Raw genomic sequence first — 576,716 nt, 5'->3', positions numbered from 1 at the left:
ATCAGCTCATTTATTGATTTTAATGCCTTGCAGTTTACTAAAAATGAAACTCTCTCTAGTTGCTTTAGGATTCCTTGAGATTTAATACACATATTCCTTGAGAGTTGAGACTAGAGAGGTTCCACTGGCCAGTTTTAATTTAAAAATACAGTACAATGAAAATAGCTTCACCAAATTACTTTTTGTTCAGTGGGGAAAAAACCCAGATAAATCAGACTTTCTTGCATTTACTTTACTAATGAGGAAATACAGTCCAAGCCAAATAAATCTCTTTTTGCTGAAATGGTAATTTGTTAGGGCCGGAAGTTTTATTTCTTATTGATTAGGTAATAGATATAAAGAGACTCATTACTCTTGAGTGCTCTGGCTTGAAGCATGTTAATATAAGACAACTTCAGAATGATTTTGAGTAATTCTAGGAATCCACCTACAAAGGACATCCGTATTCTGTTTTGTTATTTGTTATTGCTACAGACATTCTTAAAAAAAAAAAAAAGAAGCAAGTGCAATAGACAAATACCAAAATTTTCCATCTATTTTAAAAAATCCAGTTCAGCACTAGAAAACACATTGAAAAATACTTTTGTTTCCAATAATTTAAATTCTTCAAGCTTAATGCTTGGGTTTGTTCTCAAAAGGCACAGCATATTAGATTATTGAATCTTAAAGACTTGAAAACAGTAAGGTTTTCAGGTCCGTCTTTGTGTGAGCAGGTCCCAGATTCTGAAGTGATATTTACACGTACAGTGTGGGAACTCCTTCTGAACTCCTCCTAAAGTGACATTTTGAGGAACATTTCTATTTTTAGCTATTTGGCAGAGTACGTGACAGAGACCAAAAAGTATTAGTCATTCTTATTTTTATTGTGCTGCTGTGTGATTCTGTGGCTTGACACAAAGCTATCTTTGCCACTGTTTGAAGAGTTCCGACTCTGCTTAGCGGCTTGATGGGACTTTAGTGAAGCCAAATTAACTAGTCCTGCTATCTAGTGTGTTTTCCAGTAGAATCCCACGGTATTACTCTAGGAAATAGACAAGGCCAGCTGTAGGTTTCAGAGATGACCAGCCAAGGGCACTGACCTCAGCCTTTATGATTTAGAAACCTGTTACTATCAATTTATCCAAGCTTCTTCAGGGTGGAGGAGGGGCCAGAATATGGGCTTAGGGGCCAGAGCCTGTAACTGGGCAAGAGTTCTACCTCAAGCAGAATAGTTTCTTTACCAAGATATATGTGCTTAAGCTCTTTGAACTCCATTTTCTTCAAGTGTGACATGGGGAGAATAAGGCATACATTCTGAGTCTGAGGTGAGGAACAGCGATAATAGGTAAAAACCATCTGAAGGAATGTCCAACACATAGAAGGTGCTCCGTAAAGAAAAGCAGTGTGGTAGCATGGCACAGTATAAAGAGCCCTGAAATCGACTTTAATTTTCAAAGATAAAGCTGATACACAGAGTAGAGAAAAGGCTGGGGGTGGAGGGTAAATCCTAGAAGCAGAAAGAATTTTCTGCTGGACTCTGAAAGTCTAGGACAGCAACCTAACACAAAAGGCTGATTTCCAAAGCAAAATGCTAATTTGCTTATTTGTGATAAGGTAACTGTGATATTTAGACCTACCCCAGGTGATACTGATAGTCCCAACCTTTCCTAAAAATCAGTCACACAAATTATATGTGTAAATTTTCCAACTTAGGTTAGAAAATTGCACCGTTGTTCTGTTTCTTTGTGAAGACAAACAAGGATTGTGTTTCCTTGGACAGTTCAATGAATTGTGCATTTCTCAAGAGTCTAAAGGGCACTCAGGTATTATTGTCATGGGGACTTGATGTAAGAGTAATGGAGCAAATGATAGGTCGAAAAAAGAAAAGTGAAAGATGGACAGGCCCTCTGGAACTGGGTAATTGACATTCATTTTGCATCGGTTTTATTTTCCAGGTGAGTCTGTGTGAAGGGCCCACTCTCCCACCTAGGGTCTCACACTGACAAAGCCATCTCTTCTTCCTCTCTGAGTTAACTAGATCAATTGTCGTGCCCTGCTGGCATCCTGCACGTGTCTCTCTTGATCTATGTAAAATCATGAGGCAAGTGTTCTTTCTGGATGTAATGGATCGGTTACTCTCTATAATCACCTAGGCTTTAGCACCGGGCTCACCAGTAACTTCCTCTCGTATTTGGTCACGGTTGGCAGCACACCCTACTAATTGGCACTGTTTTTTATATGTGGTCCACCAGCTTCAGAATCTTTTGAGCTGCTTGTTGAAAATATTGATTTTGGAGTTTAATTCAGACCTTTATAATCTCTTGGGATGGGTCCTAGGAATCTGTAACAGATCCACTGTGTTGGTGGTGGTGATGGGAAGGCTCCTAGGTTCCTTCCCTTCCTCTACAGCCAAAAGAAGCTAGGAGACTCCCTGAGAGCCCACTGTGTGCTGGGGGTGGGATTTTCGTGGGAAGAGCACAGTGCTCTTTCCACCAGGCTTAGCTCTGTCTCTGAAGACGCATCTCCCACATGGCACATGCAGTGAATGGACCCATACGATGTCCATCTCCACTCATTGAGCAGAAGAATCTGAAAACACAACTGGGTCCAAGAAAGAGGAAGGAGGGGAATCTGTGGGCTCACAACTGGCCTAACTCAGTTCACAGGGGTGGGACACTAGGCAGGGTTTAAAAGTAACCAAACTTCAGAGAATCATAACAATGAGCATTTGCTAGAAAAGCAATTTCCAATCTTAGATCTTGGTACCTCTTTACAGTCTTAAAAATTACTGAGGATCCCAAAAGCTTTTGTTTATGTTCAATCTATCAATGTTTGCTGTATTAGAAATCAAAACTGAGGAAGCTTAAAGGTATTAATTCATCAAAAAAATCCCAACTTATTATAAGTTATAATTAGCATATTTTTATTTGAAAAACTATATTTTTTCAAAGTAAAACAAATAGTGAGAATAGAGAAGTTATTTTACACTTTTACAAATATCATTAACGTTTGGCTCACTATAAGACAATTCTTGTATCTGCTCTTACAATCGATCTGCTGCAATTTTTGTTCTGTTTGAAGCATTTGAAGAAAACATAGCCTCACAGAAACATGTAGTTCAAAAAGGGAGAAATATTTTAACAGTTTTTTTAGATAATTGTCAATATTCTTTTTTGATATGATACCAAAAGTTAACAAGTGGTAGTTTTGAAAGCTTGGTTGTCATACGTTACATCCAACCATATCGAGGTACTTTGCTACATTAAAACTTACTAAAACCTTGAATAGATCTTTTACCCATGTATGATTTTGTAACTTTACACGTGATATTTGGAAAATACTAGTTCACCTTAGTGTACAGATCTTTTAAATGTTGACACATTTTATTTTACAATGTGAAACAACTCTCGTATTAGTTTCTCAGAGGTGCTGTTACAAAGTATCACAAACTGGGTGACTTAAACAGCAGAGATTTATTGTCTCATAGCTCCGGAGTCTAGAAGTCAGAAATCCTTCTGAAACCTGCTGGGGAGTCTTTCCTTGCCTCTTTCTACCTCTGATGGTTTGCTGACAATCTTTGGCGTGCCTTGCCTTGCAGATGCACCACTCCAATCCTGCATCTTCACATGGCATCTTCCCTGTGTGTGTTCACATTGTCTTCACGTTATCTTCCCTCTGCGTGTGTCTGTCTCTGTGTCCAGATTTCTCCTTTTTATAAAGACACTCATCGTATTGGATTCAATGGCCTCATTTAAATTGGAGTATTTCTGTAAAGATCCTATTTCCAAATCAGACCACATTCTGAGGTACTGGCGGTTAGGACTTTAACCTACCTTTTTTGAGGGATCCAGTTCAAACCCTAACAACTACAGTCATGAACATCACCACTGAACTCACTCCAAAAAGTCTGCAGTTCTCACGGAGCAGCCAGGCTCACCTTGGTGGATACAAGTGTTCCAGAATTCGAATTTTCCTTGGCAGATTGCATTCTATCTTTGGCAACAAATACTCGTTTTCCTTGAAGTGACAGGCTCCCGTTGTTCATTTTTGAGAAAATGTCTGCCAAATACTTAAGTTTCCTTTTTTTTAAATTTAATTTATTTTTTATACAGTAGGTTCTTATTAGTTATCCATTTTATACACATGAATTAGTGTATATATGTCAATCCCAATCTCCCAATTCATCCCACCCCCCCCTTTCCTCCCTTGGTGTCCATACGTTTGTTCTCTACGTCTGTGTCTCTATTTCTGCCTTGCAAACAGGTTCATCTGTACCATTTTTCTAAATTCCACATATATGTGTTAATATACGATATTTGTTTTACTCTCTTTGACTTACTTCACTCTGTGTCACAATCTCTAGGTCCATCCATGTCTCCACAAATGACCCAATTTCATTCCTTTTTATGGCTGAGAAATATTCTATTGTATATGTAACACATCTTTTTTATCCATTCCTCTGTTGATGGACATTTAGGTTGCTTCCGTGTCCTGGCTATTGTAAATAGAGTGCTGCTATGAACATTGGTGAATGTGTCTTTTTGAATTATGGTTTTCTCAGGGTATATGCCCAGGAGTGGGATTTCTGGGTCGTATGGTAGTTCTACTTTTAGTCTTTTAAGGAACCTCCATACTGTTCTCCATAGTGTCTGGATCAATTGACATTCCCACCAACAGTGCAAGAGGCTTCCCTTTCCTCCACACCCTCTCCAGTGTTCATTGTTTGTAGATTTTCTGGTGATGCCCACCGAAGTTTCAATAACCACAGTTTGTCTGTCATTTTTTCAGATGAAAATGGCGCTCCGTGTAAAAAGAGCTAGTTCAGCTTTTAACTCAATCACGTTTCTCGTGACATCCTGTGTGAGTCAGGCTCCTGATTCAAAACCCATGTGTGATTTTTCAGGCCTGACAATGGGCTCTTACAAAGGCTTTGTCTGGCAGGCCTCCCAGGGGCAGCTGACCTACCCACACCACCCTTGGTAAACAGCCGCTCACTGCAGACTCTGAACAGAGCTGCGTCGAGCACTCAGGCCCCCGTCTGTCGTGCTCTTTGTACAATATTCCCTCTCCTAGTCCGGGCAGCTTCATTCCTCAGTCTCTTTACCTGAGGCCTTGGGCAGAGGTCTTCCTCAGGTGCCCGTGCTTATGGGGGAGGAGGGAAAACCCTTGGAGAGCCCCCTCTCCCCCCACTCTGACTCAGTACCAGTACTTTTCCACACCGAGCCCGGGCCTGAGCCTTCCTTCCTGACTTCAGGGTCCATAAATGGCCAGAGCCTTTCGTTCAGGGCTCCCTCCACAGTGAGATGGACCCAAGTGTCTGTGCTGATCAGCCTGACACTGGTGTGCCCTTCCACGGGGGAAAGCAGAACAGAGGGAGTCAGTATTTCTTCCTGTTTTAGCTTCTTGCTTATACCGCTCTCAGTAAGTGATTAACACTTTCATTCTTGGCTTGTTGCTTCGATGGGCTATTCCGACACGCGACAGCTCATTTCCCTCTGTCTCCCAGCTCAGCTCAGCTCCGGACACTCAAAGGGCATCTCCTTGCAACTACTGTCATACTTTGGGAGGCAGCAAAAGTTCTCTAGGTGTGCTTCTCACTGAGTCATACAGAATATTAAAAAGCCATGTACTCATGGATTGAGTATAATCATGTTTTAATATTTCTGACTTCACAATCAGGGGCATTCTTAGGTGGGCCTGATCTGCAAGAGAAGACCACAGTGACTGCTGGTACAGTTGGCTGCCTCTGCCTTGATTCGTTCTAAGGCAACAGAAGTTTTACCAGCCATTGCTCTGGATCACCAGTGCAGATATCAACACGGTGAAAGAAACAGCATGTTAGTGTTATTATGAAAATAGTTTTGACCTTGAGGACCCACTGAATGGGGTTTCAGGGACTCCCACAATCTCTGTACCACACTCTGAGATCTACCTACAGTGTGAATATATTCTCTGAGCGACATATCCTCCTTCTTAGTAATCTAGCAGCATGGTATTACAGAAGCTGCTAGGAGATTTAAGGACTTGGAAATTCAGGATCTCAGCTATCCTTCCATCTCTAATATCTGGTAAACTACCAGACTAAGCAAGCACGTATGTGCTATTCAACTTCATCTGCGAAAGCTACACGTATTCAAGTGTATGATCAAGATCCCTGAACCAGGAGAGGGTCTGCTGTGGATTTGTCTTCCTTGAGCCAAAGCCAAAAAAAGAGAACTTATACTTCCTTTTCCTTGTGAACTAAGTTCACAAAGAAACTTAGTTCACAAGTGCTGTGAACTAATGCTGTGCTGTCTCTACACAGCATCTGCTACAGCATCTCCTGTAGCAGGTGCTGTGTAGAGACAGCCCAGCATCTGCTACAGGAGAGAGACTCGAGCGAGTATCTTGTACTGGCAAGGTTAAAAATGTTGGTTTTCCCAGAGACAACTGCAAAATCAGGGATCTCAAATGGCAGCTGAGTGTTTCCATTTGAAGTGTCTCCACTGCAAAATCCTTGGAAACCTGTGATGACAGTCGTAGCTAGTGATCCACAGTAAATGTGTACAATAAATATAGGCCTGAGAAAGAAATGGGAGAGATTTCTAGTCTTGCATTAATATTTGTAAAACAAACACATAGTCGTTCCACCTGCTTCCTTACAATCCTCCAGGAGTGTTCGAGATGATAATCATATTTAACTGAGAACACAACACAAAGCCCTGTCCACTCCAGCCCTGATGGTCTTTCCAATTTCATCTCTTCTGGGTTCCTCGCCTGGCTTCCCATGTGCCAGCTACACGGAGCACAGCAAGTCACATTCTCTTAAATTCCTGCATCATTGCCTATCCTGTCCTTCTGCCTGTGATGGCTTTCTTCCATTCCCCTGACCTCCTCAGTTGGCCAAGATCTGAATCATCCTCCAGGACTCGGCTTATGCCCACTGAAAGTCTTTCTGGTGCCTGACATTTTGATTACCTCAGACATTTTGACATTCCAACTTTTCCAGCACCAGCAACCAATTCTCTGATTCTCTGGACACAAACCCGGTGTCCTACAATTTAATTTGGTTCTGACACTAACCACCTGGAATTAGCATCAGATCCCACAAGTTAAAGGGCTCCATCCTGCAGACTGCCCCCACTTCAGACACCAGTTGTCAGCCCTGGGCTTACATTCTTCTGACTGAGCAGCTATCAATTACGGATTCCCTTTACTGCTTCCTCAGTTTCAACAAATTGCTAAAATATTTCACAGAACTTAGGAAGGCACTTTACTTACATTTCCTGGTTTATTATAGAGGATACAAATTAACAGCCAGATGAAGACATGTCTAGGGCAAAGTCTGGACGGGTCCTGAGCGCCAGGGTTCTGTCTGTGGATCTGGGGTGTGTCATCCTCCCTACACATAAATGTGTTTGCCAGCTCTGAAGCTCTCTGAACCCCATTGTTTAGGATTTTTTATAGAGGTTTCATTACATAGGCATGATTGATTAAATTATTGCCCATTGGTGATTAACTCAATATTCAGTCCCTCTCACCTCCCCAGGTGCTGGGGCCTGAAAATTTCAAGCTCCTTCAACATCAAGGTTTGGTCTTTTGGTGATTACCCAAAAGCTATCTGGGGGGCTGCCAAGACTCGCCTCATTAGAAAAAAAGATACTTTTATCACCCTTATTTCTCAGGAAATTCCAAGGGTTTTAGGAACTCTGTGCCAGGAACCAGGGATAAAAAACAAATATCTTTCTATGATACCAAAGACCCTAGAAGCCAGAGCATTATACCTCATCTGTATCAGTCATTCAATCCCTGCACTCAATCCATCCCCATATTTCCATATCTCAGATAAGGGCTCAGGGATAGGGTGACATTTAGACATGGGATGAGGTTCAAGGATATGGTGAAGGAGTCTATGGCTCTCATTGTTTGATAATTTTGAAGAGGTGAACATTTAATTAAAAATTTTAGACTACAGAATGTCCACAGTCTTTAATAGTTGTGTCTAAATTTCCTGCTTTATAGCTTAATTTCAGAGGCCAGCTTAGTAGTCATAGTAAGCACCCTGGGATACTTCTGTCACAGCACTTACTACACTTACTATATTAATTGCTCATTTATCTGTTTATTCCACAACTGGGTTTTAAGTAGGATGTCTTCCCTTTCAGTTTCTCCCCATACTAGCAATAATTCACATTCCCTACTTTCTGCCCTATCCTCTGCTCCATAGAGAAATCTATCATAGCATCTGTAACAGATTATGGTGGTTACTTATTTACAATTTTCCAAATCTGATTGCTAGACCATAAGCCAATTGATGATTTGGACCACTATTTATTGGTCTTATGTTCCCAGTGCTTGACGTTTTGTCAACATTTATTGAATGTTGGAATCCATGAATTGTCTGCTTTTCTAATGTCATCACCTCCAACTTGTCTTGACCTATCACACAGTCAGGTAGCTTCCTACATGTTTTCTATCTGCATTCCTGTAACATAACTCCCATCTTTGTTTCTTGAGCACATGGACTACTACGTCCTCAAACTCCCTAATAACGCTGTGCTTCTTGCTTGCCACATCACTAACTCTCTATTTCATCAATATTCATTCAGCTCTGTGCGTTGATTGCCTACTACCAGACCTGTAACAGGAGCTCACCTGAATGGGCTTTTCTGCATTGATTTCTGCTGTGGGTTATCTCTAATATTGAAGGTCTTGGAGAAGCTGTACATTTGGATGACACGAAATCTGAAATAAATACACAACTACATCAACGTGGAGCATCCACAGACTATTCTGAGTAGAATTATATCATTTTCTTTGTCTCTCTAATGGTAGTAAAGATTAGGACGAAATTCAAAAACATCCAAAGGTAATATAACAGCCACAGTGTATTTCTGATAAAAAATTGAAGAGTTTGTACAAAATAATCATTGCACTTCATCATATCAAAGTTAATTATAAAGTCAAAGTAGCAATGACTGTAAGATTATGTCTAAATAACATGAATGGGTAATTTTTTCTTCTTAAGTGAGACTTGCTCACTTCTTTTGTTCCTTCAATATTTATTTATTATCTGCTACATTCCAGATGTTGTTTTAGCAATCAAGCACTTTTCTTGCCCTCCTGGAGTTCACGGTATGGATGGCTAAACATACTGTATATAAAACTCATTATATTATACAGTGCAATAATGGCCAGAATATTTATTCACATATTCATTCAGAATATACTGTTTGAACCTGTGGTGTGTGTCAGACCCTGTCACGATTTTAAGTTATGTGAGTTTTCAATATTTGATTAGTCATCTCTGTTAAATCTCTTCATTCTTTTTTATTAATACCTTCAAAAATAATTTAAAAATGACTGAAATGGTGAAGTCTTAGTAAATAAGTAGCAATGAGTTTAAAAGATGGGGTATATTTCCTTAAGAGAAATTTTAGCTCTTCATACATTCTGTAAGGGAGAAAATGATCACACTGAAGAAATATTCAATTCTGCTATCTAAAAGGGGACCACAATAGCATTTTCTGTGAGTCCTAGAAAATTATTTTAAGTGGATCCTCTGAAATGTGAAAAAAGAGGTTTACTGGTTTAACTGAAGTATTATTGCAATGGACTTCAAAAGAGTTAGCTAGTCTGACATGAAGAGAAATGTTTAAATTACATGATTTTCCAATAAAGATTATAATCTGCCATGCTCTCAGCATGAAAGTATTTGAGTGGTACAAACAGAATTAAGGATGGTTTCAAATCAGGTGATGATAGTGCATGGGTATGGCTATGAACTGTCATTTCCTTATAGAACAAAATAAAAAGGAGCTTAATATTTTTTTGATGTATGTACTTATTTCTTGCATCAAAGGAGAGTTCTGGTAGGAAAATAATGGCTATTTTTGCTTCCAGTAAAAAAGGACAGCTTTATTTTTTTTTTTAATTTATTTTATTTAATTAATTTATTTATTTTTGACTGTGTTGGGTCTTTGTTGCTGTGCACGGGCTTTCTCTAGAGCAGGGGCTACTCTTCATTGTGGTGTGCGGGCTTCTCATTGTGGTGGCTTCTATTGTTGCAGAGCACGGGCTCTAGGCGCATGGACTCCAGTAGTTGTGGCTCACGGGCTCTAGAGCACAGGCTCAGTAGTTGTAACGCACAGGCTTAGTTGCTCCGCGGCATGTGGGATCTTCCCGGACCAGGGCTCGAACCTGCATCCCCTGTATTCACAGGCAGATTCTTAACCACTGCGCCACCAGGGAAGCCCCAAAGGACAGCTTTAAAGTAAAGAAGTGACAACTGGCTTGATAACTCAGAATCGAAAAGAATTACCAAGACCCAACACAGCCAAAAATAAATAAATAAATAAATTTATTAAAAAAAAAAAAAAAAGAATTACCTTTGTGTGAAATATCCAGAGGCTCAGAATTGGAAACCTGCAAGCTAGTGCCAGCATTGTCTGGTGAAACTGGAGGCATCTGAGCCTTAAAGCAGGGGAGACATCTAATGGCGTTTCTCACTCCAGACAAAGAAAAGCAGAGTAAGTCATACACTGTATGGAATATTTATTTTTAATTAAACGAGGTATTGGAAAATTGAAACTGCTTTCAAGTTTGAAGCCATAAGATTTGTGAGAGTACCATAGATGATTTCCTAGACGTGTAAGAAAATAGAACATTACTTCTAAGGAGTATCTAATTGACACCCTGGAGTAATTTAGTTTTAAATGGGAATTGTTAATTTGAGGTTCAATATTCCCATTTTGATAAACAATAGCCTTACCCACTGAAAGTCATGATTTTATGATTTTTAAAATAATTTTATAACAAAAGTCAGTGATCAGAAAGGGAAATACAAGTTTTATAGTTTTCTTTAAACATTTTTGACCTACTTGATTTCAGTAACCAAAGAATAGAGTTGCTTCTTAATGCTTTTGTATTTATGCATAATATTGTATTCATTTCTGCCTTCTTAGCTGCTCCAATTTCATTGCCTCTGGGTATATTAACTGAAAAGATTAAAAACATAAATTATCATAATGAATAAAATGCTTCCATAGGCAATGTAAGAGAAAAAACTATATTTTTATGAGGACGTGGTTTACACTGACCATGCTAATTGCTACTCTGACCAAAATTACATTTTCCTTGGGTGGGCATGTATTTTGTAACTCAGGAAAATAATACCTTCGGAGGTCTTTGACCTAACCCATTACTTAATTATTCATAACCATCATAATAGCTTATATGTTTTTCTTTTTCCACTTGTTTGAATCGGGATTTAAATAAATCATATTTTGGGACTGGTTGACATGCCTCTCTAGACTTTCCTGTAGTCTGAATCGTGCAGACTGTATCCTTGTGGAATTGTCTAACATGTTGCTCTGTGTTGTAAATTTCCTGTAAATTAAAAGTAGCTCTGGAGGTCTGATCAGATTCAGGTTGGAGTGTCTTGGTAAGATAGTGAATTTTACCATCAGGAGTCACTCATGTCTGGCTATTTCTCTTTTGGTGGTGTCAGAAGCCATTGATACTTAGTGCCTAAGTCCAACTGGGGGTGTAGAAAATAGTGACATTCCAATATTATCAAACTATCATTTTTTTCTGGTCTTCTTTTACTTGGGATCCTTTTATACATATTTATTCTTTTTATCTCTTATTTGGTTTTGCCTGGTGGTATAGTTCACATAGCATACACAGGATAAATGCCTGGTATTGTTCCCTTTATCTACCAATGTTCAAGATAATGAATTCATTCTTCATCATTCTCCAAAGGTGACCGATTAGGTTTTTCTTTTTCAACACCCTTATGAACTCATGAACTTAACCATACTTGGTTTCTCCATCCACAGTAATTATCATTTTTAAAGCTAAACATAGCCCGTATTTGGCCAGTTTGTACCTCGTTAAGCTGACCCCTAAGTCCTATTGACATGACCTTAGTATTTGTTGATAGCTTCCCTGATAACTGATATGGCAAGATTCTTTGGATTTATTTTATAGTTAGCCTATTGCAAAGCTGGAATTAGCCATTTCTCTAAGGATCTGTTCCTTTTAGTGATGTACGTGGAGACCACAATCTGGGTGCTAAGGGTGCTCATTGCTACTGGATTCATCATTGTTTTCAACTTTTTTACATAATAAAGTGAGGAAATACACAAAAATATATATACAAGTATAGATAGATATTAATATGAACATGTATGTATATGCTATCATGAATTCTATTGATACATCCAACTCAATTTCAGGACTACCATTTTTTTTCCTGTTGTTGTTTGTATTTTCTTATACTTTTTTAATTTTAAAATTTTATTTTATTTTTACCTGATATCTTCTATATGCACCTCTTATGCCCCCCACAATAAGAATAAAGAATTCTGGTTTACAACCACACCAGGAATATAACTAGAATATCACATAATTACTCAATTAGTTTATTCCACATCCACATATAACTGTTCCAGAATAACAATACCAGCCTGCCAGCTATCGACACTACTGCCAACAATATGATTAATGGAAAGAGTTTAAGATACTGTTTTCTTTTAACATTTTTTCATCCTTAAATTATATCTCAATAGGCAGTGAAATTACTGTGTTTTAATGTCACTTGGCACAGTTCCTTTCTATGTGATTATGCCACCAACAGGACACGCATTTAGTTTTATTTTCTTTCTTTTCTGTTTTTAAGGATTTAAAAAATTTTAAATTTTATCTTCTAAGGGCCAAATTTAATCCTTACAGTTTTTTCAGGGGAGGGGCAAGTTAAAGAGAGAAGTCAGGGATAAAGAAAAATCTAGGTTCAGAGAAATCTAATAAGGCATCCCAGTCAAACAGCTAGAATTTAAACCTACATTTCTGCAGAAGTCCAACGTTTTAAGACCATATTACCATGATGACTTTGAATAAGTTTCATGTTGGTCTAAATGAACTATCAAGTTATAATCAGTAAGTTATTTTCTGATTTTGAGTATAGTTATTGCTGAATGTTTAAGTAAAGGAAAAATGAATTTTTGCTTCCACTCTAGTGACAAAATCATTTTGTAAAATTATGCAGATATTATATATTTTTTGTTTTAATTTTGGATTTATAGCAGACATGTTTGTAGGAATATGTCTTTACCATCAATCCCTTTATCTATAAAGAGGTACCAGCATTCATTCATTTACTTATTTAGCAACAATTTATTGCATTTCTACTGTGCTAGGTAATATGGTAGTTATTGATAGAGGACAATAAATAAGATGCTTTCTACTCTCAAGGAGATTGCACTCTAGAACCGTGAACAAGCAGTTTAGTTGTGATTAACATATACACACCACTATACATAAAATAGATGAACAACCAGGACCTACTGTATAGCACAGGGAACTATATTCAATATCTTGTAATAACCTATAATGGAAAAGAATCTGAAAAAGAACTATATATATATAAAACTGAATCGCTTTGCTGTACACCTGAAACTACCACAACATTGTAAATTCATTACACTTCAATAAAAAAAAATGGTTAAAATAAGGAAAAAGTCACCAGGTTGGAGGATGAGAGGAATGAGATATATTCTGTGTAAAAGTGTAGAGAGGGTTAATATTTTGAGATACTATCTACTGTGTATTTCTGTCTCTGTAACTGACTCCTTTTCCCCTGAAGGCTTTCCAACATTAAAATCAGATTTCAAAATAATAAAAAATCTCCATATATTAATGTTCTTAAAATTAATGTTAAAATGGGCTTTCCTAACTTATTACAATTAAAGTTGAATTACTTTAAAGAAAAGCATTGCTGTCCTATTTTATTTTTTAAATACATAGAAGGAAAAAAAGCAGGATTTGCTTATAAAACACAAAATAAATAAGATTTTGGAAATGTTCATTTAGTTTCATCACTTATGACAAGGCTGAAGAGACTACTGTGATAAAATTTACTCTGTAATACCATATCATTCATGGTGTCATTGTGTAAGAAAGACACATTTGTTTTACTATCTTCTTTACATTCTGTACATTTTCTATCATTGTACAAAAGTTATTGAAAGTCTACAATCATAATTATTTGCTGCAATAAGTATGTGACTGTCAAAACCAACATGTCTCAGTAATTGACTAAACCTATGTTCTAGGAAAGTAACATTTGTTCATATGCTTGTGTGTATGTAAATCTTAAAATTTTATGGACTCTAACATATTGTGCTTTGAACATTTCAAATTAATGTAAATACATGTAGTCTTAAAAAAAGACTAAGATTTATTACCCAGAAGAGAGAGAAAACAACCCAAGAAGAATGAAGAATCAGTTTTTTTGAGTTTCATCATGTATTTTTTTGATAAGGCCATAGCAGGCAGTGTCTTAAAAGCAATTCTGAATTGCAAGAGGCAAACACTTGAGAAAAAAAAGTGCTTTGGAATGTTAAGGACTTTTCTTTGCATGTCAAGTATAAAGTCTGGCTGAATCAGGGCATTGAGTTCCATATCTTAAATCACAGAGAAAAGAATAATGTGTAACAACAAAAAATATTTTTCCACTATCCAGAGAGCAGATTCTGAATTGGGGTGAAGTCTGAAGAACACTGCTAAGGATGGAAGGAACATTTTAGATCAGTGTAAGAGTTCTGATACCATCCTCTAGTGTCTGAGAGGAGGAGGCTTGGAGAAGGAAGGGCAGTAGAAGTCCTAGATAGGTTTGGAGACATGAATTCTGGGGAGAGGCAGTATTGCAGCCTTCCCTCATGACGGCAGAGTAGAGGTGCTGAGGATGGAGAGATGTCCTTCATTCCTGTGAGACAGAATGGAGATCAAAACATTCCACCAGGCCAACGCAGGGTGCAGAAGATAGCTGAGAATTAAGAGCCACTCTGCCTCTTGGGGATTCCTCTAAGAAATAGTAATAAGAGATGCGACAGGGGCTGAATCAGCAGGAAAGACCTTTAAGGGCTAGCCTCCAACCCAATGGCCACCATACTTTGTGCAGAGAAAGCAGTTCTGAGTGTGGTTAGGGTCATCAGTAGAGCAAGCTGAGGGCAACCACCAAGGTGAGGAGAGAAAATCCTCCCATCACCAGAGACAAGCAATAGAGGATGCCACTGGGACCAGATGCCCCTTTCTAAATACGACGAGAGCATATATCACTCTGGTGACAAGAGAAAGAGAAAGGTGATAGCTGAGAATTCTGGAAGTTTTCTTAAGCCTGAGGTCTCCTTCCTAAGGCCCTTTCCTTAAAAGTAGGTACTTTCCAGGGTTCCATTCCAACCTTTTTGTCTCTTACTTGTAAACTCTTCCTGGCTGATCCCATTTAGGCCCATCCTACACTCCCACCCTTCCTGCACTAATGATGCCCAAATCCCTCTCTCTAGACCAGACAGCTTTTAAATTCAGGCCCATGTATACCCTCAACCTGTCCAAAAGGAAAGTCATCTTTGCCTCTAGACCTGTTTCTCATTTCTGTGAATGACACCTCCTTATACCAAGGTGTGCAGACTTCTGGCCTTATACCCTCTCCCTGCATTGTCAGCCAATCAGTCACTACTCTTAACACTCTCACATGTTCCCACTCTTGTCCATCCCCTTTGCCACTACCTCAGTTCAGGCCAGATCTAAGGTCATGTCTCATTCACATTATTAAACAGTCTAATTGTAATATAAAACAGTCTTGTTTTAAGCCTTGCTTTTTACCCAGTATCCCCTAAACCACAGTCAGAGTGGTATCTTGCAGATTCAATTCTGATTAAGTTACTTGTGACTTAAACCTTCTCTGTTTTCAACAACTCCAGTTGCTCTCAGGACAAACTTTAAACTCTTTAGCTTGATAAACAAGTCTTTGCATGATATGGTCCCCAGTAACTTTCCAATCTTATTGTCCTATTCACCACCTTAAACTATGAGTCCCAAGTATATGGACTAGCATCTGTACTATTTCAGAATCCCTTGGCTTTCTGCATATGTGATTTCAATTACCTGAAGCATTCCCCTAATCACCCTTCCCCACACTCACAAATATGTGCCTCAGTTTCCCATCTCTGAGTCCTGCCTGATCTTTCCCATGAATGATTTTGTTGTTGTTTTGTTTGCATTCTGTATTTCATCATTTTAACACATTAGTTTGAATGAGCACCTCTGGAATAGAGTCTGGGACATATTGTGTATATATAAACTATATATATAAACTATATATATATATATATATATATATATATAGTTTTCCTAAATGGTTAAAAAAAGGGAAAAAGTTTTAGCCCTTGTCTTGTGTTAATGACACCACCATCAATCATCCTGAAACCCAATCAGAAACCAGTCTCCTCTTCCATTCACCCTTTATATTGAGTTCATCATGAAGCTTTGTTAGTTCTCCATGTGGGTGTGGCTAATACCTGACATACATTTGCACATAATTCAATATTAGTTGGATAAATATTACTCCAGAGTGGGTGAAGATTTTATTTTATTGATGAAGATAAGAAACCTGGAAAAAAGAGAAGGTGTTTGCATCTTTATTTAACTCATATTTTTATAAGCTATAGAGAAAATCAATGTTCTTCAATGGGTTGCTTCACCTTTAAACCTGGATTTTCTTTGCATGGTTGACTCTCAGTAACTTTGATTACTACAGTGTTTTCACCACCATATGAAAAAAAATAATTATGTCAGGGGATAGCTGATATAGGATAACTCCCAAACATTCCCTTTTTTTTAAAAAAATGAAAGTTCATTTATTTTATTTTATTTTATGTTACATTATTTTATTTTATTGGGGTATAGTTGTTTTACAGTGTTGTGTTGGTTTCTACTGTACAGCAAAGTGGAGTTCCCTGTGCTGTACAGCAGGTTCTCATAGTTATCTATTTTATACATAGTAATTAGTGTATATATGTCAATCCCAATCTCCCAATTCCTCCCACCCCCCCTTTCCTCCCTTGGTGTCCTTATGTTTGTTTTCTACATCTTTGTCTCTATTTCTGCCTTGCAAACAGGTTCATCTGTACCATTTTTCTAGATTCCACATATGTGCGTTAATATACAATATTTGTTTTTCTCTTTCTGACTTACTTCACTCTGTATGACAGACTCTGTGTCCATCCACCTCTCTGCAAATGACCCAATTTCATTCCTTTTTATGGCTGAGAAATATTACATTGTATATATGTACCACATCTTTTTTATCCAGTCCTCTGTTGATGGACATTTAGGTTGCTTCCACGTTCAGGCTATTGTAAATAGTGCTGCTATGAACATTGGGGTGAATGTGTCTTTTTGAGTTATGGTGTTCTCTGGGTATATGCCCAGAAGTGGGATTGCTGGGTAATTCTATTTTTAGTTTTTTTAAGGAACCTCCATACTGTTCTCTATAGTGGCTGTATCAATTTACATTCCCACCAACAGTGCAAGAGGGTTCCCTTTTCTCCACACCCTCTCCAGCATTTATTGTTTGTAGATTTTTTGATGATGGCCATTCTGACCACTGTTAGGTGATACCTCATTGTAGTTTTGATTTGCATTTCGCTAATAATTAGTGGTGTTAAGCAGGTTTTCATGTGTCTCTTGGCCATCTGTATGTCATGATACTATACCCAAAAGATGCCACCAGAAAACTACTAGAGCTAATCAATGAATTTGGTAAAGTTGCAGGATACAAAATTAATGCACAGATATCTCTTGCACTCCATACACTAACAATGAAAAATCAGAAAGAGAAATTAAGGAAACAATCCCATTCACCACTGCAACAAAAAGAATAAAATGCCTAGCAATAAACCTACCTAAGGAGGTAAAAGACCTGTACTCAGAAAACTATAAAACACTGATGAAAGAATTCAAAGATGACACAGATGGAGAGATATACCATGTTCTTGGATTGGAAGAATCAATATTGTGAAAATTACTATACCACAATCTACAGATTCAATGCAATTCCTCTCAAATTATCAATGGCATTTTTCACACAACTAGAACAAAAAATCTTAAAATTTGTATGGAGACACAAAAGACCCCGAAGAGCCAAAGCAATTTGAGAAAAAAAAAAAAAATGGAGCTGGAGGAATCAGACTCCCTGACTTCAGACTATACTACAAAGCTACAGCAATCAAGACAGTATGGTACTGGCACAAAAACAGAAATATGGATCAATGGAACAGGACAGAAAGCCCAGAGATAAACCCACACACCTATGATCAACTAATCTATAACAAAGGAGGCAAGAATATACAATGGAAAAAGACAGTCTCTTCAATAAGTGGTGCTAGGAAAACTGGACAGCTACATGTAAAAGAATGAAATCAGAATACTCCGTAACACCATACACAAAAATAAACTCAAAATGGATTAAAGACCTAAATGTAAGACCGGACACTATAAAACTCTTAGAGGAAAACATAGGAAGAACACTCTTCGACATAAATCACAGCAAGATCTTTTTTGACCCACTTTCTAGAGTAATGGGAATAAAAACAAAAATAACCTAATGGGACCTAATGAAACTTCAAAGCTTCTGCACAGCAAAGGAAATGATAAACAAGACAAAAAGGCAATCCTCAAAATGGGAGAAAATAATTGCAAACGAATCAACAGACAAAGGATTAATCTCCAAAATATCCAAATATCCCCTTTTGATCTTACTATAATTGTTCCAGCTCAGACTTTCACCATCACAGCACTAGCCACTTAACAGTTCCCTTTGTTTCTAGTTTTGCTCTTCAAACTACTAAAATGGAAATCTAATATTATTGCTGTACCATTTAAAACTATCCTGCTTCACTAGCTCTCCATCACCTATTGCCTACATGCATGACATCAAGGAAGGAAGACCCTCATTATTTCTTTTGCTTCTTTCGTGTCTCACTATTTCCTAAAGACTTTCTGCTCCAGTCCCCTAAACCAGGAGACGGTACTTTCTGTAAAGAGTCAGATAGTAAATGTTTTAGGCTTTGTGGACAAAAGGTCTTTGTCACACTATTCAACTCTGCCATTGTAGCACAAAAGCAGCCATTGACAATACATAAAGGAATGGGCATGGAAGTATTCCCATAAAACATTTTTTATGAACACTGAAATTTTAATTATATGTAATTTTCATGCGCTATGAGATATTCCTCTTTGATTTTTTCCCCCAACCATTTAAGAGTTTAAAAAGCGTTCTTAGCTCACAGGCTGCATGAAAACAGGTGGTGGATTTGGCCCATAAAGAATAGTTTGCCCACCCCTGCACTAAGCCATTCTAAGAACATTGAATGTGCCATGAGATTTCTGGCACATTTTTTCTTTGCTTGATGTGGCCCTATTGTTTAGACAGGAAAACTTTTACCTAAGTGAAGCTCAAAGAGAAGCTAAGCTTCATCAGCGTCTTCTGTGAGGTGTTCCCTAATCCTTATACTCCAAAATGGGGAGAGGTTAATTACACCTTCTTTTATGTTCTTTAAATATCTATAGCACTTTTCATGCTTTACTGCAACTGTTTATTTGTGTATCTCCACCACTCATTGAGAGTAATGGATTATGTTTTATCTATTTTTGAATTTCTGGCTCCTTTGCATATAAAGCCACTTAACATTTTTGTTTTATGGGGTCATCAAGGAAAAGGACAGCTGGAGACTAAGTCCTATTTTGTACATAATCAACTGATGAGCAGAAAAATTTCAATATGTGCCATGAGAGAAGTGTTTGCATGAGAACAGAAAATAATCCAAATGAGAGATAAAATTTTAGGTATCTAAAATAAAGTTGACTAGAAAGTACATTAAAGTATATATTCCTTTTAAACTACAGGGGGAAAATGCTTTGGAAGTTAAAATAAAAACAAAAGTTCTCTTCAGTTAAATAAGATGTGACTCTTTATGCTTTACCTTTTCTTGCATTTTATAGTTCATCAAAAACATCAGTTTTTGAAACTTCTGTAGGTAACAGAAATAAGAAAGTACATACAACCCCTTTGGTCTAGAGTTAAAGTTTCATATTATCAAGTTAGAAAAGTCATTTCTCATTTTATGAATTGAGTATTTTAAATGAAGCTGACAAGGAAGTTAAGTGTCCAGAGACTTTCTGTGTCACTTTTTCATGGAGATGATTCTCAATATATTAAGTTGGAATATAATATATGTAATTATGTATGGAATTTTGCAGCCTGTCAGGCAGATTGTCACAAAAAAAGTTTGTAAAATATGTATGCTCAAGGTAGATACCTGTTATTACACCAGCAAGCAGAGGGCCATGAGTAAATGAGCACCAACCCAAAGAGATTATTTATAAGTAAAACATCTGAGAGTTTTTTTTCTCTTCATAACATGTGTATAACATGACAAACTTTCTCCTTATTTATAGTTTTTCTTTTTTCCAAAATTTTAGTGGAAGAAATGGAATTTTCAAAAATGAAATGGATTGGGACTTACCTGGTGGTCCAGTGGTTAAGACTCTGTGCTTCCACTGCACGGGATGTGGGTTCAATCCATGGTTGGGATTGAAGGTCCCACATGCCATGTGGTGCAGCCAAAGAGTAAAAAAGAAAAAAAGAAGAAATGGGTTTTGGCTGAGGGTGGGCACTGAGATCACGGGGACCTTGTTTTGTATTGAATGTATCTGATTGATATTGCCTCACCTAGAGACCTAACTTACAAAATATATTCCTCTCCCTGATTTACAAGTTTTTTGAGGACAATGAGTAGGTCTTTTAAAATCCTTTCTCCTCCATATGCCAAATATCTAACATGGTAGAATGGAATCTCCTTGTAAAAGGTAGGTCAGTAGCAGGTTGGTGTGGGCATGAGGGTTTCTGTTCTAAAGTTCACACATAAAACAAAACTTGAACCTGTGAAAATGCTCTTAAAATATCTTCCATTGCTAATAAAAGGAAACAGAAGTCAGATAGAACAACTTTCAATAATTCCAGCACAGTTAGGTTTTCCTGAAGCTTTGAAACAGATGATGGGTTGCAGAACAGATGAAGTACTTTGCTTGCATTTTAGGGGCCAAGTTGAACCCCCTTAAATGCACCCCATGTGTTTATATGCTATGATGTATTTGATGTTTAATATATAGAGTTAAATTTCTGTAACTTACATATGTTTACAGTGTGATCTTATACATGACAGGGGCTCAATGATTATTTGTTGAATAACTGATGGAATGGGCAAATTAAAATATTACTTTTTTTCTAGAAGATAACAGATAAATATTGTACAAAAATTCCTTAATACTTTTGTCAGTCTTTTCTCTAGAGCAGGGAATTTATGACAAGGTCAGTTCATGCGCTTTACAGAAAAGGTTGAAGTATTTGACTGGAAGCCAGGTATTATTCTGCAACTCAGCAAAACTAGGGGTCCAATCCTTTTGAGTTCTGACTGTTCATATCAGCTACAGATATGATCTTAGTTCTGCTGGCAGTTTTACAGTTGAGGGATCTCTAAATGTGCGTAGTTATTCTGGTCAAATGCCATTTATTATTCCAGCTTTATGGGAAGTGATGTTTTTACAGCTTTGCTAAGATGCCCATGCCCATCAGCGGGTACCAGAGCTACACTTGTTAATAATGCTTGGAAAATCTGACTTATTGAGAATCCAATGCAAGGCAGTTGGCATGATGCCATGACCCAAAATGGTCTTGTTAAAGAAACATAATTTGAAATATTAATAACTACCAATGCTGTTAATTTCTCTTTGTTATTATTCTGTGATAGAGTTCCCAAACTCACTGAGTTTATTAAGGAAGTGACTATCCTCATATAAGTATTAAGGAAACACGGTTCATTATTTTATGGGCAAGAGATGAACAAGATAGCTGTTGAAGCCAGATATCTCTGGAAAACTTACCGTTAGGGAAACCAATAGAATGTTTTTTCCCTGATGTAAAAACAAAAACAAAATCTGAACAGAATTTGTAACAAAGACAGTAGTAGGCTTAATGGTAATTTTAAAAAGGAATGTTTGCCGTGGAAAAACTTGCTTTTCCACTCTTAAGAGGATTAATGGTAATTTAAAAAAGAATGTTTGCCACGAAAACTTACTTTCTCAATTATAACGATGGATTTACAAATATGAAGATCATGAATGCCTAGTCCACTCTTTAGAGGAAAAATCACCATTATAAATAGTAAACTATCATTTTCCTTTTGGCAATTAATATCTTAGCTGTGAAGCATGTTTTTATTGTCTTGACCTTCATAAGCCTAAGTGTATTTTTTTATGGTGGAGATAGTTTTGAAACTGTGATTAACTTTGAAACAAGACTATAATATCAGTTTATGTAATGTCTGACTTCAGATAGGTTGATTTTTATTAATGCAGAGACAAAGCTACTCAAAAAATTCAGCAGAAAATTTATAGCAAGATGAAGTGGCATAAAAGATGAGACAAGCATAAAAGATGACATCTTGAGTGGCTCTTTTATGCCACTCAAGATGTCATTTTGAGTGGCATAAAAGAGCAAATTCAGATAAGGAAGAAAGAATCTTGTGTTTTGGTTGTTTTTTCTTTTGGACAGATTAATTTCTGGTTAGGGAAATATATCTGCCACATTTAGATACTTTTGCTTGAGTTTCATGCAACTGATTTCCATAAAAATAAAAATTTCACTCATGTAACGGGAGAAACAGAGAGCTACACACAATAAACATCATTCCCTTAATTTTTCAGTGTTATTTATCTTGGAATAGGGATTACAAAATATGTAAGACACATAAAAATACTATATAAAGTCATTTCTACAGCTTGTGTGAATCCCTTACATACATATTTCTTTTGGGATATAAAAAGATCATTTGGAAAATCGAGATAAGTGTTTGCTGAACAAATTATAGAATCAATCACCGAATAATAATAATATTTCATATTTACACAGTGCTTTACAATTTACAGTGCACTTCCACGTATGTTATATCATCTTGGTTTTAAGTCGTCTCTCCTTTAAAAACAAACATTTACACTAAAAGTTATCCAGGTACCACAGGTGAAAGAAATTGAAAAGAGAAAAGCCAGTGAAAGATGACGAATCAATTAATCAGAAGATAGATGATGTATTAGAAGCCAGTTTGGAGGATTTCAAGGCACAAACGGTCAATGATATCCATATCAATTACAGGGGAGAAGTCAAGTAAGACTCAGACTCAAATTTGTCCGTTAGATTTGACAACTGGAGGGAAAATGGGGGAGCAGAGAGAGGGAAATTGTGGGCAGAGGAGGATTTGCTCTGAAGCTAATGGAGTTTCAGCATCAGGACCACTCAAATGCAAATTCTCCTTCATATTCCTAATCTCATGGTCATAATTCATAATCTGTCTTCTTAAAGTTGACCTCAAAATTGTATAAGCTTTAGGTCCCACAGCGCCTGATCCATTTCTGACTTTGGAGGTGGAAGCCTGATACAATGAATTGAGATATAAATGGTAGAGGAGAGGAGCAGATAGGGAGTGTGAGTTATTCTTTCAAGAAGCTTGCCTAGGGACTTCCCTGGAGGTCCAGTTGTTAAGACTCCACACTCCCACTGCAGGGGGTTCAGTCCCTGGTTGGGGTAGAAAGATCCCGCATGCCAAGTGGCTTGGCCAAAAATAAATAAAATAAAATACAATAAAACAGTAAAATCTTGCCTGTGGTCAAGCGAGTTGTGTGTATATACGAAGAGCCAGCTTCATGGGTGTGTGTCCAGTACATTAACACAGGGCCCTGTGCTCAGAAGGGCACCACACTTGGGGTTTATTGCTCTTCCACTGCTGTCCTGATATTATTAGCAACTCTTTTAATTTATGTTTTATAAGTGAGGGCTGATCAGACAGGGAAACAAGCACTGGGGCCCCGTCTCCCCCCACTTCCCTCCCCCCATACGAGGCTCTCTGCTACTTGCCTCCCAAACCCCTGGCGCTCCAGGCCCACTTGGTCTCTGCTTCCCTGCTGCCCCTGCCCCTAGAAGGAGCCTGAGCATGGGCACGAGAAGGGTCAGGGGTGGATATGTTCATCCTGCCATGTCTTGGGGCTGGGAATAGTGACAGCTGGCACATCCGGGCTGGCAGCATCACGGAGTGTTGGGTGCATGGCCGGCCAGAGGCCATGTGTCAGCAGAGACTAGCATGTAGTCCATCTCGGATCCAGGTACTTATTACTTCCCAGCGTGGAGGTTTAAAGATCACTGGGTTTGTATATATTAATCCCATCCTCCTAATCTATCCCTACCCCCACCCTTTCCCCTTTGGTAACCATAAGTTTGTTTTCTATGTTTGTGAGTCACTACTGTATGTAAAATAGATAACCAACAAGGACCCACTGTATAGCACAGGGAACTATGCTCAATATTTTGTAATAACCTATAGGGGAAAAGAATCTGAAAAAGAATATATATATATCTGAAGCACTGTGCTGTATACCTGAAACTAACACGACACACGACATTGTAAATCAACTATATTTCAGTAAAAAAAATAAATCATTGGGTTTCACCCATTTGTGTGGCTTGGGGTGACTGGCTTGTGGGAAGGGAAGGTGACTGGCTAGCCTTTCCCAGGCCACACCCGTCCGTGGGCTGTAGTGCATGGATTGAGGGTGATGCAAGGGGATCCCGGCAGTCCTAAGGAGCACAGATGCCCGACATGGTGAGGCAGGATCCCCGGGTGACTCTGAGGGTCTTCACTTGACGGCTCTGTGACTGGAGGGAGCCTCTCTTCCTCCTTCCAACTTTCCTGATTCTGGCATGGATTTGTCTCTTTTGGCCAGCTGAAGGCACCCTCTGGGGATGAGCCACAGAATAGGAATTTTATCATCTTGGTGATGTCACATACAAGGTAAATACTCTGGTATTTGTACTGAAAACTAGCATGACACAATATAAATATGAATGGTAAAATTTATGCTAAAAATTTAACGTTTTAGTTTGACTATATTTCGAATGACATTAAATAGCGAATACAAAACAGCATGACAAGTCGAGAGAAGGACAAAGAGAGAGCACAGACAGGAAAACTGCTTTACATCTACCTTTAAGGGCACTTTCCTCTACTTTTTCAACAAAGGGCTGTGTTTTCACCTCGCACTGACTCCGGCAAATTTTGTAGCTGGCCTTATATGCATATGTTCAGCAGAAAAAGTAGGAGAAAGAAGACACGTGGGGAAAGCCGTCTGCTTGATGTGAAATTTGACTTTGATAAATTAGTACCATCACCTCTGATGGAAGGAGAGAGTTTTGCTGAACTTTCTGCTTAAATTACTCGGGTGTGTCTGATCTGTGGAGCCTGGTTCAGACGCTGTGGCCTAGCTGCAAGGGAGGTGAGTGTTTCCCATTTTGTTTTATAGTCCTAGGTAGTCTCTGTTTCCTACCAAAGGCCATCGAATTGGGGATTGTCCGAACCTAGGAAGTAGTTCAGATGCTGTAGGAAAGAACTGTAGGTGCCTCACTCATATCCCTTGAACCTCACCCCTTTCACTGTCCTCTGACTGACTGTGACATCCCGTTGCCACTGTCTTTGCTTGAAGGCTATTTCCAACTCCAGTAAAAGGGGCTCTGCTCGTTCACAGGGCTGGCTGGAAGTGCTGGGTGGAACTGGGTGCCTCAGGAGAAGGCCTCAGCCAGTGACTGATAGGCGTTCCCTCTCTCTTGCCTCTCTCCTTGGGTAGAATAACAATGAGATGTGTGTTTTATACCATTTCCTAGAATTTCCAAGTGGGATTATGCTCTAAACTCTCACTGTGGCAGTTGGCTTGATAACATAGCCTTTATTGGCTGCCTTCCTTTGTCTGGTCCAACTCCCCTCCCCTAGTCATGTTTCCTTTACTTCTCATATAATCACCTTGTACTTGAATCTTTTCCTCAAAGTCAGCTTCTAAAGGAACTCAAACTAAGATGCTGAACGGCAAAAAGAGTAACAAGTGTCTACCTCTCCTCGTGACATAAGCTTGTGCTTCTCTGCTTCAATAATGGCTATCTGTTCACATTTCCTTAATAACCCCTATCTTTCTGTAATGTAAAATTTCTCTAACTTGTCCTTTGGTTAGACCCACAAGATCTAGGACCATGTGACTGTGTATCCCTGGAGTGCATTGCAGAGGCTGTGTGTAACGGTGCCCAATTACTATACTAATACACACGTGAACAAACTCAGGAACGGTTATGTGTTTATCCCAACATAACAGCTCATGAAAGATTTATATGAAAAATGTTCACCTTATTACTGTTATCTGAAGTCCTGATTGAAAGGATTTTGATTATCTCTGTATTTTCCAATCTGCCCATTTTATTTTTGGCCTGGTTGCTGTGTAGATTGCAGGCATGTGATCACACTAATTTGTGTATGTGAGGGTGTGCAAAGAAAAATGCCTTACTGTGGCTTTTTTTTTTTTCTTGAAATTACAGACAAATGTCTCCCAAATCTGTCTTCAACCTGACAAACAATATTAAGCAGACACAAACTGGGGGGCAAACCTAGTTTCTCATCCCTGATGCCTGAAAGTTTTTGAGAAATCCAGGAGAATGTGTATCTATCTTATCAGAGACTCAGCTGTTCTATCCCACGAGTTTGGTCCTAGCGTTTTCCATAGAGGTGTCCTTCACCATCTTTCTTACTGCGTTTTTGTGCTGAATTTAAAGTCATGAAATATGCCAGCTCAGGGCTTCTCAAATCTGAGGATCTCTGTTTCCTAGAGAATAAATTTGGCTCACCAGAGTTAATGCCACCCACATTCCAGAACCCTACCGGAATGTGGGCTCCAAGCAAACGCCTATGCATCCCTTTTACCTTCCATAAAGAAAAACAGCTTTGAAATTGTTTCAGTGTGAAGGTCAAATCTCATTTCTTTATCTTTTCCCTATTATTTTCACAATTATTCTTTTTCTCCTTCGTCTTAAAACAATGAACAGGAAACTTTACAGATGGCAGAATGTGTTAAAAGCTTTGAGCAAGTGTCTGTGAATAGCAAAAGAAGCAGCAATAAGTTTTCCAGGTACTTCCATACAGAAAAATTTGCTAAAGCAATGAAAGAAAAATGTGCTTTTCAATGTTCCAAGTTAGAGATCACTGCTAGTTTGAATAATGGAACATGATCATGTGAATGGCTGGGTGGGGCAGTAAAATCTCTCAGATAATCAACCATCTTTAAAGTAAATAAATGAAGAGCTAAAACTTCAGTTCTAAAGTAACTAAGAACTTAAAAAGAGTTGTACAAGTTTTTGGAATTTCCTACTGTGATTTAATATTTGAAGTTAGACATATTTTGTTAGCATATTTTTTTAAAGTTGGTGACCGTATTTCAGTGAAAAAGTATTTATATTTTTATTTAAAAGTCACCAAGTTCCCCAAATGTTTTAAGATTATATGTTTCCTATTTCTGTTGTAATGAATTACCAAAAATTTAGTGGCTTAAAACAACACAAATGTATTGTCTTACAATCCTGGAGGTCAGAAATCCGGAATGGGTTTCAATGGGCTTAAATTAGGGTGTCAGCAAGATTGTGTTCCTTCTGGAGCCTGGAGAGGAAAATCCATTTTTTCTAGTTTCTAGAGGCTGTCAATGTTCCTTCCTTTAACTCATGACCCCTATCCTCCACCTTCCAAGCCAGCAACGATGGGTTGAGTTTTCACATTAAATCATTCTGATTCTGACACTTCTGCCTCTGTCTTTCATTCCCGGGGACGCTTGTGATTACATTGGGCCTACCTGGATAATCCTAAATAATCTCCCTGGCTCAGGGTCCGCTGATTAGCAACCTAACTTCCATCTACAGCCTTAACCTCCCCTTGCCATGTAACGTAACATACTCACAGGTTCCAGGCATTAGGATGTGGACATCTTTGGGGACTCTTATTATGCCTACTATAAGATGATTTCTAAAAATACATAAAACTAGCCAAAGAACATAAACTACAACTGAGAATGATACAACAAAGAAATAAATTGATAGGGATGGATAATGGTCCAGAAATTAAGCCAACAGAAAAATGCACACCAGTGAGGTCCTATATACCTCCTTTGAGTTCCAAGTCAGTGGTTCTTAAACTCTGGGTTTAAATCATGCTTCTGAATGCCATAATTTTGGGGGGCATTCTTGAAGGGATTAAAAGCATGAAAATAAGACTGATCATGTCACCAATAATTATATCACAATCACTGCCCCAGTATAACTCTCCTATTTTTATTAAAGCAATCACAGAGAACTTGATTGCCCTTAAGCACAGCCATTGCTTAAGTAGAACTGCTTACTGTTTATACCTAATTCGTCTATGAAATAATGAGGCAAATGTCTTATATGTTCTGTAAAATCTTTCTTTTGGCACCAGCCTAATTTTTCTTTATGACTCTCTCATCTTACTGAAGCAAGATGAACCCCACTTTACATTCTATTGAAAATTTCAGAGTAAAACGTTCCATTTGATAAACATTTCCATGACAACAGGTATACTCAACTGTAATTAAAAAAAAGTCTAAATGCTGGTCAACATATAGTGTACACCCATGCTATACCAGAGGGTCAAAGAATACCAGTCCTAAGCTCTCTATCATTAAATACAAAGATAGATACGTACACTGATGTGCATCTGACCTGTAACATAATTCTTAATTCATAACATGTGTAGGATAAAAACAGATTAAATTCTTAACAGAAGACCAACTATTCCTGATAATAGTATTCCTATTCAACTTACTTTATCTCTAATATGCCTAGCACTTATTTTTTTTGGCTGCGTTGGGTCTTCATTGCGGTGCTTGGGCTCTCATTGTGGTGGCTTCTCTTGTTGTAGAGCACGGGCTCTGGGCACGTGGGCTTCAGTAGTTGTGGCACACGAGCTCTAGAACGCAGGCTCAGTAGTTGTGGGGCACGGATTTAGTTGCTTCGTGGTATGTGGGACCTTCCCGGACCAGGGCTTGAACCCATGTCCCCTGCATTGGCAGCGGATTCTTAACCACTGCGCCACCAGGGAAGCCCTGCCTAGCACTTTTCTAAGCGCCTTCACATACTTGAACTGATTTAATCTGTACAACAAGTGGCTTCTGTTTCTACTCCCACTTTGACAAATGAAGCAATTAAGGCACTGAATGGCTAACTGACCTCTCCAGTGTCCCACTAATAAGTAGCTAATAAGTGGCAATCTGGGATTTGAATCTAGCTCGTCTGGATTCAACTCTGTGCTTTTACCATACAATATTGCTTCTAAGAACAAAACCAAAAAATGCATCTACACAATCTTCATAAAGAAGACATTATGTCAGGCTTTTAATGGAAGTTATTGCTTTGCATAACTTGGTCTATTGGGTATTTTTACCAATGGAAGATTGAGGAGAAAAATGGTACCTTCATCATTGAATATCTTATATTCTTCTAGAAATCCTCTTTGCCTAGAATACTCTCCTCTTTTCCCCCCTCCCCTCTTCATTGGTTAACCCTTTCTAGTGCAGATCTTACCAGAAGTGTCATTTTTATTTTATTATTTTTCATTGAAGTATGGTTGATTTGTAATATTATGTTAACTTCAGGTGTACAACATAGTGATTCAATATTTTTATAGATCATACTCTATTTAAAATTATTACCAAATAATGGCTATATTTTCCTGTGTTGTATAATATATCTTTGTTGCTTCTCTATTTTATACATAGTAGTTGATATCTCTTAATCCCATACCTCCTCTATCTTGCCCCTCCCCTCTTCCCTCTCCCCCCCGCCGGTAGCCACTAGTTTGTTTTCTATATCTGTGTCTATTTCTGTTTTGTTGTACACATTGTTTTATTTTTAGATTCCACATATAAGTGATAACATAGAGTATTTGTCTGAATTATTTCACTAAGCATAATACTCTCTAGGTCCACCCACATTGTTGCAAATGGAAGAATTTTATTCTTTTTCTTGGCTGAGTAATATTCCACTGTATACCACATCTTCTTTATCCATTCATCTGTCGGTGGACATTTAGGTTGCTTCCATGTCTTGGCTATTGTAAATAGTGCTTCTATGAACATTGAGGTACATGTATCTTTTTGAATTATTGTTTTTCTTTTCTTCAGATATATGCTCAGGATTGGAATTGCTGGATCATATGGTAGTCTTACTTTTAGTTTTTTGAGGAACCTCCATACTGTTTTCCAAAGTGGCTGCACCAATTTATATTCCCACCAACAGTGCACAAGGGTTCCATTTTCTCCACATCCTTGCCAACATCTGTTATTGGTGGTATTTTTTATGATAGCCATTCTGACAGGTGTGAGGTGATATCTCACTGTGGTTTTGATTTGCATTTCCCTAATGATTAGGGATGTTGAGCATCTTTCCATGTGCCTGTTGGCTGTCCATATGTCTTCTTTGGAAAAAAAATGTCTCTTCAGGTCTTCTGCCCATTTTTTAATTGGGTTGTTTGTTTTTTTGTTATTGAGCTGTATGAGGTGTTTGTATATTTTGGATATTAACCCCTTATCAGTCATATGATTTGCAAATATTTTCTCCCATTCAGTAGGTGGCCTTTTTATTTTGTCACTGCCTTTTATTTTGTCACTGTATCGCTTCTTTAAGAAATTTCCTATGCTACCCTGTTCCAATATTTAATTGCATTTTTGTGTTAAATATTCTAATAAAATGGTGTTCTTTACTCTCACAGTGCTCATTTCAATTTGTAATTAATTTGTTTAAATTTATTTCTTTGTTTTGTTTAATTAATTTGTTTGTAATTTATTTTGATTAAAATGTATCTCTTCCACCACACTGTAACATCCTTGAAAGAAGAAACCATGTCTATTATTTGTTCCCCAATGTACCTCGAGAACTAGCATGGTGTCTGTCACATAGGAGATGATTAATAAGCATTTGTGGAATGAATGAATAAAATCTTAGTGGTTTGTACATCACTTCTTTTTTATTATGAGTAATTTAATATCTCAAATTATAGGACTAATTAATTTGGTTGCAAAAATGATGTGAAAATATTTTATTTCTGAAATTCTATGTTTATTACGTCTAGCAAAACATGATTTTTACATAGATACAAGATGAAGAATGATGTTGATCTCACTATTACTCACTGTTCCTTGCACATACCCTCAAATCCCATGCTGCTCACTGTATCCTACTCCCTTAACTAAATCAAATCCAGCTAAATCCAATACTTTGCCTCCACTGTGCCTTCACCTGCAGTGTTGACCAATACTGAGCAAAAACACAATACAACAGCTGATAACACCAAAATCTATGCTGTCTGACTGTAAGTGGCTCCTTACTATTTTCTAGCAGTTATACTATAGTCCCTCTTCCATTCACTCATATTCTTCTGAAAGACTATTTCTCCTCTCTATTTCAACATCTAACACTGCCTCACTTTTCCTCACGTTTGAGTGATATCCCGGTTCTGATTTTACTGAAAGGAAAACCTCCTCAAGGTCACATGACCACCTCTGCCCACCTACCCGTGTCTGTGCTTGTTACTCTGCCTTGCCCCCTGCTACCATGGATGAAGCATCTTACTCCTTGACTAGATCCCATTCTCTCCTGAACCTTCAAGCTCAGTCCTCCAGCACTTCTCCCATCTTTCCCACAACTTCATTTCCTCTTCTGCAGAATCATCTGCTATTCCCTCTGCCTGGATGCCATTCCTTCCAATCTTTGCCAAAGGGTCACTTTTCATCTGAGGACTTCTTCCACAACTTTGTGTCCAATTGTATTCCCAGTCCTTCTATTCCCCCTTTCTACTTTATTTTCCTTTATAGTAGTTATCACTATCTAACAGACTGTATATTTTACTGATTTGGTTATTGCCTGCTTAAGTTCCTTGGGACAGGGATAGTTTATGTTTTATTCACTGCTGTATCCTGGTACCTAGAATAACACCAAGCACAAATAAGTGTTCAGTATGTACTTGGTGCACGAATGACTGAAGGAAGGTAATGATATTTTGTAGAATTGTTTATAATTTACAAGGTGTTTTCATATTCATTCTTTTATTTAATCACAACCACTCAGAAACTATAAAATGATTCATGTCATTAGTCCCACTTTATAAGAATAAAAACTGAAACTTAGAGAGTTGATAGAACTCTCTAAGATCCTTGGTCTTCTGCCTTCTAATTTATTGCACTTACATTCACTCATTCACCAAATAAATATTGAGTGCCTGCTGTGTACCAGACACTGTGCTGTGTGCTGGGGATATGGAGATGGGCAAAATGTGGTTGCTACCTTCCAGGAGCCCAGAGTCTGGTAAAGCTCACCAGATACTCAGGTTCTAGGATGAAAGTCTGAGTGGGGGTAGGATGAAGGAGGCAGAGGAAACACATGGGGAGTGGTGGCCAATTCTACCTGGTGGCATCAAGGAAGAATTGCAGGTTACACTTACGTTGGGTCTTGAAAATCAGGGACCAGTTTGCCAGGCAAGTAGAGAACAAAGAATCTAAACAAAGGAATAAATGAGAATAAAGACATCACAATTCTGCTTATTATACTAAGAGTGACTTTAAAAATAATACACTGCAATGATTTAAATCTCTTTGATTTGTCTGGATATAAAAAGATTGTAAAGGATGGGAATAAAAAAAGACTGACTTTGTAATGAATATTTTAGTAACTATATTGGAAAAAAGAAGCTCTTATGGAGATATGAATAGTTTTGAGGTTTTTTTATAAATCTAAACCTTTGAGGTTTTTTAATAAATCTAAACCTTTTATTGGAATTAACAGGTGAATAGGCTCTGAGAAAGGAATTAAGTAGCCCAAGCAGAAACTTTAAGCATATTGATCTCCGAGGGTGTATTGATTTGAGTACAAATGTGAAATCAACTTTTCTGTTAATTTGTCAAAATCTGACTTTAGCTGGGAGAGTATAGTTGTGATTATGTTAAGGCTTCTGTGCACACATGATGTACGCTGTACACTGTAGGCCCTATGGGTGGAATTACCCCCCTCCAGATGCATCAAATGTATTACTTTTTACTAGCAAAGTCCTTCCCTGTATTTGGCCCCTCGATGATAAATGTCCGCATGAGACTTTTTTGGTCGTATGGTTAGAATTACCTAGGAGGGAAGAGAGAACTAACCTTGGGTGAGGAAATAAGAAAAAGGAATGAAGACCTCGAAAAAATTGGAATTTTTGGTTTTGGTGACAAAATAAATTAAAATTCCAATGTACTTAGAATTCAAAACTGAGTGATTTTCTCCGTGTTTCTTTGTAAAATTTAACTTTTATTTTTATCAAAGTAATACATATTCAAAAAAGTTTTTTTAAACAAGCTTATAAAAACAGCAGTTTGCCTGCTTCACTCCTCCCCACTCCTACTTCAGGCTTTCTAGAGGCAACCACTTTCAACTCTGTGAACTGCTTTTTCTGTTATTTCCTTCTGTATTTCTAAATAATATGCACCTATTGTTATTTCTTTATTTTTCAACCTCAGACACGTTTTATTGACTCCTTCTCTAAGAGAGAAACAATTTGCCTTCTTACCACTCACCCCCCACCAACATACAACTTTGCTTTTCCCCCATCTTCCAGATACAGTTATTCTGCAACGCAGGCTTTGGTCAATATTGCAGCGTTTACATTATCAGGACCGTGAGGGGGCGTTTTGTGTGCGTTCATGATTGCAGTCTGTGTACACTTAAAACAATATGTATTTGTGTTTATTTGGGATTTCAAATATTGGTTCAATTCCTTAATGTTATAATTTTTAAAATGTTTTACTTTAAGGTTTTAAGTTCAACATACAAATTTTATTATTCTATCCCTAATCAATTCGTATTAATAGTCATTTATATGAGAGCCTTTTACTAATGTTTGGTCCCATTTACAAACTTAGCTCATTAAAATCTTGTAAACAGCTTTAAACTTTATTTCCTATTTAATATCTTCAAGTATTTCATTTTGCTGACTAATAAACAAAACCAAGAATTTAAATAATCCTAGTAAATCTAGCAAAGTAAACTTGTAAATATTGTGACTCTCCAGTTATCCTAAACATTCTAACATGGCTGATATATTTCCTAAATTTCTGTTATACGTTCCAAATAAAAACCTCAAGACAAAATCAGATACTCTAGAATATTAGGACTAATCTTTGGATTAACTAATTTGTTGGAATGCCGAATTCTTAAATACCAAATTAAAGCAGAGATATTAATGTGTTTGTTATGGGCTAAATTTGATATATTATTTTATACATTACCCTAAATTTCCCAGAGTTAAAGACTATTACACAAAGAAAACAACTACCTTTTTCTGAGCAAATTGGAATTCCTATCTTAGTGGACAGTGATGGCCCAAGCCAAAGCCTAAAATTATTATTATTTTTTAAGGTAAATATTTTTTAAAAAATTTGATCTTGGTCTGTGTGCCTGGGATTCCAGTAACTAATTTCTCAATTTTTAAATTTAATTTAAGTCTGAATCCCTTCACCTCCATGCCTCCAAAATCAAGTTGTTTCGTCACATGATTGGATTATTCTGGTTGATAATATTCTGAATTAGTTTAACAGTCTTCACTTTTGGTGAGGTTGCAAAATCTACAAATATTTAAATAACATCCAGTGTTATTTTATATACTTCACATGTCTTGATTTTTCTGTTTTTTTTTTGACCACACCATGTGGCTCGGGGGATCTTAGTTCTCCCACCAGGGATTGAACACGGGCCCATGGCAGTGAAAGCACCGAGTCCTAACCACTGGACTGCCAGGGAATTCCCTTGATGTTATTCTAAACGACAGTCATTATATAAATATTACTCCAGTTGAACCACATCATGTTCTATTATTATATTTCTTATCTTAAAAATATCACTTTTCATTGTTTTTGCATTTGCTTTGTAATTTTGTTCCTAACTATAGTTTATGGATTCTAAGACATGCTCTTTTTTGTTTTACATGTTAATATATCTGAAATTAGAACTCCAAATATGAAAGTTTACAAAGACCTTGATTGAGTTGTTTTGTTTGTATTTGCTCTGCATATATATTTAGTGTAATAGAAATCCATGTCTACATCCATGTCTACATAAGTCTAAATTTCAATAATTATAGAAGAAAACAGTCATATTTAATTGGTAATCATCTTTTCATTAGTAGTATATAAAATGATGTTTGGTACATTTTATTTATTTATTTTAAAAATTTATTTTATTGAAGTATAGTTGATTTACAATGTTGTGTTAATTTCTGCTATACAGCAAAGGATTCAGTTATACATATATATGCATCCTTTTTTATATTCTTTTCCATTATGGTTTATCACAAGATATTGGATATAATTCCCTGTGCTATACAGTAGGACCTTACTGTTTTTCCATTCTCTATAAATAATAGTTTGCATCTGCTAATCCCATACTCACAATCCATCCCTCCCCTGCCCTTCTGGAAACCACAAGTGTGTTCTCTATGTCTGTGAGTCTGTTTCTGTTTCATAGATAAGTTCATTTGTGTCGTATTTTAGATTCCACATATAAGTGATATCATACGGTATTTGTCTTTTTCTGACTTTCTTTACTTAGTATGATAATTTCTAGGTCATCCATGTTGCTGCAAATGGCATTATTTCATTCTTTTTTATGGCTGAGTAGTATTCCATTGTATATATGTACCACATCTTCTTTATCCATTCATCTGTCGATGGACATTTAGGTTGTTTACATGTCTTGCCTTTTGTGAATAGTGCTGCTTATGGATGGTACATTTTAGAATCTATGATATCTTAGATTTGGTGAAATACACTGTCACGTATTTATTGTAAAACTCTCTGAAAGAATTGTAAAATTTCTTTCAATATTACCAAGCACATGAGGTACTACCTTGGCATCTCTCCCTATTTTTGTCTGCTCTGGTTGTTCTGAGTCTGCTGCCCAGCTGTTGTGGAATGTCCCTTCACCATTATCCTTGGAACTTCTTTCTCTCTACTTCCTTGAATTCCCTGTTCTCGGGATCTCACGTCTCCTTCTTCCTTGGTTTATTCTGTCATTTGGGAGAGCTCATCCTTGAGATCTTAAATTTCTGGAAAATGTTTTAGTCTAGCCTCATACTTACGATTGTTATTATTATTGATAATTTTTTCTTGCCTGTGTTCTCTTTTTAAAAATATTTTATTCTTTATTATTTTGGGGGACATTTATCATTTAGATGATAAATCCTAGATTGACCCCCTATTTTTCTTATCTTGTTCCCTATTTTCTATTTTTTGACTTTTCTCCCATTTTCTAATTGATTTTTCTCAAATTTATCTTCCAAACCTTTGACTGAATTTTTCATTTCTGCTTTTCTATGTTTAATTTCTGAGGGGTTATTTTTATTGTTTTTCAAATATTCTTCAAAAAATTGTATTACTTTTTTGTTCTGTTTTTTCTTTTACAATGTTAAATTTATTATAGACATTACTTTTTTTTTAAAGATTTTTTTGATGTGGACCTTTTTTCTTTGTAAGTCTTCATTGAATTTGTTATAATATTTCTTCTGTTTTATGTTTTGTTTTTTTGGCTGAGAGGCTTGTGGGATCTTAGCTCTCTGACCAGGGATGGATCAAACCCGCACCCCCTGCATTAGAAGGCGAAGTCTTAACCACTGGACCACCAGGGAAGTCCCATAGACATTACTTCTGCTGCCTGGTTGTTCCTGTTTCACCCAAGTTCCTTTGTTTGTTTGTGTGTGTGTTTTACTCTCTCTCACATTAAATGTTTTCTTCAAAGGTCAGGATCCTGAGCCAATCAGTTTGCCCAAAGAGGAATCCTCCAACCTCTCTCTGTGGGCTACAAGCCCACTGCCAGTGATCAGTGAGCTGAGTGGGTTAAGGACCTTGGAGAGAGGGATCAGTTAATCCCATTGTCCCATCATGGTGCCGTACCTCACCCCAGCCCTATCTCTGGGTCTCAGGTAGAACCTATTAGTTCAGCCTTTCCAGAAAGAAAGCCTCTGTCTTTAGCCTGGATCATGGAAGGAATATGGCTTGAGTTAATGGATGAAGACTTGGTGTTTCTGATGAGGTATTTAGGTAGAAGAGAAAGGTATAAAATACACTTTAGTAAGTGAATGGAAATTTTAATGACAAATATTACCAGAGGGAAAACAAGATCCAGTCATGTGAATCTTCTTTCCTTTGCTTTTCTATTCACTTAAGTATTTATTTACTTTGACTTGGAAAAGACAGCAGGAATACAATGATCATCCTGAAACTAGTCACAGTGCCTCTTTCATGGTGCTCAGAAACAAGCCGAGAAGAACATTAAAGACATTATTACATAATTAGTCAGTTAACTAATTTTATTTGCATTAAGTGCTATGGAGCAAAGGACAGTGCCCTGAGAGTATTTAAGAGGGTGAATAAACACTCTGTTCTGACGCTAGAGTGTGTATGTAGAACCAAGAGTTAACTAGATAAAGTTGGGAAGATGGGGGTAGAACGGGAGAGGGAAGATATTCCAGGCAGAGTGAATAGGAAGCTTAAAGATCCTGCCGTCCAGAGGTTGGAAGAAAGGTGTCTCGTTTAGGAATGGAAAGGAATCCTGTGTGGCTGGAACATGGTGACCTAGCAGGAGGACAGCTGCAGGGGAGGTGGAGAGTGGCATGAGGCAGTGTATACAGGGCTCCTGAAGTCAGGCTAACAATTTAGGGAGGGACTTGTTCCAGTCTGTTTTTTAAAAAGATTACTCTCCTTGTTGATGGAGAATTTATTTATGAGAAAACATTTAACTGTGTATGGGTGTAAAATTATATAATCTTTCTGATAAATAATTTGGCAAAATACATCCAGAGCCATTAAAAATTCATATCCTGCTAATACAACTTCTACAATTCTATCTAAAAAGGTTTTTAAGAAAGACATAGATTTATATACATATATATTTGTAGTTGTCTATAGAAATGAAAAATTAGAATATTAGAAAAGTGAAAAATTATATTAAAAAATCAAATAACTATAGCAACAGCCACTGCATGTATTGACTATATTTGCTGTTTTTAGTGATTTATGTATATTAACTTTTAAATTACCTAATAATTTTATGAGATAACTAATATTAATATTACTATTTACAGGGAAATAATTTTACAGGGAAAGTACTGAGGGGTTAAGAATCTTTTCCAAGGTCACAGTGGTGGTGGGTGAGATTCTAGCCATTGGGGAGCAAATTTTGCCACACTAAATTGTGTCTCTTTGGCATGAGGGTTAAGCTGATTACTCTTAAGGCCCAAAAGACTCAGGAAGAAATTTCAATCTCCCTGCCTAAAAGAATGCAGACAGGGGACCTGTTCTAGGAAGGGAACTGTCACCATAGATAATTATAGTATGAGCTAGGTGTGTAGACAGGGAGGAACGTAGCAAAGTCTGTTTGTTAAAATCCTCTTTCTGTCCCATTTCCTCTGTCCCATTTATCAAACATTTACTTTTCTATCTCCTTGTCAATTGCTTTTCTCCCTTTAAAGTCCCAAACCCCTACTCCCAGCATCCTCTTTTGCCTTTAACTGAAGATGGTATTTAAATTGAGGGCTTCATTCATTTTGGCCAGTGGTTCCATTTTCCTGAGTCTCTTCCATGTATACATGTTATTAAAGTTTAATGTGATTTTCTCCTATTAATCTGTCTCATGTCAATTTAATTCTTAGACCAGCCAGAAAAATCTAGAAGGGTAGAGGAAAATATCTTATTCCCTGGCACAGTTTAGGCTGTCATCTGAATCCAGATCCTGAGATTTTTACCACTACATGAAATTACCAATTAGCAACTAGTTAAGCAGCTAGTGGACTAGAGGATGGAATATTCTTCAAACTTTGAAATGGAGTTCTCAAAGAATATTTTATGACTTGGATGAAATGTTTTCAAAATAGTATTCAATTAAGAAAATCAAGACACAAAGTTGACTGTGTATATTTTGATTATGTAAAATAAAAGTTACACACGTGTGTGGCAGGATTATTAATCTGTATTAGGCTGTAATTCTCTTGAATCTTCCTTTACTCCCTAGATCATAGAATTCTCTCATTCTTACTCCAGGGGGCATGTTTCCAAGCCTGTTTTTTTACAGAACCAAACTTGGGTCTGCTCACCCAACATGTAGCAAAGCCAATCCACTGACACCTGGTTGTGATGAAGGAGAGTACAGCATTTATTGCAGGGTGCCAACCAAGGAGAACGGGCAGTGTGTGTTCAAAAGACCCAAAATTTCTTTTGGCTTTCAGGGAAGGGCTTTTTTTTTTTTTTTTTTTTTTTTTTGCAGTACGTGGGCCTCTCACTGCTGTGGCCTCTCCTGTCACGGAGCACAGGCTCCAGATGCACAGGCTCAGCAGCCATGGCTCACAGGCCCAGCCACTCTGCGGCATGTGGGATCCTCCCAGACCAGGGCACGAACCCGCGTTCCCTGCATCGGCAGGCGGACTCCCAACCACTGCACCACCAGGGAAGCCCAGGGAAGGGCTTTTAAAGTCAGTGTGAGGGAGAGGATCACAGGGTGTGTGATTAGCTCCCGCACAATTCTTTCATTGGTTGATGATGAGGTAACAGGGTGATGTGTTGGGAATCTCAGTCATCAACCTTCTGGTTCCAACCAGTCTGTGGTCTATGTGCTGGTGGTCAGCATGCAGTTAACTTCCTCCACCTGGTGGGGGTTTTAATATCTGTAAAACAACTCAAGGATATGGCTCAGTGTATTATCTATCGCCCTTGAGAAGGAACTAAAGGTTCTTGACTTTGTTTCATGACTACACTGCTGTTATTTTGTCTTCCTTGACTGCTTTCCTTTGTTCCTGCATTTTCTAACTTCTCTGACTAAATTTGCTCTTTGGAACTCTGGGAAGGCCTAGGAGGGTAAAGCTTATCTACAAACAGGAGGTGTGGGGGTGGGGAGGTCTGTCCCTAGGAAGGCCCTGCAGGGTCCTGCTTGGTTTCTGTTTCACATGATAGGCATGGATCACCTACCTTAGAAAGAGCTCTAAAGACTAAATCTCAAAGATAGAAGTTGCAAGTTACTGATGTGCTGCATAAAAATATTCACAGACTTGCATGAGGAGCACATTTTTCTATTCCCTGAAAAGCTTAGAGCTGTGAAAAGGAAGAAGCAGCCTGAGAGTAGAAGCAGATGGGAGGAAGGAACTAGAAGACCTCAATCCTTGGGGAGGAAAATAGAACCTTTCATTTGCAAGTACCAAGCAAATCTATTGGTGCCATTTTTCCAAAGACATTTTCTGTAGAAAAAGAGTAGACACTGACTCAAGGCCAAGCCCTTCTCTCCTTGCTAATTCAGGAGTTTTACTGGCTTAGTGCCTCAGGGCATCTGCCCCCATCCAACTGGTACCTGCAGGCAGTCCACTAACTGATGGTTCTGGAAACCTGTAGGGGATTGAGATGTTCAACAAGATGATGGTTAGAATAACCTTTCAGTGGGACAATAGCTAATATACCTCTTCTGTTACAGAGACATAGAAATAAGGAGAGGAAGTACAGGTATACCTTGATGATATTGCGGGCCTGGTTCCAGACCACCACAATAAAGCAAATATCACAATAAAGTGAGTCACATAAATTTTTTTTGATTTCCCAGTGCATATAAAAGTTATGTTTATGCTATACTATAGTCTGTTAAGTGTGCAATAGCATTATGTCTAAAAAAATTTTTTTAAATACTTCATTGCTAAAAAACGCTAACCATCATCTGAGCCTTCCAGAGTCATAATCTTTTTGCTGATGGAGGATTTTGCCTCTATGTTGATGGCTGCTCACTGATCAGGGTGGTGATTGCTGAAGGTTAGGGTGGCTTTGGCAATTTCTTAGAATAAGACAATGATGTTTGCCACATTGATTGACTCTTCCCTTCACTTGAACACTTAGAGGCCAATGTGGTGTTATTCATTGGCCTAATTTTAATATTGTTGTATCTCAGGGTATAGGGAGGCCTGAGAAGAAGGAGAAGGATTGGTGAATGGCCAATTGGTGGCACAGTCAGAACACACACAACATTTGTCATTAAGTTCCCTGTCTTACATGGGCTTGGTTTGTGGCACCCCAAAATTACAACAGTAACATCAAAGATCACTGATCACAGATCACCATAACAAATATAATAATAATAGAAAAGTTTGAAATATTGCAAGGATTACCAAAATGTGATGCAGATTCACAAAATGAGTAAGTGTTCTTGGAAAAATGGCGCCAGTAGACTTGCCTGACACAGGGTTACCACAAACCTTCAATGTGTATAAAATGTAATGCCTGTAAAAACTAAAAAAAAAAAAAAAATGCAAAAAGCAAAGCACAATAAAAGGGGGTATGCCTGTGCAGCAAACTGTCAACCAGGTTCACACATTGATGGTGACGTTATTTTCTTCTCTATACTTACTTGTATTTTCAAAATAGTCTATGACACATAATATTTATAATCAGAGAAAAAATTGAAATGAAGGCAACAAAATTTACCACCTTCATTGGGGTATGTGCCTGATATTTGGCAACTCCATCTCCATGCTGGGTTGGGCCAAGAGAGCACCTGCACCAGTGCCAAGAGTTGTCTTTGAAAGTCCATCTGACTTCAGTGCAATTTACAAGCAAACAACTTCAAAGGCCCAGAGTTCTATACTGCTAAGCACAGGTCGAATGATTTTAGATTGGACACCCAAAGGCATAGGCTAGAAAGAAGGGAGTAGTCTGAGGAGTCTTAACTTCAAGAGAAGATGAAATTAAAATTAAGAGAGAATTAAAAATTGTCGTCTGTGTTGTACTCTGTACTGCTGACCTGAATTATGGTCCATAATCTCTTCTGAGTACCTTCCTCCAGAGTATTTATCCCAATTGCACTTATTCTTTTGATGAATTAATGCCTGCCTCCCTCAGTTGACTTTAAACTCTACAAGAGCAGAAACTCCATTATTTTCTTTTCTTACCATTGAAAATCCAATCCAGAGACTATACTTGGTACATGGTTGGTACTTAATAAACGATGGTTGACTGGATGAAACCCCAGACCCCATTCACATATAGGGAAAGTGAGGTTTTCCCCATGGTATTGTAGAGATCAGTGAAGGTAAACATAACTCTTGGAGCTTCTGATTGGTGATCATATTACATGCAGAGGTATTGCAAGGCAGGACACTAATTGATTCTCCATGGTGTAGGTCACAGAAGACTTCCTGGAGGACTTGGATCCTAAATATAAAGAGGAATTAGCCAGTTAAAGCACAATGAACTGTAGAGTGTTTAAAGCCTTAGAGTGAGGGTGAGAGATTTGGGGGCTAATCAAGGGAAAAGTTATGACCCTCAGGTGGTCATAGCACATACAAGCTTTATGGGTGACACTGGCTGGTTGACTTATAGGAAAAGTCCCTCACAGCCCCTTACAGGGACCTGTCCAAAGGCTGAGGAAACTGGGTTACTACTCAGAAGGGAACTTAGAGAGAGATCAGAGAGTTGGAGAGGGGACTTATGTGCTAGCAGCTCAGGGAAGCTCTGGGCTGGAAAGCTAGGAAGGGAAGAGCAGCTTGGGATCTCTGTGGCTTGGGGTTTATCCTTATTTACTGCCAGCAGATGTGGGGTGAGGCTTGGGAGGTATGCAAAGTAGGCAGGCTCTAAATGACTAAAAACCTGCTTATCTGGGGAATTTAAAAATAAATGAATGTATAAAATAAATAAAAATACAAACAAATTTGAGTTTGGCACTGGCTGGCTTTTTTTTTTTTTTTTTTTTTTGCGATACACGGGCCTCTCACTGCTGTGGCCTCTCCCGTTGCGGAGCACAGGGTCCAGACGCGCAGGCTCAGCGGCCATGGCTCACGGGCCCAGCCGCTCCGCGGCATGTGGGATCTTCCCGGACCGGGGCACGAACCCGCGTCCCCTGCATCAGCAGGCGGACTCTCAACCACTGCACCACCAGGGAAGCCCCGGCTGGCTTTTGAGCTAACAGATTGTACCCGGTTTTGAAGAAGCAAACAACCTAGGGGCCAATACACAGAGGCTGTCTACAGCTCAGTTATACAGCAGGCACTCTGGGCTGCTTCAGTAATGTTAGTCGATGGAATTGTTGGTAACAATGGGGCAGTGGCATCAAAACAGGACAAGAATTGTATACAAAGGGGCCTTGTATGTCATTATGAGGTTTAAACTCTAGGCTAGAAACAATATGGGGGTCTTTGAAGGAATTTAAAAGTTCCTAACCATCTTTACTTTTTAAAAAAGCTCTTCGTGTGGCTGAACCATGTAGCTTGAGTTGAAAATACTGTCCTAGAGCCTTGCTACTCAAAATGTGGTCCATGGCCCAGCTGGAGTGGCACTGCCTGAGAGTTTGTGGTAAGTGTATAATATTGGGTCCTACTCCAGCCCTGTGTTTTAAACAAGGTACCAGCCAATTCCTGGGCACATCCCACTTTGAGAAGCACTGGCCCAGAGTAAATGGCCATAGGTTTACCTTTACACATCAAATATAGAATTATTCGGTAGAGGTTCTCAATAACTGTTACTTGCTTCAAAGCTATATATGCATAATATTTAACTGGTAGAGTGGTTCTACAAGGCTTGTGATCAGAAACAGCAGTATCCCTCCTACTCCTCTATTCTGACTCCCCAAAGCAATCACTTTTCCACTTTATGGGGGTAATGATTTCTTAGCCATCAATATTATGTTTATACTTCTATTTTTTAATATTAGGCTTTATCTACTAATTTTTCGCTATAAAAGATGAGTATTTAATACTCCTTCTCCTTTACCTCTTACCTCACATTATCAGAATTCTCTCTTATCCTAATTATTTAAAATTTTTAAAAAATCAATATTCAGTATTTATATCAATATGACTATAAAATCCAATTTACAGCTGTAATTATGATTTCATTTTCTTTCTTTCACAACTTTTTGTTATTTCCTTGGAGTTTTCTTTTTCCACGAATGATTATTTATTCATCCACTAGCCCCTGTCATAAGTGTAAAAATTTCTCAAACAAATTGGATTCCTCTCTCTCTCTCTCTCTCTTTCTCTCTCCTTGTTTAGAGTCATCTGACATGCTCAAACTGACCTAGTTGGCCTCTAACCCCACCACATAGCCTTCATCCTGAAAAATCCTCTCACAACCATCTTGGGAACACCCTCTTATTTGTCTCTTACACTGGGTTCTTTTTCCTTAATCCCATATCTTCCTTTTCTTTGTTTACTCCATCATTTTTGTGGCCCTTGTCATCCTATAGATGTTTGAGAAATGAAATAGTTGAAATTTCACGTGTCTTTATTCTACCCTAACACTTAACTGGTAGTTTAGTCTCCTACACCTCTCTCCCCAGAAGCTTTTAGAGTCTTCTTTCTGTCCTCACTCGAGTTCCCTCAATTCCACAGTCATGTGCTTTGCTGCAGAGCTGTTTCTCTTTACCACTGGATACTCAGTGGGTCTAGTTTCCTAGGTCTGCCATAACAAAGTAGTACAAAGTAGGAGGTTTAACAACAGAAATTCATTGTTTCACAGTTCTGGAGGCTAGAAGTCTGAGAATAAGATATCGGCAAGGTTGGTTCCTTCTGAGCGCTGTGAGGGAGAATCTGTTCTATGCTTCTCTCCTGGCTTCTGGAGGATTTCTTGCAGACTTTGGCAGTTTGGCTTGCAGATGACTGACCCAGATTTCTGCCTTCACCTTCAAGAGGCCATCTCCTTGTGAACATCTATATCTGTGTCCAAATTTTTCTCTTTGTGTAAGGACACCAATCATAATGGATCATGGGTCACTCTAACGACCTCATCTTAACTTGATTACATCTGCAGAGACCCTATTTCCAAATAAGGTCACATTATTAGGTGCTGGGGTTTAGGATACAATTCAACCCATCACAGCCTCCTTTGAACTAGAAATTCAATTTTTTCAGTTCTGGAAAATTTTCTTGATTTGTTTCTTTGAAAGTTTTCCTACCAGATGGGCAGGTCGGGTCCCACATGGGGGTGCTTGAGTGGGTAGGGTCCCACAGTAGGTAGCAGAGCAGGTCAGGTCCCTCATTTAGGTAACTGGGCAGTTAGGGTGCCTCATGTAGGCTCTTGAGCAGGTCTAAGCCGACTTGTAGGTAGTTGGGTAGGGAGGGTCCCACTTGTCAGTAGTTAGGAAGGGAGTGTCATCAATTAGGTAGTTGGGCAGGTCGGCTCCCACATGTGGGTCACTGAGCAAGGAGGGTCCCACTTGTCAGTGGTTGGGCAGTGAGTGTCCTCAGTTGGATTGTGTTGTTGAACAGGTAGGCTCCCACTTGTAGGTAGTCAGGCAGAGAGGGTCCTACTTTTAGGTAATTAGGCAGGGAGGGTCCCAATTGTAGGTAATTGGCAGGGAGTGCCCCACTTGTATGTAGTTGACAGAGTTGTTCTCAGTTGTATGTTGTTGGCCAGGATGGTCCCACCTGTAAGTAGTTGGCTGGGAGTATCCTTAATTAGATAGTTGGGCAGGTCGGTTCCCACATGATGGTAGTTGAGCAGATGGGGGGGCCCTCTTGAAGGTAGGTGGGCAGGGAGACTCCCACATGTGGGTCATTGAGCAGGAAGGGTCCCACTTGTAGGTAGCTGGCAGAGAGGGTCCCACTTTTAGGTAATTGGGTAGGGAGGTCCCAGTTGTATGTAGTTAACAGGGAGGGTCCTACTTGTAACTATTTGGCAGGGAGGGTCCCACTCATAGGTAGTTGACAGGAGGGTCCCACTTGTAGGAAGTTTAACAGGGGGGTCCCACTTGTATGTAGTTGGAAGGGAGGGTCTCACGTAGGTAGTTGGGCATGGAGGGTACCTTATATCTGTAGTTGGGTAGGGAGGGTCCCACTTGTAGGCATTTGGGCAGGACAGATCCCTCATTTAGATAACTGGGCAGTTAGGGTGCCATGTGTGGGCTCTTGAGCAGGTCTAAGCCCACTAGGAGGTAGTTGGCAGGGAGGGTCCCACTTGTGGGTGGTTGGGCAGGGAGGGTCCCTCTTGTATATAGTTGATAGGGAGGGTCCCATTTGTAGGTAGTTGCACAGGGAGGGTACCCCCACAAAAAAAAAGAAAAAAAACATTTCCTACCTGTTTTTTGTTCTGTTCTCTCCGGAACATTTGTTATTTGGATCATGGAACTTGTAAAATGATCCTCTAACTATATTAGCTTCCCCCTGTTTTCCATATCTTTATTTAAAATTCTGTCTTCCAATATTTTAATTTAATTTTTCTTATTTTCTATCATTTACAAACTCACAAAACCACACTCACCCACACATTGTCTACCTGTGTATATAATTTCCAAGAGGTTTTCTAATTCTATGAATATTACTTTTTATAGTATCCTGCTCTTGTTTCAAGATTGTACTACATTCCCTTTTCTCTCTGATGATATTAAAGATATGATTCAAAGTTTTCTTTACCTATCATTTTGTTTATTTTCTTCCTGTACATTTCTCTGTTTGTCTTGGTATATTCTCTTATTTGTTGCTCTTAAACTATTTACTCATATTTAGGAGTAGGGAATAAAAAGCTGAATTGATGTACCATGCATGTATTCCAGGCTTGTCAATCAGTGCACTTCAATCTTAGATGGTCTGAGACATCCTGAGGATTCAATGAGAAAACAGAGGAAAGGTTGAATCTTTTGTTTAATTTCTCTGTTTTAGTATCTTCAGACTTCAACTGAACCTGTGTTTGTTCTCTTGTGGTAGCTAGTATCTAAAGATGGACCCCCGCCACACACACACACACACACACACACACACACACACACACACCCACCCCATGAACCACACATCCTGGTACTCACATTTTTACATAGTCCACTCATCTTGAATCTGGACTGGTCTGTGACTCTCTTCTGACCACCATAATGTGGCAGAAGTGATGTTGCATGAATTCTATGCCATAGACTCTTGGTAGCTTTCACCTGGGTTTCTTAGAATGTTTACCTTAAAAGTAGCCAACCTCCATGGAAGAATTTTAACTAACAGGAGACTGCCAAGCAATGATGAAGACAAAACAGCTACACGGAGGGGCTGTATGGAAAGAATAGCACCTGGTCATCTCATCCTCTAGCTGTTCCAATCATCACAGCTGAAGAGCCAGGCATGTGAGAGACCACTTAATCTTGGACATCCAACCCATTTAAGCCTTCAGTGGCTCCAGCCCAGCCACTATGGGTCTGTAACAGTATTAGAGGGCCCCAGTTATAACTGCCCAACTGAGCCCAGTCAACCCATAAGAACAATGAGGTATAATAATAGATGATTATTTTATGCCACTACATGTTGGGAAGTGGTTTGTTACACACCAATAGATTACAGAAAAAGTGCTTGTTCACAGGATGTCTGTTTCTTTCCTCACCAAAGAATAAATCTACAATTTTCTGTTGAGGTGGGGCAGAGGTAGTTGCCTAGATATACAGAGTAAGGGTGGGGATCTGAGGGTCTAACTTCTCCTCAAAATAGCATTTGAATGATCCCCTGTTATTTAACCACATGATTACTCTCACAGCCATCAATTTCTGAACAGTTTAGAAGTTCTTCAGTTATTTCATGCTACTACACAACTTCTATCACTAAAGCTTAGAATTCATCTTTCTCAAGTTTTGTAAGCATTTACCTCGTATCCATCTGCTTTCCAGATTCCAGAATTCTGTTTTGGTTATTCCCCTAATCTTTTTATCTCTGTTTTTATGGCTTCTAAGGACTACTGTATTTTGCTGGAGTATCTTTAATCAAAAGTCCCTAGAAACCATTTTATTAAACGACATTACTCAGAGCAAAACATCATAAACAAAATAAATAGGGCTTTCAAACAGATTAAAAGTAATGACTTAAAAAGAGGTAAGTTCAAAGACCTAATTTATAAAATTTGGGACATTAGCTTTAACAACTGGAGTTCCCTGAAGGACTAGCTCAGGTAATTTTTTAATTCCATGCTTATAAAAGACAATACACAGACAGGCAAAGGATGGACTTAAAAGGACCCTGCCAAGGATTCTGAATAAATATTATTTGAACGTACAATAAGATTTCAAAAGGTTGCAATATGGCTTCTCTTTCTCTCAATGCCTCTCCCTTTCACTGCAACAGTTCTGCTGCAATGCAGTTCTGTACTTCGCTTTTACTTAAAGTCAGTCTCAGAAGTAATTTCCTATGATAACTTCGCTACAGCTTATTATGGAAGTATTTATTTTGTCATAGGCAACGAAAATGACATCTCCCATTTTTTTCAGGATGAGTCACAAATTTTGAAAAATACTCAGATATTCTTGTGTGTGTGATATTTATTTACTTCTTTTTTTTTAACATCTTTATTGGAGTATAATTGCTTTACCATGATGTGTTACTTTATGCTTTATAACAAAGTGAATCAGCTATACATACACATAAATCCCCAAATCTCCTCCCTCTTGCGTCTCCCTCCCACCCTCCCTATCCCACCCCTCTAGGTGGTCACAAAGCACCGAGCTGATCTCCCTGTGCTATGCGGCTGCTTCCCACTAGCTATCTATTTTACATTTGGTAGTATATATAAGTCCATTCCAACCTCTCACTTCGTCTCAGCTTACCCTTCCCCCTCCCCGTGTCCTCAAGTCCATTCTCTACATCTGTGTCTTTATTCCTGTCCTTCCTTCAAATGGTTCTTCATAACCATTTTTTTTTTTAAGATTCCAATATATATGTGTTAGATTACAGTATTTGGTTTTCTCTTTCTGACTTACTTCACTCTGTATGACAGACTCTAGGTCCATCCACCTCACTACAGATAACTCAATTTCATTTCGTTTTATGGCCGAGTAATACTCCATTGTATATATGTGCCACATCTTCTTTATCCATTCATCTGTCGATGGACATTTCGGTTGCTTCCATGTCCTGGCTATTGTAAATAGAGCTGCAGTGAACATTGTGGTACATGACTCTTTTTGAATTATGGTTTTCTCAGGGTATATGCCCAGTAGTGGGATTGCTGGGTCGTATGTAGTTCTATGTTTAGTTTTCTAAGGAACCTCCTTGCTGTTCTCCATAGTGGCTGTATCAATTTACATTCCCACCTACAGTGCAAGAGGGTTCCCCTTTCTTCACACCTTCTCCAGCATTTATTGCTTGTAGATTTTTTGATGATGGCCATTCAGACAGGTGTGAGGTGATACCTCGTTGTAGTTTTGATTTGCATTTCTCTGATGATTAGTGATGTTGACCATTCTTTCATGTGATTGTTGGCAATCTGTATATCTTCTCTGAAGAAATGTCTATTTAACTCCTCTGCCCATTTTTTGACTGGGTTGTTTGTTTTTTTGATATTGAGCTGCATGGGCTGCTTGTAAATTTTGGAGATTAATCCTTTGTCAGTTGCTTCATTTGCAAATGTTTTCTCCACTTCTGAGGTTTGTCTTTTCATCTTGTTTATGGTTTCCTTTGCTGTGCAAAAGCTTTTAAGTTTCATTTGTTTATTTTAGTTTTTATTTCCATTTCTCTAGGAGGTGGGTCAAAAAGGACCTTGCTGTGATTTATGTCATAGTGTTCTGCCTGTGTGTTCCTCTAAGAGTTTTATAGCGTCTGGCCTTAAATTTAGGTCTTTAATCCATTTTGAGTTTATTTTTTTTTATGGTGTTAGGGAGTGTTCCAATTTCATTCTTTTACACGTAGCTGTCCAGTTTTCTCAGCACCACTTATTGAAGAGGCTGTCTTTTCTCCATTGTATATTCTTGTCTCCTTTATCAAAAGTAAGGTGACCATATGTGCCTGGGTTTATCTCTGGGCTTTCTATCCTGTTCCACTGATCTGTATTTTTCTTTTTGTGCCAGTACCATACTGTCTTGATTACTGTAGCTTTGTAGTGTAGTATGAAGTCCAGGAGCCTGACTCCTCCAGCTCCGTTTTTCTTTCTCAAGATTGCTTTGGCTATTCAGGGTCTTTTGTGTCTCCATACAAATTGTGAAATTTTTTCATCTAGTTCTGTGAAAAAAGCCATTGGTAATTTGATAGGGATTGCATTGAATCTGTAGATTGCTTTGGGTAGTAGAGTCATTTTCACAATGTTGATTCTTCCAATCCAAGAACATGCTATATCTCTCCATCTGTTTGTATCATCTTTAATTTCTTTAATCAGTATCTTATAGTTTTCTGCATACAGGTCTTTTGTCTCCTTAGGTAGGTTTATTCGTAGGTATTTCATTCTTTTTGTTGCAGTGGTAAATGGGAGTGTTTCCTTAATTTCTCTTTCAGATTTTTCGTCATTAGTGTGTAGGAATGCAAGAGATTTCTGTGCATTAATTTTGTATCCTGCTACTTTACCAAATTCATTGATTAGCTCTAGTAGTTTTCTGGTAGCATCTTTAGGATTCTCTATGTAGAGTATCATGTCATCTGCAAACAGTGAAAGCTTTATTTCTTTTTTTACAATTTGGATTCCTTTTATTTCTTTTTCTTCTCTGATTGATGTGGCTAAAAGTTCCAAGACTATGTTGAATAAGAGTGGTGAGAGTGGGCAACCTTGTCTTGTTCCTGATCTTAGTAGGAATGCTTTCAGTTTTTCACTACTGAGGACGATGTTGGCTGTGGATTTGTCATATATGGCCTTTATTATGTTGAGCTCAGTTCCCTCTATGCCTACTTACTGGAGGGTTTTTATCATAAATGGGTGTTGAATTTTGTCAAAATCTTTTTCTGCATCTATTGAGATTATCATATGGTTTTTCTCCTTCAATTGTTAATATGGTATATCACATTGATTGATTTGTGTATACTGAAGAATCCTTGCATTCCTGGAATAAACCCCACTTGATCATGGTGTATTTTCCTTTTCGTGTACTGCTGGATTTTGTTTGCTAGTATTTTGTTGAGGATTTTTGCATCTATGTTCATCAGTGATATTGGCCTGTAGTTTTCATTCTTTGTGACATCTTTGTCTAGTTTTGGTATCAGGGTGATGTTGGCCTTGTAGAATGAGTTTGGGAGTGTTCCTCCCTCTGCTATATTATGGAAGAGTTTGAGAAGGGTGGGTGTTAGCTCTTCTCTAAATGATTGATAGAATTCACCTGTGAAGCCATGTGGTCCTGGGTTTTTGTTTGTTGGAAGATTTTTAATCACAGTGTCAATTTCAGTGCTTATGATTGGTCTGTTTATATTTTCTATTTCTTCCTGGTTCATTCTCAGATGGTTGTGCTTTTCTAAGAATTTGTCCGTTTCTTCCAGGTTGTCCATTTTATTGGCATATAGGTGCTTGTAGTAATTGCTCATGATGCTTTGTATTTCTGCAGTGTCAGTTGTTACTTCTCCATTTTCATTTCTAATTCTATTGAGTCTTCTCCCAGTTTTTCTCGATGAGTCTGGCTAATGGTTTATCAATTTTGTTTATCTTCTCAAAGAACCAGCCTTTAGTTTTATTGATCTTTCTTATCGTTTCCTTCATTTCTTTTTCATTTATTTCTGATCTGATCTTTATGGTTTCTTTCCTTCAGCTAAATTTGGTTTTTTTTTTTTCTTCTTTCTCTAATTTCCTTAGGTGTAAGGTTAGGTTGTTTATTTAAGATGTTTCTTGTTTCTTGACATAGCATTGTATTGCTATATATGTCCCTCTTAGAGCTGCTTTTGCTGCATCCCATAGGTTTTGGGTGTTCGTGTATTCATTTTCATTTGTTTCTATGTAGTTTTTGATTTTCTCTTTGATTTCTTCAGTGATCTCTTGGTTATTAAGTAGTGTATTGTTTAACCTCCGTGTGTTTGTATTTTTCTCAGATTATTTCCTGTAATTGATACCTAGTCTCATAGTGTTGTGGTTGCCAAAGATACTTCATATGATTTCAATTTTCTTAACTTTACCAAGGCTTGATTTGTGACCCAAGATATGATCTATTCTGGAGAATATTCCATGAGAACTTGAGAAGAAAGTGTATTCTGTTGTTTTCGATGGAATGTCCTATAAATATCGATTAAGTCCATCTTGTTTAATGTATCATATAAAGCTGTGTTTCCTTATTTCGTTTTTTAAGGAAGTTTTTCATTTTGGATGACCAGTCCATTGGTGAAAGTGGGGTGTTAAAGTCCCCTACTATGATTGTGTTACTGTCAATTTCCCCTTTTATGGCTGTTAGTACTTGCCTTATGTATTGAGGTGCTCCTATGTGGGGTGCATAAATATTTACAATTGTTACATCTTTTTGGATTGATCCCTTGATCATCATGTCGTGTCCTTCTTTGTGTCTTGTAATAGTCTTTATTTTAAAGTCTATTTTGTTGTCTGATATAAGAATAGCTACTCCAGCTTTCTTTCGATTTCCATTTGCATGGAATATCTTTTTCCATCCCCTCACTTTCAGTCTGTATGTGTCCCTAGGTCTGAAGTGGGTCTCTTGTAGACAGCATATATATGGGTCTTGTTTTTGTATCCATTCAGCCAGTCTATGTCTTTTGGTTGGGGGATTTAATCCATTTACATTTAAGGTAATTATTGACATGTATGTTCCTATTACAATTTTCTTCATTGTTTTGGATTTGTTATTGTACGTCTTTTCCTTCTCTTATATTTCCTGCCTAGAGAAGTGCCTTTGGCATTTGTTGGTTTGGTGGTGCTGACTTCTCTTAGCTTTTGCTTGTCTGTAAAGGTTTTAATTTCTCAGTTGAATCTGAATGAGATCCTTGCTGGGTAGAGTAACCTTGGTTGTAGATTTTTCCCTTTCATCACTTTAAAGATGTCCTGCCACTGCCTTCTGGCTTGCTGAGTTTCTGATGAAAGATCAGCTGTTAACCTTATGGAGATTCCCTTGTACATTATTTATTGTTTTTCCCTTGCTGCATTTAATATTTTTTCTTTGTATTTAATTTTTGCTAGTTTGATTAATATGTGTCTTGTGTCTTCTCCTTAGATTTATCCTGTATTGGACTCTCTGTGCTTCCTGGACTTGATTAACGATTTCCTTTCCCATATTAGGGAAGTTTTCAACTATAATCTCTTCAAATATTTTCTCAGTCCCTTTCTTTTTCTCTTCTTCTTCTGGAACCCGTATAATTCGAATGTTGGTGCATTTAATGTTGTCCCAGATGTCTCTGAGACTGTCCTAAATTATTTTCATTCTTTTTTCTTTATTCTGCTCTGCAGTAGTTATTTCCAGTATTTTATCTTCCAGGTCACTTATCCATTCTTCTGCCTCAGTTATTCTGCTCTTGATTCCTTTTTAGAGAATTTTTATTTTCATTTATTGTGTTGTTCATGATTGTTTGTTTGCTCTTTAGTTCTTCTAGGTCCTTGTTAAATGTTTCTTGTATTTTCTCCATTTTATTTCCAAGATTTTGGATCATCTTTACTATCATTACTCTGAATTCTTTTTCCGGTAGACTGCCTATTTCGTCTTCATTTGTTTGGTCTGGTGAGTTTTTACCTTGCTTCTTCGTCTGCTGTCTGTTTTCTCACTTTGCTTAACTTACTGTGTTTGAGGTCTCCTTTTCTCAGGCTGCAGGTTTGTAGTTCCCGTTGTTTTTGGTGTCTGCCCCCAGTGGCTAGGTTGTTTCAGTGGGTTGTGTAGGCTTCCTGCTGGAGGGGACTGGTGCCTGTGTTCTGGTGGATGAGTCCTGATGTTGTCTTTCTGGTTGGCATGACCACGTCTGGTGGTGTGTTTTGGGGTGTCCGTGACCTTATTATGGTTTTAGGCAGCCTCTTTGCTAATGGGTGGGGTTGTGTTCCTGTCTTGCTAGTTGTTTGGCATAGGGTGTCCTGCACTGTAGCTTGCTGGTCGTTGAGTGGAGGTGGGTGCTGGTGTCGAGATGGAGATCACTGGGAGAGCTTTCGCTGTTTGATATTACATGGAGCTGGGAGGTCTCTTGTGGACCAGCGTCCTGATCTCGGCTCTCCCACCTCACAACACAAACCTGATACCCAGCTGGAGCACCAAGACCCTGTCAGCCACACAGCTCAGAAGAAAAGTGAGAAAAAAGGAAAGAAAGAAAGAAAAGAAAAGAAAAATTATTAAAGTAAAAAATATAAAATAATTATTAAAAATTAAAAATTAATTTAAAAAAGGAAAAAGAAAGAAAGAAAGCAGAGAGCAGCAAACCAAAAAACAAATCAACCATTGATAACAAGCACTAAAAACAACAACAACAAGAAAAAAAAAACTGGACAGACAGAACCCTAGGACAAATGGTAAAAGCAAAGCTATACAGACAAAATCACACAAAGAAGCGTACACATATACAGTCACAAAAAGAGAAAAAGGAAAAAATATATGTATATCATTGCTCCCAAAGTCCACTGTCTCAATTTTGGGATGATTTGCTGTCTGTTCAGGTATTCCAGAGATGTAGGTTGATTGTGGAGATTTAATCCACTGTTCCTGAGGCTGCTGGGAGAGATTCCCCTTTCTCTTCTTTGTTCACACAGCTCCTGGGGTTCAGCTTTGTATTTGGCCTCGCCTCTGTATGTAGGTCACCTGAGGGTGTCTGTTCTTTACTCAGACAGGATAGGGTAAAGGAGTAGCTGATTAAGGGGCTCTGGCTCACTCAGGCTGGGGCGAGAGAGGGGTTTGGAATGCGGGGTGAGCCTGTGTTGGCAGAGGCCGAAATGACATTGCAACAGCCTGAGGTGCCCCCTGTGTTCTCCCAGGCAAGTTGTCCCTGGATCATGGGACCATGGCAGTGGTGGGCTGCACAGGCTCCTGGGAGAGGAGGTGAATAGTGACCTGTGCTTGCACACAGGCTTCTTGGTGGCTGCAGCAGCAGCCTTAACGTCTCATGCCCGTCTCTGTGGTCCGTGCTGATAGCCACGGCTATTGCCAGTCTCTGGAGCTCATTTAGGCAGTGCTCTGAATCCCCTCTCCTCACACACCCCGAAACAGTGGTCTCTTACCTCTTAGGCAGGTCCAGACTTTTTCCCGGACTCCCTCCTGGTTATCTGTGGCACACTAGCCCCCTTCAGGCTGTGTTCACGCCGCCAGTCTTCTCCCTGGGATCTAACCTCCGAAGCCTGAGCCTCAGCTCCTAGCCCTGCCTGCCCTGGTGGGTGAGCAGACAAGCCTCTCAGGCTGGTGAGTGCTAGTCGGCACCTATCGTCTGTGAGGGAATCTCTCCGCTTTGCCCCCTGCACCTCTGTTGCTGCGCTCTCCTCTGTGGCTCCGACGCTTCTCCGCCGCCGCCCACTGTCTCTGCCAGTGAAGGGGCTTCTAGTGTGTGGAAACTTTTCCTCCTTCACAGTTCCCTCCCACTGGTGCAGGTCCTGTTCCTATTCTTTTGTCTCTGTTTATTCTTTTTTCTTTTTCCCGACCCAGGTACGTGGGGAGTTTCTTTCCTTTTGGGAGGTCTGAGGTCTTCTGCCAGCGTTCTGTAGGTGTTCTGTAGGAGTTGTTCCACATGTAGATGTATTTCTGATGTATCTGTGGGGAGGACAGTGATCTCCACTTCTTACTCCTCCACCATCTTGACGTTCTCCCCCAGATATCCTTAAATTTAAAAAATATCTTATTTTGCTTGTAACAAGGCAATATGACTGTCCACAAATGAATGGTTCAAGAGAGCAAGTAAAGTTAGGGAAGCTATGAAGGACAGAATTAGGTAGCAAATAATTTAAGCAACACCAACCTACTAGGATTTCCCTTTGATTTTTATATCTGAAAATGGTTTTAGTTTACTTAAATCCTTAATATGATTTAATAAGGGACTCTCAGGCAAACCTTTACTTCTAAATGTAGCATAACATGCTTCTCACAAAGCTCTAATTTTGAATTAATTATCATAATATACTGTAGCTTTCATAAAATCCTCAGGAATCTCTTGGGAATGAAAGTATTACATTCTGCTGCCCCCTGGCAGACATTTTATTTACTGAATACTGTGAACTGCTCTAAGGAAAATGAAAACAGAATAGAGGCTGCCCTGTCTGTATATCTCCACAGAAGATAGAATATTCTTTTAGGTGTTTGTTGTCCTATGAACAAATACCATCACTGGAATGAAAGTTGTTTGAATTAGGACTTAACTGAAGCAGAACCAGCTCATCTAAATTCTTGGTTTTGCTTTCTCTGTGAATGGTAATAGTTAATATTAAATGAATGCCAAAAGAGGGTATTATAAATAATAACAGAAATACACCTGTCACTCTTTTAGGAACTTTATCATAAACTCAGCCCGTGAAACACGAAGCTAAAGACAGGTAGAGTTTAGGTTCCTGTACATTCTCAAATGTTCCTGGGATAAAGAGTGCTTTAAACCACAGCATTAAGTGTGCACACGTGTTAGCAAAGAAGAGGAAGTGTGTTGAGCTGGTGGGGATGGGTATAGATATCCCCTGCATGTTAAATTGATATTGGGACATAAAAGAAATAATGTGTGATCTGCAAACCGTCCACACGAGAGTTAAGTCAATGTCATCAGAGATCAGTAGATGACTTACAAAGCGAATGCAAAATAAAATGTAAAGTGTTAATATTTCCTGTTTCCACTTGTCTTTTTTGGAGAGTAGAAGAAGCAGTGAGCTCCCTTAATGGTGACAGAGGTTTAGAAATTTTTCAAATTGCCTAGGAGTTTTTTTAACCGACATGTTTGTGGGGAATATTCACCAAGAAGTCCAGTGGGAAATAACTTAGTTCTTCTGGTATCTCACTCTTGTCAGGATGGTTCTAGAGCTGGGGAGGTGAGGAAAGGCTGAGGGAGATCAGGGAGGGATCTGATCTGAGTACCAGCCAGTGACTGCTGCTACCTTCTCTGGTCCACTAGGAGTTTTATTGATTTCCAGATAGGATAGAGTAGTTTTATTTTAGGTTTTATTTGAGATGATCAGGTCCTCTTTCAAAGTTATTGAAACAGAATCTCTGGGGATCAGTCAGGGAATCTGCATTTTAACATCTTTAGATGAAATTTAGGCAGAAGTGAATCTTGGTGAAGCAATTTTTATTATGCTGCATATTTTCAACCATATCATCTCTTGGAACTTTGATAGTAAAGAGTATTCATCTGATACCATATTGTAGACAGTGGCAGATTTCCTAGATTCTTCTCATGCCTCCTTGGACACATACCAGATAGGAATCCCACGTGAGTATACTCAATGGAAGGTTTGCTTGTGTTAAGAAAAAAGCAATTGGAAATGCTATGTAGAATTATCCCTTACTGGGCTTCCCTGGTGGTGCAGTGGTTGAGAGTCTGCCTGCCGATGCAGGGGATGCAGGTTTGTGCCCTGGTTCGGGAAGATCCCACATGCCGCGGAGCGACTGGGCTCGTGAGCCGTGGCCGCTGAGCCTGCGCGTCCGAAGCCTGTGCTCCGCAATGGGAGAGGCCACAACGGTGAGAGGCCCACGTACCGCAAAAAAAAAAAAAAAAAAGAGAGAATTATCCTTTACTTTAATGAAAGCCTTCTGAGTGATTCAGCCTGAGTTCTTATTTCAGGGCCAGCATTACTCCCCTTAGCAATCTTTTGTTTATGAACTTCAATGGACTGCTCTCAGAGTAATAAAAATAGGCTAAAGAGATTAGCACCAAAATTCCCCAGTACTTCTTTTTGTGCAGCTAGCCCTGAGTTAAAAGATTTATGTTTTCTTTCCCCATCAAACATAGGCATACATACCCCAATATATTTCTGATTCATATGCATTTTGTTATCTGGTCTGTTTATCCTGGATTATGTTCCATTTTTGTTAGTCAGGGTTTTTTTTCCCTGATGTATCATTATGGTTATATTTTTTCTCCATATTTTATAATATGTATCTTGGAGAAGAAATTTATTGAGAAAGGAGGCTGAACAAAATGATCTCTGAATGCACACTCCAATTCTCTGACATGTAATGATTAAATGATACCTTTCAATTCTTAAGGACTAGAATACTTCTAGCAATTCTATGGATTCTAAATAAATAGTAAGGATATCTTTAACAGATTTTTTTTTATGAATGGGCTTTATTCTGTTACAGAAGTTTTGGTTTTACAGAAAAATTGCACAGAAAGTACAGGGAGTTCCCATATGCCCCCCTATATACTGCTACCCCACCCCCAGTTTTCCCTGTTATTAACATATTGCATTAATGTGGTATATATTTGGTAAAATTGATGGATCAATATTGCTAGGTTATTATCAGTTAAGGTCTATAGTTTACATTGAGATTCACTCTTTGTGCTGTATAGCTGGATAGCTTTTGACAAATATGTAATGCCACATTTTCACCATTACCATATTGTATAGAATAGTTTCCCTGCCCTAAAAATCTCCTGTGCTCCACTTGTTCATCCATCCCTACCTTGTTCCCTCAAAATCCCTGGCAACCGTTGATATTCTTATTGTCTGTATAGTTTTGCCTTTTCTAGGATGTCATATATTTAGAATCATACAGTACTAGCCTTTCTGGACTGACTTCTGTCAATCAGCATTATTTATTTAAGGTTCCTCCGCATCTTTTTCTGGCTTAATAGCTCATTTCTTTTTATCACTGAATAATGTTCCATTGTATGGAGTACTACGGTTAATCTGCTCACCTTTTGAATTATCTTGGTTGCTTCCAATATTTTGGCAGTTATGAATAAAAGTATTATAAACATTATTGTTCAGGATTTTGTATGGACATAAGCTTTCAGCTCATTTGGGTAAATACCTAAGAGCGTTGAGTTGGATCGAATGGTAAGCCTATGTGTAGTTTTGTAAGAAAGTGCTAAATTGTCTTCTAAAGTGACCGTACCATTTTGCATTCCCACCAGCAACGAATGAGGGTTCCTGTTGCTCTACATTCTCACCAGCATTTGGTGTTCATGTTTTGGGTTTTAACTTTTCTAATAAGTGTGTAGAACAGCGTTCAATAAGTTGTTTTAATTTTCATTTTCCTGATGACACATGACAATGGAACATCCTTTCATTGCTTAATTTGCCATCCATATAACTTCTTTGGTGAGGTGTCTGTTCAGAAATTTGCCAGTTTTTAATTGGGTTGTTTACTGAGTTTTAAAAGTTCTTTATATATTGTGAACACAATTCTTTTATTAGATATGTGTTTTACAAATATTTTCTCTTAGTCTATGGCTTGTCTTTTTATTTTCTAACAGTGTCTTTCACAGAGCAGAAGTTTTACATTTTAATGAAGTTCAACTTATTATTTTTTTTCATGGATTGTCTTTGATATTGTGGGTGTTTTTTTTTTTTTTTTTTTTTGGCGGTACGCGGGCCTCTCACTGCTGTGGCCTCTCCCGTTGCGGAGCACAGGCTCCGGAGTGCAGGCTCAGAGGCCACGGCTCACAGGCCCAGCGGCTCCGCAGCATGTGGGATCTTCCCGGACCGGGGCACGAACCCGTGTCCCCTGCATTGGCAGGTGGACTCTCAACCACTGCGCCACCAGGGAAGCCCTGATATTGTGTTTTAGAAATCCTCTTCATGCCCAAGGTCATCTAGATTTTGTCCTGTATTATCTTCTAGTAGTTTTATGGTTTTTCATTTTACATTTATGCTTATAATACATATCGAGTTAAATATATGTGAAGGGTAGAAGGTCTGTGTCTAGATTAACATTTTTTGGAGTGTGGATGTCCAGTTATTCCAGTGCCAGTTTTGGAAAGACCATCCTTTCTCCTTTGAACTGCCTTTGCTCTTTCATCAAACATTAGTTGACTATATTTGTATGGACCTATTTCTGGGCTCTCTATTTTTTCCATTGATCTATTTGTCTATTCTTTTGCCAATACCATGCTCTCTTGATTACTATAGTAAGTCTTGGAAGTTGTCAGTTCTCTTACTTTGTCCCACTTTAGAATTGTGTTGGCTATTCTGTGTCTTTTGCCTTTCCATAAAAGCTTTGGAATCACTTTATTGATACCCTCAAAATAACTTGCTGGGATTTTGATTGGGATTGCATTGAATCTATAGATCAAGTTGGAGAGAACTGACATCTTAATGACACTGAGTCTTCCTATCTATGAACATGAAATGTCTCTCCATTTATTTAGATATTTAATTTCCTTCATCAGTATTTTGTAGTTTTCCTTATATAGATCATGTACATATTATGTTAGACTTATACCTAAGTATTTCATTTTTTCTAATGAAATAATGTAAATGTAATGTAAATGGTGTTGTATTTTTAAATTCAGATTACATGTGTTCATTGCTGATATATATAAAAACGATAGAGTGTTGTATATTAATCTTCTATCCTGCCACCTTGCTATAATCTCTTATTAGTTCCAGAATTTTGTTGTTATTGATTCTTGGGAGTTTTCTACAGAGACCATCATGTCATCTCTGAACAAAGCTTTATTTCCTTCTCCCCAGTCTAAAAATTCCATGTACTATTGAATGTGAGTCGTGAGAGGGGGCCTACTTGCTTTCGTCCTAATTTAGAAAGCATTTAAGACTGATGTTAGATGCAGGTTTTTGCATACATTCTTTAACAAGTTGAGGAAGTTTCTTTCTACTACTTTGCTAAGAGTTTTTACTATGAATGGATGTTGGATTTTTCCACATGCTTTAAAAAAATCTGTTGATATAATTAAAATTTTCTTTAGTCTGTTGATTGCATTAATAATTGACTTTTTTGAATATTTAACAAACCTTGCATAGCTAGAATAAATTCCACTTGATTATGGTGTATAAATCTTTTTATACATTGTTGGGCTTGATTTGCTAATACTTTGTTGAGGATGTTGGCATCTATGTTTATGAGAGAGTTTTCCTTTCTTGTAATGTCTTTGGCTGGTTTTGGTGTTTGGCAGATGGTGGCCTCATAGAATGAGCTTGGAAGTGTTTCCTCTTCTATTTTCTGGAAGAAATTGTAGAGTACTGCTCTCATTTCTTCCTTAAATGTCTGATAGAATTCAAGAGTGAAACCATCTGGGCCTGGCGTTTTCTGTTTTGAAAGTTTATTACTTATTGATTCAATTTCTTTAATCTATGTAGGTCTTTTCAGATTATCTATTTCTCCTTGTATGAGTTTTGGTAGATTGTGTCTTTCAAGGAGTTGATGCATTTTACCTAAGTTATCAAATTTATGGACATAGAATTGTTTACAATATTCTTTTATCATTCTTTTAATGTACCTGAGATCAGTAGTGATAGCTCCTTTTTCATTTCTGATATTAGTAATTTGTGTTTGCTCTCTTTTTTAGTTTTTTCTCTTGGTTAGCCTAGCTAGAGGTTTGTCAATTTTATTGATCTATTCAAAGAACCAGCTTTTGGTTTTATTGCTTTTTCTCTATTGATTTCCTGGTTTTGATTTTATTTATTTATGATCTAATATTTATTATGTCCTTTCTTTGTGCTTACTTTGGATTTAATTACTCTTCTTTTTCTAGTTTCCTAAGGCTAAATTAGATTACTGATTTTAGATCTTTTTTCTTCAGTAATACATGCATCCAATGCTATAAATTTCCATATAAGCAATGCTTTTGCTGCATCCCACAAATCTTGATAGTTTGTCTTTTCATTTTCATTTATTCAAAATATTTAACAAATTTTCTTGAGACTTCTTTTTTGACTCATGTGTTATTTTGAAGTGGTATTTAATATTGAAATATTTTTGCATTTTCTAGCTATCCTTCTGTTATTGATTTCTAGTTTAATTGCATTGTGGCCTGAGAGTATACTTTGTATGATTTTTGTTTTCTTTTAATTTTGTCTACAATGATGGCCAGCCTCATTCACCCAGACACACACAGCAGAATCTTCATATACAGCACAATTAACTGGCCATATGGCCATTAGGAGACTGTGCCCCACCCCTGGAAGTGCTGCTGTGCAGCCTGCATAAGCATCTACCACTGAGCAATAGTGACAGTGACAGGCAACATGGACACAGGTGCTACCCTGTCTCTGAGCAACCTCCTAATCTGGCCCACCTTCCTGTCAAGTTGGGATTCTGGAGTACAACCCCATTACTCCCACCGATCCCCAGGGCCTCAAGCATCTATGCAAATGTAACCATGTTTATGCAAATTGGAATGTCAAGCCCAGAGGCATCCAGAAGTCACCCCCACCTGACTATTTCCTTGGATTCCCCACCATTTTTGTTCTTGCTTGGCTCTGGGGGTTGGTGAGGGCAGAATGGGGAGACTCCCTTTGGCATCTTCCTACTGGAGTGGACACCTAACTAGGCCTTCTGATATTCCAAAGGCATGTGGGATTCTCCAGGGTACGGAGGAAACCCCAATCCCCATCCTGATTCATTCCCAGATCCCTGGATGGTTTGGGGTACCCCTCTCCATGGATCATGGGGAGCAGAAGGTGAGGACACAGGGGACTTCCCAGCAAGGTGGGGGTCTCCCTACACCTGCCCATGACCCCTTTGAGAAAGGCATTGTTAAATGAGCCTGCCTGGAGAACCAGCCCTGAGGTTCTATGATCAGGCCCAGACCCTGGCTGTGAGGGCAGCAAGTTTGTCCAGCGAGCCAAAGTCTGTCCAGGGCCCCAAAGTTTCCACTAGGACTTGGTGTGCCTTGCGAGGGGCAAGCATCTGAGATCTCTGTGTGGCGACTCTGTTGATGCATAAAAAAACAGCCACCCGCTGGTGAGGATTATGAATCAGCCAAAATGTGGTCTATTTTGGTGAGTGTTCCATAAGAGCTTGAGAAGGATGAATATATATTATGCTTTTGTCGGATGAAGTATTCGAAAACCATTTGAATGATGGTGTTGGCCAGTCTATGTATGCCTCTTTCTCTGTTTATTGTGTATGGACACTAAACTTAAACTTCTTTCGATTTTTCCTTTTCTTTTAGTAGTAGATTTTTATTAATTATGACTACCTTTTACCTTTACTCCATATGGTTTATTTTTGGTGAGAAACCTTCCCTGAAGTTGGTGGCAGTTCTTGCAGAGCTAGCTTCATGATACCTGTGTTGTCACACAGGACCCCGTGTTCAGAAGGGCTTCACATTTGGTTTCAGGCTCTATTGTTCCTGTCTTTAAATTCTTAATAATTTTGTCTTTGAACTTGTGACTTGTAAGTGATGTCCAGCTAGACAGTGAAGCATGCCCGTGAGCAGAGGAGATAAGCACAATATGCGTATCTTCCTTTCTTTGCCACTTCATCACATACAGCCTTCAAGATGCCCTGTAAGCACAAAATTTTGGTGGAGCAACAATGTGTAGAGTTTTAGCAAGACTGAAAGGGAATACAAGTTAAGCACATTCCATAGAGTTAGCAGGGGTATTGAGGGGCCAGAGAAGCCATGTTTTCCTTTGTGATAGGAACTTCAAACAGAAAGAAGGCAATGGCATTCTAGAAACAAAGAGCCAAGGAACTCTATCACATGCTTTCTTACTCTTGCTGTCCCTCAGATTACCCAAAGGAAAAAGAAAAGAAATGATGACACAGAGGGAAAGGCAAACATAGGGCAATCCATTGTTCTTTTTCCTCTTGGTCTTTTCTGAAGGTAGAGAATGTTGGTAGAACGTATACCTGTACAGAAGCAAAATAAAAAAAACAGTGGAGTTGGTTTTGTACATAATCTTCAGCATTTGGTAAAAAGAAAACACGTATGTTTGTATGAGCTATAAATTGCATATTGTAATTTCAGTGACTTATCTTGCCCTTGTATTTACATTGAAAAATGCTATTGAACAACATAAAGGCAAAGGTTGTAATTCATTGTTAATTTTTTATTTAAAATTTTCATTTTTCTTTAACTATTATAACAATAAATAGCAAATAAAAAAGCACCATGACAATTTAAGAGAAACACCATGAAAAAAAGTAAAGTATATTTTAGGACCTTTAACTGCACCTTTTTCCTGTTTTTTGCACAAGGGCCCTGCATTTTCATTTTGCACAGGGCCCTGCAAATAATGTAACCAGCCCTGAACTTTTAAAGGAAACATATTTATTATATACAACAAAGGAGTTAGTAGTAGTGAAATGAAGATTTCATTAAAACGTTTGCTGAGATTTATGATTTAACACGGTAACAGCAGCTGTGCAAGAAATTACAAAGAAAATGATAGACTTCTTTGACAATTCAAAATTTAAAACATTTGTACTTGAAGAAAAACATAAAATTAATGATAAATTGGTAAGCTACTTGTAAAAATGATAGGTAAAGGATTAATAATTTTCTATAAAATGAGTTTTTCCAAATCAACAATATAAAACATCCTGGTGGACAAATTGGCAATACTTATCAACAAAGAATTCATAAAAGAAAAATACTAAGCATCATAGAAAAAATATAACTTTACTAATAATAAAATACTGAAAAAATTTTAACAAATATATATATTTTTAATACTAAGTTGACATTGGCTGACGTGCAATGAAGTAATCATACGCGCCATTGCTTGGGGACAAAGCCAACTTAGCAAAGATTCATTATAGGTTTGTTTTGCAGTGAGTGTGTTTAGATCCCATAGTTAATTTCTAGGACTTTTGTCTAAGCAAATTATGAGAAATGTGTTGAGGATTTTTGTATAAGGCTGCTGATTTTTTATTTTTCAGTAATATAAATAAGGTATGGTGGTGTTTTTAAAATAAGTCCCCAAATGTTTTAACCCCTCTCTCCAAAATGTGAAGCCTATTGAGTGAGGGCAGGACTTAGTGACTCACTTCTGAGTAGAACATGGTGGAAGTGATGGTGTGTGACTAGGTTATAAAATGCATCACTGTTTCATCCTTGCTGGATCTCTGATTTTATTTGCTCTGGGGAAGACACTCAAGCAGCCCTGTGGAGAGGCCCAATTGGCAAAGAACTGAAGTGTTCAGCCAGGAGCCCTGTGAGTGAATCTTAGAAGGGAATCTTCCAACTCAACAGGTCCTCTAGCAGATTGGATGCAACTTGAAATGTCAGTGGTAGGTGGGCTGCTGTCTGGAATCTTTGCCAGGATCCCATCGGTGAATCACAGAGAAGATTATTATAACGTTGGAACAAAGCTTTGCCATTTTCTATGACAGAAACATCTTCTCTCCTATTGAGAAACATCTTTTGGTTTGCTACCAAGTTTTAGCAGAGACAGAACACGACGACCAACCACCAAGTTACCATGTAACCTGAGCTGCCCATCACAAACTGATGTTGTTTGACTCACCAAGCTGTAAATCTGGGGACAAGCAGCAGCATATATTATCAAGTGGGAGGGGTATATACCAGATTAGGCTCAAGTGGTTCCTGAAGGCACAGTAAGCTGCATGAATGGTCCAAATCTCCATGGCCTTTACCTCTACTACATTGCCTTCCTTCTCCCAACCTTCTCAACCTGTGGTCTCATAGGGAATTTTCTATGACCAATTGACTATGGAAGAAAGAGATTGGGCCTGGCTTTACCAATAGTTCTGCAAAATATACAAAGGCGAGTGGCAGCATCATGACCCTGAAAGATGGTGATAAAGGACAAAACTTCAAACTGCTTATGTTTCTTAAAAGCAGAGATTATCAGAGTTAGGGGTATGTATAGTTCTGGACTGGGCTAAAGGGTTGGCTGGATAGTCAGGGATGTGGAAAGAATATAATTAGCAGATTGATGACAGGATGTATGGGGAAAAGAAGTGGATAGACTTATCTGATTGGGCACCCAGCATGAAGATATTTGTGTCCCATGTGAATGCTCACCAAAGGTTGACCCCAGCAGAAGGGGATTTTAGTATAAGATAGATAGGATACCATGTTTTGTGAATGTCAATGAGCCTTCTTCCCTATCTACTCCTGCCACCTACCGATTGAGCTCAGGAAAAAGAGGCTATGGTGGCAGAAAGGGAGGTTATGCATGGGCTCATCAACATGAACTTTCACTCCCCTGGGCCAGCCTGGCCAGAGTCATTGCTGAGTACCCAACTGCCTTCTAATTTGCCTTCCCTGCTGGCAATTCTTCTGCCCAAACTATTAACACCATCTATGGGCTTACAGAGTGCCTTCTCCGTCTACATGGTCATGGCGTTGCTCATGACCAGGGAAATCCCTTCACAGCAATGGGCTCAAGCTCATGGACTTCACTAATAGTACCAAGTTGCCCTGAAACAACTGATGTGACGGGTTGATGGAATGGCCTTTGAAGGATTCAGTTGTGGCACTGGCTTGAGTATAATATCTGTGGGGCTAGGACAGTGTCTTTCAGGATGTGGCATATGCTCTAAATCAGCGTCCAGTATTTGGTACTGTTGTTTCTCCCATAGCCAAGATTCATGGGTCCAGAAATCATGGGACTGAACTTTGGGCTCTGCTTGCTAGAGTTTGTAATTCTAAAGGGAGGAATGCTTCCACTAGGTGAGATAATTCCATTGAATTGGAAATTGAGACTGTTATCTGACCACTTTGGGCATCTCATGACATTGACCCAACAGAAAAGGAAGGGGATTACTGTATTGGATGGGGTAAATTTTCCTGATTATTAAGGGGAAATTTGTTCCTGCTGCATAATGAGGATAAGGAGTATGTCTGGAATGCAGGAATCCCTGACCCCTGACCTCTTTCTTCCTTTTTAATTTGAATGCAGCTTGCTCTTGTGAAGATGATGCTTGTGCCTTCTGCTTTGTCGTTAGTTTTGTTTTGTTTTTTACTTTTTTCACCATTTATTAAGTGTACAGTTTGCTGAATATAGACTTACATTCATTCATTTTGCAATTATTGAATGAATAATGAACTGGGAATTTAGAGTCAGAAATTACTCAACACAGTGGAATGAATCAAGATGTGTTTCTCTAAAATCTCAATTCATAATTTTCCTTTATAACTAGCAATCTATTTCCAGACTAAGAAGATAAAATGATCTATGAGCAGTCACTCCCTCCCATGATCATTTTAATTCTGTACACATTCTTCCACATTTTGATCTTTTTTTGTTGCCCTCAGTGCTCCTTTCCTTTATCTCTACCTTAGCAGTGTGCTGGCTGAACAAATTGCTTCTGGCTGTTAAAAGGAATAGACAAGGCTGCTTTTTGTCATGATTAGCTTTGGGGATTTATGAGGGAAGTTGCTCACGAAGTGTGAGCAGAAATCATCCACTGCCCATATGTTGCTGGTCCTGATAACATGTAAAATCTATGGGGTAAATCTGCACAATCAAGCTTGCATAACTATAAGAACACTTCACTTGAAGGTTGGAGATTTTGTTTGAAGTCCTCTGGTATTTTTCTTACCAATTATTTAAACTCCAAAGAAGTTACCATCATATATCTTTCATTGTCTTGGAAAATATTTCAAAATGAGGTGAAAGCAGAAAGAATTCAATGGATATGGTGAGAGTGAGTTGGAAAATTCGAATCCAGTTCAGTTTTCAGAAAATGCATAAGATAGATCAACTTGGGTGAGGTGGTACTTAGGATATAAGGAAATAAATGGTACTGATTTGTTGTTGGTGCTAAAGGTTTTATTGGCTTCATTCTTAAGTATGGATGATGTTCTGTTATTTATACCTTATCATATCTCTTAAAGGTATTTCAAGGAAAAAGTCTGACACAAGTCCTACAGTCAAAGTATTCTATTCTCATTTTGAAGAGGTGAAACTACTGAAGTTCAGAGAGCTAAAACTACTGAAGTTCAGAGAGCTAAAAGTCCCATAGGTGACAGGATGGGACCCAGAATCCAGATTCTTTCCACCTGTGTCCATGCTTTTGGTAGCTAGTTACATTTACACTTCTTTGATAGCTTGTCTGTGATCATTTCCTAGGTTCTCACATTCTGAGTGATTTCTGGCACATACGCCACTTCAGAAGGTACAGAACAGAGTGACTATGGACATAAGAATAGGGATAGATGATAGGGAAGCTTGTTGAGAAATGGATGGAGCCCAAAATAGGGGAGTCGTCCATTCCTGTTCTCTCAGGAAAAGCCAAAGTAGTGGTAGGTGAACTAGTGTCTGAAACATGTAGGCCATTTTCAGTTCCTTAGTTGTACCTGAATTCACTTCCTGTATGGTTTTGACATGAGAGGTTGGTTTCTTTTGAGTTTACAACACTGTCACCTAGTTCTAAAGAAAACAAGTATTTGAGTTAGTGATCTTCAGGTAGATGATGTATATCCTACACACAGAGACCAATAAGATAGGGAAAGACACGAGACTAAAAGAGAATAAGAGAATACATAAACTTTACAAACATTGTAGACTTCATTTAAACAGAAAATGTTGATTAGCTTATGAGTAATTTTGCAATATAACATCTAACCAAATCATATTTTCAAACAAATGGTTGACTAGAGAAACAAAATGTAAATATCAACCTCATTATTTGGACTCCTTTGAGAATAATGTATAGCATAGAGAGAGGCACTATTATATAGCAGCTCAAGAACTCAGCCTCAAGAACCACAATGGATAATGGTTTGAATATAGGCTTCACCACTTAACACTTGTGTGACCTTAAGTAAGTTATTCACCTTTCTAAGGTTCATTTTCCTCATCTGTGAAATGGGAATGATACCTGCAACTGCCTCTTAAGTTTGGTGTGAAGATTAAGTGACAGCTTGCCTTAAACGTAAGCTTTTATTACATTATATTTACTTTTTGTGGCTCATGGAACGTACTCTTGGCAAGTATTAGGAATATATTTATTCCCTTTGTGAGTGCAAAACCAAATCAGATGCTATGAATGTATGTATCACAGAAGGTGAGAGCAGAGCTGTCAGAAGGGTTGGCTTGATTAATGTTTGGGAGTTTGCAGGGCAGGTGCGTCCAAATACACAGAAAGGGATGGAGAAGGATGGTGAGGAAGTGATTAACAAAATGTGCATATTCAGCCTAGTGGACTAGGCTGAATATGGATGGAAGTGAAGCCCTTCACAAGGTGAGATACAGGAGAAATCAGAGAAGTTCAGAGACTGGATCAAACGCTAGGTGGAGATTGGAGGTATGGGAGGTGAGAGCTGGAAAGACAGGAGATTATGCTGAGCAGGCTGAATACGGGGGCATATGCTTTTCAAAGGTGGAACAGTTGTGAATAATGACAAAGTCCAAGTTGTGGTCATGCTGAAAAGAAGGGGAGAAGGGGATAATTGGAATGAATTAATATTGGAAGGTCAAATAACCATGAAGCCAAGGTGACAGATGGGTGATTTACATATTCACAGATGTCCCCAAAATGATGGCAGAAGATGGCTTGGAAAATGAGCAGGAGGTGGAAAACTAATATCAGTGAGGAAGGGTAAAGGGTGTACTAGCCAGGCAACTCAGATCTCCATGGAAGAGGGGTTATTGCAGGAAATTCAGTCAATATTTAGTAGCTAGAAGACAAGTGACACAGAGAGGCTGCGACTTGGGACCTGGGACCTGGGACCCTTTACTGCAGTGCTTGTACCTGGACAAGCGTGTCTGCAAGCAACAGAATACAAAGAAGCTACAAGGGATAAAAATCACTGCACACGTGCGCAGTTGGGGGAAATTATGAACAAGATACAGAAAGGCCAGAAACAATTGACACTTTTGAGGTGCCAGGAGCAAAAGCAAGGCAACATGATCCCTGCACACAGCACCACCAAGGGGGTGGGAAGACCACCTAAGCCACGCCTTTAGCCCAACCCCCTAATCTGCCCCTGCCCTCAGGCCATTTAAGGAACCGACCCATGAGTAAGGGCATCTGTTACTTGTTCTTTCTCCCTTGTGCTGCAGCACCTAGTCCCAGTAAAGCCTTGTCTGAATTCCTTATCTGGCCTCTTGTCAATTTCTATTGCTTCTAGAGTCCAAGGACCCGAGTCAGTAACAACCACCCCTTGTCCTGAGGCATTTCAGATTTCTGAGAAAGAGTCTGCACTTGAAAGAGGTTGCAGGAGAGCCGTGTTTGGAGGGGGAAACCAAGTGTAAGAGAAGACTAGGAGGCTCAGAGGGTGGAGGCTGATGAGTCTCACCTGACTGCATTAGAATCGCCCCCAGGGCTTTTAAAAATCACCCAGGTCTGAGAGGAGTTGCCAATACTCTGTAATGATCTCTATGGGAATAGAATTTTAAAAAGAGCAGATGTATGTATCACTGATCCACTTCGCTGTACAGCAGAAACTAACACAACGTTGTAAATCAACTATACTCCAATAAAAATTTAAATTATATATATATATATTATATATATATATATACTACAGGAAAAATTTTTAAAAATCACCCAGGTCTGGGCACTTCCCCAAACCAATGGAGTCTAATTCTCACAGATTGTGGGTGTCAGCTGTATTTTGTAAAAGTTCAGAGTGACTTAATGGGATGTGAGCAGTCGCTTAGGTCAAGAATGAGTCAGCTGGGAGGAAGAACGGAGTAGAAAGAGGGGGATGACCTAAGGGACTGGCATTTGAAGCTGCAGTGGGCATGGGAAGCATGGAATTAACTGTTCTCTGGATGCAGAATGAGGCTTCGTGTCCACACAGCTTCCTGGGAGCTTTCGTTACTCCCAGAGTGGAAATTGTGTGGGTGAGAAGTGAAGAAAGCAACAACTGCCGTGGGGAAATCCTTGGGATGAAAGGTCAGAAACTATTTATTTACATTTGTCTCCTCCACGCTCACATTCTCTCTCTCTCTCCCAGTTTCTCTCTCTAAAGCCCAGAGGTCGGTGGAACATCACTGCCCTGTGAAATAAAAGCAGCTTATTTAGCTTAGGGTCACTGATGACGGTGGATCCCACGTCCTGTGCACAATTCCCTTTCTTACTGTTCTCAGAGACAAGGCCCAGCCCCTTCACCAGTTTTCTCAGCATCTCTTTTCACAGTGCACTGAACTAGGCTTCTAAAGCAGTAGTATTGGGATTTAAGTGACCTGGATGGCAGATGGGACTCCTGGCAGGAGAGGCTTCAAGATGCCCTCTACTTCCCAGAGCCGTGGACACACCCCAAACCGGGAGGGAAACAATGCCAGGTAGCTCTTGGGTCACTTTAAACCCTTTGTTCAGAGTCCTAGGCACCGACACCCTTCTAGCTAATCAAGCATTTTCATTCATGTAGCTGTACATATAGCTATACGTGTATAGCACATCTCTCTAAAAAATCTACCTTGGCCATAAAATTCTTATGCCCTGAATAATCATAAAAAAAGCTAGCTAGAATATATATATTTCCTTTTTTCCCCTGGAGCTATTTTATTCTAAATAAGGCCTAGTGAGTACAAAGGTCAAAGTACCCGTATGGCTGCATCTTTCTGATTATGACCAGGGTCCCACACTGGAATCCAGCTAAAGAGCATGGATTCTGACCAGGCCCTAGGATTGTTCCGGGAAGCACTTATTTTATATCTTATCTGTATAAATTTTTCTCTTGGATAAATCCAGTAAGGAAAGATTCTGAAATTTTTTTATTAATCATGTATCAGTAAAATGTTTTAATTTAAACATAGGATAATTAGGAGTAGGTAATAGCTGCACAAACTTGATAAGGAGTAAAAATTCTCTGAATACATTTGAAGCAAATTATACAAATAGAACATGTAGGAAGTCTGAACTAAGGACCATAGAAAGAGGTCTCTTGGTCACTTCAGAAAGTGCATTAAACTGTCAGTACAGCGATTCCGTTCTTGAAAAGGTAATTATGGCCTAGAAATGCTAAATGAGAATTCCAAATGTAGGAAACACTTGGCACCTTTCCCGTTAAGTACTCAAAATTGTCAAATCTCTCCGTGCTCAGTTCTGCTTCTGTAATTAAATAAGGCAACATACATGGAGAATAATCAAAGGATGCCAATAAAGGACAAGGTAAACAATAAGGAAGTTAACAACTTGATATTATTTATCTGAGGGAAGACGACATAAGAGGTACGATAGAGTCATCAGTTTGCTGGAAAAGAAAGCCCTTTGTCAAAAATAAAACCATGTTATAATGGGAAAGAACACTGAATTTCAGAGCCAAACAAGCATGGAGTACAATCCTGGCTCTCCTACTGTATGACTTTGAGAAAGGAACTTGACGTTTCCTAGTTTCTTCAGCTCCAAATGGGGATAAAATGCAACCCGCTATGCATTACTCTAAGGATGAGATTAAATCATGTAAGTAAAACACCTAGCAAAATATCTGGTAGAGAGCAATAGTGGGGTGACAAGGATAAACTAATAAAGCCTGATAGTGATGTTGACATTCATCCTGGTGGTCCTGGATGGACAGTGGTTAACATGATTTCTGAAGCTATGTTGCCTGGGTTCAGATTCCAGCTAAACCTTGTCCTAGCTGTGGGACTGTGGGCTATTTAAATTCTCTCATTTTTGTCATTTCTTAACCCAACATTGTCTAAAGATTTTGTGAGGATGACATTAGTTAATGTGTTAAATGTTTAGAATAGTTCCAGAGACTTTTCTGTCTCTTCTGCTTTCTTTATCCCTTCGTCTTCCCCTTTCTCCTCCCCCTTTTTTTTATAATTAATATAGTTCATGGGCAATACTTTTGATATTTCTGATAAGTTGTAAGCACGAATATTGAATCACAGCAAAAAGTGCATGAATACTCGTTTCATCTATCTGGCCAGTCCTTCTTTCTTCCCTTCCATTCCACGTGCTAATCCCAAGAGCACTTCCTAATGAAACTTCTGCGTGCTAATCTCCATCTAGAGTCTACTTTCTGGGGAATGCAGCACGGGACAATCACCACCACTATCCTCCCATCAATAATAACATCTTAACAATGATAATAATAACAAACATTTGAATATTTATTAAGTGCAGAACACTATACTAAATCCTTCATGTGTATTATCTAAGATAATGTTCAAGAGTTAGGTACCATTAGTGCCTCCATTTTATATATACGGCAACTGTGGCTCAGAGACGTTAAGATATTTTCCTTGATTACCTAGCTGTGAAATGGTGGAGCCAGGATTTGAAAGCATGAAGTTCAGCTCCTAAGATGTCACACTTGACCATGATATTATGCTGTCATTTAGCAGGTGCTCAATAAATATTTGTAGAATATTTTGAGGTGATTTGGGTTTTTCATGGAGTTGGTTACAGAATCCTCTCATTGTGACACGTTCCTGCCCAGAACGGACCCGTTATTGTTGATAGTAAATGCAAACAATTGGGTGAATGGGTAGTAAAAATGGGAAGAGAAGCAGAGAAATGTCAAGTCGAGACATTTCTCTAGGGGAATGTTTTGCTCAGAAGATAAGTGTGTTTAAGGAATGTTAAATGCACAATACGCGTATAAAAATATGCTCAGTGTCCCAAGTAATTGGTGAGATACCCATTAAAACGACACTGAGATATGATCAGATTCACACAATTTGTAAAGAGCTGATAATGTCAATGTTGGCAAAAAATATGGGAAACTGGACATTACCATCCAGTACTGATTAGTTTTAGTCAGTACTTTGGACAGCCATTTTTTTTTTTTTTTTTATTCGGTACGCGGGCCTCTCACTGTTGTGTCCTCTCCCGTTGCGGAGCACAGGCTCCGGATGTGCAGTCTCAGCGGCCATGGCTCACGGGCCCAGCTGCTGCGCGGCATGTGGGATCTTCCCGGACCAGGGCACGAACGCGCGTCCCCTGCATCGGCAGGTGGACTCTTCAACCACTGCGCCACCAGGGAAGCCCTTGGATAGCCATTTGACACCAATAGCTTTGCAGTTAAACTCAAATAATTAGAGAAATTCTTAAACACATGCATTTAGAGGAAAATATAAGGATGCTCCAGCAGCATTGTTTGTGAAAGTATTTTTTTTTTATTTTTTTGCGGTACGCGGGCCTCTCACTGTTGTGGCCTCTCCCGTTGCGGAGCACAGGCTCCGGATGCGCAGGCTCAGCAGCCATGGCTCACGGGCCCAGCCGCTCCGCGGCATGTGGGATCCTCCTGAACCGGGGCATGAACCCGCGTCCCCTGCATCTGCAGGCGGACTCTCAACCACTGCGCCACCAGGGAAGCCCTGTGAAAGTATTTTTTAAATGTTCGAATATCTATCAGTAAGGGCATGAAGAGTATGTTCTGGTGGCATATTTATTTCACAGGATGTTCATACAGTATTTTAAATGAATGAATCCATTCTATATGAATAAACATGGATAGATTTGAAAATATAAGATTGAAAGAAAAAAGCAAGTTTCAGAATGTTCAATACAGCATGACATCATTTATGTTTTTAAAAAATCAATATGTGTATATTGTTAATGGATACAGATGTGAGGTGAACGTATACCTTGTAGACTTTATATAGAAAATCTGTGACTGTGTTTATCTTGTTGGAGGGAAAGAGAGATGGTGTGTGGAACAGAACCGGTGAGAGAAATAGAGGAAACAGTGTTTCCTTCAAGTTTTATTTCTTAAACTACAATAACAAAAAAGACCTAAGGCACATATTTTTAAAAATCAACATATTCTGTTTTGGGACAATGGGTTCTTACCTTTGTACTTTGTTATATTTTATTTATGCTTTTCAAAATACATAACAGTAAAAATAACAGTAAAAGAGAGAGCATGTGTGTAATTTTCCTAGTGAATTACTTTGTGAAGTGAAAGCTAATCTAAATGTAACTATTTAAATAGAATCTAGATATGTACAGTTATTTCTAGGTGAACTTTAAAGTATAAATATATTGTGTACTGAGACTCTAGGGAATTTCCTTCTTTGAAAAAGGATTGTTTGTTTCCTAGGGGATAGTTTAGAGGTGGCCTCTCCTGGTGTGGAGAGAATGGGATGGACCAGGGGTACCTAAACCTGGCTGATCTTCAGAATCACCTGGGGGTCCTTTGCTATGCAAAAAGGTTAGCCACACCCCAAGTTTATGTGTTCTCTGGGGGTGGAGCCCAAAGATTTGTTCGCTTTCTTTTTGTCCTCTTTGAGAACTCCCAGCAGAGTCTGGTAATTAGCCCGGCTTGGAAATCTATCTCCAGATGTCCTCGTGAGTTTCCTGCCTCCCGATTATTTTAAAGATTAATTAGTTTAGTTTGGGAATGGAGGTGGTTGTTTCTGAGCCAGCGACTGGAAGGGGAGCAATAGCAAATGTTTCCAGTTTATAAAGTGGGCATATCGTCCAACAGCGACCCCACTGGGCAGATCCCTCTTTACCCTATAAATCAGTCTGGGTTTAAGATGGCCCAGGGTGCTTAAAAAACAGATACTTCCAGCATCCTCTTTTATATAAAATCTTGAATGCTTTTCTCACTTTGTAGGTTGCTTAGTCGTTATTTTCTCTTTTAACTCCAAGAATGCTACAGACAGTTGAATATCAGTAAGAGCGTTACAATTTTGACTTCCTGGAAAATAAATATGATTGAAGTTCTATTTGTATGAAGCTCCTTGTCAGTACAAAAAGTAACTAGTAAGTACCAATCTTTGATTCTGAATTGCAATGTTCTTTGTACTCCACTGCCAGGTGAATATAACCTCCACCCTCACACACAAAATAAAAGCAGGGTAATGATTTGTGTCTGTGAGGCATTTTCTTTTTGAGAGAGGGCTCACTATAAATCCTTCTGTGCATTATTGGAGGAGTTATATGTCTTCCAGTGCTTGAGACTATAAATACATGGATCGTAAAGGGAGTGCCTCCTGACAGAGACTTCTCATCTGTATCTGGTCCATAGGGCTTTTCTAGGGGCCGGAAAAATGGAGGACAGAGAAAACACAATATCAGACAAGTTTCCTTGTGGAAGCATTTTATGTTTACTGGTTTTTAAAGACTACTTCCCAGGAAGTGGCCTAAATTTCTACTACTAGTTTTTCAACATGAAAAGTTAGAAGTAGCAGGTTACTATTAAGAATGATTGTTTTGGTGTTCCCTATTACTTGTGTCCTCCAATCTGGACACAGATTCTCCTTTCTGCTCTGACCCTGGGCCTTTAGCCCATGCTGATCCATATACCCTCTACCTCCTCCACATCCAATAAAAGGCAACTCTAGGAGCCCCAAAGTTTGGGTCCATCTTTCTTTATTCTCACTCTTGTCCCCTGTCTTGCTTCTGTGTTCATTCAGCTCCTGACCTATGACTTGCCTGCCTAAAGCCTAATACTTGGCCCTGAGATCTAATTCTAGATTCAGCGTTTCCAAATTGTCCCCCAAATCTGCTCTTACCCTGTGATCCTACCTGTTCTGTTTTTGGCTCCTCTATACCAACCCAGTGTTGCCTATGCTCCTGTGACTGATCCCTGAAAAGGAGAAGGATCCCTCCACTCTCACCCCCACCCCCGTCCAATGGTAAGGGTGGATGCTTTCTTGTCCAATATTGGTCTGATGGTCTAAGTAAGAGTTTGCATCAGTCCTCCAGTTGTATCTGAGTCTGTGTGGTTAGGTTTCTTTTGTAAAATGTTTATTATATTTATTAACAAACACAAGTTCATGTGCCTGATGCACAGCAATGCCAAACAAACTGAAACTTCAAGTGTGGAGCAGAGAAAGGTTTATTGAAGGACCAAGCAAGGAGAATAGGTGGCTTGTGCTCAGAAAACCCTGAACTCCCCAGAGAGATTTAGCAAAGCATTTTTAAAGGCCAGGTGAAGAAGGGACATCCCAGGGTATGTGATTAGCTCATGCACAATTCTCTGACTGGTTAATGCTGAGATAATGGGGCAGTTAACATTATCGATCCTTAGGTGCCAGAAGGTCGGGGGACTACATTCTCATGATCATCAAGTAGTTAATTTCTTCCATGTAGTGGTTTTTCAGCATCTGAAAAACTCAGGAAATAGTCATCGGATACTATTATCTGAGTACTTCAGAGAGGAGCTCCAGCAGAGGATGGGAGAGGGGTCTGTCCCAGGAAGACCCCACAGGGTCCTGCTCAGTTTCATATCCTTGGAGGGCTTCACACGTATTCTTATGATGCTGTTATTCTCAGAACATATTTGAAACACCCCGTTTGGATTGCTTTCTGAACACAGTGCCTTATATAATAAGAACTCAGTTGGTGTTTGTTGGATGAGTCCATTACAAACATGTACAAGAACGTTGTTTCATAAGAATACTTCTTATTAGTCAACAGAGCATTTCCCAACTTTTATCACCTTTTTTTGTGCCTAACCTGCATGTCACCAGATGACCATGGAACGTTTAAAAAAATTAAGCGTCCCTTCACCCCAGGCTGAGGATTTACCACTATTGGAGATTGCTAAATGCATGTGGCACAGACTGGGAAGGAGTTTCTCAAACAGGTCATTTGAGCAAATTTCAGTTAATTGTGGAATTTCTAGAACTATATGGTCTCCTACCAGGAATTCTTTAAAAGGGATTATGCTCATTTAGTTGATTTTTTTTAGGGTGTTTTAAAAAATCAGCCATGATATTGTATAGCCACCCTTGTTATGATGAGCTGCCTGGAAGTACTGTAGTCTTGGGCCTTTGTTAAATATAGCATCATTTGATTTTACTTTATGGAAACCATCTAAGCTAGAGAACAATGGCTCCTCAATGAAATCTATAATCCTCATAAAGCTATAATGAGTAACATACTCAAAGAAATAAAGTGGAAAACATTTAACTTTCCTTCTCATTTTCTGCTTTATGGGTTTTAATTTGTTCCTCAAATACTGTACTCACTATGTCACCAACATTGCCTAAGCACTTTTCTCTATTTCAAGTGCCGCACTAGGAACTGGTCATATAGCAATAAATAAAATAGTCCCTGTCTACAGACAGTTGCTTTGGGAAGGATAGACACATAAGAAAATCTGCAAACAGTGGTAGTTACTCTTTTCAGTGTCTGGTCATGAATGCTCTGGGATTACAGAAATGACCTGTCAATTAGGAGACTAAGATGGAATGATTACTTCACAAGAAAAGTGGTATTGATATAGGTCAGAGGTCAGCAAGTTTTTCTGTAAAGGACCAGACAGTAAATATTTTAAGCTTTGTGGCCAGACTGTCTTTGTTCTAACTACTCAATTTGACAAATGTAGGTGTGAAGGCAGTCAGAGACCATAGGTAAATGGCTGTGTTTTAATAAAACTTTATTCTACAAAAGCAGACAAAGCAGCAGAACAGACATGAGCCATAGTTTACTGACCCTTGAACTAAGTGATGAGGGATAAGTAAGGTAAAGGTATTTCAGGTACAGGGAACAACATGATAAAAGATCCAGAGAGAGAGCCTATGTATCCCTGGTAATAGGAACATGAAGATAGCCAGAATAGAAAGTGCTGGGAATGAGCTGAATAAGAGTGACTAAGGCTATGTTGTGAAATGCCTCATAGGTCAATTTAAAGGGTTGGATTTTACCCTGTGTGGGGAGTCACAAAATGAGCTTTTGTCTTGTAAAACTGGTATAAGTCAACTTGTTCACCTTCAAAAGTCAAATAGAAAGTCTACTCGAAGAAAACACAAGGTGAATACAAATTCTTCTCTTTAACATTTGTAATCATTAGCTGTGGCTAGATTATTGGACACATTACAATCTTTTTTCTTCAGTTGTGTACTATTTTTCCTACACAGCAACTACCAAGAACCTGACAAAGGCAGTACACACATATATCAATGAAACAACCCTTCAGCCTGTTCTGTCTCCAACCAACAACTTGTTTTTGCTGTTTGCCTAGAAATAATGGGACGTTTTGGAGGAAATTACTCCCTCTAATGACTTTTCTATAGAAAGTTTTTAAAAAGCTACTGGAGAGCGCAGTATTTAGATGAAATGCTAAAATAAGTCATCTACAGAAATGAAAAATTGCCCTGTAGCTTAGTAGATTTTATAATATGACAGTTTGTCTTAAATATAGTTAGGAAAACAATTCTCCAAGAAAAGGAAGATCTCTGATATCGACTATTTAAAATCTGTAATACTAAAAGAATCTTGGAATCTTTTTCTGCTCAGAAATTGGCTGAACTTAAAAGCAACAGTTTGTAAGAGGTTTTAAAGCTAATTGATAGTGTATATATTTAATCATCCCTTTAAAATATATGTATATATTTTTTATATTTAAATATTTAACTTTAATCATTGAAATATGAAATTATTAATATAATCTCAACATTTAAATATTTATTATTTTAATAATTTAGCCTTTAATATTGTTAATAATTATTTTTATATAATTTTAATTTTAATAATTTTTGTTTCCATGATTTTACAATACTTATTTCTACAATTTTCTAACATAAAAGTAATGCCATGAAGGCATCAGTAAGAGAAATGATCAGGGCTCTGGAGAAGCAGTGTCTGTGGAAAGAGCTGTGGGCAGAGTCCAAAGCCTGGAAGCCTAGTGCTGTCTGAGGGCCCGCAAGTCGGGCCGTCTCTCTGAGGGCAGAATGTACTGATTCCTCGATTGCAATGAAATAGAAATCATGAAATGTCGAGAAACTGCTATGGAGGTTGAAGCATCAGGGAGGGCTGGAGGCCTGTGAACACACCTGTTCAGGTACAACCGGCCGACTGCTGGGGAAGCAGAGAGATGGGAAGGCAGGAATGGTCTGATTCCCGTCGTAATCACATCTAGGTAATAAATTAAGGGACCACAGTGACGCTTTATAACAACCTGCTCTTCCTTGATTTGGTACAATGATCACAAGAGTTCTCCCTAATCTATACAGAGACTATACAATATCTAAAAACACATAGTCCTCAAAGAAAGGGAGGTTTCTTGGTAAAGAATATTTAAATACAGTATAAATATCAAAGAAAAATTTTTCATAAGGGATCCTCAGATACTATCAATACATGAGTCTCTTTCATCCCAAGCAAGTTCTTTCTTGGAAGGGACAAAGACATTAGACGCTTTACACAAAAGCAGTAGTGACAGTATTACCAATGCCTTCATCTCCTTGCAAAAAGGAAAAATCTTCTTGCGAAAAGGTGTCAAGAGGGTCTCAGGTCCTTCTGGGGGGTATTTCCCTGGTGTTTCCCATCGAAGTAAGAGAAAACTGAGACTTAGGTCAACATGCAGCATCGAAAACAAAGCGTGAGTGTCTTCAGGTCTGAAGTGGCCCTCAGACATGTCTTCTCTGGGAGTCTTATAATCAAATGGCAGGTGAGCACATGATGAAGCTGTACTTGACGAGCCCATGCTGGCAGAATGCCCATGAGCCAGAAGACTTCAGACAGATTAGAAGGATCTCATTGATCATGAGATCAGTAGGTAGACACAGGACGTTATGGTACATATGCCACACTTTTGGTCTGGCGCAGTGAACAGTGATGGACGGGTCCTTGAAATGGCATGAAGTGTACTTGTCATCTGTTGTGTTTTTGCCTGTCCCCTTGTTTTCCTTTTGGCTACCACTTCTTTGTGTGTTGTCTTGATCAGACTATAAGTCAAGATCCCTGGATAAAAGTTGATGAGGAGATTAAGCAAAGCTAATCAAGCATTCTTTTCCAGAATTTAAGCCCAGAGCAGAGTGATGTAAGAACACAAAATAATTGGAACTAATCATTCCAGTTGAGGAGTAGGTTGACTTTTTTTTTTTAATCTGCTCAAGACCAACAACAACCATAACCCCACAACCAAACAAAAAGCCCCAAATCCACCAATACCACCATCATCAAACACACTCAAAGTGTTAGCTGGCAGCCATGAGGAATTGGCATAAATGTGATGATCCCTGAACCAGAGCAAATGCTGTTCTGTACCATGATGAATGCTAGGACTAGTCGTGTTCTTTCTTTTTGAAAATAATCAAGTCTTTGAAATAACTTCACTTTACAAATCACATCAATGATAAGTTTGTGGTGTTAACTATAAAACCTTGTAGGAATATAATCTTTAAAAAAACAAGCCTGTTACCAAGCTTTGGAAAACACGCATGATCTTTAGCATTAAGTTTTCTGGCCTTTGTCACAACGTGTCAACCCATTCTTACAAGTTTTCTTGTCTTGCAGTACTGCCTGCAAACCCACTGCAAGCCCGTGTCGGTCCATAAAGGCTCCACCACATGGTGGCGCTCTGGTTGTGCCTTTAGTGAAATCGCTGGTGCTTTTTAGGAAAAGGGTTGACAAAACATGAAGTTTAAAACAACCCAAAGCATCCACTCCTCAGCTTTGGATGGTCTTAGGAAAACAAAAAATGTTCTCTTTAGTGTTTTCTCTACCTCATCCCTGTAACGTTCTCCTGTTTAAGAGGCCTGCAGGTGCCCTTGACTTGGGCTCATGTAGCTGCAGCCTCCAGGACCCAAAGGTGGAGACCTAGCGGAAACTGCCTGATTCTGAACAATCAGAGGCTGGTTTGAAGATAATCCTCATCCTTTCTTGCGACTGCTCTCTTTGCCCATTCACAATCCCTGTCATCCTCTCCCAAATGAGTCACTGGGGAATTTCTAGCACACCCCAGCTTCCTGACCAATAGCTTGCTCACTCATTCTGACCAACCTGCAGAAAGATGTACTTATGTGATAAAGAGAAACAAGGTCTGATGGGTGGAGTCCTGGGATGCAGTCATTCCAATTTAAACTCCAAATCTGCAGAAAGCCCATAGTCCTAAAGTAGGGAAAGCTATGGAATAGCAGTGTCTTTTGCCTGCACGGAGCCTGGGTCCTCCTGAGAGAAAGTTGCCTTAAGGTAGAAGACCTAGTTCAGCACACTTGAAGCAAGGCTGGCCCAGTGATTTCTTCTTTCAATCGATAATTTATAGGCGGCTGAATAACATTTCGGCCGAGCTATATGAAGAGGAAATTATAAGTTGACTATGCAAGAAGTATTTTTTTCTTTTTAGCGTGAGATTTTTTTAAAAATTTAATTCATAGTGAAACAGGATGCCAGTGTCTTGGAGATCATTCAGTTTCAGTGTTTTAATTTACTATCCCTGCAAAACAAATTACCACAAACACACAGGCTGAAAACAATACATTTCCTGTGGTGTTTTCTGATTCTTTCTTGTTGTATAAAAGACAGTTATCAATTATCTCAAAGTTTCCGCCTGTCAGGAGTCCAGGCCCATCTTCACTGGAGCCTGTGTTCAGGTCCTCAACTCACAAGGCTGTTATCAAGGTGTCCACCAGCCTGCCTCATAGAGGCTCGACTGGGGATGAGTCTGCTTCCAAGCTCATTTGGGTTGTTGGCAAAATTCATTTCCTTGCAGTTGGAGGACTGAGGTCCTGACTTTTTTGCTGTCTGTGGGCTCGAGGCTGCCTGCAGTTCCCTGCCATGTGGCCCTCTTCGTAGGCAGTTCACAGCATGGCTGTTTGCTCAAGGAGTGATTGTTGATAAGAGAAAAGGCTATTAAATTATTTGTTATTTTCCCTAGTTGTGGAAGTGCATTAGATTTCTATTGCTGTGTAACAAATTTCCATGAGCCGAGTGGCTTAAAGACACCCACCTATTGGTTCACACTTCTGTAGGTCAGAAGTCTGGGCATGGCATGACAGAGTCCTGTGCTCAGAGTATTACAAGGTTGAAATCGAGATGCCGACAGGACTGAGTTCTCTTCTGGAGGCTCTGGAGGAAAAATCTGCATCCAAGCTCAGTGGTTGTTGGCAGAACTCATTTCCTTGTGGTTGTAGGACTGAGATCCACATTTTCTGGTTACCAGTCAGACAGGGCCACTCATAGCTCCTAGAGGCCACTCACAGCTCCTTGCATGTGGCTTCCATGGGCAATTCACAACATGGTGTTTGTTTCTTCCAGGCCAGACAGAACATGACTTTCTGGCTTCTTCCTCTAAGACCAGCCAGACGGAAAAAAAACCTCCCCACTTTTAAAGGGTTTAGGCGATTGATTAGGTCACGCTCACCCAAATAGTTCCCTTTCTTGAGATTGAATGATATGGGTTCTTTTTAAAATTTTTTTTTCTTTATTTTTTAATTATTATTAGTTTTTATTTTTTGGCCACGCCACACAGCATGCAGGATCTTAGTTTCCCGACCAGGGATCGAACCTATGCCCCCTGCAGTGGAAGTGTGGAGTCTTAACCACTGGACTACCAGGGGTGTCCCGATATGGGTTCTTCATTACATCTGCAAAATATTTTCACAGCAGCACCTAGATTAGTGTTTGACTGAGTATCTGGGAAAAAGGTGTGTATACACCAGGGGTTGTCTCAAAATATTTGCTTTCTCATAACTCCACTCCTTTGCCACTGTTCTGATATCAGCACATGGCAAGGCTGGGGGGATCTCACCAGTGTGCTCCGCCTGAGGGAGGGTTATGGAGAGTTACAGTTTTAGCCCTTCTGCACCTTCCTGGGCTGAGTCAGAGTCTGTAAGAGAGCTGGAAAAGTTATTAAACATGCAGGCCAATCTATGGGAGACCGTGAGAGATGGGGTCAGAAACAACTCAGGGTCACACAGAGGGTGGCCCATCTGGCTCTGGCCAACGCCTTCTGGCTTCTGGTCCCGGCCTCCAGCTTACGCCAATCAACAGAGCTGCTTCATGGCGGGGCTTTCACCAGGCTGAGAGAAAACGATGAAAATAAGAAAAATTCGTAAGTTTTTAATAACACTAAAAATTCATATTTAAATGATTCCATTATTATGAGATGATACTGCCTACTTTTTCTTTCTCTTTTTTTCTTTTTGCTAGTGGTGAGAGATGAACTAGCTGAAGTGCAGCAAAATGACTTGTATGGTAATTCCAGAATTCATTTTTTTAGCCATGAATACAATATAGGTCTTTCGATTTGCAGGTCAGGATCTAAGCAAGACATATCATGCTCTTTAGAGCATCTGAGAGATCCTTTAAAAGAAGAAAAAATAAAACCACATCAAAAGTGAAAATAGTTTAGTCCAACTATTTCAAGTGCTTAGTCCGCTCTTTAGTTATTATTCACTATTGTTCTTAAGAAAGTTCATTGCCTTTTAAATTTTCAAATTATGTTACAACCTCCTACCCTAACGCATGCTACATACTCAATAGTGGTGAAGAAATTTAGGCACAGAAGAGCCAGATATCATCATTTTGGTCATTGATATTCCAGTGACTGTCGGGATGAAGCCACAAAGTCCCTGGATTTTTAATCTATTCTATCACCTTAATTTCTGACACGTTCAGAATACATTATGAACATGATAATTATTTTTCGTACTGGATTGATAAGTGTATTTATAGGGATTATTAAAAATTAGTAATAGGATAATGAAAACGGATAAATACCTAAAAGCTATCATTTAGTGACTGTTGCCATATGCCACCAGGCGCTCGGAATCATTTTCTCTAATTTACTCATCAAGGTAGATGTTATCCTCTCCACTCCACGTTTGGATAACAATTTTCAGAAAGATTAAGTAACTTGTCCACAGCCAGAAATCTACGAAAGGGCAGAGGTATAATTTGATCTCAGGACTCCACAGGCCAGGTTCCTTTTGCTGTGTGACCATCAATAAGCCACTTCACTGCAGGTGCATATCTTTTTCCCACCACATGAGAATAATGATCATATTCAGAGATGAGAGATTATAGTGCAGTTTAGAAGCTCTAGACCTGGAGTTGGGAATGGAGTGTAGACTTGACAGTGTCAGTCATTGTGATGAAGTTAGGTGAGTCACTTTGTTAAGTTCTCTAAGCCTCGGTTTCCTTGTCTGTACAAAGTGGTGGGATAAAGTGATTCCCACTAGTGGCTTCTGACCTAAAAGCTGGCCATGACACTTAAGTTAACTGGTCTTACTTTGTTTATTCAATCACTTTCTTCCTCCCTCCTTCTGCTGTTTATTTCTGTGGCTGTTAAAATTTCCCCTGCAAATACAAACATTGCTGTGGCTCCTATCAGGATTACTGCACTGGGGCTGCAGTAGTCACTGCTGTGGTGACTGCCTGCCATATCACTAGGAAATTAACTTCCATTACAACACATTTCTCTTATTTGAATTTCAAAATCTCTGTGAGACAGTTATTATTACCTAGATTTTGCAACTGAGAATACAAATGTTTGGAGACATTTTTAAAACGTACTAGAGGTTGCGTTACTAATCAGTGGTATGTATGGACTTTTTATTGGAGTATAGTTGCTTTACAATGGTGTGTTAGTTTCTGCTGTACAGCAAAGTGAATCAGCTATACGTACACACATATCCCCTCCTTTTTGGATTTCCTTCCCATTTAGGTCACTACGGAGCACTGAGTAGAGCATTCCCAGTGCTATACAGTAGGTTCTCATTAGTTATCTATTTTACACATAGTAGCGTATATATGTCTATCCCATTCTCCCAGTTCATCCCACCCGCCCCCTTCCCTTCTTGGTGTCCATACCTTTTTTCTTAAAACTGTCTTCAAGATCTTTATCATAACTACCAACAAGACATGTATTAGATTCTCTTTATCCAGTGTTAGCTTTCATAGAAGAATAATCTTTTAAAGATGACTTGATAGAAAGAAAGTGGACTTTCTAGGACAATGGGCTATGTTTAGCCTGTAACTTATACTCCCTGGTACCCAGGCATATACTCCTGTGAGTATGTCTACCCAGATTTGAGAAACTGAGGGGAAAGGATCAAATCCTGGAATTTCATCTTTCAGCAGATCTTTACTGGATTCTGTTCTGTGACAGGCACTGTGCTAGGCACTGTGGATGCAAAGATGAATAAGACACCATCCCTGCCTGGGGGCAGTGAGAAGATGGCTTAGTTTTCCAGGACCTGCTCCACTGGGCTCCCGGGGGTCAGGCCGAGGGAGGAGACTCGCACAGCTGTCTCCTGCAGAGGAATGCTCAGGAGCTCTGGGTCACCTTCCTGTATCTCAGGGAAAGATGTGCAAAGCAGGTCTTCAAACCCGCCCACGGAGAGAGGCTGAGCAGTTTGGAGCTAGTGATTTTTCTTTGAAATGGAAAGATTTGGCTGCGGGGCCCTAATATGGGAAGGGGATGTGGAAGCAGCAATAGGAATGAACTCCCCTGAGGCACTGAGGAGAGATGGGCTGAAAATGATAATTTGCAGAGATGACAATGAGCACAGGCTCAGAAGCCCAGAGGCCTCAGGCAGGGCGGGAAGACAGGACCCTTCTCAGGGACCAGCCCAGGAAGAGTGAGTGTGTGTGTGTGTGCATGCATATATGCATGGGTATGCGTGAAAAGTGTGTCCCTCTGCATGCCTGTGCACGCATGTGGGTGTATGTGGGTATACACACGTGTGCCTGTGCACGTGTGATTCGTCGTACGTGTGTTCTTGTATGTATGCAAAGGTGTACACATCCATGCACTGTGTCTCTCTGTGCACATCTGTGCGCCTGTGCATGCACGTCTGTGCGCCTGTGTGTGTGTGCGTGTGTGCACAGGTACTGCAGACGGGATGTATTTCTGTTGATGGAGACAGAGGCCTAGTTGTTCTTAGTGCAGAATGGACAGATCCTAGGAAATCTATGAATGGATGCAGTTAAACCCGTAAGAGTAAAAGCAATGCACATTTTGGAGATGAACAATATTTTTGAGGACTAACATTTCCCAAAACAACTTACACAGCTGAGAATTTTAGCCACCAAGATCCCCAAGGTTGAAGGAGTGCTGTGGAGGTAAAAAGGGTTTATTCTGTTTTCATCTATGCTTTCTATAACGCAGGCCTCCACATCTCCGCATGCCCCCTGCTTGCCAGAAAAATTGCTTCCTTTGTCTGAACTTGTTTACAACAGATGCCTTATTACAGCCTGGGTTTTAATTGTCCTTGTGAACACTGGAAACAAAATGAAGGCAGAAAAAAGCAACAACAAACAGTATCTATCTACAAATATTTCTAAACAGAGCTGGAGGACATGATAAATCTATTTCAAAAGGATTTTAGTTTGATAAGGAGGCTGGAAGCCTGGCCTTTTCCGGAAGGGGTTAAGTCCCTGGGGCAGGGATAATTATGACTATTTGTGTTCGTTATACACACAGAGCCATAAGGATCTGTTGTCTTTCTCTCTGGTATATGATTTCTATTCCAGTGGGCTTCTGCGAAAACAGAGCTTTTATATTTATTTCTGAAACCGGGTTTAGTCCTTTTTCTTTCATCCCAAACCAAACTATTGTGTTTCAGGTACTGGTTTGATACAAGCAAAATTCCAGACTTGGAATACAGTGTATTTGTTTATTTAGAATCAAGAGTGGATTTTCGTCTGGGCATGTGAAGGCGATGTAGTAAAGAGAAAGCAGTGCCTGCCTTCCTTCATGTACACCTGCTTAAAACCAAAAACGCTAAATGTAAATCTGAAGTCAGACGCTATCAAGCTTTGGCTGGCTAATTTGTACAAGGGTCTCTGCTTCTCAGAAGGCAGTCTTTGTATACAGCTTTGACCGGCCTTCGGGAAGCCCCAGCACAACTGTATCACAGGCCCAGGCTGCAGTGGCAGCTGCCACGGCCCGATCCAGCTTTCAGGGTAAGAAGTGCGTCTCTCAGCTACTTAATCAGTAACTCAGAGAACCTGCTAATTAGAGAGAGTACCAGACACCTCCCACATTCACTTTGCTTTGCAATGGGTCTTGTTAAAGTAGCTTTGAATCATGGAGCATTTAGTCTATATTTTGGTTAAAGTCAATATATTGGGAAAAGAGAGAGAGGCTGAATATTTTGGCACCGCTGGGTTCTGAAAGCCACACCTTTGTCCCCTGCACAGTCCAAAGTACGTTGGTATTAAAGATTAACTCCATGTGCAGCCAGAAAATACCCTGGCTGATCAGGACAGAGCTGGAGAGTGACACCCCGTGCTTGAGGACAGGGGGCTCTAATGAATAGGACATTAAGATCCCATTGAGGGCCTTGCTGGAAGATAGGGTGGAAGCAGGGGGAAGAAGGGAGGTCAGGGGGCCTCTGATGGGGGTCAGAAGACTGCATTTCCAGAAGATGGGCCAGGGAACTTTTGTGTAAGCAAACATGAAGAGCAGAGCCAGTTAAACTTCAAAAAGGTATTCAAAGGACGAAAATGCTGGGGTGGCTTCTACAGTGAGGACGCCAGCCCAAAGGCAGGGGGCAGAATGAGTCACTGAAAATCTCTGACCATCAGCAAAAGTGTGGACAATTCATGAAAGTCCAGGCTGGATTAAATGTTCCCTAACTGGGTGTTGATTTTTGGTTAGAGGTGAATTATAAACAGGGAGCAAGGGAGGGTGGGGATAAGAGAAGGTTTGGGTCCGTGCAAGCGGGAAGGAGGCTTTCAAACGGGAGAGAGGTCTCAGGTTTTCTTCCAATACCTGACCAGGATCGCTGCTGCCTTCCCATCACAAGGAAGCGGTGGGGGCCCTGAGTCACATTTGTTCAGCTATAGAACTACATTTCCAGGGGATGTGTATAATACAGAGATACATGAACACGAGATGGGGGTTCCTGGTGTCTCTGACCTTTGGGCTGAAGGGAGCTTTGCATATCATCTCATTCAATCACAGATGTGCAAGCTGAGGCTTCGCAAGGTGAAAACACTTGGCTAAAATCCACTCAGACAAGCAGTGGCGGAGCTGGTGTGAGAATGGGTCTCCTGGTGCCTTTCTTTCTCTGTCTCTAGTTAAAATATTTTCCTATTCCTCTGAGACAAAGACTACATCTCTTTGAGTGATCAGTGAGATTGATTGATTGATTTTTTTTTTTTTTTTTTTTTTTTGTGGTACGCGGGCCTCTCACTGTTGTGGCCTCTCCCGTTGTGCACCACAGGCTCCGGACGCGCAGGCTCAGCAGCCATGGCTCACGGGCCCAGCTGCTCCGCGGCATGTGGGATCTTCCCGGAACGGGGCACGAACCCGTGTCCCCTGCATCGGCAGGCGGACTCTCAACCACTGCGCCACCAGGGAAGCCCGTGATTGATTGATTTTTTAATAGATAAGACACCTCTCTAAACACTAACAGAAAACACTCAAATCTCCATTATTGTTTTCTGTTCACGGCTCCCGTGTATCACATCACCCAAAACTGGGAAGCAGCATTTTCACCCCAGAAATGATCCCACCCACACTGTGGTTTTATACAATATGCCACACAAATGGCGGTCAGTTAAAGCAAACCTGATCCAGCAGGTGCTCCGCTAACAGGCTCATCCAACCGCCAAACCTATTTACTTAAACCTTGCTTTGAGACATGAAACCATGACTTTTCACCAGCTGATTCATATGTTCTTTATTCCATTGAGATCACCTGAGCCATTACTAAGCAATGTGCCAGAGTAAACTGCAAACAGGCAGTTCCCATGGCACACGTGACCTGGAACACGCAGTCTGGCCAGGGTAGAGCCATTCATGTAAAACCACCAGTGCATATCAGGAACACAAGGTAATAAGGGCTATGAGCTGACCAATTATTTCTGCTCTAGTGTTTTATTCATGAAATCTCAACATATTACAAGTTTATGGGCTAATGGAAGGCCAGCTAAAAAGCTTAGCCCTAAAGAAGCAAGCTACCAATAGCATGAGTATAAGGAAGATCTCATTTATGGCTTCTTTTTATGTGTCTCTACTTACTTAGTTGTTTGACTCAAGCTTTCCATTTTCTATTTTCAAAGCCTCTCAAAGCACTTATACAAGCCAGTCAACTCCACAGTCCCTACGTTTATCAATGTCCTCGTGCTGTTGAAGCAGCTCAGCTATTACAAAATCCAATGCTTCCTCTTCCATCACACTCAGCCCCCTACGAACATTTTGGTAAGTTAGGGCATGACACCACCACTTTCCAGATCTCAGCCAGTTCTCAGACCCAGACTTACTGATGATTGAGGTAGAAGCAGAGTCCCCTTGAAGAAGAGCTCTGCAATGCTACTGCAAATATATTCAATAATCATTCCCATAATCTTCTCCCAATGGGACGTTCGGAGGAAATATGTTGAAATTTTGAGTTTTTAGGTACCAGATCTGATCTGACACTCAGAAACCCAACAGTTTTTAGAGTGGTTAAAGTGATTAGAGACCAGGAGATAAAGTCCTGGCCCAAGGCTCTTCAATATTGAGTTTGTTGGGTTTATGGATCCACTCTGGGGGTATTTACTCATTTCATGAATGCATAATTAGTGTGAATCTACTTAGCAGCTGGAAGAGCTCCCACATTGGTTCCCTGATCTATGGAGTAATAGCCATTATTGAAGGAAAGGCCAAGTGGAAGCCCCAGAAACTGACCTACTGCTCCTCCCAATTCCCAGCCCAGCTAAGACGGTAAATCACACACTAGGAGGAATCAAAGGAATTAGAGCCAACATTAAAGACTTAAAAGGATGCAGAAGTGGTGGTTTCTATTACGTCCTCATTCCATTTAACTGTAAGGCCTCCACAAAACCTCTGTGGGTTGTGGTGCATGATGCGGGATTGCCATAAACTTAACCAAATGGTGGTCCTAACTGCAGATGTTGTGCTGCATATGGACTCTTTACTAGAACAGTATCAGGAATTACATATGTGACGATTGAATTGGCATTTTTCCCCCAATTCCATTAGCAAAGAAGATCCAAAACAATTCTGTTATGTAAGAAGACCAAAAACCTCCCTAGTCTGAACTTCATTAACTCCCTTGTTCTCTGTCACAGTACAATTCTCAGGAATCCTGATCAATTTGATATTCTGAAGAATACCACATTGATCGACTATGTTGATAACAATATCCTAATTGGACTTGGCGATCAGGAAGTGGCAAGTACCGCGTATTCCCTTGTAAGATACATGTGGGCTAGAAAGTGAGAGAATAACACCATGGAGATTCAGGGACCTACAGAATCAGTGAAGATTTTGGACTCTGATTGTCTGGACCATATTGCCACTCCCTCTGAGGCAAAGGACGAGTTGTTGCCCATGTGCCCCTACCAAAAAGGACACAGCTCTTGATGAAATTTTTTTTTTTTTTTTAGATCTTAGAACGTGCATAGTCTGTGCTTGGGATTTCTGTTGTAACTAACTAATTGGGTATACTGGAAGGCATATGCTTTGGAGTGGGGCCAGAGTAGGAGAGGACTCTGTAACCTGTTGGTCCATGTGACTAGCAGATGTGATGCAATGTACTGTCTCTGTCTAGACCAAAGAGGAGAATCATAGCACAGATGCCTAGGATCCTTAAGCAACATCAGGCAGCCATACCTTATGGGTCAGAGAAGTACTTGCCATTTGATAAAGCAGCTTCTGATATGTTTCCGAGCCCTAGTATAGGGTGAGTTCTTAATCATGGGACACTAGGTTATTATGTGGCCAGAGCTCCCCAGCATAAGATAAGTGTTAACACACCCACCAAGTAAAAAGTTTGAGCAGGTGCAATAGACGTTTTACCGTATGATGGAAATAGTGCATTTGGGTGTTGGCCCAGTAGATCTATAATCTAACCCACATGAACAAGTGGGTTAGATTCCTGTGTCACTTACTTCTGTTGTACCACTTCCTTCGCTCTCTAAATTTACATCTGTGGCCTCATGGTGTGGGGTGCAGTTTCTTAATTACCAACTAACAGAGGAGAAAAACCTGAAGGTGATTTGGAAATAGATTGGCTATATATGTTGGTGCTAGCTGAAAATGGGCTGTCACCATACTATGCCTCAGGGATGGACATAGGGGAGTCCAAAGCATGAGGACCTCTGCGTCATCTGATGATGTCAACCAGCGAGCATCTGTGGTGGCAAGGGCACTCACCCACCAGGGAGATGGGGTGACTTGTCCAGTGATTATCAGTCAGTCTTTGCCCTTAACTATCCTAATGCTTTGACAGAAATGGCAGGAATGGAGGTTATGCACAGGTCCCGAAGTTTGGGCCCTCTCACTAAGACTGATCTAGTTAGTCACAGCTATGCTGATTGTCCAAGCTTCCAAAAGCAGAGACTGACTCTGAACCCTCAATATGGCACCATTCCTTCCTTGATAGCAAGTTGATTACATCAGCTCCTTCAACTCTCAATGAGCAACGATTATCTTTTCTAAGTTGAAAATATAGATTTGCCTCTACCAGCACCATTATCTGAGAGCTTACCGCATGTCTGATTTAACAACATGGATGCAACACAACATTATCTCAAACAAAGGGACACACTTCACAATTAATGAGGGTAACAATGCATGCATAACTATAAGATCCACTGGTCCTAACATATACTACATTGCCTGAAGTACACAGTGTAAAAGCGTGATGCAATCATTTATAAAAGACTCAACAAAAGTACCAGTTTGGGGACAATGCAGGGCTGGAGCACTAACCTCAAGGATGTGGCATATACACCAGATAATATTAAGGCACTGTGTCCTTAACAGCTAGAACACACATATCTGAGAACCAGTGGGTGGCAGGAGGATTGGCCTCTCTCATCTCCCCAGCTACCCACCTATGAAATTTGTGCTTTCTGTACTAGGCCATGTTGGAAAAGATAACTTGTTTCTTTGGCAGAGAGAGATGCTTCCATTAGGGGACCCAATAAAGATTCTGCTGAACCTAAAGCTGTAACTATCATTTGGTCATTTTTGATTTTGGCTCCTCGTGCTAGTGGGTCTTAAGGCGAAGAAAGGAATTGCCATGTTGGTGAGGGTTATTGAACTGGATTACTATGGAGGGTTAAGATTGCTACTAGGCAGTTCCTACTAGGACAATTTCTGAAACCCAAAGAACTGCCTGGAGTTTGTCTCGTCTACTCTACACACAGGCATAAAAGTAAATGGAGAGGAGATTGGTTCGAGATGGCACAGTAAAAAGACGTGCACTAACTCCCTCTTGCAAGAGCACCAGAATCACATATAACTGCTGAACAGTCATTGACAGGAAGACACTGGAACTCACCAAAAAAATACCCCACATCCAAAGACAAAGGAGAAGCTGCAATGAGATGGTAGGAGGGGCACAATCACAATAAAATCAAATCTCATAACTGCTGGGTGGGTGATTCACAAACTGCAGAACAATTATACCACAGAAATCCACCCACTGGAGTGAAGGTTCTGAGCCCCACGTCAGGCTTCACAACCTGAGGGTCCAGCAACAGGAGGAGGAATTCTCAGTGAATCAGACTTTGAAGCCTGGCGGGATTTGATTACAGGACTTCAAAAGACTGGGGGAAATAGAGACTCCACTCTAGGAGGGCATGCACAAAGCAGTGTGAGCATCAAAACCCCAGGGGAAGGAGCAGTGACCCCATAGGAGACTGAACCAGACCTACCTGCTAGTGTTGGAGGGGCTCCTGCAGAGGTGGGGGTTGGCTGTGGCTCACCACAGGGACAAGGACACTGGCAGCAGAAGTTCTGGGAAGTACTCCATGACATGAGCCCTCCTGGAGTCTGCCATTAGCCCCACCAAAGAGCCTGTAGCCTCCAGTGCTGGGTGGCCTCAGGCCAAACAACCAACAGGGGGTGAACCCAGCCCCACCCATCAGCAGACAAGAGGATTAAAGTTTTACTCCAACAGAGCAACACACAGCTCTACCCACCACCAGTCCCTCCCACCAGGAAGCTTGCACAAGCCTCTTAGATAGCCTTGTCCACCAGAGGGCAGATAGCAGAAGCAAAAAGAACTGCAATCCTGCAGCCTGCAGAACGAAAACCACATTCACAGAAAGATAGACAAAATGAAAAGGCAGAGGACTCTGTACCAGATGAAGGAACAAGATAAAACCCAAGAAAAACAACTAAATGAAATGGAGATAGGCAACCTTCCAGAAAAATAATTCAGAATAATGATACTGAAGATGATCCAGGACTTTGGAAAAAGAATGGAGGCAAAGATCAAGAAGATGAAAGAAATGTTTAACAAAGACATAGAAGAATTAAAGAACAATCAAATAGAGATGAACAATACAATAACTGAAATGAAAAATACACTAGAAGGAATCAATAGCAGAATAACTGAAGCAGAAGAACTGATAAGTGACCTGGAAGACGAAATAGTGGAATTCACTGCCACAGAACAGAATAAAGAAAAAAGAATGAAAAGAAATGGAGAGAGCCCAAGAGACCTCTGGGACAACATTAAACGCACCAACATTCGCATTATAGGGGTCCCAGGAGGAGAAGAGAGAGAGAAAGGACCTGAGAAAATATTTGAAGAGATTATAGTCGAAAACTTCCCTAACATGGGAAAGGAAATAGCCATCCAAGTCCAGGAAGCGCAGAGTTCCAGGCAGGATAAACCCAAGGAGAAACATGCCAAGACACATAGTAATCAAACTGAAAAAAATTAAATACAAAGAAAAATTATTAAAATCCACAAGGGAATTATTAAAGGAAAATTATTAAAAACAAAAAGGGAAAAATTATTAAAAGCAGCAAAAACTTATTAAAAGCAACATTATTAAACAACAACAAATAACATACAAGGGAACTCCCAGAAGGTTAACAGCTCATTTCTTACCAGAAGCTCTACAAGCCAGAAGGGAGTGGCATGATATATTTAAAGTGACAAGGGGAAAACCAACATCCAAGATTACTCTACCCAGAAAGTATCTCATTCAGATTCGATGGAGAAATCAAAAGCTTTACAGACAAGCAGAAGCTAAGAGGATTCAGCACCACCAAACCAGCTCTGCAACAAATGCTAAAGGAACTTCTTTACATGGGAAACACAAAAGAAGAAAAGGATCTACAAAAACAAACCCAAAACAATTAAGAAAATGGTAATAGAACATACATATTGATAATTACCTTAAATATGAATGGATTAAATGCTCCAAACAAAAGACAGAGGCTTGCTGAATGGATACAAAAACATGACCCGTATATATGCTGTCTACAAGAGACCCACTTCAGACTGAAAGTGAGTGGATGGAAAACAATATTCCATGCAAATGGAAATCAGAAGGAAGCTGGAGTAGCAATACTCATATCAGATAAAATAGACTTTAAAATAAAGAATGTTACAAGAGACAATGAAGGACACTACATAATGATCAAGGGATCAATCCAAGAAAAAGATATAACAATTACAAATATATATGCACCCAACATAGAAGCACCTCAATACATAAGGCAACGGCTAACAGCTATAAAAGAGGAAATCGACAGTAACACAATAATAGTGGGGGACTTTAACACCTCACTTACACCAATGGACATATTATCCAGGGAGAAAATTAATAAGGAAACACAAACATTAAATGACACAATAGACCAGATAGATTTAATTGATATTTATAGGACATTCCATCCGAAAACAACAGATTACACTTTCTTCTCAAGTGCACACGGAACATTCTCCAGGATAGATCACATCTTGGGTCACAAATCAAGCCTCCGTAAATTGAAGAAAATTGAAATCATATAAAGCATCTTTTCTGAGCACAATGCTATGAGATTAGAAATCAATTATGGGGAAAAAAACTTAAAAACACAAACACATGGAGCCCAAACAATACATTGCTAAATAACCAAGAGATCACTGAAGAAATCAAAGAGGAAATCAAAACATACCTAGAGACAAATGACAATGAAAACACTATGATCCAAAACCTATGGATGCAGCAAAAGCAGTTCTAAAAGAGACGTTTATAGCAATACAAGCCTACCTCAATAAACAAGAAAAATCGTAAATAAACAATCTAACTTTACACCTAAAGGAACTAGAAAATGAGGAACAAACAAAACCCAAAGTTAGTAGAAGGAAAGAAATCATAATGATCAGAGCAGAAATAAATAGAAACAAAGAAAACAGTACCAAAGATCAATAAAACAAAAAGCTGGTTCTTTGACAAAATAAACAAAATTGCTAAACCTTTAGCCAGACTGATCAAGAAAAAGAGGGAGAGGACTCAAATCAAAAAATTAGAAATGAAAAAGAAGTTACAATGGACACCACAGAAATACAAAGCATCATAAGAGACTACTACAAGAAACTCTATGCCAATAAAATGGACAACCTGAAAGAAATGGACAAATTCTTAGAAAGGTATTACCTTGCAAGACAAAACCAGAAAGAAATAAAACACATGAACAGACCAATCACAAGTGAAGAAATTGAAACTGTGATTAAAAATCTTCCAACAAACAAAAGTCCAGGACCAGATAGTTTCACAGGTGAATTCTATCATTTAGAGAAGAGCTAACACCCATCCTTCTCTAACTCTTCCAAAAAATTGCAGAGGAAGGAACACTCCCAAACTTACTCTATGAGGCCACCATCACCATGATACCAAAACCAGACAAAGATACTACAAAAAAAGAAAATTACAGACTAATATCAGTGATGAATAAAGATACAAAAGTCCTTAATAAATCACTAGCAAATAGAATCCAACAACAAATGGAAAGGATCATATACCATGATCAAGTGGGATTTATCCCAGGGATGCAAGGATTCCTCAACATACGCAAATCAATCAATGTGATACACCATATTAACAAATTGAAGACTAAAACCCATATGATCATCTCAATAGATGCAGAAAAAGCTTTGACAAAATTCAACACCCATTTATGATAAAATCTCTCCAGATAGTGGGCATAGAGGGAACCTACCTCAGCATAATAAAGGCCGTATATGACAGACCCACAGCAAACATCATTCTCAATGGTGAAAAACTGAAAGCATTCCCACTAAGATCAGGAACCAAGACAAGGATGTCCACTCTCGCCACTATTATTCAACATTGTTTTGGAAGTTCTAGCCATGGCAATCAGAGAAGAAAATGAAATAAAAGGAATACCAATTGGAAAAGAAGAAGTAAAACTGTCCCTGTTTGCAAATGACATGATAGTATGCATAGATAATAAAGATGCCACCAGAAAACTACTAGAGGTAATCAATGATTTTGGTAAAGTTACAGGATATAAAATTAATGCACAGAAATCTCTTGCATTCCTATACACTAACAATGAAAGATCAGAAAGAGAAATTAAGGAAACAACCCCATTCACCATTGCAACAAAAAGAATAAAATTTCTAAGAATAAACCTACCTAAGGAAGTAAAAGACCTGTACTCAGAAAACTATAACACACTAATGAAAGAAATCAAAGATGACACAAACAGATGGAGAGATATACCATGTTCTTGGATTGGAAGAATCAATACTGTGAAAATGACTATACTACCCAAAGCAATCTACAGATTCAATGCAATCCCTATCAAATTACCAGTGGCAATTTTCACAGAACTAGAACCAAAATCTTAAAATTTGTATGGAGACACAAAAGACCCCAAATAGCCAAAGCAATCCTGAGGAAGAAAAGCAGAGCTGGAGGAATCAGACTCCCTGACTTCAGACTATACTACAAAGCTACAGTAATCAAGACAGTATGGTACTGGCACAAAAACAGAAATATAGACCAATGGAACAGAATAGAAAGCCCAGAGATAAACCCACGCACCTATGATCAACTAATCTATGATAAAGGAGCCAAGGGTATACAATGGAGAAAAAACAGTCTCTTCAATAAGTGGTGCTGGGGGGGACTGGAACTGGACAGCTGCATGTAAAAGAATGAAATTAGAACACTCCCTAACACCATACACAAAAACTCAAAATTGATTAATGACCTAAATGTAAGACCAGACACTATAAAATCCCTAGAGGAAAACACAGGAAGAACACTCTTTGACATAAGTCACAGCAAGATATTTTTTGACCCACCTCCTAGAGTAATGGAAATAAAAACAAAATAAACAAATGGAACCTAATGAAACTGGAAAGCTTTTGCACAGCAAAGGAAACTATAAAGAAGAAGAAAAGACAACCCCCTGAATGGGAGAAAATATTTGCAGATGAATCAATGGACAAAGAATTAAATTCCAAAATATATAAAGAGATCATGCACTCAATATTAAAAAAAACAAACAATCCAATCAAAAAATGGGCAGAATACCTAAATAGATATTTCTCCAAAGAAGACATACAGATGGGCAAGAGTCACATGAAAAGCTGCTCAACATCACTAATTATTAGCGAAATGCAAATCAAAACTACAATGAGATATCACCTCACACCAGTTAGAATGGGCATCCTCAGAAAATCTACAAATAACAAATGCTGGAGAGAGTGTGGAGAAAAGGGAACCCTCTTGCACTGTTGGTGGGAATGTAAATTGATACAGCCACTATGGAGAACCGTATGGAGGTTCCTTAAAAAACTAAAAGTAGAATTACCATATGATCCAGCAATCCCACTACTGTGCATATACCCAGAGAAAACCGTAATTCAACAAGGCACATGTGCCCCAATGTTAATTGCAGCACTATTTACAATAGCCAGGTCATGGAAAGCAACCTAAATGCCCATCAACGGTGAACGGATAAAGAAGATGTGGTACATATATACAATGGAATATTACTCAGCCATAAAAACGAATGAACTTGGGTCATTGCTAGAGACTTGGATGGACCTAGAGACTGTCATACAGAGTGAAGTAAGTCAGAAAGAGAAAAACAAATATCGTATATTAATGCATACATGTGGAACCTAGAAAAATGGTACAGGTGAACTGGTTTTCAGGGCAGAAACAGAGACACAGATGTAGAGAACAAATGTACGGGCACCAAGGAGGGAAAGCAGAGGCGCGAGGTGGTGGTGGTGGGATGAATTGGGAGATTGGGATTGACATGTATACACTAATATGTATAAAATAGATAACCAATAAGAACCTGCTGTATATAAAAAGAAAAAAGAAATCAAAAATAAATAAATAAATAGATGTGGAGGTTAAGAGAAAAGGATTTTAAAGGTATCTGAAGAACTGAAAGAATTAAGCAAATGAAGGATGAAGATCAGTGGTGACATACAGTGACATTTTATATAAATACAACTTCAGCAGGACTTATGAAATTCAAAAATTTAATTTTCAGCAGGTAACTTTCAGTCACAAAATAAACTTTCTCAAACAAACAAAGACGTAAATGGACAATGTCAACAACCACGGCCCACAAGCAACTAAGGGTTCTGACTCTTGGGGAATAAAATCAAGTTTTGACATCAGTCAAACAATCCAGTCTAAAGGACAATTCCAAATGGGTGATGTAGGAGAAAGATACATATTGATGATGGCATTGGGATCAGTCACAGCTGTCGGGGCTGTAGCTTGTTCCATGTCAGTGCATGTTAAGTCTTCTGTAGACATTACAGACGGCCACCATCTTGGACTCGGTGTAAGGAGCAAGTGGGTCTCAGCAGGGCAAGGATTGCCTTTACTAGACACCTCTCAGGCCCTCCTCAGATCCTTTCCACCCATCTTTTTCTCCTGGTTGGTATTGTAATACATTTTAGGTGCAAGTGTAATTTGACTGCACCTTCATTCAGCTGGACTGAGTATCCCTTGCTTTCTGCCATGGGGTTCTCTTCCTCTGCTCCCTGGATGTCTTGGAATATACTCAGCCATTTTGATGTTTACACAGACCTGCAGGTGCTATGGGCAGTCTTGAGCCATCAGTGCAGGAGTTAGTGGATAAACATTTCCCTTCTCCCTGAGCAGACCATTCTGAGTCTCATTCTATTGTTCTTCAGAAGGTCCCCAACAGGGGCCCACAGTGGGAACCAGTTCAATACAATCCCTTGGACTTGCTTTTTTTCCTTCCCCAAATCAACCTTGTCTGCCTTCTGTCTTGATCCTTGGGATCAGTTTCCAAAATAAACCACCTGAACGCAAGTTTTATCTCAGGCTCAGCATCGTGGAGTGTCTTGAGCTAAGACAATAGAGGTCCTCTAATTTAACTTTTTTTTGTTTGTGTCCCCTTTCTGGATCATGGGAGTGGACGTGTATTTTCATGTGTATATATATGCTTATCGTTAGCTGTGTTCAGACACTCCTGCTCTGGCTGTGCATTTTATTCTACTCCTCTGGGTTTTGCTTTGCCCTGTGTGCTCTATTTTTCTCTGCTGTCCTAGATTTCTTTTCCTCCCAGGAAGGCTTTACTGTGCCCCCTTATCACTTCCCCAAATGCTGGGCTCTGACATCTGTGTATAAAGTAGAACCTTTTATGAAGGCATATGTGAGATGAAATTCTTTTGCTTTCCCTTCATTTTCCATCCCTAGTAGTAACTGGAAACTGTGTATCCATTTGAAAAGGAAAAATTATTTAGTCTATTCAGACTATTTTAGAATTTATTAATGTACGGTATTTGATAATCATATAGATGGTATAGCCATCCTAATTTAAATAACCAGTTTACCCATGCTGCAATATGATTACTTGGTTTTAGAGACACAGCCTGATTCTCTACAAATAACTGTGCTGAATTGATTATTCAGGAAGATTTTATTTCATTCTAGATGGATTTGCATCTGTTCTAAACCAGTCAGTAACAATTCAAAAGAGCTACCACTTGATTTCCAGTATCAATCAGAATTCAGAAAACCAAAGCCATACATTCCATGTAGCTCCTGTACTGATTAATCAGTTAATAGTGTTATTTAAATAGTATGTCAGAGAGAGAAAAGCATATCCCCATTTATCCTTTAGCTGTGTACACATATCTGTAGCCTGTGTAATGATGTGTGTGGTGGAATCAATCTCATCCAATTAAGCTCCCCCTCAATAGTATCTTTCAACTGATGAATACCAGAGTGTGTTATAAATGGTTGATAAAATGAATGCTGAAAAACTTCTACAAGAATTTAAGTCAAATGGAATAACTCAACATCCAATTGAAAGTATACAATTGTAAAAAAATGTATCACAAAATGAGCCCCACAGAGACAGCTCCAAAAGGAAGGTGAGTGGAAAGATCCTATCTCAGATATGTATTAAGCTAGCAGAATCACAGATGAATCCAGTATCAGTGGACTTCAAGATATGTCATCTACAGATACCATAGGATATCACTTATATGTGGAACCAGCAATCCCACTACTGGGCATATACCCTGAGAAAACCATAATTCAAAAAGAGTCATGTACCAAAATGTTCACTGCAGCTCTATTTACGATAGCCAGGACATGGAAGCAACCGAAGTGTCCATCAACAGATGAATGGATAAAGAAGATGTGGCACATATATACAATGGAATATTACTCAGCCATAAAAAGGAACAAAACTGAGTTATTTGTAGTGAGGTGGATGGACCTAGAGACTGTCATACAGAGTGAAGTAAGTCAGAAAGAGAAAAACAAATACTGTATGCTAACACATATATATGGAATCTAAAAAAAAAAAAATGGTCCTGAAGAACCTAGGGGCAAGATGGGAATAAAGATGCAGACCTACTAGAGAATGGACTTGAGGATATGGGGAGGGGGAAGGGTAAGCTGTGACAAAATGAGAGAGTGGAATAGACATATACACACTACCAAACGTAAAATTGATAGCTAGTGGGAAGCAGCTGTATAGCATAGGGAGATCAGCTCGGTGCTTTGTTACCACCTAGAGGGGTTGGATGGGGAGGGTGGGAGGGAGGGAGATGCAAGAGAGAAGAGATATGGGGACATATGTATATGTATAACTGATTCACTTTGTTATAAAGCAGAAACTAACACACCATTGTAAAGCAATTATACTCCAATAAAGATGTTAAAAAATAAATAAAATAAAATAAAATACAACACAAATGAACATATCTACAAAACAAAAACAGACTCACAGATATAGAGAACAGACTTGTGGTTGCCAAGAGGGAAGGGGGTCAGGGAGGGAAGGAATGGGAGTTTGGGATTACCAGATGTGAACTATTATGCATAGGATGGATAAACAACAAAGTCCTGCTTTATAGCACAGGGAACTAAATTTAATAGCCTGTGATAAACCATAATGGAAAAGAATATGGAAAAGAATATATATGTGTATAAGTGAGTGACTGCTGTACAGCAGAAATTAACACAACACTGTAAATCAACTATACCTGAATAAAATTTTTTAAAAAAGATATGTCATCTTATGGAAAACTTGAGGAAGATTTAGCACTTTCTTCATGCCAGTATGTCAGTTTTAGAACAAAATATCAAAAGCTATTTATTAAAACATTTTAATCCTCTAACATGTTTATAATGAGACATCAAAAGCTATGCCCTTTCAAGGTATCTGCTAAATATTAATCTATGTTCCAAAGAGAATGATAATGTAGCTTAGACCTAAGATTTATACTCCATGTTTTTACTTGTTTGTTAAGTTTAACTTTAGGTCAGATATTTGAAATATCTGTTTTTTCTCATCTCTCTCCCAGACAGAGACACACACACAAAAGCACATATGTACACAATATTTTGTGAATAACAAAGTTTCTATTCACTCAGGTATTAGATTACTTATTTCCCATGCCTTGTACCTTTAGACATAGATTGTTTTATAATCAGTATAAAATCATCAATGAAAATAAATTCAAATTTTTCACCCAAATGTAATACATTTCCTACCACTTAGTAACATTATCAAAAGATTACAATGTTCTCAGTGATCTCAAATGTCCATTTATTTCATTTTATGAATAATATTAATTTCAAATAGCCTATATTTAAATTATTTAAATACCAAGCAATCCTCAAAAGTAATCCTCTAATTAATGTCCATATATGAAAGGTGTAGTGTCAATTTTGGTAGAATATTTTTGAAGTCTCATACTTTTACTATTAGAAAAGATATTTTAGAAAACATATTAAAATCAAAGCTTTAAAATGAATTTCATAAATGAATAAATAGAAACTTTAAAAGAAAATGAAATATTAGTTGTTCTTAAGTCTATCTCCCAGTTGAATGTGAGGTTTCACAGAGAATTTGAACCATAACCTGTTCAGCTTTATGTTGCCAACACCCAACCCAGTACCTGACAGAGCAGTGTTTAATGAATACATATGGAATAAAAGAAAGCCTAAGTGTAATAATCTACAAATTATCCTTACTACATCCATCATTTTTTTTACTTGAGGATAATTACTTAATTTTGGAATCTTCTCCCAAAATATAGAACTTTGTCCTTGACTCAGGTAAGCACTTCATTGAACAACATGATTCCATAATGCTTAAAAATACAAAAACATAAAAATGCCTCATGATTCTAGAAAGAAATCTTTGTGGAACTTGAAAGCATGTGGAAAGCCTAAACCAGAAAAACAGACACTGACAGGAATGAACAGCTCCTGGGAAAACACTGTTGAAGAGTATGAAGATGCTCCCAAGATTGTGTCTGACATCAGGGAACTGGTCAGTTCACTGACCGGAAGGAAACACGGTTCATTTTAAAGCCAAGTTGCTGGTGTGCAGATACAGGAGATACAAGGAATCGAAGAAATAGGAAGAAGAGAGAAGTCAAGATAAAGGAGGGGAACGAATTTCCATAGAGTAGAAGGAATAGCACCGAGATAGTGGCAGTGAAAAAAAGGAAAAAGTGGGAGTCAAGTTCAAATGGCATCCCAGTGCTTACCTCTATGATTCCACAGGGCATCATTGTGCCACAGTAAAGAGTAGGATTGAGGAAACACTGTAGGTAGGCACATGGCTTCATATATCTCAAAAGAAAACATTTAGAGAGAAGGCAAGCTAAGTTCCTTTTATTTTGATTGTCTCAAAGCACATCAACATTCACTGTCATGCTTAAGGCAACCCAACAGCTGTCTGTGGCCCATTCACTATCGTTCTCACTATCAGAGAAAAGATAACCTTAATAGGGTAAAGTGCTGATGTTAGTAGAGCTGTAATCAAGTGTTACATATAAACTGTCCTACACCACGATCCCAGACTTCCCCCAACTGCCGGCAAACACCTCTCTGCACTCCATGCAAACTGGAAAAGCAAAGGATTTTATATGCAAATGTTACTAAGTTGTGTGAGACTAAACATTAGAATGCTAGATGTAACTTGTTCAAAAAAAACAGAAACAGAAAGCCATGAAGTTACAGAACAATTTTGCCGCTTCCTCCCCTCCCCACCTAAACCAGCCTAGCCCCTTAAATAGTTTTTTTTAAATGCTGATGAAATTGGCCTATTTTGGCAAAGCCTGCCAAATTCTAGCCTAGCAGAGGCCAGTGAATCGAGTGCCTGAGGGCTTAAGAAAAAAAATGAAAGTCTGACTGCTATTATATATGCTAATATTTTAGGCTTCAACAAAATAAAACCCCTGATGATGGAAAAATTCTGCTCTTCTAGAGTTTTCACAGGTGTCACCCTTTCTATACTGTTTATGGACTGTAAACTCATAAAAGGACATAACAATTCCCTTTACAATTTTGTCACTTTTATTTCTTGATCCCAGACTCCAGAGAGCAGACCTAAGTAAGCTACCCCTTCAGAGAAAGGGCAAAGGAAATTTTTCTGGGTAGTGTTTTAATATTGGAAGTCCTGCACCCTGGGAAGCCAGTAGTCCCTGGCAAGCCAGGATCTTGATCACAGTAGTTCCTGGTTTATTTGCCCCCCTTTTCCAGGGGCTATTTGCAGATGTACAGCAGAAACCTGAGAAGTAGGGAAATGCAGTTGATCCTAGCTAAGGAGCATAATCTCAAAAAGGAAGAAATGGGTAGCATTTGGATATAGGGTGGTGGTTCTCAACCTTGGCTCTGCGTTAGAATAACCTGGGGAGCTTTAAAAACTACCTGTGTCCCACCACCGCGAGCTTTGATTTAATTGTCCTGGGGTGTGGCCTGGACAAGTTCCCCAGGTGAGTCCAATGTGTAGCCAAGATTGAGAAGCACTGACATAGGGAGACATTGAAATGGTCTCCCCATGTGCTATGTTCAACCTTCAATGTGGCTATATTTTGAGTTCATGAAACTGATTTCTATATAACACCAATTACTGATAGAAGAATATTTAAATTTCACTGTATTTGATACAAACAGTCACACAAAATAGGCTGTAAGAAGGACAACACGGACTAGTTGTACAGAGCTCCCATTTTATCTTCAACAAATGAAACCATGTGTCTATTAAGTTATCAATCTGATTCGTTGCAACTGAATAACTTAAATTATGCATTTTCATGGTTAAGCCTTTTGAAACATAATGACCCTTTCATATTTCTCAACTAATAGTTAATTTCTCTTAATTTTTTGATGAACAGTTTCTTTCCAATTGACTAATTATTCCCTTCAGAATATGTTTTAATCTTTACCTAGCCCATTTATGACTCAACAGTTACTAATGAGAGTGATATTCAGAATATTTAACAACCAGTAAAGTACAAGCACTGACCAATGGCCAAGGATATGGTCCTGGCTCTAGATTAACCCTAATGGGGTAGAATTAACACATTCATTGCTGAATCAAAATGCAGTCCTGGGGGTCCTCGGCCATGCCTAAAAGGGGTCCTTGGGGGGCTTTAGACAATGCTATTTACCAACCAGAACAAATGTTTTAAAATATTTAACAATTGATATAATTTTTCCAATTTGCATCCACTGAATCCTAGCCCTAATAAAGAGTTCCTTAAAGTCTCTCAATTTAAAATGTCCACAATCAGGGAAAGAACCTTGGTGAAGCCAGTGTAGGAGGGTATCAATCCAATTTCTCTCGCTTGCTGTGTGAAACCATTTTATAGCTCTCATTGTGTTTTGCATTGGGAAACCCTGGACTTTGAATTCAGGCAGACCTGGATAGGAATCCCAGCTTTGTCACTAATTGCTGTATAATCTTGGGTAAAGTGCCTCTCTGAGCCACAGTTTCCACCATTGCTTAGGTTTTATGAAGATTAAATGGCGGCAGGGGTCTAGGGTCTTATAATGTACTTTATACATGGTAGGTGTATTTATCATGATGGTAACGATTTTTCAGATTCTGTTGAGATATTTTCATTGATCAGTACACAGCTATTCAGCTCTAATTGCTAGAAAGTTATACCTTATTATAGTTGATCGTACTTTTTGTTAAAACATTCATTGTCCCTCTCCATGGAAGGAATATTTCCTTCCTCCCAACGGACATCAAGCTTGACAATGGAACTTGCTTTGGCCAATGAAATGGCACACAAGTGCCATGCTTCACTTTCAGAGAATAGCTTGAACCACCAAAATTTACTTCTGCCTTTTCTTCTTCACCCTAAAACTATCAACATGTGCTTAATCTGCCTACACTTTACCATATGTAAGTATATCTCAAGGTTTTTTTAAGCCATGTATATTTTTCTTACCCCTTTCCCCCTAAGCTTCATGCCATCTTGAGCTTTTATCTTTTTGAAACTCTTCTCACAGGCTCTTAAAAATATTTGATTTTACTTTAGCTTTTTTGTGACATTTTCCATTTTATGGTCCTGTCTTTTTAATATAAGAATTCATCTTAATGTTCCTAATGCATCTTCTCTGGTTTCCTTAAACATACTGTTTTTTTTTTCCATTGGAACTAGTACTTCATGTCAGAATTTCATTGCCATGAGAAATGTGTGTGTGTGTGTGTGTATATAAAATGTTTAAAGTTATTTGATAATAAAAAGAATTACTGCTATTAAAAAATAAAACTAGTTCAACATGGCAATTTAAAGTATTTAAAGTGGTAATAAAAATGAGGAAGAAATCTCTCTAAAGAAAATGGTATGCCTTTTGTAATTCCTCATGTATTTTAGCAAATGTTCATAAAGGATTTTGACATGATTTGAACTTTGGTAATATTTTTAAATCAAATATTTATAACTGAAAAGGAAAGGAGACATGGTCTCAATGTGGTAGATATTTAATGCATCTTAATAAATAAATTCATAAAAGAGTCCATAAGTACACAGCTTTTTGTGCAGTAGGTGAAACTTACAAACGTGAACAAACAAAAACAGTAAAACAATATACATAACCAGATCCTAATGATTAATCTTGGCAATAATGTTTAAAAATTACAAACACCACTGTTTTAAAGGACAAACCATATTTATAAAATGCAGCTGTCATTCTGATTCTATCAGAAGGGGAAATAATAGACATATACTAAACCATGATACGAGTAACATTCAGGATCATGTTTTATTAAATCTATTTGCTAAATTTATTGAGATTGGATAAGATTCAAGCACCATCTCAAGGACTGAAATCTGGATGAAGGATAAAAAACAAAGTTAATAATAAATGGCAATGTCAAGTTAAGGTGTGATGGCTAATGACATGTGTATTATGGCCTGTCTTATTTAACATCCATGTTAATTATAGGAGTGGCCAGTGTGTTAATTAAACTTGTAGATGATTCTAAATTAGGAGATGCTGCAAATACCACTGAAAACCAAGCAGTAATTGTAGAAGTAAAAGGACTTCATGAGCAAAACTGCCATTAAATAATACTGAAGGAAAATAGATCAGTAAGAGTGAAGATTTCAAACGCTCTTGCTCTCACTTTCTGATTTTCTGAGGCAAAAACTAGGCATAAATCATAAAACAAGCATAAAATAACTTTTGAGGCTAATGACCTTTTACTCTGAAGTAAGATCACAAATACCTTTCTCTTTTAGAGCTCATCACTGTCAAGTAGGTACTTAAAGCTCTGCTTAGAGAACAGCTTAGTGTAATGAGTTTCACTGTGTTTGATTGAGGAGGTTACTGATTTGGATTCTCCTGGTTCATATACTATACTCTAGTACACAAGTCCTTATTTTGTTGTCTAGATACTTACTCCAAATTCTAAAGAATGAACTCTGGCTCTGAACTGCCATCCCTGGGGTCTGGATTTCTACGACCTTTGTCTTCTTACCAACCTGTTTGTCTGAACCTTTGCCTACTATGCGATCTCTGACTTGCCTGGTGCGCAACTCACCTTGCTCCTATCACTGGTGCAATTTCTGGCTCTCTCATTCCCCCCACGGGGGCTCTGTGTGGTCTCAGCGCCCTACCTGCAGCCTTCACAGTGCTCGGGTGTGCTCCTATCGCCACCTGATAGCTTCCAACTAAAAATAATAAAAATAGGCTAATGTTCCTGTAAAAGTAAGCACATATAACTAAGGAAAACCGATTTGCATCATGCCACCCTTCCAAAAAAGAATACTCAAATGTTCAAGAAACATTTGAGTAAAAGCAAAACAAACATAACCATGTCATATTAACACTACCTAGAAACTACCTGATTGTCGGTAAGTTATAAGTGGAAGTGAAGGTCTGGTTCTTGCATGTTTTTGGTTTTTTTTTCTTTCGGTATGTGGGCCTCTCACTGCTGTGGCCTCTACCGTTGTGGAGCACAGGCTCCGGAAGCGCAGGCTCAGCGGCCATGGCTCACGGGCCCAGCCACTCTGCGGCATGTGGGATCTTCCCGGACCGGGGCACGAACCCGTGTCCCCTGCATCGGCAGGCGGACTCTCAACCACTGCGCCACCAGGGAAGCCCTCTTGCATGGTTTTGATCATCCATTATTGCATATTCTTGGGAGAAAAGCAACTAGCAGTAACATTATCACCAAAGAAGAACTGGGCTGGTTCCACACAGACATATGATAAAGACATGATTGTAATGATGGAAGTATTAGCTATTGCTACAGTGGTAATTGTTTTGCAATATATAGGTGTATCAAATAAACACAGTGTACACTTTAAACTTATACAGTGTTGTATGTGAATTATATCTCAGTAAAGCTCGGGGAAAAAGATATGGTCTTGAATTATAAGTGTGTTCATAGGAATGCTGTATAAGAAAATAATTGAACAAGTATGAAATGGTACATTTATTACAGTCAACAAGTTTCAAAAATATACATGTACACACACCATATAATTGAATGAAAAAGCAAGTTACACTATGGTATGTATAGTATGACCGAGCCATTTTATATTTATATATTTTTTGTGCGTGTGACTTCATACCAAAGTGTTAATGACATTCATCTTTGGAGATTAGGGTTTGGGATGAAGACAAAATTTATATTTAAACAAATTTGATATTTGTTAAATTATTTTTATTATGACTACAATCACTTTTGTAGTATAAATTAAGGTTATCCCTATTAATTTTAGAAAAATTGAAACAAAAGATACATAATTACAGAATACAGGTATATAGCTACTCTTCATATTGGGCTGCATTTCCCGCTACAAATTTTTTATGCTTACATATGATTGTTTGGGTATATTTGAGATCATATACAGATATTTTATAACTGATGTTATTGGGTCTCATTCATCAGTTTATTCATTTGATAGTCATCACCTTTGTATGGGAAGCTCTGGTTCATATTGTGGTGAATGCAAGAGGAAAAAATATTGAGAGAAGAAATCTGCCATCCAAATACATTTTATTTACCTAATTTATTCATTCAGCAAGTATTTATTGAGGGCCTTTTATGTGCTAGGCACTGTTCTAGATGTGACAGGCACAGACGAGGTAATCTTTTGTTCTTAATGAAAAATAGAAATCATCAAAATCCATTTGACATGTCTTAGTGTTAAAATGAATAAAGACATGTCTGGTCTTCAGATAACATAATAGGCATTTAGTACACTATGTTAAAATTTTAAAAAAATTTTTTTAAATGACTAATGTTTTTGTTCTCTTGAGTTTAAGGTCACAATCATTTAAATTTCTTCCAGTGAACATATGCTAGCAAACTCACGCCAGCTGACTTAATGAGTAGAAGATAAATGTGTTCATTGATGGAAGAGAAGGGGACCAACAAAAAGACACATGTAGCCAGGAAATGAATTCAGTGATCACCTTTGTTCCAGGTGCCAAAAAGTGGGACGAAGGCAAGACCAAATGGAAGAAAAGTCAGAAATTAATATCAATGATAATATGGTAACTATAAACAGATTCTTTCTGCTATTTGCTTTGATATTCTTGATTGCTCCACTTTCTTGGGTTGGGGAGTTGGCTTCCCCGATGACAACTGCAGCTGTTGATAGGCTGGAAGGAGCCAGAGATCATGGTGACAAAAGAGAGGCAGTGGTCCAGGAACCAGGCAGGTCCTGGCAGGGGACTGGGGCAAGGCAATGAGAAAAGTAGGCATGCTGAATTTCAAGGGAGGGACTGAGACATCAAAATATACAGCAGGTGGTCACTGTAGATGGGCTACAACATGGGAACTATGTCTCCAGAATAAAGTGATGGCTTAGTTACTAGAGCAGAATATGAGGCTAGGGAGACACTGAGTTCCTGGCTTGACTCCGTTTTTGTTCCCCTCGACAATTTGGTCCCAGAGCTACCGATGTGGCTTACTCGGCAAATAGAGTTTCACTCTACTCAGCTATGGAACCTAGCTTTGGGGGAAGCTCATTAAATAGGGTGGTCACACTTCTCAGTGGTATGAAATCCAAGAACTTGTAGGGAATTGGAAAATCATGGTCCTTAGAGTCATACTTTTCTAGCTTTTTCTGATGACCAATTTGCGCTAATGATCTTCTCTTGTTGAGCCATTTTTCTCCCCACACTATGTTGCTATTCTGAGGACCCCCTTTTCCTTTCTTTTGACTTTCATTTTGGATTAAACTGAGAATCATATTGAAAGCATTGTGATGGTAGAGATCATTCATTATAAATCAATAACTGTGTCAAACAAAAGCTAACAACTGCTCGTCCTCTATGAAGAGTTTTAGAGAATTTTATACTCTACTTATGCTGGATCAGTTAACTAGATAAATTGGATTTAATATAAAAGACATTTTGTCCTCTCAAGATAGTCAGGATGCACTACGTGCTCAAACCCAGGGTCTCCAATCTGAGCCTTGGGTATGTTCAGGTGCCCTGGAGTTGTACCAGGTACTGATCGTGGGTACTGACTTTGTACGTCTTCCTCATGTTATTGGTCAAATTTAATTTCCCAAAGGTCAGAAAACTCAGATTATTTGCATACCTTACCCTTGAATAGAGAAGATGTCAGTCATCTGTTTTTCCATTTATTCAGTTTATCCTTTGGAACTTCTCAACTGGTGATAAACTTCATTTGGTATAAGTGGAAGGAGCTTGAGTGTGTTGGTTTTGTTATAGATGGCTATTTGTAAGTATGCAGAAACCAAATGCCACCTGGGAAGTAAAAATCACTTTTTCCAGTGCAGTATTTTTAATTATGTCTTTTCACCGGAGCTCCAGGGCAAAAGTTCCATTTTTCTGCCTGCTCATTATTAGCAAAACCCACAAGGACAAGGTTTTCTAATTTCACATTTTTAAGTGAATTTAGCATGCAAAGTGCTCTGAAATGACATGAGATATGTAGTTAAGATTTTACCTAGGCTCTGGAGTTTCTTTGCTTCGCACAAATCTTTACATTTTACCCAGACTCACTGCCCTCTGTTCACACAGGAATATGTAACCACACAACCTGCCTGTTACTGAAAGTGTATTCAGTGGGTTTGTTGTGATTATTGTTTGTATGCTACACAAATTTGAAACATATGATAACTATTATGAGATCTATATGTATATTGTTGCTGTTTGTTTTCATTTGTGTTAAGTGTGATTTAGTGCACCTTGAAGACTAGTAAACGTTTTGAAATTAATTAACCTGAAAGCAGTTTGAATTTACCAGTCTGGGTTCCTACTAATACACTGGCTAAGATATTCAATAATAAATGAGAGGAGAGTGGAAGTGGTGAGATTCCAAGGAGAGAGAACAAGAATTCACGCCTCCTGAGTTTGTAATCCCTGTCCTGCCATTGTTTTCCTCTGTGAACTTGAGTCTGCCCTTCTTTGCTTTTGTTTTCCTAGCTTTGGCAGGAGAGTAATAGCAAGTCCAGGCAGTGTGGTAGTGAGGGTGAATGAATGCCCAGAATGTTCTCTGGGAGCCTCAAGTAAAACACACGATATCGCATGTGGAAATTATTATTAGTTCATTCTTCATGCACTTTTAATCTTTGCCCTCTAGGCTCAGACTGGCAGCCAAGGCACCAATTACTGTCGATGGAGCTGTTGGTTCTTATGATGTGAACACCTGTCCTCCAGCAAATGAACTGAGATAATACGTACCAATTTACTATAGGTGTCATATACCCTACAAATTGAATCTCCGAAATACACTCTGAGATGAATAATAAATGACACTGGGTTGAAATGACAGGAAACAGACTCAATACAATTGCTTGGGCTTCTGGGTCCACTCAGGCTGCTGCTGAAACGCCGAGCCAGACCTCCCTCAGCATTCTGAGAGCTAAGGGGCCATCTGTATGGGGAAAGTTACTGCAGAATTGCAGGCTTCCCTGAGACAGCCTCGGGCTGATTCATTCCATCAAGCCAGGGCTTGGCAGACTCGGCCCTGCACTGTTCATCAGTTAAGACAAAACTGCAACTGGATACAATACCAGGGGCTCTCAAATTCATATTTAAAGAAACATTCATTAGGTACTGGATGACCTGCCCCATATAGACTGTTGCCCTGAAATTGACAGGAGAGAAAATTTCAGAGTGAAAAAGGGAAAGAAATAGTCTAGGCTAGTGGTGGAGTGAATGAGCTTCAAAGGTCAGATGCTGGTGTGAATCTTGGCTCCACTTTTATGAGCTGTGTGTTTTCCGGCAAGTTCCAAACTGTAATCTCTGTAAACTTCAGTTTCCTCATTGGCCTCTAAAGCCAGGAGCATACCTAACTTAACTTGCCGTCATATCCCCGAAGCCTGGCACGTAAGGTAGCACACAGTAGGTGCTGAAAATCCATGGATGATTGAAGGTTTTTCTGGAGTCGTTTTTTACTGCTTGTTACAGCTACTGATTTAACAGCCAGGAGAGGCATGGGTGGTGCACAGCCCTCTGTATCAAGTCACCCCTGTGCTTTCCCTGTAGTCTCTATGGGAACACTGTCTAGGAGAGGGAGGAAACAGGTTCTTTAGCGTTTGGCTTTCTTTGCCTGAGCGCCCAGCCAGGAGGTTAAGCATAATGCTTTAGCTTGTTTCGTGCACATCAAACCTCCTCCCCCAAAGAAGGTACAGTGTAGGGCCAGAGCTGCATCTTTTGATACGTTTCACTTATTCATATATTTATGGAATTGTATATATGTAGAATTTTGTAGTATCTCCGATGGCTTCCTCTTAGCTCGATAACATGGTTTTCAAATAAATATGGGCCTAGTAGCTGGAATGGCTGTATTTGACGTAGACACATAAGTATGTACAATTTTCCTTTCTTTCCTGTTTTCATTACACGTTAATCAGTCAGAACTATCTTGATCCAGATACCTGCTTTCTTTTTTAATTGAAGTATAGTTGATTTACAATATTAGTTCAGGTGTACAGCATTGTGATTCACTATTTTCATAGATTAGAATCCATTTAAAATTATTACAAAATATTGGCTATGTCTCCTTGTGCTGTACGATATATCCTTGTTGCTTATCTATTTTGTACCTAGTAGTTTGTATCTCTCAATCCTGTACCCCTACTTTGCCCCTCCCCATTTCCTCTCTCCACTGGTTCCCACAAGTTTGTTCTCAATATTTGTGAGTCTGTTTCTGTTTTGTCATATATTGGGTTGGCCAAAAAGTTCGTAAGATAGTATGGAAAAACCCGAACGAACTTTTTGGCCAACCCAATACATTTGTTTATTTTTTAGATTCCACATATAAGTGATAACATCCATAAGTAAGTCTTTCTCCATCTGACTTATTTCACTAAGCATAATACTCGCTAGATCCATCCACATTGTTGCAAGTGGCAGAATTTCATTCTTTTTTATGTCTGAGTAATATACATTGTGCATATGTACCACATCTTCTTAAGCCAGTCATCTGTTGATGGACACTTAGGTCGCTTCCATATCTTGGCTATTGTAAATAATGCTGCTATGAACACTGGGGTACATGTTTCTTTTTGAATTAGTGTTTTAATTTTCTTCAGATATATACTCAGGAGTGGAACTGCTGGATCATATGGTAGTTCTATTTTTAGTTTTTTGAGAAACCTCCATACTGTTTTCCACAGTGGCTGCACCAATTTGCACTCCCATCAATAGTGTACAAGGTTCCCCTTTTATCCACCTCCTGGCCAGCATTTGTTATTTGTGTTCTATTTGATGATAGCCATTCTGATAGGTATGAGGTGATATCTCAGTGTGGTTTTGATTTGCATTTCCTTGATGTTTAGTGATGTTCAACATCTTTTGATGTATGTCTTCTTTGTCTTCTGTATGCCTTCTGTATGTCTTCTTTGGAGAAATATCTACTTAGCTCTTTGCCCATTTTTTAAAAATTTTTTGATGTTGTTATTGAGTTATATGTGGTATTTATGTATTTTGGATATTAACCCCTTAAAAGTCATATCACTTGCAAACGTTTTCTCCCATGCAGCAGGTTGTCTTCATTTTGTCGATGGCTTTCTTTGCTGTGCAAAAGGTTTTAAGTTTAATTAGGTCCCATTCATTCAGATACTACTTATTTTCTATAGTCATATCCATTTCTAACATCTGGTCAGGGAGAAAGGTGGAGCGGAGAGTAAATGCCCAGGGAAATAGAAGCAAGGCTATGAGAAGAGACAAGGGTACTACAGTAATGTCAGTATTTTTAAAACAGACAAGCACTCATTATTCTACCCACGTTTAGTTTGTTCTTCTTCTTCAACTAATACCTAAACTCTAAAAAGACAAAGTCTTAGTTGTCTCTTTTTGGTTTCTATGTAACCCCACATGGTGCCTTTGCTTTCTTTTGTAGGCTCATCATTTGCAGCGAGGGCTGTTAATATATATAAACTCAGAGAAAAGTGCCTGTCCTGCAGTCAATTCCCATGACTGAGTTGGTGGTGAGCATACAGGCATGAAAGGAAGAGCTCCTAGGCCCTCTGCCTGGGACCTGGAGCTGATAGTCTCCCATCTCATAGGAGGACCCTTGAGAGTATTTGTGCACTGCTCCTCTTCTGTTCTTTTCTCTTCCTTAAGTCTTCCTTACCTCCACCTAGGATAAGCCCTAAGAACCTTCTATTTTCCACTTCCTTCTAACTTACCCCATCTTTTCCATCACTGCCTCTACCTGAATCCCCTTCCTCTATCTCATTCTTTGACTACTTTAAGACACTGCACAGAAAATCTCATGTAGGTAACTTCTCTCGTCCTTCTCTCATGTTCTGAGATCTTCTCTATGTCTGGACATCTCTTTAGAACTTATTTGTCAATCTGTCCCTGTTTCACTTCCTCACAGCTCTGCAAAGTGGCAATTGGTAGCATTAGATTACTGTGTTAAATATAGGATAGCAGGAAAGAGGTCTCTTTATTGATTAGTTCTCTTAGCAAGTTATTAATTTCTCCACGCCTCCATTTTCATTACTTAATATTTCATCCTTTTTTAATGCCCTCCAATCTCTAGTCAGCACCTACCTTTGGCTGAATCTAGCAGAAAGCCAGCTGACAGAGCATCCGGAGAACCACAACCTGCAGGTCTTGGCCACTTGTGAATAGAACAGGGCAGGGTTGAGGCATCAGAAGGCAAACCAGCCCTGGACCACTACACAGCACATTCATGCTTGTTTATATAGGTGTCTCTCCTCTAAGAATGTGAGCTGCCCAGAATCAGGAACTGCATTTCTTCGGCTTTGCATCCCCTGCTCATTTCACACAACCTCAAATAAAATGCAAGCTTAATAAACACCTATGGGTGAACTTGTTAATGGAAATGAAGTAGTATCCTTTCCAGGAAACACATTTGCATCTTCTATTAGATAGTTCTGGACCTGTAGGAGTCCATGATGTCAGTAATGGGTCCTGATGAATGTGTAGTGTGGCGAAGAGGAGACTGGAGAAAGGACCAACTAAGAATTATTCACAGTTTTTCAAAATTCCCTACTAACCTGGACAAAGGACAAGTTAGTTTGATAGCACAAAAGAGGAATGAGATATAAAAGAGCACAGGATGTCCTCGAGAGAGGACGGGGCAGGGCGGGGCAGTGTCATGGTCCTGAACAGACAGACGTGGTGTAGCATGAGTTCCTGACATTGACATTAGTGTAGGGAAAGAGGCACTGCCATGAAAATGAATATACAAACCATGAAGCTGGTATCAAAGACAAAACCACATTTAATTCACTTTGCAACATTGCTTTGGATCAACCTCATAAGTTCCCCCCACCCCACCCTATATAAAATTTGTTATATTCTTCTCTGCAGCAAAATACTCTATCCTGTGTTTACAACAGTACCTGGCACGTGAATATGTGTTGAGTGAAAATTATGTAGAGGGGAAGGAAGTTTAAGTGTAAAACAATATCTCCATGTAGGTTTACTTTAATCCTGAAGCCAGAGTTATAAAAGCATGTGTAGCTAGCAATCTTTCTGTACTATTTTTCCTTTAAGAACAGTCACACCCTGTCTCTGAGGAATCATGGAAAAGAGTCACCAGCACGTATTACTTTAACCCTCTTTAGCTTAGGAAAAGGTAAGTAGGAAAATTTAGCTTAGATCTCATTCCCTAGATACACTGTTCTTTATATCTGTGACACATTGTATTATATATTCACCAATTACATTTCCCTTTCATTTCTGTGGAGTAAACCATATCCTTCTCATTCCATTACTTTTGGTTTGGTCGCTTGATGTGCCTTGGCCAGTGGAATGTGAGCAGATATGATATACAGTCATTCCTTGCTATCCATCAGGGTTTGGTTCCAGGACTCCCTTGGATATCAAAATCCAAGGATGCTCAAGTTCCTGCATCCACCATACAAGGGCTGACTGAATTCCACATCTGGGCGCATCTTTAAATATGCTTATTTAGTGTCGGTTTTGTATCTTTTATGCCCACCCTTTACTTGAAAAGAGCATGACCCAGACAGTAGTTAATTCTTTGAACTTGGTTCCAAAATGAGAAAACTAACAGAGAAGAACTGAACAGAACCAATCAGAGCCACAGCTGACTTGCTGACCTCAGGTATTTGAACAAGAAGTAAGTGCCATTGTAAACTAATAAGGTATATGTATTTGATTGCTGCTGCTGTAACAAATTACCACAAACTTAGCAGCTTAAACAACACAAATTTATCTTACAGTTCTATAGGTAAAGTCCAACATGTGTCTCACTGGGCTAAAATCAAGGTGTTGGCAGAGCTGTGTCCATTTCTGGAGGTTTTAGGGGAGAATCTGTTTCCTTGCCTTTTCCAGATTCTAGAGGCTGCCCACATTCCCTGGCTGGTGGTTCCCTCCCACCCTCTTCAAACCAATGACACTGCATCTCTCTGACCATTTTCCCACAGTTACATCTCCCTATGATTGTCTTTTTCTGCCTGCCTCTTTCACTTTTAAGGACTCTTGTGATTTCACTGGGCTCATTCAGTGATTTAGGATGATCTCTGAACTTTAAGGTCAGCTGAATAGCCACCTTAAATTCCCTTTGTCCTGTAACCTTAACATATTCACAAGTTCTAATGATTAAGACATGGACATCTTTGGGGGCAATTATTCTGCAGTATGAGGTTGTAATCGAGGATGATGTTGCTAAAAAACCAGAGACCTAGCAACTACTTTGTAAATGTACATAAAACAGTGGCTTCCGGTGGTTGTTTGAAGTCGTAAGATAAAACATATAGCAGAGTCGCATTGACTCTGATGGCCTGGCTCTGTGTCTTACACTGTCTCTAGCTGTGGGACCTTGGGCAAGTCATTTACTTCACTCAGTTTCTTCACCTATCACGTGGAAATACTCAATATTGGTGCATATACCTTTCAGGGTTATTGAATGGATCTAATAAAATAATGTAGTGTAAGGATATATATATATATATATAGTGGGCCAAAATGTTCCTTCGGTTTCCAAAAGATGGCTCTAGTAGCACTTAGTTGTGTTTAACTTCATTTGAAACAATTTTGTTAGATTGTCTGTGACAGCTGTCATATCATCGTGCATTTAAAAAAAGACCTATCAAAATTGGTGAATTTTTGTGTAGCCATTTTAATATTGAAGGTGGAAGAAAAAAGCAACATTTTTGGCATATTATACTTTATTATTTCAAGAAAGGTAAAAACACAACTGAAGTGCAAAAAAAAGATTTGTGCAGTATACGAAGAAGGTGCTGTGACTGATCAAACATGTCAAAAGTGGTTTGCGAAGTTTCATGCTGGACAGTTCTCGCTGCATGATGCTCCACAGTCGGATAGACCAGTTGAAGTTTATTGTGATCAAATCGAGACATTAATTGAGAACAATAAATGTTACACCACGTGGGAGATAGCCGACATACCCAAAATATCCAAGTCAAGCGCTGAAAATCATTTGCACCAGCTTGGTTATGTGAATTGCTTTGATGTTTGGGTTCCACATAAGTTAAGCGAAAAAAACCTTCTTGACCATATTTCCGCATGTGATTCTCTACTTAAACGTAATGAAAACATTCCATTTTTAAAACAAATTGTGACGGGCAATGTAAAGTGGATATTGTACAATAATGTGGAATGGAAGAGATCGTGGGACAAGCGAAATGAACCACCACCAACCACAATGAAGGTTGGTCTTCATCCAAAGAAGGCGATGTTGTGTATATGGTGGGATTGGAAGGGAGTCCTCTATTAATGAGCTCCTTCCGGAAAACCAAACGATTAATTCCAGCAAGTACTGCTCCCAATTAGACCAACTGAAAGCAGCACTCAGTGAAAAGCGTCCAGAATTGGTCAACAGAAAACTTATAATCTTCCATCAGCATAAAGCAAGACTGCATGTTTCTTTGATGACCAGGCAAAAACTGTTACAGGTTGGCTGGGAAGTTCTGATTCATCCGCCATGTTTACCAGACATTGCACCTTCGCATTTCCATTTATTTTGGTCTTTACAAAATTCTCTTAATGGAAAAAATTTCAATTCCCAGGAAGACTGTAAAAGGCACCTGGAACAGTTCCTTGCTCAAAAAGATAAAAAGTTTTGGGAAGATGGCATTATGAAGTTGCCTGAAAAATGACAGAAGGTAGTGGAACAAAAGGGTGAATACATTTTTCAATAAATTTCTTAGTGAAAATGAAAAATGTGTCTTTTATTTTTACTTAAAAAACCAAAGGCACTTTTTGGCCCACCCAATATATGGAGATATATATATATATATATATATATATTTATTATGACTGAATAATATACCATTATGTGTGTGTGTGTGTGTGTGTGTGTCTATACTACATTTTCTGTACTTGTTAACTAGCTGATGGACACTAAGGTTGTTTCTGTATCTTGGTGGCTAATTTTTAAATTGAAGTATAGATGTTATACAACATTATATAAATTACAGGTGTTCAATGTAGTAATTCACAATTTTTAAAGGTTATACTCCATTTATAGTTATTATAAAATATTGGCTATATTGTCTAATATATCCTTGTAGCTTATTTTAAACCTAATAGTTTGTACCTGTTACTCCCCTACCCCAATGTTGCCCCTCCCCCCTTCCCTCTCCCCACTGGTAACTACTAGGTTGTCCTCTATATCTGTGAGTCTGCTTCTTTTTTTTGTATTCACTAGTTGATTGTATTTTTTGGATTCTACATATAAGTGATATCATACAGTATTTGTCTTTCTCTCTCTGACTTATTTCACTTAGCTTAACGCTCCCCAAGTCTATCCATGTTACTGTAAATGGCAAAATTTGTGTTTTTTATGGCTGAGTACTATTCCATTGTTTGTATATATATATATATATATATATATATATATATATCTCACATCTTTTTTTTTTTTTTTTTTTTTTTAACATCTTTATTGGGGTATAATTACTTTACAATGGTGTGTTAGTTTCTGCTTTATAACAAAGTGAATCAGTTATACATATACATATGTTCCCATATCTCTTCCCTCTTGCGTCTCCCTCCCTCCCACCCTCCCTATCCCACCCCTCCAGGCTGTCACAGAGCACCGAGCCAATATCCCTGTGCCATGCGGCTGCTTCCCACTAGCTATCTACCTTACTACGTTTGTTAGTGTGTATATGTCCATGACTCTCTCTCGTCCCGTCACAGCTCACCCTTCCCCCTCCCCATAACCTCAAGTCCGTTCTCTAGGAGGTCTGCGTCTCTATTCCTGCCTTACCCCTAGGTTCTTCATGACATTTTTTTTTTTTCTTAAATTCCATATATATGTGTTAGCATACTGTATTTGTCTTTTTCTTTCTGACTTACTTCACTGTGTATGACAGACTCTAGGTCTATCCACCTCATTACAAATAGCTCAATTTCGTTTCTTTTTATGGCTGAGTAATATTCCATTGTATATATGTGCCACATCTTCTTTATCCATTCATCCGATGATGGGCACTTAGGTTGTTTCCATCTCCGGGCTATTGTAAATAGAGCTGCGATGAACATTTTGGTACATGACTCTTTTGGAATTTCGGTTTTCTCAGGGTATATGCCCAGTAGTGGGATTGCTGGGTCATATGGTAGTTCTATTTGTAGTTTTTTAAGGAACCTCCATACTGTTCTCCATAGTGGCTGAACCAATTCACATTCCCACCAGCAGTGCAAGAGGGTTCCCTTTTCTCCACACCCTCTCCAGCATTTATTGTTTCTAGATTTATTGATGATGGCCATTCTGACTGGTGTGAGATGATATCTCATTGTAGTTTTGATTTGCATTTCTCTAATGATTAATGATGTTGAGCATTCTTTCATGTGTTTGTTGGCAGTCTGTATATCTTCTTTGGAGAAATGTCTATTTAGGTCTTCTGCCCATTTTTGGATTGGGTTGTTTGTTTTTTTGTTGTTGAGCTGCATGAGCTGCTTGTAAATTTTGGAGATTAATCCTTTGTCAGTTGCTTCATTTGCAAAAATTTTCTCCCATTCTGAGGGTTGTCTTTTGGTCTTGTTTATGGTTTCCTTTGCTGTGCAAAAGCTTTGAAGTTTCATTAGGTCCCATTTGTTTATTTTTGTTTTTATTTCCATTACTCTAGGGGGTGGGTCAGAAAGAATCTTGCTGTGATTTATGTCATAGAGTGTTCTGCCTATGTTTTCCTCTAATAGTTTGATAGTTTCTGGCCTTATATTTAGGTCTTTAATCCATTTTGAGCTTATTTTTGTGTATGGTGTTAGGGAGTGTTCTAATTTCATTCTTTTACATGTACCTGTCCAGTTTTCCCAGCACCATTTATTGAAGAGGCTGTCCTTTTTCCACTGTACATTCCTGCCACCTTTATCAAAGATAAGGTGTCCATATGTGCATGGGTTTATCTCTGGGCTTTCTATCCTGTTCCATTGATCTATCTTTCTGTTTTTGTGCCAGTACCATACCGTCTTGATAACTGTAGCTTTGTAGTATAGTCTGAAGTCAGGGAGCCTGATTCCTCCAGTTCCTTTTTTTGTTCTCAAGATTGCTTTGGCTATTCGGGGTCTTTTGTGTTTCCATACAAATTGCGAAATTTTTTGTTCTAGTTCTGTGAAAAATGCCAATGGTAGTTTGATAGGGATTGCATTGAATCTATAGATTGCTTTGGGTAGTAGAGTCATTTTCACAATGTTGATTCTTCCAATCCAAGAACATGGTATATGTCTCCATCTATTTGTATCATCTTTAATTTCTTTCATCAGTGTCTTATAGTTTTCTGCATACAGGTCTTTTGTCTCCTTAGGTAGGTTTATTCCTAGATATTTTATTCTTTTTGTTGCAATGGTAAATGGGAGTGTTTTCTTGATTTCACTTTCAGATTTTTCATCATTAGTATATAGGAATGCCAGAGATTTCTGTGCATTAATTTTGTATCCTGCTACTTTACCAAATTCATTGATTAGCTCTAGTAGTTTTCTGGTAGCATCTTTAGGATTCTCTATGTATAGGATCATGTCATCTGCAAACAGTGACAGCTTTACTTCTTCTTTTCCGATTTGGATTCCTTTTATTTCCTTCTCTTCTCTGATTGCTGTGGCTAAAACTTCCAAAACTATGTTGAATAAGAGTGGTGAGAGTGGGCACCCTTGTCTTGTTCCTGATCTTAGTGGAAATGCTTTCAGTTTTTCACCATTGAGGATGATGTTTGCTGTGGGCTTGTCGTATATGGCCTTTATTATGTTGAGGAAAGTTCCCTCTATGCCTACTTTCTGCAGGGTTTTTATCATAAATGGGTGTTGAATTTTGTCAAAAGCTTTCTCTGCATCTATTGAGATGATCATATGGTTTTTCTCCTTCAGTTTGTTAATATGGTTTATCACATTGATAGATTTGCGTATATTGAAGAATCCTTGCATTCCTGGAACAAACCCCACTTGATCATGGTGTATGATCCTTTTAATGTGCTGTTGGATTCTGTTTGCTAGTATTTTGTTGAGGATTTTTGCATCTATGTTCATCAGTGATATTGGTCTGTAGTTTTCTTTCTTTGTGACATCCTTGCCTGGTTTTGGTATCAAGGTGATGGTGGCCTCGTAGAATGAGTTTGGGAGTGTTCCTCCCTCTGCTATATTTTGGAAGAGTTTGAGAAGGATAGGTGTTAGCTCTTCTCTAAATGTTTGATAGAATTCGCCTGTGAAGCCATCTGGTCCTGGGCTTTTCTTTGTTGGAAGATTTTTAATCACAGTTTCAATTTCAGTGCTTGTGATTGGTCTGTTCATATTTTCTATTTCTTCCTGATTCAGTCTTGGCAGGTTGTGCATTTCTAAGAATTTGTCCATTTCTTCCAGATTGTCCATTTTATTGGCATAGAGTTGCTTGTAGTAATCTCTCATGATCTCTTTTATTTCTGCAGTGTCAGTTGTTACCTCTCCTTTTTCATTTCTAATTCTATTGATTTGAGTCTTCTCCCTTTTTTTCTTGATAAGTCTGGCTAGTGGTTTATCTATTTTGTTTATCTTCTCAAAGAACCAGCTTTTAGTTTCATTGATCTTTGCTATTGTTTCCTTCATTTCTTTTTCATTTATTTCTGATCTGATTTTTATGATTTCTTTCCTTCTGCTAGCTTTGGGGTTTTTTTGTTCTTCTTTCTCTAATTGCTTGAGGTGCAAGGTTAGGTTGTTTATTCTAGATGTTTCCTGCTTCTTAAGGTGGGCTTGTATTGCTATAAACTTCCCCCTTAGAACTGCTTTTGCTGCATCCCACAGGTTTTGGGTCGTTGTGTCTCCATTGTCATTTGTTTCTAGGTATTTTTTGATTTCCTCTTTGATTTCTTCAGTGATCACTTCATTATTAAGTAGTGTATTGTTTAGCCTCCATGTGTTTGTATTTTTTACAGATCTTTTCCTGTAATTGATATCTAGTCTCATGGCGTTGTGGTCAGAAAAGATACTTGATACAATTTCAATTTTCTTAAATTTGCCAAGGCTTGATTTGTGACCCAAGATATGATCTATCCTGGAGAATGTTCCGTGAGCACTTGAGAAAAATGTGTATTCTGTTGTTTTTGGATGGAGTGTCCTATAAATATCAATTAAGTCCATCTTGTTTAATGTATCATTTAAAGCTTGTGTTTCCTTATTTATTTTCATTTTGGATGATCTGTCCATGGGTGAAAGTGGGGTGTTTAAGTCCCCTACTATGAATGTGTTACTGTCAATTTCCCCTTTTATGGCTGTTAGTATTTGCCTTATGTATTGAGGTGCTCCTATGTTGGGTGCATAAATATTTACAATTGTTATATCTTCTTCTTGGATCGATCCCTTGATCATTATGTAGTGTCCTTCTTTGTCTCTTTTAATAGTCCTTATTTTAAAGTCTATTTTGTCTGATATGAGAATTGCTACTCCAGCTTTCTTTTGGTTTCCATTTGCATGGAATATCTTTTTCCATCCCCTTACTTTTAGTCTGTATGTGTCTCTAGGTCTGAAGTGGGTCTCTTGTAGACAGCATATGTAAGGGTCTTGTTTTTGTATCCATTCAGCTAGTCTGTGTCTTTTGGTGGGAGCATTTAGTCCATTTACATTTAAGGTAATTATCGATATGTATGTTCCTATTCCCATTTTCTATATTGTTTTGGGTTCGTTATTATAGGTCTTTTCCTTCTCTTGTGTTTCTTGCCTAGAGAAGATCCTTTAGCATTTGTTGTAAAGCTGGTTTGGTGGTGCTGAACTCTCTCAGCTTTTGCTTGTCTGTAAAGGTTTTAATTTCTCCATCAAATCTGAATGAGATCCTTGCTGGGTAGAGTAGTCTTGGTTGCAGGTTTTTCTCCTTCATCACTTTCAGTATGTCCTGCCACTCCCTTCTGGCTTGTAGGGTTTCTGCTGAAAGATCAGCTGTTAACCTTATGGGGATTCCCTTATGTGTTATTTGTTGTTTTTCCCTTGCTGCTTTTAATATGCTTTCTTTGTATTTAATTTTTGACAGTTTGATTAATATGTGTCTTGGCGTATTTCTCCTTGTATTTATCCTGTATGGGACTCTCTGTGCTTCCTGGACTTGGTTAACTATTTCCTTTCCCATATTAGGGAAGTTTTCAACTATAATCTCTTCAAATATTTTCTCAGTTCCTTTCTTTTTCTCTTCTTCTTCTGGAACCCCTATAATTCGAATGTTGGTGCGTTTAATGTTGTCCCAGAGGTCTCTGAGACTGTCCTCAGTTCTTTTCATTCTTTTTTCTTTATTCTGCTCTGCAGTAGTTATTTCCACTATTTTATCTTCCAGGTCACTTATCCGTTCTTCTGCCTCAGTTATTCTGCTATTGATCCCATCTAGAGTATTTTTAATTTCATTTATTGTGTTGTTCATCGTTGCTTGTTTCATCTTTAGTTCTTCTAGGTCCTTGTTAACTGATTCTTGCATTTTGTCCATTCTATTGTCCATTCTATCTCCAAGATTTCGGATCAACCTTACTATCATTATTCTGAATTCTTTTTCAGGTAGACTGCCTATTTCCTCTTCATTTGTTAGGTCTGGTGCATTTTTATCTTGCTCCTTTATCTGCTGTGTGTTTTTCTGTTTTCTCATTTTGCTTATCTTACTGTGTTTGGGGTCTCCTTTTTGCAGGCTGCAGGTTCGTAGTTCCTCCTGTTTTTGATGTCTGTCTCCAGTGGCTAAGGTTGGTTCAGTGGGTTGTGTAGGCTTCCTGGTGGAGGGGACTAGTGCCTGTGTTGTGGTGGAAGAGGCTGGATCTTGTCTCTCTAGTGGGCAGGTTCACGTCTGGTGGTGTGTTTTGGGGTGTCTGTGGCCTTATTATGATTTTAGGCAGCCTCTCTGCTAATGGGTGGGGTTGTGTTCCTGTTTTGCTAGTTGTTTGGCACAGGTTGTCCAGCACTGTGGCTTGCTGGTCGTTGAGTGAAGCTGGGTGCTGGTGTTAAGATGGGGGTCTCTGGGAGATTTTCGCCGTTTGATATTATCTGGAGCTGGGAGGTCTCTTGTGAACCAGTGTCTTGAAGTTGGCTCTCCTACCTCAGAGGCAGAGCCCTGCCTCCTGGCTGGAGCACCAAGAGCCTTTCATCCACACGGCTCAGAATAAAAGGGAGAAAAAGTAGAGGGAATTAGTAGACGTATGAGGAAAGAAAGAAGGAAAGGAGGGAAGGAAGGAGGGAAGGAAGGAAGGAAGGAAGGAAGAAAGAAAGAAAGAAGCAAAGAAGGAAAAAAGGCAAGAAGGAACGAAAGGAGGGAGGGAGGAAGGAAGGAGGGAAAGAAGGAAAAACAAAAAGAAAAAAGATACAGTAAAAATAAAATAAAGTATAATAAAGTTATTGAATTAAAAAATTCTTAATTAGAAAAAAAAAAGGACGGATAGAACCTTAGGACAAATGTTGGAAGCAAAGCTGTACAGACAAAGTCTTACACAGAAGCGTACACATACACCCTCACAAAAAGAGGTAAAGGGGGAAAAATCATAAATCTTGCTGTCAGAGACCACCTCCTCAATTTGGGATGATTCGTTGTCTAAAGGAGGGAAGGAAGGAGGGAAGGAAGGAAGGAAGGAAGGAAGAAAGAAAGAAGCAAGGAAGGAAAGAAGGCAAGAAGGAACGAAAGGAGGGAGGGAGGAAGGAAGGAAGGAGGGAAAGAAGGGAAAACAGAAAGAAGATACAGTAAAAATAAAATAGAGTATAATAAAGTTATTGAATTAAAAAAATTCTTAATTAGAAAAAAAAAAAAAAAAGGGACGGATAGAACCTTAGGACAAATGTTGGAAGCAAAGCTGTACAGACAAAGTCTCACACAGAAGCGTACACATACACCCTCACAAAAAGAGGTAAAGGGGGAAAAATCATAAATCTTGCTGTCAGAGACCACCTCCTCAATTTGGGATGATTCGTTGTCTAAAGGAGGGAAGGAAGGAGGGAAGGAAGGAAGGAAGGAAGGAAGAAAGAAAGAAGCAAGGAAGGAAAGAAGGCAAGAAGGAACGAAAGGAGGGAGGGAGGAAGGAAGGAAGGAGGGAAAGAAGGGAAAACAGAAAGAAGATACAGTAAAAATAAAATAGAGTATAATAAAGTTATTGAATTAAAAAAATTCTTAATTAGAAAAAAAAAAAAAAAAGGGACGGATAGAACCTTAGGACAAATGTTGGAAGCAAAGCTATACAGACAAAGTCTTACACAGAAGCGTACACATACACCCTCACAAAAAGAGGTAAAGGGGGAAAAATCATAAATCTTGCTGTCAGAGACCACTTCCTCAATTTGGGATGATTCGTTGTCTAAAGGAGGGAAGGAAGGAAGGAAAGAAAGAAAGAAAGAAAGGACGAAGGTAAAGTATAATAACGTTCTTAAAATTAAAATTGATTATTAAGAAAAAAAAATTTTAAGAAAAAACCATGGACGGATAGAACCTAGGACAAATGGTGGAAGCAAGACTATACAGACAAGATCTCACACAGAAGCATACACATACACATTCACAAAAAGAGGAATAGGGAGAAAAATCATAGATCTTGCTCCCAAAGTCCACCTCCTTAATTTGGGATGATTGGCTGTCTATTCATGTATTCCACAGATGCAGGGTACATCAGGTTGATTGTGGAGCTTTAATCCGCTGCTTCTGAGGCTGCTGGGAGAGATTTCCCTTTCTCTTCTTTGTTCTCACAGCTCACAGGGGCTCAGCTTTGGATTTGGCCCTTCCTCTGCGTGTAGGTCGCTGGAGGGCGTCTGTTTTTTGCTCAGACAGGACGGGGTTAAAGGAGCCGCTGATTCGGGGGTTCTGGCGTACGGAGGCCGGAGGCGGGGAGGGAGGGGCACGGAATGCGGGGCGGGCCTGCGGCGGCAAAGTCCGGCCACCAGCCCGAGGCCCGCCGTGCGCTCTCCCGGGGAAGTCGTCCCCGGATCCCGGGAACCCGGCAGTGGCGGGCTGCACAGGCTCCGCGGAAGAGGGGAGTGGAGAGCGACCTGCGCTCGCACACAGGCCCCTTGGTGGCGGCAGCAGCAGCCCCAACGTCTCCCGCCCGCCTTGGGGTCCGCGCCTCCAGCCGCGGCTTGCGCCCGTCTCTGGAGTCAGCGCCCTCAGCCGCGGCTCGCGCCCGTCTCTGGGGTCCGCGCCCTCAGCCGCGGCTCGCGCCCGTCTCTGGGGTCCGCGCTTTCAGCCGCGGCTCGCGCCCGTCTCTGGGGTCCGCGCTTTCAGCCGCGGCTCGCGCCCGTCTCTGGGGTCCGCGCTTTCAGCCGCGGCTCGCGCCCGTCTCTGGGGTCCGCGCTTTCAGCCGCGGCTCTCGCCCGTCTCTGGGGTTCGCGCTTTTAGCCGCGGCTCGCGCCCGTCTCTGGAGTTCCTTTAAGCAGCGTTCTTAAACCCCTCTCCTCACGCACCAGGAAACAAAGAGGGAAGAAAAAGTCTCTTGCCTCTTCGGCAGGTGCAGGCTTTTCCCCGGACTCCCTCCCGGCTAGCTGTGGTGCACTAACCCCTTCAGGCTATGTTCAAGCCGCCAACCCCAGTCCTCTCCCTGCGCTCCGTCCGAAACCGAAACCCTAGCCTCAGAGCCTCAGCTCGCAGCCCCGCCCGTCCCGGCGGGTGAGCAGACAAGCCTCTCGGGCTGGTGAGTGCCGGTCGGCACCGATCCTCTGTGCGGGAATCTCTCCGCTTTGCCCTCCGCACCCGTTGCTGTGCACTCCTCCGCGGCTTCGAAGCTCCCCCCTCCGCCTCCCGCCGTCTCCGCCCGCGAAGGGGCTTCCTAGTGTGTGGAAACTTTTCCTCCTTCACAGCTCCCTCCCACTGGTACAGGTGCCGTCCCTATTCTTTTGTCTCTGTTTATTCTTTTTTCCTTTTGCCCTACCCAGGTACGTGGGGAGTTTCTTGCCTTTTGGGAGGTCTGAGGTCTTCTGCCAGCCTTCAGTAGGTGTTCTGCAGGAGTTGTTCCACGTGTAGATGTATTTCTGGTGTATCTGTGGAGAGGAAGGTGATCTCCGCGTCTTACTCTTCCGCCATCTTCCCTTACTCTCCCAAAAGGGAAATATTCTCACATCTTCTTTATCCGTTCTTCTGTTGATGAATGCCTAGGTTGCTTCCATATCTTGGCAATTGTAAATAATGCTTCTATGAACATTCGGGTGCATATACCTTTTCAAATTAGTGTAAGACTTCATTCTTTTTCCTCTGTAATAATATATACACAATAGGTTGGTAATAGGGTCATCAGATTCAATCTTGCCGCAAGTTAAATGGACCATGCCTTCTGTGTCTATGTATGTACATTTGTGAGCTTATAACTATCTTATGAATACAGATTCAGCTAATTCTCTTTTCCAGTGAAAGAGTAATTCAGCTTCCAAAGATGCACACCATCTTCATTTCTTCACCAATGAGAACTTTAAAAAAATATTCAGTAATAAATGGGTAAAATTAAGAAACCAATTTCCATTGATGTAATGTTCAATGTTTTCAGATATGTATATGCCTGTGTGCATTTCTGTTCTATACTGTAAATTTTTTCTTCTATTTAATCTTCCATATCATATCACAGCATGGTCTTGACATTCTAACTTTTCAGTTACGTAGGTTTTTCAAGAAGAAACTCACTAATGGAATGACAATATAAAATTGCTTTTTCCTTTTGTTGGGGGTTCTTCTTGGTGTTCATTGCCTGACCATCTTGGCCAACTCCTAAGGCATCCTTGGCTAAGTAACAGCTGTCTCTCCTAATGGCAGCTGGAAGATCTTCTTAATATTTTGGCATCTGCAGAATGGAAGAATTTATCTTATCATTCCACATATGTTCATGGGAGATCAGAATATTATAGATACCTGGAGAGTTTGTGTCTTTCTACATATTTTATTATTTTTGCCTGGTTTTACATATGCTTTACTATTTAGATGTGTTAAATTGAATGCATTCCTGTGTGTTTATACTGGCATATGTACACACAAGTATAGGTGCTGTTATTTAAAATCAAATTATGATTCTTGTCCAGTGACAGATCCACATTTTTAGTATGCTATTTTCAAGAGATCACAAATTTCTTGGTTGCAAGTTGAAGTTTTTCAGCAAAGCAATGCAATCAGAGAAAACTATCACTTGTGAAAAATGTCTTCACATTCAATATAGGAGCCTACAACCACTCCATGGATTTTGAAAGCATGCTATGCTGTGCTAAGCACAAACATGAGAATTAGTCCAAAACATGACACTAATAAACCAGAAAGTCCTATAATACTCAAATTAAAACTTCAGAAGAAGAAGAATAGCTAAATTACATACAGTGTGCCATAACGGTGCTATATGCCCTCAAAAGTAAAAGGATTTACTCTTTCTGAGAAAGAAGTCATCCTGATAATCATTGTTTAATAAGGTGAAAGATCTCTATTGCCTTGCCTAGTTCTGTTCTCTAAAATTAAATATTCTAAGTTTGTGTAGTTCATTTTGATGCTAAACCTTATATTGCTAGGTTTCATAATGATTGTTCCAGTTTTTGATTTATCATATTAGACAGTACCTATCTAAAGTAAAAGAATAAGTTATCAAAGACAAATATATTTTAAATAAGTTACACAAGCATACACAATAATTCATATTCATATTTTATAAAATAATTCATATTTTATAAAAAACACAAAAGGATATACATTAAAACAGTAGAATGGTTATCTGGGGAAGAATGGAAAATGGGACTATGGGAAGACAATAAAGGAATACATAAATTAATAAATGAATAAAACAAGGGGGTATTTAATGTGCTATGAATTAAGGAGCATGATTAACTTAACCTGCACCAAGGATTCAAAAATATTAATTTGTTTGCACTTTAGCCTCTTTGGGGGGCAGTGGTTCAAGTTAGGATGCAAATTATAATATCCCGAGGTACTTTTAAAAAATGCCCACACTTGTACCCAACCCCTAGATTTTCTGATTTAGTAAGTCTGGGGTAGGAATTAGGAGTGTGAATTTTTTGTGACTAAATATTACAAAGTGAACACATCTGTATACCAGTAATCCAAAACATAGAACATTACCAGCATTTCAGATGCCCTTCTCTTTGAAAAGTAGTATTTTTAAAAGCTCCAGATGAAATTCTAATGTCTGCATAGGGTTGAGGACAATTCTTCTGGCTCAAACTCAGGCTGATGCCTTCTTTGCTCATGCCTTTCTTTCTCTTGCATTTCTTTATTTTGAAAACATTATTTACTCATAGTAAGTAGGGATGATCTGTAAACCTTCTCAGTCCTTTCATCTTAAAAATGTATTTCTTTTCTCAAGTTTGATTGATAGACTAACTATATGTAAATTATTATTTTAAATCATTTTCCCACTCAAATTTGATAGCATTTTCCACTGTCTTTGAGCCTATAATTTTGGTAAAATCAACTTGATTTCATTTGTTGTACATATCTTTTGTATTATTATCTTTTCCCTGGAAGTTTTCTTGATTTCCTCTTTATCCTTGAAGCCTTGAAATTTCACAGAAATGTATTGATATGTGGGTTTCCTCTGTATACCCAACTCAATACATGATAGGTCCTTCAGTTAAAAATATTTCCATTATTTGTTTGATTATTTCCCTACCTTCATTAATCATTAACTCCTCCTGGAATGCCTATTAGATGAACATTGGCATCCTGGAATTGAACCTCCATGTTATAAAGAAACAATATTTACATATATTTATATTATATATAAATAAAATGTTTATTTATATATAACATAATTATATATGTGTGTATATATATATATTCTACAGTGTGAGAAATTTCTTAAACATAATTTTTCCAATATTAACCTTGGTCTTACTTGATTATTCTTTTATTCAGTGCCTTGACTAATTTGTTTCATGATCACGAATTTTTTAATTCCACTAACTCTTATTCTCTAGTGGTTCCCTTTTTAAAGAAATAAGAGTCTGTCCTTGTTTGCTGGACGCAATATCCTCTTAAACTTCTCTGAGGAAACTAATTGGAATATTTTAAACTTTCCTTTTGGTTCCTAACTTATTTTTGTTTCCTATAGGGTTAATTTTTTAGTTTATTCACTGCGATTTTTACCATGGATGTCACTGGTTTTCCTCCAGTATGTGGTGATTCTTAGATAAAAATCTGTACTTATTGAATAAAGGATTAGGATGATTAATGATCCATTTACATAGAGAAGTGTCAGTTACTACTACTGCTCTGTAGGTTGCTAAGCATGGACTTGTATAGCTGACTGGGGACTTGCATAATTAGGCAAAGTAAAGAGGGTTTTGGGCTTCCCTGGTGGCGCAGTGGTTGAGAGTCCGCCTGCCGATGCAGGGGACACGGGTTCGTGCCCCGGTCGGGGAGGATCCCACATGCTGCGGAGCGGCTGGGCCCGTGAGCCATGGCCGCCGAGCCTGCGCGTCCGGAGCCTGTGCTCCGCAGCGGGAGAGGCCACAACAGTGAGAGGCCCGCGTACCGCAAAAAAAAAAAAAAACCCCAAAAAACCAAACAAAAAACAAAACAAAAAAAAAGAGGGCCTTATTCCAGATTAAAACTCTTTAGTGCATATCTCTCTTTAGAGCTGCTTTTCACCTTCCCTTTCTTTCCTCAGCATCTTCAGTGTCTATTGAAATCCTTTCTCTTAGCCTCTCTCTTGGGCTCCTATAGGAATAGTAGGTTTCTATCCTAGACAGATCAACTCCCTCTTTTATAAAGTTATTTTGCTCTGAGTTGACTTATTTAATTAAAACATTATAAAGCATTTTAATTAAGTGATCCATTCCTGCTTTTTATCTTTGTTGAGTTGGAATTTGGAGATAATCCTTAGTTATCTTGGGGACAGAATTTTCATTTAGTGTTTAGGGCTGAGGTTTCTCCATCTTGTTTTACCCTTCAGTCTGATTCTGTTTATTAGCTAGGATTCCCTCAAGCTTTCTAGTATACTGAAGGCTCAATTTCTTTAATTTCTAAACATTGTGATTTTCATTAAAATATATATATATATATATATACACACACATGAAGAAAAAGTGGACAGAGTTGTTTGCATTAAATCTGACATCTTCCACTGAAAGTCCTGATGAGCATATGATAGATTTCCATTAATTAAAAGGAAAGTTTATATAGATATTGGAAAATTCTACTATATCAATGACCAGATTCAGTAAGTTTATTGCCTAAAACAGGGAAAGATACTGCTGAGGGAAAGCCATAGTGAAAATATCTGAGACAGTAGAGACATCGGAATGAAAAATTTAGAATTATTAAAGTAGATAAACTTAAGATGTATTGGTAATTATAGATCTAATATATACAGTCAATGTGTTTGCAAGTCAATAGATCAATATTTTGTAGATATGCATTATCCAATTGTCCATTCATTTGTCCATTTGTTTCTATTACTTTATCTCTCCTGCTTTCCATCTATCTAGCAAGTCTTAAAATGAACAATAAAAAAGGCTCAACTGTCTTAGCCTTCCAGGTAAAGAAGAAGATAACAGCCTTACACTCTTTAACTTAATATTTAAATTACACCAGAATTTGTAACTTTTTTGTACCATGAACCCCTCTGGTACTCTGGTAAAGCCTATGGACTCTTTCATGAGGTAATATTTTGCTTTTGTTTAGTTTTTTGTTTTTAATAGGCACTTTTGGAAAAATGTTGGTGTAATAAAATGAAACCTTGACAAGTGATTGAATAATTTCATATATAAGAATTCGAATTTCCAGCTTTAGAAATTTTGACTTGCTCTGAGTTCTTACTTTGATACCTAGACCTTACCATTCCCTAATACTAATATTCCAGGGGTGGCTTTGCTGAGGTTTATTTCCTATTTTTTTTAACATCCTTATGGGAGTATAATTGCTTTACATTGCTGTGTTAGTTTCTGCTGTATAACAAAGAGAATAAGCTATATGTATAAATATATCCCCGTATACACTCCCTCTTGTTTCTCCCTCCCACCCTCCCTATCCCACCCCTCTAGATGGTCACAAAGCACCGAGCTTATCTCCCTGTGCTATGCAGCTGCTTCCCACTAGCTATCTATTATACATTTGGTAGTGTATATATGTCAATGCCACTCTCTCAATTTGTCCCCTCCCCGTGTCCCCGAGTCCATTCTCTACATCTGCATCTTTATTCCTGTCATGCCCCTAGGTTCTTTAGAACCATTTTTCTTAGATTCCATATATATGAGTTAGCATATGATATTTGTTTTTCTCTTTCTGACTTACTTCGCTTTGTTTGGCAGAGTCTAGGTCCATCCACCTCACTACAAATAACTCAATTTTGTTTCTTTTAATGGCTGAGTAATATTCCATTGTATATATGTGCCACATCTTCTGTATCCATTCATCTGTCAATGGACATTTAGGTTGATTCCATGTCCTGGCTATGGTAAATAGAGCTGTAATGAATATTGTGGAACATGACTCTTTTTGAATTATGGTTTTCTCAGGGTATATGCCTGGTAATGGGATTGCTGGGTCATATGGTAGTTCTATTTTTAGTTTTCTAAGGAACCTCCATACTGTTCTCCATAATAGCTGTATCAATTTACATTCCCACCAACAATGCAAGAGGGTTCCCTTTCCTCCACACCTCTCCAGTATTTATTGCTTGTAGACTTTTTTTTTTTTTTTTTTTTTTTGGCAGTACGCGGGCCTCTCACTGTTGTGGCCTCTCCCATTGTGGAGCACAGGCTCCGGACGCGCAGGCTCAGCGGCCATGGCTCACGGGCCCAGCCGCTCCGCAGCACGTGGGATCTTCCTGGACCGGGGCACGAACCCATGTCCCCTTCATCGGCAGGCAGACTCTCAACCACTGCGCCACCAGGAAAACCCGCTTTTAGACTTTTTAATGACGGCCATTCTGACAGGTATGAGCTGATACCTCATTATAGTTTTGATTTGCATTTCTCCAATAATTAGTGATGTTGAGCATCCTTTCATGTGTTTGTTGGCAATCTGTATATCTTCCTTGGAGAAATGTCTATTTAGGTCTTCTTCCCATTTATGGATTGGGTTGTTTGTTTTTTCAATATTGAGCTGCATGAGCTGCTTGTATATTTTGGAGATGAATCCTTTGTCAGTTGCTTCATTTGCAAATATTTTCTCCCATTTGGAGGGTTGTCTTTTTTTCTTGTTTATGGTTTCCTTTGTTGCCCAAAAGCTTTTAAGTTTCATTAGGTCCTATTTGTTTATTTTTGTTTTTATTTCCATTTTGTAGGAAGTGGGTCAAAAAGGATTTTGCTGTGATTTATGTCATAGAGTGTTCTGCCTCTGTTTTCCTCTAAGAGTTTTATAGTGTCTGGCCTTAGTTTTAGGTCTTTAAGCCATTTTGAGTTTATTTTTATGTATGGTGTTAGGGAGTGTTCTAATTTAATTCTTCTACATGTACCTGTCAAGTTTTCCCAGCACCATTTATTAAAGAGGCTGTCTCTTCTCCATTGTATATTCTTGCCTCCTTTATCAAAAATAAGGTGACCAGGGCTTCCCTGGTGGCACAGTGGCTGAGAGTCCGCCTGCTGATGCAGGGGACACGGGTTTGTGCCTCGGTCTGGGAAGATCCCACATGCCGCGGAGCGGCCGGGCCTGTGAGCCATGGTCACTGAGCCTGTGCGTCTGGAGCCTGTGCTCCACAACGGGGGAGGCCATAACTGTAAGAGGCCTGAGTACCGCCAAAAAAAAAAAAAAAAAGTGACCATATATGCGTGGGTTTATCTCTGGGCTTTCTATCCTGTGCCATTGATCTATATATCTGTTATCATGGCAGTACCATACTGCCTTGATTACTGTAGATTTGTAGTATAGTCTGAAGTCCGGTAGCCTGATTCCTCCAGCTCCGTTTTTCTTTCTCAAGATTGTTTTTGTTATTTGGGAACTTTTGTGTTTCCATACAAATTGAGAAATTTTTTGTTGTAGTCTGTGAAAGATACCATTGGCAGTTTGATAGGCATTGCAATGAATCTGTAGATTGCTTGGGTAGTAGAGTCATTTTCACAATGTTGATTCTTCCAGTCCAAGAACATGGAATATCTCCCATCTGTTTGTGTCATCTTTAGTTTCTTTCATCAGTGTCTTATAGTTTTCTGTATACAGGTCTTTTGTCTCCTTAGGTAGGTTTATTCCTAGGTATTCTATTCTTTTTGTTGCAGTGGTAAATGGGAGTGTTTCCTTAATTTCTCTGTCAGATTTTTCATCGTTATGATACAGGAATGTAAGAGACTTCTGTGCATTAATTTTGTATCCTGCTACTTTACCAAGTTCATTGATTAGTAGTTTTCTGAGAGCATCTTTAGAATTCTCTATGTATATTTTCATGTCATCTGCAAACAGTGACAGCTCTACTTCCTCTTTTCTGATTTGCATTCCTTTTATTTTTTTACTTCTCTGTTTTCTATGGCTAAAACTTCCAAAACTAAGTTGAATAATAGTGGTGAGAGTGGACAACCTTGTCTTCTTCCTGATCGTAGAGGAAATGTTTTCAGTTTTTTACCACTGAGACGATGTTGGCTGTGGGTTTGTCATATATGGCCATTGTTATGTTGAGGTAAGTTCCCTCTATGCCTAATTTCTGGAGGGTTGTTTTATCATAAATAGGTGTTGAATTTTGTTGAAAACTTTTTCTGCATCTATTGAGATGATCATGTGGTTTTTCTCCTTCAATTTGTTAATATGGTGTATCACTTTGAGTGATTTGTGTATATTGAAGAATCCTTGCATTCCTGGGATAAACCCCACTTGATCATGGTGTGTGATCCTTTTAATGTGCTGTTGGATTCTGTTTGGTAGTATTTTGTTGAGGATTTTTGCATCTATGTTCATCAGTAATATTGGCCGGTAGTTTTCTTTCTTTGTAACATCTTTGTTTTTGGTATCAGCGTTATGGTGGCCTTGTAGAATGAGTTTCGGAGTGTTCCTCCCTCTGCTATATTTTGGAAGAGTTTGAGAAGGATAGGTGTTAGCTCTTCTCTAAATGTCTGATAGAATTTGCCTGTGAAGCCATCTGGTCCTGGGCTTTTGTTTGTTGGAAGATTTTTAATCACAGCTTCAATTTCAGTGCTTGTGATTGGTCAGTTTATATTTTCTATTTCGTCCTGGTTAGTCTGGGAAGGTTTACTTTTCTAAGAATTTGTCCATTTCTTCCAGGTTGTCCATTTTATTGGCATAGAGTTGCTTGCAGTAATCTCTCATAATACTTTGTATTTCTGCAATGTGAATATTTCTTCTCCTTTTTCATTTCTAATTCTATTGATCTGAGTCTTCTCCCTTCTTTTCTTGATGAGTCTGGCTAATGGTTTATCAATTTTATTTATCTTCTCAAAGAACCAGCTTTTAGTTTTATTGATCTTAGCTATTGTTTCCTTCATTTCTTTGTCATTTATTTCTGATCTCATCTTTATGATTTCTTTACTTATGCTAATTTTTGGGGTTTTTTGTTCTTCTTTCTCTAATTGATTTAGCTGTAAGTTTAGGTTGTTTATTTGAGATGTTTCTTGTTTCTTGTATTGCTGTAAACTTCCCTCTTAGAACTGCTTTTGCTGTATCCTATAGGTTTTGGGTTGTCGTGTTTTCATTGTTGTTTGTTTCTAGGTGTTTTTTGATTTCCTCTTTGATTTCTTCAGTGATCTCTTGGTTGTTCAGTAGTGTATTGTTTAACCTCCATGTGTTTGTATTTTTTACTGTTTTTTTTCCTTTAATTGATATCTAGTCTCATAGCGTTGTGGTTGGAAAAGGTACTTGATATGATTTCAATTTTCTTAAATTTATCAAGGCTAGATTTGTGACTCAAGGTATGATCTATCCTGGAGAATGTTCCATGAGCATTTGAGATGAAAATGTTTTTTGTTGTTTTTGGATGGAGTGTCCTATAAATATCAATTAAGTCCATCTTGTTTAATGTATCATTTAAAGCTTGTGTTTCCTTATTTATTTTCATTTTGGATGAGCTGTCCATTGGTGAAAGTGGGGTGTTAAAGTCCCCTACTATGATTGTGTTTCTGTTGATTTCCCCTTTTATGGCTGTTAGCATTTGCTTTATGTATTGAGGTACTTCTATGTGGGGTGCATAAATATTTACAATTGTTATATCTTCTTCTTGGATTGATCCCTTGATCATAATGTAGTGTCCTTCTTTGTCTCTTGTAATAGTCTTTATTTTAAAGTCTATTTTGTCTGATATGAGAATTGCTACTCCAGCTTTCTTTTGATTTCCATTTGCATGGAATATGTTTTTCCATCCCCCTCACTTTCAGTCTGTATGTGTCCCTAGATCTGAAGTGGGTCTCTTGTAGACAGCATATATACGGTCTTGTTTTTGTATCCATTCAGCCAGTCTATGTCTTTTGGTTGGAGCATTTAATCCATTTATATTTAAGGTAGTTATCGATATGTAGGTTCCTATTACCATTTTCTTAATTGTTTTGGGTTTGTTATTGTAAGTCTTTTCCTTCTCTTGTGTTTCCTGCCTAGAGACATTCCTTTAGCATTTGTTGTAAACCTGGTTTGGTGGTGCTGAACTCTCTTAGCTTTTGCTTGTCTTTAAAGCTTTTAATTTCTCTGTCTAATTGGAATGAGATCCTTGCTGGGTAGAGTAATCTTGGTTGTAGGTTTTTCCCCTTCATCACTGTAAATATGTCCTGCCTCTCCATTCTGGCTTGCAGTTTCTGCCGAAAGATCAGGTGTTAACCTCATGGGGATTCCCTTGTATGTTATTTGTTGTGTTTCCCTAGCTGTTTGTAATATTTTTTCTCTGTATTTAATTTTTGATAGTTTGATTAATATGTGTCTTGGCGTGTTTCTCCTTGGATTTATCCTGTATGGGACTCTCTGCACTTCCTGGACTTGATTGACTATTTTCTTTCCCATATTAGGGAAGTTTCCAACTATAATCTCTTCAAATATTTTCTCAGTCACTTTCTTTTTCTCTTCTTCTTCTGGGACCCCTATAATTAAAATGTTGGTGCATTTAATGTTGTCCCAGAGGCCTCTGAGACTGTCCTCAAATCATTTCATTCTTTTTTCTTTATTCTTCTCTGCAGTGGTTATTTCCACTATTTTATCTTCCAGGTCACTTATCCATTCTTCTGCCTCCATTATTCTGCTCTTGATTCCTTCTAGAGGATTTTCAATTTCATTTATTGTGTTGTTCATCACTGTTTGTTTGCTCTTTAGTTCTTCTAGGTCCTTGTTAAATGCTTCTTGTATTTTCTCCATTGTTTTTCCAAAATTTTGGATCATCTTTACTATCATTACTCTGTCTTTTTCAGATAGACTGACTATTTCCTCTTCATTTGTTTGGTCTGGTGCATTTTAACCTTGCTCCTTCATCTGCTCTGTGTTTCTCTGTCTTCTCATTTTGCTTAACTTACTGTGTTTGGTGTCTCCTTTTCACAGGATGCAGGTTCGCAGTTCCCATTGTTTTTGGTGTCTGCCTCCAGTGGGTAAGGTTGGTTCAGTGGGTTGTGTAGGCTTCCTGGTGGCGGTGACTTGTGCCTGTGTTCTGGTAGATGAGGCTCGATCTTTTCTTTCTGGTGGGCAGAACCACGTCTGGTGGTGTGTTTTGGGGGGTCTGTGACCTTGTTATTATTTTAGACAGCTTCTTTGCTAATGAGTGGGGTTGTGTTCCTGTCTTCCTAGTTGTTTGGCATAGGTTGTCCAGTAGTGTAGCTTGCTCGTCCTTCAGTGGAGCTGGGTCTAAGCGTTGAGATTGAGATCTCTGGGAGAGCTTTAACTGTTTGATATTACATGGAGCTGGGAGATCTCTGGTGGACCAATGTCCTGAACTCAGTTCTCCCACTTCAGAGGCAGAGGCACAGGCCTAACACCCGCCTGGAGCACCAAGACCCTGTCAGCCACATGGCTCAGAAGAAAAGGGAATAAAAAGAAAGAAAGAAAGAAAGAAAGAAAGAAAGAAAGAAAGAAAGAAAGAAAGAGCGGAAGGAAGGAAGAAAGAAAGAAGCAAAATGAAGGAAGGAAGGAAGAAAGAAAGAAAGAAAGGAAGAAAGAAAGAATAAAATTTTTTAAAGTTATTAAAATAAAAAAATTATTAAAAATAAAAAAGTAAAAAGTCATAGAAATAACAAAGAAGAGAGCAACTGAACCAATAAACAAATCCACCAATGACAACATGTGCTAAAAACTATACAAAAAAAACACTCAAAAAAAATGGACTGAACCCTAGGACAGATGGTAAAAGCAAAGCTATACAGACAAAATCACACAAAGAAGCATTCACATACACTCACAAAAAGAGAAAAAGGAAATAAATATATATATCTATATACAAAAGAAAAAAAGGAAGAGAGCAACCAAATCAATAAACAAATCTAACAATGATAATATACTGTAAATACTAAACTAAGATAATCATAAAACCAGCAACAAATTTGATGCAGAAAGCAAACCCCAAGTCTACAGTTGCTCCCAATGTCTACCACCTTATTTTGGGATGATTCATTTTCTATTCAGGTATTCCACTGATATAGGGTACATCAAGTTGATTGTGGACATTTAATCCACTGCTCCTGAGGCTGCTGGAAGAGATTTCCCTTTCTCTTCTTTGTTCGCAGAGCTCTCGGGGTTCAGGTTTTGGTTTGGCCCCGCTATTGTGTGTAGGTCGCCTGAGGGTGTCTGTTCTTCGCTCAGACAGGACGGGGTTAAAAAGTAGCAGCTGATTTGGGGGCTGTGGCTCACTCAGGCCGTGGGGAGGGAGGGGTATGGATGCGGGGTTAGCCTGCAGCGGCAGAGGTCAGCACGACATTGCAATAGCCTGAGGCGCGCCGCTTGTTCTCCCAGGGAAGTTGCCCCTGGATCACAGGACCCTGGCAGTGGCGGGCTGCACAGGCTCCCGGGAGGGGAGGTGTGGAGAGTGACCTGTGCTCGCACACAGGCTTCTTGGTGGCGGCAGCAGCAGCCTTAGCATCTCATGCCCGTCTCTGGGGTCCGCGCTGATAGCCGCGGCTCGCGCCCATCTCTGGAGCTTGTTTAGGCGGTGCTCTGAATCCCCTCTCCTTGCGCAGCCCGAAACAATGGTCTCTTGTCTCTTAGGCAGTTCCAGACTTTTTCCTGGACTCCCTCCCAGCTAGCTGTGGCACACTAGCCCCCTTCAGGCTGCACAACCGACCCCAGTCCTCTCCCTGGGATCTGACCTCCGAGGCTCGAGCCTCAGCTCCCAGCCCCCACACGTCCTGGCAGGTGAGCAGACAAGCCTCTCGGGCTGGTGAGTGCTGGTCGGCACCGATCCTCTGTGCGGGAATCTCTCTGCTTTGCCCTCTGCACCCCTGTTGCTGTGCCCTCTTCCGTGGCTCCGAAGCTCCCCCACCCCCACCCCCGTCTCCACCAGTGAAGGGGCTTCCTAGTGTGTGGAAGCTTTTCCTTCTTCACAGATCCCTCCCAGAGGTGTAGGTCCTGTCCCTATTGTTTTGTCTCTGTTTTTTCTTTTTTCTTTTGCCCTACACAGGTACGTGGGGAGTTTCTTGCCTTTTGGGAAGTCTGAGGTCTTCTGCCAGCATTCAGTAGGTGTTTTGTAGGAGGTGTTCCACATGTAGGTGTATTTCTGATGTACTTGTGGGGAGGAAGGTGATCTCCACTTTTTACTCCTCTGTCATCTTGAAGGTCTCTTTGGATGTAGTTTTTTTGATGATGGCCTTTCTGACCTGTGTGAGGTGATACCTCATTGTGGTTTTGATTTTCATTTCTCTAATGATTAGTGATGTTGAGCATCCTTTCATGTGTTTGTTGGCAATCTATATGTCTCTTTAGAGAAATGTCTATTTAGGTCTTCCACTCATTTTTGGATTAGGTTGTTTGCTTTTTTGATGTTGAGCTGCATGAGCTGCTTGTAAATTTTGGAGATTAATCCTTTGTCAGTTGCTTCATTTGCAAATATTTTCTCCCATTCTGAGGGCTGTCCTTTCATCTTGTTTATGGTTTCCTTTGCTGTGCCATAGCTTTTAAGTTTCATTAGGTTCGAGGGGGAAGGGTAAGTTGGGATGAAGTGAGAGAGTAGCATTGACATATATACACTACCAAATGTAAAATAGATGGCTAGTGGGAAGCAGCTGCATAGCACAGGGAGATGAGCTCGGTGCTTTGTGACCACCTAGAGGGGTGGGATAGGGAGGGTGGGAGGGAGGTGCAAGAGGGAGGGGATATGTGGATATATGTATACATATAGTTGATTCACTTAGTTATACAGCAGAAACTAACATAACATTGTAAAGCAATTATGCTCCAATAAAGATGTTAAAAAAAAAAGAATTAGGAGCAACAGGTTGTTTAAGTAGTGAGAGAAATCAGCAATTCTGGAATCAGAATAGCTGTGTGACATTAGATAAGCACTCATTTAAATATCCTCATTTCTTAAAAACAGACAAAATAGTACCAATATTCCCTACATATTACTTCACTGTTCAACTTGGCAATGACTTTCCACTCCACTGAATATCAGAGTCCTCGAGTTATCCTTGGTTAATGCATATCTTCATACTGTCCCTGTGGCTTAAGCAGCTTCCACTTCATTCTCTGCTTTTCTTATTACACATTTCATGTCCTCCAATAAAGTCAAAGCTCTCTGAGGCCAAATTCACTTTTTTCTAACAGCACTGCTATTCCTAAAATGTTCATCCTGTTATCACAGATGAGCACTTAGTAGGCTTGTACCTTTGAATTACTGCTTTCCTTATACAGGTACCACTAGATTTTTCTAAGGCAAGCTATACGCATCACATAGTGACGTCCCTAACTTTCCTTTCATGGGCCCATTTAGAAAATTGGTGCATTAGTTAAGGTATGAATGTTTTATACTGTCACCTAGTGGTGATTGCTTGCTCACCAATAGCTTAGTTTTGGCAGAACTGCCATTGTTATACACCTGCTTGTATAATTATTTGAACACTCTAGTCAACCAATTTTTGTTGAATGGCTAGTAGATGTCAAATTATTTTCCAGGCATTAGAACTACAGTAGAAAAAGAAAATTAAAAAAACCCCAAAATAAAATCATTGTCCTTGTGGCGCTTATATGCTATTAAAATTTGTTCTCTTTTCTAAATAAAAATGAGGGAAAAAATAGAAAAATTAAAAAATCTTTAATAATATGAGAAGTGTAGGATACATATTTTATATAATTGAAACTCATTAGGTTCTAAAACTGGAAATTTTAATTTTATTTATTCATTGAATTACATTTCATTTACAATGTTGTGTTAATTTCTGCTGTACAGCAAAGTAACTCAGCTATACACATATATACATTCTCTTTTATATTCTTTTCCATTATGGTTTATCCCGGGATATTGAATATAGTTCCCTTTGCTATACAGTAGGAACTTGTTGTTTATAAAAAGTCAAAAATTTTAGACCTGGTTTGATCCTTATTGGGCTGAAGATGTTCAACTATGTTAAATAGCAGTACAAAATTTTGGAAGTATAGAACTTCCTAGGTGTGAAACGTTAAGGTCTTTACAATATGTTCTTCTAAAATGTACTGAACACAAATACTCTAGACTATAAATTATTTTCCACAGAGGTATGTGTTAGCAATACTGAAATTATTTTATGTGTATTCTGGGACTAAGAAAATAAGTATATTTTGAATAATGAAAGCCAAATTTCTTTTTTTTTTTCGTGGAAAGTAGTTATAAATTAGGAAGGCAGTATAGTTAGAATGAAGCATGTGGTATTAGATTTGGAAGTGTGGGAATCAGTATTAAATATGATTTGATATGTAGATAGAGAAATAGACATAGATGCATTTAAGTGTATATACTCCCTCCATTGAGAGTACCTAGAAGCAAAGATAACTTAGTAGGAATGAGCACAACTTATATTCAGATCTTCATTTCTAAATGTCAATCCTTTAATGAACTAGTGCTTTTAGAGAAATACTGAATCCAGGGCTGGGCTGGGGGAAGTACAAAATGAGCGTGAAATAATGTGTGATGTCAGAGAGTATTCAAGTGCTCAAAAGACAATGACAGCATGTTGAAAGGATACTACAGCCAACTGGTAGTTCCCAGTGGCTGCATCTGGGTCAACTTGAGCAACAAATGAAATAGAGATAGCAATGGAGAATAATCCACAGAATAAAGTAAATTTTTATGAGCTATACTGATATAAATATATAATTGAATACAAAAAGGAAAGGAGGTAAGGGATAGCACTTCATTACAGTAGAACTCCAATTAACAAATAAAGAAGAAATGATGGAGTTTTTTAAAAAATTCACCATTTGGTGAATAACACAGTAATAATTACTGTAGGCAAGAATTGTCAGTGTGGGCTTCCCTGGTGGCGCAGTGGTTGAGAGTCCGCCTGCCGATGCAGGGGACATGGGTTTGTGCCCCGGTCTGGGAGGATCCCACGTGCCGCGGAGCGGCTGGGCCCGTGAGGCATGGACGCTGGGCCTGCACATCCGGAGCCTGTGCTGTGCAACGGGAGGGGCCACAACAGTGAGAGGCCCGCATACCGCAAAAAAAAAAAAAAAAAAAGAATCGTCAGTGAGTCCTAAAATTAATGGGAAAATTATGAGAAACAGAATATTTTCATAATTTCAAAGTATTTCCCCCCAATACAATACTTATTATTTATTTATTTATTTATGGCTGCATTGGGTCTTCACTGCTGTGCATGGGCTTTCTCTAGTTGCGGTGAGCGGGGGCTACTCTTCGTTGCGGTGCGTGGGCTTCTCATTGAGATGGCTTCTCTTGTTGCAGAGCACAGGCTCTAGGCACGTGGGCTTCAGTAGTTGTGGCTTGCGGGCTCTAGAGCACAGGCTCAGTAGTTGTGGCGCACGGGCTTAGTTGCTCTGCGGCATCTTCCTGGACCAGGGCTCGAAACGATGTCCCCTGCATTATCAGGCGGATTCTTAACCACTGTACCACCAGGGAAGTCCTCTCCATACGATACTTATTAATTATAAAGGGAAAAAGTAGTAACTACATGAATAAACCTGGTAGACGTCACCTTAACCAAACGATCAAAGATAATACACCAGTAACAACATCTTGTTACAAAGCACTGAGAAGGGCATAGTATCATTTTAATGGTATTCTTGTCAGAAATGAATACCTTGAATTTAGTCACAAGAAAATATCAGACAAGCCTAAATTGAAGGTTATAGACAAAATAACTGGCTGACCTACATGCTTCAAAAGTTTCAAGGTCCTGAAAAACAAAGAAACAAAGAACTGTCCAACATTAGAGGAGATTAAGGAGACATGACAACTAAATGCAATGTACAATCCTAGTTAGAGCTTGGATTTGTAAAAGGATATTAATGGGACAACTGGTGAAATCTGACTAAGGTTTGCAGATTATTTAATAATATTTTCAATTTCTCAGATATGAATCTTTGCACTATGGTTATGTAAAGTGTTAACTGTTGCAGTAGTTGGATGAAGGGTATATTGAAACTCTTTGTATTATTTTTACAAGTATAAAATTATTTTGAAATGAAAAGCTTAAAATTAAAATATTTTAATCAAAAATATTTTTTCTTGGGCTTCCCTGGTGGCACAGTGGTTGAGAGTCCGCCTGCCGATGCAGGGGACACAGGTTCGTGCCCTGGTCCGGGAGGATCCCACATGCCGCGGAGCGGCTGGGCCCCATGAGCCATGGCCACTGGGCCTGCACGTCCAGATCCTGTGCTCCGCAACGGGAGAGGCCACAGCGGTGAGAGGCCCGCGTATTGCAAAAAAAGAATAAAAAATTAAAAAAAATATATATATATATATATTTTTTCTTATAAAATGGAATCTTCCCTTCCAATCACAAGAAGACATAAAATTTGTAAATTTGACAGTCTATTTCCACACATTCAAACGTTGTATGATTCTAGGAACTCATTTTGCAACTGCTTGAGATAATCTCCAGAGTAATAGAATCATTAATAGTGACTAATTGAGTAACTTTTTTTTTTACAACAGGTACAAAGCTAACAGACAATTCAATTAGAAAATTATAACTATATTCCACTTACAAGTGCAAATATAATTTGGTGTTGATCAGTGATTTTCAAACCTGAGATAGCATGAGAAGCACCTGGAGGGCTTGTTAAAATGAAGAGTCTGGCTCCAGCCTCTTGAGTTTCTGATTCAGTAGGTCTGGGGTGGGGTTTAAGGATCTGTATTTCTAACAAGTTTCCAGGTGAGGCTGACCCTGCTATCCCTGGGATCACAACAAACACTGGTCTAGAAAATAATCTGAAATTGTAGGATTAGTGTATCTACGTTTCCATTGTTTCTAGTGTATATAAATATGAAGACCAATTAAAAGGCTTGTTTTAACTACATTTTAACCCAGTCATTAATCTAGAACATAAATATTACAAAACTACAAACTAGTTCATGGCAACCTTGAAATCCTAATGGCCAATGTAATGAGATTAGTAGCTGGGACCTTTGGGAAGTGTTTGTCTTGTGAGTGAAACCTTCGTGAGTGAAATTACTGTTTTATAAAAGTTGCCTCAGAAAGATCCTCAGCCTCTTCCGTCATGTGAGGACACAGTGAGAAGGTGCTGGCTATGGACCCGAAGGAGTGTGTGACCTTGCTGGCACCTTGATCTCAGACTTCTCAGCCTACAGAACTGTGAGAAATGGAGACTTGTTGCTTATAAGTTACCCAGTGTGTAGTATTCTGTTACAGCTGCAGAGAGATGGAAACTCTAAGAAAGATACACAGGAAATGTTAGAAATCAAAAATACTGTACCAAAAATGAAGAAAGTCTTTGTTGGGTCATCAGTAGATTAGACGTGTCAAGGAAAGAATCTCTGAGTTGAAGGTTTGTCAATAGAATCAACAAACCGCAGATCCGGGAAGAAGGAAGCTCAGAGAACAAATACACCAAGCTAACAAAAACACGCACACACAGCTAAGCATATCATATTCAAATTGCAGAAAACCAAAGACAAAGAAAATATCTTGAAAGAAGCCAGATATATGCCTGTTACTCTATAGATAAGCTGCACCTTATCTATAGAGTAACAGGCATAAGAATTATAGTAAACATCTTGTCAAAAATAAAACAAGCAAGAAATAGAGGAATAAAACTTTTTTTATTTTTTTCTGTACGTGGGCTTCTCACTGTTGTGGCCTCTCCCGTTATGGAGCACAGACTCCGGACGCACAGGCTCAGTGGCCATGGCTCACGGGCCTAGCCGCTCCGCGGCATGTGGGATCTTCTTGGACCAGGGCACGAACCCGTGTCCCCTGCATCGGCAGGTGGACTCTCAACCACTGCGCCACCAGGGAAGCCCTGGGAATAAAACTTTTAAGGTGTTAAAAGAAAAAATAAATCTACCAACCTAGAATTCTATATCCAGCAAAATTGTCTATCAAAAGTAAAGGAGAAAGGCTTTCTCAAATCAACAAAAACTGAGGGAATTCATCACTAGTAGACATTCCTTGCAAGGAATGTCAGAAAGTCAGCTCTCCATAAAGAGTGTTGGAGAAGGAATAAATGAAAGTAAAGTGAAATATTTTCTTTGTCTTCTTTTTAACTGATCTAAAAGATAACCATTGTTTAAACCAACATGGAATCATAAAATATTAAATTTAAAGAAGGGAGAAAAAGAAATGGGGGAAGAAACAAAAAGCAATGCAATGAGTAGAAAACAAAAACATGGTAGGTATTCATCTGACTATATCATTAATCACTTTAAATGTGAATGTCTAAATTCACAATAAAAAGACAGAAATTGTCACAATGGATCGGAAAACAAGACCCAATTATATGTTGTCTACAAGAAACCCACTTTAAATATAAAGGCTCAGATAGATTAAAAGTAAAGGAATGGAGAAAGATACACCATTCTAACACTAATCAAAAGAAAGCTGGAGTACTAATATTAATTTTAGACAGAGCACACAACAATGTAAGGAAAATTATCAGGGATAAAGAGGGGAGTTACATAATGATATTCGGGTGAGTTCCCCAAGAACGCATAACAAACACTAATGCTATGCAGCTGACAACAGAGTCTCCAAATACATGAGACTAAACCTGAGAGAACTGAAGAAAAAGACAAAAGTACTATTACTGTTTCATACTTCAACATCCCTCTCTAAGTAATGGACAGAGCAGGCATAAATCACTAAGGATATAGACGCCCTGCACAGCACCATCAATCATCCGGATCTAAGTGACATTTTTCAAACACTCTATCCAATAGCAGCAGAATGCACATTCTTCACAAGCTCATGTGGAACATTTACCAACATGGATCATAAAACACACCTCACAAAGTTAAAAACTATAGAAATCATACAAAGTATGTCCTGTGACCACATGAAATTAAATTAGAAATCAATAACAGGAAGATAGCTGGAATGGAAAGATTCATGTTAAGTTAATTTTTGTATAAGTGTAAGGTCTGTGTCTAGGTTCATGTTTATGTATATGGGTATCCAATTGTTCCAGCACTGCCTTGAAAAGACCACCTTTCTCCATTGAATTGTCTTTGCACCTTTGCAAAAATCAGTTGATTATATTTTGTTTGGCTCTCTTTCTGGGCTCTTTATTTTGTTTCATTGATCTATGTGTATATTCTTTCACCAATGACGTACATGCTGGCTTGATTATTGTAGTTTCATAATAAGTCTTGAAATCAGAAAATGTAAGTCCTCCAACTTTGTTCTTCTTCAACATTATATTATTTTTTGTAGTCTGCTTGACTTTCCACATAAATTTTAGAATCAGTTTGTTCATATCTATAAAACAGCTTGTGGAGATCTTGATTGAAATTGTATAGACTCTATAGATCAAGTTGAAAAGAATTGACATTTTAATATTAAGTCTTCCAATCCATGGACATGGGATATCATTCCATTTTTTAATATCTACTTTGATTACTTTCATCAGAGTTGCGTAGTTTTCCATGTATAGATCTTGTATATATTTTGTTAGAGTTATACACAAGTATTTTTATTTTGGTGCTATCTTTCTGCTTTTCTAATTTCTAATTTAATACTTCTGCAGTTTATGCAGAAACAGCTCTAAATATCTCATGGATTGTGAACCACCAGACTGTTTCAAAGGCAGGGGATTCCCCCAAATCCAAACTGATGATTCTGTATATCAAGATCCAGAATATGTTCAGTGGAGTGATAGTGCAGGACAAGAATGAAAGCAACAGGGACTGACTGATGCACTACTTTTGGATGTGATTGTTATGTGTATCTCTTGGACTGTTTGAAAATAACTTTTTTTACCCACCTATTCAGATGAGAAAATTATGCATTAACAATCTCAGGGTACAGACACTGTGGCATACAGTTGAAAAGTGCCTCTTATTGTCATTGCTTTAATAAACATAAAATCTTTTAGAGAAGTTTTTCTTTTCCTTTGGGGACTCACTATACTTCATCAATAATCTCTGCATTAAGTGATTGAGATACAGGCTTTGCTTTTCATTCTGCAAAGGCTTGAAGCAGACCTCAATTTAAAATACCACATAGCAGCAAGGAGATGGGTATCTTCCAGTGAGAGGCTTAAAAAAGGCAAGTTTGATTCTGACTCAGGCACTGACCTTGCATCATGGTGCCTTGGAATGACCTTCCTTTACCCAGAAGAGAGCTGTTTTAGAATAAATAGATCATAGACATAATATTGATTTCCATGTTTACTGATTGCTCAGATTTTCCATCTTGAGCCATTGGCAGCTCTGACAATTAGCTCCTGTATTCCTTTGACATACCCCATCTTTTGTTGTTGATGTTTGTTTGTTTTGTACTTTCTGACACTACAAGATGCTCAAGGATCATCTTTTTTAATTTCCTGCCCCAGTCCAATAATCAGTCATTTCCCTAAGGAGCCCTAGTAGCTTCTATTTTAAAAGGGTATTAAAAACCAAGATGTTTTAGGTATGTTCACTGTTACTGGGGTGTTGTTATTCTAGGCCCTCTCAGATAATGGAGCAAAGAAATATATATTTGTATATACTAATTTATGTATCTACATCTACATAAATGTTTCCATGTATAAACATCTGTATCTGTATTAAGTCAAACTGGAGTTCATACTGATGTCTCCAACTCTAATCCAACTAATCTTAACTACAGGTCATTCTAACTTTCTCCCTTTGCTTATCTGTAAACTCCCACTCCAACAGTGAGAGACCTGGCTTCAACCATCTGACATCCATTTGCTTAACTGTTCAACTATACATGTACAGAAGTATCAGAATTGTAGACTTGCGCTTTCAATACATTTATCACCTGAACAAATTGCTTTTTGCCTTTCGTTTTCATAAGGTTCACTCATTTCCAAGTTTACTTAGGTCAGTAACTCTTTCCCCTTAATGAGACTGTATTCATACGTTTGTAACAGATTGTTTTGTCATCTTCTGCATTCCATCCTGGGACCTCGTGACCTCCAAAATGATTTAAAATTTGCATACATTAAGGTTCGTTCTTTGTGTGGTAAAGTTCTATGGGTTTTGACAAATGTATAGTGTCTTGTATCCACTATTGTACCATTACAGTGAATAGTTTCATGAACATAAAAGTTTCCCTGTTCTTCATTTATTCAAACCGTCCCCAACCCAAACATCAAGAAATCCCCAAACACTCTATAGTTTTCCCTGTTCTAGAATATCATATAATTAGGAAGAGACAGTGCACAATCTTTCCAGACTGACTTTCGCTTAGCAGTATGGTAAGTTTAAGACTTATTTGCCTTTTTATTTATTTCTGTTTTTATTTCTGAACAATATTCCATTGTATGGATGTTCATTTATAAAATGAAATGATAGTTCACCTATTTTATTTCTGAACAGTTTTCCATTGTATAGATGTTGTATGGTTTGTTTACCCAACCACCTATTGAAGGACTCTTGGTTGCTTCCAGTTTCAGGGTGATAAAGCTAGATTAAACATTCGCAAGCAGTTTTTTGTGTGGACATAGATTTTTAAATCAGTTGGGTAGAAACTTAAGATTGCAACTGCTGGATTACATGGCAAACCTATGTTTTGCTTTATAAGAAACTGACAAACTGTCTTTCAAATTGTTGCACCATTTTGAAACCGTACCAGCAATGAATGAGTGTTCCTCTCGCTCCTCCTCTTTGCTAGCATTTGGTGTTGTCAGATTTCTTTTTAATTTATTCATTCTAATAGGTGTGTAGTGAAATCTTAATGAAAAATTACGTTGAGCATCTTTTCATATGTGTATTTGCCATATGTTTACCTTCTTGGGTAAGATATACATGTAGAGTTTTGGTCCATTTTAAAAATTGGATTGTCTTCTTATTGTTGAGTTTTAAGAATTCTTTGTATGCTTTGAATACAAACACTTCATCAGATATATGATTTTTTTTGTTTTTTTTGTTTGTTTGTTTTTTGCGGTACGCGGGCCTCTCACTGTTGTGGCCTCTCCTGTTGCGGAGCACAGGCTCCGGACGCGCAGGCTCAGCGGCCATGGCTCACGGGCCCAGCCGCTCCGCGGCATGTGGGATCCTCCTGGACCAGGGCACGAACCCGTGTCCCCTGCATCGGCAGGCGGACTCTCAACCACTGCGCCACCAGGGAAGCCCAGATATATGTTTTGCAAATATTTTCTCTCAGTTTGTGGCTTGTTTCTTCATTCTCTTAACAGTGTTTTTCACAGAACAGATGTTTTTATTTTTAATAAAATCCAAATTACATTTTTCTTTCACGGATTGTGCTTTTGGTGTTTTATCTAAAAACTCATTGCCAAACTGAAGGTCGCATGGATTTTTTTCCTAGAAGTTTCATAGTTTTAGATATTACATAAAATTCTGTGATATTTTTGAGTTAATTTTTACGTGAGGTGTAAAAATCTGTGTCTAGGTTATTTTTTTTTCCTCACATACGAATGTCCAATTGTTTCAGCACCATGTGTGGAAAAGAATATCTTTTCTCAACTAAATGGCCTTTGCTCTTTTGTCAGTATATCTGCTTGGGTGCATTTCTGGCGGTGGGTCTATTCTGCTCAGTTGAACTACGTGTTCTATTCTTTAGCCAATACCACAATGTCTTGATTACTGTGGCTTTATACTAAGTATTGACATTGGGTCTTGTGTTTCCTATATCTTTGTTTTCCTTCTTCATTATACTGCTGGCTATTTTAGGTCTTTTGCCTTCTTGAATGCACTTTAAAAATCAATTTGTTGATTTCTACAAAATGACTCAGAATTTTATCTTTTTCTGCATATAGATCTTGTATATATATTTTAGATGTATACCTAAGCACTTCATAAGTTTTTGGTGCTATTATAAATGGCATTTAAAAAATTCAAATTAGAAGTGTTCAGTGCTACCTTGTAGGCACAGTTGGCTTTTGCATATTGACGTTATACCTTGCAATCTTGCTATAATTTATTATTTGTTCCAGGAGTTTTGGTTTGCAGATTATTTATAGTTTTCTACATAGACAATCATGCCATCCATTGAAAAGGTAGTTTTATTTCTTCCTTCCCAATTCGTGTACCTTATGTTTTCTTTTCCTTTTTTAAAATATCTTAATTGCACTAGATAGGACTTATAATACAATGTTGAATAGGAGTGGTGAGATGGGACATTCTTGCCTGGTCTTAAAACTTAGAGAAATTTTTCACCATTAAGTGTGATGTCAGCTTTAGGAGGCTTGTAGATGTTCTTTATCAAGCTGAGAAAGTTCTATTTATTCCAAGTTTTTATAGTGAATGTGTGTTGGATTTTTGTCAATTGTTTTATCTGTGTCAATTGATATGGACATATGATTTTTCTTTTCAGCCTCTTGATGTGGTGGATAATTACGACTGACTTGCAAATGTTGAGCCAACCTTCTATATCTGGAATAAATCCCACTTGGTCAGGGTGTATTTTTATTATATATTGTTGTATGTGATTTGCTAACATTGTGTTGAGAATATTTACATCTGTGTTTATGAGAGATACTAGTCTATAGTTTTTCTTTCCTGAGATGTCTTTAGCTAGTTTTGGTATTAAGGTAGTGATGGTCTCATAGAATAAGTTTGGAACTGTTCCCTCTGCTTTTAGTTTTTTAGAAGAGGTTGTAGATTTGGATTACTTCTTCTTTAAATGGTAGATTTACCAGTGAAACCATCTGGGCCTGATGAAATTTCTCTTTTGGAAGGTTGTTAATTATTGATTCAATTTCTTTAATAGATATAGGTCTATTTAGATTATCCATTTTTCCTTGTGTGAGTGTTGGTAGTTTTTGTCTTTCAAGGAATTGGTGCATTTTAACTAAGCTATCAAATGTGTGGACATAGGGTTGTTCATAGTAATTCCTTATTATCTTTTTAATGTCCATGTGATAAGTAGTAAGGACCTCTCATTTCTGAATTAGGTAATTTGTGTCTTCTCTCTATTTTTCTTGGTTAGTCTGCTAGAGGTGTATTGCTTTAATTGCATTTTCTAAAGAAACAGCTTTTGATTTTGTTGATTTTCTCTGTTCTCCTATTTTAAATTTAATTTCAACTCTAACTATTTTATTATGTCCTTTCTTCTTGTTGTTTTGGCTTAACTGGCTCTTCTTTCTTAGTTTTCTAAGGTGAAAGGTAGGCTACTCCCTTTAGATTTGTCTTCTTTTCTAAAATATATATTTAATGTTATAATTTTACTCTACGCACTACTTTTGCTGCATCCCAGAAATTTTGATAAGGTGTATTTTCATGCAAATTAAGTTAAAATAAACATATTTTTTTCTCCCAAGCATTTTTTCTTTAACTCATGTGTTATTTATAAGTACTTTGTTTAATCTCCAAAATTTGGGGATTTTGCCAGCTATCTTTCAGTTATTGATTTCTAATTTAACTCCCTATGGTCTGAGGACATACTTTGTATAACTTCTATTCTTATAAATTTATAAGTTTTTTTTTTGTTTGGCCCAGAATGTGGTATACTTTGATAACTGTTCCATGTAAACTTGAGAAGAATGTGCATTCCACTGCTGTTAGATGGAGTTTCTATAAATGTCACTTAGGTCAAGGTGATTGATAATTCTGTTCAGGTCATCTATATCTTCACTGACTTTATGCATCCATTATCTATCAATACTAGCAGTGAGATGTTGAAGTCTTACCTGTTGTAGTGGATTTATTTCTCCTTGCAATTCTATCAGTTTTTCCCTGACATATTTTGATGTTAGGTGCACGTGCATTAAGAATTGTTATATGTAGGGCTTCCTGGTGGTGCAGTGGTTGAGAGTCCGCCTGCCGATGCAGGGGACATGGGTTCAGGCCCCGGTCTGGGAAGATCTCACATGCCGCAGAGCGGCTGGGCCCGTGAGCCATGGCCGCTGAGCCTGTGCGTCCGGAGCCGGTGATCCACAATGGGAGAGGCCACAACAGTGAGAGGCCAGCATACCACTAAATAAATAAATAAATAATTGTTATATGTAATCGGAAAACTGATCACTTTATCATACGATATGCATCTCTTTATGCCTGATGACTTTTATTATTCCAAAGTCTGTTTCTTTGAATTTAGTATAGATCAGCTTCTTTTTCCCCATTATGTTAACATGGTATACATTTCTCCATTCCTTTGCTTTTAATCTATATGAATTCTTACATTTAAACTCAGTTTCTTTTTTTTTTTTTTTGTGGTACGTGGTCCTCTCACTGTTGTGGCCTCTCCCATTGCGGAGCACAGGCTCCGGACGCGCAGGCTCAGCGGCCATGGCTCATGGGCCTAACCACTCCGCGGCATGTGGGATCTTCCCGGAATGGGGCACGAACCCGTGTCCCCTGCATCGGCAGGCAGACTCTCAACCACTGCGCCACCAGGGAAGCCCTCTCCCTTTTATTCTGAGCCGTGTAGAGGACAGGCTCTTTGTGCCCTAGCCAGGCATGAGGGCTGTACCACTGAGGTGGGAGAGCCAAGTTCAGGACACTGGTCCACAAGAGACCTCCCAGCTCCACGTAATATCAAATGGCGAACATCTCCCAGAGATCTCCATGTGAACGCCAAGATCCAGCTCCACTCAACGACCAGCAAGCTACAGTGCAGGATACCCTATGCCAAACAACTAGCAAGACAGGAACACAAACCCATCCATTAGCACAGAGACTGCCTAAAATCACAAAAATGCCACAGACACCACAAAACACACCACCAGACGTGGACCTGCCGACCAGAAAGACAAGATCAAGCCTCATCCACCAGAACACAGGCACTAGTCCCCTCCACCAGGAAGCGTACAACCCACTGAACCAAACTTAGCCACTGGGGACAGACAACAAAAACAATGGGAGCTACGAACACGCAGCCTACAAAAAGGAGATCCCAAACACAGTAAGTTAAGCAAAATGAGAAGACAGAGAAACATACAGCATATGAGGTAGCAAGGCAAAAAGCCACCAGACCTAACAAAGGAAGAGGAAATAGGCAGTCTACCTGAAAAAGAATTCAGAATAATGATAGTAAAGATGATCCAAAATCTTGGAAACAGAATAGAGAAAATACAAGAAACGTTTAACAAGGACCCAGAAGAAATAAAGAGCAAACAAACAGAGATGAACAACACAGTAAATGAAATTAAAAATTCTCTAGAAGGGGTCAAGAGCAGAATAACTGAGGCAGAAGAACAGATAAGTGACCTGGAAGATAAAATAGTGGAAATAACTACTGCAGAGCAGAATAAAGAAAAAGAATGATAAGAATTGAGGACAATCTCAGAGACCTCTGGGAGAACATTCAACACACCAACATTCGAATTATAGGGGTCCCAGAAGAAGAAGAGAAAAAGAAAGTGACTGAGAAAATATTTGAAGAGATTATAGTTGAAAACTTCCCTAATATGGGAAAGGAAATAGTTAGTCAAGTCCAGGAAGCACAGAGAGTCCCATACAGGATAAATCCAAGGAGAAACACACCAAGACACATATTAATCAAACTATCAAAAATTAAATACAAAGAACAAATATTAAAAGCAGCAAGGGAAAAACAACAAGTAACACATAAGGGAATCCCCATAAGCTTAACAGCTGAACTTTCAGCTGAAACTCTGCAAGCCAGAAGGGAGTGGCAGGATGTATTTAAAGTGATGAAAGCGTAAAACCTACAACCAAGATTACTCTACCCAGCAAGGATCTCATTCTGATTTGGTGGAGAAATTAAAAGCTTTACAGACAAGCAGAAGCTAAGAGAATTGAGCATCACCAAACCAAGTTTACAACAAATGCTAAAGGAATGTCTCTAAGGCAGGAAAAACAAGAGAAGGAAAAGACATACAATAACAAACCCAAAACAATTAAGAAAATGGTAATAGGAACCTACATATCGATAACTACCTTAAATGTAAATGGACTAAATGCTCCAACCTAAAGACATAGACTGGCTGAATGGATACCAAAACAAGACCGTATATATGCTGTCTACAAGAGACCCACTTCAGACCTAGGGACACATACAGACTGAAAGTGAGGGGAATAGAAAAAGATATTCCATGCAAATGGAAATGAAAAAAAAAGTTGGAGTAGCAATTCTCATATCAGACAAAATAGACTTTAAAACAGAGACTATTACAAGAGACAAAGAAGGACACTACATAATGATCAAGAAAGAGATGAATCCAAGAAGAAGACATAACAGTTGTAAATATTTATGTACCCAACATAGGAGCACCTCAATACATAAGGCAAATACTAGCAGCCATAAAAGGGGAAATCGATAGTAACACAATCATAGTAGGGGACTTTAACACCCCACTTTCACCAATGGACAGATCATCCAAAATGAACATAAATAAGGAAACACAAGTTTTAAATGATACATTAAACAAGATGGACTTAATTGATATTTATAGGACATTCCATCCAAAAACAACAGAATACACATTCTTCTCAAGTGCTCTTGGAATATTCTCCAGGATAGATCATATCTTGGTTCACAAATCAAGCCTTGGTAAATTTAAGAAAAGTGAAATTATATCAAGTATCTTCTCTGACCACAACGCTATGAAACTAGTTATCAATTACAGGAAAAGATCTGTAAGAAATAAAAACACATGGAGGCTAAACAGCACACTACTTAATGACCAAGAGATCACTGAAGAAATTAAAGAGGAAATCAAAATATACTACCTAGAAACAAATGGCAATGAAACCACAATGACCGAAAACCTATGGGATGCAGCAAAAGCAGTTCTAAGAGGGAAGTTTATAGCTATACAAGCCTACCTTAAGAAACAGGAAACATCTCGAATAAACAAACTAAACTTACACCTAAAGCAATTAGAGAAAGAAAAAGAAAAAACCCCAAAATTAGCAGAAGGAAAGAAATCATAAAGATCACATCAGAAATAAATGAAAAAGAAATGAAGGAAACGATAGCAAAGATCAATAAAACTAAAAGCTGGTTCTTTGAGAAGATAAACAAAATTGATAAACCATTAGCCAGACCTATCAAGAAAAAAAGGAAGAAGACGCAAATCAATAGAATTAGAAATGAAAAAGGAGAAGTAACAACTGACACTGTAGAAATACAAAGGATCATGAAAGATTAATACAAGCAACTCTATGCCAATAAAATGGACAATGTGTAAGAAATGGACAAATTCTTAGAAATGCACAACCTTCCAAGACTGATCCAGGAAGAAATAGAAAATATGAAGAGACCAATCACAAGCACTGAAATTGAAACTGTGATTAAAAATCTTCCAACAAACAAAAAGCTCAGGACCAGATGGCTTCACAGGGGAATTCTATCAAACATTTAGAGAATAACTAACACCTATCCTTCTCAAACTCTTCCAAAATATAACAGAGGGAGGAACACTCCCAAACTCATTTGACGAGGCCACCGTAACTCTGATACCAAAACCAGACAAAGATGTCACAAAGAAAGAAAACTACAGGCCAATATCAATGATCAACATAGATGCAAAAATCCTCAACAAAATACTAGCAAACAGAATTCAACAGCACATTAAGAGGATCCTACACCATGATCAAGTGGGGTTTATCCCAGGAATGCAAGGATTCTTCAGTATACTCAAATCAATCAACGTGATAAACCATATTAACAAATAGAAAGAGAAAAACCATATGATCATCTCAATAGATGCAGAGAAAGCTTTTGACAAAGTTCAACACCCATTTATGATAAAAACCCTCCAGAAAGTAGGCATAGAGGGAACTTTCCTCAAAATAATAAAGGCCATGTATCACAAACCCACAGCCCACATCATCCTCAATCATGAAAAACTGAAACCATTTCCACTAAGATCAGGAACAAGACAAGGTTGTCCACTCTCAACACTATTATTCAACATAGTTTTGGAAGTTTTAGCCACAGCAATCAGAGAAGAAAAAGAAATAAAAGGAATCCAAATTGGAAAAGAAGAAGTAAAGCTGTCACTGTTTGTAGATGACATGATACTATACATAGAAAATCCTAAAGATGTTACCAGAAAACTGCTAGAGCTAATCAATGAATTTGGTAAAGTAGCAGGATACAAAATTAATGCACAGAAATCTCTTACTTTCCTATACACTAATGAGGAAAAATCTGAAAGTGAAATTAAGAAAACACTCTCATTTACCATTGCAACAAAAAGATTAAAATATCTAAGAATAATCCTACATAAGGAGACAAAAGACTTGTATGCAGAAAATTATAAGACACTGATGAAAGAAATTAAAGATGATACAAACAGATGGAGAGATATACCATGTTCTTGGATTGAAAGAATCAGCATTGTGACAATGAGTCTACTATCCAAAGCAATCTACAGATTCAATGCAATCTCTATCAAACTACCACTGGCATTTTTCACAGAACTAGAAGAACAAATTTCATAATTTGTATGGAAATGCAAAGACCCTGAATAGCCAGAGCAATCTTGAGAAAGAAAAACGGAGCTGGAGGAATCAGGCTCCCTGAGTTCAGACTATACTACAAAACTACAGTAATCAAGACAGTATGGTACTGGCACAAAAAGAGAAATACAGATAAATGGAACAGAATAGAAAGCCCAGAGATAAACCCATGCACATATGGTCACCTTCTGTTTGATAAAGGTGGCAAGAATATACAGTGGAGAAAAGACAGCCTCTTCAGTAAGTGGTGCTGGGAAAACTGGACAGCTACATGTAAAAGAATGAAATTAGAACAGTCCCTAACACCATACACAGAAATAAACTCAAAATGGATTAAACCTAAATGTAAGTCCAGACACCATTAAAGTCTTAGAGGAAAATATAGGTAGAACACTCTATGACATAAATCACAGCAAGATCCTTTTTGACCCACCTCCTAGAGAAATGGAAATAAAAACAAAAATAAACCAGTGGGACCTAATGAAACTTAAAAGCTTTTACACAGCAAAGGAAACTGTAAACAAGACAAAAAGACAACCCTCAGAATGGGAGAAAATATTTGCAAATGAAGCAACTGACAAAGGATTAATCTCCATAACATACAAGCAACTCATGCAGCTCAATATCAAAAAACAAACAACCCAATCCCAAAATGGGCAGAAGACCTAAATAGACATTTCTCCAAAGAAGACATACAGATTGCCAACAAACACATGCAAGAATGCTCAACATCATTAATCATTAGAGAAATGCAAATCAAAACTACAATGAGATATCATCTCACACCGGTTAGAATGGCCATCGTCAAAAAATCTAGAAACAATAAATGCTGGAGAGGGTGTGGAGTAAAGGGAACCCTCTTGCACTGTTGGTGGGAATATAAACTGATACAGCTACCATGGAGAACAGTATGGAGCTTCCTTAAAGAACAAAAAACAGAACTATCATATGACCCAGCAATCCCACTACTGGGCATATACCCTGAGAAAACCATAATTCAAAAAGAGTCATGTACCAAAATGTTCATTGCAGCTCTATTTACAATAGCCAGAACATGGAAGCAACCTAAGTGTCCATCAACAGATGAATGGATAAAGAAAATTTGGCACATATATACAATGGAATATTACTCAGCCATAAAAAGGAATGAAACTGAGTTATTTGTAATGAGGTGGATGGACCTAGTGACTGTCATACAGAGTGAATTAAGTCAGAAAGAGAAAAACAATACCGTATGCTAACACATATATATGGAATCTAAAAAAAAAAAAAATAGAAAGAAAATGGTCAGAAGGACCTAGGAGCAAGATGGGAATAAAGATGCAGACCTACTAGATAATGGACTTGAGGATACGGGGAGGGGGAAGGGTAAGCTGGGACAAAGTGAGAGAGTGGCATGGACATATATACACTGCCAAACGTAAAATAGATAGCTAGTGGGAAGCAGCCGCATAGCGCACGATGATCAGCTCGGTGCTTTGTGATCACCTAGAGGGGTGGGATAGGGAGGGTGGGAGGATGGGAGATGCAAGAGGGAAGAGATATGGCGACATATGTATATGTATAACTGATTCACTTTGTTATAAAGCAGAAACTGACACACCATTGTAAAGCAATTATACTCTATTAATAAAGATGTTAAAAAAATATTGTTAGTTATTGGCCTACAGAGTTTGCATGTTTATTGCGTTTTAAAAGTAAACTTCTTAATTAAATATTAACATACGTGGGGAAAAGTGTACTAATAATAAGTATATAACACAATGTATTTTCTTAAAGTGAACCACCCGTATAATTAGCACATAGTTCAGGAAACTGCATGTTACTACCATTTTAGAAACCCTCTTAGTGTCCTCCACCAGTTACTACAATCAAAGTAAACAGTTTGTTTTTGAATAAAATCTTTGGGAATTTATTTTTGTTCTTGTTACTTATGCTGGCTTTCATAGATGATAGTTGGTTTTCTTATTTTTGGACATTTCAAGTTGTATGCTCATATTTGGATGTTCTTAAACTTAGACAAACCTGATTACTCAAATGGTGGATGTTTTCCTCTACAGAGAATTTGTATTTACTTTTACTATGAGCCAGGTGGCAAGGCCAACTTCATAACTATTTTAATACCCCTCGAGTGTCTCCGGCTTCGTATAGGATTTTCAGGAACAGCTCCAGCACTATGTTGCTGATTTAATGTTCAGTCTTTCTACCATAATGTTGACATTAACGTTGCTCATGAGATCATCTAGCCTCTTGGGTGTGTTGACTGCTCACTGATCAGTTTTCAATGGACTTTTTTGTGGGAGGGGAGAGCGAAATACTTTCCTCACATCCTGTGAGCCCAGTCATGCAATCAAAACTACTTATTATGCATCCTTGAGTTGTTTTCTTGAAAAAGGGCTCTTAGCATCTCTAGTCAGCTATAGCACTGGAATCGGAAATCCACATTAATTTCATTCTTAAAATGTATAAATCAATACTATGCCTTTACCTTAATGGGTATTAGTAAAAAAGTGAGCCAATATCATCACTGTATGTTTCTTAATTAACTGATTGATACTTAAAAGTTACAGTTTTTTGCTATTTTAGAAAGTACTGGTCATATAAATATTTGGAAACAGTTAAAAAATGTGTAAGTCATGAAATCATTTTACGTGGGATTAGGAAATTTAATACTCCAACAAAATGATATACTCAGATGATTTTATTTGAGTCAAAGAAATCTTGAGATTTCAAGACTATTGCTGTTTCAAAATTCAGGTATAATTGTTTTTCTACAAGAAGACATGTATGCATAAATATGCTCAGAAACATAGCTGTCTTTGTAAACCATTCTCTACCACTGACCCTCAAGGAGCTGTTTCATCTTCCCCTTGTATGTTGGGGCTTATTTCAATCATCACACCCAATTACAAATTAATGGCTAAAATGACTCAAAGGTTTGATTGGCTCACAGCTTCATTGTACCTAGTGAGGTTGTTCTTAATAAATTATGTTTTATGATATGTTAAGCAATTTGTATCTGATGCACACATGTGTAAAACTCTGCCTTGAAGATTAGTTCAATCTAAAATTTGCAATTTATTAAGATAAATGCAAGTGTCTCACCCCCATAGTGGTGTTCTGCTTTTCCAAGCTATCAAGATGACCAAAGCAGACAGTTCAAAATTGAATTGCCTAAGAAGTATTTTTACATATAAATGAACACTTCGTGTTTTAAAAGTTAACTCTCATTTTCAAAACTCAATACAAACTAGAAAAAGAACTTAAATTTTTGGAGCTTCTAAATGGTTACTCTGCTTTTTGATCAAGAAGTTTAATTAAAGAGTTTTCTAAAGACTTGGGAGATGTTCATTTTAGAAGAAAAGAGACAAGAGAAATCTAAAACTTATTTTCTGCCTTGCTTTTCAATGCCTGTTAGAATAGTCCCAGGAAAACTAGGGGTAGTTTTCCCTTCAACTTCTTCCCCCCCACACCAAAGGACAGTATGTTTGCATTGTTACAGCTATTTTGCAGATTCTGATACTAGAACTCAGATGTCTTCCCGTGAAAACTATTTCTAGAGTCTGTGGTTTTAGCCAAGAAATATGTGTGTCCGTTCTTGTCACTTTTAGCCTGCAAGTTAAACAAATGTCCTACAATTATTAATAATATATTGTAAATAAGATATGAGGGTTAGGTGATGGTGGTAAGATATTAATTGGTTCATTCAATAGAAATAGGAGTGAAAACTGGAAACGCGCAAAAGTATAATGGGAGTTGGGCAGAGGTGCGTTGTTCCCTCTTCCCTGAAGAGTTGTTACTTTCCATGACAAAATAACTGTTCTAAAAATAATGCAGAAATTCTATAATCGTGCTGTCCACTGAGTTGAAGATGATATGTGGATTACTGTTTTAAGCCATATATTTTGGAAGAAAAGATAAGCCATATGGCTACTGGAAATAAAGCAATATTTGGGGCCAGAAAAAAATGTATTTTCTTCTCTGTTACAAGGGACATGAACACCAGACTTAGCGTTGGACTTCATCATAGTTCTGACAGCTAGATGAAAATGTCAGGTGGATAAACGTTGAATGAATCCATATGTGGCTGTTAAAATGCAGGGATTGGCTGTGCCATGGACTTGTTTATACAGAGATGTTAAAGGTAGGAACTAAAGAGAAATTCAGCAAATCCACTAGACCTGTAAAATCTAGTTTGTTCTTAGTTTGCACACAAGTATATATGGAAATTAACTGCTGACCAATGTATCATATTTAATGGTGATCACACCAAACAAACATAAAAGACAATCAACTTGGGGCCAAGCAAAAAACATTAAATTTCTAATCTTTTTTCTTTTGGTTAGAAAATGGAATAAAGATACTGATACTGTAGCTTACGAATTAAAAAATAAAACAACACTTTTTTGGTGTGTCTTAGTAATGACAGCCCTAAAGATCAGAGCAATATTTAAACTTTCTAAAAATCATTTTTTTTCTGAACCAAAAGATAGCTATAGCATACTAAAGATAGCTCTTTTCAAGATTATTTGGAAGAAGAATCATCATAATGGAAGTCAACTAATAAAATCAGACTTGTGACACTTTTTATGTAGTCTCAAATTTCCCTATTGGCACAATATGTACCTTTCTATTTCAACTTTGTTTATTCTGTTTCATTTTGAAAAGTTGCCATGCTGTACGGTAATCAAGTTGCTGACTGAGTTGGCCATTTGCTTCCTTTACAAATTCCTTTTCCATGGAGGAGTTATTTATAGATGGTTAAACATCTGGATGCATAATGATGTTTAGAACTTCCAGGTTTCAAAGTAGCAAGGACCATCTATCACACTCTCTGGTCTGGCTAAAGGGCTCGAATTCTCTTACTGACTTAACTCTGTAGACAAAGGCTTTATTTGATCCCTTCAATGACAGATTTGCTCATAGGCCATCTTCAAAGCGTAGATTCCTATTTTAGCATGCCTCCGTGTCCTGATTTAATGTAGAACAGGTCTAACCAAAGTTTTCAAGCTTTAAAAATTTTCTTTATTTATTTTGAAGTCAAATTTTATTTATTTTTATTTTTGACTTTTTAAAGATTTAATTCAATTTTTAATTTAATGAAAGATACTTTAAATTCTATAGTGCTTTACAATTTTCAAAAGTTTCACATACATGATTTCATATAATCCTATAATAACCCTTCCCCCCCATAGTGCCCCTCCCCATTCCCTCTCCCCACTGGTGCCCACCAGTTTGTTCTCTGTATGTGTGAATCTGCTTCATTTTTGTTTTATTAATTAGTTTGTTGTATTTTTCAGATTTCACATATAAGTTATATCATACAGTATTTGTCTTTCCTTTTTAAAATTTAAATGATTAGGAATCCCCTGGCCGTCCAGTGGTTAGGACTCTGCACTTCCACTGCAGGGGGCCTGGGTTTGATCCCTGGTTAGGAACTAAGATCCTGCAAGCCATACAGTGAGGCCAAAAAATAAAAAATAAATTAAAAAAAAAAAACACTTTAGATGATTTTAGGGCCATGTAAATTTTGGAACTCACTAACAGTTTAGGTCCAGCCAAGGACTGATTCAAATTGCTTTGCTATTTTTCTCAGGCTTTCCCATCATCAGAGTTACACCAATGGGAAGCTAACTTTTGCTGTTCAGTCAGTACATCACATTCCATTTTAGCCCTAGGGTATCAGTTTATACAAAATCAGTATCAAAAGATAGAGTCTTTCCCTTTAGGGGGCTGGAGGAATGTGGATAGAGGTGATGTCTTTCATTCCCATGGCTTTAAATTTCCTGTATTTATATCTCCAGCCCAGACTTTTCTCTGTCGTTCAAGCTTCTATATTCAAATTCCTACATGAACAACTCTTTCCATATTTCAAATTTAACTTTTCTGAAATTAAATTTTTCTTCCTGCCTCTCCACCCCAACCTACTTCTGCTTCTACCTCAGCCTCCAACTCCCAATCTGTTCCTCTCTCAAACCCCCCTCTCTCGGTGTCCTCACTAGCCATACTACTAAAGCCAGAAGCCATCTGGTCATCCTTGACTCAATCTCTTCTCTCACTTGCCACATGCAGTCCATCAGCAAGCCTTCTGCTATCTTTAAAACGTATCTTCAATCCTTCACTTCTCTCCCTGTACCTCGACCATTACCTTTCTAATCCATTAGTATAATATTTCACCTAAACTACTACAACTACAGCAAGTTTCCTAATTGGCCATGCTTTCCTCCTCCTAATCCTTTCTTTTCAAAGTGGCCAGTGAAACTTCTAAAAATGCATCTCATATCACATGCTTCTCCTGCTTTAAATACTTGATTGATTTTCCACTGGACCAATAATACAATGCAAATTCCTTATCATGGTGACCAGTGCCCTATAGGCTATGGCAGCAAAAGACAACTCAGACCTCATAGCCTACCTCTCCCTTTGAAGCTCAATAAGCTCCAGTTACACTGGTCTTCTTTCTAGTCCTCAAACATGCCAAGAGGTCTTGCCTTTGTGCTGTGCCTGTAGTTCCCCTCCCTGGCTTTTTGACTGGTTGACTTCTTTGCATCCACCATGTCTCACAATAAGTGTTACCTACCCAGATATATCTTCCCTGAGTCACCAAGTCCCTCTAACTCTGCCACTGTTTTCTATTATAGCACCATTTTCTTTCCCTCCTGGCACTTACCTCAAGGGCTAATTATTTATTTCTTTGCTTATTATGTTTTCCTTAAAAAATTTAAGTTCCATTAGATGATGGCCATATATATACATCAGTCTTGTTGACTACTTTAACTCTAGGGTCTATCAGAGAAGTTGGTGCTCAGTAAATATTTGTTGAATGAAAGTATAATTATATGGATGGATGAATGAAGGCTTGTTTATTCTTTGAATCTTTATTTTATGATTACGGATTATCTGTTGTTTGCACTGTAACATTTTGCTGATGAATATGTAGTGTTGCATGACTATTTGTGAGGGATATTAAAATGCAAGATTTTCCAGATGTTTTTAAATGTCATATGCAAACTGACCATGAGGTTGGAAGAAATTTTACTTTCATAATAAAATCATGTTGATTGTATTTCAAAATTTGGATTATCCTTCATTAAAATATAATATATATTTTACTATATATTACAATTCTGATATAATAATTTCTGACTTCCTCTCCCTATAAATGGCATGCAGAACCCTGGGCCAGGGCTTAGTGATTGGTGTTCAGACATAGGGGTGAAGAGTCACTTTTTTGGAGAGAGATGCTCTGTAGAGAATCAATTCTGAAGAAAGTGACTTGGGGGAAATGCCAATTAAATTCCAGGCAGCCTGTTCAATGAATAATTTAGCTGAAGGAAAGGCTCAGTATGACCCTCTAGGTGGAGCTGGGAAGAACTTCTAGAGAAGTTAAAAGTAAAGGAGAAATGAATCCAGAGTGAGTTGCTGAAGCAGATTTTAGATATTTCAAGTGCTTATGCTTTTATGTAGATAAGATATGGTAAAAGATGTTGACCCAGCCCCCCAACTAATAATGAGTACAAGTACAGGACAGAGCACACTGGAGACCAGAGAATCCACAGGGCTCTGAGAAACTTGGCTCTCAAAGTCCTAGAACTCTCTTTTCCTTTAGTCCAATGTGAATACTCTTTCAATAGTTAAAATTTACCTCTTCCTTCGAAAAAGAATGTGTCTTACATGATCTCTTTCAATTCTGTAGTGTTTTTTTTTCTTTTTGCTTACATACAAAATCTAGTTAATATGACTACGGGTTGATGACATATTTGTTTGTATTCTGTGAATCCTTTATGTCTCAAGGGTTCTAATTTCCATACACTGGTGTGTCAAGTATAATCATAAATAGAATGAACACGTGTATGTGGTCAGTCCCTATGATTTCCTTAAGTGGGGCCCAACTTCGTCCAAACACCACCCAGCAAAAGGCAACAGGAATGGCCAAGAATTATGCCTGCCTGCTTCTTCCTTCCTTCCCTTCCTCATTTTTCCTTCCTTTAGTAATTAACTAACTCAGTATATATTTATTAAGTACTTACTGTGTGCATTGTTCATTGTGTTGGAGTTACTTGGAAAACAAGAAAATGCAACCTCTCAAGAGTCTTCCAAGCAAGATTCTATTTGAATAATGAAACATACTTACATGAAAATATATAGTACGAGGAGCAGTGCAGTTCTTGTGATCTAAAACCATGTTTTCCAAACTATAGTTGCCAGTCATCCTTTGCTGGATCATAAAATAAATTTATTGAGTTAGGACAATACTTTACCAAATAAAATAAATAGGAGAAAATGGCAAATAGTGTGTATTGCATGTAATAAAAAAATACTTATTGCATAAAATTTTTGGAGGACAGATGTATGTATGCACTCTATGCCAAAGTAAAATATGTCTTACTATGAGACAAGGTTAAAAAAATGTTTGAAAGACTCTATCCAGAGGAGTTTAGAGAGGCAGATTACTTTAACTTGAGTAAGTCAAGAAAGGAAGTCTTTCTGGTTCTGAAGGTACTTGAATGAGGCTTAGAGCAGGTGGGGTGACTTTTCAAATGAAAGAGCTACCAAAACGCATTCTAAAATTGCGAATTCAGCTATAACCGTAAGAGAAAGTAAACTCTATAGAACCAGCTTAATCTTGAATGAATGACCACCCTGTGACCAACTATACTTCCAGAATCTCCTAGGAAACCTATGACCAATATACCAGAAAATCTAGATCTCTTGACTTGGAATCATCCTCCGTCTCTGATATCACCAGGGAAACTTTTAAGAGAGTTGTTCCTGTGAGGTACGCATTTAGAAGGGTGATGGAAAATACTATTCTGTCCAATTGCTTGTTCCAAATATTTATTTAAGATATTGAAAAAAAAAATTTTAATGTGAAAAGCCTAAAGATAAATACCCAATTCAATAAACTGAAAGTGATCCTTCCCTTATATGTGATCCACTTGTGACTTCTGTTGGCCGGTGGATTCTCTGAGCTCTACCGGTCTAATATTTATTGGGCAAAAATAATTCAAGGACTCAGGACAACTGATTTATTTTAGCATTTTCTTTTTGATACAAAAGAAGGGAATAAAAAGAATAAAAGCAGTCAAGGTAGCCTCTAGAGGAGGAGCTGTCGATGCAGCAATCTTGCAAGTTAATGAGAATTCGCCCGGGACTCTAGAACCCCCCAGAGAGGGGAGAGAGGAGGAGATGGGGAGGGGGGGGGTGGATAAAAACTCTTCCTTTGCAGCTGGCCCTTTCCCTCATTTGTTGCTCCAATAAGCAGTAATTAGGTCCTGAGCTAATGGTGTCAGCTGATCTGCTGTTTTTAGGCTAGACCCAGAGGAATCTCCATGGAAACCCTGCTGGAGTCGTCCCCCCACCTGGATGCTGAGTGCTCCTTTCCGCCACCTGGCTGCCGCCGGGCCCGCTGCTACCTCCTCCTGCCTCTAACCTGCAGCCTGCAGCATGCGCACTGCCCCCGGGATCCCTAAATGGGACAATTCTGTCCGTGACGTCAGCGCCCAGCCGTCTCCACAGAAACTTTTGTCCCATTGGCCAATCAGAGAGCTTGGAAGGGGCCGGGGAAGGGGGGGCGGGAGGAGAGGGGAGTGGGAGGGGTGGGGGTGAGGGGAGAGGCGAGAGGTTTAGTGTGTGGAGCTGCTCGCGCTCCGCCTGGGCTGTCAGTCCCGGCTCCAGCCGCCGCGAGACCTTCCCGGAGACGCGCTCACACACGGCGCACCCCCTGCACACCGCACGCCCTCGCTCCCTGGCTCACACACACGCACACACTAAGCCTGGCCGAGCAGGAGCCACTGACCATTTTGCAAGTGCCGGGACCAGCTGCGGCGCACTGGGTACAAACACTCCGCGTTCCCAGTCGGGGCTTTCGTCTTGGAGACCACGACGAGGGGCGAAGGTGGGCTAGGACGCGGACCCGGCGCTGAGCGCTGGTCGGGCCGCCTTGCTGGCAGAGCCGCCTCCCGGGACGGGCGCGGGCCTCCGCAGAGAGTAGAATAAAGAGGAGCGGCCGCAATCGCAGCGCGAGGAGGATGGGAACTCTCCTATTCCAAGCTCTGTAACAAACGGATGGAAATCCTGAATGGAGGAACCGCTGATTTCATTTGCTTGAGAAATCGTCCGGAGGAACTCATATTTGGCCACTCTGAGGTGTGGAGGGGGTGTCCATGACGTGGCAGGGGGAAAATAGACATCCGAAACCTCCCGTGTGAACTGCAAACTGTAACCAAGCAATGGGAAAATGATACCTCGCTATATTCTAATTTCATGCAAAGGGTTTTAAGCATCTGTATCATAAACTTACTTCTATGCCTTGTACCCAGTTCGCCAGAGACCAGAGTCCTGTCTGGGGACCCCATCATTATCCGGGAGACCCGCCGCCAGCGGCCTGCCTTCGTTTACCCACATCCCCCTGGAACGGATATCTGTTTGGGGTACCACAGGCTATCCTATAGAACTATGGCCAAATCTTCGTGAATGCTTTGCTAATTCTGGGACTTAACTCCTGGAACCTACCTCCGGGACTGGAATTTAGCCTAAATGCATCTGAAGAAATGACATTGTATGCCGCTTTAAAAATACCTTAAAAAATTTCCTGTGTAGCAGGATTTGATAGGTTTAACATCATGACAGGTAAGAACTTTCTCTCTTTCTAGTCCCTGAACGCCCCACGCAGGGAAAGGCCGAAGCGGAACAGGACCCTGGAGCGCGCTCTCAGGCGCTCGGCCGGGCAGCTGCTTTTGAGAGAGGCGCAGCCCTCTCTCCTGGACCGTGGGGCCGGAGGCTGGGGAAGCTTCTGGGGCTCGCGCGGGGAGGCGGCGCTGCGCTCCACCTGCCTGCCCCGGACACAGCCCCGGGCGAGGCGTCGAGGGACCACCTCAAGTCAATAGTGGGTTTTTGATAAACCAAGGAATGGGATTTTAATTATTCAAAACCCAGCTCCTCCGGGCCAGATGCTGTTAGGATGGTCCTACTCCTACAGTATTAAAGAGACCCATCACTAAGAAGACGAGAAAAGCGTCCAAGACATCCGTCGCAATTACGAACGAACCAGAGACTTGGTAGCACAGGGCATTGATCGCTGGTGCCCAACCGACCCTCCTCCCCACTCCCCATTCCCCACCCCCCCCACACCCGAGGCAGGCTCTGGCGGCGGCCGGGACCTCGCGTCCCTACATCGTGGCGGGAGCTGCATTTTTCATGAGCCCGGGGTGAACAGGTGCGAAGTGCGCTGGGAGCATCCGGCCGGCGGCCGGGAGCAGGGAACATGGAGAGTGAGCGCGACATGTACCGCCAGTTCCAGGACTGGTGCCTCAGGACTTACGGGGACTCAGGCAAGACCAAGACGGTGACCCGTAAAAAATACGAGCGGATCGTCCAGCTCCTCAACGGCTGCGAGTCGAGCTCCACGGACAACGCCAAATTTAAATTCTGGGTCAAATCGAAGGGTTTCCAGCTGGGCCAGCCGGACGAGGTCCGCGGGGGCGGCGGCGCAAAGCAAGTGCTCTACGTGCCGGTCAAGACCACGGTGAGTGACTCGCCTTCCTCTGTTATTCGTCTGCCCGAGCAGCCCGGCGCTGGGGGGGGGGGGGGGGGGGAGGAGAAAGGGGGAGCCGTGAGCCACCGTTGGCTCGTTTGCCCCTACCCTTCTCAACCCCCTCCCCAAGTCGTCCCCAGTCGCGTGAGCCAGGCGCGTTTCCCCCAACGTGGAGTCTTTGTGGTCCTTTATTTTAAAGCGGCAGCGCACCTTCAGAGCGCGCAGCCCTCCTGGCCTCCGGGCTCCCGGACCCGCTGCTGGAGCTTCCATCCCCTGGTCGGGCGGCGTCCCGCGTCCTCGGGCTGGGCCATTGTCCCACGTCCTTCGCTGGGCGCCTGGCGCGTGTCCCGCCTTCGCCACCGCTCATAAAGGCCACGCTGGAACCCCAGACGCACGCTCTGATAATAGACGATTCTGATCGATAGTCTACAGTGTCTCCTTATTGGCACAAAGCCCAAACGTGGCGCTGGTCGTGGATGTGGGGTTTTCCCCCGGACACTATCAGGTTTTATTGTTAGACCGCCGCTATTGGGAGACACCGGGCTGTCCGATCGCCTTTATCACTCCCGGAGATCTTACCACGACTATTTAGATTGTAGATAAGGTCCTGGAGATTCCTCCTCCTATTTCCCCCATTCCCTTCCTCACTTCCCCCTTTCACAAATAAAGCCGCAGCTACATGATGAACAACAAAGCGAGATGGGTTTGGGCGCAGTCAAGTGGTGTACGTATTTGTTCCTTATTCTGGGATGGCTCTAGTCTCATGGCCACAAAGCTCTAAGCCCAGGCGCTGGCATTGAGAGCTCAGTATACCTCAGCCTACTAGGCAGGAGCCTGTGAGGCTGGGGAGCGGCGGCAGCGTCAATTTCCTTTTTAAGGAGATGGGAATTGTGGGCTACAAGTAGGATTGCAGATCAGATCCGTAAGACCTCTTTCTTCATCATGCTAGGTGGGTACTCGTCTGGAGTAGGGGTGGGGGAGGGTATCTGGCATCCTGTACATTTTTGCCTCGCTTTCGGGTTTCTTGAGCATTTGCTCCTTTTCCTCCCTTCCTTACTGGCCACTGTTTCTCGTGCAGTATTCCTGGAGGATGCTAGAAACGAGATGCCTTGAAAGCTATTCTTCTCTATCAAACGGAGGTATATTCAATTGGAAATATGTGCATGAAAGGTTTTTCAAAGGATTATTTGGAGGACTCTTTTATGTTTGGAAAGCAGTTTATGGTTTCTTGAGATTAATTAGAGGTAGTTGTTTGAAGGGAGTGTATTTCTCTCGAAATTTATATGGAAAATGGGACATGGAAATAAAGGTGAAATGGAAACACACATAAAAGTTCTGATGTTTTTTAAAAAAATGTACCATTGTTGGAAGGTTTCTAGAAGGTCGATCTATAAATGCAGCCTTCTCTTTTAACATGTGGCATTGCTAAAGACAATGGTGAGATTGCTTTACTAAGTAATGAGCACGGATGAACTGAGGTTTATTTACATCTGGATGAGCCAGAAGTCTGTCACAGAGAATGAAGTGCTTTGATTCATTTGCATTGGGAGTAACATGAAGAACCTGATTTAAAAAAATAACTCACTGTTAGACAAAGTAAATTAGAATTCACAGCATGTGGATATATTTTCCTTTGGGCAATACGGGGCTAATTGATGAATATAATAATCATTTAAGATATATTTACCTGAATATTATTTAATAATTCTGTGTCTTTTCTTTTTAAATTGCTAGCTTGGGAGTTTGCTTTTCATTTTTTTATGTTATGCTTAGGCACCTCTGTTTACGTGTCAGATAGCTTCACTTGTGTATTGCACCAGTGAGTTTATACTTGCATGGATTTTGTTACAGCCACTGAATGTATAAACAGGTGTGCCTTTTTAAAACATTAATTCAAAATTCTAACGTAAATTCTGTAATGGTTGTAGAGGCGCTAAGATAAACATGGATGCCAGTAATTCAAACCAGCATTCACATGCTCAGATACCATATTTTCATTGAAAAATTAACGCAGAGTTGTTAAAGAACTGCTGCTAAGACATCTAATATAGAGTAACAACTCCAGGGTTAATAATAAAGTAACACGTGTGTCTCTTTTCAGTAAGGATTCCATATAGTTAGGGGAGAAAATGTAACCCTTCAGGTGATGTCCTTGGATAATGGTTTCCCGTGTAGTATTTAAGAGCTCTGATCTTCATTCAGACCCGTTTGGAAATGTTGCAGATGTTTTTAATTCATGAACTCTCCTATTGCTGTTTATGAAATTTTTATGCTGCTCCTGACATAGAATTATAGGCTCCTCCTTCTCTGAGAGGCAGCCAATCATCATTTCAATGAGTTAAAAAATAAAGATCCCCTTTTATCATGTGTTTCCCCACATCTCAAAATATTTTTCCTTAAAAATATGTTTTTTCTTTATGATAACAGGAGTGTAGTCACCAGAAAGACAAAGAATATCTTTTTCTTTTCATTCAAAGGCATATATCGGTTGAAAGAAAGTACTGTATTTGAATGGTATTTTCAAGTAGACTAAGAATCATGCTAGCTTTTTGAGGCTTGAAGGTTCATGGCTGGCTTTGCTGTCATTGAGAGAGATTTGCGCCTGGTGTTTCAGTAACCCACAGTTGCCGGTAATTAGACATCATTACTACTGCAAAAAGGGAAAGAGAGAAGGGGAGAGGACAGGCTGGGGCTAATTAACTTCTTGTGTTTAATGAAAGAAAGGGAGACTGATAGCAACTGGGAGGTCGGACTAGAAGAGAGCAGACACCACACAGACTTAACTGAAACAGGACTATCTTTCAGTCTGAAAGAAGCTTGGTTCTACCTCTTGTTTTTCCAAAATAACATATGTAGGTTTGCAAATACTTTCCCCCCTGAAGCCTAGATATAACTGATGATAGAATCAAGCAAGTGACAACTGACTTAAAAATGTGGAAGATTGGAGAAGATAAACATGCCCTTTAATATTTGTCCTGGCCATGCCTAAAACTGAGGAGACATATCTGTCACTGTTTAGATTACTGTGTGGCTGAGGAGATACTGTTTGGTCACCAAGCAACAATATCCTGCAACTCAGCCATTTTAGGTCTGGAGTGGGAATGTGTGTGTGCACGTGTGCGCGTACACACACACATATGTAAGGTTTGCTGAGCATTGCATCTAAGTTCTTTTCCACGCTACCACTATTATTTTTATGTTCCTTCATTAAAGGTGTGAGAAATTTAGAAGTATGAAATTATGAATAACTTAAAAACAGTTCTGAAAAAGATATAGCAAATGCCTGACATTGATTAGGAAAAAAATGTTTAATCAGTGACCGTTTAAAATTAGCATGACTATGGTTACTCTATTTTATGTCTTTGATAGTTCTAGTTTAGTTTGTTTTTAGAAGCTTTGCATCCTCATTGACATTTTGTTTCTGGCAACATTAGTTGAAACATCACATTTAAAATGTAAAACACCAGAGCACATTCTACCACTTGATATTAGGAAAGGGAAACTTAGAAAAGAACCAGAAATTTCATTACAACTTTTCGTTAGTAATATTGTTAATGTGTTAACGTCGTTTTTTTTGTTGTTGTTGTTGTTTTTGCGGTACGCGGGCCTCGCACTGCTGTGGCCTCTCCCGTTGCGGAGCACAGGCTCCGGAGCGCAGGCTCAGCGGCCATGGCTCACGGGCCCAGCCGCTCCGCAGCATGTGGGATCTTCCCGGACCGGGGCACGAACCCGTGTCCCCTGCATCAGCAGGCGGACTCCCAACCACTGCGCCACCAGGGAAGCCCCTAACGTGTATTTTTTAAAAAGTCGACTGCATTGTATAAAACATTAGGAAATTCAGTAAACTCACATTTTTTTTTTCAGTCTTAAGAAAACAAGGTAATGAATATCCAAACTGTAAAATCAAATAATGTGAGCAATGCTTTTCTTGACCTGTATTTGTAGGAACAGACACTTTGGCTTAATTTTTTTTTTTACCATTCATGTGTATTTTTCCCCTTTATTTATTCCACTAGGAAACATAAATGAATCTTTCATCCAGAAAAGAAAATGCATTATCTCTAGTTACGTCATTTCAAAATGATGATTTATTCAGTTCTGCAATCTGTAGCCTCAAATTTCGTATTTTCTTGCTGTGTATACTACTAATTGATTATTGTACAGTGATTAGAATGAATATTCATGGACGGGTTCATAACCAGTTACTGTTTTTTTAGTTCTCTATGGTTTTTTGTTAATTTTTATACCACGTCAGAGTGAAGGAAATAGTACATAAGGAGTCTGTATACATTTCCACTTGGCCTAACCCCATGCCTGAGGCACACATCATATGTATTGGGCCTTGATCTGGAATTTGCTATAGAAATTATAGAAAACAAAGCTGAGGGACATGCCAGCTATACATGATGATACTTTGTAACTCTGACACAGAGACAAATCATAATAGTAGTCACTGAGATATGAGCAATTTTTTGCTTATCTCTTAATACTTCCATACTAGTGGGAATTGCTATTGATGACCAATGCATTTGTTTTCTTCATTTAAGTATTTTGGGACACTCTCTACCATAGGTCTCTGGTGGGGGGAGGGTTAAAGAGATCCCAAGTATGATTCTCAGCATTGTGGTTTATAAGCTGACTTAAGTGGTTCCTTGTGGTTTGTTGGGAGGGATAAGTCATCCATGGCAAGTCCCTAGCACAGCGCCTCCTTAAGGCTCTCAGGGAATGTGCGTACCTTTACTAGAGGCCAGTTGGCCGTGAGGATTAAGGGGCAAAGGACTTGTAGAGATAACCCCCCTGAATTTTTTTTTTTTTCCGGTACGCGGGCCTCTCACTGTGTGGCCTCTCCCGTTGCGGAGCACAGGCTCTGGACACGCAGGCTCAGCGGCCACAGCCCACAGGCCCAGCCGCTCCGCGGCACGCAGAATCCTCCCGGACCGGGGCACGAACCCGTAGCCCCTGCATCGGCAGGCGGACTCTCAACCACTGCGCCACCAGGGAAGCCCTCCCCTGAATTTTAGGAGGAAATCAGACCCTCTTAGTATATGAGGACTATCCCACACTTACTTCCGAAGATACCAGCCCTTGACTTTTCCATTGGTTCTTCCTTGTCTTGCTAATAACTATAGTGCAGGTGAGGGGCAAGACTCGGCACTCATATATATTCCCTCTAGAAACCTCCTGAGCCAGCGGAGATTCTGCTTGTCAAGATTTTAACTCTAGACTTTTTGCGTAGGATAAAGGAAAGATGAGGAAGGAAATTCAGGGATGTGGCAACAGAACTTCCAAAGTTTCCATCTCCATGTCAAGATCATAAAGACCTTTCACTAATAGCTGTTGTACTTGCCAAGACTTTTTATATCTAACTGGGAAAATTAAAGTGAATCTAATGTGTTTTAGGTTACGTTTATTTTCATAGTCCTGGGATAACAAGATAACATGGATGGCATGGATAGCAGGAAACATGTTATAGTGGGCAGGGTATAGATTTTAGAGCAAGATTTAAATCCTGGATTTGACATTTATTGAACCTTTTAATTAGGGGAAGTTTCTTAACTAAAGACACAGTTTCTTCTTTGTAAATTTACATAATATTACTTGCCTAATTAGTTTGGGATAAGAATTAATAATCATAATTCATACTTCCTAAACATAGAGCATATATAGCATATGCCTGGCACATAGTAAATACTATAAAAACAGAAGATGTTCTAAGTATTAACAAAGCAAGAACACCATGATGTAATTATAATTTGTGTTCTGAAGTAAAAATCACACTGTAACAGAGTTAAAATACAAGATACATATATATATATATGTGTTTTTCACATATTCTGCCTACTCCATTTTTAGAAAATAAAAATGACTTTGTCTTCTTAAAAGTGATACATTCTCATTATTTCAAAAATCTAAGGGAAAAGGAAAAAAATGCTAAAAATTCATGCTAATCTCCTGCCCAGATATAACCACCATTAGCTAATTTTGAACATGATTATAGATGTCCTTCTAAACATATATGCCAAAAGAAGATGAGACATATTGATTGATAGTGATACTGTATATGGACCAGGAAAAGTAATTTTCTGAAACTAGTATGATAATTATATGCTAATTTAAATAAGAAGAATAAAATATAATATTACCAAAATACAACAAAAGAAAAAGAAATACACAAAATTCAAAAAATTGCTAATAAAGGCTTCTTCACAGAGGTATTTATTCGTAAAATTAATAGAAAAGATTAAGAAAAACATTGAGAGTGAATTACATTTATTTTTTAACTACAGACTTCAGTTTTATACCATATAATTGACTTTCTCCAATGGTAGGTAAGAGACAAATATATTTTCACTTCTCACCTCCTTATTACTACCTCCCTGTGTATAATCGATTACATTGATTATATTATAATTGTTATATATCTGATTTTATTATATCAGTTATATTATCTAATTGCTTTTACTCTCAAGGTTTTTTATATTTGTTATAGTACGTAATTTGCTTCTTACAATTATTGATATTTTCCTTTGCTGTACTTAAATGCTTATCATCCATTCTTTTACCTGGTTTTCTTTACTTCTAAATTATTTGATTCATCAGTTGATTAACTGTGATTCCTCATCATCTTTTTTTTTTTTTCCTATAGAAGAGTTCCTCTGTTCTATTCTTTAAGGTTTGTATGCAATTGAAAATATTTGTCCTTTGTCTTTGTACCTAAAGAGCAACCTTAGCTAGGTGTCATTTCTTCATTTCACTCTTTCCACCAGACATTATAGATAGTGTGTTAGCTCTGTTAAAATCTAAGGCAAACCTGTTTTCCAGATTTTATGGATTGTTTACTCAGGCATCCTTGAAAGTAAATAATTTCACTAAGGTATGTCTTGAATTCCTTTTCTCACTCTTTCTTTCTCCTGAGTAATGATACTCATGTCCATGGCTTCAGTTGTGTCTCTGTTCTGGGGACTTACTGCACATCTTCTGGGGTTCAGATCTGTGTTTTGGATTTTCTACTAGATGTTTCCATCAAGATATTCCAAAGCACCTAAAATTAAACAAATTCAAAAATGAATTTCTCTTCTCTCCATTCCCCTATCCTAGGTCCTCCAAGCTGACCTCTTTCAAAAAAGAAAATTCTTAAAAAAATTTTTTTCCATGGATGGCAACACAATTTGCTTACCTATCCAAGTGAAAAATCTGTGTGATATGCTTGATTTCTCCCTTTTCTTCCCTCCTTATAGTCAGTACTTGACAGTGTATTGTTGATTCTACCAACTTAATATCTCTTGAATTGACCGACCATATTCTTACCACACCATACCATGCAGTATGTCTATTGCTTGATAATTTGGTAATTTTTCCAAAACCTGTTTTGAAGGAAGGGAGTGTGCAATGTGTAATACCTCACTGGTGCTCAGTATTAATGGAATAAATGAAAATCACCTCCCAGCCCAATACCACAGATGGGAACTTCTTATTTACCACCACAGAACTAGTTTTATAGCCATACTGGGAACTCTTTTTTAAAAAAATTATAATTATTTTTTTAAATTGTGGTAAAAAACACGTAATATATATTTTCCATTTTTACATGTATAAGTGTATGGTGCAATAGTATATGTACATTGTTGTGCAACAGATCTCCAGAACTTTTTCATCTTGTAAAACTGAAACTCTAGACGCAATAAACAACAATTTCCCTTTTGCCCTTCCCTCCAGCCCCTGGTAACCACCACTCTACTTTCTGTTTCCGTGAATCTGACTACTTTTGATACCTCATATAAGTGGAACTACTCAATGTTTGTCTTTTTGTGATGGATTATCTCACTTAGCATAATGTCCTCAATATTCATCCATGTTAAAGTGTGTGACAGGATTTCCTTCCTTTTAAAGGCTGAATAACATGCTATTGTATGTATTTACCACATTTTGTTTATTCATCTGTCAATGGACGTTGGGTTGCTTCCACCTTTGGCTGTTGAAAATAGTGCTGCTATGAAAATGGGTGTGTGAAGGATGTCCCTTCAAGACCCTGCTTTCAATTCTTTTGGATGTATACCCACAAGTGGGATTGCTGGATCACATAGTAGTTCTATTTTTAATTTTTTCAGGAACTTCCATACTGTTTTCCTTAACAGTTATACCATCTTATAGTCCCACCAACAGGGCACAAGGATGGGCTCTTTTTAAGGCTGAGAAACTAGTGACTTTGCTTGTCATCTAGAGTTCTTTAACAAGCATGTTTTTTCTTTAGGCAATAGCAAGTATTGAATGTAATGATTAATAATAATGTTATAATAATGCTTTACATTTATCAAGTTCTTAATATATATTGGTTAAAGATTGGGCTAATACCTTTAAAAAAAGTCCCCTTTAATATTCACAATAGTCCTACAGTATGAACACTTTTCATTACATACTTGAGAAAATTGTGGTTTCAGTTAAGATAACTTTCTAAAGTCACACAACTTCTAAGTGTTAGAACTGGGATAAGAAACTATTTCAGTGGGATTCCAAAGTCCTTGCTTTGGTCTCCAAACTTTTAAAATAATGCATTCCAATAATTTAAAAAATTAAATATTCCCCCAGTATGTGTATTTTTATAAATTACATATAGTTCTGTATCAATAGTTAACAGATAACACATGTTCAAAAATATATATAAGGCTGATATCAAATAGATATAAACATATATTTTTTCTTCATCTCAGTAGGTCATCTCTTGTGTTCCCTGGGGTGTGCACATGCCAATTTGGAGACAATTACTCTAATTCCTAGTATAGTGTTGCTTCACAGTAAATCACTTTGGTTAAGACCTTACACTTCAGCTAAAATATCACCTCCTCTCTTACAGGGTGGGGTGCCTCTGTACTTAATCAACACAATATTAAAATAATTTCTTAGCCATTCAAATCCATGACACCCATAAAACAGTTATACACTTTTGCTGTTGGTTTGGTTGAGGTGAGAGTTTATTTCATCAAAGGCAAGTTGCGGAGATGGTACACAATCAAGAATAGCTGAAGTGAGGGTACAGTGAAAGTTGAAGTTGGAAAAGTAGGCTGGGACAAAATCATGGGAAACCTCTACTGCCATGTTAAAAAGTTTGACCTTCATTCTATAGGGAATGGCAGCTACCAAGTGTTTGAGCAGGGATGTTATGATTTAGGTCTTATAGGTAGGGACTTGAGGTCTCTCCTTGGTTTATGCTGCAGAATATAAATCAGATGAATAAAAGTTTGTTTCTTTGGTTCAATATATTGTTTGAAATATTATAGTTATAAATAAATGTTATACAGTTATTGAAATCAAATTATCAAGCAGTAACTCAATATAATACAATAGCTTGATATTGTTGTGTAATTGAATCATGCTGTACAAAATTTCAAATTTGTTAATTCCAATAAAATGTTAAAAATAGGATTTGTGAAATATAAGAAAAAATAGATTTAAAGGCATTTAAAAGGAATACGGATCAAATCATCTTATAATAAACTGTTTTGTTTTTGGAGTTGAGGAGAAGTAATTTTTGACCTCTTAGTTGTTACTACATCCACAACTACAAAGATTTCCCAGAGAAATCCTTCTAAAAACCCAGGGGAGATCGATACAGAATACTTATTTAAGCACAGGCCTTTTCAAAGTAAAGTTACTGTTTCAAATATTGCTTAGAATATGGAGTTTTATACTTTAAGGCAGTATTCTAAATCTTACTCCAAGTTGTTTCTTGCTCAGATTTCTGTGATTTTAAATCCACATGCCAGTCTCTGCCACTAAGCGTCTTCCCTATGATTCTTCAATTTTTGTATACTGTGGTAGGCAGGATTCTAAGATAATTCCCCAATAACCCTCACACTTGTTTAATTCCCTTTCCTTTGAGTGTGGGTGGAACCTGTGGATATGATGAGCTATCACTCCCATGATTATGTTATGTTATATGGCACAGTTAGCTTGAAGAAGGGGGGCTCTTTCAGGTGGGTCTGACTTAATCACATTAACGTTTTAAAAGCAGAGTTTTTTCCCCTGGCTTATAGCAGAAGTAGAGAGTTTCAAAGTCTGAGATGGATTCAATGTAAGGGAGGTTCTCTATTGCTGAGATGGAGGGGGCCATGTGGTTAAGAGCTGAGAGCAACCTCTAGGAGCTGAGAGCATGCTTTGCCAACAGCTATCGAAACAATGGGGACCTAAGTCCTACAACCACAAGGAACGGATTCTGGCAACAATCAAAGGAAGCTTGGAAGTGGGTCTTTCCCTAATTGGGCTTCCAAGTAAGAATGCAGCTGTCTGACACTTGATTTCAGCTTTAAGAGAACCTGAGCAGAAGACCCAGTTAAAATGTGCTGGATTTTGGACACACAGAAACTGTGAGATAATAAGTTTGTGAAGTTTTAAACCACCAATTTGCAGTTATATAGCAAAAGAAAACTAATACATAATTTTTTGGTCTAAATTTTCCAAAAAGCATTTGCTCAGTTAAAACAACTTTTTAAAAAGCATATTTGACTAATATTATTTGTGGTTTAAGATACAACTGGGAATAATTTAAATGATATTCTTGCCTAATGTGTTGCCATTTTAATAGTTTTTGATGAGATGGTCCATAATTTAGTGAAATATATAATTTCTAACAGATCATTTGAAATATTTAATGATTGATCACATTAGGAATATATATATTCCTAATAACATATATGCATATGTATATATATATACACATGTATATTATTTTGATTTTTCTCAACGTTTTTACTTAAAAACTTTTTATTTCATTATCTTCCATCATATATTCCATTATATTCCATTCTGTCTCCTAAATAGAATATGAGGTGGCTTACAGTTTTAGGTTTTTCATGGGAGGATAGAGATAGAGGAGTGCACATATCAAAAGACATTATTATTCATATAATTATATTAATGTATGTTTAAGTATTCCTGAATATATAGAGAAAAATAACAAAATATAGCATCCATTATCATTTATTAGAAATAACTATTCTATAATTTTATTTTTAAATTATTATTTTGTTATAATATTATACCTTATAAAGAAGACCTGCCTAGTATTTGGGGAATATAATATAGAAAATAATATTAATAGGTATATCTTCTTCTGTTAAGATATTAGCTGGAACTGGAAATTATTTTCCCCTCTCTGTTGAGAAGAGAAAATCTTTATTTTGATTTTTTTTCTTTTTTCTCTATCTGAGGTTCATTCAATAGTCTCTTATGTTCCACTCTTCCTAATTTTAATCAAGTATTCATCTGTGCTAGTTATTCTCACAGTTACATAGCTGTTAGAAAACTGCAAGGTTGAGAAGGAGATTCAGAATATAAGTTCAGGAAGTTGGAAAATTCATTTTGCTAATAAGAAAGAATAACTTGTCTTACAGGCAGAGAGTGGGTGTTTTTGTTATTAGTAGTTATTTTCCTTCCTTTTTAAAAGTTAAAATATGTTTTCAGAAAATATTATTTGAATATTTGGGTCTTATATATAAAGATAGTAGTCATTGAAATAAGGTTGGCCAATATTTCTGAAATTATTCTTTTTCTTTTGGTTGGATGCCAGTGTGAGGGGGTACAGAGAGGATACTTACAGGTGAACATGACTGCAGTTGCCAGATGGCTAGAGGGCTTTAGGGGTTTAATCTAGGAACATGGGGCAAAGCTAAGTGACATATATGAGGATCTAATGTCTAGCTTCGTCATAATAACACCATGCTCTAACCAATTGACCTAACTAGATGCGATTTTCAAATCAAGGCTAGATGGCATTTTGCTTGAAAATATAATAAAAGATATCTTAACAGAACTTCACTAACTAGTGAATTAACCAAAACTCTCTCTTCCCAGGGTGTGGACAGATTCATTCACAGTAGTCTACCCTGTAGTTACTTATACCTTGTGCACATAAAATTGAGTTGTGTGCATATTACTGGTTATGTTTTTCCCACATCCTTTTTAGTGAATTTCAATTATTATCATAATTGTGATTTAAATATTTCATAAACTGATGAATTGAGTGCATGAACTTAAATTCAGTGCTTTAGAAAGGCTCAAAATAAATGTTAATTGCTAAAAAACAATTAGGAAAAATAGAGAAAAAAAGAAGAAAACTTAGGTTTCTGCACAGCCTTGATTACTTTACAAGTAATAACTAACTTCTCATTCTACTTTAAAGTAACTGAAACTAGAAGTCATAGACAATGCATTATTGGGGAGCTTATACACTTGGAATGTCAATCAGTAGACCCATACGTAAAGAAGAGATCTTTATCTTATCATAAATTTAACAAATAATTATATATTAGCATGTATTAAATGAAAATTTGATATTGAAGTGTGTATATATCATCTTCTCTGCCTTCCAACTTTAACTTTGTTTTTTTAGTTATCTATTTTATTTTATTTTTTAATTTTGCTTCACAATACTGTGTTAGTTTCTGTTGTACAACAAAGTGAATCAGCTGTATGCATACATATATCCCCATATCTTCTCTCTCTTGCGTCTCCCTCCCACCATCTCTCTCCCACCCCTCTAGGTCATCGCAAAGCACCGAGGTGAGCTCCCTGTGCTATGCTGCTGCTTCCCACTAGCTATCTATTTTACGTTTGGTAGTGTATATATGTCAATGCTACTATCACTTTGCCCCAGCTTCCCCCTCCCCACCCCAAGTCCTTAAGTCCATTCTCTATGTCTGCTTCTTTATTCCTGTCCTTCACTTAACTTTTTCTATGTTAAGTGGACAACTTCACAAAGGATAACAAGACCATTATGCACCAATATAGAAAGTTATAATAAGTGGTGTTTAGTCAGCCATGGACATATGAGTTAAGGATACACATACTGGCAGTGCTGATAAAATAATATACTGTCATGATAACGAAGAACTTAGTGATTCCTGAAGGTATATCCCTATTATGGAAGAAAATGTTTCCATCCAGATGAGCCAAATGACCTAACGTAGTCATGTGAGATTATTATGCCCTCTTTAAACCCATATTTAACAAGCTACCTTTTGATTATTTGGGTTCCCACATGACTAAAGAGAGAATGCACTGGTCAAACTGTTGCCAATGTTGGGAATATTTAAGTTGTATTTCTTAGTATAAGTGAAGTAATTTTAGTTTTTATACTATTATCTCTTGTCAGTTTGGGTGGAGTTCAGAGCCTCTATATCTAATCAACTTATATACACTGAGGAGATCTCCAAAAGAACGTTGGAGAGCTGTTGAGATGGGAAGGGGAAAATGGGTACTAGGGAGGCAACAAAATGAGGTCTGTTATCTGACTCATTTAGAAATCTTCCTTCTAGGCAATCATTCTGTCTTATTTCCAGTTCCCTTGATGTTCTGGTTGCTCTCTTCTGATTAAATTGCTTTCTAAAATATGGTACTTAGCATACTTTATAGGGTTATAATAATAGTTTAATATAACTTTGAATTGTGCTTTTTTCATTTAATTATTATTAAAATTTTCCCAATAGTCTTGATAATTATTTTTATGGCTTTACAAATACCTAATCAAGTATCTATACCATAACTATCTTTTGAAAAATTTATTTAATTAATTTGCCCATTTTTATTTGATTTGATTAAAAGGAAGAACAACAGAAATTATAAATAGGCTATTTTTCATCTTCTGTAGTCTTTAAAATATATAGGACTCTTGAAAGCAAGAATTATAGCATTGTCTTGTGGGGTTTTAAAATCTATGTAGATGTGATACATATAAATATATATAATATACAAAGGATATTCTCTAACCCAAAGATTTAAATTACAAATCAATAAGAGAAAATTATCTGGTAATTCCCCAAGTATTTAAAGATTAGACAACATACTTTTAAGTAATCTATAGGCAAAAGAGGAAATCCCAAAGGAAATTAGACAATATTTTGAACAGAATGAAAATGGTAGTGTAGCATATCAAAATTTACAGGATGACCTAAAGCAAGGCTTTGAGGAAAATTTATGGTGGTAAATGCTTATATTACAAAAGATGAAATGTCTCAAAATAATACTCTAAGCTTCCACCTAAGTAACTAGGTAAAAAAGAGCAAATGAAACCCTATGAAAGCAGAAACTTAAGTTTAGTTAATTCCTGATAATCTCAGTAAGTCTAAAATACCCCTTTGCCTGGGGTTCTGAGGATTGAGGATGATTCATGTAGTTTCACAGCCTTAGAGTGAGAGGTAGCTGGGCCTTGTTTATCTGATGATGGTAACAGTATCTGCTGAGATGTACATTTCCCCATTCAATTTACTCCTGTCATGGAGATTGGTAATGTGGCTCACTTTGCTTCTGAATATAGGGAATATGCAAATACGGGACTTTCTTAGGTATTTTGTTGTCTTATTTTTTGAATTTTATTTATTTTTTTATACAGCAGGTTCTTGTTAGTTATCTATTTTATACATGTTAGTGTATATATGTCAATCCCAATCTCCAAATTCATTCCACCCCCACCCCCCACCCTGCTTTCCCCCCTTGTGTCCATATGTTTGTTCTCTACATCTGTGCCTCTATATCTGCCTTGCAAACTGGTTCATCTGTACCATTTTTCTAGATTCCACATATATGCGTTAGTATACGATATTTGTTTTTCTCTTTCTGACTTGCTTCACTCTGTATGATAGTCTCTAGGTCCGTGCATGTCTCTACCAATGACCCAATTTCGTCCCTTTTTATGGCTGAGTAATATTCCATTGTATATATGTACCACATCTTCTTTATCCATTTGTCTATCAATGGGCATTTAGGTTGCTTCCATGACCTGGCTATTGTAAATAGTGCTGCAATGAACATTGTGGTACATGATGCTTTTTGAATTATGGTTTCTCAGGTTATATGCCCAGTAATGGGATTGCTGGGTCATATGGTAGTTCTATTTTTAGTTTTTAAGGAACCTCCATACTGTTCTCCATAGTGGCTGTATCAGTTTACATTCCCACCAACAGTGCAAGAGGGTTCCCTTTTCTCCACACCCTCTCTAGCATTTGTTGTTTGTAGAATTTCTGATGATGCCCATTCTAAACGGTGTGAAGTGATACCTCATTGTAGTTTTGATGTGCATTTCTCTAATAATTAGTGATGTTGAGAAGCTTTTCATGTGCCTCTTGGCATCTGTATGTCTTCTTTGGAGAAATGTCTATTTACGTCTTCTGCCCATTTTTTGATTGGGTTGTTTGTTTTTTTAATATTGAGCTGCATGAGTGTCTTTCTTGATATCATGGGATGAGTTCACCTGCTCTCGGGAACTTGTGAGACTGTCTCACACTAATATGCATCACATTTGGCTGTCTCTGTTCTGTTGCTCACAAACTATGTCAGATGCAGAAAAAGATTTAAAAACAAGCCACCCACCTATTATATTTGGCGTTTCAGGAATTCACAAAGCTATCTGGGTTTAGCTTCTCAAAACTCTTAGGCTTAGACTTTAGGGAGGCATAGACAGCAGGGAACTTCTCAGGAACTCATGAATATGCAGCTTACATTTTCCTCTGTGTCTGTCTTCACCCACTGAGAGAATTGTTATCTCATAGGAAGTGTGAAATTGTTTATTACTTTTTCAGCATTTATTCAGGTCTGTTTCTTATGGCATACATATTATGTGATGGGTCTCCAGGCTTTAGGTTTCTAAAGCTCCAAAGCTCAGGCTCTTGCAAGTCCAAGTAAACTTTTGAAACTGAAAATCCGAGACTTGAACGTTTTTAAATAATGTGTGTCATCATCACAACCTTTCCCCAGGGGAGTCACTATGGATAGCCCTAACAACCCAATTTGGGGAAAGGAACAAGATACACATAGAAAGTCAAATGGAAGAAAACAGTTAACACTTCAAAAGTTCTACCATATGTTAAGTAAGGAGAGTAAATGATAGCTATTTCACATGGTTATTGTGATGATTAAATGAGTCAATACATATGATTCATCTGTCAGTTTCAGACAACCAAGAATTTAAATATTAATTTTTCCCCTTTTTGTCATCGTCATCTCCTCCTTTTCCCAATAAATACAATGCTGAAGTATCACCTATGCCTAGGGAGAATATAAAGGTTTCTTAGAGTTTATTAATTATGTGAAAAAATTCAGGAAAATAAGATGCTTGAGGAGAAGCTCATGGCTCTAGAATAGAACACAAATGGCCAAGGGAAGGGTAGGGACTGATTTTTTCCTTCATCCATTCTTTGTCTTACCTATTATCCAGGAGAGAGTTTGACCACAATACATTTTAAAAGTCTCCTCATATAAACCAAATGATTACTTTGAAATATAGTACATATATTCAAAATTATAAAAATCGAAGCATTAGGGAACCACAGAAAACTGAAATGCAAAGTAATTATATAAGACAAGTATTATAAAGAATTTTATTATAAAGATTGCTGTACGGACCAGTGGATTAAAAACGCTCATTGCAGACCACAAGAACTAATCACTGGCTGAGATTATTTTTGATAAAGTCTAGAGCTCACTCTCAAGAGGTATAGATTCTACTCTTGTTGCAGAGATCCTGAGAACGAGATCATGTATGGGATTGTGGAGCAATAGGGTGTTATATTTGTGTATTATGTATACACAGATGTAGGCTTTGTTGAGAGCCATTTTAGTTCTCAACAAATAGCATTTTTATTGAGTCAGAACTGTACAGAGTGGAGTCAGATGAGGCAGGATGTAATGAGGAGAGGTATATATTGTCTATACTGCCTTATTAGCACTTGTCACACTGTGTTCATTTTTCAAACAAGCAGAAGATTTTTTTCTCTCATTCAAAAAAAGGTCTAAAGGTAGATAGTCAAGGGATGACGTGATGTCAAAGTCCTGATGTCATAAGAATCAAGGCTATTTTCCTATTTGCCATTTGTAATATACCTTTCATCTTCATTTGTTGGAGCAGCTCTAGTTCTGGTAGACATGCTGCTTTCCAGGCAGAATACTGTGTGTGTGTGTGTGTGTGTGTGTGTGAGTGTGTGAGTGTGAGAAAGAGAGAGACACAGAGACAGAGAAAGGATACTGAGACTCCTCCAGCTCCCTAATCCCTCTTTTTTATTTGTCCTGTATTTTTTTTTAATTTTTGAATTTTATTTTATTTATTTTTTTATGCAGCAGGTTCTTAGTCATCAATTTTATTCACATCAGTGTATACATGTCAATCCCAATCACCCAATTCATTACACCACCATCCCCACTCCCCTTCAGCTTTCCAACCTTGGTGTCCATACGTTTGTTCTCTACATCTGAGTCTCAATTTCTGCCCTGCAAACCGGTTCATCTGTACCATTATTCTAGGTTCCACATACATGTGTTAATATACGATATCTGTTTTTCTCTTTCTGACTTACTTCACCCTGTATGACAGTCTCCAGATCCATCGACGTCTCAACAAATGACCCAATTTCGTTCCTTTTTATGGCTGAGTAATATTCCATTGTATATATGTACCACATCTTCTTTATCCATTCGTCTGTCGATGGGCATTTAGGTTGCTACCATAACCTGGCTACTGAAAATAGTGCTGCAATGAACATTGGGGTGCATGTACCTTTTTGAATTATGGTTTTCTCTGCGTATATGCCCAGTAGTGGGATTGCTGGGTTGTATGGTAGCTCTGTTTTTAGGTTTTTTTTTTTTTTTTTTTTTTTTGCGGTATTCAGGCCTCTCACTGTTGTGGCCTCTCCCGTTGCGTAGCACAGGCTCCGGACGCACAGGCTCAGCGGCCATGGCTCATGGGCCCAGCCACTCCACGGCATGTGGGATCTTCCCGGACCGGGGCACGAACCTGTGTCCCCGGCATTGGCAGGCGGACTCTCAACCACTGTGCCACCAGGGAAGCCCTGTTTTTAGTTTTTTTAAGGAACCTCCATACTGTTCTCCATAGTGGCTGTATCAATTTACATTCCCACCAACAGGCAAGAGGGTTCTCTTTTCTCAACACCCTCTCCAGCATTTGTTGCTTGAAGATTTTCTGATGATGCCCATTCTAACTGGTGTGAGGTGATACCACATTGTAGTTTTGAATTGCATTTCTCTAGTAATTAGTGATGCTGCGCAGCTTTTCATGTGCTTCTCGCCCATCTGTATGTCTTCTTTGGAGAAATGTCTATTTACGTCTTCTGCCTATTTTCGGATATGGTTGTTCATTTCTTTAATATTGAGCTGCAGGAGCTGTTTATATATTTTGGAGATTAATCCTTTGTGTGTTGATTCATTTGCAAATATTTTCTCCCATTCTGAGGGTTGTCTTTTCGTCTTGTTTATGGTTTGCTTTGCTGTGCAAAAGCTTTTAAGTTTCATTAGGTCCCATTTGTTTATTTTTGGTTTTATTTCCATTACTCTAGGAGGTGGATCATAAAAGAACTTGCTGTGATTTATGTCAAAGAGTGTTCTTCCTATGATTTCCTGTAAGAGTTTTATAGTATCCTGTCTTACATTTAGGTCTCGAATCCATTTTGAGTTTATTTTTGTGCATGGTGTTAGGGAATGTTCTAATTTCATTCTTTTACATGTAGCTGTCCAGTTTTCCCAGCACCACTTATTGAAGAGACTGTCTTTTCTCCATTGTTTATACTTGCCTCCTTTGTCATAGATTAGTTGACCATAGGTGCGTGGGTTTATCTCTGGGCTTTCTATCTTGTTCCCTTGATCTGTGTTTCGGTTTTTGTGCCAGTACCATATTGTCTTGATTACTGTAGCTTTGTAATATAGTCTGAAGTTAGGGAGTCTGATTTCTCCAGTTCCCTTTTTTCCCCTCAAGAGTGCTTTGGCTATTCGGGGTCTTTTGTGTCTCCATACAAATTTTAAGATTTTTTGTTCTAGTTCCGTAAAAAATGCCAGTAGTAGTTTGATAGGGATTGCATTGAATCTGTAGATTGCTTTGGGTAGTATAGTCATTTTCACAATATTGATTCTTCCAATCCAAGAACATGGTATATCTCTCCATCTGTTGGTATCATCTTTAATTTTTTTCATCAGTGTCTTATAGTTTTCTGCATATAGGTCTTTTGTCTCCCTAGGTAGGTTTTTTCCTAGGTATTTTATTCTTTTTTGTTGCAATGGTAAAAGGGAGTGTTTCCTTAATTTCTCTTTCAGATTTTTCATCATTAATGTATAGGAATGCAAGAGATTTCTGTGCATTAATTTTGTATCCTGCAACTTTACCAAATTCATTGATTACCTCTAGTAGTTTTCTGGTGGCAGTTTTAGGATTCTCTATGTATAGTATCATGTCATGTGCAAACAGTGACAGTTTTACTTCTTCTTTTCCAATTTGTGTTCGTTTTATTTTTTTTCTCTGATTGCCATGGCTGGAACTTCCAAAACTATATATGTTGAATAAGAGTGGTGAGAGCCGACATCCTTGTCTTGTTCTTGATCTTAGAGGAAATGCTTTCAGTTTTTCACCATTGAGAATGATGTTTGCTATGGGTTTGTCATATATGGCCTTTATTATGTTGAGGTAGGCTCCCTCTATGCCCACTTTCTGGAGAGTTTTTATCATAAATGGGTGTTGAATTTTGTCAAAAGCTTTTTGTGCATCTATTGAGATGATCATATGGTTTTTCATCTTCAATTTGTTAATATGGTGTATCACATTGATTGATTTGCCTATATTGAAGAAACCTTGCATCCCTGGGATAAATCCCACTTGATCATGGTGTATCATCCTTTTAATGTGTTGTTGGCTTCTGTTTGCTAGTTTTTTGTTGAGGATTTTTGCATCTGTATTCATCAGTGATATTGGTCTGTAATTTTCTTTTCTTGTAGTATCTTTGTCTGGTTTTGGTATCAGGGTGATGGTGGCATCATAGAATGAGTTTGGGAGTGTTCCTTTCTCCGCAGTTTTTTGGAAGAGTTTGAGAAGGATGGGTGTTAGCTCTTCTCTAAATGTTTGATAGAATTCACCTGTGAAGCCATCTGGTCCTGGACTTTTGTTTGTTGGAAGATTTTTAATCACAGTTTCAATTTCATTACTTGTGATCTGTTCATATTTTCTATTTCTTCCAGGTTCAGTCTTGGAAGGTTATAACTTTCTAAGAATTTGTCCATTTCTTCCAGGTTGTCCATTTCATTGGCATAGGGCTGCTTGTAGTAGTCTCTTAGCATGCTTTGTATTTCTGTGGTGTCAGTTGTAACTTCTCCTTTTTCGTTTCTAATTTTATTGATTTGAGTCCTCTCCGTCTTTTTCTTGATGAGTCTGGCTAATGGTTTATCAGTTTTGTTTAACTTCTCAAAGAACCAGCTTTTAGTTTCATTGATCTTTGCTATTGTTTTCTTTGTTTCTATTTCTTTTATTTCTGCTCTGATCTTTATGACTTCTTTCCTTCTGCTAACTTTGGATTTTGTTTGTTCTTCTTTCTCTAGTTCCTTTAGGTGTAATGTTAGATTGTTTATTTGAGATTTTCCTTGTTCTTGAGGTAGGCTTGTAGAGCTATAAAATTCCCTCTTAGAACTGTTTTTGCTGCATCCCATAGGTTTTGGGTCATCGTGTTTTCATTGTCATTTGTATCTTGTGATTTCCTCTTTGATTTGTTCAGTGATCTCTTGGTTATGTAGTAACGTATTGTTTCCCCTCTATGTGTTTGTATTTTTTACATTTTCTTCCCTGGAATTCATTTCTAATCTCATAGCTTTTTGGTCAGATAAGATGCTTGATATGTTTTCAGTTTTCTTAAATTGACTGAGGCTTGATTTGTGACCCAAGATGTGATCTATGCTGAAAGAATGTTCCTTGAGCACTTGAGAAGAAAGTGTAATCTGCTGTCTTTGGATGGAATGTCCTATAAATATCGATTAAATCTATATGGTCTGTTGTGTCATTTAAACCTTGCGTTTCCTTATTAATTTTCATTTTGGATGATCTGTACATTGGTGAAAGTGAGGTGTTAAAGTCCCCCACTATTGTGTTACTGTCGATTTTCTCTTTTATAGCTGTTAGCAGTTGCCTTATGTGTTGAGGTGCTCCTATGTTGGGTGCATGTATTTATAATTATTATATCTTTTGCCTGGATCAATCCCTTGATCATTATTTAGTGTCCTTCCTTGTCTCTTGTAACATTCTTTATTTTAAAGTCTATTTTATTTGCTATGAGAATTTCTACTCCAGCTTTCTTTTGATTTCCATCTGCATGGATTTTCTTTTTCCATCCCCTCACTTTCAGTCTGTATGTGTCCCTAGGTCTGAAGTGGGTCTCTTGTAGACAGCATATATATGGGTCTTGTTTTTGTATCCATTCAGCGAACCTGTGTCTTTTGGTTGGAGCATTTAATCCATTTACGTTTAAGGTAATTATCGATATGTATATTCCTATGGCCATTTTCTTAATTGTTTTGGGTTTGTTTCTGTAGGTCCTTTTCTTCTCTTGTGTTTCCCACTTAGAGAATTCCTTTAGCATTTGTTGTAGAGCTGGTTTGGTGGCGCTGAATTCTCTTAGCTTTTGGTTGTGTGTAAAGCTTTTGATTTCTCCATCAAATCTGAATGAGCTCCTTGCTGGGTAGAGTAATCTTGGCTGTACGTTCTTCCCTTTCATCACTTTAAGTATATCATGCCACTCCCTTCTGGCTTGTAGACTTTCTGCTGAGAAATCACCTGTTAACCTTATGGGAGTTCCCTTGTATGTTATTTGTCGTTTTCCCTTGCTGATTTCAATAATTTTTCTTTGTCTTTCATTTTTGCCAATTTGATTACTATGTGTCTCAGTGTGTTTCTCCTTGGGTTTATCCTATATGGGACTTGCTGCACTTCCTGGACTTGGGTGGCTATTTCCTTTCCCATGTTAGGGAAGTTTTCGACTATAATCTCTTCAAATATTTTCTCGGGTCCTTTCTGCCTCTCTTCTCCTTCTGGGACCCTTATAATTCAAATGTTGTGTTTAATGTTGTCCCAGAGGTCTCTTAGGTTGTCTTCATTTCTTTTCATTCTTTTTTCTTTATTCTGTTCTGCAGCAGTGAATTCCACCATTCTGTCTTCCAGGTCACTTATCCGTTCTTCTGCCTCAGTTATTCTGCTCTTGATTACTTCTAGTGTAGTTTTCATTTCAGTTATTGTATTGTTCATTTCTGTTTGTTTGTTCTTTAATTCTTCTAGGTCTTTGTTAAAAATTTCTTGCATCTTCTTGATCTTTGCCTCCATTGTTTTTCCGAGGTCCTGGATCATCTTCAGTATCATTATTCTGAATTGTTTTTCTGGAAAGTTGCCTATCTCCGTTTCATTTAATTGTTTTTCTGGGGTTTTATCTTGTTCCTTCAGCTGGTACATAGCCCTCTGCCTTTTCATTTTGTCTATCTTTCTGTGAATGTGGTTTTTGTTCCACAGGCTACAGGATTTTAGTTCTCCTTGCTTCTACTGTCTTCCTCCTAACCCCCACGTTGGGAATCCTGATGTGGGGCTCAGAACCTTCACTCCAGTGGGTGGACTTCTGTGGTATAAGTGTTCTCCAGTCTGTGAGTCACCCACCCAGCAGTTACGGGATTTGATTTTACTGTGATTGCACCCCTCCTACTGTTTTATTTGTGGTTTCTCCTTTGTCTTTGGATGTGGGGTATCTTTTTTGGTGAATTCCAGTGTCTATCTGTCAGTGATTGTCCAGCCTCTAGTGGTGATTCTGGTGTTCTCACAAGAGGGAGTGAGAGCACGTCCTTCTACTCTTGGTTCCTCCCTATAAAGTCCCCTCTTTTTTTAATTGAAGTTTTCATTGAGATCACTGTAGATTCATCTGTACTCACTTCTCACTAATGGTTAACATTTTGCAAAACTATAGTGTAATATCAAGCCAGTATAATTATATTGATATAATCCACCGGTCTTATTTAGATTTCCCCACTTTTACTTGTACTCACGTGTGTGTGTGTGTGTGTGTTTGTGTGTGTGTGTTAAATTCCACATAATTTCGTTATGTGTCTGGGTTTTTGTATCCACTACCATGCTCAAGATACTGAATAGTTCCAACAACACAAGGATACCTCAGTCTACCCTTTTATAATCATACTCATCTCTCTCCTGTTCTCTTTACCCCCCCATGACCTCTAACTGTAACTTTCCAATCAACAGTCTATACTAAATGTCTAAAATTTACAATTTCGAAATGAAACCATACATATAGCATACCTTTGGAGATTGGCTTTTTTTTTTTCCACTCAGTATAATTCCCTGGAGACTTATACAAATTCTTGTGTGTATCAATAGTTTGTATCTCTTTGTTGCTGTGTAGTACTTACTCTACCTTATGGATTTTTAATCATTAATCTGTTGAAGGATATCTGCTCTGATTTCAGTTTGGAGATGTTACATGTAAAGCTGTTATGAATATTAGTGTATAGGTTTTGTGTGAACGTAAGTTTTAATTTCTCTGGGATCAATGCCCAAGAGTGCAACCGATGTGTTGCAGAGTAAGTGCATCTTTGGTTTGCAAAACTGCCAAACTTGGTTCCCAGAACATCTGTACCATTTTACTTTCCTGCTGGCTGTGTGTGCATGATATAGTTTCTTGTCCTATCCATTTTTTAGTGTAATAGCAAAAATAACTTATACCAATAACATCATAAAGGAAGTCCTACTTTGTCTTTGAGCTGTTATCCAGTTTGTAGTTTTCGTTTGAAGGTAACCATCACAAAGGCAAATAAGACCATAGAGAGGTATGATTGTAATATTTTCTCAATTTTTATTTTGTGAAAGTCATGGATATTTACTGAGTTTATTCATCTCCAGTGTTAATATCTATTGCCTAGAAGGTTGGACTTCACTGCCTTTGAAAAGTTTCCTAGTAGTGCTTGTCTGTATAGTCAAAATTAGAAAAATCAACGTTAACACCCAGCCAGTAACTATCTTCATAAAATGGAAGCTATAGAAAGGAATATGTTAATATTTATAGGCAATGAAAGGAGGGATTCGATTTTAATTCTAGGACAAAGATACTGAAGTGAATAATCTAGTTTACAGTTAATTTTTGTAGACCTGTAATTTGTTAACTAATGATTTCAGTCTGATGGACTAAATGGACATGCCAAAATTTATCTCTGAGCAGCAGCAATACTTACATTAATCTCAGTATCCCTAGAACTCTGTGTGGTATCTAACTCACAGTAAGTGCTTGATAAATATTTAATAAAAGAATGTGACTGTAGCAAAAGTGGGATTTTGACCTTCTTTTTTTTGTGGTACGCGGGCCTCTCACCGCCGTGGCCTCTCCCGTTGCGGAGCACAGGCTCCAGACGCGCAGGCTCAGTAGCCATGGCTCATGGGCCCAGCCGCTCCATGGCACACGGGATCCTCCCAGACCAGGGCACGAACCTGCGTCCCCTGCATCGGCAGGCGGACTCTCAACCACTGGGCCACCAGGGAAGCCCTTGACCTTTTTTTAGGTCAATATAAGTTGAAATCAACTTTGTCAGTCATAAGTCTGATTGGTTACTAGAGTCAGGGCAAATAGAATTCAATAACATGTTTACTTTAACTTTTTTAATGCTCTAAAAAAATAAAATAAGCAAATACATTTATTGATAAGAAAAAAATATATTTACAAATCTAGGTAATGAGCAAATTTTCCATATGGATTAAACGTGGATCTAGATAAGAGGAGAGGTAGTTTATTTCTTGATTAGAACATCAGTGTAGAATGTTGGTATTTTCATGGCACCAAATATAAAATTTGCATTTATGATACATATATATATATATATGCCTGATTATAATATCTCTATTATATATATATATATATAATAGATTTACATAGAAAATTTACAAGTATTTTTTAAAATGTAATTCAGACATTAAAAGAATTTTGAAAAATTCCAAGAGACTATTATTGAACTGAGAACCCCAGACAAAACTTTTTGAACTAGGAAATTTATTGGATGTGGCCCAATATTCACTTGGGTGGGCTAACAGAGCTGTGAAAGAAACTGTAAGAGACATAGTATTTTATTTCTAATGGAGAAAGGTTGCTGAGGAAATGTATCAAACAGTTGGGATTTATTTGTTATACTTTATATTACTAACTCTGTACAATCCTTAGATGTGGTTGTTTTGGTTTCCCGATTCTTGAGATATACAGTGCCTACTATTAATTCATGGTGGCAGCAGTGGTAGTGGTTAAGAACATGAGCTCTAAAGACAGACAACTGCCTGGGTTTGATTTTCACTTCTATCACATATTGGCTGTGTGACTTTTGGCAAATTACCTAATATCTCTGTGCCTCACTTTGTTCATATATAAACCGAAGATAGTACTTACCTCATGGGTCTTTTTTTAATGAATATTAAATGAGTTAATATTTTTAAAACACTAGAGAAATGCCTGATGCATAGTACATGTCATAGAAGTAAAATTGCTAAGTAAAAATTGTGTATTTGGAAATGAAAATGCAGAAAGACAATAGAATATCATTTTCTTCTCTCTCTCTATTTGTGTGTGTGTGTGTTATGTGTTTGTGTGTCTATGCGTCTGTCTGTATTTTTCTTCTGTCTCTATTTCTCTTAATCTTTATCTTATAACAGAAAAGCAGCAACCCTATAAATAGGTTGAAAGTTAAAAGAAAAATGTTATGAAAGTTAATTTTTTCAAGACAAAAATGAGTATTTGTTTTTGATCAGAAGCTGATCTTCAGTTTTGAAATGTTTTCTAATCATAAGGCACTGTTCTTTTGGCTAGGACCATAAGACCATTCTGGAAAAAAACAAAAAGAAAAAAGAAAAAAAAACAACCAACTCCTTTCCTTAGGGAATTCCTCTTGCCATATAGAAATATTACATTGAATATTTTCATTGAATTAGCCAATTTACTTATTCCGAAAACATTTTCTATTCCTTTCAACTGATCAGCTCTCCCCTATCAGCAGCTGACTTTAAGTACCACTGTGGCATGGCTTCAGTGTCTGACCTGAATGGATTAGGGTCCTTTGTGTGCAATATATCAATATATTGCTTTTGTAGAGAGGTTCCTGGAGACTTTTTCATTTCCTGGATTAGTAAATTAAACATTTTTTAAACAGGAGACTAAAACAAATTTGCGAAATTTTTGTTTTGCCATATAAGGATATAAGAACATTAAGACAAGACAAAACAAAAACTGTGTCACCTATTATAACAACATTTTGTGAAATAAAAACACTTTAACCTAACAACAACAAACCACAACAACAGAAACTAGGAAGGACAATTTGAGAATGAAGGACAGCTCTTTAAATGGAATAAGTTTAACCTAAGGAAAAACTCACTTAATTTTTACTTTATTATTTACCATGATGTGGTAAGAACCATATCACGGATTGATGCTAGAAATGGGACAACCACATCCCTTTATGGGCACATATTTTGTGGGTTTGTTTCTAAAGATCTATTGGTTATGAAAGGAAAGCCAGTGATGTGCTGTTAAATCAATGTGACTGGTGGTCCAGTTTATAAAATGGTGAAAGCCATGACTCAGAATGAAATTTCTAAAGAGCTGTTTAGAAAGTAACACAGTAACTTTTCAACCCTTATCTTTTCAACTCTTTTCAACCCCGTCAACTCTTATTTATTTGCTTACTGCTGCAATGATAGTCAGTCGATGGTGCCAGGGGCTGAAAAACACCTTAACAGTTACTAGGATGAAAAGTGAAGAAAAAAAGTAGAAATTATAAAAGGAATGGTAAATGTAAACCCTTTTTTCTCTCAGTTTCAGAGACTGCTGCTGTTATTGTTGGTATCCAGTTATGTGAGTAGGCCGGGAAGTGTCAGTGGACACCAGCCACCATTTTTACTGTATATTTACAGGAATCCACCCCCTCCCTCTCCAAACTGCACCTGCTTCATGTGAAACAATATTTTAATATGCACAATTAAATAAAACTTTGGTAGTTTTTGATTGTAGGAAGACTTTTTCTCATCTCCTAGAATTAAGTGATATTACTTATATTTTTTCTCTATCAATGCTATAATAAAGAAACTTCCAGAATATTCAAACCCATAATTAACCCATACCACTTATTTCTACGCTTGTGCATGATAACTAGAACTATAAATTCATAGAATTTTGAAGGATTCATCTTCTGGTGTTATATAAAATGTTTTATGGTGTTTATGGTTTGGTCTGGTTGAGAATGTAGTAAAAACTACATTTAATGCTGTGGATACAGAGATAAATAAGTCTAGATTTATTTCCCTTAAGGAGCTCATTTTTTGTGTGCATGCAGAGGTAAAGCTGAACAGGTTTCGAGTCCTTTTTAGGTCACTCTTGCTCTTCTTTTCATTTGAAGCTACCATCCTATTTTAACCAGATTCATCTACTTAAAGTATTAATTATGTTAAAGTTGGCACTTTAACAGCTGTCTGTGGGCCAGGAGATATGGGCCTGGGACCTTATATGGTAGAAAATTGGAATTAAGATTCCTAGTAAAGCTGAAACCATCAAAGAATTTCATTCTTAGTGAATCGTAGACTAGGATATAACAAGGAAACATCTTTACTCAGATTTGGCTCTGGAAGGAAAGAAAACTTCTTAGGAGAACTTATAACCATAGACCTCCCCATGTATGTTGATCTGGGGTTCAAATATATAACAGCAGTGTGCTCTTGGAAATCCCAAGGTAAGAAATTAACATAAGTGAATCGGAGTTGGCAGCACCTGAGGGTGACTGGCAGAAGCTGATGCATACTCTCTTTAGAATGATCTACTTTAATCACACACCTCTTAGGATTCCAATAGATACAGCTCAACTGTACTTGAATTTGCCAAAATTACAAATTGTAAAACAAGCACTCATCACCAAGAGTCAGCAGAAATCACAAAGAGAAGAATCACACCTCCTAGAATTGCTATTAGAATTATTATGTACGACATATATGGGGAATATGTTTTATATGCCTTTCAAAATATAGACTCAAAATGTAAGAAAGAAATGAGATATTCATCCAAAAAAAGACAGGAAGATTTTCAAAAGAACCAGATACTTCTAAAAGTGAAAAAATACCAAAATTTGTACTAGTTTTCTAGGGCTACCATAAAAAAGTAACAAAAACTGGGTGGTTTAAAACAACAGAAATATATTTTCTCACAGCTCTAGAGGCTAGAAGTCCAAAATAAAGATGTTAGCAGGCTGGATTCCTTCTAAGGGCTGGGAGAGAGAATCACTCTTTTAGTTGCTGATGGTTTACTGACAGTTTTTGGTGTTCATTGGCTGTGACCATCTTCAGATGGCATTCTCTCAGTGTCAGTAGAGAAGTTAAACAGTAGATTAGACACAACTTATTTATTTATTTATTTATTTTTAACATCTTTATTGGGGTATAATTGCTTTACAATGGTGTGTTAGTTTCTGCTTTTTAACAAAGTGAATCAGTTATACATATACATATGTTCCCATATCTCTTCCCTCTTGCGTCTCCCTCCCTCCCACCCTCCCTATCCCACCCCTCCAGGCGATCACAAAGCACCGAGCTGATATCCCTGTGCTATGTGGCTGCTTCCCACTAGCTATCTACCTTACGTTTGGTAGTGTATATATGTCCATGCCTCTCTCTCGCTTTGTTACAGCTCACCCTTCCCCCTCCCCATATCCTCAAGTCCGTTCTCCAGTAGGTCAGTGTCTATATTCCTGTCTTACCCCTAGGTTCTTCATGACTTTTTTTTTCTTAAATTCCATATATATGTGTTAGCATATGGTATTTGTCTTTCTCTTTCTGACTTACTAAACTCTGTATGACAGACTCTAGGTCTATCCACCTCATTACAAATAGCTCAATTTCATTTCTTTTTATGGCTTAAATATTCCATTGTATGTATGTGCCACATCTTCTTTATCCACTTAGGTTGGACACTTAGGTTGTTTCCATCTCCGGGCTATTGTAAATAGAGCTGCAATGAACATTTTGGTACATGACTCTTTTTGAATTATGGTTTCCTCAGGGTATATGCCCAGTAGTGGGATTGCTGGGTCATATCGTAGTTCTATTTTTAGTTTTTTAAGGAACTCCCATAGTTGGGGTTCTCCATAGTGACTGTACCAATGCACATTCCCACCAGCAGTGCAGGAGGGTTCCCTTTTCTCCACACCCTCTCCAGCATTTATTGTTTCTAGATTTTTTGATGATGGCCATTGTGACTGGTGTGAGATGATATCTCATTGTAGTTTTGATTTGCATTTCCCTAGTGATTAATGATGTTGAGCATTCTTTCATGTGTTTATTGACAGTCTGTATATGTTCTTTGCAGAAATGTCTATTTAGGTCTTCTGCTCATTTTTGGATTGGGTTTGTTTTTTTGTTACTGAGCTGCATGAGCTGCTTGTAAATTTTGGAAATTAATCCTTTGTCAGTTGCTTCACTTGCAAATATTTTCTCCCATTCTGAGGGTTGTCTTTTGGTCTTGTTTATGGTTTCCTTTGTTGTGCAAAAGCTTTGAAGTTTCATTAGGTCCCATTGTTTATTTTTGTTTTTATTTCCATTTTGCTAGGAGGTGGGTCAAAAAGGATCTTGCTGTGATTTATGTCATAGAGTGTTCTGCCTATGTTTTCCTCTAAGAGTTTCATAGTGTCTGGCCTTACATTTAGGTCTTTAATCCATTTTGAGCTTATTTTTGTGTATGATGTTAGGGAGTGATCTAATCTCATACTTTTACATGGACCTGTCCAGTTTTCCCAGCACCACTTATTGAAGAGGCTGTCCTTTCTCCACTGTACATTCCTGCCTCCTTTATCAAAGATAAGGTGACCATATGTGTGTGCGTTTATCTCTCGGCTTTCTATCCTGTTCCATTGATCTATCTTTCTGTTTTTGTGCCAGTACCATGCTGTCTTGATTACTGTAGCTTTGTAGTATAGTCTGAAGTCAGGGAGCCTGATTCCTCCAGCTCCGTTTTTCCTTCTCAAGATTGCTTTGGCTATTCGGAGTCTTTTGCGTTTCCATAGCAATTGTGAAATTTGTTGTTCTAGTTCTGTGAAAAATGCCAGTGGTAGTTTGATAGGGATTGCATTGAATCTTTAGATTGCTTTGGGTAGCAGAGTCATTTTCACCATGTTGAGTCTTCCATTCCAGGAACATGGTATATCTCTCCATCTATTTGTATCATCTTTAATTTCCTTCATCAGTGTCTTATAATTTTCTGCATACAGGTCTTTTGTCTCCTTAGGTAGGTTTACTCCTCGATATTTTATTCTTTTTGTTGCAATGGTAAATGGTAGTGTTTTCTTGATTTCACTTTCAGATTTTTCATCATTAGTGTATAGGAATGCCAGAGATTTCTGTGCATTAATTTTTTATCCCGCTACTTTACCAAATTCATTGATTAGTTCTAGTAGTTTTCTGGTAGCATCTTTAGGATTCTCTATGTATAGTATCATGTCATCTGCAAACAGTGACAGCTTTACTTCTTCTTTTCCGATTTGGATCACTTTTATTTCCTTTTCTTCTCTGATTGCTGTGGCTAAAACTTCCAAAACTATGTTGAATAATAGTGTTGAGAGTGGACAGCCTTGTCTTGTTCCTGATCTTAGTGGAAATGGTTTCAGTTTTTCATGATTGAGGATGATGTGGGCTGTGGGTTTGTGATATATGGCCTTTAGTATGTTGAGGAAACTTCTGTGTATGCCTACTTTCTGGAGGGTTTTTATCATAAATGGGTGTTGAATTTTGTCAAAAGCTTTCTCTGCATCTATTGAGATGATCATATGGTTTTTCTCCTTCAATTTGTTAATATGGTGTATCACATTGATTGATTTGTGTATATTGAAGAATCCTTGCATTCCTGGAATAAACCCCACTTGATCATGGTGTATGATCCTTTTAATGTGCTGTTGGATTCTGTTTGCTAGTATTTTGTTGAGGATTTTTACATCTATGTTCATCAGTGATATTGGCCTGTAGTTTTCTTTCTTTGTGACATCCTTGTCTGGTTTTGGTATCAAGGTGATGGTGGCCTCATAGAATGAATTTGGGAGTGTTCCTCCCTCCGCTATATTTTGGAAGAGTTTGAAAAGGATAGGTGTTAGCTCTTCTCTAAATGTTTGATAGAATTCACCTGTGAGGCCATCTGGTCCTGGGCTTTTGTTTGTTGGAAGATTTTTTTAATCACAGTTTCAATTTCAGTGCTTGTGGTTGGTCTGTTCATATTTTCTATTTCTTCCTGATTCACTGTTGGCAGGTTGTGCCTTTCTATGTAGACAGAATTTAATATTGAATTTGTGAACTGAAGGGTAAGCTTGGATAATTTCTTTAGATGTAGTAGGTGGACATGGTGATAACAAATAAGGAAGAGGGATTAGGACACATGGAGGATAAAATGAGAAGGTCAAAAATTTAATTAGAGTTCCACAGGTAGAAGGTAGAAGATAAAGGAGATGAGCTTTTTGAGTATATATTTTCTTAGAATTAGGATCTTTGAAAGAGATGAATCCACAAATTCAGGAAATATAGCAAATATTGAGCAGGACAAAAAAAGGAAATTCGTAACTAGACACATAGTAGTGAAATATCATAAAGCCATGGAAAAGGAGAAAAACCTTAAAAGCAGAAAGGAAGAAAAAATACTATTTAAGAACAATTAAGTAAACAGATAGCTTATGTCTGAAGATCAGTAATGGAAACCAAATGACTTCAAAATGCTGAGAAGAAATAAGAAGGTGTAATGAGACATTTTCCTATGAGAAACTACCATTAATAGACCCTCACCAAAGAAATTTTAGAAGGTATGTTTTGGGAAGAAGGAATACAGAGATCTCAACAAGAATGATCAGGATGTCAGAATAAACTGTGAACATAAAAATTAGAACACATGAGGGCATACTAAATATTATCATAAAATAATTATGTTAATATGTAATACTGGGAAATAAAAAGGTGGTAGCAAAGTTCTGAACAAAAATAACATCTTAAATGGAAAATGACTTATGGAATTTAAAGCAATTTAAGCTTGTATTGAATAAAAGGAGGGCTGAAATATTGTTTAGGTTGGACTTTATTAAATATGCATTTAAAACTTATAAATTTAATCATCTAAGAATAGAAAAAAATAATGTTCAACTTGTTAGAGAACAAAAGTGAAATAAAAAATAACTTCAGTATATTCTAAAAATTGTATAAATGGAGGAAAAAAGAAATGTATGTAAAGGAGAAAGATGAGCACAAAATGAACTCATACAATTCAATCTAAATATATCATTAAATACATTAAAATAAATAAATTTTTGATTAAAAAGGAAAAATGAGAACATTAGATAAAAATATAAATCCAGCTAATCTGGTCTTTAGAAGTGATGTATCAAATTATAAAGTTACAAATTAAAATTAATAGATTTCAGTGAATATTAACACAGCAGGTGAATGTATATTTATGGCAAACTAAATACAATTTCGTTATTAGTAACAATATTATTATGGATAAGGAGAGTCATTACATAAACATAAAAAGAAAACATAATTATTAACTTGTATGCTACTAATAGTGTAACCTTTATTATACATAAAGAAAAATTTGACAGAATTACATGGAATAGACAAAGCCACCATGATAGTTAGAAGTATATCACATATCTCCCTTTTAATTTTTGTCTGATTTTATTATCCTTTACTAAAGAAATACAAGATTTGATCCAACTGTAAATAAGCTTGGTCTGATAAGCATATATATTTAGCTTGTACCTAGCAGTTACAGCCTTCACATTGTTATCAAGAATATAAAAATCATTTGTAAAAATTAGATATGCATTATACTATAAGAACAGGTGTTGATGAATTTCTAAACCTCTGATTCATACATTCCATTTTGACTCTCATTAAAAGTTAAAAGTGAATTATTAAAAAAATAGAATTGGCAATTTTAAAAGCACACTTTTAAATAACTCATGCATTGCAGAAAAAAATCAAAATGGAAATTAGAAAATATTTTAAACTAGGTGATAAAAATTATATCAGAAAGTTAGTGATGCAGTCACGTTGGTATTTGTCACTTTTAGTGCTTCTATTTATACAGAATGAGGTGGACTGAAAATCAATGAGATATCCTGTTAAATTTGAGAAGTTAAAAAAAATAAGTAATCCAGAGAAAGTAAATAATACAAGAGTAGAAACTAATAAATCCCTTCAGAACTTTCAGATATTTTCCCACTGACTTCTGACTTGCATGCTTTCTAACGAGAAATCCACAGTAGTCTAAGTTGTTATTATTCTGTATGGAATAATGTTTTCTTACTTAGTTGCTTTGAAGATGATCTTTTTATCTTTGGTTTACAGCAGTTTTACTATGATATGATTACCTGGGGTTTTCTTTGTATTTTCTTTGGAGTCTAATGAGCTTATTGTGTCTTGTAAGTTTATGTCTTCATCAAATTTGAGAAGTTTTTGCCCACTGTTTCTTCAAATGTTTCCTTTGCCCCATTCTCTGTCTTCCTGTCTTCTGGGACTTCAGTTACTCATAGGATAGAACATTTGATATTTTCCCATAAAGCTTTGAAGCTGTGTTCATTTCTTGAATCCATTTCCTCTCTCTCTTCAGCTTAGGTGATTTCTGTAGATCTATATGTATTCACATTCTTAAACTGATGATGCTCTCACCCCACAAAGGCCTTTGCGTACGTTGTTTCCTGTACCAGGAAATCGAACCACTCTCCCATAATCTCTTTCTGCTAGTTAACTCCTATACATGATACATTCTTCAGGTATCATCTCAGGCAATGCCTTTTTCAAACCTAAGATAGGTTTCTGTCTCATTAACGTTACTTCTTAGCACTTATCTCACTTTATGATAATACATATGCTAGTATTGATTTTGGACGCACACAGCAGTAAGCGGCAACTTGCAGTAAGTGGCAACTTACTGGCAGCTGGAAGCAAGACTTTAGTTCCCAGACCAGGATTCCTAACTGCTAGACCACAGAGGCCAGCTGCTAGGACCTAAGCCCCCAGTTCTTGCCTGCCTTGTCAAGAAAGAATTCAGGCATGGAGGCAGAAGGTAAAGAGAAAAGTAAAAAGTCTATTGGAAAAGCGGAGTACATGCCGAAAGATGCATGGGCGAACTCAGAGAGAGAGTCGCACCTTTGGGAAGTTTAAATCCTTTATAAGGGGGCAGTTTTCCAGGTCTTTGTCTTCCTTCTGGCCAATCATCTTGCTTTGTAACCCCTGGCTAATTTGTCTCAGGACCCTCCCCTTAGGCGCGCATGCACCTCTCAGCCAAAATGGACCCCGATACGAAGGCATCTGAGAGAAGCAAGAGTCACCATGGCCTGGGGTTGTTCCCTGACTTTTGACTCCCAAGCAGCCTTTCTGCACAGGTGTCATGTCTCCCTTGCCCCAAGGAGAGGGGAAGTGGAAATCCCTTGATCCTTTACTCAGACAAGGTTTTGCCTCTCTTTGTTCCTGCCACGACTGTTATCTTAAATCATCCACCAGAGATAAAGCTTGGCTATTTACCCTGTCTCTGTCATTGCTTCCATTTCGGAGAGCAAACAGGAGGCTGATTTTAAATGTCTAACCTGAAGCCCGCCTATCTCCTGTCTCAGGAAATGCAAACAGGATGCTAGTTGCAAGTGTCCAGCTCAAAGCCCACTTTTTCCTGCCCCATGAAATGTAAACATAAGGCCAGTTGTAAATGTCTAATCTGGAGCCCATCCATCTCCGGCCTCAGTGTGATTAATTAATTAAAGCTTGTCATTTCCATGAGATAAGTTTCATGGAACAGGCAGAATCTACCTTTCTCCCCACTATTGTGTAGCCCCTGGCACAAAGCAAGCATACAGTAAATGTTGAATAAAAACATATGGCTTTGTTCTTTTAGAGTATTATCAGCCCTCACGCACGTGTTTAATGTAGACAAGTCAAATATTAATTTGTCTCTTTTTTTAACCTCACCTTGCTGAACTATGAAATGAAGGTATTGGATTAGATTTTCCCTGTGGATCTGTTCAACTCTGAAATGCCATTTGTCATCTACCCTTGGTTTAAAAGGACGAACTTAGGAGAAAAGGATAAAGATGATACTATTCAGGTTTCTTTACATTTTCTTAATCGTAAAGACTAAATTAAATGAAATAATATATTGACTATTACTGAAACTTGCTTAATTCTTATATATGAGTTAGTGCTGTTTTATATTGTTTTCTCTATCTGAGTAGTAGATTTGTACAAATTCATCATTACATCCTCCTCCCCACCTTCCGCCAAACCCCTGCAACCCAGGAAGTTGTATATCTACTTAGTTATATTCTTAGCTATATCTACACTTTAAGTACATTTGAGAGACTGTGAGGGTAGCAGAAATCCATCTCCAAAAGCTCTAAAGTATCTGCCTAGCAGTTTAACAAAACCTTCTCAAAAGTGCTATTGAAAATATCTAAAAAGTTATAAAATTGTGATTCTTTTACTATGTATAATTAAACAACAATTATTCGATTTAGAGGAAATACCCATTGTTGAATATTATTTAGTTTCTTGAACTTTTCAGTGTGACTTTTGTGCATGGAGAAAGACAAAAGTTCATGGAAAATAAGTTAAACTGTTGCAAGGAGTAAGTCCCTTCCTGGTGGATTCTGTAAATGCCAAATAATCTTTCCATTGTGTGGAAATTTGCAGCAGATTCATCTGTTTTGCAGTTAACAGAGTGTGAAGAAATCTCCTCAGAAAGGTTTACTTGAGTCCCCATCACTCCCATTACCACCTGAATCCCACCCCCTCCACCCCTTGCCTGTTGAAAAATTGTCTTCCATGAAACCGGTCCCTGGTGCCCAAAAGTTTGGGGACCGCTGCTGTATACAGTTTAAAATGCTGTGAATGTGTGTGGTTTCCAGTCTCAAATGGCTCTGATCAGTAATTTCCATAAGGTGTGAGATTTTCGTACTTTGATTAAAATGAGGAGATTGAGTCTTTGTAATATAGTTGACTAAGGATTTCTATGAGGGAAAATATGTGCACACATTTCAGCAGCCATTTCCATGTAGCTTTAATATTTCATGAACCGGATACAATAGTACAAATAAATTGCTCCGTGTCCTCAAGGAATATTGAGGGAAACAGTGTCTTCAGCATAGACATTCCAGAAGGGAATCTGTTATTTAAAAATGAATGCATTTTTCAAACATAAGAAAAAAGAGAAGGTTCATTCACATATTGATCCTTTTCATTTTATCAGAAAATAAGATTTTACTACCTTTTTGGGGTATTTATGAATATATCTATTCCCTGCAGTTATCTAACTATTTTTAAGTGAGAAAATTGCGTAGAGATTAGCTTGCAGAGTAGAAAAATAAATTCTTTACATGCTGGAAGGGACTTTTTAAAAATAGGTTACTGATCCATTTTTGTACCTTACGCCAATATTATGCTACTTCACCTTACTGAAGCAATGCTGGTAAAGAATTCCAGACAAGGTGACTCTTATTAAGGTCTCAGATATCTTTCTTAAAGCTTTTTTTTTTTTTTCTTGCGGTACGTGGGCCTCTCATTGTTGTGGCCTCTCCCATTGCAGAGCACAGGCTCCAGACGTGCAGGCTCAGCAGCCACGGCTCACAGGCCCAGCCACTCTGCGGCATGTGGGATCTTCCCAGACCGGGGCATGAACCCGTGGCCCCTGCATCGGCAGGAGGACTCTCAACCACTGCGCCACCAGGGAAGCCCAAGATCTCAGATATCTTGACCATTGCTAATGGAAAATAAAATGCATACAACCACTTGTAAAACAGGCATAATTGGCCTCAATGCAATGGCAACATAAAAGCTATTTTGGCAAAGACAGGTACATATGAAGTTAAATAGCATTCTTTTTGGAAAGAAAACCCCCAAAAACTAACATTTCTTTTACAAACACTGAGACTTCAAATAAAGGAAAACATGGCTTTTATGATTTTAAAAGGTCACCATGTGTCAATACACACATAAAATTTATACAAATGAAGTTTGGCCTTTTCATTATTTTGCATTAATAGAAACACCAAGATTTGCAACTTATGATTTTACTTAACTGCTTGGGTTTCTGTGTTGAGAGATATTAATTTTGCTATTTGTGACCCATCCTTGGGTTTTTCTTTTTATTAATTTCAACTTTGAGTGAGTGTAATTAGAAAGAACATATACAGGATACCAATTATCAGTAACAAATCATAAAATGTAGATTTGAGAAAAATGATACAGTCATGCTTCAGTGTTTCATGAAAACCAGTAATCTCAGTAATTTCTGATGTGTCATTTTCAATTTTATTTATAAATGATTTAACACAAGGATGTAATTATAAGATTCTGGTAAGTCATTTGAAAATCCTTTTCACTATACACTTTCCATTAATTTGAATCAATTGCATTGGAGTCAGTTAAATATCTGTATGTTAAATATTAGCTCTTTAAAGATACTTACATTTAGGTGAGTTGTTTCTGTATTAATTACATGCAAAAATGAACTATAACACTATAATCCCAAAATTGCTGAAGATGAGAGAGCTGACATAGTAGCTCTTAAAAAATGAATAAGGGGAAACAAAATGTGTAACATCTTTTAATATTTGAATTTTGAATAAAGGCATTTAGCAATGCTGGGAATGGGTACATTTTCCCCCAACTAACTTATAAGAGAAATACATGAGTCCAGCACACATTTTTATTGCTTTTCTCTTCTCTTCTTCCTTTTTATTTTATTTATTTATTTTTTTAAGAGCTACAAACCTGTGACAGCTCTTTGTTTTTACAGATGCCAAGAAAGGCTTCTGTAATCGTTGTAGGTAAAAATCCAGCCAAGATTTAAGGGTTTTTTTTTTTTTTTTACATCTTTATTGGAGTATAGTTGCTTTACAATGGTGTGTTAGTTTCTGCTTTATAACAAAGTGAATCAGTTATACATATACATATGTTCCCTTATCTCTTCCCTCTTGCGTCTCCCTCCCTCCCACCCTCCCTATCCCACCCCTCTAGGTGGTCACAAAACACCGAGCTGATCTCCCTGTGCTATGCGGCTGCTTCCCACTAGCTATCTATTTTACGTTTGGTAGTGTATATATGTCCATGCCATTCTCTCACTTTGTCACAGCTTACCCTTCTCCCTCCCCATATCCTCAAGTCCATTTTCTAGTAGGTCTGTGTCTTTATTCCTGTCTTACCTCTAGGTTCTTCATGACATTTTTTTTTCTTAAATTCCATATATATATGTTAGCATATGGTATATGTCTTTCTCTTTCTGACTTACTTCACTCTGTATGACAGACTCTAGGTCCATCCACCTCATTACAAATAGCTCAATTTCATTTCTTTTTATGGCTGAGTAATATTCCATTGTATATATGTGCCACATCTTCTTTATCCATTCATCCAATGAGGGACACTTAGGTTGTTTCCATCTCCTGGCTATTGTAAATAGAGCTGCAATGAACATTTTGGTACATGACTCTTTTTGAATTATGGTTTTCTCAGCATATATGCCCAGTAGTGGGATTGCTGGGTCATATGGTAGTTCTATTTGTAGATTTTTAAGGAAACGCCATACTGTTCTCCATAGTGGCTGTACCAATTCACACTCCCACCAGCAGTGCAAGAGTTTTCCCTTTTCTCCACACCATCTCCAGCATTTATTGTTTCTAGATTTTTTTTATTTTTTAAATTTTTGGGGGGAGTATGCGGGTCTCTCACTGTTGTGGCCTCTCCCGTTGAAGAGCACTAGCTCCGGATGAGCAGGCTCAGTGGCCATGGCTCACAGGCCCAGCCACTCCGCGGCATGTGGGATCTTCCCAGACCGGGGCACGAACCCATGTCCCCTGCATCGGCAGGAGGACTCTCAACCACTGCGCCACCAGGGAAGCCCTTTTTCTAGATTTTTTGATGATGGCCCTTCTGACCGGTGTGAGATGATATCTCATTGTGGTTGTGATTTGCATTTCTCTAATGATTAATGATGTTGACCATTCTTTCATGTGTTTGTTGGCAGTCTGTATATCTTCTTTGGAGAAATGTCTATTTAGTTCTTCTGCCCATTTTTGTATTGGGTTGTTTGTTTTTTTGTTATTGAGCTGCTTAGCTGCTTGTAAATTTTGGAGATTAATCCTTTGTCAGTTGCTTCATTTGCAAATATTTTCTCCTATTCTGAGGCTTGTCTTTTGGTCTTGTTTATGGTTTCCTTTGCTGTGCAAAAGCTGTGCAGTTTCATTAGGTCCCATTTGTTTATTTTTGTTTTTATTTCCATTTCTCTAGGAGGTGGGTCAAAAAGGATCTTGCTGTGATTTATGTCATAGAGTGTTCTGCCTATCTTTTCCTCTAAGAGTTTGATAGTTTCTAGCCTTATATTTAGGTCTTTGATCCATTTTGAGCTTACTTTTGTATATGGTGTTAGGGAGTGATCTAATCTCATGCTTTTACATGGACCTGTCCAGTTTTCCCAGCACCACTTATTGAAGAGGCTGTCCTTTCTCCACTGTACATTCCTGCCTCCTTTATCAAAGATAAGGTGACCATATGTGTGTGCGTTTATCTCTCGGCTTTCTATCCTGTTCCATTGATCTATCTTTCTGTTTTTGTGCCAGTACCATACTGTCTTGATTACTGTAGCTTTGTAGTATAGTCTGAAGTCAGGGAGCCTGATTCCTCCACCTCCGTTTTTTGTTCTCAAGATTGCTTTGGCTATTCGGAGTCTTTTGCGTTTCCATACCAATTGTGAAATTTGTTGTTCTAGTTCTGTGAAAAATACCAGTGGTAGTTTGATAGGGATTGCATTGAATCTGTAGATTGCTTTGCGTAGTAGAGTCATATTCACCATGTTGATTCTTCCAATCCAAGAACATGGTATATCTCTCCATCTACTTGTATCATGTTTAATTTCTTTCATCAGTGTCTTATAATTTTCTGCATACAGGTCTTTTGTCTCCTTAGGTAGGTTTACTCCTAGATGTTTTATTCTTTTTGTTGCAGTGGTAAATGGGAGTGTTTTCTTGATTTCACTTTCAGATTTTTCATCATTAGTGTATAGGAATGCAAGAGATTTCTGTGCATTACTTTTGTATCCTGATACTTTACCAAATTCATTGATTAGCTCTAGTAGTTTTCTGGTAGCATCTTTAGGATTCTCTATGTATAGTATCATGTCATCTGCAGACACTGACAGCTTTTCTTCTTCTTTTCCGATTTGGATTTCTTTTATTTCCTTTTCTTCTCTGATTGCTGTGGCTAAAACTTCCAAAACTATGTTGACTAAGAGTGGTGAGAGAATGGGCAACCTTGTATTGTTCCTGATCTTAGTGGAAATGGTTTCAGTTTTTCATGATTGAGGATGATGTTGGCTGTGGGTTTGTCATATATGGCCTTTAGTATGTTGAGGAAACTTCTGTGTATGCCTACTTTCTGGAGGGTTTTTATCATATATGGGTGTTGGATTTTGTTGAAAGCTTTCTCTGCATCTATTGAGATGACCATATGTTTTTGCCCTTCAGTTTGTTAATATGGTGTTATTACACTGATTGATTTGCGTATATTGAAGAATCCTTGCAGTCCTGGAAAAAAACCCACTTAATCATGGTGTAGGATCCTCTTAATGTGCTGTTGAATTCTGTTTGCTAGTATTTTGTTGAGGATTTTTGCATCTGTGTTCATCAGAGATATTGGCCTGTAGTTTCCTTTCTTTGTGACATCTTTGTCTGGTTTTGATATCAGGGTGATGGTGGCTTTGTAGAATGAGCTTGGGAGTGTTCCTGCATGTGCTATGTTTTGGAAGAGTTTGAAAAGGATAGGTGTTAGCTCTTCTCTAAATGTTTGATAGAATTAGCCTGTGAAGCCATCTGGTCCTAGGCTTTTGTTTGTTGGAACATTTTAAATCACAGCTTCAATTTCAGTGCTTGTGATTGGTCTTTTCATATTTTCTATTTCTTCCTGATGCAGTCTTGGCAGCTTGTGCATTTCTAAGAATTTGTCCATTTCTTCCAGGTTGTCCATTTTATTGGCATAGAGTTGCTTGTAGTAATCTCTCATGATCTTTTGTATTTCTGCAGTGTCTGTTGTTACTTCTCCTTTTTCATTTCTAATTCTGTTGATTTGAGTCTTCTCCGTTTTTTTCTTGATGAGTCTGGCTAATGGTTTATCAATTTTGTTTATCTTCTCAAAGAACCGCCTTTTAGTTTTGTTGATCTTTGCTATCATTTCTTTCATTTCCTTTTCATTTATTTCTGATCTGATCATTATGATTTCTTTCATTCCGCTAACTTTGGGGTTCTTTTGTTCTTCTTTCTCTAATTGCTTTAGGTGCAAGGTTAGGATGTTTATTTGAGATGTTTCCTGTTTCTTAAGGTATGCTTGTATAGCTATAAACTTCCCTCTGAGAACTGCTTTTGCGGCATCCCATAGGTTTTGGGTCGTCGTGTCTCCATTGTCATTTGTTTCTAGGCATTTTTTGATTTCCTCTTTGATTTCTTCAGTGATCACTTCGTTATTAAGTAGTGTATTGTTTACCCTCCATGTGTTTGTATTTTTTACAGATCTTTTCCTGTAATTGATATCTAGTCTCATAGCGTTGTGGTCGGAAAAGATACTTGATACAATTTCAATTTTCTTAAATTTACCAAGGCTTGATTTGTGACCCAAGATATGATCTCTCCTGGAGAATGTTCCATGAGCACTTGAGAAGAATGTGTATTCTGTTGTTTTTGGATGAAATGTCCTATAAATATCAATTAAGTCCATCTTGTTTAATGTATCATTTAAAGCTTGTGTTTCTTCATTTATTTTCATTTTGTATGATCTGTCCTTTGGTTAAAGTGGGGGTTAAAGTCCCCTACTATGACTGTGTTACCATTGATTTCTCCTTTTATGGGTTTTAGCATTTGCCTTATGTATTGAGGGGCTCCTATGTTGGGTGCATAAATGTTTACAATTGTTATATCTTCTTATTGGATCGATCCCTTGATCGTTATGTAGTGTCCTTCTTTGTCTCTTGTAATAGTGTTCGTTTTAAAGTCTATTTTGTCTGATATGAGAATTGCTACTCCAGCTTTCTTTTGGTTTCCATTTGCATGGAATATCTTTTTCCATACCTTCACTTTCAGTCTGTAAGTGTCTCTAGGTCTGAAGTGGGTCTCTTGTAGACAGCATATATATATATGGGTCTTGTTTTTCTATCCATTCAGCCAGTCTGTGTCTTTTGGTGGGAGCATTTAATCCATTTACATTTAAGGTAATTATTGATATGTATGTTCCTATTACCATTTTCTTAATTGTTTTCTGTTTGTTATTGTAGGTCGTTTCCTTCTCTTGTGTTTCTTGCCTAGAGAAGATCGTTTAGCATTTGTTGTAAAGCTCGTTTGGTGGTACTGAACTCTCTCAGCTTTCTCTTGTCTGTAAAGGTTTTAATTTCTCCATCTAATCTGAATGAGATCCTTGCTGGGTAGAGTAATCTTGGTTGTAGGTTTTTCTCCTCATCACTTTAAATATGTCCTTCCAGTCCCTTCTGGCTTGTAGAGTTTCTGCTGAAAGATCAGCTGTTAACCTTATGGGGATTCCCTTGTGTGTTATTTGTTGTTTTTCCCTTGCTGCTTTTAATATTTGTTCTTTGTATTTAATTTTTGACAGTTTGATTAATATGTGTCTTGGCAGATTTCTCCTTGGATTTATCCTGTATGGGACTCTCCGTGCTTCCTGGACTTGATTAACTATTTCCTTTCCCATATTAGGGAAGTTTTCCACTATAATCTCTTCAAATATTTTCTCGTCCCTTTCTTTTTCTCTTTTTCCTCTGGGACCCCTATAATTCAAATATTGTTTCGTTTAATGTCGTCCCAGAGGTCTCTGAGACTGTCCTTAGTTGTTTTTATTTTTTTTTCTTTATTCTGCTTTGCAGTAGTTATTTCCACTATTTTATCTTCCAGGTCACTTGTCCATTCTTCTGCCTCAGTTATTCTGCTATTGATCCCTTCTAGAGTTTTTTTAATTTCATTTATTGTATTATTCATCATTGCTTTTTTCATCTGTAGTTCTTCTAGGTCCTTGATAAATGTTTCTTGCATTTTCTCTATTGTATTTCCAAGATTTTGGATCATCTTTACTATCATTATTCTGAATTCTTTTTCAGGTAGACTGCCTATTTCCTCTTCATTTGTTAAGTCTGGTTGGTTTTTATCTAGCTCCTTCATCTGCTGTGTGTTTTTCTGTCTTCTCATTTTGCTTATCTTACTGTGTTGGGGTCTCCTTTTTGCAGGCTGCATGTTCATAGTTCCCGTTGTTTTTGGTGTCTATCCCCAGTGACTAAAGTTGGTTCAGTGGGTTGTGTAGGCTTCTTGGTGGAGGGGACTAGTCCCTGTGTTCTGGTGGATGAGGCTGGATCTTGTCTTTCTGGTGGGCAGGTCCATGTGTTGTGGTGTGTTTTAGGGTGTCTGTAGACGTATTATGATTTTAGGCAGCCTCTCTGCTAATGGGTGGGGTTGTGTTCCTGTCTTGCTAGTTGTTTGGCATAGGGTGTCCAGCACTGTAGCTTGCTGATCGTTGAGTGAAGCTGGGTATTGGTTTTGATATGGAGATCTCTGGGAGATTTTTGCCATTCGATTTTACATGGAGCTGGGAGGTCTCTTGTGGACCAGTGTCCTGAAGTTGGCTCTCCCACCTCAGAGGCACAGCACTGACTCCTGGCTGCAGCACAAAGAGCCTTTCATCCACACGGCTCAGAATAAAAGAGAGAAAAAGCAGAAAGAAAGAAAGAACGAAAGAAAGAGGATAAAGGAAAATAAAATAAAATAAGGTAAAATAAAATCAGTTATTAAAATAAAAAATAATTATTAAGAAAAAAAATTTTTTAGAAAGTAAAAAAAAAAAACAAACGGATGGATAGAACCCTAGGACAAATGGTGAAAGCAAAGCTATACAGACAAAATCTCACATGGAAGCATACACATACACACTCAAAAAAAGAGGCAAAGGGGAAAAAATTATAAATCTTGCTCTCAAAGTCCACCTCCTCAATTTGGGATGATTCGTTGTCTATTCAGGTATTCCGCAAATGCAGGGTACCTAAGTTGATTGTGGAGATTTAATCTGCTGCTCCTGAGGCTGCTGGGAGAGATTTCCCTTTCTCTTCTTTGTTCACACAGCTCCCGGGGTTCAGCTTTGGATTTGGCCCCGCCTATGCATGTAGGTCGCCGGAGGGCATCTGTTCTTCGCTCAGACAGGACGGGGTTAAAGAAGCCGCTGATTTGGGGGCTCTGGCTCACTCAGGCCGGGGAGAGGGAGGGGTATGGAGTTTGGGGCCAGCCTGCGGCGGCAGAGGCTAGCATGATGTTACCCCAGCTTGAGGCGTGCTGTGTGTTGTCCCGGGGATGTTGTCCCTGGATCCCGGGACCCTGGCAGTGGCGGGCTGCATAGGCTCCCCGGGAGGTGTGGACAGTGACCTGTGCTCGCACACTGGCTTCTTGGTGGTGGCAGCAGCAGCCTGAGCATCTCACGCCCATCTCTGGGGTCTGCGCTGTTAGCCGCGGCTCGCGCCCGTCTCTGGAGCCCCTTTAAGCAGCGCTCTTAATCCCCTTTCCTCGCGCACCAGGAAACAAAGAGGGAAGAAAAAGTCTCTTGCCTCTTCGGCAGGTCCAGTCTTTTTCCCGGACTCCCTCCCGGCTGGACGTGGAGCACTAACCCCCAGCAGGCTGTGTTTATGCCGCCAACCCCAGTCCGCTCCCTGCACTCCGACCGAAGCCCGGGCCTCAGCTCCCAGCTCCCTTCCACCCCGGCTGTGAGCAGACAAGCCTCTCGGGTGCTGGCCGGCACCGATCCTCTGTGCGGAAATCTCTCCTCTTTGCCCTCCGCACCCCTGTTGCTGTGCTCTCCTCCGCGGCTCCGAAGCTTCCCCCTCCGCCACCCACAGTCTCCGCCCGCGAAGGGGGTGGAAACTTTTCCTCCTTCACAGCTCCCTCCCACTGGTGCAGGTCCCATCCCTATTCTTTTGTCTCTGTTTTTTCTGTTTTCTTTTGCCCTACCCAGGTACGTGGGGAGTTTCTTGCCTTTTGGGAGGGCTGAGGTCTTCCGCCAGCGTTCAGTAGGTGTTCTGTAGGAGTTGTTCCACATGTAGATGTATTTCTGATGTATCTGTGGGGAGGAAGTTGATCTCGTCTTACTCTTCTGCCATCTTCCCCCTCTCCCCTAAGAGTTTTAATTACAATCTGGGTATAGTAGAGAGGTGATAATAAACAACATCTCCCTTACACAGCTAATAATTGCAGAGAAAAAATGCACACATGGGTGCACGTATGTGTGTATGTGTGTCTCTGGTGTGGGGAAGAGGGAGAGAGAAAAAAGGGGGATAGGTAGGTACGTAGATGAATTTTGAACAGCGTTGGATAAATTAGACAAATCTAGATATGTGGTAGACTTGCGGATAATTCTCCCAACCCCTGTCCCTGTCCTGGTCCTTCTCTGTTGGCAGAGCTGGCCCACCCTTGTAGGCTTATATACTTGCTTTCCCAGCTTCCCTTGCAGCTAGGACATTGGAATATAAACTTGACCGTGCCAATGGAAATGGAAAGGGAAAGTCTTTTGTAAGGTGTCAGGAAAGGTAATTCTCCGCAAATAAAAAGAGATGAAAAGCATAAAACACTCTTCTTTGGTGGTTGTGGCAGTGAGTGCACATGAAGTCTGGGATTTCTGAAGCCTTCTTGCAGTCATGAGAGATAGAGTTGATATGGGGAGGATAACAGAGGAGACCAATAGAAAGAATTTACTTGGGTCATAATAATACCTTCTTGACTTAGAACCAAATCTGAAACAACTCTGCCTCTGGAAATTTTTGTGTACAAAGTATTAGATGTATAAGTAATTTTAAGGTGGTTAATCTGTTAATTACAGCACAATCAATTGACACAAGTGATCAATTCTTATCATATATATAGACATACATATAAATGTGCATAGATGTGTGTGTGTATATATATATATACCTACACACATTTATGTCAGTATGTATATGTGTGTATATATATATATATATGTGTGTGTGTGTGTGTGTGTGTGTGGGTATATATATATGTGTGTGTGTGTGTGTGCTTTTTCCTTCAGTATTATGGAACTCACTTTTCCAAACATTTAGACCAATCGGAATGAAGAGAGTGCAACTTAATCACTGTTTTTCAATTGACAGTATGTTCTAAAATGATTAAGTAATTACAGTTGAGTGGAGATACACTCAAGTATTTATGGAATTTTTCTACTTTATCACATATGTCCAGGACCTTCTGAAACTATGTGCCATCATTACATAGCCATCTTTAGCAAAACACAGCTAAAGCTGAGTTCTTGTTTCCGTGCTGTGATTTCAAGCTAAAGTATATTAGCTTATTTGAGGATTTTAAAAAACATGGGACGTTTATGACTCTTGGGCCCCAATGGACTTCTTTGGCTCTGTTAGCATATTTGTGTGATTGTGTGTGAAACAGTTTTGCATTGTGTACCAGACCTATGTATAATATACCATTTACACTTGTTTTAAAATACAAAGTAGTTCCTATAATGTCCTGATCTGAATATATCATAGTACTTCTTTAGAGTAGAAAATAAACATATAACTGTAATAAAATGCAAAATAACTTTAAAATCATTGTCAGAACATAGTTATATGTGTATTCAAATGAAAATATTATTTAAAATTTAAACTATCAAGACCTAAAATTCCATTACATGTTTTTGTATATTAATACTATCTATGAACTCTTTCCTTGACCCATTCCAGCCAGTTTATGAGTATACACCATAAAGAGGATTAAAAGACTGTGACTCACTGTAGACTGATAAATCCTACCAACAATTCAAATCACACATTTAACTCATGGTGACTGGATAATTTTAACTTCATATGTAAAGGACAGCACATTCATTCATACAAATATTAAGTACATACACATAATAGAATTTTACTAAATTTATAATTATTTGACAATTATTTATAGAAGAGCATTGGATGTATATCATATATATCACTTTCCAGTTGCATTGTATTTTAAGAGATTAATTTACATTCCAAACTTTTATTTGCATGTGATCTGTTACAGATGGCCTCTAGCCATCCTTATCAAGAGATAAGCATTCTCAGCTCTTGTAAACTATGGTGAATGAATATCAATCTGTTTTCCCTCTTTATATAGACTATAATTCCAGACGGAAGCCTGCTGTTTATAAATCTGAATTTCTGCCAAAACAGAGATGTTGAAATTCATTTGGATACTATCTGTATGCAGTGGTATATATATATATAAAATTTTTTTTAACTTAAAAAAAAATTCCAGTATATAGTTTGGATGGGAAACCTGATGAAGTCATAGCAAAAAGCAAAAAGATGGTTAAAAATGAGTCTTCAAGTCCAAATGTCAAAATGAGTCTTCTAGATTCAACTGTCTCACAGCCATAAGGAAATTAAAATATACATATTTATTTTGCAAATGAAGAACAGAAATAAAGTAAATATTTTGAACGTGGTTTAAAGGGTTTTAACCTTATTCTTTTCAGATTTATTTATTTCTAAACTAAAATAACATTGATTTAAAATATACTGAATGGCATATGATCTTGAAATATTTTATTAGATATAGGGGGAAAAGCTGAAATGTATATCTTTACATTTGCTTTATCATTAACTTTACTGTAATCAACTTTATCATTAATAGAAACTGTTTGGTTTTGCTCACAGTGTGTTAACTTGTTCTAGAATAGTGCCCAGTATATAGTAAATAATAGATCTTTGCTATATGAATTAACTTTGAATGTTAGATTGCCATTACTGAAGGTTTAGGGAGGTCCTGGATAGGAGTTAACATATTGGAAGTATAGCTCATTTTCCCTTTAATCTCTCTCAGTCTATGCAAACAAACAAAGCATCAAGAGTAGTACATTAAGGTCATGTACCTTGGACCTACAAATCTATTTCATTACAAGAAAGAATATCATCTGTGAACAAATAATATACATATAAATATTTGCAAATATAGAAAATTACTACCATTCTAGCAGTGACTAACTCTGGCCTTATAACTTAGACGCCTGGGAGACTGCATTCATCCTTCTAATTAACTGAGACAATCCTTTTTAATTTTCTTTTATTCTTCACTAAAATCCTAGCATTTATTCATTAATTATTTTAAGGCATTATGTTACATTCAGTAGATGACAGAAAGGTAAATAACGTTGGCTACCCTTAAGAAGTCCATAATTAAAATGGAGATATGTGTACAAAAATAGTTATAATACTCAACACCATCTGTTATTAAGGAATTGCAAATGAGAACAATAATGAGATACTACTACACACTCCTAGAATATGGAATAAATCCAAAACACTGACAGCACCAAATACCAGTATATGGAGCAAGTATATGGAGCAACAGAAACTCTCATTCATTGTTGGTGGGAATGCAAAACAGTACAGCCACGTTGGAAGACAGTTTGCCAGTTTCTTACAAAACTAAACATTCTCTTACCCTTCAACCCATCAATTGTAAACTTTGGTATTTACCCAAGTTAGTTGAAAATTTATGTCCACACAAAACCCTGCACATGGATGTTTATAGCAGTTTGTACATAATTCCCAGACTTGGAAGCCATCAAGCTATACTTCAGCAGGTGAATGGTAAATAAACTGTTGTACGCCCTGACAATGGAATATTATTCATCTCTATAGAGAATTGAGATGTCAAGCTATGAAATGACCTGGAGGAACCTTAAATGCACAATCCTAAGTGAAAGAAGCCAGACTGAAAAAGCTACATAATGTATGATTCCAGCAACATTCTGGAAAATGCAAAATTGTGGAGACAGTAAATGATGAGTGGGCTCTACAGGTTATAGAGGAGGGAGGGATGCATAGGTGGAGTACGGAAGATTCTTAGGGCATTGAGACTATTTTGTATTACACTATAATGATAAGTATATGTCACTATACATTTGTCTAAACCCATAGAGTGTACAACATCGAGAGTGAACCCTGATGTAAACTATGAACTCTGGATGACAAAGTAGTTTCATCGACTGTAGCAAGTGTCCCACTCTGGTGGGCGATGTTGATAGTGGGTGAAGCTGTGCACGTGCGGAGTCAGGGAGTATATGGGAAATCTCTGTATCTTCCACGCAATTTTTCTGTGAACCTAAAACTGTTTTAAACTATAAATTACTTTTTAAAAATCTATATTAAAAAAGTAAGCAGTTTAGAAGCAAAATCCACGTGCTTTGGGGATTTTATAGAAGGTAGTTTTTTCCTGGTTAAGGAAATTTTTTCTGAAAAATGTTACCATGATGTATAGATAATATTTTATTAAGGGTAAGAGTTCAGTATTGCTCACAGAGAGGAATGGCAAGGGCAAAAACTCTGGCAGTTGTAGTATGAGTAAATGGCACATATAGTTGACCCTTAACAATGCGGGGATTTGGGGCACTTGACTCCATGCAGTTGAAAATCTTTGACTCCCCCCAGAACTTAACTACTAGTAGCCTACTGTTGACTGGAGGTCTTACTGATAAAATAAACGGTTGGTTAAGGCATATTTTGTGTGTAATATGTATTGCATACTGTATTCTTACAATAAAGTGAGCTAGAGAAAAGAAAATGTTGAGAAAATCATAAGGAAGAGAAAATACACTTACAGTACTGTATCATATTTAACCATAACCTAGGTTTATTTCCTCTGTTTATAAGATGAATCACCTATCAGTACCTACATCAGTATTATCCACAAGATACAAAACACTAGATGTCATACATATTACTAACAGTAGACATCAAAAATGAAAAGATAATGTGAAAAAGAAATTGATATTTATTTACAGGTATAACGATTCATGCCTTGGTAATGAAGGGGCAGAACTATGATTGTTTTATGGTAGCCTAGTGTAATACATATGATTGCTTCACAGTAGCCTATCCTGTACACTAATGAATGAATCATTATCAATTTTTATAGCATGCAATGTTTCATTCATATTCATAGTACAGTATTGGAAACATCATTACATTAAAAAAACTCCCTTACCTGTGATGATAGGCTGATACGAAGTTTCTCCAATTACGAGAGAGAAGCATACCATACAGTAATGTAATTATTTGAAAGCAAAGTTATGAAACAGAAAAATAACACATTATTAACTTTACATTAAATGTCACTCACCCTATGTGTTTGTAAGGATAGGCTATCTGCTTCAATAAAAGTTTTGCACACTATGTTGTACATGTACATTTTTGCATATTTATTGAAAAATTTAACCTGTAAGTGGACCCACACAGTTCAAACCCATGTTCAAGAGTCAACTGTAGTTTCATTGGACTGAAACGTAGAGAACACTTAGTGGAATAATGAAAGCTAAGATTTGAAAGATAGACTTGTATAATTTTAAAGTTAGCTAGAATGTTTGTTTGATATACTCATTTTTCATTCTATAGGGAAAGAAGGAAACTTAGAATAGAATGTGTAATCATGCACATTACTAATTGTGTTATCCTAGAGTAACACAATTAGTAATGGATAAGTTTGTTCACTTAATTCCTAATCCAAATTTTTGTTATTTTATGCCTTGGCAACTATAGAAGATCCTTGAATGTTAAAATAAGGAGTTTAGACTTTATTCAACTGGCTGTGTTTTTTGTTGCTGTTTTTGTTTTATTATGTTAGAGAGTGGCAAAATAGAACATGATCTTAAGATCTATATGTTGGAAGTGAGCAGAATAGATTATGGACGAAGTGGAAAGACTCAAACATGAAAAATGGTCATTTTGATAGAGCAGACCTGAGTTACGGTAGTTGCAGTAGAACTGGAAAGAGGCTTGGCGTGAATTTGGGTATCAATTAAGTAACAATAGTCATTGTGCCATAACAGTCTTGAAACCCTGATTGTGTAGAAGGGGCAGGACATGGATGTTGGGGTTGAACTATCAACTCTTTTATTATGCAGCTTTGGATTGTATTAGCTCTTCAAATAAGTCCATATTACAGTTGTAATTTAAACATAACTATAAATAAAATAAACAAGTTTTAAAAGGATAATAAGGCTTTAATATTGACAGTAGATATGGGAGAAAGAGGAAATAAAAAGCTGAGAAGGTGAGCCTCGATTACTAATGGAATAATGTGACAAGTGGCAGGGGGAAATGTGAGGCGCTTTTTATGTTATGTAGTACATAGTGATGAGTTTGTTTTGGAAATATTAAACTTGATAATTTTTACCACATAAGTGGAAATTTTCCAGCAGGGAAGTAGCAATAAGGGTTAGAAATTCAGAGAGGCCAAACTGGATTGAAAAGTCATGCTTACAAAAGTTGTCTCCTTGGAGTCAAAAGGATGTTAAGGCAAAGGAAGGGAAAGGACAAAATTTGAAATATACACATTAAGGACTGTGACCTTTTATTAGGCATATATTAGTTCTCTGCTGGTCTAGGTGTGTGGTAGTCAAAGGAATGGGTGAAAATCTTTGCGTTCAGGTAGCTAACCGATGAGTGTTTCTCAAAGCAAAATCTTTGACCTACTTTACGATCTGTCTGAGTATCAAATGGTCCAGAGGGGGAAAAGGATGAAACATTGCTTGAAATAGCTTTAATAAATATGAAATGCAGGATTAATTATGATATCATCATCAGATTACTTTCTCAATACACTCTCAATTGCGTTCTCCGTAATGGTTCATGACTATTATATCCTTGGTTGCTCAGGTACTGTGAGGGAAATATTGCTCACTTGGTCTTCGCTAACATTCGGTTAGCAAGGAGAAGGTCAGGTGCTTTCATGCTATTGTTTATATTTGTGAATTTGCATATTATTTTATTGAGTTATATCCTGAATTCACAAAAGTGGACCAGGGAAATAAGATGATTTGTCAAAGTATGAGACTAATGTAACTCACAGTAAAGTAAACAGAAGAGAAAATAAGTGGATTTACAAGTGTATTATTTCCACCAAGCAGCCCAAAAAGAAGAGTTACATAGAAAATATGATGATAAACATCTGAAAATTGGATTTTGACTGTGTATCTACTTACCCTCTTTCCCTGGCACCCTGGCAATAATGAAACTATCAAACAGTGCTTGACATCATGAAAGTTTTCACTTAAATTTCCAAAAAAAGGAAGCATAACGATCCCTTTGTAAAACAGTCAAAACTGTCTTTCAGGGAAAGAGTAAAATAACACTTTTTGTAATAAAATGGATCAGTTTTTGTCATGAAAGGCTAAAAAGATTCTAAAAGTAAAGTGACATTTTTCAGAGCTGAAGATATCTTTGCCAAAACAAACATGCTTATTTCTGATCATGTTGTAAAGCTAGTTATAAGCCTATTTAACACAAAGGGGAAAATAATTTCTTTGATCAAATGACTGCTGGTTGTCACATCATATTAGGCATACAGTGTAAAGTAAAAATTGCTATCATGTATATGTTCTAGATAGATAGATGATATTATAGGTCTTTTGAGGTAGAGTAAGAGGAGCTCATGACAATTACCTTTATCTCCTTAGTGAAGAAGGAGATTGGGCCACGATTTGAGTGGCTTGATGATCTTAGGAAGGTAAATTGTATTTAAGGGTTATTCAAGAATTGATAGGTGCAGACTATAAACCTACACTAAAAAGTTAAAGAAAATGTAAAACTACTTGGGGGTATTGTAGGGAACTTCACGGGAAACAAGAAATTATCATGGAGCACAGTCGAAGATAATAGAGCTGGGCCTCATTGGAGCAAGAAAGCTTGTTTTTCTTCCCCTTTGTGGGATTGCCTGGTGGCTTGGAAATGCTTGCCACTGCATGACTGTTCCATTCTGCTCTCTAAAGATTACCTTTTTTAGAAAGTAAGACTTTGCTAGTTATCTTCTGTGTCTTCAGTTTGCACATGGCACCGTGTTGGCTGCCTCAGTCTTTTGTTTCAAGTGCAATTTCTTGGGAAGAGAGACTTTGGTCCAGTTAGGGACAGTTATGTGGTAAGGGTTTAGAGGACATCCTTTGCAGATTATCATTGGTTCTCTGCGAATCGGAGGTGAGCAATCAGACATCTCTAATATAGACAAAAGATGAAAATGATAAAGGTGAGTGTCTATGAGGACCACCTGAAATTCTTTTTCATAAAGGATGCTGTAGGGTGTGATTTAATAAATTTCTAGAGTAAATATAAGACCCCCAAACCAAGAGAGAAAATTTGGGGACTGTTGGAAGGCTGCTAGCATTTCTGCATGTCTTGTGAGTAGAGGCACTGACTGCCTTTGTTTGGAACTGTCTCTAAAGGATATTTGTAGAGTGAACAGGCTTGGACAAAAAAGATAATGTCTCCCCTTGGGGAAAAGGGTGGGTTTGCTGACTGTTCAGTATAATAAAGATGGTATCTTCCTCCAGGGCGAGGTCTAGGCTGACTTACTACCCATTATAAAAGATTCAGGTTCCCTGAGCTCGGGATTTCTTTCCTGTATGTATCCCACTATGTGTGCAGGTGACAACTGGCCTTTTTCTTGTTGCTCTGTGAGTCTTGTAACTTGGGGAACTGATGCAAGTGTTGGTACTCTGGCTACTACTATTCCTATAATGGCCAGTGGCCCTTTGTCACTAATGCAGGAGTCTTGTGTCTTCTGCCACCATCCATGAAACTGTGGCAGGCTGAATTAGCTTGCAAGTAGGGGAAAATCTCAGATCCTTCACAGTTCTTGACAGAATTATCCAGCTTTTAAGATAGACATTGTGTTTTAATGGTTGCCTATGGGGGCCTAGGGTAAGGAGGCAAGTGAAACTGAAAAGTGGACTGATAATTGGGAAGATAGGAGAGTGTGAGGTAACCGAAAGTCTTAACTAGGGACAAAATAGAGAGTGAGTGTAGTGAGAGAGTGGGTGACAGGAGAGTAAGAAAATTTTGAACCCCTAATCTGGAGTACTGTGTAAGCTTCACAGAAGTTTCTACTTACTACCTTTGAATACTAACTTCTGGTTTCTCCAATTTCAATTTCACCAATTTATCGCTTGTATGTCTTCTTCACTTCTTGATTTATACAAACACTTGATTTCTAGTGGTTTATTTTTGTAAGTTATTTGACAGTGAACAGTTTGATTGCTCTCAGATATCCCATATGTAACCCATATGCCAACTAGAGATTCCCTTCTCCTAAGAGATTGGTTTGAGCCTCCCTCCATTATGAAATTTGAAAAGTCAAATGCTCTCCCACAAATTTCTGTGAATTAATGAGGGGATTTTTATTTCCACGTCACCTTTGGATCTGAATCCCTGTCTCCTCAGATATCTTGCTATTTATTCTGTCCCTAGTGGCTCTTCCTTTATCATCAGACTGATGTCACTCAAACGTGAAACTCGGTCCCTTCCTTGAGTAGCACCTGCCCCACTCCATGTTCTCTGTCTTTGTTGTAGAGTTTACCATTATTTGGGGGAAGTGTCATAGTAATTAAAGCAACTCTTAAGTGTCAGTTATCCTCTTATAAGTGCTCTTAGATTCCTCTTTTGGTTACTTGCCCATCTTCTATCTTTTTTATTGATACATCTTTCTTAGAAACATAATTATAATGTGCTATTATATATAATATTTATGTATATACTGTATATACTTAATATATAATTTGTATATTATAACATTATCATGGTAACAATAATAGTAACAATGTAAATTATTTTCTTATTCATAACAATTCAGCACTTACTCAAATTAGCTCTGAATTTCTCTTTGCAGTTAGAAGAGCTCAGTTGAAGCTTTAAATTCCTTGGCAGGGCTAATATGTTCAACGTTTAGACAAAAATTACTTTTCTCTCCAGGCCTAGTATGTATATATAAGCTTATGTGCTTGTATATGAATTGAGATAGAGTTCCTTTGCGTGATTACAATTACTTAATACTTTTCATCTTTTACCAATTGCTTATTTTGTTTTTCTTCTAAGATATTATTTATTCATTTTTTATTTGTATATTTTACTCACATAGAGTAACATTCTCTTTATGACATGCAGTTCTTTGGGTTTTGACAAAGGCATAGAGTTATGTAACCGCCACCACAACCATAAAATAGAATGGTTCCATTACACCTGAAACGCCTTCATTCTTTCCCTTTTTAAACAACTCCTGTCCCCACCCCCTACACCTGGCAACAACTGGTCCATTCCCTGTCCCTGTAGTTTTGCCTTTTACATGATATCATATGAGTGGCCTCACACAACATGTAGACTTCTGGCTCTGGTTCTTTCATTTAGCAAAATGAAATTGAGACTTATCCATGGTGTGTGAATCAACACTTTGTTCCTAGAAATCTCTGAGTACTATTTCTTTGAGTGAATATACCATAATTTATCCATTTACTTTATTGAAGGAAATCTGAGTGGTTTCCACTTTGGGTGATTATGAATACAGTTGCTGTAAACATTTGCATACAGGTTTTGGTGTGAATACGTTTTTATCTCTTGGATAAGTATCTAGGAATGCGAATGCAATGTTATATGATAGATGTATGTTTACTTTTATAAGACATTGACAAACTGTTTTCCAAAGTGACAGTACCATTTGCATTCCTGCTAGCAAAGTATAGAGTGCCAGTTGCTCCACTCCTAACTAATACTTGATGTTGTCAGGATTTTTGTTGTTGTTGTTATTCTAATAGCTATGTAGTAGTATCTCATTGTAGTTTTACTTTCCTTTGTCCTAATGAGTAGTGGTATTGAGCATCTTTTCCTATGTTTCCTTGAATCCACATATATTCTTTGATGAAGTGTTTGTTTAGATCATTACTCATTTATTTTTTTATTTTTTTTATTTTTTAACATCTTTATTGGAGTATAATTGCTTTACACTGGTGTGTTAGTTGCTGCTTTATAACAAAGTAAATCAGCTATACATATACATATATCCCCATATCCCCTCCCTCTTGTGTCTCCCTCCCACCCTCCCTATCCCACCCCTCTAGGTGGTCAAAAGCAGAGCTGATCTCCCTGTGCTATGCGGCTGCTTCCCACTAGCTATCTATTTTACATTTGGTAGTGTATATATGTCCATGCCACTCTCTCACTTCGTCCCAGCCTACCCTTCCCCCTCCCTGTGTCCTCAAGTCCATTCTCTACATCTGTGTCTTTATTCCTGTCCTGCCCCTAGGTTCTTCAGACCTTTTTTTTTTTGATTTCCATATATATGCATTAGCATATGGTATTTGTTTTTCTCTTTCTGACGTATTTCACTCTGTATGACAGTCTCTAGGTCCATCTACCTCGCTGCAAATAACTCAATTTCATTTCTTTTTATGGCTGAATAATGTTTCATTGTATATATGTGCCACATCTTCTTTATCCATTCATCTGTCGATGGACACTTAGGTTGCTCATTACTCATTTATTAATTTGGGATATTTGTTTGCTTATTATTGAGTTTTTGAGAGTTGACTGTATATCCTAGATCCAAGTATTTTGTCAAAAATGTGATTTGCAGGGGCTTCCCTGGTGGCGCAGTGGTTGGGAGTCCACCTGCTGATGCAGGGGACGTGGGTTCGTGCCCCGGTCCGGGAGGATCCCACATGCCGCGGAGTGGCTGGGCCCGTGAACCATGGCCGCTGAGCCTGCGCGTCCAGAGCCTGTGCTCTGTGACGGGGGAGGCCGCAGCAGTGAGAGGCCCGCGTACGGCAAAAAAAAAAAAAAAAAAAAAAAAAAAATGTGATTTGCAAATATTTTCTCCCAGTCTGTGTCTTGTCTTTACACATTTTAAACCGTATCTTTCACAGAACAGGTATTTTTCTATTTTGGTATACCTAATTTATCAGTTTTCCTTCCATGGATCATATTTTGGTACCATGCTGAAGGACTCTGCTTAAACTAAGGTTGAACAGATATGCTCTTTTTTAAGACTTACTCTCTACCTCCGTACATTCATAGCCTCCCACATTATCAGTATCACTCCCCAGTTTGGTCCTTAAAAAATGTTTACCAGGGATGAACCTACATTGACACCTCATAATCCCCCAAGGTCCATAATTTAACTTAGGAGTTGTACATTCTGTGGGTTTGGACAAATGTATAATGACAAATATCCATCATTATAATATCATGCAGAGTATTTCCACTGCTCTATTCATCTCTCTCCCCCAACCCCTGACATCCACTGATCTTTTCATTGTGTACATAGTTTTGCCTTTTCCAGAAAGTCATATGGTTGGAATCATACAGTATGTAGCCTTTTCAGATTGGCTTCTTTCACTTAGTAATATGCATTTAAACTCCCTAACCCCTGCTGATGTCTTTTCATGGCTTGATAGCTCATGCCTTTTTAGTGCTGAATGTATTTCATTGTCTGGTGTACCACAGTTTATTTATTCATTCACCTACTGAAGGACAGCTTGCTTGGTTCCAAGTTTTGGCAATTATGGACAAATCTGTTAACATCCACACACAGTGTTTTTGTGGGGGCATAATTTTTCACTCCTATGGGTACACATCAAGGAGTACTACTGCTGGATCATAGGTAAGAGTATGTTTAGTTTTGTAAGAAAAAGCCAAACTGTCTTCCAAGATGGCTGTACCATTTTGCATTCCTATAAGCGATGAATGAGGGTTTCTGTTGTTCCGTATCCTTGTCAGCATTTGATGTTGTCATTGTTCTGATCTTGGCCATTCTAATAGGTGTAGAGTTGTATCTCATTGTTTCAGTTTGCATTTTCCTGATGACATACGATGCAGAGCATCTTTTCATACGCTTGTTTGCCATCAGTATATCTTCTTAGGTGAGGTGTCTGTTAAGGTATTGGCTCATGATTTAATCGAGTTGTTGTTTTTCTTATTGTTGAGTTTTAAGAGTTCTTTGTATATTTTGGATAATAGTCCTGTATCAGATGTGTCTGTTGCAAATCTTTTCTCTCAATCTGTGGCTTAGCTTATAATTCTCTTGATATTTTCTTTTGCAGAGAAGAAGTTTTAAATCTTAATGTAGCCCAGTTCATAAATTATTTCCTTCATGGATTGTGCCAATGGTGGTGTATCTGAAAAGGCATCATCATACCAGAAGCCATCTAGGTTTTCTCCTAGGAATTTCATAGCTTTGCATTTTACATTTAGGTCTGTGATCAATTTGGAATTAATTTTTGTGAAGAGTGTATGATCTGTGTCTAGGTTCGTCATGTGAAAGTCCAATTGTTCCAGCACCATTTGTTAAAAAGACTGTCTGTTCTCCATTTTAGTACTTTTGCCCTTTTGCCAAAGATCAGTTAGGTATATTTATGGGGATGTATTTCTGGGCTCTATATTATGTTCCATTGTTCTGTTTGTCTATTCTTTTACCAATAGCACAATGTTTTGATTATTTCAGCTTTATAGTAAGTCTTGAAATCAGGTAGTGTCATTCCTCCAACTTTGTTTTTCTCCTTCAATGTTGTGTTGGCTCTTCTTGGTCATTTGCCTCTTCCCACAAACTTTAAAACAATTTGTCGCTATCCATAAAATAATTTGCTGGGATTTTGACTGGATGTGCCTTGAATCCATAGATCAAGTTGGGAAGAACTGACATCTTGACAATACTGAGTCTTCCTATCCAGGAACATAGAATATCTCTCCATTTATATAGTTCTTCTTTTATTTTATTCACCAGAGTTTTCTAGTTTTCCTTGGATAGATCATGTACATATTTTGTTAGGTTTATATCTAAGTATTTTATTTTTTGGTGCTAATGTAAATGATATTGTTTTTATTTCAAATCCACTTGTTCATTGCTAGGATATGGAAAATCAGTTGACTTTTGCATATTTAGCCTTTTATCCTGCACCCTTGTTATAACTGCTTATAAATCCCAGGAGTTTTTATTGTTGTTGTTGTTGATTCTTTCAGATTTTCTACACAGATGATCATGTCATCTGTGAACAAAGACAGTTTTATGTCTTCCTTCCCAATCTGTATATCTTTCATTGCCTTTTATAGCATTAGCAAGGACTTCCGGTACAATGTTTAAAGGAGTGGTGAGGGGGGAAAATCCTTACCTTGTACTTGTTCTCAGTGGGAAAGCTTTGAGTTTCTCACCATTAAATATGACATTCGCTGTAGTTTTTTTATAAATAGTCTTTGTCAAGTTGAGAAAGCTCCTCTCTATTCCTAGTTTACTGAAAGTTTTTACCATTAATGTGTACTGGTTTTTGTCAAAAGCTTTTTCTGCATCTATTGATATGATCATGTGATTTTTTTTTTTCTTTTTTAAAAGTTTGTTGACATGATGGATTACCTTAGTTGATTAACCAACCTTGCATACCTGGATCAAATTCTACCTAGTCATGGGATTCTCCTGTGTTTTCTAGTAAGACATTTTATAGTTTTACATTTTACATTTATTATATGTCCATTTTGAGTTAATAAAGTATGAGGGGTGGGTTAAATTTTATGTGCTTTTCAGCTAATGGATGTCTATTGTTTTCTATCAAATTCATTTTATTAGGATTATAAGGTTAATTGAATTATTTAAAAATATGAGAAAGAGGAAGTTAAATTTAAAAAATAACCCTTAATCCCACCACCCCAAAATTGTCACTGTTAAACATTTTGGTGTGTTGCTTTCCACACTTTATTCTTTCTGCACTCAGTTTACAATAAATTGGGGAAGATATGAAACCATTCACAAATGTATTTTTGTATTGCTATTTTACTGATATAATTTATGTACCATAAAATTCACCCTTTTAACATGAACAATTTAGTGGTTTTAAGTATATTCATCAGGCTGTGCAACCGTCAGCACTACATAATTGCAGAATATATTCATCATCCTGAAAATAATTGCTCATATCCATTAGCATTCACTCTTCATTTCTCCCCCCTCCTAGCCCCTGAAAACTAATCAACTTAATTATCTCAATGGATTTGCCTATCCTGGAAGTTTTATATAAATGGAATGATACAATATGTGGCCTTTATGTCAGCCTTCTTCCACTTAGTGTAATGTTTTCAAAGTTCAACCACGACATAGCATGAATTAGTACATCATTTCTTTTATGTATGAGTAATATTCCATTGTATGGATATGCCAAATTTTGTTTATACATTCTTTAGTTGATTGATACTTTGAGTAGTTTCTACTTTTGGCTATCATGAATAATTCTGCTATGAACGTTTGTGTACAAAATTTTGTGTGGACATATTATTCAATTCTCTTTGTTTTATACCCAGGAGGGGAATTCCTGGGTCATATGGTAACTCTAACTATTTTAGGAACTGCCAAGCTGTTTTCAAAATAGCTTTACCATTTAAATTCACACAGCAACGTTTGAGGTTTCCAAATTCTCCACATGTTAACCAACACTGGCTACTTCCCATTTTTAAAAATTATAGTCATCCTAGTGGATATGGAATAGTATCATCTTGTGGTTTGCATTTATCTAAATGACTAATCATGTTGAGCAGCATTTCATGTGCTTATTGACCATTTGTACAATATATTTTTTCTAGGGAAATGTCTATTCAAGTTCTTTGCCCATTTAAAAATTGTGTTGCCTGTTTATTGTAGAACTGCTAAGACTTCTTTATATATTCTGGAACTATATCCTTACCCAGTATATTATGAGCAAATATTTTCTTCCACTCTGTGATTTGGATTTTCACTTCTTTGATAGTGTTCTTTAACATGTAAAACTTTTAGTTTTGATACAGTCCAAATTACCTCTCTTTTCTTTGGTTGATTATGCTGTAGGTGTCATATTAATAAATTGTCACCTAAAGCAGGGTGATAAAGATTTGCACCTATGTTTTCTTCTAAGAATACTGTAACTTTAGCTCTAACATTTAGGTTATTGATTCATTTTGAGTTACATTTTGGATATGGTATGAGAGAGGCATCCAGTTCAGCCTTTTGCACATGCATATCCAGTTGTCCTAGCACCATTTGTCAAAAACTATTCTTTGCTTTACTGAATTTCCTTGGCACCCTTGTCAAAAACCATGTGACTGTGGATGTATGATTTACTTATGAGTGCTCAATTCTACTCCATTGATCTACATGTCTATCTTTATGGTAGTAGCATGCTGTCTTGATTATTGTACTTTTGTAGTATGTCTTGACATCAAGAAGAGTGACTTCTCTAACTTTCTTTTTTGTAGATGGGTTTAGTTTTTCTGAGTCTTGCATCTCCAATGAATTTTAGGATCAACTTGCCAATTTCTTTTTTTTAACCTTTTATTTTTTTGTTGAAGTATAGTTGATGTACAATATTATATAAGTTACAGGTGTACAATATAGTGATTAACACTTTTTCAAGGTTATAATCCATTTATAGTTATTATAAAATATTAGCTATATTCCCCATGTTGTACAACATATCCTTGTAGCTTATTTTATACATAATAGTTTGTACCTCTTAAAAAAAGGCGTTGGAATTTTGATATAATTGTGTTGAATCTGTAGATTAATTTGGGGAATATTGGTATCATACCAATATTAAGTCTTCTAATCTTGGAACTTGGGATGTCTATTTATTTGTATTTTTTAAAATCAGCTTTATGAGGTAAATTGACATATAAAATTGTAAGATACTTAGAGTGTACACTGTGGTGATCGGATATACATGATGAGAAGATTCCTCCCATCTAGATAATTAACACATACATCAGCTTTCTCTCTTTTTTTTGGTGAAAAAATTTAAGTTCTATTCTCTTAGCAAATTTCAATGATATCGTACAGTGTCATCAACTGTAGTCACCATGTTTTGCATTAGATCTTCAGATCTTATTCATATTATAGCTGAAAGTTTGTACCCTTTATGCAGCCTCCCTGCCAACCACTTTTCTACTCTCTGTTTCTATGATTTTTGACTATCTTTTTAGATTCCACATATGATACCATGAGGTTTTTGTCTTTTTCTGTAGGGCTTATTTCACTTAGCATAATGCCCTCAAGGTCCATCAGTGTTGTTGCAAATTGTACTATTTCCTCCTTTCTCAGCGCTGAATAGTATTCCATTATATATATATATATATATATATATATATATATATATATACACACATATATATATGTATGTGTATATATATACATATATATGTATGTGTATATATATATCACATTTTCATTATGTGTTCATCCATTGATGGACAAAGTTGTTTGCATATCTTGGCTATTGTGAATAATACAGTGAACATGGGTGTTGTATAAAAGGAGAAAAGGTTAGCAGTCCCCTCGACAAGGATGGAAGAGGGCTTGCACAGCAACAGGGATGCAGAGGGCAAAGCGGAGACATTCCTGGACAGAGGGTTGGTGCCGACCAGCACTCACCAGCCTGAGAGGCTTGTCTGCCTGCCCGCTGGGGTGGGTGGGGGCTGGGAGCCGAGTCTCTGGCTTCAGAAGTCAAATCCCAGGGAGAGGACTGGGGTTGGCTGCATGAACACAGACTGAAGGGGGCTAATGCACCACAGCTAGCCAGGAGGGAGTCCAGGAAAAAGTCTGGAACTGCCAAAGAGGCAAGAGACCATTGTTACTGGGTGCGCGAGGAGAGGGGATTCAGAGTACCACCTAGATGAGTGCCAGAGACTGGTGCGAGCCGCAGCTATCAGCGTGGATGCCAGAGACAGGCACAAAATGCTAACACTGCTGCTACAGTCACCAAGTAGCCTGTGTGTGCAAGCACAGGTCACTACCCACACCCTGCCTCCTGGGAGCCTGTGCAGCCTGCCACTGCCAGGGTCCCATGATCCATGGACAACTTCCCCTGGAGAGCACACGGTGCACCTCAGGCTGTTGCAATGTCATGCTGGCCTCTGCTGCCTCAGGCTTGGCCCACATTCCATACCCCTCCCTACCCCCAGTCTGAGTGAGCCAGAGCCCCCTAATCAGCTGTTGCTTTAACCCCATCCTGTCTGAGCGAAGAACAGATGCCCTCAAGCGAGCTACATGCAGAGGCAGGGCCAAATCCAAAGCTGAACCCCAGGAGCTGTGCAAACAAAGAGAAAGGGAAATTTCCCCAGCAGCCTTAGGATCATCAGATTAAATCTCCACAATCAACTAGACGTACTCTATATCAGTGGAATACCTGAATAGACATTGAATCATCCCAAAATTGAGGCGGTGGACATTGGGAGCAACTGTAGACTTGGGGTTTGCTTTCTGCATCTAATTTGTTGCTGGTTTTATGTTTATCTTAGTTTAGTATTTAGAGTTTATTATCATTGGTAGATTTGTTTATTGATTTGGTGGCTCTCTTCCTTTTTCTTTAATATATAGATAGATATATTTGTTTTTTTCCTTTTCCCCTTTTTGTGAGTGTGTATGTGTATGCTTCTTTCTGTGATTTTTGTCTGTATAGGTTTGCTTTTACCATTTGTCCTATGGTTCTGTTTGTCTGTGTTTTTTTTAATTTTGTTTTGTTTTGTTTTGGATAGTTTTTAGCACTTGTTATCATTGGTGGATTTGCTTTTTGCTTTGGTTGCTTTCTTTCTTTTTCTTTTCTTTTTATTACTTTTAAATTATTTTATTTTATTTTATTTTATTTTGCAGTACGCGGGCCTCTCACTGTTGTGGCCTCTCTCACTGCGGAGCACAGGCTCCGGACACGCATGCTCAGTGGCCATGGCTCACGGCTCACGGGCCCAGCCGCTTCATGGCATGTGGGATCTTCCCGGACTGGGGCACGAACCCACGTCCCCTGCATCAGCAGGCGGACTCTCAACCACTGCACCACCAGGGAAGCCCTAAATTTTTTATTTTTAATAATTTTTTTATTTTAATAACTTTATTTTATTTTATTTTTTTCTTTCTTTCTTTTTATCTACCTTTGCTTCTGAGCCGTGTGGCTCACAAGGTCTTCGTGCTCTGGCCAGTGTCAGGCCAGAGCCTCTGAGGTGGGAGAGCTGAGTTCAGAACATTGGTCCACCGGAGACCTCCTGGTTCTATGTAATATCAAACAGCGAAAGCTCTCCCAGTGATCTCCATCTCAGAGTAAAACCCAGCTCCACCCAACGACCATCAAGCTACAGTGCTAGACACCCTATACCAAACAACTAACAAGACAGGAACACAACCTCACCCATTAGCAGAGAGGCTGCCTAAAATCATAATGAGGTCACAGACACCCCAAAACACACCACCAGACGTGGTCCTGCCCACCATAAAGACAAGATTCAGCCTCATCCACCAGAACACAGGCACCAGTCCCCTCCATCAGGAAGACTACACAACCCACTGAACCAACCTTACCCACTGGGGGCAGACAGCAAAACAGTGGGAACTGTGAACCTACAGCCTGTGAAAAGGAGACCCCAAACACAGTAATTAAGCAAAATGAGAAGACAGAGAAGCACAGAAAAGATGAAGGAGCAAGGTAAAAACCCACCAGACCAAATAAATGAAGAGGAAATAGGCAGTCTACTGGAAAAAGAATTCAGAGAAATGATAGTAAACATGATGCGAAATCTTGGAAATAGAATGGAGAAAATGCAAGAAACATTTAACAAGGACCTAAAAGAACTAAAGAGCAAACAAACAATCATGAACAACACAATAAATGAAATTAAAAATTCTCTAGAAGGAATCAATAGGAGAATAACTAAGGCAGAGGAACAGATAAGTGACCTGGAAGATAAAAGAGTGGAAATAACTACTGCAGAGCAGAATAAAGAAAAAAGAATGAAATGATTTGAGGACAGTCTCAGAGACCTCTGGAACAACATTAAATGCACCAACATTCGAATTATAGGGGTCCCAGAAGAAGACAAAAAGAAAGGGACTGCGAAAATATTTGAAGAGATTATAGTTGAAAACTTCCCTAATATGGGATAGGAAATACTCAGTCAAGTCCAGGAAGTGCAGAGAGTCCCATACAGGATAAATCCAAGGAGAAACACGCCAGGACACATATTAATCAAACTATCAAAAATTAAATACAAAGAAAAAATATTAAAACCAACAAGGAAAAACCAACAAATAACATACAAGAGAATCCCCATAAGGTTAACAGCTGATCTTTCAGTAGAAACTCTGCAAGCCAAAAGTGGCACAATATATTTAAAGTGATGAAAGGTGAAAATCTACAACCAAGATTACTCTACCCAGCAAGGATCTCATTCAGATTAGATGGAGAAATTAAAACCTTTAGAGACAAGCAAAAGCTGAGAGAGTTCAGCACCACCAAACCAGCTTTACAACAAATGCTAAAGGAACTTCTCTAGGCAGGAAATACAACAGAAGGAAAGACCTACAATAGCAAACCCAAAACAATTAAGAAATGGTAAAAGGAACATACATATCAAAAATTGCCTTACATGTAAATGGATTAAATGCTCCAACCAAAAGACATAGACTGGCTGAATGCATACAGAAACAAGACCCATATATATGCTGCCTACAAGAGACCCACTTCAGACCTAGGGACACATACGATGGAAAATTGAGGGGATGGCAAAAGAGATTCCATGCAAATGGAAATCAAAAAAAGCTGGAGTAGCAATTCTCATATCAGACAAAATAGACTTTAAAATTGCCCTTTCATTTTCTTGGTGGTTTTCTTTACCGTGCAGAAGGTTTTTAATTTGATATAGTCCTACTTGTTTACTTTTTCTTTTGTTGCCTTTGTTTTTGGTGTCGAATCCAAAAAATCATTACGAAGACCACTGTCACGGAGCTTACCGCCTATGTTTCTTTTAGGAGTTTTATGGTTTCAGGTCTTACATTCAAGTGTTTAATCCATTTAGAGTTGATTTTTGGATATTGTGTAAAATAGGGGTGTAAGTCTCCTTTATTTCAACAGTATTTTGAAATTTTCAGTGTTCAAGTAATTTCTTCTCGAAAATTTGTTCATAAGTATTTTCTATGGTGTTGCAAAGGGAATTGTTTTAGTAATTTCATTTTCAGATTTTTCATTGCTAGCGTATAAAACACAACTTTTATATATTGTTCTTGTATCCTGCAACCTTGCTAAACTCATTTACTAATCCTATCAGTTTTTCAGTTGGTTTGTAAGAATATTCTTTATACATTAATTTTTATAGATTGAATCAGCTTTATATTCCTGTGACTAACCCATGTGGTCATTGTGTATATAATTTTTTATATGCTGCTGAAATTAGCTTGCTATTATTTTGTTGGAGATTTTTGTATCTGTATTGGTAAGGGATACTGATCTGTAATTTTGTTTTACTGTGATGTCATTGCATGGTTTTGGTATCAGGGTGATACTGACCTTAGAGAATCAGTTGGGAGGTATTTCCTCTTTTTTTTGGAGGAATATATATAAAGTGATGGTATTAATTCTTCTTTAAACATTTGGTAGAATTCATTAGTGAGGCTGTATGGTCCTGGGCCCATATTTGTTGTAACTTAAAAAAAAATTGATATGCAATCTCTCTTTCTGTGCTTTATCTATTCATATTTTCTACTTTTTCTTGAGTCGGTTTTGGTTGTTTGTGTTTTTCTAGTAATTTGTCCACTTTCGTCTATATGATCTATTTTTTTGTAAGCAGCTTATCCCCTTGTAATCCTTTTTATGTAGGTTGGTAGCAGTGTTCCCTTTTTAATTCCTTATTTTAGTAATTTTAGTCTTCTCTCTTTTTGTAATTGGTTTATCAGTGATAAAGATTTATCAGTGTTTTTGATATTTTCCATGAATGAATTTTTGTTTTCATTGATTTTCACTCGTTTTTCTATACTCTATTTCTGCATGTCTTACATTTAGCTTGCTTTTGTTTTTCTTTTTTTTTTTTTTTGTGGTACGTGGGCCTCTCACTGTTGTGGCCTCTCTCATTGTGGAGCACAGGCTCTGGACGCACAGGCTCAGTGGCCATGGCTCACGGGCCCAGCCGCTCCACAGCATGTGGGATCTTCCCGGACCGGGGCATGAACCTGCGTCCCCTGCATCGGCAGGTGGACTCTCAACCACTGCGCCACCAGGGAAGCCCTGTTTTTCTAATTTCTTGTGACAGAAAATTAGGTTGAGATCTTTCTTTTTTAAACTGTAGTAAATGCCTTTACTACTATAAATGATATAAATTTAAATGGTATAAATTGTATAAATTTACTCCCTCAAAGCACTTCTTTTTCTGTATCCCCTAAATTTTGATATGGTTTTGTTTTCCTTCATCTCAAAGTATTTACTCATTGGTTATTGAAGAGTGTGTTGTTTTATTTCTAACATATTTGTGAGCTTTCCAAATTTCTTTGTTATTGATTTCTAATTTCTTTATATCATGGTTGTAGAAACATATCTTGTATGATTTCAATCCTTTTGAATTTATTGAGACTTATTTTTCGGGCCAGTATATGGCCTATAATGGAGAATGTTGCATGTGCACTTGAGAAGAATATGTATTTCTGCTGTTGTTGGGCGGAGGGCTCTAAATATGCCTGTTCGATTTAGTTCAGTAGTCCCCAAACTTTTTGGCACCAGGGACCAATTTTGTGGAAGACAATTTTTCCACAGACCGGCTGAGGGGGGATGATTTGGGGATGATTCAAGGGCATTATACTTATTGTGCACTTTATTTCCATTATTATTACACTGTAATATATAATGAAATAATTATACAACTCACCATAATGCAGAATCAGTGGGAGCCCTGAGCTTGTTTTCCTGCAACTAGATGGTCCTATCTGGGGGTGATGGGACACAGTGACACCCAAAGTGTGTTGCTTATGTCCAGTCTACTCCGTAAGATGCAGCTTGTCACTTGGCACTCACTGATAAAGTTTTGATATGAGCTTGCAAACAATTGATTTACTATAGTCTCTGTGAAGAGACCATACATTAGTTCTATGCTAATAATAAACTGTATTTGCAGCCGCTCCCCAGCCTAGCATCACCACCTCAGCTCCATCTCAGATCATCAGGCATTAGATTCTCATAAGGAGCATGCAACCTAGATCCCTTGCATGTGCCTTTCATAGTAGGGTTTGTGCTCCTATGAGAATCTAAGGCCACCGCTGACCTTACAGGAGGTGGAGCTTAGGTGGTAATGAGAATGATGGGGAGCAGCTGTAAATACAGATGAAGCTTCACTTGCTCACCCGCTGCTCACCTTCTAATGTGTGGCCTGGTTCCGGTACTGGTCCGTGGCCCCGGGGTTGGGGATTCCTGGTTTAGTTGGTTTATAATGTTGTTCAAGTTGTCTATTTCTTTGCTGATCTTCTGTCTAGTTTGATGCATTATTGAAAGTTGAGTATTGAAGTCTCCAACTATTATTTTTGAACTGTTACACCCTTTAATTCTGTCAGTTTTTTCTTCTTGTATTTTGTGGCTCTGTTCAGCATGTATATGTTAATGATTATTATGTATTCTTGAAGGATTGTCAATCTTATCATTATAAAGTGTCATTCTTTGCCTCTAGTAATAATTTTTATCTTAAAGTCTGTTTGGTCTAACATTGATATAGCCTCTTCACCTCTCTTTTGGTTTCTGTTTGCATGGTATATCTTTTTCCATCCTTTCACCTTCAACATGTTTGTGCCTGAATATGAAGTATGTCTATTGCAGATGTCTTTTTGAATGATTCTGTTAAACCATTTCGCCAGTATCTGTCTTTTAATTGTTGTATTTAATCCATTTACATTTAATGTAATTACTGATGAGGAGATAACGAAGGACTTATTTCTTCTACTTTGCTACTTGTTTTCTATATGTCATTTTTTTGTTTCTTAATTCCTTATTATTTTCATTCAATACTTATTTGCTTTGTACCATTTTAATTTTCTTTTTGTTTCCTTTACTATACATTTTTGAGTTATTTTCTTAGTGGTTGCTGTGAGGATTACCATCAATTTCTTTCTTTTTAAAAAATTTCTTAATATATAGCAGTCTAATTAGGATTTTTATCAGCATAATTTCAATATACAAAATTTTGCTCCTAAATTCCTGGAACCACTAAATCTCCCAGTATTTGCCAAGAGGCTCTCTGTGTGTATTAGGGCAAACCTTTGACACTCAGCTGGGTAGCCGACAGCTCTTTCTTAACATTTACTTCCTGTGTGTACAGAGCCTCAAGGTCAGCTAGAGGTGAGAACCTAGGTCCTTCTTAGACCTTCTCTGAGCATGCACACATTTCTATACATGTATGTGTTCTTCTGGATTCCTAGGGAATATGTTGAAGTCTTTCAAAACTGTATGGACATCTCATTTCATAGTTTTTTGTTTTTTTTTTTTTAATTTTTTTTTGCGGTACACGGGCCTCTTACTGTTGTGGCCTCTTCCGTTGCAGAGCACAGGCTCTGGATGCACAGGCTCAGTGGCCATGGCTCACGGGCCCAGCCCAGCCGCTCTGTGGCATGTGGGATCTTCCTGGACCGGGGCATGAACCCGTGTCCCCTGCATCAGCAGGCGGACTCTCAATCACTGTGCCACCAGGGAAGCCCCATAGTTTTTATTTTTAAGCTTTTGTTTAGTCTATTGCTTGACCCAGATGTTATTCACTGTCTTAGGCAGCTATGAAAGTAAAACATTTTCCTGTAATTGTTTTCCATAAATGCTCCTGAGGGAAGGGCTTTTCACATTAGGTAAGTTCCAAGTCATTCAACTTCAGACAGACTGTTAAGTGGAGTCTCCCAGGGAACTACTAGACAGATAAAATAATGTGAACATTCTTTGGGACTAAGTCTTCAAAAAAGTTGCAGTTCCATTCTCTTTCTTCTGGTGGCTACAAGGTTGCACTAATAATGTGGGCTGTTACTTATCAAAGCTACTGCAGAGCAACATATTAGGAGATGGAACTAGAGGAAGTTAAGACACTTGTTCAAGGGTCAGATATAAAACGCATTTCTTGTAAATAGCATATAGTTGGGTCTTGCTTTTTTAATACAATGCCTGCCTTTCAATTGGGTGTTCATAAGAACATTTATATTTAATGTGGTTTGGGTTAAGTCTGTCATCTTGCTGTTTGCTTTCTATATGTCCAGTCTGTTCTTTGTTCTTTTCCCCTCTTCTCTGCATTTTTTGAATTAAATATTAGTGGTTGCTGTACAGTTTATAGTGTACATCTTTAAATAATGAAAGTCTGCCTTCAAGAATTATACAAATTGTATAGTTCAGGAAGCCTATAATAGTACACTTTCAGTACACTCCTGACATTTATGCTATTAATATATATTAACAGTGTTTTTCCTATAGGTATGTGATAAATCCCATAATACATTATTTTGTTCTGATATCAATGATCTTTAAAGATATTTACATAATAAGAATAATATTCAAATATATTTACCCATGTGGTTACCATTCTAGTGCTCTTCATTCCTTTTATACAACCATATTTCCATCTGGTATCATTTCTTTCTGCCTGAAAGACATTTCTCCATGAAGGATATTAACATTTCTTATAGGTCTGTTAGCCAAATTCTTTTGGCTTTGTATGTCTGACAGTATATCTTTTCCTCATTTTTAAAAGATACTGTGATTATTTATACATGTCTGTATATTTTAAATCTCATTCTTTGTTTTCTATTTACCTTGCTTTTCTTAATGTCCCTTTTCCATTACACTGACATTTTAAATTATTTTTTAATTCACATTTCCCATTTATAATTTGGAATTTATACACTAGATTTGTCTTAGTGCTTGCCATTTACATTCAAGATCATGCATAATTATTAAATTCTACATCTTGACCTTCCTGCTAGTCATTTTACTCTTACCATATTTTCATGGATTACAATTGTTTTGTTTAGTCTTTTGAACTCCAGAATGTAGATAATATTATTGTTCTTTTATATAATTATTTCTTCTAAATATATATTATATATAACATATAAAGATTATTTATCTTTATTTTATAAATCCAGTTGTTTTTAGGCTTATATCCAAATTCACTAGTTTCTTTCCATATTTCTTTTTCTGGTCAGTTGGTTTTTTCCTCTGCAGGTGTTTTTTCCCCCTAAAATTAGTGCTTTAGAAGTTCCTTTAGTTAGTCAGTGGTTGGTTATTTCTTAATTTTCTAGCTGAAAATATTTTTATTTAGACCTATTAACTCTTAAACTCTTTTTAAAAAGGTTATTTTATTTTCTATATTCCATTATACCTCCTGTTGAGAAATGTGCTGTCAGTCCTATTGTCCTCTCTTGTAGATGATCTGTCTCTTTTTCTTGAAGGTCTTCACATTTTTTTTCTTTATCATTCTATGGTGTTCTACAGATTCACTACAATGTGTCTAGGAGGAGACCTCAAAATAGTTATGCTTTTTGATATATGTATTTTTTAAACTTCTGAATTCATGACTTTTATCAGTGTGGAGAATTATTATCTTCTTAAACTTAAAGAGGGAAAGAAGTTATGTAAAAATGAGTAGGAAGATTTAGAAAATAATAAAAGAGGAAAAAAAAACAAATTTAGAAAGTAGGAACTCTAAGGTTTCAATAGAAATTTAGATAACATTAAAAAGAGAATTGATGAAGCAAAATCTGGATGTGCAGATATTTCCCCAAATGCAGTCATTGTTCATTCATTCCTTTCCCTCTAATTCCTTGCACTTAGAAATCTGCTTCATTTTCCTTACTTCGCCAGAATCCAAGGTTTAGTCTCTTCTTCCCCCCACTCTCTCCAGTCCCAGAAGCTGTAGGTTCCTGGTATAGGCAATTGCTCCCAGAGAAAATTAAGCTTTAGTTTTCTGTTATAGCTTACTCCTCTGGTTTCATTTTGCCATTTCTTTTAAATTTTAATTTTTAGGTCCTTGAGGATTACCTGTACTTATGAGTGAGCTCAATAATACATTTAAGATGCTTGTGTTCTCTCTCTCTCTCCCCATCTATCTGTATATAATACTTAAATAAGCAGTCTCAGATTTTCATTTTAGAGAGGTACTTTTGGCTACTCTGAGAAGAATGAATTGTAAGAATCAGAAATAAAACAAGTGGAACAAAGTAGTAAATTGAATAAGTAATCCAAGCAAGAGATACAGGCAGATATCAGCAGATTAGAGAACAGTTTAATATGGATTATGTGGGAGGTGCAAAAAGTCAAAGATGACTATTTTAAAGCTTAACAGAACTTTGTATATCAATTATTACATACCTTTTGGGGTAACAGCTTGATCATTATAAATTTATAAACTATAGTTAATATTGTTCTGTTTCTTTAGTGGACATTATTGCATTGATAGATGTTTATTATTAGCTCAAGTTCAAATGCTATACCTCTGATAATGGACTTTGGGGAAATGGATATAGACAAATTTTTGTGTAATCTATTTTCTGTAAAAGACAAACATCTTTCTATTCCTCCCTGCTTACCTATGACAGAATCTGTTTATTTACTTCAAGTTCAGGTGGCACACCCTGTTGAAGTGAGAATTACAAGGTGGCTATTTTTATGTTGTGTCCTTTTATTGTTTTATTAATGCCTTTCTAGCAAACATTTTATTTCCAACTTATAAACTAGTTGGTATCTACTGACCCAAATAAACTGTGATGTGATTATATTCTGATAGAGCTGTGGATAAAAACTGTCAGCTTTCCATTATATGATACTTTGGGGGTTTGACAGTCTTGTACTAAGGTTAATGGACATTTAAAATATAACAATTTCTTTTAATATAACATTGTTTAGTGAGTAAGCTGGACATATGCATACAAGTTTCTCTCCTTCTGTATTTGATTTTAAGAACCTGGGAAATGTTCCCAACTCTTACAAAGATATATTTTATAAATTTTCATTCACTTGACTTTTTTTCTAGTACATAGTACAACCTAAAGATTTTAAACATTGAAAAAATACAACACTGTTAGTCACAACTAATAAAGTAAAATAAACATGTGCTTTTAAAAGTGTAGACATTTATTAATAATAAATATATATGATGTTTATTATTATTAAATTACTATCTGCTTATTATAGATTTCTTGAAAAGTAAAGAAAAATGAAAGAAAAATACTACTGTTCTACTATCTAGAGACATCTGTTACCACAGATTACATATTGAATATATGATATATGTTTCTTTAAAATCATTTCTTAATATACTTTGCTTTTCCCAGCTTCCTCAGTTCTAGTATACACTAATATTAAATGATCAGATAATTACTCGTTTTGAAAGCTTTAGTTAGCAGCTCTGTTTCAAGTTGTATATTTTAATGCCCCAGTATATACTGTACCCTGAGGAAGTCGAACAGTACTTGAATATGCAAACATTGACACCTAACTGAAGGCATGCCAGACCTGCTGAGAGCTTCTAATACCATGTGAAATAATAGTGGTGAGAGGTGAGGCTAACCTTTCCAAATGGCAAAAGCAGCAGTCCAGAAAGCTAAAACCTTTTCTTCTCACTTCCCTTTCACTTAAACTTCACATTGTAACATGGGGTGCTCTGATCATGAGCCTGCTTCTGTGGGATCCTGATAACATAAACCGAGGTATTAAACATCAGTCAGTATACATTCTATGACTTATAGGCAGATCTGTCTCCCAATTGAAACATACATTTACTTTTAATCAATGTGGGCAAAAAAAATTTTTTTTAAGGGAACAAATCTGGCATTAAGAGCATGGATAATATCCTTAGGGAGATAGTAGAAACATTTCTACCAGTAATATTTGAAATAGTTTGGCAGTTTGGAAGGTGATTAAAGGAAGATTGTCTTTATTAATTATTAACTTTATTAATTATTAAATCATGTTTTGAAATAACTGCCTTGTAAAGTTGAATATTTCAGTGCAAAGACAACAGGACATATCTGAGTTAACAATCAGATAACACTTCAATTTGCATTTTAAAGCTTATATCTAATCTAAGAACTTTAACTCAAAGATCCTTTATGTTTTGGTAGCCAAATTTATTTAGTATTCAAATATATATATATATTTATAACAAATTATGTATATATATAAAACAAATCACTTTCAAATTTCTTAAGCAAACTGTTAAACTTAATTCTATTTGATACATACTTTTCGTTTTCTTACATGTTTTCTCCAGTTAAATATCTTTTCTGTAAGTGCTAGGTAACAAACAATTGTTTAACAACAAGCTGATTCATCATCTCCATAAATATTCCGAAAAATCAATGATACAATGTATTTTCAGCAACATAGGTATTGCTTATGATTAATTTTCAAATTTTGTGCATCTTATTAAAAAGATAAAAGCTTTATGAAAACTCCCGGTTATAGCAATAAAATACTAATTACTGCTCAAGAAGAGGACAGGTCTATATTGTAAACTATAGAAAAATTGTCCTCAAAATTTCAACTAGAGAATGCAATGTAGTTTCTTTGGCTTTTTCTTTGTCTACATCCAAACAATAATTTCTTTCAAAATCATGGTGCTTTCTGATGCATTTGAAAGAAAAGCAACCATGTCCAGTGACTTAGCTGCCAGAAGAGACACCCTTCTCCACCTGTGCTTGTTTTGCTCCAGTAAATAAACACACAACTTATTTCTTTTAGGCTCTGAGCAAAATCAGTTTCTGTATGCAATACTGAATCATCCCTCAGGGGTGCCTCTCCTGGACACGATTTACCTGGCTGGGGGTGGTAGGACACTGCCTACTGGAAACCCCCCTCCCGCGTCCCTCTCCCATGGGAGGTCTAGGCAGAGCGGAGCCACAGACCTTAGGGAAGCCTGACGTCCTGCTGCCTTCTGCAGGGCTCCGAGGGCCTCTACCCTTCGCTCCCCAAAGGCCAGGGAAGAGGAGAGAATAGGGAGAGGACTCGGTGTCCTAGTCCCTGGAGATAACCTTAAGTGGATGGAAGGGGCCGACAGAGGGTACGGCTGGGCTTGCTGGGACTGGAGGGAATCCCGCTAAGAGAGCCGATGGCCAGCAGGGACTCCTCTATTTCCCTGGGAAGGCGGCCTCCTTCCTGCTTCCATGTGGGAACGTGGCGATGGACTGGGTTGAGGCAAGCTTTTTTCTGGTCCTTGGACCTTTGGAAGGTGACATCACACCCCCAGCATGACTGCGCCTCTGACCCCAAGGAGTGAGGAGAGAGATGCCTTTCCAGGGCCAGGAGGTTGAGCTGCTACCCTGGCGGCTGCTGAGTCGGGGCCGGGGTCTGCAGCCTGCGTCGCCTTGTCCTCTGAGTGCTGAGTGCCCTGCGTGGCCCAGCCCTGCTAGGGAAGGACTCAGATCTCCTGTGAGCCCTCACACTCTGGGCATTGGGGCGGAGAACGCAGAGGAGAAAGGGCCTTGGCCTTCCTCCCCTCCAATCGTTGCCAAGGCAACCGTGCAGTTGGCGGTGGACGCTAGGGAGGCTGGAGCTCGGATCCCCTTTGCGGAGCGTGCGCGTGGTTGGAGGACTAGCCGAGAGCCAGCTCGAGGTCGCGGACAGGGGGCGGGGTTGGCGAGGCAGAGGTTTGCCGGATGGAGGGCGCCTTTCTCACCTCCACCCCTCCAGTGTTGCCATGGAGACCGTCAGGGCACCCTCACCTGTACACGCTGCTGCAGCTGCTGCTGCCTAAGTAAAAGAAACAGATACCGGAGCCCTCTTTTGCCCCAGCGGTCTCTACCAGGAACTCTAACCCAGCAGCTGCCACTGCTCGCCTCCCACAAACAGGAAACGAGGGCAGACGTCCAAAATTCGCCTCGGGTTCCTCCACCATGTCTTCCTTTATTCAGCTTTCCACCCAGAATTTTATATCTCAGTGTCTTGCACAATAGCCGGTCTGGAAGGATGAAAAAGCGGCTCCCTTGATACTTAACTGCGTCTGCCCTACACCTCTTAACAGCTTATTTAGTTCCACAGAACACTGTCCTGGGCCAAATCTAATTATCAACAGAAAGGGATTTTAAATTGTTTTTATTTTTAATTACCGCAGATATGTGAAATTTCTAGTTTTCATTTATAGTATATGGATAATATTTATAGGAATGTCTTTTTACTGAAATTAACCACTTTTGGACAAATGAGTGGAATAATTATGTGTCAGAATATCTATCATAATAGAGAGAGAATGGACTGTTCAGAAGCCCCTTCCCTGTTTTTTTCCAGTTCTTTATGCCAGTCCAGTGCTAAAATCTCTCTTTTCTGGGCTCTATTCCATCCACATTTGAGATCAATTTTTGGCTTTGCAAGGGGGGTTATTTTAGCATGTGTCTCTCTTTGAAGTAGGGGGGGGTAAATTAAATTCTCTAGAATACTTATACTCTGCTCAGGTTCAAAATTTAGTGCATGGTTGCATCTCTACTGACTACCAGCATGAATGCACTTAGCAGGAAGGACTCTCCCTGATTAGAGCAAGTTGACACATCTGTGATCTTGAATTGCCAGCCATACCCTGGCAGGCTCTATGAACTGCTGTTGGTCACAACCTCTTACCTCTCAAATTTCTTTCCTGTCTAATGTGTATATCATACAGCTTTCATTCTCTGAAAGCACCCTGGTAGCTTTTGCCACTGTTAATCATGAGTTTCCTTACATAGTTCTGCAGTTTTGAATAGAGCAGCCTTTTCAATTGACTTTAATGGTACCTCTTTAGAAAATCCCAACAATGCAGGGTAACTATTTTTTTCCTAAAGCTGATAGGCAAGGTACTTAATAATTTCATTTTGTCACACTTCCTGTGCCCCAGGGTTTTCAAAGCCACTGAAAAAGATTTTTATAGAGTCCAAGCCCTAGCTAAAGCTATGAATTGGAAACACTTTTCTCTTTGGTGTCCAAATCTGTTTGGTTGTAACCTCTTCCAAAGGACACTAGGGTTTCCTAAACAATAAATCTGATTCCCCCCTCTCGTTTGTCATCCTACTTGACTTCTCCCAAGAATTTGACCCTCTTGTTTGAAACTCTCATTTTCCTTGAAAATCTGTCCTGCCTTCTCCTGGCCCTTCTCTGACCTCTTTGAAGGCTCTTTCATAGTCTTTTCCTTTTTCAATATTACTTGTTGGTCTTCTGCTTTATCCATCCTGCATATTTTCCCAGGCCTTGCTGTTGACATCCATAGCTGCATCGGCCCTATTATTCTCGTCTTCTAAATCTGTGTTATCTTGTGCAGACTTTTCTCTGAACCCTAGAACCCTATTTCTAGCTACTTCATGGGCATTTCTACTTGTCTTCCCTATGGGCATCTCAAATTCAACCTGTCTCTCACTGAACTACGTTCCTCTCCAAAACTTGCTTTTCCAACTGTATTTTATATCTCCATGAGTGACCCTCCTATCCCCCCAGTTACCCAAGATAAGAACCATGAGAGGCATTTATTGATTCTTACATTTATCTGATCACATTTCTTATTGGTATCTAGCATATGCCAGGCCAACACTGTCATGAAGCTTAATTCTAGTGGGAAAGACAGAGGGCTACACTTACAACTGAGTAATCAAATGACAGCTTTTGACAAAGTCTACTACATAAGTAAGTTGGGGTGCTGTATGACAAAGAATAAGGTGGGAGGAGCATGGGATGATCAAAGCAAAGTTCTGTGTGTTAAGTTGCAATGAAGGATGAGAAGAAGGTGACCATTTAAGTTGCTGGAGAAAGAACAGTCTACGCAGAGAGCAGAGCATCACAACGATCCGAGGTGGAGAAGCACTTCTTGTGTTCAAGGAATTGGCATAAAAGCCAATGTTCATGTTGGGAAGGGAAAAGTGGGGCACAGGGAAGGGAAAAGTGGGGCACAGTGAGAGTGAAGAGGGAGGCTGGGGACTGATTTTACAGGACTTTGTGCGCCCTGCTGAGGAGTTTGGATTTCATCTTATGTGCAGTGGGAAGCTGCTGAATGTTTTTAAGAAGAGTAGCATGAACTGTTTTATCATTTTAAAAGATGATTCTGGCTGTGGGGTGGAGAATGAATTGGAGGAGGTGACAGTTTGGAGGTGGAGAGGAAATTAATGACTATGGAAGTGATTCAGATTAGTGACAGTGCGGGTGTGGGCATGGAAAGGGAGATAAGGGAACAAATACGAGGTATTTTCAGTGGTCTTTTTTATCACTCAGTTGGGTCTCAATCTCATTTCTGTCCTTAGAGTGTACTGTGCCATTTGGGGCTTCCCACACCCAGGTCCTGACTACTACCTCCTAAAAGAATAAGGCCTTATTCTTTGAAAACCTTAACTGTCAGTGATCGTCACATGATAGCTGACAGGGAGAATTTAGGTAGATAAGAAAGAAAGATAATAGATAGGAAAGCAGGTTCTAGAGTTAAGCTGCCTTGGCTCCTATCCAAGCTCCATGACTTACTAGCTGTGTCACTGTGGACAAATTGCTTAACCTTTCTGTTTCATCTTTTCCAGCTATACGACAGGAATCATAGTAATAATACTTATTTACAGGACTTTAGAGGGCTTAACTAATACATATAATACACAGTACATGGTAAATGCTCAGTAAGTGTTAGATGATGATGCTGGTGCTAATGATAATGATAGATGACTTGAGATCTCACTCTGATGAGCATTTGAATGTAACCATTAGAGGGAAGTTCTACAGCCTTTACTTTTAACTTACTAGTAAGTCTAAGAATCGGAAGAAGAAGGGCATTATGGCTAAACTTTAGGGTGAAAGGAAATGGGAAATGTTTTGACAGACAGGCATCCTAGGGTTGCTGCCCCTCAAATATCTCTACTTGGAAAAATTGACCATGAGAAAAGAGTTTTCTCTTCCATTCTGATTTTTTAAGCCTGTGTTTTGCTATTTTATTTTTTCTTATTTGAGTGATCTGCAAGAAAAAGGAATATGGAATTTTAATTGTGGCGAGGATGACAGAATGTCTTTAAGTTGGGAAAAATTGGGGCTTGTTGCTACTTGGTGATCTTTTTTTTTTTGTCTTGCTGATTCCATATTAAAGGCTCCTCAGTAATTCCACACTTTCATTTTCCTAAGTTCTCATCTGCCAGTATTGATTGCCTTGTTTTATGAAGTAATCACTGTCCTTCATGAATGACCTATGTTCCATAATTTTCCAAATCAGTTATCAAGGCTTCTCAGTATTGAATAAATAAATGGACGAATTAATCAATTATAGAGTATCATTTTCATCATTTTCCTTGTTTTTCTATTATTGTTGCCCTCTGTCTAAATTAGACCCTCATTCACTTTCTCCAGGAATATATGTGTTATCTTTTTAAAATCTCTCTGCTTGACTTTTACATATTCATGGCAGATTAATTTTCTCAAAGTATGCAACTATTCATGTCACTCCTTCATTCAAAAAATTCAAAAGCTGTTCACTGAGATGAAAGTTACAAACTGGCAAAGGATTCATATTCAGACTATATACAGAACTATAAATTAAAAAGACAGACCACCCAATAAAAAATTGAGCAAGAGACTATGAGAGATACCTGACAAAAGTGGCTCTCCAATTGACTAATAAATGAAAGCAAGGATCTTCAGTCTCATTAGTCATGAGAGAATGAAAAAACCACAAGAAAGTCATCAGAGAAATGAAAATCATACCCACCAGAATGACTGCGATGAAAAAGAATGACATTGCCAAGTGTTGGTGAGATTGTAGCACAAGAAGCATGCTCAGATACTCTGGTGGGACAGTAAATTAATACTGATGTTTGGCATAATCTACAGAAGTTGAATACATGAATCTCTATGGAGAAACTCTACTCCTTGGGTATATACTAAAAAGAAATGAGTGATGGGTGAACCAAAAAAAAAAATAAATAAAGGAAACTGTTATAGCAGTATTATTTTTAATAGCTGAAAACTGGAAACAACATAAATGTTTATCTTGAGGGAAATGGTTAAGTAAATTATGGCATATTCTATAATGGAATAAATGCTATATAGCAGTAATAGATAAAAAATACTGCTCTACGCTACAACGTGTATGAATCCCACAAACATAATGGCATAACAAGATAGGCAACCTAAATCTATTTTAAATTAAGGTAGTGGTTATCTTTGGGGAGGTGAGCAAAGTTAGTGATTGGGAAGAGGCATGAGGAAGCTTGTGGTTATGCTGCTACTCTTTTTTTACGCGGGCCTCTCACTGTTGTGGCCTCTCCCGTTGCGGAGCACAGGCTCCGGACGCGCAGGCTCAGCGGCCATGGCTCACGGGCCCAGCCGCTCCGCGGCATGTGGGATCCTCCCGGACCGGGGCACGAACCCGTGCCCCCTGCATCGGCAGGCAGACTCTCAACCACTGCGCCGCCAGGGAAGCCCTATGCTGCCACTCTTACATTTCTTAATCTCAGTGATCTTCATATGGGTGTGTTTAATTTGTGTAAATTCATCAGGATGTATACGTTTTGTGCATTTTTTACTCTGTGTCATATTTCAATTAAAATATTTATTTTAAAAAAAAGGCTTCTCATTAACTGTTGTATTAGGTTACTCCAGATTGGCGTTCAAGCCTCCCCTAATTGGATTGTAATTTAGTTTTCCAGGCCATCCCTCTTCTATCTTTGCACAAGTCCCATGTTTCCATCAGAATTGATTAGTAAATCAGGCAGAAGCTTCCATTTGTTCTTCATATATATCATTTTCTTCATTTTAGAAGCAGAACCCTCTGAATTTCAGTTGGACACCTGACTGCTTTTGACCAATCTACTGACTACATTTTGTAGCTTTCCTTGCCTCTAGGTGTGGCCCTGTGGTTAATTTTGGACTGGTGTTATGTAACCAGCCGTGCTGAATGCAACTTATTCACTATACTTTCTCTTTTTTACTTTTATTTCTGGGTGGGAACTAGTGATGTCTGGAGAATCCTCAGAAGTCACATGCTTCTAATGGCAAAGCTACCAGGCTGGCTTTGACCCACTAGACTTTAGATGAGAGAGGAATATGTTTCTATCTCACTTAAGCTACAACATTTTGAGGTCTGTTTATTACAAGCTAGTCTCTGCATTTAGCACACTTAGTATTTCGTAAACATTGTGATTCATTATGTGCTTCTGTCCATTAAGTGAGGCAAATCACTCTTTCCAGAGGTTTCCTAGGTTCCTACTGAAATGACCTCCAGGCTGTGCCATATTCATTGTTTGTCTCCTGCAGTGCTTTCCATTTCCTGTATATGTGACCATGAGCCTCAGCTTCCTTATCTGTAAAATGGGAATAGCATGATTATTATCAAGATTAGAAGATATAATACATGTAAATGTTAAGCACAGCCTGGGGTACATATTAAGCTGTCAACAGATATAGTCTTATTTTCACATAATAGTTTGCATTTACATTCATGACATTATAGAATTAAGCAAAGGCACAGCACAGAAGATCAGTGTATGTTAGAGGGAGATACCCAAGTTAAGGGGATTTAAAAGACTAGCTCATCTTGTTTTATGACTCCAGGCCTTCTAGAAATTTGTGATTATTTCATAAATATTGGAAATAATGCAATGTGTACATAAATATACTCATGACTAAGCAACTCTACCTTAGTTATATATCCAAAAGATGTAAGTGCATGAGTATTCCAAAACCATGCACAAAATATTCACAGCAGAATTCTTTTTAATAGACAAATGGAAGCGACTCAGTTGTTTCCTATCTGTAGGAGCAAAACTAGCTCTTAATGTTGGCATATTTCTTTTAACTGTCCCATGGTTCTCTTTCCCCTTAAATATAGGGGATAATAACTCCTGACTGTTGACTCCTTAAGAATGTGACTTATATATTACACAGTGCTATGGGAAAAGTTGCTAAAAACATGTTACAAATAAATTATACTTCTAATCTGAGTATTTTCTAGAATCGTCTAGCAATTTTCTTGTATCTAAAGTACTTTAAATTCTCTGAATAGGGTGGTTAATGCCTTTGGTTTTTGTTTGTCTGAAAATTCTCATTCTGGAATGATCATTTACCTGACTATACAGTTCTAAATTAATATGTATTTGCACATAGAATCATGAAGCTACTATTCTACTGTCTTCTGACTTTGTGACTATTGAGAAGTTTGTAGTCAGATACAGAGTTGGTCCTTAAGAGTGATTCGTCGTATCTTTTTGGCTGTTCGTTGTTATAGTTATCTGCAATTTTACTATGACGTATTCAAGAGTGTATTTTTTAAAACAAAATTATCCTGATTGGGATTCCTTGTATTTCTTAAATCTGAGGGCTAATAGCTGTATCAATTTTCCCTCAATGTTTCCCCCAACGAAGAGACAAATGAAAGCAAAACAAGTCACCATGTCGCCTCTATTTACAAATGGGCGGATTTTTTTTCTACCCCATCCTTTCACTATATGTCTTAACCTTTTTTTCAGAGTCCTGTTTTTAGGTGGTGGTTTCTGTTTTAAGTCATTGTTCGCATGACCCTAGAAATTTGCCTTACTTGGTGGAAAATTTCTTTAAAAAAAAAAAAAATAATGGAAGTGGATGTTTTAGATCCTTGGCAGATTTTTATTTTTCAATATGAATTGTTCTAAGAATATGAAGAAATATTTTTAGAAATACATATAGTTAAAAATAGGTATAATAGATTTTTGTTATATTTTAATTTTCTGTGAATTTTCAATTGATTTTTAAAAATCGACCAAGGTTACTTTACAAAAAATGTCTTGAATTGATTTTTGGTCCCCTTGAATAACTTCCTACTGTGTCACACAGTAAAACAAGGCTTTCACTCTCCAAAGGAGTCCATGGCCTTTTACATTTTTTCTTTTAAAATATATATTTTAAACTACTTATAATTTTTTTCTAAATTTAAATGTTATATGTTTAATAAAATTTTAAATAATTTAAAATTATTAAAAATAATTATATTTTAAATTGTTTTAGATCAATTTTAGGTTCATGGCAATATTGAGTAAAAACTACGATTTCCCGTATAACCCCTGCCCTTACACATATGCAGCCTCCCCCATTATCAACATTCCACACCAGAGTGGTGCATTTGTTATAATTGAGGAACCGACACTGCACATCATTATTATCCAAAATTGACAGTTTACATTAGGATTCGCTCCTGGTATACATTCTATGGGTTTTGACAAATATATCCATTATTACAATACTGTAAAGAATAGTTTCTCTGCCCTAAAAATTCCCTTTGCTTTGCCTATTTGTCCCTTCCTCCCTCTTAACCCCTGGTGACCACTGATCCTCTTACTGTCTCCATAGTTTTGCCGTTTCATATAGTTTGAATAGTATAGTGTGTGGCCTTATTAGATTGGCTTATTTCATGAGTAGTATGCATTTAAGATTCCTTCATGTCTTTTCACGGTTTGCTAGCTCATTCATTTTAGCACGGTATACCACAATTTATTATCCATTCACCTGCTGAGAGATATCTTGGTTGTTTCCAAGTTTTGGCAATTATGAATAAAACTGCTATAAACATCCGTGTGCAGGCTTTTATATGGACATAATTTTCAGCTCCTTTGAGTAAATACCAAGGAGCATAATTACTGGATCACATGGTAAGAATATGTTCAGTTTTGTAAGAAATTGCCAAAGTGTTTTCCAAATCGGCTGTCCCATTTTGAATTCCCATCAGCAATAAGTGAGAGTTCTGTTGCTCCACAACCTGACCAGCACTAGGTGTTGTCAGTGTTCTGGATTTTGGCCATTCTAATAAGTGTGTAGGGGTATCTTATTGTTTTAATTTTCATTTTCCTGATGAAATATAGTGCTTGCTTTCCATCTATATATCTTCTTCAGTGAGCTATCTGTCCAGGTCTTTTGCCCATTTTAAAATCAGTGTGTTGGTTTTCTTATTGTTGGATTTTAAGAGTTCTTTGTCTATTTTGGATAACAATCTTTTCTCAGATATTTTTGCAAATATTTTCTTCTAACCTATGACTTGTCTTCTCAATCTCTTGATACTGTCTTTCACAGAGCAGAAGTTTTTAATTTTAGTGGAGTCCAGCTTATCAATTATTTCTTACCCTTAGTGTTGTACCAAAAAATCATTGCCATGCCTAGGGTCATCTAGTTTTTTTCCTATATTATCTTCTAGGAGTTTTTATAGGTTTGAATTTTACACTTAGGTCTGTGGTTCATTTTGAGTTAATTTTTGTGAAGAATATAAGGTCTGGTGTCTAGATTCCTTTTCTTTTTTTTTTTTTCACCTATAGATGTGCAGTTATTCCAACACCATTAGTTGAAAAGAATGTCTTTTCTCCATTGTGTTTCCTTTGCCTCTTTTTCAAAGACCAGTTGACTATATTCATGTAGATTTATTTCTGCACTTTATATTGTGTTCCATTGTTCTATTTGTTCTTTCACCAATATGACACTGTCTTGATCACTGTTGATCACTTCATAGTAAGTCTTATTTTTTATTTTTTTGCAGTATGCGGGCCTCTAACTGTTGTGGCCTCTCCCAATTGCAGAGCACAGGCTCCAGACGTGCAGGCTAGTGGCCATGGCTCACGGGCCTAGCCCCTCTGCGTCATGTGGGATCTTCCCAGACCAGGGCACAAACCCATGTCCCCTGCATTGGCAGGCAGACTCTCAACCACTGCACCACCAGGGAAGCCCCATAGTAAGTCTTGAAGTCAGGTAGTGTCAGTCTTCTGACTTTGTTCTTCTCCTTTAATACTGTGTTGGCCCTTCTGGGCACCTTTTACTTTTTCTAACATTTTTTAGAGAACTATCCCCCAAACTGTCTATTTATTAAAAGACCTAGTCAGATAGTTGAAGGATACATATTATCTATAATAAAGTAACAACTAACCTTTGTTGAGTCCTTATTAAATTATATGTAAAGTTAAAGTAATTCTCAAATTAACTCAAAGAGGTCAGTGCTATAATTATCTTCATGTTTCAGATAAGGAAACCAAAGCCTTGAGAAATGTAACAGAATTTCCCAAGGAAACTTAGGGAGTAAATGGTGGAATATGGTAGTTTGCCTCAAAGAGGCAAAATGTGGTATCACTTCCCAATACCTACAGCATGAGCCAGCTGTTTGACAAAGAGATTCTAGAAATTATCCAGGTTATAGAAATACGATTTATACTCTGATTTGCACCTTTACTGATCAAGTACTATATGCCATGGACTACTCTAAGTATTAAAATTTCAAAATAATTGTCACCAAACATCTCTGGATGAACTCATTGTGCAGATTAAGGACCTTATGGTGAAGGGACCATTTAAAATACAACATAGCTGCTTTTTTTCATAATAGTGCCAAACTGGAACCAAGCTAAATGCCCATCAACTAGACAGTGGACAAATTGTGGCTTAGTCATGCAATGGAATATTATTCAGAAATAAAAATAAATAACTATTCATGCACACAAAACATGAATAGATATGTAAATCATCATGCTAAATGAAAGAAATGAGACACAAGTACACAAATACATACTGTATAATCCCACTTATAAAAACATTTGGAATAGGCAAATATTAGCCTCTGGGGATTTAAATCATTAGCCATTGCTTTAAAGGAATTGAATAAGAAGGATTATGAAAGAACTCTGTCGGATGGAAATGTTTGTTGTTTGATGCCTTTTTCTTAACTGGATGAACAGTACACTTAAGATCTGAGCATTTCACTGTATATAAATTATAAGAAAATTTTAAAAAAACCAAATAGCATATTAAATGCTAAAAACAGGAATGAACAAACGGAGGTAGAAACACAGGGGAGATACGTGAGTAACTTAACTTTAAAGAATCAGGGAAAGCTTCATGGAACGCTGGATGTGTGAGATGGATTTTGAAGGGTGAACAGGAATTTACCAGTTGAAGAGAGACATTCTAGGAAGAAAGCAGATAATATTCTTTATTAATTCCTTAATTTATTCATGTATCTGCTCAGAAATTACGGTCCATTTATTCTCTGCTTGGTACAATTCTAGGTCCTTGTGATATAGCAGTAAAAAGACAAACTCAGGGGCTTCCCTGGTGGTGCAGTGGTTGAGAGTCCGCCTGCCGATGCAGGGCACGCGGGTTCGTGCCCCGGTCTGGGAGGATCCCGTGTGCCGCGGAGCGGCTGGGCCCGTGAGCCATGGCCTCTGAGCCTGCGCGTCCGGAGCCTGTGCTCCGCAACGGGAGAGGCCACAACAGTGAGAGGCCCGTGTACCGCAAAAAAGACAAACTCAGTCTTGGCCTGCAGAAAGCTTAGATTCTAGTGGGGAAGTCAAGAGTCACAAGTTTATGGAATTTTCAGGGAATGTTGAGAAGTTCATTGTGATTAGCGTGTGTTGGACAGTGAGAGACAAGTTGGGTCATGGTAAGTAAATTGGAATCAAATTAAGATTTATGTGTAATAAATTAAGGAGCTTGAATTTTATCTTATAGGCAGGAAAGCCTAATAGAAATTTATAAATCATAAGTTGATATGGTTATCATTTTTAAGGAAGACTATTTTAGTCATTTGAGGACAGAGTGGAAAAGAGCGAAATTAATGGAAAAGGGATAAAGAAAATGCCAGGGTTGGCAGAAACTCAGTACATGTGCCACCTCATATTTTTGAGTCCATAGTAGACAGTGCTAACTCAGAAAAATACTCTTCCTCATCAGCCCAGATCAAGGCTTTACATACTTTATAGCCACCATCAAAAATAGATTTGGCGATGCAATTCGACCTATCTGCAATTCCTGGTCTAGACTCCAAAAATCATTTCCTGGACTAGTAAATCAAGAGCCCAGTAGAAAAGGGGGTAGGAGTGGATTGGAGAGCCAGTCCAGAGGTAGAATTATTTGATTACTTGGTAAGAGGAATATTCAGAATTCTAGATTGCCAGTCTAGGTGTCAGTACTATTAATCAAAATATGATGATAATAATAATAGGAATAATATTAATAACACAGGGCATAGAATGTGTTGGGGAAGTGTGATAAAGTTTTTTTTTAATTTATTTTTTTTTGAAGTAAAGTTGAGTTAACAAATGTTCTGTTAAATACTGCTGTACAGCAAAGTGACTCTTATACATATGTGTGTGTATATGTGTATATATATATACACATATACACACACATATACATTCTTTTTCATATTCTTTTCCATTATGGTTTATCACAGGATATTGAATATAGTTCCCTGCACTATACAGTAGGACCTTGTTGTTTATCCATAGCTTTATTCTTTTTTTTTTTAGAAAGGAACCATTTACTAACTAACTTACATGTAATTCTACTAACGTTGTATGTCTCATAGTCATGACCATTGTCAGGAAGTTGTTAAGGACACTATGTCCCCTTTATGAGATCCATCAGGAGACACTCCTGACTGGTCTTTTTTTTTTTTTTTTTTTTTTTAAACATCTTTATTAGAGTATAATTGTTTTACAATGTTGTGTTAGTTTCTGCTGTATAACAAAGTGAATCAGCTATACGTATACATATATCCCCATATCCCCTCCCTCTTGTGTCTCCCTCCCACCTTCCCTATCCCACCCCTCTAGGTGGTCACAAAGCACCGAGCTGATCTCCCTGTGCTATGCAGCTGCTTCCGACTAGCTATCTATTTTATATTTGGTAGTGTATATATGTCCATGCCACTCTCACACTTCGTCCCAGCTTACCCTTCTCCCTCCCCATGTCCTCACGTTCATTCTCTACGTCTGTGTCTTTATTCCTGTCCTGCCCCTAGGTTCATGAGAACCATTTTTTTTTAGATTCCATATATATGTGTTAGCATACGGTATTTGTTTTTCTCTCTCTGACTTACTTCACTCTGTATGACAGACTCTAGGTCCATCTACCTCACTACAGATAGCTCAATTTCATTTCTTTTTATGGCTGAGTAATATTCCATTGTATATATGTGCCACATCTTCTTTATCCATTCATCTGTCAATGGACACTTAGGTTGTTTCCATGTCCACTATTGTAAATAGTGCTGCAGTGAACATTGTGGTACATGTGTCTTTTTGAATTATGGTTTTCTCAGGGTATATGCCCAGCAGTGGGACTGCTGGGTCATATGGTAGTTCTATTTTTAGTTTTTTAAGGAACCTCCATGCTGTACTCCATAGTGGCTGTATCAGTTTACATTCCCACCAACAGTGCAAGAGGGTTCCCTTTTTTCCACGACGTCTCTAGCGTTTATTGTTTCTAGATTTTTTTGATGGTGGCCATTCTGACAGGTGTGAGGTGATACCTCATTATAGTTTTGATAAAGTTTTGACAGAGATCTTACTTATACACCTCACTAGCTGAATCTTCACGTTTACTTCCCAGTGAAACTCTGTTGCAGCTCTTCTGATCAATTTGAAGCAAAGAAATTTTCTTTCTAGGCTTTAATTCCTTGCCTTGTAATTAGATTAAAAATTCTTGCTTTGTGACCATATGTAACCAATTCACTTACTGCCCTCAGAGTTTTCCTAAAATTAAGTCTTTCTCCACCCCCCACCCCGGGATTGTGACTCAAAGGATAGCCTTCTTATCTCCAAAGGCTTTAAATGATTTGTTTCTTGTTATCATTTTCTTCTGAATATACTCATGCATTATAGGTTATTGGCCATGAACACTATACATCTTTTGACCTTTTAATTTTTTATCATTAAGTTTGCTATGAGTACCAGTATCTCTAAAATTCATTTTTTATTTGCCTTGCTCTAGGTTCCTGGTACCAAAGTATAGAAGGGACTTTACCACTCTTTTAGGTAACGATTGTGACCGTTAATTAATGGAAAATGCAAGAAGATGCATTTGAACTTCTCAAATCAGAGCAAAATACTGAATGATCTACAGTGATGACTAAAAGAGATAGCTCAAATGATTAAATCTCCAGATGAATGCTCAGTTTATATTAAACATATCAGTTAAGGAGAGATATTTAGTTTTTAACTTTTTGTTGGTTATTACATAGACTGTTTAATAGATGCTAATGCAGTGAAATAATGAGAAAAGCAGGAAACATGCAGCCTAAATGTTAATTGGTTAATCAGAACCTCAAAATTGAAAGTTATTTGTACTTCAAAGGCAGCGACAACGTCTGTGAGAGATATGGTGAAAAGTCCCTCCTATAAGACTGTATCTGACAAGGAGAGCTCCTTTTGCCAGTATCTGAACATATGGCAAAGCAATGTTTTTCCAGACTTCTTTGTGCTGGCGGGGATTGGCCTCCTAGTAACTTGGACTTTTGTTTGTGCTGCAGAGAAGATGAATATTCCACATAAATAATTATAATTTACCTTCTCATTGAAGAAACATAAGCTTGGAATTCAATGCTGTTTTCTTGGGTAAATCATCAAGTTTAGAAAGAAGTAGAATTAAGTTTTCTCTATTTTTTTGCAAATAAGTTGCTGGTACAAAATTAATAAATTTTGTAGAGGTTTGCCTTTCACATGAACATGTATTTTTTAGGTTGAAGTGCTTCATTTTTCTCTTTATGCTATCTTTACTTTGTACTGTTTTTCCCCTGAAATATTGTTTGTTTAAAATTCTACATGTTATTTTCCTTTTTAAAATACAGTCAGTAACTCAAACCCTTTAGAAGGTGTTAGCTAAAAAATGCCACTGATTCAAAGTTTTGAATTTCATTTTTAAACATACTATATTTCACACATAAGTAGGGTGAATTTCTTCAATAATCCATACATAAAATCAAAATTTTTAATTAGCTGAAGGCTTCTTGTAAATTATTTATCAGATTTTTTTTTTTTTTTTTTTTAATATACTAGTAAACTGAAGCCCTGAGGGCCAAGTGGCAGGATCTTCCCTAAGGTTAAAAAGGAAGAGTTTAGGGCTGCAGATGGCCTCTTTGAAAATGAGCACATTCTGCTTGAATAAGAGTGGAGGTGGGTATTGTCCTGTCACTTTTCCCCTTCATAGGGGTAACTGCTTGTGCTCCAGAGTCCTGCCTTGTACCCTAGCACCGTCTAGTGATTTGAGAAAGTTACTCTGTGCCCAGTGTCCTGTATGTAAACTGGGAATAGCAGCATTGTCAGACCCCAAGAGTAGCTACAAGGGTAACCACCTTGTAGCAGGGACCAGGGCAAAGCAGCTTCTTGTTTCCTCTAACCTCAGCCCCTTGGCTTCTACTTCATCTACCAATTTCTCCCTTTCATTCTACTCTTTACTCCACCCCATCTACCACCCCACCCCCCACTTTTTTGGTCTCATTCACTTCTCTGCCTCATTTTAAATCCATTCATTCTTCAACTCACCTTTACATGTAAGCCATCACCAGCAATGGGTGAATTTTACCTTCTCAAATTTTCTCTTAACTTTGCCTTTCTTTCCTCTCTTGTCACTACCTCCCTTGTTTAATCTGGTTATACTTTACATTTTACTGTTACAGGAGTTGTTTTAGGGCACTGATCTATTTTAGAATTCTCATTGTAAAAAATCCTTGAATGGTTTCCCACTGCATGTAAAGTAATAAATGACTAGCAGGTCTGACGTCCGTGAGCCCAGCATTCTCTTCCATCCTCATCTCTAATTCATCCCTCTCCTGATTTCTCAACTTTGGCTGTATGTCAGAATCACTGAGGGAGGTATTTAAAAAACCCATGCCGAGGTGCACCCCTGACCTATTCAATCACATTCTCTTGTGGGAGGAATCTAGGTATCAGGCTGTTCTTTAAAGTTCACCAGGAGATCCCAGTGTGTAGCCAAGTTTGGGAACCTGTCTTGGAGCACATTGGCTTTATCATACTCTACTAATTATAGTCTCTTTCAGCATACTTCATCAAAACTTCTAGTGGTAGACCACAAGCTCTTTCAGGAAGGGAAATACATCTTACAAATACAAGTTGGTTTAAAAAAGAAATCAGCTAAAGATCTATTGTAGTATCTTGCACATAGTAGAGGTAAATTCCTAAGCCTTGCCAATACCTGTATTTCATACTGCCCCACTGCTGGGCTTCCTGATTGCTTCTCTCCTACAGAGCTGTATTCCACAGCATCTGGGTGTCCTTATGTAGTTGCGGTAAGCTATGTTTTGCGTACCTTTCAGTCTTCGCAGACTGAACCCTCTTCTTTCGTCTTTCATCATTGTATCTCAGCCTAGGACAACTAATCTGCCAATGGAGAGTGAGCAGAAGGTGTCAACAGAACAGGATAGGAGCAAGGCTAACTCTCAGTGTAGGTGGAGCCTCAAAGGTATTGGTAAAAATTAGGTTAGATTATTTATAGATGTTCTCTGCGAATTCTTGAGTTTAGGACTCTTGAAAATTGAATTTTGGGGATTTAGATTTATTTCACTATCTCTTCTTTTTTCTTTATTATGTTGTTTTATTTGTTGCTTATGAATTGGAAACCCATCATACAGCTTTTTTTCTAGATATTTCACTAAAGTTGTTATCTATCACATCAGTTAGTTTATGATAATGATTTTGCCAGTTAGGATATCTGTTTGATAAGAGTTGGACTGAGGGAGAGAAGGTGATAATCATTTTCATTCATTGATTTCTAGGCAGTATATGTGCTTCATTGACCTTAGTTTGAATTCTCTATTATAATTTAAAAGAAAATTATTTCAGTAGATGTTATATTTGATGTATCAAAAATTGGACTTTTAATTACAATTTTTTTTAATAAATTTATTTTATTTTATTTATTTATTTTTGGCTGCGTTGGGTCTTCTTTGCTGCTCATGGGCTTTCTCTAGTTGCAGCAAGCGGGGGCTACTCTTCGTTGCGGTGCATGGGCTTCTCGTTGCACAGCGCAGGGCGGGTGGGCTTCAGTAGTTGTGGCACGCGGGCTCAGTAGTTGTGGCACACGGGCTCAGTAGTTGTGACTTGCGGGCTCTAGAGCGCAGGCTTGGTAGTTGTGGTGTGTGCGCTTAGTTGCTCTGTGGCATGTGGGATCTTCCGGCCCAGGGATCGAACTCATGTCCCCTGAATTGGCAGGTGGATTCTTAACCACTGCACCAGCAGGGAAGTCCCAAATTACAATTTTTAATTGAGTGGAAAACTCTCATAAATGTTCCTGTTTTGATCTGAATAGTATGCTTGAGTGATATACTAGTGTCAATGTGTATCCATGTCTTGCCATATTACCTCCCAAGCAGATACAGTCTCCTGTGGAGAATGGTAGTCAGGAAGGATTTCAGGAGAGAGATCTATCCCATAATGGTTCAGGAATAGTATCTTCACAACAGATCCTGTAGGGCCAAGAAGATACATGTAGAACTACATGGTAGTCTTTTAACATGAATGACATTTTGATTTCATCATAATAATGTTAGCATCTCTAGGCTTGGTGTCTCTCATTTATCAATTTCATATGATTGCCTTAAATTTTTATGTGTACGTGTATCATCTTAACAATTGGCAATCAGTAAGCTAGCAGAAAGTAAGTGAGGGTGACTCATTTTTGAGCTTAACCATTGTTTTCCTTCAGTATAATTTTAATATGTTAATATAATACAATAAGAGCGTTAAAAAAATCTTTTTTTTAAGCACAGATTTGCCATCACAGACTCAATTTACAAACTTGATTAGTTTTGCTATTATATTAGCTTTAATATAAAGTTTATCCAAAAGAAGCTGTATTTCTTTTATGGCACCCTGAATTGTCACATTAGATCAGTTAATTTTTTTGTTGTTGTTATCAGAGGCTTTTTTGGTCAGTGGTTAACCACAGGAACTATACTATAAATGACTCATTTAATTCGTTAAATATGTCATTCACTCATCTTGAATGACATAAAAACAGTGGAATCCTGGAGGTAGGTTGTATTAGCTCATGGGAGCTAATTGTCTATATGGAATTTACAATAAAAAATATTGTATATTTTATTATTATTTATAAGTTACATGCTACACATCTTTTATATCATTAAAATTTACGGTAACCTTATGTATTTATTCTTTATGAGACAGCTGTTAAACACTTACCAGTATACAACTATAAGCCTTGGTGATTAAACCACTTCTATTTGCACCGGATGCTCATGTGTTTGCAGACTGTTTAAATTTGTATCGTATGAGCTCCTCTTCCTGTTTTTTTGCATCTTTAGACTCAAAATCCAAAACTGTTGGAGGTCACATAGTTAACAGCTTTATTGAGATATAACTCACACACCACACAATCCATTCATTTAAAGTGTACAATTCAATGTTTTTAGCATATTCACAGGGTATAAAAATATCACCACCACCTAATTTTAGAACATTGTTGTCCCTTCTAAGAGACACTTGTACCCATTAGCAGTCAATCCTCATTCTCTCCTCTTCCCAAGTCCTAAGCAACTAAGAATGGACTTGAGGACACGGGGAGGGGGAAGGGTAAGCTGGGATGAAGTGAGAGAGTGGCATGGACATATACACACTACCAAATGTAAAATATATCTGTGTAAATTTGCCTATTCTGCAGTCATATAATATGTGTTTTTTTGTGTGTCTGGCACTTTTACTTATCTTCCAGGTTCTTCCATGGCATAGCATGAATCAATATTTCATCTCTTTTTATTTCTTTGTATAGTTTTTTGTTTTGAATAAACACACTTTTTTATATATATTCATCAGTTCAGGGACATTTGAATTGTTTCGACTTTTTTGGCTATTACGAGTATGCTGCTTTGTTATGTACAATATATTTTATGTGAATGTATGTTTTCAGTTCTCTTGAATATATACAAATGTGTGGGCTTGTTGAGTCATTTGGTAAGTCTACGTTTGATTTTCCAGGTTACTGCCACACTTTCCAAAGCAATGGCATTATTTTGCATTCCCATCAGCAATGCATGAGGGTTCTAATTTTTCTATATCCTCACCAATATTTATTATTTTTGATTATAACAATCTCAGTGAATGTGAGGTAGTATCTTATTGAGGTTTTGATTTATATTTCCCTAATTACCTATGATGTTGAGCATGTTTTGTTGTGCTTTTTTGCCATTTGAACATCTTCTCTAGAGAAATGTCTGTAGGACTTTTACCAATTTTTAATTGGGTCATTTTTCTTTCTATTATTGAGTTGCAAGTGTTTTCATGTATTACAGATGAAAGTCTCTTATTAGACATATAATTTTCTCTCATTTTTATGGGCTCTCATTTCACTTTTTTGATTGTATCATTTGCAGCATGAATTTAAAAAACATTTTGGTGTAGTCCAATTTATTAGTTTTTCTATTGTTGCTTTTGCTTTTGGTGTCATAACTGAGAAGACCTTGCCTTACTAAAGATTAAAAATATTTACTCCTGTTTTCTTGTAAGTTTTAGCTCTTATGCTTAGATAGATGATCCATTGTGATTTAGTTTTTGTGGTGTGACGTAGGGATTCCACTTCATTCTTTTGCATTGGGTATCCAGTTGTCTCAGCACCACTTGTTGAAAAGACTGTTCTTTCCCAGTTGCATTATCTTGACACTCCTGTTGGAAATGAATTGAAAATAAGTGTAAGGATTTATCTCTGGAAGCTCAGTTCTAACCCATTGATCTATATATCTGTTCTCATGCCAGTACCATGCTATGTTTATTACTTTAGATTTATAGTAGGTTTTGAAATTAAGAAGTGTAAGACCTCCAAATTTCTTCTTTTAAAAGACTATTTTGTTTTTTCTTAATATTTTGCAGTTACATATGAATTGTAACTTGTCAATTTCTGCAAAAAAGCTAGTTAGCTTTTTAATAGCAATTGCATTGAATCTGTAAATTATTTTTTGGAATATTGCCATCTTAACAATATTAAGCCTTCTGATCCATGAACATAGGATGTCTTTACATTTATTTAGATGATTTTAAATTTCTTATAATGTTTTGCAGCTGTCAATGTTCAAGTTTTGCACTTTTTTGTTAACTATAACTTAGTTAAATCTAAATTAATACCTAGTATTCTGTTCTTTTATATGCCATTATAAATAGAATTATTTTTCCTAATTTATTTTTGGGTTGTTCATTGCTAATGAACAGAAATACAACTGATTTTTGTATATTGATTTTGAATGTTAACTTTGCAGAATTCATTTATGAATTCTAAGGTTTTTTTAGTGGATTCCTTAGGCTTTTTTATGTAAAAGATTATGTCATCTGCAAAAAGAGATAGTTTTATTCCTCCTTTCCAATCTGGGGGCCTTTTCTTTCTTAATTGCCCTGACTAGAAGCTCAAAATACATGTTAAGTAGAGTGGCTTGAGAAGACATTCTTGTCTTACCCCTGTTCTTAGAGGGAAAACATTCAATCTTTCACCATTAAATAAGATATTTCTTGTGGGGTTTTTAAAGATGTCCTTTATCAGATTGAGGATTCCTTTCTATTCCTAGTTTACTAAGTTTTTGCCAGAAAAGCATGTTCCTTTTGTCAAATATCTTTCTGCATCTGTTGAGGTGATCATATGCTTTTTTCCCTTTACTCTATTAAAATGGTTTATTACATTAATTCATTTTCTTGAGTTAAACCAACTTGGGATTATCCTACTTGGTTGTGGTATATAATAATAATTACTATATATATGATTGGAATTTGTTAGTGTTTTGTTGAAGATTTGTATATCTATATTCATAAAATATATTTGTCTGTAGTTTTTTTCCTTGTGATGTATTTAGTTTTGATATAAAGGTAATCCTGGCCTCATAGAGTGATTTCAGAAGTGTTTTCTCATCTGTTTTTCTGATGAATTGGCCATTATTCCTTGAATGTTCAGTCCAGTAAAACCCTCTGAACCTGGGCTTTTCTTTGTGAAAGCGTTTTTTCATTACTAATTTTGTATCTTTACTTGTCACAAACCTATTCAGATTTTCTATTTTTTTAGTCAATTTCAGTAATTTACATCTTTCTAGGAATTGTTCATTTTATGTGGTTATTTGATTTGTTAGCATACAGTTGTTTATAATATTTTTAAACCCTTTTTTATTTTTGTCAGGCCAGTAGGGATATTTCTTTTATTCCTGATTTTAGTAATTTGAGTCTTCTCCCTCTTTATTTGGAGCAGTAAAGCTAAAGTTTTGTCATTTAAAAAACTCTTTCAAAGACTACTCTTTGAATTTACTGATCTTATTCATTGTTTTCTATTCTCTTTTATTTGTTTCTCCTCTTTTTAAATATTCCCCCTTTTGCTTCATTTTACTTTACTCTTTTTCTGCTTACTTAAGGTGGAAAGGTAGGAATCTGATTTGAGATTTTTCTTATTTTTTTGGCCAGCCAGTTTTACTGAGATATAATTGAAATGCAACACTATAAGTTTAAGGTGTACAGCAGAATAATTTGACTTACATACATCATGAGATGATTACCACAATAAGTTTAGTAGACATCAATCATCTCATATAAATACAAAGTAAAAGGAGAAAAATAATTTTTTCCTTGTGATGAAAACTCTTAACAACTTTCATATATAACATACAGTAGTGTTAATTATATTAATCATGTTGTATATTATATCCCTAGGACTTATAACTGGAAGTTTGTACCTTTTGACCACTTTAATCCAATTTCCCCTACTCTTACCCTTCTCTTCAAGTAACCACAAATCTGATTTCTTTTTCTATGACTGTTTGCTTTTTGAAGTATGACTGATCTATAACATTCTGTTAGCTCCCGGTGCATATCTAGTGATTCAGTGTTTCTATACATTACAAAATGATCACCACAATAAGACTAGTTAATATACAAAGATATTACATTGTTATTGACTATATTTCCCATGCCATACATTTCATCCCTGTGACTCATTTATTTTGTAACTGGAAGTTTATACCTGTTAATTTCTCCCACCTATTTCACTCATCCCCTATGCCCTGTCCCTCTAGCAACCATCTCTTTGTTCTCTCTGTCTGTGACTCTGTTTCTGTTTTTTTATGTTTGTTCACTTGTTTTGTTTTTTAGATTCTACACGTAAGTGAAATCATACAGTATTTGTCTTTCTCTGAACGATTTCACTTAGCATAATACTCTCTAGGTCATCCGTGTTGTCGCAAATGGCAACATCTAATTCTTTTTTATGTCTGGGTAATATTCCATTATATATATATTTCTGTTTTTCTGCCAGTACCATGCTGTTTTAATCTCTGTAGCTTTGTAGTATAGTGTGAAGTCAGGGAGCCTGATACCTCTGACTCCATTTTTCTTTCCCAATATTGCTTTGGCTATTTGGGGTCTTTTGTGTTTCCATACAAATTTTAAAATTAATTGTTCTAGTTCTGTGAAAAATGCCATTGGTATTTTAATAGAGATTGCATTGAATCTGTAGATTGCCTTGGTAGTGTGGTCATTTTAACAATATTAATTCTTCTAGTACAAGAACACGGTATCTCTTTCCATCTGTTTGTGTGACCTTTAATTCTTTCATTGGCGTCTTATAGTTTTTGGAGTACAGGTCTTTTGTCTCCTTAAGTAAGTTTATTCCTCAGTATTTTATTCTTTTTGATGCAATAGTAAATGAGATTGTATATGGTGTTAAAGAACGTTTTTGTTTCTTTCTTTTACATGTAGCTGTCCAGTTTTCCCAGCACCACTTATTAAAGAGACTGTCTTTTCTCCACTGTGTATTCTTGCCTCCTTTGAGGTAGATTAATTGACCATAAGTGCATGGGTTTATTTCTGGGCTGTCTGTCCTGTTCCACTGATCTATGCTTCTGTTTTTATGCCAGTGCCATACTGTTTTGACTACTGTAGATTTGTAGTGTAGTCTGAAATCAGGGAGTGTTTACTGTTGGCCAATAATTGTAAGCCATTTCCAATATATGCTCCCATAGCACAACTTGTACCTTCTGTACTCTGATACATATTACCTGTAGTCAGTTGAATAATGCCTGCCCAAAGACTTCAAATCCCAATTCTGGGAATTTGTAAAAGTTACTTGGGGAAGAGAGTCTTTGAAGATGCAATTAAGTTAAGGATCTTGATAGGAGGAGATTATCCTGGATTATCTGGTCAGGCCCTATATTCCCTCATATAAGATGGGTTCCTTGTAAATGAGAGACACAGAGGAGAAACACGTCAAAGAGAAGTCAATGTGATATGGCCTCAAGCCATGAATGCCGGCAACCTCCAGAGCCTGGAAAAGACAAAGAATGGATTCTTCCCTAGAGCTTTTAAAGGGAGACCAGCTCTGTCAACATCTTGATTTTGAACTTCTAGCTTCCAGGACTATGGGAGAATAAATTTGCTTTTTTTTTTAACATCTTTATTAGGGTATAATTGCTTTACAATGGTGTGTTAGTTTCTGCTTTATAACAAAGTGAATCAGTTATACATATACATATGTTCCCATATCTCTTCCCTCTTGTGTCTCCCTCCCTCCCATCCTCCCTATCCCACCCCTCCAGGCGGTCACAAAGCACCGTGCGGATATCCCTGTGCCATGCGGCTGATTCCCACTAGCTATCTACCTTACGTTTGTTAGTGTGTATATGTCCATGACCCTCTCTCGCCCTGTCACAGCTCACCCTTCCCCCTCCCCATATCCTCAAGTCCGTTCTCCAGTAGGTCAGTGTCTTTATTCCTGTCTTACACCTAGGTTCTTCATGACATTTTTTTTCTTAAATTCCATATATATGTGTTAGCATACGGTATTTGTCTTTTTCTTTCTGACTTACTTCACTCTGTATGACAGACTCTAGGTCTATCCACTGGCATTTTTCACAGAACTAGAACAAAAAATTTCACAATTTGTATGGAAACACAAAAGACCCCGAATAGCCAAAGCAATCTTGAGAACGAAAAAAGGAGCTGGAGGAATCAGGCTCCCTGATTTCAGACTATACTACAAAGCTACAGTAATTTGCTTTTTTGTAAGCCACCCATTTTGTGGTAATTTGTTACAGAAGCTACAAGAAATTAATATATAGCCATAGCAATGATTTGTTTAATATTTTCTCTACTAGACTGAAAACCACAAAAACCTGGGTTATCTGTCTCATACACTTTGATAACTTCAGCACCTAGCAGAAGAGGGTTTGGCAGTAGTTGGTACTTTTAGGATACGTGCTGAAGGAATGAATTCATAGGCTATGATCCCTACATCACTCATAGTTTACTAACTGTATGAAATTGCTGTATTTTTGGTTATCTGGCAAAGGAACTGAGAGGAAACTCTAAGTTTTATTTCTGAGAGAAAAGATGAAGTTTTGAGGGTAGTTTTGCTAGTCAGTGGACTTAGAATTTGGATTTCGAGCCTAGGAAGAGTGGATATTCTCTGAGGAGGAGGGGGTGGGCCAGGAGAGCTGGTGGGTGGACATCTGAAATGGTGCTTCCCTGACACTATCCTCTAAGTTTCAACTAATTTCCAGGCTGGTCACTGCTGTGATTCATGCAGCTTCCCTGTCCTCTCACTGCAGATTGGTCTTGCATCATAAGGCAATGAAGGATTATCCATGGAGCCCAGTGTAGAAGAAGAGATGGCTCAAGATGTTAAAGGAGAGAAGTCAGAAAGGTCTGAAACCTAGTGAGGAACCACATGCATCACAGATAATTTGTGAGGGAGCACTTCAAATTTAACAAAGGTGGAATGCCTGGCTGTTTGGCCATATATAAAACTTAATGTATATAGTTATTTGAATATCCTGCTTTAGGCACTGCTGCTACTGAGACCTATTGTAAACCAGAAGAAAGAAAGAAATAAAATAAAAACCAAACTAACAAAAAGCATCAGGTGATTTGCTTTCAGTTTTGCAGTAAGCTCAGTCTGCTGGCACTACTGTTCAAAGAGGCTTTTGCCATTTGATTCATTGACTGCGTAATGATTTTGCTCAGGTTAATCATCTTCTTGTGTTGTATGCCAGCATTTATGGAGCTGTCATGTTACTTCAGGTTATGCCTCAAGGTCGGACTAAGAACATTGTGTGAGAGTGTGTGTGTGTGCGTGTGCGTGTGCATGTGTGTGTGTGTGTGTGTTTGCAAGTAGGAAACCCTTTCATTTCAGAAATGAAAATGCATCTACTGTGTTGTCAGCATTAGACTAAGGGACACATGGGTTAAAGGTTAAAAATGGGAGTTCTAGAGAGTATCTAGGTGTTAACTTTGGATCCTCCACTCAGAAGTAGTGAATTCATTCATGTGGCAGCCATGTAAGATTAAATTTATCTCTTATCTCATTCCAAACTTATTATTTATTCTTCTCAGTCATGTACGGAAACTTTTGGCTCTTTGCTGTCTTTCCCACTGCCATGACTTATCCCCTGCTTCAGCTCCCACCCATGTCAAATTCTGTTTCTTTCATGAAGTTGCTTCAGTAAAAGGTGACATCTTTATTCTCTGAACTCCCCTACTACTTGACTTATATTTTTATCATGATCATCAAAATGACAAAAGCCACCACTTATTGACTGTTCACTATATGCCAAATATTGGGTTATATCCTTTACATACATTATTTCATTTAATGGTTACAGGTCTGCGAAGGAGGCTCTGTTATCCCTATTTTACAGGTGAGAAAACAAATTTCGAGACGTTTAAAAGATTTGCACAAAATACACAACTTCTGAGTGGATGATCCAAAGTTCACACCTAGATCATCTCCAGAGCTCACATTTTTAACCTTTAACCCATACTCTCCCTTAGTCTAATATGGATAGCAGAGTAGATGAATTTTCTTTCCTAGATTGTATGATACTAAGGGTAGAGGTTTCATATTCTTTCTTTCATTTCTCTAATCACAATGCCCAGTACCCAGGGACACAATAGATATTGATTAGATAAGAAATCAATATCTAGAAGAAATTATTACAGTAAAAAAATTACTGGACCTTAATAATGTATTTCAGAGTAACTTAAGAAAGTTACACTGATGGTTACAACTAAGTCATTTTAAAATTTAAAAGGTGGCATTAATGGGTAAGCGTGATTGACTATGCCAAATATCTTTTTTCATGTTTCTTAAAGTTTTGTATGTAAATAATATATAAAATGAGATATTCAATCATAATTTTTTGAACTTTACTATCTAGATGATTTGGATCAGTTTATTAAAATGTTTTTGTCTAATGAACTTTCTGTGTCAACCTTATATATTAAATACATATTTCCATATTTCTTTATTAATCTTGTGCCTTTTTTTTTTTTTTTTTTGGCTTTGTTTCCAGGATGGCGTAGGGGTAGATGAGAAGCTATCTTTGCGGCGGGTAGCTGTGGTTGAAGATTTCTTTGACATTATCTATTCAATGCATGTGGAAACAGGGCCAAATGGAGAACAAATTCGGAAACATGCTGGACAAAAGAGAACTTACAAAGCAGTAAGTTAAAAAAACAAAAAAAGAAAAGAAAAAGGCATGCATTTTGAAATTTGACATTATATGCTTATTAAAGATGGGTTAAATAGCTATGAGTGTTCTATCTTCAACATAAATTAGACTATATCATGGTCACACCCAACATTTAAACTATTATTATTGAATTCTATTTTGGTTGTATGTTCACTAAGTCTATTGCATATATTGCTAGAAACCTGTTTCTAGCATTATCATTTTCTTTTCTTTAAATGTGCATAAAATGTGGTAGTCCCAGTCAAATGCCCACAAATGGGAAGATTAGTTGTGTTATATATTCAATATATAATATGTGTTCAAATCATAATATATAAATTATCTACTGGAACATATGAACTTTTGTACTACCACTATTGTCTTAACAGTCCTTCCCCTTCAAAACATATTAATATGTTCAGGTATTTCTTACTTAATACTTATAGTCACATGAATAAGAAAATTTTATGTGCTTTTCTTATGTTACCTTATATTAAATACATTTGCCCTGAAGGATATGCCTTTCTTAATTTTCCAGTATAAGTTATTTAAAAATATGTGTTATTTTCATAGGCCTAGTGCCCTTGAACATTTAAAAATGAAAATATATAATGCTTTTATTGTAAATTATCTAGAAAACAGATGTAACTAACTGTTAGATATTGAATATATATTGTCAAAATGGAGTTATATATTATTTCTAAAGCTCTTAATTATACTTACTGTTCGATCTAGACACTTTAATCTAGTTTTTTATTTAATTAAACATTTTATGAAATCATCTTACTATAGATAATTCATCCTTTCTAGGAAAATTGAAGAGTAAATTATTCTTTTCCAATATGAGCAAAGTGTACATCAGAAATACTTTATCAGCAATCAGAATAATATCCTTTTTTAAAATTCTTATTGAACTTTGCTTTTGGCTACCTTTATATTAACTGTTTTCAGCTATATTTATACACAATATCAGTCTGGATCCATTTTTTTTTCAGATACAGAAAAATGTGTGAAATGCTCAAAGTTTCAAATACAGGTACATATGTTTGAAAATTAGCTACTGAGCATAAGAAATAGCTTCTTTTCCATAACTATTTTTTGCTATATCTCCAGGGTCATATTGAATCTTTATAGTTGCATAATAACCCCTAATACATGTTGTATTTATCTCTCCTTCTCTATGGTTTTGTTTCTTGGCTGTTTCCAAATTGCATGGTTTGTGGGCAGGCACTATTGTAAGTTTCCTTACATAACTCTGCCACATAAACTTTCTTTTGACTTACATATCTGAGGAGACATCTTTATCATGACTAATGATAATGACCTAGCTTCTTAAGATACTTTTGTGCAGACTAATGTTACTGAACATACTCATTTTGCCTGCCTCCTAAGCCAGGGTTGTATCTCTGGATACTAATAGGGAAAAAAACTGTATATTGATCTACTAATATCACTAACTGTGTACTCTTATGATAATTCATTTTCACAAAATAGCTACCTAAACTTGATAGGACTTTGTAAGGTAGGAATACATAAGTTCAGTTGTATTCAATGAAAACAAACCAACAAAAAACAAGTGGCTTCACTGTCAGGAATAGCGTGGCAGCCAAATCTGTTTAGGTGCCAAAAGCAATTTAAAGTGATTTAATCTTTGAAATCCACTTATTAGAGACCTTTAATTAAAAGGGAAATATGACATAAACCCAAGTCTCTCACCCGGTGTTTTCCTAAATGCAATGTGGAGAATCTGACCCACTGCCATAATGCATGCTGAACACTTCCAATAAATTGGTAAACACATTTCCAACATATATCATTTTGCATTAACATTTTGAAGATGTTTTCTGCATTTTGGGGTAGGGCTGGATACCAACTCTGAATGTATAAATAGTATCTGAAACATCATCCATTCCCTCTTGAGAATGTCCTACTTGAGGATTCTTTTCTTTCCCAAGTTTATTTTTTGTTTCCGCATCTAAAGTAGTCTCACCTTTTCCTAATATCATGAAGGTTTCTTCTGGCCTCACTTTCTGCCTTCTGGTATTTCTCAACTGAATCCTAACTAGAAAACATTTCCATTTTATGGAGTAATAATAGATTGTAGGAAAAAAAAGAAAAAAACACTGCTCATTGCCAGCAAAACTGTGCACATGACGCCACAATGAATTTAATTCTAATGTTAATATAAATGTTCAACTAATGGGGCATAAAACTAAATGCAATTTGAAATGAAATGGTGTAGTGCTATTAGGGCCCTAGACTGTTGGGTCAGAATTTAGTTCTCAATACTAATGCTGGAATTGGCTAGTCACTGGTAGAATTAGCTAGATACCTATCGCAGTTATAATGGTTCCCATTAAGATTAATATTTTTTTCCTACTTCTAACACATTAGCTCATAGAGCATGCATGATTATTGACTTTCTTTTTCTCCCTTATCCTACATGGCCAAGAAACCATACTTATACAACTAATCATTAAAACGTGTCATTTTGTCTTAATAATATTACCAATAGATTTAGCGGTCATTTTATTTACTTTGCCTTTTTGCAAATCTTTCTATGTTTTCACTCTGCAGGAAATGGTGGTCCTTTAATATTGGATTAACTTTTGAATGCTATTTGTTTTTACCTATCTGCAGTATATCATTCCTTGAAATATCTAGTCGTTATACAACTTAAATTTTATTGCAATCTGATCTGACTAGAGAAAAAAATTGGAGGGTGTATATTCTGTTACTCATGAGCTCTTTTTAAAAATCCACATAAAATGACACATTTTAGGAATATGTAAAGGCTATCATAAGTAATTTTTTTCAGTCATTGTTGAATTCTAGTGTCTTTTAGGTCTTTCCTTCCCCCCTTCATTTGTCCCTGTGTATATATTCACCTTTACTGGTGCACTGAATGTGTTTCCTTCAATATTTTTGGTTGATTATCTACATTAACAGTGGAGAAGAAGTGTGAATCATTCAGGTATCACTTATATTTGAACTTAAGTATATCTTTCTACTGAAAATTGAATGCAAGTGTGCTTAGCAATTTGGAAAGTGACTTCAAAATTAATGTGGTAACATTGTTAAAAAAAATCATGAATGCAGGAAGTTGTCTTCCAGTCCTTAACTTTTCTCAGCTATTGTCTGAATTCTACCTTCAGGGAATATATGACTGTTCTCTAGTTGTCTTTTATGTCTTGCATTTCATCACTGGCTAAAGCACAGCTGCCTTTCCAGAAAGGTTTCTTCAGTTATGGTCTGATTAAAGATAAAGTTTCAAAACTCTTTCTTGCTACATGTAAAATAAAAGTAACTGGTGGAAATCCAGGAACTAGCAGGGAAAGTCAGTGTTTTCAGTGGAGAGAACAGTCTGCATATATATGTGTATATGTACACACACACACACACAACTTGTGGTGTGATACAGTAAGTTTACATGTATTACTCACATACATAGCTGCCAATAATTACGTTCATTTAATTCCGAGTGGAGAGCATATGCTATAGCTAAAAGAAAATAGGCTAGAAGCCAGACAAACTCAGTTTCAAATTTCAAATCTAGTACTTCCTATCTGTGTCACTTTTGGCCAATTATTTACTTTTTTTCTCCTCCTGTTTAGAGGGAGATAATGATATGCATGGTGTGACAAAATAAATGAGTTAATATGCATGAAGTGCTTTCCTTATGGTCAACTTTTGAATAATGTTTTTTCTCCTTTATCCAATCACTAGTCATGTTCCAGGTAGAAGGACAAACGGGACAATCAACATAGTTCCATCGTTGCCCTAATTATAATTACGGATGTAATTTCCTCTGCTTGCCCCAATGCCTCCGCGTTGGGAGAGAGATGAATAGTAATAACTTAGGCATTCTCTTATGTACATCTTATAAATGTCACTATCTCTGGCAGTCCACAGTGTAACTGTTCTCCAAGCTTTGACCGGGCTGAAGGGAAGCACGGAAGAAGCCAGGTTACCTGTGTTTAGGAGCTCTCCTACTAGATGAAGTTTATGAGAATTTCAGTTATTTCATTTGCTTTTACCGAAGTTTCAGTCTTACGTTAATTTTAAATTGCTTTTCTGAAAAATTTTAAAACTGGATCTCTTTAAAGAATTTGCTTTCAATATGAATAGAATATTCCTTTCCAGGGACATGCTGTAGAAAAATAATATATTAGGCAGAATGTCTGTATCCCTACTCTGAATGTTAAAAAGGAAAAGTCTTTATTCTAGCAGGTCTACAACTCTTAACCTTAAAACTTCAGTTAGTGTCATTTTATCCTGTTCTGTTTTATTACTATCTATTGGTTCAGTGTCTCTACTGCTAAATGGGGTTTTTTAACTTGCACCATTTGGGCTAATTTGCTATATCAAAATTCCCAGAATTCTTGTCAACTTAGAGTGAGGCAAATGGCCAAAATTTGCAGCCATTGTGGTGTGAAAAAAATAACACTAAATTAAAACTCAAAAGTTCCTAGCAATTAATTTACCCTCTTTTTGACTTAGGCCACAGTTTTTGCACATATAAAATGAGGGGGCTATATTTCTGTTTTTTTTTTCCAGCTCTGAAGGAATTACAGCAGTTTTCATGGTGTGTGTGGAGCCATTACTGTGGAAGGGGCACAAGGAAAATAGTAACCAAAGTGAGCAAATAGGTTGGCACAAGAAATGTTCAAACATAGGGAAATGCCTCCTGCTCTTGGAAAAGTAGATTGGCTGATGAGCAAAGCAGAGAGATAGAAGATTTTGGTTTCATAATCATCTAGGGAGCTCTCCTATAAATAATAATAATGATGATGGTAATAATCATGAAAAGGATCTGTAGTCATTACACTTCCTATATCTAGGATTTTAAAATAGTGATATAAGAAGAAAGGCCATAAAAATGATTCTCAAGTGTCAGCAGATTTTCACTGCTCTCCATTTTTGTTAAAAATTTTGCAGTAATCTGAACCATGTTGTCAATGGATGGCTACTTAAGTTATAATGTGATTTTAAGCGGCAGTGCAACAGATGTGACCACACCTAAAATTTCGTTGTAAACATAAATGATCCTATGAACATCAGTGTTGCTTGTCTGATAGTCCTATAGTCTGAGACACTGTTGAAATAGGGGGTTATATCTATTTCTGTGATTAGTACCAGGAACGCCGTGCTCTCTAAGTACATTTCCCTTCCCTATCACAATTACTCAAGGTTTACAATTAGAATTTAATTTCTTTAGATTAAAGTGTTGACCTATATATCTTTATATGGACTTCAAATATCCTTGGGCAAGAGAAGCTAGAGAATAAATTAGGCTGATAGCAGTCATTGACATTTTGTATGATCATTTTGTAAATGTGTTTGTCTCTCCTATCTAGCTGGGTTTAACTCAAGAATAGATAGGAAAGAAATGTGTGACATGCCATACATAGACCTACTGATGTTCCAAGTAGCATAGCATCGTCCTGATTTTTGTGTGAACCCCAGTGTGGCATCATGAGTAATAGCCTTTGGCATGTATCTTATAGAAGTTGAGAACTCATGTTATCAACATGAATTGATATTGGCTCATCAATATCTTGAGCTTTGGCTCAAGATGAGCCAAAATATTGGCTATATTCCCCATATTGTACATCCTTGAGCCTGTCTTACACCCAGTAGTATGTACCTGCCACTCCTCCACTCCTATATTGCTCCTCCCCCCACAACTGGTAACCACTAGTTTGTTCTCTATATCTGTGAGTCTGCTTCTTTTTGTTATATTCACTAGTTAGTTGTAGTTTTTAGATTCCACACATAAGTGATATCATACAATATTTGTCTTTCTCTGTCTGACTTATTTCCCTTAGCATAATGCCCTCCAAGTCCATCCGTGTTGCTGCAAATGGAAAAATTTCGTTATTTTTTTTCTTTATTTATAGCTAGGGTCAAAGTTAAAAAAAGTCTTGTAGTCCCTAATGGTGGGGGACCATGTCTGTTTCTCATATTACTGTATAATCACAGCTTAGTAAAAGAACCGTCTCATGGTAGAGTATTCCATAGGTACTCGTTGAAGGAAAAAAATTAACTCGTCTCTGTGAAGTCCTCGCCTTTTTGATACCAACTAAGTAGATGTTACTATAAATAGAGATAATGAAATAAGATCAGAGCTGTAGCCGGTGGCTGTAAAGACCCTGCACTACACACTCATGTTTACCTTGAACAGCACCCTGGATTTCTACAATTTTGCAGGCTATGAATAAGGTAACAAAATTATTTAACACAAGTGCTTCCCCCTTGCTTTTCAGGGAAAACTTTGATGCTGCATTAAATTATGCTATCATCTTAGAGGCAGGATATAAACACATCACTTACATTTCCACACATTGGTTTATTTCTTATCAGATGCACACCCATATCCACATATCCCCCCACACACATAATAGGTTTTATAAAGGTGATTACTACTAAATATTGAACAGCTATTAAACACAGTACACATAATATTAAACCTACATTTATGTAGGAACAGCTTCATTGTTTTAGATAACTAAAAATATTATTCAGACTAAGAAGTCAGATGTGTAAAATCATATCAGAAGGAAAAAATAAATCAGTGGCATGAGAATTAGAGTTATTAAATAACAATCTTAGAAGAATAGTGTTCTGCCAGTCATCAAAATTGATTTATTTCTTATATAGGTGTAGTGAGAATTATCACAGGTGAGCAGAGTAACAGTGCAAATCCTGTATACTCAGAACCTTTTAGGTAGTAGAGACCGTCAAAAGACATAACTCACCCAAACCAGTTTATCACCAACTAATGTCACAAACCCTGTCATTAATAATTTTCATATTATTGTGAATAGGTATATTCCTTGAAAGCGAATTAACCTTCTGGAGAAACAGCATTAACTCTTCATGTCCAGCCTGATAAATTGCTACTTCAGTGCACCCTTGTGGTGAAAATGTGCCAATGCAGCTTTTAAAACTACTCGGAAGATTAGTACCTACTAGTGGGTGATTCTTCTTCAGATCCAGAGGTTCCTGGGTACTGTGATGATGTAATAAATAAAATCTCCTGAATTTCTTACAGTATATGCACCTGTATAAATACCTATATGTGTATTTAATTGGGATAAAATATAATAGGAAAGAGGGCTAGGACATGGGCTCTTGGTGTGAAGTAATAGAAAGAAAATGGTGCCAGCTTTGATGTCAGCTAGACGTGGGTTCAAATCCTGGTTAGGTAAGTTCTGTATGTGTGACTTGGGTATGTGTTATTTTTAGGGTTGCTTTTAGGCTCATAAATAATGTATGTAAAGGTTTTAACTTAATAACTGCTTCAAACATATTATGATAGTGAGATAATGTTATTTTTAAAAAAATATGGCATTGTTTGTGGGGTAACAGATGCTATAAACAGATTTTTTTCTATTAACTAGATATTGAGAGGTCTATTTCTTTCTTTGTATCATCTGTGATCCCCAGTGTCCCAAGGATAACACGCACCCATGTCTTCATTCATGACTTTTCCAGAATTGAAAGTGTTATTCACTAACTTCATCTGCTGCAATTTTAGTCAGTTCATCATAAGTAATGAGTGACAAGCCTTTACCTGTTTTTTATGTTTATCTGCTCTACTCCTCATCCTCTCCTCTACCTTCATTTTTCTGGGAATGTCCTCTCCCACATCACAGCCGTATTTGAGCATTGCTCTGTTCCTTAACCCTAGCAATTGGAAAGGAGGTGAATCATGAAAGAAACAGATTTTGAGAATTTGGAATTTGGACCAAGAAATTTCTGTCTTGGTGTGTTTTAATTCTTCAGTGGAGAACATATGAAAGTGATATCTTTTGTTATATGTATTAGTTTGCATAGTTATTTGTGTAGTCTAAAGCAATATTTCTCAGTAGGGCACTATAGACTTCGGGGTCGGACAGTTGGCATTGCCCCAAGTACTCAGAGCTTTATCCTTAACTCCTGGGGTCGAAGTTCCAGCAACGCAAGTCGCAGTTATTCCCTTTTCAAAAGTCACCTTGTTACTGAACACAAGTTCATGTGCCCAACACGTGGTGAGGCCAAATAAACCAAAACGTTGGAGTTGGGAGCAGAGAAAGGTTTATTGGAAGCCCATGCAAGGAGACAGGTGGCTTGTGCCCAAAAACCCCCAAACCCCTGGAAGGGTTTCAGTAAAGCACTTTTAAAAGCAAGGTGAGGGAGGGGTGTGTTAGTTGTTGCAAACTTCTTGGTGTCGGATTCCTTTGTTCTTGTAGCGGTCCACTTAGGTCAGGTTACAATGTTTCTGCAAACCTCCAGCAAGACAAATGCTATGCTCTGCTCTGCAACTTTTTATCTCTATATGAATGGACTCTTAAAGGTCAGAGCCTTGAGGATAGGCTATCCTGTATATTTCAGGCTGTAGGCAACATTCTTTTAGTAAAGGCGCAAGGCCAGCATGACCAAGCACCGGTAACAGAGCACAAAGGTTAACGTAAAAGGAGCAGATCTAATATGGAGCCAGATTTGTTCTTCCCTATTGTAAGCTCTAGAGTACAGTAAACACGCAAGTTGAGAGCTGTTTTCTAAAGGAAACCATGTGGCTAGTTCTTTACTGGGCATCTCAGAAAAATGTTTTCATTATTTGCCAGTTGTGGAGCAGTTGAACAATGCAGACAATGAATTCTGCATCCATTATCTCATTATTACCATCTCACAGACTCTGCAGTTTTCACAAACATATGAGGGTTGTGCGACTCACTGCACTCCCTAGAGAAGTGAAGACTAACCTTCTCCATTTTTCTTTCTTTTTTTTTTTTTACATCTTTATTGGAGTATAATTGCTTTACAATGGTATGTTAGATTCTACTTTATAACAAAGTGAATCACTTATACATATACATATGTTTCCATATCTCTTCCCTCTTGCGTCTCCCTCCCTCCCTCCCACCCTCCCTATCCCACCCCTCTACGTGGTCACAAAGCACTGAGCTGATCTCCCTGTGCTATGCGGCTGCTTCCCACTAGCTATCTATTTTACGTTTGGTAGTGTATATATGTCCATGCCACTCTCTCGCTTTGTCACAGCTTACCCTTCGCCCTCCCCATATCCTCAAGTCCATTCTCTAGTAGGTCTGTGTCTTTATTCCTGTCTTACCCCTAGGTTCCTTATGATATTTTTTTTTCTTAAATTCCATATATATGTGTTAGCATAGGGTATTTGTCTTTCTCTTTCTGACTTACTTCACTCTGTATGACAGACTGTAGGTCCATCCACCTCATTACAAATAGCTCAATTTCGTGTCTTTTTATGGCTGAGTAATATTCCATTGTATATATGTGCCACATCTTCTATATCCATTCATCCAGTGATGGACACTTAGGTTGTTTCCATCTCCTGCCTATTGTAAATAGAGCTGCAATGAACATGTTGGTACATGACTCTTTTTGAATTATGGTTTTCTCAGGGTATATGCCCAGTAGTGGGATTGCTGGGTCATATGGTAGTTCTATTTGTAGTTTTTTAAGGAACCTCCATGCTGTACTCCATAGTGGCTGTACCAATTCACATTCCCACCAGCAGTGCAAGAGGGTTCCCTTTTCTCCACACCTTCTCCAGCATTTATTGTTTCTAGATTTTTTGTTGATGGCCATTCTGACTGGTGTGAGATGATATCTCATTGTAGTTTTGATTTGCATTTCTCTAATGATTAATGATGTTGAGCATTCTTTCATGTGTTTGTTGGCAGTTTGTATACCTTCTTTGGAGGAATGTCTATTTAGGTCTTCTGCCCATTTTTGGATTGGTTTGTTTGTTTTTTTGTTATTGAGCTGCATGATCTGCTTATAAATTTTGGAGATTAATCCTTTGTCAGTTGCTTCATTTGCAAATATTTTCTCCCATTCTGAGGGTTGTCTTTTGGTCTTGTTTATGGTTTCCTTTGCTGTGCAAAAGCTTTGAAATTTCATTAGGTCCCATTTGTTTATTATTGTTTTTATTTCCATTTCTCTAGGAGGTGGGTCAAAAAGGATCATGCTATGATTTATGTCATAGAGTGTTCTGCCTATGTTTTCCTCTAAGAGTTTGATGATGTTAGGGAGTGATCTAATCTCATACTTTTACATGGACCTGTCCAGTTTTCCCAGCACCACTTATTGAAGAGGCTGTCCTTTCTCCACTGTACATTCCTCCCTCCTTTATCAAAGATAAGATGACCATATGTGCGTGGGTTTATCTCTGGGCTTTCTATCCTGTTCCATTGATCTATCTTTCTGTTTTTGTGACAGTACCATACTGTCTTGATTACTGTAGCTTGTAGTATAGTCTGAATTCAGGGAGCCTGATTCCTCTAGCTCCGTTTTTCGTTCTCAAGGTTGCCCTGGCTATTCGGGGTCTTTTGCGTTTCCATACAAATTGTGAAATTTTTTGTTCTAGTTCTGTGAAAAATGCCAGTGGTAGTTTGATAGGGATTACATTGAATCTGTAGATTGCTTTGGGTAGTAGAGTCATTTTCACAATGTCGATTCTTCCAATCCAAGAACATGCTATATCTCTCCATCTGTTTGTATCATCTTTAATTTCTTTCATCAGTGTCATAATTTTCTGCATACAGGTCTTTTGTCTCCTTAGGTAGGTTTACTCCTAGATATTTTATACTTTTTGTTGCAGTGGCAAATGGTAGTGTTTTCTTGATTTCACTTTCAGATTTTTCATCATTAGTGTATAGGAATGCCAGAGATTTCTGTGCATTAATTTTGTATCCTGATACTTTACCGAATTCATTGATTAGCTCTAGTAGTTTTCTGGTAGCATCTTTAGGATTCTCTATGTATAGTATCATGTCATCTGCAAACAGTGACAGTTTTACTTCTTCTTCTCTGATTCCTTTTATTTCCTTTTCTTCTCTGATTGCTGTGGCTAAAACTTCCAAAACTATGTTGAATGAGAGTGGCGAGAGTGGGCAACCTTGTCTTGTTCCTGATCTTAGTGGAAATGCTTTCAGTTTTTAACCACTGAGGACGATGTTGGCTGTGAGTTTGTCATATATGGCCTTTATTATGTTGAGAAACGTTCCCTCTATGCCTACTTTCTGGAGGGTTTTTATCATAAATGGGTGTTGAATTTTGTCAGAAGCTTTTTGTGCATCTATTGAGGTGATCATATGGTTTTTCTCCTTCAATTTGTTAATATGGTGTATCATGTTGATTGATTTGCATATATTGAAGAATCCTTGCATTCCTGGAATAAACCCCACTTGATCATGGTGTATGATCCTTTTAATGTGCTGTTGAATTCTGTTTGCTAGTATTTTGTTGAGGATATTTGCATCTATGTTCATCAGTGATATTGGCCTGTAGTTTTCTTTCTTTGTGACATCCTTGTCTGGTTTTGCTATCAGGGTGATGGTGGCCTTGTAGAATGAGCATGGGAGTGTTCCTCCCTCTGCTATATTTTGGAAGAGTTTGAGGAAGATAGGTGTTAGCTCTTCTCTAAATGTTTGACAGAATTTGCCTGTGAAGCCATCTGGTCCGGGGCTTTTGTTTGTTGGAAGATTTTTAACCATAGCTTCAATTTCAGTGCTTTTGATTGGTCTTTTCATATTTTCTATTTCTTCCTGATTCAGTCTTGGCAGGTTGTGCATTTCTAAGAATTTGTCCATTTCTTCCAGGTTGTCCATTTTATTGGCATAGAGTTGATTGTAGTAATCTCTCATGATCTTTTGTATTTCTGCAGTGTCAGTTGTTACTCCTCCTTTTTCATTTCTAATTCTATTGTTTTGTCTTCTCCCTTTTTTTCTTGATGAGTCTGGCTAATGGTTTATCATTTTGTTTATCTTCTCAAAGAACCAGCTTTTAGATTTGTTAATCTTTGCTATCGTTTCCTTCATTTCTTTTCATTTATTTCTGATCTGATCTTTATGATTTCTTTCCTTCTGCTAACTTTGGGGTTCGTTTGTTCTTCTTTCTCTAATTGCTTTACGTGCAAGCTTAGGTTCTTTATTCGAGATGTTTCTTGTTTCTTAAGGTAGGATTGTATTGCTATAAACTTCACTCTTAGAACTGCTTTTGCGGCATCCCATAGGTTTTGGGTCTTCGTGTCACCATTGTCATTTGTTTCTAGGTATTTTTTGATTTCCTCTTTGATTTCTTCAGTGATCACTTCGTTATTAAGTAGTGTATTGTTTAGCCTCCATGTGTTTGTATTTTTTACAGATCTTTTCCTGTAATTGATATGTAGTCTCATAGCACTGTGGTCGGAAATGATACTTCATACAATTTCGATTTTCTTAAATTTACCAAGGCTTGATTTGTGACCCAAGGTATGATCTATCCTAGAGAATGTTCCATGAGCATTTGAGAAAAATGTGTATTCTGTTGTTTTTGGATGGAATGTCCTATAAATATCAATTAAGTCCATTTTGTTTAATGTATCATTTAAAGCTTGTGTTTCCTTATTTATTTTCATTTTGGATGATCTGTCCATTGGTGAAAGTGGGGTGTTAAAGTCCCCTATTATGACTGTGTTACTGTTGATTTCCCCTTTTATGGCTGTTAGTATTTGCCTTATGTATTGAGGTGCTCCTATGTTGGGTGCATAAATATTTACAATTGTTATATCTTCCTCTTGGATCGATCTCTTGATCATTATGTAGTGTCCTTCTTTGTCTCTTGTAATAGTCTTTATTTTAAAGTCTATTTTGTCTGATATGAGAATTGCTACTCCAGCTTTCTTTTGGTTTCCATTTGCATGGAATATCTTTTTCCATCCTCTTACTTTCAGTCTGTATGTGTCTCTAGGTCTGAAGTGGGTCTCTTGTAGACAGCATATATATGGGTCTTGTTTTTGTATCCATTCAGCCAATCTGTGTCTTTTGGTGGGAGCATTTAGTCCATTTACATTTAAGGTAATTATCGATATGTATGTTCCTATTCCCATTTTCTTAATTGTTTTGGGTTCGTTATTGTAGGTCTTTTCCTTCTCTTGTGTTTCTTGCCTAGAGAAGTTCCTTTAGCATTTGTTGTAAAGCTTTTTTGGTGGTGCTGAACTCTCTCAGCTTTTGCTTGTCTGTAAAGTTTTTAATTTCTCCATCTAATCTGAATGAGATCCTTGCTGGGTAGAGTAATCTTGGTTGCAGGTTTTTCTCCTTCATCAGTTTAAATATGTCCTGCCAGTCCCTTCTGGCTTGTAAAGTTTCTGCTGAAAGATCAGCTGTTAACCTTATGGGGATTCCCTTGTGTGTTATTTGTTGTTTTTCTGTTGCTGCTTTTAATATGTTTTCTTTGTATTTAATTTTTGACAGTTTGATTAATATGTGTCTTGGAGTATTTCTCCTTGGATTTATCTGTATGGGACTCTGTGCTTCCTGGACTTGATTAACTATTTCCTTTCCCATATTAGGGAAGTTTTCAACTATAATCTCTTCAAATATTTTCGCAGTCCCTTTCTTTTTCTCTTCTTCTTCTGGAACCCCTATAATTCGAATGTTGGTACATTTAATGTTGTCCCAGAGGTCTCTGAGACTGTCCTTAGTTCTTTTCATTCTTTTTTCTTTATTCTTCTCTGCAGTAGTTATTTCCACTATTTTATCTTCCTGGTCACTTATCCGTTCTTCTGCCTCAGTTATTCTGCTATTGATCCCATCTAGAGTATTTTTAATTTCATTTATTGTGTTGTTCATCATTGCTTGTTTCATCTTTAGTTCTTCTAGGTCCTTGTTAAATGTTTCTTGCATTTTGTCTACTGTATTTCCAAGATTTTGGATCATCTTTACTATCATTATTCTGAATTCTTTTTCAGGTAGACTGCCTATTTCCTCTTATTTGTTAGGTCCGGTGGGTTTTTATCTTGCTCCTTCATCTGCTGTGTGTTTTTCTGTCTTCTCATTTTGCTTATCTTACTGTGTTCGGGGTCTCCTTTTCGTAGGCTGCAGGTTCGTACTTCCCGTTGTTTTTGGTGACTGTCCCCAGTGACTAATGTTGGTTCAGTGGGTTGTGTAGGCTTCCTGGTGGAGGGGACTAGTGCCTGTGTTCTGGTGGATGAGGCTGGATCTTGTCTTTCTGCTGGGCAGGTCCTTGTCTGGTGGTGTGTTTTGGGGTGTCTGTGGACTTACGATTTTAGGCAGCCTCTCTGCTAATGGGTGGGGTTGTGTTCCTGTCTTGCTAGTTGTTTGGCATAGGGTGTCCAGCACTGTAGCTTGCTGGTCGTTGAGTGAAGCTGAGTGCTGGTTTTGAGATGGAGATCTCTGGGAGATTTTCACCATTTGATATTATGTGGACCTTGGAGGTCTCTTGTGGACCAGTGTCCTGAAGTTGGCTCTCCCACCTCAGAGGCACAGCACTGCCTTCTGGCTGCAGCACCAAGAGCCTTTCATCCACACGGCTCAGAATAAAAGGGAGAAAAAGTTGAAAGAAAGAAAGAAAGAAAGAAAGAAAGAAAGGAAGGGGGAAAGAAAGGAGGGTGGGAGGAAGGAAGGAGGGAAGGAAGGAAAGAAAGAAAGAAGATAAAATAAAATAAAGTGAGATAAAATAAAATAAAGTTATTAAAATAAAAAATAATTATTAAGAAAAAAAAATTTTTTAAAGAAAAAAAAATGGATTGGTAGAACCTTAGGACAAATGGTGAAAGCAGAGCTATACAAAGTCTCACACAGAAGCATACACATACACATTCACAAAAAAATGGAAAAGGGGAAAAAATAATAAATGTTGCTCTCAAAGTCCACCTCCTCAATTTGGGATTATTCGTTGTCTATTCAGGTATTCCACAGATGCAGGGTACATCAAATTGATTGTGGAGCTTCAATCTGCTGCTTCTGGGGCTGCTGGGAGAGATTTCCCTTTCTCTTCTTTGTTCTCACAGCTCCTGGGGCTCAGCTTTGGATTTGGCCCCGCCTCTGTGTGTAGGTCCCTGGAGGGCGTCTGTTCTTCTCTCAGACAGGACGGGGTTAAAGGAGCAGCTGCTTCGGGGACTCTGGCTCACTCAGGCTGGGGTGAGGGAGAGGCACGGAGTGCGGGGCGAGCCTGCGGCAGCAGAGGCCGTCATGACGTTACACCAGCCTGAGGCGCGCCCTGCGTTCTCCCGGAGTAAGTTGTCCCTGGATCCCGGGACCCTGGCAGTGGTGGGCTGCGCAGGCTCCCCGGAGGGGGGGTGTGGAGAGTGACCTGTGCTGGCGCATAGGGTTCTTGGAGGTGGCAGCAGCAGCCTTAGCGTCTCATGCCTGTCTCTGGGGTGCGCGCTGTTAGCTGTGGCTCGCGCCCGTCTCTGGAGCTCCTTTAAGCAGCGCTCTTAATCCCCTCTCCTCGTGCACCAGGAAACAAAGAGGGAAGAAAAAGCCTCTTGCCTCTTTGGCAGGTCCAGACTTTTCCCCAGACTCCCTCCCGGCTAGCCGTGGTGCACTAACCCCCTGCAGGCTGTGTTCACGCCACCATCCCGAGTCCTCTCCCTGCGCTCCGACCAAAGCCCGAGCCTCAGCTCCCAGCCCTGACCGTCCCGGCGGGTGAGCTGACAAGCCTCTCGGGCTGGTGAGTGCCGGTTGCCACCGATCCTCTGTGCAGGAATCTCACCGCTTTGTCCTTTGCACCCCTGTTGCTGTGCTCTCCTCCGCGGCTCCGAAGCTTCCCCCTCTGCCACCTGCAGTCTCCGCCCGCGAAGGGGCCTCCTAGTGTGTGGAAACCTTTCCTGCTTCACAGCTCCCTTCCATTAGTGCAGGTCCCGTCCCTATTCTTTTGTCTGTGTTTATTCTTTTTTCTTTTGCTCTACCCAGGTACGTGGGGACTTTCTTGCCTTTTGGAGGTCTGAGGTCTTCTGCCAGCATTCAGTAGGTGTTCTGTAGGAGTTGTTCCACGTGTAGATGTATTACTGGTGTATCTGTGGGGAGGAACGTGATCTCCACGTCTTACTCTTCCGCCATCTTCAGGCAAAATTTTCACCTCTATTTTTCTTCCGTTTCCTCTAAGATGGCTAAATCTTGCCTGCTTTAAATGACTGTGGCAGCAGTATTCTTGGTCACCTGTTGTAAAAGAAGTGCTGTCTTCCCACTGCCTAGCAGGTCTTAGTGAGGGTAACATTTAACCAAGGAAGCTGCAACAGGAGCCCGGGAAAACTTGAACATGCCGTTGAATTCTAGGCCAGAAAGGTTGGATTCAACTTGTTCGCCCCTAAGCCCCAGAAAAAACCACTAATATATCACAGAATATACATTCTTCAGGAAACATCAAGAGAAGGAGTCATTTCCCCACTCTTCCATGTGTGTAATTGTATATTTTAATGTAGCTATTCATGCTGCAAGTAATTGTATAAATATTTGCTTTGCAGAGCCATTTTATTTACATGCAACATTTAAAAATTCTCTTTATTTTACTATTAGGAAACACATATGAAGAAAAACTTTTTCAGTGCCCATCTGCTCATTTTTTCATCTAATGTAAGAATTCCCCATTATGACAATCTGTTCCTTAACAGCCAGATATTCTAACATAAAAAGAGACACAAAAACATTACCCATAACTTTGGAGACATACCTCCAGATTATTGGACTCTCTCTCTTTTCGATATTGTCACACTTGCTCAGTTGATGACTATTTTAATAATTGTAAGATACAACTCCAAGTTAAAGATGTTCATCATTATAATGAAGATAAAACAGTAGAAAATAAAATTATTTTCTGCAAAGCAATATAGCTAAATTTGAAGTGTTATCAGTGGAGCAAAAACTATTTCTAATAAAAAGGAATTAGCTATAATTAACTTAAATCACATTCTATTTCTTGTTTGCCTACACCTCGATGTACTAATGCATGGTGATGTGGTGCCCAATACATACGGTTGCCCTGGAATGCTGTTCCCGCTCTCTGTTTTCCTCCTCTAGTTCCTTTTCATCATATAGCAGATTTCTGTGCCTTGGCCCAGGTTCACAGTCTTTGCCTCTTGCCTTGCACTTGTACCATTACCCTATCCCTGGAGGATACAGACTGCACCTCGTTCACTTTTTATTCCTCTTGCTCTTCATTTGATGCATTTGCCTCAGATTTCCAACTTGCTTTTAGCTGTCTAAAATTTGACCCGAACTGTCTAAAAATAGTCCTGCCTGCTTTAGACCTCCTTTGAATTTGCAGCCTTCATTTTAAACTTGACCACGTAACTACCATCTTCTGTCAACACCACAGCAGGCTGCATCCCTCTGCTTTAGACCAGTGTTTTTCACATTATGTGTCACAACCCATTAGTGAGTTTTCAAGCCAATTTAGTGGGTTGTGATAACTTTAAAAAATGAAATAGAAGAAAATAGAAATGGTCTGTTTTATTGTTGAAATGTGTATATGTGCTGGCTTATGATATAAAATATATTCCTACCGGTGCTGTTGGTCTACAAAGTTGGAAAATATTGCTTTCAATGGGCACTGTGATTTCAGATTGCCTACAGATGCCCAATAATCACTTCCACCTACCCTGCTTCTCACTTCTGCTCTTGGTATATTCTTAGATCTTCCTGACATGACAATTTGTTCCACATTTAAGATTATCTTTGGACTCTAACCCATATTTTCATTCATCTTAGATAAATGTACCGTATAAGGTTGTCAGATTTAACAAATACAGGATGCCCAGTTATATTTGAATTTCAGATAAATGATAATTTTTAATATAAGTTATTCCCAATATCACATGTTTATCTGGAATTCACATTTAATTGTGTGTGCTGGATTTTATCTAGGAACCTTAATACTCTTCAAAAAGCAACCCAAGATATTTCAGACTGGGCTAGGCCACCCCCTTCCCCCTTAACTAAATGAAAAAGACAAGAGGAGCTGATGAATGAGTGTGATGATTGAATATATAGAAAGTACTCAGAGAAGAATGAAGGTAAATAATAGACAGTGATATGAACTGAAAATAGCATGTTGGAGTAGGTGATAACAGTACCAGAGTGCAACAAAATAAACAATACTTTGGAATTGTTAGGAGCCCAACTAAAACGTGAGAATCTGCCACCAGGGGGGCAGTGGCACGTTTGGAGCTGAAGAGCAAATCTGGCGGCATCCTAGTTTCAGTATTGGAGATATTGTTAAGGTACAGGAATTCATTTGGTTATTTATCAGGTGTTTAGAGGTCAAACAGATACAATTAAACAGGAAGTGTTTTTGAAATAGTAGTTAGGGTTTGGAAGCAAAAATTGTTGAGGGTCAGAGTAAATACAAATTTGATTAGGCAGGCCAAATGTCTGGCTTTTTGTTTAATTGATTATTGCTATGAATACACTTTTTAACCTAAGAGTGTTTATGCTGAGTCCTGATCAAAGCATTTTTCGGAATCTCTTCAAAATTAACCAAACAATTACCAACAGGTGATTCCAATAATTTGGTATAGCCGGGCACATTAGTGGTGTAGAACCATATCTCACAGTATTCAGGGATAATTATAATGCCTGTGCACTTAATAGATATTTGTTCAGTAAATAAATGTTTAGATGAAAAATGTCTTCATCTGTGTAAGACTGTTTCCATGTGCAACTCCCCAGATTAATAAATTCCTCTGTAGAAGTATAATGATGTTCGCTGCTTACCTTTTCTCACACATGCAATGGGTAAAAGAGAATCCATATAAATATAAGAGAAAGCCATTGGCTGGAATTTTCAGTTTTGTAACACATCTATAAAAATATCTAGGCCAAATGTTATAGTGTTTGTAAAGCTTTATATGTATATGATATGGGGGTGTGTGTGTGTATATATATATATATATATATATATATATATATGTATTTTTTCCCCTAATTCCCTCTCTTCAGATGTATTAAAAAATATACAATGTATAAACCAGGTAAAGACATAGTGGCCCTTGTTGAACTGGAGATAGTGCCCATAAACAAGACTTCTCTTCCTTAGATAGGGGTCTCTCTGGACTACGGTGTCTTTGTGAATCAGGACATATGAGGTCTTTAATAGCGTTTGGATTTATAGGTTCTGTTCAATTACATTTTAATTTTATTAGTTTTTGTTTGTTTTTTGGGGTTTTTTTTTTTTTTTTTTTTTTTTTTTTTTTGCGGTACTTGGGGCTCTCACTGTTGTGGCCTCTCCCGTTGCGGAGCAAGGCTCTGGATGCGCAGGCTCAGCGGCCACGGCTCACGGGCCCAACCGCTCCGTGGCATGTGGGACCTCCCCGGACCGGGGCACGAACCCGTGTCCCCTGCATCGGCAGGCGGACTCTCAACCACTGCGCCACCAGGGAAGCCCCTATTTTAATTTTATTAGTTTTTAAAAAATTTTCTACAGCTTCATTATCCAGTTATGTACATTGCAGGTGGTTTGTGATAGTATATCACAGTATTAAATATTAAATATCACAATAGCGATATGATAAACAAATTTCATTAGGAGACTATTTCTTTATTCATAATTTCAAGAGTTTCACAAGGGAAAATGTTAAAAATTCGGCCCTAAAGGCAAATTCTTCCATGAGTGTACTGCATGATATTTGGCAAAAAAAAAAAAAAAAAGTTTTAATGTTATTATTCCAGTGAAATAAAGGTGTTATTTCTATTTTCTAAATTCATTTTATAGAGCAAAGTTGGAGAAGGTAACTTAAAAAGTAGTGTGATTAGACCAACTTTATTTTGCTCTAAAGCTCGGTGTCTGCAATGGAGCACACTATAGACAGAGGCATCAAGCTGTGGAGGAATGTTACTTATAATGAAATTCAGCACTTGCCTGCTGCTTTTCCAAATTACTAATATTTAGTAACATTAATTATGATTTTTCCTTTTGCTAAGACCTTAGGGAACTTAGGACAAAATGGTGTGATTTTGGTTGATAAATCTTTTGATTTTAGCTTTTTCTGCTTTGCTAATGCTCATGATTTACCCATGTCATGTGATGTCTCTATTTCAGCTCATGTGTTAGGTTCAAATCTTAACGCAACAATAACTTCTCTACTGGTGAATTTCTTTGAACAATTAGAAGTCTTTTTCCTTTAGAAATAGTTTACTTACACTCCTTCTGCATTTAGTTCCTGGTTGTTACAGTGTTATTGCAAAGCCATTACTTTATTCATTTTTTTAAATTAATTTTTATTGGAGTATAGTTGCTTTACAATGTTGTGTTAGTTTCTACTGTACAGCAAAATGAATCAGCCATACAAATACATACATCCCCTTTTGGATTTTCTTCCCATTCATGTCACTGCAGTGCATTAAGTAACGTTCCTTGTGCTATACAGTAGGTGGTTCTCATTAGTTATCTATTTTATACATAGTAGTGTATGTATGTCAATCCCAATCTCCTAATTCATCCCACTCCCCCCTTCCCCCTTGGTATCCATACATTTGTTCTCTACGTCTGTGTCTCTATTTATGCTTTGCAAATGGGATCATCTATACCATTTTTCTAGATTCCACACATATGTGTTAATATACGATATTGGTTTTTCTCTTTCTGACTTACTTTACTCTGTATGACAGTCTCTAGGTCCATCCACGTCTCTACAAATGACTCAATTTTGTTCCTTTTTATGGCTGAGTAATAGTCCATTGTATATGTGTACCACATCTTCTTTATCCATTCCTGTGTCGATGGACACTTAGGTTGTTTCCATGTCCTGGCTATTGTTAATAGAGCTACTGTGAACATTGGGGTGCATGTATCTTTTTGAATTATGGTTTTCTCTGGGTATATCCCCAGTAGTGGGATTGCTGGGTCATATGGTAGTTCTATTTTTAGTTTTTTAGGAACCCCCTACTGTTTTCCATAGTGGCTGTATCAATTTACACTCCCACCAACGGTGCACGAGGGTTCCCTTTTCTCCACACCTTCTTCAGCATTAGACAACCCTCAGACTGGGAGAAAATATTTGCAAATGAAGCAACTGACAAAGGATTAATTTCCAAAATATACAAGGAGCTCATGCAGCTCAATATCAAGAAAACAAACAACCCAGTCAAAAAATGGGTGGAAGACCTAAATAGACATTTCTCCAAAGAAGATATACAGGTGACCAACAAACACATGAAAAGATGTTCAACGTCACTAATCGTTAGAGAAATGCAAATCAAAACTACAATGAGGTATCGCTTCATACCAGTCAGAATGGCCATCATCACAGCCATTACTTTAGCAGTCAGTTCTGCTGGAACAAGACAGATGGTTAGTTAATTTCCTCCAGGTGGAGCTCTGTATTGTAACTGCACAGTCTGATGTGCTTCCTGTGAAACTCTGTAACCTGAGACAAGGTACAGGGCCCTTGACTGGCCTTGTATTCAAAAGGGTCACATCAAACCAGTCAGAGCATTTTATACTTACAAAGAATCTCACACCAGGGAACATTATAAACATTTTAGTATAATTAACCTATGCTGTAAGGTTAATATTCCCACTTTTTATGGATGAGACGGTCTCTTTCAGTTTTAATACTGATGACCAGGAGAGGCTATAAAATATGGTGATTAAAAGTGAATAAAAGATAGGCTCTGAAACCAGATTATCACATGAGTCCTGTCTCTTCTCCTTGTTTGACAAATTATACAACCTCTCTGAAGCTTAGTTTCCTCATCTGTTAAACAGAGATTATGATGGTGATGATAGTAATCTATTCTGGGACTGATGTGAGGATTAAATGATAAAATCCATATAAAATTCCTACTTGGCATAATTATTATTAAGCACTCAATCAATGGGAAACAAACACACGTATACTCTTTTAGGAAGCATTTCCTTTTGTGTAAAACAGCCAAAGCAAGTAATAGTTGTCATACAGTTAATGAGAATCCTAATTTAGAGAACTGTCCATTTTCTACCATTTCAGGAGCCAGAGAATTGCAGGTTTATGGACAAGCTGAGTCAATTTTGAGGGCCTTCCTATTGAAAATGTTCAGAAATTAAACACTTAAAATTAGAGGGGAAGAATGCTTGGGACTGAGGAAGTGGGACAGGACAAACAGTCCTGTTTCAAAATTTTTGTCTGTTATCAATTTTGCTCATAATTTATAAAACCTAATGGCTCAAGTTAGTAAGATACACTTGCATCATGTAATTGTGACGTACAGTCTGGCAATGTACAGCAAAGGAACAATTTGTTATTAAATTATTTTGGTTAATTTTTAAACTTTTTTCTAATTTTATATTGCTTCATATGTTCAGATCCAAGTAAGAAAGGAGACATTTCTGGAGATAAAACTGTGCTATTCAAAAGTAAATGTAAGAAAACTTTAGGAATTATATATATTATCGAATTTATAAGATGAGATTTGCAAACTAACTTGACTGCGATTGATTTTTAAAATATCAGTTCTTTTGAATAAGTTACAGTTTTACCTTAACCACGCTGTTGAGGGGAAGGTGAGTGGCACTTGAGAACTGCCAGAATTTGGTTTTATAAACGTAGTGTTTAAAAAGGTACTGTTTCTTCTTCCTTCAGAAGACAGGGACATGGCAAGGTAAAAATGCTCATCCTCCTTTCAACTATAATATTTGTCAGTAAACTTTTCAGAAATATATTCCCATTAGTTTTTAAATTTTTTTATTTTAACCTACAAGTGCAAGATCAATAGCAGTGCTCCTTATGGGATTTAATCATGATACCCTCTTCAGGTGCATAGGTTTATCATTAGATCACTAACATCATACTATCTTTGCTCTAGATGCTGATTTGACTTAGTCCATCAAAAGATGCTGCAGTTCAATTATTTTTATGAAGAAGTATTACCATATTATTTAATTGGAGAGGTGATTTCTACTTCTAATTTAGGATGATAATGCAATTTATTATTTCTGCATTACTGATGAATTCCAGTCTTAACAGACTTAGAATGTAATATTTTCATTGAAAACAGTATCAATGTTGTCTAATACACAGTTGAATTAAGGTCTTTAGAAATGATAAGCAATGAAAAAATTGTGTTGTGCTACAGCATTTCCACCCCTCAACCACAGCTAATTCAAAGTTAAAAAATAGCAACAACAACAAATTTTCAGCCACAACTCAAGTTTAAGGAATATTTAAAATAGATAACCAACGAGGACCTACTGTATAACACAGGGAACTCTGCTCAATATTCTGAAATAACCTAAATGGGAAAAGAATTTGGAAAAGAATAGAAAAAATAAATTAATTTTAAAACTTAATATGTGTATCATATAGAGCTTTGTAGCTATAATACTTATTATAATAAAAAATAACAGTGATAGCAGAAAAAGAAGAAGTTCCCAAGTCCTGACTTTGGTAACACTTTGATACTTTGGTTTTTTTTTTTTTTTTTGAAATACCAAAGTTTTAAAAAATCTATTTTGATGTTCCTGCTTTCCTTGGATCCTATGCATTTGTCTAATCTGTCTGTTGGATGAACCCACCATGGTCCCTTCAATGTATAGAAACAGACCAGGATTTGAGAGTTCCAGGTTCAATTTCCAGCTCTTTGCTTTGCCCTCTATTGTGTAACAATGGCGATTCATTTAACCTCTTTATACCAGTGGATCCCATTGTCAAAAAATTACTGTAAAATCTATTTTAGCCACTGTCTAAAATAATGGATGCAAGCCCCGATGAAAACTATTATATAAATCTAAGAAAACAAGTCTGGATTCCTAGAAAATAACATTTCTAGGGAAGGGATGCCTCACAATTATTTACGTGATAAATAATGTGAGATCGTTGGTTTATAAGATTCAATATGGCTATGTTCTAGTCCTTCCTTTGGATGTTTATTTCTGTTACAGGCAATATATGTGGCTTGTCCCATGGCAGTTGTTTTTTTGTTTGTTTTAGTGTTTAATTCAGAAGGAGTGAGACTAATATCCATTCATGTGATGTTTTGTTTCGTATTACTCACAAGATGCAGCATTTCTGTGTTGATAAACCAATTCTAAGTAAATACTCTCTATCTTTCCCAAATATAAAGATGTTTCTAAGAATGCATTTTTCAAGTGAATATTATCCTCACTAGTGTTCTAGAAATGTTCTGTACTGTATATTCAAAGGCCGATTTCTGTCTTAGAAACAAACAAGTGTTTAGAATTGAAAAGTGGGTCAAGGAAATAGACATTTATGAATGACTATAGCATTTTATATCATTAATTATAGTGTTAGTAGAACGGTGTTTCAAGTATCTGAATCAAAATGTTTTGCAATTTCTGTCCCTTCTATATTTTATTTGCACCTGCTTTTACATGTTGTATGAAGAATGTTAGGACTTTGATGAATAGACAGCCTAGAAGAACACGTCCCTGATTTTATCACCGTTTATGAACATCTATTTAAAGTTGATTTAGCATTTCAGACACTCACAGAAACAGACCCTTTCATTAGAGCAAGAGCCATAGGAGCATTTAGCTCACGCGTCAAGTTCAAGAGTCTTCATGTAGGCTTTCTGTATAATCTCTGAATGGGGTCATGGAAGGATATTGACAGGACCACCACAGTATTTCATTATGGGCTTTAATTGTGAAATGCAATTATTCAAATGCACCATAATTTTAGAACTTTTAAAGGACATCTTATTGTTTAAAAATGTTCTGAGAACTTCAGCAGTGAAGGTTGCCCAGGACCCTTAATTTCAAAGAGGCTGCAGAGGAAAGAGCCTAGATAAAGAAAAAGGAATCATTTTCCCTCTTCACCTCCATGGCAGGAAAACTATTGTTTCAGAATGAGTGTGAGACTTTCTGAGGGTCTCTTCTCCCTGTGCCTAGGAATACTCTGAGATCCTTGGGCCCCAATGAACATGAGGTGGGATAGAAAAGATCTGATGAGAGTGGGGTATCTCAGCAGGTCTCCCTATAAGTGGGTTCTGAACACCAAGAAAGTACCCCCAAATAAGGGATTTTATCCACTTATATAACATATAGTGCCCAGAATAACACCACAGAGAACAATGTGATATAATACTTACTGAAAAATCTTTTCTAAGATACAAGGTGGGACTTTATATATTTCATTCACACATGTACACATAGCATATTTATCCACTTATATTTGTGGTCAATACAAGTACCTGTTTTTCAGAGTAAAAGTGTAAAGGAAATATAATATGATTAATGATTCCAAGAAAAAATTGATTTGGAGCTAAGTAGTGCTAGGACAAATAATACAATTGAGTCAGGTCAATGATAAAGCTCTCTAGAAGGGATTTCTACATAAGTGCTTTATTAGCACTGAGAAAAGGGCAGATTGTGGAGAGCATCAGGACTGTCGAAGCAAATGCAGCATCTCTTTAACTCCACCAGTTGGCCATTTTTTTTCAATTGAAGGTTTCTCTTTTATTTAAGGAGAGAAGAGCCTTAATAGAAATCCTCTATGAAAATCAATGGAGCATTCTTCTCAAATACTGTTTGTTAATGAATTTACTGGTCAGCTCTATTAGTTCCCATGGATTATAATTCCATGTGAGTTAAAATATGAAGTATCAGACTGGGCATGAATCAGAGACTTAACTTCTGAATAACTGTAAAAAAGGTTTTCAGAGAGTCGGAAAAAATGATCTCTAATCAGATAAATAAATCAGATTCAAGTGTTAGTTCCCTCTGTAAAAATAGATGAATAGGAATCAAATTTGTGTGTGTGTGTGTGTGTGTGCCTGTGTGAAGAGACAAAGAGAGTGACCGAGAATGAGTGAACATTTATATTGCATTTATGTATTTCTTTATTCAATAGCTTATATAAAATATTTTGATGAAATACTTTCAAATTGCTCTGCTTCTTTTCTCCCGCAATTCCTTGTATAGTACAAGGAAGTTTGTTTTTTATTAAACTGGACAACTCCTTAATTTACAAATGATAGTTATATTAAACATCAGTTTCATATTCCAATCCCAGTAGAGTCGACTGTGGATTACCTGTGTACGAATCATCCATGGCAGATTTTTAATTGTAGACTTGTTCCTTCTCTTTGACATTCTTACGGCTTCTTTTCCCTGAGAGTCAAAGAGATAGACTAAGCGATGTGAACTGATTTTCACATGAAAATCAGGGAAAAATATGCTTTACAATTTTGGATTTTAATATGTGAGGTTTCCTCGATGCTGTGCTCCAGCAAAAGTTAACCCCATCACCATTAATGGAATTGGCGCAGATTTGCACTCAATTATATGCAAGGTGCATATTTTCCTTCCTTCTACAAGCTTAAAATACATCAACGTTCATAACAGCTCTGCATGCACCTGAGGAATCGTCTATGGCAATTATGTCTGATTTACAACTCATTTATTCCTTTTGCTTACCTCATATTTCATGGACCAGTGTCAGTGACAGTATGGTGGAAAACTAATGCCCTGCATCAGACTTCTTAGCGGCACCGTCAGCTTTTATTTAGAGATGTTTAACAATCTGTCAGTTTCACTTTAGAAATCTTTGCTTTCTTGAGAGAAATACCTTGGTTTTTGAAAAGGTAATATTTAAAGAATCACTGACAAGAGTATTGATTTCTAACTTGATTCTGGATCATGGTTCTGAAAAGAGAAGCTCTGTATAGGGCACTGGAAAAGCTGGCTCTGACAATCAATGTGAACTATTGTGGACATAAATTATGAAAAACTGACATAAAATAGCAACTGAAATAGGTGGCCAGAATGCATTCCAAGTGTGTCATTTTCTGTGGAAGGGATGATTCACTGCAGTAAATAGATACATGAGTTCTGTTCAGATTATTTTTTATCTTTCCTTAAAGTACTTTGAAAAGCAATAATGAAGAAATGCTTATTACTGCAAAATCCAAAGTTTACTGTTTCACCTTGGGGCTAAATTTTTTAAAATATATGTAAAATTGGATAAAATTTTAATGGTGCTAGCAATAAGTTTAATTGCCAAAACAATCGTGGACAAATTTTAATGAGGAAAATTCACTAGAGTATCTGTACACTGGGATTATTTTTCCTAAAAGAAATATAAACAGTTCTCCATCCAGATGTGGTTGAATTTTTTCCTCCACATTGCATTATTAGCAATTATTAAGAGACATGCAATCAAGTTGGATAGATATTTCTTGAAATGATGCATGATATGCAGTGCATGCTTTCATTGTGCTTCCTGCCATTATGGAATAATGCGTCTTATTTGGAAATACAATGATCACTTCTGTTGAATCATGCCCAGTCAGCTTATATAATAACACCTCTATTTTGTGAATCATTTCAGATTTCAGAGAGCTATGCCTTCCTACCAAGAGAAGCGGTGACACGGTTTCTAATGAGCTGCTCAGAGTGCCAGAAAAGAATGCATTTAAACCCAGATGGAACAGATCATAAAGGTAGCCGCAGTGTCAAATAGTGAGATTTCAAGTAATTTTATTCATAATGGCAATTTATATCCCACATTTTTATAAGAATGTGGTAGACAGAAACAGTTTAACAAGTCAGATCGTCTCATGTATTCAAGCAGGAGACAGTGAATGTTGAAGATTCACTACAAAGCAACTCAGTGTCCTTTCTCAGAAGAAAAGCAGTTTTGACTGTAGCAAATAACTTTTTTCCTATAATAATATTTAATTTTCATTTATTGTGTGTATTTCATGGTATTTCAGATATTTTCAGCAAGGAAATTGATGTTCCATCTGTGTTCTTTTAAATCTACCAATTTCTTATTTCTGAAAGTAATGAATAGTATGGAGTTGCTTCACCGAAAATTTTTACAGAAAAGTTATAGTTTGGCTTTGGCTTTCATTAAAAATTATTTGGATTATTTTCCTAATGTATGAGTTTCTCTCAGAGATTAATCTCAAAGATACATTTAGGCTAGCCTATTCCCTTGTGTTGGAGAATGGGTGGAACAGCAAAAAATAAAAAGTAAATTTCCTCTTGTGGTCAAGTAGTCCGTGTAGAAAGCAAATCTGGGGACTTCCCTGACAGTCTAGTGGTTAAGACTCACTGCAGGGGGCACGAGTTTGATCCCTGGTCAGGGAACTAAGATCCCTCATGCCACACGGCACAACCAAAGAAAAAAAAAGTAAGTGTGCAGCAAAGGAGAAAAATACAAAAATACCAATAATTTTGTTTAATCACTCTATTAGTGTCACTCATTGTTATCCAGGATATCAAAAATCTCCCCTTGTAGTTAGAAATAACAGATTTATCCATAGTGCTAATTTGTCCCAAAACACCTTTGTTGAATCTTACCAGTTATTTATTTTTTCTACGATCCATCTCTGATGTTACCAATCTCCTAAACACTTGGTATCTAGAATCTTATTTCAATTTGAACAAATTGGATCATTCTGAAATTACAGGTAGAATGCAGTATCACTTTCATTACCCATTAAAAATGTTTTATTCCAGATAATGGAAAACCTCCCACTTTGGTGACCAGCATGATTGACTACAACATGCCAATTACCATGGCCTACATGAAGCACATGAAACTGCAGCTGCTAAACTCACAGCAAGACGAGGTAAAATGGAAACATGTACACTTATATCACGACTCAGAATGAGGTTTGATAACCATGACTGTTGTGTTAAGCAGGACGGCACTTTGAAGATGGTAATTTATTTATTTTTAATGAAAAGAGTGTCACTAGGACTGCACAGATAGAGAAATATGCAGAAATTTCTAGTGCTCAACAGACATACCCTATCTTACCACTTCTGCCTTAGTGCTGTGTGGGAATTCGCTCATTCCCCAGAAAGATTCATTTTCCTTAGTAGCCCACCATCGAGCTAAACCTAGGTAAAGTGCTAGAAAGTTCAGGGGAAAGTATTCCAAATAAGTCTGTATCTAGGGAAGTTTTAGTACTAAGGCTATTTTACCTGGAAATCAGAAAGTTCAATTTCATAGGTATTTCAAATATAACCATTTCCCCACCATCCAAATCTTGTGTATATTTTAAAGTTGTTTTTCAGTTAATCATTATCCTAAGTATTTGTTTGTCTACTTCTCTGCATTTTCTACAATTTGTGGTGATTCTTCTTAACTAGAGATTTTTTTGATGTTTCAAATTATTTAATTTGTATAGTAAGAGTCTAGCAATGTGCTTGTTGGCGTATATTAGATACTAAATGCATATTTGTTAAATATTCTTCCCTAAAATATTAATTAACTCACCAGTTTCGTTGAAGTATCTCAAAGGTAGGGACTAAGTTATATATATATACCCTGTGTATATTCCCCAAAACACTTATAACAATATGGGCTTAGTAAATCCTTGTTAACTAGTTAGTAGCCATTAATTAATATACACATTCAGAGTAACTATATTAGGGATAGTTTCTCAGGCTAATACATTCTCTCCTTTCTGAAATTTCTATAGAACAGGAAATGCGGTTAAGTATTTATTTTTAAATACAGCATTATTTGGTGAGATATATTTAAATTCTTTTTTTTTTACATCTTTATTGGAGCATAATTGCTTTACAATGATGTGATAGTTTCTGCTTTATAACAAAGTGAATCAGTTATACATATACATAAGTTTCCATATCTCTTCCCTCTTGCGTCTCCCTCCCTCCCACCCTCCCTATCTCACCCCTCCAGGTGATCACAAAGCACCGAGCTGATCTCCCTGTGCTATGCGGCTGCTTCCCACTAGCTATCTACCTTACGTTTGGTAGTGTATATATGTCCATGCCTCTCTCTCGCTTTGTCACAGCTTACCCTTCCCCCTCCCCATATCCTCAAGTCCATTCTCTAGTAGGTCTGTGTCTTTATTCCTGTCTTACCCCTAGGTTCTTCATGACATTTTTTTTTCTTAAATTCCGTATATATGTTAGCATATGGTATTTGTCTTTCTCTTTCAGACTTACTTCACTCTGTATGACAGACTCTAGGTCTATCCACCTCATTACAAATAGCTCAATGTCATTTTTTTTTATGGCTGAGTAATATTCCATTGTATATATGTGCCACATCTTCTTTATCCATTCATCCGATGATGGACACTTAGGTTGTTTCCATCTCCGGGCTATTGTAAATAGAGCTGCAGTGAACATTTTGGTACATGACTCTTTTTAAATTATGGTTTTCTCAGGGTATATGCCCAGTAGTGGGATTGCTGGGTCATATCGTAGTTCTATTTTTAGTTTTTTAAGGAACCTCCATCCTGTTCTCCATAGTGGCTGTATCAATTTACATTCCAACCAACAGTGCAAGAGGGTTCCCTTTTCTCCACACCCTCTCCAGCATTTATTGTTTCTAGATTTTTTGATGATGGCCATTCTGACTGGTGTGAGATGATATCTCATTGTAGTTTTGATTTGCATTTCTCTAATGATTAATGATGTTGAGCATTCTTTCGTGTGTTTGTTGGCAGTCTGCATATCTTCTTTGGAGAAATGTCTATTTAGGTCTTCTGCCCATTTTTGGATTGGTTTGTTTGTTTTTTTTGTTATTGAGCTGCATCATGTGCTTATAAATTTTGGAGATTAATCCTTTGTCAGTTGCTTCATTTGCAAATATTTTCTCCCATTCTGAGGGTTGTCTTTTGGTCTTGTTTATGGTTTTCTTTGCCGTGCAAAAGCTTTGAAGTTTCATTAGGTCCCATTTGTTTATTTTTGTTTTTATTTCCATTTCTCTAGGAGGTGGGTCAAAAAGGATCTTGCTGTGATTTATGTCATAGAGTGTTCTGCCTATGTTTTCCTCTAAGAGTTTGATAGTTTCTGGCCTTACATTTAGGTCTTTAATCCATTTTGAGCTTATTTTTGTGTATGGTGTTAGGGAGTGATCTAATCTCATACTTTTACATGTACCTGTCCAGTTTTCCCAGCACCACTTATCGAAGAGGCTGTCCTTTCTCCACTGTAAATCCCTGGCTCCTTTATCAAAGATTAAATTCTTTTACAATTACTTTGTTAACTTTGTTCATAAAACACAAATCAATTTTTTTTTTTTTTTTTTTGCGGTACGCGGGCGTCTCACCGCTGAGGCCTCTCCCGCTGCGGAGCACAGGCTCTGGACGCACAGGCTCAGCGGCCATGGCTCACAGGCCCAGCTTCTCTGCGGCGTGTGGGATCTTCCTGGACCAGGGCACAAACCCATGTCCCCTGCGTTGGCAGGTGGACTCTCAACCACTGCGCCACCAGAGAAGCCCAGAAATCAAATTTTTGATTTTCCTCTTTGTGTGAGCAGGTTTAATCTCAAATCTATGTTTATAAAATTGTTTTATCTCAAGATTTTATGAAAAGTACACTCTGTAAGAATATCTGTATTAGTGCAGTGGCAGTATCAGATTCCCTATTATTAGATAGCTGTATATAAATGATTGAATAACTAGTAATAAGATCATTCAAAGACAGGAAAGACAATTAAGAAAATATTACTGTTTATCCATCCCTGAGAATAAAAATATTATTCCCATGAGTCATCACATAATTGAAAATCTTTTTTAAAAACTCATAAACTAGTTAGAGCTGTCAAATTATTTGTAGGAAACTCATGTAGATATTGATCTGTTTATTTCTAGGCCAAAAAGTAAGATTAACTTTGTGCCAGCAGTAGGGTCCACATATGCTAAATCCTTCTGGCTTCTAAAAAATCCTAAGTGTTTCACATAAGAGAGACAGATCCTTTTAAATTATAACTGGGTTAGGAAAATAACTCTTATCTTTACATTTCAAAAATGCTAACTTGGGTGTACACTGTCTTAAAACTATTCATATAAATGATGAGTTAGATTATTTATGAAATTTTTGAAATTGTGATTATTGAAAGAAAGGAAGGTGGTTAAGTAACATAAGTCATGTTAAAATGGAAATCAAGTAAGATATTCCTTTGTGATGAGTTAAATTTTAATAAATGTTTATTCAATTACTTCAATCAATATTTATTGAGTACCTTCTCTGTAACTGTCACTCTTATAGGTAATGGAGATAAACAGTGAATAAATTGACAAAATTCTTGCCTTTATTAAGCTTATCTTCTAGTGGTGGTGGGAGAACAGACAATAAAGGATGAAATAATGAAATAATGAAAATATTTATATAGGACAATACTAAATGCTATTCAGAGAGATAAAGAAGGCCAAGAATGGGAATCCCTTTAAAATTACAAAATACTGTATCCAAAGTAAGGTCAGTTGACCTTCTTACAAACTGTTGATGAGAGTTTAAACCATAACAAACTTTCTGGGGGAGAGTTTGGCAATAATTATTTTAAAACTTTAAAAAGTTATTTATATGCTTTGACTAAAAATTTATACTAAGGAATTTGTTGCACAAAACAATTTAAGTGTTAGGATGTTTATTGTATTGCTAATAGTGATGGTTGGAAATATCCAACGGTGAGGAATGTTGAATCTGCACTGTCCAACATGGTAGCCACTAGACATACAGGGATATTTAAATTTAATAAAAATTAATTCAAATTAACTAAAATTAAATTGTCAGTTCTTTAGTCACACTAGCTACATTGATTAGCCATAGTGTGCAGTTTGTATTAACCATTCTATAGAACAGAGACTGCAGCCTCAATCTTTGTGTCTAGATCTTCTTAAACATACACACACATAGCCTCACACATATAGCTTTTACACATAGACACACATATATATACATATATCTCATATATCTCAGATGGTTGTGTGTGTACGTACACACACATACACATACCATGGAAACAGTATTTTACTAGATTACATCTAGTTAGCTCTTTGTAGTGTATATAATAAATGCTTTTATAAAGACTGTGTTCATATAGTATCCACAGCTACTTTATAAACACATATTGATCATCTTTACCATTACATTTATTTTTGTATGTGTTCATATAATAAATATGAATCTTATATACTGTAGAATTTGTTACATATTCTATTTAACAATATCAAACAGTTTTGTGCTTATTATGGATCTGACGTTGTTTTAACTACTTTAGATATATTATAGCCCCTCAATCATTATATAGCCCTATGAGATTGATACTATTATTTCTCCCGTTTTATAGGTGAGGAAACTGAGGCACAGAAATGTTAGGTAATTTGCTTAAGGAGACACATCTAATAGGTGGCAGAGTATAAATCTGAATCCAGGCAGTCTGGTTCCAGAGAATGTGCTCTAAAACACTGTGATATTACAGACACTATATAGAGTGTATATAATGGATATCTATATCATCTAGCTATGTGTATGTATATATGTACATATATGTATATGGTACACATTGATAACATGGATGTGTACACTGAATTCTGTTATTTTTCTTCTCTTTTGAACATATATATTTAATATTTCAGATGCTTTGGATTTTCTTAGAATTTAGAATTGGAGATAACATAATGTACCGAGAGGGCGCATGGCTGGGAGAAGTCTGTGTGGCTGATTGCCCAGAGGCCTCCCAGGGTGGCATTTCCTCGCTGAATTAATGAAGAGCTAGTGCTACTCAGTAGACCCAGACACAATCAGACCGTAGGTAAGGGAAGAACACCCAAATCACCTGGGCCTGACCTAGGGATCAGAATGCCCGTTGTAAGTCTGCTAGAATGCTCCTGTACCTTAACCATAGCAACTTCTTTGCTGATGCCAAGATGTCATTTATGAAGCCAGGGGAACTCTTCCTATTCAAAGAAGCTCTTTTCTTAAGTTTGGGAGACATCATAATGAATCCCAGTTCTGGTATATAATAGTATAATAAATTACTTAACAGCTCTGTGCCTCAATTTCTCAATCTGTAAAATTGGGTAAATGCTGGCACCTAACTCACAGGCTGTGATGAAGATGAAGTATGTAAGCAAATATAAATTTGCTACTGCTACTGGTAATCATTACATTAATGTTAGACTTTCAGATCAAATGTTTACAAATTGAAGTTAAACCTGGTGGTTTCAATTAAACATTTATGATATTTTACACAGGTTTCTAAGGCCTTCCTGCCTACATAAGCACAGCATTTGTCCAAAAATCAGTTCTCCAAAGCAAAAAAGGAGTTTGCTTCAAGGAAATGACTATAGCAACATAGCATAGATTTGGTTTAAGTTAATATTTGACAGATTTTGATGAATTGACCGTTTGGCAAACTTGCCTTTTGGTAACTTAGCCATTTGCTGATCTGGCTTTTGGTAAATGGATCTTGCACACTTTTACCTTGAACTTTTTGTGGTTGCAATGCCATTTATATTCCCTTGTAAAGCAAGAAAGGTTGTGCTAAGATTAACTTGTTTTCCAGCAAATGTGGACTTTGAATCTAGCCATGTAAGTTTGTCTGTTTTTAGATTCCATTTTGTTTACCAACGAAAAATTTTTAGTTAAGATTTTTTATTGCAGTGTCAGATTTTTGCTTATAATATTTTATTGTCATTTATTTAAAAACTTAAAACATGTATTTCTTTTTATGCTATGTTTTGTGATTGACTCTTTTAGGAAGTTTTTTACAAATTAAAAAAAATCCATTCTTTCACTATTCAGATAATTCCTCAACTACGTCCTTCCTAAATACATTATTTTATGTTTTACATCTTTTACATAGAACATTGAATCTTCACACGTTTTCAAATTTCTTATTTGTTATTTCAAGAATCTATTCATCTGTAACAATTTACTGAGTTCTGTAAAAGCTTACTAACTGGCTAAATTTTAATTGACCCTATAGATAAAATGGTCATTATCTGAATGTATTATATTTTATGATACTTGATGATATTTTAAAACAATTTTCAGGATGAAAGTTCAATAGAAAGTGACGAATTTGATATGAGTGATTCAACACGGATGTCAGCTGTGAACTCTGACCTTAGCTCCAATCTTGAGGAAAGGATGCAAAGTCCCCAGGCTCTTCAAGGCCAGCAGGATGGTAAGGCTTTCAAATTGAGCAAACAAACAAATAAACAAAACAAAACATTAACAAAAACCTGAATCAGAATTTGTTAAAACAACTTCTTCGTATTCTTGTGTTAATTTTTTATCTGTTTCCATGGAGACTTTTTTTCTGTGCACTCAGGTTATATTATCCGCTTCATTATCTTTAGATTCAAGTATCAATACTTGGTTTAAAACTGCAAATACTGGTTATAAAATCCAGGCTTGCCCATGTTTTGCTGTCTGAACTTAAAATGAGTTCTATCAATGTAGTTTGGGTTTCTGTGATGTCTTCTGGCTTTGGTTTCTTGGGCCATTATTCTCCTGACTGAATTAAGAGTTTAAAAATGGTCAAAAGATTAATTTGGATGTTTTAATTTTACTAAAAGACAAAGTTTTTGCCAAAAACAATTGCTATAAAAGGACAGTTTTACCATAGGGATTTTGCTGGGTAAGAAGATTTTTGCTGCGATTTTGAGCTATTTTATTCAGCTGTAAAGGAAGGACAGATGGTGATCTTTTATTCCTGGGTCCATTGAAGATTCCTGAGTCATCCTACTCTTCTTGATAGAACAGTTAAAGTAGAGAAAACTGGACGTGTAGAGAAAGTAGACTTAGCAGTTAACACTTTAGGTCTAATATATCCAGAGATCTTTTAAAACTATCCTTGTAGATTTTTGTCTTTATAAATATAAAATTATGTATGTAAATATAAAATTATGTATGCAAGTAAATGTACCTTACTTGGGTAATTGTGGATGAAAATTCAGGGTTACAAATAGAAGGAAATTGTCCAGTTTTATTCAAAATTAGTTTATTATTCCTGTAATTAGCAAGTTTAAATGAGCTTTCTGGCTGTGTATTTTTGTGCCTACATCTGTTGAGAACAAAAAAAGATCTTTCCTTGCTTTCTCTGACACTTGCTGTTAAAAACTGGTTACAAAAGATTGCTGCATTTCTAGCTGCTGTTTGTGTTCTTATGTTGTCATATTAGAAATCCCTAATTTTAAGCATACAAAAAGTCTTTAAAAAGGCAAGGGGGCTTTTGTTCCCACTTCAGATGCGTCTAAAAGATGTTGGTGTCCTTGTTGGCATGAGTTACGAGGAAGAAGCAGTACACTGATCATCAGCGATTTTAAAATCATATATTATTCACTACATAATAAAATAGCTATTGCAATAGAAATGACATTTATTTGGGAAATTTTTAAGAATGTAGTTCTTCTGGTGTGGGTATAAATTACTTTTTTTCTTCTAAAATATTAGTAGATCTTCAGATTTTAAGTTTTAATGGAAAATGTGTAGCACCAGGATGATGGAATAACTCCCTCCCTCTCTCTCTCTATATGTGTGTGTGTGTGTATATATATATATATATATATATATATATATATAAAACACTGTAACTATGTAACTATATAAAAATAATAACTATATAACTGTATATAACTAATAACTATATATATATATCACACCCTATTAATATTTATCCATGTATTTTGCCTGTTTATACCATCATCTTTTTTATTCCCTAATTTTTTAGGACCATAAATAATAAGAGGATATCTCTTATGACAGAAATTCTTTGTTTTCTTGATTGATTTGTTTATGGTGGATCTTTGGCTAGGGGACAGCTGATGTGATATAAATCTATATCAATACAATGCAGTGGAATAATGTCAAATATTGCTTCCTCTTAGGAGAAAGCACTTTCTCATCATACACTGATGTATGCCTCAAGGTTAAGGACTTACCTAGTTGTTCCTTCTCCAACCTAAGCCTAAGCCTTCCCTTACATGTTCAGTGACTTCTCTTCACACTTCTCCTTGAGAAGGAAAGTCTAGGAAACACTGCTCAATCAACTTTCTGAGATTGTGGAAATGTTCTCTATTTGCACTGTCCAGTACCGATAGTCACTATGGCTATTGAGTACTTCACATCTGACTAGTACATGGAGAGACTAATTTTGATTTTATTTGACTTAATTTTAATTAATGTTGATTTCTATTTCAATAGCCACGTGTGGCGGGTGGCTACTTTATTGGACAGTGTAGTCTAGAGCATTATTTTATTTTGACTTGGCAGTTAAATTCCTTTCTCTGCAGCCTTGGATTAGATGTGTCTGAAGTCTTTGGAGAAATTGTAAGAGAAATTCATATTGTAAGAGAAATTCATTTTTTAACACCTGAAACTCCAGTTTAATATTCATAAAATATGAACAATATAAACTTTTGAAGGTTGAATTTAAATGTTCTATTTTCATTAACACTAAGTGATTACTGTTAAGATATTATTGTAAAGAAATTGAAATAGCATATTGTGATTTTTTAGGAATCCTTCCTACTAATTATAACACAAGTAAGTATAACAATGTGTTATTGGACGCATATTTCTATAAAATAGAAAAAACTTTTTCAGTGTTCATCTCACTATGGTTATAAAAGATCTGAAATCTATTCAATACCAAGGGAAAGAAAGAATATAAAATATAGATCATTTCGGAAATATAATTATCTTATGCATATTGGGGAAAGGGAGGAAAAGAATGGAAATATCTTGCCACCAGGCTAGATAATTAGGTAAGGGTGAAGAAGACACAAACCAGAATGAGGAATTTGGTAAACAGAAAAATGTGTCAATTGATGTATAATATTCAACTTCTTTCGCTTATTTTAACTGTATAATGCTCCCCTAACTCAATGAAAATATGAAGATAGAAAATGCACAGAAACTTTGAATCTTTGCATAGGAAGCATTTTACCCTCATTTAAAGAAATTGAAATCTAATTTACATATAACATCATATTATTTTCAGATACACAACATAACAATTTGAAATTATCACCGCAATAATTCTAGTTAACATCCATCACCACATATAGTTACAATTGTTTTTTCTTGTAATGAGAACTTTTAAGATCTACTCTCTAACTTTCAAATATGCAATACTGTCTTATTAACTCTATGCTGTACAATGTAGCCCTAGGACTTATTTATTTTATAACTGGAAGTTTTTACCTTTTGACCACCTCACCCATTTTTTGAGTAAAATATATTATGCTATTTAAAACTGTTTTGCAGTCTTAAAATAATGCCTTTACTTTAAAATCATTTAAAGATTGTATAATTATTTGAGTTACTCATGAAAGCGTGAGTTCCTTTAAGCTGCGGTGGAATATAAGGGGCTTACTGTGAAAGAGGCTCTGCTCTATAGTGGCTGGGGTCGATGGAATTCCAAAAAGCGCTCCTGGTTCAAAAAGCTTAAAGGTGCTCTGTACTCGAATGTTCATCAGTTTGTAAGTGTTCTTGTTCTGCCATCCATTTCGATGGATTATAAGTAGGAATACTGTCACTTAAGACTTCTGTCTTCCAATCTCAGATCCTAGAAATTTGTGGAAACATGGATTAGCTCAAAATAGTATTCTTTTTTCTTAATCAATTATTTATTCTGAATTTGTACAGTCTAAAAACAGCTGATTTATTTTTTGTTGTTGTCTTAGGTTGTTTATTAAAAGATGTCTGGCAAAAGTGTCAGATTTAGAAACAAAGATACAGTGCAAAATAAATATTCAACTTCTTCTGATAGAGAAATACTTTTCTAAGAACCATTTTAATTGCTTTTCTGAGTTAATAGCATACTGTATACTGTTGATATTTTTTTATAAGGGAATATATGTGCTTTTTTAAATATCTATATATTTTAAATTTATTTTATTTATTTTTGGCTGTGTTGGGTCTTCGTTGCTGTGTGCGGGCTTTCTCTAGTTGCAGCGAGCGAGGGCTACCCTTCGTTGCGGTGCATGGGCTTCTCATTGCGGTGGCTTCTCTTGTTGTGGAACACGGGCTCTAGGTGCATGGGCTTCCGTAGTTGTGGCACGTGGGCTCAGTAGTTGTGGCTCACAGGCTCTAAAGTGCAGGCTCAGTAGTTGTGGCACACAAGTTTAGCTGCTTCGCGGCATGTGGGATCTTCCTGGACCAGGGCTCGAATTCGTGTCCCCTGCATTGGCAGGTGGATTCTTAACCACTGCGCCACCAGGGAAGCCCCTATGTGTGCTTTCTGAAACTCAAAAAATATTATTAGGTTATTACCAGCAAACGATTTCTGTATTTTTAAGTCACAACAAATTGTATTTTCCCTTTTGCCAATTTTTTTAAGATTATAGGAACACAAAAGGAAGTCGAAACCTTCAACTCTTTGCACATCAGCTGAATCAGCTTTAAAAGTAAGGGACTGCAATAGAAAAAAAAAGTATACATTTCTCTTTGGCCCTCATTTTGTTTTGTTTTGGTTGTGACATTACAGGATATATATCCCTTAGGAGAATGTGTTGAATTTGCCTTGTCTCTCGACTCAATGAAGTTATGTAGATATATTTTTTAACATAATTTTGTTTTGCAATATTTGGTATTTCAGTAATGTATCAAACAATGACTTGTTTGTACATTGAAAATTAACAATGTTCCATGTGCCAAGCAAAGCATTGTAATGTCTAGAAACAACAAAAATGGAGAAAGACTTGAGAGTTAAGACTTCTCTTAAAGCATTCATCAACATTTACTTGAATTTCTACCCATGATGGACTTGTAAATAATGTATTTAAGGCAACTTTTTCATTCAAAGATGTATTTGATAATTCTAATATCATTTAGAAATGCATAGCTCATTTGCCAGAATTTGAAAATCTCCCTCTTTCTGTATAATGTTTGTATTCTAGAAATGTTTTGATATGCTTCAATTGGTTAGGCCATTTTTGATAAACAGGAAAAAATGAATTGGAATATATTGGCTAATGTGCATACAAATATTAGAATACTGTGTGTGTATATATAATCATATATATATGTCTTACAATAATGCTTAATTATAATAGACTTAGAAGAACTTTAGGTCTTACTTCACTGCTAAGAGCAGGTAAATTTTTTACATAAATATCAGTTTAGTGAAAATTAAGTAATAATTCATATAAGCTATTAATATATTATAGGTAATTAAATATAGCCATGCCTCATTTTATTGCTCTTCAGTTTATTGTGCTTTGCAGATTTTTTTTTTTTTTTTTTTTTTACAAATTGAAGGTTTGTGGCAACCATGTGTTGAGCAAGTCTATCAGTGCCAATTTTCCAATAGCATTTGCTCACTTTGTGTCTCTGTCACATTTTGGTAATTCTTGTAATATTTCAAACCTTTTTATTATTATTATATTTGTTATAGTGATATGCAGTCAGTGATCTTTGATGCAAAAGCTCAGTGATCAATGATATTACTATTGCAAAAAGATTGACTAATCATAGGCTCAGATGACAGTTAACATTTTTTAGCAATGAAGTATTTTTAAGTTAAGGTATGTACATTGTTTTTTGAGATGTAATGCTATTGCATACTTAATTGACTGCAGTATCGTGTAAACATAACTTTTATATGCACTGGGAAACCAAAAATTTTATATGACTTGCTTTATTACAGTATTCATTTTTACTGTGGTGGTCTAGAACCGAACCTGCATTATCTCCGAGTAGTAGGTAAATATTTTGAATTCTAATGTCCAAACATGAACATGATGTATTGGGTTGAACCATATGAACTTGCCATATTGACTGAACCTAATAGTTTAAGCTCTAGAATAACTTAAAATAAAATAGAACATGAAAATTATGAAAGCAAAATGTTTCTGAAATTGGAATATATTTCAAAATATATTGTTTCAGAGCAGTGATGCATACACATGTACAGCAAATATCGTGTATCTTGACTAGTACACTTTTAAGATGACCATAGTCTTGTTTTGAGTGTAAACATGGAAGGGAGTAAATTTAAAAATAGCAATTTAGTTGGGAGGTAAATAACTGGGTAAAGTGATATTGTAGTGGCCATTGCACTTTTTTTTCTGTCCTTGTTTAGATTATATGCTGAGCTGACAGCATAGACTCCTACCTGGGGAACTTACTTTAAAAATACAGATCTAGGGGACCCACCTCAGTGGGATGACTAAGGTGTGGGGAAAAGGGTGGTGCTGATGTTCCAGACTATACTTTTGAAGATACTCCTCACATTTCTACCTGGCAGTTGTGGAATGTGAAGATGACAACAGATTTGAGTCAGGTGGGTGTAGTTCAGATGCTCAAATGCTGTTTTTGGTCAGTGGTACCTTCTGAGTCACTTTCTGAGTGAGGACTGTGCAAGTTTCTATGGGTTTCAGTTAACATTGTTTTCTTCATTATGAAAGTTGCTGCATACTGCATTTTTTATTACTTTTGAAAACATCCTTCTACTAGTCTATTATGTTTTATAGTCTGTTTGCAGTCTGATCTATCTGAATATTGTACATCTTGGACTTAAGAAAACACATACACACAATACTTTTTTACTTCTCTGTGTATGTGTTAATACAATTTTAGTAAAAATATGTTTGTGACTAAAACTGCATCTAATTTAGCTGAATAGAATAGTTTCTGGTAATTATTAAAGTATACAAACCAGCAATAAAACAACTACTATTTGCCATTTAATTTAGTTGGAAAATCTAATAAAACATGTTTTTAATAAAAATGATGTAAAACAGTATACATAATAGAAAATTAAATTTAGTAATTAATTTTTAATGATGGTGAGTTTTAAGTAGAAAAGCTATTAAAATTTGTTCAGACTGAACACCAAATTCCCTACTGAGGTTGTGTTGTCTTGTGTAAGTCATTTTCTTTGTTCTACAACTTTATTTTCTTTTAACTGTTTCTAATTGTTTAGGAAACTTTGCATAAAGCAAAAATGGTCAAAAGAGTGTTGATTTATTTTCTTTTTACGTAAGTGTAATAAAGTTTTTGACTTCCAAATTTCAGTTTATTCTTAACACTGCTACTGTTCTCAATTTTTAAACTGAATACACTTATGGACTTAAAATACATGAAAATGTTACAGTGCTGCTGTTTTTTCTTAGAACAAGTTGTTCTAATGCCTGATTAAAAAGTAATTCTCATGGTAAATTTATTGAATTAATTATTCTGGGTTGAGGTAGTTAAGCTGATGAAGCTTTTTTTTTTTTTTTTTCTTTTTTTTTTTTTTTTAACATCTTTATTGGGGTATAATTGCTTTACAATGGTGTGTTAGTTTCTGCTTTATAACAAAGTGAATCAGTCATACATAAACATATGTTCCCATATGTCTTCCCTGTTGCGTCTCCCTCCCTCCCACCCTCCCCATCCCACCCCTCCAGGCTGTCACAAAGCACCGAGCCAATATCCCTGTGCCATGCGGCTGCTTCCCACTAGCTATCTACCTTACTGCGTTTGTTACTATGTATATGCCCATGACTCTCTCTCGCCCTGTCACAGCTCACCCTTCCCCCTCCCCATAACCTCAAGTCCGTTCTCTAAGAGGTCTGCGTCTTTATTCCTGCTTTACCCCTAGGTTCTTCATGACATTTTTTTCTTAAATTCCATATATATGTGTTAGCATACGGTATTTGTCTTTTTCTTTCTGACTTACTTCACTCTGTATGACAGACTCTAGGTCTATCCACCTCATTACAAATAGCTCAATTTCGTTTCTTTTTATGGCTGAGTAATATTCCATTGTATATATGTGCCACATCTTCTTTATCCATTCATCCGATGACGGGCACTTAGATTGTTTCCATCTCCGGGCTATTGTAAATAGAGCTGCAATGAACATTTTGGTACATGACTCTTTTTGAATTTTGGTTTTCTCAGGGTATATGCCCAGTAGTGGGATTGCTGGGTCATATGGTAGTTCTATTTGTAGTTTTTTAAGGAACCTCCATACTGTTCTCCATAGTGGCTGAACCAATTCACATTCCCACCAGCAGTGCAAGAGTGTTCCCTTTTCTCCACACCCTCTCCAGCATTTATTGTTTCTAGATTTTTTGATGATGGCCATTCTGACTGGTGTGAGATGATATCTCATTGTAGTTTTGATTTGCATTTCTCTAATGATTAATGATGTTGAGCATTCTTTCATGTGTTTGTTGGCAGTCTGTATATCTTCTTTGGAGAAATGTCTATTTAGGTCTTCTGCCCATTTTTGGATTGGGTTGTTTGTTTTCTTGTTATTGAGCTGCATGAGCTGCTTGTAAATTTTGGAGATTAATCCTTTGTCGGTTGCTTCATTTGCAAATATTTTCTCCCATTCTGAGGGTTGTCTTTTGGTCTTGTTTATGGTTTCCTTTGCTGTGCAAAAGCTTTGAAGTTTCATTAGGTCCCATTTGTTTATTTTTGTTTTTATTTCCATTACTCTAGGAGGTGGGTCAGAAAGGATCTTGCTTTGATTTATGTCATAGAGTGTTCTGCCTATGTTTTCCTCTAAGAGTTTGATAGTTTCTGGCCTTACATTTAGGTCTTTAATCCATTTTGAGCTTATTTTTGTGTATGGTGTTAGGGAGTGATCTAATCTCATACTTTTACATGTACCTGTCCAGTTTTCCCAGCACCACTTATTGAAGAGGCTGTCCTTTCTCCATTGTACATTACTGCCACCTTTATCAAAGATAAGGTGTCCATATGTGCATGGGTTTACCTCTGGGCTTTCTATCCTGTTCCATTGATCTATCTTTCTGTTTTTGTGCCAGTACCATACCGTCTTGATGACTGTAGCTTTGTAGTATAGTCTGAAGTCAGGGAGCCTGATTCCTCCAGTTCCTTCTTTCATTCTCAAGATTGCTTTGGCTATTCGGGGTCTTTTGTGTTTCCATACAAATTGTGAAATTTTTTGTTCTAGTTCTGTGAAAAATGCCAGTGGTAGTTTGATAGGGATTGCATTGAATCTATAGATTGCTTTGGGTAGTAGAGTCATTTTCACAATGTTGATTCTTCCAATCCAAGAACATGGTATATCTCTCCATCGATTTATATCATCTTTAATTTCTTTCATCAGTGTCTTATAATTTTCTGCATACAGGTCTTTTGTCTCCTTAGGTAGGTTTATTCCTAGATATTTTATTCTTTTTGTTGCAATGGTAAATGGGAGTGTTTTCTTGATTTCACTTTCAGATTTTTCATCATTAGTATATAGGAATGCCAGAGATTTCTGTGCATTAATTTTGTATCCTGCCACTTTACCAAATTCATTGATTAGCTCTAGTAGTTTTCTGGTAGCATCTTTAGAGTTCTCTATGTATAGGATCATGTCATCTGCAAACAGTGACAGCTTTACTTCTTCTTTTCCAATTTGGATTCCTTTTATTTCCTTTTCTTCTCTGATTGCTGTGGCTAAAACTTCCAAAACAATGTTGAATAATAGTGGTGAGAGTGGGCAACCTTGTCTTGTTCCTGATCTTAGTGGAAATGCTTTCAGTTTTTCACCATTGAGGATGATGTTTGCTGTGGGCTTGTCATATATGGCCTTTATTATGTTGAGGAAAGTTCCCTCTATGCCTACTTTCTGCAGGGTTTTTATCATAAATGGGTGTTGAATTTTGTCAAAAGCTTTCTCTGCATCTATTGAGATGATCATATGGTTTTTCTCCTTCAATTTGTTAATATGGTTTATCACATTGATAGATTTGCGTATATTGAAGAATCCTTGCATTCCTGGAATAAACCCCACTTGATCATGGTGTATGATCCTTTTAATGTGCTGTTGGATTCTGTTTGCTAGTATTTTGTTGAGGATTTTTGCATCTATGTTCATCAGTGATATTGGCCTGTAGTTTTCTTTCTTTGTGACATCCTTGTCTGGTTTTGGTATCAAGGTGATGGTGGCCTCGTAGAAGGAGTTAGGGAGTGGTCCTCCCTCTGCTATATTTTGGAAGAGTTTGAGAAGGATAGGTGTTAGCTCTTCTCTAAATGTTTGATAGAATTCGCCTGTGAAGCCATCTGGTCCTGGGCTTTTCTTTGTTGGAAGATTTTTAATCACAGTTTCAATTTCAGTGCTTGTGATTGGTCTGTTCATATTTTCTATTTCTTCCTGATTCAGTCTTGGCAGGTTTGATGAAGCTTTTAGAGAGCTTTCTCTTCATTGCAGTTGCTCTACAAGTAATTATATCATAATTTGCAGAAATATAAAGTATTATTATAAGCTAAATAAAGAAAATTGATGATTAATTATAAAGAATGTTACTATGAATTAGAGGAAATTTTGTTTGCTAGATTTTTTTGTAATATGTATGCCTGTGTTTGCGTGTGTGTGTGTGTGTGTGTGTGTGTGTGTGTGTATGTGTGTCTTGGTGTTTGTATATTTAATCATTTGAAATTGCTTTTAAGTAGTAATTCTCTATTTCCAAAAGCAGAAGAAGAAATAGCAACTTGACTTACATATAAAGCATAAGTATGGAAAAAAGATGCTGAATTATGCATTTATTTAGTATACTTTTGTGGGGAATGTTATTTTCTTCTTGCATTTAGCATCATATTATTTGGAAGTTTACTTTTCTCTTAGGTTACAATTCTGCTTTTTGATTCTTGTATTATGTAAGTGATTTTTCATATAAGTGAGTGCTTGATAGAAATTTAGCTTATTGATTTCAGTCTGAAGTTTGCACACCCCAGAGACCAATCCAATCTTAGCTAGGTCCTGGATCTCTGGAAAATCAGGGGAAACTGACTTGGTTCCAGGCTTGCCTTGGAGAGTCTAATCTGATCATTAAAGGATGTCAAATTAATTTGGAATTTTACTTCTGGGTTTTAGTTCTTTGTTTTCAAGCATTGCTCTTGTGGTTTGTCATTTTCTTCATGGTAGTGATTGTTGGTTCATGAATGTGTTGACCTAAAACAAATAGATTGCCAGACAAATAGATTGCCAGGTATTTCTCCAGGAAAGATGGGTTTATTCCTGATTAGCAGAGAATTGCAATTTGGGGTCTGCAATCATGGTGAGACATACAAAGTAGCAATAAGTCCCCTAGTGGCAAGGGAGGGAGAATGTTTTTATAGAGGGGAAAACAAAGTTGGGAGGGTTATAATAAACAGAGTCCATGGCTTTTCATTGGCTGAGTCCTTCCAAGGAAAGAAGTGAGGTATTTCTTCTTCCATTTGGGTTCTGTTGTCATTGCAGGGCATGAGAGTTCCCCCTTTTGTTCTCCCAAATCTATTTAATTGAAGTTTCTATTTATTTTTTTCATGTCCCCCTTTTGAACAAGTTCTTTCTCTGAACGCATCGCTGATCAAGCATAAAGTTTTCTAGTTTTAGCGGCTTTTTGTCCCTCAGTTCTAAGAAGGACCTTTCCTAGGAGTAATGTTTCATGTCAGAAGGAAAGTGCACAGTTTAGAAAACTATTGAGGTCACATTTGAATAATGAGGAGTGGTAGTAGGGGGAACTCTCAGGCACATTTTATCTAAGGTCCATATGTTATCAAGATCATAGACATCAGATATCATCTGAAGTGTTATGTCACCATCAAAGGTTTGGTCCAGATAACCTTCCAACAGACCTGGTCCTGATATCTTAGGAAAGTTATTCTATCAAATGTCACCTGCTTCAATTCCAGGAAATCTTTATTTTCATGTCACCAGATGATGTGTAGGTCCATTCAGGGTTCAGTGCTTTCTGTAGGTGTGTCATTTGAATCTAAGAATCTATTTCTGGGAATTTGGTGAGACAGGAGTTAGTTAGAAGTACCTGATAGGGACATCTCTCTCGAATTTGAGGAGTTCTTCAGGAGGTGTTTTTTTTCCAGTAGATGAAATCTCCAGGTTACAAGGTGCAATGCATAAGGTCTTCACCTCCTGATAGCACACTGTGAAAAGGTTGCTCCAGAGGAGTTTCCTGTAGATCATCTCGAGGAGTCAGGAGGTGATTCATCAGTGCTAAGCAGTTGTGAGGGACTTCATCAGTGACAGAGGGGAGGCAAGTAGTAGGGTTAAGGTTGCTACAATGTAAAAGAGTTATGTGAAGAGCAGTTAATAAAAGGACTTCATAGGAGGTGAGGTGGCTGAATGAGAAATGATGAGTGTGATGAGAATTCAGGAGCGGTACAAAAATAGTACAAAAATGCATGAAGTACAGAAATGGTGAAAAGAAGTCCCACAACAATTTTCTTAATGGTCTTAACCAAATGAACAGTGGTGGTAATGGCTCTAAGACAAGGGGAGTAGCCCTGTGTGGCAGGGCCCAGTTGCTGATTGAAATACCCTATTGGGTGGATGGTGGTCTCTATGTTTTGGGGCAAGTGCTCCAAGGGCATTTCCTTCCTTTTCATGTACAAAACGAACAAAGGTCATCTGATAATAGGTTCATCAAACTCTCCTTTAACGGCTGTGCCATTCAGTTACTCCCATAGAATTGGGTCAGGGTTGTTGTTCTTTAGTAAAACGTGTGGAGGTTTGGCCATAAGAGAGAAATTTGGAATCCAATTTCAGCAATAACTAACTGGCCGGAGAAAGCCTTGCAGCTGGCACTGAGCTTTGGGTTCAGGGAAGTTTAGGACAACTTGAAGCCTGTCTGCATCTAGGTGTAGCCCTTGTTCTGATATCAGATGCCATATTGAACCTGGGTTTGGAAAAAATGCAATTGTTTTGGCAACTTATGTCCCTTTAAGGCTAAAAGCTTTAGCACGTGGATGTAGTCTTCCTGTGAGGAGGCTTGAGAATGAGAGCAAAGAAGCGAATCGTACACATTTTGCAACAAAATAGAACCTCTAGAGAACTTTATATCATCCAGATCAGCCTTCAGGATTTGCAAGAAATAAGAAGGACTCTCAGTAAAACCCTGAGGCATTACTGCCCAGGTGAATTGTTTTTCTTCCCAAGTGAAGGCAAAAAGGTATTGACCAGCTTCATCAATAGTTGAATACTAAACAATGCACTGTATAAATCAATTACAGTAAAGAATTTACTTCTTGTAGGAATGAATAGGTATTAGTAACCTATGAGGATTAGGAACAACAGAATGTAGAGGGTTAACAGTATCGTTTATTGCTTAGAGGTCCTAGATACACCTTCACCCTCAGCCCTTAGGTTTTCGCACCAGTAGAATAGTAGCACCAGGGGCTACTACAAGAGATAATGAGGCCTTAAGCCTTGAAATCTTCTATTATGGGTTTTATGCCTTGAAGGGCTGCTTTACTTATAGGGTATGGATTGATTCTGGGAAGAGGTTTTGAGGGATCTATTTGAATTTTGATGGGAGGTGTGCTGTGAATTTTGCCAGTATCATTTGGAGATTTTTCCTATAAGGAGTATGGTAGCTAATTCAATGGGAACAAAGAGTGTTTCCAGAATCAGCTCTGGAAACAAATGAAATACGCCCAAGTGGTATTTAATTCACCTGGTTGGTTACTTGATGACTACTGTGAAATTCTAGAATGATTTACCCCTTTTGGGAGAAAAAATAATCCCAGCATGATACTTCCCTAAGAATTCCCAGCCTAATAAATGTATAGGGACTGAGGAACTAAAGGGGAAAAAAAGGATGTATATTTCTCAAAGGGCCTAAACAAAAGGGAGTAGGTTCAGAGACAGCTTCATTAGAGATCCCCACTAGAACTGTTCCAGTATTCTGAGACAGGGGCTGCTTTATAGCAGTGTGTTTGAGTACGAAGAATGTGGCTCCAGTGTCAGGATTGGAAGAAATTCATCTTGAATCTGGAAAAATCTTTCTCCAGGCCAATTAAGAGGGAGGATTGGGAAGATCCCTATAGTTCTTTGGAGGCTTGTCATTGAGAGACAGCAGGACGTTAGAAAAACTGGTTAGAAAGCACCTAAAGTGCCTAAGTTTATAACAGTCTCTTTTCTAATGTCCTGGCTCTTTGAAATGATAGCAGAAACTAAGAGGGTTTTGGTTTCGCTTAGGAGTCTTCGTTTGCTGGATGTGAAGATTAAGAATTTTGGTGGTGTTCCTTTTAGGTGACTTATCTAGGGTGTGAGAGAGCTGCTTTGCTAGATTAATTGAATCCAGGGTGGACATAGCTTCCCATTCCATCCTGTCCTTTTTACTAGCAGGAAAGGTCCTGGTTCAGCCCTTTAATAAGCACAGAGTTAAAAGCTACCCGGAAGGAACCAACATCTGAAAGAAGACCAGAATTTTCTTTAAAAATAATCTGACGTCAATTGTGAAGTCATGAACAGGTTCATCGGATTTTTGTTTGCAGGCCTGAATCTTGTTCCAATCAAGATTTGGAAAAGCCCTGCGAATTGCCTGATGAAGTTGCCTAACAATTGTTCAAGCCTGATCCTATATAAGTTAGCAGGCTGGTCTCCCTATTTTAATTCCAGAGACCTTTCAGGATTTTCCCAATTAGTGGTTTTCATCCAGTGCTGGGCCTGGCCTTTACCAACAGGCTTACGATCTACTGATACAAATCTGAGAACCCAGGTTGGTAAGTTTAAATGACTGTATTAAATTCCTCAGCAAGTCCGTGAAGATCTTTGGTTACTGTAGGAAAATTTTGGGCTATGGCTCGCCGTTAAGCTTTAGTCCAGGGAATATAAGAAAGGAAGGGTTTAGCCTCTGGATCCTCAGAGGGTTTAATTCTAAAGGGGCAAATCCTGGTAAGTGTAGAGAAAAAGGGAGAGGAAAGAGCTTCAGAAAGAGGGGGAAGTTAGGAGAGAGAATTGGTATGGGGGAATTGAGGGCATAGAGGAAGCATAGTTGTAGTAGGAGGGAAGGAGGAAGATGGTGCTCGAGGTGGAGTCTGACCATGAGCAACTGAGGGAGAGAGGCAAGATGGCACCAGAGGCCAAACCTGAGACAAACAATTGAAGGAAGGAGAGCCTGAGGCTTTGGGAGCCATTTTTCTTTCTTTAATCATTTGCTTGCCTCAGTTAATCTTAAAACCTTAATTTTCAGAAAGGCAATTTTAGACCCCTCATAATGTTAGAAAGCCTGAAAGTACCAATCAAAATAAGTATTCCACTCCGTTCTGGAAATTTTTGAGTTATGTAGTCCAATTCCATTTTCAGGATATTAAGTTTGGTAATTTCCAAAGTTCTCCATAATGGCCTTCGATACTCTAAATTGTCTTTGGTCAAGTTAGTCCATTTAATTATAGATGTACATGTGGAAAGACCGTGGTTTTTAAGCATAAATTTGGCCATAGTCTGGTGGGGGCACCCTCAAAATATTTAGATAACTGAGATCCCATTTCTTAGAGGTTTTTTTCTAGAGTAAAAGAACACTTTTCAAACAGCTTAAGTAACCTACAGCTTAAACACCTCAATTCAGACAGCTTCCAACTTAAACAGTTTCCAAACTGAATAGCCTTTAAGGCCTAACACCAGCTAGTCTAAGGAAACAGCACTGTCCTGGAGGAACCAAAGGCTTTCCAGCCAGTTGCCGGAGAACAGCCTCTATTCCAAAAGAATGGGCCAGCAGGATGGCTGAACTTTCACAGGTTTAGTGAAGCAGCTTCTGTTCCCAAAGGAATGGGCAGGTGGCTTCTCAGCCAGCTTTGGTTGAAACAGTCTGATCTCAAAATTAGACCGTAGCACTGAGTGAGTACTCACATACAGAACAAGGCCTTAACCAGATAGACAAAAACCGTAAAATAGATCTCAGATACAGACTGGAGAGCTTCAAACACAAAGAGGTTGTGAACTCAGATCTAGGAGAAAGATATACCTTCAAACTTCAAGGTTGGCAAGAAAACAGTGAGCAACAATGGGCTCAATTATGGATACCACACTCATTTGCCCACCAGCCCAGGAGCCTTCAGGGGTCTTCTCTGGTCTCTGTACGGCCACCAAGACGTCGACGTGAAACAAATAGACTGCCAGAAATTTCTCCAGCAAAGATGGGTTTATTCAGGAAGAGCAGAGAATTATACAATTATAATTTAGGATCTTTAGCCATGAGGAACCTCACACAAGTCCCCACATGCAAGGGAAGGAGTACTCTTTTACAGAAGGGAAAAGGGAATTTGGAGGACTATAGTAAACAAAGAGTCATGGGTTTTTGTTGGCTGAGTTCATGCCAGTAAAGAAGAGGTATCTTTCTTCTTCCCATTGGGCGCTGCTATCATTGCAGGGTATGAGAGCTCCCCTTTCTGGTCTCCCAGCTCTATTTAATTGAGGTTTCTGCTTATTAATTTTTTTACGCATGGATCCAGTGGTCAATGTTTCAGTGTCCCTGGGAGAGGCCAAAATTCTACTGGAATCAAGTAGAAGATGCTAGACCCATTAGTCCTTGAATATTGATTTTTGTTTTTGAATATTGATTTTTATCTGTCTGATAATGCATAAATAAGGTCAAGAATTCACATGACAGTGGAAAGATGTTAGAAAGTACATATCCTTTGTTAATTTATTCAAATAAAATTTGAACCTATAAATCCACGAGTCTTTACCATATTATAGAATCAGAACCACTTGAATTTTCCCAATTTGAAAGTCTTGAGCAACGAACTTTTTTTTCTAATTTTTTTTATCTCCTTTTACTATCGCTTGGCTAGCCTTTATAAGCTCTCACTGTAAAGCCAACACCATGCTGTGTTTCTTTACAAATTTCTTGTTGCTAATGTGGGTCAGCTAGCTATTATTTTTTTATAAAAGTTTTAGCCTTTAGGCAAAAATAATCTCAGTGTTGAGTAGGGCTTTGAAGCTGCTGTTGCAAGAGAGTTGTATAGAGAGATAAAGCAGTTATAAAATGGCTAAATTGACCATAAAAAAATCTTTATTTACTAGGTTTACAAAGATCATAATTGGATGGTGGGTTGATAGAAGGAAATAACAGTTGGAGGGTATTAAAGAAAGCAGTTGAAAGGATATTTCATTTTATTCATTATAAATTTATGGTGTAATGGTTTTCTTATCAGTCTCATTTTATTTGATGGGGAGCGCCTTGGGGGGCAGGAAACAGAGTGTATCTTGTGCATCCTAGCTTACTGCCTTGGAGGCCAGCACAGTGTTTGACATATAGTAGAATGTAGTTTTTGAATTGAAATGGTGTTTTGAGATTTTTTCTTCGTTTGCTTACTTCTGTAGTGAAAATGTACTCAACTCTTAGACTGAGTCTTTCTTGCCAAATATTGGACAGGAAGTTAGTTGATTTCCTTGCACATGAATGAGTAGTCACCTGTCTTTTTTTACTCCTTTCTTTGGAGTTCCTGATGCCTGTGCTGTCTGCCTTGTCTACCTCCTAAATCCTGTCAGGAGCAATGGAACAATAAAGTAACTCTGAGATCTGGAACTGAATTCATTCACAAGGCAACTCTTAATTTTAAAGCAACTCTTAATTTTAAATCTTGACACCTGATTTCTTGGCCCAGCTCTGCCAATAACTAATTTTGCAGCCTTATTTAAGAACTGTTAACATATTTGGGCAACCATTTCTACATCGGAACGTGAGAAGCTTAGATAAACCCTCTGTAAGATTCATTCTAGCCCCAGAACACTCTTGAGTGTTCACCCTTTTAGGATTCTCTTTTTCATCTATAACATTTTCTGTTGTCTTCATCCTGACAAAACATTTTCCTTTAAAAAATAAACAGGGCTCCATTGTTTTCTATGTGTCTCTAAACTGGTTTAAGTGTTTTGTCATGCTAGAGAAAAGGGATTAAAGAATGATGGAGACACCCCCATCCTTCTCCCAGCAGCCTTTCCCATCTTTAAAGAGCCATTTTAATTCCAAGATACACATATGATGAGTACTTAGAAAACCAGGGTGATTGCTGAAGGAGCAGACTTCCCACTCTCCCAGTTTTTGCCTCTTTCCTTGACGGCACGAGTCACCCAGAATCATTCTCTGTCTTCCTTTTACTGCCAGTCTTCTGTGCCTTTGGTAAGAAACTGTGTTCAACACAAAGACTCATAGGTATTATACGCTAAAATGTGAAATTAGCCTTCCCTTCTTTTCCCCTTCTTTATGAACATCATTTATAAGAACGCCTATTCCTATTCCTTCCCAAATGTGTGTGTGTACGTAAGCATGTGCATATATATGTATGTGTGTATATAGAGATGGAGAAAAGGAGGGAGGGAGGGGGAGAGAGAAAGAATGAGAGTTTTAGTGCTTTCAGCAATAATGATTGTTTTCCTTCAAGTGTTTTTCATAAAATTTGTCCTGAGGTCCTGAGGTACTGGAGGGTCTTGGGATTTCCTTCAATAGCAACATCATTCAAGCTTTGACAACTTCAAATGTCTATATACCTTTCAGAAATTTTGAGTGTTTTGACAATCAAATATCATCAATCAGCCTATCTTTCAGTATGCAGATTTATTTCACTAATATATCCACTAACATCTTATTATTGCTACGGTGTAACAGTGTCTTGGAGAATAGATTCTAGCATCATAAAAATAAAAAATACAGCTCATAACTACTTAGCTCTGTCTTTATTCAAATCTGTGATAAGGCAATCAGGAAAATCAGATTAGCATTATAGGTATGGGGGTGTTTAGTACCCTGAACCCTGGGGTCAGTGTTCTAAATTGGTGTCAGTGAGGACATGCTTACTCTCTTAATGCATGTCCACAGCATCAGTGGTTTATCTATCTAAAATGTCATGTGCATAATTCTATTTTAGAGTTGATGAAAAAGATCCAAATTCTCCTCTGGATCCAACCATCTAAAAATCAGATTATTGTTTGACATATTTCCAAATGAAAGTGAAGATAGATGATGAGGAGAAATAAAATGTCTTCACTGCTTAGCGTATGCCAGGCACTGTCCCAAGAATTAACTTTGTGGGTTTTCACAACAATCCTATGAAGTAGGGGCTTGTTATTTTGATGGCATAGATGAAGAAACTGAGGCTAAGTAACTGTCATTACCCAACTGTTAAGTGGTAGAATCAGGATTGGAACACAGGCATTCTGGATCTGGAGCCTACATTTTTAAAGATGAGTTTCCAAGTTGCCCCAAGCCCAGGTCTGTATTCATTGTATTTATTACATTCTGTAACTATGCTTATTTACACGCATTATTTTATGCCATGCATGCTCAACCATCCCATCAAGTTCTTATCTCCTGGACAGAGCATTAATATTCTGACTAATATTTCACTATTAGCTGTGCTTTATAATCTGTCTGTAATAGCTACTTGTAGATGTGTCCCCATACTTCCCTATTTTCATGCAGGTATCTTTGTTTCTGCATTGTTAAGAAGAAATTAAGATATTATTTCTAGCCATTGAAATATGTTGGTTTCACTTAGCTTTCTAAAACAGAAGTAGCAAACTTAAATTCTGTTTATTTCAATAATATCTCTTGCCAATAATTGCCCTGTGTTTAAAATTCATATTTCCTTTTATCTGTTAAATATGTAATTGACTTTTGAAAATTTCTTTCATTTCCCCCGTTCTTTCCTTGTATGGAAAGGACAATGAGAATTTGTGATTTACCTCCTCTACTGCATTCCTTATTTAGAATCTTCTCATTTTATTTTACTGTGCTTTATTCTAAATAAGACGACCAAGGTTTGGCCGAAGGGGAAAAAAAATATACCATTTGTCACTCATGACCATCCACTCATGTGACTTATTTTATCTTATAAGCTTTTTGGGGTAACATTTCAGCTTTGCTTTGTGTGAAATAACAATAAAGTGTACTCATTTTTGGATAAACAGTACCATTTTCCTGCATAAAGCATCCATGTGAATAGACTATTTTGAAATATAATTCAAACAAGTCACATGTCTTAAAATAGCATACTTTATATAACAATAATAGTCATGTTAATGTAACGAAAACATTAAAAATGAATGTTAAAGGTTATAGAAAGTGGAAATTATCCAGATTAAGTGAAGTAGACTTGTATGACAATGGGATATTCAGCCCTACCCAGATGTGAGCAAACTTTCAAAATAAAACAAACCATCAAACTTCAAAAGAAACCTTTTAATATCATAAATTAAAATTACTTGCATTTGCAAAAAGAATAAAAGTAGCCCAGTAAAATTTATTAGATGATTGTGAGAGCTTTTGGTTTTGAGAACCTATGTTTGGTAAATTGAGTGGTTAATAACAGAACCATTTACCACTTGGGCATATTTTTTGTCTAACAATTGTCAATATCCCTACATGTGTTCTAGGACTTGTCAGCCAGCCAATCTGTAAATAGGCTAGCTTCTGCTTTTACATTTATAGATAAGGGTATATTCCTGCTTTCTTAAAAAGAAGACTACAAAATGTTATTCTGGGTATGAACAATTCGTAAATAAGCTCCAGATACACTAGGTATTTTCACTTTCTTTTGAAAAACGTTTCTTACCCTTTTGTGGTGATATTATTATAATACTACCATGCTGTTTAATAGTCAAAATAGTTTCTTGGGTTACATATTATTCTCATTGCAAAATTAAACCATGTCTTTTGTTTTCTTTCCATTAAACCATACTGCTGTTTGCTACTAAAAATAATATTTTACCTTGTACAGAAAGCATTTACTAAGAATTCTTTATATACCGGATTCCAAACTATTATTGAAGATGACAGTGACAATGGACAAGGATATGGTATGATGGACAGAAGTGGACCAGGGTTCACAGGACCAAAGTTTAGATCCTAGTTGTATGACGTGACCTGTGTGTCCTGATACATGCCATTTCACATACAATTAGCCTAAGAGCCCTCCATTTTCAAGTAGGGGTAATGCTTGCTTTACAAATCAGAGTCTGTGATAGGAACCAATAAGATAATATAGTCATTTAGAACAAAAATTTATTGACCATCTACTATGTGTGAGAACTGCTATATGAAGTGTTAGAAGTTCAGCAGTGTGCAAAGCATACGAGGGTTTTACGCTGTTAACGTTGATAGAGTCTAATGGGGTGGTGATATATGACTAAATTTATGATTACAAATTATAACAACCACTATGAGGAGAAGGAGTATACTCCCTCATGAATACAGCAGTGGCACGGATTTAACCTGACCATGGAGGAGCTGGAAATACCACTCAGAAGTGATCTAGATCCAGAAGATGAAAAACAGTTCACAGGTGAAAAAAGACACAAGAGCACTTCAGACAGAAGCAACAGCATGTGCAAAGGCCATGTGTTTTGTAAATGTTAAGATGTGATGGGGCAATATTTTGATGTTAAACTGTGTGTCCTTGGTGTTTCAAATCCTGCTTCTGCTAGCCACATCTCCTCTCAAGCAGAATCCAGGGCTTTCCCAATGAACTGTCCTCAGGCTAAGCATGGGATAGAAAGAATAATGAATCAATTGCTTGGCTTTTGAGTACTTCAATAGATATTTTAAAATTAATAGCATAGGTATATAGCTTTAAAACCATGGCTTTCACTGGCAAGATCCAAACATAGAATACAATTCTAAGAAATTGGCTTAAGATAGGAGCAAAAGCCTAGAGGTCTGAATGAATAAATTTTAGAATGGATAAGAATGCATAATTACATAAGAACTGTTGTTTTCCTCCCCAAATAAGTTAATGGTCCAACTATATATGGAAAAGTGCAATTTAGAGGGATGAGCTGCAAGGTTCTCTGGGAAAAGTCTAGTGGCCATGGACAGGGTGGCAGGGTAATTGGAATATGCTTGAAGGATCAAAGAATAGAGTGAGTGTGGATCTCATTACCCAGGGTGTATTCAGAAAGACTGCAGACCTCATAGATGCCATGTGTCCAACATCACATCTGAAGAGTGCATTAACGGTAGCATGAGGTACTAAGATAATAGATTAAAGTAAAGTCTCACAGACACATGCCAGCATGAGATGGGGTGACAGGAAGAAGCAGGTGAAAGGTCTAGTGAGCTGGAAGAATCTCGTGGTTGGGATGAAAAAGTCCTGAATTTATCACTGGTCATCATCAGCAAATCCAATAAGAATAGACATCTCATGAGATAGCTACTCTCCCATGGGGAAACAGTCAAGGCAGAATAAACTGGTCTCTCTTTCCTTCTCACCTACCCTTTCCAAGCTTCATACAACACAAGTTCACCGAGGCTCCTAGGGAGAAGGGGCAGGGGTGCCGGTGGAGGTTAGAATCCTGATTAGTTTACAAGAGAGATTGAGTAGTTATACAGAAAAGACTGAGTTTTCACTGGAAATGACTGAACTACTTTCACTTGGCGTAAATTTCCCTCCCTGACCAGAAGTGGGGCAAATAAACTGAAATCAGTTAAAAAGGAAAATGTTCTCTTTTTTGTACGCTTGAGTTGGTGACCATGTCAGTAGTAACCGTCATTAAATCTGGGACAAAAAGCCCAAAGTTAACATTTCTAAGGGACCTTCACAGTTACCTTAAATTTATCATCTTGATCAGTTTCCCTCCTTTTGAAATACTTTGTAGGAAATTGGATAAACGTTCACTTTATGCCTATGTTCTTTTATAAGTGATCACTAGGCATTTTATTGCTAGAAATCCTCCTCCAGATCAAAACAGATGTTTTAAAACTATATATTTTGATCCCAAGAGTAATCACCGAATTACTGCTTTTCATACTGGCTTGTCATTATGTACACATAATTATCTTGAACATGACTTACTAAATGTTTTGTCTTCTCCACTTACCTTTTTAAAAAAAATTATTTCTTTATTATACAGCAGGTTCTTGTTAGTTATCTATTTTATACATATTAGTGTATACATGTCAGTCCCAATCTCCCAGTTTATCCCACCCACCACCACCACCCCATGCACTTACATTTTTAGAATGAATTATTTGATAATATGTAGCAAAGGAACACATTCTTGTGGGAGGTAATTGGTTTGTTAAAATGTGGTATTGACGCTGTGTGGCATTGTCTCCTGGGAGTTGTTCTGTCTCTACAACATCTAGTGTTACCCGAAGAGAGCTGCTGCTTCAAGATAGCTTTTGCATTTTGCTAACTGTCTTTATCAGTAAAGGGCAGAAGACATCATTAATAACAATGACTTAAATTTAGAGGAAGGAAATTAACTTCACCTGAGGTATTTTAGCTTCAATCAGAATCCGATTTATGTCCACCTAATGAGAATTTCTGTGATCCGACCAGTGCTGAGAGGTTTATAACCATCATCCTCCAAAATTGACATTTATTTCATTCTAATATAAAGAGAAAACATGTATTTATTGTCTACCTTATAAGTAAAACCATGTATTCATTGTTCACATATTTAAACTTAGACTAAAGTATCTTGGCTTCAAGACAATGCTAGCATATTTCAACTATCTGAGATGAAAAGAAATAAAACACAAATATGCATTGGGTTCCTCTTTTCATGGAAGTTATTTTGTGATGAGAAAGCTAAATATCTGGATTTTCAAATGTATAAAGGCATTTTTCAAGGGTAGCAAGATTAGGATGTTTTTATTTGGTAGTTTGTAGCCAACCTACTTTGGAAGTTAGTTTTATTTTTTATATTGTTTTTCCAAAGACATGAAGAGATATTTGCTACTGTTTGCACTATTACCATGGAAGGTAATATCCTGGAACACTTGAACACTTTTTGTTTTATGCTGAGATAAGGCAGTACTGGAAAATAGTAAAATTATCAATTACTCTAATAACCACTAGAGGTCTACTGATATCAAATTTCTACCAACATTCTTCATTTCTATAAATATTTAAAATTATGTCATGAATTAAAGTGATTTTCCTCTTCTTTGTTACATATCTTTTATTCTGTGGACTTTAATTCCACTTAAAATTGAGGGTACTTGGCAGTATTTTTGTTTTTGTTTGAATTGTGTTTTGTTTTGTTTGTCTCTTGTGTTTAAATGTTATATAATGACTACTAACTTTTAGGAAGACTTAACTTTTAAGTGATTGGTTGGCATTGGATACTTTAAGTATACACACACATATATGCATGTGTATATATATACATATTATAACAGTTAAAAAGAAATATGTCTTGCTTTTATTCTGTAGACTGTATGAATTCCATTTGATTCAAGAAAGAACTTACTGTCTGGTATAACACATTTTCACATTGACTTGTGAATACACCTCCAGGGAATTTGCAGTGTACATTCCAATCAAGCATAAGTAGAGTTCACCATTCAAAGACTTATGTCGTAGTCAGTCACATTGCTAAAAATAGATGCTTTCTATTTTGTTAGAAATAGTAAATTGGCTAGCCACCATTTTGTAGAAAATGTATGTCTGAGAACACTGGAAGTGTTAAATGTTACTGTACTATTCAGTGGGATTTTCCATTTACATTATTTTATATAAAAGAAGGTAGCAATTCAAATCTGCATGAAAGAATTAAGGAGCTCCTCTTTGAACTCTCGTGCTTAGGAGAAGCTCAGTTCATGCTGTTCAGGTGACTTTTCTGTCTTCCTGTAGTTGAGCACAGGTGAACATTTGAACGAAGAAACAGCCAGTAGTCCAGGAGTCCCCTGCACCTACAGCACTTTGAAGAGTCCCAGCTAGCAAAATTTATTGCAATCTGCAATAAAGAGAAAACCATCTGAATTTAAGGAAATATCACATCTACATTTTGGGGGGCCATTTAGTGAACTGAATTTATTTTCAGACATCACTCTACCTAAGAGGCAGGGGCAACATTATGAATGCAGCAGAAGGGTGACTTTCATTCAGTCCAGTTAGCCAGCACTAATTGCTTTTTGCCACATGTTTCTGGATAATCATATTTTACAGTATCCAGGATGATCTTTTGAGTAAGGAGAATATGCTACTGTTGATGCTAGGGATATGGAGGATGCCAGAAATGGCTCCCCTGGGCTGCTGTGTTTGGGTATGAAGTGATGACCTTTGTGCACTTTACAAAGGCTGCTGGCCATGGGGTGAGTGAAGACTGATTCCAGGTTGTGTTTGGCTCTGCCAAGCCAAATGTGCTGGTGCAAGTCTTCATCTGCCCAGAAGAATGGGCATCTTTTTATAATTCATCTGTCAAGAGGAAGCACCTCTTGCAAGTAGCCAGCCTTTCCGTAGTTTGCTCAAGGAACCCCATGTGCATGCTACTGCCTGCCCCTACTAAAGTATCATCCTCATTCAGCTATCATGGTGTATAAGATTTTACCATTGTACTTTTGGTTTCTGGAGGTTCTTATATTTTCTCCTTTATCAAAATTAAAATATACAGCCCTCAAAGTGAAACCTTTGCAAATATGAATGACTGTCCAAATTTAAATTACCAACTTCTAACTGGGAAGGCTCTACGGTAACTTAAAGGCTTTTTATTTTTCATTTGTGGAAAAACTATATGTCTGTTTATATGTATATTATATATATATATGTATATACACACACAAAGTGCATAAAATATATACAAAAATTTCAAACACATACGCAAATAGAGAAAATAGTACCATACGTATGTATTCATAGCAGAATGTGCTCATCCCCTGGCTTCAAGAGTTATTCACTTGTAGACTGTTTAAATTGGGGGAAGAAGAGCACTGAAAGAAAACATGCTTTTGACTTTTCAGAATTTTTCATCACTTTGGCCATGCCTCTTGTGCCGTGCCACGATCATGGTGGAAAATATATGGAGATTAGTCCCTTCTCTCCTTTTGTTCAGTTCTGAGCAACATGATATAATGAATGAAAAAATTTATTTCACTTACTACTTCTGGAAGCATTTAATAAATATGATTGAAAGGACTTATAGTTCTTAATATAATGGCCTTAAAATAATTTACCTATTCCTTAGTTATTAAGCCCTTACTATGAGCCAGGTACTTCTTACTACTAGGAACATAGCAATGAACAAGGCAGACAGCATAACTGTTATCTTGGAGTTTATATTCTAACAAAAGAAAACCTAATTATAAGATATAAAATAAAACACTAAGTCCTGAGAGGAAGTATGGACCATTAAAACTACTTTTTAAAAGAAAATCAGAAATACAAGTTTCTCTTTCGAGAAAGGAAAATGTTTTATTAAAATTGTTTAATAACTAAGAGGAAAAGTCTGAAAAAGTATCTATATGTTTGCTGTACTCTGCTCCACTCTTTTTAAAATTCTTGGTACCTGAGAAAAATCAATCTTTCCTGAGCTATGAAACTTGTACTCCTCCATACTCTGTTATAAAATACACTTTAATGATTCTTCATGCTTGAGTTACTTTCATAATTTATAAAATATTGCTTATAAAATTAGATATGCCATAAAAGAATGACTACTGTAAAAACTTATAATTAAAAGTTTTATCAGTTGAGGTAAGTAAAACTGTATAAGAACTTGGGTTTCTTATGTTTCATAGAGTACATTCTTTTCAAAACTATAAAAAATAACACCATACACTTCCTATAGGTAATGGGAACATGACTACTTCCTATTTTCCTGCTGCAAAAATGAAAGATAAAATGGTTTTGCCAATTCTTTTCCCTGAAAACCAGATACAAAACTTTATCTTTTGTTTCTTATTTTTAAAATATTTTTAGAGCGGTTTTAGGTTTACAGCAAACTTAAGAGGGAGGTACAGTGATTTGCTGCACACCTTCTGCCGCCACGCATACATAGCCTCCACATTAGCAAAATCATTCACCAGAATGGTACTTCTTTTTTTAACCAATGAGCCTACATTGACTCATCATAATTATGCAAAGTTTATAATTTACCTTAGGGTTCACTCGATGTTGTACATTTTATGGGTTGGGATAAATGTATAATGATATATATCCATCATTATAATATCATACAGAGTATTTTCACTTCTGTAAAAATTCTCTATGCTCTGCTTATTCTTCTATCTCACTCCTCACCCCTGGAAGCCACTGATCTTTTTATTGTCTACCTAGTTTTGTCTTTTCCAGAATGCCATGTAGATGGAATCACTCTGTATGTAGCCTGTTCAGATTGGCTTCTTTCACTTAGTAATATACACTTAAGGTTTCTCCATGTCTTGTCATGGCCTGATAGCTCATTTATTTTCAGCACTGAATAATATTCCATTGTCTGAATGTACCACAGTCTATTTATCCATCCACCTATTGAAGGGCATCTAGTTACTTCCAAGTTTTGGCAATTATGAACAAAGCTGCTATATACACCTATGTGTAGGTTTCTGTGTGGACAAAATTTTCAACTTCTTTGGGTAAGTACTAAGTAGCAAGATTTCTGGATTGTGTGGTAAGATATGTTCAGTTTTTAAGAAACAGTCAAACTCTCTTCCAAAATGTCTATACCATTTTGCATTCCCACCAGCACAGAAGGAGAGTTCTTGTTGCTCCATATCACTAGCATTTAATAAAGTCAGTGTTCTGAATTTTGGCCATTCTACTAAATATGTAGTGGTATCTCATTGTTGTTTTAATTTGTATTGCACTAATGACATAGATTTGCATCTTTTCATATGCTTATTTTCCATTTGTGTGTCTTCTTTGCTTAGGCATCGGTTAATGTCTTTGGCCCATTTTTTAATTGAGTTGCTTTCTTAATTTTGAGTTTTGAGAGTTCTTTGTATGCAATCTCCCAATTCATCCCACCACCCCCACCCCGCTTTTCCCCCTTGGTATCTATACGTTTGTTCTCTACATGTGTGTCTCTATTTCTGCCTTGAAAACTGGTTCATCTGCACCATTTTTCTAGATTCCAGATATATAATAGACGATATTTGTTTTACTCTTTCTGACTTACTTCACTCTGTGTGACAGTCTCTAGGTCCATCCACATCTCTACAAATGACCCAATTTCATTCCGTTTTATGACTAATATTCCACTGTATATATGTACCACATTTTCTTTATCCATTCATCTGTTGATGGGCATTTAGGTTGCTTCCATGACCTGGCTATTGTAAATAATGCTGCAGTGAACATTGGGGTGCGTGTGTCTTTTTGAATTATGGTTTTTTCTGGGTATATGCTCTAGGATTGCTGGGTCATATGGTAATTCTATTTTTAGTTTTTTTAAGGAATCTTCGTACTGTTCTCCATAGTGGCTGTATCAATTTACATTCCCACCAACAGTGCAAGAGGGTTCCCTTTTCTCCACACCCTCTCCAGCATTTGTTGTTTGTAGATTTTCTGATGATGCCCATTCTGACTGGTGTGAGGTCATTGTAGTTTTGCATTTCTCTAAATAATTAGTGATGTTGAGCAGCTTTTCACGTGCCTCTTGGCCACCTGTATATCTTCTTTGGAGAAGTGTCTATTTAGGTCTTCTGCCCATTTTCTGATTAAGTGGGTTTTTTTTAAAATATTGAGCTGCATGAGCTGTTTATATATTTTGGAGATTAATCCTTTGCCCATTGATTCGTTTGCAAATATTTTCTCCCATTCTGAGTGTCATCTTTTTGTCTTGTTTATAGTTTCCATTGCTGTGCAAAAGCTTTTAAGTTTCATTAGGTCCCATTTGTTATTTTTGTTTTTATTTCCATTACTCTAGGAGGTGGGTCAAAAAAGATCTTGCTGTTATTTATATCAAAAAGTGTTCTTCCCATGTTTTCCTCTAAGAGTTTTATAGTGTCTGGTCTTATATTTAGACTTTTAATCAGTATTGAGTTTATTTTTGTGTATGGTGTTAGGGAGTGTTCTAATTTGATTCTTTTACATGTAGCTATCCAGTTTTCCCAGCACCACTTATTGAGGAGACTGTCTTTTCTCCATTGTATATCCTTGCCTCCTTTGTCATAGATTAGTTGACCATAGGTGCATGGGTTTATCTCTGGGGTTTCTATCTTGTTCGATTGATCTATATTTCTGTTTTTGTGCCACTACCGTATTGTTTTGATTACTGTATCTTTGTAGTATAGTCTGAAGTCAGGAAATCTGATTCCTCCAGCTCTGCTTTTTTCCCTCAAGATTGCTTTGGCTCTTCAGGGTCTTTTGTGTCTCCATACAAATTTTAAGAATTTTTGTTCTAGTTCTTTGAAAAAATGCCATTGGTAATTTAATAGGGATTGCATTGAATCTGTAGATTGCTTTGGGTAGTATAGTCATTTTTACAATATTGATTCTTCCAATCCAAGAACGTGGTATATCTCTTAATCTGTTTGTGTCATCTTTGATTCCTTTCATCAGTGTCATATAGTTTTCTGAGTACAGGTCTTTTACCTCCTTACATAGGTTTATTGCTAGGTATTTTATTCCTTTTGTTGCAATGGTGAATGAGATTGTTTCCTTAACTTCTTTTTCTGATCTTTCCTTGTTAGTGTATAGATATGCAAAAGATTTCCGTGCATTAATTTTGTATCCTGCAACTTTACCAAATTCATTGATTAGCTCTAGTAGTTTTCTGGTGGCATTTTTAGGATTCTCTATGTATAGTATCATGTCATACGCAAACAGTTACAGTTTTACTTCTTCTTTTCCAATTTGTATTCCTTTTATTTCTTTTCCTTCTCTGATTGCCGTGGCTAGGACTTCCAAAATATGTTGAATAGTAGTGGTGAGAGTGGACATCCTTGTCTTCTTCCAATCTTAGAGGAAGTGCTTTCTGTTTTTCACCATTGAGAATGATGCTTGCTGTGGGTTTGTTGTATATGGCCTTTATTATGTTGAGGTTTCCCTCTATGCCCACTTTCTGGAGAGTTTTTGTCATAAATGGGTGTTGAATTTTGTTAAAAGCTTTTTCTGCATCTACTGAGATGATCATATGATTTTTATTCTTCAACTTGTTAATATGGTGTATCGCATTCATTGATTTGCATATACTGAGGAATCCTTGCATCCCTGGGATAAATCCACCTTGATCATGGTGTATGATCCTTTTAATGTGTTGTTTTATTCTGTCTGCTAGTATTTAGTTGAGGATTTTTGCATCTATATTCATCAGTAATGTTGGTCTGTAATTTTCTTTTTTTATAGTATCTCTGTCTGGTTTTGGTATCAGGGTGATGGTGGCCTTGTAGAATGAATTTGGGAGTGTTCCTTCCTCTGCAATTTTTTGGAAGAGTTTGAGAAGGCTGGGTGTTAGCTCTTCTCTAAATGTTGGATAGATTTCACCTGTGAAGCCATCTGGTCCTGGACTTTTGTTTGTTGGAAGATTTTTAATCACAGTTTCAATTTCAGTGCTTGTGATTGGTCTCTTCATATTTTCTATTTCTTCCTAGTTCAGTCTTGGAAGCTTATACGTTTCTAAGAATTTGTGCATTTCTTCCAGGTTGTCCATTTTATTAGTATAGAGTTGCTTGTAGTAATCTCTTATGATGCTTTGTATTTCTGTGGTGTCCTTTGTAACTTCTCCTTTTTCATTTCTAATTTTATTGATTTGAGTCCTCTCCCTCATTTTCTTGATGAGTCTGGCTTTGTTTATCTTCTCAAAGAACCAACTTTTAGTTTTATTCTTTGCTATTGTTTTCTTTGTTTCTATTTCATTTATTTCTGCTCTGATGTTTATGATTTCTCTCCTTCTAATAACTTTTGGTTTGATTTTTTTCTTCTTTCTCTATCTCCTTTAGGTGTAAGGTTAGATTGTTTATTTGAGATTTTTCTTGTTTCTTGAGGTAGGATTATATTGCAATAAACTTCCCTCTTAGAACTGCTTTTGCTACATCCCATAGGTTTTGGATCATCATGTTTTCATTGTCATTTGTCTGTAGGTATTTTTTTATTTCCTCTTTGATTTCTTCAGTGATCTCTTGGTTATTTAGTAGTGTATTGTTTACCTTCCATGTGTTTGTGCTTTTTATGGTTTTTCCCCCATAATTGATTTCTAGTCTCATAGTTTTGTAGTCTGAAAAGATACTTGATATGATTTCAGTTTTCTTAAATTTACCAAGGCTTGATTTGTGACCCAAGATATGATTTATCCTGGAGAATGTTCTGTGTGCACTTGAGAAGAAAGTGTAATCTGCTGTTTTCAGATGGAATGCCCTACCAGTATCAATTAAATCTATATGGTCTGTTGTGTCATTCAAAGGTTGTGTTTCCTTATTAATTTTCTGTCTGAATGATCAGTCAGTTGGGGTGAGGTGTTAAAGTCCTCCACTATTATAGTGTTACTGTTGATTTCCTCTTTTATAGCTGTTAGCAGTTGCCTTATGTATTGAGGTGCTCCTGTGTTGGGTGCATATATATTTATAATTGTTATATCTTCTTTTTGGATTGATCCCTTGATCATTATGTAGTGTGAATCCTTATCTCTTGTAACATTCTTTATTTTAAAGTCTATTTATCTGATATGAGTATTGCTACTCCAGCTTTCTTTTGATTTCCATTTGCATGGAGTATCTTTTTCCATCCCATCACTTTCAGTCTGTATGTGTTCCTAGGTCTGAAGTGGATCTCTTGTAGACAGCATATATATGGGTCTTGTATTTGTATCCATTCAGTGAACCTGTGTCTTTTGGTTGGAGCATTTAATCCATTCACGTTTAAGGTAATTATCAATATGTATGTTCCTATGACCATTTTCTTAATTGTTTTGGGTTTGTTTTTGTAGGTCCTTTCCTTCTATTGTGTTTCCCACTTAGAGAAGTTCCTTTAGCATTTGTTGTAGAGCTGGTTTGGTGGTGCTGAATTCTCTTAACTTTTGCTTGTCTGTAAACTTTGATTTGTCTGTCGACTCTGAATGAGATCCTTTCCATGTAGAGTAATCTTGGTTGTAGGTTCTTCCCTATCATCACTTTAAATATATCATGCTGCTCCCTTCTGTCTTGCAGAGTTTCCACTGAGAAATCAGCCGTTAACGTTATGGGAGTTCCCTTGTATGTTATTTGTCATTTTTCCCTTGTTGCTTTTAATAATTTTTCTTAGTCTGTAATCTTTGTCAGTTTGATTACTATGTGTCTCGCATGTTTCTCCTTTGGTTTATCCTGTCTGGGACTCTCTGTGCTTCCTTGACTTGGGTGACTATTTCCTTTCCCATGTTAGGGAAGTTTTCGACTATAATCTCTTCAAATATTGTCTCAGGTCCTTTCTCTCTCTCTTCTCCTTCTGGGAACCCTGTAATGAGAGTGTTGGTGCATTTAATGTTGTCTCAGAGGTCACTTAGGCTGTCTTCATTTCTTTTCATTCTTTTTTTTTAAATTCTGTTCCTCAGCAGTAAATTCCACCATTCTGTCTTCCAGATCACTTATCCATTCTTCTGCCTCAGTTATTCTGCTATTGATTCTTTCTAGTGTATTTTTCATTTCCATTATTGTAATGTTCACCTCTGTTTGTTCTTTAATTCTTCTAGGTCTTTGTAAACATTTCTTGCATCTTCTTGATCTTTTCCTCCATTCTTTTTCTGAGGTCCTGGATCATCTTAAGTATCATTATTCTGACTTCTTTTTCTGGAAGGTTGCCTATCTCTACTTCATTTACTTGTTTTTCTGGTGTTTTATCTTGTTCCTTCATCTGCTACATAGCCCTTGCCTTTTCATTTTGTCTATCTTTCTGTGAATGTGGTTTTCATTCCACAGGCTGCAGGACTGTAATTCTTCTTGCTTCTGCCGTCTGCCCTCTGGTGGACAAGGCTATCTAAGAGGTTTGTGCAAGCTTCCTGATGGGAGGGACTGGTGGTGCCTAGAGCTGGGTGTTGCTCTGGTGGGCAGAGGTCAGTAAAAGTTTAATCCACTTGTCTGCTGATTGGTGGGGCTGAGTTCCCTCCCTGTTGTTTGTTTGGCCTGAAGCAACAGCACTGGAGGCTACAGGCTCTTGGTGGGGCTAATGGTGGACTCCAGGAGGGCTCATGCCAAGTAGTACTTCCCAGAACTTCTGCTGCCATTGTCCTTTTCCCCATGGTGAGCCACAGCCATCCCCCACCTCTGCAGGAGACCCTCCAACACTAGCAGGTAGGTCTGGTTCAGTCTCCTATCGGGTCACTGCTCCTTCCCCCTGGGTCCTGATGCTTACACTACTTTGTGTGTGCCCTCCAAGAGTGGAGTCTCTTTACCCCAGTCCTGTCAGAGTCCTGCAATCAAATCCCACTAGCCTTCATAGTCTGATTCTCTGGGAATTCCTTCTCCTGTTACTGGACCCCAGGTTGGGAAGCCTGATGTGGACCTCAGGATCTTCACTCCAGTGGGTGGACTTCTGTGATACAGTTGTTCTCCAGTTTGTGAGTCACCCACCCAGTGGTTATGGGATTTGATTCTACTGTAATTGCGCCCCTGCTACCATCTTATTGTGGCTTCTCCTTTGTCTTTGGATGTGGGGTATCCTTTTTGGTAAGTTCCAGTATTTTCCTGTCAATGATTCTTTAGCAGTTAGTTGTAATTCTGGTGCTCTCACAAGAGGAAGTGCCACTTGACTATGTTTACGTGGATCTATTTTTGGGCTCTCTGTTCTCTTTCGTTGATCTATTTATCTAATCTTTGGCCAGTACCACATGGTCTTGACAACTGTAGACTTATAGTAAACCTTTCACTTGGGTAGTGTTAGTTTTTCAACTGTATTATTCTTCTTCAAGATTGTATTGATTATTCTGAGTCTTTTGCCTTTCTATGTAAATGTTATAACAGGTTGTCTATTTTCATAAAATAACTTGCTGGAATTTTGAATGGGATTAAATAGAATTTATAGATTAATTTTGGAAAGCTGACAACAATATTGAGTCTTCCTATCCATGAACATAGAGTATCTCTCCATTTATTTAGTTCTTCTTTGATTTTGTTCATCAGAGTTTTGTAGTTTTTCTTAAAAGGAAATTGTACATATATTGTTAAACATATACCTTAGTATTTCATTTTGAGGGCTGGATAATGCATTTTTATTTTCAAATTCCATTTATTCATTGTTGGTATATGGGAAAACAATTGACTTGTGTGTATTAATCTTCTATCCTACCACTTAAATAATCACTCAGTTCTAGGAGTTTTTTTTGTGAATTCTTCAGAATTTCTACATATACAGACATGTCATCTGTAAGCAAAGAGAGTTTTATGTTTTCCTTCCCAATATGTATATATTTTACCTCCTTTTCTTGCCTTATTGCATTAACTAGTACTTTAAGTATGATGTTGGAAAGGAGAGGTAAGAGGAGACATCCTTGCCTTGTATCTGCTCTTGTGGGAAAGGTTTGAATTTTGCACCATTAAGTATGATGTTAGCTGTGTGGTTTTTTAGGTAGACTTTATCAAGTTGAGAAAGTAACTCTCTATTCCTAGTTTACTGAGTTTTTATCATGAAGAGGTTTTAGATTTTGTCAACTTTCTCTGCTTTTGTTGATATGATCATGTAATTTTTTCAATCTGTTGATGTGATAGGCTACATTCATTGACTTTGGAATGTAGAACTAACTTTGCACAACAGGGATAAATTTTACTTGGCCATGATGTACAATTCTTTTTATACTTTTTTTTGGATTTGATTTGCTGATAGTTTATTGCATCTGTGTTCATGAGAGATATTGATCAGTAGTTTTCTTTTCATTTAATGCCATTTTATGGTTTGGGTATAAGGATTATTCTGACCTCATAGAATGAATTAAGAAGTATTATCACTGTTTCTCTAATCTAAACAAGATTATACGAATTGGTTTCTTTTTTTCCAAAGACTCATATGTTTTCTTTTCTACGGTTTTATTGAGATATGATTGACATACAACACTATATAAGTTTAAGGTGTACAACATAATGATTTGACTTACATACATCATAAAATGATTATCACAATAAGTTTAGTGAATGTCCATCATCTCATATAGATACAAAATTAAAGAAATTGAAAAATAATTTCCTTGTGATTAGAGCTCTTAGGATTTACCCTCTTTACCACTTTCATATATATCATACGGCAGTGTTAATTATATTTATAATGTTGTACATTACTTCATTAGTACTTATTTATCTTATAGCTGGAATTTTTTACCTTTTGACTGCCTTCATCCAATTCCCCCTTCCCCCATGCCCTACCTCTGGGAACCACAAATCTGATATTTTCTATGAGTTTGTATCTTTTTTTGTTTTGAAGTAAAATTGAAATACAACACCATGTTAGTTACTATTATACAACATAGTGATTTGGTATAACTTTACATTTCAGAATGATCACCATAATAAATCTAGCTATGAGATGTCACTGTACAAAGATATTACATGGTTATTGACTATATTCCCCACGCTATACCTTTCATACCTGTGACTCATTTCTTTTGCAACTGGAAGTTTGTGTCTCTTAGTCTCCTTCACCTATTTGTTTCCTCCTACCACCTGTTTCCCCTCTGGCAACCACCCATTTGCTCTTTGTATCTTTAACTGTTTCTGTTTTATTTTGTTTGTTCATTTATTTTTAAAATTTCACATGTAAGTGAAATCATACAGTATTTGTCTTTCTGTGTCTGACTTATTTCATTTAGCATAATACCCTTTAGGTCCATTCATGTTGTCACAAATGGCAAGATTTTATTCATACACACACCCACACATACACACACACATACCCCACATCTTCTTTATACATTCATCTATCAGCAGGCACTTAGGTTACTTCCATATCTTTCTTGGTTCTTGGAAATAATGCTGCAAAGAATATAGGGGTGACTTCATCTTTTTGAATTAGTGTTTTCATTTTCTTTGGATAAATATGCAGCAGTAGAATTGCTGGATCATATGGTAGTTCTACTTTTAATTTTTTGAGGAATCACCATACTGTTTTCCATAGTGTCTTTACCAATTTACATTCCCACCAACAGTGTACAAGGGTTGCCTTTTCTCCTCATCCTCACTAACACTTGTTACTTGTTGTGTTTTTTATAATAACGATTCTGATTGATAGTAAGGTGACATCTCATTGTGGTTTTCATTTGCATTTCCCTGGTGATTAGTGATATTGAGCATCTTTTCATGTGCCTGTTGCCCATCTGTATGTCTTCTCTGGAAAAAATGTCTATTCAGATCTGTTGCCCATTTTTAAATCTGGTTGTTTCTTTTTTTCATGTTCAGTTGTTTGACTTCTTTGTGTATTTTGGATATTAATCCCTAATCAGATGTATTGTTTGCAGCAAGTATCTTCTCCCATTCAGTAGGTGGCCTTTTTGTTTTGTTGACAGTTTCCTTTTCCGAGAAAAAGCTTTTTAGTTTGATTTAGCCCATTTGTTTATTTTTGGTTTTGTTTCCCTTGCCTGAAGCAACATATCCAAAAAATATTGTTACGACCGATGCCGAAAAGCTTACTGCCTATGTTTCCTTCTAGAAGTTTTATGGTTTCAAGTCTTACATTTAAGTCTTTAATCCATTTTGAATTTACTTTTGTCCATGGTATGAAAGAGTAGTCTAATTTCATTCTTTTGCATCATGTAGCTGTCCAGTTTTCCCAACACCATTTAGGTATAATTTCTTCATTAAATTTTTGATAGAATTCACCATTAAACCCATATGTTTTAGGATATTATTAATTATTGGTTAAATTTCATTAATCGATGTAAGCCTATTTAGTCGTCTTCTTCTTGTTTGAGTTTGGCAGCTTGTGTCTATCAAGGAGTCACTCCATTTCATCTATGTTATTAAATTTGTGGGCATAAAGTTGTTCATAATATTCTTTTATTATCCTTTTAATGTCCATGGGACCTGTAGTAATGTCCCATCTTCATTACTGATATTAGTAGAATATGCCTTTTGGGGTTTTTTTCCTTAGCCTAGTTAGAGGCTTATTGATTTTATTAATCTTTATGATGAATCATCTTTTGGTTTCATTTTTTACTGATTTCTTATTTCCAAATTCATTGATTTCTGTTGTAGTTTTTTTTTTCTTCTTCTTCTTCTTCTTCCTTTGGATTTAATTTTCTCTTCTTTTTCTAGTTTCCTAAGGTGGAAACTTAGATTATTGATTTTAGATTGTTCTTTCCCAATATATTCATTTAATGCTATAAATTTTACTCTAAGCACTGTTTTTGTTGCATCCCCCAAATTTGGATAAGCTGTGTTTTCACTTTCGTTTAGTTCAGATTATTTTAAAATTTCTCTGGAGGTATCTTCTTTGACCCACCTGTTATTTAGAAGTATGTTGTTTAATCTCCACATGTTTAGTATGTTGTTTAATCTCCACATGTTTAGGTATCTTCCTGTTATCTTTCTGCTATTGATTTCTAGTTTAATTCCATTGTGGTCTGAGAGCATCCATTGTATAATTTCTCTTGTTTGAAAAGTCTCAAGGTGTGTTTTATGGTCCAGAGTGTGATATATCTTAGTGTATACTCCATGTGAGCTTGAGAAGAATGTATGTTCCACTACTGTTGGATGAAATAATCTCTAGATGTCAGTTATATATAATTAATTGAGCAGTGTTGAGTTCAACAACGTCCTTACCAATTTTCTGGCTACTGGATCTGTCCATTTCTGAGAGAGGGATGTTGAAATCTTCAACTATGATAAAGTATTCATCTACTTCTCCTTGCATTTCTACCACTTTTTGCCTCACATAATTGGACACTCTTTTGTTAAGAACATACATTTTAAGACTTGTTATGTCTTCTTGGAGAAGTGACCTCTTTATCATTATATAATGCCCTTCTTTATCCCTGATAACCTTCCTTGCCTTGAAGTCTGTACTTCTTGAAATTAATATAGCTACTCTGCTTAATTTTGATTCTTATTAGCATGATAATATTTTATTATCTGTGCTAAACACAGAACCCAACAGTATATTTTCTGTAAGAAATTTACTTTAAATATACTGTTGGGTTCTGTGTTTTTTTTAAATTGAAATATAGTTGACTTACAGTATTATGTTAGTTTCAGGTGTACTACATAGTGATTTGACATTTCTGTAAGTAACAAAATGATTGCGGGGACAAGTCTAATAATTATCTGTTTTAAACACAATTACTACAATATTATGGACCATATTTCTTATGCTGTATATTATGTCCCATGGCTTGTTTATTTTATAACTGGAGTTTTGCAGCTCTTACTTCCCTTCATCTGTTTCACCCAACACCTTACTCCCCCACCCCCAGCTGATAAACACACATTTGTTCTCTGTATCTATGAGTCTTTTAACACTTTGTTTTATTTGTTTCTTTCCTTTGTTTTTTAGATTCCACATACAACTAGGATCTTACAGTATTTGCCTTTCCCTGCATGACTTATTTCACTTAGCAAGATCCACCCTCTAGATACATCCATGTTGTACTTCTCATTTCTGATATTGGTAATTCATGTATTTTTATTATTTTCATTAACAGTTATTCCAAAGGATTATGAATTTTATTAATATTGTCAAAGAACCAACATCAGCTGTGTTGCTTATTCTCTATATTTTGTATGCTTTCCATTTAAATTATTACCCCTTTTAAGTTTTAATGATTTACTTCATTCTGCTTAGTTTGCATTTATTTTTCTTTTTCTAGCTTCTTAATTTTAAACTCTTCATTGTTAATGTGAACATTGAAAACTATATATTTCTATTTAAGTGCAGCTTTAGCTTCTTCATGTGTGTTTTGGTACATTTTGTTACATATTAATTAAGGTTAAAATATTTTAAAAATTTCCTCGCGATTTCTTATTTGACTCATGTTTTAACTAGAAGCGAGTATTCAGTTTCCAAATCTCGGAGGATTTGTTTGTTTTTTTTTTTTAGATTTTTAAAAGTGTTTTTGTATGATGTTCATACTTTTGAATTTATTGAGACTTATTCCACAGTTCAGAATACGATTTGACTTGTGAAAGTTTCACATGCACCTGAAAATAAGAATATTCTGTAGTTGTTTTTGTGATATTCTATATATGCCAATTAAGTCATCTTAGTTAATAGTGTCATTCAAATATAAACCCTCACTGATTTTTATCTACTTGTTTTTCTGTCATTTTACTATTTACCTCTCTTTTTCTTTATATTTAAAATAGCTCTGTATAACACCATACTGTTGAATGTCCCCTACTGCCTTTCTCGATAGATAGATAGACAGATCAATTGATCTAAGTATATATCTCCAGCCTGACAATATCTTTTAATTGGAGGATTTTTAGTTCTATTTTTAACTGGTTTTTGTGTGTGGTTATCTAGAAATTTCAATATGTATCTACCTTACTATAGCACAACTCGAATTCATACTTTACTGTTTTATTTTTAATGTAAGAATTTTAAAATTATATATTTCCAGTTGTTCCCTTTCTTTGTGCTATTGTTTTCATGTTTCACTTCATAATTTATAAACTCCATGTTCATAATACTATTTTTGCTTTTAATAGCCTTTTATAGAAAGTAAGAAATATTGAAAATAGTCATTTGTATTTCCTATATATTTATAACTTCTTTCAGTTTTCTTTTAGGCTGAGTTTCCATCTGGAATTATTTACCTTCATACTGAAGTATTTACTGTATTATTTTTGTTGTGTAGATGCTGCTAGTGACAAATTCTCTCGCCTGTTATTTGTTATATATATATCTGTATTTTGCATTCATTTTTCAAGGACAGTTTTACTGATGGTAGAATTCTAGATTACAAGTATTTTTCCCTCCAGTACTTTAAAGATTGTTGTTCTGGGTTGAATTGTTTATTATGTGTTGTCAGCAGTCACTCCTGTTCTGTACATTAGGTGGAAATAAATGAAGACCAACTAAATAAGAATAGGCCGTGGCTATTTATTCAGAACTTGTTATAATAAGAGTCAGCCACCATCACTCATGTTTGACAGAGACTCAGAGGCAGAGAGAAGAGATGGAAAGCTTTATAATGAAAAAAAGGAAAGGCTTCAGATATGCCCTGATCGGAAGCTATTGGCATGTAGAAGCTGGAGGTGGGCTAACTAAAAGTGGTACATCCTATGAAAGTAGTTAGGGGTGCATAGGGCTTTCTCTGGTTGGTCCTAAGTTGGGCATGGGGATAAAAATTAGGGAAGCTGTCAGTAATTAATCAAGTCCTGGCCATTTTAAGGCAATTGTTACTAGGGTTATTAGGCTGGTTGCTAGAGATAGTTGTCTGACTTCCTACAAGTCTGACTTATTGAAAGTAGGCTGACTTCCTGGTCTAGTTACCATACAAAATAGGTTGGTTTCGTGGGATGGTTGCTGCAGATGTGGGTCAGAGTTCTATTTTTGTATTTGGCCTGGTCATTGCCCATTTGAATGTTCATTCTCTCAGTTATGTGTATTTTGTCTCTGTCTTCTTTTAAGATTTTCTTTTATATTTGGTTTTCAGCAGTTTGCCTGTGATATGCCCAGGTGTGTGTGTGTGTGTGTGTGTCTGTGTGTGTGTAAGTTCTCATTAGGATTTGTTGAGCTTCTTAGATCTGTGGGTTGAGATTTTTCATCAGTTTCTTCAATTTTTATACTTTTATTTTCCAAAAACAATTTAGTCCCATTTCCTCTCTTCTCTCCTTTTGATATTCCAGTTGTAAAATTGCATGTTGCACTCATCCAAAGACACTGTATTCTCCAATTCCATAATTTACATTTGATGTTTTTTTAGAGTGTCCAATTTTCTACTGAAATACACTATCACTTTACCTGTTATATCAATCTTTTGCTGTAAATTTTTTTCCACATATTATTAATGATTATTTTAAAGTCCAGGCATGCTAATTTCAATAACTGATTTATCTGTTGATCTTCTATTTACTTTGCTTTCCCTTTATTATGGGTAAAATTTTCCTTCATATATCTTTTAAAGTTTTATGGTATTCTGGACATTGTTGTAAAGGAGTGGTTGAAGTATACCATTTTATTGTTTTATTTCCCAGGTAATAAAGTCTCTTCCATTGTCTGGTGGTTAGGGTAAGGGACTAGCCATTCCAAATTCCTCTTATGGCTGAGCCATAGTTTTAAATATACTGAGTTCATCTTTGATTTGTCAAACCCCTAACCTCCCAGGAGTTTTTCATCTTGTCAGTACTCGGACTGAGAGGAGAGTGTATTGTAGTCACAAGTATGTTTGTTTACTATTGGGTTCCAATTGCAAAGGGTTTTGGAATACAATTACTGCAAGAATGCTTAGGAATAAGCAATTTCTCTTTGCATTGTTTCCCCTTGACTGCTGCTCTTGGTAAAATTTGGGGAGAGGAGGAAGGAGAATTGACATACTAAGGTATTTTTTATATTTGGGGCTATTTTCAGTTTATAAAACCATTCTGCCAGACCAAATTGTCATCTTGTCTTGGCTGATTTCTCTTCATCCCTGCGAAGTCTCTCCATCTGTAGCAGGTCTGCTCCTCTACTGTCCATCCACATTCATGTCCACTACCGTGAATGGAAGCTGTAGTAACTCTTTTCTCATCTCCTGTTTTTTCTTCTGTCTCACTGGCATTATTCTCAGTTTGTTCCTTAATTTTTTGTTAGTTCTCCTATGTCATAAACTTGCAGTGCCTTGTAGCTCAGTTTTTAAATATTTTGTTTTTTGTGTGCAATTATTCCTATGGTGATGTCGTCTAGACTTGTCTTTCCATATCATCAGTGCACTGATGACTCATAGTTAAATCTTCAAATCAGACTTCTACCCTGAACCCCAGACTTGTATTCCCAATAGCCTATTTGACATTTCCAATTGAGTTCAAAATAAACATCTTAATACATCCAAAATGGAACTTTTCTCCACAAAATAATAAACAAATAAATAAAACCTACTCCACCTGCAGTCTTTTCCACCTCAATGGTAATTCCATCTTTCAAGTTGCTCAGACCAAAATACTTAGAGTCATCTATTGCTTCCTTCTTTTTATAATACTCAGCATGCTGTCAATCAGAAATTTTGCTGGTTCTTCCTTTCATCTTTAGATCATATCCAAAATCTGAACAGTTATCTCCATTTCTAAGTCTACCATCCTTGTCCAAACCATCAACATCATTTGCCTGGCTTATTAAAGTAGCCTCAGACCTAGTCTCTCTGCTTCCATTCTTGTCTCCTCTCCTATCCTACATTGTATTCTCAACCTAGGTGATCTTTTTGAAACTTGAGTCAGATCATGTCACTCTTGCTCAAAACCCTTCAGAGGTTTCCCCATCTCTCAGTGTAAATTTTAAGTTCCTTTGTATGTCCTAGCTGTAATGACCTCTGTGCTGTACCTCAAACATGCCAGGTATACAAGGGCCTCGGGGTTCTCTGTGATTGTTGTTAACTTTATCTGAGAGTCTCGTATCTGCATTGCTTGCCCCATTGCCTCTTTTGAGGATTTGCTCAAATATCTTCCCAGTGAGGTCTTAAAAACCAATTTATTTAAATTGAAAATCCTATACAACTCCTCCACTCTATTTTGCCATGTAACACTATTTTCTTCAACTATATGTAACTTACTTTAGTATTTTGTTTTATTTTCTTTCCTCCCCCATTGGAATATAAGTGGGGTAAAAGAGGTTTTTTTCCCTGTTTTGTTACTGCTGTATACATAGAATAATGCTCGACACATAGAGGTATTTAAAAATGAGTCTATGTTTTACTAGCTGTTTTTTTCTAACTTGGCTGTTGATTCATATTGCCAACCTGAGTCTTTACACAGTGACAATCTAAAGATGAAGAGGTTTCGTTGCTTTACAGTGACCCCCTTGTCCCCTTCATATTATTATCTTATATTAATTGTGCTAGAGTTTGGGGATTATTGTTACAGTTAGAATAGAAAAAGCAAACACAATTTTCTTGAATGAAGGTTAAGTGTTACCCTCAGAAAAGGAACATATATTTGTATTCCATTCTCAAAAAAACTGCTTTGTAAATGTTAAAGCACTTTTCAAATATAAGGAATTAAAATATTTTGCATAGTAGACAGCTTTGGAATATTTTAGTACTGATTTGACACATCAGCTCTTCACTGGCAACTACATGCTGCTTCTAAATGTTGTGGGGCCTACAATGTAAGTTTGAACGTTCAAATTCCATGTAAATAATTTAATACTTTTATAACAATGTTCCAAAATAATTTTTCCCTTTATAGCAAATTCAAGGATACTTGAATTCATAGTGATACCTATAACCATATTTTAATCAGGTGTAAAGACTCTTAAATAATTGGGGGAAAAGCAGAAATTGAAAAAAAAAAGAGTAACTGCTCATGCTTAAGAATAGCAATAAAGAACTTCGCATTTTAATGTAATGAAAAGATAAAAATCTCTTGAGCGATATTTTGATAATTCTCGAGACAGACTCATCTAGAAAAAAATATTTTAATTTTGAAGTAAATAAAAAGGTTTGTCACAAATTTGTCTTCCTTTTTAGATGAATTATTCACAATCATTATTTTAAAAATTTACACAGGCATTACTTTGAATCTCCATGTAACTATCTCAAAGCAGAGTTCAAAAATGTTATTTTTATTGTTAAAATATACAGTTGAAATCAATTCATCCTAAGAGTCTGCCTATATATTTTTCCCCAAAAAAGTATGTTTTTTTAGAATTTACTTTTTTAAAAACTGAGATATAATTGACATATAACATTATATTAGTTTCAGGAGTTCAACATAATAATTTGATATTTGTATATGTTATGAAATGATCACCATAGGAAGTCTAGTTAGCAACCATCATCACACATAATTACAAATTTTTTTTGTTGTGATGAGAACTTTTAAGGTCTACTTTCTTTCTTCAGATATTCGATGTAGTGTTAACTATAATAACCATGCTGTACATTACAACCCCATGACTTTTATTCAATTTTAAGAAAAAAAATCATAACACAAAACTGTATAGTGCTTATGATTTCAATCATCTGTTTAAATACATTTGATATCTTTCTAGATTTTTAAAAAACATCTTTATTAGAGTATAATTGCTTTACATTGTTGTGTTAGTTGCTGCTGTATAACAAAGTGAATCAGCTATACATATACATATATACCCATATCCCCTCCCTCTTGCGTCTCCCTCCCACCCTCCCTATCCCACTCCTCTAGGTGGTCACAAAGCACCAGCTGATTGCCCTGTGCTATGTGGCTGCTTCCCACTAGCTAGCTATTTTATATTTGGTAGTGTATGTATCTCAATGCCACTCTCTCACTTCATCCCAGCTTACACTTCCCCCCTCCGTATCCTCAAGTCCATTCTCTACGTCTGTGTATTTATTCCTGTCCTGCCCCTAGGTACTTCAGAAACTTTTTTTTTTAATTCCATATATATATGTGTTAATATACGGTATTTGTTTTTCTCTTTCTGACTTGCTTCATTTTGTATGACAGACTCTAGGTCCATCCACCTCATTACAAATAACTCAGTTTCACTTCTTTTTATGGCTGAGTAGTATCCCATTGTATATATGTGCCACATCTTGTTTATGCATTCATCTGTTGATGGACACATAGGTTGCTTCCATGTCCTGGCTAATGTAAATAGTGCTGCAATGAACATGTTTGTACATGACTCTTTTTGAATTATGAAATTTTCAGGGTATATGCCCAGTAGTGGGATTGCTGGGTCGTATGGTAGTTCTCTTTTTAGTTTATTAAGGAACCTCCATACCATTCTCCATAGTGGCTGTATGAATTTACATTCCCACCAACAGAGCAAGAGGGTTCCCTTTTCTCCACACCCTCTCCAGCATTTGTTGTTTCTAGATTTTTTGTTGATGGCCTTTGGACTAGTGTGAGGTGATACCTCACTGAAGTTTTGATTTGCATTTCTTTGATGATTAGTGATGTTGAGCATCCTTTCATGTGTTTGTTGGTAATCTGTATATCTTCTTTGGAGAAATGTCTATTTAGGTCTTCTGCCCATTTTTGGATTGGGTTGTTTGTTTTTTTAATATTGAACTGCATGAGCTGCTTGTACACTTTGAAGGTTAATCCTTTGTCAGTTACTTCATTTGCAAATATTTTCTCCCATTGTCAGGGTTGTCTTTTCATCTTGTTTATGGTTATCTTTGCTGTACAGAACTGTTAAGTTTCATTAGGTCTCATTTGTTTCTTTTTGTTTTTATTTCCATTTCTCTAGGAGGTGGGTCAAAAAGGATCTTGCTGTGATTTATGTCACAGTGTATTCTACCTATGTTTTCCTCTAAGAGTTTTATAGGGTCTTGCCTTACATTTAAGTCTTTAATCCATTTTGAGTTTATTTTTGTGTATGGTGTTAGGGAGTGTTCTAATTTCATTCTTTTACATGCAACTGTCCAGTTTTCACTGCACCACTTATTGAAGAGGCTGTCTTTTCTCCATTGTATATTCTTGCCTCCTTTATCAAAAATAAGGTGACCATATGTGCGTGGGTTTATCTCCGGGCTTTCTATCCTGTTCCATTGATCTATATTTCTGTTTTTGTGCCACTACCATACTGTCTTGATTACTATAGCTTTGTAGTATAGTCTGAGGTCCGGGAGCCTGATTCCTCCAGCCTTATTTTTCTTTCTCAAGATTGCTTTGGCTGTGTGGGGTCTTTTGTGTCTCCATACAAATGTGAAATTTTTTGTTCTAGTTCTGTGAAAAATGCCACTGCTAGTTTGATAGGGATTGCATTGAATCTGTAGATTGCATTGGCTAGTATAGTCATTTTTGCCATGTTGATTCTTCCAATCCAAGAACATGGTATATCTCTCCATCTGTTTGTATCATCTTTAATTTCTTTCAGCAGTGTCTTATAGTTTTCTGCATACAGGTCTTTTGTCTCCTTAGGTAAGTTTATTCCTAGGTATTTTATTCTTTTTGTTGCAATGGTAAATGGGAGTGTTTCATTAATTTCTAGTTTCAGATTTTTCATCATTAGTGTATAGGAATGCAAGAGATTAATTTTGTATCCTGCTACTTTACCAAATTCATTGTTTAGCGCTATTAGTTTTCTGGTAGCATCTTTAGGATTTTCTGTATGTAGTATCATGTCATCTGCAAACAGTCACAGCTCTACTTCTTCTTTTCCAATTTGGATTCCTTTTATTTTTCTTCTCTGATTGCTGTGGCTAAAACTTCCAAAACTATGTTGAATAATAGTGGTGAGAGTGGGCAACGTTGTCTTGTTCCTGATCGTAGAGGAAGTGGTTTCTGTTTTTCACCATTGAGAACAATGTTGGCTGTGGGTTTGTCATATATGGCCTTTATTATGTTGAGGTAAGTTCCCTCTATGCCTACTTTCTGGAGGGTATTTATCATAAATCGGTGTTGAATTTTAGTGAAAGATTTTTCTGCATCTATTGAGATGATCATGTGGTTTTTCTCCAATTTTTTAATATGGTTTATCACGTGGATTGATTTGCATATATTGAAGAATCCTTGCATTCCTGGGATAAACCCCACTTGATCATGATGTACGATCCTCTTAATGTGCTGTTGGATTCTGTTTCCTAGTATTTTGTTGAGGAATTTTACATCTCTGTTCATCAGTGATATTGGCCTGTATCTGATCTATTTTAGAATCCCTAGTTATTATATAGTCACTTTGCTTTATTATATATTAACACCATAAAAATGATATGAAAAATATTTTTGTACATTGAGTACATATCCTATCGCAGATATTACGTTAGGAACGGGGGGACAAAGATGAGTAATATTTAGTGTCTCGCTTCCAAATCCTAAATATTACCCAACATTTAAGTAGCATTTTCTCTTGCTGGGCATTCTCATGAGAAATTTATGTATACTTACTTCTTGAATTTTTATAAGAATTCCATGAGATAAGTACTATTATGCTATTGTTTTCCACATTTGAAAGGAGGAATCTGAGGCACAGAGAGATTAGTCATATAGTTTGTCATTGGAGTCTGTGCTCACTGTGCAGCTAAAGTCTAGAGGCTGTATCTAAGCCTTTCTACAAAAGGGGGCTGCTTAGAAAAAAATGGATTTTGTCCCACTCTTTGCCCCCCTTCCATGGGCTCTAGTGTCTTAGCCTCTTTCCTCAGAACTGCCTTGGTGTCCATCTTCAAGATGAGTTTTCAGAAAAATGCTCTCTCCCCTACTCTTCCCACCAGCTTTCCCTAAGATAAACATTGTTATAGTTTAACAGATATACTGATATTTTGTTGAAAAACAGGGGCTCAAAAAATAATACAGTGGAGAAAATGATAAACTTCTAACAGCTGTGGTTGCTGGCATTCATATAAGCTTGGTTGGTTATAACTCGCAAAATTCAAATCTAAGTTGTGACACTTTCAGCATGACCTACTTTTAAAAAACTTTTTAAAAATAAATAATATTGTCTTTTGGGGGTAGGGGAGCTGGAAAATACATAGCATGATTGATTTCCAGGTAGTTAGTCTTAAAGGAATAGCAGATGGTAAACATTAGCTATTAGAGCAGGAAATTATTTCTTCACCATATTTTTTTGAGCTAAGAGATTCTTTAGGAATAAGTAATTCTGGTTGGTTGATTTTGAAAGTAAACCATATGTTGTTTACATGCTTTGGCATTTATCCAGTTTCCCTGAAGATGAGACTGAAAATGAAAAAAAACAACAGCCTGTTACTAATTAGATAATAATGAACATAATGAAAACAGGTGCCATAAGTTTTTGAATTATGAGAATGTATTTTCAGAACAAGCTCTGGGGGTAGGATCCTGGGGGGGAAGAGTTCTGTATATACCTATGAGGTGAGTACATACGTGTCCTGGAGATATATCCCAAGGTACACATTAAACACATTTAACTGTTATTTCTTACTATGTTAGAAATCAAAACCACAAATCAAAATGAGTTTTCAAATGCCCTGTTCATTTGATATGAATTACTAAATGTAAATATCTGTGTTATTTGCAATATTGATGTTCTTGTTAATATCTTAGAGCATTTCATACATATTTGGGTGGTAAACAAGAAATAACTAAAGACAGCCTGATGATTTTCCTAGAAAACCAGTAGGACCTTGAATGTTTTGAACCTGTAGATTCCCTCACCTCTGAGTGACAGCAACATCCGTAGGTCCTGTTTCCCCTCTTTACTGGAAAGAGTAGATGTAGATGATGCAGATTCTATTGCTTCAGCCACAAAGGGGAGTAATCACAGCTTCCTGTGGGGGAAGGGTGGTGGTTAGTAAGAGCTGCTCCTGACATAAAGGACTGAGAAATGAAAAGGATAATGGGGAAATCAAGGAGTAAAAAAGACAGTGTGGATGACTCCCTGGGTGAAATCCTCATTCACGGTGGTAGTAAACTGAACCTTGGCTGCAGAGGGGAAAACTGGCCCTGTGTCCTTTCCCTTCCAGTGAAGGAAATGGATGTGTTTGAATGCACAGGAATGTTTCTGAAGAAAAATGAATATTCAAAATAGGACACAATTAGGGCAGTTCAAATGCATTAATGACTATTTTAAATATTTAATAATGTATATGTTAATTATTTTCCAAAAATATAACTGCTGTTTGAAAATGATATATAAATCTGCCCTCATACAGTATGACCTGATACCAGATCTCTTCTGCTGTTGCAAAGACAGTTAAATTCCACTGATGATTATTTTTCTTAATGATTAATGCTTATTGTGATTATTCTCTAGCTAATATATGTATGCAAAATGTAGCTGCAAGGATTTGCTTATGTTAGCATATACCCTCCCCCACCCTGAAACCTCCAGGCTCCAGACGTTTATGCTGGAGAGAGAAAATGGATGTGTGTGTGTGTGTGTGTGTGTGTGTGTGTGTGTGTGTGTGTGTGTGTGTGTGTGTATCTACCCTTCAAGTTGATACAGTGGTGATGATATACAAACAACAAAAAAAGATAAAGCCTTCCCCTTGATAATGCCGTTCGCAACATACTAATATCATTTTAGAAAAACTTAGAGTAAGGAGGATGATTTAAATTTAAGAGAGGGCAGTGTTTTAAAAGAGCTATACAGAGCATTTAAAATTGGAAATTTAATATAACCAAGAATGGCACTTTTATTAAAGAGTGCTGTGATCTTCCAGCCATGCTCTTAACCAGTGATCACCCCGTAGCAAAATGCATAGATAATCAGCAACCTAGCCTGTCAGTAAACTTGTTGGGGGATTAAATCCTAAAGGAAGGAGCCCATAGCCCTGGAGGAAAACTGAGTGAATGTTTCCCTGAGTCTTTGAAGGCTCATCTCCGTAGTCCCACTGCTAGAATGTGCTCTGTTGTCATAGCAACACCATCTCCTGCTTCATACAGGAAAGATTAGCTCTTACTGTGCAGAGGAGAGAATTTAGGGGAAGTCAGACTAATCCCTGGGTGCACTTGGAGAGAAAGGTTGGACCTCGCCTGAGGGATGCTGTCTCTGCCATGATAGAATTGGCCTGCCACAGACACTGGTATTTAAGTTGAAGAGCAGAATTCACAGTAAGTGTCAGCTCCTCCAGAGTAGAATATTGATGAATGAGGTTTGTCTAAGTCTTGTTGAAGACTGTCCCATGCAGCAGTAGAAGGACAGCAGGAGACTCTGATGAGACTGCCAATGTTTTCCTAGTTTAGATGGTATTTAAAGGATTGACCACATCAGGAATTGAGGAAAAATTTTAAATACTTTTGAAATGTCCATCTAAAATCCTGGGAGCAAGTCAAAATTAGATAGGAAAAAAAAAAAAAAAAATATATATATATATATATATATATGTATGTATTATATGCTTTGGGCATTTAATTTATTTACCCTAGGTTTTTGTGCATTTAAAATTTCATTGTGAGAAAGAAAAAGAAACTCATGAAAAAACCAATATGTCTAAGCAGGTGTGTTTCTTCAACACTCAAAGTGATGAGAATTCATTTTAGGATTGTAAATGTTCTTTTTCTGTTATGCATACATTTTTTGAAAATATTTTTAGATGCATACAAGTGGTAGAGTTCTTTTAAGGTAGTTATAAAATTATAAAAAGGTATTCATTGGGTAAGATTAATTTATTTAAGATTAATTTATTTAGCTTTTCTATTTGAGCTGCTACTTCAACTTCTCAGCATAAAGCATGTGCGATGTGTAAATCTTTCAGGATTTTCTGTTGCTTGCCTCAGATGGATTTTGTTCTGGGGGGCTGTCTATATGGATTTATTTAGATTTTTTTCCCCCTTGGTTGAATTTGTACATTTTTTGTGCAGTTAGTAAGGATTGCATGTATTCCAGCTAAAGTGCTGGGAAACCTTGTTATGGATTGAAATGTTTGATTTTAATAGCTATTGTGGAGATGCCCAGTCTTTCAAAAACTTAATTACTTCAAAGTACACTTTAATCCACATCCGAAAATTAAAATATTCTTTTCCAAAAATATACAGATTTTACATATGATATTACTAATATGTAAACTGAGTGGTTTTGACTATCAGTGTGTATTACCCTGAAAGTATATATGTTTTTTTATTTAAAGCATTCATGGTAAAAACTGTATCATGCTGTGTTCATCATGTTTTTCAGATGTTTTGATTGTGACCATATATGTATAGTGTGTATTTAGAAAGTGAGTTTTGTTTCCCATGGACCAAATCCTAGGCTACTAATGTACTAGCACACTACAACTACCATCACAGTCTATGCTAAATATAGCCATTATCATAAAAAATATTTAATTGCCATTTGATATGTGCTGCTTTATCAGAATGAATGAGATTTAGGTGTTGCTGGAAAAGCAGTGCACGGATCACACATATACTGCTTTTCTCTTAAACTTAATGCTGGAATAGACTACATGTCTTAGATTTAAAGGAGCAATTATATTAAAAGGCTACGTAAAATTATTCTCTTCATGTGTCAGGAAAAACACACAAAACCCTAAGGGTGGTACTTGGCTCTATAGCATTCAACTTGTCACCATGCAGAAGCCTGGTGCTCTCAAGAAAATGGAAACAAAGCAGGAAGTCAGGAACCCCTTTCATTAAAAGATTGCAAATTATTCCAACAACCTCTTTTCTATGATTTCTATCACTCGTTCAGGGTAGGACCCTTAAAAATCACAGAGAGGAAAAGCAAATTTGCTGTTCTCCCCCCAACCCCCATCCTCAACGCCCAGCCCTGCAGAAAGCAAACTAGAGTTACTTATCTCTCTTCATAGACATTGGGCAAAAGTGAGCAAACCAATGAATGACCTTATGCTAAAAAGAGAGAAACTTCAGGTCTACTATATGATGCTAAGCTCAGAATGAATAGAACAGTACTGGGAAAGAAGAAGGATGGCTAATAAAAAATGGGCACCATTTACTGAGATAACAGAATGAAATGTACAAATATATAATTGAATAATAATTGAAAAGTCAAGGACTTAGTCCATTCACAACCTTAACCAATGTTTTTTTGAGAGGTATTCTTAACCAGTGTAAAGAAAAACCCTCAAAACTTGTTATATCACTTAGAATTTTCCATTTCCTGTGTTCTGTGGTTGTTGTTATTATCATCATCATCATCATCATTATTTTAGAAATACAGTAGTGATTGAACTGGACCCAGATGCTGTAGGTTGAAGACTAGTGGGAATTTGTCACATCCCTGAGGCAGGGTTTGCTTTGGGCTCTGTCTGTCAAGGTCTTGCTTGGAGAGGGAACAGGTCATCCTCCAAAGCCTAATTATTTCCTTGAAAGGTACTGCTTCAGGAGTTTTTGAAAGAGCGAGTTGCTCCATCCTTGAACAGGAGTCAGAGGTTTGAAATGTCATTTGGAAAGTCCAAAAGTCAGTTTTAAGGATAAAAATCCTCAGGATGTAAAGGTCTTCTGAAAGCTCTGGGGTTAGTAGCAGATCTAGAAATGGTCTGAGCTTTTGCATGGGGAACCATAATACAGAAAAGAGAAAGAGGAAACAATGGCACAGGAAAAATTACAACATAAACTTATGCTGGAGGACTCAACAAACCCACATGGGAGGCATTAATACATGATTTCCTAATGGTCAGTTACTATGAAAACTGAGGCTAGGTTCCAAAACTACCCAGTATGGTTGATGATTGGCATGTGTATTATAGTAAATATTAAAAATAAAAATCTTGGGCTTCCCTGGTGGCGCAGTGGTTGGGAGTCCGCCTGCCAATGCAGGGGACGCGGGTTCATGCCCCGGTCCGGGAAGATCCCACATGCCGCGGAGCGGCTGGGCCCATGAGCCATGGCCGCTGAGCCTGCGCGTCTGGGGCCTGTGCTCCGCAACGGGAGAGGCCACAGCAGTGAGAGGCCTGCGTACAGCAAAAATAAAAATAAAAATAAAAATCTTCATCACAAAAGGTAATACTGTGATATGAACACTTTTTGTATTTGCTTTTAAAAATCAAACTAAGGTTCAATTTGACTATTTATGTAAGATTTGATTCTATGACACACTGTCAGTTGGAAGGCCACTTGAGAACTGTGATTTAGCAATGATGCCCCTTCTCTCTTTAAAATTTTGGGACTTATGTTGATGTAAAAATCTTCTCTTCAAATTTTACTTTCATTCTTTAAGTTTTACTTTGTATGTCTCAGGACAAATATGTAAGATGCTAAATTTCTGTTTTCTTAGGGTTGCATGTAAGCAAATGGGCGGCATGGTGCATAGCGTATGGGGAAGGTGGCTGTGGCAGTTGTTGAAATCCAGTTGTCGAAAGACCAGAACGTCAGTCTGGGCTTTGTGCTTTTGATGATACATACTTTTGAGGGCAGTTGGGGACCAATGAGCGTTTGTGAACCAAGAGTGAAAAATAGGAGCCGTTCTCTGTGAAGATGCATCCTACACATGTGGGGTAGGATGAATAGATGGTCTGAGTGATAGTTAGAGAAATGAATAGGATGGAGAGCCTAAGCTAGCATAGAAACACTGACAATTAAACATAGGGAAGAGATGAAAAAGAAATTATAGACATGTGACCACATGTCATAGGGACCTTCATGTGTGAATTTATACAACCAAGGTTTATCTGACCTCTGCCGAGTGACAGGCGACCAGACAGATGGTAAGAATTACAGAGCAAAATGCTAAAGTTCAGGCATTCATCAGAACAGTCTGGTGAGAATGACTGTAAGATAGAAAATCAAAATATCTGTGGTAATGTGTGTAATAAAACGAGCAGAAGATAGACTTGGCCAATGATTGGATAGCATTAAAGAACCTTCAAACCCGAAACCCATGGGTGCTATTACTAGACAGAGGGAAAGTCAGGAGGAGGAGGGAGTTTGGGAGGAGAGTGGCGATGGTAATTGAGGGAGCTGTGAGTTTGATTTTGGACATCTTGTTTGATACATAAGCCTTAAAAACAAATACTGCATTTAATTATAGTAGTTATCTTGGTTTTTTGGTTTTTTATAAATTTATTTATTGTATTTATTAGTTTTTTGGCTGCATTGGGTCTTCATTGCTGCGTGCGGGCTTTCTCTAGTTGTGGCGAGCAGGGGCTACTCTTTGTTGCGGTGCGCGTGCTTCTCTTTATGGTGGCTTCTCTTGTTGCAGAGCATGGGCTGTAGGTGCGCGGGCTGCAGTAGTTGTGGCACACGGGCTTAGTTGCTCCGTGGCATGTGGGATCTTCCAGGACCAAGGCTCGAACCTATGTTCCCTACGTTGGCAGGCGGATTCTTAACCACTGCACCACCGGGGAAGTCCCTATAGTAGTTATCTTACTCATAATGTAGTTTATTTTAGAAGGTCACTTTACTACATGAAACTTCCTAGCATCTTAGCATTTATTTTACTACTCTCTGTACTTTGTTTCCTCTGTAATATTTGTATATAGCAATTAGAATATGTGAGAACTTGACATGTATTTTCCTTTTGAAGTACAACTTTTTTAGTGTGATCAAAAAGAAGTTTAACTTTCATTACTGGAGTCTGATAATTCTAAAATTTAATAGTTTTTAACTAGGGAACTTTTGTACTCTGCTCTTGGCATTAATATATGATAAAAATAAATTCAGTACAAAGGAAAAAAGTATATATTTAGCTGAATTTATGAGAAAACCACTTTTGTAGCTTACCCAATTAGCTAGGGACAGAAGTATTTTGTATTGCCTTTTTTATCTGGATAACTGGCAGAATTTTCTATTACTGTCATCCTGAAATGATAATAATTGTAATGATTATGATAGCAGCCTCAACAATGAACATTTTTGGTACTTTATGTTTATAATTGTTGGGGAAATAAAACCAATCCTGCCCCCTAAAAGACCCCTCTATACCTATATAGAAGCAAGAGAGAAAGCACAGTTTATTACAGAGTAAGGATGTAAGGTGACATGAAAGCGACTACAGAGTCTGGACAATTTCACACATATTTATACAGTAATGTAGAATAAAGAACAATTCCAACTTCTTTATCTCTTTGAGAGATAAACAGATTCATCTGTGATGTCTCCTGTTCGTCTTGTGAAAGAAAGCCCTGAGCTAATTCTGGAGGCATGCATTTACAGTTTGAAGGGTCAGAAGTCCCAGTCTTACATGGAAAAATCAACAGGTTTGTCCTCTTATCACACCTATATACTTTCAAAAGATGCCCTGAGGAGGGGATGGTGGGGAGGCAGCCACCTCTCTCCTCAAAGAAAATTAATTCTTTTATCCTTATAGAGTGTACCTTTTTGCACACATTATGGCATTTAATTATCAAATACTGCCAGACACATATAATTTCTGTTATGTCTCAGTTTTCTGAATGAGGAATGTTAAGCTTAGAGAGGTCAAGAAATATTTTTAAAGTTGTGTAACTAATAGCATAGGATTATTCCAGTTCACTCTTTCGGGCCTCTCACTGTTGTGGCCTCTCCCGTTGCGGAGCACAGGCCCCGGATGCACAGGCCCAGCGTCCGTGGCTCACGGGCCCAGCCACTCCGCAGCATGTGGGATCTTCCCGGACCGGGGCACAAACCCGTGTCCCCTGCATCGGCAGGCGGACTCTCAACCACTGTGCCACCAGGGAAGCCCCAGTTCACTCTTTATCTCACATTCTTATTTCTAAGATGAATCATTGTAGAAACTTGTTTTTGGATGCTCCATGGAGAAGTAATGATGAGGAAACAATTATTTTTACTGTCTTCTCTTGGGTTTCTATGTACACATAAGCCTTGTGTTATAAGTAAGCAGGCTATTGGACACAGTCTGGTCCAATTGTTATGTATAGTAACTACATCATGGAATTATCTTGGGAATTAAAGGAGATAACTAATGTAAAGACACTTGCACCACACTTGGTGTTTAATAAATGATAGTAGTCACTTAAGATTACGGAAACTTATTCTATTCCAGGAAAAGGAAAATGATGAAGACAATGAGAGGGTTTTTTTTTGTGGGGGGAGGGGGGTGAAAATCATTTATTAACAATTACATGAAGTGAGTTATTAATTAAATTACATTGTCTAATATTTTGACAATTGGGGGTTTTAATGGAAAGAATGCTGTCATGAGATTCAGAAGATTATTCATCCATCCATTCATTGATTCATTCATTCAACGAGCATTTAAAACCATTACTCTGGACGTCTTTCTGCCTGGGCACACTTCAGGAAAATGAAGATAACCAGAGGCTGTGTCTCCCCTCAAATATGATACCAAACTCTTTCTTGATATAGATCAGACTGGGGCTAGATGCTCTGCAAACATTAACTTCTTTAATCGTATCAGTTTTCATGTAATGTAAATACTATACCTGTCCCTGTTGTTCCTATGAGAAAACTAAGGCTCAGAGATTATGTCCAAACCACCCAACTTGTAAGTGACACACCTGCATTTGAACTTATGTTTTTCTGGCTGCAAAACTCATTCTCTTAACCACAGTATTATTCCACCTATTGCCCAACTGTGGAAAGTACTATGATGAAGGTTAGTGCCATACAAGTGCTAACAGAAAGGAGTATGTGGCAACAAGGTAGGGGTGGCCATCTAGGAAGGCCTTAGCAGATACACTTTTTCTTTAGCAGATAGAATTTTTCTCTATAATAAGTATTTCAAGGAATGGTTTGGGGAATTAAAGGAGATTAACTAATACACAGCAACTTGCACTGTATTAGGTGCTTAATATATATGATAGCAGTCACAATCCCTCATCCACCAATTTAAGTCTCAATACTGCTCTGGATTTTCTTTCCTTTTCTTATTCTTACTTCTTTGATTGTTTCATAAACAGTCTGTGAATATACATGCTACCTCTCCTTTCACTTTACCTACAACTTTGGGAGATTTCTAATCAAAGATCCATAGACAGTTTTTCCAACATCTGATCTTCAATGTGAATACACTGGGGTTCATAACAATTGGGATAGGAAATGGTGGAGATATTCCTTTAAACTTTAGAAAATACGATCATGTTTGCTGGCACAACTTTCTTTTTCAAACTTACAGAGAGAAAGGGGCTTGGTGGGAGGGAGGTCTTGAGAGCTTTTCATTTTTAAAAGTGAGGGTACCATTTGTAGCTACGGAACTTGCTTTTTTCTCTACGCAGACTTCATTCATAGGTTTCACTGAATGTGTTGTAGAGAAGAATAAGTAAATTAGAGCCAGAGAAAAGAAAGGGTAGAGTTTATAATCAGGTCTACAAAGGAGTCTGTGGGTCATTATCTGAGTCAAAACATCAAAATATACTAAAGATATTCAAACTTTGTGACCTGTAGAAAAAGGTTTTCACTTTTTGGTCCTGAATGCATGTCTATGTATAATTTTATCCTGCAGCCTGATTCTATACTTTTAAATTGCATGCAAAACTTACTGCAACAAAGCCTCCTTGTTTCAAAGCCTTTTTGAAAACTATTGCTTTATCTATGACAGAATCACTGATATCTCATACCTCTTAGTAAGAGCTAACTATAGGATTGTAAAGTTTAACCTTGTATAATAAATATTAAGGACAGCAATCCACATTTTACTATAGCTAGTATAATGATTTGTGGAACAAACCTAAGGTAGATTTTGAAAGGAGAATAAGAAATTAACTTTGATTGATGCTATCAATGTCTTCCAACCTTGTCTAATAACAGTCACTCCTATTCGTTAAAAAAATAAGAAAAAGAATGAAAAATTACATATAATGCTTTTCTAATAGCTGGAAAGAAGTTTTCAAAATTTAGAAAATCCCACAAGCCATGACTTTATTAGAGAATGCTACACCTGGACATCCTCTCTCTAGAAATTGCTTTAAGCAAGTAGGAAATTTAAAGGTGATGACTAATTTTTTTTTTTTTTACTGTAGCTAATAAGGTCCCAGGGGATGACTATTACCCATACCAGGAAGGAGACATGTGTTTCTCTTACCACCTGCAAAATAGAGAATATCAGGAATCTTCTTTGCCTTTAGTTTTCCTGTTTGTCATTCTTCACAGTGGAGCGTGGGGGAAAAAAGGCTCAAAAATGCGATTTTTTTTCCTGTTTATTTTTTATTACAAATCCTCACGATATCTTTCCCAAGTTCTTCTCTTAAGGTTTCCTTAGAGCTTAGAATTTTAACCTGTTAATTTAGCATTGTTTCTTCTTGACCCCAAGACTTAGTTTTCTTAGTGAACCATCCTCTCTTAAAATTTATATGATAGTTTTCAACTATGATATAGTTGAAACTATTTCAAGAGAAATAGCAGTGATGGGACTCACATGATATTATTAGTAACTCTTTTATTTTAAATATATTTTAAGTATTTGAGTTTTGGGGAATTATCAGTGAGAAGCAAATTATGCATTACTGGATGTGTGATAGAAAATTAGATTTGTAATCTGGCAAATATTTTCATTATGCTTTCTCCATCCTAGAATAGTTTTGGTTATCCAATGAAATTATCCACAGTGCATTACATGATCTTTGCAAACTCAACATGGTCTCTGCACCCACATCTAACCTTTTAGAAACTAAATGGATCCCTTACTGATTTAACAATAAGAGAGGGGAAATTCAGTAGATAGTTAAAATATAAAATATACTTCTGACCAAACTTACATGAACAATTTTGGTAGAGAATTCTGGGTTGTGTCACTGTTACTGGTGCATGTCAGATATATTTTTTGTTGTTGTTTATCCACTCCATGTTACCTAAGTAAGAAAGAAAAGGGGATTCCATTAAATGATACAATATACTCTTTTTTTTTTTTTTTTTTTTTTTACAATATACTCATTTTTTATTGCCTGGCAGCATAGAGAAGTGGGAGCCATACAGACTTTGGCATTGCATAGATTTCCCTTGGAATCTCAGCCCTGTACCTCCACGGTAGTTTCCTCATCTGTCTGCTGAAGGGCTGAGAACCTGACTTGCATGTTGTTTTATTTCAAAGTTCAATGGATAGAGTAACAGAAGATGTTAATAAAATATTACACATTTGTTTTAAAATACATATTCATGAATAAAACATTTAGACTTTCTAGAATCACTTGTATTACCAATGTATTATTAATAAATTATGTATTCATTTAAATATACATTCATGAGAGAAATTTCCAAAAATACAAAAATTATAAAGAAAAAGGAAGAGTCCTGCTATTTTCTACTCTCAACCCCCTGTACTCCTAATGGATAATTTTTGTTAACAGTTTGTTATGTACTTTTCCAGCAAGATAGATAGATGAATGATAGATTGTAGATATATCCCTTTTTTAAAAAATGGTAACTAAGATTTTGAATGTAGGTGTTTTTCATTTTTATCATTATTTTGAATTAGTGGTTGTAAAGAACATTTTGCCAGTGATTTGCTGAAGTTGTCATTGTTTTCATATTGTTTTTATACGAGTTGTTGTATGCCAGCTTTTACTACCAAAGACCTAACAATTTACAGACCAGAGCAGGGTGGGATAGGATTGACCACACACGTCTTTTGGAAACCGTTGATTAGTTGTGGCAGGGTCTCTGCTGGAATGACAATGAAATACTCATTTTAACGTTATAGATACTGAAAGGCAGCCTGAGCCAAATTAAAGACTAGCTCTTAAAATACTGGTCTGCAAATGTCTACAGAGCTGAAATATGTAAATTAGAGATTCACCGGAGTCTGCTACCCAAAAGTGAAAACGAAAGTGCTTACAGCTCACTAATTAATACCACATGTCCAATTTGATGGCAGAAAAAAGGAGCCACCCAGGCCTATCAGAGAAAGCAGTGGCCTGGGGGTCAAGAGAGCTGAGTCCCCTTCTGTTCTACTGAGTCCCCAACAGTAAACAAGCCTGTCCTTTGTCATCAATGTAACCATTTAAAATAGGGGTCCTAGTTACCACCCTGTCTTCTTCCCAGAATTGTGGTGGCAATAAAATGAGGAAAATAAATAGCTCAAATTCCACAAAAACCATGATAATCCTATAATTTATTGCTAAACTGCTAATGTTCAGATATCTATAATGTTTATATATTTTACTAAATTTTAATGAGTTTCTATCAGGTGAAGCTCTTTGAGGAGCCATTAGTGGACCAGTGTTGGTCTGCAAACTGTTACTGGTCCATGACGAGTAATGGATTTGGAACAGAGCAATTGTATGTCTGTGGAATTTAATTACAAAGAAATGGGTTTGTATTTTCTACGTTTCTAATTTTTTAATTTTACAAATTATTTGTTCATGAGAGACTGGAAATAAAAGGATCCGATTCTTTATCGCAGAGAAGCACAGTACTCGGGCACAGGAGCTGTGGTAGATAACAACAGAGAGTGAAAATGACCTAGTCCCTGCTCTCTCAGAGCTTGAGGTCCTGGGGGAGAACCACATATTAATCAGATAACTCTACGTGATTGTTATTCGTATTCAACCACTCTCCTCTCTTCTCCCCTCCCCTTTATCTTCCCGCCCTCCCCTCTCCTGCCTTCCCCTCCCTGCCCCTTCTACACCCATTCATCTCTCCTCTCCTCCCTCCCCTCCCCTGCCATGACTTGCTCTCCCTACTGTCCCCCTTCATCTTTCATTTGTTTTTCACTTTCTCTGATTCTTATATCTGAGAAACTTTATTCAGTAGAATCAATTAGTGTCTTATTATCAATCATAGTCAGCAAAACCAGAACTATTTCAATATCCTGATTTTTGAAGAGTATTATATCCTCTTTCTGATTACCAAGGAGCATGTGCCTACCTCCCTTTATTTCTTCCTCCTTTCCTTCCTTCCTTTCATCCATCTACTGGACGATTTATTTAGAACTTGTTGAGCCACTGCTATGCGGCAAGCATTGTGCCTTGCATCCCACTATAGTCTTACCTCCTATTCCCTCTTCCCACCCCTAAAAGGAAAAATAAGCAAAAGTAATAAGAGAATTGAAATTCAGGATTCTGTAGATATTTAACCTGGGCATGAACTGTCTTAATAACAGCTGTAAATAATAGCTTAAGTGATATGCATGTTGAATAAATGTAAAATGTTGTCCTGGTTTAATTCATTAATTTATTTTACGTTGTTATGTCACTATATTTACTATTACAGATTGGTTATTATACCTTGATGCCTGTAAGAAAAAGGTATATTTTTTGGAAAAAATGTTTAAATAGAGTAAAATAAAAAATCCATGTCTTGTTTTATTTGGTCCAAAAAGTAAAGCTCAATTCATATCTACAAAGCACTCAAGCATTTTGTCAGAAAAATTGAGAGATAGAGGATAGTATCCTTTAAACAGAAAGTGTTTCTCTGCCTTCAGAGACAATCATGTCTAGCATGGTTTCTTTCTTTTTTTTTTTAATATTTATTTATTTATTTAGGCTACAAAGGGTCTTAGTTGCGGCATGTGGGATCTTTAGTTGCAGCATGTGGGCTTCTTAGTTGTGGCATGCATGTGGGATCTAGTTCCCCGACTAGGGATCGAACCCAGGCCCCCTACATTGGGAGCACGGAGTCTTACCCACTGGACCACAAGGTAAATCCCAGCATGGTTTCTTTTCATGGCTGGGGTTTGCAGCATCACCAGAAGAATTAGGTGACATGAGATCATCTCCTGGAGAGGTATGGGGTGGAAAGGAAAAGACAAGGACCGTGGAGTCAGCTGCCCCGAGTGTGAATCAGGCCTTGGCACCTATGAGACCTTGAGGAAGTCATTTAATCAAGATCCCAGAATATGCCCCTGTGACATTAGATTACCTGGGCCTGCTTTGAGGAATAGATGTAACAGAGTAAGTACCCAGCACATAATTTTTAATTATTTTTCATGGTACATAGAAGGCACTAATTAAACAGTAAATATATTTGCATCAGTTACTTCAAATAATGAGGGCAGAAGGGAGATGTCAGTGTTTTTAAGAATGATGTGTCACAATAAGGGAGACAGTGATTTAAGGAATCCAAGAACAGAAAGTATGGAACAGCCAGCCTGTGAATTAACTTTGATCTTACTGAGTTATATATAGAGTTATCATATAATCTGTTGCCCAAACAGGAACACATTTGAAAGTCGAATGGGGGCACAATTAGTAATTATGATGACACCATGTGAGGCCAACCTGCCACATAGTCCCTCTATTACGTACCTTTTCTCTGTGTCCCTCTGTCCTCACGCTCTGGCTTCCTCTGCTCAATTCAGCTTGAACATGGACCCTGGTTACCTCTTCAGCCCAGTGTTTCCTTGTGACTTTGCTTCAGCTGTGATTGCTAACCCAGTTAGGAGTTTGGACTTCTGAGATTTTATTATGCACATGGATAGACCGGGAGTCTTGTTAAAATGTAGATTCTGATCCAGTAGGTTTGGGGTAAGACCTGACATTCTGTGTTTCTGACAGGTTCACAGATGATTTTGATGCTACTCATCACTAGCCCACACACTGAGGAGAGAGGAGTTAGCTCAAATTCTGAGATGGAACCTTTTTGACCTAAATCACCTTTCTGGTTTGACCACACTGGTTGTGGTTTTGACCTTTTATGGTCTGATGGTTCTTTGGTCAGGTGCCTGCCTTGGCAGTATTGACCTTGGAGGTAATGTGGCTACCAAGACAGTAGGCTGTTGGCAGGTTTATTTGTTCCAGAAGGGAGTATGGAGAGGATGTCCATACACTAAAATGATGTATTCAGTGTAATTAATTGTCCTGTTTTGTTTCTTTGAATGGAGAGCCACTGAGAAAGGATCATGAAAATGTACCATCAGCAACGAACACCCCACTAAACTGGCCATTCAAAGCTCAGTAAATGTTTCTTCTCTGGCTGAAATCAAGAACCTAGGGCTTTCAAACCAGAATCCACTGCACTTTAGCTAAAGGACAATTTTATAGATGGCCATGGTTAAGTAATTTTGGTATCGTAGCATGGGGTTCGGGGGAGGGGAGTATATTTTGAGCAGCTCTTGGCTAATTAGAAATAATCACTTTGTAAACAGCTCTTATTTGGGTATAATTCAGAGAGTTTAAGTGGATACAATCAGTACAGAGACTTAAAGATATTATTTTTTAATGGTCAACCAAGACAGATGTTTTATTTTTGATTTGAGGAGAGTTCAGTGATTTATCATGATAGAAACAGTATTAATCAAAATGAACATATATATATATGTTCATGTTCATATATAACTTCTATAAAAAGAATATTTATTACCTGAGAATCCTTTTAATTCTTAGTCATTTTTATTTTTCTCAAACTCACTCGGACATTACTTTTTGACAGTCCTTTTACTGTAATAAATGAAACCCCAAATGTTTTCTCTTCTTCCATTGACTTTTAAAAAATATCATATTTCTTCTTGGTGACTTGTTATATATACTACTTTATGCAAAGGAATGTTAAAGCAAGGTCCATAAACATTTGGGGAAATGACTTACATGTGTGAAAAATTAGTGTATGATATAATATAAAATTTTTGAACTAGGAAAAGCAAGAATTGAGAAAATAGAATCAATGTGGTTTGGAATCAATGTAATTCTTGAGGCATTTGCTGAATATACACTCCACAGAAGTCATAATGCTAGCTTCAGGGCACACAGCAAAGAAAAAAGTTTAGCCTTTCATTGTTTGTGATTTAGTAGATTTGGGCATCAGAGCAAGAGGAAGAGGCTATGTTCTTAGAGGGTATTTCTCCAACTTCAGTACCCCCTACACGAACACTAATGACGATCACTTGATCACTTTATTTCACCAGGTTCCTGACACCTCCCAGGGTATTTCTTCCTAATCCCATGATTCCTGGCCTCAGTGCCCTTCACCAAGTACCTCTTCTCCTGCCTACTGGCTGTCTCCCTGTTGTAGAGCTTGTTCCAAGTTGCCTTTATCTTGTCTTCCTCCTTAGTTTGCTTTCTTTATATTCTACTCTCCCCATACTCAAGCCATCTCTAAAGCCTACCTTCCTTGAGAGCTAATAGAGCATAGTGGTTTCCAAGGGCTGGTTGTGGCGTCTGCCATTAAGTACCAGCTTTGTCATTCATTAACTATGCTACCTTTAGAGAATCACAGGATCTTTTCAAGACTCAACTATTTTCACTTTGGTAAAATGGGGCAAACAATGCCTATGAATTTTCCTTCACTGGGTCCCTATAAAGTATAAATTAGGTCAGTTATGAAAATTACCTTTTTTTTTTTTTCTGATCTGGACATCATCTTCCAAAATAAAGCAATTAACTTCAGCAGAGAAAAAGAACAGACCCTGGCTAGTTGTTGGTTCCCTGGGAGGTTGGTCTGGAATGCTGGTTCCAGCTTTTGGTTTGAGAGATGAACCTATTAGGCTCCACCCCAGACAGAGAGCAGGACCTCTGTTACCCTCCAACCATTTTTTTAAACCAGTTGACCTTGTTTCAAACATTGTTACATGGTCGTTGGTAGGGATGGGCCTGGGAGGGCCTTTCTCTAGAGGAGGACTTAGGGCAGGATGGCTGCCCAGGTTTTGCCCAGGCTGCTCAATTAGAGTCAGCTCCTCAGCCACCCACGACTTGGAAGAGTTTGCTTGGTTTCAAAGTCAGTTCTTTGAGGGCTTTCACGGTTTCCTTGAACTATGGTCCTCCTTTTTCCCAAAATCGGTGCTAAGACTAACCTTTGGTTATTTAATTCAGGATTAACAAAATTAAATCTTTAAACTGACTCAGGTATACTGAGTGTACTCAGTACTTTGAGTGTAAAGTAGAAATGTAAAATGTGGAAACAACTCTTCTGTCTTTACTCTTTGTTAAGTTCCTGCAGTTAATACAGCCAAAACAAGTACTATGTTGTTGAAAATGTCTCACCATTTTATCCCTGGGTGGCGACAAATGTCTGAAGGCTTTATAGACTGAAGATGAACACTCTAGGATCCTGCTGTTATTAAAGTTGAACATTTTATTATTTATAAATATCCCTGACTTATAGTTTACTCTCTACGTTGCAACCACAGCGTTTGCTATTTTTGCAGAGTTTATTTTAGAGTTGGGCGGGTAGGTCTTTCTCCCCTTCTCCCCATTTCTTTTGTATTTACTCACAGTACTATTCAACCTTGCACCTGGTGGCATATGCACATGTTGTACACTTACTGAATACTCATTCATAGCAATGAAACCATCCATGGTCATCCAGGTTTCATACTCTTTCCGATGAGTGTGACCATTGGCCCTCATCTATCCTTTGCCCAGACTCTGGTGATCTGGGGTGATGGGTGTGATGGTGGGAATATAAGTGGCATCAGAGCTTTACCCTGTTGAGGTGGCTGCAGGGCCCCTGGCTTCATGGTGCTTTGCATAGATCTTAACTGTGGTCTGAGTGCAACTCCTTTATTTTTTTAAATTGAGATGTAATTGACATACAACCTTATATTAGTTTTAGGTGTACAGCATAATGATTTGATAGATGTATAGGTCGTGAAATGCTAACCACAGTAAGTCTAGTTAATATCCGTTACCGCACATAGTTACAAATTTCAGTTATCTTGTGATGATGAGATGAAAATCACTTTTTAAATAGAAAAGTAACAAACATGTTACTGTTCTCCTTCAACAAGAGGACTTTAATTTTCTGTATCCTTTAAATACTGATGTTAATGTCGGTTTTCTTTGATCTCATATAATTGTAAGTTCTTTGATTTTTTCTACTTACTCAAAATTTTAGCAAGTTTTCTAAAATAATATCATTTGACATCATTCAGCTCTGAATGTCAAATAGAATTGTCTTTGGTTATAAATATCATGTCATTGGTCAGCCAGTACTCTGCTAATCATGGTGATATTGAAAGGTCATCTGCATTTATAAAAACATCATGGCTGTTCAGTTTATGCTAATTACAAGAAGCGTAGGCAGAATGCCTTTGTTAAGTGAGGGGAAGGTGATAGCAGGCTATTCACTGTGATTCCTGATTTTATGAAGGACTGCAAAATGGGTAACCTTAGATGACACCTTTCAATTTGGTAGTGTCTCTAAGAGCCTCCTAAAGCGAAAGTTAAGTCTTTTCTTTCCCCACGTAGCACTACTTTTTCAGGCACTTCTCACAATACCTAGACTTGTGTTTCCTGCTGAGAGGTAGCAGTACAATTCAGATAGAAATTTGGTCTGAAATTAGGAAATCAGTTTCTAATCCTATGTTTGTCACCATCGAGGTGACTTGAGCAAATAAGTTCTTTATCTTCACCAAGATCTTTAAAATAGGAAAACTGATAATCTTATTTTATGCCCAGATCTGTTTTGAATATTGTAAAGGAAATGACTACCAAAAGGATTTGTGTAATTAAGATGTTTAATGATTCAAAACAATTGGCATTACTCAGATGAATCTTTTTAAGTCAGAATAATTTAGTATTTATTAGAAAGGTACCAATACTTTGACAAGCATCTAAAAAATAATACTTTATGATTGCCACCAAAACTCTTAGTGACCTTGAATCCTTCAAGATGGCCAATCAGTTCATTAATACCACTCTTATGGACGATGATGGATTTCAACCCCAGAGGTAGAAATGGTAAAGAAAGCTCGGGGAAAACTTCTTGGATATCAGATAATGAATTGGCATTATGAAGGAAAAAAGTCACAAAATATTGACTATAAGAACATCACAGGTGCTAGAAAACAGAAGTCTTGAGGCCAAAGTAAAGCGAATTATATCAGTTGTGATCCAATCTGGAAAATGTTGTTCATTCCATGTCATTCATTAGAAAAGTTTAATACAAGGCACTCTTTGCAATGTGTGATGCAATGCAGGAATTAATAACAGAAGGAAGCCTCTGCTAGAGCTAGAGGTGGAAAAGCTGGGGAGGAGTTGGCATTACTAGAGGCCAAGAGCCAGAGCTACTTGCTGGGAAACAGACACACAGAAGATGCTCCCTGGCAGGAAGACGCTTCCTGGCAGGAGCTGAGACATGGAGAAGATGCCCCCTGAGTTGGAGACAGAGAGGTCTCCTGAATCAGAGAGGGTGTATGTGTGGGATGGGGAGTGGGGATACCCAGGCATTTTCTCTTTCTCCCCTCCTGTCTCTGCCAGTATCTCCCATTGTTTAAACCAAGTCATAAGACAATAGTCAAGGAAACCTGGGAAATGGTTTGCAAAGAAAGGGAGAAGAATGGATCTGAGAACAAAACAGCAAATGACCGGTGCGTAAGAGGAAGGAGGGTGTGGAGAACCTTTCAGAATTCTTAGTGTAGGATTTGCTTATTAAGTCCAAGAAGTGCTTGGTGGCTCAAGTTTCTTGAAGTTTCAGGATGTTGGCATGAGAGTTTCAGCTTCCTTGTTGAGTGGTCCTGGCTCACCCACTGCAGGAGGGAGAGGGACTTTTTTGAGGGTTAGGAGAAAACATCACAGATTATGTACTCTAATCATTCACCTCCAAGTTACTCTGAAAACCTGGGAATGAGTTAGGTCTAGATGACTGCAGGATTTCTTTTCTTCATCTGCTTGCTAATGGCTGAAAATACCACGAGAAAAGCCTTTCATTCCACAATTAGAGGTAAAAGGTTTAAATTACAAGTGCCTAGCTGAAGTAGCATTTTCCTGTGGGGGAATTTCAGTCAAGGGATAATCAATCAGTCAATCTGTCAATCTGTTTCTCAGTGAAGTGACTTACAGAGAGCCAGTGTGCACACAGATAGCTTGTGGATTTGCCATGAAGATGGGAAAAAGAACATGAGGGACACTGAGAACAAAGTTGGAAGATTTTGACAATTTTTCCTAGAATGATACTCTTTACCTACTATGCAAGCAAAAACCGACAATGATTTCAGCACATGTGAACCCATAGTTGGTACACAGTTCTGCTCTATGGATAAAGATTCTTGATTTTGTAAACATACACTTGACCTTGGTAAAGACCTTCTTGCCTAGGAGTTTGTTAATCAAGGTAATCAAAGTGATCCTTTTTCCCAAAAATAACATCTTTAGTTCTTCAGTACGTATTGAAATAAGCCCTTTGGGCAAAATCATAGCCTTTAAGGAGTCTTTTAAAAAGTGGGCCCAGAACTGGCTCTTATTTATTAGTTTTCATCAAGGGAGAGAATATTTGGCTGGCCTCTTTTTCTGACAATTTCCTAGAGATTTGTTAAATGGCATTAAAATATACTTAGATTCTGTCTTACTGAGCTCAGATTTGAGAGCTGTCAGTCATATTCCGTTCTCTTAGTATCAACACTTACCTCCCACAATTGCATATTCTACCAGTTAGTTGTCGGAGATGATCTACATTAATTTCTCACATGTGGCCCCAAAACTCTTGTAAGAGAATTGCTTCTAGATTCTAGGATTTCTTCTTGCCCCCGACCAAGATAAATGAAACCAAGACTTCAGATTTTTATTGGGTTAGAAGTTTTTAGTGCCCAAGGGAATCTGTATTGTTAACAATCTACCTAGGAAATTCTGAAGCAATTAAAATTTGAGAAACACTGATACACACCAATCATTGAAATATACTTGAATAATTTTGAGTGGTATTACCTATCTTAATACACCATAGACATTCCTTCATGTTTTTCACTGTATTCATTTTATATTGCTGTGTAATAAATTACCACAAACTTAACAGCTCTGTAGGTCAAGAGTTGAAGCAAGTTTAACTAGGTTCTAAACTCCAGGTGTCACAAAGGCTAAAATCAAGGTGTCAGCCTGTCTAACCTCTTATCAGGAGACTCTGGTAAAGAATCCACTTCAGAGCTTATTCAAGTTGTAGGCAGAGGTTACTTCCTTGTGGTTGTAGGACTGAGGTCCCTGTTTCCTTGTCAGCTGTCAGCCCTGCCCCTTAACACTGCTTGCATTCTCTTCTGTGACCTCCTCCATCTTCAAGCCATCAGTGGCACAGTGAGAAACCTTTTGTGCTTTGGATCTCTCTAACTTCCTTTTCTGCCACTAACTGGAGAGAGCTCTGTGCTTTTAACTGTTCATGTAATTGATCAAGCCCAGTCAGGTAATCTCCCTATTAAACATCCTCTATACCATATGACATACCATAATCACAGGGGTAATATCTCATCATATTTATAGGTTCTAAGAATTAGGGTGTGGAATCTTGTGGGGAGGGGCACTTTTAGATTCTTCCTACCAGTGTCTAATGCAGTAACACAATATTTATTAATAAATAAATAGTTCACGAACATATAAAGAGAAGTAAAAAGACTCACAGTTTATTTAAACAGACACTAAATAGATATGTGATTGTGATCTCCTGTGATTGTCCAATTCAACAAATAGTTATTGTATAATTACCATGTGCTAATCACAGGTTGATAAAGGAATAAGAACTAGAACTTGCCCTCCAATAGCTTACATTTCATAATTAAACACCTCTAGAGAGAAACTTATTTGATGTTTTGATAATTTTGTCAGAGTGACTTCTCATATACTTCACAAAAAACTGATCTGTATAACTTCTAATCTTTAATCTTCTGACAGGTAATAAAAACACATTAAAATTCTAGGGCTTCCCTGGTGGCACAGTGGTTGAGAATCTGCCTGCCGATGCAGGGGACACGGGTTCGTGCCCCGGTCCGGGAAGATCCCACATGCCACGAAGCGGCTGGGCCCGTGAGCCATGGCCACTGAGCTTGCGCATTCGGAGCCTGTGCTCCGCAACGGGACAGGCCACAGCAGTGAGAGGCCCGCGTACCGCAAAAACAAAACAAAACAAAAACACATTAAAATGTTCAAATATTGGATTAAATTATATCTCTCGCTATAACCCCTGAAAGTGTTCTCTTTTCAAATTTAGCATCCTCTAGTTATATGACTATTTTTTATTACATGACTTCAAGCCCTTTTAACATGTACTTCGTATTTTTAACTGAACCCAGTCAAGTCACTTAACATTTCTGTTCCTCAGATTTTTCAGAAGCAAAACAAATATTATGCATTAGTTAAGCTTTCTTTTTTCAAGTTAAAAATTGTTTTTGGCTAAATTAAGCAAAAAGAGTACAAAAAATGGGAATCTATGGAAGGGGCACTGGAATTTCTCACAAAATTTCATAAAGGAGTTGGTTGCCTAATAATCTGGAAAGACAAGAACTAAAGGCAGCTCTAATTTTTTTTAAATGATGGGAACTCCATCGACCATAATTGTTATACTTTCTTTCTAAAGATTAACACAAAAAGACCTAGTTCCAATGACTCCCTTTTTCTCTGTCTCAAAGCTCCAAATTTTTCCAGGGTGGCAAGTGATCATGCTTCCTGGAGCCTACACTTGTGTATTAGGAGGGGACTGTATGAGCTAGGTTTCTGTCCCTATGGGTGCCTAATACATAGCATCATTTTTCTGCTAACACACAGACACACAAACGCACACACACGCACACACACCACACCATCACACATCATGCAACTTTCTTATACATCCGAAGATAATTCTACTGAAAACTTACCACCTATTTCACTTAAACCACAAACAGCCTCATTTTCCCCAAATATAACTAAATCTAAGTCCTGTCCAGCTATTGCACAGAGAAACAGAGGTGATGTTAAGAAGCCCCACTTTCTGAGGCCAGATCACCAAATAATATTCTTACCTCTTTTAGCTCCGTAATAATTGAAATTATACAGTTAATGGACTAATTAGTATATTTAAGTACCGCTACTACCCCCTGTATACAACAGTGGAAATAAAACTTAAGAAAATGAGGCATCTGTTTTTAATCCTCAGACACTTGACAGCTGATGGCAAACAAAGAAATCTAGGTAAATATTGCATTAGTTGCAATATTTCTGTGCCTTATTCCAAAGCCATAGCTAGTAGTTATGATGAACCAGCTCCACTACTCCTTCCATATTTTCTTTTCTTTCACTAGCAATTAAATGACTCAGGGTATTTGCCAGGTGGGGCGTCATGTCAGGAAATGAGATTTGTCTCTGCCTGCAAAGATTGCTTTGACAATATTTTTCTTTCTGCAGAGCAGAATGAGAAATGCTTCAGGTGTTCTTGTGGACCCTCATTCCAACCCATTTTGGTTTTCGGGCATCTTATTCCCCAGGTACTCAGGATCAATGATGGCAGGCAATACATAGCTCTTCTGTTTCTCTCTTCCCATAGTGGCCTGCGTGGTGTGAAATGGTCAGTTGTCTAGCTCATTTCTTGGACGTATCCTTCCCACAGGCCAACAGAACCTACAGCTGTAAAGAAGAATTGTGAGAAGTGTCACTTCCATCTCTGGAAAGCCTTGTTTTCCAGACTGATATTGTGGCTAAGAGAGGTAACCCCAAGTATCAGTAGCTGGTTTAGAACATGACCACATCCTGAAAGGCAACCCCTCAGGCTCAGGTAATATCTCTCAGGGCGTCACAGCTATTTTTTAAAATGTTTTTCTTTTTTATTGTCTTCTTTCTTTTCTTTTTAAAACTTTATTTATTTACTTACTTACTTTGGCCATGATGCACAGCATGCAGGGTCTTAGTTCCCTGACCAGGGATTGAACCCATGTTCCCTGTGGTGGAAGCATGGAGTCTTAACCACTGTACCACCAGGGAAGTCCCCCACCACAGCTATTTTTTAAAGTTATTAATAGTTCATTCCATTATTTTTTAAGGTCTGTAATTTGTTAGGGATGGAGTAGGTAAAAAGAGCAATGACTCCAAGGGAAATCTTCCAGTTGCTTCATTTCTTTTACTGCGATGTGATTTCATTGATTAAATTTAATGTGTGGGGGGATAAAAGGTAGCATATAAAACATTCTGAGGTTCATATATAGTTGTGTTAGAGAAAGAATGGGCAAGAAATACAGGACCAAGTCAAAAGTAAGTGTCCATCTACTGAGGACAAGTAACTATCCCCTCTAATTAAAGGCATCAAATACAAGTGCTCTGCCACAGAGAAGTTAGCAAGCTTCTCAGATTTTTGTACTTTATCAAGATCTTAAGATTGGGTACTTTGTTGGCAAACTGGGTACTCAGATCAACATGGTGATGGAAGCCCCCAGTGCCTGCCCATGTGTATCCTCTACCCCCACTTTAATTGCCACACAATTCATGATCCCACTGAGCAAACCTAGGATTGGCAGGTAGGATGATTGATGTCCACAGGAAAAGTCACTCTGTACACTTGATTATGAAGTTCAACTCCTATGCTAGTGGGGTCTTGTTGGAAATTAACATGGATATGAACATTTTAAGCCCTTAGCCTATTGTGAAAGATCTATCAAATATCATCCTTCCTCCAACTTCTCTTTAAAAATACTCCAAACTCTTCTTTTTCAGGTCTCTATACCATTTGGCTGCTGCCAAAGAAATGGTGTAAAAAATAACTGTAGATTATCTTTGTTCTAAGGAGAATATACAACTAGACTTACTGCTCAAAGTCTTGCCCATTTAGTGGATTTTCTTCTATATTTGGGTCTCTCCATGAAATGACTGTACCTTTGCAGTGTTTCACAGAGTTATGGAAACCAGGCTGACATTTTTCGTTCTCAGATTTTATAAAGAACTTCTTTTAAGACACTTAGGCAGAGATGAAAGAAACAACTATTGTGTGACAGTTTTCAGCAACCTGCTCACACGCCGCTGGGGCTGAACAGACTCACTTCTATATATTGCACTTCTACTTGATGAGGAAGGACTACTGAGCATGCCTAAATACAATGTTTAGTGGACCCAGTGTGCTCAATTCATGATGTCCAACTGGAAAAGAGTTAGGAGCTCTTATCAAAAGGCAAAGTCACTCAAGGAAAAATATATTGCCTTACACTAAAACCTTGGTTGTCCTGACAAAAATTCTCCTGTTAGGGATTACCGCTGGCTCCATACGCAATCCTGGTCTGCTACAGATACCTGATTCATTTTGTCTTCATGAAGGTCAAGTGGAAAATCCCCTTTCACTGTAATCTACACCAGACGAAACCTACTAGGTGATGTGCCTTCTTCTTATTGGTAAAGAAGTCAAGTTTTAACAACATATCCTTCACTTTGGAGTGGGTGTATAGTATATAGTTATGCTCTAGAACACTAGATTCCCCCTCATTGAGAATGCAGGTCCTTGTATTTTAGAGTTATCATCCATCCCTTATCATCATGTCTTACCAAGGCAGACATGGTTATACCATTTTTGCTCCCCAGAAATTTTAGTATGGTTTCATCATATGTAGAACTGTGGTGGTTTCTAGCAGGATTTGGTTGGGCAGTTAAAGTCCCCTGTGAACTAGACTGTGGTACAGAACTGGAGAATTAATATGATCCTGGGACATAGCAGTGAGTGAAAGCAAATGGCTTGTTGTGACCTGGTGGACAGGAACTCAGAAGGATGCATTAGGCAGAATAATGGCTGATTTGTTCAAGTTAGTGAAGGAATCGGATCCAAAAATGTTAACAGACAAAATAGGAGTATGGCTACTTATGTCTTATCACTGTGAGCCAGGGGCACTTCCCAGAGAGGGGAGCTTCTGTGAGGTAGAAAGACCCAACAGTGCTTGCTGTAAGGATAAATTTGAAGATAGCCAAAGTCCTATCCAGCTCCATGACACTTGCTTCAAATAGTAAGCTTGTTATAGTTGGTCTTCTTTTTCTTTCTTTTTTTTTTTTTTCATAGCTTTTCAGGATAAAGTATTTCCTGACTTATTACTGGCAAGGCAAAAAAACCTCCTGAGTTGTTGTTTGTCTAAATGCCAAATTAGGGGAAACTCCTTTTGGATTGCATTAATTTTAGCTTTAATTAGAATATTTCTTTTCAGAATCACTTAGCCCAAATCTGTCACCTATTTTTCATTTAACTTAGTTTTCAGTTTAAGATAATTCATGGTAAAGCCCTGAGTTGCTCCTTTTATAAATTTTCAAATCACTTTCTAATAGAATGGCTTTATTATAATACTACATGACATTGTTTCTTGTTTCTATTGCCTATTTATTTATTTATTTATTTTTTTTTGCGGTACGCGGGCCTCCCACTGCTGTGGCCTCTCCTGTTGCCGAGCACACACAGGCTCCGGACGCGCAGGCTCAGCGGCCATGGCTCACGGGACCAGCCGCTCCGCGGCATGTGGGATCTTCCCGGACCGGGGCACAAACCCGTGTCCCCTGCATCGGCAGATGGACTCTCAACCACTGCACCACCAGGGAAGCCCCTCTATTGCCCATTTAATGTGTTTTCTTGAGCATTTCTCTCCAGTGGTTAGCTGTCAGTTTTCATGGAAAACATTGAACTTCTATATTATAATTGTCTTAGATTTACTTTAAATTTAATGAGATTTTATCACCATATATACTGCTTGTTGTATGAGACAGAACATAAAAGACCCACGGTACCAATTGTTTTGGTTTTAAGTTATAGCAGTAAATAACTTCTTGAGTGAGTTGATAATACTATATGAATGTCTTATTCAGCTGCATTAGTTCATTTTGCTATCTATGACATCATTTGTCTTATTATCAAATTTATATAAATGACATCAACTTTGTATAAAGCACTCTATATATACACACATGTATATATGTATACATATACATCCAAAGCTATATAATTTTCACTTACCTCTAACTGAAAGTTAACATTTTATTGTATTATAAATGTAGTCAGTAAAACACAGTATTCACAGTAACTGCGACTTCATCAGCAAAATAAGAGATATTTTCAAATTACATTGTAATTATTAAAAATGTTCATGCCTATCATTTTCTATAAAATGTCTAGTTCTTTGAAATCCTAAACAAGCTAATGGTAAGCATGAAAATAGTAGTTTATAACTTATTTAGACAATTAAGAAAGCATTCATAAGTTATTACATTAATGGCCATTTCAAAAAATAGGTCCTCGTAGAACTGGGAGAATGCTTTGTTATCAGTCAGTGGACAGTGGCTCTGAGGTGGGAACAGAGATAGACTTTAATAGACTAGCCTCACATAGTCGGTAGGCTTCTCCAAGTACCTACCCTGGGAGAACGAACCGTTAATGATTTTATGTGATCCAGAAAAAGGAATATAGAGTAAAAGGTCCACAACTTTACTGAAATATAGTTTCCTGTCTTCGTATGTAGAATTGTAGAATATACTCAATTCCCTGTCCTCTTCCAGCTCTTTCCTGCCTGTGTTTCTTTTTCTTTTATACTCTCTGAAGTAGAATAACCTCCACCATCACCATCATATATCTCACCTCTTTCAAACTGCACCTCTTGTAACCTGCCTTCTCTGATATCTTCCTCATCCCCAGCGATGTATAGGCAACTTTTCTTTCTCCTAAGAACCTAGTTTATTCATTGTGCCTTATATGAAACTCATGTAGGATAGATACTGTTTTCTGCCTTGCATTGTAATTCTTTTGTTATAGTCTAAGAACAAATTCCATGTGGAGTCTCTATGCACTCACAATCTCAAGAAGAGTGTCTAGCACATAAATAGGTATTTGGTTAAAATTTGTAAAGAAAGTAATATAAAGAATATACATTATTTCCTCGTTGGTAGATCAGAATTAGTCTTATTTAATTATTGTGCTGAGCTTAAGTTATATGCTTTGGAACACGTAGCTTATCTCAGTGCCATCCCTATCCTGCTCCTTTAATTAGAGCCCATTCTTCCAATGGCAAGGGCCGAATTAAGAGCTCCCAAACAAGGATAACACCCTTCCGTATAATTAATTTACTGGGAAACTGAATCTCTTTGTTACTTTCTTACTCTCAGTATTGGTTTGATCATTTTAAAATCAATGTCCTATAACCTTTCAGCAGTAGTCATGCATGCATATGTAACACACGTATGACTTTATCTGCATCAGTAAACTTCTCCTTAGTCTGAATGTTTTGACTTCAAAATGTAGTCAAAGGACTAGAGATGGGAGACTATGTTGCATTTTGGGGCAAACAATAAATAGATTTTTGGACCTTATAAACATCTGACCTGCATTTTAGGATTAAATTTCCAAGTATTAATCTTAAAACGAAGATGATATATATTTTTTCCTATTCATTTTTCCCAAGGCACTTGGCCTAAAGGCCATAATGAAGAGCTACTGAAAGTGAATACAAAAGTAGGTCAGGTGCTTTGGGAGATTTCAAATATATATCACATATATTTATACACAGAAATAGAGATATACATATATATGTATACGTATAGAGAGAAAATAGATATATGTATGTATATATATATATATAGAGAGAGAGATATACATATTATGTATATTAGTAGATATACTTAAATATACATACACCACACACTGTTATAGGTTAATTCTTTTTATATAGGGAGAACTAACCATTGACTCTGGTGCTGATGAAACTACTTCACACAAAATGCTGGTGGGGATGTTAGAAATAATTTAAACAAATGGTATTTCTAGGGTCTGTACTAATTGGTGGAGGGAATGGGGAGTAGGGAAGGAGAAAGAAGTAAACAAATAGGCTGCCACTCATGGTTAGTGTGATAGACAAGAGCCAGGCTCCCTTGGACAGCCCCTTTGGCAACACTAAGTTCATCCCATCAAAACTAACCTCAGCACAAACACAACCCAAATATTCAACTGCCCTCCTGATGTCACTAGATTCCACACTACCTGTCATCATATTTCACATTCTCCTCTGTTGCTAGGTACACTGGGCACCTTAATTTCCAAAGCTCCAGGTGCTGTTTTTCCTTGGGACTCAAATACAGAGTTTTTGGTTCCAATTCTATGGTACCCAGGCTGAAATTTGAGACAAACACCATCGATCAGGGCCTGTGAACCTAAAGGTCATATCTACAGATCTAAACACTACATGTGTAGCAGCCCGGTACCCATATGCCAGCAGCCACTCAGGATGGAGCAAACTCTGTTGGGTAAGGAAGCAGATTTCCCATGTAAAGCAGTAAACTGATGTGAATTGTTATGACAAACAGGAGTCTTAGATTTGTGGTTTATAATTCTGAAAAAGTATCTTTAAGGAAGAGAGAATAAAAGCCATTAACATGGTTTTATGAAGCTAGACAATAAAAAATCATTACGGTATCCTCAATGTCTGCTCACCTCTTTATATTAAATTTTTCTAATACAGACATCAAAAACTTTGTTTTAAATTTTGATTTATGAAACAGTGGCATGTGAGATTATCAGTTCTTTTACCATTTACAAGATAAAATATGTGGATATGTATTTGTTACAAATGAGTGAATAATTAATTTGTTCTTCATGAAACGTACTGATTTACTCAGGAATGAAATATGTAAAGCTGTTGAATTTAGTTACCTTGGTAACATCTGGAGTGAACCACTCTGTCTAAAAATACTTTCTCGTTTATTCTTTATACAAAAATTATAAATACATGACTTTTATTAAAGACTCTCCTGATAAATGATGTTTCTCTTACCTGAAAAATGAATAAACGGTATACTATTTACTAATATGTATGATGATATCAGATTAAAGAAACAGATATAGCTTGTTTAATTTTTAACTATAATTGATATTGGATTTGTTTCATGCTAATGTAGATTTAGTTTTTAAATGTATCTTTAGAGTTATATTTTTTAACATATTGATAAACTTGTCTTACATGAAACTTTTATTATTTTTTAAAGGATTCTAATTCACAAATGTTAAATCACAGTTTTCTTCATGAATTAAATAATTGGACTTGAATGTGTCCATTATACTCTTCTTTGGATTTTCTTGGAAAGAAATAATCAGAAATGACCTTTCATACTTTAGCATAACCATATGACTTAGCATAAAAGAACATCCATAAAATTCCAAATTACTCATACGTTATTCCCCTAATTTTGTTTTTCAAACCTTGATATTTCCTTGTTAAAAGAATGTTATCAGTTTCTCAAATTAATAGCCATGGAGACTGCTACGTCATATTTCTTATGGCCAGTTTCCTAAATTCTCTTGTCTTCTCTCCAAATGAGGTCTTTTCTTGAACGGGTACATAAACAGAGTAATTTAAAAGTAGAATCTTGCGCTGTGAACACATTTTAATTTTCTCACAAAATAGGTTCTGAAAATTGTTTAAAAATGCTATTTTGCTGATAATTACACTGAATGCCCTTTGTTTTCATTTTTTACTAGAGCAAGGAACCTGGGCTTTGTTCTGGACCCTTGTCTATCTATTACAGATCTTAACTGTTCTTTTTTTTTTTTCATTTTTATTGGAGTATAATTGATTTACAAGGTTGTGTTTCAGGTGTACAGCAAAGTGTTTTGGTTATACATATACATATATTCATTTTTTTCAGATTCTTTTCCCATTTAGGTTATTACAGAATATTAAGTAGAGTTCCCTGTGCTGTACAGTAGGTCCTTGTTGGTTACCTATTTTATATATAGTAGAGTGTGTATGTTAATCCCAATCTCCTGACTTATTCCTCCTCCCTACGTTTCCCCTTTGGTAACCATAAGTTTGTTTTCGATTTATTTTCTATTCTTAAGATTTTGTTTAGTCATCCACTCTTATTCTGCACTGCTGCTGTTTTAGTTTGAGCTTTCAGCAATGCTGACTTAGATGGCTTCTACATCTCCTAACTGGTCTCCCCAATTTCCATTTTGTCACCTTCATACTATTCTCATCCAAGACAGAGTCATCTCTTTAAAGCATATTTTTTTCACATCACTTCCCACAGTAAATTAAAATTACTTCTGTTGACACTCAAGGTAAAATCCAAGCTCTCTGATACACAAAACACTTATCTTCCTCCCTTTTTAGGTCTTCCTTTCTTCTGTCTCTCTTTTGCATTCAGCTCTCTACTCTTATTCCTCATGTGCCCTGCATATTCTTGCCTCTGTGACTTTGCACCTGCCGATGCCTAGGTGCGGAATGCTCTTCCCCAACTCTTCACCTGGTTAAAGCTTTGGAATTCAGCCACCTTCTTTAGAAACCTTCTCTGATGCCTTTATCCCTTGTTCTGGATTCCTTGTTCCTTTTTTACTCTGTAGTTTAGTTGAATGTTTATTTTTCTGTCTCTTTAAATTATCTGTGAACTCATTGACTCATTGAAGCTGCAGGGGTCTCTATTGGTCAAATATTTAACCCCCTTTTGGCCAAAAATAGGCACTCAGTAAATGTTTGTTGAACAAATGAATGAAGAAGTGAGCTGTACTACTCCTTCAGAACGTAAACATTATTTCTGTGAATTTAATTGATTAGATGGCATCAAATATTTCATTACACCTTACAAAAGGAAAGCATATTTGAGAATAGCAGAAATCAAACAAAATAGTCACAAAAAATCACTGAATATTACTACTCTTGCTCACTGATATTTACATGGTTTCATTGATAGCCCTGCCCTAAAGAAAACAGTTTAATACTTTTGTCCATCATAATCCTTTAAAATTAATAGTAAATTCTTATCATAAATGTAAAGAGGAAATTAAGAGAAACAAAATTTTATTTTTTATGTAAATTTTATTTCTGACTCTGAGTACACTTATTGATCTTCTAAACAAGCTTATTATATATTTTAAAGCCAGAAAAGTTTTCCTAATTCTGCTTCTCCGTTTTCCCTTTTTTCTACAGTTTTTCCATTTTTGTTATAGAAAAATTATATATACATTTAATTATATATTATAAATGATACATTTTATAATACATTATAAGTTATACATAGAGTAGATAATAGAGAATATTAGAAAATCCAGTGCCACACTGTTAAGAGGACATCAGTATTAACGTTTTGGACTACAACTTTTCAGTCTTTTTGTTCTTGTGTTTATGTGTTTTCTTTTTACGAAATCGGGATCATCTCGACCACACCTTTCTGTAGCTAGTTTTTTCCAGTCAGTGCCTCATGACTCACATTTTCTTGGGTATTTAAAATGGAATATTGATTAATTCCATAATCTAAACGTTCCAACATATGTTAAGCCAAATTTTTATTTTTGATAATTTATATCATTTCTAAATCTTGTATTATAAACAACACTGATTTAACTGTCTTTTTACCTGCACAGAGATGCATGAAATGATTAAACTCCTTAGGCTTAAGAGTCTTCATAATGACTGGAGCAAAGTTTCTGAGCACTTTTAATGTTTCAGATGCATATTAAACACCCATAGCTTGTACCAGTATATACCCCACTAGCAAGGTGGAAGATGCTTTCATCAGAGAATTTTCACCAAATCTGGTTGTTCTCCCTGGAAAAACAAAAACTACTTGCAAAATAATTGGCAAATATCTTGTTCTCGCTTTTTTTTTTTAATTTACTTTTCTCTGAGATTGCATTTGAGATTGAACTGTTTTCTTTGTTTCATCTTATTATTTTATCTTCTAATTATTTTACTTCACTTCCTGTGCCTAAATTTGCCTACTAGATTAAAAATAAGAATGGCTACTTCACAAGTTTATTGCTAAGGATAAACTACACATTATATGTAAAATTAGGTAGCACAATGCCAAGCACACAATTGGAGCTCAATAAATGCTAGTTGAGTCTATTCTCTAGAGAATGGACTTGAGGATATGGGGAGGGGGAAGGGTAAGCTGGGACAACGTGAGAGAGTGGCATGGACATATACACACTACCAAACGTAAAATAAATAGCTAGTGGGAAGCAGCTGCATAGCACAGGGAGATCAGCTCGGTGCTTTGTGAACACCTACAGGGGTGGGATAGGGAGGGTGGGAGGGAGGGAGATGCAAGAGGGAAGAGATATGGGCACATATGTGTATGTATAACTTATTCACTTTGTTATAAAGCAGAAACTAACACCATTGTAAAGCAATTATACTCCAATAAAGATGTTTAAAACAAAAAACAAAAAAACCCCCACAGTATCATTTACATTAGCATGCCAAAATGAAATACTTAGGTATAAATTTAACAAAATATGTATGAGATATATATGAGGAACACTACAAAACTCTGATGAACAAAATCAAAGAAGAACTAAGTAAATAGAGATGTCTTCCATGTTCATGACTAGGAAGATTCAATATTGTCAAGCTGTAAGTTCTCAATCCCAATCAAAATCATAGCAAATTTTTAGGGGTATTGTTTATGAATATTGTTATACCTCTTGTTACATTTATCCTGTTATCATTATAAATTTTCCTTTTATCTCTTGTACCAAAAAAAAAAAAAAGCTAGTTGAAGTAGAAACTGATTAGCATATCAATAAAATCAAAATATAAATTTTTCTTTCCAACAGATGATTCTGCTGCCGAGAGCTTTAATGGCAATGAGACTCTGGGGCATAGTTCAATTGCTTCAGGGGGAACACACTGCAGGGAGATGGGCGACTCTAACGGTGATGGCAAAACTGGGCTGGAGCCGGACGAACAGCCACTGAACCTGAGTGACAGTCCCCTCTCAGCACAGCTGACTTCAGAATACAGAATAGATGACCACAGCAGTAATGGAAAAAACAAATATAAGAATCTGCTAATTTCTGACCTCAAGATGGAACAAGAAGCGAGAGAAAATGGAAGCAAGGTAAGGTCATGTTACGATTTTCAAAGAACTTTTAAGTTGGTCATGAAGGTCACAAAGAAATACTTATTTATACAAGAGATAAAGATTATCATCACTAAAAATATTTTAAACAAATCCCAACAATGGGTTACCAAGAAATTTATAATCATAGATACTGTGTGTTCATGTTATAAAAACAGAATAAATTTCAGGAATAACAGTGAACAAAATGCATCCTCTCTTAGGCAAAGTGGTGGGTTTTTATATATGGAATCAGTTGATTTAATGTGTTTCACTTATATAATCTTATGCATCTTGTCTTTGGGAGTTTGTTGAACTCAGATGTGAAAGTTTAGCTCTCAGAACACAATTCTGAACTATAAAAAATCACTAGTTTCTCCTTGATTGGATAGGCGTATGTGGCAATAAAATTTCAATTAAATTCTTAAGTTTGCTTTAGAGATCTGTGGACTTCAGTCAGTAACTTACTTCATGTGCATAGGAGAAATGTGTCAGTTTTCTGGATGAAACGTATAGATCAAATAACTCCTTGAACAAACAATTTAACATAAACTGTGTTATACAAAAGACAGAAATGTGTTTCAGATATATTATCTAAATTTCTAGATTCTTTATATCAGAATAAATTGCAATCTTCCCCATTCCCAATGGATTTATTCTTTAAAACAATAAGCTATATTTCTATCATTTTGAAATAATTCATGCTGATGACTTTGCTCTATAATTTTTGAAGGTATGCTTTTGAACGCGTGAGGATTTTTATAGCGTATACATTTTGACTCCCTCCACTGCTCGCACTTCTAAGTTAGAGCTGTAGAATTGGTCTTTTGAAATAGATCCTGAAAGCAAAATGTCTTAATCTGGATTAATTTCTGAATTTACTAAAGCACTGTGCTTTCTAAATTGGCTCTATTTAAATCCGATTGCTTGCCTGACGGTGTGTTGTTTTATCCTCTTTTAAGTAAGTTACTGGACATTATCAGGCTCTTAAACACTTCTGCCTGAGGAAGCCTGTTACAACTTTTGCAGGGGTAAATGCACAGTACTCTCTTTGGTGGTTTAAAGCCAGATCATACAAACACAGGTGATTTTATATTCGCTAACATGATCTGAATCCCCATGTTACATTTTACAGAACAAAACAACCCTTAAGTTTCCCTGCCCTCCACATAACCCTGTCTTTATAAAACTTAATCACAAAATGTCCTTTTAATGCTATGTATCTGCAGAAATTTTTTTCTGAAATCATCCAGTGGTTTGCTCTTCTCTTCTTTCCCCCCCTGTTCAGTATTACCATAGGAACTATGCTCATTAAAACACATTCTTCCATACATTAGACGGAATGAAGTTACTTTCCTACCTCTTTCAAAATGAGGCTATAAAAAGCACAGATTGATTGAGCTGTGAAGAGTAAGATGGAAGTGGACCCGGGGGAGAAGGAAGCACCTCTGAGGAAGAAGGTTTAATGGTTCGGTTAAAGAACAGCTTCCATAGCTGACTGAGAAGTAGCCAGAGAGACAAAAGACAAATCAGGAGGGCATAGTATAGGAAAGCTAAGCAAAGTCCATCTTTCAAGAAAGAGAGCAGTCAGCTTTGACAGACACTGCTAAGAAATCAAATCAGATGAAATAGAAAATAATTGAATTCGTAAGAATAGTTGTGGCAGCATGTTGGGACCAGAATCCAGAGGGAAGTTTTTCAAAAAGGATATATTAAATACCTGTCACACTTACAGCAATGGGTAGATAATAGAGACAACTCAAAGACAGAAGAGTCTTTATTCTTATGGCTCTTAATACAGTCATGGTAAAGAGAGTACATACGTTACCAAGTGCAATCTCATACTGCTCACCGCACGACTGTCCAATAAGTTGAGGTATTGGGGTAAGGAATAGCGACTTTGTTCAGAAAGCCAGCAGACCAAGAAGATGGTGGATTAGTGTCCCAAAGAACGATGTTATCCAAGTTAGAATTCAGACTTCTTTTATACTAAAAGGGGAGGGTGTATGGTTGGTCAGTGCAAACTTCTTGGTGTGGGAATCCTTTGTTCTTGTAGCTGTCCAGGCAGGTCCGGTCATAAATGTTATTCTCTGTTCTGCAACTTTTTATCTCTATATGAATGGAGAGGTGTTATACCTTTAAACATTCTCAGAGCCTTGAGAATGGGCTATCCTGTATATTTCAGGCTGTAGGCAACATTTTTAACTTGTAGCAAAAACAATAGAACAGGAAGGTTAAAGTAAAATAAACAGATCCAGTATGGAGTCAGATTTGTTCTTCCCTATTACACATATACATAGAAAAGTTTCTTAGCAAAAAAGTAGGCAAATATCTATTCCTGTGTTAAAACATGGAGAGTTCTGAATAAGAATATACTATTTCTATTGAAGTAATGAAGAGGGCTTCCTTCACGAAGTGAGTCTTGTACTTTGAAGGAATTGTAAGACTGCCATTTTTCAGAAGGATTCTCTTATTAGACACTGTGAAGGACCTGGAATGGAGACAGGAAGGGTGAGTGGCCTCCTAGACTAGGAAACTACTGTCCATTCCGAGATAGGTATGACTTCATAACATGGTATATGAGGAAAAACCCAGTATCATTATGCAAGGTAGACAATTTGCCACCAATTAATTTATTCACCAACTATTTATCGAGGAACTCCTACATGCAAGGCACTGTTAGAGGAAGCAAAAATATGAAAATGAGCAAAGCAGGGTCCCTGGCTCTCAAAAACGTATTGTCTATCAGGAAAGAGAAGCAAACTTGTAATTATAATCTGATTCCATAAGTAATATGTTGGGCATATGGCAGGGTGACATGAGAGAGCAGAGTTGGGACACCCATAGGACCATGATGAATCTTAAGGAAGACTTTATAGAGATTGATGCCAGGGATAAGTGTGAAGGGCAAGAAGTGATTCAGATGGGGAGGATTATTTATGGTAGAGCATGTTTCGAGGCCTAGAACAGTGAGAGAGTACTCTGAGCATGGAGATTGGCAAGGAGCTTAGCATGGCCGCAGTGGAGAATGTGTGGAGGAATGGAGGATAAAGAGGCTCTATCATGAAGGCTTTGTAGGCCGGTTTAAGGACTTTGGATTGTATCCTATAGGTGGTGTTTAGCATGATAAGGTTATGGTCAGCTTGGAATTTTAGAAAGATTATTCTGGCAACGTTGTAGTGGATGAATACAATAGGGACTAGGAAAAAAAGACAGAAAATGGTTAGAGAGTTATTGTGGCAGTCCAGGAAAATTATAATGCAGAGGCATAGTAAAAAAAGTAATAACGAACATGATACTTTTGTTCTTTTGACACTGTGTCTGCAGGACTACCATATACAGCTCCATTGGTTGTATATTGTCAAACTCTTGGGAATGTCTTTCACATAGATTACCATATGAATGGCCTCTTTACCTCTGTACATTCCATTAGGATGTAAATTCTATAAGAATGATGTCTACCTTGCTCACTGCGGTATGTCTAGCACATGGCTTAATACCTGGTACATAGTAGTTTCTCAAATATTTTGGAGAAATAAAGTTTTACTGAATGTGGAAAGTGAAGCAGAGAACATTTTGGTATGACTCCAGGATTTAGGGTCTTGTTTCCTGAGTGGATGGTGATTACGTTTACTAAGATTCAAAATGAGAAACATTTGAAGGAAGCTGGTTTGACATATAAAGTTTATGGTATTTATGCAGTATCCATTAGAGATGTTTAATAGGTATTGGGGGCATATGTTTCTGCTTAGAAGAAACATCCAGGTTGGAGAGAGAGACATTTGAAAGATTTCAGAGAAGTGCTGCTAGAAGCTGTTGTGGTTGATAAGATCACCTCAGAATTACATAGACTAAGGAGAGAGGAGCTCAAAATATATCATCCTGCAGAATGTAAACCCATCAGGAACAAGTGGCATAGAAGGAGTTTGTAGGGAAAAAAGAACCCCAAAAGAAAATGAAGGCAGCCAGATAAGAATAGGGGATATTTTAGAAGCCAAAATACAGGGCATTTCAAAATTGATGTAAGTGGTTAAATGGAGTAATCCTTAGGTGAAGTGACATAGGTCTAAACCTGGAGGATGTTTAGGAGAGTTAAGGCTTAGAGTATGGTTCAAAACCCATGGCAGAGGAAGAATTAGCAGAGTTAGTGGGAAATTGGATTGATGTTAGTTGTAGAGGCTGGGTAGGAAAGCTGAATCATTTTTATTGTGAAGGAGACTGCATCTGGAATTTTGCTTCAGGAATTCTTCTTGCAATCCAACTCTAAACGCAGAGTGCCGCAAGGCTGTCAGGTGACCTTCATGTAAAGGTTTAGCAAACTCATCTGTTCAGTGGTACCTTTTCAAGTCCTTAGGAATGTTTCATCAATTCTGTGCGAATTTATAAAGTGACACTATTACCAATTCTTTCTTCCAATATTTTTGAGGCTAGCCTCTGTTTTACCTTGGAGAAATATAAAAGCCTAATTATGTAGTATCTCTGAGAAACTTAGATTCCAGTGAGTTTCATATTGACCTATTTCACAATTTTATTATGAAGAATATCAAGCAAAGATGATTATAAAGCATTTTAAAAACTTAACAGTGAATAGAAATGCTTAAAAAGAATAGCTGAACTGGACCAGGCCATTTACAAATTGCTTATTATTATGCAAAGTCACTTACTGGACTAGCTGGGAATCATATTAACCAATCTAAAGAAGAAATCTATTGCGTGAAAAGAGTTTAGAAGTTATTTATTTGCTACTTGCAGATGGCCACATTTTTAAAGGACAACTGGTAACGTTAGAGCCCAGAAGAAAGTGGAAATGTTGATTAAGAGCTTGGAAGATAAGACTCAGGAGGAAGCATTAAGGGACTAGTTATATGAAAAAAGAAAGGCCAAGAAAACCCAAATCTGGGTATAGATATGTTCAAAATTATTAATAAATGAGAACAGAAAGAAACCTAGAACTCTAATGGAGGGAAATACATAACTTAAAAACGTGTATCATAGATGTTTTTTTTCTTTTTGGTTTTCTCTTTTTCTCTTAGTATCTGTGACCCAGCTGCATTTTACTTAATATGGTAAAATATTCTGAATCAATCCCTGAAAGAATAATCTTTCACGTAATAACTGCAGTAGGAAGGTAATTATTGTTTGAGGGTTAATGTGTCACTGTAGTTGCTACATATTTAGTTTTTGGCTTAGTTCCCAGGACCCTTCAATCTTCACTTCACTTAAAAATATGTTTTTCCTCAATGTGGCCCATGTGACATCATTTTCAATCTTTCCTTTAAATTTTTAACAAAATGGATATTACCATTCAAATTAAAGTTTATAAAATATTTCTCACAATTACCATTAATAATTGCTATGTGATTTTATTTAGATATGATGAATGGAAGCAGTTGATTTTTTCAAAATATCTCTTTGAAATATTTAGGTGTAATGAGATTGCCTTTGAAACATAGGAATGGTGGATTAACTTTTGGAATAATATTATTTTTGTCTTTGTCATGTGGCTATTCCAGCTTATTATTGTTTTAATTTGATGATTTTCAATTTCGGGCTTCTTGGTGTTGTGTAAAGATTTTTGGCTCAGATGTGGTTCAGATAGAAACAACAATATATATTCAACAAATGTGCCTAATATGTGCTAGGCATTAGCCTGGGTGCTAGAAGGACAAAGAAAAAAAGGTCTCCATCATTAAGAACTCACATTTTAGCCAGAAAGATAGACACATAAATAAATAGGTGTATTATAACAGGGAAATTAGTTTGTATGTGAGAATGCCTTCTAGGCCTATTAGCCATGCCTTGGAAAGTCCTCAAGTTAATTCGTAACAGTTAGGTAGGAGATAGTCACCTGGTGAAGGGGAGAAGGGAATTCTTAATGAGAAGAGCATTAAGTTAGTGTTTAGAAATGTTGAGGGTGGAAGTGGTGAGAGATGAGTCAGGAGAAGTAGTTCAGGTGTAAGATTAGGGTAGGCTATGAATGCCCTTTTATTGCTTGAACTTCACTTTGTAGTTTACAAGGAATCACTTTAGGATGTTGGATAGGACTATAGCATGGTCTGATTGTGTTTTGGGATTCATCATTGTGGCATCTTTCTTACAAGATGGCTTTAAGTGGCATAAAAAGGGAGGAGGCTGTAAACAGAGCATGAGGTCCTGCCTTAGTGAGGTGGTAGTAGGGATGAAGATGAAAGCAGAGATTTAAGAAATATTTAGAACGTTAAATGGACAGAATTGCGTGTGAAAGAAACTAACAGCCACAGGATAAAGGGATGATGACACTGGGATGCCATATCAACTCTAATAATGATGAACACTTGTGTAAAGCTTTCATATTTTTAACTTAAACCAATTCATTGTATCTGATAAGGAGAGAATGTGTAATCACCAGTCTCATTGAAACATAAGGGCATAGATTTTAGTGGATGTTATACTATTTAACTGAAATTAACTATATATCAATAGTTACTTAAGCGGTAGAGCTTAGTATTGAACCCAGATCACCTGAAACCCATGTGCTTTTCACTACAGCCACATTGGCTGATGCTGTGTAAGACCAGTTATGTTTATGGACCCATATGGAGGCTATGACGGGCAAACAATTCAGAGAGGCAGAGATCTAGTACAATTAGCAGTTAGTTACTTGATAAATGGCAAATACTTGCAGTGACATTTCTTATACGAATATATATTTTTTGCTCTTCTTTATGAATTATTTTACAAAATGAAAATAATATACCAGATGCCTCTGTTGAAAACCTAAGCAAGTCTACAAAATATCCATTTATTGTTTTAGTGCATGAATGTAAAAACAAATGGGTAGGAGCTGACTGAGAGTGGGTCTTTAAAAAGCCCCAGGGTAAAATTTAAGCTTAAGTTTTACTAGCTACCAATTTAAAATAGTATTCATGTAATATATATATATGTATATATACACATACATATATACCTATATATTTACATATGTGTTATATAGATAGAGTGTATAAAACACACACATATAGTGTATTTTATTCTTACAGGTTGCCTGGACTTCAGTTCTGCTAGTTATTGGACATATTCGTCCTTCTGTTCTTAGTACATTTTGTAAATCAAAAGATATACAAGAATGATATCGTATAAATTGGTTTTATACTATCTGTCCTATTTGCAATCTAAATTTAAAAGTATATAATACTTTGTGAAAAAATGCTTGCTTTGCTCATAGACTGTAAAATTATTTACACTATAGAAAAATTCAATCTTTAAAATCAGGAACCACTTCATTTTGCATTTGAAGAAATTGAGATGAACCCAACTGACTCCTACCACCCAAATCAGTGTCCTTTTGAATTCTTATGCTGTCTTGCTTACTGTTATATATGCTTATATTCTTTATAAGTTATTACAGAAAAACGGATGGTAGAACTACCATTTTTGAGTGCCTGCTATGCATGTTTCAGTCCATGTTAGATCATTTCACACTTGTTATCTCAGGAGAATGGAGAAGGCAAAGGACTTTTATCATTTATATCCTGAAGTATGCAAAGTGAAGTTGATTTTAATTTCCCATACGCAGCAAAATATCAATTTTGAGTTTCTTTCTAAACATTTAAGAGTTCAGTTGGGTCAATACACAATCTCAACTGATCCTTCAGCCTTCAATTCCATACATTCATAAATAATCTGGTTAGAATGATAGGTTGTATCTGTAACCAAAGTACAAAAAAAAGAAAATGGACCACTTGTCATCTTGGTGTTTATTTGATGGTTCATCAATAGCTCAAAAAGAAACAAGAGTTTATTTTGTATGTTTTTGTGTTCAGTGTTTTTTGAGGTTTCTGGAGGATATTTTCTTATTTTGTTTTATCAGTGTATGTGTGTTTGTCTGTTTTACTTATGTTCTATCAGTTGGAATAATATTAAATAGTTAAAAATGTAATTTGGTCTGTAGGTGTCTTGAGAGAATGGTAGAGGAACCCTAAGAGAAAGAAATGTAGTTGAAATACCCTGCAGTGATTTATACATGTCTCAAAATAATGGATATTAAAAGCATTCCTTGAAACACTTGCCGTTGACCCAAATTTGGGGAAAGAATAAAAGAAGAAAAATTAATGCCAGAGACAGAGAGCAGTACATTCTGATTTGTCTCAATATGATAGCTTATGATTTTCATTAATATTAAATATTTGATGAGCCTTAAAGTATACCCCCTAAGAGCAACTATCTGTAGCCTCGTTATTAGTATTTTTTTAAATATTTTTGAAATGGAGATCCTGGAGTTAGTTGGGGTCAAGAGGGTAACTCAGATAACAGAGTTTAAAAGAAGAGAATTAAGTCATTAACTTGGTCCCAAAGAATAATAATGGCAGGTAACATTCATTGAGTTCTTACTATTTTCCAGGCACTCTTCTAAGAACTAACTCATGTAATCCTTATAACAACACAATGGAATTAGGCTCAGTTATCATTCCCAGTTTTTCACATATGGAAAAACTAAGACCCAAAGAATTTATAAATATGGCTATACTAAGAATTTCTATAATTCGGATTTAAACCCCAAATCATTTGGCTCACATTTCAACCACTACAGTGTAAGTTGAGGTCATGGGGTAGGGTCTGAAAATGAGCAAAAGCAAATTTGACTTAATGCTGAGACCCCTAGCTGCTATTTTATGGTTCACAGTTGTTCCCTGATCGGGAAGCAATACTGCAGCTCTGTGACTTTGAGCGTCTATACTTTTTAAGCCTGGATACTTCATCAGTAAAATGCGGATAATAATACTTAACCTGTAGGCAATTGTGAAGATTGAATAAGGCTGTGTTCATTTTTCACATAAATGCACAGTAAACGGAATTGCTGTGGTGAATGTTTTTGACTCCAGAATTTGAGGCTTAGCTAAATCTTGCAAAAATGTTCTCAATTCATAAATATTTATTTGGGGAGTTGAATATCCATTTTTAATAGCCTACTAATTACTTAACTCAGATTGATGATTTGAAGAAGCATATTTATTTCAACTAGTGTGTACTACTTTCCTTTTCTTCCTCTTTTTGTCTCCTTTTCCTTATTTTGTTTTAGTTACACTTATTTTCCAGGAATCTAGAATATATAATACATTCCCAGAGACATGTTACAGGCATTTATTCTAGGACCCATTTCTGGGAATTTATAACATGTACTCATAGAAATAGATCCTAGGATATCTTGGAACTGCTGCTTATTAAAATCTTTCCTGACTCTCTTGGAATTTGTCCAATTCAAATGTCACCTTCCTTCTTAACACCTTCCTTGATTACCTCAACCAGGAAAAAAATCTCTTCTTTTTTAGAAGAAGAAGGTTGATCCATGAAGAATGAGGACGAGGTGGTGGGTGATGGATTGTGTGGTCGTACACTAAAGTGATTTACATGCGTGAGGCTTGCTCCCTGCAAAATGTTTGTTGAAGGGAAAAGATACAGTGATGTGGGAATATCTTGTATTGATCTCATTCTACCCACTTTCTCGCAGTAGCAGTTTCCTCACATTGTATCTTGGCTTCCTTGAACTCCTCACAGTGCAACTGACTCTGGTCTTAATATGAATTAATGGAATATGAATATGTCCTATTCCAGGTAATATGTATACAGTCTTACCTCTCTGGGCCAGAGATTCTCATTTGAATATTTCACAGTAAACCGTGACTCAAATGGATATGACACCAAAAGCACAAACAACAAAATCAAAAATCAATAAATGGGGCTACATCAAACCTAAAAGCTACTGCACAGCAAAAACAACAATCAACAAAATGAAAAGGCATCCTGCCAAATGGGAGAACGATTTTGCAAACCATGTATCAGAAAGGGTTAATAGCCAAAATATTGGGTTGGCCAAAAAGTTTGGGGTTTTCCGTAAGATGTTACAGAAAACCCCGAATGAACTTTTTGGCCAAACCAATAAATGAAGAGTTCATAAAATTAAGTAGCAAAAAAGGAAGGAAGAGAAAGAGGGAGGGAGGGAGGGAGGAAGGAAGGAAGGAAGGAAGGAAGGAAGAGGGGGAAGGAGCAATCTGACTAAGAAATGGGCAGAGGCACTAGATAGAAATTTTTCCAAATAAGTTATCCAAATGACCAACAGGCACATGAAAAGATGTTCAACATCACTAATCATCAGGGAAATACAAATTAGTTTTCAGTTAACAGCAAAACTAAAAGGAAAGTACAGAGATTTCCCATATACCCCTTGTTCCACACATGCATAACCTCCCCCATGATTAACATCCCCCACCAGAGTAGTACATGTGTTACAATTGATGAGTCTATGCTGATACATCATAATCACCCAAGTCCACAGTTTACCTCAGGGTTCACTCTTGGTATTGTATATTCTTTGGATTTGGACAAATGCATAATGACAGGCATCCATCATTATGGTATCATACAGAGTGTTTTCACTGCCTTTAAAAATGCTCTGTGCTCTCCCTATTCATCTCTCCACCACTTAAGACAGGCTTTTAAAAATCAAAATTAACCTGTGATATTTATTTCTACATTTTAATTAAAATATTATTCCTGGTGTTAGCTTTCTCATCAGAGATGCTGCTATAATGCTGAAGTAATTGTCTTTAGGTCAGAATTGTCTGAGTCACCAAATACTCCTCAATTCCTGTATGGGCAGAGTACTATAGACTGTGGAAGCTATAGAATTGCTTCTGAAGGAGCTATCACATAAACCAATTAAAAGGTGAAAATAGATGAATGTCCATCCTTATGTGCAAAACTGTTCTGTGAAAACACAAAGGAATTGAAGGTTTCATGGAGGAAAGCATTTGTATGAACCCAAAGAATAAGGATAGTTATGACGAGAGAAGGTTAAGGAGCTGAACGGAAAGCAGAGAATAAAGTCACAAAAACAAGAATACGCCAAAGTGATCTGAGAGCAAATAACCTTGAGTTTGGATGGACTAAGGAGTGCATAAAAGCGAGTCAGGGCAGACATTTCCCAGTCCTAATGTGTGCTCCTTCGTTGGTGTCCCTGAGCTTGGGGAACCATGGAAGAATACAAGCAGCCGAGCAGCAGAGTGAGGCACTGACTGAGCCTTGGGCAGGAGGATGGATGTGTCAGTGCTACAGGGAATGGTTTGAGGATGCTGGAGACAGGAGGTGGAGGGAAGCTTTCCCGGGGAGAGGTGCAGGGGCCTTTGCCGGGGCAGGAGCCATGCCAGCCTGTTTTGTGCTTAAGGCGTTTCAGATTCTAAAGGGTCGGTTAGGCATGAGTGGCTGCCAGGTGGAAATGTGAGGCCAACCTTGAGGAGAAAGACTAGAGAGGAAAGAAGTAGGAGTCATCCACACAGTGTCAGCAGGAGATCAGGTAGGAAATTGGCAACCAGCAGACCAGAGCCTTTCTCTACGGGCTGCAAGAAGAGAGAACAGGGAGGAGGGGTAGAGATGAAGCTGAGAGCCAGAAAACACAGAGAACCTGGCCTGTCCAGCCCCATGTACGAGAGGGAGGCGATGGATCATTTTCAAGGTGGATCATTTGGGGAGTTGGAGAAGGGAAGGAGCCATTGACTTGGGTGTCCCTAGAGGCCTTCCAGAGGGCAGTTTCAGCTGAGTGGTGAGAACAAAGGCAGATCTCAGAGAACTGAGGTGTGAGGCAATATATGTTTTCCTTATAAAAAAGGGTTCATTGGATTTATATGATTTTTAAAATTATATTTGGTTAAAATAATAGTATGATTATAAAAATGAAATATAAGTTTAAGTTAATATTTCAACATACTGCCTTAACATTGGCTTTTCAACCAAATTCAACAAATTCAGATTCGAGCACCAGTTACATACTAAGCACTAAGATTGCTGAAATGAAAAAGACATAGATCTTCTCTCCAGGGTCATCAAGAAAAGAGGAGAGACAAACACATTACTATATGATAGTCTGCTGAGTACAGTCATTTAAAATTGAAAATAAGTCACATGTGTAAGTGGGTGATTCATTTTCTTGAGAGGAGAGGTAGGAGTGGAAGATTGGGGTGGTCAGGAAATATTTTCCTGGGAACATCCTATTTTGCCTGAGTGTTAAAAGGAAAATAGTTTTCATCCAGAAAAGGGAAGAAAAGTGATTCAGACTTTTGCAGTTGACTAAACTGTGAGGGCTTGGACAGATTACTTAATCTTGCTTTAATTCAATTTTACTTACCCATAAAATGAGAGAATAATCCTTATTGCTTAGAATTCTTCATTTAGACATATATATTTACTGTTTTCTATGGACAAAACTTTGAGTTAAATGCTAGGGATATGGGAAATATGGTGAATGCCAAGTAAAAGAAAGAAACTGGAAAATGTGATGAACACCAAATGAAAAAAAGAAACTGGAAATGTTTCTTTTGTCCTAAGACAAAAGAAAAAGGAACTATCGTTATTTGTATTATGATTGTAAATGAATGAAACCATGCAGTAGGTTAAGCAATTAAAGTAACAAGAAAGGATCTTTCAGCAAGGAGGAAAATGTGATTCCATTTGCATTTTAGAGAGCCAAATAGATAGTATGCTCTTCTAATTCACTAAGGTATTTTAAATGGTCAAAGTGCTAGATTTGCAAAAGGGATGAAGTAAATAAACTTTATTTCATCCATCAAACAAACATGTCTTGAGGGTCTACTATGAGTCAGGTACCATGCTAGACTCTGAGGATGCAGAAATTAATAAAATGTGGTCTCTTTTCTAAAAAGCCTAAACCATGAATGAGACAGTTACATCAATAGATAATTATCTAGAATAAAACACATAGAATAATAAAAATATTCACTGGGCAGCATACTCACATGAAAGAGTTTCAGAGCACTGGAAAACATCAACAAAAGTCAAAAGAGAATCATATACTTTAACAGTTGTCCTCAAGAGGTTCCTCAGAAGGGTGGATTCAGAACTAAATTGTTAAGTGCCAAAACCAAAATGTAAAATAAAATTGTGTCTGTACCTCTTGCAAAAATATTATTATGCAAGGATACAAAGAATGAGCATGAATGAGTTTTCCTGGGGATATTATTTACTTCCAAAATATTTCCTACAAGTAAAATAAAGACAGTTAAACATGTCTATGTTAGGAAGGAATGATCCCAGCCCAGGTTTTTACCTTAAGTATGATGCATGATTATTTTAGACATTAACTTTAGTAAATTTTAGACAGTAACTTTAGTCACTTCTTCATGGAAGTTTCATTAATCTACAGTGATCCAAAGTCATGCTTTGACTTCATTTAATGAGTGAGAAGGTAAATGGGGACTTAATTTTTATGTGTTAGAAGTTTTTATTTAACACTTCTTTGGATGCTTATATATATTTTTTGAATTTTAGAATTTTATTTTTTTATACAACAGGTTCTTATTACTTATCCATTTTATACATATTAGTGTATATATGTCAATCCCAATCTACCAATTCATCACACTGCCCACCCCCCAGCACTTTCCCCACTTGGTGTCCATACGTTGGTTCTCTACAACTGTGTCTCTATTTCTGCCCTGCAAACCAGTTCATCTGTTCCATTTTTCTAGGTTCCACATATCTGCACTAATATACGATATTTGCTTTTCTCTTTCTGACTTCCTTCACTCTGTATGACAGTACCTAGATCCAGCCACGTCTCTACAGATGACCCAATTTCGTTCCTTTTTATGGCTGAGTAATATTCCGTTGTATATATATACCACATCTTCTTTATCCATTCATCTGTCAATCAACATTTAGGTTCTTTACATGACCTGGCTATTGTAAACAATGCTGCAGTGAACATTGGGGTGCATGTGTCTTTTTGGATTATGGTTTTCTCTGGGTATACGTCCAGAGGTGGGATTGCTGGGTCATATGGTAATTCTATTTGTAGTTTTTTAAGGAACCTCCATACTGTTCTCCATAGTGGCTATATCAATTTACATTCTCACCATCAGTGCAAGATTGTTCCCTTTTCTACACACCCTCTCCAGCATTTGTTATTTGTAGATTTTCTTATGATGCCCATTCTAACTGGTGTGAGGTGATACCCCATTGTAGTTTTGATTTGCATTTCTCTAGTAATTAGTGATGTTGAGCAGCTTTTCATGTGCTTCTTGGCCATCTGTATGTCTTCTTTGGAGAAATGTCTACTTAGGTCTTCTGCCCATTTTTTGATTGGGTTGCTTGTTTCTTTAATATTGAGCTGCCTGAGCTGTTTATATATTTTGGAGATTAATCCTTTGTCAGTTGCTTCATTTGCAAATATTTTCTCCCATTCTGAGGGTTGTCTTTTCGTCTTGTTTGTAGTTTGCTTTGCAAAAGCTTTTAAGTTTCATTAGGTCCCATTTGTTTATTTTTGTTTTTATTTCCATTATTCTAGGACGTGGATCAAAAAAGACCTGCTTTGGTTTATGTCAAAGAGTGTTCTTCCTATGTTTTCCTCTAAGAGTATTATAGTGTACGGTCTTACATTTAGGTCTCTAATCCATTTTGAATTTATTTTTGTCTATGGTGTTAGGGAGTTTTCTAATTTCATTCTTTTACATGTAGCTGTCCAGTTTTCCCAGCACCACTTATTTAAGAGACTGTGTTTTCTCCATTATACATCCTTGCCTCCTTTGTCATAGATTACTTGACCATGGGTGTGTAGGTTTATCTCTGGCCTTTCTATCCTGTTCCATTGATCTATATTTCTGTTTTTGTGCCTGTACCATATTGTCTTGATTACTGTAGCTTGGTAGTATAGTCTGAAGTCAGGGAGTTTGATTCCTCCAGCTCCATTTTTTTCCCTCAAGACTGCTTTGGCTATTTGGGGTCTTTTGTGTCACCATACAAATTTTAAGATTTTTTGTTCTAGTTCTGTAAAAACTGCCATTGGTAATTTGATAGGGATTGCATTGAATCTGTGGATTGCTTTGGGTAGTATAGTCATTTTCACAATATTGATTCTTCCAATCAAAGCACATGGTATATCTCTCCATCTGTTGGTATCATCTTTAATTTCTTTCCTCAGTCTCATAGTTTTCTGCATACAGGTCGTTTGTCTCCCTGGGTAGGGTTATTCCTAGGTATTTTATTCTTTTTGTTGCAATGGTAATAGGAGTGTTTCCTTAATTTCTCTTTCAGATTTTTCATCATTAGTGTATAGGAATGCAAGAGATTTCTGTGCATTAATTTTGTACATGCAACTTTACCAGATTCATTGATTAGCTCTAGTAGTTTTCTGGTGTCATCTTTAGGATTCTCTATATATAGTATCATGTCATCTGCAAACAGTGACAGTTTTACTTCTTCTTTTCCAGTTTATGTTCCTTTTATTTCCCTTTCTTCTCTGATTGCCATTGCTAGGACTTCCAAAACTATGTTGTATAATAGTGGCGAGAGTGGACATCCTTGTCTTGTTCCTGATCTTGGAGGAAATGCTTTCAGTTTTTCACCATTGAGAATGATGTTGCCTGTGGGTTTGTCATATATGGCCTTTATTATGTTGAGGTAGGTTCCCTCTATGTCCACTTTCTGGAGAGTTTTTATGATAAATTGGTGCTGAATTTTGTCAAAAGCTTTTTCTGCATCTATTGAGATGATCATATGGTTTTTATTCTTCAATTTGTTAATATGGTGTATCACATTGATTGATTTTTGTATATTGAAGAATCCTTGCATCCCTGGGATAAATCCCACTTGATCATGGAGTATGATCCTTTTAATGTGTTGTGGGATTCTCTTTGCTAGTATTTTGGGGGGTTTTGCATCTATATTCATCAGTGATATTGGTCTGTAATTTTCTTTTTTTGTAGTATCTTCGTCTGGTTTTGGTATCACGGTGATGGTGGCCTCATAGAATGAGTTTGTTCCTTCCTCTGCTATTTTTTGGAAGAGTTTGAGAAGGATGGGTGTTAGCTCTTCTGTAAGTGTTTTATAGAATTCACCTATGAAGCCATTTGGTCCCCAACTTTTGTGTGTTGGAAAATTTTTAATCACAGCTTCAATTTCATTACTTGTGATTGGTCTGTTCATATTTTCTATTTCTACCTGGCTCAGTCTTGGAAGGTTATACCTTTCTAAGAATTTGTCCATTTCTTCCAGGTTTTCCATTTTATTGGCATAAAGTTGCTTGTACTATTCTCTTAGGATACTTTGTATTTCAGCGGTGTCTGTTATAACTTCTCCTTTTTCATTTCTAATTTATTGATTGAGTCCTCTCCCTCTTTTTCTTGATGAGTCTGGCTAATGATTTATCAATTTTGTTTATCTTCTCAAAGAACCAGATTTTAATTTTATTGATCTTTGCTGTTGTTTTCTTTGTTTCGATTTCATTTATTTCTACTCTGATTTTTAACATTTCTTTCCTTCTGCTAACTTTGGGTTTTGTTTGTTCTTTCTCTAGTTCCTTTAGGTGTAAGGTGAGATTGTTTATTTGAGATTTTTCTTGTTTCTTGAGGTAGGCTTGTATTGCTATAAACTTCCCTCTTAGAACTGCTTCTGCTCCATCCCATAGGTTTTGGATCATCATGTTTTTGTTGTAATTTGTCTCTAGGTATTTTTTGATCTACTTTGATTCCTTCAGTGATCTCTTGGTTATTTAGTAACGTATTGTTTAGCCTCTCTGTCTTTGTGTTTTTTATGTTTTTTCCCTGTAATTCATTTCTAATCTCATAGCGTTGTGGTCTGAAAAGATGCTTGATATGATTTCAGTTTTCTTAAATTTACTGAGATTGATTTGTGACCCCAGGTGTGATCTGTCCTGGAGAATATTCTGTGTGTACTTGAGAATAAAGTGTAATCTGCTGTTTTTGGATGGAATGTCCTATAAATATCAATTAAATCTATCTGCTCTATTTTGTCATTTAAAGCTTGTGTTTCCTTACTAGTTTTCTGTTTGGATGATGTGTCCATTGGTGTAAGTGAGGTGTTAAAGTCCCCCACTATTATTGTGTTACTGTCAATTCCCTCTTTTATAGCTGTTAGCAGTTGCCTTATGCATTGAGGTGCTCCTATGTTGGGTGCATATATATTTATAATTGTTACATCTTCTTGTTGGATTGATCCCTTGATCATTATGTAGTGTCCTTCCTTGTCTCTTGTAACATTCTTTATTTTAAAGTCTATTTTAAAATCTATTTTATCTGATATGAGTATTGCTACTCCAGCTTTCTTTTGATTTCCATTTGCATGGAATATCTTTTTCCATCCCCTCACTTTCAGTCTGTATGTGTCCCTAGGTCTGAAGTGGGTCTCTTGTAAGCAGCATATATATGGGTCTTGTTTTTGTATCCATTCAGCGAAACTGTGTCTTTTGGTTGGAGCATTTAATCCATTCACGTTTAAGGTAATTATCAATATGTATGTTCCTATTACCATTTTCTTAATTGTTTTGGGTTTGTTTTTTTAGGTCCTTTTCTTCTCTTGTGTTTCTCACTTAGAGAAGTTCCTTTAGCATTTGTTGTAGAGCTGGTTTGGTGGTGCTGAATTCTCTTAGCTTTTGCTTCTCTGTAAAGCTTTTGATTTCACCATTGAATCAGAATAAGATCCCTGCTGGGTAGAGTAATCTTCCTTGTAGGTTCTTCCCTTTCATCACTTTAAATATATCATGCCACTCCCTTCTGGCTTGTAGAGTTTGGGCTGAGAAATCAGCTGTTAACCTTATGGGAGTTCCCTTTTATGTTATTTGTCATTTTTCCCTTGCTGATTTCAATAATTTTTCTTTGTCTTTAATTTTTGTCAGTTTGATTACTATGTCTCGGCGTGTTTCTCCTTGGGTTTATCCTGCCTGGGACTCTCTGTGCTTCCTTGACTTGGGTGGCTATTTCCATTCCCATGTTAGGGAAGTTTTCGACTATAATCTCTTCAAATATTTTCTCGGGTCCTTTCTCTCTCTCTTACTTCTGGGACCCCTATAATGCAAATGTTGTTGGGTTTAATGTTGTCCCAGAGGTCTTTTAGGTTATCTTCATTTCTTTTCATTCTTTTCTTTATTCTGTTCCGCAGCAGTGAATTCCACCATTCTGTCTTCCAGGTCACTTATCCATTCTTCTGCCTCAGTTATTCTGCTATTGATTCCTTCTAGTGTATTTTTCATTTCAGTTATTGTACTGTTCATCTCTGTTTATTTGTTCTTTAATTCTTCTAGGTGTTTGTTCTTTAATTGTTCTAGGTCTTTGTTAAGCATTTCTTGCATCTTCTCGATCTTTGCCTCCGTTCTTTTTCTGAGGTCCTGGATCATCTTCAGTATCATTATTCTGAATTTTTTTCTGGAAGGTTGCCTATCTCCACTTCATTTAGTTGTTTTCCTGGGGTTTGATCTTGTTCCTTACTCTGGTACATAGCCCTCTGCCTTTTCATCTTGTCTATCTTTCTGTGAATGTGGTTTTCTTTCCACAGGCTGCAGGATTCTAGTTCTTCTTGCTTCTGCTGTCTGCCCTATGGTGGATGAGGCTATCTAAGAGGTTTGTGCAAGTTTCCTTTTGGGAGGGACTGGTGGTGGGTAGAGCTGGGTGTTGCTCTGGTGGACATAGCCCAGCAAAACTTTAATCTGCTTGTCTGCTGATGGGTGGGGCTGGGTTCACTCCCTGTTGGTTGTTTGGCCTGAGGCGACCAACACTGGAGCCTACACGGCTCTTTGGTTGGGCTAATGGCAGACTCTGGGAAGGCTCACACCAAGGATTACTTCCCAGAACTTATGCTGCCAGTGTCCTTGTCCTCACAGTGAGACACAGTCACCTCCGCCTCTGCTGGAGACCCTCCAACACTAGCAGATAGGTGTGGTTTAGTCTCCTATGAGGTCACTGCTCCTTCCCCTGTGTCCCGATGCGCATACTGCTTTGTGTGTGCCCTCCAAGAGTGGAGTCTCTGTTTCCCCCAGTCCTGTCGAAGTCCTGCAATCAAATCCCACTAGCCTTCAAAGTCTGATTCTCTAGGAATTCCTCCTCCCGTTGCTGGACCCCCAGGTTGGGAAGCCTGACGTGGGGCTTAGAACCTTCACTGCAGTGGGCGGACTTCTGTGGTATAAGTGTTCTCCAGTTTGTGAGTCACCCACCCAGCAGTTATAGGATTTGATTTTATTGTGATTGTGCCCCTCCTACCATCTCATTGTGGCTTCTCCTTTGTCTTTGAATGTGGGGTATTTTTTTCTGGTGAGTTCCAGTGTCTTCCTGTCAATTATTGTTAAGCAGTTAGTTGTGATTCTGATCCTCTCGCAAGAGGGAGTGAGCTCACATCCTTCTACTCTGCCATCTTGAACCAATCTGGATGCTTATATTTAATAATACATTTTTGGTGCTGTCTTACATTTTATCCATTATTTAACAAATATTTATCGAGCCCCTCCTGTGAGCCATGTGTTGTATTGGCAATTAGAAATATAATGGTGAAGAGGACAGAGGCGGTGCCTGTTTCTCAAAGGCTGGTTGTTCATTAGTGAGAAGTTAGAGGTAGAATAGGAGGGTATGGCATAGAAGAAAACTAGGAGATGCACCGATTTGAATTTGAGGAGTCATTTGGATTTGAAGAGTCAGGACTTTCTTTGCAGAAGAAATATATCTAAGTAGGGAACTGAAAAATAAGTAGGAGCTAAACAAGACAGAAGTCTTGCATTCTATACTAAAGAACTGGTTCTAGGCAGAGACAAGATTTGTAGCCGAGACAGAGCATGGCAACTTTGAGGAAATAAAAGAACTTCAGTGTGGTGGGAGGTTGGGTTATGGGGGACATACTGGCAAAGATGAGTCCAAGAAAGTAAACAGGCCACATTCCAAAAGTCCTTGTTTATGAATTTGGACATTGTCACTACAAGGGTCGTTAATCAGAGTAGTGACATAATATGATTTTCATTTTTAGACTATTTTAAACTATTGGGTCTGGAACTGAATGAACCAAGGTGGGATCAAGATCATCTCAAAAACCTGTGAAATAACCCAAGTAAGTTATTTTGGTGACCTGGTTTCTGGCATGGGTACCTGGGTAGATGGTAGAAGAAATCACTGAAGCAGGCCTCTGTGTAGATGTCACTGTCCCCACAAAACTGTTCTGACACCTGGTTTGGGGAAATTTGCCTCTTCTAATTCATGCCCCCATAGCCCTCTGCTCCTCTTCCTCCATTACTTAAATATTGTGTTTAATTTCAACCTTAGTGCTTAGCATTCTCTATGAAGAAACCTGAGTTCCATCCTCTTAGAAATACCATCTTTGAATATCCTGTTGCTGGAATATTTGCTATGTCTACTATCTTCATCCTAACCCAGTCCTCCCACCCCAAGTGCACACACACGCATGTGTGCACATGCACATGTGGACACACACACACACACCTTTGACCTGGTATGCTTCTACCTATTTCATACAACTTGGTTTAGGGCTGTGAAATCTTGCCTGATGCAATGAATGTTACCACCTTCTCTTGTCTCTAAGAACTGGTATATAGTTCTAAATGTTATTATATTTCATTTGCAATGTTAGGCTCTGAATATTCCTTCGTATGTTTTTCTCCTGTATTGGAACAGAGAAGAAACATACATTATTCATCTCAGAAGCATAAGCATTTAGCACAGTTTCTAACAAGTGTTTATTGAATCAGCTAGACCAGCTGGAAGTTGGTGGAGGGCATGTTGTTCTTAGCTAATATTGTGCGTATGAAAAGAAGAAAGGATGAGGGCAATTAGGAACTTTGGGATTATCTTGTAGAAAGAACCTACAGTCAGTTTTTAGAGAATTTAGTTAGTATCATTTGTAGTGTTAAAGAGGTGGTACTTGGAGATGCTACTCTTCTCAGGTTTATTCGGGAAGAATTCAATTAAAGAAAAGTTGTATTTAATTGTACCCTGCTATATAAAAATGATTCAGCTTTCTGAACCATTTGGCGTATAGTCACTAGGAATAACTGAATTAAAATAATTCTTATTTGTGCTGAGATTCTTGATGCATGCAAGATATATTGTCCTGATTTATAAAATGTAGGAATATGTTTTTCCTTATGACTTAGATTATCATTTTTCTGTGAGGAACTCACATTTTACAATTTAAACTTTTTACATAGTATTTTAGCTATACTTTCCACATTCAGGTTTATAGTTCCTTACTTTTAGGAAATAATTTCAGTATCAAATCACCATCTCTCTCAAAGTCATTGTTGAATTTTAAGCATGTCTTTGTTATGACAGCATTGTCACTATTCCTGAGTAGAAAAAATAGAAATTAGCATTTGATGATGTCTGCAGAGGAGTTTCCAGGCACTGAGAACAGATACAGACATTATCCTTCCCCCGAGAAGGAGCACACATTGTCAAGTGCTCACATTGTCTTGAGTTTTACCACCTTGGGATTCTTTGATTTAATTTGGTACCATTATCAGATCTCAAGAGCGTGCTGGGGACTTTGAGCTCTTGAACTAATTATGGTGACGCATCTCTCCCTATGAATTTTGCCAAAGTTTAGTGGAAAATAAAGAAATTATTATAGTAAAAAGGACTAGTAAAAAGCCTACATAGACTTCAATCGTTTTAGTCCATGATAATTATAATGTAAATATCTAGAGAGCAAGAACACTATTTTGTTCATATTTAAATTCTAAGTTCCCAACAGTGTTAAGATCATGGTAAAATATTTTATATGATTTAAACAAATTCTGAATTAAACCAGGCTGCAGTAATACCAAAGAGCAAGTTGTGTTCTGTAGGCACTTTTGCCTGGCTTTTTGCCCTTTCAGCAGTTAACCAGGTCTTGAACAGGTTGACTATAAGGTCCACATTATATTTTTGAAAGTGCATTATTCGTGGACAGTCAGAATAAATGCTAAATGCATGGTCATGTCCCCAAACTATTTCTTATCTATCTAATCCTCATTTCTTAGCTGAGAGTTGTTCCTTGTTGATATGACAATTGAATAACCGTTATCCTAGGCCTCGCAAATAGCTTTCATCTTTTGTTTCAGTTTCAAATACTTGGTACTGGCTGCCTGGTCTGCAGATATATCTTGCCCAGCCTTGGTAAGAAAAATGATTAAAAGGTGTATCCTGGGGCTTCCGTGGTGGCGCAGTGGTTGAGAGTCCGCCTGCTGATGCAGCGGACACGGGTTCGTGCCCTGGTCCGGGAAGATCCCACATGCCGCGAGCGGCTGGGCCCATGAGCCATGGCCGCTGGGCCTGCGTGTCCGGAGCCTGTGCTCCGCAACGGGAGAGGCCACAGCAATAAGAGGCCCGCGAACCAAAAAAAAAAAAAAAAAAAGGCGTATCCTGAGCATGGGTTATGAGAATAGTCATACCTTTGCCAAACCTGAGATAACCCTCTCCAGCTCAAAATTATCAGCATCATCAGCCTCTGAAACAGTTGGTCACAGTTCACACAGGTACATCACTCTCCTCCCACCCCACTCAAGGTAATTATCAATAATCATTTACCTGTAATAATAGGTCCATAATAACACTAGTTAATAAATGTGTAAATTCAGAATTTTCTTTAGACAATTCTTAGATATTATGTTGTTTTATAATATATTTCTTAGTGTGTCATATTCAAATTAAGGTATAAAACTTGAGATTTTATGGATATACTAAAATTAGAAAAAAATTAGCATTTTCTGAATATATTTCTAAAAAGTGATGAGGAAGTGTGTCCCTATATAAATTCTCTGTATTTAAATAGAATAAAAATGATGGAGCTGCGCTATGTGTTCTCTTTAACTTAAAAATCCACTGCACAGAATCCACTTTATGGTTTCTGAAGGAATTTTAGCGAACATTTCAAGAAAGCTGTAATTGTCTTCTCCGTATTCTTTTACATTCCACTCAGGAACTGTAAGTCTACTGTGATGAAAAATGTAAGTGAAGCAAGTAGAAGGGGAAGAAAGGGTGAGGAGGAAAACAAATACTTGGCAGGGGCCAACTATGTGCTAGATACAGGACTGTGCGTTCTAGTAAACTTTGGAAGTTTTCTCTCTCAGACCCTCTGCAGTGCATCTCCCATTCATTCATTCATTCAACTGACAAGCAAAGAGACATTTCTTCAACACTTCTCATATGGAGATACTGAACCTCTATGCAATTTTAGATGAGTCTCATCAGTAAAACCTGAGTTCTTTAAGTTTGATGTATTTGAAAAGTGATGTACAAAATTTTAACATCCATATGCTTGTCTGTGTTTTACATAGTATTTTTCTCTCTTACAATTCCATTTATTCTGGATTTTGCAATATAAAACTAGCTTTTTCCTCACAAATTATAAAATGGATGCCATAAATATAAAAAAGCATGGAATTTTGCCTTTTCCTACCTAACTCTGTTATTCCTCTGTTAAGCCACATTTTATCTTTGTTTTATTACTCCTGACCTCAAAATATATATAATGCTGAGAAGCATTCATGGGGGAAAAAAATGCTTTCATACAGATTGGAAAAGGTTCAGCTAACCTATCCTATTATTTATTTTGTGAGGAGGATCAGCTCACCTATCCCATCAACGCTTTCATTTCTAACCATTTTATTGCCAAATAGTTTATATAGCATACAATTCACCAATTTAATGTGTACAATTCAAGTTTTTTTATTTTTGAAATATAATTGACATATTAGTTTCAGATGTATACCATAACGATTGATATTTGTATATATTGCAAAATGATCATCACAATAATTCTAATTAACGACACATAGTTACACATTTTTGTGTGTGATGAGAACTTTTTAGATCTAGGCCCTTAACTTTCAAATATACAAGACAGTATTATCAACTATAGTCACCATGCTCTATATTACATCCCCAGAGTGTATTTATTTTATAACTGGAAGCTCATACTTTTTGGGCACCTTCACCTCCATTCCATCTACCTCCTATCCCCCACCTCTGGAAATCACCAACCTATCCTTTGTATCTATGAGTACAATGTTTATTATTATTCCAATGTAAGTGAAATCATATGGTATTTTTCTTGCCTGTTTGTCTGTCTGACTTATTTCATTTAACATAATGCCCTCAGGTCCACCCATATTGTCCAGATAACAATATTTCCTTCTTTTTCATAGCTGAATAATAATCCATTTAAAATATATACCACATTTTAAAACTTTATTTATCCATTGATGGACCCCTGGTTTGCTTCCCTGGCTTGGCTATTGTAAATAATGCTGCAGTGAGCATGAGGACACATATATCTTTTTGAGTTAGTGCTTTAGTTTCTTTCAGATAAATACCCAGAAGTGGGATTGATGGATCATATGGTAGCTCTATTTTTTAATTTTTTGAGGAACCTACATACTGTTTTCCATAGTGATGACATCAGTTTACATTCTCACCGGCATAGCACAAGTGTTCTCTTTTCTCCACATCACCACCAGCATTTATCATTGGTCTTTTTAATAATAGCCACTCTAACAGGTGTGAGGTTCATTGTGGTTTTGATTTGCATTTCCCTGATAATTAGTGATGTTGAGCACCTATAATGTACCTGGTGGCTATCTGTATTTCTTCTTTGGTAAAATGTCTGTTCAGATCCTCTGCGCAATCGTTAATTGGATTTTTTTTGTGTTTTTGGTTTGTTTTGTGCTGTTGTACGAGTTCTTTAAATATTTGGCATATTAGCCCCTTATCAGATACGTGATTTGCAAAGTTTGCAGGTGAGAAGATATGACATTAGATATAGAAAATCCTAAGCACTCCGCCATAAAACAAACAAACAAAAACCTATTAAAACTAATCAATGAATCCAGTAAAGATGCAGGTACAAAATCAACATACCAAAGTCACTTGTGTTTTTATACACTAACAATAAAATATTGAAAAAAGAAATAAAGAAAACAATCTCATTTACAGTGGCATCAAAAACAATAAAATACTTAGGCATAAATTTAATCATGGAGGTGAAAGATCTTTACGTTGAAAACTTGAAGACTTTGATGAAAGAAGCTGAAGAAGACACAAATAAATGGAAAGATATCCCATGTCCATAGATTAGAAGCATTAGTATAGTTAAAATGACTGTACTAACTAAAGCTATCTATAGTTAGATTCAATGTAATCCCTATCAAAATTCCAATGACTTTTTTTGTTTTAGGAAAAACAATTCTAAAATTTTATGGAACTATGAAAGACCCTGAATAGCCAAGCAATCCTGAGAAAGAAGAACAAAGCTGGAGGCATCACACTTCCTGATTTCAAACTATACTGCAAAGCTATAGTAATCAAACAGTATGGTACTGACATAAAAATGGACACATAGACCAATGGAACAGAATCAAGAGCCCAGAAATAAATCCCCACATACATTATCAGATAATATTTGACAAGGGAGCCAAGAATACTCAAGGGGGAAAGGACAGTTTCATTAATAAATGGTGCTAGGAAACCTGGATAATCACATTCAGAAGAATGAAATTGGACCCCATCTTACACAACTTAAAAAAATTGACTCCAAACAATCAAAGGCTTAAACATAAGACCCCAAAACCATAAAACTCCTAGAAGAAAAACTAGGGAAAAATCTCCTTGACATTGGTCTTGGCAACAATTTTTTGGCTATGACACAAAAATACAAGTAATAAAAGCAAAAATCAATAAATTAGACTATACCAAACTAAAATGTTTCTTCACAGCAAAAGAAACAGCCAACAAAATGAAAAGGCAAACAATGTAATGGGAGAAAATAGTTGCCAACCATATATCTGATAGGGAATTAAGATCCAAAATATATAAGGAAAACAGGCAATTCAATAACCAAAAAATACCCAAACAATATTATTATTATTACTACATGGGCAAAGGAACTCAGTAGATATTTTTCCAAATACGACATACCAATGGTCAATGGGTACATGAAATAATGTTCAACTAATTGGGGAAATGCAAATCAAAACCACAGTGAAATTCCACCTTGCACCTATTAGAATGCTTATTATTATTTGATAATAATCAAAAAGACAAGAGATGAATGCTGGGCAGGATGTGGAGAAAAGGGAACCCTTGTGCACTATTGGTGCGAATGTAAATTGGTGCAGCCACTATGGAAACCAGTATGTAGATTCCACAAAAATTTCAAAATACAACTACCATATGATCCAACAATCCCACTTCTGGGTATATATGCAAAGGAAATGAAATCAGATCTTGAAGAGATATCTGCACTTTTATGTTCATTGCAGCATTATTCATAATAGCAAAGATATGGAAACAAACTAAGAATAACCTAAGTGTCCATCTATAGATGAATGGATAAAGATGTTTCTTTATAGGTATATAATTATAATACAATATGTAGTTATATAATATATTATGATTATATATTATAATAGATTATGAAATTCTGTATGTTATATATAATATAAATAATACATACATATGAATATTACTCATCCATGAGAAAGAAGGGAATACTGCAACTTGCAGCAATATGGATGGACTTTGAAGGCAGACAGAGAAAGACATATACTGTATGATATCATTTATATGTGGAATTTAAAAAACTGAACTCCCAGAAACAGAAAATAGAATATAGAATAGAGGCTGGAGGTTAAGGGAAATGGGGAGTTGCTGGTCAAAGGGTGCAAACTTTCAGATATGAGTAAGTTCTGGGGATCTTTAGGGGTTTTTTGTTTGTTTTTTTCTTTAGCGGTACGCGGGCCTCTCACTGTTGTGGCCTCTCCCGTTGCGGAGCACAGGCTCCGGACGCGCAGGCTCAGCGGCCATGGGTCAGGGGCCCAGCCGCTCCGCGGCATGTGGGATCTTCCCGGACCGGGGCACGAACCCGTGTCCTCTGCATCGGCAGGCAGACTCTCAACCACTGAGCCACCAGGGAAGCCAAGTTCTGGGGATCTTATGTATAGAGTGGTGATTATAGTTAACAATCTTGTATTACATACTTGAAAGCTGTTAAGAGAGTAAAGCTTAAATGTTCTCACCCACAAAATAAATGGTAATTAATTAAGTTAATGAAGGTGTTAACTAATCCTTCTGCATCATGTTGCAATATATATGTATCAAATCATCACATTAGACACTATAAACTTACACAATGTTATATTTCAGTGATCTCTTAAAGCTGGGAGAAAAGAAACCCCATACTCCTCAGCCCTCAACAACCACTACTTTCTGGCTCCTTAGAATTTTCTGTTCTGGACATTTCATATAAATGGAATCATATAGTATGTGGTCTTTTGTGTTTGGCTTCTTTCACTTATTATAGTATTTTTTAAGGTTCATCTGTGTTCTAGCATGTATTAGTACTTCATTCTTTCTTATGACCGAATAATCTTCCATTGTATGCATATACATTACTACATTTGCTTATCCATTAATCAACTGATGGACATTTGGGTTTTCTCCTTTTGTCTGTTATTCATAATAGACAAATATTTGTGTACAAGTTTTTTTCTGTGTGTGGACATATGCTTTCATTTCTCTTGGGTATATACTTGGCAGTGGAACTGCCAGTTCATATGGTAACTCTATGATTAACTATTTGAGGTACTGCCAGGTTTTTCTTCTAAAGTACCATTTCCAACATCAGTGTATGTTGGTTCTGGTTTCCCCACATTCTCACAAACATTATCTGACTTTTTTTATTCTACCCATCTTGTTAGGTGTAAAGTGGTATGACATTATGGTTTTGGTTTGCATTTCCCTGATGACTAATAATGTCAAGCTTCTTTTCATTAGTTATTTGTATCTTTTATGGAGAAATGGCTATTCAGATCCTTTGCTCTATTTTTAATTGGGTTGTCTTTTTATTAAGTTGTATAAATTCTTTGAATATTCCAGATACAAGTCCTTTACCATATATATAACTTGCAAATATTTTCTCCCATTCTGCAGGTGGTCTCTACTTTCTTGATAGTGTCCTTTGAATCACAAAAGTTATAATTTTGTTGAAATCTGATTTATCTACTTTTGTTGTTCATACTTTTCATGTCACATCTATGAATCCATTGCCAAATCCAGGTCACAAAAATTTAGCCTTATGTTTTCTTCTGAGGTTTATAGTTTTAGCACTTACCTCCAGTTGTCTCAGCAACCATTTGTTGCAAAACTGTCTCTTTCTCACTGAATGGTTTTGGCATCCTTGTTGAAAATCAGTTGACAATAGACAGATGGATTTATTTCTGGACTCTCAATTTTACTCTATTTGTCTCTATGTCCGTCCTCTGCCGTTACTACTTTTTATTGGTTACCATAGCTTTGTAGTATGTTTTGAAACTGGGAAGTGTGTATCCTCCTATTTTGTTCTTTTTATTCAAAGTTGATTTGACTATTCTGGGTTCCTTGCAATTCTGTATAAATTTTAGAATTAGCTTGTTAATCTCTAAAAAAAAAAAAAAAGAAAGAAAGAGAAGGAAGGAATGAAGTAAGAAAAATCAGCAGGGATTCTGATAATAATTTCCCTGAATCTGGAGATCAGTATGGGTATTGCCATATTAAGTCTTCTGATCCATGAATAGGGTATCTTTTTCCACTTATTTAGATCTTCAAAAATATCTTACAGATTTCAGAGTTTAAGTTTTTGCACTCTTTTGTTAAATGTATTCCCCAGTACTTTTTCATGCTATCATGAATGAAAAAAACTGAATTTCATATTTGAATTTTGCATTGCAACTGTATAATCAAAAAAATCAAATAATATTGATTTTTTTTATGGGTCTTCTATTCTGCAAATTTGGTGACCTCATTAGTTCTAATAGAGTTTCAGAGGATTCATTAGGGATTTCTATGTATGGGATCATTTCAACTGTGATTAGAGATACTTCTACTTCTTCCTTTCTAATCTGGATGCCATTATTTCTTTTTCTAATAAAATTGCGGTGGGTAGAGCCTCCAGTACAATTTTGAATAGAAGTGGCAAGAGTGTACATCCTTCCTTGGGTCCTGATCTTTGGTGAAAGCATTTAGTCTTTTGCCATTAAGTAAGGAGAGGGAATCCTGTGGTTCTGGTTGCATCAATCTGGAATGGGATTTTTGTCTCACTGAGCTGAAAAAGGGCAGTGTGGGGCTGGTTGCTTTAAATTCATAGATGCTAATTTGTTTTACAAAATTTTAATAGATTTTTTTGAATAGATGTTTCCTCATTTACTGTGTTCCCTTAAGACCATTTCCAGAGATTTTAATTTTTGTTTTTTGTTTTGCTTTTGTTGTTGCTGTTGTTGTTTTGGTTTTGGTTTGTTTTATCATTGTCACCAATTTTCCAATCTATTTTGCAGGGGGGTGGGTTCACAGAGCTCTCAAAGTTGGCATGCCAGATGTTTCTCTGGCCTGCCAACTCTTGAGAAGTGAATTCAGTTAATTTTGAAAGATTTTCTAGTGTTATAGAAGCAAGCCTAATATGAGAAATATAAATTGTCCTTCTTCTATCTGCATAGAAGTCACCCCACCTTTGAAAGTTTGATCACAGAAATAATGAAAAAAGAGTCTGAAATTTAGAAATAAGAGATTGAAATGTTAAAGGAAAAGGGACATGAGTTTAGTTTTCATGTTACTATTTTGTTGAATAAAATAGTTCATAGCAGAGGTTGCATTTTTTTTTAACTTCAACACCTCCATCTTTTCCTGAAGAAATGCACATGCCTATTGAGCTTATCGTTCCATTCCTCTCATTTTTCTTTATAATTTTGTTTTTCTATTCATTTTGAAATTAATTATTTTTTATTCTTGTTACCTCTCATCATGTCTCTCAGGTTAAGTCTGTGTATGACAGAGGTGCAGTACAGATGGGATGAAAGAACTAAGTCAAAACTGAACTTCAGAGAAAGGCAACATTTTCCTCATCACCTACGTGGATCTCGTTATGTAGAGAAAGAACATTGATTTCTATTAGAAATATTTTGTTTGGCTAATCATAGTCATTTGTGAGGAACAAAAACCAGAAAACTGACTAAATAAATGTCTAAGTGGAATTAACAGTTTAAGTTGAATATATTTTTTAGGGGACTATCTCAATTATCCTATCCCACCCCAAATTTTGGACTACAAAATAAATTCATTTGGGGGTTAAGACATTAAAAAGGGGGTTTTATTTAATTATAAATCAGAATTTAGAATCATGCAAATGATAAGCACAATTTCAAGTAGATTCGAATGCAGAGAAAATAGATTTCCATAATACAGAACCTATTCTCATGTTGATCTTGGAGTATTTGTCATTAACATTCTCCTGTTAACATTTATGGAAGATTTATGCATGCACTGATGGGAGAATTAACCTCTGAATCTGTAATGTCAAGTGGTTTTCATTAAAGCTTACAGATACCTGCTTGACAAATTTGACTGTTTACAGTTGGAGAGGACATGACTAATTTTACAAAAATGATTTTATTAATTTTACTTGCAGATGTATCAAATGTGCAAAAACCAATGACTTACTTTTGCCTAAATTTTTATCTCTATAGATACCCATCCATGTACAGTACAGAATTCAGTAGGTAGAGCAACACTGTTCAGTAGAAATTTCTGCAGTGACAGAAATGTTCTGTTCTACACTGTCCACTATGGGAACCACTGTCCACATGTGGCTACTGAGCATAGGAAATATGGATAGTATGATTAAATAATTAATCTTTTTTATTGAGAACTAAATTTTTAATTTGACAAGTTAAAATAGATACTGCTCAGCAGCTATTGTATTGGACACCACAGAGTTAAAATAATTTGTTAATGGAAATACTGCTCCATTCTTTCATTTATCCTGTCTCTACCCTCTCCCCTTCCCGCTTCCACGAACACACAGACTAACACTCACCACCACCTGTCAATGTAAAAAGCAAACAAAAAAATGCTGTGCTATTATTTCAACTTAAAAATAAGATAGGATTAACAGCTGTATCCCAGAGAAATCAAGTGTACTAGATAATTTAGTAGCTGGCAAAAGAGTGGTTGTTAAAGAATAGAGATAAAACCATTTAGTGATACTTGTTATTTTCACTATCTTTTGAAGCAAACTACAATTTGAAATGGAAATATGCATTAATTTATAGATAAGGTTTTATTTACTCAGATGGGTTTTTACATGAAAAGTCCAAGAAATGTGGACCAATGTAAGATAGTAGGTCATCACACAGTCTACATAAATAAACAGATGAAGGTTTTGCTCATATAAAATTTATCATCATTAGTTGTTAAATAAGCATTGTTTTTCATACTGCAGTAGGTCCTGTGGATGAAAAGATGAAATTGACTTTGTTCATAAGGCACTCCAGTGTAGAGGGGAGCAGAGAATAGAGATCATTAAGAGAAAATGCGTTAATGTTTGTGATATGGAAATATACAGGAGAGATGCCTAACGCATTTGGCATCTCTCCTGTAGGACAGACGGGGATCAGTAAAGACTCTCTTGTGAAGAATTTTGAAAGGTGAGTAGGAGTTCACCAGTTGACAGAGCTGAAGGAGTTGTTAGAGTGGATAAGGAAGAGAAAAGCAAGAGGACATGGTAAGAACAGAATAATGCAAACATGTCAGTACAGCAGGACCACAGACTTCTTAGCCTGGGGCAGGGGAGGTGAGCATGAAGGCAAAACATGAAACTTGACTGGAGACAGTTTCATTGTTGTAAGAACATTGGACTTGATCCTGAAGGTAGTCGCTAATTTAAGGGGTCAAAACAGGGGTATCAGGTTTGTTTTTTTTGTTTTTTTTTTTCTTAATGTGGTCGTAGTCTTGCAGTTGTGTGGAAACTGGGTTCAAACTGGGTAAATCTAGGGTGATTAAATCACTAAAGAGAGTTAAAGGTCTACAGGAAATCCTAGACTGGAGTAAGAGGAGGGTGGATACAGAGGAAATAAGTTTTCTGTGTAGATAGGGAACATAATGTTCAGGGATTTTAACTGTGAAGGATGGGGAAATGAAAGTGGGTCATAGGGCTGGGGATTTGAAGAGGCTGGGAAAGTTTTGACCCTAATGACGAGGAATTGGAATCAGTAGATGAGTAGGGACACATACAGGCATGGCTAGGCAACATGAGGCTTAGCTGACGTTGACAACCACAACTTTGAGGGGATACCTTATCTTACAATTGTGTAACTTTCTCAGATTGTGTGGCAGTCTCCATGAGTGATGTAGGGTTTTTATATTGAATTCAGTTGAAGATCAAGGGATAAGTTAGTTGTGGATGTTGGTGAGGGAATGCCTAAAGTTATGATTAACTTTGTAGGTTGGTAAGGTAATTAAAATGGGCAAGGACTGGTAAACTGGGAGACATTTTGGCTAAAGGATTGCAATACTTCATGAAGACAGGTAACAGACACAGTAGATGTAAGAAAATGAAAAAGTTGTAACCAGGGAATTGAAAATTGAGGTTTTATATTTCCAAAGAGGAATGATTTATTTTGATTACAAGATCTAGGATATGGTGTTATATGTATGTAGCTGAAATGACATAAAAACAAATTTGAATCATTTGAATCCAGGAGTACATGGAATTATGAGGCTGGGATGATGAATACATCATCTTTAAGGACATTGAAGCCACTCAGAGGAATGGTGCATTTGGGGTGGAAAGGCAGACTGGGGACCAGGTGATAAACACATCTTTAAATATAGGGAGGTGAACAATAGGTAAAAGATAACAAATGAGGAGAGATAAGGGGCTGTATAAATGGATAAGATAGTCTTCAAAGTAAGAACTGTTTCCACAAAAGAGTGGAAAAATAAATGATTGGAAGAGGCAGTGCAGATCTAGGAGTATGGCTGGCTGTTCTGTGTTTTTTAGGTGGTGGTCAGTCATATGCAGCCACCAGAGGAGATGCAGAAGAGGCTCAGGGAAACAAAGTTTATTATACGCACAAATCCTAGAAACCGGAGGTGCGGCAAACCAGGCAGGGCTACATGAGGAAGCACCAGCATCACTCAGGACAAAGAAAGGACAGGAGCAAGGGGAGAACCTAGGCCGCCACGTCCTTTATTGGAGTTTCTGTGTGAAAGGCAAGGCAGGGAAGAGTAAACAGTTTAGGATTGGCTAATATGAATAATTTCAGCAGACGGTAAACTATAGTAGTACTCCTTAGTTGCCTGGTATTTGGCTCTGGGATGATTAAGGCAGATGAAAATTGCCTTCTGGAGTGTGAGCCATAGAGGGTGTATGACTCTGGGTTGGTTAGTCTGCATGTCAAAGACATGATCCAGGCTAAGCTAGATCTAAGAATTGCCTAGGCCTGGGAGGGACAGTGTCTCCCCAGGCAGAAAGATTTTTAAGATGTCAAAACATAATGTGTAGAAAATAAAATATATAAACAATGCATAGGCCAATGTCTAGGACTAGGTCAAATATAGCTGTTGGACAAATGTGCGATATAAATTGATAAACTCCACAAAGAAGACAGAGATCTCAAGGAGGGCTGTATTTAACATATGGCAAGGAGGGGGGGAGGTGTGTTGTCTTCTGCAAAGCGCCAAGTGACACAGGATGTGCTTGCCCTGGAGAAATGGGGCAGTGTAAGCTATGTGAAAAATGCATAGCATAGTAGATGTTTGAGAGAATGGATGTTTACCTCCTGGGTAGGGACCAAGAGCGATTAGAAGTGAAATATGAAAAATTAGCTGACTTCTATTTTGCACAAGGGATTATCTTAAAGTTGTTTTGTTATTATTGAACTGATGACTTCAACTTTCATCACTATTACAATACCTTATTGGATTTTTTTCATGATCCACATCACTATCTGAAGTTATCCTGGTAGATTGTCTTCTGATTAGATTCCTCCCCTAGTAGAAAATAGTCTCCCATGAGAGCAGGGTCTTGTGTTTTACTTGGTTACTATATCTCCAGTCTTCAGAACAGTGACTGGTACATAATAAGTGCTCAATAAATATTTGGTAAACAAAATAATTAACTCATTACATTCTTCTATGTTATCCTAAGTGAGAAAAAAAAGAGGCTAAAACGTTTATACCTAACTTATTGGACATTGGACATGACATATTGTACATCACATTCATGCCACAGCTACAGTGAGGTGTCAGTAAAGAAGTGCCCCTAACATAGCTATGGTACTTATTTTTATTTTATCAAACATTTACATAGGGCTTCTGTATGCCAGCAATTGTTCTAATAGCTTTACTAATATTAACTCATTAATTATTGATGATGAACTGTTATACTGCCTTAGTAGTTCAAGGAATTTGCTTTGGATTTTACAAAGTCTGGCTTCAACCATTGAAACATGCTGAGGATAAGAATTTCATTTACCATCTGTGTCTCTGCAGAAAATAAATATTATTTAGGTTAAGTGAATATCCATAGTATTCTTTGCTGGGCCATTGTGGAAACATCCTTTTTGTCTGATGCCATACAATAATTATTTAAAACCCTATTAATAGATGCTGTATTAAAAGTTATTTGGCTGCTGGCAAACTATCTTCACTATATTGTTTAAAGATATTACGTGTTATAAATTTCTAATATTTTTCTGATCCAGCTGGTTCATAATTATTACCAGATGCTACCATTCATCTCACTAAGATGCAATGGTGAATTGATGCAAATCACTTTAATATCACTAATCAGTCTATATTTTAGGCTTTGATTCAGGCTGACTTTTTTGCCACTGATTTTAAACATCTATCTTAAATAATTCTGTTGGACTTTTCCAAATTGTAATTGGTGTCATTGTCCACAGAAAGGGAAGATGTTATATGTAGTATGGGGGTTTTCAAAGTAGTTTTTTTTTCTTTCTTAAGCCTTTGACAGAATTCCAGTATATAAAATGTATGTACCATGTGGCGTAGGTGTCTTCTTTTCCTTTCCCATGGGACACATGTGTAGCTACCTTGGTTTGAGATAGTGTGAAAATCTGAGTACTCACTTACCCACTCTTCAGCTAGGTCATAATCTGCGTCATCCATACTGGTGGTTCCTCATGGTCCCAAAGCCTGTAGTTATGTATGGGTGGATGCCTCTTCTATTTCAGTAGTTCACAACGACTCTGATGTCAATGATCACAATGTCTATGAAAGAGGGATGCCCCCTGTCCGTTCCCAATACCACCTATCTTGCCTTTTCTTAAGTGAGCAGGGCTTCACTGTCTGGGCCATTTCATGGGATGAGTTATCTTTCTCTAAAGAAATGATCAAGACTCAAGTACATTCTTATCATTAAATATTTCATACTTCTGTCATCCTCTGAATCTCTGAGGTTTTCCACCTCTATCTGGTTTCTTGGGTACCCCAAAGAAGGAAGGAGAGCCCTCCAAAGGAGGAGAGTGGTAGCCAATGTGGAATAGGGAAGGTTGGAAGAATAATTCTGACAGTATCCATTTTACTTACCTGGATTAGGTTTCATTTTCCTCAAAAATCAGTCAGACCTTGCTCCATGACAGTTTTTTGTTTTTTTTTTTCAAAAACCATGTTAAGATCTGCATGAGAATTTTATATTGTATTAACAACATTTGAACCTTATTTTCTGAGCTGGAAACCCATCTTTATACACTAGGTGAGCATTTCCACCACCCTGTGTTGCATGACCTACTCAAGGAAGGGGAAGAAATTAAGAGTTTCTTCTTGTTTCTTGGGGAGAGCACTTTAACTGCACTCTGCTTCACTGATAAAAGCAGACATCTTCTGGTTTTAATATGCCTTGGGACAGTGGGATTGCTCCAGTGGTGCCTGCTCACATTAATACCTTTCCCTCTAGGTGGCCCCTAGCCATCTAGCTGGATGGAGATCACTAATATACTGGGTAAACCACAGTATTTGGATTCAGAAAACTGGGAATGAGTCTTGCCTTTGCTAGATGTGTCACTTTGGGTTAATTATCAAAAGTCTCTTAGCCTAATATGACTCATTTTAAAAATGGGAATAATGATTCTTTCCTCCAGTTATCTTTTGGTTTTGGTGATTTTTGGTTTTGGTTTTTTTGGTTTGTTTTTGTAGGAGGATCATGGAAGACAATGTAAAACCCAAACATACTTTATGCTTGGGATCATAGCTGCAAAGGATCATAATATGTAATAAATATGTTCCTTTCCAGCTTAAGATACTACAGCATCAGGTTATGTTGTTTTAGTGCTCAAATCATAACAGCTCTGAGCCCCTACTTGCCCAGATTTACAAAGAGTGCAATTTTTTCTTTTGCTGTTCTCCTTTCCAGAGAGTTTCTAGAAACTCTGAGGAATATTTTCCAATCATCCTGGTTATCATTTGTCATTTTCCTATGACATGTTTCTCTGAAACTTTCATGGTCACTTCCAGCTATGGAATGGCTTGCTTCTCCATGCTGAAATCACAGTCATGGTCATTTCAACTCCCCCAAAGATAAAATGAGACCCTAGTATTATTTTTCAGTCTTGTTTTATAGTGCATTTTACATAAAGTAAAATTCACCCTTCTTAGTGTCGAGTTCTATGAGTTTTGACATATATACCTGTATGTATATATGTACCCAAAAGGTTCATTGACCAAAAAAAATTCCCTCAAAGTTCCCTTTTTCTTCTTTGTAGTAAATGCCTACCCCACTGGCAATCACTAATCTGATTTTTGTCTCTATGGTTCTGCCATTTTCAGAATGTCATATCAACTGAGTCACATAGTGGATAACCTTGAATCTGGCTTCTCTCACTCATTCAGCAAAATGCATTTGAGGTTTATAATTTAGTTTCATGTCTTAATAGTTTCTTTTTATTGCTGATTAATGTTGCCTTATATAGATAAGCTGTAATTTTTTGTTCACCAGTTGAAGGGCATTTGTGTTTTCTCCAGTTTTTGGCAATATGAAGAAAGTTACTATAAACATTACTGAACAGATGTTTACGTAAATATGTTTTCATTGTGTGTATGTGGTGGGGTGAATGACTAGTATAATAAGCACATTTACATTTAAAAGAAACTGGCAAACTGATTATTAAAGTCCTGCCGATAAAGTATCCGAGTTCCAGTGGCTCTCCGTCCTCACTAATCCTCGGTATTGTCAATTTTGTTTTTGTCATTCTAATAGATGTGATTGTATCTCACTGTAGTTTATCCATAAAATAACTTTTTGGGATTTTAATTGGGATTGCATTAAATCTACAGCTCAAATTGGGAGAACTGATATCTTAACAATATTGAATCGTCCTATCTATGAACATGGACTATCTCTCCATTTTTTTAGTTCCTCTTTGATTTCATGCCTCAGAGATTTCTAGTTTTACTCACGTAGGTCTTGTACATACTTTGCTGGATTTTACCTATTTCATTTATTTAGGTGCTAATATAAACAGCATTGTGTTTTTCATTTAAAATTCCACATGTTCGTTGTTGATATATAAGAAAGCAATCGACTTTTGTATGTTAATCTTGTAACCTGCAACCTTGCTATAATTGCTTACTAGTTTCAGGACGGTTTTTTTTTTTTGGTCAGTTCTTTCAGATTTTTTACATAGATGATCATGTCATTTGCAAACAATGACAGTTTTATATTTTCCTTCCCAATGTGTATACCTTTCGTTTGCTTTTCTTGCCTTATTGGATTAGCAAGGACTTCCAGTATAATGTTGAAAAAGGAGTGGTGAGAGGGGCCATCTTTGCCTTGTACCTGATCTTCCTGGGGAAGTTCCAAGTTTCTCACCATTTAGTAAGATGTCACCTGTAGGCTTTTTGTAGATTAGTTTTTCAAGTTGAGAAAGTTTCCTTCTATTCCTAGTTTACTGATAATTTCTATTATGCATAGGTGTTGCATTTTCTCAAATGCGTTTTCTGCATCTATTGGTATGATCATGTGACTTTCTTTTATGTCTGCTAATGTGATGGATTATGTTAATTGATTTCTGAATGTTGAGCCTGACTTGCAATCTGGGATAACTTTCACTTTGTTATGGTGGATAATTCTGTTTACACTTTTTTTGGATTCTATTTGTTAATATTTTTTTGAGGGTTTTTGTTCTCTTCATGAGAGATATTGGTTTATAGTTTTATTTTCTTGTAACATCTTTGTCTGGTTTTCATATTAGGGTAATGTGGATCTCACAGAATGAGTTAGGAAGTGTTTTCTCTGCTTCTGTTCTCTAAAAGTTAATATAAATAATTGGTATAATTTCTTCCTTAAATATTTGGCAGAATTCACCATTGAACCTATCTGGGTATCATGTTTTATGTTTTGGCAAGTTATTAATTATTGATTCAATTTATTTAACAGATACAGGCCTATTCAGATCATCTATTTATTCTTGTGTGAGTTTGGCAAATTATGTCTTTCAAGGAATTGGTCCATTTTATCTAGGTTATCAAATTAATAGGCATAGAGTTATTAGTATTCCTTTATTATCCTTTTAACATCCATGAGATCTGTAATGATGTCCTCTCTTTCATTTTTAGTAACTCTTGTCTTCTCTTTTTTTCCCTCACTATCCCAAAGAGAGGTTTATCAATTTTATTGATCTTTTCAAAGAACCATCTTCTGGCTTTGTTGATTTTCTCTTTGTTTTCCTGTGTTCAATTTAATGGATTTCTGCTCTAAAATTTTATTATTTTTCTTCTGATTACCTTGGACTTAATCTTCATTTCTTTTTCTAGTTTCCTGAGGTGGAAAATTATATTATTGATTTTCGATTTTTCTCCCTTTCTAATATATACATTCAATGGGAGAAATTTCCCTCTGAGCACTGCTTTTGCTGCATCTCACAAATTTTGACAAGTTGTGTTTTCATTTCTTAAATATTTTCAAGTTTTCTTGAGATATCTTCTTTGACCATATGTTATTTGGAAGTGCATGGTTTAATATCCACGTATTTTGGAATTTTCTAGTTATCTTTCTGTTAGATTTCCAGTTTAGTTTCAATGTGGTCTGAGAGCAGATGTTGTATGATTTCTGTTCTTTTAAGTGTGTTAAGGTGTGTTTTGTGGCCCAGAATGTGCTCTATATTGGTGAATATTCCATGTGAGCTGGAGAAAAATGTGTATTTTGCTTTTGTTGCATGAGGTAGTCTAGAGATGTCAATTATATCAAATTGATTGAGAATGTTGTTGAGTTCAATTATGTAGTTACTGATTTCCTGACTGCTGGATCTGTGTTTTACTGAGGGAGCGGTGTTGAAATCTTAAACTATGATAATGGATTGATCTGTTTCTCCTGCAATTCTATCAGTTGTTGCCTCGTGTAGTTTGACAGTCTGTTGTTAGGTGCATACACATTAAGAATTGTTACGTCTGCTTGGAGAACTGACCTCTTATCATTAGTAATGTCCTTCTTTATTCCTGATTAGTTTCCTTACTTTGAACTCTGCTTTGTCTGAAATTAATATATCTACTCCTGCTTTCTTTTGATAATTGCTAGCATGTTATATTTTTCACCATCCATTTACTTCTAAGTTCTATATTTCTTTATATTTAAAATGAATTTCTTGTAAGCAAGACATTGTTGGGTTATGTTTTTCAATCCACTCTAACAATCTCCATCTTTCAATTGGTATATTTAGACCACTGACCTTCAACACGATTACGGATAGAGTTGGATTAACGTCTGCCATATTTGTTGCTGTTTTCTATTTGTTGCCCTTGTTCTTTGTCCCTGTTTCTGCCTTCCATTCTTTTTTTATTCTTTTTTTTTTTTTTTTTTTTGGCTTCACTGGGTCTTTGTTGCTGCGTGTGGGCTTTCTCTAGTTGTGGCGAGTGGTGTGCGCTACTCTTCCATGCAGTGCGCGAACTTCTCATTGTGGTGGCTTCTCTTGTTGTGGAGCATGGGCTCTAGGCACATGGGCTTCAGTAGTTGTGACACGTGGGCTCAGTAGTTGTGGCTCGCAGGCTCTAGAGTGCAGGCTCAGTAACTGTGTTGCACGGGCTTAGTTGCTCCGCGGCATGTGGGATCTTACCGGACCAGGGATCGAGCCCAGGTCCCCTGTGTTGACAGGTGGATTTTTAACCACTGTGCCACCAGGGAAGTCCTCCTTCCATTCGTTTTTGCCTTTTATGGCTTATTTTTCTTTTTTTTGCTGCGTGAGCGACATGTGGGATCTTAGTTCCCCGACCAGGGATCGAACCCGCACCCCCTGCATTGGAAGTACAGAGCCTTAACCACTGGACTGTCAGAGAAGTCCCCTTGCCTTTAATGTTTTTTAAAAATATTTATTTATTTATTTTTGGCTGCATTGGGTCTTCACTGCTGCCACGGGCTTTCTCTAGTTGTGGCGAGCAGGGGCTACTCTTGGTTGTGGTGCGCAGGCTTCTCATTGCAGTGGCTTCTCTTGTTGAGCACGGGCTCTAGGTGCATGGGCTTCAGTAGTTGTGGCTCATGGGCTCTAGAGCACAGGCTCAGTAGTTGTGGCGCACAGGCCCAGTTGCTCTGTGGCGTGTGGGATCTTCCCAGACCAGGGCTTGAACCCGTGTCCCCTGCATTGGCAGGTGGATCCCTAACCACTGTGTCACCAGAGAAGCCCAGCCTTTAATGGTTTTAATTGATCATTTTATGATTCATTTTTCTCTCCTTTCTTAGTATATCAATTATACTTTTTAAAACTTTTTTTAGTGCTTACCCTAGAGTTTGCAATATACATTTACAACTAATCCAAATCCATTTTTAAATAACACTGTACCACTTCACAAGTAGTGTGAGTACCTTATAATAACAATATATCCTAACTTCTTCTTCCTGTCCCTTATATTATTGCTGTCATTCATTTCATCTACATATAAGCATACATAAACATATGTATATATATATATATGATATATATAAGCATACATAATTGAAAACATTGTTGCTATCATTATTTTGAACAAACTGGTTTAAGATCATTAGAATAAGAAAAAGAAAAGATTTTATTTTGCCTTTACTTATTCCTTCCTTGGTGTTCTTCCTTTCTTTATGCAGAGCCAAGTTTCTGACCTATATCATTTTCCTTTTCTCTAAAGAACTTCTTTTAACATTTGTTGTGAAGCAATTCTACTGACAAGAAATTCCCTCAATTTTTGTTTGTCTGAGAAAATCTTTATTTCTTCTTCACTTTTAAGGGGTAATTTTGCAAGGTACAGAATTTAGATTGGTGGGTGTTTTTCTCTCAACACTTTTAATATTTCACTCTGTTCTCTTCTTGCTTGCATGGTTTCTGAGATGTTGGATGTAATTCTTATCTTTTTTCCTGGATAGGTATGGTGTTTTTTTCCTTTGACTTCTTTCAGAATTTTTTTCTTTATCTTTGATCTTCTGTAATTTGAAAATAATATCCCTGGGTGTATTTTTGGTGGGGGGAGGGCTTTTACCCTGCTTGGTGTTCTCTGAGTTTCCTGAATCTGTGGTTCGGTGTCTGATATTTATTTGGGGAAATTCTCAGTAATTCCTGTTTCAAGTATTTTTTCTGTTCCTTTCCCTCTTTGTTATTCTTATTAGGTGTATGTTACACATTTTAGTATTTTTCTTATGGTGTTTGGATATTCTGTTTCTTTTAAGTTGTTGTTCTTTTTTGCTTTTCTGTTTTTGAGGATTCTATTGATATATTTTCTAGCTCAGAGATTTTTTTCCTCAGCTATGTCCAGTCTACTAATAAGCCTATCAAGGACATTATTTATTTCTGTTACAAATTTTTATCTCTAGCGTTTTTTTCCTTTAGGATTTCTATCTCTCTGCTTCATTGCTCATCTCTTCTTGCATGCAGTTGTCAAAAGTTCAGAAATAGAAGAAGCAAAACTAATTAATCACCAAAGTACATAATTAGCGAGTATTGTGCACACACCAAAGAGACAGTTCATGAACTGGGAGCATTCATACCAAACATGAAATGAGATTCAGGGACACATCATTATAAAGCAGCTTATACATTGAGAAGGCAGATACTGTCTATTCTTCAGAGTGTTTGATTATAATATTAGAATTTTCTTAAATGATAATGATAAGAAATTGGTTAGTGGTTACTTCATTTTAATTGTGGGAAACAGTTTAAGTTTTTCTTATGATTTCCAGAGGCATAAGCAAGAAATGATCCAGGTCAAGTTAGCCTTGCAAAATAAGCTAAATTAAGCTTTATTTGTATGACTAAACTGGTTTTGTATGCTCAGAGAATTTTCAAAGCTGATCTCTTTACTTTTTATTCCAACACTGTCTATTTTATCCCTTAGAGGGATTAATACACCCTTAGCGTATTAATCATATATGTTTTAAAATTTTCTGTCTATATCCAACATATCTGCCATGTCTGATTCTGATGCTGCTCTGTCTCTTCAAACTATGTTTTTGGCTTTTTAGTATGCCTTATAATTTTTTCTTAATAGCTGGACTCAGTGTACTATGTATAAGGAACTGGTGTAAATAGGCCTTTGGTGATGTGGGGTTTTTTTGGGTTTTTTTTGTTTTTGTGGTACGCGGGCCTCTCACTGCTGTGGCCTCTCCCGCTGTGGAGCACAGGCTCCAGACGCTCAGGCTCAGTGGCCATGGCTCACGGGCCTAGCCGCTCCGTGGCATATGGGATCTTCCTGGACCGGGGCACGAACCCATGTCCCCTGCATCGGCAGGCAGACTCTCAACCACTGCGCCACCAGGGAAGCCCTGGTGGTGTGGTTTTTAAGTATGGAAGGACGGGAAACATTCCATAGTCATATGATTTGGTCTCAGTCTTTTAGTGAGCCTGTGCCTCTGGATTGGGAACTTCATAAGTGTTTCTCTGTTCCACCCCCCCTTAGGTGGGACAAGGGGACAAACTAGCTTGTGTGGACTGGAGTTGGGTATTTCCTTTCCCAAGTCAGTTAGGCTGTGATAAAACCCTAGCAGGTTAGGCTGTGATTAATTAGTTTCTCCTGATGGCAGGCTACTTAAGAAGAACAGAGTGCTCTGGTTTATTTCAAAATGATTCCTTTCCCCCTCCCTTTGCCAGAAGCAAGAGGGGATTTTTCTCCAGTATTTAGTGTAGGAATCTTGATTGAGCTCCTGAAGGTAATTTTTATAATATGGGGGGTAGGGGGATGGGGGAAAGTGAGCTATAACTGAGTCCCCATAGCATTTTTAACTTTTAGAGTTACCAACACTGAGATTCCAGTAATTTATCAGTTACAGTTCAGGTTTTTCTGGCACTGATTCCCTCAGGGGTTTTTGCTTGTGAGAGTGTGCTCTCTTAAGCTATGAGTCCATGTGTTCACCTGTCCGTCTCTCCAGTCTTAGGGGCAACATTTGTTCTGTGTCCTACCCTCTCTTATGGAATCAAGAAGAGTTGTTGACATATAAATAAAATATATGGTCTTATAGCTAATGAGTCCATCATCATGATTTCCTAAAATATAAAACATATTTCCTTCCTCCAAAAAAAATCACCTAATCCCACATTATGCTTTTTTGTTTGGTTTCCCTAGTCAAAAAACAAAAGTATTAGGTTGGCCAAAAAGTTCCTTTGGTTTTTCAGTGAAAATAAAAGACACATTTTTCATTTTCACCAAGAACTGCTTGCTCCATATCCTTGCCAGCATTTGGTGTTATCAACTTTATTGAACAACGTATTCAACCTTTTGTTCCACTACCTTCTGCCATTTTTCAGGCAAGTTCGTAATTCTGTCTTCCCAAAACTTTTTATCTTTGTGAGCAAGGAACTGTTCCAGGTGCCTTTTACAGTCTTCCAGGGAATTGAAATTTTTTCCATTAAGAGAGTTTTGTGAAGACCAAAATAAATGGAAATCCAAAGGTGCAATGTCTGGTGAATATGGCAGATGAATCAGAACTTCCCAGCCAAACTAACAGTTTTTGCTGGTCATCAAAGAAACATGAGGTTTTGTGTTATCCTAATGGAAGATTATGCATTTTCTGTTGACTAATTCTGGATGCTTTTTGTCTAGTGCCACTTTCAGTTGGTCTAACTGGGAGCAGTACTTGTTGGAATTAATCATTTGGTTTTCCGGAAGGAGCTCATAATAGGGGACTGCCTTCCAATCCCACCATATACACAACATCACCTCCTTTGGATGAAGACCGGCCTTTGGTGTGGTTGGTGGTGGTTCATTGCCTCACGATCTCTTCAGTTCCACATTATTGTACAGTATCCACTTTTCATCACCCGTCACAATTTGTTTTAAAAATGGAACATTTTTGTTATGTCTAAGTAGAGAATCGCATGTGGAAATATGGTCAAGAAGGTTTTTTTCGCTTAACTTATGTGGCACCCAAACATGAAAATGATTAACATAACCAAGCTGGTGCAAACGATTTTCAACACTTGATTTGGATATTTTGAGTATGTTGACTATCTCCCGAGTGGTATAATGTTGACTTCTCAGTTAATGTCTCGATTTGATTGCTGTCAACTTCAACTGGTCTACCCGACCATGGAGCATCATCCAGCGAGAAATCTCCAGCGCACGAAACTTCTCAAACCACTTTTTGACATGTTCAATCAGTCATAGCAGCTTCTCCACACACTGCAAAAATCTTTTTTTTTGGCTTTTCAGTTGCATTTTTGCCTTTCTTGAAATAATAAAGCATAATATGCCAAAAATATATTTTTCTTCCATCTTCAATATTAATATGGCTACACAAAAATTCACTAATTTGATAAGTTTTTTTTAAATGCATGGTGATGTGAAAGCTGTCACAATACAATCTAACTAAATTGTTTGAAATGAAGTTAAAGACAACTGAGTGCTCCTAGAGCCATCTTACGGAAAAAACCAAACGAACTTTTTGGCCAATCCCAATAAAATTGTGTGACTATTCCTCGCTTCTTTAAGACATTTAGTAGATTGAATGTGAAATCTGGTCTAAAATCCTTTAAGTGGGCCAGAATATTTTTCATCAAGTTATCTGTAATACAGCCAAGGAATGATTTGAAGAGTTATACTAGGTTTTTACAACTTAAGGATTGACTATTCTGTAGAATGTTAAGTAACAGGCAACAAGTTATAGATATTGTAATCCTTATTAAACTCATTGTAAAGATCAATACCATTTTGCTGTACAGCAGAATATTCCACATCAGCCTAAAAAAACAGCTTAGCTTTTACTTTCTAAACAAAAATGGTCAGTGTCTTTGTCATGAAACATATTATCTGTAGACTTGAAACTTTGGGGGGAAAACAATAACTATTTCAGACCAATAAGGTGTATTTTAATCACTAACTGCCACAAGACAACAATTATACCAAGACTTTCCTTTTAAACTTTTCTTATAATAGGAAGAGTCCAGGAGAAATTGGGTCCAGTGTTAATTCTGTTGCAGGAAGATTCTATCTTTATTTAAATCTATAAAGACCCTATGCAATGGAAATAATACATAAACTTGGTGGTCAATTCGAGTTTCCAACTCAATTTTTCTTTAACTATTTTAGTTCTCATAAAAAATTAAGTATGTGATTTAGTTCTTTATTTAGCACAATGCTGTTTGGACTAACCTGTTTCATGTAAATTGACACCATTATATTATACATTGGTTTACATCTCCTGCCAGTTGTAAAATGAAATAATATTGTTTAGTCTTGTCCCAAAGTTATTAAAAGAGTATCGATAGAGTTTAAAGCAATATGTCAAATAGCTAAAATTACTATTTTTTAACACATATACCTTTCAAACTGATAAATATAAAGGAATATAGCCTAGTTTGTGCTATAAGTACTTGTGGTCCAACATAAGTAGAAAGATATTTCATAGCAAGCACACTTGTTTTTCTTTAGTATTTTATTTTATTTTGCCTTAAGAATAAAGAAGTAAAATGTGGTTGACTTGTTCAAAGACTTATAACCAATTCCAGTTATTATTTATTCATCTACACATCTATATTCCAATTTCTTTATATTCCAATTTCTTTATCTATAAAATAAATATGGGTAGTAACCATGGGCTGATTGATCAAATCCATGATAATGTGGCAATCAGTTTAGAGAGATTAAGGAAGTCAGAACTTTGTCTTCATTTAAAATATCTTTCTGTATATTTCATGCCTTTCCAACATGCATCAAAGACAGATAATGGTTAGAATTTGACCTAGAATTTATTGAACATACAGTCTATACTGGAAAGCTAAAATAGTTGATTGCATTTTTCCCCCCAATATTGTTTCATTTAGTGTGTTTCTCTATAATAAAAATAGTAAGGAATACTGAGACATGAAGGTTTTTAAATATTGTTCTAGAGAAAAACAAATTAGAGTGTCTAAAATATTTTTGAGGATCAGGAATAGCTGTGAGTAGTAAACCATTGGTAAACTATAGTGGTGGCCATAAAACCTTTTTTTCTCAATAAGAGACATAAAATAAATTTTATAGCATTTTAAAATACACAAAATACTAAAACTCAAGTAATCAAAAAATTGAATATTACAGTATTTAGGCACTCACAATTAGGTGCCTTGAGGGTTTTATTTTCCCCATCCATCAGAGGGCATATATTGCTACAGTAAACACTTTCAGATGCATGAATTCCCCAACTGTTAAATACATCACTGTCAAAAATTCTCATGTGAAGTTTTATAACAGGTGTAACCAGTTAGGGTTGATTCATTTTAAAATAATTTTAAACTAGTCTTTAAATATTTAATCATATTGTAGCCTATACTTTAGTTCACTAGTTTGATGCGCTATAGCGTTTCAAATTATTGAAATAATTTTCAATCCATTTTTGTTTTTAAACATCATCTCATGTATTCCTCACTGCAGTCCTGTGAAGTAGGTATTATTATTATCCTCAGTATTTAATGAGGAGCCTGAGACTTAGAGTAAGGTCACACAGATAGCAAAGTTGGGAGGGAGAATTAAATTGCTTGTGTTCAAGATAGCCCTTGAATAAATGCCGATGATTTGTGAAAACTTGAGGCCACATTACATTTCTGCAGAGTTGATAAAGAAATAGAAATCACTAGGTTTTGTGCTGTTTTATTCTGTTTTTGCTTTTTAATGACAAAATTAAGTAACATTGGGAACCTTGCAAATTCACATAATGTCAACCCAGAAGAATATTTCTATTTAAGTCTGAGGTGTCTATCTGAAGGTATATTTTCCTGTATATTTGAGCCTAGAGTAGGGTAAGAGTGAAAATTGGATTAAAATTGAGCTTTACATTACATTTATTCATAATTTCTTGTTTATTATGAATTTATTGTGATTTAATTTGTTGTTTAAAAGATAATATATCCTTTGTTTCCTGTTGTTGAACAGATACGGCCTTATGGCAAGAAAAAAAAATTTTAATCCATCCCATATGTAAGGTATGAGGACCCAGTTTCCTATGACCCTGGAACATATTTTTTCATAGGCTGTATCTTGGTTAATGCCAGATAATTTCTTTATTCTAACTCAAATCATGTACAGGCAATAAAGAAATAATCTTTAAAAAACTTATTTTTTACAAGTTAGGCACTAGCTTTTTAGTGCACTTTATTTCCTTCTATTGTTAACTATTAATTTGAGCTAGTTGAAATTGCCAATATTTGACATTTTTTGACTGTAAGAAATGGCAAGTTCATATGATTCACTCTAATATAAATAGAATGGGTAATGAACAGATTAGTTGAGTGCTAAAGGGCATTTAAAGAAAGGAAGTGAAAAATAAAGCCAAGGATCTGGTGAGTAGTTTGAAAGCAACAATGGTTTTATATTTTTAAAATAAAAAGGTCTTTGGGGGATTTTGTGTGTGTTTTTAATATACTTTATTTTTAGAGCAGCTTTAGGTTCACAGCAGAATTGAGTGGAAAGTACAGAAAATTTCCATATACCCCCCACCACTTCCTGTCTCCACAAGCTCACAACCTCTCCCACTATCAGTATCACTCAGCAGAATGGTGCATTTGTTAGACAATTGATGAACCTACATTGACACATCTTTATCACCCCAAAATCCATAGTTCACATTAGGGTTAAATCTTAGTATTGTACATTCTATGGGTTTGGACAAATGTATGACACGTATCCACCATTATAGTATCATAGAGAATAGTTTTATTTCCTAAAATTCCTCTGTGCTCTATTTGTCCCTCCCTCCCCTTGACCCCTGACAACCACTATTCTTTTCACTTTCTTTGTAGTTTTGCTTTTTCCAGAATGTTCTACAGTTGGAATCATACAGTATAACTTTTTCATACTGTTTTCTTTCACTTGGTAATATGTATTAAAATTTCCTCCATATCTTTTTGTGGCCTGATAGCTCATTTGTTTTAGCAGTAAATAATATTCCATTGTCTCATTGCACCACAATTTATCTGTTCACCTACTGAAGGACATGATGGTTGCTTCCAAGTTTTGACAGTTATAAATAATTCTGCTATAATAATTGGTATTGAGTTTTTTTGTGGGCATGTTTTTAACTCATTTCGGTAAATACCAAGGAGTGTGGTTGCTGAATCATATAATAAGAGTATGTTTAGTTTTGTAAGAAACTGCAAACTGTTTTCCAAAGTGGCTGTACCATTTTTAAAAATTTATTTTATTCAAGTATAGTTGATTTACAATGTGTTAATTTCTGCTGTGAAGCAAAGTGATTCAGTTATATGTATATATACATTCTTTTTTAAATTCTTTTCCATTATGGTTTATCACAGGATATTGAATATAGTTCCCTGTGCTATACAGTAGGACCTCGAGAAATAGATAATTTGAACAGACCAACCACTAGAAGTGAAATAAAATCTGTAATTTAAAATTAAAAAAAAAAAAAGCTCCCTACAAACAGAAGTCCAAGACTAGATGGCTTCAGCTTCACAGGCAAATTCTACCAAAGATTCAAAGAAGAACTTATACTGGCTGTACCATTTTTCATTCCCACCAACAATGAATAAGAGTTCCTCTTGCTCCATATCCTTGCCAGCATTTGGTGTTATTAATGTTTTGGATTTTCACCATCCTAATAGGTGTGTAGTGGTGTTTAATTTTTGTTTTAATTTGTAATTCTCTAATGACATATGATGTTGAACATCTTTTCATATGCTTATTTGCTCTCCATATATCTTCTTAGGTGAGGTGCCTGTTCAGACCTTTTGCCCATTTTTTAGTTGTGTTGTTAGGTTGAGTTTTAAGAGCTCTTTGTCTGCTTTGGATAACAGTCTTTATCAGATGTGTCTTTGCAAGTATTTCTTCACAGTCTGTGGTTTGTCTTCTCACTTCCTTGGCAATGTCTTTCACAGAGCACACATTTTAAATTTTAGTGAAGTCCTACTTTAAAAATTTTTTTTATAGATTGTATCTTTGTTCTTATATCTAAAAAGTCATGGCCATGCACAAGGCCATCTAGATTTCTTCCTATTTTATATTCTAGGAGTTTCATAGTTTTGCATTTTATCTTTAGGTCTGTGATCTACTTTGAGTTAAAGTTTGTGAAGTGTGTAAGGCCTGTGTCTAAATATTTTACATGTGAATGTCTAGTTGTTTCAGCACCATTTGTTGAAAAGACTATCTTTTCTTCATTGTATTGTCTTTACTTCTTTGTCAAAAATCAGTTGACTATATTTATGTGAGTCTATTGCTGGACCCTCTATCTGTTCATTGATCTATTTATTCTTTTACCAGTCAGTACCACACTGTCTTGACTACTGTAGCTTTAGAGTAAATATTGAAGTCAGGAAGTGTCAGTCCTCTAACTTTATTCTTCTTCTAAACTACTGAATTGTCTTTACTGAGTCATTTGTCTTTCAATGTAAACTTTAGAAGCAATTTGTTGATAATCAAAAAATAACTTGTTAGGATTTTGATTGGGATTGCATTGAATCTCTAGATCAAGTTGGAAAGAATTGACTCTGACCATATTGAATCTTATCAATGAAGGTGTAATATCTCTCAATTTTATTTAGTTTTTCTTTCATTTCTTTCATCAGTAGTTTTCCTCATATAGGTCTTATACATAATGTTACACTTATAACTAAGTATTTCATTTATTTGGGTGCTAATGTAGATGGTATTGTGTTTTTTATTTTGAATTCCATTTGTTCAATGCTAGTATGTAAGAAATAATTGACTTTTGTATGTTAATTTTGAAAAGGAGTGGTAGGAGGGAGTATCTTTGCCTTATTCATGATCTTATCAGGAAAGCTTCTAGTTTCTCACTGTTAAGTGTGATGATGTTAACTGTAGGATTTTTGTAGATATTTTTTTTTATCAAGTTGAGGAAGTTTTCCTCTACTCCTTGCTTGCTGAAAGTGTATATCATGAATTGATGTTAGATCTTCTCCAGTGCTTTTTCTACGTCTATTTATATGATCATTTAATTTTTCTTTTCATGTAATTGATCTGTTCATGTGATGGATTACCTTAACTGGTTTGCAAATGTTGAACCCACCTTGCATATCTGAGATAAATACAACTTAATCAGGTGTGTAATTCTTTTTATACATTGTTGGATTCAGTTTGCTAATATTTTGTTGAGGATTTTGCATCTAAGTTCATAAGAGACATTGGTTTGTAGTTTCCTTGTCATTTGTTTACCTAGTCTTGGTTTTCAGGAAATGCTCGTCTCATTGAGTGAGTTAGAAAATATTCCCTCTGCTTCTATGTTCCGGAAGTGATTGTAGAAAATTGGTATGATTTCTTCCTTAAATGTTTGGTAGAATTCACCAGTGAACCGATCTTGGCATCATGCTTTCTGTTTTAGAAAGTTAATTGTTGATTCAATTTTTTATAGATGTAAGCTGATTCAGATTGTCTATTTCTTCTCATTTGAGTTTTTGAAGATTGTGTCTTTCAAGGAATTAGTTCATTTCATAGAGGTTACCAAAAATATGGGCTTGAATTGTTCATAGTATTTCCTTACTATCCATTTGATATCTAAGGGACCTATAGAGATGTCCCTTGTCTTATTTGTGAAATTAGTAATTTCTGTCTTTCTTTCTCCTATTTTCTTTATTAGCCTGACTGGAAGCTTATACATTTTACTGATGTTTTCAAGGAACCAACTTTTGCTTTCATTGATTTTTCTGTATTATTTACATGTTTTCAATTTCATTGATTTCTGCTCTAATTTTTATTATTTCTTTTCTCTGGTTACTTTGGATATAAATTGCCTTGTATTTCAAGTTTCCTCAGATGAAAACTTAGATAATTGATTTTAGAACTTTGTTCTTTTCTAATACATACATTCTATGCAATAAAATTCCCCTCTAAACACTGCTTTAGTGGCATACCACAATTTTTATAAGTTGTATTTTCATTTTCATTATAAGTTCAATGTATTTTTAAATTTCTTCTGAGATTTCTTCTTTGACCCATGTATTATTTAGAAGCATGTTGTTTAACCTCCAATTATTTGGTATTTTCCAGGTATCTTTATCAATTTCTAGTTTTATTCCTTTGTGGTCTGAATGCTAAGGTACGTCTTACAGTCTAGAATGTAGTCTATCACCATTTTCAATTTCTTTTGGTTATCCATTTTATTTTACTTTATTTTTTTTAACATCTTTATTGGAGTATAATTGCTTTATATTGTTGTGTTAGTTTCTGCTGTATAACAAAGTGAATCAGCTATACGTATACATATATCCCCATATCCCCTCCCTCTTATGTCTCCCTCCCACACTCCCTATCACACCTCTCTAGGTGGTCACAAAGCACCGAGCTGATCTCCCTGTCCTATGCAGCTGCTTCCCACTAGCTATCTATTTTACATTTGGTAGTGAATATATGTCAATGCCACTCTCTCACTTCGTCTCAGCTTACCCTTCTCCCTCTCTGTGTCTTCAAGTCCATTCTCTACATCTGCATCTTTATTCCTGTCCTGCCCCTAGGTTCTTCAGAACCATTCTTTTTCTAGATTCCATATATATGTGTTAGTGTAAGGTATTTGTTTTTCTCTTTTTAACTTCACTCTGTATGACAGACTATAGATCCATCCACCTCACAACATAGCTCAATTTTGTTTCTTTTTATGGCCGAGTAATATTCCATTGTATATATATATATGCCACATCCCCTTTATCCATTCATCTGTTATTGGACACTTAGGTTGCTTCCATGCCCTAGCTATTGTAAATACTGCTGTAATGAACATTGTGGTACATGACTCTTTTTGAATTATGGTTTTCTCTGGGTATATGCCCAGTAGTGGGATTCCTGGGTCATATGGTAGTTCTATTTTTAGTTCTTTAAGGAACCTCCATACTGTTCTCCATAGTGGCTGTATCAATTTACATTCTCACTAACAGTGCAAGAGTGTTCCCTTTTTGCCACACCCTCTCCAGCATTTCTTGCTTGTAGATTTTTTGATGATGGCCATTCTAACCAGTGTGAGGTTATACCTCATTGTAGCTTTGATTTGCATTTCTCTAATGATTAGTGATGTTGAGCATCCTTTCATGTGTTTGTTGTCAATCTGTAAATCTTTGGAGAAATGTCTATTTAGGTCTTCTGCCCATTTTTGGATTGGGTTGTTTGTTTGTTTGATATTGAGGGGCATGAGCTGCTTGTAAATTTTGGAGATTAATCCTTTGTCAGTTGCTTCATTTGCAAATATTTTCTCCCATTCTGAGGGTTGTCTTTTGGTCTTGTTTATAGTTTCCCTTGCTGTGCAAAAGCTCTTAAGTTTCATTGGGTCCCATTTGTTTATTTTTGTTTTTTATTAGCATTTCGCTAGGTGGTGGGTCAAAAAGGATCTTGCTGTGATTTATGTCATACAGTGTTCTGCCTATGTTTTCCTCTAAGAGTTTTATAGGGTCTGGCCTTACATTTAGGTCTTTAATCCATTTTTAGTTTATTTTTGTCTATGGTGTTAGGGAGTGTTCTAATCACATTCTTCTACATGTAGCTGTCCCGTTTTCCCAGCACCACGTTTGGAAGAGGCTGTCTTTTCTCCATTGTATATTCTTGCCACCTTTATCAAAGATAAGGTGACCATATGTGTGTGGGTTTATCTCCGGGCTTTCCATCCTGTTCCATTGATCTATATTTCTATTTTTGTGTCAGTACCATATTGTCTTGATTACTGTAGCTTTGTAGTATAGTCTGAACTCAGGGAGCCTGATTCCTTCAGCTCCGTTTTTCTTTCTCAAAATTGCTTTGACTATTTGGGGTCTTTTGTGTTTCCATAAAACTTGTGAATTTTTTTGTTCTAGTTCTGTGAAAAATGCCATTGGTAGTGTGATAGGGATTGCAGTGAATCTGTAGCTTGCTTTGTGTAGTATAGTCATTTTCACCATGTTGATTCTTCCAATCCAAGAACATGGTATATCTCTCCATCTGTTTGTATCATCTTCAATTTCTTTCTTCAGTGTCTTATAGGTTTCTGCATACAGGTCTTTTGTCTCCTTAGGTAGGTTTATTCCTAGGCATTATATTCTTTTTGTTTCAGTGGTAAATGGAAGTGTTTCCTTAGTTTCTCTTTCAGATTTTTCATCATTAGTATATAGGACTGCAAGATATTTCTGTGCCTTAATTTTGTATCCTGCTACTTTACCTAATTCGTTGATTAGTTCTAGTAGTTTTCTGGTAGCATCTTTAGGAGTCTCTGTGTATAGTATCATGTCATCTGCAAACAGTGACAGTTTTACTTCTTCTTTTCCAATTTGGATTCCTTTTATTTCTTTTTCTTCTCTGTTTGCCGTGGGTAAAACTTCCAAAACTATGTTGAAAAATTGTGGTAAGAGTAGGCAACCTTGTCTTGTTGCTGAACTTGGTGGAAAAGGTTTCAGTTTTTCACCACTGAGAATGATGTTTGCTGTGGGTTTTTCATATATGGCCTTTCTTATATTGAGGTAAGTTCCCTCTGTGCCTACTTTCTGGAGAGTTTTTATCATAAGTGGGTGTTGAATTTTGTCAAAAGCTTTTTCCTCATCTATTCACATTATCATATATATATATATATATATATTTTTTTTTTTTTTTTGCGGTACGTGGGCCTCTCACTGTTGTGGCCTCTCCCGTTGCAGAGCACAGGCTCCAGACGCGCAGGCTCAGCGGCCATGGCTCATGGGCCCAGCCGCTCCGGCATGTGGGATCTTCCCGGACCGGGGCACGAACCCGTGTCCCCTACATCGGCAGGCAGACTCTCAACCACTGCGCACCATGGAAGCCCTATCATATGGTTTTTATTCTCAATTTGTTAATATGGTTTATCACATTGATTTATTTGTACATATTGAAGAATCCTCGCATTCCTGGGATAAACCCAACGTGATCATGGTGTATGATCCTTTTAATGTGCTGCTGGATTCTGTTTGCTAGTATTTTGTTGCGGATTTTTGCATCTGTGTTCCTCAGTGATATTGGCCTGTAGTTTTCTTGTTCTGTGACACCTTTGTCTGGTTTTGGTATCGGGGTGATGGTGGCCTCATAGAATGAATTTGGGAGTGTTCCTTCCTCTGTTATATATTGGAAGAGTTTGAGAAGGATAGGTTTTAGCTATTCTCTAAATGATCGATAGCATTTGACTGTAAAACCATCTGGTCCTGTGCTTTTGTTTCTCAGAAGATTTTTAATCACAGTTTCAATTTTAGTGTTTGTGATTGGTCTGTTTATATTTTCTATTTCTTCCTGGTTTGGTCTTAGAACATTTTGCTTTTCAAAGAATTCGTTCATTACTTCCAGCTGTCCAATTTAGTGGCATATAGTTGTTTGTAGTAATCTCTCATGATCCTTTGTGTTTCAGCAGTGTCAGTTGTTACGTCTCCTTTTTCATTTCTAATTCTGTTGATTTGAATCTTCTCTCCTTTTTTCTTTCTTGATGAATCTGGCTAATGGTTTATCAATTTTGTTTATCTTCTCAAAGAACCAGTTGTAGTTTTATTGATCTTTGCTATCATTTCCTTCATTTCTTTTTCATTTAGTTGTGATCTGGTCTTTATGACATCTTTCCTTCTGATAACTTCGGGGATTTTTTGTTCTTCTTTCTCTAATTGCTTTAGGTGTAAGGTTAGGTTGTTGATTTGAGATTTTTCTTGTTTCTTGGGGTAGGCTTGTACTGCTATAAATTTCCCTCTTAGAATTGCTTTTGCTGTATCACATAGATTTTGGGCCATTGTGTTTTCATTGTCATTTGTTACTAGGTATTTTTTTATTTCCTCTTTGATTTCTTCAGTGATCTCTTGGCTATTTAGTAGTGCATTTTTTAGCTTCCATGTGTTTGTATTTTTCCAGTTTTTTTTTTCCTGTATTTGATATCTAGTCTCATAGCATTGTGGTTAGAAAAGATACTTTATATGACTTCAATTTTCTTAACTTTACCAAGACTTGATTTGTGACCCAAAATATGACCTATCCTGGAGAATGTTCCATGAGCACTTGAGAAGAAAATGTACTCTGTTGTTTTTGCATGGAATGTCCTATAAATATCAAGTCTATCTTGTTTGATGTATCATTTAAAGCTTGTGTTTCCTTATTTATTTTCAGTTTGGATGATCTGTCCATGGGTGAAAGTGGAGTGTTGAAGTCCCCTACTATGATTGTGTTATTGTCAATTTCCCTTTTTATGGCTGTTAGCATTTGCCTTATGTGTTGAGGTGCTCCTATGTTGGGTTCATAAATATTTACACTTCTTATATCTTCTTCTTGGACTGATCCCTTGATCATTATGTAGTGTCCTTCTTTGTCTCTTATAATAGTCTTTATTTTAAAGTCTATTTTGTCTGATATGAGAATTGCTACTCCAGCTTTCTTTTGATTTCCATTTGCATGGAATATCTTTTTCCAGCCCCTCACTTTCAAGTCTGTATGTGTCCCTAGGTCTGAAGTGGGTCTCCTGTGGACAGCATATATATGGGTCTTTTTTTTGTATCCATTCAGCCAGTCTATGTCTTTTGGTTGGAGCATTTAATCCATTTACATTTAAGATAATTATCGATATGTATGTTCCTATTCCCATTTTCTTAATTGTTTTGGATTTGTTTTTGTAGGTCTTTTCCTTCTGTTGTGTTTTCTGCCTAGAGAAGTTCCTTTAGCATTTGTTGTAAAGCTGGTTTGGTGCTGCTGAATCCTCTTAGCCTCTGCTTGTCTGTAATGGTTTTAATTTCTCTGTCGAATCTGAATGACATTCTGGCTGGTTAGAGTAATCTTGGTTGTAGGTTTTTCCCTTTCATCACCTTAAATATGTTCTGCCACACCCTTCTGGCTTGCAGAGTTTCTGCTGAAAGATCAGCTATTAACCTTATGGGGATTCCCTTGTATGTTACTTGTTGCTTTTCCCTTGCTGCTTTTAATATTTTTTCTTTGTATTTAATTTTTGATAGTTTGATTTATGTGTCTTGGCTTGCTTCTCCTTGGATTTATCCTGTGTGGGACTCTCTGCACTTTGTGGACTTCATTGACTATTTCCTTCCCCATATTAGGGAAGTTTTCTTTTCTTTTTTTTTTTTCCTCACACACACACACACTGTATTTTATTTTTATAAGAGATGAATAGTGGGAAGTTTTCAACTATAATCTCTTCAAATATTTTCTCAGTCCCTTTCTTTTTCTCTTCTTCTTCTGAGACCCCTATAATTCGAATATTGGTGTGTTTAATGTTGTTCCAGATGTCTCTGAGACTGTCCTCAATTCTTTTCATTCTTTTTTCTTTATTCTGCACTGCGGTAGTTATTTCCACTATTTTATCTTCCAGGTCACTTATCTTTTTTTCTGCCTCAGTTATTCTGCTATTGATTCCTTCTAGAGAATTTTAATTTCATTTATTGTGTTGTTTATTGTTGTTTGTTTGCTCTTTAGTTCTTCTAGGTCCTTGTTAAATGTTTCTTTTATTTTCTCCATTCTGTCTCCAATATTTTGGATCATCTTTACTATCATTATTCTGAATTCTTTTTCAGGTAGACTGCCTATTTCCTCTTCATATGTTTGGCCTGGTGGTTTTTACCTTGCTCTTTCAACTGCTGTGTATTTCTCTGTCTTCTTATTTTCTTAACTTACTGTGTTTGGGGTCTCCTTTTCACAGGCTGCAGGTTCATAGGTCCCATTGTTTTTGGTGGCTGCCTCCAGTGGGTAAGGTTGGTTTAGTGGGTTTTGTAGGCTTCCTGGTGGAGGGGACTGATGCCTCTGTTCTGGTGGATGAGGCTGGATCTTGTCTTTCTGCTGGGCAGGACCGTGTCCATTGGTGTGTTTTGGGGTATCTGTGAACTTAGTTTGATTTTAGGTAGCCTCTCTGCTAATGGATGGTGTTGTGTTCCTGTCTTGCTAGTTGATTGGTGTAGGGTGTACAGTACTGGAGCTTGCTGGTTGTTGAGTGGATCTGGGTCTTAGCATTGAGTTAGAGATCTCTGGAGGACTTCTAGCTGATTGGTATTATGTGAAGCCAGGAGGTCTCTGGTGATCCAATGTCCTGAACTCGACTCTCCCACCTCAGAGGCTCTGGCGTGACACCCAGCCAGAGTACCAAGACCCTGTCAGCCACACGGCTCAGAAGAAAAGGGTGGATAAAAAAGGAAAGGAAGAAAGAAAAGAAAAGAAAGTTATTAAAATATTTTTTTTAAATATTAAAATAAAAAAAGTAAAAAAAAGAAGAGAGCAACCAAACCAATAAACAAATCCACCAGTGATAACAAGCGCTAAAAACTAAACTAAGATAAACATATAAATCAGAAACTAGTCAGCTGCATACATCAAACCCAAAGTCTACATTTGCTCCCAAAGTCCACTGCCTCAATTTTGGGATGATACGTCATCTATTCAGGTATTCCACAGATGCAGCATACATCAGGTTGATTGTGGAGATTCAATCGGCTGCTCCTGAGGCTGCTGGGAGAAGTTTCCCTTTCTCTTCTTTGTTCTCACAGCTCCTGGGGTTCAGCTTTGGATTTGGTCCTGCCTCTGCATGTAGGTCTCCCTCTGACATCTGTTCGTCGCTCAGACAGGAGGTGGTTAATGGAGCGGCTGATTAGGGGGCTCTGGCTCACTCAGGCCAGGGGGGAGGGAGGGGTACGGAATGCAGAGTGAGCCTGCGGTGGCAGAGGCTTGAGTGACGTTGCAACAGCCTGAGGCACACCATGCGTTCTCCTGGGGAAGTTGTCCCTGGATCACGGGATCCTGGCAGTGGTGTGCTGCACAGGCTCCCAGGAGCAGAGGTGTGGATAGTGACCTGTGCTTATGCACAGGATTTTTGATGGCTGCAGCAGCAGTGTTAGCATTTCATGTCAGACTCTGGTGTCTGTGCTGATAGCTGCGGCTCGCACCCATCTCTGAAGCTCGTTTAGGGAGTGCTGTGAATCTCCTCTCCTCGTGCACCCTGAAACAATGGTCTCTTGATCTTAGGCAGTTCCAGACCTTTTCCTGGATTCCCTCCCGGCTAGCTGTGTTGCACTAGCCCCTTCAGGCTGTGTTCACACAGCCAACCCCAGTTCTCTCCCTGGGATCTGACGTTTGAATCCCCCAGCCTCAGCTCCCAGCCCCCAACCCCACCCCCCAGCTGGTGAGCAGACAAGCCTCTCAGGCCGGTGAGTGATGGTCAACAGGGATCCTCTGTGCGGGAATCTCTCCACTTTGCCCTCTGCACGCCTGTTGCTGTGCTGTCCTCTGTGGCTCTGAAGCTTCCCCCTGCCCCATCTAATCCAGTGAAGGGGCTTCCTAGTGTATTGAAACTTTTCCTCCTTCACAGCTCCCTCCCAGAGGTGCAGGTTCCATCCCTATTCTTTTGTCTGTTTTTTTTTCTTTTGCTATACCCAGGTACGTGGGGAGTTTCTTGCCTTTTGGGAAGTCTGAGGTCTTCTGCCAGCATTCAGTAGGTGTTTTCTAGGAGCTGTTCCACACATAGGTGTAGTTTTGATATATTTGTGGGGAGGCAGGTGATCGTTACGTCTTACTCCTCCGCCGTCTTGAAGGTCCTCTGGTCTATCACTTCTGTTTTATATTCTTTCTTGGAAATCACCTCTCTGCTTATGTTATTGATCTCTTCTTGCATGTTATCTACTTTTTCCATTAGAGTCCTTCGCATATTAATCATAGTTGTTTTAAATTAATAGTCTTATAATGCCAACATCCCTGTCATGTTTGGGTCTGGTTTTTGAGGTATTTAAATAATTATAATTTATTAAAGCTGTTTCATGAACAGGCAGCTTAGAAATAGTATCTAGTTTAAACACTTAAGATTTCATTATATTATGAACCCACAGTTCCTTTTCCACAATTCAAAAACCAAAGGGCTCTCAGAAATAAAGTTTTTTAACATAAATTTGTGGCACACTCATTTTTGGCAAAATCTGATGTGAATTGGCATGAAGCTATTTATGGTCTTTGTTTATCTAATTTAGTATACATATTCATATGATTTTGTGGAGAAACATTAATATATGTTATAGTGTGCTTCTGAGATATTTCAAACTATATAGTTTATGCTCTGCATGCTCTATCTAAATCCAAACAAATTCTAAGTTCCAAACATATCTAGGACCAAGGCTTTTAAATAAAAGATTACAAACATGTAAATAATAATTTTTAATTTCATAATTCAAGACTTTTTAAATAGGTAGTATATTATTGTATAATTAAGTAGACATGGAGTCAGATAATATGGTTAGGGCATTTAATGGATGGGTTAAATAGGTCTACAGATAATTTCATTTACAATTTTAAAGGATAAGATTGTGTCTGGTATGTTGTTTAAGCATGAATAAACCTGAGAGGTTGATAAGATAACTGATAAATAATACTCTCATTTACTAGTTATCATGGTCTTCTTGCCCTCTTCTTTTAATGATTTTACATGCAACAGGGAATGCAGGGTTGATTTTGTTTTTAATTTTGTCCCAGCGACCTAAGAACAAACATGCTATGATGTCTATTTGAGTCTCACTTTTCAGATTTTACATTTGTAATGTAAAAGTTCATGTGCATTACATATTGTTGTTCTGTAGTTGGCCATTTCCCAGACACCTCCCTTCAGAAGTAAATATCAAAGGAAAACAGTCTCATATTCCTGTGAGATCTGAAAATTATATAAATAATTGAAATATATAGATATAATTGAAGTATATATGTTTATATATGTTATATATACATACATATATATATGGATTTGGATAACATTCAGTGAAGTCTACTGCTATGAACAGATCTAAAGGTGACATATAATTCCAAGAATTCAAATGAATTTTGTCCTCAGTGCTAAGATTTCTGGGATGCTCTGACAGAATCGTATCTTATTTAGAGTTTCTCCCCTAGACAAAGACTCACGTTTCTCTTAAGGTCATCAGTAAAGGTCTGTGCTGTCTAATATAGCAGCCACTAACCACATGTGGTTATTATTATCATTACTATTATTGATGATGATATTGCTGTCACTTACTACTAATACTTATTTTTAAAGTAAGACAAATGAAACAAGATTAAATATTTAATATGCAAGTTAAAAGGATTTTAAAATAGATATCAGGCTTGGCAATTTTGTCGTATCAATTGTTTTTTTATTGTCTAAAGCCTAGGATGGTGAAATTATTACCAAATATTGTGAAAATATTTATATAACCCCACTCTCTTGTAAATAAAAACAGTAATAGTGCCTTAAAACCACTACAGTATTATAATCATTTGAATTGCCGGTGATAGTATTAATGATTGGGAGTTCAGTTCACTTCCAAGGCTCACTTTCACCTAAATTTGAACTCTGAGAAGAAAAATATGTTCTTCTAAAGACATATGAGATAGTATTATAGTAAATTTAGGGTTTGGGGGAAAGTACATTAATAGCATATATAACATTGTTCATTTTTTTAAAAGTACCTAACAAAATCTAATTATTATTTACATTAGATGTTCTGAGATATGATACCTACATTTACCATTTGTTATTTTAATTGTAGGACTGAAGTGGGATATTGGAAGATAAATTTTGCCCTTTGGGGATTTCTCCTTTAGGGTGATAGGTTAATAATTTAAGTAGTTGTGTTTGAACCTGTAAAAGAAGAGTTAAACCAGGGATTCACATCTTTACTTATCAGGTCAAAAGACTTCTGTAATGTGATTATATTCTCACCTTGTAATGAAAGATAAAAGCAGTATCCCTGACATCTATCTCTAGAAACTTCAAGAACATACAGTTTGTTGGATTCTTCCTCTTAAAAGTGGTATAATCATTTAAGCTTCAGGTTGAAAGAAACCTGAAATGTCATTCCTAGCACATATTTCTGTCATCATTTGTAAATAAAAATAAAAACCTTGAAAAATTGGTTAAAATACATATCAGATTCTCTCAGGAGCAATTGCTTCACATTGAAATATATAGTAACTTCAAATAAAATGTGCTACTTTTGACTTACAGCTTCTCTTTCTAAGTGGAATAAGCAGAGTGATGGTGCAATTATTTTTTCAATTAGAGAAACTTCAGTAACCATTGGCACCCTAGGCACATGTTCCAGGAAAAAAATATGAGAATCAGTTGTTCGAAACCCGTTTTAGAATGGTGGCTTATACTCTCTTCCCTACCCTCACTCCTTCAGATTTTGTGCTTGGAAATGTGCGTTAATACCTAAGATAATTTGTTATCTGTTTAGTGTTTAATCTCTCAGTATGATTTCAATGCATATTTCTAAGACCCTCCATCCTCAGAAAAATTGCTTCTTATAGATGACTTCCTATCATGAATAAATTAAATTATATTCATCAGAATAAAAAGTTTTATGTTTAGAATAGCAAGAGAGATCACTGCCTTTTCTACTTCTGACTCACCATGTAACAGTGGTACTAGTAATTAAAATTTATAATCAATATGTAAAATAAAACTAATAGTAATAATACGGGTAAAAAAACAACTGTATATGAAAAGGAAGTAAGGAAGATAGAATGTGTTTTTTGGATAAGGTAAGGTATGAAGGCCATTTTTTTGCTTGGTTTTGGGTTTTTGGTGGGGTTTTTTTTTGTTGTTTATTGGGTTTTGGGATTTTTTTGCTTTTTTGTTTTGGTAAGGGACAAAAAGTAATTTTTTCCTAACTAAAATGATTGTTGCAGAATAAGAAAGCAAAAAAAAAAAAAAAAAATGATAGGACAAAAGCTGAATGGATATAGAAAGGTACAGAAATTTGTAGAAAAGAAGCTTTATGTGTGAGTTCAAAGCTGGCTAAAATTGAATAGGTTTATTTATAAGTGTTTTTAAAAAGAGTTCAAAACTAGGATTTAATTTCCTGTCTGTTAAAAAGCACAAAAACTCTTAGATTATTGGTCTGCTTTTAATAAAAGATTATAAAAGGTTTATCTTTACCTTTAATGTAATCTGCCTAGGAAACAAAGATTCTGTGTCTTATGAAAATAGTTCCTCTGTAGTTGGTAGTGTTTGGTGATCATTTTACAATATATACAAATGTAGAATATGTGGCTATTGAACACTTGAAATATGACTAGTCTGAGATGGGCTGTAAGTGTAAAACATGCTAGATTTCAAAGATAAATTATAAAAAGAGAATGCACACTATCTCATTAATATAAAAAAAAAAATAAAATGGAACCAATCTTGAAAATTTCCCGAGCAGACAAGACCACTTTAGTCATACAAGCAAAACTTAATTTAGCTTATTTTGCGAGACTGACTTGACCTGGGTCATTTCTTACTTGTGTCTCTGAAAAACCATAAGCAAAACTTAAACTGTTACCCAAAATTGAAATGAGGTAACAATTAACTGATTCCCTACCATTATCATTTAAGAAAATTCTAGGGACTTCCCTGGCAATCCAGTGGTTAGAACTCCGTGCTTCTACCGCAGGGGGCACATGTTTGATCCCTGGTTGGGCAACTAAGATCCCACATGTCGTGTGGTGTGGCCCAAAAAATATTTTTTAAAAAGGAAAATTCTAATATTATAACCACTGCGAAGAATAAATAATCACTGCCTCCCTACTATATAAGATGCCTTGTAACAATATCCCCCTGAGCCTCATTCCATGTTTTAGTTTGAGTGTTCTCAGTTCAAGAACTGTCTTTTTGGTGTGTGCACAATAAACTTTTTACTATTAGTAATCTTTATTTTCCAGTGAAAACTAGGTAGTAGGCAATTGTGAACTATTATATATTAGCATTACATTGTGGGTTACCAAATTTATTAATACATAATTATAAAAACTTACAGTTTTTAGAGAGATGTTTTTATAGTACAATTTTTTTTTTTTTTTTTTTTGCGGTACGTGGGCCTCTCACTGTTGTGGCCTCTCCCGTTGCGGAGCACAGGCCCCGGACGCACAGGCTCAGCAGCCATGGCTCATGGGCCCAGCTGCTCCGGGGCATGTGGGATCTTCCCGGACCGGGGCACGAACCCGTGTCCCCTGCATTGGCAGGCAGACTCTCAACAACTGCGCCACTAGGGAAGCCCTATAGTACAATTTTTAATGTGACAGGCCATTTTGTTAATAAACCCAAGTATTTTTTGTCTCTCTGTAAAAATTTAAAAACCAAAAGTAGATAGACTTATGTTTAGCATTTAATGTTTCACTATATTATCTTAATTGGAAATGATTTAGATATTTAATGAATATCCATTATTTAGTTTAATAGTATAATATTATTTGCATTTATTTAAAATTTTTTGACAATTATGCTTTGATTAGACATTAAACAGTTAACCATAATCTTATTTTTCTTGTTGACAAATTTTGTAACCTGTGAACCAGGAATCAGGTTCTCATCAGTCATCAGATCTGATGGCTGCTTGATCTTGGACTTCCCAGCCTCCAGAACTGTGAGAAATAAGTGTTTTTGTTTAAGCCACCCAATCTGTAGTATTTTTGTTATAGCAGCTCAAATGGATGAAGACTAGCAGCATCTGCATCACCTGGGCAGTTGTTAGAAATCAAAATTCTTGGGCCCCACTCCAGACCTACTGAATGGGGTCCAGTGCTCTATATTTGAAAAGATCCTTTGGGTGATTCTGATGCATGCCAAATGAGAGAACCACCTGCTAGCCAACTAATACCTTGAAGAACAAGCTTGAAAAAAAGGTTTAATATCATTTTGAAGAGCCAAAAAGGTAGCTATGTTTTTTTAAATTATTAAGTGAGAGAGATTTCCTTTCAGATGTTATGAAATGGAGTGACTTTCATATAACTAAAATTTCATGAGAATCTCCAAAGTAATTATTAATTTTTGGACCAACACTTGGAAAATGTCAAAATGAAGTATCAAATGTGACTTCTTTATCCAAAACTGCTTATGAAGAATTAATCTCAATCTTGGGAAATCATATACATAATGGTAAACCAGTAAACAAAATAACAAATACCAATCCTTGGTTATACAAATGTGTAATTGCAAATTCACATGCATAAGTAATAATACAGAGATATGTTGTGTACACTTCACACAGTGAAATTATGACATTTCAATTGCCATGTGGAAAGATCTTTTGGACCTTTTTTTTTTTTTTTTTTTTGCGGTATGCGGGCCTCTCACTGTTGTGGCCTCTCCCATTGCGGAGCACAGGCTCCGGACGCGCAGGCTCAGCGGCCATGGCTCACGGGCCCAGCCGCTCTGCAGCATGTGGGATCTTCCCGGACCGGGGCAGGAACCCGTGTCCCCTGCATCGGCAGGTGGACTCTCAACCACTGCGCCACCAGGGAAGCCCTCTTTTGGACCTTTTGAATAAAATACGTGAGAAATTACAGACCCTTAATTTGAAATATATAAAGGCTTTGTTGTCTTTATATTGATTCACTTTGCTATAAAGCAGAAACTAACACACCATTGTAAAGCAATTATACTCCAATAAAGACATTTAAAAAAATAGTAATGGGGTGTAAAAAAATCAACAAAAATAAGGAGTGAAATCGATCAGCATTTTGACACTGACTAGTAAGTGACTTGTAATGAAAATGTCCAGGTCTTACTAAAGACAGTATTTCCTTGGGAGGAAGGAAAATACACTTAATGAAGAGAAATGAATTATATTAACAAGTTGGAAGAAGATTTAAATTTCACATTGGATTTGACAAAAGATACTGATATCAATGAAGAAAACATAAAACTCATAAATGTCACTTTAATGCAGACATCAGTCACTTCCCAAGAAAACTTAAGATGCCCTAAATATTAAAGGAACTTGATTAAGGTTTCCCCAACTGAAAACAATGTAACAATTTGCATGATATTACCAATATTTAATTTGAAGAGCAAAGGAAAGTTTCGAAACTATCAACAATAAAAGACACATTTCCATCAGATATGCTGAAGTAAAGACTGAATTATTTTTCTATTCTTTTTATAGAATATGATAATACAAAATCATTGTCATATGAAGAAGCAATCAAAGAGCATGCAGCCAAGAAACGTGGAAAGGAAACAGTATTATAGAGATGGGCCAGGGCGTTATTTAATTTTTAAAATATTATTTTTCTACATTTTGTGATGGTTGTAGCATTTATAAGCTTTTTAGAATCTTTTCTCATTTTAATTAACTATTCACTTTTCTAACTAATTTTTCAAATGCACTGCCTCTCCAAACTTTATAACTTTCAGACCTCAAAAAATTTGGATCCATTCAATCCTATGAGCCTAGAACAATGCTCTAAGTATTAAGTAGTGCTTCTTTAAATGTTTTTGAATAAATGACTGTCATGTAAAAATATTCAAAATGGAGGAGATATAAAACTAATTACAGGGCTTCCCTGGTGGCGCAGTGGTTGAGAGTCCACCTGCCGATGCAGGGGACACGGGTTCGTGCCCCGGTCCGGGAAGATCCCACATGCCGCGGAGCAGCTGGGCCTGTGAGCCATGGCTGCTGAGCCTGCACGTCCGGAGCTTGTGCTCCACAACGGGAGAGGCCACAACAGTGAGAGGCCCGCGTACTGCAAAAAAAAAAAAAAAACCACAACTAATTACAAAATTTATACATCTTAAAATTCATTTTGAAAGTTTAAAGTCATTTAAAAATAGAGAATATAATACATAGAACTACTAATACCCATCACCCAAATTCAACAGTGGTTAAGACTTTCCAGATTTTTTTTATTTTCCACAGTTTTTTCCACTTTTTTCCTTTTCTTTCCTGCAGTATTTAAAAGTAGATCCCAGATATCCACATCATTTCATCCCTTCATTCCTCAATTTCTGCCTCTAACAAATGTGGACATTTTCTTACATAAACATTTACTTAAACAAATGTTAGGTCATTACATCTAATCTAATACGTAAAAAAGTATTCAATGTTATTACCTGATAACCTCATCCATAGTCACATCTTCCCAATTTTCTCAAAATTATCTTTTGCATTGGGTTTATTTGGATCACGATACAAAGTCAACACATTTCATTTTATTAAACCTTTTAAATCTCTTCTAATATATCACGGTTTTTTTCTGTGTCATTAACATATTGCTGAACCAAAGTCAATTGTCCTGCACAATGTCTCATAGTTTGGATTTGTCTGTCTGCTTTCTCTTGTGTCTTTTAACTTGTTATTTTATCTGCCTTATTTCCTATAAATGGAAGTTAGCTTCAGAATAGTGGTTCTCAAACTTGAGCTGCATCAGAATCCCCCTGGAAGGTAAGTTAAAACAGGGGTCCCCAGCAGCCGGGCCAGATACCAGTACCAGTCCACAGCCTGTTAGGAACTGGCCACACAGCAGGAGGTGAGCAGCGGGCAAGCAAGTGAAGCTTCATCTGCCGCTCCCCATCATTAGAATTACTGCCTGAACCATCCCCTCCCCGACCCCAGTGTCCGTGGAAAAATTGTCTTCCACGAAACCGGTCCCTGGTGCCAAAAAGGTTGGGGACTGCTGTGTTAAAACACAGATTTTGGGTCCAGCCCCAAAGTGTCTGATTCAGGTGATCTGGGATGGAGGTCAATAATTTGCATCTCTAATAAGTTCCCAAGAGATGCAGTTACTTCTGATCTAACAGGCACACTTTGAGAACCACTGTTTCTAGACTTAGGTTTGATTCAATTCAAATGCTTTTTTCTTTTTTCATGCGCTTGCTTCTTAAGTTATGCTGTATGCTTCGTTTTGCATCATTTTGCATCACATCAGATGGCACACAGTGTCTGGTAATCACACTTTTAATGACATTAAGAATGCCCAGTAGATTCAGTAATGAATAACTGATATTTTAAAAAATAACTTGCTGAATTCAGTGAAGTTGCAGGATACAAAATCAATATATAGAAATCTGTTGCATTTCTACGCATTAATAATGAACTATGAGAAAGAGAAATTAAGAAAACAATCCCATTTACAATTGCATCGAAAAGAATAAAATAATTATGAATAGATTTAACCAAAGAGGTGAAATTCTCTGACCACAGAGTAAGCAAACTTTCTTTAAAAGTAAAGTTAAGCTTCCTATCTGTGAGAATTTTTCTAGGTCTGGAGCTGGCAGTTCTGTTCAGGTGTGAAATGTGGGAAAAGGAAAATGCCAATATATTTCCAAGAAGGTCTTTGCTAAGGACGGTCGCATGTTATCTCAAGAGGAATGAGTGGAATATATAACTAAGACAAAAATCTAATCTTGTCCCCATAAACCAACACCTGTGTTTTGAGGATAAGCAGGTATATATTTTCCATAGGGCATAAGTTGTGATTCTTTATCTTTGTATTTTTTAAGATCTAATTTGGATATTTTGGATTTACACATGGAATATGAAAATAATTGTTCCTGAAGGGGAGGCTTGTTTAGGGTATGATCATCCAAAGTTTTATTGAGGTGGCACAGGTTTATGAGGCAATGACTGCCATATGTTATGTGGGTTATTAGGAGGCCTCTAGTAATTATTATTGTCTGATTCTGTATTATCACCCCAATACCCATATTCCCCCATTTGTTAAAAAGGACTATTTTTTTTTTTAACTTCCATCATTCTTTGGCAAAGACTAGTCTTTTGTTTTACTAACTTATTTATTTATTTTTGCTGTGTTGGGTCTTAGTTTTTGTGCGAGGGCTTTCTCTAGTTGTGGCAAGCGGGGGTCACTCTTCATTGCGGTGCGCGGGCCTTTCACTGTCGCGGCCTCTCTTGTTGCGGAGCACAGGCTCCAGACGCGCAGGCTCAGTAGTTGTAGCTCACGGGCCTAGTTGCTCCACGGCATGTGGGATCCTCCCAGACCAGGGCTCGAACCTATGTCCCCTGCCTTAGCAGGCAGATTCTCAACCACTGCTCCACCAGGGAAGCCCTAAAAAGGACTATTTTTAAAACAGTTATAGATTCACAGCAAAATTGAGAGGAAGGTACAGGGATTTCCCATATTCCCACTTCCCTTTACACATGCCTAGTTTCTCTGTTATCAGCATCGCTGACCAGAGTGGTACACATGTTACAATTGATGAACCTAAACTGATGAATTATAATTACCCAAAGTCCATAGTTTATATTAAGTTTCACTCAAGGTATTGTACATTTGCGGATTTGTACAAATGTTTAATGACATGTATGCAGCACTATAGTATCATACATAGTATTTTCATCGCCCTAAAAATCTTCCGTGCTCCATCTATTCATCTCTCCCCACCCCCTAAACCCTGGCAACCACTGATCTTTTTACTGCGCCTAGTTTTGCCTTTTCTAGAATGTCATATAGTTGAAAACATACAATATATAGTCTTTTCCATTGGTTTCTTTCACTTAGTAACTTGTATTTAAGGTTCTTCTGTGTCTTTTCATGGCTTGATAGCTCGTTTCTTTTAGTATTAAATATTATTCCATTATCTGGTCAACCACAGTTTATTTACCCATTCACCTACTGAAGCACGTCTTGGTTCCAGGTTTTGGCAATTATGAATAAAGCTGCTAGAAACATTAATGTGCAGGTTTTGTGTAGAGATAAAATTTTAATTCCTTGGGTAAATACCAAGGAGCACAATTGCTGGATCATACGATGAATATGTTTAGTTTCGGAAGAAAAAGCAAGACTATCTTCCAAAGTGGCAGTACTGTTTTGCATCCTACCAGCAACGCATGAGGGTTTCTGTTGCTTCACATCCTCTCCAGCATTTAGTGTTGTCAGTGTTCCAGATTTTGACCATTTTAATAAGTGTGTAGTGATACTGTTGCTTTAATTTGCATTTCCCCAATGATATACGATGTGGAGCATATTTTCATATGCCTGTTTGCCATCTGTATATCTCCTTAGGTGAGGTGTCTCTTAAGGTCTCTGGCCCATATTTTAATCAGGTTGTTTTCTTATTGTTGAGCTTCAGTGTTCTTTGTAGGTTTGGGATAACTGTCCTTTTACAGATGTGTCTTTTGCAAAGATTTTCTTTCAGTCTGTGGCTTATCTTCACTCCCCAATATTTTAAGACCAAAGCCTTTGTAGTAAAAGGAAAACTACAGTCTGAAGTGCCAACTCTGTAGAGAACCTTTCTTAGATGCTGTGAAGGTAAAGGTGGAAGACTATATGTTGATTCCTATCTCAGTCTAGCTTGAAGGAAAATGCATATTAACATGAAAAGAAAAGTAGAGAGCAGCTGTGGTGTTTAATTCTGTGTCCAGTGCCATTGGCTATTAAGAGTTCACAGTGGAGGGAAAGATTGAAGTTGACTGAGGTAGAAGTGGGAATCTTTGTGGAAACTGAACTTAATCTGATTGACCTGGAAAGCTAGTTAGTTCTTCAACAGTGAGATAGGTGAGAAATGACACTCCATCTGAGAAACATAATTCAGTGTTACAAAACTTTCAGTTTATATCATAGAAGAAAAAAACTTTGATTATGCTCTAGATTTAGATCCTGAATATTCTCAGATCTGTAATGGGTTTTCTTTACCTTGAGTGACTAGGACCATAAATCCTTTGTGGTTCCATAGTGGTACTGTTAGTAGCAGATGGCTGGCTCCTGTGTCTCACATCATATCTAAAAAGAATAGATTAGCCCAGCATATTTGCATCCAGATAAGTGTATTATAACACTTTAAAATATTGCACATGCCATTTAAAAAGCATATATAGTATATTTTTCAAACTTACGGAATATTTGCCTTATATTTGATTAGGTAATTCCACCTTGTTAATGATCTGAACTATAAAAATATGCCTTTTTTTCACTTTTAATGTCAGTGACCTATTCTAGTTTTGTTATCCCTCCTCTGACTATGTAGTAATAATATATTAGTGCAATCCTCAAAGCATGCAACACATATGTTATCATTGTATGGAGGCATTTTTGAACGCTGATGATTTAAAATTTCCCATTTTAAATGCTTTCAAAAGCATTAGACTATGTTGATAGATTTGAAGATAGCTGCTCTTGTTTACAGAAGTTTTCTATTTAGCTGGGGCCACCTGGGTATCTAAGTCATCATATGTGAAATTTGGGTTATTAATTTGACCTTGTAATGATTGATTTCTGTACTAGTCCAGGCTCCATTGCAAATGATCTAAATTCAGATTTAAGCAAAAATATAAAGTGGGGAGATGGAGAGGATATAGTATCACACAGCTGAAAGGTCCATGCGTTAATTTAATTTCAGGCACAGTTGAATCTAGATGCTCAAATGATGTTATCAGGTCTATTTCTATTCCGCTTAGCTCTGCTGGATTCAACTTGATTCTAGTTACAGGCACACTTTCTTCACTTGGAGGTGAAGTCAAGGCACTCATGCCTAGGGGAGAGGAGGTTGTTGCCCATAGGATTGGCACTTTGACCCGGCAAAGCAGGGGCTGATTCTGAAAGGAACAGGTGCTGGGCTAACAAACAAGTAAAAGCTACCACAGCAGGACCAATGGTTGGTCTTGGCCACAATTACCAACGTTTGTGAAAATTGTCTTGGTTGGCATTCATCTTCTCTTGTACATTACAAAGCACTAAGCTTAACAAATGGCTAGGAGGAAACCTAGTTGCTTTTTTCTAAACCAAAATCAGATGCCATCTTTAGACTCATAGACAAATTATAAACTGATTTTAAAGCATGTTTTCCTAGCAGTCCTAGTATCAGTATTTTCTATAGTACTTGTTGGGCAAATCAATTAAATATACCTACCCCTCAGTTTCCTTATCTGTTTCAAGAATACTAATGCAGTTAGACTGACTAAGCTCTGAGGTCATTTCTAGTTCAAAGAATATGTGATTCAGTGATTCTTTTATAAAACTGAGTACAGGTTGGGTTTTTTTTGGAATATGTATATTGAATGGAAACAGTAATTGCTCTCAAAAAGCTACATTCAATAAATCTTTCTGCAGTTATAGAAATGTACTCTGTGGCTATTAAGCACTTGAAATGTGACTGAGAAAATGAATTTTTAATTTGATTTCATTTAAGCTAATTTTGATTTAAATTAAAATAGCCACAGCTCTAGAATTATCAACTTATTTAAACCAGAGTTTTGAGAAATGATTGACATTAAAAATAAAACAAAATTTATAAGCTTGTGCAAGGAATTTCAAAGCAGCAATTTCCCATTTTCTTTTCAGTCCCCTGCACATAGCTATTCAAGCTACGACTCGGGCAAAAATGAGAGTGTAGACCGAGGTGCTGAGGACCTGTCCCTAAACAGGGGAGATGAGGATGAAGATGACCACGATGACCACGAAGATTCTGAGAAAGTTAACGAGACAGATGGCGTTGAGGCCGAGCGTCTGAAAGCTTTTAATGTGAGTCCTGCCACCCTACCATTATGGCTGAGTTTTTTACCACTTCACTTTCATGTTGTTGCTTGTTGGTAACTGTGGCTACTTTAGAGACATGTTTGTTTAATTTACAGAAGGATTTAAAAAGTACATGAAACACTCTTAGCCAACCAGACACCAGAATGGCTGTGTTTTGTTTAGAATTTTAAAGCCAAACGTGAGCTGAAAACTGCACTTGTGCTGTGTGAGTATGCATGTTTACCTAGCGGATGAAGGGAGCCTCAGCTTATCCCTCGGAAGCGTCTGCCCGTCATCCGTTATTTTCTTTGCTTTCCCAGCTTATCTAATTATGCATGAAAAAAGAGTCAATTGTTTGTTTTCGGAGATTAGTATACTGTGCAGTGTAGCAATGTAAACAGTCACATTATTAATAGAGAATTTTATGGGGTGCTCAATCGTCACAGTCTACTGTTATTTCTTGATTTTTTTCTACGCAATAGTCTATACTTTCTGTCTGTCTGTCTGTCTGCCTTTCTCTCTCTCTTTCTCTCTCTGTTTTTTTAACCCAACCATTTAGAAAGTCTGTAAAGGGTGTTTGCTTAAAATTTCTGGCTTTCCATTGCAAAGTTCTCCAGTGCATAAACCAGACAAGACTATTTTCCTATCAGTAATCAAGACAGGAAGCTAGGAACAGCAGAGAGCAGCCCTCCAAACCCTTCTCCTCTGTCTCCCTCTTGCCAACAGATGTTTGTCAGGCTGTTTGTAGATGAAAACTTGGACCGAATGGTCCCAATCTCTAAGCAGCCCAAAGAAAAGATCCAGGCTATCATTGACTCATGCAGGCGACAATTCCCTGAGTATCAAGAGCGTGCCCGAAAACGCATACGTACTTACCTCAAGTCCTGCAGGCGGATGAAAAGAAGTGGTTTTGAGATGGTGAGTTTTGAATTAAAACACAGCCCTAGATTCCATCCAAATCCCACATGTAACCATGACACAATTTTTTTTTTCATCTTAGTGTCTTTTTAATTTTTTCCATAACGTCAGGTCCAAGGGGTTTTTGTTTGCTTGTTTGTTTTTTCTCCTTTTCATCTTCCTGAAGTATTTATCCCCTTTGTTGATTCAATAAGACACACCTTGTGAGACCAGTGCTCACAAGCCTAGGTACCATGTCCTAGGAAATGAGGGTCATGTGAGTGAACAGCAGTGAGAGCCAGCATCTCATTCTTGTGTGTTTCCTTTCTGTTACTGCTAAAGCAGATCTAAGGTTATTCAAGTCTTGAACTGAAGCACCCGTGGTTGCTTTAGACGGCCTGTGAGAATGGCTTTCTCTGGGACAAAAGGAAATGGATGGCTCCATCTAAGTAATACTATTTTCATACCAACAGTTAACAAATAGCAGGCCTTGAAAAGAAAGGTCAGGGAATGAAAATCCTTATGTGAAAAATAAGGCTTTTGTGTGCTCGGTATATTTGTGTACTTGTCTTGTGGATGGTTAACATGAGCGTTTAGATTCAGCTGGGCTTTTTGTAGATGGATGATATCATGCCAGTGTTAGATATTTATGGGTGGAAATTAGACAGTGTTATTTGACCTTTATTCTATCTTACCTTGATGGAATTGTTATACTAGAAGTAGTTTTTACAATGTATTTTAAAACTTTCTTTATATTTTTATGTATTTGAGTGGACATGTATTAGAAATTTTCTGAAACTATTTTCATTGTACTTTTGAGAAGCCTCCATAAAAACCAGGACTCTTCGTGCTTGTGATCAGTGCCTCCAATTTATTAGGTGTGATGGAACAGGAGTTGGTGTAGATATAGGAGAGGTTTCAGAGTATGCCAATAGGAGAAATAGTTTTCCAGATATAAATGAAACGAATAACAAGTAATACCTCCTATATTATCTATTTTTCTACAATGGCTTCTAAAAATATCTTTGATATTTTTAAAAGAAAAACGACTGTTTCTTATAGAGAGGCAGTCTGCCAAGATGGTCACTAACACAAGGCTCGGTCCCTGGAGAGCTTGGTCTGGAGTTCTGGGTCCACCAGTTTGTAGCTATGTGACCCGGGCAAGGTGCTTCAACTTTCTGAACTCAGGTCCCTCCTCTGGAAATAAGAATAATTCCTAATTTATAGTGCTGACAGGATTATATAAATTGTCATGTAAAGCTCGACAAGTCATTTTTGACACATAGTAACCACTCAATAAATCTGAACTCTGAAAATATAATCAACCAAATATTATTTAATCCATCGTCTGAAAAAAGCTACCCAAAATATTTGTATTATAAAATCACAGAACACTACATTTAAGAATTTGCTTACTTCTTAGAATAACTATATTGAAGTTGGAGTTTGTTGTACCTAAGTTACTTTAAAATAAAATAGCATAGCTGTGCCTGATGAAATTAAATTATGACAGTTGAGGTGGTATGGTATAAGAGAGGAGAGAGTGCTTGAAGAAAATACAGCTACTTCCCCCATTATTGAATTCTTTAAAAGTTATTGTCACCCAATAGGAGAAAGATGACAGACAAAAAGGATATCTAACCAGGAATAAAAGCCCAGAATCCTGGCTTTGACATCGGTTCATCATCAAATTGGCAGTTGTTGTAAAATTCCAGTAGAAACTAAGTATGTCTCATTCAGTGCACAATGCACAATATATACTTTCCTCTTTCAGTAACAATAAAGATAATAATGTTATATACCATGATTTTATTTTACCAGCATCTGGCACTACTATTTCTTCTAAATCTTTTAATGTTATTTAGAGATTCTTTTCTTTGGTAAAATTTATCTTATTTTCCATTTATTAATAATTCTTTAAAAGAAAAAAATCATTGTCATGTAGAATTCTTAATTTCTCAAAGATGTATTTGAGATAATCACAGGTTTTTTATTAGTTGTATTTATTTACCAAATATGAACATCTATTTGATGTAAACTTTGTGCTATCCATAGAGAAAGACAAAAAGTTAATATAAAATCAAGTAGGTTTACAAACTAATCTTGAAGGAAATAATGCTGTAAAGAAATGCTATTGTATTTCATATTTAATAATTTTCATTTGTTCATTTTTTATTCACTTATTCAATATATGTATAATGTGCATAACATCATGCAAAGTAATGAGAAATACAAAAGATGCCTGACTTGTTAATTAAGAAAAGTTAACATGTTCCCTGATCATCATGATTCTTTGAGATTACAAGTTGTGGGAAGTGAAGTGCTTAAGTAATAATATAAGGCCTAATATAAATAAATGTTAAATGAACAACACAGATGAAAATTGATATTGTAGTTTAGCCCATTTTTAAAAAATACATTGCTCAGTAATGCACTAATGGAATAAAAATTAAATTCGCCATCTAGTTTACACTTGGAATTTTGATTGGCTTTATGTATCACTTCATTGTCATGCAGCATGTCATCATTTTGAACACTCATCCTTACCTGGAACAAATAGGAAAAGGCATGACTAGGGCAGATAGTAATTACAACTAAATATTGTACATTAATATTTTTTTGCCTTTATAATTTAAAATCTTAAAATAAGATAATATCCATGGTTTTAAAAAATTGAAACATTAAAAAATATTTTCTTATATTGTTTTTGCTGTAGGTAGACATGAAGAAAATATATCATTTTTAATATATGATTATCTTTACATGTCAATTATTTTGTAGTACTTAGTAAGTCAACAAAGCAACCTAGAGAAGTTTTTAATATATTTGTAAAGTAGAATTGTAGGAGTATTTGATAGGGGACTCCGTATTATAAAATGAAAGTGGCATTCAGCAAGCTTAGCTCATCCAGTTACTTAGGATCTCTAATCCAGCAGACTCTTTAAGTAAAGCAAAACACAAAATATTGAATTATGTGTTCCCTACTGACTTTGATTAAGAAATTCAAAGAGATATTCCCATAGAAGTGGTTTATGACAACTTATATTAGTATTATACTTGACAGTGTTGACATTCACTCTAATTTTCTGCTGCTAATACAAAGTCTATTCATGTTTAATTATTCTACACTATCCCTTAAGAATTTACAACAAAAGTACTTTTCATTGACTTCACTGAATGCATACAAATATTAGAGTATATATTTATGCATTCTTATTTCACTGAAATTATTAAGACCCCAAAGGTCTTAATTGCTGAAGTAGCCGAAATGTTTATGTCATTGCTCCAGTCTCTATAATGCATGAAGTTAAATAACCATATTATGATACTTTTCTACACACTTTCACTAATTCAGTGTTCCCAATCATCTCAAATCATAAATTCTTCAGTGTTGAACATAAAAGGATATGTTTTATGAAAAATAAATCCAATAAGTTTGATACAGAGTACTGTCTTAGTTTTCATTAGATTTTAAGATCCAATGAGTTAAGCAGCCCTTATATTAATCCTTAGACAAATATATCAAATCATTATTGATTCTATTATGCAGGTTTGACTCAAATTACTTCAGCTAATTTTCTGAAGAATATTTGTTGATTGTTTCAGAAAAGAAATATATTTCTCCAAGGTGTCCTGATCTTAAATTCAAGAACACCTATAATAGATAAAGCCATAAAAAGAAAGCTTTATAAACAAGGTGAGGTTACCCCATACCTAAGTATTATTTGTGTTATGTGATATGATTCTCTTTTTATTTTCTGAGTTTGCATTGTTTAGAGATTCTTTCACCATGCTGCATATATTTAGATGTATTTTTATAGAACTCAAATGAAAATATTTGGGGGAGATAGTCTAAGAGACTTTCTGTCCATCCTTCCTCCTGTATCTCATATCTTGACACTATATCAAGTTAGATCAAGTGGCCTAGATATTTGAATTCAATAAACTCAGCCACTTGAAAAATTACCTATTAATTTGCTTTTTAATATTATTTATTTGACTATATTTGTTTGAAGAATTAAATCTCATGCCTTTTTTTTTTTTTTTTTTTTTTTTTTTTTTTTTTTTTTGCGGTATGCGGGCCTCTCACTGTTGTGGCCTCTCCCGTGGCGGAACACAGGCTCCGGACGCGCAGGCTCAGCGGCCATGGCTCACAGGCCCAGCCGCGCGGCATGTGGGATCTTCCCAGACCGGGGCACGAACCCGTGTACCCTGCATTGGCAGGCGAACTCTCAACCACTGCACCACCAGGGAAGCCCCCTCATGCTATTTTTTGTAAAATTTGCCAGAGACATTGTCCACTAGGCTTCTTAATGTCCACTATAAATGATCTCATTTCAGAACCCTCTTTTTGCATGTAATGAAAAAAAATGTGTTTCTTCTTCAGAAATAGAGTGCTTTTATGTTTTCTCATCATTAACTTACTACGTTCATTTTTGTGGCTGTCAGGAAGTTCAGAGCCAAAAAACTTTCTAAGGTCCCAATTATCTGGTTTTTAATTTGTTTTAGCTTACATATTTCCTTGGTAGCTCTGATATCTATTTGGGGGGAAGTGAGATATAAATTTAAAAACAAATGTGTAAATAATCTAATTACGGAAACACCATACTTTCATACCACCTTCTAAGTTTTTTTGTTTTTTTTTTTTTGCGGTAAGCGGGCCTCTCACTGTTGGGGCCTCTCCCGTTGCGGAGCACAGGCTCCGGACGCGCAGGCTCAGCGGCCATGGCTCACGGGCCCAGCCGCCCCGCAGCACGCAGGATCTTCCCGGACCGGGGCACGAACCCGTGTCCCCTGCATCGGCAGGCGGACTCTCAACCGCTGCGCCACCAGGGAAGCCCCTAAGATCTTTATTCATAGTATTTCTTTTTAATTACATCCTATAATACCCTCCTCAGTAATTTTGATATCTGACCTTCGTATTTCACAGTTCTTTCATTAGAAAATAAATGGTTAATGTTTAGGAAATGGTACATTTTTGAGGGAATTTGACTACTTAACATCCTTTGCCTCTACTTGTCTGATGCAGACTAAAGTAGAGAGATCAGAATTCGTCTTCAATTCACAGCTTTCATAGATATCATAGGCATTGCAAAAGCTACAGTGACACTGTTCATTCTTTAGCAAATAGAGCTATTATAAAAAATGAATTAAAGTGCTTCTTTAAACTAAAAATTTGATCAGAAATATACTGAGCCCTTCATACAAGATCTTGGTTTAAAACTTTATACCTGCACAACCATTATTATTCACAATATTCTTCATGCATCGTGAGCACAACTGTACAGGTTTCTCTCTTTGTGACCAGTTAACTTAATTGATGCTAATTAGTTTGAATTCCCCACCTGCTATTTGTACCAATTTTTGCCCTCTCTTTTATAAATGTCATCTACCATCCCCCAGGATACGTTCATACCATCCTCTAAGTTCTTTATTCATAGTATTTCTTTTTAATTACATCCTATAATACCTTTCTTAATAATTTTGATAGCTAATCTGCACTCACAGTTCTTTCGCTTTCTCAGTTTCAGTGGTCTGTATCACTCTAGCCATTATTAGCATAGATATTTCTTAGTCTTTACTTTCACTCAAAGAGCCTGCACAAGCTATATTAAAATTTTTCACAATCACCTACAGTTTTTCAAGTATCCCCTGCTGCCTTTACAGAGGAAGTGTCCTGGTCTTATAGCTCTGGATAACGCTTCACTTCTGCTCCCCTGTCATTTCACCTCCTTCAGAACATGGCTTCTTCGACCATCCCAATGGTCATATTTTCAGTTTTCCCTTTTCACCGAGTTTTCCCTTTTCTTCTCTTCTGCCTTATAAAAAGTGTCCAAATTCAAAAAAAAATTAACCTCATAACTTCTGTAATCTTTCTTTGAGGACTCAATGCATCCATCTTTCTTTGCCATGTTTACTGAAATATTTTATACTCACAGATTACACCTGTTACCACCAACTCCCACCGAATCCCTTAAATTCAGACTCTGGTTCTTACCACTATATTGAATTCGTTCTTATGAAGATCACATGACTACCTTTGCACCAAATCCAAAAATTGCATCCTCAACTATAAATCACCCCCATTTTCTTAAGATTCTATTTTCTATTTCTATTCATGTACCTTTTTCTTCATTTGGGGCTTTTCTTAAGATTCTTTGCTTGGCCATGTACCGCATATTACCCTCTCCACAGCTGCAGAGGTCTACTCCTGTATACAGTACTCTACTCTCAAAGTAGATCCCAGTCATATACAAAGCCTCGGTATTTCATTCCACATTCTAGTCAGATGCTAGGCAAATGTGTTGTTATATCCTCACTAACTTCTCTGCATTCTCTATAATAACCCATTCTCTCCACTGATCTTCCACCTCATCTACCAAATCAACAGTAAATTCCTCTTGACTTATCTATTTCCAGCAATCGCACCACTGTTGTCATGTACACCAGTGTTCATAAACTTGGAAAGAGATTTGACTCTCCTTATACTCCTGACTTGCATTCTACCACTGGCTAAATTCTGTTTATTTTTCCTTTGCTGTCTTTCCCAAATCAGTCCCATAAGTTTGAACTTTATCAGGTATCATTTTAGTTCTAACCTTTCAAATCTCATACCTATACCCTTGCATAATCCTTCTAACTCCACTACGTACTTCCATCTTATACTACCCTCTAATTCATAAGCAGAGAAAGAACTAGGATTTGCACCTGAAAATTATGAAATTTGGGACCTTTTTTTCAAAAGAAAAGTAATATAAAATTATGAGCACAAAGTTAGGTAGAAGGATGAATATCTGCAGTTAGAAAAAAGCCACACATAATATTTTTTTTAAAAAAGAGAAATCTTGAAGATTCAAATCTTTTTCTTCAGAAAAAGAAGAAATACTAGAATACTTACAACATCCAGTAACCCCAGTAGTCCCATCCAGTTGAAGAACCCCGGTGCCTGGACTTCATTGGCTTTATTATAAATCTGCCTTTGCTCCTGGAGTAGTCTTCCTCAATTCTGGCTTTGATACTGTCAAACTTTTGTCATCTCAGGACAAATTCTAAATTTCTTACTATAGTGTGTTACAGTATGCCCTTTTGAAACTGAGACACCTAGGTTCAATTCCTGTACAATTTTATGTGATGTTTCTGAGTCTCCATTTTTCTAAAGGAGAGGGCTCTCGAGGTATTACATGTGATAATGTAAATAAAATGTTTAGCATATAATCTGGCCCCTTTCTACCCTTTCTTCTAATATGCTCAATTATTTCCTTTAATGTCTCAGTTATCACAGGGAACTGCTACTCTTTCTCTCAGTGTGTGCTCTCTTGGTTCACTGATTTTTCCTGACTCAGGGTTCATGGGTACTATTCTCTCTTTATTTACTAAATTATTTTATTTACTAAAATTGAAGAGTAACTAAAGTGTAAAGAATACAACCATCAGTGCTTTCAGAGTTACTCATCAGTGGATCTTTTAGTTTAAGCAAAATGTTGACCTGAGTCTCATGGAATACCCCCTCACACACCCCACTCACCTTCCCTCTACAAATACATACAAACCCTGAGTAAAATATAACAATTTTTAAATGCCTATATAAGCTCAAAAGAAAGAAAAGGAAATTCCCAAGCCTTGAAATTAATAGCAAACTCATAGCCAGAGTTGTAAGCCCTTAATTTGATAGGGTAACAGAGTAGGAAGATAGAAAAAGTGAATTTAAGCCCAAACAGATCAGGGCTGGGATTTGAATGCCAATTCAAGTTCAGGAGATGGGGATTTGGGTTTGCGACTAGGCAGGAACATGAACTGAGAACTGTATAAAAAGCTGGGACCCTGGAAATGACTACTCTTCCATTAAAGGGGAATTGGAAGCATCAAATTACAATTTCAAAAAATGAAATGACAGGCATTATAAACATTGAAACTAAAACCTTACTAGATGGGTTAAATAGCAGATAAGATGATTCAACCAAAGAGAAAATTGATACATTGGAACTGTGGCAATTACTCACAGACAGAAAAAAGAGAAGTGGAATTTGATAAAGAAGTTAACTTGGGGACTAGAGTGATATAGATCTAATAGGCATTCCAAAGGAGGAATTAGAGAGAATGAGGACAATATTCAAGCAAAAAAGGAGGAAGAATTTTTCAGAATTGACTAGACCATGAATACTAAGAACAGAGAAACAGACCATCCCTGAGCAGCACAAATAAAAACAAAGTCACACCTATGTACATCAAGGCAAAACTGCAGCAGACCCAAGAAATTCTTAAATGTCACCAGGAAGAAACAAGAAATTATCTAAAACAGGAAAGTAGACTGAACATAATCCTTGTCCTCAAAATAGATGTCGGAAGACAATCTTCAAAATACTGAGAAAAAAGTCTTCAAAATTTTTTAGAGAAACTACTTTTAGTCTACAAATCAATGCCTAGCTAAACTCTACCTCCAGAGTGAGGAAGAAAAATACTTCAGACAACTACTGAAATTACCACTGACAAGCTGTTTCTGGGAAGAACTAAAATGTACTCTAAGAAAAAGGAAACAACCCAGAAGGAGACACTGGAAAATTAGCAGCATTGGTGAGCAAATCTGAAGAAAAGCTCCCTGATTTTAATCAGTGGATCTTGGTTCTTAGCCATGTTTTATCAGCTGTTACTTGTGGACCTTGTATCTCTTGTAGTTCAGATTCCTCATGGGAATAATGGAAACAAATAGCACTTCTACATGAAAACCAACAACACTTGAAATAACAAATATAAAAACTTCTGCATAGCATGGTACCTGGTCTCTGAGGAACAGAATAAAATGCAGTCGAATCTGAAATTGCATTCCACTGCTCCCTTTACTGGGAAACCCTTGCTGTCTCAATCTGTTGAACTCCTTGGAGGACTAAATCCAATACGCCTTTATCTATTTAATCATCACTTCTAGCTAACAGCAGCCTTAAATCTCTCTTTCTTCCATGTGCAAATTGTACTTTGTGGTACTTCTGTAGTTTTATTTTATCCTGTCTTATATTACTGTTATTTATTTATGGGCCTTAGCTCCCTAATAAGAAGTTACGTTCCTTGACTACTCTGCTTCTTAACTTGTTCATTTCTGTATCATCCACTATGTCTTATACAGTACAATTAGTTGCTCGTGAAATCTGCTCAGTCCGTGTTCAATTCAATGGAATTAAAATTGTTGAATGAAGGATGAGTGAATGAGTGGACATTCATACTAATGTGTTACTTTGTAGTAAAATTAGTGGGGAGATAAGCTAGTGTTTATTGTGTGCTCTTTCACAGTATCCTGCAATTGGCATTTCAATTTTAAAAGCTACTGATAACTGAAAATCTAGCCTAATGTATTTTAAATCTTAGGGAGTTTTTTTTCCCAAAGAAGGCGTCATATAACGTTTAATTTTAACTCTCTTGGAACACTATTTTTAAAATATTTTTATCTATTTGATAATTAGTGTGAATATTAATTGTATGAATAGAATTTGTATATAGTTTTACGTTTCATAAGTAAACTATTAAAAGAAAAGATGTCATGGTCCAAAATAATCATAAGTAAATGTAATCACTTATTTTCAGAATTAAAAGATGTTTCCTAGTGGAGACTTGAATAAGTTGTCAGTTAAAATGAAAACATGTCATTTTAGTTGAAAATTTAGTTTATCTCATCTTGATCAGATGTATATGTCAGATGACATGAGCTAAATTGGGCTTTAGCATCAACTATAAAACTTAACAATTCCCCATGTGTTTGTGAAAGATCATTATTAAAGGTCAATAATGTTCTAAAATTAAGGCCAAAGCATAGACTATTAATTCATAATGAAATACTTATAATCACAGCCTAGATAGGGGTTAATTATCATCTTTGTTTTTAAACTCCTTTTAAATTAGTCAAGATATTTTTCTCAGGAAAACTGGAAAGTCCAAGGATTCTCACATAGCTGGGCTCAAATGTCAGGGATTTGCCACTCTCCCAATGCTTCTCTGTGTATTGGTTTAACTCTCAGTCTTGCTACCTGTTGGGAAGTGTTGCCATCAGCAGCTCTAAGCTTCTTTTCTTAAAACTCCCAATCCAAGAGCAATCTTCCAGCTCCAGGTCCCCATTTCCATGAAAGGACTTGGATTGGCCCTATTTGGATCATATGTCCATTTCTTGGATCAGTCACTGGGAACAAAGGGATGGGCTCCCGTGATTGGCCAGGACTAAGTCACGTGGCCAGTTAGGTCAGTAAGGGACTTTGCTTATCACATCCACCCAAACCTTTTAGGATGGGGTCAAGGCAGTTGAGCTGCTATTTTAGTCTGCATCCACCATGCTTATCTAAGATCTTGGATCATCAATGGTCCAGAATTCAGAACTTTTCTGATTTGGAGGACCTGATAAAGTACATACTCTGTTTCCTGCATAACACTCACATTGGGGTCTGGAAAAACATCCCATGCACAAATATATTAGTCTTCCTGCCACAAAACCTAGGAATATTCACAGAAAGCAGAAAAAAGAAAGTTTCTAAATATTCTCATATCAGTTTCTTCTGCCAACTGAGTTTACCCTAAGTTTTTGAAATATTTCAGCTCATACAATATTAGGATCTTAGAATTGCTGACAAAAGGTTGTGAGTCTATAATAAACACTCTTTGTTCCGTGTATATTATACCCTATGTACTAGGCATTGTACTAACTTGCAAAGTAAACGCTATGATAACAGAGACAGTATTGATTTTGTTTATCTCCGTATTTTTGGACTTGGCACAGTTCCTGACATACAGAAAGTGCCCATTAAGTATATTTGTTGGATAAACTAGTAAAGATATCAGTGACTTTATGTACCTTACTTCACGGAATTCTAACAACTACCCCCTGATATAGAGATTATTTTTCCTGTTCATAGCTTATTGACTGAACCTCAGTTTTGCCATTTATAAAAATATAAATAATGATACTCGGCAGAATGAGTGAGGCTCAGAGAGATTATATAGCAAAAGTAGTCAGGCAAATTGCAAGGAACTGATTGCATAATAATATCCAGGTCTGTCTGACTTAGTTGCTAAACTGTTACTTTAGTCCACTGATGTTGGCAAATGAAGCTACCTGGTCAGAAGAAGGGATCCCTTGGGAGCTGCATCTTTTTACACTGTAACAGTTATGTGTTCAGGCATGGGTACACCATTTTGGGGTGACAGGATATCATCCAAGCTGCAGAATTTTCAAATTATGTATTTTATAAAGTAACAAGTTTAGCAGAAATCATCTTAACTTAAAACTCTACCTAAATGCTGACTACCGAATTATTTGCTTTAATTATTTTAAAAGAGCTCATTCTACTTAAAATCTCAGGTTGATGTCACCGTTGCTCCCAATCTGGCTTGTCTAATACTTGATTAAGCTGTGCTTGAACACTGGAGTCGAGAGCATCGCCACAGTAACCCATGAACAGAGCTTATATTCTTGATTTCTTTTTACTTTTTATAATTGCAAAAAAAAAAAAAAACGTACAGCATCCTAAGCGTACAGCAGAAGTTGAGGACTCTAACACTGTTTAGTTTTAAGACCAAAAAATGGAATAGTTTGTTGGTGTGGTAGTAGGTTTTACATGCCTATATAAGGAAAGACACATTTACGCTGTGCCAACAGCAATCATATCTTAAGTCCCCAATTAAAATGTGACTTTTTAAACTCCAAAACCCCATGTGACTGTTTAGCCATCTGTTTAATGAAACGACCACCGTTGATTTGGGCATAGATAATTATTACAATAAGAACAGTGCTGGGGAAAGATCAGCTTGTCCCAGTTGAGTATGACAGTTAATTATGAAGAGATAATTAGTGAAGGCTAGTTAGCATTATCTCATATCCAGGAAAGAAATAGGTAACAAATCTCAATCTAGGTATAGATCATGTAGAATATGTGATTGTATACATCTTTGAATAATTATTTTTAAATATCTAAGATAGATACTAAATAGTAGATTTACTGAGCTGTATTCAACTGGAAGGAGCAGTGTTGTTTTCCATAAATTATCTATTGAACTCTTTGCATTTTGGTGAAATATTATTTCAAGTTATTACAGTGGAAGCTTTTGTGTTTTATGGCCACTCTTACTGGTGTAACAAGGAATCTTCAGCATTTATCCCTGGTGGAACCCATGACTACAGCCCTTAACACACTGACAGGAAAACACTAAAGAGATGATTTTAGAATAAGCTTTCCACCAGTAAATGTCACGAAGGAAAGGGGAGTCCCCATGAATATTGTTCTGAGAACTCATAAATAATAGTTTTAAATTTCTCTATGATAACACTGCTTCTATAAGGAGCAAAACTGATGAATTTCCTTCTCACTCTCTTGGTCTAAGTACTTTTGAGTTGTGAAATAGATAATAGCCACACCATGGAGGAAAAATAAGCCAAAGACTTTCATATTTAGTATCATATAACCGGGCACAGCATAATTGAGCTCTGTGTGTATTGACGAGCACCGGCATTTATTACTGGCTCATCAGTATTAGAACCAAGGGGATTTTTACCAGGATTGCCTCACAGGAGAGAAAGAACTTCTCTGCCTGGCTCCTGATTCTCGTTCTGGGCATGAAACTAAGCTTTATTATGTGTCATGTACCGTAATTTCTTGGCACTTCTGGTTGCCCCAACGTGAAAATCTTGTGAATTTAGATTGCATCAGTTTAGAACATGTGATGGAATTTAGATAAGTTCCATTTTATCATGCCATTAATGAAGAAGAGTTTTAAAGAATTAATAGGAAGCTGTTTTAGGAGGATTTTGATGACTTTAAGAGAAGGATTTTAGGAAGACCCTAATATAGTCTTCATTTCAATGCATAATGGAGTTAGCTGTACATGGACTCCTCCGGAGGAATGTGTAGTGTTTAAGAGCTCCAGCTTTCTTTAAACTCACTGAGGCCTTCATTGTAAAATGACAATAAACTTTACTAGGGATTATTAGTCCCAGTTTATCATCAGACTTAAAGATGAATTCAGGTGTTTCCACATCATAGCTGTGTGATCTTGGGCAAGTTATATAGGACTTTAATTTGGGTTTCTTTAAAATGGGTGATAAAAGTACTTTTTCTCAAGGGTTGTTTGGAAGAAATTAGATAATGAATCACAGATTTTTGTATTAATGCTTCCACATCTAAGCACTCAATATGAGTTAGGTATTATTAATATTTATCTTAAGATTAATTTAGAATGAATAGTACTGGTTTTCTCCTTGGAGGTACGTATTTTATCATGTATGTATTTAGGATATTGTAAATTCCTTGAAAAACACATATGTACCTATTAAACTGTAATATAGATTTTATTCATTCGTTCTGCCCTTCTCTCCAATGAGCTTGAGTCGGGTATAATTGTAATACAGACATGTAAAGGAATAACTTTGGTCTGCTTATTTTTGGTTGAGCCAACATTTTATATATAAGGATCTTTCCTAAAATATGTTATTAATAATAAATTTTGTAAAAGTACTAAGTATACCACAGAATTTAGGAGAGTGGAAGAGTTGAGAATTGGGAGACATGAAACCTGGCTTCTATTTCTAGCTCAATTTGTCCTTAGGCAAAAAAGTTTCTTCAAACTTTAAGGAAGAAACTGTACTGAATGATTTATATGACCATTTACAGTTATCGGATTATGATTCTACAGTAAACTCAGAACAACTCTATTTTCAAAATTATATTGTTTAACTTCTGGCCATGTTTAATCACGTATCTTTGCTTCTACTGATTTTTTTCACTTAATAGGAAAGAGTACATGATTGCTTTATCTTGAAGTTGACTTTTTTCCCAAAATCTTGAAATAATGAGGTTATCCAGTGACCTTAAAAAATATCTAGTTCCACTCAGCTGGGAAATTATTCTATTTTCTGAGAAGACCAATTAAATATACTTGGTAAAAACCCAACTGTGTCATTTTCTCCAAAAAGGAAAGTATATAAATTATTACACACAGTAACTTATACTGTTCTAGTAAAAGTCATTTCCCATTTTGTTTTTAAATATTAAAAAAGAATTTGAAAGGAAATGCTACCAAATCATTTTAATTAAAGAGGTATTTTACCTTGTATTCTCTCTGTTCAACAAACTATTAGGTGTTCAAGGAATGTATGTGTTTATTACTACAATTTAGTCAGCTTAAGGAAGCTCCATAGCCTTACATATTCCTAATTTTGAATAGAGGTACCAGGTAAAGAGAAAAAATAAAAGGAATGAAGAACAGAAACAGGTCTCTGAATTTCATGTGCCTGGCAATGATTGGATCAGGAAAATAGAGACTGCTGATATTTTAGTTAGCTTCTGTTAATTCAATCCCTAGAACTAGATGAAGTGTCTAAAGATGTAGTTTATAAAGGTGTGAACTCTCACTTCTATTTGAACAATGCTAGCTACAATGAAATAAATGATTTTTTTATAATGGAATGTTCTTATTCCCATTTTTCCTGTAACACTGTTGCCTCAAAACATAATTCAGTTGAGATGAACAACACTGTGTAGCCAATTCCCATGGGGTTTAGAGTATAATTTTGAGCCATGTTATGGCCATCTTTTAATGAAACACTGATTTTTGTAGCTTAGTATAGTTTCAGTTCTGAGCTAGACTACCTTATCCATATTCAATGAAGTACAGAATGAAATGAAGCACTATGCGTTTTGAAATGATATATACACCTTTATGACAATTTAAATATTTTTTAATGTTTACTTCATTTGACCCTCTCTGTTCCCAACACACAGTCCTGACTTTGTAATTTCCTTCTCAAAACTATTCTTCCTGCTACCTCAGGGGGCCTCTTTCTTTTCTTCCTTTTGCAAAAACGACATTCCAAATATCCTAACGCTTTATTGTCAAAGTTGTCTACCTATCATTTCCATCATCTCACAGGGTTAGCAGGTGGAGACTGCACCCTATGCCCTTCCTACCTTTTGCCTACAGAGGCTACTTTGGAGGTGGAAACATGGGGGAGTCAGGTGAGGCAGCAGCAGAAATTGCTTCCTAGTTCAAATAAAGTCAAAGCTGGGTCTCTTTCTGCACTGAACAAATTCTGCTGAAGAGTAGCTATTAAAACACTGTGGTCTGAATTTAGTTGTTCTAGAATACTGTTTGAGATAGAAATGCTATGGTTCAGTGTGCTAAGCACATCATACATGCCAGAGTTAGCAAAATGAATCAAGTACAATAAAGGCATGCTCACATTCATTTACAAACATTAATTAAAAGATCGCTAATAGTTGGGAGGCCTCTAAGAAATAATGTATGGCAGCCGTACATACTTTGGACTCAGGCTTTGAAAACCCTAAGCTGGCATATACCATTATAACAGGCTAGGTTGCTAAAAGATGCTTATTTTGTCATTTCATATTTTGCTATCTCATCTCGTTTAATTTTTACGTTACTTATCTATCATTTGCTTCTCATCATCTTTTAAAAAACTGTCTGGTATCATTAAGTACTTCATCTTTCAGTTAGATAATTTTTCATGTAATTATGGGAAAGAATGGAAAACTTTTCTGATTATCACAAATGATATGGAGAATCACAAACAATTTGTAGTTAATTAGGAGCTTAGTCAGGGGGTTAATGAGTTTCTACATGGGCTACACAGAAGATGGATATCCAACATGTACCTCTTACACTGATAATATTGACACATATTTTATAAGTAAAACAAAGCATGTAGGCACACATGCACATCTCACATCTAGAACACTGAATTTTTGTTATAGCAAAATTGTTCTAGGACTGAAGTTTTAGTTTGTTTTTAAGCTAAAGTAAGGTGTTTTTTATAAGAATTTTAATCACATCAATTGTGTCACAACTCAGACTGTAAATAGTCATAATATTTCATATTAAGATTGTTTGACATGGTCTGAGTGTCTGTCAGTTTTTCCAACTGTTTCGGCCCTGTCACTTGTTTTTGTTTTGTTTTGTTGTGCATTGTCATATGTTATAAGAGAATTAAAGGACTTGTTTTACTTGCAAAACCCAGTCAGCAATTTTACCACTGCCTGTTCAAACTCCAGCTTAATGGCCTAGACTAAACACTTGTGACAAAGGAGCTGTGGGAATGGATGATGGATCTGTAGCAACTCTAGCTTTAACCTCTAACTAGCTTTCATTATTCATCTTTGCAATTTCCATTTCCTCTTTCTATTGAAATCAGTTGAGTTGAAATACATGGATACTCCTGCACATCCTATGAGATCTGAGTATAGCATTGGACTGTTAATGATACTGTTAATAATTTTTTCATGTTTTTTTCTCTCTTTTTTTTTAGTCTCGACCTATTCCTTCCCACCTTACTTCAGCAGTTGCAGAGAGTATCTTGGCTTCAGCCTGTGAGAGTGAGAGTAGAAATGCCGCCAAGAGGATGCGTCTGGATAGACAACAGGTACTGAGGAGTCTTGGGGTCTGGTGACCACCAGCTATAGCAAATATGGTTAAGTTAATCTGATTTATGGAGAAGAGCAGAATCTCTGGAATGGATTTAAAGTCCACAGAGATATCGTTTTTCTGTCTTTGTGATATGAATTTAAACTTGAAAAAGGCGTGTCCATGAGATCAGTAGAGATGCAATGACAAAAATTTCCTGTGATGAAAAACGGACAATTGTAAAATTAATGAGTTAAAATTCTGTTCAGTATCCAATGTGAAGGCTAATGACTTATTTAAATAAGAGGCTCTAAATGATCATTTACAGTAGTTTTGTAAGTTTACCTGATTGTTTATAATAGTGACCTGATTATGGTCTTTTTGAATGAAAATGAACCTCTCTTTAATTTCCTCTGGTCCATTGCCAAATATCAATAGATTATGCTAGGTATGGGGAAAACACAACATAATCTTGAAGACCAGAAAGCCATAAAATGGGGGTATAAAAGAAGGAACATCTATGTCCTGGGCTTACCTTCACATTAACAAATCATTTACTGTATAACCATTAAGTATCATCTTTCTACATCTCTTTTCTAAGGCTGTATATCCATGTGATGTAGATGTACTCTTGCGGTGTGCAGACTTCTCATTGCGGTGGCTTCTCTTGTTGCGGAGCATGGGCTCTAGGTGCCTGGGCTTCAGAATTGTGGCATGGGCTTAGTTGCTCCGCAGCATGTGGGATCTTCCCGGACCAGGGATCGAACCTGTGTCCCCTGCATTGGCAGGAGGGTTCTTAACCACTGTGCCGCCAGGGAAGCCCGAGACTTTTGTCATTATTATATCTCTAAAGTTTATCTTGCTTAAAATAAGTTACAGGCCAATATATAATACCATATTTAGCATAGTGATTAAGACTGCATATTCTGGAGTTAAATACAACTGATTTTGATTCTCAGCTCTACCCTTACTAACTGTGTGACCTTCAGGAAATTATTCCAATTCTCTGTGCCTAGTGTTCTCATATGTAAAATAACAATAATAACAGTACTAATCTTACAGGGGTGTGTGAGAACCCTGAATGATAGATTTATGTTAGGTACTTAGCAATTTGTCTGGCATGTGGTAAGCATCAAGAAAATTCAACCTAGAAAAAGTTATTTTAATTGATGTTCTAGCTTTTCTGTCATTGCATTGGTATCAGTAAGACTATAAAGAAGCATTAATAGTACTATCTCAGATTTAGGAGTTTTGAATTCAGACTAAGTCTACTTGAGAAAAGATCATTATTCTAGAAATCAGAATAGTAGAATTCTGGGATTGAAAGGAATCTCCTGGTTGTCAGTTCGCTACATAGCTCATCCAATCTACACTCTAGAATATCCCTGAATCATAGAGTCAATCATATGTGCAGTTGTCATGAAAATTAAATGACTGATTCATGTTATGTACTGCCTACTGTCTCCTTCTACAAGTTCCCCAAAGCTGGTCGTCCACAATATTTGGTCTAATCACTTAACCACTGTTGACCTAATCTGTAAAATGGAGGATACAAATGTATAGTTATTTCTTCTTACTGTGAATTATATAGACTTCACTTGGCACGCAGCACAAAGGCTTCTACCAATTGGATTTTACACTTTCATCAAAGCATGGAGATGTGGGAGCAGGAACTCCCTTAACTGGATCTAAACACTCTTTGCCTAAGTAGAGACAACCAGAGTTCTTTTTGGTGTTGGCAATGGTATCATCCTTTTCTAGGCACATTCTTAACCCAACTCACAATTCTTAGAATTTTCCAGTGACTCAAAGATTCTTCATTGTGTCCCTGCCTTTCTGTTGGTGCATGAAGGTTCAGAAATGAGACAGTTAAAATCTAAATTCTGTTCAGCTGCACACATGACTACTTGCTGCCCCTGGTTAGCCATATGTAGGGCTGTAATTATATGTGTCCTTCAGAGTTTATGAAACTTGATAAATTAATTGGGCTTTATAAAGCTATGAACATGAAAGGTACTATGGATGTGTTAAATACTTTATTTCATATGTCCACCTTGCCCCAGGGTCTAGAGGAGGCAGCCTCAGCCCTGAAGCAAGTAGGCAAGGGCAGGAGCCTACTGCCTCGTTAGGAATCAGATGACTCAGGGCTGAGGTCAATCCCCAATGAATTATAGAATATACTCAGCATTTCTTTTCTTTTCTTTTTTTAATACATTTATTTATTTATTTATTTTTGGCTGCTTTGGGTCTTTGTTGCTGCTCGTGGGCTTTCTCTAGTTGCAGAGAACGGGGGCTACTCTTTGTTGCGGTGCACGGGCTTCTCATTATTGGGGAGCATGGGATCTAGGTATACGAGCTTCCATAGTTGTGGCTCACGGGCTTCAGTAGTTGTGGCTCACGGGCTGTAGAGCGCAGGCTCATTAGTTGTGGCGCATGGGCTGAGTTGCTCCACGGCATGTGGGATCTTCCAGGACCAGGGCTTGAACCCGTGTCCCCTGCATTTGAAGGTGGATTCTCAACCACTGTACCACCAGGGAAGTCCCAGCATTTCTTTTCTTTTAACATGAAAATCTGGAATTTTTATGTTACCCAGAAAATCCTTTTTCATTTTGGCAATTCAAAAAGATGGGCAGAGTCAGACTTCACATTTATATTGCTATGACATAGCTCAAATTGTCTTTATCTTTGTTATTTAGATATTATTTCACTACTATTTACTTAAAAACAAATCTATCTCAATGATTTTGGCTACAGTTCATCTCACCAGAGAGACAGAGGCAGAAAGTGAGAAAGATTAGAAACATCCACTTGCTGGTCATTTATCCCCCATCGCTTTGTACTTGCTCTTTTTGAGGAATGACGTATATTCTCTTCCAAGGCTTGTTGAATTTCCTGATTAATGTGAGGGTTCCTTTGGCTCCTTTTCTCTATTTAAGTTCTTTCAGTTAAATTAGCTTTTAGTTTTATAGAAGGGATCACGTAAAACCAATGGTCAAGGGCTTCCTCGGCAGATCCAGCCCTCATGAAGAACAATGCAGCACAAGTGTGCTGGGTGACAGTTTTTGCGGTGACTGGGACAGATGGAAAATCAATGGTAGGCTGTGATGTGACACCTTTGACTCTACTGCAAAGAACACCATAGGGGAACTGGCATGTTAGTTGCTTGTGACATAATAAAAGGTGAGAAAGCAGGGGGAAAAATACTGAAAACTGATGCATCGCTGAGTTAAAGAAGAAAATCGCTATTAGTAAACCAACAGAAAACCATCGGCCCAAGACCAAAAAATATTTAGTAAGCCCACGGTTCCTGCTACTCTGTTTTCTATAGTACTGGTGAATTCACTGTGACCTGTACCTCTTCCTGATTTTTCCTTTGTTCTGTTAGGTTGCTAATGAGTGGGCATGTTATTAAAAGAAACATAATGGTAGGTATCAAGGTTGAAAATATAGCCACATAAGCCCAATGTCAGTTTTAATACAGGCATTTCATTTTGTCATGGATGTATTTGAAGACTACCGAAAACACCACGGTCAAGCTGTTTTTGAGTCAGGCAGCTCTCCTTTCATGTTTCCTTCTGTATTTGCATGTACTTTTGGTAACGTTTATAAAATTTCACAAATGCATAATTGAAAGAAATATTTTTCAGTAGGATTTTATGCTTAAATGTAAACATTGTGATAGTAACTGAGATAGGGTTTGAAACCTATTTCTGTAGCCTTTCAGCCCACACTTCCATACCCCTACTCTCAGTCATCCTTGGCTTTCATTCTACTTCTAGCATTTGTCTATCTTATATACAATATTTTGGAGAAAGAGAACTTTATCTTTGAGTGTTCTACCATGTGTTTCAGCACGGCCCTCTCATCCAAAGGAGAAAAAATATAAGAGAAACAAAGTACCACCTGGAGTAGTTCGTTGAATATATTGTAATTCCTCTGTAACACATGTAATTTTAAACAATTGAAATAGAATATACTTCACAAGTCATCTAACTGTAATAGGCCTTATTTTCTTCATTAGTAATAATATTAATAACAACAGAACAGCAGGAACGTGTATGGATGAAGCACTGTGTGAGGTGGGTTGCAAGCCTATTTTATGTAACTGTCATCACTTTTCATGAAGTGGAGACATTGAGGCTCAGAGCTCTTAGCGCAGAGCTGCTCAAGATGGATCCCCACTTGGATCCAATCCTTGTGCTTTTCAAAATCATGCTTATAGTAACATTTAAAAAAAAATACTTTCAGACATGCAGGCTTATTTTTGATAATTTAGGAAATAGAGTAATGTATAGAGAAGAAATATAATTGACTAGTAATTCCACTATTCAGTTTTATAATTCTTTCTACTACTCTATCTATGCAAAACGTCCTGTTTTAAAAAGCAAAATAGTATCACATTGTATCCTTCCATTTAGCTTAATGTTGTGAATATTTATGGTATCACTATGTAAGTTTATCAATTACTTTTAGAAGCCCCTTAATACTCCATCATGTAGTATTTTCCAAACTATTAAATGTTGATTTTGTTTTTCCTACCATAATTTGCCTGTGAAAAGGATACCTTGCCAGTTATTTTTTTAGAATAAATTATGAGACCTGGGTCAAAAACCAGCAAGGCTTTTTAAGCTCTTGATATATATAAGGTCCATGCTCTTAATTTCTACCTTATTCCTATAAAAATAAGCGTTTCTGCTTGTTTTATAAACATATGCCTATTAAAAGCTTTTTTTAACTTCTAAGAATCTTTGATTCTTAACCAGTGGTTCCTAAACCTTTCAAAACATAGCATGTCTGTTTTACAGTAAACACCTCGGAATGCCCCACTTTTAGATCCTGAAATGCAATTTATAGTTAATATAAATTATGCTCACAATTTAAATATGTAAGGATAATGTCTTGATTTTAATATAAATAATACATTATTTATTTTAAAAGTAACATATAATCAAATAACATGTATTTTGGTGTGGAAATATGGGGATTCCACATCACTAGAAGATACAATAAAGTCATCAGCTGCTTCTGCCTGTCCCTCAAATCAATGAAGAAGCCACAGCTACAACTGTCCTCTGATACCGGTGTATTGTGGCTCACAGAATTCAGTGACATGAACTTTACAAACGGTGAAAAACTAGTGGTACAGTTCCAAACAAAACAGCACAATAGTCCCTCGATTTACAAGGTAGTGTATTCCTGAGACAATTCAACATATATTTTAAAACAGGCACAAAAACTTTGTTTTTATACCTAAAATGAAATTAAACTTTAGGCTCAGGAAACCCTATTCAGGCTTTCACCTACAAAAATATCCAGCATGACTTTTTAAAATTCACATGGGAACAGGGACAGTTCTTAGTTGATTGGTACTGCCTGGAGAATGTCTGAGCTTTCCATAAGCTGGTCCTCCCACTTCATGCCTATTTCACCTGCTATATATTTTCCAGATGTCCCCTAGAAGGGGTAATGCTGTTTCTGAGAAGCACTGCTATGGACAACTAGTCTAGGATTTGAATACAGGAATGAGAATAATACATTCTCAGATCTATTCCTTGATAATGAATTCATAACTCAGCTCCTCCCATTTTGAAGAGACTGGGCTTGAGGTTCGAAACCCACAATTTTCCATAGATTTGCGCCCATTATGTCAAATGAATTCTCCATCCTTTTTTCTACCTTCTGTTTACTTTTTTGTTTTTAAATTTGCCAGAGCCTAAAAGTAAAAATTGGATGCTATAAGATAAAAATAACTTAACCAGGCCCTTTGGTTTAATTTTATTTCTTTGCAAGAAGGAAGCAATTAAGTGTCAATGGCTATAGCAATTCTGCCCCCAGTCAAAAAACTAAGCCACATATGATTACTAATTCCAGTTGTATTTCTAAAGTATAATTCCATTTTGTATTCATCGTTCAGCTATTTTCAATATCTCCTGAGATTACAGTTACATCCTTTTCCAATTTGGAAGTCACCATCAATTAAATTACCATGTTTAACATTTACAATAGGGACACCACAACATCCAACAGTTTGCTACAAATATAATGCCACAAAAAGACAAGGCTCAATAATCTTCAAAAATGCATGTTTTCATCAGTTTCAATCATTCATAAATATGCTGTTTGCACACTCACCATTGGAAGGGTGTGACCAGGTGTACACTGAACCATCTATTCATTCACTTGGTCTCTAAAATGCCTGGCAGTGTTAGTAAGTAATCATATTCCACAGGAAGAGAGGTTTTTTCCATCTGGGAAATAGCTAACAAGTGGATATTGAACCATGACCTTAAATTCATGTGCACCGAGGGGTGGACAAATTAGTAAAGCAATCCAGAGAGACTTGAATACATTCTCACTACTGCAAACCAACCATCATACCTATATAATACCAGAACAGACTCTCAGAATGGTTATAATCACATTTTTAAATGATAAAAATAGGGAAATATTATATATTTCCATTATATTTTTGTAAACATAGAAACTTTATAAACATAAAAACTAAGGAAAAGTAAATATATATATCAAAATGTTTTACAGATACATAAAATATCACTTATGGATAACTACAATAGATATTTACTATTCTAATTTAAAATTTTTAGTTCATTGTGCACATTATATAATATTTGAGAAACACAGTTAAAAAGTTTTAATGGAGGGCTTCCCTGGTGGCGCAGTGGTTGAGAGTCCGCCTGCCGATGCAGGGGACACAGGTTCGTGCCCCAGTCCGGGAAGATCCCACATGCCGCAGAGCGGCTGGGCCCGTGAGCCATGGCCACTGAGCCTGCGCATCCGGAGCCTGTGCTCCGCAACGGGAGAGGCCACAACGGTGAGAGGTCCGCGTACCAAAGTTTCACTGGAATATTTATTTGCTCTGTAGGGAAGAATATTTGACCTGTATTCTGTTGGTATTTTGTGAGCAAGATAATTGCTTTACAAATCTGTATTCTTTCAGCATTAACTTAATAATGTGGCTGGACTTCAAATATGTATTATTTCCAACTTGAGGTCTTGCAAGATAACTTTTTAATGGCAAAAGTTTAAAATTCTTATTTTTCCAATGTGTTTGAACTGCTCCAGGGAGTTCCTTAAATATCTCATGTATCTGTATCAGCAAGGGATATGGTTAATAGGAGAAAATTAGCTCTAAGTAGTCCTAAAGTAGTTTATTTAGCAAATAATCATTATATGGAAGATATTTTGCTTGGTACAGAGGCTACAAAACAAGGATTGAGAACCTTTACTGAGGATTTACCAGATACTAGATTTACTTAAAATCACTTGCTACTGAGCAGGTGTTTTTATTCTTTCTTTGCAGAGGGATGAAACATAACATCTTTCCTCTAGAAACTCACATTCTGTTAAAGACAAGTGAAATTAGTATGGTAAATGAAATTATAAGGGTGTGATCAGATTGTTGTGAAAGCCAGAGGAGAGTTCTTCTAATTCTGCTGGGGAAACCCAGGAGGGCTTCCCAGAGGGGGCACTATTTGAGCCAGACCATGAGAAATGAAGGAGATTATGAGAGCTAGCAGATGATAGTCCAGACACATGGAGCCTTTCGAAACATGAAAGTTTCCTGAGTATCAAAAACAGTCATCTCTGTGAGTGAAACTTGAGAATCTTGAGAAGAAATAAAAGGAGAGGGGATTGGACATGAGGGTTTAAATTAGATTGTGGGCATTTTATATGCTCTGTTAAGTTATTTGGACTTTAAGTACATGCCAGAGATAAGTGGGAAGGAGAGTGACATCTCCAATTTTTAGGAAGCTTCAGAACCCTAGGGACAACAAAACGTAGATGTAGTGGGGCAAAGGTGAGGTCCCAATTCAGCAAGAATTCCTTTCTCTACCACCTACATTTCAGATTTACTATTTAATTGTAACAGTAGTTAAATTTGAGCTAATGCCGAAAAGTAATTATGAAGATTAATCTGCTATAAGGTATTTTGAAGTTACAAATGAGTGATTTCGGAATACCTACTCTTCCATGCTGCAGTGTTAGCTCAGCTAATGAGGAATCAAAGTTTAATTTTCTCCTATAGTTTCAACTTATATAACTGTATATATAGATTATTATTCTTTCTATTGTAAATATTTTTCATCTTTTTCTCTTTTTATGATCTCTCAAAAAACTGACATATGGTTTTCCTCAAACAGTGACTTTTTATCTTTTTTTTTCTTAAATTGAGAGTAAGGTTACTTCTGTATAAAATTTTTCCTTAGTGTATGTATTTTCCTTATGTAATGATATATCAACGTATATCTGAGTAGTGATGTACAGTGCATGATTCTCTTGGTCTCTCAGTAGTACTATGAAGCATGTAGATCACATGGTTTCCCTTTTCTATGGATGGAGAATCTGAATCTAAGAAACTTTCTTTTGGATACATCTATGGGGTTTTGAAGGGGGGGAACTGGGAACAGCCTCAATTTCTGATTTTATTTTTTGTCTTTCTGTTACTCATTTTGCTTTACTATTTGGTTTTCTCGCTTCATTGAGAATTCTCCCACATTTGTATAGAAATGATTCTTTCTTTAATTTTAGGTGAATCTTTGGCTTAGGATGTTATTAATTTCAAGTGGATCAATGTCAGGATATGAGTAGGTGGTTTGAATTCAGAGAGAGAAATTCATCATAATATGTTAATACACTTTTTAGTGCCAAAGTCAAGGGAACATATGGTTTACTGGGTTCTCCATGAAGACTGCATTTTTGTTAATTTCTTTCAAAACCAGTTATTTTAGGCTTAGCAGACAAAGAGTCTGACTTATTTGTTTTATGCCAAATACATTCATTTTTATAATTTATTTCTCATGATCTGTCCATTCCTTGTCCTGTCTTTTTAATCTAGCCAGTTTAAAACCCACTAGTTACTCTGAAACAATAATTTTATGTGTATTGGGGAAATTTAGCCACAGTCACAAGTTTATTATGAAATTAGATAATATGATAGCTTGACAAATTGGGCTGTGCTTCCTAAAGAGATTTATGATGTTTAACATGACTCAGATGGTAAATACCACAAGCCCAGTGGCCTCAAGTAATACACGTTGTTCTTCAGTTACTTAGCACTTTGGGAAAGCATGGTTTCTGCAGAGCTAGGTTTTCTAGATAGCTGTGGGTTAGCCTTACAAATGATTTTACTTTCATTTGTAGTAGAAATATTCCTAAAATCTCAATGCATCTTCATTTCATGCCATAACTCTTCGGATCATAACCTTTAAAGATGGATTTAGTTATTAATATTAATCTTTACTAAGAATTGTGTGGTGCTGACATCAGCTTTAGCTACAGACGCAGATACCGCAGAGCAGGTGATGGAATAAGTGATCTTGTAAAGTCTGTCCTAGAGAAAACTCCCTGAGGCAGGTCAACTCACTTTATTGGTAATTTACCTCTTTCTCATAATGGTGAGGGGAACCTGACTTTCTGACAGGCTTGGCAGCAAAATTGATCTTTACCTATTAACTTTGCTGTAATGGATCAATCTCTCATATTATCTCTCATCCTCAGGAAGAAGCCCCATTTTTCCCATGCTATCAGTGTTCTTTGCCTGGTCAACTATGTTACTTCTTTCTTGCTTCAACAATCCAATGCCTTCTCAATGTCTACTGGACAGTCTGTATTTGTCCTTATTTACATCCTGTTAAAAGAATATAAGGAAAACTACCTCTCACTGTTTTAGGAGTTTATACAAAGCTATTTTCTAAGAGCTCTTACCTGCACTCATTCATCAAGAGCAAAGTGATACTTACATAGGTCAAAAACCAAGTCACATTTATTTTTAAGCTCCCTTTAATGTTTTGCCTTGAACACAAGCAAGATCAAAATAGCCTTTTCAATGAAACAATTAAGATGAAAGTCCAGGGAGATTCCTACATTAAGATCAAACTTCTCATTAAATCACTTCTCTGGTAACATTCTGTGTTCTTATTTTTCTTGGTTTTGGTGCTAGTTCTGTTATTTAAGAAAACATAATAATGCATTCTGGGTCTGATATTCAAGGACCCTCAGGGAACTCCCAGAGCCCAGTAGTAACCTTCACTTTTTTGCATCTCTGAGGTTTGAGACTAGCCTCCTATTCCCAAATCCTCTATGAAAATATAAGTGAGATTTAACAGAAGTCAGGGTTCTGAGTTCTTGAAAGAGGGCAAAGAGCAAAAGTACAAAACGAGGTCATACTTGCAACTGTGAACTTAAGTTATAAAATAGGTAGATGTAAGTGAAAGTTTATCTGAATCTCATAGGCATTATAATTTCCATCAATAAATGGCAATTAAAGTAAAGCTTTCTACTATATGCCAATCTCTCTTATTCATTCTTTTTTTTGCTACATGATTTCTTTCTGGTGGGGAGACCTGAGAAGTTTAGAGAAAGATCATAGCCTTCGATTCGGGCGTTTGGAAAATAGAGTCTGGAAACTCAGAAGTAGTGGCCTGTTTGAACTGCATATGTGGGCGTATATACAGAGTAGCTATACTTGGGGATTGCTAATACATACATAACTTTTCAAAAAAGCCTCTTTTTGAGATTTTTAAATTATCATGTTTACTGTAGGACATACTGGACTCAAAAACCATTAGAGCTTCCAAGAACCTCACAGACCACTTAGTTCAATAGATTTATTTTATAAAAGAAACAGGCCTGGAAAATTTCAATTTCAGTTTAGATTTCCTTTCCTTCCTTCCCTCCTTCCCTTCTTCCTTCCTTCCTTCCCTCCTTCCTTTCTTCCTTTCTTCCTCCCTCCCTCCCTCTCTCTCTCTCTCTCTCTTTCTTTCTTTCTTCAGTGATTTTTTTCATAGTTCACTAGAAGCAGAATTTCTCTTTAAAAAGAAGGAAAACAGACCAATACATACAAAGAATTTAGCTCCTTTAGATTTCAGAGTAATGTTCTGAGTAATGAAAATCAGAATGCTTCATAAATTTCAAATCTTAAGGCCATAATACATTCATAGCATGCAAGAATTTGAATACTATTTTAGATGCAGAACTCAGAAGGCCACATTGTTTTATTCAATTGCATTTTTCTATCATTTATTATTGCCTGTGAAGCAAGTTTGAGAAGTCCAATGAAGCTGTCAAGCTTCAAATGTCTCCATAAGTGTGAGGAAAATTTCCTTTCCAGGGAACTGCTCAGCTATCCATGTATCTTCTTTAATTCTTTATTTAAGATCCTTCATTTGAGGTCATTCTAAAAATACAGAATCCTTTCTGCAGTTTTTTACATTAAATGAACTTCTTGAACTACCATGTATTTGATCATTCATATTCTAAGAACAAAATTTGTTGAAATCGTTTCAAATACCCAGATTCAGGTTTAAATGCCAAGTTCTTCACCATTCATCTCAGCTATATTGGAGAAATGAATCAGGACATGTATGGGAAACACATCATACATAATTATACTAATGTATGTGCGTCCTCTTACACCTTAATTTGAATGCACATACATTTTCTCATTTAATTTGTTTCCCAAAACTCGGAGAGGTCTACATCATTACTGCTCTTGTTCATGACTAAAAATTACACAAAGAGGAAATGCAGTGCCTCGTTGTTGCTCCTATTTTCTTTCTATAGAAAGGACATTTGGGGGATTTAGAGATATGTGAATGTGGAGCAGAATCTTTAATGCTCCAAGCACACCCTCCTTCCATCAGTATGCCTTTGCTCAGGCAGTCTGGCAGCTCCAGTTCCACTCCTGTGTTTATTTGTACGCCCATCTCAAAGCGCACCTGCTTTAAGAAGCACCCCTTGGATCAACTCGCAGCCCACAAAGCTAAGTCCCTTTCCTCCTTCTCTGTGTAGCAATGACTATCAGCACAGCGTATTTGAGGACTTGATTATATTCCCAGGTAACATTGCAATGGCCTCCAGGTGTCTTTTGGAATATTGACTCTATAAATTTTTATCACTCTGTGGGATTAAAACAGCTTTGGCCTGCATCACTTTGAGCCCCAAAGATACCTAGTTATGTACTGGGAAAAGGGTAAGCATTAAATAAACATCCATTTGTGGCTTGATGTAGCGTGGCAGAAAGTTCAGTTTTAAGGAAGGAAGGAGCCTTTTAATGAGATGCCTGCCAACACAATAGGAAATGTTCAAGCCCAAGAATGGTGTTATGTGGCCAAATAGAGCAGGAATCATTGGAATTAATACTGCAATTTAAAATGTTGTTCGACAACTTGGTAAACACAGTTTTAACACCAAATGGGGAAAGTCACAAATACAATATGATAGGGAGGAAGGGTGTAGGCTGCGGAAAGGAAATCTCAACATTTAGTTCTTTGAACACTATTGCTTTCCACAGTTCAGTGAGAAAAAGAAGGCAGCTTTTAGGTTCCTGACAAAGCAATTATAGCGAGACCCAGACGCTGGGAGCTGACCTGACCTTTGCCCTTGGGAAGTTGTCATAGCAGCAGGCTGAATAGCGCAGCTTGATACAATTACTACTGCAGGCTCCGGACAGAAGTTGCGCCCTAAATGCAGCACATTTGAACATTAATATACAAGTGTGTATATTAATTCTTCCCTAGTGGTGGCCGTCTCTCTCCTTTACTCAGCACTCATCTAATTTTAAGTACTCATTTCATAAGAAGTCTATGTTTAAAGGCAACAACAGCTACGTGCCTTTGGTGGATTTGCAGTGATGTATCTGGGGTATAGTTCCTTGGGGAAAAGTTATTTTAAACAGTGTTGCTAACAAAAGAAAGTTTCAGATGCTGTAAACTGGATGTAGCACTTTTTTTTAAAGCTATGTATGCTGTCTATTCTCATCAAATAAATAATTTTTGTCCTTATTTACTCTTTGCTTATTCCCAAATATATGCATGCACCTCTAGATCTGTGTCTTATAATCAAAAGATAGCTATTTAAAGTTATCTATAAGAAGATGTGTATCTAGGTAAACACAGTATGTCCACAAAAAGGAGAGGGTATCTGTCAATATGTTAAAAAAAGGCTTTGGAATCATTACTGGGGTACTCATTTGAATTTTTAAAATATTGCTTTAGTTTACTAGGCTAAATTTGGTGTTAATGTGGACATGTTCTCCCAAAACTAAAACCTTAATAGCAATGTTAAATTATATATCATTATATAGTCATATTTTATAAATAGTTATAATTAGTAATGCATGTATAATCTCTAAACACTCAGATAAACTGTTAACTGCATAATTTTTAATTAAAATATTATTTCTATTCCAATGATAAATAAAATATATGAAAATCTTCTGCCTAAAACAAACAAACAAACAAAATCCTAATAGTCTATATGATCAGCAGAGAACCTGTATATTCTAAATCATGACCTTAAAGAATTTCTGATGGATACATGTATATGTATGGCTGAGTTGCTTTGCTGTGCACCTGAAACTATCGCAATGTTGTTAATCGGCTATACCCCAATATAAAATAAAAAGTTAAAAAAAAAAGAATTTCTAAATATTAAATATAATCTGAATAGTAATAATTTACTTTTGCTTAAAGCTTGAGGAAAATTAATATGACATATTGACGCTATAGTAATTTCAAACCAGCATTTCAGAAATTACAAAAGGACGCATATAGAATAATCTGAATACATGATAACCTAAATTTAAGATATCAAATTAAAATTGAATTTTGTCTCTGTTATGACTCAGGTTAAAAATTAGGGGAGTTTTCCAAAAAGCCTGGAAGCACAATTTGTTTGGACACGAGAATATGTAAATATCAAAATTTAGTGTATTATAATGAACTTACTTTTAAGAATGCATTTAAAAACATAAAATATATTCACCTCAATGGTACAAAAATTGAGGGTATATCCAATCTAATCTAAATCCATATATTATATATGAAAAGAGATACTCTCCTGTATTATTCCACTGGGAAAACGTTAAGCAACATTTGTCTGCTGTCTCAGGCCATTGAAATAGAGCTGACTAACCGTCTCTATACTGCAATCTGCAGCCCGCAAGAATGAGGGCTAGATAGGAAAGTATCCAATGAGTACACATTTAGAGATGAGGAAACCTGGCTTACTTTTCTTCTCAGAGATAACTTGAATTAGGAATTTTCAAATCATTTCATTCATTAAGTAATCAGTGAAACACCATACCAAAATCTTAACCTTATTTTTATTTTAAACTTAGAATTGACCCAGGAGAGCATGATCTGGCATTCAGTGACTACTGAAAGCAACGTCAGGAGAGCAGTGCCAAGAATTAGGAGATCTAACACATGGAAATCTCTTACTTGAAAGTGTTAGAAAAGTTAGTCAAAAATGGTTTAAGCAAAAGGGAAATTATAAGCTCAGGTAACTAAAAATTCTAGCAGTAGTCCAGCTTTAAATGCATGTGGTTGATTGTCTTATAGATAAATAGGATCTCTCTCAGAGGTCTCTTGGCTCTACACCATCTTTGTTGTTTCTGTTCTCTGACAGGTTCTCCCTTGTGGTAGCAATATGGCTGCAGAAGCTCCAGTTTTCCATCTTCCCTATTGACTGACTATGATTGGGTTACACATTCAACCCTGAAGCAACTGCTGGGGCCAGGAGAACAGAATAGGTTGCATGCTCAGTTTTGATTTCATGTATGTAGTCAGCTATACACAGCACATGGAATAAGAGTGGGAAAGGAAAATCAGATACAGTTATTAAAAGAGGGAAGGGAGGAGATGAATGCTGAAAGATCAAAGGAAAACAATGTTTGCTCTAGTGGGCTCTATTAGTTTCCTAGGGATCCCATGACAAAGTATTACTAACTTAGTGGCTTAAAACAACAGAAATTTATTATTTCCAAATTCTAGAGTCTAGAAGTCCAAAATCAAGGCATTGGAAGGGCCATGCTGCCTCCAAAGCATCTCGGGAATGATCCTTCCTTACCTCTTCCAGCTTCTGGTACCCTTCGGCATCCCTTGGCTTGTAGCAGCCATCACTGCCTCCATCTTCACATGACCATCTGTGTCTACATATCTTCTATTCTTATAAGGATACCAGTCATATTGGATTAGGACCCACCCTAATGCACTATGGTCTCCTCTTAACTAGATTACATCTGCAAAGACCCTATTTCTAAACAAGGTCACATTTGTAGGTATTAGTGGTTAGGACTTCAACATATGTTTTTGATGACACAATTCAGAATTCCTATCTATCTGTGGACCTTGAAACCTAGAAAACAAGTTCTATCTTCCAAAATACAATGATGGGAGAGGCATAGGATAGACATTCCCATTCCAAAAGGGAGAAGTGGGAAGGAAAAAAGGGTCACAGACCCCAAGCAAATCTAAAACTCAACAGAGTAAATTCTATTAGATTTCAAGGCATGAGAATAATTGTTTATGTCTCTATGCTCTGTTCTCCCACCACACCTGGGCAGCAGCCCCATCCTCCTGGCCGATCTGGATGGTGGCCCTGCCCTCTCAGCCTGAGACCTCTAGTTGGCTGGCCTCAGTCAGCTGTGCCTTCTCTGATCTCTGCATCTTCGACTTTGCCCTACGAGTCATTCTTCTTTCATTCCATCCTACTTCTGTCCCTTTCAGTTCAGGCTTGCAGTTTTTCTGCTGGTATAAAATTCTCAAAACCTTTATCAGTCTTCCATGGATGTCAAGGTGATCCACACTAGCTGACACATCCTTCCTGGATAACTTTGTCTCTATCCCTAGCCTTTGCTGAGATTGTTGACTGGACCCATAAGTCACACACCTAATCTCTTTGGCACAGAGCTGTCCGGCCACACCCTGTTTCTAAAGCACACTATCTGGAAAATATCCCAAATCATCAAGTGCCGGTTCCTTTGTGTTAGTAAATTCAACCCATAACATAGGCTATTCCAATTTTTGCATTCCATTTTTTAAAGGATGTGTGTATGACTTTATGCCCATGTGTTACACCTAATGAGAGTTTACCAACAGAACTAGTGAAGGCATAGAATTTAAAGTGTGTCTATAAATGCAAAATATATAACTACTTCCAATGCTATTTAAATGGAAAAAATTTATAAACTGAGTTTTATTTACTTAAATATTTGAGGTAGAGCTAATATCTGTATTCATTTATTTGTTTTTAAAAATTACATGAGTTTTATCATGAGGAGACAGTTATATATAATCTTTCTCTTTCTCTCATGCATAGTGTAGATAAACTCTTATACAAAATGAAATTTCACAGCAAAATGTGAAGAAATGCTAGTCATCTGAAATCAATGATAGGTATGGAGAGTACAAATATTAGAAATACAATTTTTAAAAAAGAAGGTAAATATTAGCCCTATTGCCTATTGACAAATGTAACACATATATATACTCCATTATGTTGTTACTGTCAAACATAGTAAGTACTTTACACACCTCCACACCCACAAAATCTGTTCTTTTTTTAAAACATCTTAATAGTTTATGTTTCCTTAATAAATATTACATATAAGTGTCATGGACATATATACACTACCAAATGTAAAATAGATAGTTAGTGGGAAGCAGCTGCATAGCACAGGAAGATCAGCTCGGTGCTTTGTGACCACCTAGAGGGGTGGGAGGGAGGGAAACGCAAGAGGGAAGAGATATGGAAACATATGTATATGTATAAGTGATTCACTTTGTTATAAAGCAGAAACTAACACACCATTGTAAAGCAATTTTACTCCAATAAAGATGTTAAAAAAATTTTTTTAATAAATATTACATATAAAATAGGAATATTACGTAGATTTTAAATGGTTTGTTTTCTGCCTTAGAGACAAAGCTCTTACAGAACCCAGTGATTCATGCATGCAAACCCTGTATATATATATATATATATATATATATATATATATATATATATATATATATATATATATCCCTGATCAAGGCCATTTGTAATTAGACTAATAATAAGTGCTTCTTAATGATGAGGAGGAAACCAATTATTAATGAGCTGCTTCTTGAAAAATACTGGCCATTCATTAGCTCTACAGTGCTGACCAAGGTTTAAATGTGTATATTCTGTTCTAAAATCCAACTAAAATGAACCTCTCTGTATATATTGCTGTCTTTTGTTTCTTTGTTTACCTTTTGCTTTTCTGTGAATATGAAAGCACTGTGGAAAATTTGACAGTGATTTATTAATTATGGAGGTGCCACTCAAGGCAGGTCTGAAAAACTGTGTGTATCTTAGCACAAAGGCAAACACATTAACAGCCCGGATGCACCCCTGTGCAAGGCTGAGGGGATCAACATCAGGGCTGCTTGGCTGCAAATTCCTTCCCTTAATCCCTTCCCAAACAACCCAATCAGGAGGAAGAAAGGGCCTGCATCTCTGCCTTTGTAACATGTCAGGGCCCTGTGTTCTTCGAACCTCAGATGTGAAGTCAATATAATGGATGCTTTTGTATTAAGTAACTCAGGAGCCCCTGTTCATGAGACACAGAGGAGGAACCTGGGGCTGGGCTGTAGCTGTGGCCACAGGGTCCAATGCAAAGATCGATCACACTCATTAGGTCTTATGAGTATTTCCAGGAATAATTCAGTTCCCCTGCATTGTAACATGTGACTTGCTTCAACAAGTCAGAAAAGTACTGCTCCAGTATTTTGAAGATAAATAAATAAATAAAACTGAATTGAATCATTCATTTCTCAGTACATTAAACCTATACATTTCAAAAGTATATAGGAGGGGTGGCAGAAGGCAGACGTGTTTTATTTGGCCTGAACATCTCTGTAAAATGTTTGCATTTGAAGGCTTTTCAATGAGGCATGTGCTCTTGAATTTTCCACTGTCCCCACATCTTCCCATTGTCCCATAGCCAGACCTCTTCACCACATATATACCTTGCCCGGTCCCTAGAGACAGTTGAATTTGACGCTTTGTAACAGATCAAGACTTTTGAAATACCTAGTATCAGCTGCATCTTTTATCATCCAAACATATGTGCCAATATTTTTGCTTTAAAAAATAAAGCTTTACTAATCCTTTGAAAAAAATAATTAGGTTGAGAAATAAGATCGTCTTGAGGTGCTTATCCACTCCAGCTTATATGAATGCAAAGATACTATCTCCTCCACACATTTCTATGGCAGTATAGAAACTTATGTTTAAAGAATAAGAAATAGGGGCTTCCCTGGTGGCACAGTGGTTGAGAGTCCGCCTGCCGATGCAGGGGACACGGGTTCGTGCCCCGGTCCGGGAGGATCCCGCATGCCGTGGAGTGGCTGGGCCCGTGAGCCATGGCCTCTGGGCCTGCGCGTCCGGAGCCTGTGCTCTGCAATGGGAGAGGCCACAGTAGTGAGAGGCCCGCATACCACAAAAAAAAAAAAAAAAAAAAAAAAAAAAAGAATAAGAAATAGGAACAAGAAAACTATTTAAATTTGACTCTTCTCTATATTTTAGCATGGATGAATATATGGTTTTGCCCTTGAGAGGATACTTGCTATTTTAGAAGTAATACATATATCAGTCAGGTTTTATGAGTATATGAATATACATCAGTCAGAATATACGAATATAAATCAAACTCAAGCTGACTTACAAATTTTGTCCTTAACCAACCACTGAATTAAGGTTTACTTCCTTAAAATCCTAACATTTTTTGCTTGATTTCCATTAGCTACTTGAAACCAGCAGCCTTGCTTGGCACAAAATATGAAAGGGAAACAACTGGGCAGATATTTTTTACCAGCTTGACATGAATCTATCAATCTTGGTTTTAAACTGAGTTGTCTGTTATTCCTGGCAAGTTCAGAGGGAAGATAAGCCTCTGGGTCCCCAAATAAGTAAATATATTATTTATGTTTGGTCATAGCAAAGATATGTTTACTTTAAAAATGGGACCAGAGTCTCTAAGCTAGGATTATAACACATTTATAAAGCAAACCAAAAAAAAAATTAAAAAGTCATTTAAAATGAAGGATGCCTGGCATTTAGCATCCTGAAAGCCCACAGCTCATAAAATACTTTAAAGTAGCGGAAGGGGAGGAGACCTTCAAGATGGCAGAGGAGTAAGACGTGGAGATCACCTTCCTCCCCACAGATACATCAAAAATACATCTACATATGGAACAACTCCTACAGAACACCTACTGAACGCCAGCAGAAGACCTCAGACTTCCCAAAAGGCAAGAAACTGCCCACATACTTGGGTAGGGCAAAATAAAAAAGAAAAAACAGAGACAAAAGAATAGGGACGGGACCTGCACCTCTGGGAGGGAACTGTGAAGGAGGAAAGGTTTCCACACACTAGGAAGCCCCTTCACTGGTGAAGACGGGGTGTGGCAGGGGGGAAGCTTAGGAGCCGCGGAGGAGAGCGCAGCAACGGGTGCGGAGGGCAAAGTGGAGAGATTCCTGCACAGAGGATCCATGCCAACCAGCACTCACCAGCCTGAGAAGCTTGTCTGCTCACCCGCCGGGATGCGTGGGGTCTGGGAGCTGAGGCTCGGGCTCCGGAGGTCAGATCCCAGGGAGCAGACTGGGGTTGGCTGCGTGAAGAGAGCCTGAAGGGAGCTAGTGCGCCACGGCTAGCCGGGAGTGAGTCCGGGAAAAAGTCTGGAGCTGCCTAAGAGGCAAGAGACCATTGTTTCGGGGTGTGGGAGGAGAGGGGATTCAGAGCACCGCCTAAAAGAGCTCCAGAGATGGGAGTGAGCCGTGGCTATCAACGTGGACCCCAGAGATGGGCCTGAAATGCTAAGGCTGCTGCTGCAGCCACCAAGAAGCCTGTGTGCAAGCACAGGTCACTATCCACACCTCCCCTCCTGGGAGCCTGTGCAGCCCACCACTGCCACGGTCCTGTGATCCACGGACAGCTTCCCCTGGAGAACACATGGCGCAACTTAGGCTGTTGCAACGTCATGCCAGCCTCTGCTGCCACAGGCTTGCCCTGCATTCTGTGCTCCTCCCTCCCCACCAGCCTGAGTGAGCCAGAGCCCCCTTTAACCCCCTCCTGTCTGAGAAAATAACAGATGCCCTCAGGTGACCTACACACAGGAGCAGGGCCAAACCCGAACCTGAACCCCAGGAGCTGTGCGAACAAAGAAGAGAAAGGGAAATCTCTCCCAGGAGCCTCAGGAGCAGTGGATTAAATCTCCACAATCAACTTGATGTACCCTGCATCTGTGGAATACCTGAATAGACAAGGAATCATCCCAAAATTGAAGCAATGGACTTTGGGAGCAACTGTAGCCTTGGTGTTTGCTTTCTGCATCTAATTTGTTTCTAGTTTTATGTTTATCTTACTTTAGTATTTAGAGTTTATTATCATTGGTAGATTTCTTTATTGATTTGGTTGCTCTCCCATTTTTTTATATATAGATATACATATATTTTTCCTTTTTCTCTTTTTATGAGTGGGTATGTGCCTGCTTCTTTGTGTGATTTTGTCTGTATAGCTTTGCTTTTACCATTTGTCCAAGGTTCTGTCTGTCCTTTTTAACACTTGTTATCATGGGTGGATTTGGTTTTTGATTTGGTTACTCTCTTCTTTCTTTCTTTTCTTTTCTTTTTTTCCTTTTATTATAACTATTTAATTTTTTTATTTTTAATAATTTAAAAACTTTTAAAATTTAAATACCTTTTTAATCTTTCTTTCTTTCTTTCTTTCTTTCGTTCTTTCTTTCGTTCTTTCTTTCTTTCTTTTCTTTCTTTTCTTCTCCGTTTTCTTCTGAGCCGTGTGGCTGACAGGGTCTTGGAGCTCTGGCCAAGTATCAGGCCTGTGCCTCTGAGGTAGGAGAGCCTAGTTCAGGACATTGGTCCACCAGAGACATCCAATCTACAGATCATCCAAAATGAAAATAAATAAGGAAACACAAACTTTACATGATACATTAAACAAGACGGACTTAATTGATATTTATAGGACATTCCATCCAAAAACAGCAGAATACAATTTCTTGTCAAGTGCTCATGGAACATTCTCCAGGACAGATCATATCTTGGGTCACAAATCAAGCATTGGTAAATTCAAGAAAATTGAAATCATATCAAGTTTCTTTTCTGACCACAACACTATGAGACTAGTTATGAATTACAGAAATAAATCTGTAAAAAATACAGACACATGGAGGCTAAACAATACATTACTAAATAACCAAGAGATCACTGAAGAAATCAAAGAGGAAATCAAAAAATACCTAGAAACAAATGACAATGAAAACACAATAGCCCAAAACCTATGGGATGCAGGAAAAGCAGTTCTAAAAGGGAAGTTTATAGCAATACAATCCTACCTCAAGAAACAAGAAACATCTCAAATAAAGAACCTAACCTTACACCTAAAGCAATTAGAGAAAGAAGAACAAAATATCCCCAAAGTTGGCAGAAGGAAAGAAATCATAAAGATCAGATCAGAAATAAATGAAAAATAAGTGAAGGAAACAATAGCAAAGATCAATAAAACTAAAAGCTGGTTCTTTGAGAAATAAACAAAATTGATAAACCATTATCCAGACTCATCAATAAAAAAAGGGAGAAGACTCAAGTCAGTAGAATTAAAAATGAAAAAGGAGAAATAACAACTGACACTGCAGAAATACAAAGGATCATGAGAGATTACTACAAGCAACTAATCCAATAAAATGGACAACCTGGAAGAAATGGACAAATTCTTAGAAAAGCACAACCTTCTGAGAATGAACCAGAAGGAAGTAGAAAATATAAACAGACCAATCACAAGCACTGAAATTGAGACTGTGATTTAAAGTCTTCTAACAAACAAAAGCCCAGGACCAGAAGGCTTCACAGGCGAATTCTATCAAACATTTAGAGAAGAGTTAACACTTATCCTTCTCAAACTCTTCCAAAATATAGCAAAGGGAAGAACACGCCCAAACTCATTCTACGAGGTCATCATCACCCTGATACCAAAACTAGAAAAAGTTGTCACAAAGAAAGAAAACTATAGACCAATATCACTGATGAACATAGATGCAAAAATCCTCAACATAGTACTAGCAAACAGAATCCAACAACACGTTAAATGGATCGTACACTATGATCAAGAGAGATTTATCCCAGAAATGCAAAGATTCTTCAATATACACAAATCAATCAATGTGATACACCATATTAACAAATTGAAGGAGAAAAACCATTTGATCACCTCAATATATGTAGAAGAAGCTTTCAACAAAATTCAACACCGATTTATGATAAAAACCCTCCAGAAAGTAGGCATAGAGGGAACTTACCTCAACATAATAAAGGCCATATATGACAAACCCACAGGCAACATCATTCTCAATGGTGAAAAACTGAAACCATTCCTCTAAGATCAGGAACAAGACAAGGTTGTCCACTCTCACCACTATTATTCAACATAGTTTTGGAAGTTTTAGCCACAGAAATCAGAGAAGAAAAAGAAATAAAAGGAATCCAAATCGGAAAAGAAGAAGTAAAGCTGTCACTGTTTGCAGATGACATGATACTATACATAGAGAATCCTAAAGACCCTACCAGAAAACCACTACAGCTAATCAATGAATTTGGTAAGGTAGCAGGATGCAAAATTAATGCGCAGAAATCTCTTGCATTCCTATATACTAATGATGAAAAATCTGAAAGAGACATTAAGAAAACACTCACATTTACCATTGCAACAAAAAGAATAAAATACGTAGGAATAAACCTACCTAAGGAGACAAAATACCTGGATGCAGAAAACTATAAGACTCTGATGAAAGTAATTAAAGATGATATAATCAAATGGAGAGATATACCATGTTCTTCGATTGGAAGAATCAACATTGTGAAAATAACTATACTCCCCAAAGCCATCTACAGATTCAATGTAATTCCTATCAAACTACCAATGGCATTTTTCACAGAACTAGAACTAAAAATTTCACAGTTTCTGTGGAAATGACAAAGATCCTGAATAGCCAAAGCAATCTTGAGAAAGAAAAACTGAGCTGGAGGCATCAGGCTCCCTGACTTCAGACTATACTACAAAGCTACAGTAATCAAGACAGTATGGTACAGGCACAAAAGCAGATATATAGATCAATGGAACATGATAGAAAACCCAGAAATATACCCACACATATATGGCCACCTTATTTTTGATAAAGGAGGCAGGAATGTACAGTGGAGAAAGGACAGCCTCTTCAATAAGTGGTGCTGGGAAAACTGGACAGCTACATGTAAAAGAATGAAATTAGAACACTCCCTAACACCGTACACAAAAATAAACTCAAAATGGATTCAAGACCTAAATGTAAGGCCAGACACTATAAAACTCTTAGAGGAAAACATAGGCAGAACACTCTATGACATACATCACAGCAATATCCTTTTTGATCCACCTCCTAGAGAAATGGAAATAAAAACAAAAATAAACAAATGGGACCTAATGAAACTTAAAAGCTTTTGCACAGCAAAAGAAAACATAAACAAGACAAAAAGATAACCCTCAGAATGGGAGAAAATATTTGCAAATGAAGCAACTGACAAAAGATTAATCTCCAAAATTTACAAGCAGTTCATGAGCTCAATTTCCAGAGAACAAACAACCCAATCCAAAAATGGGCAGAAGACCTTAATAGACATTTCTCCAAAGAAGATATACAGATTGCCAACAAACACATGAAAGGGTGCTCAACATCACTAATCATTAGAAAAATGCAAATCGAAACTTCAGTGTGGTATCACTTCACACCCGTCAGAATGGTCATCATCAAAAAATCTACAAACAATTAATGCTGGAGAGGGTGTGGAGAAAAGGGAACCTTCTTGCACTGTTGGTGGTAATGTAAATTGATACAGCCACTATGGAGAACAGTATGGCGGTTTCTTAAAAAACTAAAAATAGAACTACCATATGACCCAGCAGTCCCACTACTGGGCATATACCTTGAGAAAACCATAATTCAGAAAGAGTCTTGTGCCACAATGTTCATTGCAGCTCTATTTACAATAGCCAGGACATGGAAGCAACCTAAGTGTCCATTGATAGATGAATGGATATAGAAGATGTGGTGCATATATACAATGGAATATTACTCAGCCATAAAAGGAAACAAAATTGAATTACTTGTAGTGAGATGGATGGACTTAGAGTCTGTCATACAGAGTCAAGTAAGTCAGAAAGAGAAAAACAAATACCGTATGCTAACACATGTGTATGGAATCTTAAAAAAAAATGGTTGTGAAGAACCTAGGGGCAGGACAGGAATAAAGACGCAGACATAGAGAATGGAATTGAAGACAAGGAGAGGGGGAAGGGTAAGCTGGGACGAAGTGAGAGAGTGGCATGGACATATATACACTACCAAATGTAAATAGATAGCTAGTGGTATTAGCTGCATATCACAGGGAGATCAGCTCGGTGCTTTGTGACCACTTGGAGGGGTGGGATAGGGAGAGTGGGAGGGAGACACAAGAGGGAGGGGATATGGGGATATATGTGTATATATATATAGCTGATTCACTTTGTTATAAAGCAGAAACTAACACACCATTGTAAAGCAATTATACTCCAATAAACGTGTTAAAAAAAAAAAAGTAGTGGAAGGAATGAGTGAGCCCAATTAGGAAAAGGCAGCCTTCAGTGAGCAAACCCGAAAAGGCATACATCTTAGAACAAGGTCCTCATTTTTAAATTAGCCTTCTGTGGAATTGAAGATGATTATTTTGGTTTTTCTGGTGGATATTGCTAAATACCCAACTTATACAGCATTTTACTCTGTAGTACTCAAAGAGCTTTACAAAGATGAATATAACCTTACTTAGATGGACTCTGCAGGGCAGATAGAACAGTACCTCTTTGTTCACCCAAAGACACCAGGACCAAAACGGTGGAGGGCAGGGTCCAGCATTTTACTGAAACTCTGGATGAGCCTCTGATGAGCACTGGAATGTTCTTACATGCTGTTCACTGGTTTATACACAGAACTGTATCCCATCGTTCCCTTTGCAAGGGCACATGAAAAGTAAAGGAGGAGGAAAGAAAGTTGTAGTTCATTTGCATAATTTAGGCTCCTGGAAATTAAAAACTATTCATTACCTTGGTGATTTCGTACTGATATTGAAAAAAAAAAAACTGCTTATGAGCAAATCCAGCCTCCTGCACAGTGCCTGTGTTAAAACAAACGGAGTAAATCCCAACAAAGAGAAGTTTTGAAGTGAAGATAAGGCTGAATTCATGGAGAAACATCCTGTGCAGTTCCATTATTTTTCACTTTGCGTAATTTTATTTTTAAAGGCTATTTTAGAATAAAAACAATCCTTCCTTAATAATTGAATGATGTTTTTATTTGAAGCTATAATTTAGGGCAGTTGGCAAATTTTAAAAGATTAAAAAACAAGCTTTAATTTTTACCTATAAACATCTGAAGATATACCTAAAAATAGATATATTTAGTACTAGGCATGCCAAAAAACGTAATGGTTAGCATCCATTATAGTATTATTTATTAGGTAAACAGATAGAAAACAGAATAGTTTTTATTTGAAAAATTTCTCAATTCTATTGTCACATTCTTTCCCATTAAAATACATAAGCATTGGGTATTAAAATGATGTAGCTAGCCATCTTTCTTTTCTGCCTTTTGTGTCTTAAGTGCCTAACAAAATTAACTTATACTGTGGAACACTGATTGGGTAAGATCTGCTTTGGCTAACAATTTCCCTTTACCTGTTCTAGACACCTGTAAAAGAGTTCCCAGCAGTGTTTGACAGAGTAAGCCTGATAATGATAATTCCCTGATGAAAAAACAAATACTACTTTTTGTCTCCTTTAGTTAAATACCTTCAGTTCCTTTAACTTCATTATAAAGTGTTGAGATCTTCCAGCAACCTGGTTTTTCCCCCCTGAATCGTGTTCGGCTTATGATGGTTTAGAGTGCAGCTCCCAGGAAGCCTTGAGTTGCGCAGCCAAGCACATCAGTTAAGCCTGCACACTATACAGAGTTCCCACATTGAGATCGCAGTTACTGTACTTAGCACTGTGTGAACTTGGATAAGTCCCTTGGCAACCTTTGTGCCTCTGTCTTTTCAATCTATAAAATGAGAGTTTAACAATATCTAATTCATTGGGATGGGAGGATCAAGATAATATGACAGTCAATTAGCACAGTTCCTGGCATATAGTAAATGCCCAATAAATATTACCTGATAATATAGTATTTCTCTCTCTTTTTTTTGAGTTAGCATCATTCTTTATTCAAGGAATAATTAATTGCCAGCAGGTCCACATTCTAGACATTATATACTTTCATTAATGCAGCCTAAGATGACATTAGATATTTTTGTCCAATTCATCTGTATGTTAAGTCTCCTATTATGCATTCCTAATATTAAACGTTGTCTATTGCTCGACTTAAATCAATTATAATTAGATCTGAAGTGTTACCTGTTTCCCATGCTAACCTGTAAGTTCACTGGAAGCAAACTTCCTGTCTGTATCGTTCACTATAACTGCAGTGTCTTGCACATTGTATGTGCTCAATAAATATTTTAATAAATGTTTTAGTTAATTATAACTGTACATTTTTGCAGAGGTGCTAACGTTATATTTCTTCCTCACTTTGTGTGTATAGGTCATGTTTTAGATTTAAGTGTAAGGCTATACTTTTAGCCCTGTTAAATTTGTCTTATAAAGTATTAGCCTATAATGAAGTTGTTCATATCCTGTTGCTGTTGACTCCCCATTGTTTAGTGTTTTCCCTCCTTCTTCACATCCTGTTTCTGAATGTTCAGTATTTCGTCATTGTACTTATGTGTCTCAATTTAAATATTGAATAGCAAAGGGTTTAGGGCAAAACCCTGCGGCATGCCTTCTAAAGGTCTTTCTTCTTGTTGCACCAATTTGTTCACTAGTCTTTGGATGTGGTCATTCTATTAGATGTGAATCATCCTCATGGTGCTGTCTTTTAGCAGCTCTGCCTTATTTTGCCACATGCCTTGTTTTATGTATAGAAAGTCACCATGATCTGCTTTTCTATTAATAGTTCTTTCACAAAGAAAATGAGATAAGTTTACTAGGTGTTGTCTCTTACCACTATTAACAGAGTTTTAAAATGTTTAATTTATAAACTTTAATGACTTACACTGCCATTATAATAGAAACTGTGATTTTTCTGCTTACGTATCTTAAATTTTCTTTTTCTGTCAAAGAGAACTTCAGATAGAGTTTGCCATCTCATATATTAAAACCATTTCAAAGGGCAAGAATCTGAAATAAAAAGATACACTTAACATAACTCTCCAAATGCCAAACATATTGCATTGCTTCACAAACTTTTCCTACCAGTAATCTAATACATACATTAAAGTTTTAATGTGTACATGTCTTCTGACCTGGAAAATTGAATCCTTGCCTTTATCTCTACCCCACTAAAACCCTACTAAAGTGATTGAAAATGAAAATAAAAAGTTTAGATCTACACGGAGGTAGAGAATGAGGGAGGACTCAGGAAAGGATGAGAGATTCACCTCATTTTTGGAAAATGGAAATCTGACCTCCAAGTGACCATAGGGAGATACTGATAAGGAGCCATTCAATCCCTGTAGACCCTGGAACGTCTAAGAATTGAGGGCACCAGCTATTTCAGAAAGTGGAGTTACATGAATATGAAAATAAGAGAATTGATTCAGTGTATCCGAGAAGTTATTAGACCCCCTAGATGCCCTCCTCAATTCTGTATTACCAGGAGACCTCTTTTTCTTCCCACCCAAGGAGGAGATAAGAGGTTTATTCTGTAGAGAAATAGAGGCAAAAAGCTCAAAACCCAGGGGTACCAGTTATAGCAGCAAGAAAAATATACCGAAAATGGGCAAAATAAATTCTTCAACCAAAAGATTACATATCTCTGCTACAGGTCTTTTTCACTTTTTAGCTCCAAAAATAGACAGCCTAGTTATTCCCTCCACTAAGGAGACTAGAATTCTTCTCTCAAAAATTGAGGAGCCAGAGAGAGAAAGAACTATAGATCCTGGCACTCAAATATCAGAAGCAAAGCAAAGAACAGAAGAAAATTGTCAAGCAAAACAGTTCGTATCCTCAGAAAGATTTAAAAAAATAAAAGGTATTTTCTTGAAATGAGAAATTAATGCATGAAAAGGAACAATAAACAAAATCAAACTCTTGGAATATAAAAAATATACATGATAGTCAAAAAGCGTTTTAAGAATTGGAAGGCCATTTGGGAAATTACCCAGAAATTTAAAAAAATAGACAAATAATGGAAAATGAAATACAAAGGGTTTTTTTTGAAGGATCAATTTAAGAGAACCAACATCTGGATAATTCGAGTTATAGAGAAAATAGAGAGGAAGGAATTATCAAAAATAATTTTTTTTCTAAACTGAAGAACCTGCTTTAGCAGGATGAAAGAGCCCATAAAGTTATCAGGACAGTAAATGCAAAAAACCTATGTCAATCACATCATCATGTAAGTTCCAGAGCACATGAGATAGAGAGGCAAATTTGAACTCCAAGCTCCAAGGAGGGAAAAAAAAAAGTCACATATAAAGAATCATAAAGCCAGAGGATGTTAACCAGCAAAACCATTCTCAACACTAAAAAATATGGGAGCAAAACCTGCAAAATTATGAAGAAAATTTTATATCCAGCCAAATCAAACATGAGGGTAAAAATAATTTAAAATAATTTTCTGGAGTCTATCTTATGTATAGCCTTTCTCAGAAGGTTACTGGAGAATATTGTCCACTGGAACAATAACATAACCCAAGGAAGAAGTTAATGAGTCCAAGAAGAGAAAATACAAAATGGGAGAGAGAGAAAAAGATATGGAGAATGACTCTATGTCGCAGACCTAGAGAATCCTCTTTCTAGATTGGAATAAAAGGATAAAGAGTTCCAGGAGAGGGGGAATATGGAACTGATGGAACCCCTGATGGATTTGATGATATGGAAAATATTCCAAGAGGTTTTATATTTGTGATAGAAAACTTGGGGGAAATTAGTAATAGTGTCTTGGAATACTAGCCATTTAAATATAGTGTTTTGGAATACATACACCACACAAAAAAATTTTAATACTGAGGGAATAAAGAAAGTGTACTCGTCGTTCACTGGTTGGCTCAATAGTGAACAGAACTGTGTCATTCTGAGTCCCAGCAGGTAACCTGTTCAAAAGAGTAATTGGAGACTGTTTAATAAAGGGACTATTTACATAGGTGTGAGATGGGCCAAGGAAATCAAGAAGAGATGGTGAAGTACTCTAGGACTAGCAAGCCTGGAGGAGCAATGGAAGGGAACTATTAGCAGAACCTGATGGGAACCAAAGCCGTGAAAGAGGGACTGTCTTATAGGATCCAGGAGCACAGCAAGCTCCCAGACCATGGCACGGCAGGAAAGCGTACTGGGGGATAAATGCCCCCTGCTCTCCCCTCTAAATTCCTGTCAGGGCTTCCTGTTGATGAAACCCTAGCAGCCAGAGAGCAGGTGAGCCCAGCTGTTAGGTTCACGGTGGTTATACACCCAGGAAGCAGAGTTAGAAAGTGCATCTAGAGGGGAAAATTGAGAATATTCAGTGTACCAGCAAAAGCATGTGCTGTTACAATTTCTTGTTGTAAGGCAAATTCTAGTCTAAGCTATATGATGTTTACATTACCTAATTTAACCAAACCCCAGGGATCATAGAGATCTTTGGATACGAGGAATGTTTCATATCAAGTGTAGAGTGGATTTCAGTGCAATGTTCACACACACACACACACACTCACACACACACACACCCTCTTCCCCTGTATCTTCACATGACTGCCTCTTCTTTATCATTCCATTTCTTGCCTGATTGGCATACGTATTTTTCTCAGAAAGACACCTTCTGGAACACCCATCTCCAATCATTCTCTTACATAACTCTATTTTATTTCATTTTTAGTGGTTACCACTACTGAACTTAGTATTATAACTTATATTTTTTATTTCTTCTTCTTGTCTAGTTTCTCCCCTGCCTCATACCTCTATAGGTCCCTTGAGGGCAGGGATCTGAGGATCTATCTCTGCTGCTTTGCTGAATGTGTAGCCCAGTAAATAGAAGGGATTCAATAGAACATTGTTTAACTAATTCACTAAGAAATAAAATGGTTGTATAGGATTTTGTCCTGGATTGTACACATGAGATAATAAAAAAGGGGCCTGTTGAATATGGCACAAATCTCTGTCTCAGGAGACTACAGAGATAGATGAAAGTGTCGTTCATTGAAATCAAGAATTCAGAAGGCAGAGCAAATTATGGCTGGAGAATTAAGAGTGGAGAAGATAAAGTGTATAATTTTGACATACATACTCAGTGGGATGCCCTTGTGGGGCATGCAGTTAGTTATGTGTGGTAGGTATTTGAAAATGCGGACCTGGGTAAAGGTCTTAATTACAGATTTAGGTTTAGAGGTAAATCTTTGGTGTAAAGAAGTAGATGAAGTCATAAACAGGATGAAATCTTACAGGGAAATTAGCAGACTCCAGGAGAATAAAAATGGAAGGGAAAAAAGAAGCTGAGTTATACTGTTTCTACCAAAATTTATTATGGAGTAGGCATAAGTAATCCAATATCTTAAGGAAGATATTACCACTGCTCTTCAAATACAAGTATTTTCAAGAACACTAATGGGTTTATTTGTGTGTATGTTTGAGAAGTTAGAGTACAGAACTCCTAAAAATTACTGACTTCTTTAATAATTCATTTTTCATTGTAGATGGAAATAAAATTATAAACTTTATATCTGATATTTGAAGAAATATGTCAACAATGATATTTCTCTTCTTACTAGATACCCTCCACCCACAGTCAACATGGTAAATCAGAACATTGTATACGTATAACTCTATCCATGATAAATCAGAAGCAGTATTATTAAGGAGAGGAAAGTTAACAAAAAACATATTTTACTTATTTGTACATATAACACCAACATGTAGTCAGACTTAAGTGATGCGTTTTAAATTCATCAGTAGATTATCTTTAGATCATTTCACGTTGTTTTATACACGTTCCCTTTAAAATTTATTTTCACATTAATGTAAAAGCATTATCACTCAGTGATTCAGGCATCACCATTTTTTTTTTTTTTTTTTTTTTTTTATTCTGTACGCGGGCCTCTCACTGTTGTGGCCTCTCCCATTGCGGAGCACAGGCTCCGGACGCGCAGGCTCAGGGGCCATGGCTCACGGGCCCAGCCGCTCCGCGACATGTGGGATCTGGGATCTTCCCGTACTGGGGCACGAACTCGTGTCCGCTGCATCGGTAGGCGGACTCTCAACCACTGCGCCACCAGGGGAGCCCCAGGCATCACCATTTTGAGGGCTTTTCTAATTACCTTAGTTTGACTATTTCATAATGCATATACTTGAAGTATCAAAATGGATGGGTAATTTTTACACCCAGTTTAAATTAAATTATAATAACCTGTAAGCTTTTATTTCAACGTGTGTAGGAATTAAGATCTCACTTATATGGCTCCTTCAAGATGTATAATTCAGGTGGAATTATGTTTATTATCTGACTGCACATAATGTTCATTAAAAGTAGCTGTGAAGGAATCTATTATGTAGAGTGATATTCGGAAGGGATTGTTCTTTGTTCTGCTCATTCAACCATGCTGGCACACCTGTTTCTAATTTTGAAACCACCTATGATTACCTCCCAACATCCTGTTGAAATAGCATCATTAGTCAAGTTTTTCTGCTTACTCAAAAAGAAATAGGAAAAGATGAAAATTGTCTGCCATGGCCAAGTTTTTAAAAAAAAACTTTCATTGTATTTTTCAAAGCTCTTTTTCCCAGTTGAGCCTAATTTTCTTAAGCCGGTAGTAAAGACTTCCAGAATCATACCTAGAAGATTTTGAATAACTGACATTGGGGATAAATAAATCGTATCTGAGAGGTCTCTTTTAAAGTACTTGGCCTGAGTTTTGTCGGTTTATGTAGCCATTTGTGACAACGTATTCAACCATAGTTTTAACATAAATTGTAGCCTGATCTTGTACTTTGGGAAAACTGATATTCACAGAAATGAAAAGAAAGTCAGTTTGTTTCTCTTAATTTATCTTCTGAAGTGGCATGTGTTATTTTTATTTGATCTGAGCAAAAATGTTACAGTCAAAAACAGCGCTAAAACTTATGAGATTATTTTAGCATTAAACAATAATATATATACATGTTATATGTGGACAAAATAAAATATAATCTTATTATCAGACTAAAATTAACTAGCAGAAACTTATTAAATCCCTTTAAAACTCAGCTTTATGTATCAAATTTGATCACACTGTTGATAAAATAATGCACCTCTCCAGGCTGCCCAACATCATACGCTAGTTAGCCATTATGTAGGTATTAGCCTTAATCTTCTGACATCACCATGTTAATAGGATTCTTATGTAGTCACTAACGGTTAACTGCTCTAAAAAAAAAAAATCTTACTGATCTCTGTTGTGCTTCTCAAAGTTTAATTGCTAAAAATATTTGTTCTGAATTTTTATTACAACTGTAATACTTATTTGTTCTGGATTTGATTTCAGCTGTAATATTTTTATAGCTAAAGATTCTAACATAGCTATAGTGTTTAGAATCTTGCTTTGGAGAAATTTCTAATTGTTAGAATAATTGTGTTGGTGTTTTTTTTTAGACCTCATCTTCAGTAGGATGTTTGGTTCAAGGTCTCTGATCTCTAGCAATCTGAGAACTAAAGAACTAATTTATATATACAATTGAAGTCTTCGTTCTCTTTCTATGACATCTTTTACTTTCTATTTTCTTTCCTTGCATTTATTTCATAAAGATAATTGTATACAGTAGAAGAGATACAATAATTTCAAATAAATAGGTCCTACTTCTTTTGTTTGAGGGTGTCTGGGGGATAGATTAGAGATTTAGGGAGGATAGTTGTTAATCTGGAATTTATATTATAAGGAAAATACCATCCTTTTGCCTCCTTACTTTTGATGAAGGGCATACATAAGTCTGCTGTACCTACATAACACTTTTTGATTTCACACAAAAGTTTTTTTAAAAGTACTAAAAAACTTTTAAGCAAATTTGAGTTTGTTATTCATCGTTAGATACATATGTGAAAATTTTGGAAAAAAAAGATTAAAATTTAGATGACAAACCATCATCAGAGGCTATGACACATAAAATAATTATAGGTGAGAAACTTTCTGTATGTCAGTGCACATATGCGGCAATTTAGGTGACTCAGAGTATTACAGTGGTAAGATTTATTTTTTCAGTTTAAGCTATGACCAGAGTATAGAGTGCAAGAGAGGAAGTGACAGAAGGTGTGGCTGGAAAGACTGTTCTCAAACTCTGAAGGGGTTTGGATGCCAGGAGCTTTGGGTTTTGTTCTCTAGGAAACAAGAAATCTCAGGAACTTTTAAAGAGAAATCAACATAAGTGATTTTTAAAAGATACATTTGAGAAGATGTGGACAAGATGTGTAGGGGCAAACACTGGTCAGGGGGTTATCACGATAGCCCAGATGAGGGATTATGGTGCTCTGCATTACGTATTAGCAAAGAGTGTTTCTCAGATGCATGCCAATGAGGGTCATTTCCAAGATGGAGCTGAGAGGGCTTTGTTATTGTTTGACTGAGGGAAGCCTGTATAAGAGAAGAAAAAAATCTTGACATGATGCGGTAACTAGAACAAGAAACACTGGTAATAGAACAGGTGTTGTTTTTATTTTTAATTAAAAGTTTTTGCAAGGGGTGTCTGGAGGAAAGAGAAATTTAATTTCAAAGTGTTAAATGGACATAACTGAATAATGGGAAATGCAGGCATGAACCTCAGAGGGAAGGCAGAAACTGGAAATGAGAATTTGAGAGTAACAGTTATATAGGTAATATCAGAAACCATGTCTGCCATAGAATCACCAGATAGAGTATTGCAACTATTTTACCAAAAGGGAATATTGTGTTAAAGGGGATTAAGAAAAAAATGATTTAAGGAAGTTGTTTTTTTTTTTTTAATCAAAAGAGCCCAACTGCAAATAAAGGGATTTTTGTAAAAGATGTTTCGAGTTGTTTTAAATGTAGATTAAAAAAAAATAACGAAAAGATGAGAACTCAGGAGAAACAAAGATACTATGATTAGAAGAAAATCTTTTTTATTCATAACATTTATTACAATTTAATGTGAAAAATACCGATTTGGTACTGCTTTGTTAAAACTGATTTTTCTGAGGTGAAAAATATTATGCTACACATATGAAACCGATGACCAAAAAAATTATATCTGCAATCAGATTTTAGGACCTCAAAGGAACATTATATTTAAATTTTCATTTTGGTCATATTAACAACGGAACTAAAAATTAAGTGTTAGAAACCTATAGAAAAAAAGATCTGTTTTTTAAATTTGATTTTTTTTGGTCAGTAACTAAATAGCGTAGTGTTACATTTAAGATTGTAATTTAAGAGTGCTAAGTCTCTACTTTTGTTTTTACTAACAAAACTTTATGCCCATCAGGAAGAATTTTAGAGTAGATGGCTTTGCCAGCTACTGGGTTACTTCTTGCCAGCCATGTATCCTTACATATCAGGTTGAGGACTGTATTTATTTTGTATTTTTCTTTAAGTCAATAGTTCTGAAGCATTTATTGTTTATAAAATCATGTCAGTATGTGTGTGTGTGTGTGTGTGTGTGTGTGTGTGTAAATATTGCTACAAAGAGAGTTTGTTAACAGAACCTATTCTGGGAACACTGATAAAACTCTAGGTGAAAGGTATCCTGCTATTATCTCGGTTTCTTAAGTCGGTAACCAAATCTGTTTTCTCTGTTATTTCAGATCTTATTATTAGGCTACTTAGATTTAGTCAAAACATGTCTTCCCTTATTATCTTTCTCAGTGAGTTTGGGAGCGTCTTTGCAAAGAACAGTCTTCTGTGTTGGCATCTTAATCATTTGTGTGGCCAACAAGTGGAGACTGTATGGATACTCTTCACCATATGAAAGAAGTTACTCCCTGAGTGTTATATGTGTGAGTGTTTGTGTGTGTGTGTGTTTTGATGGCATCATAAATCACTTCTCCTCATCCCAAGTAATAATCACATTTACTTCTAGTGCAGACTGGTTTTTTTTTTTCTTAGCAGGAAAGCAGTTTAAATTAGAGCTCTGGTTCTCTCAGATCTTTTATGAATTTCCCTGGAAACTCTTAGCCACATGTGCTTAGTTCTGGAACACTTGCTATCAAGTGGAAGAAGAAGGTAGAGATGTTTTCCAGCAGTTTATATGTGAAATAAATTGCACTCCCTCCCTTCATCCATACTTGAAGAGCAAAGAGGACATTTAGAGCAGTAATTTAAAGTAAAAATGCTTCTATAGACAGACTACAAAGAACATGTAAAGTTAGGAGAAGTCTAGTAACAATAGAAAGTTCAGGCAAATTGATGCCTGAATTATCCACGTGTTTAATATTTTGCAGTGATAAGCTTGTTTGAGGTCTATGCAAGTTTTTCTTTTTACCTTAAAAAGGTGCATCACTGGTACCCTGACCATCTCAGTGATGAACTAAAAATGTAATTCCATATTGATGCAAAAATGCCTTGCAAACTCCAATTGCTATAACAATGTAAGGTAAAAGGCAAACAGAAGAAAGGTATCTGGATTATTGAATCAAGCAGAAAATTTTACTAGAATTTTCTGATAATCTTTATAGGCAGAGAAAAGTTAATGAAAATATACAGCATATTTAACAGATGGTAGAGAATATAAAAGCTAAGAAAAAGTGGAATTCTTGGGAGATATAAAAGCAATGTTTTTTTGGAAGCCTATTGTCAAAAAGTTGAGTGGAACCAGTCAGATTTAATTTTGAAAAACATATCTATGTAAGGTACCTGAGTAAAGGATTCCTTAGGCAGCTGAAGTAAGTTAGGAATTCAATCTGTATGGTCCAAGTACTAGATCAGGTTCAGCAAACTCAAGTTTGTCCTTTCCAGTTTCTACGGATGGAGTACAAACCACTCTTCCCAAATAGTGTGTGGATGAGAGGGTAATGAGTAGACAATGCCTACTCTTCTAAATCATTCCAATCTTGCCATCCATCTGTAAGTAATCCCTCTTTCTATTCTAAGCCCAATTTTTTCCTAAATTTGAGGTGCATACTTATATACATAAAGGAAATATCTATTGATAAGTCCAAAGCCTAATTATAAAAGTCACCGTAACTGTTTCTTTCATCTGTTGTATATTTTTAATGAAAGAAATCTGAATCAAAACAACTCTGTATTATCTAGTGCAATGCTGATGGTCATCCCATCATATCGATGCTCTCTTTTTTAATGGAATTTTTTAAAGAAAATTTGAAATATGTCTAGTAACATCTGGGATAGGATTTTTTCTAGTTTTTGATGAATAAAATATATTTCATTGCCTAGATGTGCAATCTTGTAGCATATTAATATTATTCTCTTTTGAAAATAATCTTCACAGCAACCTCGGGAGCAAGCTGTCAAATTTGAGGACTTTAGGAACTAATGTTTATTAAACGTTGCTTACAGAGATGAAATGTGACTCCAGGGGATATCTATTTTTTTATGTCATTTACTTATTTTTTTATGCTTTCTTTGAAACCAACAATAGTAATCATTCACAAGAAAAACATGAATTAACTTCATATTAAACCTCTCCCCAAAATACACTACAGCACAGATATTACTGGGATTTTCATACATTGTATTTCTCAACATATAGTGGACTGCCAAAACATTAATAGTGCAAATCTGTGTTTGACTACAAATGACTCCCTACAAGGCCTGTTTTGATTATTAATAGGATTACTGATTTGCCTGCTCAGTGCAGTTACTGTGGTTTGTAATAACAGTTAATAATGAAAAGACAGAGGCACATTTAAAAAATAGCACGTTTAATAATACAAATTAATTCTATCATACAAAGAATCAGAGAGAAAACATTGTGGAGACAATGCCTTCTCCCTTTTTCTTCATCATTAAGAAACTCTTCTCCTGCGAGTATATTCTGTTTTCATTTTCCAAACACAGAAAAATAAACTGGGTACGTATCAGAATAGCCATGAGTTTTCTCAAACAAGAGACTCAAATTTTATCATGCTCCCCAAGTTGTTTTCTATCAGGAAACTGGGAAGTTACACTAGTGGTAGAATTGTTTGAGGGTCTGAGGCTAGCCCCTTCTCAAGAACCTCAAACTTGCTTTGAAGTATTGAATAATTTGCCTTCTTTCAGAGTTGCAATGGCTACATGCCTCTACAGAAAGAATACTGCACAGCCCAGTGTTTTTTCATAATGCTTTAAGTGCAGTGATTTTATGAGTGTAGAAGACAGCAGACAGAGCTGCTCGTCTGGGTAAAGAGGAAAGACATAATATGAAAGCATATCTCTATGCCCTTGTCCCATAGTCTCGGGAAGACTCTGAGGCATTTCCCCAGAAGCCATGGAGAGTAGTTTGAGATGTACTACTTTATAGGAAATAGAAGTTATACATGTGAAAAAAGTTCACCCATGTAAATATCACAGATTCATCTATCAGTCTTCTGATCAGCTTTGCTAATTTCACAAGCAATAAATATATAAAATATGTCTGTATTCTAGTATGGAAGAATATATATATATATATATATATATATATATATATATATATATATATATATATATAAAATACACATATTAATCTGTCCCCAGGCAGGGAGGAGATGAGCACTTATAGATGGGAGACCATTTCACTGTACCTTTATGAAAGACTTTTGGATACTGCCTGAGGGGTAATCATCATTGGTTAGACCATTTTTCACTCACCCGGTCATTGTAACATGCCATTTAAAAGACAGCTGGTTACAGATTCTAAAATTCGAATCGTTTTTGTGTTTCTGTACCACTAATGTTGCTTTATTAATAGTTATTTTTCACAGTAGCACTGTAATTATTATAATTATTTACCTTAGACCTACTTATTATGGCACATGCTTCCAGCAACCAAAGATTCCTAGAAATATCATCTTCAATATCAGAGTATTTAAGCTCCCTTACTATTTGTAATATAAAATTTCATCATAGTACAAAAAAACCCCAAAACATATATATTGTTATGTCTTTAGGAAAAGTCCATATTACAAATGGTAAATTTGGTGAAGGCCCCCTATCTTCTTTGGTAGAGAACCACAGTCTAAAACCCACCACTGTTGGGTATTTAGCAAAGACCAACTTACAGTTTTAAGAAAAAAAAAAATCTGGAACTTGCTGTCTTCCCAGACTAAATAGTAAAGCCAGTGATACCAATAAAATCTGATTGTATATGGGTCCCTTCTTTAATGCAGTTTCTCCCAGGAAAGAGTGTTATTCTAAAGTAATTTACCTTCACAGGGATTTCTAAGGTTTAAATGCAAGGAATTACAATTAGACTTTCTAGTTCATATACCAATTTACGTCCGCTCATGTTTTTTTTTTAAGGGCAATGCTAGGAAAATTCTTATTTTCAGTTTAATTTACATTGAGGAATTTTGCTGTATATTTCATAATCTTACCTAGAACTGAAAAGATGAAAAGCTTATAAATCACATGTCTAAGATCTACAGCTGAGTGTAATAGAGTTGAATAGGTCAGTTATAGTTGAAAAGATCAGAAGAACAAGAGCAAAGTCATAACTGCATAGTTCTGATAGTCATGACAATGCTTTCACTACATGAAAGATTAGAATATCTCTGGCTGTAGCAATACTACTGGGTCCATAGAGCAAACTTATTTCACTTTTCCTCTTTTTCCAGTACTTGATGCCACACACACACAAAAAAAATGTATTTGAAAGTTTGTTTCCCTAAACATGCACTCTAAATATATAAGCTGAAAAATACTTCTGATTATGAAAAACATTCTTAAGAATTTATTAGAAATCTGTTTCTAATTCCTTCTTAAAAAAGAAAAGAAATTAAAAAAAGAATTGATGAAGAATGCAGTAGACAAGTCATATATGTTGTATATATTTTAGACTTTATAAACTCAAAGTTGAAGGGAAATTCATTCAATCTGTTTTGCTATGAACATATATACAGTTTATTGCCAATTATAATTTGTGTCCATACAACTTTCATTGGTTAGAAGTTTTGAAGCATGGTTTGTAGACACCAGCGCAACTTAAGAAAAGAAAAACAAGCAGAAAAGCCTGGGTTTACTCAAGTCTTTGTCAGGCTGTTGTGATGCATGTAATGGGCCTAGTGTGGAATCAGCACACAATAAATTTTCCTATAGCCATAAAATAAAAGAGAGAGAGAGAGCATATGAGAGAGCAGACTACAAAAAAAAAAGGAATTTCAAGAAAGCCAATTTTTGCAAATTTATTTGTAAATTGTTATTTCTCTTCATGTAATTTTTTAAAACCTAACTAGTTCTTTTTAAAATTAAAAAAAATTTTAATGTAAAGTTCACCCTCCCAACAATTTCCAATATTGTCAACCACATGCACATTTTTGTGCAACGGATCCCTCTCCCCCGGAACCACTCCCCCAATCCTGCATGACTGAATCACACAGTGAACAATTCCCCACTTCCCCCTCCCCCAGACCGTTGCAACCACCATTCTACTTTCTGATTCTATGTGCTTGACTAATTTATCGAAAATAAGTGGAATTATGCAATATTTATCTTTTTGTGATGGCTAATTTCACTTAGCATTGTCCTCGAGGTTCATACGTGTTGTAGGAGATGACAGGATTTTCTTCTTTTCTTGAGGCTGAATAATATTGCATTGTATTTATATACCATATTTTCTTTATCTATTCATTTGTCAATGGACATTTAGGTTACTTCCTTCTCTTGGCTATTGTGAACAATTCTCTTCACGTAATTTTAAATTCAGTTGGAAATTGCAAATTGCTCCATCTCCAATCTGTCTCACATTGTTACTTTGCTTTCCTTTTTTTAGTTTTTAGCAAAGTTATTGAAAATGTTCTTATGTACTGACTTAACGTTGACTATATTTTTCTTCTTGTTCAATGCAGACATGTAGATAACAATAAGATAGTCCTGTTCAAGGTGAAATAGCACAGTGATTTGATAAATAATGAAATGCTATTGTCATTGCAGGATGAATCTGCTCCAGCTGACAAACAGTGTAAACCAGAGGCGGCCCAGGGCACTTACTCAACCTCAGCTGTTTCAGGCTCCCAGGAGGTGTTGTACATCAACGGAAATGGGACCTACAGTTACCATAGTTACAGAGGGCTCGGAGGGGGACTGCTAAATCTGAACGATGCTTCTAGTAGTGGTGAGTCTTTATTACATATTATGTTTTTGTGTCCATTTGGAGTTATTAAATTCCCTAAAGCTGAGGAAAAAAAAATTGAATGAAATGTTATAAGCAGTAGTCAGTGCCAATCTGTGAAAAACAAGACCATTTAACACATAATGTCCATCTCCCTACAAGGACATCTCCCTATTCAGTTGCTGTTTCTAAAAGTAGCAGCTATTATGCAACTGAATGATTGCTGTTTTATATTCAAAAAATCTCAACTAGAGAATAGAACATTTTTTACCAAATAGTTATACATTCTTTCCTTGAAGTTGTAATACACTGTTCGTCAAAAATAATGACACCTTTTCTCAATGTTCGAAGAGGTTTTTAATTTGGAAAATTTGAGGCACCAGGAACTTTATTGACTTGATGAAATATACACAGTCATTATACCTAAGAAGATACAAATTGAAACAACACACAGAAACAATCCATGGATCTCCAGCCAACAGCTTGTCAGTGACAATGGCGTGTCCCACCAGCAGTGAGTGGTATGCTGGAACCAGCTTGTATGGGCTCATGCTTGGTAAATTTTTAGGAATTTCTTGAGCTTATATACCAGAATAAATTCCAAATGTGTAATATACAGCCATACAAATATTAGGAATACAGTATATGGGTGAACTTCTTATAACTGGGTTGTAGGAAAAGCTTTCCTAAACTATACTTAAAATCCAGGGGAAAATAAGTTTAATTAGACACACACAACTTTTGCATGACAAAAAAAAATAAAGTAAAAATTAAGTGATAAACTAAAAAGTTATTAGCTTCCTATACTACAAAGAGTTAGTAGGCCAATACATGAAGGTCTTCTAAAAAGAAAGAAATACTCAAACTGAATATTTAAAAAATAAGGCTAGAAATATGAACACACAATTCTCATAGAAAGCACTGCAAATGTCCCCTAAATACAGCTACTCAAACCCACTCCTAATAAGAGAAATGCAGCTTCTGTCAGATTAACAAAAGTCTGAATATTTACAGAATATTCCTTTGACAATGCTATGGAGGAAATGAGTACTCTCATGCATTGCTTGCAGAAATACAGAAATTTAAAGTAAACTTGACAATATCTAGGAAAATTAAATATGCATTTACCATTTGACCTAGCAGTCTCTTTACGAATCTCTTGTTAGCAGTTTATCTCAAAGATACACTGGCAAAAATACAAGAAGACATATGCAGAAGGCTATTTGTTACCGTGTTATTTATAAATGCACAAAAAAGGGTTACCAATAAAAATGTCCATCAAGAGATGGCTAGTTGATTCAATTATAGTGCATCCAAATAAGAGAATAACATGAAGCTATAAAAAGTAAGGTATCTTTATATACTCCAGATAGTGAAAAGTACTTATAGTATGCTAACATTCATTAAAGAAGGATATATATATATTTTTTAAATTTACATAGAGACAGGAATGGGGGAGGAACAGTATGAAGAAAGGAATACAAGCCAGAATTCTCTGAGTATACTTGGTTTTCATACTTTGTTTTGTAAATTTAACTTTGAAACAATTTGAGTATTTACATAATTATTAAACAATCTGATTTTAAGAATCCCTAATATTGAAAGAAAAATTATGCAAATGGACATTATCTGTTTAATGAGTGGTTGGCACAGCCCCATAGATAGGAACTTTTCTAAGTGATTTCGAAAGTCATAATTTGACACCACAGCATGAAAGCTTATGATAAAACCTTAAACTATTTTCAGTAATGATATTATTCTTTTGGAACTGTTGTCTGTGTATTATAGTTTAAAGCAAATTTGTAGTTATGTTTGTATCAGCGAAAGCTGGGATTTTCAGCAGAGGGCAAAGTAGATACAGGTGTAAAATCAATAAGTTTAAGCAAAAACTCCATAATCTTGTATTTGAATAGGTAGTATCATTGAGAACTCAGTGTAGTTTTGTTTTAAAAGAAAAACATACTTCCTATCTATTTCCACTGAAAATGCCTGGAAACAAAGACCAATTTGAAAATTTGAATTAGGCTTGATGAGCTTCTAATATATTTGGGAGAAAATTGCATTATTAGTATCAAATGAGTATATACTCTAGAAAATTACTTACCTTTACAATACTAGAACCATGCTCCGAGTGTATTCAGGAGTGATTCTGCTGCAAGGCTGGGGCTCTTTGGTCCGCCTTAAAATTAAAGGTCCTGTAAGGACAGGATTACTGAGATTTAGTGTATATCAATTGCCCTCCAGCTCAAAAGACGGGTGCTTGAAGTGGAAGAGAAAAACAAAGCAACTTATTTCAGAAAAAAAAATTAAGTTTCAAGTGTATATTCAGTTTTTCCAAAGCCAGCTAGTGAGCCTTCTCAGCTGTTTTCAACTCTTATTTTTATTTGAACAGTAAATCAGCAAGAAAGAGCAAGTCCAAGACCAGAAAAAACATAAACATAGACAAAAGCTAAGCCTTCTTTTAGCCCATAAAGCTGGAAATGCTAACACTTCTTTTTAAATATTTTATATAAGTAAGAATTGGTAGGTAGTTCAGAACTTAACCACCAAATCAAAAAATTGGGGGAAAAAAAGTTTTGTCACTAAAGATTTTATTGACATAAATTTTTTAGATTTGAAAAATTGTTCACTTAGGAAATTAAGTTATTGAACATTAATAACAATAACTACCACCTGTTGTGTCATTATGGTGTTTCAGTGTAGTCTCCATTCAATCCTTATATAGTCCTGTGAGATATATTCTGCAATTTGGGGGAAATTTTTTATAAAACTGAACTTGCCCCCACTTGAAAAAATCATGCCTAGCTACCGCTTTCTTTTTTTCTAACATGATTGAAACCTACTTTGTGAGGCTCAGAGGGTTGAGTGACTTGCCAAAAATCCCTCCTTAATAATAAAAGGAGGGGCCAGGATTTGGACACAAGCATTCTGACATGAGAGGCCACATTGTAAACCAATGAGCTGACCATCTGTGTAATAGAATATAATGGAAGCGAGTACTGAAGTAAGTGATAGCCCCTGGTAAGCACTAATCTACTGTCTCCAGAAATTCTCCCATTCTGGACATTTCATATAAATGAATGAATCATTCAATATGTGGTCTTTTGTGTCTGGCTTCTTTCACTTAGATGATGTTTTCAAGGTTCATCTATCTTATAGCATGTATCAATGCTTCATTTTTTTTAATTGCCAAATGATATTCCATTCTATGGATATGTCATACTTCGTTTAGCAATTCATCAATTGTTTAGCTCAACTGATGGGCACTTGGTTTTTTCCACTTTGGGGTTACTATGAATAATGCTGCTATAAACGTATATGTGTTATCAATTCTTTGGGGTATATACCTGAGAGTGGAATTGCTGGTTCATATATGTCGTAGCTCTATGTTTAACATTTTGAGGAAATAACAGACTGAACATGGGCTGTCTTTCAACCTTTTAAAATTTCTCTCAACAAGTCTTACAGTATTTACAGTATGAGTTTTACACTTCTTTTGTTAATTTTATTGCTAAATATTTCCCTTTGTGATGCTATTGTAGATGGAATGTTTTCCTTAAAACATTATTCTATATTTTTTCTATTTTTTGGAATAGTTTGTGAATTAGTGATATTCTTTATGTGTTTGGTAGAATTCAGGACTGATATTATCTGTGCCTGGGCTTTTCTGGGGGGTTTTTGATTCCTAAATCAATCTCTACTTACTTGTTAGAGGTCTACTTATATTGTCTCTTTCTTCTTGAGTCAGGTAGGTAGTTTGTGTATTTCCAGGCATTTGTCCATTCAGCTGAGTTATTTAATTTATTGATACAAGTGTTCATAATTCTCCTTCATAATCTTTTTTTATTTTTGTAAGGTCAGTAGTGATGCTCCTATTGTCATTTCTGATTCTAGTTATTTGAGTGTCCTCCCCTTTCTTTGGTGATTCTAGGTAAAGGTTTGTCAGTTTTCTTGATCTCTTCAAAGAGCAAGCATTTGGTTTCATTGATTTTCTTTATGGCTTTTCTATTCTCTATTTCATTGATTTCTACTCCCATATTTATTATATCCTTCATTTTGCTTACATTAAGTTTAGTTTTCTCTTATTTTCCAGTGTCTTAACCTGAAAAGTTAAGATATTTATTCCAAGTCTTTTTTTCTCTTTGTATACAGGCATTTACAGCATAAATTTCCTTCTAAGCACTGCCTTATCTGCATTACATTTTTGGTATGTTATATTTTTGCTTTCATTCACCTCAAAGTATTTTCTAATTTCCTGTATCATTTCTTCTTTGGCCAATTGGTTATTTAGTAGTATGTTGTTTAATTGCCATGTATTTGTGAATTTCCCAAATTTCTTCTGTCAATGGCTTTGTATAATTTCAATCCTTTCATGTTTATTGAAACTGGTTTAATGACCCGGATTATGGTCTATCCTGGAGAATGTCCCACGTGTACCTGAGAAGTATGTATATTCTGCCATTGGTAGTAGGGTATTTTGTAAATGGTATTAGGCCTAGTTGGTTTACAGTATTGTTCAAGTCTTCTGTATTCTTGTTGATCATCTGCCTAGTTTTTCATATTCATTGTTGTAAGAAGGGTAATGGGATCTCCAACTACTGTTGTTGAATTATTTATTTTTGCCTTTAATTCTGACAGCTCTGTTTCATTTATTTTGGCACTCTGTCATTAGGTACAGATATTGTTTATATTGTTATATCCTCTTGACAGAGGATTGATGCTTTTATCATTGCAAAATATCCCTATTTATATCTAGAAACTGTTTTAAAGTCTATTTTGCCTAATATTAATTATTTATGTAATATCAGGATCAGGAAAAGACAATGGTAACTTAGGTTATCATGTTGATACTAAAAGTGAAGAGAACTGGACAAAGCTTTGGACATGGAAATGACATGTAAAAGAGTATAGAACAGGGGCTTCCCTGGTGGCGCAGTGGTTGAGAGTCTGCCTGCCGTTGCAGGGGACGCGGGTGCGTGCCCCGGTCTGGGAAGATCCCACATGCCGCGGAGCGGCTGGGCCTGTGAGCCATGGCCGCTGAGCCTGCGTGTCTGGAGCCTGTGCTCCGGGAGAGGCCACAGCGGTGAGAGGCCCACGTACCGCAAAAAAAAAAAAAAAAAGAGTATAGAAAAAATGTTTACTCAAACACAACCAAAATAATTTATCTCTACTCCATAAATGACTAAGTAACTGTGGGAGCCCAATGCCAAATGAAAAATGTGGGGCCTCTTATTTAAGAGTTAAGAATTTCAGGATGGTGACAACAGAGCATTAAACAAATCATGAGACATTTCTGAGCAGAATCCTGTGGGACTGCACATTTCATGGCCCACTTTGCTCCTTTGATTTATTCAGCAAGTTGGAGGAAGCGTTGTGTTTTGATGAAAAAGGCAGGGAGCTACTGGTGAGGAGAAAGAAAATATATACAATGAGGGAAAAGATTGAACACATGAAGTGAGAATATTTTTAGAGAGTTTTTTTGAGAAGAGAGGAGAGAACTTTGGAGCAACTTCCGATCAAGAGTAAAAATTGAGAGGGAAATTAAAGAGAAAATGTTGATGTGAATTATTAATGAGTAGGGCTCCAAAAGTTTGCTTGCCCTTCTACCCATTCTCCACAGAGAAACCGAGGTAATCTTTAAGAAAAGGAAAACCTGATCATATTACTTCATTATCTAAAGCCCTTCTATGGGCTGTCATTGTTCTTAGAAAAATGACATTACCCAGCTCTTCATGCCTCAGGGTCTTCCCTCCTGAAGTTTTCTTTGATCATTTTTTACCCCTACATCCCTCATTTATTGCTCATTTTTAAGTCTTGAACTCCACGTCTTAGATCAGGTATAGCCATAACTCTAATAGCATCCCGAATTTGTCCCTTGAAGCATGTACCACAGTGCACATACATATACCCACACACATGTAATCACAATACACTGGTAGTCAGTCCCCAGTTGTATTGTTCAGTGATGGTCAAAAGCCACATAGGAAATCTGGCATAGGTTCCAGGTATGCAGCCATATAAGTGAGCAGTTTTTATAGAAAGTTTTATTAGAAAACACTTTTTATAAATTTGTCATTTGAGTGTAGGTACTATGATGCTGTGATGAGGTCTGCCTTGTATATAATTCTCCCCCCCAAAAAAAACCTCAGCACCATAGAATGATAGAATCTAAATGGACTTGAAAAATAATTTAATAGCAACGTCTTTATTTTTTAAAGGCTATTAAGAAAGAAACAGTCCAGGAAAATTAGATGACTTGCTCACACAGGTTGACTTTTTGGGTGTTTAGTTAATGCATCTTCTGACTTTTTGTATGGTGAGATAAAGATCTCTTAAAGACACAACAAAGAACAACTCTGAGCAGTTCAGATCGTGTATTGCTGAGAAGAAACTGGAGTAAGAGAATAACCAGAATGGCATGCAGCAAATTTAAAATGAGGTGGCTTTCTTTGAGCAATGGCCTTGGACTGAGTGTAATTGAGTGAAAAAAGAAAAAGAAAGGCAAAGACTAGTCGAAGCAAATAGCAACTTTAGGCTTAAACCCAAGAGAGTTTCTCTAGCTCACGTTTGAGAAAGGACTCTAGCTATAGTACTGGTAGCAAGGCAAATGGTTAATTTCATGTTGTGAAGGAGCTTTAAATAACATTTCTTCTCAAAAACACATTCTACCTGTAACACTGGTATTGGCTCCTGCTGTTTTGATTTTGTTTAGTTTTTGCTTTTTTAACCACAGAAGGGCACCTAGATTGATCAGACCTGCAAATCCCTTTATTTGGGGACTTTCTTCATAAATTCTGGGAACCCCAGACATTCTGACTTTTAAACATGGTATTATCTTTAGCTTAGTTTTTCATTTGTAAAACATCAGAATAGTCATTCCCTATAACAGATTTGGAGCTGTGGGGAAAAAAACTATATACATATACATAAATCTTGAGAGCTAAAAAGGCATAGCAGATTAGCATGATATGAGATGCCAACATCATATCTGATGGCTGACAACTACAGTTAATCTAAGTTTGAGAATACTTAATTTTAGAATTTGTAGAGATATTCTGAAAAGTGTGGAAGGGAGCAGCCACTTTCAAGAGACCAAGTTGAATTAGTTACACATCTGACTTAATTTATAAAGCAGATGAAGACAATCAGAATTCAGACCATTAATGGAGAAACTGGGAGGTAATTTGAGTTGGTAGCATAAACAGGAGGGCAAAGATTGAAAGAGATATAGTATTTGCAGAACCTTTTAAACTAATGTAATAAGAACATGAACTCTGCAGGTTATACTATGTTCAAGAAGAATGTGAAGGCAGAAGAACGGAAAAGGATACCTTAAAAACATTTGGATTTAATTTAACAAATATTTGGGGGTTCTCATGTTCAATTCACTGTAATAAGTACTTTCTTAGTCTGTTCGGGCTGCTATAACAAAAATAGCATAGACTGGGTGGCTTAAACAACAGACATTTATTTTTTCACAGCTCTGGAGGCTGGGAAGTCCAAGATTAAGGTGCTGGCAGATTTGCTGTCTGGTGAGAGTCTGCTTCCTGTTCCATAGAGAACCATCTTTTCACTGTGCCCCTTTCACATAGTGGAGGAATGAGGGAGCTCTCTGAGGTCTCTTTCTTATAATCTAATCTCATTCATGAGAGCTCTACCCTCATGACCTAATCACCTCCCAAAGGCCCTACCACCTAATACCATCACACTGAAGATTAGATTTCAGCAAATGAATTTGGTGGGGGGAGGTGGATGCAAACATTCCATCTATAGCTGGTGCATTAAGAGAAAACAAGTTGAATAAGGCAGAATCACTGACATTAAGAAACTAACAGATCAAAAAGATAAAACATTCCTCCTCCTCTTGTCTAAACATCAAAACTCTTTAAGACTGATTTAAATCGTACTTCCTCTGTGAAACCTTACTCTACCTTGCCACTCACTCTTCCACTCCTTGGAAAATTAATCACTCTCCTGCATGTACCTTTATTCTAGCACTTATCTCACTGTATTATGACATGTGTTTTCAAATATTTTTCCCTAAATAGATGTGCACTCCTTGAAAGCAGGAACTCTGTCTTATTCATCCCTTGAATAAGGCCAGAAATATAGTAAGTGCTCAGTCATATTGGCTTAATGAGTGAATAAATTTTTAAAAATAGAACACCTAATGCCAAAGTCAAAAAAAAATACAAAGAGAATTACTGATATATATTGGATGGCAGGGTGAAGGGTTTATCTTAGATAAAGCAAAGGGCTCAGTGGTTGAAGTTGACAATTCTGTGGGTGAAAGAGGAAGACTCCAAAGAGTTCTATGAACTCCTGCTTAAGTTTGAATATGGTAGCAATAGTAAAAGCTTGCCCATGTTGGAGACTTCATAGCGTGGAAAGGGTGCGCTTCAAATCCTTTGTTAGCCAACCTCCATTTGTTTAGAGCTGGCAAGGGTCTGCACCCAACAATCCAAATTTTCAAGTTGGAGTGTTATCAAAATGACAGCAGTTACAGTTTTTATAAAGAACTTATTCAAATCATCCCACTGAAATGAGAAGCAAGCAAGCAGCCAATCCTGCCATTATCATCACATCCAATTACATAGGACTTTGGAATGCTTTCTTTCTATCAGGAAGTTCACATCGAGCTGTCTAAAGAGGGCAATTGTTCGCTGCAGTCATCCACTGGATCTATTGAGTCTAAATTATATGCAAAATGCGTAAGTTAACTACTGATGTTTCCTCTCCACAAACCCCATCGGGCAGACTTTTCGATTTGTTTTTCAACCCTCATGTAAACTGGGCTGATACACAGATCGCAATCTAACAAGACCAAATTGTAGTAATGACCATAATAACTAACATTTGTATAGCAATTTCTAGTTTGCCCAAATCTTTATATCTGTGATCTTCTTTGCTCCTCACTAATATTGAGGATTGTCAGCTGTTAAGATGCTTTGAATCACAGCCTCTATTTATGAGCCTAAAGGAGCTTGGCCGTAAGATTCACCACCGCACTAGAGCTGGTTCACAATAGTGTGACTGGCTTGGTATGTGGCTATTGCTGTCCCTCAGCATCCACATTCTGAAACATCACTTCTCATCTGAACTTTTCAAAGGCATGCTTCTGTTCATTTACTGTCTTCACTCCTCATCTACCGCTTACTCTTCAATCCACTGTAACTTGCTTATGCCAACGTTTGGCTGAAACTGGTCAGGTTGAGTCTATCAGTGATTCCATCTATGGCCAAACTAAAAATGCTTTTTGCCCTTGATCTTACCAGATGTCTTGGGTATATTTGAATCTGTCGATAACTAGAGGCTTGAAACATCCACTCTCTTGGCTTCCATGTCACCTGATCACCAGATAATTCTTCTCCTGCTGCCTTGAGTCCTTTCCCTCGACCCACGCCCTTCCCTGCTGGGTTTCTCCTAGCATCCTTCCCTCGTCAATTTAATCCTCTTGTTCTGCACACTGCTCAAAGGAGAGCCCACCATGGTTTCAACTTCAGAATGTGCCAGAAGCTGCATAATCTCCCCCATGCTTTGCCTTGAGCTTCAGATTTTATATCCAGTTGTCTGCCACATAGCTTGATCCAGGTATCCCAAGAAACCTCATATTTAATTATTTAAGAGTGAATTCTTCAACCCCACAGATATTATTGTTTCTGAGGTTATCTCACACAGAAATGCCCTCCCCTGCACCTGATCTGTATCAGCTATTACCTTCTCTATGATTATTTTCTGGTTGCTTCACCCATTAACTTTACTTCCTTTATGTCCCCATGATACTGTAGGCATACCTCTTTTTTTTTAACCTATTATGTGCTCTTTTTTACGCTAGATTGTACAGTCTGAGGGCAAGCAAGGTAACTTTTTCTGACCATCATATCATCAGTGTCAGTAGGTAACCATCTTATATTATGGCTCAATGAATAGTAAATGGATAAATGAATGACTCAGTGAAAGAAATGATTTCAATAAAATATTGTGCCTCTTTAGAGAACTTAATTAAATCTAATTGAGCATGGGGAAAATCAGTTGAAGTTGAGGATATCTTCTTAGTGTTTGTTGTCTTTTCCTCTTAATACTCCAAAGAGCACAATACTGGAAGAAAAGTATTTCATATCAAATATTTGCGACAAATATTTTGAAATACCCATGTATGTTCTGTTTTAAAATGTATTCAGTTTAAGTCCTCTGATTCAGGAAAGAAATGTTTAACATAGTTATGTAGGGAACTGGGAAGGTATACTTTTTACTTTGACCTTACCTCCTTAATAACTTGTTCTGGCTCACTAGCCATGTGGAAACAAGGAGTGCAAATGCATGGAGAGAAAACCGTCTTGCTCCGGGAGACCAGCTGGGTGTTTCGGGTGTGAAAAATACATAAGATCTGTTATGTAAAACTGTGTAGATCATGATTTTATAGAGTAGAGCCTAAAATAGTTCATAGAAGTTAAGCAATGCCCTCTGGGTAATTCATATGTCCTTTACACAATGGGGAAGATCCACATGATGATAACACAGTATGTGAAGAAAGGCAATTGTGTGATCTAATTGGAGTCAACATGATTGGGATTATGCAGTTATTATATCTCAGTAGAGTTCCAGTAAACCTCACTGAGTTGTCAAAGCATATTCTACAGCACATAGTGGGAACTTCATTTGTATCTAGAGATTTTTCCATCCCTGTGCCCAAATTATTGTAACTATTCTTAGTAAGTCCATTTCTCCCATGTGTGTTCCTTTGATGACCTGACTTTGAATCAGAGTATAAAATTTAAAATTCAGTTCCTCAGTCACACTGGGACACAGTTCAAGTGTTCAACTGCCTAAGTGGTGATTGGCTACTGTATTGAACAGCACAGAACATTTCAATCACCACAGAAATTTCTATTGAATAGCACTGACTCTAGGCTCTAATTGTCTCACCTACACCACTGTATTGACCCTTGGTTGGCTTTCTTATTGCAGAAAACCTTTTCTACATTTATTTCATTGGCTCCTTGCATTTAATTATGTATCATTCACTCCTCAATGAACTAAATGAGGTCAGTGAATAAACTTATGAAAACTTAATTGGTGATTCTTAAATAGTAATGCTTTTAATTCAAACTACTCAGCTTTTAAATAACTTTCAGTTATCTTAGCAGTCTGAGAAGAGCTAATAATAACTTGTAACATAGGTGTTGAAAACCTTTTGGCATAGGCTGGGATTACTTGAAAACCAGAAACAAATTTTTAGAGAATTTCATTGTAACAGAATTTGTAATTATGCATTTAGAGAAAGCAAGCCTAAACTCCACATATTTGAAATGTGACCACAATTTTGACACTGAGCTCATTCTGTTTTTCCAGCTCTTCTACATACTCTAATAATAACCTAGAATTCAACTGAGACTGAATTTTTTGCACACATGTATATTGAGACACATAGAGTTTCAGCGAGATGATGCTTATTTGTAAATTTTAATGCTTGGAAATTATGTTAACCATTTGCTGGAAAATGATATGAATTATCTGCAAAATAAAATGAAGCACCTTTCAGTTTATCTGACTGAGCCCTCATATCTTCCAGCAGGTTTCTGTAGATCAGGGAGCCTCAGAGAAAGGGCTCTGAAAAGAGAGGTGAGTGACCTCGTGTTTTCCCTGGACTGCCCAGCACATGTAATTGATTTTATAGCTCAATATTGATCAGGCCTTTCTGGCAGAAGCTTTCTAAAAGCCTGTTCTCTACAGTAAAATGGATCTTATGTACTCTTAAGACCCTCTTGAGAATTTTGTGTTTGTGCCTACTCACTGAAGAGATGGAAAGAAAAGACTTTGTTAGTATTCTCAGACCTTTCTTCTTGAGCCTGCTGGTATACCATTCAGGGGCTTTCCAGGTGGCATGAGTTCATTATGGCTGGCTTGGGTTGCTTTTCTTAACAACCTCCTTTGAACTTTGACATGTCCTCTGGTAATCTCTCTAACAAACCAGTTAAAATTTCCTGGCCTTGCCAGCCCTCAGCTCCAGGAAGGAGGTCTCTTGGGGAGTTCAGAATGTTCTACTTTTCTAGGAAGTCAGAAATACCACTCTCTATATGGAAATTGAATTAGCTACTTTCTATATTCCTCCTTCCTGGGTTCAGGTATTGATGCACCTTTCTGAAACAGGCACCGGGCTGCTCCCTTAGCCTCCTTAGAGATCTTGAGTCTGCCTAAGAGCGTAGGAAAGCCAGAGTTGCCTTATTTTTTTCTCTTGCATGTTAAAAAATTCAAATTCCAAGTATGATTACAATTAGAATGCTAATATTTCCTTTTGTGATTTCAAGGCACACAGCCATTTAAAATGACATTTGGCTCTTGACTAATATACAAAGGCTTTTTCTGAAACCCTTTCTCCCATCCAGGTACAAGTGCTAGAACTTGTGCATTCACACAGTGCAACTTTGCCTCCTGAGCTGCTATTTGGTCCACTCACTCAGACCCAGAACAAAAGATTACAAAATTAAATGTGTCATGACTAACATTCTGACCAATATCGCTATGGTCACAGGGAGAAACAAATTATTTCTGGTAATTTAAGCCCATTAGGGAATATAATCCTCTTCAGTACTCTGAATGTATCTATAGGTAGCTTGTACACTACTCTAGGGATTTTTTTTCTGGTTCCTATTTCTGGCAATATAAATTTCTCTTCATTGTTCTTTGAAGAAATATGGTAGGAATAATCATGTTTTCTTAACACAGTTCCTGAAAACATATTTATAAACGCAGTGTGTCTATAATTAGGAGAAAAGTCATACTATATTTATTTTTGGTGTGCAGACATATTCTTCTGTGTTTATAATAATCACCTCATTCATATCCTCATCTTCCATGGGCTATTCTCCACCACTCTGTCCAACGATGGCCTGTTCCCATGATTTCTTCTGTTTCCTGTAAAATATTAATTTGCTTTCATTGCAACTTAAAAACAAAGATGAGAAATTGGAGGAGGACATTGACCTCCATGGATTGATTTCATCAATCCCATCTCCCTTAACATGCACAAAAAAAATTTTTCCTTCTTTCTCGTGGCTGAATAATTTTCTATTGTGTGTGTATATATATATGTGTGTGTGTGTGTATATATATATATGGATACACAAGTAATGGTATATAAACAAGTAGTTTATATGTATATGCTACTACTTGTTTATCCATTCATCCATTAACAGACACCACTTAGGTTGTTTCCACATCTGGCTAGTGTGAATATTGCTGCAATAAACATAGAAGTGGTTATATCTCTTCAATTTCCTGTTTTGATTTCCAGAAGTAGAATTGCTGGATGATATGATAGTTCTAATTTTTTGAGGAACCTCCATGCTGTTTTGCACAGTGACTGAACCAATTTACATTACCACCAGCAATGTACAAGGATTCCCTTATCTCTACATCCTTACCAATGCTTGTTTTCTCTTGTTTTCTTGACAGCCATTCTGACACATGTGAGGTGGTTTTGATTTGCCTTTCCCTGTTGATAAGTGACATTCAGCATCTGAAAGTACCTGTTAGCCATTTTGATGTCTTCTTTGGAAAAATGTCTATTTTGTTCCTCTGTCCTTTTATTTAACATTTTATTTTATAGGAGTATAGGTGATAAGCAATATTGTGCTGGTTTCAAGTGTACAGCAAAGTGATTTAGTTTTACATATACATGTATCTATTCTTTTTCAAATTCTTTTCCCATTTAGGTGGTTACATAATACTGAGCAGTGTTCCCTGTGCTATACAGTAGATCCTTGTTGGTTATCTATTTTAAATATAGCCGTGTGTACATATCAATCCCAAACTCCCAATCTATCCCTCCCCCCCCGACTTTTCCCCCCTGGTAACCTTAAGTTCATTCTCTAAATATGTGAGTCTGTTTCTGTTTTGTAAATAAGTTCATTGGTATCACTTTTTTGGGTTCTGCATATAAGCGAAATCATATATTTGTCTTTCTCTGTCTGACTTACTTCACTTAATATGATAATCTCCAGGTCCATCCATGTTGCTGAAAATGACATTATTTCATTGTTTTTAATGGCTTAGTACCATTGTATATAGGTACCACATCTTCTTTATCTATTCACCTGTGAATGGACATTTAGGTTGCTACCATGTCTTGGCTATTGTAAACATCACTGCAATGAACATTGGGGTGCATGTTTCCTTTCGAACCATGTTTTTCTCTGCATATATGCCCAGGAGTGGGATTGCTGGATAATATGGTAGCTATATTTTTAGTTTCTTGAGGAACCTCCATCCTGTCCTCCATAGTGGCTGTACCAATTTACATGCCCACCAACAATGTAGGAGGGTTCCCTTTTCTCCAGACACTCTCCAGCATTTATTGTTTGTAGACTTTTTGATAATGGCCATTTTGACTGGTGTGAGATATCTCAGTGTAGTTTTGATTTACATTTCTCTAATAACTGGCAATGTTGAGCATCTTTTCTTGTGGCTCTTGGCCATCTGTATGTCTTCTTTGGAGAAATGTCTCTTTAGGTCTTCTGCCCATTTTTTGATTGGGTTGTTTGTTTTTATGGTATTAAGCCACATTAGCTGTTTGTAAATTTTGGAGACTTATCCCTTGTCGGTCTCATCGTTTGTAAATATTTTCTGCCATTCCGTGGGTTATCTTCTCATTTTGTTTATGGTTTCCTTTGCTATGCAAAAGCTTTATAATTTAATTAGGTCTCATTTTTTAATTTTTGTTTTTATTTTCATTACTATGGGAGATGGATTGAAAAAGATATTGCTGCGATTTATGTCAGAGAGTGTTCTGCCTATGTTTTCCATTAAGAGTTTTGTAGTGTCTGGCCTTACATTTAGGTCTTTAATCCATTTGGAGTTTACTTTTGTGTATGGTGTTAGAGAATGTTCTAATTTCATTCTTTTACATGTAGCTGTCCAGTTTTCCCAGCACCATTTATTGAAGAGACTGTCTTTCCTCCATTGTAAAGTCATGCCTCCTTTGTCATAGATTAATTGACCATGGGTGTGTGGGTTTATTCTGGGCTTTCCATACTGTTCCATTGATCTATATTTCTATTTTTGTGCCAGTACCATACTGTCTTGATGGATATATCTTTGTAGTATAGTCTCAAGTCAGGGAGCCGTTTTTTAATTGGATTGTATTTTTTTGTTGTTATTGAGTAAGAATTTTTGTATTCTGGATATTAACCTCTTATCGGATATGTGGTTTGCACATATGTTTTCTCATTCTGTAGTTTACCTTTTCATTTTGTTGACGATTTCTTTTGCTGTGCAGAAGCTTTTTAATTTGATGTTGTCCCACTTGTTGATTTTTGCCTTTATTGCTTGTGCTTTTGGTGTCATATCCAAAAAAATAATTGCCCAAACCAATGTTAAGTAGATTTTCCTATTTTCTTGTAGGAATTTTATGGTATCAGGTATTCTTGTATGTCTTTAATACATTTCAAGCTAATTTTTGTGAGCAGTGTAAGATATGGTTCCAATTTCAATTTTCCCAGCATCATTTTTTTCAATTTTCCCAACACTCTCCCCAGTGAGTGGTCTTGGCTCCCTTGTCAAATATTAGTTGACTGTATATACAGAGGTTTACTTCTAGGCTCTTGTTTCTCTTCCATTTGTCTATGTGTCTATTTATATGCCAGTTCCATACTGTTTTATTTACTCTACCTTTATTGTGTAGTTTGAAATCAGGAAGTTTGATGCCTCCAGCTTTATTCTTCTTTTTCATGATGGCTTTGGCTATTAGGATTATTTTTCTATTTCTCTAAAAAAAAGGTATTGAAATTTTGATCGGCATTGTGTTAGATCTATAGATGGCTTTGGGTAATATGGACATTTCAGTAATATTAATTCTTCTAATCTGTGAACATGGAATATATTTCCATTTGTGTCTTCAATTTTTTTTTCATCAAGGTCTTGTGGTTTTCATTATATAGATTTTTCACTTGGTTAAATTTATAAATATTACATTTTTTATTCTATTGCAAATGGGATCATTTTCTTTATTTCTTTTTCACATGTTTCATTGTTAGTTACATAAACACGTTTTTAGGTTAAATAAATTGAATTAAAAAAAGAAAAAATCAGTGGTTTCACATTTCTTATAGAATAAAATGCAAATGCATTACCATAAAAAATACACATAACTGATTTCTGGATGTTGATTCTATATTCTGCAACTTTACTGAATTTGTTGATTATTCCCAACAGTTATTTTTGGTTGAGTCTTTAGAAATTTCTATATATAAACTAATAATATCTCCAAATAATGACAGTTTGACCACTTTCTTTCTGATTTAGATGCTTTTTATTTCTTTGTCTTGCCTAATAGCTCCAGTTAGGATTTCCAGTACCATGTTTAAGAAGATTGGTTAGAGTCAACATTATTGTCTTGTTCCTGATCTTAGATGAAAAGCTTTCAGTGTTTTGCCATTGAGTAAAATGTTAGCTCTGGTTTTCTCCTATATGGCCTTTATTATGTTGAGCTATGTTCTTTCTATACACAATTTGTTGAGGGTTTTTTTTTTAATTACCATGAAAAGACATATTTTGTCAAATGCTTCTGCATCTACTGAGATGATCATATGATATTTTTTCTGCCATGCTATTAATATGTGGTATCACATTTATTGATTTGCATATATTGAACCACCCTTGCATCCCAGGGATAAATCCCAATTGGTCATGGTGTATAATTCTGTTAATGTGTTGCTGAATTAAGTTTACTAATATTTTCTTGTGAATTTTTGCATCCATATTCATCAGACATACAGATCTATAGTTTTCTTTTCTTGTAGTATCCTTCTCTGGCTTTGGTATCCAGAAAGTTCTTCCACCATGAAATGAGTTTGGACTGTCCACACCTCTTCAAGTTTTTGGAACGGCTTAAGATGGATTGGCATTCATTTTTCTTTAAGTGTGTGGTAAAATCCACCTATCAAGTCTACCATACTGTTTTGGTTTTTTTTTTACATCTTTATTAGAGTATAATTGCTTTACAATGGTGTATTAGTTTCTGATTTATAACAAAGTGAATCAGTTATACATATACATGTGTTCCCATATCTCTTGCCTCTTGCATCTCCCTCCCTCCCACCCTCCCTATCCGACCCCTCTAGGTGGTCACAAAGCACCGAGCTTATCTCCCTCTGCTATGCGGCTGCTTTCCACTAGCTATCTATTTTATGTTTGGTAGTGTATATATGTCCATGCCACTCTCTCGCTTTGTCACAGCTTACCCTTCGCCCTCCCCATATCCTCAAGTCCGTTCTCCAGTAGGTCTGTGTCTTTATTCCTGTCTAACCCCTAGGTTCTTCATGATATTTTTTTTTCTTAAATTCCATATATATGTGTTAGCATATGGTATTTGTCTATCTCTTTCTGACTTACTTCACTCTGTGTGACAGACTCTAGGTCCATCCACCTCATTAAAAATAGCTCAATTTCGTTTCCTTTTATGGCTGAGTAATATTCCATTGTATATATGTGCCACATATTCTTTATCCATTCATCTGATGATGAATGTTGTTTCCATCTCCGGGCTATTGTAAATAGAGCTGCAATGAACATTTTGGTACATGACTCTTTGAATTATGGTTTTCTCAGGGTGTATGCCCAGTAGTGAGATTACTGGGTCATGTGGTAGTTCTATTTGTAGTTTTTGAAGGAACCTCCATACTGTTCTCCATAGTGGCTGTACCAATTCACATTCCCACCAGCAGTGCAAGAGTGTTCCTTTTTCTCCACACCCTCTCCAGCATTTATTCTTTCTAGATTTTTTGATGATGGCCATTCTGACTGGTGTGAGATGATATCTCATTGTAGTTTTGATTTGCATTTCTCTAATGATTAATGATGTTGAGCATTCTTTCATGTGTTTGTTGGCAGTCTGTATATCTTCTTTGGAGAAATGTCTATTTAGGTCTTCTGCCCATTTTTGGATTGGGTTTTTTTTTGTTATTGAGCTGCATGAGCTGTTTATAAATGTTGGAGGTTAATCCTTTGTCAGTTGCTTCATTTGCAAATATTTTCTCCCATTCTGAGGGTTGTCTTTTGGTCTTGTTTATGGTTTCCTTTGCTGTGAAAAAGCTTTGAAGTTTCATTAGGTTCCATTTTTGTTTTTATTTCCATTTCTCTAGGAGGAGGGTCAAAAAGGATCTAGCTGTGATTTATGTCATAGAGTGTCCTGCCTATGTTTTCCTCTAAGAGTTTGATAGTTTCTGGCCTTACATTTAGGTCTTTAATCCATTTTGAGCTTATCTTTATGTATGGTGTTAGGAAGTGATCTAATCTCATACTTTTACATGTACCTGTCCAGTTTTCCCAGCACCACTTATTGAAGAGGCTGTCCTTTCTCCATTGTACATTCCTGCCTCCTTTCTCAAAGATAAGGTGACCATATGTGCGTGGGTTTATCTCTGGGCTTTCTATCCTGTTCCATTGATCTTTCTGTTTTTGTGCCAGTACCATACTGTCTTGATTACTGTAGCATTGTAATATAGTCTGAGGTCAGGGAGCCTGATTCCTCCACCTCCGTTTTTCATTCTCAAGATTGCTTTGGCTATTCGGGGTCTTTTGTGTTTCCATACAAATTGTGAAATTTTTTGTTCTAGTTCTGTGAAAAATGCCAGTGGTAGTTTGATAGGGATTGCATTGAATCTATAGATTGCTTTGGGTAGTAGAGTCATTTTCACAATGTTGATTCTTCCAATCCAAGAACATGGAATATCTCTCCATCTATTTGTATCATCTTTAATTTCTTTCATCAGTGTCTTATAATTTTCTGCATACAGGTCTTTTGTCTCCTTAGGTAGGTTTATTCCTAGATATTTTATTCTTTTTGTTGCAATGGTAAATGGGAGTGTTTTCTTGAATTCACTTTCAGATTTTTCATCATTAGTGTACAGGAAGGCCAGAGATTTCTGTGCATTAATTTTGTATCCTGCTACTTTACCAAATTCATTGATTACTTCTAGTAGTTTTCTGATAGCATCTTTAGGATTCTCTATGTATAGTATCATATCATCTGCAAACAGTGACAGGTTTACTTCTTTTGCGATTGGGATTCCTTTAATTTCCTTTTCTTCCCTGATTGCTGTGGCTAAAACTTCCAAAACTATGTTGAATAATAGTGGTGAGTGTGGGCAACCTTGTCTTGTTCCTGATCTTAGTGGAAATGCTTTCAGTATTTCACCATTGAGGACGATGTTGGCTCTGAGTTTGTCATATATGGCCTTTATTATGTTGAGGAAAGTTCCTTCTGTGCCTACTCTCTGCAGAGTTTTTATCATAAATGGGTGTTGAATTTTGTCAAAAGCTTTCTCTGCATCTATTGAGATGATCATATGGTTTTTCTCCTTCAATTTGTTAATATGGTGTATCATGTTGATTGTTGCGTATATTGAAGAATCCTTGCATTCCTGGAATAAACTCCACTTGATCATGGTGTATGATCCTTTTAATGTGCTGTTGGATTCTGTTTGATAGTATTTTGTTGAGGATCTTTAAATCTATGTTCATCAGTGATATTGGCCTTTAGTTTTCGTTCTTTGTGACATCCTTGTTCTGGTTTTGGTATCAGGGTGATGGTGGCTTCATAGAATGAGTTTGGGAGTGTTCCACCCTGTGCTATATTTTGGAAGAGTTTGAGAAGGATATGTGTTAACTCTTCTCTAAACGTTTGATAGAATTCACCTGTGAAGCCATCTGGTTCGGGACTTTTGCTTGTTGGAAGATTTTTAAGTACAGTTTCAATTTCAGTGCTTGTGATTGGTCTGTTCATATTTTCTATTTCTTCCTGATTCAGTCTTGGCAGGTTGTTCATTTCTAAAAATTTTTCCATTTCTTCCAAGTTGTCCATTTTATTGGCATAGAGTCGCTTGTAGTAATCTCTTATGATCCTTTGTATTTCTGCAGTGTCAGTTGTTACTTCTCCCTTTTCATTTCTAATTCTATTGATTTGAGTCTTCTCCCTTTTTTTTCTTGATGAGTCTGGCTAATGGTTTATCAATTTTGTTTATCTTCTCAAAGAACCAGCATTTAGTTTTATTAATCTTTACTATCATTTCCTTCATTTCTTTTTCATTTATTTCTGATCTGATCTTTATGATTTCTTTCCTTCTGCTAACTTTGGGGTTTTTTTTTGCTCTTCTTTCTCTAATTGCTTTAGGTGCAAGGTTAGGATGTTTATTCGAGATGTTTCCTGTTTCTTAAGGTAGGATTGTCTTGCTATAAACTTCCCTCTTACAACTGCTTTTGCTGCATCCCATAGGTTTTGGGTCGTCGTGTCTCCATTGTCATTTGTTCTAGGTATTTTTTAATTTTCTCTTTGATTTCTTCAGTGATCACTTCATTATTAAGTAGTGTATTGTTTAGCCTCCATGTGTTTGTATTTTTTACAAATCTTTTCCTGTAATTTATATCTAGTCTCATAGCGTTGTGGTCGGAAAAGATATTTGATCCAATTTCAATTTTTAAAATTTACCAAGGCTTGATTTGTGACCCAAGATATGATCTATCCTGGAGAATGTTCCATGAGTACTTGAGAAAAATGTGTATTCTGTTGTTTTTGGATGGAGTGTCCTATAAATATCAATTAAGTCCCTCTTGTTTAGTGTATCATTTAAAGCCTGTGTTTCCTTATTTATTTTCAGTTTGGATGATCTCTCCATTGGTGAAAGTGGGCTGTTAAAGTCCCCTACTATGAATGTGTTACTGTCGATTTCCCCTCTTATGGCTGTTTGTATTTGCCTTATGTATTCAGGTGCTCCTATGTTCGGTGCATAAATATTTACAATTGTTATATCTTCTTCTTGGATCTATCCGTTGATCATTATGTAGTGTCCTTCTTTGCCTCTTCTAATGGTCTTTATTTTAATTCTATTTTGACTGATATGAGAATTGCTACTCCAGCTTTCTTTTGGTTTCCATTTGCATGGAATATCTTTTTCCATCCCCTTACTTTCAGTCTGTATGTGTCTCTAGGTCTGCAGTGGGTCTCTTGTAGACAGCATATATAAGGGTCTTGTTTTTGTATCCATTCAGCCAATCTGTGTCTTTTGGTGGGAGCATTTAGTCCATTTACATTTTAGGTAATTATCAATACGTATGTTCCTATTCCCATTTTCTTAATTATTTTGGGTTTGTTATTGTATGTCTTTTCCTTCTCCTATGTTTCTTGCCTAGAGAAGTTCCTTAGCATTTGTTGTAAAGCTGGTTTTGTGGTGCTGAACTCTCTCAGCTTTTGCTTGTTTGTAAAGGTTTTAATTTCTCCATCAAATCTGAATGAGATCCTTCCTGGGTAGAGTAATCTTAGTTGCAGTTTTTTCTCCTTCATCACTTTAAATATATCCCGCCAGTCCCTTCTGGCTTGCAGAGTTTCTGCTGAAAGTTCAGCTGTTAACGTTATGGGGATTCCCTTGTGTGTTATTTGTTGTTTTTCCCTTGCTGCTTTTAATATTTTTTATTTGTATATAATTTTAGATAGTTTGAATAATATGTGTCTTGGAGTGTTTCTACTTGGATTTATCCTGTATGGGAATCTCTGCACTTCCTGGATTTGATTGACTATTTCCTTTCCCATATTAAGGAAGTTTTCAACTATAATCTCTTCAAATATTTTCTCAGTCCCTTTCTTTTTCTCTTCTTCTTCTGGAATCCCTATAATTCGAATGTTGGTGCATTTAATGTTGTCCCAGAGGTCTCTGAGACTGTCCTCAGTTCTTTTCATTCTTTTTTCTTTATTCTGCTCTGCAGTAGTTATTTCCACTATTTTATCTTCCAGATCACTTATTCATTCTTCTGCCTTGGTTATTCTGCTATTGATCTGATCTAGAGTATTTTTCATTTCATTTATTGTGTTGTTCATCATTGTTTGTTTCATCTTTAGTTCTTCTAGGTCCTTGTTAAATGTTTCTTGCATTTTGTCTATTCTATCTCCAAGATTTTGGATCATCTTACTATCATTATTCTGAATTCTTTTTCAGGTAGACTGCCTATTTCCTCTTCATTTGTTAGGTCTGGTGGGTTTTTATCTTGCTCCTTCATCTGCTGTGTGTTTTTCTGTCTTCTCATTTTGCTTACCTTACTGTGTTTGGGGTCTCCTTTTTGCAGGCTGCAGGTTCGTAATTCCCGTTGTTTTTGGTGTCTGTCCCCAGTGGCTAAAGTTGGTTCAGTGGGTTGTGTAGGCTTCCTGGTGGAGGGGACTAGTGCCTGTGTTGTGGTGGATCAGGCTGGTTCTTGTCTTTCTGGTGGGCAGGTCCATGTCTGGTGGTGTGTTTTGGGGTGTCTGTGGACTTATTGTGATTTTTGGCAGCCTCTCTGCTAATGGATGGGATTGTGTTCCTCTCTTGCTAGTTCTTTGGCATAGAGTGTTCAGCACTGTAGCTTGCTGGTCGTTGAGTGAAGCTGGGTGTTGATGTTGAGATGGAGATCTCTGGGAGATTTTCGCCGTTTAATATTATATGGAGCTGGAAGGTCTGTTGTGGACCAATGTCGTGAAGTTGGCTCTCCCACCTGAGGCACAGCAATGACTCCTGGCTGCATCACCAATAGCCTTTCTTCCACAAGGCTCAAAATAAAAGGGAGAAAAAGTAGAAAGAGAGAAAGAAAGATAGAACGAAAGACAGAGCAAAAGACAGAAAGACAGAACAGAAGAAAGAAAGAAAGAAAGAAAGAAAGAAAGAAAGAAAGAAAAGGGAGAGAGGGAGGGAGGAAGGAAGGAGGGAGGGAAGGAAGGAAAGAAAGAAGATAAAATAAAGGAAGATAAAATTAAATAGTTATTAAAATAAAAAATAATTATTAAGAAAAAACAAATTTTTTAAGAAAAAAATGGGAGGATAGAAGCCTAGGACAAATGGTGGAAGCAAAACTATACAGACAAAATCTCACACAGAAGCATACACATACACACTCACAAAAACAGGAAAAGGGGAAAAAATAATAAAACTTTCTCTCAAAGTCTACCTCCTCAATTTGGGATGATTCATTGTCTATTCATGTATTCCACAGATGCAGGGTACATCAAGTTGATTGTGTAGCTTTAATCTGCTGCTTCTGAGGCTGCTGGGAGAGATTTCCCTTTCTCTTCTTTGTTCTCACAGTTCCTGGGGCTCAGCTTTGGATTTGGCCCCGCCTCTGTGTGTAGGTCGCTGGAGGGCTTCTGTTTTTGGCTCAGACAGGACAAGGTTAAAGGAGCAGCTGCTTTGGGGACTCTGGCTCACTCAGGCCGCAGGGAGGGAGGGGTACGGAGTGTGGGGCGAGCGTGCAGCAGCAGAGGCCAGCGTGACATTGCACCAGCCTGAGGCGCGCCGTGCATTCTCCCGGGGAAGTTGTCCCTGGATCCCAGGACCCTGGCAGTGGCGGGCTGCACAGCCTCCCCGGAAGAGGGGTTTGAATAGTGACCTGTGGTCTCACACAGGCTTTTTGGTTGTGGCAGCAGCAGCCTTAGAGTCTCATACCCATCTCTGGGGTCCGCGCTTTTAGCTGCGGCTCGCGCCCATCTCTGGAGCTCCTCTAAGGAGCTCTCCCAATCCCCTCTCCTCACGCACCAGGAAACAAATAGGGAAGAAAAAGTTTCTTGCCTCTTTGGCAGGTCCATACTTTTCCCCAGACTCACTCCTGGCTAGCTGTGGTGCACTAACCCCCTGCAGGCTGTGTTCATGCTGCCAACCCCAGTCCTCTCCCTGTGCTGTGACCGAATCCCGAGCCTCAGTTTCCAGCCCTGCCCTCCGCGGTGGGTGAGCAGACAAGCCTCTCGGGCTGGTGAGTGCTGGTCGGCACTGATCCTCTGTGCAGGAATCTCTCCGCTTTGCCCTCCGCACCCCTGCTGCTGTGCACTCCTCTACGGCTCTGAAGCTTTCCCTCTCCGCCACCCACAGTCTCCATCCGTGAAGGGGCTTCCTAGTGTGTGGAAACCTTTCATCCTTCACAGCTCCTTCCCACTGGTGCAGGCCCTGTCCCTATCCTTTTGTCTCTGTTTATTCTTTTTTCTTTTGCCCTACCCAGGTATGTGGGGACTTTCTTGCCTTTTGGGATGTCTGAGGTCTTCTGCCAGCGTTCAGTAGGTGTACTGTAGGTGTTGTTCCACGTGTAGATATATTTCTGGTGTATCTGTGGGGAGGAAGGTGATCTCCGCGTCTTACTCTTCTGCCATCTTCCCCTCGTCTCTACCATACTGTTTTGATTACTGCAGCCTTGAGGTATAGTCTGAAATCAGTGAATATTATGCCTCCAGCTTTGTTCTTTTTGTCTCAAGGTTCCTTTGGCTATTCAGTGTCTTTTGTGGTTCCATATAAATTTTAGGATTATTTGTTCTAGTTCTGTGAAAAATGTCATGCGTGTTTCTATAGGGATTGCATGAAATCTGTAGATTGCTTTGGGTGGTATGGACATTTTAAGAATATTAATTCTTCCAATCCATGAATATGGGATATCTTTCTATTTATTTGCATAATCTTTAATTTCCTTCATCAGTGTCTCATAGTTTTCAGAGTATACATTGTTCGCCTCCTTGGTTAAGTTTATTCCTAGGTATTTTATTCTTTTTGATGTTGTTTAAATGGGGTTGTTTTCTCGCTCTTTGTTTTTTGATTGTTCATTATACTGTATAGAAAAGCAACAGATTTCTGTATATTAATTTTGTATCCTGCAACTTTACTGAATTCATTTTATTAGTTCTAATAGTTTTTTGGGTGGAAACAGAGTTTTCTGTATATAGTATTATGTCATCTCCAAATAGTGACAATTTCACTTTTGCCTTCCAGTTTGGATGCCTTTTGTTTCTTTTTCTTGTCTTATTTGCTGTGGCTTGGACTTCCAATACTAAATATAAGTGGCAAAATTGGTCATCCTTGTCTTTTTCCTGATTTTAGGGGAAAGACTTTCAACTCTTGACTGTTGAGTATGATATTAGCTGTGAGTTGGTCATAAATGGCTTTTATTACGTTGAGTATGTTCCCTCTTTACCAACTTTGATGAGAGTGTCTCTCATGAATAGATGTTGAATTTTGTCAAATGCAATTTCTGTATTTAGTGAGATGATCATGTGATTTTTATTCTTTCTTTACATAATATGATGTACCACATTGATTGATTTGGGAATACTGAACCATCCTTGTATTCCTGGAATAAATCCCACTTGATCATGATGTATGGTCCTTTTTATATGTTGTTGCATTTGCTTTGCTAATATTTTGTTGAGGATTTTTACATCTATATTCATCAGTGATATTGGCCTGTAATTTTCTTTTTTTGTGGTGTCATTGTCTTTCCTTGGAATAGGATGATGGTGACCTTATAGAATGAGATTGGGAGATTTCCTTTCTCTTTAATTTTTTATAATAGTTTGAGAAGGATAGATGTTAACTCTTCTTTAAATATTTGGTAGAATTCAGCTGTGAGGCAGACTGGTTCTGGACTTTTATTAGTTGGGATTTTTTGGATTGTTTATTTAATTTCATTACTAGTAATTGGTCTATTCAGATTTTCTGTTTCTTCATGATTCAGTCTTGGAAGATTGTACATTTCTAGGAATTTATTCATTTCTTCTAGGTTGTCCATTTGTTGGCATATCATTGTTTGTAGTAATCTCTTATAATCCTTTGTATTTCTGTGGTGTTGTTTGTAACTACTAATCTTTCATTTCCTATGTTTTCCTCTAAGAGTTTTATAGTGTCTGGTCTTACATTTATATCTTTAATCTATTTTGAGTTTATGTTTGTGTATAGTGTTAGGGAGTGTTCTAATTTCCTTCTTTTACATGTGGCTGTGCAGTTTCCAAGCACCACTTATCGAAGAGACTATCTTTTCTCCATTGTATATCCTTGCCTACTTTGTCATAGATTAGTTTACCATAAGTGTGTGGGTTTACCGCTGGGCTTTCTATCCTGTTCCATTGATCTATATTTCTGTTTTTGTGCCAGTACCATACTGCCTTGATTACTGTAGCTTTGTAGTTTAGTCTGAAGGCAGGGAACCTGATGCCTCCAGTTCCATTTTTCTTTCTCAAGATTGCTTTGGCTATTCAGGGTCTTTTATGTTTCCATACAAATTTTAAGATTTCTTATTCTAGTTCTGTGAAAAATCCAATTGGTAATTTGATAAGGATTGCATTGAATCTGTAGATTACCTTGGGTAGTATAGCCATTTTTTTTAAATTGGAGAATAATTGCTTCACAATACTGTGTTAGTTTCTGTTGTACACCTGAGTTAATCAGCCATCTGTATACATATGTCCCAATATCCCCTCCCTCTTGGGCCTCCCTCCCATCCTCCCTAGCCACCCCTCTAGGTCATCGCAAAGCACTGAGCTGATCTCCCTGTGCTATGCAGCTGCTTCCCACTAGCTAACTATTTTACATTTGGTAGTGTATATATGTCAGTACTACTCTCACTTCGCCCCAGCCTCCCCCTCCCACCCCGTGTCCTCAAGTCCATTCTCTGTGTCTACATCTTTATTCCTGCCCTGCAACTAGGTTCATCAATACTATTTTATTTTTAGATTCCATATATATGCATTAGCATACAGTATTTGTTTTTCTCTTTCTGATTTACTTCACTCTGTATGACAGACCCTAGGTACATCCACCTCACTACAAATAACTCAATTTCGTTTCTTTTTATGGCTGAGTAATATTCCATTGTATATATATGACACATCTACTTTATGCATTCATCTGATTATGGACATTTAGGTTGGTTCCATGTCCTGCCTATTATAAATAGTGCTGCAATGAACATTGTGGTACATGTCATTTTGAATTATGGTTTTCTCAGGGTATATGCTCAGTATTGGGATTGTTGGGTCATATGGTAGTTCTATTTTTAGTTTTTTATGGAACCTCCATACTATTTTCCATAGTGGTTGTATCCATTTACATTCCCACCAAAAATGCAGGAGGGTTCCCTTTTTACCACACCCTTTCCAGCATTTACTTTTTCTAGATTTCTTTGACAATGGCCATTCTGGCTGATGTAGGGTAATACCTCATTGTAGTTTTCATTTGCATTTCTCTAATAATTACTGATGTTGAGCATCATATCATGTGCCTCTTGGCCATCTGCATGTCTTCCTTGGTGAAATGTCTATTTAGGTCTCCACCCATTTTTTAAATGGACTGTTTGTTTTTTTGATATTGACCTCCATGAAATGTTTGTATATTTTGGAGATTCATCCTTTGTTGTTTCATTTGCAAATATTTTCTCCCATCCTAAAGGTTGTCTTGTTGTCTAGTGTATGGTTCCTTTGTTGTGCAAAAGTTTTTAAGTTTAGTTAGGTCCCATTTGTTTATTTTTGTTTTTATTTCCTTTACTCTAGTGGGTGGGTCAAAAAAATCTTGCTGTGGTATATGTCAAAAAGTGTTTTTCATATGTTTTCCTCCAAGAGTTTTATAGTGTCTAGCCTTACATTTAAGTCTTTAATCCATTTTGAGTTTATGTTTGTGTATGATGTTAGGGAGTATTCTAATTTCATTCTTTTACATGTAGCTGACCAGTTTTCCCAGCACCACTTACTGAAGAGGATATCTTTTCTCCATTGTATGTTCTTGCCTCCTTTGTTGTAATGGGCATTCTATCTTGTATCATTGAATATATTTCTGTTTTTATGCCAGTACCATACTGTCTTGATTACTGTAGCTTTGTGGTATAGTTTGAAATAGGGGAGCCTGATTCCTCCAACTCTGTTTTTCTTTCTCAAGATTGCTTTGGCTATTCGGGGTCTTTTGTGTTTCCATACAAATTGTAAAAGTTTTTGTTCTAATTCTGTGAAGAATGTCATTGGTAGTTTGATAGGGATTGCATTGAATCTGTAGATCGCTTTCAGTAGTATAGTCATTATCACAATATTGCTTCTTTGAATCCAAAAACATGGTATATTTCTCCATCTGATTATGTCATGTTTGATTTCTGTCATCAGTGTTTTATAGTTTTCTGAGTACAAGTCTTTTGCCTCCTTAGGCAGGTTTATTCCTAGGTATTTTATTCTTTTTGTTGCAATGGTAAAGGGGAGTGTTCCCTTAATTTCTCTTTATGATTTTTCATTGTTGGTGTATAGGAATGCCAGAAATTTCTGTGAATTAATTTTGTATCCTGTAACCTTACCAAATTAATTGATCAGTTCTAGTAGTTTTCTGGTGGCATCTTTAAGAATTTCTATGTATAGTGTCATGTCATCTGCAAACAGTTACAGTTTTACTTCTTTTCCAATTTGTATTCCTTTTATTTCTTTTTCTTCTCTGATTGCTGTGGCTAGGAGTTCCAGTACTATGTTGAATAAGAGGTTTGAGAGTGAACATCCTTGTCTTGTTCCTGATCTTAGTGGAAATGCTTTCAGTTTTTCACCATTGAGTATGATGCTAGCTGTGGGTTTGTCATACATGGCCTTTATTATGTTGAGGTAGTTTCCCTCTATGCCCATTTTCTGGAGCGTTTTTATCATAAATGGGTGTTTAATTTTGTCAAAAGCTTTTTCTGCATCTATTGAGATTATCATATGGCTTTTATTCCTTAATTTGTTCATGTGGTGTACCACATTGATTGATTTGTGTATATTGAAGAATCCTTGCATCCCTGGGGTAAATCCCACTTGATCATGGCGTATGATCCTTTTCATGTGTTGTTGGATTCTGTTTGCTAGTATTTTATTCAGGATTTTTGCATCTATGTTCATCAGTGATATTGGTCTATAATTTTCTTTTTTTGTGATGTCTTTTTTTGGTTTTGGTATCAGGGTGATGATGGCTTCATAGAATGAATTTGGGAGTGTTTCTCCCTCTGCTATATTTTGGAAGAGTTTGAGAAGGATAGGTGTTAGCTCTTCTCTAAATGTTTGATAGAATTCACCTGTGAAGCCATCTGGTCCTGGACTTTTGTTTGTTGGAAGATTTTTAATTACAGTTTCAATTTCATTACTTGGGATAGGTCTGTTTATATTTTCTAATTCTTCCTGGTTCAGTCTTGGAAAATTGTACCTTTCCAAGAATTTGTCCATTTCTTTGTGGTTGTCCATTTTATTGTCATATAGTGGTTTGTAGTAGTCTCATAATCCTTTGTATTTCATTGGTGTCAGTTGTGATTTCTCCTTTTTCATTTCTCATTTTATTGATTTTCATCATCTCCCTTTTTTTCTTGATGAGGCTGGCTGAGGATTTATCAATTTTGTTTACCTCCTCAAAGAACCAGGTTTTAGTTTTATTAATCTTTGTTATTGTTTTCTTCATTTCTATTTCATTTTTTTTAGCTCTGACCTTTATGATTTCTTCCCTTCTACTGACTTTGGGTTTTCTTTGTTCTTCTTTCTTTAGTTGTTTTAAGTGTATGGTTAGATTGTCTATTTGAGACTATTCTTGTTTCTTGAAGTGAGATTGAATTGCTATAAACTTCCCTCTTAGAACTGCTTTTGCTGCATGCCATAGGTTTTGGGTCATCATGTTTTCATTGTCATTTGTTTCTATGTAGTTTTTTTGATCTCTTCTTTGATTTCTTCAGTGATCTCTTGGTTATTTAGTAGTGCACTGTTTAGCCTCCAGGTATTTGTGTTTTTTTTTTGTTTTTTTTTTGCGGTACGCGGGCCGCTCACTGTTGTGGCCTCTCCCGTTGCGGAGCACAGGCTCCGGACACGCAGGCTCAGCGGCCATGGCTCATGGGCCCAGCCGCTCCGCGGCATGTGGGATCTTCCCGGACCGGGGCACGAACCCGTGTCCCCTGCATCGGCAGGCGGACTCTCAACCACTGCGCCACCAGGGAAGCCCGGTATTTGTGTTTTTTACAGTTTTTTTTTCTTCAGTTGATTTCCAGTCTCATAGCATCGTGCTCAGAAAAGATGCTTGATACAATTTCAATTTTCTTAAATTTTATGAGGTTTGATTTGTGACCCAAGATGTGATCTATCCTGGAGAATGTTCTGTGTGTACTTGAGAAGAAAGTGTATTCTGCCACTTTTGGGTATAATGTTCTATAAATATCAATTAAATCTATCTGGTCTATTGTGTCAGTAAAGCTTGTGTTTCCTTATTTATTTTCTCTTTGGGTGATCTATCCATTGGTGAAAGTGGGGTGTTAAAATCCCCTACTATGACTGTGTTACTGTCGATTTCCCCTTTTATGGCTGTTAGCATTTTCCTTATGTATTGAGGTGCTCCTATGTTGGGTGCATAAATAGTTACAATTGATATATCTTCTTGGATTGATCCCTTGATCATTATGTAGTATCTGTCTTTGTCTCTTGTAATAGTCTTTATTTTAAAGTCTATTTTGTCTGATATGAGAATTGCTACTCCAGCTTTCTTTTGATTTCCATTGTATTTATCCTATATGGGACTCTGCACTTCCTGGACTTGATTGACAGTTTCCTTTCCCATATTAGGGAGGTTTTCAACTATAATCACTTCAAAGGTTTTCTCAGTCTCTTTCTTTTTCTTTTCTTCTTCTGGGACCCCTATAATTCTAATGTTGGTGTGTTTAATGTTGTCCCAGAGGTCTCTAAGACTGTCCTCAATTCTTTTCATTCTTTTTTCTTTATTCTGCTCTGCAGTAGTTATTTCCACTATTTTATCTTCCAGGTTGCTTATCCGTTCTTCTGCCTCAGTTATTCTGCTATTGATTCCTTCTAGAGAATTTTCAATTTCATTTATTGTGTTGTTCATCATTGTTTGTTTGCTCTTTAGTTCTTCTAGTTCCTTGTTAAAGGTTTCTTGTATTTACTTCATTTGGTTTCCAAGATTTTGGATCATCTTTACTATCATTACTCTGAATTCTTTTTCAGGTAGACTGCCTATTTCCTCTTCATTTGTTTGGTCTGGTGGATTTTTACCTTGCTCCTTCATATGCTGAGTGTTTCTCTGTCTTCATTGCTCCCAAAGTCTACTGCCTCAATTTTGGGATGATTCGTTGTCTATTCATATATTCCACAGATGCAGGGTACATCAAGTAAGTTGATTGATTGTGGAGATTTAATCTGCTGTTCCTGAGGCTGCTGGGAGAAATTTCCCTTTCTCTTCTTTCTTTGTTTGCACAGCTCCTGAGGTTCAGCTTTGGATTTGGCCCTGCCTTTTCGTGTAGGTTGCCTGAGGGCATCTATTCTTCACTCAGACAGGACAGAGTTAAAGTAGCAGCTGATTAGGACACTCTGGCTCACTCAGGCCAGGGGGGAGGAGGGTTACAGAATGCGGGTCAAGCCTGTGGCAGCAGAGGCCAATGTGACGTTGTACCAGCCTGAGGCACACCGTGTGTTCTCCCGGGGAAGTTGTCCCTGGATCATGGGATCGTGGCAGTGGCAGGCTGCACAGACTCCCAGGAGAGGAGGTGTGGATAGTGACCTGTGCTTGCACACAGGGTTCTTGGTGGCTGCAGCAGCGCCTTAGCATTTCATGCCCATCTCTGGTGTCCGCGCTTATAGCTGTGGCCTGCACCTGTCTCTCGAGGTTGTTTAGGTGGTGTTCTGTATCCCCCTCTCCTCGTGCGCCCCAAGACAATGGTCTCTTGTCTCTTAGGCAGGTCCAGATTTTTCCCGGATTTCATCCTGGCTAGCTCTGGTGCACTAGCCCCCTTCAGGCTGTCTTCACACAGCCAACCCCAGTCCTCTCCCTGGGATCTGACCTCAGAAGCCCAAACCTCAGCTCCCAGCCCCTGCCTGCCCTGGCGTGTGAGCAGACAAGCCTCTTGGGATGGTCAGTGCTGGTCAGCAGTGATCCTCTGTGCAGGAATCTCTCCGCTTTGCCCTCTGCACCCCTGTTGCTGTGCTCTCCTCCATGCTCCAAAGCTTCCCCGCCGCCACCCCGTGTATCCATCACTGAAGGGGCTTCCTAGTGTGTGGAAACTTTTTCTCCTTCACAGATCCCTCCCAGAGGTGCAAGTCCCATCCCTATTCTTTTGTCTCTTTTTTTTCTTTTTCCCTACTCAGGTACATGGGGAGTTTCTTGCCTTTTGGGAAGTCTGAGGTCGTCTGCCAGCATTCAGTAGGTGGTCTGTAAGAGTTGTTCCACATGTAGATGTATTTCTGATGTATTTGTGGGGAGGAAGGTGATCTCCACATCTTACTCTTCTGCCATCTTGAAGGTCTCTCTTGGAGAAGTATTTAAAGGAAATTTTTATAATATATATGAGTTTGTGTGTGTGTGTGTATACACTAATAAGTCAAAATCTGGCTCTAAGACAAAGGCTTTGGAACATAAACAATTTACAACCTAATGATGAAGGGAACGTTTCATCAGAAAGTCACAACTGTCTAGAAACTATGAACCCCAATATCATAACCTCAAAATTAATAAATAAAAGAATAGCAAAATTACAACAAGAAACTGACATATGTGTAATCATAGCCTTAGACCTTTAACGCACTTCTCTCAGAAACTGATGGATAGAAAAGAAAAATCCTTTGGATTTGAAAAAATAATTAGAATTTAATCTGGCTATATCTAAAGCCTGCCCCAGGTATCTGATAATACACATTCTCTCAGACATATTGACCATCTAAACAAGTAGTGACAATCAAAGAATTATTAATATACTGGTAGCATTTTGTTCAGGAATATTTATAATTAATGAGAATGAAAACACTACACATTAAGTTTGAATGATGGAATTAGGTGGTATTTTGACACACACATTACAAAAATATAGAAAATTAATGAGGCACTCATTTAACTCAAGAAGTTAGAAACAGATCAGAGAAAATGTGGCATATAGAAGAAAATAAATGGAGAAATTAAATAGAAAACAAAGACACAATAGAGAAGATCAATAAAATCAAAAGCAGAATCTTTGAAAGGACTTTAAAAATATCTGGCAAGATGAACTAAGAGAAAGGAAGCATAAAAAATAATAATAAAATATTTATGACTTTATGCAAGTATATTTGAAAATTTAGAGATATGACTCTTTTACAAAAATATAATTGACCAATATTGACTCAAAAAGGAATAGATATTCCAATTGATTAAATTGAATCAGTATTATAAAAATCTACCCATTATTAAAAAATCATATTCACATAGTTTTACAAATGAGTTTCACCAGAACTTCAATGACTAGAAAATCTTCATTTAGACAAACAGATCTAAAAGAGAGGAAAGGAAAAGAAATGGAAAACACCCAAGAACAGGATGCTACTGTAATCCTACCATCAAGAAGAGTATTAGAAAAGCAAATTATATTGCAATCACTTGTGAATGAATATAAAAGTAATTCATTAGCACATTGAGTCTAGTTGTGTATATCTGCTATAACCCAGGCCCTATGCTTGATGCTTTATATACATTAGCTAATTTAGCTGAGATGCTGAAGAATAATGCCTATTTTTTCACCATTTGGCAGAAAAGTACAAAAATACTATCAATAAAATACCTCTTAAACACCTGATCAAAATATAAAATGAAAATGAACCTGCAACCAAAGTAAGTTTCCAAGTGGCTCATATATTAGGCAAGCCAGAAAAATCACTTCACTTACTTATGGTGAATTTATTAAGTTGTGTTGGACTGTAGCAGCTGAAGACATATGTCCAGAGAAAATAAACTTCTTTGACTATTAGTAGTATAACAAAAACAGTGCTTTGTGGGTTGAAGAAATTGAGATATTGGCCATATCATTAGTCAGTTAAAAACAAGGCAACTGATTTTAAGTTTTTTCCCCTGTCTTTTAATAAATTGAGATGTTTCTGCTACTGTTCTGTTGTTTATTTGAGGAATCAATGATGAACTTGAAGTGACAGAAGAATTAGCATCTATGAGTAGTATGAGTAGAGCAACTTTAGCTAAGTGTGTTTTCAAAATTAAGGAAAAAACTAATTCAGTACAATCTGAAGTGGCATCTTCTAAGATGTATGAAGCAAAATGAGGCTTATTTGTATAAATTACAAAATTTCCTTTTACATAAGGCATATGGTTATTCCTTGAACTATTCATTGGCAGATACAATGTGGAAAACGTTTGAATCAAGTGTTATTGAAGCAGTAATATCAGCTTTAAACTTCATTGGTCCTCATGTATTTAAGTGTTATCAGTTCTGTGAAATTTTGTCAGAAACAGAATCTGAATATCCTAATTTCTCTACCACACAACAGTTTGATAGGTTAGCGGTAAAGTTTTATTGCATTTTCTTTTTCAGCTCAGGGCTAAGATTGAAATTTTTCTGAGCAAGAAGAACTCTCCTCAAGCTTTATTATTAAATGTCTTTAGAAATTAGCATTTGCCACAGAATTGACAATGTTTCTTGATGAATTCAATCTAAATACAAGGCAAAACAGTGCTTATATGTGAAGCTTAAGCTGTGGTAAAGCCATTTTGCTGATTACCAATATTGTTTGAATCACAATTAATGGTTAGCTGCTTGATAAACATGCCATACTGTCAGAATTTTTAAAAAGAAATTAAAATTCCATTCCCACACAATTTTGTAGTGGATATATTTACTGAACACATACCACAGGCTCAGCAATGTTTTTATGGACCTTGATGCAAGTACAAAGTAACTTGCCATATTTCAAAATCCTTTTCCTTGTTCAATTGAAGAGCTTCCAGCTTCATCTTCAATTGGAAGTAATTAATCTGCATGCATTGACGTGCTAAAAGGCACGTATCGAGAGAAGAATCTAAGAGAATACTATAAATTATTTCCAAGTGATGAATATGCTCAATTAAAATCGTATTCTTGTGGACTGATATCAGTATTTGGAAAAATCTATCTTCCACTAAGCCATTTTCATAGGTGAAACAGAGAAAATCTCTCTCTGTACGGATCCAATTTAACCAAAGAACACTTACAATTGATTTTGATGACAAAGAACACTAATACTCACTCAATAGTAGACCTGTACTACAAAATATATTTTATTTTCTTCGCTACAATTGTAAATGTGGTTGCTTTCTTGATTTCTCTTTCTCATAGTTCATTATTAGTATATAAAAACACAACAGATTTTTTTTCCACAATAGATTTTTGTATATTCATTTTTTATCCTGCAACTTTACTGAATTTGTTTTTTAGTTCTAACAGGTTTTGGTGAGTCTTTAGAATTTTCTATACATAATATGTCATCTTCATATAGTGACAGTTAATTTTCCTTTCCAATTTGAATGATCCTTTTTCTTGCCTAATTGCTCTGGTTAGGAACTCCAATACCATGTTGAATAAAAGTGGTGAGAGTATGCATTCTTGTCTTATTCCTGAAAAGAGGAAATTTTTCAGCTTTTCACCATTGAAGTTAGTTGGGGTTTGTCCTATATGGCCTTTATTATGTTGAGGCACATTCCCTCCATACCCATGACAGTTTTTTTCATAAATCGATGTTGAATTTTGTCAAATGCTTTTTCTTCATTAATATGACCATATGATTTTTATCCTTTATTTTGTTAATATGGTATATCACATTGATTGATTTACAGATGTTGAAACATCCTTGCATTGCTAGAGTAACTCATACTTGATCATAATGTGTTATCCTCTTAACGTATCATTGACTTCAGCTTGCTAATATTTTGTCGAGGATATTTTCATCTAAGTTCATCAGGAATATTGGCCTGTAATTTTCTTTGCTTGTGGTGTCTTTGTCTGGTTTTGGTATCTAAGCATACTATTACAGAAAAATCATCAAATCACAAATGAATTGAGAAAGAGAAGAAGAAAGGACAGAGGAATTACAAAACATCCAAAAAACAATTAACAAAATGGCCATAAGTACATACCTATCAATAATTCCTTCAAATACAAATGGACTAAATTCTCTCATTAAATGACATAGAGTGGCTGAATGGATTAAAAAAAACAAGACCCATCTAGATACTGCCTACAAGAGACTCACTTCAGATGTAAGGACACACACAGACTGAAAGTGAAGGAAGTGAAAAAGATATTCCATGCAAACGGAAACCAAATAAAGCTGGGATATTTATAATTACATCAGACAAAATAGGCTTTAAGACAAAAAAGGTCTTTACATAATGATACAGGAGTCAGTACAACAAGATGATATAACATTTGTAAATATGTATGCACCCAACATAAGAACACCTTAATATATAAAGCAAGCGTTAACATACCTAAAGGGAGAAATAGACAGCAGTACAATAATAGTAGGAGACTTTAATATCCCACTTACATCAATGGATAAAGCATCCAGAAAAAATCAGTAAGGAAGCATCAGCCTTACATGACATGTTAGATCATTGACTTAATGGATATATATGGAATAGCTCAAGTGCACATGGAACATTCTTTAGAATAGATCATATATTAGGCCACAAAACAAGTCTTAATAAATTTAAGATTGAAATCATATTAAGGATCTTTTTTGACCACAATGTTATGAAATTAGAAATCAATTACAAGAAAAACACTAGAAAATTGACAAATATGTGGAGATTAAGCCACATGCTACTTAACAACCAATGGGTCAAAGAGTAAATCAAAAGGGATATCAGAAAATACGCTCAAAACTAATGAAAATGAAAATACAACATACCAAAGCTTATGGGATACAGCAAAAGCAATTCTAATAGGGAAGTCCATAGTGATATATGCCTACATCAAGAAACAAGAAAGATCTCAAATAAACAACTCTACTTTACACCTCAAGGAACTAGAAAATGAACAAACTAAGCTCAAAGTTAGCAGAAGGAAGGAAATAACAAAGATCAGAGTGGAAATAAGTGAAAAAGACAATAGAAAGATAAAAATAAGAGCTATTCTTTTGAAAAGATAAAACCGGCAAACTTTTAGCTAGGCTCATTAAGAAAAAAGAGTGGACTCAAATAAATGGAGTCAGAAATGAAAGAGGATATCACAGAACTACAAAGGATGATAACATACTATGCACAATTACATGCCAACAAATAGGACAACTGAGAACAAATGGACAAACTTCTTATAAACACAACCTACTAAGACTGAATCATCAAGATCTAGAAAATCTGAGTAGACCAATTACTGGTAAGGCAATCACATCAGTAATCAAAAATCTTCCAATGAAACAAAAGTCTAGGAGCAGACATTTTCACTGATGAATTCTATCAAACGGTCAATGAAGAACTAATACCAATCCTCCTCAAACTCTTCCAAAAAACAGAAGAGATGGGAACACTTCCAAACTCATTTTTATGAGGCCAGCATTACCCCAACACCACATAAGGCTCATGATCTCAGCTGCCCAAGCTGATAATTAGAGGACCTGGTTTCAAAGAATAATGCAAGAAGTATGTCAAGTAGAAACTGCAAGCATTTCTCCAGTGTTTCTGGTATTGTTTTTGTTTGGTTCATAGACTGATGGCCACTTATGAAAGATGCCAGGAGTCTGAGGAAATCACCACTACCCAACTAGAAGAATTATCAGTGCATGCGATTAACCAGGATCAAATTGAAGCTTTAGCAAAGGAGGAACCAAGAGATGCCCCTTCAGTATAATCATGTATTAAACCCAGACATCTTTGGGACATTGGGCCTTTTTCAAGTCTCTTGGATAGTTTTAAATAGAAATAAATTCTGGCTTTAAAGAAAAGTACCCCTGAACTGTATCCCCACTTGACTCCAGCCAGCACTCTATGCAGCTCACTTCTGCTTGTCTCCACATCTTTGTTTGCTATTCCTAAAGGGCACATTTGTCTTCCCCTATCCAACTACTAATATTTCTCCTGAGCTAGGCCACAGTGGTACAGGAAGAAAAACCAGTAACCCTGTGTGGCTTTGGGAAAGCCAGTGAACCTGTCTGTAACTCAATTTTTCCAGTTATAAAATGGGGCAAGTTATCCTGCTCTGCTGTCCCACCAAACTGCAGAGAGACTCCAAGAAGGGACAGTGTGACTTTCTAGCAAGGAGAAAGGTGCTGGGAGGCAGTGTCCTGCTCACTCTCCCACCATTGCAGTCCTCTCTGCCCCCCTTCTTCTGAGCCCCCACAGCTCTCACCTGTACTACCAACTTTGTTCTTCATTAAACAAGGTCCCCATTAAACATTATATATATATTATATATATATATATATATATATATATATGTTTAATCAGGGTATAGTTGCTTTACAATGTTGTGTTAGTTTCTGTTGTATGACAAAGTGAATCAGCTATATGTATACATATATCCCCTCCCTCTTGGACCTCCCTCCCACCCCACCGCCATCCCACCCATCTAGGTCATCAGAGAGCACCGAGCTGAGCTCCCTGTGCTATACAGCAGGTTCCCACCCCCTATCCGTTTTACAAAAATTTAAAATTTCTTTACACTAACAATGAAATATCAGAAAGGGAATGTAATCAAACAATCCCTTTTAAAGTCACATTAAGAAAAAGAAAATACTTAGGAATAAACCTCATCAAGGAGGTGAAAGACTTATATGCTGAGAACTACAAAACAATAAAGGAAATTAAAGATTCAAAGAAATGGAAAGATATTCTGTGCTCCTGGATTGGAAGAACATTGTTAAAAGGGCAGTACTACCCAAAGCAATCTACAGATTTAATGCGATCCTAATCAAATTACCCATGACATTTTTCACAGAACTAGAACAAATAATCCTAAAATTTATATGGAACCATAAAAGACCCAGAATTGCCAAAGCAATCCTGAGGAAAAAGAACAAAGCAGGAGGCATAACCCTCCCAGACTTCAGACAATACTACAAAGCTACAGTAATCAAAACACTGTGGTATTGGCACAAAAACAGACATACAGATCAATGGAACAGAATAAAGAGCACAGAAAAACCCTCACACCTGTGGTCAATTAATCCATGACAAAGGAGGCAAGCATATAAAATGGGAAAAAAGACAATCTCTTCAGCAAGTGGTGCTGGAAAAGTTGGACAGCTGCATGTAAATCAGTGAAGTTAGAACACACCATCACACCATGCACAAAAATAAACTCAAAATGGCTTAAAGACTTAAACATAAAATATGACACTATAAAACTCCTAGGAGAGATCATAGGCAAAGCATTCTCTTACATAAATTGTACCGATGTTTTCTTAGGTCAGTCTCCCAAGGCAATAGAAATAACAAAAATAAACAAATAGGACCTAATCAAACTTACAAGCTTTTGCACAGAAAGGAAACCATAAACAAAATGAAGAGACAAACTATGGAATGGGAGAAAATATTTGCAAATGATATGACTGACAAGGGCTTAATTTCCAAAATATACAAATAGCTCATACAACTCAACAGCAAAAAAAACAAACAACCCAATCGAAAAATGGGCAGAAGACCTAAGTAGACATTTCTCCAAAGAAGACATACAGATGGCCAATAGGCACATGAAAAGATGCTCAACATTGCTAATTATTAGAGAAATGCAAATCAAAACTACAGTGAGATACCAGCTCATACTAGTCAGAATGGCCATCATTAAAAAGTCTACAAATAACCAAATGCTGGAGAGGGTGTGGAGAAAAGGGAACCCTCCTACACTGTTGGTGGGAATGTAAATGGTACAGCCACTATGGAGAACAGTATGGAGTTTCCTTAAAAAAACTAAATATAGAGTTACCATACGACCTAGCAGTCCCACTCTTGGGCATATACCTGCAGAAAACTCTAACTAAAAAAGATACATGCACCTCCCAGTGTTCATAGAAGCACTATTTACAATGGCCAAACAATCTAAATGTCCATCTACAAATGAATGGATAAAGATGTGGTATATATAGGTATACAATGGAATATTAGCCAGAAATAATGAAATAATGCCATTTGCAGCGACATGGATGGACCTAGAGATTATCATACTAAGTGAAGTCAGAAAGACAAATACCATATATCACTTGTATGTGGAATCTAAAATATACAAATCAACATATCTATGAAACAAAAACAGACTAGTGTTTGCCAAGGGGAAGGGGGGAATAAGGGAGGGAAGAGATGGGAGCTTGGGATTAGCAGAGGCAAACTATTATATATAGGATGGATAAACAACAAGGTCCACTGTATAGCACAGGGAACTATATTCAATATTCTGTGACAAACTATGACGGAAAAGAATATGGAAAAGAATATATATATATAAACTGAGTCACTTTGCTTTACAGAAGAGATTAACACAACATTGTCAATCAACTATACTTCAACAAAATTAAAAATTTTTATATACATATATGTGTGTACATTATATATATATAAAGCCTCCCTCACCATCTTCCCAGAGCACTGAGCAGGAGCTCTGGGAAGGGCCACATTGGGATCCAAGGGACTTTGGCTTTTCTCTCTCACCTCCCTAAATTGTAAGGCCTCTCTACTGCAAACCTAAACCAAACAAGTCATTTACATATGGCATAAGACCAGATTTTTTTGGGTCTTTAACAAAAGTCTTTATTTGAAGGCATAACAGTAAAATCTAAAAGAAATTTCTAATAAGATGTGTTTATATTTTATCCTGAATCAGACACGTTTGAATACCCCCCTACCATATGATCCAACAATTCCACTTCTGGGTATTTATCCAAAGGAAATGAAAACACTAACCTGAAAAGATAGCTGCAGCCCCATGTTCATCACAGCATTATTTACAATAGCCAAGACATGGAAGCAATTGTCCATTGATAGATGGGTGGATCAAGAAAATGTAATTTTATATATATATAAAATTATATATATATTTATGAATACATATAATTATATATTATATAACCATACTTACATATATAATTATACATATATAATTTTATAATATATAAAATTATATATATATAATTATAAATACACACACACACACAGTGAAATTTGATTTAGCCATAAAAAGAAAAGGAAATCTTGCCATTTGTGACAACATGAATGGACCCTGAGGGCATTGTGCTAAGTGAAATAACTCAGAGAAAGATAAATACTGTTTGATCTCAATTCATGCAGAATTGGGAAAAAAAACAAACAAACATGAAAACAAGCTCATAGATATAGAGAACATATTGGTGGCTGGGCGGGTGAGTGAAATGGGTGAAGATCATCAAAAGGGACAAACTTCCAGTTACAAGTTAGTCATGAGGATGTCGTGTACAGCATGGTGAGACAGTTACTAACACTGTGTTGTACTGATATATTTGAAAGTTGCTAAGAGAGTAGATCTTAAAAGTTCTCATCTGAAGAAAGAAAGCTTTGTAACAATGTGTGATAATGGATGTTAACTAGACTTATTGTGGTGATCATTTAGCATTATATACAAATATTGAATCATTATATTGTACACCTGAAATAATGTTATATGTCAATTATATCTCAATAAAGAAAGTAAATTCTCACAAAACTTTTTAACTATGAGTACCTAAATGCCTCTTGACCTGTAATGATTAAAATATTTACTATCTGGCCCATCACGCTTAAAAGCATGAATCTGAAAACTTATTTAAAATTGTTAAGTGAATTGCCAGTTATCCAAACATTTCAGAGTGCATGACTTGGGAGTAGAGGTTGTAGGTAAAGGAGGAGAAGTAGGAGAAGGTTGCATGCAGTTAGGACGTTTTTATGTCCAACTCAATACTCATTGTAACATTTAGTGGCAAAACATTATTTAGGCAATGGACAGTAACTATTATTGTCTTTTTCAGCAACAATTCACATGGAAAGTACTGTTATAAGCAATTCTACTTATTTTTCTGATAACTTTTCTGATAACTTTCAGAGCAATACTAATATTCCCGTATATTAGAGGTAACTTTACTTGAATAAGTTACACTAAATCTACTATTTTCCATGTCTAACTAGTTTTCATTTAACCATAATTGGGTTTTATCAATGACATCACTCATTCTCCGTTTCTTGAGTGTTAGCTGTAGACAGTACCTGGCATTTCTCATTCATTTGTTACACAAATATTTATTGAGCCTTATTTTATGCCATGCACCACCACAGCTACCTAGAACAATGTGGTAAGACACAAAGGGTGCCTGCCTTCATGGGTCTTGCATTCTTCCTCAGTACATATAATAAAAATGGTTATCAAAGTTTTTAAAAATCACAACAAAACTTTGTCCAGGGCTTTCTATTATCTGTGGATAATTGACACCAAAATAGGACCACAAAGGTAAATCTAATTAAAACAGGGGCCAAAAATGCACCATAAATAGGGGGAAAGTATTCAATTGATATTTAATTTAAAAAATAAAGAATTATGGATCTATATTTTCATTTAATTGGAATTTGCTAATAATTTAATTGTCCCCCCCAAACCTTAAAAAATAAATCAAGGGTTGATTTTAGTGGGCCTTAATTTTTCTAACAACATTGTATGTTGGCACGAAATATCTTTTATTTCTTGTTCAGCTTTTCAGAATGAACATTAAGAAGGTCTGCATCATCTGGGTTAAAAGTAAGTACAGTTGACCCTTGAACAATGTGGGTTTCAACTATGTGGATCCTCTTACACAGATTTTTTTTTCAATAGCAAATACTACAGACCTACACTATTTGCAGTTGACTGAATCCACACAGGTGGAGGAACCAGAGATACAGAGGGCAGATTTTCAACCATGGCAGAGGGTGGACACCTCTAACCCTCACCTGTTGAAGGGTCAGCTGTACTTATATAAAATTGGTCTTGTCAATTTTCCTGAATATGTGCCTTAATACTAGATATTCAAATCATTTTCTCTTGAAGCATCTAGTGGGTCATTTTCCTTGCTCATTTTCTTATTAACTGGTCCTGCTCTTCCAGAACCATACTTTTCAGTGGCCTTGTCTGTGATTTGATCAGGTCTGCAAGAATACTTTTCTCGACTTCTTTAAATTCAGCAACTTCATAAAATTTGAAATTTTGCTTTATAGTTGACATGCATTTTAATTACATTGTATTGTTTGAGTTAGGCCAAACCAGTCAAGTATGACATTGACTCAATGAGGCAGAAATGGAAATTAGTGACAAACAGGGAAGGACTGTTTGAGCAGTCACTAGTTAAATAATTTATTCATTTGTGAATATTTTAATTTTTTTTTTTGCTTCACTATCCAACCTCATAACTTTGATGATCTGAATAATCAACATTCAGCAAAAAGAATTTCTTGTACTTTTGATTTATATTCTCAACCCTGATCCTGTAGATCTAAAAGAAACAAAGATAATGAAGTTAACTTTCTTTCAGAACAAAAACTAGCAGAGCTGTGAATGGCTTCTCAATTACTGAGCTATCTAGAGTTTGCCTATGTTAATAAAAATCTGAAAGAAAGCAAAAGCCATGTCTCAGTTTAGAGGTGTAGACCTTTGAGCCAGAGGTGGAGAATAATCCATAAACTGCAATATTAGAATAAAAGCACAACCTCTCTCACCCCAAAAAGAACCGGAGCCCTCACCCTACCCTTTCTCAATTCCAGTTCAAGATGCTAGTCAGCAACTTGGCAGGACAGCAAAACCATCACAAAATGTTACACCTTCTAATGACATAATGACAATCAGCCAGACACTAGGTATCTACATAACTGAGAGGAAAATTCTTTCATAAAGATTTGTACTAGGTAGAGAACAGACTTGCAGTTGCCAATGGGGGAGCGAGGTGGGGGAGGGATGGGTTGGAAGTTTGGAATTAGCAGATGCAAACTATTATATATAGAATAGATAAACGACAAGGTCCTACTGTATAGCACAGAGAACTGTATTCAATATCCTGTGATAAACCATAATGGAAAAGAATATGAGAAAGAATATATGTGTATATATATATATATATATATATATATATATATATATATATATATATATACATACACATACATGTATATAAATGAATCACTTTTCTGTACAGCAGAAGTTAACACATTGTAGGTCACCTATACTTCAAATAAATAAATATATAGATAAATAAGATTTGTACTAGGATTCTTGAATGTAAAGGAAAGAAGTAAAATTTAAAGTTGGTTCATTCAGAGACCCAAACTCCTATTATGTCATGATGGTTTCTTAATCCGCTCAGAATTTCCCAAACAGTTGCTGTTAATGGTTTGCTTGTACGGTATTCCTATTTGCAAGTGTAACATCCCTGCATCTCTCCCTTTCAGCTTGTTATATCTGTGTCATGATTTTGTGAACAGGAGAACAAATGGCAGCCGACTCCTGATAGAAAACCAAAGCTTTGAAAAGGCCATGGCAGAAGTGGAGATAAGTTTCTCTCAGATGTCAGAGTTTGAGTGCTACTCCTGTCTCTCTCCTAATTAAATTCCAAGTGAAGCTACTTCCCTCTTATGGGACATCTGCCTCCTAGCTGACAGAACTCCTTCTCTCCCTTTGGGGGAGAGGGTGTAAGGGGATGGGTCTTGACTTGTCTCCATTATGCCTCAAGAAGAACTAGAGGATAAAATAACAACCTTCATTTTAGTTCATGAAATGAATACTACTATCTGAAAATTTATAACATGTTTAGGAAAAAATCTGTTAAAATACTTTCAAGTTATAGAATCACTACAGTTTTGGAGCATGCCTTTACTTATGTGCTTAGTAATATTTTTTCAAGGATTTTAAATTTATTACTGCAAATTTAATAATTATAGCAATTGCTTAACGAAAGGTAAGAAATATAAGAATGAATGCTTAGGTATACAATAAATACCTAATATAATAATCTAAGAGTAATCATACAAAGAATCTTAACACAAATGCTTCAAGAGTTTTAAATCACTTAATAAATTCTTTTTCAGTAAAAATTTACAAAAATGTCATCAAAAAGCAGACCTATATGATTTAGTTAAATATATGTGAGGAAAAAGTGTTGACACATGAGTGTTTTGTGCAAATAAATATGGTTAAATAGGTATTTAACAATACCTAAAGCAGGAGAGGACGAGTGGACGCAGCTGGCTGCGAAGTCGCGGGACTTCTTTCTCTGGATTTCACTGGGTCCACGACCCAGGGACAGGGACAAGCCAGCAGCAGCTTGCAGGGACGGTCAGAATCTGAGGTATTCCAAAATTGGAAACTAGGGCATAGAGAGGGTAAGTAAGCTGCCTAAGATCACACAGCTAGTAAGTGGTGAAGCTGCAATTCTCACCGAGGAGGAGGCCATCAAGGCTGGAGCTGGTGGGTGAGGATAAGAACAGCCATGTGCATGAAAGGCTCTTGGTGTCCAGCCAGGAGTCAGGGCTCTGCCTCTGAGGTGGGAGAGCCAACTTCAGGACACTGGTCAACAAGAGACCTCCCAGCTCCACATAATATCAAACAGCGAAAATCTCCCAGAGACCTCCATCTTAACACCAGCACCCAGCTTCACTCAACGACCAGCAAGCCACAGTGCTGGACAACCTATGCCAAACAACTAGCAAAACAGGAACACAACCCCACCCATTAGCAGAGAGGCTGCCTAAAATCATAATAAGGCCACAGACAGCCCAAAACACACCACCAGACGTGAACCTGCCCACTAGAGAGACAAGATCCAGCCTCATCCACCACAACACAGGCACTAGTCCCCTCTACCAGGAAGCCTACACAACCCACTGAACCAACCTTAGCCACTGGAGACAGACATCAAAAAAAAACAGGAATGATGAACCTGCAGCCTGCAAAAAGGAGACCCCAAACACAGTAAGATAAGCAAAATGAGAACACAGAAAAACACACAGCAGATGAAGGAGCAAGATAAAAATGGACCAGACCTAACAAATGAAGAGGAAATAGTCAGTCTACCTGAAAAAGAATTCAGAATAATGATAGTAAGCATGATTCAAAATCTTGGAAATAGAATGGACAAAATGCAAGAAACATTTAACAAGGACCTAGAAGAAATAAAGATGAAACAAGCAACAATGAACAACACAATAAATGAAATTAAACATACTCTAGATGGGATCAATAGCAGAATAACTGAGGCAGAAGAACAGATAAGTGACCTGGAAGATAAAATAGTGGAAATAACTACTGCAGAGCAGAATAAAGAAAAAAGAATGAAAAGAACTGAGGACAGTCTCAGAGACCTCTGGGACAACATTAAATGCACCAACATTCGAATTATAGGGGTTCCAGAAGAAAAAGAGAAAAAGAAAGTGACTGAGAAAATAGTTGAAGAGATTATAGTTGAAAACTTCCTTAATATGGGAAAGGAAATAGTTAATCAAGTCCAGGAAGCACAGAGAGTCCCATACAGGATAAATAAAAGGAGAAATATGCCAAGACACATATTAATCAAACTGTCAAAAATTAAATGCAAAGAAAGCATATTAAAAGCAGCAAGGGAAAAACAACAAATAACACACAAGGGAATCCCCATAAGGTTAGCAGCTGATCTCTCAGCAGAAACACTGCAAGCCAGAAGGGACTGGCAGGACATACTGAAAGTGATGAAGGAGAAAAACCTGCAACCAAGATTACTCCTCTACCCAGCAAGGATCTCATTCAGATTTGATGGAGAAATTAAAACCTTTACAGACAAGCAAAAACTGAGAGAGTTCAGCACCACAAAACCAGCTTTACAACAAATGCTAAAGGAACTTCTCTAGACAAGAAACAGAAGAGAAGGAAAAGACCTATAATAACCCAAAACAATTTAGAAAATGGGAAGAGGAACGTACATATCGATAATTACCTTAAATGTAAATCGACTAAATGCTCCCACCAAAAGACACAGATTGGCTGAATGGATACAAAAAGAAGACCCTTATATATGCTGTCTACAAGAGACCCACTTCAGACCTAGAGAAACATACAGACTGAAAGTAAGGGGATGGAAAAAGAAATTCCATGCAAATGGAAAACAAAAGAAAGCTGGAGTAGCAATTCTCATATCAGAAAAAATAGACTTTAAAATAAAAACTATTACAAGAGACAAAGAAGGACACTACATAATGATCAAGAGATCAATCCAAGAAGAAGATATAACAATTGTAAATATTTATGCACCCAACATAGGAGCACCCCAATACATAAGGCAAATACTAACAGCCATAAAAGGGAAAATAGACAGTAATACATTCATATTAGGGGACTTTAACACCCCACTTTCACCAATGGACAGATCACCCAAAATGAAAATAAATAAGGAAACACAAGCTTTAAATGATACATTAAACAAGAGGGACTTAATTGATATCTATAGGACACTCCATCCAAAAACAACAGAATACACATTTTTCTCAAGTACTCATGGAACATTCTCCAGGATAGATCATATCTTGGGTCACAAATCAAGCCTTGGTAAATATAAGAAAACTGAAATTGCATCAAGTATCTTTTCCTACCACAACGCCATGAGACTAGATATCAATTACAGGAAAAGATCTGTAAAAAATACAAACACATGGAGGCTAAACAATACACTACTTAATAACGAAGTGATCACTGAAGAAATCAAAGAGGAAATAAAAAAATACCTAGAAACAAAATGACAATGGAGACACAACGACCCAAAACCTGTGGGATGCAGCAAAAGCAGTTCTAAGGGGGAAGTTTATAGCAATACAAGCCCACCTTAAGAAGCAGGAAACATCCCGAATAAACAACCTAACCTTGCACCTCAAGCAATTAGAGAAAGAAGAACAAAAAACCCCAAAGCTACAAGAAGGAAAGAAATCATAAAAATCAGATCAGAAATAAATGAAAAAGAAATGAAGGAAACAATAGCAAAGATCAATAAAACTAAAAGCTGGTTCTTTGAGAAGATAAACAAAATAGATAAACCACTAGCCAGACTCATCAAGAAAAAAAGGCAGAAGACTCAAATCAATAGAATTAGAAATGAAAAAGTAGAAGTAACAACAGACACTGCAGAAATACAAAAGGTCATGAGACATTACTACAAGCAACTCTATGCCACTAAAATGGACAACCTGGAAGAAATGGACAAATTCTTAGAAATGCACAACCTGCCAAGACTGAATCAGGAAGAAATAGAAAATATGAACAGACCAATCACAAGCACTGAAATTGAAACTGTGATTAAAAATCTTCCAACAAACAAAAGCCCAGGACCAGATGGCTTCACAGGCAAATTCTAGCAAACATTTAGAGAAGAGCTAACACCTATCCTTCTCAAACTCTTCCAAAATATAGCAGAGGGAGGAACACTCCCAAATTACTTCTACGAGGCCACCATCACCTTGATACCAAAACCAGACAAGGATGTCACAAAGAAAGAAAACTACAGGCCAATATCACAGATGAACATAGATGCAAGTATCCTCAACAAAATACTATCAAACAGAATCCAACAGCACATTAAAAGGATCATACACCACGATCAAGTGGGGTTTACTCCAGGAATGCAAGGATTCTTCAATATACGCAAATCTATCAATGTGATAAATCATATTAACAAATTGAAGGAGAAAAACCATATGATCATCTCAATAGATGCAGAGAAAGCTTTTGACAAAATTCAACACCCATTTATGATAAAAACCCTGCAGAAAGTAGGCATAGAGGGAACTTTCTTCAACATAATAAAGGCCATATATGACAAGCCCACAGCCAACATCATCCTCAATGGTGAAAAACTGAAAGCATTTCCACTAAGATCAGGAACAAGACAAGGTTGCCCACACTCACCACTATTATTCAACATAGTTTTGGAAGTTTTAGCCACAGAAATCAGAGAAGCAAAAGAAATAAAAGGAATCCAAATCAGTAAAGAAGAAGTAAAGCTGTCACTGTTTGCAGATGACATGATACTATACATAGAGAATCCTAAAGATGCTACCAGAAAACTACTAGAGCTAATCAATGAATTTAGTAAAGTAGCAGGATACAAAATTAATGCACAGAAATCTCTGGCATTCCTATATACTAATGACGTGAAATCAAGAAAACACTCCCATTTACCATTGCAACAAAAAGAATAAAATATCTAGGAATAAACCTACCTAAGGAGACAAAAGACCTGTATGCAGAAAATTATAATACACTGATGGAAGAAATTAAAGATGATACAAACAGATGGAGAGATATACCATGTTCTTGGATTGGAAGAATCAACATTGTGAAAATGACTCTACTACCCAAAGCAATCTATAGATTCAATGCAATCCCTATCAAACTACCACTGGCATTTTTCACAGAACTAGAATAAAAAATTTCACAATTTGTATGGAAACACAAAATACCCCGAATAGCCAAAGCAATCTTGAGAACGAAAAACGGAGCTGGAGGAATCAGGCTCCCTGACTTCAGACTATACTACAAAGCTACAGTAATCAAGACAGTATGGTACTGGCACAAAAACAGAAAGATAGATCAATGGAACAGGATAGAAAGCCCAGAGATAAACCCATGCACATATGGACACCTTATCTTTGATAAAGGTGGCAGGAATGTACAGTGGAGAAAGGACAGCCTCTTAAATAAGTGGTGCTGGGAAAACTGGACAGGTACATGTAAAAGTATGAGATTAGAGCACTCCCTAACACCATACACAAAAATAAGCTCAAAATGGATTAAAGACCTAAATGTAAGGCCAGAAACTATCAAACTCTTAGAGGAAAACATAGGCAGATCACTCTATGACATAAATCACACCAAGATCCTTTCTGACCCACCTCCTAGAGAAATGGAAATAAAAACAAAAATAAACAAATGGAACTTAATGAAACTTCAAAGCTTTTTCACAGCAAAGGAAACCATAAACAAGACCAAAAGACAACCCTCAGAATGGGAGAAAATATTTGGAAATGAAGCAACTGACAAAGGATTAATCTGCAAAATTTACAAGCAGCTCATGCAGCTCAATAACAAAAAAACAAACAACCCAATCCAAAAATAGGCAGAAGACCTAAATAGACATTTCTCCAAAGAAGATATACAGACTATCAACAAGCATATGAAAGGATGCTCAACATCATTAATCATTAGAGAAATGCAAATCAAAACTACAATGAGATATCATCTCACACCAGTCAGAATGGCCATCATCAAAAAATCTAGAAAGAATAAATGCTGGAGAGGGTGTGGAGAAAAGGGAACACTCTTGCACTGCTCGTGGGAATGTGAATTGGTTCAGCCACTATGGAGAACAGTATGGAGGTTCCTTAAAAAACTACAAATAGAACTACCATATGACCCAGCAATCCCACTACTGGGCATATACCCTGAGAAAACCATAATTCAAAAAGAGTCATGTACCAAAATGTTCATTGCAGCTCTATTTACAATAGCCAGGACATGGATACAACCTAAGTGCCCATCATTGGATGAATGGATAAAGAATATGTGGCACATATATACAATGGAATATTACTCAGCCATAAAAAGAAACGAAATTGAGCTATTTGTAATGAGGTGGATAGACCTAGAGTCTGTCATACAGAGTGAAGTAAGTCAGAAAGAAAAAGACAAATACCGTATGCTAACACATATATATGGAATTTAAGGGAAAAAAATGTCATGAAGAACCTAGGGGTAAGACAGGAATAAAGACACAGACCTACTGTAGAATGGACTTGAGGATATGGGGAGGGGGAAGTGTAAGCTGTGACAGGGCGAGAGAGAGGCATGGACATATATACACTACCAAATGTAAGGTAGATAGCTAGTGGGAAGCAGCCGCATGGCACAGGGAGATCGGCTCGGTGCTTTGTGACCGCCTGGAGGGGTGGGATAGGGAGGGTGGGAGGGAGGGAGACCTAAGAGGGAAGAGATATGGGAACATATGTATATGTATAACTGATTCACTTTGTTATAAAGCAGAAACTAACACACCATTGTAAAGCAATTATACCCCACTAAAGATGTTTAAAAAAAAAAAACCCTAAAGCAGTATTCCAAGTCTAGTTTCTTTGTGGTATGGTTTGTACTAATCATATACTTACAATACACTTTGAAAGCAAACTTCAGTCTAATATATTCACATTTTTAAATACTAATCAACCTGGTGGAAAAAGCAGTGGCCTGAAATGAAAAAAATATGCAATTCACGTCCCTATTGTGCCACTTAAAAGTTATTGACCTCTAAACGTGTCATCGAACCCCCGCAGTCCTCAGTTTTCTCTGTTCTAAATTGAAAAGTTTGTAATCTAGGGTCATTAGCCTCACCATGTAGGCTCTTTTCATTTCTGAATTGGTGGGGTCCAAATTATTTGTTATCGAATGTAGCAAATAAAAAATGGATTCCATCATTTTCTACTACTCCAGAGAAGCTTCTACTTGTGGAAGGTGGACTTAACATTGAATTTTCCAAAAAGCACATGTTAAGAGAATTTCTTCCCTGTCTTTATACAATCAGAAGTGACCGCCAGAGTCTGGGCCAGGAGTCTAAGAAAATCCAGCCACTCTTTTCCCATCATGCTGCTCTTCCATCTTTCTGAGAGCAGATGTATTTGATTAAGGGTATCAGTAGCTTCTCATGAAAGAATAGGTGAATTAAATCAACACTAATTTATTTAGTGCTCATGTTCAAGATACTAGAAGAAAAATTGTCCATGTCTAATTTGTGCTGATTTTTTCTAGGACCCACTGATCTCAGCATGAAGAGGCAGTTGGCGACCAGCTCAGGATCCTCCAGCAGTTCGAGCTCCAGACCCCAGCTGAGTCCAACTGAAATCAATGCAGTGAGACAGCTGGTTGCAGGATATCGGGAATCCGCTGCATTTTTATTGCGTTCCGCAGATGAACTGGAAAATCTTATTTTACAACAGAACTGAGTCCAGCGACGATCCTCTTCACTGAGGTTTAAATTTGCAGTTTCCACTAATGACGTTTTGATTTCCCAGCAGAGATGCGTCTGGTCTTACTGCACAGTCTTAAGAGAAATATTTCCATTATGCCACATTGTCCTTGATCCATAAAGTGATGTGTTTAGGTGCTTCAAAGGAACTCTGGCCTCTGAAGTACTTGAGATACTTTAATGTGTCCAGCCTACTGTTTTTTGTTTCAGTGTGCCAGCATAAATACCTGGGGCAAAAAAGAAAAGGCTGTATATTCCTAATTCAAGGATAAAACAGAAGAAGCTTGTGGTATAAAAAGTAGTTCAAGATCCAACTGAAATATTAGTGGAATTTGCTACTGACTTACTGGACTGAAAGCTGCAGTATCTGGCAAAAAATAAAAGCCAAAATTTCTCATTGCTACAGGATATAACAATGAAAAGGATCTTGTATTTTAAAAAAATATGTAATTTTTATAAAAAGAAAACTTGTTTTTCATTCAGAATTGTCATTTTTACTTTGGTAACTTTTTCATAGGTCCTAAAAGAAAACTGTTTTGAGAAACTACTGTAAGTACCTTTTCCACCTCCCTTTGCCTTCTCCTCTTTCCAAATTCTTTCTACAAAAATAACACTTGATGCTGGGGGAAAAAATACCCTTGCCTACGTTCTTTAAATCGTCGCATCAGGAACTACTTCCAAGAGAAGCCTGCGTTTCTGCACTCATGCTGGTCTCAAGCATCCCACTCACCATTGCAGCTTTACCATAGCGGTTTTCACCACAGAATTTTTTAATATTGAAAAAGACATATCATTGAAAAAAAAATGACACCTTGATTTCTTACAGCTGCTCTCCCCAGATTGCCGCTGCTGTCTTATGGGCATCCCTCTAGCAGCCATTGGATGTCGATGACTGAATGTTAAAGAGGTTGCAAGTGACAATCTGAAAATTTGCACTCTTGTGTGTAGTTTTCTTTTCTCTCTTTCAGAAATAGTTCCCAAAAAGACCATTACCTCTCCTGATATAATTTGTATAATTTACAGTTGTAGGTAAAAATGATGTAAAGAACTCTCAGTGGATGCAGCTGCAATCTACAATGAACTGTCCCCTCCTCTTCCCCATATTTTGCCCTTCTTCCTGATTTTATAGTGTTGAATACACATGAATGGTGTTTTCTTTGTGCACTGAGGCAAGCCTATTTTTTAAATATTTAGGGAGGAGTACATCAGTTTACGCTTCTTGTACAACTTTTTTCTGTTGTTTGGCTTCGGTTGGATTACAGGTTCTTCGTGCATTCCTGAATTTGCCTTATTTCATGTAAAATTTATGTCATTTGGTTTTTGATAAGTTGAAGACATCAGTGATATCTCTTAACTACTTGTTACCTATAGTTTTTCAAGTAATGACTGTGATTGTGACCAAGTAATGTGCACTTTTTCTTGTAACTGTGGACATTGCTATGCTCTTTTCTTCTAGTGTTTCTAGAATTACTGTTCCTTACAGTTACGTAAACAAAAAACAAAAAAACAAAAAAGAACTTTTGTGATACTGTTGGTGAATATAATGTGAAAATCTTATTGAAATATGAGTATTTTGGAAATACATAGATGCACAAACATCTTTTAAGGTGTGGATTTAGAGTTTGCTTATTTAAATGAAAATTCAAAAACTGAGGGCTGGTATAATTTTCTCTGTTTTGTTGGGTTTAATAAACAGATTTCTGTGTTAAAACACTGATTGTGAAACCTTATAAACTTTCTGAATGATATGAAATGTTATTTTATACCTACATTTAGCACAAAATTGACAGTTCAAACATATTTCAAGAACATCCCAAGGTCCCCCAGAGCTTCCACATTCAGTCTAATAAATAATTTATTCCAAGAAGGGGTAAAGCAGATTAGCAAACCATGGGTATTTCATCTGATTGTTTAAATCTGATTTAAGAATTTATGTTTTATTCCCCATTTTTCATGAGTAATCTGGCTCTTTTAGTCACTCCTAATTTAACATTCTGGGAGAAACATACCTGTTTTAAGTGCCTGTTTATGCTTTGGGTTTTGTCGTAAGAGTATTGGAAGCTTTGGCATGGTTACTATTTAACAAAGTAACACCCCGGTTTGAGATCAGCCTATACATAAAAAATCCTTAATAGCGATAGTAAAGCAAATGGATTAGAGAAAGGGAGTTCCAGCAAGGTGCTCTTGTTTTCATTTCATTTTCATCTTCACTTATACTCCCACATCCATCCACCAAGGAGTAAATTCCCCCCACATCTTCTGCTTTTTGCACATTTATGTAAAAGAATGAGGGTACCAGGATTCCCATCGTTTCCAGGGGAGAGCTCAAAGGCCAGAACGAAGTACCATGTTGCTTTCCTTTTCCTTTGTAACTTGTACCTGAAAACACTCTGGTCCTTTTTAACCCTCTGTCACAAGAGAATAGAGATCACACCTCCTTTATGAAGCATTCTGGAGAAATTGGGTGCAGGTTCATATTCTCATTCAAATGAGGTGATATAAAACTCTCATAAACACGGAGGTCAAATAGAATTTTCTGCCACTTCTGACAGCTTTTCATACAGCAGCAGTTTCTTGTCACATATGTATTACTTTATCACACTTAATAAGAAAACATTCCTTGAAGTAACCACAGAGAATGCAAACACAAGCAGCTACTGAATTTTCTTAAATTGTGTTAAGGAACAGCACTTGGTAAAAAGGGCATTCCAGGAACGATAGCCACTGTTTACTGATTATTTACACATGGAAAAGGCATTGTATTTCCTTTAATTCTCACAATAACACTAGGAGATCGGGATAGTCACTTTCCATTTTACAGGGAGGCTCGAGAAAATGAAGTAACTTGCCGCCAGGAGCACCGAGCTAGAGAGAACTTGAAGCCATTATTTGACCCAGGTAGGCCTAGCGCTGGAGCACCCCCTATTGGTCGCTACAATCTGTTGCCTCCCAGGTACTAAATCCTTAACATTCTGCACTGACTTGGAACCAGGCCTGTTTATGCTAAAGTTTAGCAGTTTTATTTGTGTAGTTAAATAATAGTTATGACATCAAATAAACGATCTGACTAAACACGGAGAGTTTTATCCCACTTATAGAAGTTTAATTTCCTTTATGTTCTCTACAAATATAAAGAACTACAATAAAGCCCACCACTAATGAAAATCAAATACATAAAGCAGGAAGAAAAGGCAGTGACTTTTTAAAAAAAAAAAAAAAAGACAATGGGGATTTCCCTGGTGGCGCAGTGGTTAAAAATCCACCTGCAATGCAGTGGACACGGGTTCAAGCCCTGGTCCGGGAAGATCCCACATGCCGCGGAGCAACTAAGCGCGTGCGTTACAACTACTGAGCCTGCACTCTAGAGGCCGTGAGCCACAACTACTGAAGCCCGTGTGCCTAGAGCCTGTGCTCCGCAACAAGAGAAGCCACCACAATGAAAAGCCTGCACACTGCAACGAAGAGTAGCCCCCGCTCACCGCAACCAGAGAAAGCCTGCGTGCAGCAACGAAGACCCGACGCAGACATAAATAAATAATAAATTTATATAAAAAGAAAAAGACAATGATGGGTGCCAGTAGTGAATCCGGTAAGGAAAGAGAAAAGGGATTATCCAGCTGAACCCGCAAAGGTAAGTTTGTTCACCTGAGATTTCAGTCTTAGGCGGGTGCTATTTTGTTCTTTTGATTAATCCTGGTACGATTAACACAAATACCATTCAAAGACTTATCTTTCTATGTCAAAAATATTTTCTAATTTCGTACAGCCCAGGTTTCAAAAGTTTAGTTTGTAAAGAAAAAGTTCCAAAAATAAAGCAGGTAAACAATACATTAACATACTGTTTATCTTTTAAATTGTGTTTGAGATGCAGAAATTTGGTAGATTGAGCACAAGCTAACCTACAGGAGTTTGCCATTTAAATATGATTAAAATCTCCTTTCTTAAAAATATTTTGAAAGGAGATAAAAATGCGACTAGTAGATTAACCTATCTCCAGTTTTAAGGTCAATCATTTTCAACATTTAATTTTGTTTTCAGATTGCAAAAGAAACTTGAGAAATACAGGAAAAGAAGGAAAGATAATCCCAGCAGCCATAGAGAACCATGAATAACATTTTATAGTATATCTTTCAGAGCTTATCTAAACAGGTATATGAACATTCTTCTGTTTGATTTTACTGTATATGTTGTTTCCTTATCTGATTTTCTGTCCTAACAATATACCATGAATACTTCCCACATCATTAGGTATTCTTCTTAAGTATTATTTCTGATGACTATAGTATTATATTGTATGAATGTACTTGTATTAATTTTCTATTGCAGCTGTAACAAATTACCACAAACACTATAAATTTATTTCAGTCTGCTAAGTTGGAAGTCTCACTGGGCTAAAATCTAGGTGTCAGCAGGAATATGTTCCTCTCTGGTGGCTCAAGGGGAGAATGCATTTCTTGGCCTGCTCTAGCTTGAAAGCTGCCTGCATTCCTTGACTTGGGGTCCCTTCCTCCATCATCTAAGCCGGAGCTTAGCATCTTCAAATCTCTCTGTAACTCTGACCTCCTTTTCTGCCCCCTCTTCCACCTTTAAGGACCCTTGTGAGTACACTGGGCCCATATGGATAAAGTAGGACAACCTCTTTTAAAGTCAGATGATTAGCAAACTTAATTTCATCTATAAATTTAATTCCTTAATTTGACATATAACAAAACATATTGACAGGTTCTGATGATTAAGATGTGGACATCTCTCTCTGGGGGGCATTAGTCTGCCTACTCTAGTTATCTTAATTTCCCTTTTTTTTTTTAATATGCCTCTGTACCCAACTGTATTTCATCCATTCACCTGTAGTAAAGATCCTAAGTCAGCAGCACAAATATTTCACAAGTAATTGTTAGCTGCCGTATCTGTACTTTTTCTTCTTATGAAGGGCATAGTTTTTTGGAAATTATTTTAATGACATTTTTCTTTAATTTCTCACATTGAAATCAAATGTAATAAACAAATACATATGGTAAATGTGCAGCTAAATCTTTCAAGGGAAATGAAACAAAAATACCTCTGAATTCTTTCCTTACTTTGATTTCTTAGAAAGTGCTTCTGCCCAAGAAATTCTCTGAGATATGTTTAAGGCCATCTCATTAGACCAGAATAGGTACACGAGGATCCAAAGCTTAATCAAATTCTGTAAGCAATGCAACCACATTCATAAAACTTCTAGTGGTAATTACCAGTGGTGTTTTATTTACTCTGAACAAATAAAAGATATATTAATATTAGATGTTATTAGATGACATGTCTTTTAAAAGGAAGGGTTTGGCAATAACATACCTATTGAATTTAGGATAATCAAATGAGTTTAAAAAATAAACCTCTTTACCTCCATTTCTTTGTGAGAAAACTATTTTATTAACATATTAAAAATTTTATTTCCCCTCATCTACTGTGCTTTTTTTTTTCCTTTTCAATTGCTATCCACTGAAAGAAGATCAAAGATAATTCAAGACCATTTTTAATGCTGTGAGAGAAAAAGCAAACAAACAGTAAAGCATAGACCACAGAGAGGAAATACTATTACTCAGTGTGGAATTGGCACCAGTTTTTTTCCCTCTAAAGTGTTGACTTCTCATTTTCTTTGTTTATTGGGGAATGGATTACCCCAGGCCCCCCGTGAGAAATGCCTCTACTCATGTAAAGCACTCCATTGCAGTGACGGAACAAGTGGCCAGAGATTCCCCAACAGATTATTTAATCTTAGTTCCTTTGCTAGTGGAAGGATTCCAAGGTCTGCCTTGAACTAAACCCATAGAGTAGTAAGCCTCTTTGCCCGTTTTATTTTTCATTCATTTGAATAGCACATTCTTTGACCTACTATGTGCAGGGCATCAGGCTCTGATACAGAAAAACTATTCCTGCTTCAAGGGGTCACATCTAGTGGAGGAGAGAGACAGAGGTACAGATGGTTATAATACAAAAGGATAAAGAGAAACAGTGTAACATGTAATGACAGAAACATGCCAAACAGGTCAAAGGAGGGCACAGACCTCTATAAGAGTGGGTGAGGGTAGGTGCAGGGAGCTAGTTGGTCACAGAGATGGAGCTGTGGGGAATACTTGGCAAAAGTGTTGAGTTTGTTTAGGGAGGATGGACGAATGAAAGATGCGTGAGTTAAAGACATTTTTCAACTACAGAGTACGCCACAAGTTGAGGATGGAGGAGGCATGGAATAGCATGGTGGGCAGTCATTTGAGCAGTTTAGTGTTGCCAGAAGGCAGAGTTTGAGATGAAAAGAGATTGACTCCTGGAGAGGAATAAAGGAGCCAGATCATGCAGGGCCAGACCTGCCATGCAAAGGGGCCTGGCTGTGTCCGGCCGAGGATGGAGAGACCCTGGCAGGTTCGCACAGTGGTAAGTGTGCATTGGCACCTCTGTTGACTATTTGCTGGAACTTCAGTGGAAGAAGATGATGTAATGCTAGATCACAGGACCTCCCTCCATCCCCAAAAGTAAATTAAATAAAACTAATAGTGAAAACCAAAAAGTATTACATAAGTAGCATATGAGCAATAAAGGAATGGGCTTTGTCCTATACCCACTGAAAGGTGGGAGCCGTGAAGATTCAGTAAATGTCACAGATTAATGTGACTTCGTCCTTAGGAAACAGATCTGAGGAAAGAGACTGAATGGAAAGGAATGTTGAAAACCCCACTATTAAAGTTCTAGTTGGAAGAAAGGAGAATGAGGGGTGAGTGGACCAGCTTGTGGAAAAGTATGTACACAAGCTTCAGGAACGCAAGACCCTTGCTGCCCTCCCGACGAGTTTCCAGAAGTAGAAACACCATCAGGACTTGCCATTTCATGTGTTCTCTGGTGAAAAAGACAAGCTGAAGAGTAAAGAGGAATACAGTGATACAAGGGTATGCTTTCTACAAAAAGAAATGGAGATTCAATCGGCATTTCCCTTGCCCCCTTCCCGTCCTGTCCTTTTTCTCCTCTCATTTACCTCTTCCTCACCCCTGACTAATAAGTCAGTGGCCAAAACTTATGAGGTCCACTTGTCTTATTTGATTTTCTCTTCTGAGAGGGAAACAGGCAAAGGTGCTGGAGGAAAGGGAAGGCATTAGGAGAAATGAGTTACTGGATCTCACTGCCTCTGTCAGAGTGAAGTTCCAGAGTGTCCACCGCAAAACTGGGGAATTTAGGAATCTTAAATTTCCTATCCCCCAATATGGTTAGCACACAGTCCTGCCTAAGTGGAGTGAGTTATGAAACTGGACTACAAATGACATTGCAGAAGACAATGATCACAGACTTGTCACCCCAATCTCAACAGCTAGCATCACCTCCCAGAACCCTGCTCTCCAAACTTTCAGCAAAACAAAAGCAGATGGAACTCAAAATACCTCACCCTCAGGATGCAGGTCAAAGAGAAGTGTGAGTTTAGATAGAAAAAGAAAAAGGGGGAAAGAGATGTCAGGGAGACCTAATCACACTGTATTTGGAGAAACAGTAAGTATAACAATGAACATAGCCCATAAATATGAATAAAAGATAAACAAACAGTATGGCACCTGTATATCCAACCAACAGCAAAGAATGGAAGTCAGGCAGGCAGACATGGAAGAGTAGTTTCTCCAAGTTTTTTTAAAAATACATTTGAGAGAGACCTTCAAGATGGCGGAGTAAGACGTGGAGATAACCTTCCTCCCCACAAAACATCAAAAATACATCTGACATGTGGAATAACTCCTACAGAACACCTACTGAACGCTGGCAGAAGACCTCAGACTTCCCAAAAGGCAAGAAACTCCCCACATACCTGGGTAGGGCAAAAGAAAAAAGAAAAAACAGAGACAAAAGAATAGGGATGGGACCTGCATGAGTGGGAGGGAGCTGTGAAGGAGGAAAGGGTTCCACACACTGGGAAGTCACTTCACCCTGTGTGCAAGCACAGGTCACTATCCACACCAACCCCTCCAGGGACCTGTACAGCCCACCACTTCCAGGGTCTCCTGATCCAGGGACAATTTCCCTGGGAGAACACACGGCACGCCTCAGGCTGTTGCAACATCACACTGGCCTCTACTGCTGCAGGCTCGCCCTGCATTCTGTACCCCTCCCTCCCCGGCCTGAGTGAAACAGAACCCCCGAATCAGCTGCTCCTTTAACCCCGTCCTGTCTGGGCAGGGAACAGACGCCCTCAGGCGACCTATACTCAGAGGCAGGGCCAAATCCAAAGCTGAACCCCAGGAGCTGTGCGAACAAAGAAGAGAAAGGGAAATCTCTCCCAGCAGCCTCAGGAGCAGCAGATTAAATCTCCACAATCAACTTGATGTCCCCTGCACCTGTGGAATACCTGAATAAACAATGAATCATCCCAAAATTGAGGTGGTGGACTTTGGGATCAACTGTAGACTTGGGGTTTGCTTTCCACATCTAATTTGTTTCTGGTTTTACGTTTATCTTAGTTTAGTATTTAGAGTTTATTTTCATTGGTAGATTTGTTTATTGATTTGGTTGCTCTCTTCCTTTTTCTTTTATTTATATATAGATACATTTTTTTTCCTTTTTCTCTTTTGGTGAGCATGAATGTGTATGCTTCTCTGTGTGATTCTGTCTGTATAGCTTTCCTTTTACCATTTCCCCTAGGGTTCTGTCTGTCTGGGTTTTTTTGTTTGTCTGTTTGTTTATAGTATAGTTTTTAGCGCTTGTTATCATTGGTGGATTTGTTTCTTGGTTTGGTTGCTCTCTTCTTTCTTTCTTTCTTTATTACTTTTTAATTTTTCTAGTTTTAATAACTATAAATTTTTATTTTAATTATTTTATTTTATTGTTAATTTTTCTTTCTTTCTTTTTTTCTCCCTTTTCTTTGAAGCCATGTGGCTGACAGGGTCTTTGTGCTTCAGCCAAGTGTAAGTCCTGTGCCTCTGAGGTGCAAGAGCCGAGTTCAGGAGAAAGGTCCACCAGAGACCTCCCAGCTCCACATAATATCAAATGGTGAAAGCTCTCCCAGAGGTCTCCATCTCAACACTAAGACCCAGCTCCACCAAATAACCAGCAAGCTACAGTGTCGGACACCGTATGCCAAACAACTAGCAAGACAGGAACACAACCCCACCCATTAGCAGACAGGCTGCCTAAAACCATAATAAGGTCACAGACACCCCAAAACACACCACCAGACGTGGACCTACCCACCAGAAAGACAAGATCCAGCCTCATCCACAACACAGGCACTAGTCCCATCCACCAGGAGGCCTATACAACCCACTGAACCAACCTTAACCACTGGGGACAGACACCAAAAACAATGGAAACTAAAAACCTGCAGCCTACGAAAAGGAGACCCCAAACACAGTAAGTTAAGCAAAATGAGAAGACAGAGAAACACACAGCAGATGAAGGAGCAAGGTAAAAACCCACCAGACCAAACAAATAAGGAGGAAATAGGCAGTCTACCTGAAAAAGAATTCAGAGTAATGAAAGTAAAGAAAAGATGATCCAAAACCTTGGAAACCAAATGGAGAAAATAAAAGGAATGTTAGACAAGGACCTAAAAGAGCTAAAGAACCAACAAACAATGATGAACAACACAATAAATTAAATTAAAATTTCTCTAGGAGGAATCAATCACAGAATAACTGAGGCAGAAGAACGGATAAGTGACCTGGAATATAAAATAGTGGAAATAGCTACCACAGAGCAGAATAACGAAAAAACAATGAATAGAATTGAGGACAGTCTCAGAGACCTCTGGGACAACATTAAACACACCAACATTCGAATTAGAGGGGTCCCAGAAGAAGAAGAGAAAAAAAAAGGCACCGAGAAAATATGTGAAGAGATTATAGTTGAAAACTTTCCTAATATGGGAAAGGAAATAGTCAATCAAATCCAGGAAGTGCAGAGATTCCCATACAGGATAAATCCAAGTAGAAACACTCCAAGACACATATTATTCAAACTATCTAAAATTATATACAAATAAAAAATATTAAAAGCAGCAAGGGAAAAACAACAAATAACATACAAGGAATCCACATAAGGTTAACAGCTGATCTTTCAGCAGAAATGCTGCAAGCCAGAAAGGAGTGGCAGGACATATTTACAGTGATGAAAGGGAAAAACCTACAATGAAGATTACTCCAACCAGCAAGGATCTCATTCCGATTAGACGGAGAAATTAAAATCTTTACAGACAAGCAAAAGGTAAGAGAATTCAGCACCACCAAACCAGCTTTACAACAAATGCTAAAGGAACTTCTCTACTCACGAAATACAAGAGAAGGAAAAGACTTACAAAAACAAACCCAAAACATTAAGAAAATGGTAGTAGGAACATACATATCGATAACTACCTTAAATGTAAATGGATTAAATGCTCCAACAAAAAGACATAGACTGGCTGAATGCATACAAAAACAAGACCCGTACATATGCTGTCTACAGGAGACCCACTTCAAAAATAGGGTCACATACACAATGAAAGTGAGGGGATGGAAAAAGATACTCCATGCAAATGGAAATCAAAAGAAAGCTGGAGTAGCAATTTTCATATCAGACAAAATAGATTTTAAAATAAAGACTATTACAAGAGACAAAGAAGGACACTACATATTGATCAAGGGAATCAATCCAAGAAGAAGATATAACAATTGTAAATATTTATGGACCCAACATAGGAGCACCTCAATACATAAGGCAAATGCTAACAGCCATAAAAGGGAAAATCAACAGTAACACAATCACAGTAGGGGACTTTAAGACCCACTTTCACCAATGGACAAATCATCCAGAATGAAAATAAATAAGGAAACACAAGCTTTAAATGATACATTAAACAAGATGGACTTAATTGATATTTATAGGACATTCCGTCTAAAAACAGCAGAATAGGGGCTTGCCTGGTGGCACAGTGGTTGAGAATCTGCCTGCCAATGCAGCGGACATGCTTCAAGCCCTGGTCTGGGAAGATCCCACATGCCACAGAGCAACTGGGCCCGTGAGCCACAACTACTGAGCCTGCACGTCTGGAGCCTGTGCTCTGCAACAAGAGAGGCTGCGACAGTGAGAGGCCCATGCACTGCGATGAAGAGTGGCCCCCACTCGCAGCAACTAGAGGAAGCCCTCACACAGAAACGAAGACACAACACAGCCAAAAATAAATTAATAAAAAAAAAAAACCCAGCAGAATACACTTTCTTCTAAAGTGCTCATGAAACATTCTCCAGGATAGATCATATCTTGGGTCACAAATCAAGCTGTGGTAAATTTAAGAAAATTGAAATTGTATCAAGCGTTTTCTGACAACAATGCTATGAGACTACATATCAATTTCAGGAAAAATATCTGTAAAAAATATAAACACATGGAGGCTAAACAATACACTACTAAGTAACCAGGAGATCACTGAAGAAATCAAAGGTGAAATCAAAAAATACCTAGAAATGAATGACAATGAAAACACAAAGACCCAAAACCTATGGGATGCAGCAAAAGCAGTTCTAAGAGGGAAGTTTACAGCAATACAATCCTACCTCAAGAAACATCTCATATAAACAACCTAACCTCACACCTGAAGCAATTAGAGAAAGAAGAACAAAAAAAACCAAAGTTAGCAGAAGAAAAGAAATCATAAAGATCAGATCACAAATAAATGAAAAAGAAATGAAGGAAACAATAGCAAAGATCAAAAAAAGTAAAAGCTGATTCTTAGAGAAGTAAACAAAATTGATAAACTATTAGCCAGGCTCATCAAGAAAAAAGGGAGAAGACTCAATCAATAGAAATTAGAAATGGAAAAGGAGAAGCAACAACTGACACAGCAGAAATACAAAGGATCATAAGAGATTACTACAAGCAACTCTATGCCACTAAAATGGACAACCTGGAAGAAATGGACAAATTCTTAGAAAAGCATAACCTTCCAAGACTGAACAAGGAAGAAATAGAAAATATAAACAGACCAACCACAAGCACTGAAATTGAAACTGTGATTAAAAATATTCCAACAAACAAAAGCGCAGGACCAGATGGCCTCACAGGCAAATTCTATCAAACTTTTACAGAAGAGCTAACACCTATCCTTCTCAAACTCTTCCAAAATATAGCAGAAGGAGGAACACTCCCAAATTCATTCTACAAGGCCACCATCATTCTGATACCAAAACCAAAGGTGTCACAAAGAATGAAAACTACATGCCAATATCACTGATGAACATAGATGAAAAGTCCTCAACAAAATACTGGCAAACAGAATCCAACAGCACATTAAAAGTATCATACACCATGATCAAGTGGCATTTATCCCAGGAAAGCAAGGTTTCTTCAATATATGCAAATCAATCAATGTGATACACCATATTAACAAATTGAAGGAGAAAAACCACATGATCATCTCAATAGATGCAGAAAAAGCTTTTGACAAAATTCAACACCTATTTATGAGAAAAACCCTCCAGAAAGTAGGCATAGAGGGAACTTTCCTCAACATAATAGGGGCCATATATGACAAACCCAGAGCCAACACTGTTCTCAATAGTGAAAAACTGAAAGCATTTCGTCTAAGACCAGGAACAAGACAAGGTTGTCCACTCTCACCACTCTTATTCAACATAGTTTTGAAAGTTTTTCAACATAGTTTTGGAAGTTTTAGCCACAGCAATCAGGGAAGAAAAAGGAATCCAAATCAGAAAAGAAGAATTAAAGCTGTCACTGTTTGCAGATGACATGATACTATACATAGAGAATCCTAAAGATGCTACCAGAAAACTACTAGAGCTAATCAATGAATTTGGTAAAGTAGCAGGACACAAAATTAATGCACACAAATCTCTTGCATTCCTATACACTAATGATAAA

General features: G+C 37.1%; 1 protein-coding gene and 1 pseudogene across 4 annotated transcripts; both read left to right on the top strand.

Moving 5' to 3' along the window:
• Window positions 1-230,462: 230,462 nt before the first annotated feature.
• Window positions 230,463-230,520, top strand: LOC117307795 (U6atac minor spliceosomal RNA; annotated as a pseudogene).
• A 38,350-nt stretch (window positions 230,521-268,870) lies between these two features.
• NOL4 (nucleolar protein 4) lies at window positions 268,871-565,509 on the top strand. Of its 4 annotated transcripts, XM_019930342.3 has the most exons (10): window positions 268,871-269,127; window positions 296,210-296,321; window positions 297,346-297,458; window positions 303,652-303,784; window positions 383,439-383,722; window positions 454,711-454,890; window positions 455,611-455,802; window positions 472,073-472,186; window positions 512,140-512,320; window positions 563,639-565,509. In XM_019930342.3, the coding sequence occupies exons 1-10, from the start codon at window positions 268,879-268,881 to the stop codon at window positions 563,830-563,832; spliced, it is 1,752 nt and encodes a 583-aa protein (XP_019785901.2). In that variant the 5' UTR covers window positions 268,871-268,878; the 3' UTR covers window positions 563,833-565,509. The 4 variants fall into 4 exon arrangements, with proteins under 4 accessions (XP_019785901.2, XP_019785902.2, XP_073646742.1 ...); XM_019930343.3 differs by lacking the exon at window positions 455,611-455,802; XM_073790641.1 differs by lacking the exon at window positions 268,871-269,127 and having other exon boundaries at window positions 296,214-296,321.
• Window positions 565,510-576,716: the final 11,207 nt, after the last annotated feature.

The sequence above is a fragment of the Tursiops truncatus genome, chromosome 13 (assembly GCF_011762595.2).
Source record: "Tursiops truncatus isolate mTurTru1 chromosome 13, mTurTru1.mat.Y, whole genome shotgun sequence".
Classification (NCBI taxonomy): Eukaryota; Metazoa; Chordata; class Mammalia; order Artiodactyla; family Delphinidae; genus Tursiops; species Tursiops truncatus.
Note: the sequence above shows the minus strand (reverse complement) of the source record. Positions and strands in the feature narration are given on the sequence as shown.

Excerpts from the sequence above, each read along its gene's own strand:
- NOL4 (XM_019930342.3), top strand. The coding sequence starts at position 268,879 with ATGAACTTTCTGTGTCAACCTTATATATTAAATACATATTTCCATATT. Across the intron at positions 296,322-297,345 it reads AGATGGAACAGATCATAAAG|ATAATGGAAAACCTCCCACT; the intron begins GTAGCCGCAGTG and ends GTTTTATTCCAG. Across the intron at positions 303,785-383,438 it reads TCTTCAAGGCCAGCAGGATG|ATGATTCTGCTGCCGAGAGC; the intron begins GTAAGGCTTTCA and ends TCTTTCCAACAG.